The sequence below is a fragment of the Macaca nemestrina genome, chromosome 12, assembly GCF_043159975.1.
Source record: "Macaca nemestrina isolate mMacNem1 chromosome 12, mMacNem.hap1, whole genome shotgun sequence".
Classification (NCBI taxonomy): Eukaryota; Metazoa; Chordata; class Mammalia; order Primates; family Cercopithecidae; genus Macaca; species Macaca nemestrina.
Genome location: NC_092136.1, coordinates 18912318 through 19484405, shown reverse-complemented (window position 1 = coordinate 19484405; position 572088 = coordinate 18912318). Strand labels below are relative to the sequence as shown.

General features: G+C 47.8%; 10 protein-coding genes, 1 long non-coding RNA gene and 1 other non-coding gene across 77 annotated transcripts; 8 read left to right on the top strand and 4 right to left on the bottom strand.

Annotated features, from left to right (window-relative positions):
* Positions 1-23691: 23691 nt before the first annotated feature.
* On the top strand, positions 23692-23891 carry LOC112424913 (U2 spliceosomal RNA). The gene has a single exon (XR_003015879.1). It is a non-coding gene; the product is annotated as a U2 spliceosomal RNA (small nuclear RNA).
* A 65411-nt stretch (positions 23892-89302) lies between these two features.
* LOC105471659 (cAMP responsive element binding protein 3 like 1) lies at positions 89303-135126 on the top strand. 2 transcript variants are annotated; one of them, XM_011724263.2, is made up of 12 exons: positions 89303-89860; positions 112764-112992; positions 120939-121123; positions 123096-123174; positions 124104-124261; positions 125370-125519; positions 125657-125715; positions 125885-125953; positions 129656-129755; positions 130732-130858; positions 134003-134267; positions 134447-135126. In XM_011724263.2, exons 1-12 carry the CDS (start codon positions 89759-89761, stop codon positions 134481-134483), a joined length of 1560 nt encoding a protein of 519 aa, XP_011722565.2. In that variant the 5' UTR covers positions 89303-89758; the 3' UTR covers positions 134484-135126. The 2 variants fall into 2 exon arrangements, with proteins under 2 accessions (XP_011722565.2, XP_070930869.1); XM_071074768.1 differs by lacking the exons at positions 120939-121123; positions 123096-123174 and having other exon boundaries at positions 89304-89860.
* A 12536-nt stretch (positions 135127-147662) lies between these two features.
* LOC105471662 (diacylglycerol kinase zeta) lies at positions 147663-197162 on the top strand. 10 transcript variants are annotated; one of them, XM_011724278.3, is made up of 32 exons: positions 178239-178374; positions 182835-183578; positions 183880-183988; positions 184241-184336; positions 184597-184671; positions 186101-186157; positions 186560-186628; positions 187985-188056; positions 188159-188275; positions 188376-188447; positions 188748-188843; positions 189099-189181; positions 189288-189348; positions 189442-189555; positions 189632-189772; positions 190765-190843; positions 191006-191061; positions 191210-191272; positions 191366-191439; positions 191536-191647; positions 192038-192237; positions 192456-192556; positions 192671-192750; positions 192931-193000; positions 193127-193167; positions 193676-193815; positions 194810-194841; positions 195069-195112; positions 195598-195718; positions 195810-195843; positions 196076-196175; positions 196437-197162. In XM_011724278.3, exons 2-32 carry the CDS (start codon positions 182848-182850, stop codon positions 196551-196553), a joined length of 3357 nt encoding a protein of 1118 aa, XP_011722580.1. In that variant the 5' UTR covers positions 178239-178374; positions 182835-182847; the 3' UTR covers positions 196554-197162. The 10 variants fall into 10 exon arrangements, with proteins under 10 accessions (XP_011722582.1, XP_011722581.1, XP_011722583.1 ...); XM_011724274.3 differs by having other exon boundaries at positions 178240-178374; positions 179177-183578; positions 184594-184671; XM_011724276.3 differs by lacking the exon at positions 178239-178374 and adding an exon at positions 178655-179317 and having other exon boundaries at positions 184594-184671.
* A 229-nt stretch (positions 197163-197391) lies between these two features.
* Positions 197392-200411, top strand: LOC105471661 (midkine). Of its 5 annotated transcripts, none has more exons than XM_011724270.3 (5): positions 197392-197789; positions 198623-198699; positions 198860-199027; positions 199149-199310; positions 200040-200411. In XM_011724270.3, exons 2-5 carry the CDS (start codon positions 198624-198626, stop codon positions 200063-200065), a joined length of 432 nt encoding a protein of 143 aa, XP_011722572.2. In that variant the 5' UTR covers positions 197392-197789; position 198623; the 3' UTR covers positions 200066-200411. The 5 variants fall into 5 exon arrangements, with proteins under 5 accessions (XP_011722572.2, XP_011722570.2, XP_011722569.2 ...); XM_011724268.3 differs by having other exon boundaries at positions 197472-197625; XM_011724267.3 differs by having other exon boundaries at positions 197486-197694.
* On the bottom strand, positions 200376-208369 carry LOC105471660 (cholinergic receptor muscarinic 4). Of its 2 annotated transcripts, none has more exons than XM_011724265.3 (2): positions 208123-208369; positions 200376-203158 (listed from the first exon to the last, which is right to left on the bottom strand). In XM_011724265.3, exon 2 carries the CDS (start codon positions 203127-203129, stop codon positions 201690-201692), a length of 1440 nt encoding a protein of 479 aa, XP_011722567.1. In that variant the 5' UTR covers positions 203130-203158; positions 208123-208369; the 3' UTR covers positions 200376-201689. The 2 variants fall into 2 exon arrangements, with proteins under 2 accessions (XP_011722567.1, XP_011722568.1); XM_011724266.3 differs by having other exon boundaries at positions 208211-208369.
* A 4631-nt stretch (positions 208370-213000) lies between these two features.
* LOC105471664 (autophagy and beclin 1 regulator 1) lies at positions 213001-414137 on the bottom strand. 7 transcript variants are annotated; one of them, XM_011724289.2, is made up of 19 exons: positions 413851-414108; positions 370926-371180; positions 370489-370547; positions 369780-369963; positions 368259-368431; positions 366641-366707; positions 365594-365740; positions 364287-365323; positions 335955-336041; positions 331435-331614; positions 312613-312693; positions 312092-312192; positions 261274-261384; positions 252189-252377; positions 250802-250956; positions 235468-235607; positions 227229-227321; positions 225430-225623; positions 213001-214557 (listed from the first exon to the last, which is right to left on the bottom strand). In XM_011724289.2, exons 2-19 carry the CDS (start codon positions 371058-371060, stop codon positions 214064-214066), a joined length of 3627 nt encoding a protein of 1208 aa, XP_011722591.1. In that variant the 5' UTR covers positions 371061-371180; positions 413851-414108; the 3' UTR covers positions 213001-214063. The 7 variants fall into 7 exon arrangements, with proteins under 7 accessions (XP_011722591.1, XP_011722588.1, XP_011722592.1 ...); XM_011724286.2 differs by having other exon boundaries at positions 364287-365740; positions 413851-414135; XM_011724290.2 differs by lacking the exon at positions 335955-336041 and having other exon boundaries at positions 413851-414105.
* A 46-nt stretch (positions 414138-414183) lies between these two features.
* LOC139357458 (uncharacterized) lies at positions 414184-417355 on the top strand. The gene is made up of 3 exons (XR_011610604.1): positions 414184-414267; positions 416747-416966; positions 417306-417355. It is a non-coding gene; the product is annotated as an uncharacterized lncRNA (long non-coding RNA).
* A 4065-nt stretch (positions 417356-421420) lies between these two features.
* LOC105471667 (harbinger transposase derived 1) lies at positions 421421-438531 on the bottom strand. Of its 5 annotated transcripts, none has more exons than XM_011724318.3 (3): positions 438437-438531; positions 436445-437258; positions 421421-423971 (listed from the first exon to the last, which is right to left on the bottom strand). In XM_011724318.3, the coding sequence occupies exons 2-3, from the start codon at positions 437112-437114 to the stop codon at positions 423592-423594; spliced, it is 1050 nt and encodes a 349-aa protein (XP_011722620.1). In that variant the 5' UTR covers positions 437115-437258; positions 438437-438531; the 3' UTR covers positions 421421-423591. The 5 variants fall into 5 exon arrangements, with proteins under 5 accessions (XP_011722620.1, XP_011722617.1, XP_011722619.1 ...); XM_011724315.3 differs by lacking the exon at positions 438437-438531 and adding an exon at positions 437997-438132; XM_011724317.3 differs by lacking the exon at positions 438437-438531 and adding an exon at positions 438039-438131.
* Positions 438532-438625: 94 nt separating this feature from the next.
* On the top strand, positions 438626-499586 carry LOC105471665 (autophagy related 13). 41 transcript variants are annotated; one of them, XM_071074739.1, is made up of 21 exons: positions 438638-438765; positions 439137-439252; positions 453985-454040; positions 456263-456399; positions 467079-467160; positions 468131-468211; positions 468663-468782; positions 472392-472438; positions 473431-473571; positions 480776-480816; positions 481613-481709; positions 482047-482145; positions 483919-484012; positions 488482-488580; positions 489329-489439; positions 489855-489991; positions 492876-492990; positions 493587-493664; positions 493884-494000; positions 494498-494626; positions 497321-499586. In XM_071074739.1, the coding sequence occupies exons 5-21, from the start codon at positions 467092-467094 to the stop codon at positions 497396-497398; spliced, it is 1653 nt and encodes a 550-aa protein (XP_070930840.1). In that variant the 5' UTR covers positions 438638-438765; positions 439137-439252; positions 453985-454040; positions 456263-456399; positions 467079-467091; the 3' UTR covers positions 497399-499586. The 41 variants fall into 41 exon arrangements, with proteins under 41 accessions (XP_011722604.2, XP_011722595.2, XP_011722612.2 ...); XM_071074732.1 differs by lacking the exon at positions 439137-439252 and having other exon boundaries at positions 438627-438765; XM_071074733.1 differs by lacking the exons at positions 439137-439252; positions 456263-456399 and adding an exon at positions 454845-454939 and having other exon boundaries at positions 438627-438765.
* A 2869-nt stretch (positions 499587-502455) lies between these two features.
* On the bottom strand, positions 502456-529525 carry LOC105471669 (Rho GTPase activating protein 1). The gene is made up of 13 exons (XM_011724319.2): positions 529405-529525; positions 523184-523365; positions 522870-522965; positions 514463-514550; positions 507812-507943; positions 506654-506740; positions 506373-506471; positions 506005-506112; positions 505853-505929; positions 505571-505648; positions 505029-505157; positions 504745-504848; positions 502456-504605 (listed from the first exon to the last, which is right to left on the bottom strand). Exons 2-13 carry the CDS (start codon positions 523314-523316, stop codon positions 504417-504419), a joined length of 1320 nt encoding a protein of 439 aa, XP_011722621.1. The 5' UTR covers positions 523317-523365; positions 529405-529525; the 3' UTR covers positions 502456-504416.
* A 55-nt stretch (positions 529526-529580) lies between these two features.
* LOC105471670 (zinc finger protein 408) lies at positions 529581-534751 on the top strand. Its single transcript, XM_011724320.3, has 5 exons — positions 529581-529952; positions 530252-530529; positions 531570-531631; positions 531860-532119; positions 533195-534751. The coding sequence occupies exons 1-5, from the start codon at positions 529901-529903 to the stop codon at positions 534700-534702; spliced, it is 2160 nt and encodes a 719-aa protein (XP_011722622.2). The 5' UTR covers positions 529581-529900; the 3' UTR covers positions 534703-534751.
* A 14422-nt stretch (positions 534752-549173) lies between these two features.
* On the top strand, positions 549174-568139 carry LOC105471671 (coagulation factor II, thrombin). Its single transcript, XM_011724321.2, has 14 exons — positions 549174-549293; positions 549676-549860; positions 550521-550545; positions 550787-550837; positions 553229-553334; positions 553431-553567; positions 555938-556243; positions 556566-556694; positions 556778-556904; positions 558056-558223; positions 558723-558896; positions 559451-559632; positions 567684-567754; positions 567898-568139. The coding sequence occupies exons 1-14, from the start codon at positions 549215-549217 to the stop codon at positions 568039-568041; spliced, it is 1884 nt and encodes a 627-aa protein (XP_011722623.1). The 5' UTR covers positions 549174-549214; the 3' UTR covers positions 568042-568139.
* The last annotated feature ends 3949 nt before the right edge of the window (positions 568140-572088 follow it).

Genomic DNA, 572088 nt, shown 5'->3' with positions numbered 1-572088 from the left:
AATTAACCTAGACACAGACCTTTACCTGTGACAAATATTAACTCAAAACGAATTATAGACTTAAATGTAAAATGAAAAACTATAAAACTCCTAGAAGATAATGTAGGAGAAAACTTAGATGATCTTGGGTTTGGCAATGACTTTTGACACATAACACCAAAGACATGATCTATGAAAGAAATAATCAATAAGTTGAACTTTATTAAAATTAAAAACTTCTGCTACATAAAAGTCTTGTCAAGAGAATGAGAAGACAACCACAGACTGGGAGAAATTATTTGCAAAAGATAGCTGATAAAAGGGCTGCTATCTAAAATATACAAAGAATATACAAAATATACCAAAATTGCAGCACTAAGAAAACAAACAGCCCTATTAAAAATGGGCCAAAGACCTTAATAAACATCATAACAAAGAAAACATACAGCTGGAAAACCTCATATGAAAAAATACTCCCCATCATATGTCATCAGGGAAATGAAAATTAAAACAGTAAGATACCACAACTCACTTATTAGAATGGCCAAAATTCAGATCATCAACATCAAGTGCTGACAAAGGTGTGGAGCAACAGAAACTCATTCATTCCAAGTGGAAATGCAAAATGGTATGGCCACTTGGAAAGACTGGTTGGCAGTTTCTTACAAAAGTAAACACACTCTTACCATACTATATAGCAATTACACTCCTTAATATTTACCCAAAAGAGCTGAAAACTTATGTTGCACACAAAAACTTGCACAGATGTTTATAGCAGCTTTATTTATAATTGCTAAATCTTGGAAGCAACCACGATGTCCTTTGGCATATCAATGAATAAATAAATTGTGATATATCCAGGCAATGGAATGTTATTTAGTGCTAAAAAGAAATGAACTGGCAGGGCACTGTGGCTTACATCTATAATCCCAGCACTTTGTGAGGCTGAGTCAGGGGGATCTTACCCTAAAAAAGTAAAAATATTACCCCCAAGTGGTGGCGCATGTCTGTAGTTCCAGCTACTTGAGAGGCTGAGGTGGGAGGATCACTTGAGGCCAGGAGTTTGAGGATGCAGTAAGCTAGGATCATACCACTGCACTCCAGCCTAGGCAACAGAGTGAGACTATGTCAGAAAGAAGGAAGGAAGGAAGGAAGGAAGGAAGGAAGGAAGGAAGGAAGGAAGGAAGGAAGGAAGGAAGGAAGGAAGGAAAGAAGGAAGGAAGGAAGGAGAAAAGGAGGGAAGGAAGGGAGGAAGGAAGGAAGGAAGGAAGGAAGGAAGGAAGGAAGGAAGGAAGGAAGGAAGGAAGGAAGGAGAGAGAGAGAAAGAGAGAGAGAGAGAGAAACGAAGGAAGGAAGGAAAAGAAAAGAAAGAAAGAGAAAGAAAGAAAGAAAGAAAGAAAGAAAGAAAGAAAGAAAGAAAGAAAGAAAGAAAGAAAGAAAGAAGGAAGGAAGGAAGGAAGGAAGGAAGGAAGGAAGGAAGGAAGGAAGGAAGGAAGGAAGGAAGGAAGGAAGGAAGGAAAGAAAGAAAGAAAGAAAGAAAGAGAGAAAGAGAGAAAGCGAGAAAGCAAGCAATGAACTGTCAAACCGTGAAAAGACATGGAGGAACCCTAAATGCATATTACTAAGAGAATGAAGCCAACCTGAAAAGGCTACGTATTGTGTGATTCCAACTATATGACATTCTAGAAAAGGCAAAACTATAGAGACAATAAAAAGGTCAGTTATTGCCAGGAGCTGGGGGGAGGGAACGATGAATTGGCAGAAGAAGAGGATTAAACTATTTTATGAATAGTTTAATGAAATAGGTGGTGAAAATATTTTATATGATACTATAATGGTGGATTCATGTTATTACACATTTGTCACGACCCATAGAATGTACAATACCAAGAATGACCTTAGTGTAAACTACAGGCTTTGGGTGATAATGATGTGTCAATGTAGGCTCATTGATTGTGACAAATGTACCACTCTGGTGTGGGATGTTAATAATGAGAGAGGCTGTGCACGTGTTGGGGGAAGGAGTTTATGGGAAATCTCTGTACCTTTTACTCAATTTTGCTGTGAACCTAGAATTGCTTTTAAAAATAATCTGTTTTTGGCCGGGCACGGTGGCTCATGCCTGTAATCCCAGCACTTTGGGAGGCCGAGGCAGGTGGATCAACTGAGGTCAGGAGTCTGAGACCAGCCCGGCCAACATGGTGAAACCCCGTCTCTACTAAAAATATAAAAATTAACCGGGCATGGCGGCGCATGCCTGTAATCCCAGCCACTTTGGAGGCTGAGGCATGAGAATCGCTTGAACCTAAGAGGCAGAGGTTGTAGTGAGCTGAGATCGCACCACTGCACTCCACCCTGGGTGACAGAGTGAGACTCCATCTCAAAAAAAAAAAAAAAAAAATTCTGTTTATTCAAAACATCTAGGTGAGAGATGATAATGGCTTAGACAAGGGTGTGGAAGTAGGGAGAAGTGGTTGGATTCAGGATACATTTTGAAGTAAGAGCCAACAGAAATTGCCAGTGGGTTGGATATGCAGGATGAGAACAATGGAAGATTCAGCCTACAGCCTAGATCAGACAACATGTGAAAAAGACATGGGGCCAAGCACAGCATAGATACCCCAGCAAACACCAAAACTTCCTAAAATTTCAGAAGAGATGATGGTTGTTGTCAAGGTAATATGCTAATCAGATAATTCATGGGGGCTGGAGGTGAGTTGGACAGGGAGAGGATGGCCAACTCTGGTAAGTCATATTTTATGTGCCATATTTTTTTGTTGTCAGCTGCCCAGTTCCGGAAAGAGGAGAAAAATTGAAGTTATTACAGAAAAAAATAAGAATGATTCATCCCAGGAATGGTACATAATAATAAAGCAATAGGTAACACTTAGTAATTACGGTGGCAAAATTGGCTAGACATGGAATGTGGCATTTTTCAAAGTCCTTTGATAGGCCAGCCTCTTCACTGCAGTACTTTTAGCTTGAGGTAAATTAGATTTGTGTTACAGTGTGAAAAAAAAGCAAAAGGTTTAGTTTTCTAAGCATTTATTGTCAATTCCCAAAGGAAATAATTCTACTCTACTTGGGCCATTTCTATCATTTTTTGAGCCCCTGCTATGCACAAGGCACATTTTTTTTTTCTTTTCTGAGAAAGAGTCTCACTGTGTCACCCAGCCTGGAGTGCAGTGGAGCAATCTCGGCTCACAGCAACATCCACCTCTCGAGTTCACCCAGTAATTTACAAATTACAGCTAATTTCTGAATGTTTAGTAGAGACAGGGCTTCACCATATTGGCCAGGCTGGTCTCGAACTCCTGACCTTGTGATCCACCCACCTCGGCCTCCTAAAGTGCTGGGATTACAGGTGTGAGCCACCACGCCCAGCCCTATTTTCTCTAGTGCTAACCCAGCAAGTGAGAGATCATGGTGTCCATTTTACAGATGAGAAAAGTAAGGCTTATACTAAGGGATGGAGGGGCACGGTGGCTCATGCCTGTAATCCCAGCACTTTGGGAGGCTGAGGTGGGTGGATCGTTTGAGGTCAGGAGTTCAAGATCAGCCTGGACAATACGGTGAAACTCCATCTCCACTAAAAATAAAAAAATTAGCCAGGCATGGTGGTACACACCTGTAAGCTACTGGGGAGGCTGAGACACAAGAATCGCTTGAACCTGGACAGTGGAGGTTGCAGTGAGCTGAGATCGCACACTGTACCCCAACATAGGTGACAGAGTGAGACTCTGTCTCAAAAACCAAAACAAAACAAAACCAAAGTGATCACTAGCTAAGGAGTCACAAACCCGGAATGAAAACCAAACATAATGAATCTCCATAGCCCATGCATCTTCTACTAGGCCACATGACCTCACCTTATTGCTCACAATAGCCAGCCTTCACTGAGTACTTACCTCGTGTCAGGCTCTGGTATATTATAACTGTTAATACAAACTATTATTATTCCCATTTTAAAGATGGGGAAATTAAGGCCTGGAGAAGTTAAGAAACATACTATAGATTCCTTTGTTGGTAAGTTGGGACCCGTACAATGTAGTTCCAGGTTCCAGGATCCATGATCTTATGCTTTTTCAAAAAGTATTTCTTGGCCAGGTGCTGTGGCTCACACCTGTAATCCCAGCATTTTGGGAGGCCGAGGTGAGTGGATCATGAGGTCAGGAGTTCAAGACCAGCCTGGCCAACATGGCGAAACCCCATCTCTACTAAAAATACAAAAATTAGCCAGGTGTGGTGGCGTGCACCTGTAATCCCAGCTACTCAGGAGGCGGAGGCAGGAGAATCGCTTGAACCTGGGGGGCAAAAATTGCAGTGAGCCAAGATCGCGTCATTGCACTCCAGTCTGGGAGCCTGGGCAATAAAGCGATACTCCGTCTCAAAGAAAAAGAAAAAAAAAGTATTTCTTTAACATCATAGTAGTATTCGTGGTAATAATATCAGAAAATACGACAAAGAAAAAGAAAAAAATCATCTATAATCCTGTCATTCTGAGATAACCATGATATTCATTTTGGTGGGTAACCTTTTAATCTTCTTCCTACACACATACATACATGCACATTTTGTATAAAAATAAGATTGTATAATCTTTGCCTTTAACCTACCCTTCCCTCTCTCTCTCACTTAATAATATGTTGTCCACATCTTTCTGCTTTAAATATTTTCTACAGTGGTGATTTTTTACCCTCTTGGGTCAGGTACCTATTTGAGAATCTGTAAGAATCCTCTCCCCAAGAAGTGTGTACACATACACACACACACACGCAAACACACACACACAGTTCTGCATATAATTTCAGAGATTTCCTGAACCATGAACTCTAACTGAGAACCTCATTCCTGCATCATCCTTTCCAATGCCTGAATAATATTCCATCATGGACAGATGCCCTGTAAATTATTGAACCAATCTAAACCAGTAGATTTGTCAAGTCTCCTGTGGTTGTGTGTTAAGATTATTTCCAATCTTCCACTATTATAAACAATATTGCAATGACTATTCTTATGGATAAATCTTTGGGTATAGCCTATTTGTTTCCTTGGGATTCATTCCAAGAATATGAACATTCTAAAGACTTTTGATAGTATTTCCAAATTGCCCTCCAGAAAGGGTGTTTCCAATTACACTCCCTCCAGCAGCACCTAAGACCCCCTTTCTCCACTTCGTTTCTCACATTGGATCTTACACTCGAGTTTGGGCTGGGTGTGGTGGCTCACGCCTGTAATCCCAGCACTTTGGGAGGCTGAGGAGGGCAGATCACCTAAGGTCAAGAGTTTGAGACCAGCCTGGCCAACATGGTGAAACCCTGCCTCTACTAAAAATACAAAAAATTAGCCGGGTGTGGTGGCGTGCACCTGTAGTCCCAGCTACTTGGGAGGCTGAGGCAGGAGAATCACTTGAACCCAGGAAGTGGAGGTTGCAGTGAGCCGAGATTGTACCATTCATTGCACTCCAGCCTGGGCACAGAGTGAGACTCTCTCAAAAAAGGTAAATAAATAAAAGAAAAGAAAATATTCGATTTTGTACCTTCTTAATCCTGGCTCAGAACTTTTCTTTCTCTTTTTGCTGTCTTGAAGGCAGTGATTTCTGGCTCAAGGAACTAGAAACAGCAGTCTTTGGGGAAGACTCCAGATTGGGAATTGCTGTCTTTCTCTACTTCAGTGAAGCCCCGAAGACTGGTTTCCTAGACTTAGCATAAGATTTTTCTTTACAGATCTCTTTGTCCTTGTAGGAAAAGCATCACTGGGTGAGAAGAAACAAACAGGCTGATCTTTTCTTTTTAATCTTTGTTAATTTTAAAATTGATATCATGAAATGTTTGTCCCCATAAGAACCAGAAGGATTCTCTTTACTAGATCTTAAAATTCACAGATAAGTAATCCTGTAATGTGACTATTCCTTCTCTCCTACTTTAGACAGCCAAATCTGGCTCTCGATATATAAAATTTACAGGAGAAAAACTGAAGTTTGGCTTGAGAAGTCTACAAGAATGGTTAGAAGGAGAAATCTCCTGCATATAGTAGGCACTCAATAAATGCTGAATTGCACTGGAAGCCTTGGACACGCACCCTGGAGTAACAGAGGATGTCGTGTACGTGTTTAACTACTGAAGCTTTCATTAACTGTGGCAGTGTTAAATACAGTCGACACTAATGAGGGGGAGTGGTGACCTGGATACACCAAAACAGAGGGAAATCCCAGATCAACTCTATTTAGTCTTGAAATACAGTCCATGACTTTTTTTTTTTTTTTTTCTGTAACAAATGTACCTTTCCAATTCTGCTTGGCTTGGATGAATATTGCAATGAGCTTATCCTCCACGAGCCCACAGAGAAAACGCACTGCATGAGGCAGTCGACCAACCAGATTTAAAAGTCACCAAGGAAAGTTGAATTTGAACATACTGGCTGGTATTAAGAAATTATTATTAGTTGCATTAAGTGTGATGTGGATGTTATTTTCACTATGTAGGGAATATGCTCCTTTTTTCTTTTAAAGATACGTATTGGAATTAACAAATAAAAGTTACCATGGACCATCTTCAAAAGGGACACTAAAGATTTGACTATATTTTAGCATTAAGTACCATTTACTGAAATTCTTTGGTGCAAGCCAGTTTAGATACTTAATTTGAATCCTAAATAAACCTCTATGAGGCAGCTGTCATTATCCTCATTTTACAGGTGAATGAACTGAGCCTCAGAGGCAGTAGTGACTACCCAATGTTTCTGTCCCAATTCTGCTTCAGGGAACCCCTCTCCCTCCCACTGGACCCTATCATGATGAGACAGTCATGATACTGTCTCATCAACAATAGTTGAAGTACCAACAGTCAAAGTACCCTGCCGTGCTGCCCAGAATGTGGTGTGGGACCTGGGCCTCTCATGTAATCTTCAATCTACGTGACTAATATTCAGAGCAGAGATGGCAGAAACTCTGAGGACCTCATCCATCAGCCCTTTCTGAGGTCCAGAGCTTGAGCCTCCCCTGGCTCAAGGCAGCCACATTAGTTTCTATCACATGCAACTGAAGCATACTGACCAAGAGAGAAACGTTACCTGACTGCTGCCAGACAGCCCAGCTAGTAAGTGGCAGAGGGAGGATTTGAACCTAGAGCTGTCCAATGTCAAAGTCCCATGCTGCCTCTCAAGCAATATCCCTAAGGAGTCAAGTTCATGTGACTTCCAAGTCCTGACTTTCACTTTTTCATGCCTTCTGCATCTTCCTTGTAAAATTCTTACACACTTACCTCCATGTCTCTCTACGCACAGGTGTCTAATAATGCATCTCTGCACTATTGGAACTTTGGGTACCCAGCATTTAATTCAGTGATTGCTTTAATCCATATTCCCCCAGAATAACAAGCTATGGAGGATACAATTTACTGCGACTTTCACCATCTCCCTGTAAGTAGAACAACATTGACAGAGAAGCAGGAATAGGTCATCTGGTCCAACTTCCTGCCTCAAATAAATGCTGCCCTCAAATCAATATAATTCAGTCATGTGACTGGAGTCACTTTTGCTATCATCATGATTACAAGTCTACTAACTAATGTCAGCCTTACAGAGCACCATGTGCTATTCTAATATAGAATGTGCTAAGTCCCAAAATAAGACCGCAAGAGAGATCCTCAGCAGCCTTGGAGGGTAGTGGGAAGACCACAGGCTCTGTAACCAAAAAGACACATCTCATCCCAGCTGTGTGACTTTGGACAATTACCTACTTTCTCTGAGCCTCAATCTCCTCATCTGTAAAATGGGGATAATAATAGTGCCAACCTTACAGTGTTCTTGAGATGATTGTATCAGATGATAACTATCAGATGACAGTTAAACGGCTTGATACACTGTAGGAGCCAATCACGCCAGTACTTCCTTTCCTAAACAATTTAGGACAGTTGATCGCTTATGCCTATTTTTAAAGATCTCCAAGGAAGGAGAAACCATAGCATCCCTTGGTAGCTACTGCCTGTGTTTAACAACCCACTTAGATGATGTGTGAATATAGCACAGAGGCCCACATCCAAGGAGCCTGACGCAGGCTGGGAGGCATGCCAAGCAGCTTGCTGGACTGCTACCCATCCTATACCTTCCCCCGCCATTGCCTCCTAAATATATATATCAGCTTAGCCATCCTTCCCGGGCCAACCTCTTCTTGGAAACCCTCTCTGATAATCCCCTGATTTGGTATGTTTTTTATTCTCAACCGCTGTAACACCTGTTGGCTATAACACGCTTCAGGCATTTCCCAAAAACAGGCCGGTACTGGAACTATTTATTGAATGAATTCATTAATTCAATAACTATCTATTGAATGCCTTGTACACTGCCAGGCAGCGCCCTAGGTACTGGCCATACGGCAGTGAACAAAACAGACGCGATCCCGCCCTCATGAAGTTCTAGTGGGAGAGAGGAAACAGAAAATAAATATATACTAGGTCAGTTGATCAAAAGTGCGAGGGAGGAAACTGGAGCAGATTTGGAGGGTAAGGAGTGGCTGTTCTATATGGGGATGGTTTGTGTGTGCTTGGCTCCTCGGGGAAACTGTAAGCTCCCAGAGAGTAAGAGGAGGCAATGGAGAGGAGTGGTTAGTGACGAAAGCTCTGGAGTCTGGATGACCCAGTTTAAATCTCTTCCCCTCCACATCATAGCTGGGTGACAAGTTCCTAACTTCCTGAGTCTCAGTCTCTTCTGGAAAGTGGAGAAAGAACAGCATTGATCTCATGGTCACATTGTGAAGATTCAATGAAATGATGAATGCACAGTGTCCAGCACCAAAGTGGATTCACCCTGAAGCTAATGAAGCTTCAGGGACGCCCCCACTCACCCGCACACACACACTTGTGTGAGCCCCTTCCGAGACCCTTGGAGGGGCCCTAGCAATGAATTGACCTATCTTGCAAAATACGTCAACACCGATCAGTTAAGACTACTATCTCATCCTGCTTTGACTTTCCTTTGCATGCCAGATGGCATGGAGAGGACACAAGCCTTTCTTTTCAAAATGTTGTAATCTTCTTAAAGAGGTTCCTCCCAAATGGCAGAAGCCTCAGGCCTCACAAAACTCGAATCCACTCCTTCCTGGAATGGGGTGGCCACTACTGTGGACATAACTGGATGTCTTTGTCTCTCTCAAAGTCTCCAGCCGAGTGACCAGCACAGAGCAGGTGTTCGGGAATTACATGATGAATGAAGGAATGATGGAGATCTAGAGCCTCAAACAGCAAGGGGCCTTAAAATGCCAACTGCCGGCCGGGCACGGTGGCTCACGCCTATAATCCCAGCACTTTGGGAGGCCGAGGCGGGTGGATCACCTGAGGTCAGGAATTCGAAACAAACCTGGCAAACATGGTGAAACCCTGTCTCTACTAAAAATACAAAAATTATCTGGGCGTGGTGGTGGGCACCTATAATCCCAGCTACTCAGGAAGCTGAGGCAGGAGAATCACTTGAACCCGAGAGGCGGAGGTTGCAGTGAGCCAAGATCGCACCATTGCACTCCAGCCTGGGCAACAAGAGCAAAACTCTATCACAAAAAAAAAAAAAAAAAAAAAAATGCTAGCTGCCTCCCTTTCCTCCCTCTCCCACCCCCAAAATTGTTGGAGGACTATAAGGACAACTGAGAGATTTCTAGAAGGTACCTCATTAGGAGAAAAAGAAGAATGAGCAGTTGGCATCAAAGTGAATTCCCCATCCTCTTGGGGGTGCAGGGGTTGCGGGTCACCATCTGAGGATCTCCCTAGCATGCTGAGGAGTGGGAGCAGGTGCCAGGGTAGCCCACTGCTGCCCTAAGACCTGGAGGAGGGGGCTTTGTGGAGCAGGACCACATACTTCCAATGGGATTCCCACCTCCAAAGCCTCATACTCAGGCCTCAGGACACTCTGGGACTTTCCTGGTCATCATCAAGAGCCAGCCCCAGGGTCAGACCGTTCTTATAATTAAGCTGAAAAGCTCTTGAAATCTCTACCCAGCATGGGAATGAGCTGTTCTCCCCTGCAAGGGTTGAAAACAGCTCATGACCATCTTCCAAAGGAAAACCCTCCCTACTTGAAAGCAGTTATAAAATCATGCCTCAGCCTTTTGTTTCCCAGCCAAATGATGCCAATTACTAATACCAAAGGGAGAGAACGTGACTCACTGATGTTCCCAGTCCTGACGGCTGACTGCCATCAATTCCCTGGTCCCTAGAGTTCGCTCCGCTGTCTTCTTTCTGACCGTTCTCCACAGTTGTCACCATAAAGTCACCCTCTCTTCTTGCTTTTCTCCAGGAGAGTTCTAGAAGGACTTCCAAAAGCCTGTAGGTCCATTGGCAAGGTCACACCAAGTTCCTTTGTCCACATCCCGATCAGACTCAGAGGAGGACTTGATGGGAGTGTCCTCGTGTGTGTTTGTGTGTGTGCAGGCACGTTTCCTCCTATCATCCATTAAACAGAGAATCTTCATCTGCCCTTGTCTGTCCCCAGTCTCTTGCCTTCTCCAGGTTGTTTCCCGGTCATATACTCGGCGGGTTTCCCTGCTCTTTCCTCATCATTCAGAGGACACAATAGCAAGAGGCAGCCCAGCATAGGCTGTCTCACTAAGGAATATTCTACTTAGAAATAACTGGCCCTGAGCCCTTGGCTCCCAGAAGACTGAGGCCTCAGCCTTCATTCTGCCTTCCTGTCCACCCTCCAAAATGAGAACAAGGCCAGGCGCAGTGGTTCAAGCCTATAATCCCAGCACTTTGGGAGGCCAAGGCGGGTGGATCACTTGAGGTCAGGAGTTCGAGACCAGCCTGGCAAACATGGTGAAACCTCATCTCTACTAAAAATACAAAAGTCAGCCAGGTGTGGTGGTGCACACCTGTAATCCCAGCTACTTGGGAGGCTGAGGCACGAGAATTGCTTGGACCTGGGAGGTGGAGGTTGTGGTGAGCTGAGACCACCCCACTGTACTCCAGCCTCGGTGACAGAGTGAGACTCTGTTTCAAAAAAACAAAACAAAACAAAATGAGAACGAGACCTGAGACTCACAGGAGCGCTTGCTCTTTTACTGGGGGAGAAAGGGAGAGTAACTTTGAATGACTTTGTTTTATTTTATTTTTCTTTGAGACAGGGTCTTGCTTTGTCACCCAGGCTGGGGTGCAGTGGTGCTATCTCGGCTCACTGCAGCCTCAACCTCCTGGGCTCAAGCAATCCTCCCACCTCAGCCTCCCAAGTAGCTGGGACTACAGGCACACACCACTACACCTGGCTAATTTTTTTTTTTTTTTTTTTTTTTTTTGTAGAGATGGGGTTTCTCCATGTTTCCCAGGCTGGTCTCAAACTCCTGGGCTCAAGTGATCCTCCTGCCTCAGCCTCCCAAAGCACTGGGATTACAAGTATGAGTCATCCTGCCTGAAGGGATCTTTTCAAATGTAAATGTAATCACACAGAGCCTTGTGTCCAAGGCCTCCCACTGCTCTTAGGACAGAGGCAAGAGCGTTGCCTGGCCCTCCAAGCCCTGCATGGCTTGATTTCTCCCTCAACCCCAGCCACCAAGCAGCAACTCACTCTCATTCCCTCTCCCCCATGCTGGCCTTCCCTCAGCTGGTCAAATCCAAAACACTTCTTCCAGCCTCAGGACTTTGCACACTCCTTCGGTCTGGAACACTTGTCCCTCTCTGCCTCACCTGGCAGACCCCCTCTTTTTTTAGCGGGGAGAGGAAGGGAGCCAGTGTGATCACACTTCCTCAGGGAAGCTTCCTCTGTGTTTTTCTCCCTTATACATCCTCATAGAATCATGACCCGGGCCCTTAGTGTCCTCCTCACCATGCCCCAGTGTCGTAATCACTCTGTAATTGCTCCATAATACCCTACAATACCCTTGCCCTGCTGCATTCATAGAATCATGAACAGCCATCCATCTGTTCATTAATTCACACTTACTGAGCGCCTAGTATATGTTAGACAGGATTCTGGGGCCAGAGAATATGACGGTGCACAAAAGAAAGCCCTGCCCTCAGAGAACTTCCATTTGAACAGAAGAAGAGATGGTGAGCAAATAGACACATACACATATGATACGCTGTTAGGCAGTGGTAAGTGCTGTGGAGACAAATAAAGCTGAATAAGGACAAGTGTGGTAGCAGGGGGAGGGGCAGCAGAAAAGGCCATTCTGAGCAGGTGACATTTAAACCCCAGGCAAATGAGGGAGCAAATCATGCAAAGATGCTTGGAAAGACTATTTCAGACAAAAGGAACAGCAAGGGCAAAGAAATGAACTTGGTAAGTGCAAAGGCTCTGGGGCAGGAATGAGCTTGGTAAGTCCAAAGAATGAACTGATGTGGCTGGCGTAGGGGCAGCAAATTGGGAAATCACCAAATGGGGCTGGAGGACACGTAGACAACTCTTTCGATAAATTTTGCTACAATAAGGAGCACAGAGCTAGTGCAAGAGCCAGGGAGCAATGAGTTCTATGGAAGGTGTTTCTGTTTGGGTTCATGTTTTGTTTGAAGATGGGAAGTATTACAGCATACCTGTGTGCTGAAAGGTAAAGCGTCATAGAGAGGGAGACGTCAGTGATTCATGAGAGAGATCATTTCATCAAAGTCCTTGAGTAGGGGAGGGCAAATGGGATTCAGAACCCCAGGAGAGGGGTGGGCATTATTCAGGCATAGGGATGGTTTACAATTTGCAATACAAAGGAGGGCAGGGCCTGCACATAGAGCGGTTGGAAGTGGGTAAGTTTAGCAGTGGGTAACGAACATTCTGAGGGCCTCTATTTTCTCAGTGAATAGGAAGATGAGATCATCAGCTGAGAACCAGGCAAGAGAAGGGTATTAGCGTTAAAGAAAGAGAAGGTACAAAACAGCTTGAAGAGAGGCAGAGTGCCTGAGATACTGAAGTAGGATTGTTGGGCAATGCAAAAACAGCCACTTATTGGCAGACTTCAGTATAAAATGAGGCCTGTCTGGGCAGCTGTGGGTATTTTCTTCAAGCCATGTTCCAGTGCCCAGATGGAGGCACGAAAAGTTAAGTGCTCCCTTGAGTTGAAGCAGGATTGGGGTGTGGCAGATGAGTGCAGCGGGGCAAGAGTATTATAGGGGTATTACAGAGCAGTTACAGAGCGATGAGGACACTGGGGCATAATGAGGAAATGAAGGGCCCAGGTCATGGGTGGTGAAGGACATTGAAAAAGCGGTAAAGGGGGCCAGTGGACTGAAGACCCCAACGGGGATAGGAAATTGCTGACATGGGAGTTCTAAGACAACTGAGTGAGGAAGATCCGTGGCCACAGTCTAACAGGATGATTGAAATGGAAACTTCAGAGGTGCTGTGGTTATGATGAGGTCTGCGTGGGGCTCTATGGCTAAGGTGAAGTGGAGGAGGCGTCATGGCATGGAGGCTTCAAGAATGGAGGCAAGGTGACTAGGCGCAGTGGCTCACACCTGGAGTCCCAGCACTTTGGGAGGCTGAGGTGGGTGGATCATCAGGTCAGGAGTTCGAGGCCAGCCTAGCCAACATGTTGAAAACCCTGTTGTCTCTACTAAAAATACAAAATTAGCTGGGCGTGGTGGCACACACCTGTAATCCCAGCTACTTAGGAGGCTGAGGCAAGAGAATCACTTGAACCTGGGAGGCAGAGGTTGCAGTGAGCCAAGATCATGCCATTGCACTCTAGCCTGGGCAACATAGTGAGACTCTGTCCAAAAAGGAAAGAAAAAAAGAATGGAGGCAAGGTGATGCATGGCCATCTATGTGGATCTTAAAGTCACCACGGACAATGGCAGCAGGAGAGAAAGTCAGTGAGCCAGGTGGCCAAATTATCAATAACACATGAGCAGGCAGGTAAGACCACACAATAGACCATTTGGTGACAGGTGCTCTCATTTTTCATGTTTATATTATTATTTGGTTAATGTTGATTTCACCCACTACATACATCACCCACTCTACACATCAGTAAGGAAGGGACATGGCTGTTTGTGCTCACCATGTGATCCCCAGCATCTAGTTCAATGTTTAGCACATAGTGGATATTTATTTAAAACTTCTTGAACAAATGCATGAATACTCTTCTCTGGACTTGGAGAAAGAGAGAGGAGGGGAAGAAGGGATCCAATAATTGGCCCTTTTCTCTTGTCATTGAAGTCCTCAGCACAGTCTCAATTTGCAGACACTTCTGTCAATGGTCATTCAACTACCATTCTTAAAATACCTCTTAAGTGCCAGGTCCTGTACTATGCGCTTCAAAGAGAAGTAAGACTTGGTTGATCTTGGAGACCTCAGAGTGTATCTGGGCAGACTAATGAATAAATAACTTCAATACAATGTGAATAGAGCAATGATAGAGATATGAGCAAAATGCTCCCAGACAGCGGAATCTGACTGCCTGGGGGACAGAGGAAAACTGTGGAGACGGGTAATGTCGGGAGAATGAGAAGGGTCAGCTACCAAGACAGATGTCAGGCAAAAAACCAATCTCTACAAAACCATCAAGGATGGGAAAAGCTTGGCAAATTGAGAGGTCTGATGAGGCTAAAAATTAAGCCAAAAATGTCATCTGTCCTTTATATTTATGGTCAATTGGTTTGCAACAAAGATGTCTAGATAATTCAATGGAAAAATAATGGTCTTTTTTTTTTAAATGGTGCTTGGACAACTGGATATCCACATGGAAAAGAATGAAGTTGGGCCCCTACTTCAAACCACCTACAAAAATTAATTCAAAATGGATCAAAGACATAAATGTAAGAGCTAAAACTACAAAACTCTTAGAAGAAACATAAGCGTAAGTCTTCATGAGCTTGAATTAGGCAATGGTTTATGACATATGACACCAAAAGCACAAAGTAAAATGAAAAAAATAGATAAATTGAACTTCATCAAATGTAAACATTTGTGCTTCAAAGGAGACCATCAAAAAAGTGAGAAGAAAACCCACAGAATGGGAGAAAATATTTACAAATCATATACCTGATAAAGGACTAATGTCCAGAATTTATAAAGAACATTTACAACTCAACAATAAAAAGACAGATAAACTTTTTTGTTTTTTTTTTAGAGTCTCACCCTGTCGCCCAGGCTGGAGTGCAATTGTGCAGTCTTGGCTCACTGCAACCTCCGCCTCCCGGGATCAAGCAATTCTCCTGCCTCAGACTCCCAAGTAGCTGGGACTACAGTGACCGCCACTATGCCCGGCTAATTTTTTGTATTTTTAGTAGAGACAGGGTTTCACCATGTTAGCCAGGATGGTCTCGATCTCCTGACCTCGTGATCTGCCTGCCTCGGCCTCCCAAAGTGCTAGGATTACAGGCATGAGCCACTGCGCCTGCCCAGATAAACTATTTTTTAAATAGGCAAAGGATTTAAATAATTATTTCTCCAAAGAAGATATACTAATGGCCAGTAAACACATGAAAAGATGCCCAGGATCATTAGTCAGTAGGGAAATGAAAATCACAACTATAATAAGATGTCACTTCACACCCACTAGGATGGCTAGAATGAAAAAAGGTAGACATTGGCCAGGCACGGTGGCTCACGCCTGTAATCCCAGTACTTTGGGAGGCTGAGGTGGGTGGATCACGAGGTCAGGAGATTGAGACCATCCTGGCTAACACAGTGAAACTCCGTGTCTACGAAAAATACAAAAAATTAGCTGGGCGTCGTGTCATGTGCCTGTGGTCCCAGCTATTTGGGAGGCTGAGGCAGGAGAATCATTTGAACCTGGGAGGTAGAGGTTGCAGTGAGCCAAGATCTTGCCACTGAACTCCAGCCTGGGTGACAGAGTGAGACTCTGTCTCAAAAAAAAAAGAAAAAAAAAGATAGACATTAACAAGTGTTGGTGAGGATGTGGAGAAACTGGAATCCTCATGCATTGGTGGCAGGAATGCAAAATGGTTTGGCTGCTTTGGAAGAGTCTCTCAAAAAGCTAAACATAGTTACACATGACACAGCAATTCCACTCCTAAATATACAGGCAAGAGAACTGAAAACACATGTCCACACAAAAACTTACTGGCAAATGTTCATAGCAGCATGAATCATAACAGCCAGAGTGGAAACAACCCAAATGTCCATCAACTGATTAATAAATAAACAAAATGTGGTATGTTCATGCAACAGAACATTATTCTGCAATAAAAGGCATGAACACTGATATGTGCTACCACATAGGTGAACCCAGAAAACATTATGCTAAAAGAAAGAAGCCAGACACAAAAGTTCACACATAGTACAATTTGATTGTATAAAACATCCAGAAAATGGCTGAGCAAGGTGGTTGCCATCTGTAATCCCAGCACCTTGGGAAGCTGAGGTAGGAGGATTGCTTAAGCCCAGGAGTTCAAGATCACCTGGGCAACACAGCAAGCCCTCATCTCTACAAAAACTAAAGAAAAAAAAATATTGGCCAGGCATGGTGGCACACACCAGCTACAGGTAAAGTTGTTTGTATTCTATGCCAATGGATTCATCAAACCAAATACCTGGGCAGTGGCTCACGCCTATAATCCCAGCACTTTGGGAGGCCAAGGTGGGTGGATCACAAGGTCAAGAGACCGAGACCATCCTGGTCAAAATGGTGAAACCCTGTCTCTACTAAAAATACAAAAACAAAAGTTAGTCGGGCATGGTGGTGTGTGCCTGTAATCCCAACTAATCGGGACACTGAGGCAGGAGAATAGCTTGAACTCAGGGGGCAGAGGTTGCAGTGAGCCGAGATTTCGTCACTGCACTCCAGCCTGGGTGACAGAGCGAGACTCTGTCTCAAAAATAAATAAATACGGGAGGCTGAGACAGGAGAGTCATTTGAACCCAGGGGGCAGAGGTTGCAATGAGCCGAGATTGTGTCACTGCACTCCAGCCTGGGTGACAGAGCGAGACTCTGTCTCAAAAATAAATAAATATGGGAGGCTGAGGCAGGAGAGTCACTTGAACCCAGGGGGCAGAGGTTGCAGTGAGCCGAGATAGCATCACTGCACTCCAGCCCGGGCGACAGTGCAAGACTCAGTCTCAAAAATAAATAAATAAAATTTTAAAAAATAAAAATAAACTCTTATCTAATTATAATAATAATTGATGGTAGATTTTTTGGAAAATATAGAAAATTGCAAAGAAGAAAATTGAAATAATCCATAATCCTACTAGTTAAAATGTCTACTGACATTTTAGTATATTTTTTCTATGAGCAAACATCATTTTTAATGCCTTGTAAGAAGTCATCCAATATCATAAATCAAGGATCCCCAACTGGTCTGTGACCTGTTAGGAACTGGATTGCACAGCAGGAGGCAAGCAGTAGGCAGGCAAGCGAGGGAAGCTTTATCTGTATTTACAGCCACTCCCCCTAGCTCGCATCACCACCCCAACTCTGCCTCCTGTCAGATCAGTGGCAGCATTAGATTCTCACAGGACTACGAACCCTGCTGTGAATAGCGCATTCGAGGGATGTAGGTTGCACGCTCCTTGTAAGAATCTAATACCTGATGATCTGAGTTGGAGTTGAAGCAGTGATGCTAGCACTGGGAGCATCTGTAAATACAGATGAACATTAGCAGAAAGGTTTGACCACACAGAGACCACAGTCAATCAGTTGCTTACAGACTCATATCAAAACCCTATCAGTGGCCAGGCACGGTGGCTCACACATGTAATCCCAGCACTTTGGGAGGCCGAGGCGGGCAGATCATGAGGTCAGGAGATCAAGACCAGACTGGCCAGCATGGTGAAACCCCATTTCTACTAAAAATACAAAAATTAGCCAGGCATGGTGACACACGCCTGTAATCCCAGCTACTCAGGAGGCTGAGATGAGAGAATTGCTTGAACCCGGGAGATGGAGGTTGCAGTGAGCTGAGATTACGCCACTGCATTCCTGACTGGGCAACAGAGTGAGACTCTGTCTCCAAAACACAAAAACAAAAAAATCCTATCAGTGAGTGGTAAGTGACAATTAAGCTGCATCTGGTGTCAGGCTTTATAATGGCAAGTGAGTTGAAAAAGAAGTGCACAATCAATGTAAGGCACTGGAATCATCCCAAAACCAGCCCCTGCCCCCCTCACCATCCATGAGAAAGCTGTCTTCTACGAAACCAGTCCTCGGTGCCGAAAAGGCTGGGAACCACTGTCATAGATTACTTCTATTTTAATATAGTAAGTATATCCAACTTTTCCCTATATAAATAATGGCATAATAAATAAGCTTTTATGAGAGCAAGAAGCTTTTTCACAGATGGGGTTATTTCCTTTGCTTCTTTTTTTGTTGTTTTTGTTTGTTTGTTTGTTTGTTTTTGAGATAGAGTCTTCCTCTGTTGTCCAGACTGGTCTCAAACTTCTGGTCTGAGGCAATCCAACCACCTCAGCCTTCCAAAATGCTGGCATTACAGACGTGAGCCGCTGTGCCTGGTCTCCTTTGCTGCTTCTTTTTTTTTTTTTTTTTTTTTTGAGACGGAGTTTCCTTCTTGTTGCCCAGGCTGGAGCACAATGGTGCGGTCTCTGCTCACTGCAACCTCCGCCTCCCAGGTTCAAGCAACTCTCCTGCCTCAGCCTCCCAAGTAGCTGGGATTACAGGTGCCCACCACCATGCCCAGCTATTTTTTTTTTTTTTTTGTATTTTTAGTAGAGGCAGGGTTTCACCATGTTGGCCAGGCTGGTCTCGAACCCCTGACCTCAGGTAATCTGCCTGCCTTGGCCTCCCAAAATGCTGGGATTACTGGCATGAGCCACTGCTCCTGGCCTCCATTACTTCTTAGAAATGAAATCATTGCATCAAAGGCTGAATATATTTAAGTTCTTGTTATATATTTTTGAATTGTATTCTAAAAGAGTTGGACAGCTTGCATTTCTAGTAGTAATCAATCAGATTGCCTGTTTCACAGCATCTACATCAGCATCAAATATTATACTTTTTAAAATTCTCCCTGTTTTATCGTCATTCTCTTGGAGGTTTCATAAGCAGGGGAGGGGCCGATTGGGTTTGTGTTTTAGTTGATAGAAAGGCTGGGCTGCAGAGAGGTGAGAGAGTGCTGGTACGGAGACCAATTGGGAGAATGTTATACTGGCACAGGAAAGAGATGACATAGACAGGCAGTGCCAGGGAAGGTGGGTTTAAGACATTTAAGATTTAAAAGATATTTCTAAGAAAGATCTGGATGAATTTGTGACTGATTCAAAACTGCCAGGGAGGAAGTGAGGGGTGCCAAGGTTCACTCCGAAGTATCTGGCTTTGGAGGTAGATTGCGGGGTGATTGCATTCACCGAGACAGGGAAACCCGAAGGAGAACAGGTTTGGAAGGAAAATAAAGCTTCCTATTTGCAACATGTTACTGCGGGTACCTTCCAGAGTTCCAGTTGAAGACGTCAAAATATCCATTAACAACATGAATCTGAAGCTTAGCAGAGAAGATGGCACTGGGGATAAAAGTTTGGGAATGACTGGGTGCGGAGGCTCACACTTGTAATCCCAGAACTTGGGAGACCGAGGCAGCCGGATCACTTGAGGTCAGGAATTCGAGACCAGCCTGCCAACATGGTGAAACCCTGTCTCCACTAAACTATAAAAATTAGCTGGATGTGGTGGTACACCCCTGTAATCCCAGCTACTCAGGAGGCTGAGGCAGGAGAATTGCTTAAGCCCAGGAGGTGGAGGTTGCATTGAGCCGAGATTGTGCCATTGCACTCCAGCCTGAGTGACAGAGCCAGACTCCGTCACCAAAAAAAAAAGAAAAAAAAAAAAAGAAAAAAAAAGTTTGGGAATGGTCTCTGCAAAGGATGATGAATGAGAGATCGCTTGGGGATAAAGAATTAACTCAGGGGAAAGCAGCATTTGGAAGGCAGAATGAAGAATGAGTGAAGAAAGAATTGTTCAGTAAGCAGGGGGGAACCCACAGATACTGGTACCCAAATGCCAAGGAGATAAGGAGATTCAGGGAGGGAGAACAGTCAACAAGGTGAAAATATTCCACTGCCCCAGAAGTCAAAGAGGGTGAAGACCAAGAAAGATCTCACAGAGAGTCCCTGGGAGAGGAAAGCAAGGAGAGGCTAAAAAGGAGCAGAGGGAGGAAGCTAAATCCGAGGGTTTATTTTAGAGTGACCTTGCAGGCAGTTGGGGGGTGTTGGGAAGGTGCAAGAGAGGACGCTGGCCTCAGTGGTGAGTCATTCTCTTTCCGTTTTTCTCTTGCCTTTCATGGCGCCAAGAGCTAGTCAGTGGCTCTATTCCTTACCATTCACCTGACTTGCACAAGTGGTGAAACTGAAAGCTGGGGAAGAGACTGGAGGCTCAGCCTTGGCCCTAGGGCTGGAGACCTGTTTCTTAGGCATGGTTCTGCTGTAATCACAGATACCTAATGGAGGCTGAACCTCAGATCTCTGTACTTATAAGATGGAGGGGTCGGAGCGGAAAGTGTTGCCTGCAGCTAGCTGTGGTTTGGTGTTTGTCTACACCCACGGTGTCACATGGCTGCAGTAAAGTGAGAAAAATAAGGCCAAGGTAATGTGTGTATCATGAATGAAGTTAAATGTATGCAATTTAAAAGACCGTCCTTTATTCTGAGATTATGTCTTTCTTGGTTTCTCTCTCTCTCTCTCTGGCATCTGTTTTTTCTTTTTTTTTTTTCTTCCAACTTTTATTTCAGGTTCAGAGGGTACATGTGCAGGTTTGTTCCATGGGTAAACTGCATGTTGCTGGGGTTTGGTGCACAAATGATTTTGTCACCTAGGTAGTGAGCATAGTACCCAAGAGGTGGTTTTTCTATCCTCACCCACCTCTCTCCCTCCTCCCCCTAGTAGTCCCCACTGTCTATTGTCCCCCTCTTTGTGACCATGTGTTCCTCAATATTTAGCTCCCACTTGTAAGTGAGAACATGTGAAATTTGGTTTTCTGTTCCTGCATTAATTCACTTAGGATAATGGCCTCCAGCTGCATCTATGTTACTGCAAAGGACATGGCTTCATTGTTTTTATGGCTGCATAGTATTTCATGGTGCATACATTTCCTGTTTCATGGATGGGAAGTGGCCCTTTCTTTTGTGAAATGAAGGTAGATGGTAGCTGAGGATCGCTGTGTGTTTTCTCTCCACATCTTTACGTAGTGAGTAAGAAGTTGGTAACTCAGTTGGCTCCCCAGTCAGTTTGGGAGGGTTACTGATTTATTAATTGCAAAACTGTGGGAATGAATGGCCGAGATGTTTTTTTCAGGACCTTCTCCTCTAAAATCCTAAACTCCCGGACCACTGAAGATAGTTCTTGGAAGGAAAATATAGTGACACAGCTGTCAGTGTGGGGTGAGGCGGGTACTGTTGATCCACCACGCCCTGCACCCCCTCCACACACAATGCCTTTGAGTCTGGGCCTCTGCTGCAGAGTGGTGAGCTCCTGGCCTCCCCTTTGTCCCTCAGTCCTCCACGTGCTTTGCAGGTCCGGCTACCTAGAACCCAAGCTTCTGTCACTGCTGCTCCTGCCCAGAGACCAAACGCTCCTGGCTTTCTGTCCCAGCTCAATACAAGGTTCCTGCACACAGTAGGTGCTCAGTATCTACTGAATAAGTGAATCAATGAATTCCCATTTTACCTATAAGGAAACTGACTCATCCCCTCTTTAAACTCCTTGAAGATAGGGATATGTACTCCCAGGGTCGACCCTGAGTCCTGGTGAGTGCTCAGGGGATAGTTAAAATATGTTATTTTGCTGACATCACTTGGCTAATGCGTGGCAGAAATTAAATTTGAATCTAAATCCTCCCACTTCAGCCCGCCGCTGTCTCTCCCCACCGTCACCACAGAATGGTGGGACATCCGTCATCAGAAAAGGTGAGTTTTGGGAGCAGGACAACCTTTCTAGGCCCCTTTAAATCAAACTCAGCAGCACAAGCATGAGCCAGGTCTTCCCTCCAGCAGTGATTTTACTCTTGTTCACACTGGCAGATAAAGAGGGGTAAATGTGAACTGTCTACATGAGAGGCAGTTTTTACACTTCATCTTTATTTTTCTGAAAGTAATTATTGCACTGAGTTTAAGAAGTCAAGGCCAGGTGCAGTGGCTCATGCCTGTAATCCCAACACTTCGAAAGGCTGAAGCGGGAGGATGGCTTGGGGTCAGGAGTTTGAGACCAGACTGGGCAACATAGTGAGATCCCATCTCTACAAAAAATTTAAATATTAGCTGGGAGTGGTGGCATGTGCCTGTAGTCCCAGATACTCAGGAGGCTGAAGTGGGAGGATTGCTTGAGCCCGGGAGGTCGAGGCTGGAGTGACTCACGACTGCACCACTGCACTCCAGCCTGGGCTACAGAGTGAGACGATGTCTCAGAAAAAGCAAAACAAAACAAAGCAAAAAAAAAAAAAAAAAAAAAAAAAAAAAAAAAAAAAACCCAAAAAACAGAAGAAATCAAAGAGCAGGGTGCCATGGCTCATGCCTGTAAACCCAACACCTTGGAGGCTGAGACAAGAGGATTGCTTGAGGCCAAAGAGTTCAAGACCAGCTTGGGCAACATACTGAGACCCTGTCTGTAAAATTTAAAAAATTCTTGTAAATAAAACACACAAAAGTCTCATGGGAGAAGGGAAAGCATCAGGAAGAATAGCTAACAGACGCTGGGCTTAACACCTGGGTGATGGGATGATCTGTGCAGCAAACGACCACGGCACACGTTTACCTATGTATCAAACCTGCGCATCCTGCACATGGACCCCTGAACTTGAAATACAAGATGGGGAAAAGAAAAAAAAGTTCAAAGGTTACCAAAAACACCTTTAACAAAAAATAGTAATGCCTTCCTTCCCTTTACCCCAGAGGTGACCACAATCACTCTGTTGTACGTATTTTATGGTATTTATCTTCAGATGTCTAAAGAACAGGCTTAGTCACTGTCTCCATTTGTTGGTTTGACCCGTCATCTCTGGACCAGCCTGACAAATGAGCAGTTAGCTTTTTAAGGTACTTCCTGTTCCCCTCTTCTACTCAGTGTAGTACACCTCTTGCTTAAGTTAACATTCAATGTTTATCTTATTATGATTATGTGATTTTTATTCAATTGAGCCCATTGAGACCAAGATATGTTTCTCTTCTTGTACAACTTTTTGTTTTCCCTAAAGTTAGTAATTAGGTCTCTTTCTTTTTAAAAATTTGCTTACTATTCTAGATACCTAACAATAACTTTTCTTAGATCTTCTAAGAGCCTTTTAATATTTCCACACATCAAGAAATTCAGATAATCTACCCATTCCATTTTTTCTCACTGATCATCCTCCTGGAACCCTCTGTCCTTCTCCTTTTTTTATTTTTTATTTATTTTTCTTGAGACGGAGTCTTTCTCTGTTACCTAGGCTGGAGTGCAGTGGTGTGATCTCAGCTTACTGGAACCTCCACCTCCCAGATTCAAGCGATTCTCCTGCCTCAGCCTCCCAAGTAGCTGGGATTACAGGCATGCGCCACCACGACCGGCTAATTTTTATATTTTGGTAGAGACATGGTTTCACGATGTTGGCTAGGCTGGACTCGAACTCCTGATCTCAAGTGATCTGCCCGCCTTGGCCTCCCAAAGTGCTGGGATTACAGGTGTGAGCCACCATGCCAGGCCCTTCTCCTTCCATCTGGGCTGATTTGCTTCCATTTTCCATCATCCTGGAAGTTTCCTCTGCCACTCTCCTGTTTTGGGATCCCCTGGGTCCCTCGTCTCCCTCTTTCTTGTTTTTTTTCCTAGAAAGTGGGAAGCACACCTTTTGAAAAACTGCATGTCATCGCTTCTCGGCCTTTTGGCTAAGATCAAGTGGAGAAACTGCATGTCTAAAAATGTCTTTGTTTCCCTTCAATACTTAATTGATAATTGAGCAGAATATGAAATTATAGGTGGGAATCATTTCCCTCAGGATTTTGATGCCTCACTCTATTTTCTTCTAGCTTCTGATGTTTTTATTGAGCAGTCTGAGGCAATTCTGATTGCTGATCCTTTGTAAAAATCTTCTTTTTTATCTCTCGGGAAGCTTTTAGGATCTTTTCTTTATCTGTGGAGTTCTGAAATTTCACAATGCTACGTAAGCCTGAGTGGGACCTTTTTTCCTTCATTGTTCTTGGCGCTCAATGGACCCTTTCATACTGGAAATTCAGATTCTGCACTTCTGGAGAAAGTTTTCTTATTACTTATTTTAATAGTTTTCTCCCCTCCGTTTCTCTGTCCTCTCTTTCTGAAATAAGGCAGAGTAAGGGGGAAGGGAGTGAGAGGAGATACTATTTTAGACAGAGTAGCCAGAAGTCTTTCTCATGAGGTGATATCTGAGCAGAAACCCGAATGAGTATCCTCTCATCTCTGAGAAAAATTGTTAGACTTTTTCTCTCGTTCCTTGCTCTGATTCTTTTTCTTTTCCGTTTCCTTTGTCCATCTTTTGTGGTCTCCCTCCTGTCGAGAGGCTTCCCTCACGTGTCTAGTGATCCTTGGCTGAGTGTGCACATTCAGTGGGAGGCAAAACCTCACATTGTACCCCAAACATATACACAGTTATTATTTGTCTGTTTAAACATTGTTTTAACTTGAGCAACAACAAAAAAGAGAGAGAGACTGAAAGCCGATGGGAAGCTCTGAGTGGGTGCAGTTTGTCACCTGGAGATTTTTCTTTTTTTTTAGACACTGGGGTCTTGAGCTGGGAGGCAGGACTTGGCTCTGGAGGTGGGGCTCCCATACCAGATCAAATTGAGGACTAACTAAAACAGGTCCCGGGCAGAAGCAGCTTTCCATAAGACACGCCCACAAGGGGTGCTATGTCAGTTTACTGTTCCCGTGGCAACACCCAGATGTTACCACCCCTTTCCAGGGCAATAATCTTGACCCTGAAATGACCACTGTCATTCTAGAATTTCTTCATAAACCACCCCTTAATTTGTATATAATTAAAAGTGGGTATAAATATGAGTGTAGTACTGCCTCTGAGCTGCTAGTCTGTGCACACTGCTCTGCCAGCAGCGGTACCTCTGCTGCTGCTGTGCACGGCCACGTCAATAAAAGTTGCTGTCTAGGCTGGGCACGGTGGCTCATGCCTGTAATCCCAGCACTTTGGGAGACCAAGGCAGGCGGATCACCTGCGGTCAGGAGTTCAAGACCAGCCTGGCCAACATGGCAAAATCCCATCTCTACCAAAACTACAAAAATTAGCCAGGCGTGGCGGCGAGTGCCTGTAATCCCAGCTACTCGGGAGGCTGAGGCAGGAGAATCACTTAAACCTGGGAGGCAGAGGTCGCAGTGAGCCGAGATCGCACCATTGCACTCTAGCCTAAGTGACAAGAGCAAAACTCTGTCTCAAAAAAAAAAAAAAAAAAGAAAAGAAAAAGAAAAAAACAGTTGCTGTCTAACACCACTGACTTGCCCTTGAATTCTTTCCTGGGTGAAACTGAGAACCCTCCCAGGCTAAGGCCCAATTTGGGGACTTGCTTGTCCTGCATCAGTCTCACTCCCACCCAGGCAGGAGTGCAGAGGCACTAACACAGCTCACTGCAGCCTTGAACTGCTGAGCTCAAGCGATCCTCCTGCCTCAGCCTCCCCAGTAGCTGGGACCACCAGCGTGCACCACCATGCGTGTTGTCTTTTTCACTGGGGAACTCCTTCCTGTGGGATTGCTTCCTTTCCCCAGAGAGGAATCTCCCCATCTTCCACCTGGGGGTACTGAGGGGGAGTGCAACTCTGGAGAGAGTGGGAACATCATCATTCATTCATCCAGACTTCCACTTAGCTCTCCTCACTCTGCCTTCAGTGATGTCCCAAAGTTCCTGGGCCTTTCTGGGATTCCACAGGGCAAGCTTGTTGGCTTCCAGTGAGCACTTCACTCTGTAGACCCTGCAGTTTCTGTCCCTACCATTCCATCTCTGGTCCATTAATGACCCCTTGCCCATTTTCTCTGTCCTCATGATTTCAATGGGATTTAAAGACAGCACACAGGTTAAAATGTATCCAACTCGCTATGTTTAACCAGCACATGAAATACTCTAAAACAAATTCTAACAAACAGATGAGGCTAAGAAATTTTTTTTTCAAGAAAAAGAAAACCCTTGCAATCTATCCTTCCTGTCGGGAAACCCCTGTACTTGACAATCATGGAATTTTATGGGTGAAGTGAATTCAGACATCATCGATGCCCACTAGCTCATTTTATAGATAGAGAAACTGAAACCCAGACTGCAGAAGTAACTTGCCCAGTCACAGAGCCAGTGAGTGGCACACTAACGAGTCCGCAGTTCCCACTTGGAATCCTGTGCCTCTCCTCTCGGCCTTCCCACCAGAGCCCCTCCGGCAGTAGAAAGATTTTCCTCGTGATGGGGCTTTCGAAGCAAATGCTTTTTTGCCCTCTGGGCCAGTCTGACCCCGATCAGTCCTATCTGGAGAAGAAACATGACAATGAACTAGACATTGTTTCTCCGCAAGACCAGGAGTGTTCATGGCATATTAAACAGAGATTGTTTCTGAAAAGACAGAGTCAAGATAACAAATCCAACATAAAATAAACCTGCAGTCAGATTACCAATTAACACCTAAGTGTATTTAAGCAGAAATAAGTTTAATTGTCTAATTAATTTTTCACCAATTAAGTCCATTTTTACATGTTGCGTTTTACACTGCCTTGGCAATGAAAGTAATTGGATCCCTTTATAACCATTTTCCACTTCCTGGTTTGCTAAGTAGTTCAATGCTGTTGTCTATAGAAGATATAAATTGCCCCAAACTGGCCACGTTGCAACTTTATGAAGTTCATAAAATACTTCTATTTGGAGGATGGGAGATGAGGAGAAGCTGCAAAGATGAAAATGACAATTAGTGGAATGGTAGATAGAAAGGGTGCCTGTGGTAGGCAGCCTCTAAGATGGTCCCCAGTGATCCCTGTTCCCTGACATTCACACTCTGGTTAAGTTCTCTCCCCTTAAGTGGGGCCTGGACCTAATAATGACTTCCTTCTAAGGTATAAAATACAGGCTGGGGCTGGATGTGGTGGCACACACCTGTATCCAAGCACTTTGGGAGGCTGAGGCGGGAGGATTGCTTGAACCCAGGATTTCTAGACCAGCCTGGGCAACATGGCAAGACCCCATCTCTACACACACACAAAAAAAATACAGGATAGGGCACAGTGGCTCACACCTGTAATACCAGCACTTTGGGAGGCCAAGTCTGGCAGATTACTTGAGCTCATTAGGTTGAGACCAACCTGAACAACATAGGTGAACCTCCATCTCTACAAAAAATACAAAAAGTTGGCCAGGTATGGTGGTGAACACCTGTAGTTCCAGCTACTTGGGAGGCTGAGGTGGGAGGATCACCTGAGCCTGGGGAGGTTGAGGCTGCAATGAGCCGTGATCATGCCACTGCACACCAGCGGGTGACAGAGAAAGACTATTTCTCCAAAAATAATAAAATAAAATAAAATAATAAAAAATTTTTAAAAAATTTAATGAGTAAAATACAGCAAAATCGATGGGATATTACTTCCAAGATGGGTCGTAAAAAGATTTTCAGCCTAACTGCTCTTGCTCATTCTCTCATTTTCTCCCTCTCGCTCCCTCTCTCTTTCGCTCTCTTTTTCTCTCTCAGATCATTCAGTCTGGGTAAAACTGTGTTTTGAGCAGCCCTAGAGAGAAGCCCACGTGCAAAGGAACTGAAGTTTCCTGCCCAAAGACATGTGAGTGTGCCCAGAAAAGGAACCTCCCACCCTAGTCAAGCCTCCGGAGACTGCGGTCCCACCTAGGCCACCCCAAACTGTGATCTTCATCAACTCTGTGATGTAATGATAAATACTTATTGCTTTAAGCTTCTACGTTTGGGGATGATTTTGTATACAGCAATTGTAGGGAGACCTGGGTATGAGTCCTGACTTTTCCACTTCCTTGCAAAATCACTTTGTTTGAGTCCCTTAACCTCTCATTATTTATTTTTTATTTATTTATTTATTTATTTATTTATTTATTTATTTATGATAAGAGTCTCGCTCTGTTGCCCAGGCTGGAGTGCAATGGCGCAATCTCCACTCACTACAACCTCCAGCTTCCAGGTTCAAGTGATTCTCCTGCCTCAGCCTCCCAAGTAGCTGGGATTACAGGCACCCGCCATCATACCTAGCTAATTTTTGTATTTTTAGTCGAGACAGGGTTTCACCTTGTTGGTCAGGCTGGTCTCGAACTCCTGACCTCAGGTGATCCACCCGCCTCAGCCTCCCAAAGTGCTGGGATTACAGGTGTGAGCCAGCGTGCCCAGCCCCTTAACCTCTCTTAATAACTCCTGTTTCCTCATCTGTAAATGGGGATAACTAACCCCACAGGGTTCCATGGGGATCAAGAAGGAAACTAGCTTTAAATGACAGTTAGGCATTAGATAGTTTTATCTACACTATCTCATTTTTTTCATATTTCAAAGGAAAAAAGAATACATGGAAAATGTCTAGTAAATTGGAGCACCATGCTAGTATTCTTAGAGCCAATTCATTCTATGATTTATTAAAACATTGTTTAACCAAACATCAATCTTGGATCAGCTTTAAATAAACCATATGTCTTTAAGAACCGATGGGTTTTAATTAGTTTCTTAATTGGCATGTGAGAAGTTTGCAAACCTGTTGGGTTTGCTATCAAAATCGGAAGAATAACCTTTATATGATTCCGACATGAGGAGCCAGGGCCGAGGCCCACAGGACCCTCAAGTTAATATGACCCAAGCTCAGCTCTCTCTGATGAGCCCCTGATCAGGAAGGCTGAGTCTCATTAACACCACCACTCTCCTCCCACTCCACCAACCTGGGAACTTCCAAGTCATTCCCCCAGAATCCTCTCCTTCCCCTCTTTACCCCCACTCTTGTCATCAAATCCTGCAATTTTAATTCAGGGACATTTTTTCCCTGCCACCACTCTGCCACTGTTTTAGTTCAGACTAATTATCTTCGCATTTAATCATTAATCAAATATCTATTGACAGTGCGTGGTGCTTCAGAAGTTGAGCTCTGCAGGCCGAGCACGGTGGCTCATGCCTGTAATCCCAGCACTTTGGGAGGCCGCAGCGGGAGGATCACGAAGTCAGGAGATCGAGACCATCCTGGCTAACACAGTGAAACCCCGTCTCTACTAAAAATACCAAAAAATTAGCCAGGTGTGGTGGCGGGCACCTGTAGTCCTAGCTACTCAGGAGGCTGAAGTAGGAGAATGGCGTGAACCTGGGAGGCAGAGGTTGCAGTGAGCTGAGCTGCACTCCAGCCTGGGCGACAGAGCGAGACTCTGTCTCAAAAAAAAAAAAAAAAAAAAAAGAAGTTGAGCTCTGCATGGGAATACAGTAGTTAATCAGGCCCCCTGTCTTCAAGGAACTAACACATTCATTTCCTCATTCAGTTTTGCAAAATTCAGCTGAACTAGATTGATAGTTATGAATAGGCTGCCTTGGACTAAGTCTTGGCCTTTCCACTTACTGTGTGTCCTTGGACAAGTTACTTAAACTCTCTGTGCTTCAGTTTTCTCACTTGCAAAACAGGGATAATAATAGTACCTATGTCATAAGGATTAAGAGAGTTAAAATATGTTTAAATGCTTAGAATAGTGTCTGACAATCAAAAAATGTTAGCCATTGCTATTTTTGGACCATAACCTGTTTTCTCTCTGTAGGCCAAACCATCCCTTCCAGAGCTGCCTGACTCTTCTTCCTAAAGAACCATTTAGCCATGTCATTTCCCTAATAAACGTCACTAACATACATCTTAGCATGGCCCATCTGTCTCTGGCCTACCTCTCTGGCCCTCAGCCTCCATCCTAACCCCATCCTTTCCCCGACACTCCACTGAATGTGTCTCACCCTTGCCAAAACATCCACTCTGAGCCTAATCCTGTGTCTTTGTGCCAAGACAAATGAGGCATAACAAAGAGAAGACAGACTTGCTCAATGGATGACAAGACAGAGCCCAAGATGGCGGCTGGATGCTCCCCAACTCTTTCAGGCTCTGTAAGGAGTGGCTACTGCAAGAGACAAAACAGACTGGGACTTCACTACTCTACGGCAGTGGGTAGCACAGGTCTTAAAATTGTGGAAATGTTTGCTACCAGGAAATATCAGATGGGAAGAAAAGGAATTAGACCTTGTTCTTATCTTGCCTGGGAGCATAGAACTGCACCTGCTGTCATCAGGGAAAGAGAAGAAAGGAATAAAGAAAGAGATTGAGCTTCAAAGTAAGTGGGACCTGTGTCCAAATCCTGGCTCTAGCTAAACAAGCACTGTAACCTCAGTTTCTTTGACTAGAAAATGGGACTAAGAATGGTTACTTTGTGGAGCTGATGTGAGAATTGGATGAGAAAACTACGTGAAACGTACGCAGCACACCACAGGCTCCAGGTAAAATATTACCTTCCCATTTTCTCATGCCCTGTTGTCCATGCTGGTGGAGTCTCCCAGGTCACCCTACCCTGTCTTCCTGGTGAACTCTTACTTGATCTTCAAGCCCCAGTTCAATGTCACTTGCCAAAGGAGCCCTTCCTGGCTTTCTTAGGCATAGTTTGTCACTCTTGCCACTATCTCCCCCTGGACTGGGAACTCCTGCAAAGCAGGAATAACAACTGAAACAACCTTTGCATCCTCAGAGCCTAGCATCATTCAAAAATAAATATCTGGGCTGGATGCAGTGGCTCAAGCCTATAATCCCAGCACTTTGGGAGGCTGAGGCAGGAGGATCACTTGAGCCCAGGAGTTCAAGACCAGCCTGGCCAAAATGGTGAAACCCTGTCTCTAAAATAAATGGGCCGAGTATGGTGGCTCACACTCGTAATACCAGCACTTTCGGAGGCCGAGATGGATAGATCACTTGTGGTCAGGAGTTTAAGACCAGCCCGGCCAACATGGCAAAACCTTGTCTCTACTAAACAAAAATTCACTGGTTGTGGTGGTGTGTGCCTGTAATCCCAACTACTCAGGGGGCTGAGCCAGAAGAATTGCTTAAACCCAGGAGGTGGAGGTTGCAGTGAGCCAAGATCACGCCACTGCACTCCAGCCTGGGCAACAGAACGAGACTCCATTTAAAAAAATAATAGAAATAATTAAAAATAAATAATATAAAATAAATAAAAATTTTTTTAAAAAGAAAAAATAAATATCTGTTGGGTAGTGTTCTATGATTTCCATGTGAAAATAAAGGATTCTTAAGTGCTTTAAAGTATTTGTTATCACAGCATCATTTGTAAAAGAGAAACTTTGGAAACAACATAAATGTCTAATAATTAGGGGTTCAGTAAATTATGGTTTATCCTCATAAGGTAATGTATGTATGCTGCCATGAAAATCATGTTGTAGAAATGTGCTGTTGGCATTTCTCAATATACATTATGAAGGAAAGAAGCAGGTTTCAACGCACTACTATGTACAGAATTTATATTTTGTGATAAAAATATAAATGTTTATGTATGCATAAAAAGGTCTGGAAGGACCCAGTGGTTGTCTCTGGGTGGGTGGAATTTGCATGTTTCTTTTCCTTCCTTATGCTTATATGTATTTTGTGATTTTTCTATAATGAGCATAAATTACTTTTGTAGTAAGAAAAAAAAAATTTTAACTACCAAAAATTGTTTTTCTGATTGTAATGCATTTTCATTGTAGAAAATTTGAAACTATGAAAACTATAAAAAATAAAAGATAATTATGCATGTTGTTCTACCTAGAAAGCCTGTTAACATTTTAGTATAATTCTTTCTAGTCTTTTTTTAAAAATGCATGTATGAATTTTTTAAACTACTTGAGATCAAACTGATCTATAGCTTCAGATCCTGCAATTTTTTATTACATTGTGAATATTTTCCAAAGCTATTACAAATTCTAAATATTAGATGTCTCACAAAGGACTAGAAAAATCAGCTGTCCTGGGGAGAAAAAAATAGAAGAATCAAAAAGAGGGTTCATGGCCTCCCAAACACAGCACAAGGCATTTTAACGTCTTCCCTAGCCCTAGAGAGGGCTTATATTGTATAAAACACTTTAAAATATTCCATATTAGCAATTTTAATGGTAAATTTTTTGAAAGGGCTTTTTATAATTTTGCTATTGAATTTGGCTAAACATACTCATTTAATTTACAACTGGCAAACAACTCACTGAATTTACAATTGGCTATAATTTCTCAGTAATTATTGTGCCTATTTGGGAACTCAGGGAAAATTGAGAAAAATCCAACCTACAAATTGTTTTCAAATATAAAGAAACACAACATTTAACAATTAATGAAATTAACACAATGTTACATCGTATAGATTTTTAATTCAACATTTTTGATTTTTACAGTTTTCATAGTTTGGAACCAATAACTCTTTTCAGATCTGAAACGTTTTCCTTGGCCCTCGAAAAGTGCCTAGGACTTGGGCAGTGTCTCCCCTGACTCGTGGAGGGAACGTCCTGCTTTCGCTACAGGGCAGCCATGGCAGAAAACACCAGAAACTTCTAGCAGGGGTGGGAGCCACTTCAAAGGCCAGCAACAAGGAAAGCCAATTTATTCAGCAGAGTTGGTTTTTCTGTGCCAACCTCCAAATAGAAAGTGGGAAGGTTTGGACAGGGAATTCCTGCTCCAGAAAGTTTTCGCTTCTCAAGTACAGTAAGTAAAACCGGAGAGAAGGAGGAGGAGGAGAAGGAGGGAGAGGCAGAAAAGGAAAAACAGGAAGGAGAAAGGAGAGAAAAGGTGAGAGAAGGAAGGAAGGAAAGGAAGCAGGGAAGCTACCATTCATTCATTGCTTATTATGTACCAGGCACTAAGCTAAGAACTATGCATACTATATCTCTTTCAGCACTCACTACAACCCTATGAGAGGAGACTATTGTCACTCCTGTTTTACAAATAAGGCTCCAGAGGACCAGAAAGGTTAAGTCATTGGCCTAGGGTCACACAGCTTAAAAGTGACAGAGCTGGCCCAAGGCTGTCCAACCCCAGGACCGCTACATTCACCCTTATACCATATGGCCTCCCCAAACATGCTTGCCCTGTCTGTCCCGCCTCCTAGTCCCAGAATAACAGAATTTAAAGCTGGAGGAGACTTTGACATCAGCTTTCAGTCTCTACCTTAACTGTGGCAGGCTCACAGGAAGAACTTTTTCCCCTGTCTGCATCCTGCTGAACAAGCCACTTCCACCCTGTCTCACGTCCTTACATCCCCCAGGGCCACTATGCCTGGCCCAGAAAATGTGCTCAGTAGGTGTTTGCTGAATTAATGAATTAAATAAATCTCTTGTTTTGCTGAGAAGGAAGGCCAGAGAAGGAAATTTGGGGACCACACACTGGGGGTAACTTGCTTAAGGTCATCAACCAGGTAGTGATGACAGACTCAAGACTAGAATCCGAGCCAATGCTTGTCTCACCTGAATTCGCACAGGGCTTTTCACCTTACATTATCTCATTTCATCCTCATAACAACCACGTGGTTATTACCTTATGTCATCCAACCTAAGGCCATCAATGGGACATACCACCGTTTTCTTCAACAATAGGAAAGAGAAAAACACTGCCAGATATCCTTGGGAGACACCATCAATTGTTAAGAGGCATCCCTACCAAGTGGGAAAAAAAAAAATGTGTGGTGTTAGCCACATTTTGCAGATGTGGGAACAAAGGCTTGCAGAAATGAAGAGGCATGTCCCAGACATAAAGCAATTAAGAGTCAGATGTGCGTGATTCAAGCTAATTCTGGGCTCTCTCAAAAACTGTACCTTAAGGCACTGTGATCTCATGGCTTTTAGTTGTTGTTGTTTGAGACAGGATCTCACTTTGTCACCCAGGCTGGAGTGCAGTGGTGCTGTCTCGGCCCACTGCAGCCTCGACCTCCCAGGCTCAAGCGATCCTCTTACCTCAGCCTCCTGAGTAACTGTGACTACAGGGGTGTGCCACCACACCAGGCTAATTTTTGTATTTTTGGTAGAGATGGGGTCTTGCCATGTTGCCCAGGCTGATCTCAAACGCCTGAGCTCAAGCAATCTGCCCATCTCGGCCTCCCAAAGTGCTGGAATTACAGGCATAAGCCAGCATGCCTGGCTTGATGGTTTGCTTTTTAAAAACATTATTGGCCGGGCGTGGTGCAGTGAGGGAAGATTGCACCACTGCACTCCAGCCTGGGTGACAGAGTGAGACCCTGCCTCGGAAAAAAAAAAAAAAAAAAAAAGCTATTGTTCTGCTTCTTAAATGATCATCCTACAGGATGATAAACACCATGTTTAAGAGCAAGGCCCGTGGTCTCCACTTCACAGCTGTTTTCCCAGTACCTTGCACAGTGTCAGGAACAGAGCAAGCCTCAAAACAATATCTAAGAGATGTGCAAGAAAGAGTGGGGAAGTCACACTATGAGGCACCTCATAGATCCGAAAAACACGGGCCTGAGTTAGAAGTCACTGACTGTGGGCCCAGCACAGTGGCTCACGCCTGTAATCCCAGCATTCTGGGAGGCCAAGGCAGGCAGATCACCTGAGGTCAGGAGTTCAAGAACAGCCTGGCCAACATGGCAAAACCCCATCTCTACTAAAAATACGAAAAAAATTAGCTGGGCGGGGTGGCACGCGCCTGTAGTCCCAACTACTTGGGAGGCTGAGGAAGGAGAATCGCTTGAACCGGGGAGGTGGAGGTTGCAGTGAGCCAAGATCATGCCACTGCACTCCAGCCTGGGCGACAGAGCGAAACTCCATCTGAATTAAAAAAAAAAAAAAAAAAAGTCACCAACTGTGGATGTTTCCATATTGCTGACACCAGGCGAGGTAAAGGTAAGTGCAGAATGGGCCGTGTATTTAATCCCAGCCTGGCCAGCTACTAGCTATGTGACTTCAGAGGAGTATTAGAACTCTTTGGGTCTCTGTTTCCTGCCGGTAAACTGTGGATAATGCAGTACTCCCTATCTCATGGGACTGTGAGAATTAAACGAGAAAGTGAAAGCTAAGAGCTTGGCACATGGCAAACACTCGATCACAGCTAAAGCCAGGTAGAGGAGAAATGTTTGTCTTCCGTCATCGCAAATGAAACCAAACTGGCTGGACATTCGGGGATTTCGTGATCCAGAGCCCTCAGTCTCAGATTGGTCATAGAAACAGGCTGTCCTGCAGCAAAAGACTCCATTCCCACCCTGTCACTAGCAGCTTTCTAAAGATCAAATACACAAAATAAGAAATGACAGTTGGGAAATAACCATACATACCAATCTAATTAATAGAATCATAAACATTTACCTCAACCCACCTAGGCAAAAATGGTTAAAACTCTGGATAGAATAGATGATTTTCCAGGGAAGTAGAAAATATTACAACTAATTCCAGAAGAGATTTTTAAAACACACGCGCCAAAAAAGAAACCTACCAAATACTGTAGAATAAATTGAGAATATTTTCAAAGAGCGATACCCAAAAAAAGTGTCAGGTCCAGATGGTTTCATGGGTGAATTCTACCTGCTATTTAAATTGTTCCAGAGCAAAGAGAAAGCAGGAAAATTTCCAAATTCTTTTTATGAAGCCAGCACAACACTGTATGAAACCTGACAAAGAGAGTACCATAGAAAAAAAGGCTCAGCAAATCTGGAAACGCTGGAAGCATTTCCCAGAGTCAAGAGCAAAATGAGGATTTCTATTCACACCACTAACAATGTTAAACGTAACATTATTCTGGAAGTGCTGGCCTATACTATACAGTTAGACAACTGAAAGAAACAAGATACAGGAAAACAAGAAAGGAGAAAGACAAATTATCATCTTTAGATGATAAGACTGTAAACCTCTAACTCAAGGTAATTCAGGAATTCACAATAAAATAATTAGATGTCAATTATCAATAAAATAAGATGACTGTTTATATGACTGATATACAAAAGTTAGTAGCTTTCTTACATGCAATCAACCAGTTAGGAATTTTTTTTTTTTTTTTTTTTTTTTTGAGACGGAGTCTCGCTCTGTCGCCCAGGCTGGAGTGCAGTGGCCGGATCTCAGCTCACTGCAAGCTCCGCCCCCGGGTTTACGCCATTCTCCTGCCTCAGCCTCCCGAGTAGCTGGGACTACAGGTGCCTGCCACCTCGCCCCACTAGTTTTTTGTATTTTTTAGTAGAGACGGGGTTTCACCGTATTAGCTAGGATGGTCTCGATCTCCTGACCTCGTGATCCGCCCGTCTCGGCCTCCCAAAGTGCTGGGATTTCAAGCTTGAGCCACCGTGCCCAGCCAGTTAGGAAATATTTTTAAAGTTTCCATTCATATGAGTGATGACACAAAACACAACCAACACAAATGTGCTAAATATGCCAGGCACGGTGGCTCACGCTTGTAATCCCAGCACTTTGGGAGGCTGAGGCAGGTAGATCACCTGAGGTCAGGAGTTCGAGACCAACCTGACCAACATGGTGAAACCCTGTCCCTACTAAAAATACGAAAATTAGCAGGGCATGGTGGCAGGCACCTGTAATCCCAGTTACTGGGGAGGCTGAGGCAGGAGAATCAATCGCTTTAACCCAGGAGGTGGAGGTTGCAGTGAGCCAAGATCACACCACTACACTACAGCCTGGGCGACAGAGCAAGACTCCATCTCAAAAAAAAAAAATGTGCTAAATGTATGAGAGGAGTGTCTTAGCAGGAGGATCGCTTGAGCCCAGGAGTTAGAGGCTGCAGTGAGCTATGATTGCAACACTGCACTCCAGCCTGGGTGACAGAGCAAGACCCTGTCTCTAAAAAAAAAAAAAAATAGAAGAGGAAGAAGAATGCCTTTGAACACTGCTGAGGGACTTGATAGTCTGAATAAATGGAAAGACATATCCTGCTTTTGAATAGGAAGATGTACTATTGTAAAGATGTTGGTTTCACAAATCATGGTATTTACAGTGATTCCTTTTTTTTTTTTTTTTTTTTTGAGATGGAGTCTTGCTCTGTTGCCCAGGCTGGAGTGCAGTGGTATGATCTCGGCTCACTGCAGGCTCTGCCTCCCGGGTTCACGCCATTCTCCTGCCTCAGCCTCCCGAGTAGCTGGGACTACAGGCACCTGTCACCACACCCGGCTAATTTTTTTGTATTTTTAGTAGAGACGGGGTTTCACCATGTTAGCCAGGACGGTCTTGATCTCCTGACCTCGTGATCTGCCCGCCTCGGCCTCCCAGAGTGCTGGGATTACAGGCGTGAGCCATCGCGTCCAGCCTCCAATTTTTAAAACATACTAAAAGAATTGCTTTTGGAACCAGATAGGCTGATTCTAAAGTTCACATGGAAAAAGAAGCATGCAAGAATAGCCGGGAAAAAAGTATGGGGCTGGGGAGGGAAAGACAGTGAGGATAGACTCCCTACTGAACAGTGAAACATACTGTAGTTTCTTAGATATGATACCAAAACCATAAACAACAAAAGAAAAAAATAGATAAATTGAATTTCATCAAAGTTAAAAACTTTTGTGCATCCAAGGACACCATCAAGAAAGTGAAAACACATACTCATAAAATGGGAGAAATATTTGCAAGTCCTATATCTGATAAGGAACTACTATTCAGAATATAAAAAGAACTCTTATAATTTAGCCATAGAAAGACAAATAACCCACTTTTAAGATGGGCAAAGAGTTTGAATAGATTTTTGTCCAAGTAAGATATACAAATGGCCAATAAGCACATGAAAAAGATGCTCCACATCATTAGTCATTAGAAAATACCAATCAAAACTACAATGAGATACCACTTCACACCTCACACCTACAAGGATGGCTAGAATCAAAGGGGCAAACATTCCCAAGTGTTGGGAAGGATATGGAGAAACCGAAACCCTCATGCTTTGCTGTTAAGAATGTAAAACAGCCAGGGGCACGGTAGCTCACACCTGTAATCCCAGCGCTTTGGGACGCTGAAGTGGGTGGATCACCTAAGGTCAGGGGTTCAAGACCAGCCTGGGCAACATGGTGAAACCCTGACTCTACTAAAAATACAAAAATTAGCCAGGCATGGTGACGTGTGCCTGTAATCCCAGCTACTCAAGAGGCTGAGGCACGAGAATCTCTTGAACCTGGGAGGTGGAGGTTGCAGTGAGCCATGATCATGCCACTGCACCCCAGCCTGGGCAACAGAGCGAGACTCTGTCTCAAAAAAAAAAAAAAGAAAAGAAAAAAGAGAAACAGCCAGGGGCATGGTGGCTCATGCCTGTAATCCCAACACTTTGGGAGGATAAAGTAGGCAGATAGCTTGAGCCCAGAAGTTCGAGACCACCTTGGGCAAAATAACGAAAGACATCTCTACAAAAAATTTTTTTAAATTAGCCTGGCATGGTGGCAGGTGCCTATGGTTCCAGCTACCCAGGAGGCTGAGGTGGGAGTCTCAAAGCAGTGAGCTATGACCACACCACTCCAGCCTGGGCGACAGAGCAAGATCTTGTCTCGAAAACAAAAAAGAAAAAGAGAATGTAAAACAGTGCATGCACTACTTTGGAAAACAGTCTGGCAGTCATTGGTTCTTCAAAATGTTAAACATAAAGGATAGGTGTGGTGGCTCACACCTATAATCCTAGTGTTTTAGGAGGCCGAGGCAGGCGGACCACTTGAGGTCAGGAATTCGAGACCAGCCTGGTCAACATGGTGAAACCCCATCTCTATTAAAAATACAAAAATTACCTGGGTGTGGTGGCACACCTATAATCCCAGCTACTCAGCAGGCTGGGGCATGAAAATCGCCTGAACCCAGGAGGTAGAGGTTGCAGTGAACCGAGATTGCACCACTGCACTCCGGCCTGGGCAACAGAGCTAGACTTTGTCTCAAAAAAAAAAAAAAAAAAAAGTTATTATATGGGACCCAGCAATTTTATATGTATATATGTATACATATAAATATATATATGTGTGTAGATAGATATTCTCCAAGAGATTTGAAAACATATGGTCCACACAAAAAATGTACATTAATGTTCAACAGCAGCATGAGTCACAGCAGCCGAAAAGCGGAAACAACCACGATGTCCATCAGTTGATGAAAGGAGGCAAAATGTGGTATAACATGGTAGGATCTATCCAATGGAATATCATGTAGCAATAAGAAGGAATGAAGTACTGACTTATGCTACCACATGGATAAGCCCTGAAAATATTACACTAAGTGAAAGAAGCCAGTCACAAAAAGCCATGTGCAGTATGATCCTCCTTTTACCAAATGTCCAGAAAAGGCAAATCTGTAGAAACCAAAAGCAGAATCGTGGGTGCCAGGGGCTGTGGAGGGAACAGGAAGTGACTTCTAATGGGTACTGGGTTTTTATGTGGGATGATGAAAATGTTATGAAATCAGATCGCAGTAATAGTTATGCAACTTTGTGAATATACTAAAAAACACTGAATCGTATCCTTAAAGGGGTGAATTTTATAATATGTGAATTATATCTCAATAAAGCTGTTATTTTTCTTTTTTTCTTTTTCATTTTCTTCTTTTTTTTTTTTTTTTTTTTTGAGACAGAGTCTCGCTCTGTTGTGAGGCTGGAGTGCAGTGGCACGATTTCAGCTTACTGCAATCTCCAACTCCTAGGTTCAAGTGATTCTCCTGCCTCAGCTGGAATTACAGGCACATGCCACCACGTCCAGCTAAATTTTGTATTTTTAGTAGAGACGGGGTTTCACCATGTTGGCCAGGATGGTCTCAATCTGTTGACCTCGTGATCCACCCGTCTTGGTCTCTCAAAGTGCTGGGATTACAGGCGTGAGCCACTGGCCAATAAAGCTGTTATTTTTTAAGACATAATGTAAAACTTTGGTAAGCAAAACAGCACAAAAGACCAGAGTAGATGCAATTACTGACCAGAATTTTGTACATAATAAAGGTGGCATTTCAAGTAAGAGGAAAGATGGACTATTCTGAAAATTATATCGAAACATTCCTTGATAAGTTACCATGGGAGAAGGTGGCATTTGGAACCTTAACCAGCTCCTTTCAGATGAATGAAAGACGTAAATGTAAAAAGTAAAACTGTAAAAATGCTAGGATAAAACAGGTGAGTTTTACAAAATCTCAGAGTGGGAAAGACAAATACAAGGAACCTCAAAGAAAAAAATGCATAAATTTGACTTATAAATGTTTCAAATTTCTACATGGAAAAAAAAACAAAAGACAAATAGCAAACTGAAAAAAATTATAAAAATATGACTTCATTTTTACAAACTTTCAATTTCCTTATTATATAAAAATGTTGCAAGTATCCCTAAAAAAAAAACAAACCAATAGAAAAATAAATCTAAACAGACCATTTCTAGAAATAAAAATAAAAATATGAAAAGACGTCCAACTTCATTCATAATTAATGTTTATTAAAACAACAACGAGATACCATTTTTCATCTATCAGATAGCCCAAAACAAAACAAGTTTGCTAAAAAACTGCATGTTCAAAAATGTGAAAAAAAAGTCTGGGCATGGTGGCTTCCGCCTGTAATCCCAGCACTTTGGGATGCCAAGGCAGGCAGATCGCTTGAGGTCAGGAATTTGAGACCAGCCTGGCCAACATGGCGAAAACCCGTCTCTACTAAAAATACAAAAATTAGCTGAGCATGGTGGTGCACTCCTGTAATCCCAGCTACTTGGGAGGCTGAGGCACAAGAATTGCTGGAACCCAGGAGGCAGAGGTTGCAGCCAGCTGAGATTGAGCCACAGCACTCCAGCCTGGGCGACAGAGCAAGACTCCATCTCAAAAAAAAAAAAAAAAGGAAAAGAAAAGTGAAGAGAAAAAAAACTGGCCCCACAGTTGAAAATTTAGGTCCACACAAAAATCTGCATGGGGATGTTCATAGCAGCTATACTCATCATTGCTAAATCTTGGAAGCAACTAAGATTTAGCAACCTACATCAGTAGGTTACTGGATTAAAAAACTGTGGTCATCCAGACAATGGAATATTATTCAGTGCTAAAAAGAAATGAGCTAACAAGCCACAAAAAGACGGAGGAAATTTAAATGCATATTGATGAGTGAAAGAAGCCTATCTCAAGCTATATTCTGTAGAATTCCAACCATATGACATTGTGGAAAAGGCAAAAGTATGAAGAGAGTAAAAATAACTGTTATTGGCTGGGCACGGTGGCTCACACCTGTAATCCCAGCACTTTGGGAGGCCGAGGCGGGCGGATCACGAGGTCAAGAGATCGAGACCATCCTGGCCAACATCGTGAAACCCTGTCTCTACTAAAAATACAAAAATTAGTTGGGCGTGGTAGCGCATGCCTGTAGTCCCAGCTACTTGGGAGGCTGAGGCAGGAGAATCACTTGAACCCGGGAGCCGGAGGTTGCAGTGAGCCAAGATTGTGCCACTCCAGCCTGGTGACAGAGCAAGACTGTCAAAAAAAAAAAAAAAAAATCTGTTATTGTCAGGGGTTGCAGTGGGGAGAGAGGGAGGAATAAATAGTTGGAACAGGAGATTTTGAGGACAGTGAAACTGTTCTGTATGATACTATAATTGTAGAGACATGTCTTTTATACATTTGTCAAAACCCACAGAACGTACACCACTGAGAAATAGCCTTAATGTAAGCTATGAACTTCTGTTAATCACAATGTATCAGCATCAGTTCATCAATTATAGCAAATGTACCACACTAATAAAAGATACAAATAATTGAGGAAACTATAGGGGGGAGGGAGAGGTATACGGGAACTCTCTGTACTTTCTGATCAATTTTCTGTTAACATAAAACTGCTAAAAATAATAATAATAAAGGTGGGGGTGGGGGGCAAGGAGAGGAGGAGCATTAGGACAAATACCTAATGCATGTGGGGCTTAAAACCTAGATGACGGGTTAATAGGGGCAGCAAACCACCATGGCACATGTATACCTATGTAACAAACCTACACGTTCTGCACATGTACCCCAGAACTTAAAGAAAATTAAAAACAAAATACAATAAAGAAAATAAAATAAAGTTCCATTAAAGCACATTTTAAAAAGAAAAATAAAATAAAATAAAAATAAAGACTACTGATTAAAACCAAAAAAAATGGTATTATATGTTGGTGGTAGTTGTGTAAATTGCTACAATCCCATTTCATTGGAGCAAAATTTGACAATACCTACCTACCAAAAAAAAATATTTTACAGTGTCACTCTCAGGATACCAAACATTTTAATAAAACACTTTTTTTTTTTATCCAGATAAGTCCACTTCTAAGAATTTATCTTTCATGTAGACTCACAGGTAGAAACATTTATATAATGATATTCATCAGTTCTGTTGTAATAGCAAAAGATAAGAAATAATCTTGTGGTAGACACAGTAATAGCCCCCCAAAAATGTCCACATCCTAACCCCCAGAAACCATGAATACGCTATTACATGGGAAAGGGATTTAAAGTTGCGGATGGAATTATGATTGCTAAACAGATGACTTTAAAATAGGGAAATTATCCTGGGTTATCAGGGTGAGCCCAATGCAATCACAACGATTCTTTTTTTTTTTTTTTTTTTTTTTTTTTTTGAGACGGAGTCTCGCTCTGTCGCCCAAGCTGGAGTGCAGTGGCGCGATCCTGGCTCACTGAAAGCTCTGCCTCCCGGGTTCACGCCATTCTCCTGCCTCAGCCTCCCGAGTAGCTGGGACTACAGGCGCCCGCCACCGCGCCCGGCTCATTTTTTGTATTTTTAGTAGAGACGGGGTTTCACCGTGGTCTTGATCTCCTGACCTTGTGATCCGCCCGCCTCGGCCTCCCAAAGTGCTGGGATTACAGGCATGAGCCACCGCGCCCGGCCCACAACGATTCTTAAAAGTGGAAGAGGGAGAGGCTGGGTGCGGTGGCTCACGCCTATAATCCCAGCACTTTGGGAGGCCAAGATGGGCAGATCATCTGAGGTCAGGAGTTCAAGACCAGCCTGGCCAACATAGTGAAACCCCATCACTACTAAAATTACAAAAATTAGCTGGGTGTGGTGGCACACACCTGTAATCACAGCCACTCAGGAGGCTGAGGCAGAATTGCTTGAACCTGGGAGATGGAGGTGCAGTGAGTCAAGATCACACTACTGCACTCCAGTCTGGGCAAAAGAGTGAGATTCCAGCTTAAAAAAAAAAAAAAGTAGGAGAGTGAGGCAGAAAAGGAGAGTTGGAATGATGTGATTGTTGGAGGAAAAACTCAACCTACTGTTGCTGGTTTTGAAGACAGAGGAAGGGGCCACAAGCCAAGGAATGCAGGTGTCCCAGAAGCTGCAAAGCACAGTAAAACAGATTCTCCCCTAGAGTCTCCAGGAGGGAACATAGTCCTGCAGATAACTTGATTTTAGCCTAGCAAGTCTCATTTCAGACTTTTGAACTGCAGAACTGTAAGACCATAGATTTGTATTGTTTTAAGGCACTAAGTTAATGGCAATTTGTTACAGCTGACACAGAAAACTAATTGAAAACCTAAATGTCCACAGGTAGAGGACTGGTAAATAAATTCAGTGTAACACCATGCAGCCTCAAAAAGAATGAGGTAGCTCTATATAAATTTACATGGAATTAGTTCCAAGCTACATTAAGTGGGGGGAAAAATGCAAAGTATAAGAAGAGTGTACATAGCATGTTAGCTGTATAAAAAGAGGCACAGTTTAAAACCCATATAGATCCTTTATGTATATCCATAGAATATCTTCGGAAAGATTCATCAGAACCTGGTAACATTTATTGCCACCAGGGGACGGGAAATGGGTGACAAGGATTTCCCATGGGAGAGAGGTTTGTTTTTCACTGTGTCCCACTTCGTGCTGTTGTGGCTTTTGTTTCTGTTTTTGTTTTATCATGTTCAAGCATTGCTTTAAGAATAAAAAAAAGACAAAAAAATTTTAAGGGAGGGAGCTGTGCTCAGTCTTAAATGAGTTTTTAGTGTTTGAATCGGTTTAATAAGTAATGACGGAGCCCCTTCCCTGTGTGGCACACTATCACCTACCTTTTCTCATTTAATCTGCCTTAACAACCTTGATGGGTCAGTGTTCTTATGATACCCACAATTGAGGCACTAAGTCGCAGAGGGTTAGTGACCAAATTGCACAGCTAGTAAGTTTCACAGTTGGATTTCAAAGCCTGGTCTTCTAGCTCCCGGGTTGTTGCTGGTTCCCACGGCAGTAGGGGTCAGCTTAACCCTAGGACACTACGACATGGAGTTGTCAAACAGCCATCTCTACTGCTTTTCCTGGCCCTTTTGTAGGTCTCTGAGTTGAGGAGAAGGTCAGCCTCCAGAGGGGCTTTCTGGGTTCAGCCCACCTTCTCCTGTTACATCTCTCAGCAAAGCTCCTTTCGGCCCTTCTGGGGAGAGGCGGCTGCCAGCGGTCACTGCGCTAATTGTTCTCTCTGGTGGGCTCATGTTGCAACAGACCCAGTGCAGCCACCTGCTTTCCTCCCGCAGAGCTGAAACTCTAGAGATGACAGGCCTCTGCCTAGTATTACATCTTGATCAAATAAGGCTGCCCTGAGATTTATCATTCCTGCAAAAATCAGGCCGCGGGTGAAGGGGGTTTGTGCACAGAACGAGGACTTCCCTCTTGGGCTTTTCCCCTGCTTGTCAGTAACTTATAACTCTGGGCAAACAAAATCCACCTTCCTGGGCCTCCCTGTCTGGCAGGATAGAGATCATGTTCCTGTGTGGTAGGGACAGATGTTGCTGGCCCATTTACCTTGGAGGAGCTATGTTTAAATAGACTCAAACCGCCTTTCTCATTGAGGGTCTCAAAGCAGTTTCAAATGAGTCATTAGTGAATTTCAACCTCTAGAAAAAGCAAGAATTATTATCTTCATTTTATAAATAGGTCAAAAGTCACACAATCAACGACAGATGTCGGAAACAGAGGTAAGAATTCTGCTTTTGTCCTTGGCTGCAGCCACTAAATCCCACCTCTGGTATCCCTGACAGACCTCCTTTCTGCTCTCCGACTTCTGGCCAAAGACTTGGAATTGGCCTTTATGTGTTTCTACTTAAAGGTTTGAATTCTATGTATGGTTCATATGCCTTTGATATTTCTGGAATTTATAAAAGAAAAGGAGAAGAATGATATTTGATGCTTTTCAGAGATCACGTTGGGACTGAGCCTTATATTGTGGGTCAAATGCCAATAACGGGGAAAAAAATGGTCACCAGATCTTTAGAAGGTTCACTTTTATTCTCTCTCTGAAAGAACTTTGTCTGTTAAAATTAAGCAGAGTGTATCTTTAGTCACCAAAATGATTGTTGTAGGAATACTGAAAGTCACCGCTTATTGAGCATCAACTATGTGCCAAGCACTGCTCTACTTACGCATCCACTGTATCGGGTGATTCTCACCAACACCCTAGGAGGTCTTTATTATTCATTGTATAGGTAATATAACTGGGCTCAAGATAGAAAAATGGGGTGAGGAGAAAGGTGAGGGAAAGAAGAGAAAGTTCAAAGGAAATTAATTTAAAATTATTGGGTATACACAATGTGCCAGATGTGTTGTGTTATGATAGGTGTTGGAGATACAAAGATGAATAAAATATCACTCTCAAGGAGTTGATAGCCTTGTGGGACATTGAGGGTGACAGCTGAGGAAGCAAACATATAATAAAAATAATAATAATAATAATAATAATGTCAATACAATTCATTCCAGAAGTATTTATTGAGCTCCTGGTGTATGTTAGACACTGCACTAGTTGCAGGAGACAGTTCCTTTTCTCTTGGTGCTTATCATCTAATAGGAAAGTCAGACATTAATCAAATAATTATACATGCTTAAAATTGCAATTGAGCGCAATAAGAGACACCAGATGGGCCCCAGCCTGACAGAGGATTAGTACGCAGAATATATAAAGAACTCCTACTCATGGTAAGAGATAATCTGACAGAAGCACTGTCAAATAAACCAATGAGCAAGTTAAAAATGAGGAAATGGTCGACAAACAAATGAAAGTGTGCCCAGTCTCACTTGATAACAGGGAATTGCAAATTAAAACACTGAAAGGCCGTTTCACACCCATCAGCTTGGCAAAAATTTTGAAGTCTGACAATACCAAACGTTGTTGAGGATGCCAAGCATGGGTACTCTCATATATTGCTATCAGACTGTGAATGGTACAGCCACTTTGAAAAAACGTTTAGCCATGCTGAGTAAAGCTGCCAATTCCCCTGCCTTGAACCCAGCAATTCTGCACCCAAGTGGCTACTGGAAGACTTACTTTCACACACGGGGATGGCTATAAAAAATACTAATCACAATATTGTTTCTAACAGAAAAAAAATTAAAAATAAGTTGAATGTCCTTCAGAAGGACATTGGTAAATAAAGTATGGTGAACTTATATAATGGGACCCGAATAGGCAGTGAAAATTGCATAATCTAGAACTACGTGTATCCATGTGAACACACATTTCAAGATCATACTGCTGGGTGAAAAAAGCAAGTTGCACAATTATATACTTGGTATAATGCTATTTCTTCAGAGTTTAAAAACATACAAAACAATTCTGTAAAGTGCTTACAGGCACAAATACATGTAGCAAAAATACAAAAGCACGCATAGGAATGATAAAACTCCTATGATAAAACACAGAAAGTGATTACCATAGGGGAGGGACAGAAATGAATTCAGAAAACCAGATCTGTGAGGTTTTATGTCCTTTAAAAAAGATCTGAAGAAAATAGAGCAATTGTTAAGCTTTGACAAAGACGTGGCGAGGGGAGGGGAAGGCACACAGAATAGTGATTAATTATATTATTCGCTGTAGTTTTTCGGTATGCTTTAAATTTTTTTGAATTGCACTTTGACCTATTAAAGGCGAATTCCACTGAGTTGGGGGTGGGTGGGTCAGAGAAGGCTTCTCAGACGAATTGAGTCTTACTTAAGATGACAGCTGAAAATTGAGTAGAAGAGGAAGGGCGGCAAGGTGTTTCAGGCAGAGACAGCCTGCGCTAAGAGGCTGGACTGGGAAGGTGAGGTAGGGGCCAGAAACTGAGACTCCTTGTGTGGCCAGAGCAGAGGAAGAAAGGAGCTGAAGTTGAGGGGAGGGGAGGGGAGGCGAAGTGGATGTGCACAGACCGTGCAGGACCCCACGGGCCATCCTGAAGGGTCAAGCCTCTCCCCTAAATATGACAAAATCAGCAGGCAGCCCAGGGACACTTCACTGGGCCAGATAGCAGAACAGGGAGGGCGTTCTTGAAAAGGTGACTCACATCTTGAGTTCTGGAGGATGAGTAAGAGGAAGCCGGTGGGGGTGGGGAGTGAGGGGGAAGAAGGGAGGAAGGGGAAAATTCCCTGGATGGGGCCTAACCGCAGCAAAGACCTGAGGACCTTCAAGAGTGTGGCCCCAGCGGGCTCCAGCCTCCGAGACTAGCTAGGGAGGCATGGGGTAGAAAATGGCAGACGAGGGCGTCCATGAAGACGGAGCGGCCTCAAGCCGAGAGGCATGGCCAAACAGGGGTTGCAGGTGGCTGTTCTGGCAGAGCGAGGGGGATGGATTTGAAGGAGACAGGCGTGCAGGGGAGACCTTTGAGGAGAATGTGTCAACAGCCAAGGGGAGCTGGGCGCCGGGGAGGTCTGGATGAAGTGAGAATGAGGATGGAGTGCAGAGTGCCTGGAGAAGTGTTCAGGAGGGAAGGAGAGGCGTCGGGACGAGGGGCCGGGCGGTTGCGCCATCTCTGCGATGGACAATAATCGGGTCAACACGCGGCGAGTGGCTGTGCGCGCGGGGCTAACAGCGTGGAACTGTCGGGAGGGCGACGGGATGGGCGCGCCCGGGCTGCAGGCGGGGAGCCGGAGGTGGGAGGTGCCTCTTGCGAGTGGCTCACCACAGCTGACAGCTAACGAGCTGGTCCGGACGGAGGACAGAGGGGGAAGAAACGGAGGGAATCGCTGGGGGGAGGCGAGGAGTGGGATCGAGGCGGGTGGGGTGTCGAGAAGGACTGGGCGCAAAGGACCGCGCCGACGCCGCGCGGCTGCCGGGAAGTCAGCTCCCCCGGCCGGGCTGAGCTGGCCCCGGAGCGAGCGTCGGCATCTCCGGCCTCCGCGCGGGGCTGCAGGCAGGCGGCGCCCGGAGCGCACCGCGCGCGAGCAGGCGCGGAACAGCGGACCCAGGCCGGGCCTTCCCGCAGCTTTTCTGGCCGCCTCGGAGCGCAGGGGCCCCGCGCGGCCCGAGGCGCCTCCTGCGAGCGGCCCGATCCCCTGCCCTCCCGGCCCCCTCCAGGCTCCCCGCACGTGCAGGCAGCCGCTCCCCCGGCCCGCGGGCCCGGCGACGTCACTGCGGCTCTGACGCGCGCTCATGGAGGCCCGGGCGGAGGCGGCGCGGCTCGGGCTTCCTTCGGGAGGTCCCGGACCCGGCAGCCCGCTGCCGCGTCCTTGGCCCTCCTCCGGGGGAACCTCGATCTTTCCAAACTCGGGAAGGCCGGCTGTCCTTCGGCTACTGATAAGGACGCGAGCTCTTGGTAAAAGATCTGAACAATGCCCAGAAAGAAATAGCCGGACCTAAGAAAGAAACTAATAATAGCCGCCAGCTAGAGCTCCACTCGTGTGCTCAGCGCCTTTAGGAACAATAATAACGACCACCGCCATAATAGCCACCATTTATTGAGGGCTTACTCTGTGCCAGGTACTGTGTTAAGCGCTTTGCAGGCAACAACCCTCGGAGGTAAGTACCATTATTATCCCTATTTTGCAGGAAAGCGGGGTACAGAGAGGTTAAGTAACTTGCCCCAGGGCACACAGCTAGCTGATGTCAGTGCCAGAATTCCAACCCCTGCTGTCGGACCCCATGTCATCCTCACGTCAACCCACTAAGGACGGGATCCTTCTCTCCATCTTAAAGATGAGGAAACTAAGGCACATGGAAATTTAAGTATAATACCTTGCCCAAGGTCACCTAGCTGGAAAATGGACGAGACAGAAAGCGAACCCAGGGCTCCTCTCTGTGCGTAGAACCCGCGGTGTTGGCCATAGGCGATGCCACTTCCGACAGCCCAGCAGGGTCTGGCCCTGGGTCCCAGAGGCGCAGCCCCTGCGGGGTTTGGATGGGTTCCTGCGGCCTCCGATCCCCTGGTGAATTGGGTGTTTCTGAGCATCATGCCTGCTCAGCCCGCAAGCGTAGGATAGGGAGGCGTCTCTAGGAATCTAGTCCGGGACGGGGCCGCAGTCCTGAGCCGTGATAGAGCGGGGGCGGAGGCAGCCGGAGGGATCTAGAGTCCGGATTGCAGAACTGCCGGGCCGGGATCTGGGCTGGGCGCCTGCCCCACGCAGCCGGCAGAGGGCGCTGCCGCACACGCCTTGGATCTCACTGTCATCCGGACCTCGGGGCAGGCTAACGTAGGCCTGCAGACGCCTGGACTCAGAACCCCAAAGCAAGAAGCTTCCCTTCCTGGTGGCTGCCATCCCTCCGGCCCACCATTTCAGCCCTGGACCTGCTTTCCCTGACCACTTTTCTCCATCTTCTGTGCTCCTGCCATCCCACCACCGACCTTCAAGGCTTCCCCAGTCCCTGCACAGCGGGTTTTTCATCTCCTGCTGAGAGGCGCGGACACTGATTCCCATCCCATTGAAAGGCCTAGGTGTTTGCAAGTCACATTCAGCCTTGCCTCCCCTTCTCGCCCTCTGGTGATTTAAAATAGGGATAAATCATCTACTTGGAATAAATGACTAATTTTTCTCTTCTCCAAAATACGGTGGGTAGGGGGAGGGTTGGTTAAGTAGGCGCAGATAGATGAAAGGATCTATTTTCATAATAGCTACCGAGTACAGAGTGCTTCTTTTGCGCTGAGCCCTTTATGTGCTTTGACTCATTAATCCTCACTACAGCCCTAAGAAGTGTGGATGATGATTGCTGTTTGATGGATGAGGTCACAAGGCTGGTAAGTGGCAAAGCTGGGATTCTTCCTAGGAGTGTCTGACTTTAAAGCTATGTTCTCATCACCCAGAATGTACACGCTGAAACAACTGAACAGAAGAGGTAAGATGCAAATCATGAAAAACAAATCAAAATCTACGCTGAGAGTGCATAGAAATATCACATGTGCACGGGAGGCTTGACCTGCTTGAGTCCCCAATGTGGGACTCAGATGTCCAACAGAAAAACAAAACCTAAAGGTGCAAGGAGAGAATAGGAATGAGGCTTTTGGCTTTAGCTTGGAAGAGCATCCGGAGAGGCCCACTCACTTTCTATGTCTGGGCTCTGAGAAAATAAAGGTGGTTCTAGGAAAATCTGAAAAGTATGGGAGAAAGAAAAAAAAATCCCTTTTGTGGTTTTTCCTTTAACCAAGCCTCATTTTTCTATTTGTGTTTTATTTTAAAATTAATGTGGCTCTCCCCACCCTTTAAATTGGCACATAAATAGCAAAAACAGAAGGAAAGCCAGCTACAAACTTAAAATGTGGTGGGTTTCTCAGGAAGGAGGTACATGACTTGAAATGGAAATAAGGATTAAATGAGATGCCTTAAACATTTCAAAAACAGACTTTCCACAAGGAATTTAGATCATAAGCCCTAGGGCAGAAGCTTTGTCTGGGTCTGGGCTTGGTATAGTGTCTAGAATCTGTGGGTGCCCAATGAATGTGTAAAACAAATCACCCTTTTAGTACACACTTGTATCTGGGCTACCATGTTGCTTATGGTTTTACTTATTATTATTGTTATTATTATTTATTTTTTGAGATGGAGTCTCACTCTTGTAGCCCAGGCTGGAGTGTAATGGCACAATCTTAACTCACTGCAAACTCTGCCTCCTGGGTTCAAGTGATTCTCCTGCCTCAGCCTCTTGAGTAGCTGGGATTACAGGCACCTGCCACCATACCCAGCTAATTTTTGTATTTCTAGTAGAGACGGGGTTTCACCATGTTCGCCAGGCTGGTCTCGAACTCCTGACCTCAGGTGATCCGCCCGCGTCAGCCCCCCAAAGTGCTGGGATTGCAGGCATCAGCCACCACGCCTGGTCTGTTTATGGTTTTGAAGTGTGGCTTCTGGGGTGATCTTCCTGTCCTCTAGATCTCAGTCACTCCTCAGACCCCTCACTTTTCCAGAAATTTGCTCTGGAAATTCAGTCAAGGTGAGGCAATAGGTGATGATGTCGCTAGGCTTAGTTAAGTAGAATGACTGCTCAGCTCTGTAGTCAACTGGAGGTTTTTCCAAACAAGGAAAACCAAGGCAGAAAGAACCTCATGGGACTTGTCACTTACTAGTTCTGACTCTATTGCCCTATGCCTTTAAACTGGAAGAATTCCCCTCTTCACCCAATACCCTGGCCATCCCAGGTGGCCTCCTGCAAAATTATTGGACTTCTTCGCCCTTTCCTCAATCCGCTTCTTCTTCCCTTTTTCTTTCAGTACATTCACTCCACAAACATGTATTGAGAGCCCATTGTATGTAGATGCTGGGGGTACAGCAGAAAACCCAGCCTGAGCTCATGGGCTTACCTTCTCCTCTTCCCACCTCCACCTGGCTCCTTTCCTCATGGCTCCAACTTCCAGGCTTGGCTCCACCATAGTAACTGACTTGCTTCTCCATGTGGGAACGACTACTCAGACACATTTTTTTTTTTTTTTTTTGAAACAGAATTTCACTCTTGTTGCCCAGGCTGGAGTGCAATGGCACCATCTCGGCTCACCGCAACCTCCGCCTCCCGGGTTCAAGGGATTCTCCTGCCTCAGCCTCCCGAGTAGCTGGGATTACAGGCACGCACCACCAGGCCCAGCTAATTTTGTATTTTTAGTAGAGACAGGGTTTCTCCATGTTGGTCAGGCTGGTCTCGAACTCCCGACCTTAGGTGATCTGCCCGCCTTGGCCTCCCAGGTGCTGGGAGGCATGAGCCACCACACTTGACCGACACATCTGACATTCTATCAGCTCCCAGCAGCTTCCTGAGACCATACCTGCTGACTTTAGAATCCCACCTTGGGGGTACCCATTTGGCAGGTTTGGATCCTGATAGACCTTCAGGAGCAGAACTTGGGAATGTTCTAGCTCCAGGACCTGCCAATGCCTTCCCATCCTTTCCTAGTTGTCTTTCCTTCAGTTCATAAGAACACTGTTTGTGACGACTGAAATAACTCAGGTCATATTTATGAAACATCTATTACAATGAAAATCCCATAGTGACATAATACTCCACTGTTCGCAGGAAAATCCTGGCTAAAACAAACAATGGTGACTGTCTGGCAAGGGACGCACCGAATAATGCTGATGAGTCTTTTGGGTCTTTTTTTTTTTTTTTTTTTTTTTTTTGAATCTTGGGATCGAGTGATTCATAATAATGAAGGAGAAGGAAAACACTAGGCCTGTTTTAGTTCTCAAAATTATTCACAAGGAATAGACTTTCACCATCAACACCCTAAAAAAGCAGAATGCTCAAGGTAAATTGCCAGTTTTTGTCTTTCTGGAAAATCCATTAATACTGAATGATCTTGGTCTTGACCCATTTCAAAAAAAAAGAGGATTGAGCCATGGGATTCAGATTATGTCCTTGAAAATCCCTTTAAAAAGCTAGATTCCAAATCAGTGCTCTTATTCTTCTTGAATATCCCGCCCACCTGTCCCAGCTTGTCCTATCCCTTCTAGATACAGCATTATTTTCTCACTTTGAGAAAGAATGGCCCAGAGACCAGAAGAGTGAGGGAACATAAGGATGACTTTTCCACTGACCTGAGTTGCTAAGCCATTTGGACCCAGAGAACTCATTGTGTATGTGTACTGCTCAATCTATATGTGTGCATGAATTTGTGGTTGTGCATTTTCTGGCTAATATCCGAAGTCTTCATAAGAGGGGGACTGAGATATGACAAAAGGAAGGCCTATGTGTCAAGGACGTGTGTCCAGCCACCAAGAAGTTCTGGGTGCCCAAAGGGGCTCCTAGCTCAGGGTGTGCATGTCCAGCTGCTGGGGTAAAGAGATTTGGAAACCACTGAACATTTCTGCTGGGATCTTTCCAAACCCTTTTGGGAACCGGCAATAGCACTTGTCAGGGGAAATTAGTTCTGCACTTTCACAGAGTGAGAAATTCCTCAGGGGGCATTCTTGTGCTTGGGTAGAGAAATCGAAACCAGCTCATTCCTTCAGGGTCCTTGCCATTAATAAAGCAGACCAAGTCCAGTTCAGTTAGTCCCGCCTGGGTCCGGGCGTGGAGTGGGGACAGGAGCAATGGCGTTCAGGGAATTTCACCCGTGGCTATGGCCCTCCTCTGATGGGTGCAAGCCTGATATTTTAGGGGATCCTGTTACCGGCGTGTAAACACAGTGAGTGACAGCCAAAGCTCCCAGGCAACCAAAGAGGATCTCAAACCCTTCCTATCTTCCTAGAAACCCTGGCTGCCCGACCGGCTGCTTGCTGTCTGATGCAACAGTTTGCAACGCTGTTCTGGGAGTTGAGTCCTGCTGCGGGGCGCCGGGAACGGGGCCGACGCGCATGCGCGGGCTGCGGCCCCGCCCCCACAGGGCGGAGAAGGGGGGGTGCTTTTCACCAGATGTTGGGGGGCGGGGCCGGTCGGCCGGGGAGACCTCTGGCAGCTTGCGCCCGCGATCTGAGCTTAATTAAACTTCTCCCGAGGCATTGGCTGACTGATTGACCCAGTGATCCAAAAAAATCAGAGAGGCCCAAATCTCCCCAAACGCGCCGGCAGAGCGAAGTTGGGAAGTTGGCTTTCGGTTTCCAGACTTGGGCCTTTGGATTCAGCCTCCCTCCCCCGCGGCCCCCGATCCGCAGCACTGTCCAGGATGCGCAGCTCGGAAGCACAGTCAAGCCTCGCGGGCCTGGGCCCTCACACCACACACTTTCTTAAGAAGGGAAGGATAGTGGCTACCGGGCGGGAAAGAGGCAAGGTTTTGATACCGCCTTGGTCAGTATCTCCCCTGCCTCCCTCATCTGTTTTAGGTTTTATGAGCAGGAGGCGTCACCGATTATTTTCCAAAATTTTCAGCCGTTCGGGTATTGCCTTCACGGTTTGCTTCCAGATCCACATTCCACCTCTATTATACATTTTAATAAATTTTTATTTTATTAACTTTTTCTTTACCTTTAAACCATTTCCCTTTTTTAGGTAGCTTTGCCCTAAGCAATCACGTTAGTAAAGCTACAGGCTGAAAATAAATTCAAAACTATTAAAATAAAAAATTTATATATGGGCTGGTCCGAGTGTAGTGGTGTTTGCAACTAATTGATCACATCCAGTTACAGATTTCTTTCTTTTTTTTCTTTCCCTCTCCACTCACACTGCTTCACTTGACCAGCCTTAAAAAAAAAAAAAAAAAAAAAAAAAGTTAGCTACATTGTCTTGTCTACCACATTTGGTGAAAAACTCTGGTAATTGCTGGACACAATGGCTCATGTTTGTAATCCCAGCACTTTGGGAGATCAAGGCTGGAGAATCACTTGAACCCAAGAGTTTGAGACCAGCCTGGGCAACATGGTAAAACCCATCTCTACTACAATCACAAAAATTAGCTGGGCGTAGTGGCACATGCCTGTAATCCCAACTACCTGGGAGGCTGAGGTGGGAGGATTGCTTGAGCCCGGAAGGTTGAGGCTGCAGTGAGCTATGATGGTGCCACTGCACTCCAGCCTGCATGACAGTGAGACCCTGTCTCAAAAACAAAGAAAACTCTGAAGGTAATACTACCTAACATACTGAGTGATTGTCAAGGTCTCAGGCATTGTTCTAAGCACTTTACACACTCTTACTCCTTATGACGCCATAGAAGGTGGATGTTGTTTACATTTAAAGGAGAAAAATGAGGCACAGAAAGCCTAAGATCACAGAGCCAGGATGCAAACTCCACTAGCCTGTCTCCACAGCCTACATAGCTGCCCTATCCAAGAAGGACCCACAATTTCTCCAAATCTTACCCCTCTTTCAAGGCTAAGATCAAATGTCAGGGCCTGGATGAAGGCCACCTGGGAGCTGGGCACACGGCACCAGCATGGGGGCGTGAGAATCCAGTCTGCCAGGGTTCAGGTGTTGGTTTTGCCATTACTAATTTTATGATCTGAAGCTTTTAGTTTCTTCATCTGTAAAATGAGCAGAATCACAATTTATTTATTTATTTATTTATTTATTTTTATTTTATTTTATTTTTTTTTTTTTGACGGAGTCTTGCTCTGTCACCCAGGCTGGAGTACAGTGGCGTGATCTCAGCAACCTCCGCCTCCCAGGTTCAAGCAATTCTCCTGCCTCAGCCTCCCGAGCAGCTGGGATTACAGGTGCGTGCCACCACGCCCAGCTTTTTTTTTTTTTTTTTTTTTTTTTTTTGGTATTTTTAGTAGAGACAGGGTTTCACCATGTTGGCCAGGCTTGTCTCAAACCCTGACCTCAGGTAATCTGCCTGCCTTGGCCTCCCAAAGTGCTGGGATTACAGACGTGAGCCACCACGCCTGGCCCAGAATCGTAATTTCTTCACACACCCTTGATCCAACCAACTCAGAACATCTCTCCCTGTTTAGAATTCTCTTCTTCCTTCTAAGGCTCAGTTTGGGCCCCTCCCATGTGCTCTCCTGGCATTTGGTACTTACCTGGACGGTAGTACTTAATAGCACCATACTATAAGTACTTGCTTCCCTCACTAGACCGGAAGCTCTTGAGCACAGAGCCTTGCCTTGGTCACTGCTGTATCTCCAGTACCTAGCCCAGTGCCTGGCACATGGTGGCCACCCATTAAAATAGTATTGAACGAATGAGCAAAGTGGGCTCTGAGTAGAGGAGGACCTTTCCTTTCCCCTCCAGATTGATGGAGCCATCCTCATGGAAGGCTGAAGGACCCTCTAGCCTCCCAACGACTCCTCCTAAGGGCATATTCTGTAACAGTGGGCAGCACTGGCATCACTACCCAAAGAGGCCAATGGGCTGACCCTGAAAGGTCCCCACAGGGCTAGTTGAGTTAGTGACACAGAACAGGAAGAAATGCCAACAAGCGTTAAGGAACTGCGTTCAAGAATCTTTCTCAGCACTCATGAACTACTGGTTACTTAGTGCTAAGTGCAAGGGCCTACGTTTTGCAAACCTCAGTTCATTCTCACCACAGTCATAGAAGGTAGGTCAATCAGCCTTGAAATTTTTTTATTATTATTATTTTTTAAAGCACCCTTTAAAGCACCTTTTTTTTAAATTCCAAAGCACCCTTTGGAATCCAAAGGGTGGTTCCAGGCATTTCTTTCCACACTCCCTAGATCCCCCTCCTCCCCTTTACTTGGATGGGACAAAGTTTCTCATTTCCCATGTTTCATTTTCTTCTTTTCTTAGTTTTCATTATTGTTTTACTTCCGTAGGTTATTGGGGAACAGGTGGTGTTTGGTTAAATCAGTCAGTTCTTTAGTGGTGATCTATGAGATTCTGGTGCACCCATCAGCCAAGCAGTATACACTGCACTCAGTTTGTAGTCTTTTATCCCTCACCCCCTTCCCACCCTTTCCCCCTGAGTCCCCAAAGTCCATTGTGTCATTTTTATGCCTTTGCATCCTCATAGCTTAGCTCCCATTTATAAGTGAGAACATACAATGTTTGGTTTTCCATTCCTGAGTTACTTCACTTAGAATAATATCATTTTCTTCTCTAAAGTAACCCGTAAATCTCTGATGTCCGTGACAATCCCTATTTTAAACATCCTATCTACTGTCCTCAATTGACCACAGAAACACTTAGAAATTCCCCTTATCCACATTAAAACTACATTTCCCAGACTGCCATTCTCATCTGGAAAGAGAACAAAAAGCCTATGTCAGACCATGTGTCTTCTATTTTGGGGTTGGAAAATCTGGTCACTAACTTGGATAAAGATTGGTATGCCCATAGACTAATTCTTCTGGCCCCAGGCAGACATGAATTTCCCAGGCCTCAAAGATTGGGGGTGGGGATGGGTTATTACAGCAAACAAAACCTTCAATTAGAGGCAGAAATAAAGACTTGGCAGAAGACTTTTAGAAGATTGATGACCCCGGCCCATCTATTTTCTTTCTGCAACAGCCCTTACCACCACCACCTCTTCCCTCTCTCCATTTCCTTCCCTTTCCCCTTCTTCCAGATTCTTCTCTTAATTGTACCATCGTGCCACTCCCTTGTCCCCACCCCCATCCCCTTGCCCACACCCATTCTTTAACTGTTTAGTATAAAATTCAGCCCACCAGACTGAGGTTTTCTTCGACCCAAATGTTATTTTCAGAAGGAGCCATTGAGGTTGGGGAGTAATTGCAGTGTTGGACCTCTGCAAGCCAAGCTGAAAATAATCAGCGAGGCAGATGGGGCGGGAAAAGAGTGTGGTGCCCTTCCACCAAAGAGCGAGAGAAACCCAACAGAATGAGTCAGAGAGACGAGCGAGCGCCAGGCTGGGCCAGCTGGGCTTACGGCTGGGAGTTCAGTTAAGGGGAAACTGCCCAAGGTGTTGGGGCCTCTGACTGAGGCCTGATCCAAGATGGTTCCTGGCTGCACATTACAAGTCCATATTTCTTATGACAGCTGCTGAGCTTCTCTTGCTCTTACTCAACTCGGCCATAGGAGCCAGTAGGCCAAATTGGAATTCAGCCGTGCCAATTGGCTCGCCCATCTCTGCAGCGTTTCTCCACTTTGGCACTATTGACAGTCTACGCTGGATGATTCTTTGTTGTGGGGAGCTATCCTGGGTATTATAGGATGTTTATCAATATCCCTGGCCTCTACCCTCTCGATGTTAATAGTGTACACATTTACATTCACATCCAGTTGTGATAATCAGAAATGTTCCTGGGAAGGCAAAAATCAGCCCTTGTTGAAAACCACTAATCTAGAGTGATCCAGGCCCACGTGAGAGTCACACCACCTATCCCCATGGTGGCGCCATCACCTTGCGTTCTATCCAAATGGGCCTAGATCCAAATGATTGGCCAACTCCGATTTCCAATGGCCACTATTAGATGCCTCAAACTCAGCATGAGTGCCTATCATGTGCCAGACACTATACTTCATTGTTGACAATGAAGCAGTGGAAAATACAGACATGGTTCCTGCCTCACGGAAACTACAGGTGTATTGGAGAAAGACAGGCAGGCATTCAATAACCACCAGTGAGAGGTGGGGAAAGAAAAGAAATGGGATGCCATGAGACTACAGGAGACGGTTTCTGACCTTGGTGAGGGGGTCAAGAAAGGCTCTTGGAGGAAATAAGGAATTCGCCAATTGGAGATTTGGGAGTGAGGGGGTATTCTGTAGAGGAGGGACTGAGTGTTCAGATGCCTTGAGTTAAGAGGGACTGTTTTTTTTTTTTTCGGTTGTGTGTGTGTGTGTGTGTTTTTTGTTTGTTTGTTTTTTTACAGAGTTTCACTCTTGTTGCCCAGACTGAAGTGCAGTGGTGTGATCTCGGCTCACCACAACCTCTGCTCCCGGATTCAAGCAATTCTCCCGCCTCAGCCTCCCAAGTAGCTGGGATTACAGGCATGCGCCACCATGCCAGGCTAATTTTGTATTTTTAGTACAGACAGGGTTTCTCCATGTTGGTCAGGCTGGTCTCAAACTCCCGACCTCAGGTGATCCGCCCACCTCGGCCTCCAAAAGTGCTGGGATTACAGGCATGAGCCACCATGCCCAACTGAGAGACTGTTAAACATTTCAGAAACCCAAAGAAGTCTGTCTTGGACCAGGCTCAGGACAGTGGGAAAGCATTTTCTCCTCTCATCCCCAAAACTTGCATTTCCTGTACTCCTTCTCTAGGTTTGTAGTGCAGGCATGTACACTCAGGATCATATTTAACCATATTTAAACCACCACCCCCTCCATTCTCACTCAACCCCCCTTAGTCACCCAGTTACCAAGTTCTGTCATTCTTCCACCAAAATCTCTCTGCAAACTGTCTCCTTGTCTCTGTTCCCACCACTAAAGCCCTGATCTGATGCAGGCTCTTTATTACTCAGCCGAATTTGTGAAATAACTTCCTAACGAGTCATCCTCCAGTCCTTCCCTCAGAGAAAGACACAGATCTGATTATGTCTTCCCAGGCCTAAAACCCCTCCATGGCTTCCAGAGGCCTGTGGGACAGGCTGCTTCCTTCTCATGGCCTTCAGATGCCCTTCTTTACTTAATCCTAACATACCCCTAGCTCTCCACTCTCAGATCACAAGCCACACCTCATAGGCCTCCATATTTTGCCATTCTCTTTGTCTGAAATGCCCTTCCTCAACCAAAACCATTGGGAAATTCCAATACTTATTTTAAAACTCAGCCAAAATGAACTCATGATACCCTTCCACTCTTTCAAAGAAGCCTCCTCTTAATTCTTCCCTCTGTTTTCACTGGGCTTTATATGTTGTTGTGAGTTACCAGTTGTCATGTTGTCCATAGTTATCTATTTAAACCCATCTCTTCCCCCAGCATCTCAGGACCTCAAGGGCAGATAATGTAGTGGACACTGCTGGCTGGCTACCCAACATCCATTCTCCCCCTTCCAGATTCCTAAGAGAAGCCAAGGCGATTCAAGGGACAGTGCATTATTTAGAGTATGAGCTAAGCTGCTGTGACAGACCCAGAGTATAGAGACTGAAGAAGCAAGCCCATGGGGCTCCGTGGAAGCTGACCCTTCCCAACAATTGATTCAGGAACCTGGCCCTAACTAATCTGAGTGCAGCAGAGACCTTTCTGTTTCACTCATATGCACGATCCCCTTTTTAAATAACAGAACTCCTGATTTTTGGCTGAGCGGATGGCTGCCTCGTTAAAGACTACATTTCCCAACCTCCCTTGCTGCTCATTGTGGCCGGGAGTCTAAGTTCTCCCCCAATGAACAGTGAGCAGACATAATCGGACCACTTTTAAGCTGGGCCCTCAAAGGCACTGTGCATGTACTTCCCTGACCCTTCTGCCCTTCTCCCTCCCTGGGAGATGATAGAAATTTGAAGCTGTCTCTTTGGACCTAGAGAGGGAAACCACATTTGAAGGATGGCCAAGTCCTCCTATCAGTCTTCGACTGCTTTTTTTTTTTTTTTTTTTTTCCTGAACTCTTACATGAAAGAGACGTACATTCTATCTTGCTTACACTTGTATGTGGGGTCTCTGTGTTACAGCTTTTCCTATGCTGTACAAAATACACGTGCCTGGCTTTCCCAAATCTTGGGAATTGGTTCCAAAATGGGTATGTGACCTAGTTAGGGCCAATAGATGCCCGGAAGGTTTGATTTGGGTTTCTAGGAAAGAGCACGCTTGCTTTTATCAGGCAGCTTCGTGGATAGCCTTCTCTCTTTCTCTTCCCCTAGACATTGCAGAGCCTGGAACTAGGGCAGTCCTCTTGCTACCAGCCTAAGGGTGTCACCACAAACAGAGGAAGGCAGAGTCAAGAGCACTGCAGGGAAATGGAATCAGAGTTTCTGGACTCATCAACTCGGAAGCCTACAATGTTAGTCAGCTTGGGCTGCCATAACAAAATACCATAAACTGAGTGAATTCAACAATAGAAATTTATTTTCTCACAGTTCTGGAAGCTAAAAGTCCAAGATCAAGGCACCATCAAAGTTGGTTTCTGGTGAGGCCTCTCTTCCTGGCTTGCAGATGGCCACCTTCTCATTGGGACCTCACATGGCCTCTTCTCTGTGTATGCCCGGAGAAAGACAGAGCTCTCTGGTATCTCTTCCAGATAGGACTGCTATCCTTTTAAGAAGAAGAAGAGATACTAGAGAGCGCTCTGTCTTCTTATAAGAACACCAGTCCTAGTGGATTAAGACCTTACCCTTATGACTCATCTAATGTTAATGACCTCCATAAAGGGCCTATCTCCAAATGCAGTCACAGAAAGACATTTGTTGGCTTCAATATATGAGTGTGGAGGAGGCATAATTCAGTTCATAACATCACTCTACTTCTGGACCCCCAACCTCCAACTAAGTGAGCCAACAAATATCCTTCCATTGAGGGCAACTCGAGTTGGTTTCCTCACGTCTTACCTTACAATATTTCACTCTTCTTCCTATCCCTGCTGTTCCTAGACAGACCCCAATGCACAGAAAGTGTCAATCAGTATTTGTGGAATAAATGCTCATTGCTATTTTTCTTCTTGTACCTGCAACGACTACCTCACAGATAAGCTGTAAGCCTTTCTCTTTCCTCTGCCCTGCAAGAATGTATTATTGCTATTCCTTCTGCTATTCTCCTTTTTTTAGATGAGCAAATTCAGGCTTAGAGAGGTAAAATCACTTGTTCAAGGTTAGTAGGTGACAGAGCTGGCTTTGACCTCACGTCTGAGAGCACCCCCAGCCTGGGCTCTTAAGTAGAGTGCTTGGTGGGAGACTTTGGAATTTAGCAGCATTTTCTGTGGTCTTATAACTTAAGCAGGCATGGGGGAAGGGCATGGTGAGGCCCCAGCCCTGTAAGGTCAGTGCTGATGGGGAGGAGGTTAGGACAAGAGAGAAACACAGTCACTGAAGTGAAGTGTAGGGCAGTGAAGACCACCAGGCAATCCAGGTCAAGTATGTGGAGGGAGTGGCCAGCTCTGTCGCTTAGGGTCTCCTGACACTAACAAGTGGGAGTTTAGGAAAAGAGACACAGCCCAGGTGGACTCCAGGAGGGAGTGTGGTCACCAGCAGCGAGAGTCCACTGTCCCCTACTCAGCAGGATCCCTGAAGCGGTCAAGGGGTGGCCACAGGAGCAGGAGGCAGCCCTGGAGAGGTCTCTGTCCTGGTCATTTGTTTGGTTTGTTGTCACATCTGTTCTTTGCCTGTGTTCTGCTCAGTATCTTGGAGGGCAAATCACGTGCCCCAGACCCCCTTGCCAACTGGCTCCTGCTTAGTTTTACCCAATGAAAGGTTCTGGAGGAAGATGGGGGGCAGGGGAGGAAGAGAAGTCTGCGTATTCCTCCTGATCCCCAGATCTGGGTGGCAGCTCTGGCTGTGAGTTCATCTCCTTTATGGCTCCAGCTCCCTTGGGCCGTCCAGGTCCTGGGCTCCTGAACCTCCGCCCCCTCCCTTTGTTGCTCCAGCCCTGGGAGCAACCCCATTGGTAGGGGGGCAGGGGGTGACAGTTTCCTGCTGCTGCTCGTCTCTGGTTTACCTCCCCACCCCCAGGTGCCTTTTCAACATTTCCAACCATTTCCTCTGCTGAACCTGGGTCCTGGTCTCCTGTCTGGGCCCTGCCTGGTACCCCAGCTGGAAGGAGATGGTCATGGTCCTCATCTCCTACCACAGCTGTGGATCAAGGCGGTCTCACTGGGCAGAGTGGCAGGAAACGCCTAAGCTTGACAGTAGGCAGAAGCCCGGTCCTGCGGCCAGGCCACCAGGGTGCCCTTTTGGTGACCGTGAACAGAACTCAGCAGCTTCCCAGCAGAACCTCACTGGATCCCAGACCAGGAGCCCTGGCAATTGGTGCAACTGAGTCTGTAGAATGTCTTCATTCTGTCACTCATGTTCTCCCAGCCTCGAAAGATTCCTAGCTGGGCCATTCCCTACCCGTGTGACCCCAGCAAGTCACTGAACCTCACTGTACCTCAGTGTCCTTACCTGGATTACACGAAACTAAAAGTACCTCCTCTATTGCCGTGACGATGAAAGAAGAGAAAACTTGGCACAATGCCTGGCACAGAGTCAGTGGTCAATAAATGGAAGCAGTGGTCATCGTTATTGTTGACAATAGTAATAGCCTGGGCAGTCCCAGAGAACCTTTGGAGAGCAGGGGCACCCAAGAAGGGGAGGGAGGTTTTACGTCTCTCCTGCCACTTCGGAGTGAAGGCTGAATCCTGAGCCAGGGTTGGGGTAGGAGAAGTCACTGGAGCTACACAAGCACCAGGCACCGCTCCTGAGTGTTTGTTCTATGCCTGACTATGTGCAAAACGTGGAATCATGTCCTGCATACTATTGCATTTAATCCTCCTACCACTGGAAGAGGTATGTGTCTGTTATTATCAATGACGACATCCCCTTTTTTTTTTTTTTTTTTTGAAACGGAGTCTCACTCTGTCACCAGGCTGGAGTACAGTGGCACGATATCGGCTCACTGCAACCTCTGCCCCCCAGATTCAAGCAATTCTCCTGCCTCAGCCTCCCGAGTAGCTGGGATTATAGATGCCCACCACTACACCCAGGTAATTTTTGTATTTTTAGTAGAGACAGGGTTTCGCCATGTTGGCTAGGCTGGTCTCAAACTCCTGACCTCAGATGATCCACCCACCTTGGCCTCTCAAAGCACTAGGATTACAGGCATGAGCCACTGCGCCTGGCCGACATCCCCATTTTATAAACCTATTGAGCCTCAGAGAGGTTCAGGAATCTGCCTAAGGTCACGTAGTCAGAATGGAACAGAGTCAGAATTCCAGCCAACCCTATCTTATAAAAAACTCCAGCCTCCCCAGGAGGGGTTCATGGGTCTTTCTCTGCCCATGGCTCTGGCACTGGTCCTGGTGTTTGAGTCGAGAAGGTGGGGGGCCCACAGATAAATAGATCACTCTCAGAACCAGTATGTGGCCCAGTCCAGGCCTCCAGTCCTGTTCCTCCTTTGAGATGTCTGCCAGGTGTTGGAAGCGAGGGGCAGTCTTGGAAAGGGGTGGACCTACCAGGAGGTTGCCCCCTGCCAAGGGGGGCACACATGTGTGTGTGTGTATGTGTGAGTGCACACAGGCACATGTGGACCTGCCCCCCGACCTCTGCCTTGGCCTAGGAGAGAACAGCGCAGGGCTGTGCATTTGGCAGGTCAGGTCCAAAGGGATGGGTGGTGGCCACTCTCATGCCCCTCTCAGCTCCCAGGAGATGCTTGGCAATTTTCCTGGAGAGGTGGCTATGGGCCTGAGACCCTTGCTGCCCGCAAAGGCAAGAAGAGAGGACACCAGAGAACTCTTCCAAAATCAGTTCGGACTTTACCAGCCTCTCTGAGCCTCCTTGCCAGAAGGTGATTGACAGCCTTGTGACTCGCGCCCAGTGAAGATGGGCTGCCTCACAACATCTTGTCCCCAGATCCCACCACCTCCTGGAAATCAATCTCCAAATGATCCAGGCCTTGCTGTAGGCGCTGAGCAATGCAGAATGGCCCCCTCATCATAGCCCCATGGGACACAGCCTGGTGTGGTGTGAGGAGCATGAGGCATGCAGTCAGCATGGATTTCAACCTGGACCCACAGGAGCTGTGAGGCCTCAGGCAAGTGACGTCAATAGGCCTTTGAGTCTTGGTTTCCTCATCTGTGAAATGGCCATACCTTCCCATCAGTAGGTGCCTCGTAAATGTGAGCATTCCCACTTCTTCCCTTTCTTCCTTCTTTTTTCTGGATCCCCAGAACCTCCACTGACCACTTTACCACCTAGCTGCAAGGGCCTCCACTTCTCAGAATCCTCGCAGGCTGTGGCCTGGTCTCTGAGCCTTGCAGGAGACAGCAGTTTCACCGTCCTTTGCTTGTGGCCTGCTGTGGGCCAGCACCCCCCCGGAGAGCAGAGGCCGCAGAGCTGGGAGGCTCAGGTCCCACCCTCTTTGTAAACACTAGTTGGTCACCAACTGACCTCGGGAGGGAAGTGCTCCACTGAGACCCTCCCCTTCCAGCCCTGCCTGCCACTCTATGTTCCAGGGGAAGTGCCAGACAAATCTGGCATCCTTGCACCCAGGCCACCCCCATCCTGGAAATAGTCACTTAGAGCCAAACCTCTGGCTGAAGGGGAAAGGGAATTAAAAATCCCTGAGCAGGTCTCCCCTTCCCTCACAAAATATCACCCCGGGCCATCCTAGACAGTGCCAGGTCTAATTTAATTTAATTTTTAAATTATTATTTGTAGAGACACAGTCTCGCTACGTTGCCCAGGCTGGTCTCAAACTCCTGGGCTCGAGCAATCCTCCCGCTTCAGCCTCCCAAAGTGCTGGGATTACAGGAATGAGCCACTGTGCCCAGCCTAATTTAAATATTTTTAATGATCATGATGACATACATAAATGGGACTTTACTGTTACTGTTTATTTCTTTAAAATAAAGATAGGAATTAAATATAACAAAAATTAATAGTTTTAATTTTGAGCAGTGGGGATGTGTGTGTTTTTATTATTCTTTGTAACATGCTTTTCTGTATTGTTAAAATTTCTCTAAATAGAAACATTTTGAAATAAATAAGATTAGCACAGGCCTATTAGAGAAAAATTTAGAAAATACCAAAAGTATAAAGGGGAAAATAAGAATCACTAAAATCTCTCCTCTGAAACCAGACCACCAATATATCATCTTATTTCCTTCTAGTTCTTTTTCTAGCACATATTTATGTTGTTTAATTCTTTTTATCAAAAACAATGGCATCATATTGTTGAATAACCTTTTTTCCCTTTAACAATATATTTTGAACAATTTCTCACACCCTTATTTACTTTAGAACACTTCAGTCTTTTTTCCCATGGAATCATGAATAAGGTATTTGTTTTCTATTTCCTTTTTAAAATTGTTTGCTTGTTTCTTATTTCAAACCTTCATTCTGAGAATAAGGTTTTTGGGTTTTTTTGTTTTTTTGTTTTTGAGACAGTCTCGTTCTGTCGCCCAGGCTGGAGTGCAGTGGTGGATTCTTGGCTCACTGTAACCTCCACCTCCTGGTTTCAAGCGATTCTCCTGCCTCAGCCTCCCAAGTATCTGGGATCACAGGCACACACCACCACTCCTGGCTAATTTTTGTATTTTTAGTAGAAACGAGGTTTCACTATGTTGTCCAGGCTGGTCTCGAACTCCTGACACCAAATGATCCACCCACCTTGGCCTCAGCATATTTTTTATTACTGCAATAAATATGGATCTCATTAAGTCATATACTTTATACCTTTCATTATTTTTTCTTATTTAAAAAGTAATACACTTTTGTTGAAGAAAAATTAGAGGCCGGGCATGGTGGTTCACGCCTGTAATCCTAGCACTTTGGCTGAGGCAGTGGATCACTTGAGCACAGGAGTTCTAGATCAGCGTGGACAACATGATGATCCCTGTCTCTACAAGAAATACAAAAATTATCCAGGCGTGGTTGCAGGTGCCAAGTCCTAGCTACTCAGGAGGCTGAAGTGGGAGGCTCACCTGAGCCCAGGAGGTCAAGGCTGTGGTGAGCCATGATTATGCCACTGTACTCCCCAGCCTGGGTGACAGAGTGAGATCCTGTCTCAAAAAACAAAAATAAAAATAATAGAAAAATTAGCAAATACAGATAAACAAACAAAAGGTAAATAAATAAGCACATAAAATCCTTATAACCTACCATCCTGAAATAATCTCTACTAACATTTTAGCTTTTAACATTCCTTTCTTTTTTCTATGTACATATGGATGAATATAAACACACATTTTAAAATAAAATCCGGGTTAAGAGTTAAACACTTAAAGAAGATAAAATAAAATTGGAATCATACAATTCATACTCTTCAATTTGCATTTTTGTTTACTTAATATATCTCATATTGATTAGGATTATTTCAGCTACAAATGACAGAAAACCCAAAGTAACAGTAGCTGAAGCATGTTAATTTCTCTCTCTAGTAAGTGATGTCCAGCAGTAAGCAGCTCAGGCTGGTTCTGCAGCTCTGTGACCATCAGGGACTAGACTCCTTCTAACCAATGCCCTCCATCTTCCACACATGGCTTCCACCTCAGGACCCAAGATGGCTGTTCATATCCACACTCCAGAAACTGAAGAAGGAAGAAACAGACCAGCTTTTCTCTCCAAGGATACTGCTATCATCTGAACACGTTCCCCTGAAACTCATATGTTGAAACTTAATCACCAAGGCGACAGTATTAGTAGGTGGTGCTTTTAGGAGGTGATTAAGTCATGAGGGTGCAGCCTTCATGAATAAGATTAGTACCCTTATCAAAAAGGCGCAAGGGAGCTGTTTTCCCTTTCACCACATGAGGACGCAGCAAGAAGGCGCCATCTTGGAAGCAGAAAGCGGGCCCTCACCAGATACTGAATCTGCTGGTACCTTCATTTTGGACTTCCCAGTCTCCAGAACTGTGAGCAATAAACTTCCGTTGCTTGTAAATTACTCAGTCTAAGGTAATTTTGTTATAGCAGCAGGAACAGTCTAAGAGAGACACTTCTTGGAATTCACACGCATCTCTTCTGCTTATATCCTGCTAGCCAGAATGTAGTCCCATGACCACTGGGAAATAGGTTATTTATCTAAGTAGGGGTTCTGTTACTATGGCAAAAGGGGAGAAGAGATATTGGGGAGCAACTGGTATCTCTACCACATCACAAACATCTTTCCAGTGTATATAGTTTTGTATCCTGGTTTATTATTATTTTGTTGAACATTTCCCCATATCATTAAATATTCTTTGAAATTCTTTTTTTTTTTTTCTTTTGTTTCTTCCTTTTGTTTTTAATGAGACAGGGTCTCACTCTGTCACCCAGGCTGGAGTGCAGTGGCATGATCATGGCTCACTGCAGCTTTGACCTCCCAGGCCCAAGCCATTCTCCCTCCTCAGCCTCCAGGGTACTTGGGACTATAGGCATGCACCACCATGCCCCATTAATTTTTGTATTTTTTGTAGAGACAGGGTTTTGCCATGTTGCCCAGGCTGGTCTGAAACTCCTGGTCTCAAGAGATCCACCCACCTCAGCCTCCCAAAAAGCGAGGCTTACAGGCGTGAGCCACTGCACCCAGCCGAATATTTAAATTCTTAGTTTTTCTCAGTTAAGAATTATACTTATTAAGAATATATATTAATTTATATATTAATTTTTAATAACTGCTTAATCTGTTATATATACGTAGCATCACTTATGGATCTTATTACTTGATATCTGGATATTAAGAGATACTCAGACTATTATTATTATTGCTAAATAAGCCTCTTTTATGTTTAAAACTTGTCAGAGAAAGAGATGCCAAGCTTTCCTCTCCACTCTATGGGTGCCCACCTCAGATATTTTGCTGGGGAGTCAGGGTGGTGTCTGCCTGGAAAGCTGGCTGAACGGGCTGACTTTGTTCCTGGTAACAAATGCAGATTTTTAGTAACTGGTATATGCTGCTACTCCTGTCGCAGGGGAAGTCACAGGAGTGGGCAGGGCCTGGTGGGCAGTTCCACCATAGGTTGGGGAGTGGAGGGACCTCAGGGAGTAGTGGGGAGTTGGGGAGTGAGTAAGAGGAAACTACAAACTCTCAGGACCAAGGGAGGCCCTGGCCCTGGAAAGGCTCAGGGGACTCAGCGGAGTCCATTTATTCTTTATTTGGGTTCAACAAATCAACAAATGCCTGTGGCCTATGTGCCTGGCCCTGGGGAAGTCTCAGAGGAGACGTGGTCCGTGCTCTTCAGGAGGGCAGCTAACTCTAAATTCTCAAACATTAGAGTTCAACCTGGTGAGTTACCTCAAATACAGAATCCTGGGGCCCACATTCAAAAATCTGGTACAATAGGTGTTGGTGGGCCTAGACTTCAACTCTCCCCAGGTGACCCTGATGAGGGTGATCAGGGACGGACCATTCTAGGGGAGAAATATCACTCAAAGCCCTTGGAAGAAACCTCCTAAGCCAGGCAAACCTGGAGTCTCCATTTGCTCAGTAGATAGCTTGAACCTCATTTAAGCCTTAGGCTATTACAGAATAATGGAGACACCTGTCAGGCAGACCTAAACCAAAATCGCAGCTTCATCCTTTGGTAACTGAATGACCTCAGGCACATTAGTTCTCCCCTGTAAACCTCAGTCTCCTCATCTGTAAAAGAAGATAATCATAGTGTTTCACATGTGAAATTAAATGTTAAAGAGCATAGCAGAGTGTCTGGCACTCAATAAATGCCAGATAGTATTATTAAATTAATTGAAATTGATTTGTTAATTTAAATTGCCTCTAGGTGAGTAATTACAGCAGAGGACTGGAAACAAGGTATGTAACACATCTTGTACACTTCCTGACTCATGGTGGTGGGTATTTGATAAATGCTTATTATTATTATGAACACTCACATACATTTTAAATCTAGGCCTTATTATCTCTGCATCTGTATCTGACACACAATTTTATCCTCCCCATAGAAATCATGGCCGGGCACTGTGGCTCATGCCTGTAATCCCAGCACTTTCGAAGGCAGCGGCGGGCGAATCGCTTGAGGTCAGGAGTTCGAGACCAGCCTGGCCAAATGGAAAAACCTCGTCTCTATTAAAAATACAAAAATGAGTCGGGCACGGTGGCTCACACCTGTAGTTCCAGCTACTCGGGAGGCTGGGCAGGAGAATCGCTTGAATCCGGGTGGCAAAGGTTGCAGTGAGCTGTGATGGGGCCACTGCACTCCAGCCTGAGCAACAGTGCTAGACTCTGTCTCAAAAAAAAAAAAAAAAAGAAAAGAAAAAAGAAAAAGGAAAGAAATTATGGCCGGGTGCAGTGATTTACGCCTGAAATCCCACCACTTCAGGAGGCTGAAGTGGGAGGATCACTTGAGCCCAGGGGTTTTTGACCAGCCTAGGCAACATGGTGAAATCCGGTCTCTACAAAAAAATAATTTAAAAATTAGCTGAGCGTGGTTGCATGCATCCGTAGTCCCAGCTACTCAGGAGGCTGAGGTAGGAGGATGGCTTGAGCCCAGGAGGTCGAGGCTGCAGTGAGTTGTAATCGTGCCACTGCACTCCAGCCTTGGCAACAGAGCAAGACCCTGTCTCTAGATAGATAGATAGATAGATAGATAGATAGATAGATAGATAGATAGATAGATAGATAAATTGTTCCAGGCACCGTGGCTCACATGTGTGGATCCCAGCACTTTTGGAGGCCAAGGCAGGCAGATCACTTGAGGTCAGGAGTTTGAGACCAGCCTGGGCAACATGGTGAGACCCCCCTCATCTCTACTAAAAATACAAAAATTAGCCGGGTGTGGTGATGCTTGCCTGTACTCCCAGTTACTCGGGAGATTGAAGCAGGAGAATCACTTGAACCAGGAGGCAGAGGTTGCAGTGAACTGAGATCACGCCACTGCACTCCAGCCTGGGAAATAGAGTGAGATCCAGCTCAAAAAAAAATGGGGGCTCCAAAATGTCAGCTTAATGTCTATTCCTAGTGCCTGCCCCAAAATGAAAGGGATTTTCTCAGCTCCTTTCAGAAGGATGTGCAGGTGACAGGCGGGTAAGATGAGGATGAGTGGGAACCTCAGGTTTATACTTCCAATTCCCTGCTTTTGGGAGAGCCTATACCTGGGCCAAACTACAAGGGCCAGGGAGCTATGGAGGCCTGAGGCTGCTGTGAGGCAAGAGGGAGGATGCAGGGTCACTGTTGATAATGATATTTTCAAGTGCTCATAGATGGCGCGGTTGCCATGGTAATGCTGATGGCTCCAAACAAGCTGCGGCCTCTCTTGAGTTGTGAATCAGGTTCAGCTTTATTTATTAAAAAAGAAAACCAATGCCCCAACCTGTGGAGGGCAAAGAGAAGCTGCAGGTGGAGGCCATAGCATGAATCAGCAGGTGCGTCGGCAGCGAGGCACACAGCCGCTGAGCCTCCTGACGTCAGCTGGCCCAGCCCACTACAGAGCCTGGAAAAACCCACAGGGGCAGGTAGGGAGGCCAGCATCACAAACCGTGGCCCAGAAGGGAAAACACAAACAGAATCCACACTGCTGGGTGGAAACCACTTAATAGGAAGCAGGTTCCATTTTCTCAGCTTTGACTCAAAGGCCAGACTCAGAGGACTCTGCCTCTCTGACAGTCCTCAGGGCCCAAGGAAACGGGGCACCCCCAGCCCAACCTCAGCAAGTGAAGGTCAAGGCTTGGCCCTGAGATGGTCCATGCAGAGCTGACCACCCAGTAGTGTGACACAATAGGAGTGCCCTTCCCAATGTCCTGGGAGAAACCAGTCAGCCCTTTGAGAGTAAGAGGGTCCTGGAAAGACAACAGAGGCCACAAAAATGCTCTCACATGGCCTAGACTTATGGGTGGCACCCTTTTTTCCATATCTCCTGCTGGGGAGTGGGTAGAGACTTCTGATGGATCCTGGCCTGTGTCATCCCCCCATGGGGAGGCCCATAGTAACAATGACACACTGGAATCCTCTTCTGTGGCTTGCACACTGTCCCTGAATCCTAGACTTATAGGTAAAGGTAAAACCTACTGGTTTGTCTGGGTTCACTGTTGATCCCACTGACTGAGCAGAAGCCTCTGATTTCTTCCCCTCCCTCATGCCAATATCCTGGTGGACCCAATTATTAACCAGCACTGGACTCCAAGCACTTGTCTCCACCCACTGCCTTCATTATTTGGCAGAATATTATAGGGGGTAGGCCAGTGGGTGCTGAAGTCAGTGTGGATGGATTTAAGTCCTCCTTCTGCCACTTACCTGCTATGTGGCTGAGCCTCCATTCCCCTGTCTGTAATACAGGCGTGTTAATAATGACAGCACCACTCACAGGGTAGCACTGAGGATGAAATGTGATAATATCTTCATGTGCTTAGTGCAAAGCCTGGCTGGCACATAGTTGGTGCCAGGTAACTATTTACCATTGTTAACTTTAGTTCAGGCCTCATCGTATCCCGCCTGGAGAATAGCAACAGCCTCATAACTCCACAAGCTGGTCTTGCTCACCTCCAATCTGCTGTCCACACCACAGCAGAGTGGTTGATCTAAAATGCATCTGATCATGTCATTAGCCTCCTTAAAAATTGAACAGTGGGGCCAGGCACAGTGGCTCACACCTGTAATCCCAGCACTTTGGGAGGCCAAGGCAGGTGAATCACTTGAGGCCAGGAGTTCAAGACCAGCCTGGTCAACATAATGAAACCCCATCTCTACTAAAAATACAAAAATTAGCCAGGCGTGGTGGTGCGCACCTGTAAGCCCAGATACTCGGGAGGCTGAAGCAGGAAAATGGAATGAACCTGGGAGGCGGAGTTTGCAGTGAGCTGAGATCACGCCACTGTACTCCAGCCTGGGCAACAGAATGAGACTCTGTCTCAAAAAGAAAAAAAATTCAACAGTGGCTCCCATTTGCCTTCGGGATAACTCATAGAATTTCTTAAAGTGCCTAAAGGCCCTTACCATCTAGCCCTTGGCTACCCTCTCCAGCCCTGTATCTTACTACACCCTTCCATCCTTGATAAGTTTCAACCATACCCAACTGTTAGCAGCATCTCCAAGGTGCCAAGCTCTGCCATACCTCCAGAATTTTTGCCATGTTCTTCCCTTTACCCAGGATGCCCTTTCTCTTTTTGTCCAGCTAGAAAACACCTGTTCATCCTTCAAGATCACATCAAGATCCCTCTATACTGTGAAACTTTCCTGTCCTCCCCTCAAAAGCAGAGTAGATCATTTTCCCCTCTGAGCCACTTGGTACTTTCTATAAAGATATTTATGGCCGGGTGCAGTGGCTCACACCTGTAATCTCAACACTTTGGGAGACTGGAGAATTGCCTGAGGCCAGGAGTTCAAGATAAGCCTGGACTACATAGCAATACCCTGTTTCTGTTAATACAAAAAATTTTAAAAATTAGCCAGGCATGGTGGTATATGCCTGTAGTCCCAGCTGCTCAGGAGGCTGAGGTGGGAGGATCACCTGAGCCCAGGAGTTCAAGTGACCCATGATTGCACCACTGCACTCTGGCCTGGGTGACAGAACAAGACCCTGTCTCTAAAAAAAAAAATTCCTGTCCATGCCATGACCCTTTCACCTTCTTGAGGGTAGCATTGATTCAAATTTCTGTACCCCTGGAACATACCATGGTACCATCATATTCACAAGAGATGACTGTGACTCAGTGAATGAATGAATGAAAACAAAAACCCCATTTATAACCATTTATAGAAGAGAAAACTGAGGCCCAGATAGGAGCAGTGAGTTGGCCAAAATAGAGTCCAGAAGCCCTGTAACTCCAGCCACTCTGGCTGCAGGCACTATGGACCATTCATCCATCCATCAATCACTTACATCATTACTAAGCACCATTCATACACCAGACACTTTTTGTGCCCTGGGGTAGAAAGAACCAGGAGAAGCCCTGGCTTTCAGGCTCCCAGCAGCTGGGATAGAATGACAGGTATATAGACAATCCCCACACCTTTCACTATGAGGTGGAACAGAGGGGGTGATATGGAAATTTCAGGGACCTCTAATTTGGTTTGTTTCTGTTTTTTGTTGGTGTTTTTTTGTTTGTTTTGTTTGTTTTTGAGACGGAGTCTAGCTCTGTCGCCCAGGCTGGAGTGCAGTGACGTGATCTCGGCTCACTGCAACCTCCACCTCCCAGGTTTAAGCGATTCTCCTGCTTCAGCTTCCCAAGTAGCTGGGATTACAGGTGTCCGCCACCACACCTGGCTAATTTTTATTTATTTATTTATTTTTAGTAGAGATGGGGTTTCACCATGTTGGCCAGGCTGGTTTCGAACTCCTGAGCTCAAGTGATCTGCCTGCCTCAGCCTCCCAAAGTGCTAGGATTACAGGCATGAGCCACTGCGCCCAGCTGCGACCTCCAGTTTGGGTGGGGATGGGGCAAGACACTTGCTCTCATCTGAATGTTTGTCTCCCATACTCCCAAATCATATGTTGAGATTCTCACTCCCAAGGTGATAGTATTAGGAGGTGAGGCCTTTGGGAGGTGATGAGGTCATGGGGGTGGAGCCCTCACGAATGGGATTCATGCATTTATTAAAAAGGCCTGAGAGAGACCCCTTCCCCCTCCCACCATGTGAGGACACAGTGAAAAGACTGGGTCCATCTGTAAACCAGAGAGCAAACCCTTACCAGACACTAAATCTGCTGGCACTTTGACCTTGCGTTTTCAGCCTCCAGAACGATGAGAAATAAGTTTCTGTTGTTTGTCAACCACCCAGTCCATGGTAGCTTGTTCTAGCAGCCCAAAAAAAAAACAAACAAACAAACAAAAACTGTTTCTCTGTCTCCATTCCCTCTCCCCAATCCCTAGACGTCAAGTTCCCAAAGGCTACCAGGCCAACACAGCTGTGGTCTAGGTGCTACCAACACAAGTGAACAGGCATATGCACACACATACACAAGACAGGTGGCATGAGCATGTCTTGCCCCATAAGACAGAGCAGGGGGCCATAAGAACATGTCCAGGCTGGACACAGTCGCTCACGCCTGTAATCCCAACACTTTGGGAGGCCGAGGCGGGTGGATCACCTGAGGTCAGGAGTTTGAGACCAGCCTGACCAACATGGTGAAACCCTGTCTCTACTAATAATACAAAAATTAGCCAGGCATAGTGATGCATGCCTATAATCCCAGCTACTCGGGAGGCTGAGGCAGGAGAATCACTTGAACCCAGGAGGCAGAGTTTGCAGTGAGCCAAGATCGTGCCATTGCACTCCAGTCTGGGTGACAAGAGCAAAACTCCATCTGCAAAAAAATAAAAAAGAAAAGAAGGAAGGGAGGGAGGGAGGGAGGGAGGGAAGGAGGGCGGGAGGAAGGAAGAGAGAAAGAACATATCTGAGCCTCTAAGCAGCCAGGTCTGTAAGAGCCCTGCATGGGAGTAAGGACAGATGAAATCAGAGAGCAGAGCATTTTCTAACACTTCACACCACACAAGCCCTGCTACACACTAGGGCTCATCTGATCCTCACGAGGCAGGGCCCTACAAACAAGACAGGTGTTGCTTTCTCCCCCACTTTCAGATGAACAAATTGAGATTCAGAGAGATTTAAATGACTTCCCAGGACTGTAGAAGTGCCAGAACTGAACGCATCACTTCCCAAGCATTGGGCATGTAGCTTCTGCCAGGCTTGCTGCTGGGCACAGGGGATACGGAGGCAAATGGAACACAGTCCCTGCCCCTCAAGGTAGCCAACTGCATAATGGCAAAAGCACAGTTTCTCAAGTCAGACAGAACCTGTGTTTGAATCTCAACTTCCCCACTGACTAGCCTTGTGAGCCTAAACTGGTTCCTAACCTCCACATCTCACATTTTGAGTCTCAGATTCAAAACATAACCTAGATCAAACCAGCCTCGTGCTCAAACCCTCCAAAGGCATCAGCGCAGAGTAAAATCCGCATGTGACCCAGTCGCTGCTCCCGTATCCAGCTCATTTCCTATTTCTGTTCACCTCTCTTCCCACTCTCAGATGCCCTGGCTCCTCGCTACACCTAAAGCAAGACAAGCACCTCCAACCTTTGACCTTTGCCCTTCTCTTCCCTCTCCTGGATGCACTTTCTCCAGATGGACACATGGCTTACTCCCTCCTGCCACTCAGGTCTCCAGCTTCTCAGACAGGCCATCCCTGGCCAGATGCAGTGGCTCATGCCTGTAGTCCCAGCACTTTGGGAAACTGAGGCGGGAGGATGGCTTGAGCCCAGGAGTTCAAGACCAGCCTGGGCAATATGGTGAAACCCCGTCTCTACAAAAAATACAAAAATTAGCCAGGCATGGGCCAGGGATGGTGGCTCACACCTGTAATCTCAGCACTTTGGGGGGCCAAGGTGGATGGATCACTTGAGGTCAGAAGTTTGAGACTAGCCTGGCCAACATGGCAAAACCCTATCTCTACTAAAAAATACAAAAATTAGCTGGGCATGGTGGCCTGTGCCTGTAGTCCCAGCTACTCAGAAGGCTAAGGCACGAGAATCGCTTAAAGCCAGAAGGCAGAGGTTGCAGTGAGCTGAGATCACGCCACTACACTGCAGCCTAGGTGACAGAGCGAGATTCCCTCTCCAAAAAAAAACCAAACAAAAAAATTAGCCAGTTATGGTGGCACATGCCTATAGTCCCAGCTATTCAGGAGGCTGAGGTGTGAGAATTGCTTGAGCCCAGGAGGTTGAAGCTGCAGTGAGCTGTGATTGTGTCACTACACTCCAGCCTGGGCAACAGAGTGAGACCCTGTCTCAAGAAAGAAAAAAAAGCCAATCCCTGACCATGGCATCCAAAACAGTGGCCCTGTCACTATCAACTGTACTCTTCTTCAAAGCACTGTCTCTATGTTACACAACCTGATACTACCTGTATTCGACCATTTGTTAATGACCTGTCCCTCCCACTAGTACATAAGGGATACACCCATTTTGTTTACTCCTCTGTGCCTAGAACACTGTCTGGCACATAGTAGGAGCTCAACAAATTTTTGTTACACAAATAAATCAATGACCCTCACTTTCCTCCCCTTTAAAATGATACATACAGCCACATAGTTATAAGAATTAAATTATGTTGGCTGGGCACGGTGACTCACACCTGTAATCACAGCACTTTGGGAGTCTGAGGCGGGCAGATCACTTGAGGTTAGGAGTTCGAGACCAGCCTGGCCAACATGGCGAAACCCTGCTCTACTAAAAATACAAAAATTAGCCGGATGTGGTGGTGGGCACCTGTAATCCCAGCTACTTGGGAGGCTGAGGCGGGAGAATCGCTTGAACCTAGGAGGTGGAGGTTGCAATGCGTCAAGATCACTCCACTGCACTCTAGCCTGGGTGACAGAGAGAGACTCCGTCTCAAAAAAATAAATAAATAAATACACACACACACACACACACACACACACACACACAACAAAAACCTTATTTAAAAAAAAGAATTAAATGATGTCATAAGTGGAAGATGCTTTGCCTGGTGCAGGGGAGCTTAGTTGACACGCAATAATGGTCGCTGTTTTATTGTCATTGTTTGTGCTGTTGTTGTTTTGGTGCTCGCCATCTCATGGGGGAGACAGGTGTGGAAATAAGTAATTTGTGATCATAAAGCTCTTATTCCTGAGCCCTCTGCTCCACTTTGGGGTGTGGGCAGCAGCCCCTGCATCTGCCTGAACAGCAGGGCCTGAAAATTTTATCTGGACTGCCAAGGTCACGCTCTGGGTCTGGCCCTGATGGTGGGAGACCTCTCTCTGGGGCCTTCCTGGGCTGGGGGCAGTGGGCAGAGCCCAGCCCAGGCCTCAGAAACCCGTGATTTCCCCAAGAGCAGGCCCCACATCAAAGCCAATCTCGGAGGGGTGAGGCCTCAGCATAAATGGAAGATTAAAGAAGGCTCAGTTTCCACAAGGCCACAGGGAGAGGCAGCCAGCAGGCGACCACAGCGGGGAGGCCCTGACACAGCCCTGGCAGTGGCCATCTTGGGGGGCAAGAGGAGAGAAGGGGGCCCAGTCCTCGGCAAGGGGAGCCAGGAGGACACCTTAGCATAGGGGGTGCTCCTTGTGATTAAATCTGGACGCATCTCTCCATTCCATGCCAGCTTCTTAACCCTTTCCCAGCCAGGCGGCAGCAAGGAGCTCAAGATAGGAAGCCCTGTGCCTCTCTTCAAGAGACTTGGTTTGGTCATTGGGTTTGGTCATTGGGGTTTGCTCTTTCCAGCAAGGGAGCCTGTAATGAGGACCTCCTGGCCCCAGTCTTCCTCCCCAGGGAAGGTCTGTAATTAGTGCAGGAGGCGAGGCTGGGGAAGCGCAGACAATGTCATTTGAACCAGGATGAGACAGGGCTCAATTGCTAGTCTGCACTTTTTTTTTTTTTTTTCTGGTGCCATTTCATACACAAAACTCCAGCAAACGTAACCCTTTCCTGGTTGGGCCCGGATGCCAGGGTTTCAGCTTGGCACAGCATCCATTCCTGTGCCTAACGTGCGCCATTCTCACCTCCACATACATCCCAGTTCAGGTGAGCCACGGTTTCAGACTTCCTCAACACCAGCCAGTCAGTCACCCAACAAGCCTTTGACGAATGCCACCAGATGCCAAGCACCCAGGGGAGGGGACCCAAGGGAAAATCTCCCTTCCTGTCAGCAAGGAGCTGACGATCCCTCTCAGCAGCAGGGGAATGCACACTCGGAACAGGTGGCAGGCAATGGAAGGGAAAGTGGCACCTGCTGAGGACCAGTGCAGGGCAGGGAAGGAAGCTGGGTGGAGGCAGAGTCCACACGATGTGTACAGGAAGGATTGGCGTGTGGTAAGCACCCTGTAAATATGTCCAAGGGAGATATCTTCCTGGAAGCAGAGCTTTTCTGCAATCAGGGCCTAAGGGCTGAACCCACAGAGACAAGGAAGGCGGGCAAAGCCAGCCCCAGGTAGAGATGGATGTCAGAGCTATTGCGACAGGCAGAGGCTACTGCCTCCTCCCCCATGCTCCTGGAGCACCCATTCTGAATCCCTGAACTACAGTTGATCTCACGCTGTACTACAGCCTGTCTGACTACAGATCTGGCTCCTCCACTAGATTGCAAGCAGCCGGAGGGCTGTGTCTATTCACCTCTGGTCTCATGAGCCTCAGCACTGAGCCTGGCACACAAGAAGTATTCAATAAATGCTCTTTTTTTTTTAATACTTTTTATTTTTGGGTGGGAGGACGGAGTCTCACTCTGTCGCCCAAGCTGGAGTGCAGTGACGCGATCTTGGCTCACTGCAACCTCTGCCTCCCGGATTGAAGTGATTCTCCTATCTCAGCCTCCCGAGTAGCTGGGATTACAGGTGCACGCCACCACACATGGCTAATTTTTGTATTTTTAGTAGAGATGAGGTTTTACCATACTGGTCAGGCTTGTCTGGAACTCCTAACCTCAGGTGATCCACCTGCCTTGGCCTCCCAAAGTGCTGGGGATTACAGGTGTGAACCGCTGCGCCCAGCCAATAAATGCTCTTTAAATAGATGGTTGGGCTTGCATGAGATGATGAGAGAAGTAAGGAAGAATCCACCTCTACAGACTTTCCCAGGGAGGATGCAAATTCTGGCCCCACTTCCCTTGCAAATCACATCACAGGATCTCTAACATATAAAGTTTAGCTTCTAGAAATCAGTAAGACCAACCACCAATTTTTAAAGGTCGAAGAATGTGAATAGAGTCTACAGAAAAGGAAACATAAATTGTCCTAACACATCTAAAATGATGCTCAATCCTACTCAAAATAAATGCAAATTTAAAATATACTGGAGGCTATGGCTGGGCGCCGTGGCTCATGCCTGTAATCCTAGCACTTTTGGGAGGCCGAGGCAAGTGGCTCACCTGAGATTAAGAGTTCCAGACCAGCCTGACCAATATGGTAAAAACCCCATCTCTGCTAAACATGGTAAGGTATAAATGAATGTAATCCCAATGCTTTCGGAGGCTGAGGCAGGAGGATCACTTAAGGCCAGAAGTTGAGACCAGCCTGGACAACATAGTGAGACCTCATCTCTACAAATAATAATCATAAATTATCTAGGCATGGTGGTGCATGCCTGTAGTCCCAGCTACTCATATAGCTGAGGTGAGAGGATTGCTTGAGCCCAGGAAGTCGAGGCTACAGTGAGCTATGACTGTACTGCTGCACTCCATCCTGGGCGACAGAGCAAGATCTTGTCTCCAAAAAAATAAATAAATAAAATACACTGGAAACCATTTCTTATTTATCAGTTTAGAAAATTCCAGGCTGGGCACGGTGGCTCACGCCTGTAATCCCTGCACTTTGGGAGGCTGAGGCGGGTTTATCACGAGGTCAGGAGATCGAGACCATCCTGGCTAACACGGTGAAACCCCGTCTCTACTAAAACTACAGTTACTTAGCCGGGCTAATTAACTGTGGTCCCAGCTACTCCGGAGGCTGAGGCAGGAGAATGACGTGAACCTGGGGGGCAGAGCTTACAGTGAGCCAAGACCTCGCCACTGCACTCCAGCCTGGGCTACAAAGCGAGACTCCGTCTCAAGAAAAAAGAAAAGAAAAGAAAAAAGAAAATTCCAAAAGTTTGATAATATCCTCTCTTTGAGAGACTGTAGAACGACCAGCACTATTGCTGATGGGAGTGTAAATTGGTACAAGATATTTGAGAATACCTACCAGTGTTACAAATGCATGTTCTCTTTGATCCGGGAATCCTACTTCTGAGAATTTATCCTGCATGCAGTGCTTGAACAAGCCTATCTTTGCAGCACTGTTTGTTATAGTAAAAAAAACTAGAAACAATCCAATTGTCCATTAATTGGGGACAGGTAAATAAATGATGGTACATTCATACAATCATACAAAGGATGAGGAAGTTCTCTGTGTGCTAATACAGGAAGATCTTGAAAATAGATTAAGTGGGGGAAAAAGATGCAGAATAGTGTGTATAATACTTTTCGATTTAAAAAGAGAGAGAGAGAGTCCTGGTATTGTGGCGCATGCCTGATAGTCCCAGCACTTTGGGAGGCAAGACAGGATAATCAGCTGGGGCCAGGGGTTCAAGACCAGTCTGGGCAACATAGTGAGACCCTGTCTCTACAAAAAAATTTAAAAGTTATCTGGGCACACCTGTAGTGCTCAACTACTCGGGGGGCTGAGGCAGAAGGATTGATTGAGTCCCTGAGGCTGCTGTGAGCTGTGACTGCACCCTGTACTCTAGCCTGGGTGACAGAGAAAGACCTTGCCTCTATAAAAAAAAAAAAAAAAAAAAAAAAAGGCCAGGTGTGGTGGCTTATGCCTGTAATACCAGCACTTTGGGAGGCCAAGGCAGGCGGATCACAAGGTTAGGAGATCGAGACCATCCTGGCTAACATGGTGAAACCCTGTCTCTACTAAAAATACCAAAAAAATTTAGCCGGATGTGGCGGCATGCACCTGTTGTCCCAGCTGCTGGGGAGGCTGAGGCAGGAGAATGGCATGAACCCGGGAGGCAGAGCTTGCAGTGAGATGAGATTGCACCACTGCACTCCAGCCTGGGTGACAGAGCAAGACTCCATCTCAAAAAAAAAAAAAAAAAAGGAGAGAGAGAAGTATCTACACACACACACACACACACACACACACACACCCCATAGAAGAATGCCCAAGAAAGTAATAAAATTGATTATATGTTAGTTAAAGGGTGGGGACTTAGTGGTTAGGATATAGGATGCAGAGATGGGAGGATTGCTTTTTGTTGTATTCCTTTTTATTTTTTTAAACCATCTGAATGCATTATCTATTCAAGAAATTGAAAAAGACACACACACACAAACTTCTACTAGGACTGGGGATTCTTGGATTCTTCGCACGTTCCTGGGTAAATGTGCTTCTACCTCAGCCAACTGTCCCTCTGTCGTTTCCCCTCCCTCGTTCGCACCAGGTTTTCCTGAGTCCCTGGATTCCAGTAAACGGTCCTGCCATCTCAACTCGTGCCTCCAGATCATGAACTATGAAGTCAGACCAAGTAATTGTGTGACCTTGGGCAAGTTACTTTATCTCTCTGGGCCTCAATAAAACAGAGTAATCGTAGTACCTGCCTCCAAGGGTTATGGTAAGGTGTAAATGAGGAAACTCATCTTGGCACCAATAAAAATTCAAAAAAAAAAATTCATAGGATATGTTTAGCATAGATCCTGGGACTTGATCAATGCTATATTGTACAAATATATAAGATTTGCTGTTCATATTCTTTGCCAATATTTTTATTAGATTGTTGGTTTTTGTGTTATTGACTTATAGGAGCTCTATTGATTCAAAAGATTGAGATCTGCATTGCAAACTGCCAGAGCATTGAAAAGCAACAAGACCCAATAAATGGCAGTTTGTGAAAATCACTGTATATTTCTATGATTATTTCTCCTCCGAGCCATGCATGCTGGTGTTTGAAGGGGTCCCACCTTTATGACCCTGGGGCTCATCTGGACAGCCCGCAAGGAGCAAAGTCTTTTGTCACTGGCTCTGTGTCTCTCAACCAGTCTCCCCTGGGTCGTCAGAGATTGTCATCCTCTGAGGCACTTCCAGCTGCAGCCCTCAGAACAACAACCTTCCCTTCTGCTCTAGATGAGACTCATTCTCTGTGTCTTCCCTGGAGGTCCCCAGGTTTGTGGGGTACGTGTGTAATACCAGCTCCTACAAGGAAGTGCTATAATTCCAGCACTTTGGGAGGCCAAGGCAGGCAGATCACTTGAGGCCAGGAGTTCAAGACCAGCCTGGCCAACATAGTGAAACCCTGTCTCTACTAAAAACACGAAAATTAGCTGAGCACGGTGGTGCACACCTGTAATCCCAGCTACTCGGGAGGCTGAGGCAGGAGAATCACTTGAACCCAGGAGGTGGAGGTTGCAGTGAGCTGAGATCTCACTACTGCACTCCAGCATGGGCAACAGAGCGAGATTCCATCTCAGAAAAAATTCTCAAATGAGTACACGTAAAGCCTCCTCAGGAAAGCCTAAGTCTTCTTTCCAGAAGAGAGAGAATCCTGGCGGGCTGGTCTGAAGGGACACATCGAGGGATTGGGTTGCAGAATACACAGCCCTGGGGCCCCTCACCCTGATCCGTGGACACTTGGTGCTTGCTTCCCATAAAGTCAAGGAAAAAATTTAGCTCCTCTGGGCCTACATCCATTCATTTTTCTCCAGAGTTGGTCCACCCTTCAGTTCTGGAGGCTCCTGAAATGTTCCTCAGAGCACCTGGAATAGATATTTGCTTTACCAGTGACTGCCAAGGCCGAGCCTGCTGGGTTTCTGTTTGTTCTGCTCAGCCACAGAGGCTGGGGCTGGTCCCTGAGAATGGCCTACAGGGCCCCCCTCTGTGCATGACAAAGGATGGAAGCCCCCACCTGGACCTGCTCCTCAAAAAGAGGAGCCTGGGTGAGGGCCAGTGGGAGGTAAAGTCTGAGTCTGCAAAGGCCTCACCTCCTCCCAACGCTCAGGAAACCCCCGCTCCCCCCAGTTACTATGCAATTGATCCAATCCCAGAGTCTGACGCAGCAAAAGGATGAAGTCGGAGGCCAGATCAAATTTCCAATACTCCCGCTTAACGGCTGTGTAACCTTAGACAAATAACATAACCTCTCTGAGCCTCACTCGCTTCACCTATAAAGGCAAAAATACGTGTGTGTTTCTGTCTCCCTTCTAAAGGCATTTGAGAAATTCTACAGACAGTGGAATTCGATGGTTGTTAATAGAGGAAAAAGGATATGGAGGAAGGGGGAACAAACATAAGATGAAGGCAGGCTGCAGTTAGTGTGTGAAATCAACCTCCACAAGACTCTGTTGCAAGAGGTGGACCTCAGCAAATTCATCTCTGAGCTTCCTCATGGCCAAGTAAAGAAGGCAATGCAATGAACTACAAAACCTAGAGTGTCCATTAAGTTAAAGATAGGCCTGCCTCTCAGAGGCAGCCAGCTTTGATGGATCCTGAAGTAAAAGAAAAGACGCTTCCCCAGATCTTCCTAAGGGGGCGAGATGGCCGGTGGAGGTGGAGGATATGTGTGTAGTGGGCCCCTCCCCACGTGGGGATGATACTATCTCCCAGGGTCTTTGTGAGTCTGAAATAAAATGAAATGTTTGACAGTGCCACCTAGAGTGGCTGGCATACAGTAGGTGCTTAATATGTACCCATTTCCATCCTTCCTCCTACTCTGTCTGCTCCCAGGAAAGGGATATCCATTGATCTCACAGGCATGCGAGGATTCAGCTCTTCAATCATTCAGCAGACATTTATCAGACACCTGGGTTGGGCAAACGTGGGAATCGCCCTCAACCTAGCTGGTGTCTTCCCTGCTGTCCCCAGATCCTTGGCCTCAGAAGCTCTCCCCCTCCCACTGCCACCCACCCTTCTGGGTCTCAGCCTCTGCCTCCTCCCCAGCAGGGCTTTAAGCCCCAGGGAGCCCTGCTCCTGTGGCTTCTCCCTCATTCCCCGAATAGCTCCAGGCTGCTCCCTTCGACCACCACATTCATGGAGCTGGGCCACGTGCAAGAGCACAATTAATATTCCACTCAGTCTCCCCCAGCCCTGCTGCCTACTGGGAGAAGATGGAAACCAGATTTGCAGCCGCACGCGCTGGCATGGATGCACACAGAGAGGCGGCCTGCCCCTAGGTGTGAGCTGGCACAGATATATGTGCAAATGTGGAAGCCCCACACTTAGATTCACACCTCCAGACACCCTCGGGGAGGGAGGGGCTGTATGCACACCTAGCTCCCAGCCAATCGCTGCCAGGGGACACTCAGACTCCTCACACACAAAGGCCATATTTGCTTTCTGGGCAGAGGGAGACAGAATCATAGCATTTCAGAGCTGGGAGGATGGAATTTCAGAGACCAAGCTAAGACCCTCATTTTCCAGGGAAGAATCTGAGGCCCTGGCTTAACCTTGACTGTTATCAGTCCCCAGTGAACCACATGGTGACTGGATGCATTTTAGCAAAGGCTTTGATTTAAATGCCTGATGCTGCCTCCCACCTTCCGGGAGACAAGCTACTTCAGTCTCACCAGCCTTGGAGGTTGGGGAATCTGAGGCTCACGGCGGGCTGAGGGGATAAGGGCTTTGCAAGAGCAGGAGGTCATAGGCAGAGTCAGGCCTCCCAGTTTCCGTGCCCCTGCCCTTCCTGTTAGCCCCATAGTTCCAGCTCTGCCAGCCCTAGGTGGGGCAGGATTTGTAGGGGAGTGTCCCCAACAATATGAGGACTCAAGGCAGGAGGAAACAAGCGGCTCTGTTGGTTTCTCTCCCATTACTGGAGACTTTAAGAGCAAGGGAGATGGAGGGCGGTGGGATGCCAGAGTGTGTGTCTTCTGGGGAGGGAGCCAGGTGGCTGCGTTCTAGAGATGTCTAGAAGCGGAGTTGGAGCAGGTGATTCAGGCTGGAGGGGAGAAGGGTGACTTGAGAACAGGAGGAGAGCAAAGCAGGAAGCGGGTGGAGCTGTTTCCCAGATGGCAGGCAGACAGAGGGCCAAGGGGCGGGCCCGCTTCCAGTCCAAAGATGGGACGGCAGAGCAGAAATTCAGGGAAAAGAAGCAAAAATAATTACCAGGAAAAGGAGCTGGAAGGGAGGCAAGTGTTTTCTTAGTCCTTAAGGAACTTCAGTCTTCAGAGAATTTAAAGAGGAAAAAAAAATCTATCTTAAGGCCTTTCTCCAAGGCAGGGTGGTTGGTGATTCACCCGCTGCTATGGAAGGCCCTGGAGGAAGGCCCTCCCCTCAGCTCCTGCCTCTCCCCAGTGAGCAAATTCAGTTCATCTGGGGTGAGTGGAAAGGGCTCCGGGTGCGGAGCAGGGAGGCCCTGGTTTCAGTCCTATCTCTGCCTCATGAGGCTGGGTGACCTAAGGCAAGCCTCTGATGGCCCCAGGCCTTGGTTTTCCATAAAACAAAGAAGTGGCAAGTCATACAAACTCTCTGAGCCTTGGTTTTCTCATCTGCAGATTGGGGATGATAATAATAATATGCTGATTCTAAGGTGTCACCAATTACATGATACACCATTATTTTATGTACTTCAGGAAGGAAAAAAACACCATCCATTAAACTATGACATACCATCGATTGTAGGACACATTCTGACTTCAGAGATGTTAAAACAGGCGAAGAAATGTGCATCTCAGAATCAGTGAAAGACGGTACTTATCTCACAAGCTTGTTCCAAGAATTAAACAAGATAACATAAAGTATTTAGTGCCTGGCACAGAGCAAGTACTAATAAACGTCCGGTATTTTTATGGTTCAGGGTTGGGTGGAAGGGATCACAGGCCAAAGGGGTGGAAAGGAGAAACCTAAACTGAGTGAGAGTTGGGGTTCTGAAACCCACCCTGTTCCTGGCAAGGTGCCACCTCAGGCTCCATGTCCAGCTCCAGTGGGGGGTACAGGGAAAGCAGCCATGCAGCCCATTTTAGGGAGCTGCAAGAGAACAAAGGGCCCCGTCTGCACCCCGGAAGTCAGTTTAATCTCCAGGATGAATATGTTTTCATTTCTCAGAAGTTCCTGTTAGAGTGTGCCAAAGCATTTTTCCCTTTACAACCCAGGCAAACAAGACAGGTTTACTTTGGGTGACCTTATTACCACCACCCAGGGCCTGCCTACCGAGTGTAAACACCAGCTTTGCACCCTCCTGGAGGCTCTGGGCAGAAACCTGGAAAATCAAAGTGCCAGGCCTCCTGACCAGGGAGGCCCTTCACACTCCCCCCACCCCTATGCCTGCTCCCCAGGCCCTGTCCTGGAAAGGGAACATTGGAAGATCCTTGGAGAGGATGAAACCCTAGAGGGCATCAACACCTCGCCCATTTTATAGCTATGGAAACTGAGACCCAACGAAGGGCAGTGGCTCTACACACACACACACACACACACACACACATACACACACACACACCATTCTACTCACAGCTCAGCCTGGCAGGAGCCTCTCTTTCTGCCTGATCTTCAGTGTCTGGAACAGGCAAGAAGCTTATCTCTGTCCTCTTTCTCCTGTGCGTCATTGACTGCGTTGGGATGTCTTTACACATGAAGCTTTTGCTTCGCAGTTGGAACAGCTCCTGGAGAGCAGCAACCAGGTGTTCCTGAGCCCATCAGAGAAGGGGCTGCCATCAGTGCCTCTCGTGACCCGCAGTATTTGGGCCTGTGGAGGTGGTGTTTGCAGAGCCAACATTGGCCTCCATCCCCTAACTCCTTCAGATGTAGAGGAAGGGCCTGGGTAGGGGGTTGGGTTGTGGGACCAGGCCCAAGAACTGGGAGAGAGGGAGCAAACCCTCCTTGCTGGGTCAGAAGGCAGACTTAAGACCCAGGGAGACATCTCATTTTGTCTCCTGGAAAATCTTTAATAGACAAGAGAGAAGGGATGCGCAGCCGACCACACCCTACGGAAGACTTCAGGTGGGCACAGTTCTTTCCAGGCCTGGCACAGAATAGAGCCTGGGCTTCAGTGTGGCATAAGTACCGGGTTTGTGTAAGGCATTGGGTTTTCACCCTCATCATCTCACTCCTGTGCCACTGCCTGTTCTTCCCAGTCCAGTCTTCCTCCTCTTTCTCTTTTACTTGCTGTTCCCTCTGCCTAGAATGCTTTTCCCTGCATTTTGCCCTATAAATGACCCCAGTTCTTGATTCAGTTCTCAGTTCACATGTGGCCTGTTCAGAGAGGCCTTCCTTACCCACAGGGTCACATCACACTATTTTATTTTTTCATAGTCCTTACCACGCTCTAAAATCATCTTCTTAACATTCTTTTTACCCATACTTTCCTCCACCCACCCACCCACCTCTGTGCAACTACATTTACTCTGGGATCTAGGTTCTTTTTTTTTTTTTTTTTTTTTTTTTTGCGGAGTCTCGCTCTGTGGCCCAGGCTGGAGTGCAGTGGCCGGATCTCAGCTCACTGCAAGCTCCACCTCCCAGGTTCACGCCATTCTTCTCCTGCCTCAGCCTCCCGAGTAGCTGGGACTACAGGCGCCCGCTACCTCGCCCGGCTAGATTTTTGTATTTTTTAGTAGAGACGGGGTTTCACTGTGTTAGCCAGGATGGTCTTGATCTCCTGACCTCGTGATCTGCCCGTCTCGACCTCCCAAAGTGCTGGGATTACAGGCTTGAGCCACCGCGCCCGGCGGGATCTAGGTTCTTAATCAGCGTTGTATCTCTAGTGCCTGGTCTGGGAACCATTCACAGTAGGTACTCAATAATGCTTATAGAATGTGTGAATAAATCTGCAATCATCCTCATCTCTGCTGGACTTTGCCATCCTCTTCATTCTGGAAAGAAAATGATCACATTCCTCTGTGTGCCCGGCTCTGCAATGCCTGGTCTCCCTCCTCCCCCTGCCACCGGTTTCCCCAGGATTTCTCTTGGGAGATTCTGTCTCTCAGACTCCGCAGAAGCTGCCGGAACCAGAATGTCTCCCCAGGATTATTTTCAATGGTTTCCTGGGGTGTTCACCTGGGTAAGAATAAGGAAAGAGAGGACACTCTAATCCTACTTATCTAAAACTATATAATCTTCCCCAATCACTTAAATGGTACCTGTGTCTCTAATTACAGAGCAGGCTGGGAGGAACACAGGCACAATTTCCAGCCAACCTCAGGCAGGGGGCCACTTTTGCTCCTCCTGGGGGCCTGCAGGGACTCCAGCTCAGTAGCCAGGACTCCAGACACCTGCTGCTGGAGCTCACTCATGACAGCCTGGCCTGTTCACCCAGCCAGAGACCCCTCCCCTCCCCCTGAGAAGTATCAGCCACATCTCAGTGTTTGAATGGTCCCCATTTGGCCAGATATGACACATTTGGGGAAGACACCATGGTCCCAGCACCTAAATTCTACCCGCCACTGTTGTGAAAGTGAATTGATTTCTTTTTGGCCCAGCCTTACTTCTCGGAGGTGCATGGCTGGTGAACTGGTCCCCAGAACATGGGTTATAATCCTACTTCTCAAGAACAAATTCTCCAGGAGGCCTGGGAGCTAATAGTCACGTGACAGCCTGGAAGGTCAGAACTTCACTCTCCAGAACTATGTCAACTAGACCATAAGGTGGGGAAAAGCCACGTGCCTGCCCGCCTGCCAGGCAAGCAAACAACTGCTGTGTCAGCCTTGGTATGAGCCCTTCTCCCACCTGGCACTGAGAGCAATTTTGGTGACATCCATAGCTTAGGTGCAATGACATCTCTACTTCTTAAAGGCCTTTTGGTTCCTGAGCTAATTAAATGTCCCAGACAGGGAGGACACACTTAATCGTATTAATGACTTCTGGTCAGAAAACAGTGTGCCCAGCCCTCTGAGGGAGTGCCTTTCTGAACCACCTCCATTTGTTCAGGTGCTTGGTGATTGTTATCAGCCCTTTTGAGAGATTAAGTTTGTACGCAGGAGCAAGTCACTTAGGTAATGGATCCCGGGGCCCCGGGAGTGTCTGGTGACTGTGGAGTGTGCAGCCAGCAAGCACCTTGGCTCATTCAGATTCCAGAACCACTGTTTTCCAACTTCCTCCTCTTCAGAACCATTGAGGGATGGGGAGGGACTTGACTATCAAGGAGAAGAGGGGTTCTCTCCTATCTCTGGCTGTTCACCCAGCCCTTTCACACACAGGGAAGCTGGGGACAGTCCTTGCCCTGAGCAGTCTCACAGCTTAGTGGGGTCACAGACACAAACAACGTGAGCAAACAAAGACAATACCACATTAGACTGGAAACAGCAGAGGTGAGCACATGATGCCCTGTGGGTGTATACCGTTGGTAACTGCCCCAGCCTGGGGATTCAGAGAAGGCTTCCTGGAGGAAGACACATGTGAGATGAGAAATGAGAGTTACAAGCTGAAAATTGGCCAGGTGTGGTGGCTCACACCTGTGATCCCAGCACTTTGGGCGGCCAAGTTGGGCAGATCACCTGAGGTCGGGAGTTCGAGACCAGCCTGGCCAACATGGTGAAACCCTGTCCCTACTAAAAATACAAAAATTAGCTGGGTGTGGTGGGGCGTGCCTGTAATTCCAGGTACTCGGGAGACTGAGGCAGAAGAATCGCTTGAACATGGGAGGCAGAGGTTGCAGTGAGCCGAGATCACATCATTGCACTCCAGCCTGGGCAAAAAGAGCGAAACTCCATATCAAAAAATAATAATAATAAAAAAATAAATAAATTGTTTAAAAAGCAGAAAATCTCCCCCGTTGAGGGGAAATCTGTTGAGGCGACTGTGAAATGGAATTCCCTGACTGGGTTTGGTGCAGGTTTTAGCATAAGGCTGGAAGGATGGAAATAGCTCTCTCATCAACTTATGGGACAGTGGTTGGTGAAACCTTAACAAAATGCCAATGTTCCAAGAATACTGTTATCGGTTCCAGGACTATTGTTGCTTTAAGCCCCCACCTTGAGCATTCAGAGAAGACAGATGACTAAGGAAGACGAAGTTGCAGATGTCTCTTTAAAAAATGAGAGAGGATTCCTCGAGCCACGCCCTCTTCTCATTAATATTAAATTATTGTGAATATTGATGTGGGGGCGTGGCGCCTTGGCCAGCTGGGGTAGCCAGCCAGGGGTTCCCGGTTTCACAGAGAGGAAAGTGACAGAAGCGGTGCGGAGGCAGAAGCAGAGACAGCGGAGAGGCCGGCAGCCACCCAGTCTCGGGGGAGCGCTTAGCTCCCCCGCCCCGGCTCCCACCCTGTCCGGGGGGCTCCTCAAGCCCTCAGCCCCACCCCCGGGCTCCCCATGGAAGCCAGCTGTGCCCCAGGAGGAGCAGGAGGAGGTGGAGTCGGCTGAATGCCCACAGTGCGCCCGGGGCCCCTGAGCCCATCCTGCTCCTAGCCGCTGCCCTAAGGCCCCCGCGCCCCCCGCGCCCCCCACCCGGGGCCGCGCCGCCTCCGTCTGCCCCTCCCCCGGGGCTTCGCCCCGGACCTGCCCCCCGCCCGCTTGCCAGCGCTCAGGCAGGAGCTCTGGACTGGGCGCGCCGCCGCCCTGGAGTGAGGGAAGCCCAGTCGAAGGGGGTCCCGGGAGCCGGCCGCGATGGACGCCGTCTTGGAACCATTCCCGGCCGACAGGCTGTTCCCCGGATCCAGCTTCCTGGACTTGGGGGATCTGAACGAGTCGGACTTCCTCAACAATGCGGTAAGACGAAGGGTCTCCGTTCCCGTTCCACCCCTCGGCACCCTTCTTCGCGGCGCGCCTGGGCCCCTAGAAGGACCCGACTACACATCACTGGGCAGGAGCGGGGAAAGGGTTCAGCGCAGGGTCTCCCGGAGCGACATGTGTTTGGAGCTCCGAGATTTGACGAGTAGGTCCCTCGACACCTCCCTTGGACCCCCGCCTGACCTAAGCCTCGGAGCTGGTGCCAGTGCGCGCCCCTCCTGGGGGCGCAATCCTTGAACACATTGGCCTCCACCTTCTAGGGGAAGGGGTCATCGAGGTATCGGGGCCGTCCGATCCTTGGATCTGAGCTCAAGAGACGCCAATCCCGCCCTCCACCCACGTCTTCTAGCCGTCCCAACCCACCCCAGGTTCCAGGACCAGACTGGGCGCAAAGTGGCAGCGCCCTTTCCTGCGCCTCCCTTGGGGCTTCTGTGGCTCTTAGGCTGGACCTCCGCTGGGAGGCGCACCCGGGAGCGTTCTGAGGGTCTGAGACCCGACGCCCCTCGGGGATCAGAGCCAGACCCGGGTTCTCAGTCAGGCCCGGAAACTTCAGGGTGCTACCATGGCAGCCCCAGGGAATCAGGGCCAGAGACCCCCCCCCCCCCCAGGGAGGGACCTGAGGCTGGGGGCTGGGGGGAGGCAGTCAGGGCAACACAGGGTGCTGGCTCAGGAGGATGGGAGCCCTTTCTCTCCATCTGCCTCTAGATCTCTGCTCTGTCCCTCTGTTCCTGGAGTCTGGCTGACTTTCTCTCTCCCTCTCCCTATGTCTTCTTGACTAGGTCCGACTGTGAGCTTGTCTTTCTCCTCTTTCTCACTCTTCCCCTCCCTCCCTAAGGAAACGTGGCTTCTCTCTCTTCTTCCCTCCCTCCCTCTCTCAGGCTCAGCCCTAAGGCCTTGATGGGGGAGGGGCATGGGCTTAGAATGGGAGAAAATATTTAGGTTCAGAAGGGCCTGCCTAGATGAAATGTGGATTGTTGGGGAATCTAGTGGGAGCCCCCTCTTCAGTGAACCACCAGTTGCATGTGCATGCCTGTACACACCACACACACACACATACACACACCCTGTGATCAAGCACTTGAGACTCTTTACCTGCTGATCTCTACCTCCCAGGACCAAGATAAACTTGGCCAGGCAAGAGCCAAGTCCTTAGAGGACTTGAGCATCTTGGACTTCCACCTAAACTGTCCCAGGCCACTAGATTGACGGTGAGGAGCCAGGCCAAGGGACAGGAGCCAGAGTCAAGGAGGCATGGGGACTGAGGTCTCCCTGTTCTCCATTAAACAGCACATCCTGGTCACTGTGCGCTCTGAGGAAGGCCCCTTGTCCCAGGCAGAGAGAGCATAATTCATCAGACAGAACAAGGGTACAAGGGGAGAGGGCTTGCATTGACAGCAGAGAGACTTGGTTTCTAGTCCTGGCTCTGCTTCCCCTGTGAGCTTGGCCCATACCACTGGATCTCCTCCCTGGGCCTCAGTTTCTTTGTCTGTAAAATGGGGGAGATGTTGGATCAGATGGTTCTGGCACAGATCCCAGGAATAAAGCAGCAGGGATCAGGGGATCCACACCTTCTCTTGAGGTTGGTAAAAGACACTAGTCAGAGGGAAAGAGGTTTGTCAGAGCTCAGACCCTTGAAGTCAAGGGAGGCAGTAGAGCCCTGCAGTAAGCTTCCCTCGGCCCTTGGAAGCTCTGAGTTGGGCTTTCTTCTGAATGAACTCAGCCGCCCGCAGCCTCTTCCTGCTGCTCCATTCAGCCCTGCGTCCCCAGCTGCTCATCTGGGCCTTGGTCCAGCACAGGAAAGGAGGCACGACCAGACAGTGGGATCCAGCACTGGGACACTGGGGAGGAAAAGCCCTGCTGGGGAGGCTCCTGATCTTGCACCTGGGCAGGGCCAGGAGAGGCAGCGGGAGAAGATGGGGTGCCTAAAGAAAGAGAGAAAGGACTCTTGGGCTGGGAATCAAGAGATTTAATTCTGTCTGTGTTTCTGCCACCAGCCAGCGGGAGAATTCAGAAAAGTGACTTTATTTATTTATTTATTTATTTATTGAGATGGAGTCTTGCTCTGTCGCCCAGGCTGGAGTGCAGTGGCGAGATCTTGGCTCACTGCAAACTCTGCCTCCCGGGTTCACGCCATTCTCCTGCCTCAGCCTCTCAAGTAGCTGGGACTACAGGCGCCTGCCACCACGCTCGGCTAATTTTTTTTGCATTTTTATTAGAGACAGGGTTTCACCGTGTTAGCCAGGATGGTCTCGATCTCCTGACCTCATGATCCACCCACCTCGGACTCCCAAAGTGCCAGGATTACAGGCTTGAGCCACCGCGCCCGGCCAAAAGTCACTTCTTCTGGGGGTTGGTTTCCTCATCTGAAAAATGGAAATATTAGAACCATAGCATTACTGAAGGCATTTCGAGAGAAAATTAAAGTGAAGGTTAATGTAGCACAACGCCTGGCATGAAACGTTCATCGTTGGTTTGATCCATAGAGACTGGATGGGGGTGATAGTGAGAATTGCTCAGCTAGGAGTTGCTCTGTGAACACAGCAAGTCATTTTCCTTTTCTGGGGCCTCCATCTCCATATCCGAGGTCCCTTCCAGCTGAGATCCCATACCAACCCTTCCCCCAACTCCTTCATTCTGGATGAGGATAGGAAAATATTTCCAGGGTTCAGGATGGGTAGGGATGGTGTCTGTGTGCCTCTCCGCCTGGAAAATAGAGAGCAGAATATTCACTATCCTCCTTAAAAATCCAGATACAGGCCATAAATCATGCGGAAATTGTGTGTGCTCTGTTGCTCTGTGCAAAATGCAAAATGTATGCTCACCCTGAAAACAACTATGCAAGAAATACGCATGCACTTGGACAGACAGGAGAGGGAGTACACAAAGTCAAGACAAGTGTGTTTGGAGGTGGGCTGGCTGCTTTTTCTTTCTGTGAGGATACCTTCATGTTGCTGCAATTCTGTTTATGCGATTCTCAGAGATCCTCAGAAGGGGGCTGCCCTTCCTGTCCCATGTGGGGGCATCTCCTCCCTGCCTGTCCCATTCTCCCACGGTTTCTGATGTGGCCACCCTCGAGCCACTGTACTCTGTGGTCCTTCAGCCCCTTGGCCCATACGAGAGAGAGGGTCTGGGCTCCAAGAACTGGGATAAAGGACCAAAGGGAGAGCAGGTCGTTTCTCCAGATGGAAACACTAGGTCTGTGTGCTGTCCCCTCCTTCCTCTGGCTAAGAGGAAGGGATGTCTGGCTTCTCTAGAGGGAACTGGCTTGGGATCCCAGAGAAGCCCCAGCTGGGAGGGTGTGGGGAGGAGAAGGAGGAGGAAGAAGAGGTCTGTTTTCTCAGAAGGGAGCAGCAGGAAGCTGCAAGGATGTTTGCCCAGCACACCCGTTCACTCCCTGCAGCTGGAGAGGCCAGGTGTGGGAGTGACTGACGGGGACCCGGGGACCAGCCCAGCATGGAGGGAGGCGGTGGGCGCTAAGGCTGATCGCTACTCCCCAGACCCCTGGCCTGGCTTCTCCTGAGCTAACTGGGAAGCAGAGAGGCATCCTCACCCCCAGCCTTTGGGAGATTTAGGGAGATTAGAGAAGTATGTGTGTTTGGGTGTTCCTATGTCTGTGGGTGGCCCTTTAACAGTCCTTAAAAGGGGAGATGTATGTGTGTTTCCGTTTAAGTTCTCACCAACAGGAAAGAAGACAGAAGTGCTAAGGCACTCTGGTCTCAAGAGTGGAATCTGCTAGAAAAGAGCTAATGAAAAACCTACTGCAGGAGCCCAAATCTCAGGTTGCCTATTCAAAAAGGAGACCTCTGATACCTACTCCTCCATCAAAACATGAAGTTCGTCTTGAGCAGAGGTTTGCTTTGGGTTTTGCTTCCCCCAGTGTTGAGGGAACAGTTCCTTGAGTCAGGGGCTTGGTCTGTCTTGTTCACTGCTATATCCCAGTGCCTAGCAACCAACTGTTGCTGAATGAATAAATGGATGGATGGATGGATGGATGGAGAAAAAGGGGCCCAAGCCAGACCCCACATTCTTAGAGAAGAGGAAAAAGTGTCCTTAAGCCCATCTATTTGCAGCCATCTAGGTCCTTCAGAGCCCGCACTGTCTCTGGGGTCCAGGAAGGGCTCTCTATGGTTTTCAATGTATTCTCATTGCCTTGAGCCATCCCCATACTGTAGCACAGGCCTCTGAAGCCCCTAGTCTAGAATAGTCTACAATTGGCTACCCACAGGGGATTTGAACTTGTGGCTCAGGTCTCACCCTTGAGCACCGGCTCTAGTGCTTCCGTCTTCCCCAGTTTCTTCTTCAGATTGCTCTAGGACTCCTGGATCCATACTCACCCAATTTAAGAATAAGCCTTTTCCAGCCCTGCCTCAGGGCCCTTGCACATGCTGTTCCTGCCATCTGGACTGCTTTTCTCCCAGTCTCTCCATCTCAGCCTTCTGATCCCAGCTCAAATGTCACCTCCTTCAGGAAGGCTCCCTGAACACCTAAAGTGGGACCCCCCCTATTCTTTTCTGTTTTAGTCTTTTGATTTCTTCTAGCCCTTAACCCAGTTTGCAATTATTTTAATGGCTTACTGTGTATTTCCTCCATGAGGAAGTAAGTTCCATAAGAGGAGAGTCCATATCAGTTTTGTGCATTGACATAAACCTAGCACAGTCACATGGGACAAAATAGATGCTCAATATAGTAAAACTCTACAATAATGCAATAAATATGCCCAGTCAAAAATGTCCAGTTATGTTCATTTGCAGTGGCTCATGCCTGTAATCTCAATGCTTTGGGAGGCCAAGGCAGGAGGATTGCTTGAGCCCAGAAGTTCAAGACCAGTCTGGGCAACATAGGGAGACCTCATCTCTACACAAAATTTTTAAAAATTAGCCAGGCATGGTGGCATATGCCTATGGTCCCAGCTGCTCGGGAGGCTGAGGAGGGAGGATCACATGGGCTAGGGAGGTTGGGACTGCAGTGAGCCATGATGGCATCACTGCACTCCAGCCTGGGCAACAGAGCCAGACCCTGTCTCTAAAAGTAATAATAATAATACAAATTTAAAAATAAATTTTCCAATTACATAAAATGTGGAGTTATATTTTTGTAGAATTAACGAAAAACAGTATTTTTCAGATGGTCTGTACTATCACAAAAAGCAGGAAAGTAAAAATTGTGACACCTTACTGCACAAAGCGCACCAAAGAGAGAGAGTCCCACAGAAGAATGAGGCATCACTTTTTTTTTTTACCAACCCCACAAAGAATGGAGTTTTGCTCACTTTTACTTGAGAAGGGGCCTGAGCATAGAACAGAAGTCAAGTTTGGGTCACATTGTAGCGAACTTTGCTCTATTTCAAGGACTTACTATATTTGTAGAGAAAATTACTTTAGGCTGGGGCAATCCTTGTAAGGGAAGGGAAACATTGTTTTAAAAAAATCCCAGGCTGGATGTGGTGGCTCACACCTGTAATTCTAGCACTTTGGGAGGTGGAGGCAGGGGGATCACTTGAGGCCAAGAGTTTGAGACCAGCCTGGAAACACAGAAAGACTCCATCTCTACAAAAAATAAAAAATAAATAATTATCCAGGCATGGTGGCACATACCTGAAGGCCTGGCTGCTTAGGAGACTGACGTGGGAGGATCACTTGAGCCCAGGAGTTCAAGGCTGCAGTGAGCTATTATCACGCCACTGCACTCCAGCCTGGGCAACAGAGCAAGACCCCAAAAATCAGATCTAAGTGTTCAAGAGGTGTACTTACGTTTCCTGAAGGGGTCCTGGGGTTTTCAGGATCCTGGAATGGCCAGCCCTTAGGGTGGTGGGGATGCAGGGTCCCACAGAAGTGCTGTCTGCCCCCCGACAGGTTGTGAGGTCCCTCCGGCTTCCCTGGACCAGCCGGGAATTCATTTGCTCATTCATTAATACACATGTCCATTCCTTCAGCAACTGGGCACTGAAGGAACATCTATGTTGGTGCCAGGGTAACCTGGATGAAGAAAACACACTTGACCCTCCAGTCAATCACAGACGAATGAGAGAGAAAGAGAGCGAAATAGGCAGTATCAATACCATGGTGGATGCCATGATGGAGCAGAGCATGGCAGGAGGCTGAGCCAGGCTACAGGTCATGAAAGCTTTCTCAGAAGGTGATCTCTGCACATGCTGCCCCAATTTCCCTCATCCTTAGTGGCAAAGGACTTATTAGAAGGCATTTCTGGCCAGGTATGGTGGCTCACGCCTGTAATCCCAACACTTTGGGAGGTCGAGGCAGGTGGATCACCTGAGTTCAGGAGTTTGAGACCAGCCTGACTAACATCGTGAAACCCCGTCTCTACTAAAAATATTAAAAAAAAATTAGCCGGGCATGGTAGCAGGTGCCTGTAATCCCAGCTACTTGGGAGGCTGAGGCAGGAGAATAGCTTGAACCCAGGAGGCAGAGATTGCAGTGAGCCAAGATCGCACCATTGCACTCCAGCCTAGGCAACAAGGGCAAAACTTTGTCTCAGAAAAAAAAAAAAAAAAAAAAAAAAAAAGGCATTTCCACAGGGACTGGGGCCATGTTCCTTTTACCGAACACATATAGGCGTTATTATCCATTGTGCAGATAAGAAAACTAAGAGAGGGGAATATATTAACTCCACTCAAGGGCAGGAGTCCTACAGAGTCAAAGAGGGGAGCGAGAAGAAGCTACAAGCAAGTTCTCTTGTTGTTCTGGTTTGAGCTTTGCCCTCTAGAGCAAGAAAAATTCAGGATCTTTGATATCAGAGGGTCCCTGCCTTCATCCTCACCCACTCCCATCCTTAGGGCACCTTGGATGCCTAGAGCTTTATGGGCAAAGCCAGATGCCCTGGACAAGCTCCCACATCCCATTTCACACCCTATCCTCAGATTCACCCCAGGATGCTGTTCCCCAGCCCTTCTGGGGACTTGGACCTTTGCTCCCTGCAACTCCCAGGACTCCTCAGGAGACTCTGTTTCTGTCTGCCCTGGCCTGGCCTGGCCTGGCTGCTGCACCAGGAGAGGGGAGCATGAAGGACATCCCTGTTTTGTGTCTTCTCCCTATACCATGTGCTTCATGCGAGTCCTGGTACCGAGGCCCTCCTGGAGCATCTCTCTCTGGGACCTGGCTTGCCCTTGAACCTCCCTCAAGAAACCAGCTCCAGATGCTGTAGAACAGTCTGTTCCTCTGGAAGTCTCAGCACTCCTGGGGGCAGGATAGAGGAGGAAGATTTGGGTGGAGTTAAGTCAAGACCATGAGCATTGCTCTGGCTGGAACTCTGTGTAACCCTCTTGAGCAGCCCTGGGGAAGCCAGACTGAATGGCAGGACCCTGGACCAGGACTGGGGAATGTGTGGGAGTGGGATTGTCTGGTTGAGGAGAAGCTGGGAGAGGCAGGGAATGCCCCAGGACTCTGACCCTCAGAGGAAATATGTCAAAGGTATTGATTTCCTTGGAATGTCAAAGATCTTGATCCCCACCTCCTGGACACACCATATTGTCTACAAGGTCAGTTTGATAGCTGGAGCAACCATGGGCTTCCCTGCTGCCGGGTTCAGTGTGCCTCCTCCCCCAATTCCTCTGGGACAGAGCCTTCACTGCCGCTTCCTTGGCCCTTGGCTCATGGCCCGGAAGCCACTTCACCCATCAGAGAGAGGCTGACACATCTGGGCTGGGATGTGTGGTCCAACATAACAGCTGGACAGCAGCAGCCACTGGTCCCTCCTCTCCTTCCAAAAGAATAACAAAAATGAAAGTAATGATGGAGTGAGGCAGGCTCTTCAGGCCTTCATGGAGAGCCAGGAGGCAGGTTTCAGGCAGTGACTGAGGGGAGCTCACTTTGGAGGCAGACGGGTCTGAGCCTTTGCCCATGGGTTCCTTCCACCTGGAATACCCTCACCCCTCTTCACCTCATTTCCCTCACTTGCTGTGTGACCTTAGGCAAATCACTTTCCCTTTCTGGGCCTTGCCCTCCTCATTTATGAACCAAACTGAGGGTTCCCTGAGAGCAGGGTGTGTCAGTCAATTATTTTTGGCTATTCTCTAGGTACAGCTATAATGACTGAGTGCTCAGGAAATGTTTATTTATTGGATGGATGGAAGGAAGGCAGGATGGAGTAGGGTGGGGACAATAGAGGAATGAATAGGTGGGTGAATAGATAGTAAAAGAAAGGACACTTCTACATTTCCAGCTTTGAGGGTCCTCTTTTCTAAAGTAGATTCATTCATTCATTCATTCATTTGATTACTCAAATCGTGAATCTTAGCATAAATGCCATCTCTCCCTTTCACTTTATCATCATGGCCTTTTCTATTATGACATATTGTGCAATGGAAGAATATACAGAATGTATATCTATCAGTTATAAAGTATAATAAAATGAATACATGAAAACTTACCCAGCTTAAGAATCAGACTCAGGGCCAGGCATGGTGACTGATGCATGTAATCCTAGCACTTTGGGAGGCTGAGGCGGGTCAGGAATTTGAGACCAGCCTGGCCAACATGGCGAAACCCCATCTCTACTAAAAATACAAAAATTGGCCGGGTGTGGTGGCTCATGCCTGCAATCCCAGCACTTTGGGAGGCTGAGGCGGGCAGATCACCTGAGGTCGGGAGTTTGAGACTAGCCTGACCAACATGGAGAAACCCTGTCTCTACTAAGAATACAAAATTAGTTGGGCGTGGTGGCACATGCCTGTAATCCCAGCTACTAGGGAGGCTGAGGCAGGAGAATTGCTTGAACCTGGGAGGGGGAGGTTGTGGTGAGCCGAGATCGCACCATTGCACTCCAGCCTGGGCAAAAAGAGTGAAACTCAGTCTCAAAAATAAAAAATTTAAAAAAGAATAAAAATAAAATACAAAGGCTGGGCGCGGTGGCTCAAGCCTGTAATCCCAGCACTTTGGGAGGCCGAGATGGGTGGATCACGAGGTCAGGAGATCGAGACCATGCTGGCTAACATGGTGAAAGCCCGTCTCTACTAAAAAATACAAAAAATTAGCCGGGCGAGGTGGCGGGCGCCTGTGGTCCCAGCTACTCGGGAGGCTGAGGCGGGAGAATGGCATGAACCCAGGAGGCGGAGCTTGCAGTGAGCTGAGATCCGGCCACTGCACTCCAGCCTGGGCAACAGAGCGAGACTCCGTCTCAAAAAAATAAATAAATAAATAAATAAATAAATAAATAAATAAATAAATAAAATAAAAATAAAATACAAAAATAAAAATACAAAAATTAGCCAGGCGTGGTGGTGGGAGCCTATAATCCCAGCTACTCAGGAGGCTGAGGCAGGAGAACTGCTTGAACCCAGGAGGCAGAGGTTGCAGTGAGCCAAGATTGCACCACTGCACTCCAGCCTGGGCAATAGAACAAGACTCTGTCTCAAAAAAAAAAAAAAGAAGAAAAGAAAAAAGACTCAGTTCTGAATATCTTGGTCTCTCAAAGCTGCATGAGTTTGGGACAGAGGTGAGCTGTAGATTCTGAATCCACCCCACTTTGGGGAGATTTTAAACAGGAAAGTCCCAAGACCAGGTGCATACTCCCAGGCTCAACCTGTGCAGACAGCAGGTCCGCAGGTCAGACGGCAGATGATGGGGCAAGTGCTGGGGAGGTGATCCTTGCTTGAGGTGGGACATCTGCAGCGCTGCTTAGACCTGGGGGCTCCCTCTTGTCACCTGTGTGAGCTTGGGCAGGTGCTTTAACCTCTCCAGGCTTATTTCCCTCATCCAAAAGTAGGGTTCATGGTAAAACATAGGGTTCTTAAGAGAATTCCATCAGAAATTCTTGTAGAGGGGCTGGTACACCATAAACCCTCTATAAACAATAGTTGCCACTGCTGTTTTTATTCTTTTGGTTTTTAAATTTTTTTTTCTGAGACAGGGTCTCACTCTGTTGCCCAGGCTGGAGTGTAGTGGCATAAACACAGCTCACTACAGCCTCAACCTCCCAGACTCAAGTGATCCTCCCACCTCAACACCCCAAGTAGCTGGGACTACAGGCACATGCCACCATGCCTGGCTAATTTTTTGTATTTTTTGTAAAGATGGCTTTTTGCCATGTTGCCCAGGCTAGTCTCAAACTCCTGAGCTCAAGCGATCCTCCCTCCTTGGCTCCCAAAGTGCTAAGATTACAGGCATGAGTCGCCACATCTGGATAATTTTTAATTTTTGTGGGTACATAGTAGGTTAGATACTTGGGGGTACATGAGATATTTTGGTACAGGCATGTAATACACAATAATCACATCATGGGCCAGGCACGGTGGCTCATGCCTATAAAACCAGCACTTTGGGAGGCCAAGGTGGACGGATCACAAGGTCAGGAGTTCGAGAACAGCCTGACCAACGTGGTGAAATCCCGTTTCTACTAAAAATACAAAAATTAGCCGGGTGTATTGGTGCATGCCTGTAATCCCAGCTACTCAGGAGGCTGAGGCAGAAGAATTGCTTGAACCCAGGAGGCGGAGGTTGCAGTGAGCTGAGATCGCACCACTGAACTCCAGCCTGGGCAACAGAGTGAGACTCTGTCTCAAAAAAAAAAAAAAATCATGTAATGGAGAGTGGGGTATCCATCCCCTCAGGCATTTATCCTTTGTGTTACAAACAATCCAATTATACTCTTCATTTTTTTATTTTATTTATTTATTTATTTATTCATTTATTTTTGAGATGGAGTCTCACTCTGTTGCCCAGGCTGGAGTGCAGTGGCATGACCTCCACTCATGGCAGCCTCTGCCTCCCAGGTTCAAGCGATTCTCTGCCTCAGTCTCCCAAGTAGCTGGGATTACAGGCATGCGCTATGACACTCGGCTAATTTTTGTATTTTTAGCAGAGACGGGGTTTTGTTATGTTGGCCAGGCTGGTCTCAAACTTCTGGCCTCAAGTGATCCGCCCGCCTCAGCCTCCCAAAGTGCTGGGATTACAGGTGTGAGCCACTGCACCCGGCCCTCTTAGTTATTTTTAAATTTAATTATAATTGACTATGGTCCCCTTTGCTGTTTTTATTCTGATTGTTGCTGTCATTGCCTAAAAGGAAGGCCCACAGCATTTGACAGCCCTTGCAGGAATATCCCACCTTGTCCAGCCCTGCAGAGCCCTGCTCACAGGGATTTTATTTTTCTATCTGTCTCAATTCTCTGAAGATGGGAGGCTCTTTGGGTAAAGCCAAAAAGCCCCAGGACCCTTCTCAGGGCTCTTTCTGGGCAGCAGGAGAGGGATGGCCAGGAAAGGAGCAAAACCAGATCCCCAGGATGAACACAGTGTGTGGAGTGGGGGCTCATATTTTGTATCTGGCCCTGGACTAGGTGCTGCAATGGGGCAGCAGGATCATTCCTTCAGCAACCAGTGTTGTTGTGGGTGCTTTAGAACACGGGCTCTGCGATCAGAGCTTGGGTTCAAATCCCCGCTTGACCACTTGCTAACTGAATGAACTTGGGCAAGCTACTTAACTACTCTGAGCCTCAGTGTCTCATCCATAAAGTGAGGGTACTAAGAAGACCCACTTTATCCTTTGAAACTTAAATGAGCCACTACATGCAGGGAGTTAGAGCAGTGCCTGGTACATAAATATTCACTGTTGTTATATTATGATCATTACTATTAGGCAGAGTATAAATGGGGCCCTATTTGAGACTCTGCAGAGGGTTCAAGGATGAAATCTGGCCGGGCGCAGTGGCTCACGCCTGTAATCCCAGCACTTTGGGAAGCTGAGGCAGGCGGATCACTTGAGGTCAGGGGTTCGAGACCAACCTGGACAACACAGTGAAATCCCATCTCTACCAAAAAATACAAAAATTAGCCGGACATGGTGGTCCGTTCCTGTAATCCCAGCTACTTGGGAGGCTGAGGCAGGAGAATTACTTGAACCCAGGAGGCAGAGGTTGCAATGAGCCAAGATCGTACCACTGTACTCCAGCCTGGGCAACAGAGTGAGACCCCGTCTCCAAAAAACAAAAAAAAAGAAACCTTTCCTTGATCCTACCCTAAAGAAGGGTAACGTTTAGAAGGATAGCTGGATCCCATTGTGTGTAATTAGAGTTCAGGGCATGATATCAGCCAATGACGGAACAGTCTGTAAGTGCTATGGTAGAACAGAGAGGGAGATGACTCTTCGAGCTTGGTGATCAGGGAAGGCTTCTTGGAGGAAGCAGCATTTGAGTTGGCCCCTTAAAGGATAGGAAGAGTTAGAATGAGGAGATAAAGAACAAAACACTGCAGGCACCAGGAGAGGTATAAGCAAAGGTCCTACAGCCATGGGGACCACAGCAGGTTTAAGGACCTGGGAGTGGTCCGTCCAACCAGGTTGGAGAGAAGAGAAAATGAGGGGGCTCCAGCTCTAGTGGTAAGCTGGGATCAGTTTCTGACAGTCCCTGAGTATCACGCTGGGGAGCTGGGAGTTTTTCAGCAGGCAGGAGGGAGCCAATGATAGTTCTGGGTTGTACCAGGTGATGGTCACCAGCTCTTCTGAATGGTCTCAGTGCTTGGGGCCCTGCAGTCCATCAGGGGAATCTCAGCTGTCGCCCTGTCTGGGTGATCAGGGACTCTCCCCCAGGGGGAACAGAATTGTGGGCCCTCCCTGAGCCCAGGGTAGCTGAGGGCAGCAGCTGACTCCAGGTCTCTTCTCTCCTCTGACTTCTACCCTGTGCCCTGATGTGACTCTCACACTGGGCCAGGAGTACCAGTTCCCTTCTGGCTCCTTCATCCCCAGCACTGAGAGCCAGGCTGGCCTGGGGAGGCCCAAGGCAACTCCGCCCTTGCAGAGGGACAGGCTGTTCCTCTCCGGGGCTGAGAGCTCCAGCCTGAACCATGTCCTGGCTCCTGGCCCAACACCAGGACCCTAACAAGGTTCCCCCATCCCGTCCAATACTCCAGGACCCTCCACCATCAGACAAAGCACGTCCCTATGAACCCCAGGAGCCTAGAAGGGTCTGAACCCTCCTGAGCCCAGCCCAGCCTGGCACACTAGCTCCTTGACCCTCCCACCCATTGGCTGGGACAAGATGCCCAGAGCCCCACTCACCATCCTTCCAGCCCTGCCCTCTGCCGCCCCAAGGCCTTCACCCCTTTCTCTCCAGGGCTGCAAATCAGTTCCACATTTGGGATCTGGCATGCACTATCTGCTCAGAACTCTCTCCTCCCAGTTAGCTCCCATCTCCCTCCACCCCACAAGTTCAGTCCCTGGGGTCTGCGGGAGGGGAAGGGCTCCTGCCTCTGACAATCCCTTCAGAGGACTGAGAGGGAGCCTGACTGTGGCACCGTGCCAGAGGGACGGTGGACAGGAGGCCTCCCAGGGAGAGATGAAAGAGGAGGAGCCGAGGGGGTGGGCGGAGGCAAAGCTAGAGCAAGCAAGGGGACGACGGGTTGGGGGTGGGGAGGGAAGGAAGGTGGTAGTTCCCAGCTCAGCACATTCCTGAGACATCTGGACGCACTGGAAGGGCCCCAGCTGGCCTGCATGACTGTGGCTCTAGCTTCTCTACTCTGTGATGTCAGGACCCAGCACTCCCCACTCCCCTCAGAGTCCCACTGGCCTGGGGGCCATTTGGGGCTGAGTACTGGGGTCTCTTCCCCAGACCCCTGACCCTCAGTGAGCAAGAAGGAGGCCCCTGGGGCAATGGAGGAAATGCCTGCCACAGAGGTGGGCCTGGACATGGGGGTAGGAGGGAGGCACTGAAGACCCAGTGGTTTGCCCTTCCGACTGACTCAAGGAAAAGTGTGCCTTTGGGCTGGTGTCAGTCCTTCTTTCCTCCTTGGAAGGGAGATAGAGACAAATGAATGACTCTGGAAATGGCTGCTTACCTTGGGCTGTGTGACCCTGGGCAAGTGTACTCCCATCCCCAGCTCTCGGTTTTCCTCATCTGTAATAATAACAGCTACATTTAATGAGAGCCTTCCTCCTATATGTCCTGCATTATATAAAGCACTTTACAATTGTTATCTCATTTAATCCTCACAGCAACCTGGTGGGGTGGGTACGAATGTTCCCATTTTATACTCAGGACTGAGGCTTAGAGAGGTTAAGTAACTTATCCAAAGCCTGCACAGTGTGTAGGAGAACCAGGATTAGAACCAGGTCTGTCTGACTCCCTTGCTCATAACCATTGAACTGCTTTGCCTCTGCACATAAGAGCGGGTGGACTTACTGATGCCAAAATTCCTTTCTGCTCGAAAATTGTAATGATTTCTTTTGGCCATTGTGGGGCTCTTCAAGAAGGGCAAGGGCAGGCATTAGTCACCTACTGGGTGGGGGAAGGAAGGCAGAGACAGCTGGCTTTGAAGCATCGGGTGGGTCAAGAGTCTTTGGTGGTCTCCTCCCATGGAGGCCCAGAGAGCTCCAGACCCCAGGGACTGGAGTCATTAGCCTAATCCCCAGCTGAGCCCGGGGGTCCCACACCTTCCCTGAAAGAAGAGAGTAAATAAGGAGAGAGAATACCACTCCCTCCAAAAATAAAACCTGAGGACAACTCAGACAGGCCAGGACCGCTGAGGATGTCAGAGGCCGAATGCTGAGTACACTGAGGAGAGGGGAGGCCAAGGGAATTCCAGCCAGAGCGAGGCGGTAGGCTCCAGGCGAGGAGGGCCTTCCAGCTGGCCAGAGGCCGGGAGAGCAGCCCTAACAGGTTGGCCACTGTGTTCTGTTTATACCCTTAGGCCTGACTGGGTCTGGTGGGGACAGCGATTCCAGCACTGAGTGGAGTCTGTGCTTCCCAGGTACCTGGTCTGGCTAGGGCTTAAGAATAGAAAGGCTTGGGGAAGGAAGAACCACCCGGAGAATGGGTACAGCGGCCCCACTAGGGAGGAGCCGAGGGAAGGAGTCCAAACACATGGAAACTCTGCCTGGAGCAGAAGCAAGCTGGCATCAGAGCAAGATTCGGGATGGTCATTCCTGGAGGCTCTCTGCTGCAGAAAACAGGGCCTGAGTCCATAAGCTGTCTGACACACTCCTTCATTCACACACTCATCCAGTCGGTCAGTCACTCAGCAAACGCCTGAGCACCCACTGTGTGCTGGGACCAATGCTAGGCTTTGCAGATTTGGACAAGAATTGGACACAGCAAGACATAGAGGCAATACGGCTGGATCATTTGAAGCTATACCAAGGAACTTGCACTCTATCCTAAGAGTAGAAGGAAGCCATATTCATTGATGGCTCCCTACTACCCTTAGGATAGAGTACCCTTGGGATAGAGTACAAGTTCCTGATCGATGGAGCAGAGAAATGACACAGTGACTTCTAAGTTTTAGAAGATCCTTTTTTTAGAGACAGGGTCTTGCTCTGTTGCCCTGGCTGGACTGTAGCAGTGTAATCATAGCTCACTGCAGCCTCAAACTTCTGGGCTCAAGTAATCCTCCTACCTCAGCTCCCTGAGTGACTGGGATTACCCACCACACCTGGCTAATATTTTTTAATTTTTTGTGTGTGGAGATGGGATCTTGCTATATTGCCCAGGCTGGCCTCAAACTCCTGGCCTCAAGCAATCTTCCCACCTTGGCCTTCCAAAGTGGTAGGATTACAAGTGTGAGCCCCCTTGACTGGCCTAGAAGATCTCTCTTGATGTAACGTGGAGGATGCTCTGGAGAGGGATCAGAGTTCGAGGCTTGGACTTACCTTCATAGTCACACCATTGGTCAGAAAGCCTTTTAAGAGCAGGAATTCGATCTTGTTCATCTCTGTATCCACAAAGCTGGGCACCCAGTAGGTGCTGAGTAAATACTGAATGAATGCATGAATGATGAATAAATGAATATGACTAGATGCCCTTATTCTCCAGAGGCCCCTGGCACCAACCCTGGCACTCGATTTCCAGTGTCCTAAGCTGTCCTGCAGGGTTCCCCTGCCTATAGACCAGCGTCTCCAGCAGCCAGACCGTAGGCTGCTGTGCCCTCGGAGGTGCCAGACAGAGCTAATCCCAGCCCTGGGCGGCGGCACTCGCTGCCATCGCTTCCTCCTGCCCAGACAGTGCCTGGTGCCCGCCCCAGGGTTGGGCCACAGCGCATGGGCCGCCTGGTGAGAAGATGCCAGGGGCTGGCTGGGAAACTGAGGAAGCTATGGCCTGACCACAGCAAGGTTACCAGTGTCAGGAGGGGCAATGGAAGGGCCAGACTAACAGGGCTAGGGGACTGCAGAGAATACACACCCTCCCCAGGACTCTGCTCTGCCTTGAAGTAGCCTGTGGCTGGCACCTGCCTGCTAATTCCTCTTTCCTTCCTTTCTCCAGCACACACTGGCAACAGAAAGCTCAGTCCCCATGTTGACGCTTTCTTCAGTCCCAGCCCTCACTGTCCCAGCCCCATGCAAGCCTGGGACTCCCAAATCTCCCTCACTGGTGTTCACATGACTCAGTCATCTCAGGCACTGAGATGCTGGCTTGGCGACACCAACATTTAGTTCTGTGGTCATGTGAGATGGTGTGTGTGTGAGAGCGAGTATGCGTGACCATGTCTGTGTGATCCTGTGTCTGGGGTGACTTCGCATGTGCGTGAGTGTAGGGGTGTGAATCACTGTCTGATCACATCTGATGAGTGTGTCTTGTTGAGTTTGCATTCACACCTGACAGTGTCAGCCTATGTGACTCTGTGAGGGTGTCTGTATGTGTGATAGCGCCTGTACAAGGCTGCACACGGAACTGTCTGAATGTGTCGATGGGTGTACTTTTCACTATGTGGTGTCAGAGATGTGGTGTTTCCCTGTGTACTTAGGAACCCCTCAGCCCACATCTGTGTAGCATGTGCACATGCGTGCATGCACACACACACACACAGAAGTATTTCTGCTTATTTGGACTTGTGCTCTGTGGTGAACAGTTTGGTAGGGGAAAATATGAAACTTCAGCAGCCGCCTTCCTTAGGCCTGTGGGGACTGGGGGCTGAGAGTGAGGTTGGAGGTTGGAATAACGTGCTCCCTTAACCCCCATACTCTGCCAGGAAGACTCTGGGAGGGACTGGCTCCAGGAACCAGGAGAACTGTTTTCTCACCGTCCAGTCCCCAAAAGGCCAGGGCAGAGGAAAAAGGCCCACGTTCTGAAGACTAATTCACTTTTCTAGACCCCTCCCAACCGCGCTTCCATAGAGACACAGAGTGTAACAGATGAGGAAACCGAGGCCAGGAGAGGAGACACCTGCCACTGCCCAGGTCTCAGAGCAGACCTGGGTCTTGAATTAGGGCCTCCAGAGTTTCAGTTCAGTGCATTTTCTCCTTCACAGGGTGGCTTTAGCTCTGGGAGGGCAAGGCCTGGGTCTCTTAGGACCCCCACATACTGGATGGCAATGCTTAAGGACAGGGTGGGTCTGCTGACAACTGGGGACCCAAAGGGCCCACCTCCTCTCCCTGTTCTCACTGCCCCCCGGCCCCCCAGGCACAGCAGTGACTCAGACTGAAGGCCCTTCAGCTTGAAATAGGGACAACTTTCTAGTGACCACGAGGCAAGTAACCGTCCGGGAATGTATGGGTCAGTGTGTGTTGGGGTGTGTGGGGGGAGCTCTGTGGGCCCCAGCCTGCGGGGGGAAAGAAAGGGGGAAATGTGAGAGGCCTCTCCTCCCATCTCTCCCTAGCTCTCACTCTCTCGGAAGGAATGTCCGGGCTCAGGATTCCCCCCCCACCCCTTATCCCACAGCTCAGCCTGGACCCGCTCCGGTCTCCTCCCTCCTTTCCCCAAGCACAGACTGAACCAGCCTGGGCCGGGGGAGGGGCAGAAGTCAGGAATGGGGGTGCAAGCGCCAAGGAGCCAGGGGCCTGAGGGAAGGGGGCGCGCTGAGGCTGCTTCTGGTTAGGGAGACCCTTCTCCTACACCAACCCCAGCAGGCAGCTGCGCCCCTAGAGCTTTACCCTGTTTCTGCACTGACCTTAGGGAAGGAATTTAGGGAGGGGGAAAAACAAGGCTAGAGCCGGTACGATTACTGCCCCAGGAGAGTCCCCTCTGCCGCCACCAGAGACAGAGAACCACCAAAGCGCCCCACGGTAGGACAATTCGAGATGGAGCTGCAAGGGGATTTAAGGCCCGGCCCGCCCTTTGACTCGAGGAGGTCGGGGAGACCCTCGGTCTCCACTTCTCCCCGCGGGGGTGGGGGCGGGGCCATGCTACTGATGACGGGTTTAGGACACCGTGAGACGGCCAGGCCATTCTGCCTCGGCCCCAGACGCAGAAGGGGTCCCATGCAGGCCCGAGCCAGTGCACCCTGCGCTCCCACAGCCGCGGGCCATCGGCGCCGGCTAGGACCCTCCTCCGCGCGAGCCCTGCACTCCTCCGGTGCCCTCCACGCCGCCACGGGCGGCTGCTCGCAGCCTCCCGCCATTGGCCAGGAGCTCTGCGGCTCCCACCAATGAGCAGGACGGATTCCGGCGAGGGGCGGCCCCGGGTGTTCCCGGGTTAACCCTTTGTGGGCCGCTCCAGGACAGCGGCACCCGGATCCTTCTCTAAAATGTAAACGGCGGGCGGCTGAGGCCGGGCTCCAAGAGGGGGTGCAGCCGAGAGGAGGGGTACGCGGGTCTGCGAGCTGGAGAGCTCGGGAACCTCTCCTCCAAGAGAGGGAAGCCGGCGCCGGCTGCGCGTGGCAGCCGAAAAGGAGCTTATATTGGCACGACTATAGGAAAAAGTCTTTAACGAGGAGGGAAACAAATCATAATATTTCCTTCGCCGGCATCCCACCCCCGTTGCCTGGAAAGGCACCCTTATAGGACGCTCACCCCCTGCAGAACCCTGTCGCCCTCAAAGCGTTGACACATGGCTCCCCTGACGTTCGTGGACACCCGGCCACCGACCCCTTCCTCTTGCTCCCCAATTTCCATCGGACAATCTAAACCTGAACTTTTGTGTGTGAAGTGGAGGGAGGGCTGGGTGTGGTTGGGGGTAGAGGGGACTAGGGGGCGTGCTGGACCGGAGGAGGTCTGAGGTCTCCAGAATGGGCTTTCCAGGGATGGGGCCAAGTGGATGCGGTGGAAAGAGTGAGAGGACCAGAAGGTCCCGCACGCGCCAGGGCAGCCGTGGACTTCACCAGCTCACTTTGCAGCCCCGGACATCACCAGCTCACTCACTGTGCGTCCTGGGTAGCTGCGTTTCCCTCTCTGGACTGGAGTTTTCTCTGCTGAGAAATAGAAGGGATGGAGCGAGGCGGGGAGCGGGGGACGGGGACCGTGGAGGAGCTTTCTCCGGTCCCTTCTGCCTCTAACTTGATGATAGAAACCAACCCTAATTGAGCCGCCATGAGAGGCCAGGCATCAGACGGAACTAGGGCCGCAGAGCTCTCTACGGGAGTCCCTGATGGCAGTGCTCCCAGGAGGGCGAGGTGGGCCTAGGGGTGATGGGACGCGCCCACTGTCCACCCAGCACCTGAAGAAGCCCGGCGCAAAGAAGACCTGGGCGTCGGAGTGTCCTCCACCCCCACCCCGCCTGCCCCTTGGCCGCCCTCCCCTTCCACTTGGCTCCCGCTGCTCTGGAAGCTCCATCCTGCTGGGTTTTGGCTGCTGTTTCTAGCAGGTGGGGTGGGGGCTGCTCACACAATGGGGCCAGCTGAGCTCTCTAAGCAGTTTCCTGCGGGCACCCTAAAAGGGTCTCTGGGAAGAACCTGGGTCATCTGCCTGAGCCAAGGCCTTCAGGGAATCCAGCCCAGATCGGAGGAAGCATCTCTCCTCTCCCAGGCCCCAGGAAGGGGCTTGGCAAACCCTTATCGCCTGAGAAGCAGCTGCTGGAGAAATACCTTAGCGTCTGACTCACCGGCTCCCTCTGTTCACAGCCCCCTCCCGCTGGGCCCAACACCAGGCCTTTGAGAGACCCTAAGGGAGAGAACTGACGGAAGCGCCCCCAGCCGGCAGGCCCGGGCTCTGCGGGGGGTGTGGCTAGCGCAGCCCTGGCTGTGGCTGGCTGGGTGGTTGGGGGGTGGTTATACCCTGTAAATGGCCTCTGTCTGGGATCACAGTGATTCTTAGAAACTCATTCAGCTCTGACCTCCTGGTACTGCCTCACTCCAGGTGTTGATGGACAATTGACATGCTGATGGCATTGCCATCTGGGTTACAAGGCCCTGTCCCTCATGAGCCAGGTGCTGGAAGCCAGCAGGTGAACAGGGTGCAAACTCTGCCTCAGGGCAATAACCGGACCGGGGAGGGTCTGCTACAGTTGTAGAAGGGGCAGTGAGGGATGGTGGGCGCCTCCCTGCTGTATTAGCTGTATTAGCTCCCTGGGCCTCAGTTTCTCTCTCTGTCAAATGCCAATATGCATTTGTCTTGTCTCATTGGATAATTGTGAAGATTAAATGAAATGATGCATAGGAGAGCACTTTGGGTTAAAAGCACAACAGAAATGTAGGATGATGATTGATTGCTGGCAAACTGGGAAGTGGGAGAGTACCCCTGCCAATGGGGCTTCTAAGCTCATTTGGTCCTGGATTATCTCATCAGGCTTTGTTTGGAGGGGAAGGCCAAACATTCCCCCGGCAACTCCCACCATTGGTCCCAAGCTCAGCTCAGGGACAGAGTTTAGGGGCTGCAGTTTTCATGATGACAATAACTAACGATGATTGAGTACTCACTCCATAGCAGGCACTGTTCTGTGTTTTGTATGTACAGTATTTACTCATTTTACCCTCATACTCCTATGAGGTAAGTACTAATCTAACAAAATTTTAGATCCTCATGGCAACACTATGAGGTAGGAACTATTATTTTCCCCTTACGGATAAGGAAACTGAGGCACGGAGAAGTTAAGCAACTCAGCAAGTGGTGGAGTTAGGAGTCAAAAGCACGTCTGTGTGACTCCAGAGCTCGTGATCATCTCCTACTCCATGCAGACAGACTCATGTGGCCCTGAACCTTATGCTCATACAGAAGACTTCTCTGCTCATTACCTTCCAGATTGGGACAGGTTCCCAGTATTCCAGGCCAGAAAGGGCCAACAACTCCAGACCTTGAAGGAATCCCCTGGCACAAGCCTTTAACCACTGAGCAGGTGGGGCTCCAGGACCTAAGGCAGCCCCCCATCCCCCATCTCTTCTGACTCACCAGCAAATTCATTCATTCAATAAATAAGGAACAAACAATAGAAACATTTATTGGACAGGCACAGTGGCTTACGCCTGTAATCCCAGCACTTCAGAAGGCCAAGGTGGACAGATCACTTGAGGCCAGGAGTTTGAGACCAGCTTAGCCAACATGGTGAAACCCCATCTATACTGAAAATACAAAAAATTTAGCTCGGCGTGGCGTGGTGGTGCGCACCTGTAGTCGCAGCTGCTTGGGAGGCTGAGGCATGCAAATCGCTTGAACCTGGGAGATGCAGGTTGCAGTGAGCCAAAATCATGCCAGAGGAATCCAGCCTGGGTGACAGAGTGAGACCCTCGCAAGCAAGACAGAAAGAGAAAGAAACATTTGTTTACACATTTATAATTCTTTAGAGAGAGAAAAATAACTTATAAGAACCTACTATATGTCAGCCACTGGGGTGCTTTATTAACAATAAGAGGCAATGTTTACTGAGTAATTACTATGTGCCAGGGACTGTTCTAAGGGCTGTACGTGGATTAACTTGTTTAATCCTCACGACAATCTCGGCAGGTAGGAACTATTAATATTACCAGCTGTGCAGAGGATAAAATGAAACAGAGAGGTTAATTGACCTTCCCAAGATTGTGGAGACCAAAATTTTTCAGACTTTTTTGTTTCTTTTTTTCTTTTTTCTTTTTTTTTTTTTTTTTGAGGCGGAGTTTCACTCTTGCTGCCCAGGCTGGAGTGCAATGGCACAATCTCGGCTCACCGCAACCTCCGCCTCCCAGGTTCAAGCAATTCTCCTGCCTCAGCCTCCTTAGTAGCTGGGATTATACGCATGTGCCACCAGGCCCAGCTAATTTTGTATTTTTAGTAGAGATGGGGTCTCTCCATGTTGGTCAGGCTGGTCTCGAACTCCCGACCTCAGGTGATCCACCCCCACTCGGCCTCCCAAAGTGCTGGGATTACAGGCGTGAGCCACTGCGCCCGGCCTGACTTTTTTGTTTCTAAGAAATATATGTTTCATCATTACCAAGTACACACATGTGCGAGCACGCACACACACATAACTGATTTGTTTTTAAATTACCAGGTATTTAACTCCACTGTGTGCTGTGCACTCTGATATTTTCTACCCTTTTTTTTTCTGTTTTATTTTTACTTAAAATTCTGGTCGTGACCCACTAAATTGATTTCACAACCCATTAATGAGTCACCACCCACAGTTTAAACAGCACTGAGTCATAGCTGGAAGGATGGAGGCCACCATTCGAACCTAAGTAGTAGGGCTCCAGAGCCTAACCTCTCTGTATAAAGGATGGCTTGGGAAAGGACAGAGACCCTGAAGTCTTGAGGACAGATGGGGACTGTGCTGCTGAGGGGACTGGAGGCTTCAAGAATGCCACCACCCTGCATCACTCTCTTCCCACATTCCAGCAAAAGATCACACAAAATTCACTAATATTGCCTTTGGAAAAGAAACTTGTTGGCGTAGACACACGGTTATTCTCTTACTTTGTCCTCACATCAGCCTATGAAGGAAGTAAGAAGGACTGAGAAACTGACTCACGCAGTTTAAGTCATTTGACCAAGGTCACAGAGCCCAGTGTCCTGTTGCCGGGTCCTGGGACTTTTTGACCCCATCCGCAGCTCACCCTTGCAGATAACGATGGTGAGGGTGGAGCTGGTGGTAGAGAGAATGGGATGACAGTGGTAATGGTCGTGATGGAAATGATGAGAGTTGGTGTTATGATGTTGGTAGTGGGGAGGTTGGTGATGTTGCTGGTATTAATGGGAATGGGCACAGTAATGGGAGGTCGCAGTGACAACGGTGGCCGTGGTGGGTGCCGCACCACCACAGTAGCACCTGCACCCCCTCCCCAAGCAAAGCTGAATTCCCTCTTCCCCTCACCTTCTCCTTCCCTAGCACTTTCCTGAGCACCTGGACCACTTCACGGAGAACATGGAGGACTTCTCCAACGACCTGTTCAGCAGTTTCTTTGATGACCCTGTGCTGGATGAGAAGAGCCCTCTATTGGACATGGAACTGGACTCCCCTACGCCAGGCATCCAGGCGGAGCACAGCTACTCCCTGAGCGGCGACTCAGCGCCCCAGAGCCCCCTCGTGCCCATCAAGATGGAGGACACCACCCAAGGTAAGAGGTGGAAGAACCTGGAGACAGCACAGGCCCAGAAGGCCCAGGAGGGAGGAAGCTCTGGGGTGACAAGAGAGTATGCCTGCAGCCTGAGACTCCCAGAGGCTCCAAGAGGAGCCACCACAAACCCCTCAGGAGGTGCTGCTCCCTGCCTTTCTGTTCTCCCTCAATTCAAAGCCAGAGCAGCACTTCTCAAAAGGGTTATTTTTGTTGACTTAAGTTAGTGGTTCACAAAGTGTGGTTCCCAGACCAGCAGCATCACCTGGGAATCTGTTAGAAATGCAGATTCTCGGGTTCCACCAAACCTGCTGAATCACAACCCTGTGGGTAGGGTCCAGCCTTCCAGGTGATTCTGATGCACACTCAGGTTTGCAAACTGCTGACTTAGAGGAGACAGGGGTAATTCAACAATGACTATGGGGCTGGGCATGGTGGCTCACACTTGTAATCCCAGCACATTGGGAGGCCGAGGCAGGTGATCACCTGAGGTCAGGAGTTCAAGACCAGCCTGGCCAATACATGGTGAAACCCCATCTCTACTAAGAAAATACAAAAACTAGCTGGGCACGGGGGCGGGTGCCTGTAATCCCAGCTACTTGGGAGGCTAAGGCAGGAGAATTGCTTGAACCCAGGAGGCGGAGGTTGCCATGAGCCAGCCAAGATCGTGCCATTGCACTCTAGCCTGGGTGACAAGAGTGAAACCCCATCTCAAAAAAATAAATAAATAAAAGAAAAATTATCCAGGTGTGGTGGTGCGCTCCTGTAATCCCAGCTACTTAAGAGACTGAGGCATGAGAACTGCTTGAACCCGGGTGGAGGAGGTGTAGTGAGCCGAGTTCGCACTACTGCATTCCAGCCTGGGCAACAGAGTGGGACTCCTTCTCAAAACATAGTAACAATAATAATAATAACTGGCTGGGTGCAGTTGCTCATGCCTGTAATCCCAGCACTCTGGGAGGCCAAGGTGGGTGGATCACCTGAGGTGAGGAGTTCAAGACCAGCCTGGCGAACATGGTAAAACCCCGTCTCTACAAAAATACAAAATTTACCCCAGCATGATGCCCTCCATCACATGGTGACTCTATTACACACTGCCTGTAATCCCAGCTACTTGGAAGGCTGAGGCAGGAGAATCACTTGAACCCAGGAGGCGGAGATTGCAGTGAGCTGAGATTGCGCCATTGCACTCCAGCCCTGGCAACAGAGTGAGACTCCATCTCAAAAAAAAAAAAAAAAAAAAAAAAAGGCCGGGCGTGGTGGCTCATGCCTGTAATCCCAGCACTTTGGGAGGCCGAGGTGGGCGGATCACAAGGTCAGGAGATCGAGACCATGGTGAAACCCCGTCTCTACTAAAAATAGAAAAAATTAGCCGGGCGCAGGGGCGGGCGCCTGTAGTCCCAGCTACTCGGGAGGCTGAGGCAGGAGAATGGCGTGAACCCAGGAGGCGGAGCTTGCAGTGAGCCCAGATTGCGCCACTGCACTCCAGCCTGGGCGACAGAGCGAGACTCCGTCTCAAAAAAAAAAAAAAAAAAAAAAAAAAGACTGGGTGTGGTGGCTCACGCCTGTAATCCCAGCACTTTCAGAGGCTGAGGTGGGTGGATCATTTGAGGTCAGGAGTTCCAGGCCAGCCTGGTCAACATGGTGAAACCCCGTCTCTACTAAAAATACAAAAATTAGCTGGGCGTGGTGGTGGGCACCTGTAATCCCAGCTACTCCAGAGGATGAGACAGGAGAATCACTTGAACGCAGGAGGCGGAGGTTGCAGTGAGTCGAGATCAAGCCACTGTACTCCAGCCTGGGTGACAGAGCGAGACTCTTGTCTCAATAATAATAATAATACCATCCTGACTAACACAGTGAAACCCTGTCTCTACTAAAAATACAAAAAAAGAAAAAAAAAATTAACCAGGTGAGGTGGTAGGTGCCTGTAATCCCAGCTACTCAGGAGGCTGAGGCAGAAGAATGGTATGAACCCGGGAGGCGGAGCCTGCCGTGAGCTGAGATCGCACCACTGCACTCCAGCCTGGGCGACAGAGCGAGACTTTGTCTCAAAATAATAACAACAATAATAATAATAAGCTGTAGACAAGACTCTAGAACTTCACCGCCTCCTCATACTTGATGTCCTCTGAGACGTTATTTGGGAGAGATTCCTGTACCCTCTTTTATTCCTGAAGGTAGCATTCTCTAAAGCTCCCTTCTCCCCCTAACTCCATCCTTTAAGGCAAAGAGCACCCTGAGTTCTTCCACTCAGGTAATCAGCATTCAAGACCCACATTGTGCCCCACTTAGAAATGGCCCCTTTGGGCATTTCCTCAAATACCGTTGGTTTCAAATCCTGGCTCCGTCGCTTTTGGCTGGGTGATCACAGACATGCCGCTTAACCTCTGCAATCCTCAGTATCTATATCTACAAATGCAAATAACAATAAACATTTCTATAGCACTATCCAGTCTACAGATTGCCTTCATGTTAATTATCACATTTATTTCTCATGACTGACAGGTGAGGTTGTAATCACGTTCATCATAATCCCCATGTGACCGATAAGAAAACTGAGACTTAGCCAGGTGCAATGGCTTATGCCCGTAATCCCAGCACTTTGGGAGGCTGAGGCGGGTGGATCACGAGGTCAGGAGATTGAGACTATCCTGGATAACATGGTGAAACCCCATCTCTCCTAAAAATACAAAAATTCACCAGGCATGGTGGCGTGCGCCTCTAATTCCAATTATTCAGGAGGCTGAGGCAGGAGAACTGCTTGAACCCGGGAAGCAGAAGTTGCAGGGAGCTGAGATTGTGCCACTGCACTCCAGCCAGGGCGACAAAGCGAGATTCCGTCTCAAAAAAAAAGACAAAAATGAAAACTGAGACTTCACAAAAGCTCAGTTGTCTAGGTCACACCCACAGTAAAATGCAGAACAGAAACATAAAAGCACACCCTGATTCTCAACCGCAAACCCTTGCCATCACCACATTTGCCAGTCACGAAGGGCAGCCAGGGCTATTGGGTTGGGACCCAAAGGGCATTGGTGTGCATCCCTGTGTCTCCACCAGCCGCTGGGTGATCTTGGGCAAGTTACCTAATCTCTCTGGGCCTCTGTTTCCTCAATGATAAAATGAAAATAATATATACCTTGAGAGTTCTGGTCAGGCTTAAAAGAATATATATACAAAGTACCCTGCTAAGTGCCCAGCACATAATATATATACCAATAATTAGCAGCAGCCAAGTGCAGTGGCTCATGCCTGTAATCCCAGCACTTTGGGAAGCCGAGGCAGGAGGATTGCTTGAGTCCAAGAGTTCAAGACCAACCTGGCCAACAGGTGAAATCCTGTCTCTACTAAAAATACAAAAATTAGCTGGGAGCGGAGGTGTGCGCCTGTAATCCCAGTTACTCAGGAGGCTGAGGCAGGAGAATCACTGGAACGCAGGAGGCAGAGGTTGCAGTGAGCCAAAATCATGGTACTGTACTCCAGCCTGGATGACAGAGTGAGACTCGGTCTCAAAAATTAATAATAATAATTATTAGTGACTATTTTCATTGTGCACATAGAAGTCCTATGAATACTATGTGGGGGGGCCAGGCATGCTGAGTCACACCTACAATCTCAGCACTTTGGGAGGCCGAGGTGGGAGGATTGCTTGAGCTCAGGAGTTTGAGACCAACCTGGGCGACATAGCAAAACACCTTCTCTACAAAATCAAAAATTAAAAAATTAGCAAGGCATAGTGGCACATGCCTGTAGTCCCAGCTGCCTGACAGCCTGAGGCAGGAGGATATCTTAAACCCCAGAGGTCGAGGCTGCAGTGAGCTATGATGGCACCACTGCACTCCAGCCTGGGCGACAGAGCAAGACCCTGTCTCAAAAAGAAAAACAACAACAACAACAAAAAGAAAGCACTATAGGTGCTTGTAACAATGAACAGTGTTCTTATCTTATTCCTCTTTTCCCTCTAACAGACCCGGTCTTGAGTGAGTGTCTTAATTTTCTCACCTGTTAAATGGGGAGAACAATGGTACCTGCCCTCAGAGAGTTGGTAGGAGGAGTAAAGAAGCTCATGTGCCCGGGCGTGTGGTTCACGTCTGTAATCCCAGCACTTTGGGAGACCAACGAGGGCGGATCACCTGAGGTCAGGAGTTCAAGGCCAGCCTAACCAACATGGAGAAACCCTGTCTCTACTAAAAGTACAAAATCAGCCGGGAGTGGTGGCTCATGACTGTAATCCCAGCTACTCGGGAGGCTGAGGCAGTAGAATCAGTGAACCCAGGAGGCAGAGGCTGCAGTGAGCTGAGATCATACCATTGCACTCTAGCCTGGGCAACAAGAGCAAAACTCCATCTCAAAGAAAAAGAAAATAGAAGTTCATGTGTGTCAAGGGCTTAGAGCTGTGCTCAGCACAAGAAGTGTGAGCTGCGTCTGATGGCCTTTGAGATCCCCCAGGGGCAAAGACAAACGTTTGTGCCTCCCCCCAGACCCCATGAGGGCAGGGACATCTACCCCTCTTAGATCAGCCCTGCAACTCCTCAGCCACCCCAAGTCTTTTTTTTTATTATTAATTTTGGGGGGGGGCAGGGTGACAGGGTCTTATTCTGTCACTCAGGCTAGGGTACAGTGTTGCGATCTTGGCTCACCACAGTCTCAACCTCCTGGCCTGAAGTGATCCTCCCGCACCAGCCTCCCAAATTGCTGAGATTACAGGAGTGAGCCACCACACCCGGCTCCCAAGTCTATTTTTAAAGCAATTTGTCTGTGGGCCCTTTGCAGGGGGCAGCTTCCCGGAGGCCGGTGGCCTGGCCCTGTAATTTGGGAAGACTGTGGGTATTCCTGGAGCCCACGGGCAGCCTGTGGCCCAGAGCTGGGGCACTCAGGCTCCCAGCAGGGTGGGGCCTGGCCTCAAAGGTGGCCAATCAGCCACTACCCCCTCTCCCCCGCCACAGCAGGCCCCAAAGTCCAGAGTCCCCTCCAGCCCATCCTCAAATGTTGGCTCCCCTCCCCTCTCCCCTGTCTTACCCAATGCTTCAATGGCTGACAGGCAGTGGGGCCACCGTGAACAGGGCTGACTTAGGGTGGAAGAATGTGGGCATCCATCAGGAAAAGGAGTGATGCCTGCCAACCCTATTGCCCAGGTGAAACCAGGAGGCCCACTAGGTGGGCAGGAGGTGGGTTCTTCCCTCAGGAAATCTAAGCCTCACCTCCCACTCCTCCCCACCGCCGCCCCCTCCGCCCACCACATACCCCCAGTCACCAGGTCCTGTGGATGCTTCCTTCTAAATCTGTTCCCTCCTCTCCATCACAACTGTCACTGCCTTTGCTCAGGCCTCCCCTTCTCTCTCCTGGCCGATTTCAACACCTCCTGCAGTTCTCCCTGCCTCCATCTTGCCTGCAGTCAGTCCAGTCCCCACAGGAGGGCAGAGTGATTATATATATACACATATATATACACACACACACACACACACACACACACATATATATGTATACACACTTTTTTTCTTTTTTTTTTTTGAGACGGAGTCGCGCTCTGTCGCCCAGGCTGGAGTGCAGTGGCTGGATCTCAGCTCACTGTAAGCTCCGCCTTCCAGATTCACGCCATTCTCCTGCCTCAGCCTCCCGAGTAGCTGGAACCACAGGCGCCCACCACCACACCCGGCTAATTTTTTGTATTTTTAGTAGAGACAGAGTTTCACCTTGTTAGCCAGGATGGTCTCGATCTCCTGACCTCATGATCCACCCGTCTCCACCTCCCAAAGTGCTGGGAGTACAGGCCTGAGCCACCATGCCCGGCCATATTTTTTTAATTGATTTAATTTTAGAGACAGGGTCTCACTCTGTCACCCAGCTGGAGTGCAGTGGTCTGATCATAGTTCATTGCAACCTTGAACTCTTGGGCTCAAGCAATCCTCCTGCCTCAGCCTCCCAAAGCTGGGATTACAGGTGTGAGCTACCGCACCCAGCCATAATCTTTCTTAAAATTTCAAATTTGGGCCAAGTACAATGGCTCACGCCTGTAATCCCAGTACTTCAGGAGGCTGAGGCGGGTGGATCACTTGAGCTCGAGACCAGCCTGGGCAACATCAGGAGACCTCATCTCTACAAAGAAATACAAAAATTAGTTAGGCATGGTGGCATGTGCCTGTAGTCCCAGTTACTTAGGAAGCTGAGGAGGGAGAATCAATTGAGTCAGGAAAGTCAAGACTGCAGTGACTCATGATGGCACCACTGCACTCCAGCCTGGGCGAATGAGTGAGATCCTGTCTCAGTAAAAAAAAAAAACAAAAACAAAAACAAACAAACAAAAAAAACCACCTAAAATAAATTTGAGCACATGCAAAACTCTTCAGTGGCTCCCCATTTGCTTTAGGATAAAGTCACATATCTGAACTAACCCAGCCTCCAAGGCCAAGTCACCCCCAGTAGCCTCTCTGACTCCATCTTCCACTCCCCTTTGCATTCCAACTTTGCTGAACTGCTTGTGACTCTTCCTATATCCCCAGCACCTAGCACAGTTCTCAGCAAATGTTTACTAAATAACAATAGCTGTATTTTAACACTGGCTTGTGTTTATTGAACACTTATTCCTTTTTTTTCTTTTTTTTTTTTTTTTTTTTTTTTTTTTTTTTTTTGAGACGGAGTCTCGCTCTGTCGCCCAGGTTAGAGTGCAGTGGCCGGATCTCAGCTCACTGCAAGCTCCACCTCCCAGGTTTACGCCATTCTCCTGCCTCAGCCTCCTGAGTAGCTGGGACTACAGGCGCCCGCCACCTCGCCCGGCTAGTTTTTTGTATTTTTAGTAGAGACGGGGTTTCACCGTGTTAGCCAGGATGGTCTCGATCTCCTGACCTCGTGATCCGCCCGTCTCGGCCTCCCAAAGTGCTGGGATTACAGGCTTGAGCCACCGCGCCCGGCCCCTTTTTTTTCTTTTTTTTTCCGAGACAGAGTCTCACTCTGTCTAGGCTGGAGTGCAGTAGCGCAATCTTGGCTCACTGCAACCTCCGCCTCCCAAGCAATTCTCTCTCTCTTTTTTTTTTTTTTTTTTTTTTTGAGACAGAGTCTCACTCTGTGCCCAGGCTGGAGTACAGTTGCACGATCTCAGCTCACTGCAACCTCTGCCTCCCGGGTTCAAGCGATTCTCCTGCCTCAGCCTCCCCAGTAGCTGGGACTACAGGCATGTGCCGCCACAACTGGCTAATGTTTGTATTTTTAGTAGAGACGGGCTTTCACCATGTTGTCCGGGCTGGTCTCGATCTCCTGGACTCAAGCGATCCGCCTGCCTTGGCCTCTCAAAGAACTGGAGTACAGGTGTGGGCCACTGCACCTGGCCACTCAAGTGATTCTCCCACCTCAGCCTCCTGAGTAGCTGGGATTATAGGCACACACCACCACACCCAGCTAATTTTGTGTGTGTTTATTTTTGGTAGAGATGGGATTTCGCCATGGTTCCCAGGCTGGTTACGAATTCCTGGGCTCAAGCGTTCTGCCTGTCTTGACTTTCCAAAGTGCTGGGATTACAGGAGTGAGCCACGGCACCCAGCTTGAACATTTGCTTCTCACCAGTGTTAAGTATTAACACTCACAGTGTTAAGTGTCTTATGTACATTATACTACTTAAGCCTCAGAATTCTCTATTAGGTTCTTTCCCCATTTTACAGATGAAGAAGCTCAGGCTCAGAGAGGTTAAGCAACTAGCCTAAGGTCACACAGCCAATCAAGAGGAGTGTGAATCTGGTGCCCAAGCTCATTCTGTAAGCTGCTGAATGAAGAGGATGTCCTCCCCTCTTCTGGCCCAAGACAATTCCCCCTCACCTCACAACCACCCTCTTTCCCGCCTGCCCCTGGTATATCCCAACAGCTCTCTTCAGTTCAGCCTAGAGCAGCTCCCAGGGGGCAGGCAGGGGACTGAGACCTCTGCCCTGGAGTCCCCTGAGCCTTTCCCCTTCCCCTAGACGTGGAGCATGGAGCGTGGGCGCTGGGACACAAACTGTGCTCCATCATGGTGAAGCAGGAGCAGAGCCCGGAGCTGCCTGTGGACCCTCTGGCTGCCCCCTCAGCCATGGCTGCCGCGGCCGCCATGGCCACCACCCCGCTGCTGGGCCTCAGCCCCTTGTCCAGGCTGCCCATCCCCCACCAGGTGAGCCTGGGGATGGTTTGTAAGGGCTGAGGGAGGGAGGAGGGCTGGTGGGTCTGCGGGAAGAGTTGCCCAAAGCCCTGTGCCCCAGGGCTCTGTGAACAGGAAGACAGGAACCTCAGGGCTGAGGGTGGGAAGCCTCAGCCCAGCCCAGGCCTCCGCCTGCTCCACTGGCTGCCCCTTCACCATCCTGCAACGGGCACAAGCCACAGCCCCCTTGGAGTAACAAAGGCTCTCGCCTGTGCAGAAAAAGACAACTTGCAGGGCTGGCATCAGGAGCCCAGTCCAGGGTCTCAGAGGTAGAGACAGTCCAGGCAGATGACTTTTCTCAAAGCTTCAGGATTTTTAAAAAAGAAAGACCAAAATGGAAATTACAAAAAAAAAAAAAAGTGTGCTATATTCCAATTGTTTACATTTATGAGATTAATATTTTTAACCCACACTCTCAGGCTGAGCTCCCACCTCCACGAATGTGTAGATGACAGCATTCAGCTATAAACCCAAGACCCCTCTGGGAATGTGAACCCCAGACCCCTGGCTCCTAGCCAAGGCCCTGCCTGAGTCCCAACTCGGAGCCTCCTCTGTGTTCTGGGCACGTTCCGTGTCCTCCTTCTCTGTAAAATGGGCTCATGAACCCCCTAAGGTGCCTCTAGCCCTAGGATTCCACAGGATGAGCAGCATCTTAAAATCCCTAGATGGGAACGTGGCTGGCCCTGCCCCCTGCTGGCCACACGGCTCACTTGCTCAAACTGTAGGTGGCCGAAGCAAGAAAGGTCAGCCCCTGTCTGCCCCACCACAGACCCATGGGATCAAGGGTTGGTGGCAAATATGCAGGATCTTTTGAAACCGTCTCCAAGACTGGTTCTGAGACTCCTCAGGCTTTGCCAAAGGAGTGACAGCAGCAGCAGCCAGAGGCGAGGAGGCTTCAGACAGGGAAACTGAGGCTCAAGGGGTTAAGCAATTTGCCCAAAATCATGCAGTTAGAAGCAACTGACCTGCCTTCCAAATTCGGCCTGCCAGACCCTGAAGCCCACACAGGGGAGGTCATAACCCCTAGTAGAAGGCACAGGAGCTGGCATTGTCAACAGTGAGTTCTCTGCACCACAGTCCCCTCTCACTCGAGGGATCAGCTGGGATGTGGACCAAGGAGTCTCCAAGGTCCCTGCCAACTTGAACTTTCTGGGATTCTTACTCATCAGCCTACATTCTGGATTCTGCGTCCCACCCACAATATCACGATCTTCTCTCTGGGGCTGCAGCCCAGGGCCTGAAATCCAGCCCCCAACACCATGCCTTCCTCAGAGAGAGCACCACTTACATGCATGTCGGTAGTCACGTGTACAAAGCCATGCATGTTCTTGAAGTCCTTTCTGGAACCACAAGTCAGAATAGAAATAAAGAGAAATGCATGTTTGTTAAAAATGTCCATCTGATTCTATCAGGCCCTTGCTTCAAATCCATTAGGAGCTCTCATTGCCTCCAACTTCTTTGTCTGGATTCTACTTCTATTTATACCCTGGGACTCATTTCAGACTTTGACTTCTCAGGGAGCGTCCTCGGAGCCCCCAGCCAATTAATGCCTCCTTCTTCTGTACTATTGCTACCAGCCATTGAACAGCTACACTATTCCAGACATTACCTCTTGTTCTTGTCCTCATGGCAACCCACATACCAAAGCCTGTGTGGCCTTCACAGTTGGTGTGGAAGGTGGCCCCACCCTCAGAGGCTCACCTTCTCTGAGCTTAAGGTCTGAGCTACATTACTTGGCCACCAGTCCTTTCTCTTAGGTGTAACTTGGCTTTCCTAGGCTCAAGAACTTGCCTGTGTTCCCTTGCAGCTGTGCCCAGAACTCCAAGCCCAGCCACTTCCCCAACTGTGCAGGGCAGGCCACCAGACTTAAGGAGGAGGTGGGTAGATGGCATGCTGGGGACAGACCCAGGGGCAGCTAATGGAGCTGGGCTTGTCTGTTCCTCAGGCCCCAGGAGAGATGACTCAGCTGCCAGTGATCAAAGCAGAGCCTCCGGAGGTGAACCAGTTCCTCAAAGTGACACCGGGTAGGTGTCCAGGGGAAGGGCTCTTCCCCTCCAGTCGTGGGCAGATAGCATCCCTACTTTCTTGGTTCAGCCCACCCCTGTCTCTTAACAACCCCGCCTCCAGAATATCCTCTCCACCCTGCCCTACCCAATCTCCCTCCATCCATGCCCGCTCTTCGTCCAGTCCTCTTCTTTTTTTTTTTTTTTTTTTTGAGATGGAGTCTCACTCTGTCACCCAGGCTGGAGTGCAGTGGCGTGATCTCGGCTCACTGCAACCTCCCCATCCCAGGTTCAAACAATTCTCCTGTCTCAGCCTCCTGAGTACTTGAGATTACAGGTGCCCACCACCACACCTGGGTAATTTTTGTATTTTTTAGTAGAGACAGGGTTTCACCATATTGGTCAGGCTGGTCTCGAACTCCTGACCTCAGGCGATCCACCTGCCTCAGCCTCCCGGAGTGCTGGGATTACAGGTGTGAGCCACTGCACCTGGCCTTCATCCAGTCCTCTTCTTGCCCAATCTACTGCTGCCATCGCTCCTGCTTGCCCAGCCTGACCCTATGAGAGAAAGGCCCCACTCACCTTGCTGAGCTGGAGCTTAGTGACCTTCTGGAGTTGCTGAGGTTAAGACCCTGAACCCTGTGAAGTCAGAGGTCAGGGAGGACCTCCCAATAATTCAGCTCCTATGATGTCTACACCAAAGGCGAGCCGTAAAGGAGCTGGGCCTCTGTGGTGTCAGATGAAGCAGCACCCAGGAATTGGCTACCTGGATGTCAACTGTCTTTCTGACACTGCAGAGGGGCTTCTGATGTCACAGCTGAGGCCAAGGGCCTGGCAGTCCGTGTCCCACAATGTCAGGGCTGGTGCAAGCCCATGCTCAGCTGAACTCATGATGTCCAAGTGGAGCTGGTGTGCAACGTTGCTAACCCGGTTTCCCCTGCTCTTCCCAGAGGACCTGGTGCAGATGCCTCCGACGCCTCCCAGCAGCCACGGCAGTGACAGCGACGGCTCCCAGAGTCCCCGCTCTCTGCCCCCCTCCAGCCCTGTCAGGCCCATGGCACGCTCCTCCACGGCCATCTCCACCTCCCCACTCCTGACTGCCCCTCACGTAAGGAGCTGGGGATGGGCTGATCCCAGAAGTGAGGAATTGAATATATCCACTTGAGCGCACGGCCAGCAGGGAGGGTTTGGGGAGCCCTGAGACTGATCCCCACCCTCATCAGAATTCAGAGGGATGCCTGCCTGGCAGATGGGAGCTTGAATCCTTTTTTTTTTTTTTTTTTTGAGTCTTGCTCTGTCGCCCAGGCTGGAGTGCAGTGACTCAGTCTTGGCTCACTGCAACATCTGCCTCCCAGGTTCAAGCAATTCTCCTGTCTCAGCCTCCCAAGTAGCTGGTATTACAGGCACTGGCTACCGCGTCCGGCTAATTTTTTTTTTTTTTTTTTTAGATGGAGTCTCACTCTCTCAACAGGCTGGAGTGCAACCTCCACCTCCTGGGTTCAAGTGATTCTCCTGCCTCAGCCTCCTTAGTAGCTGGCACTACAGGTGCACACCACCATGCCCAGCTAATTTTTGTACTTTTAGTTTCACCACGTTGGCCAAGCTGGTCTCGATCTCTTGACCTCGTGATCTGCCCGCCTCAGCCTCCCAAAGTGCTGAGATTACAGCCATGAGCCACTGCACCCGGCCGGGAATTCAAATCCTTTCGCCCTGCCTCATGGTGAAAGGAGACTGTTGCAGAGCCAGGACTAGAACTTGACATTCCTGACCTCCAGGGGATGACCCAGGCTGCCTCCAAGGAGTGCTGTGTGAAGGGCAGTGCCCAGATGGTCCACAATCCCCAGGAAACATGGAGCTAGGCCCTGAGCCCTGGGATGGGTGTGGAGTCTCCCAAGCCAAGATTGTAGGGAGGGGTGTGATGGAGATGCTGTTTGGGGCATCCTGGACAAGTAAGCTTTGAGGGTGTGGTCTCAGGGATGGGATGCAGGAAGCCCTCCCGAACAATGCACTAAGAGCCTAACACCTGAGCTCTCAGCACCGCCTGGCAGCTGACACGTGTTACTCAATTTCACCCAGATCCACCCCCTTTTCAGATGAGGAAACTGAGGCGCAGAGCGTTGTGTGCCTTGCCCAGGTCATATAGATAGCACATGGCAGAGCTTGAATTTGAACCCAGGGCTGCCTGGCTCCTAACTACCACGTCATACTTCCTACAGAAATTACAGGGGACATCAGGGCCACTGCTCCTGACAGAGGAGGAGAAGCGGACCCTGATTGCTGAGGGCTACCCCATCCCCACAAAACTCCCCCTCACCAAAGCCGAGGAGAAAGCCTTAAAGAGAGTCCGGAGGAAAATCAAGAACAAGGTAAAGCCTGCCACCCTGGGGCTTCAGAGGGCTTCCTTGGTGGATGGGCTCCCCTGGCATACCAGCTCTGAAACTGGGGGGCCCAGGAAGTGAATATGTGGCAGTGCTAACCCTTGTTTTCGGGCCTCCCCCTCTAGATCTCGGCCCAGGAGAGCCGTCGTAAGAAGAAGGAGTATGTGGAGTGTCTAGAAAAGAAGTAAGCGGCTTGGGAGGGGTGGGGAATCCATGCGCCACTCCCTCCCCTGACCTGCCCTCCCCAGGCCCTCCCTCATGGGGCAGCAGAGGCTGGGGGCACAGGGAGTGTGATGGTGGTGGGCAGGGCCGAGGGGGCTGCCCCTAAGCCTGTGCCTGCTTGGCCCCTACAGGGTGGAAACATTTACATCTGAGAACAATGAACTGTGGAAGAAGGTAGAGACCCTGGAGAATGCCAACAGGTGGGTGGTGCCTCCTGCATCCAACCTGGCCCCCTGCCCCTCTGCAACCCGTGCCTGGCTTTGCATAGCTCTGGGAGACAGGGGAGAGGAGAGAGAACTAAGTTTAGGATAACAGGGACCCCAGAAACACACCCTGTAGCCTTGGGCCACTTACATCCTGCCGCTCCCTGCGTTCCCATTTTTCCTCACCTACTAGACACCTGGCAGGGCGGGGGAGTTGCTTAAGTGAGCAGGTGTTTTCAAACTGTGGTCCTCAGACCAACAACAACCCCTGGGAATTAGTAGATGTGCTTATTCTCTGGCCCCATGCCAGGTCTACTGAATCAGAAGCTCCGGGGGGTAGGGCCCAGCGCCCTGCGTTTTAATAAGTCCTCCAGGTAATTAGGTTGCACCCTCAAGTTTGAGAACCACTGGTGTAAATCCTTGTTACTCAAAGCCAGTTGCCCCGGACAGGCAACATCAGCATCGCCTGGGAGCTTGTTAGAAATGCAGGCTGGGCACAGTGGCTCACGCCTGTAATCCCAGCACTTTGGGAGGCCGAGACGGGCGGATCACGAGGTCAGGAGATCGAGACCATCCTGGCTAACATGGTGAAACCCGTCTCTGCTAAAAAAAATACAAAAAACTAGCCGGGCGTGGTGGCGGACGCCTGTAGTCCCAGCTACTCGGGAGGCTGAGGCAGGAGAATGGCGTAAACCTCAGGAGGCGGAGCTTGCAGTGAGCTGAGATCTGGCCACTGCACTCCAGCCTGGGCAACAGAGCGAGACTCCATCTCAAAAAAAAAAAAAAATGCAGACTATCAGAACTCTCTCCAGACTTACTAAGCTAAAAACTGCACATTCACAAGGTCTTGGGTGATTCACATGCACTATGAAGTTTGAGAAACAGGAGTGTAGAGACAGCAGCGCAGTGCCTGGCAGGTAGCAGCCACGTAAAGTCACAGCTCTGGGTTCTTATACTGCTTTGCCATTTTTGTGACTCTGGAGAAATCATTAAATATCTCTGGGCCCCTGTTTCTTCGTCTAAATGGGGATTATAGAAACATTATCTCCTAGGGTCGGGCACAGTGGCTCACGCCTGTAATCCCAGCACTTTGGGAGGCCAAGGCGGGCAGATCACTTGAGGCCAGGAGTTCAAGACCAGCCTGGCCAACATGGTGAAACCCCATCTCTACTAAAAATACAAAAATTAGCCAGGTGTGGTGGTGCATGGCTGTAATCCCAGCTACTCAGGAGGTTGAGGGAGGAGAATCGCTGGAACCCAGGAGGCAGAGGTTACAGTGAGCTGAGATGACGCCACTGCACTCCAGCCTGGGTGTCAGAGTGAGACTTCATCTCAAAAAAAAAAAAGAAAAGAAACATTATTTCATAGGATTGATGTGAGGGTATTAATGAGATCCTGCGAATAAAGGACCCAGCCTGATGCTTGGCATTTAGGAATGTGCAATTCATGTTAGCTTTTATTCTTCTTTCATTATTTTTATTTATTTATTTTCTCGAGATAGGGTATCACTCTGTTGCCCACGCTGGGGCGTAATGGGATGATCATAGCTCACTGCAGCCTCAAACTCTTGATTCTTCCCACCCCCTCAGCCTCCTAAGTAGCTAGGGCCACAGGCACACACCACCACCCCTGGCTAATTTTTTTTTTTTTTTTTTTTTGAGACGGAGTCTCGCTCTGTCGCCCAGGCTGGAGTGCAGTGGCGCGATCTCGGCTCACTGCAAGCTCCGCCTCCCGGGTTCACGCCATTCTCCTGCCTCAGCCTCCCGAGTAGCTGGGACTACAGGCGCCCACAACCGCACCCGGCTAATTTTTTGTATTTTTAGTAGAGACGGGGTTTCACCATGGTCTCGATCTCCTGACCTTGTGATCCGCCCGCCTCGGCCTCCCAAAGCGCTGGGATTACAGGCGTGAGCCACCGCGCCCGGCCTTTCCCCTGGCTAATTTTAAGTATTTTGTAGAGACGGGGTCTTGCTATGTTGCCCAGGCTGGTCTCCAGCTCCTGGGCTCAAGCATACCTCCTGCTTTGGCTCCCAAAGTGCTGGGATTATAGGCATGATCCACCACACCTGGTCTTCTTCTATTATTTTTATTTTTAAATTTTTATTTATTTCTTTTTTTTTTTTTTTTTTTTGAGACAGAGGCTTGCTCTGTTGCCCAGGTTGGAGTGCAGTGGCACAATCTCGGCTCACTGCAACCTCCACCTCTTGGGTTCAGGCAATTTTCGTGCCTCAGCCTCCCAAATAGCTGGGATTACAGACATGTACCACCACGCCCGGCTAATTTTTGTATTTTTAGTAGAGACAGGGTTTCGCTATGTTGACCAGGCTGGTCTTGAACTCTTGACCTCATGTAATCCTCCTGCCTCGGCCTCCCAAAGTGCTGAAATTACAGGCGTGAGCCACCACACCCTGCCATTATTTTCATTCCAAATTCCTGATAGTACCCAGCCATGAGCCTGTGGTAGGTCTTTAATAATTATTTGCTGGGATTAATTACAATAACCTAGACAACAGCCTTGATATGCAGCAGGTGCTCAACACAAGACTTTTTCCTTCTTTCCTTCCTTCTCCCTCAGCTTCTCCAGCGGGATCCAGCCACTCCTCTGTTCCCTGATTGGCCTGGAGAATCCCACCTGACCCCCCACCCCACCCCTCTGTCTCTGGCTGGGGTTCCTTTCTGGCCCAAAGTAGGTCCAGGCCCTTAGAGCTATTTCGCCACCTGCTGTACATTGTGGGAACTGCAACCCCTATGTGCCCGGTTGGGTGGAGAGAGAGAAAACATTTTCCCACCAAGCCTGTGCCGAACGCATTCTGTGTGCACCCAGAAGATTCCACACTGAGTGGGACCTAGTCCTCACCCTCAGGGAGGCCACAGTTAGTAAAGGAGACTGACGTGGAAATCTATAAATAAACGAAGTGCCTTGATAATAAAACAAAAACTCAGCAATAAAACAAAAATGGCTGGGCACGGTGGCCCATACCTGTAATCCCAACACTTTGGGAGGCCGAAGCGGATGGATCACTGAGGTCAGGAGTTCCAGACCAGCCTGGCGAAACCCTGTCTCTACGAAAAATACAAAAATTAGCTGGGCGTGGTGGCGCACGCCTGTAGTCCCAGCTAGTCAGAAGGCTAAGCCAGGAGAATCACTTGAACCTGGGAGGCAGAGGTTGCAGTGAGTCACAATCGCACCACTGCACTCCAGCCTGGGCGACAGAGCGAGACTCTGTCTCAAAACAAAACAAAACAAAACAAAAAACCTAACAAAAACAATAGCTACCATTTACTAGACACTCACTACATACCACGCACTGTGCCAAACAGCTCTTTCATATCAGCTCAGGATGCTGGGGGTGCCAGGGAGGGAAGGTCAATGAACCTGTGGCAGGTGTCTGTTAAGCAAAAGAAGGCTGGCCTCCGCGCAGCTGGGGGTAGACCTTCCCTCCTCCAACCCTCTTGGCCAGGAGCATCACAGGGCAGGCCTGAGCTTCCACAGGGTGACCCAGCCAGTCACCATGAGGCAGGCCCCAGGTGCCAGGCCACTCTGCAGAGGAGCCACTCAGGAGGTGACCTTTCCTATCTTGGCTGAAACGGGCACCTGGTGTGGAGGCCATGTCTGGAGCCAGCCCCCTAGGAGAGCTCCAGGAGGCAGAGATGCCTGCGGGGTCAAAGCCTGCCAGCTGACTGCTGTGCCCTCCTCAGGACCCTGCTCCAGCAGCTGCAGAAACTCCAGACTCTGGTCACCAACAAGATCTCCAGACCTTACAAGATGGCCGCCACCCAGACTGGGACCTGCCTCATGGTAGGTGTGGCTCCCTCCACCACAGGCCCACAGGAGGAGAGTTCTTTCCAAGGCTGGCATTTTCCAGGGTTGGGCAGAGCTTTGAGGATCGGTAACATCGTGGGCAGTATCACCAGGGTACACCATCCTGGCGCCTGGTGGGCCGGTTCTAGCTGACCCCAGCCTCCTTCTCCGAGCCCGTGGTGCCTTTTGCCTCACACCGGTCCCCGACTGGTTAACACAGTGTAGATGTGTAGGTGACTCCCGTGGCCCCAGCTAGGGGACAACTGGGCAGGTTCCTTGAGGAGGTGGCTTCCACAGGCTTTGTGCAGGGAAGGGCTTGGGGAGACTCAGGGAAGTACGGACATGGTTCTTTCTGGAACGGATGGCAGTGAAAAGGCTGAGGAAGCCCCTGGAAACCCGGAAGGCTCCAAGGGTGTGCTTCAGACCTCTTCCAGTCGCTCTTCCATCTTCTTCTGGAAATGGCCAGCCTCTTGCTGCCTAGCTCAACAGGCCCCGGCCCTCTAAGACCCTCGAGCTGTCAGACGGCAGAGCCAGGCTATGGGCAGGGGTAGTGTGGGCTCCCTGGCTCTCAGCACCTCCCGCTAGCCAGACTCCCCAGAAGCCGGCTGAGAACGTGACGTGCTGATGTGTCCCCCTCCCTCGTCCCGGCCCCAAGCCCCGCCTGCACCTATTCCTTCCTTTCCTGATTCCTCTACCCCATAGGGTGACTCCACATTGGCCACTTCCCTCTTACTTCTAGCACTGCCTGTGGCGACCCCCCTACAATGGGCTGGGATGGCCTGAGCGGCCCCTGCCTTCCCCAGAGAGGATGGGAGACCCCACGTGTGGGAGGAAGTGGTCAGCTGGAGGAGCTGCTTCTTTGGGAAAACGCTGAGACTTTTGTGCCTGTTGGTTTGGGAGAGGAGGAGTGGGGTGGTCAGGGCCGCAGCCCCTCCTTGCCCCAGATCTGATGCCACTGTCTCTTTGCTACCAGGTGGCAGCCTTGTGCTTTGTTCTGGTGCTGGGCTCCCTCGTGCCCTGCCTTCCCGAGTTCTCCTCCGGCTCCCAGACTGTGAAGGAAGACCCCATAGCCGCAGACAGCATCTACACGGCCAGCCAGAGTGAGTGCCCACCTGTCATGCCAGCTCCCTGGTCTGGGGCTGCCCTGCCCCAGCCCCAGTGTCCAGGCAGAAGCCAGACATAAGAGAGAAGCCAAGTGTGGGGTCGGCATTATCTCATTCTGCCTCATTTTCCAGATGGGGAAACTGAGGCCCAAAGAGAGTCTATGCTTTGCTCAGTGTTTGTGGTAGAATTGGGACTAAAATATAGAGCTCTCAATGCCCAGCCTAGCTCCCAGAGAGCTTCAGGAGTGGCTTGCAGGAGGTGGGTTTAGGGGATAACAGGAATGTTCCAGCCCTGTGCCCCATGCATTATGGTGCTAGTGCTTATGCGGCATCTGCTAGGCACCATCAGTACCTCATGATAGGGACAGCAAGTGAGTTTCAGTTCAAAGGCCATTTCCAGTAAGGTGGTGGTAGCTGCCTGAAACACTGTGTTAAGAAGGACCCTGGGCTGGGCACGATGGCTCACGCCTGTAATCCCAGCACTTTGGGAGGCCGAGGCAGGTGGATCACCTGAGGTCAGGAGTTCGAGGCCAACCTGGCCAACATGGTGAAACCCCATCTCTACTAAAAATACAAAAATTATCTGTGCATGGTGGCGTGTGCCTGTAGCCACGGCTACTTGAGAAGGGTGAGACAGGAGAATCGCTTGAACCTGGGAGGCAGAAGTTGCAGTGAACCAAGATCACGCCACTGCACTCTAGCCTGGGTGACAGAGTGAGACTCATCTCAAAAAAAAGAAGGACTCTGAGGCACCATTCAGAATTGACAGGAAGGAGTGTCATGGTCCATTAATAATGTCTACCGTGGACAGAGGAAGGGTAGTGGTGGTGTGGGTTCAGATATCTACCGTTTCCAAGGGGGATAGTAAAGTACAGTGGTTAGGAGCATGTGGATGTTAAGTCCGTCGTAACTGGCACTGCCACTTGCTGTGTAACCTGAAGCATGTGTCTTAATTCATTTCTTCATCTAGAAATGAAGAAATTGTCCTAAGCTTTCATTTCTTCATCTAGAAAATGGGAGTGGCAATTTTGCGCTTACTGAGCCATGGCTGTGAGACAGGGCATGAAACAGCAGTGTCTGTGCTTATGAAATGAGCACACTCAGTCTCTTTGAGCTCACGGAGGAGAGAATAGCTACATCACAGTAGCTGGCAAAAGGAGAACCAGGGGAGGGCCCAGCAAAGAAGAGTGTGGATTTCAGAGGGAGAGAATCCTTCAGGTGGACCCCCAGAGGAACTTCCTGGCTGTCCCTCATCACTTACCAGTCAGTCACTTACCAATTACCACGTGTCTGACAGGACAGGAGGAGGAAGAGGAAACAGATGGGAGGTCAGAGGAGGGAAGATTAAGGAGTGAGTTTCAAGAAGGAGGGATATAGCAGGGAGGATGAGCTAGACATTGAGGGCCTTGAGGGGAGGAAGCTGGTGTGGGGAGGGTTAGGGAAAGAGGAAGTAGAGACAGGGAGAGTGAAAGCTCCTCCCCGGACACGTGCAGGCTGAGGAGGAGAGAACAGGGTGGTCACTAAAGGTGGGTGGGCAGCAGCAATGCAAGGTCTGGAGAGCCATGTGTCTGCTTTTCCAAGGCCACAAAAGCCACTGGAGGGAAAGGAGTGGAAAGAGAGCTGGGGTTGATGGACAAAGCCACAGTGAGAGGAGGGAATGAATGAACCCCTTGGAGAGAAGGCAGTGTGGGTTTTAGGCCCAGGACCTGGGCTGGGTGGAGAGGAGGAGGACACATCCCAGCAGGCAGATGGCTTTGGAGCAGGCTGGTTTGCAGAGCTGGCGCATTGCACAGTTCCAGGGACTGCTATTCACACATACTATGAGGTCATGGCTGCAGAGCCGGAGGGGCGGCAGATCCCAGGGCCAGGCAGACCTGGGTTCGCATCCTCCTTTCAGGGAGGACAATTTCCCTGAGTGCCTAGAACTTCAGTTGCCTCCTCTGGAAAGTGGGGCTAAAGAAACTTCATTCCTGGCCGGGCGCGGTGGCTCATGCCTGTAATCCCAGCACTTTGGGAGGCCGAGGCGGGCGGATCACGAGGTCAGGAGATCGAGACCATCCTGGCTAACACTGTGAAACCCCATCTCTACTAAAAATACAAAAAAATTAGCCGGGCATGGTGGCGGGCGCCTGTAGTCCCAGCTACTCGGGAGGCTGAGGCAGGAGAATGGCATGAACCCAGGGGGCGGAGCTTGTAGTGAGCGGAGATCGCGCCACTGCACTCCAGCCTGGGCAACAAAGCGAGACTCTGTCTCAAAAAAAAAAAAAAAAAAAAAGAAAAGAAAAGGAAAGAAACCTCATTCCCTAGAGTTTCTCTCAGATTTTAACCACTCTACTTAGGTCTATGGGCCTTAGATAATGCCTAGCAAATGGTGGGCGTCCAACAGATGTTTGTTTTCCTTCTCTGAAGGGCAAACTAGGATCTAGAATAGGGAAGAGACTTATTCAAGGTCTCACAGAAAGTAAGTGGTGGACTGGCCAGATGCGGTAGCTCATTCCAATAATCCCATCACTTTGGGAGGCCAAGGTGGGAGGATCACTTGAGGCCAGGAGTTCAAGACCAGCCTGGCCAACATGGTGAAACCCCGTCTCTACTAAAAATACAAAAAGTAGCCAGATATGGTGGCACACACCTGTAGTCCCAGCTACTCGGGAGGCTGAGGCAGGAGAGTCGCTTGAGCTCAGGAGGCAGAGGTTGCAGGGAGTCGAGATCCTGCCACTGCACTCCAGCCTGGGCGACAGAGCAAGACTCTGTCTCAAAAAAAAAAAAAAAAGGTAGAGCAAGTAAGTGGTGGAGGTTAGAACACAGCTCCCAGATGCCCAAACTCAGTACCCTCTGCTTAGGAAGAACTGACTTTTCTGAGTATTTCCTGAACACAGTTTCAATCACTTCCCCTCTATTACCTCATTTAAACCTCTCATTTACATGAGGTTGGTCCTAGTATCCCTCTTTTACAGATGAGCACACTGAGGCTCAGAAAGGTTAAAGCAAAGCATGTGATTTACCTGAGGTCACACATCCAGAAAGTGTCAGAGCTGGGACTCAGATCCAGGGCCTGTGTCCTTAACCACTAGGCCATAAACGTGGCCAGGATGTGGAGGGAGTCTTGGGCACGCCGCTCATCCTACACTCCCTCTCCAGTGCCCTCCCGAAGCCTCCTGTTCTACGATGACGGGGCAGGCTCATGGGAAGATGGCCGCAGCGCCCTGCTGCCCATGGAGCCCCCAGATGGCTGGGAAATCAACCCCGGGGGGCCGGCAGAGCAGCGGCCCCAGGACCACCTGCAGCATGACCACCTGGACAACAGCCACGAGACCACCAAGTACCTGAGTGAGGCCTGGCCTAAAGATGGTGGAAACGGCACCAGCCCCGACTTCTCCCACTCCAAGGAGTGGTTCCATGACAGGTGGGTGGGGAGCCCCTTTCCCTCCTGAGGCAGGGTCCACCTGCCTCCTGCCCACCCTTGGCCCCCACATTGGCCACACCCTCCCAAGGCCCCATCCCTGCTGGGTCTAGATCCAGCTTGCAGAGGGTAAAAGGCTTCCTGCTGGACAGAGTCATCCCTGGTCTCTCTTCTCTCTCCAGGGATCTGGGTCCTAACACCACCATCAAACTCTCTTAGGCCATGCCAAGACCCAGGACACAGGACGCACCCCCGGCACGCAGAAGAGGAGTTCTTGCTCACTAACCATATCCGCCTCGTGCCCCTGCCTCCTGGAGCTTCCCGTTCCAGGAGAAAAGGCTCTACTTCCCAGCCTTTCCTTGCCCCTGACATCTGGACTCTTCCCTTGGGCCAACCACTCTGTTCTCATTCTCCTTCCCACCACCATCCATCCGTCCTTCTTAGACAAACCACTCACTGGGTACCCCACCTCCTCTCTCATATGCCCAACACGACCACTGCCTCCCTGTCCCCACCCCTGCACCCAAACAGACACATCAACTCATCCCACTCACTAACACCCCTCACCCCACCCCCACTGTACAGAGACCAAGAACAGAAATTGTTTGTAAATAATGAACCTTATTTTTTATTATTGCCAATCCCCTAAGATATTGTATTTTACAAATCTCCCTCTTCCCTTCATCCCTCCCTTGTTTTATATTTTATGAAGTTAGTGCGGGCTTTGCTGCTCCCTGGCCCAGGAAAGAGGGACACCCGACCCTCACCTGGCACCCCCCTGCTGCTGCCCAAGCTGCTGGGCCTTTTTAATTGCCAAACTGCTCTCTTCATCAGCTCAGCACATGCTTTAAGAAAGCAAAACTAAAAAAAAAAAAAAAAAGATGCAGCATCAACTCCTGACTTTGTGCCTTTCTTCAATGGAGGGGAGGGAAAGTAGAACCGAAGGGTAGGGGAGTAAGAAAGGTAAGTTGGGCCGGGCGCGGTGGCTCAAGCCTGTAATCCCAGCACTTTGGGAGGCTGAGACAGGTGGATCTCGAGGTCAGGAGATCGAGACCATCCTGGGTAACACAGTGAAATCCCGTCTCTACTAAAAAAATACAAAAAACTAGCCGGGCGAGGTGGCGGGCGCCTGTAGTCCCAGCTACTCGGGAGGCTGAGGCAGGAGAACGGCGTGAACCTGGGAGGCGGAGCTTGCAGTGAGCTGAGATCCGGCCACTGCACTCCAGCCTGGGCGACAGAGCCAGACTCTGTCTCAAAAAAAAAAAAAAAAAAAGGTAAGTTGATTTTATGTTCTGGCAGGGCGTGTGGGAGGAGTGTGAGAAGGTTGTTTTTTGTGTGGTTTTTTTTTGTAGCGGTATTGTCTCACTATGTTGCCCAGGCTGGTCTCAAACTCCTGGGTTCAGTCTGCCCACCATGGCCTCCCAAAGTGCTGGGATTACAGGGGTGAGCCACCATGCCCAGCCTGTTCACTTTTTATTTTCCAATATCTTGTTGACTGATTTTTTTGTGTGTGAGATGGAGTCTCGCTCTGTCGCCCAGGCTGAAGTGCTGTGGCGCTATCTTAGCTCACTGCAAGCTCCACCTCCCGGGTTCACCCCATTCTCCTGCCTCAGTCTCCTGAGTAGCTGGAGTAGCTGGGACTACAGGTGCCCGCCACCGCGCTCAGCTAAATTTTTGTATTTTTAGTAGAGACAGGGTTTCATCATGTTAGCCAGGATGGTCTTGATCTCCTGACTCGTGATTCGCCCGCCTTGGCCTCCCAAAGTACTGGGATTACAGGCATGAGCAACTGCGCCCATCCTGTTGACTGATTTGTTATTTCCTCTTCTGTCTCTGGGCTTTATTTATAGCTTTTATATGTGTACGCTTTTAATTGAGGATTAGGAAGATAGCTGAGATAAATGTTTTTTATCTGCCTATTTAAGGAGAACCCCATGTATGCATGTACGTATGTGTACATGAATGAATGACAAGGTCTCACTCTGTTGCCCAAGTTGGAGTCCAGTGGTGCAATCATAACTCACTGTGTTTTCAAAATCCTGGGCTTAAGCAATCTGTCCACCTCAGCCTCCCAGAGTGCTGGGATTACAGGCATCAGCCACTGCACCTGGCCAAGAAGGCATTTCTATTGGGCTTTCTCTTCTAGCCAGATGCAGAATTCAAACCAAACATCCAAAGAATCTGCTGCAATTCATTCACCCCAAGGCTGCTCCAAGGATCAAGACAGAGTATCGAAGCCACCATCCTGGCCTTTGGGAATGGCCACTGCAAGAATGGAGCCCCACCGTGGGCCAGGCACTGTGCTAGACACTTCACATACTATACTCAGTTTGGTCCTCCTAAGACCTGCCAGTTTCTTAGTTCGTGTAGCCTTTGCCTCAGCTGGATTGAAGCCACAGACTTCTAAGTCAGAAGAGCTGCATTTGAGTATTGGAGCTGCCACTTGCTAGCTGTGTGTGGCAGGTAGAATTCTAATATAGCCTCCAAGATTCCCATCCACTGGTGTACACGCCCTGTTGAATCCTTCCCCTAGAACATGGAGGGGACCTGTGAAGAAGAGAGGACATCACACTCATTAGATGACCTTTTATGGAAAAAGTTAAGAGATTTTGCAGATGTAATTAATTCCCAAATCAGATGATTGTGAGTTCATTAAAAAGGGAAATGAGGCCGGGCACACAGTGGTTCATGCCTGTAATCCCAGAATTTGGGGAGGCCAAGGTGGGCAGATCACTTGAGGTCAGGAGTTCCAGACCAGCCTGGCCAACATGGTGAAACCCCGTCTCTTTGTAGAAATACAAAAATTAGGCGGGCATGGTGGTACACACCTATAATCCCAGCTATTCGAGAGGCTGAGGTAGGAGACTTGCTTGAACCTGGGAGGTGGAGGTTGCAGTGAGCCGAGATCACACCACTGCACTCCAACCTGGGTGACAGAGCAAAACTCTGTCTCAAAAAATAATAATAATGAAAAGGTAGATGATCCTGGGTGGGCCTGGCTTAATCAGGTGAAAGCCACGAAGGAAAGGACTGGGCCTTCCTGAATAGAGAGAGCACCTCCTGCTGGCCATGGGGCAGAAAGCCATGCTGTGAGGGGAGGGGCGGTTTCTAGGAGCTGAGGGCCCTAGTGCCGTAGCAGCAAGGACCTAAATTCTGCCAACAACCTGAACACGCTTGGAAGATGACCCCAAGCTCCAGATGCAAACACAGCCTAGACAATATCTGGCTGCAGCGTGGTGACACCCAGAGGGAAGGACCCTGTTAAGCCATACCCACACACTGAGCCACGGACACAGAGATAGGCAATGTATGTTGTCTGAAGCTGCCAGGTGGTAGTGATTTACTATGCAACACAGGACATAAGTAAGACGCTCTGTAACTGGAATCTCTCTGAGCCCCCATTTCTCCATTTGTAAAATGAGCCTGTATTGGGGACTCAAGGAGGTAAGTCATCCACAGTGCTCAGAACAGGGCCTAGAACTAGTGAGCTCCAAGAAGCACCAGCTGTGCATTAAGAGGCAATGTCAGGGTCAGGTGCGGTGGCTCACGCCTGTAATCCCAAGCACCCTGGGAGACCGAGGTGGGTGGATCACCTGAGGTCATGAGTTCTAGCCTGGCCAACATGGCAAAACCCCGTCTCCACTGAAATACAAAAATTAGCCGGGCGTGGTGGTGGATGCCTGTAATCCCAGCTACTCCTGAGGCAGGGAAAATTGCTTGAACCCGGGAGGTGGAGGTTGCAGTGAGCCAAGATTGTGCCACTGCACTCTGGCCTGGGCGACAGAGCAAGACTCTGTCTGAAAAAAAAAAGAAGAAAAGAAAAGAGGCGTTTATTGATACCATGTGCTACAGAGGGCCACACAAGGGGGGCTAGGAAGGCACAGAGGACAGTACCTCACCCAGACCTGAGCAGCAAGGCTTTCTGGAGGAGGGGACAGGAAAGATTGTTAGACATTGGCAGGAAATGGCCAGACACACGGTGGCTCATGCCTGTAATCCCAGCGCTCTGGGAGGCCAAGGCGAGAGGACTGCTTGAGCCCAGGAGTTCAAGGCCAGCCTGGACAACATAGTGAGACCCTGGTCCCTATGCAAATTGATATTATTATTTTTTGAGATGGAGTCTTGCTCTATCGCCCAGGATGGAGTGCAGTGGCTCGATCTCGGCTCACGGCAACCTCCACCTTCCAGGTTCAAGCGATTCTCCTGCCTCAGCCTCCCGAGTAGCTGAGACTACAGGCACATGCCACCATGCCCAGCTAATTTTTGTATTTTTGGTAGAAACGGGGTTTCACCGTGTTGGCCAGAATGGTCTGGATCTCTTGACTTTGTGAACCCCCCACTTCGGCCTCCCAAAGTGCTGGGATTACAAGCGTGAACCACCACGCCCAGCCACAATTTTTTTTTAAAATCATGGTAATATGACACATGCCTGTTGTCCTAGCTACTCAGGAGGCTGGGGCAGGACGATTGCTTGAACCCAGGAGTTCAAGGCTATAGTGAGCTATGATCATGCTACTGCACTTCAGCCTGCATGACAGAGCAAGACGCCCTATTCTAAAAATACTAATAAAAGCAGAAAAGAGGAAAAGGGGCATGTCGGGAAAAAGCAGCAGGCTGGGCAAAAGACTTCGAGGTGAGAGAGAACAGGAAACATTTCGGAAAAGTCAAACAGGCCAGGTAAGGTGGCTTGCACCTGTAATCCCAGGACTTTGGGAGGACAAGGTGGGAGCATCACTTGAGCCCAGGAGTTGGAGTCCAGCCTGGGCAACATAGCAAGACCCTGTCCGTCTTGAAAGAAAAGTCAAATAATTTACAATAGCCAGAAGGTAGAGGCCAGAGACGCTAAGAATTGAGCCTGGCTGATGAGCCAGGGCCAGATCCAGAGGGGTCACGAATGCCTTGCTAAGGCATTTGGACTTTATCACGCAGGCACGGTACTTTCATACACAGAAGCAAGGGCACAGTGGTGGGATGGTGCCTACACCACTGCCAGCAACCCACCAGGAGAAAAGTGGGACGAGGCCAGGCAGAATCATGAAACTCAGAACTGGCCTCCACGCCCTTTCCCCTCGAAGCTTCAGCTTGACCACCTCCAGTGACAGTGACGGAGACCTCACTGCCTGCTGCTGGGCATCAGTTTGAACTGCTGGAAAGCGTAGGCCTTTATAGCAAGGCCATTAAAGGCTGGGCTCTGGATCCCACGCTGTTATTATTATTATTATTTTGAGACAGAGTCTCACTCTGGTGCCCAGGTTGGAGTGCAGTGGTGCAATCGTGGCTCATTGCAGCCTCCACCTCCCAGATTCAAGCAACTCTCTTGCCTCATCCTCCAGAGTAGCTGGGATGACAGGTGTGCACCACCACACCTGGCTAATGTTTGTATTTTTAGTAGAGACGGGGTTTCACCATGTTGGCCAGGCTGGTCTCAAACTCCTGGCCTCAAGTGATCCACCCGCCTCAGCCTCCCAAAGTGCTGGGATTACAGGTGTGAACTACTGCACCTGGCCTCATTGTTATTATTATTAATCATAACTTTTTTTTTTTTTGAGACAGGGTCTCACTCTGTCACCCAGGCTGGAGTGCTGTGGCACGATTACGGCTCATTCCAACCTCCACTTCCCAGTCCCAAGCCATCCTCCCACCTTAGCTTCCTGAGTAGCTGGGACTGCAGGCATGTACCATCATTACCTCAAAGGCCCCAGGCCGGTGGTGGAAGTTGGGGAGCAAACCAGCCATGGGGATATTGTGATGGAGGGGTGTACAGATATTAAGGGACACAAAGTATCATGTAATTCAGATGGGAAGGGGTGAGGGAAGGCATCCGGGAGAAGGTGACCCTTGAACCGAGGCTTCAAGGATGGGAGGAGTTGGTAACACAGAGAAGGGGTAAGAGCATTTGGAGTGGAGAGAATGGCAAATGCAAAGGCAAGGAGCCATGAAAAGCAAGACCAGGGTGATGTAAGTGGGCTTTGCTACCCACATGTGATGGCTTCTGCAGCACCAGTCATCCTGCTCAGATTGTCACAACAAACCCTTTGTTATAGCTGGAAACCAGGGAGCAGAATATAAGGAGGCACCTAGACAGACCTGAGAAAGGGCACCTCCTGGCCGAGCATAGTGGCTCACACCTGTAATCCCACCACTTTGGTAGGCCAAGGCGGGTGGATTACTTGAGGTCAGGAGTTTGAGACCAGCCTGGCCAACATGGTGAATCCCCGTGTCTACCAAAAATACAAAAAATTAGCCAGGCATGGTGGTGTGCACCTGTAATCCCAGCTATTCAGGAGGCTGAGGCAGGAGAATCACTTGAACCCAGGAGGTGGAGGTTGCAGTGAGCCGAGATCGGACCACTACACTCCAGCCTGGGTGATAGAGAGAGACTCAGTCAAGAAAGAGGAGAGAAGAGGAGAGGAGAGGAGAGGAGAGGAGAGGAGAGGAGAGGAGAGGAGAGGAGAGGAGAGGAGAGGAGAGGGAGAGAGGGAGGGAGGGAAGGAGGGAGGAAAGGAAGGAAGGAAGGAAGGAAGGAAGGAAGGAAGGAAGGAAGGAAGGAAGGAAGGAAGGAAGGAAGGAAGGGAGGAAGGAAGGAAGGAAGGAGACCTCCTTAAACGTCATACCCTATGTGCCAGCTTGTCTTACCCTCATCGTGGCCCTGAGGAAAACCATGGCCCTTCCAGAGATCTAAAGAAAGAACACCTTATCCTGAAGGGATGGGAGCCGCTGCATCCTTTCAAGCCAGAGAGTGAAAGAATCAGATGTCCCTGCCCTGAGGCTCTGCAGAATGGAGAAGATGAGATGATTCCAGACAGAATTAGGAGGAATCATCAACAAGCTCTGACATCAAATTGGCCGTGAGGTCCAGGAGCAAGGGTGGGACCTGAAATGACCCACTTGGAGGTCCCGAGTGGGTGATGAGGCTGTTCACCACGACAGGGATTCAGGAGGAAGAGCAGGTTTAGGAGAGAACGATTAGAACTCATTTTAGCACATCTGGCATTCGAGTTGCCTGTGGAACATTCACATTAACATGTAAGTATAGGGCTTGGGAGAAAAAGATCCCAGTCAGAGATGAGGAAATTGTCAGCGCCCAGGTGGCAGGTGAAAGCCTTGGGTCTGCATAAAGGGATGTGAGACAAGGGCAGGACTCCAGGGAAGACACTAACAGTGGAGGGAAGAGGAGTGAATCAGAGGGCAGAGAAGGGATGGTCAGAGAGGGAAGAAAACCAGGAGAGAGGAGTGCCCAGAAACTGATTAGGAGAGCACTTCCTGGAGGGACAGTCAGGGGTGTCCCTGCTATTGGAGTGGAGGCTGAAGAGGGAAGCTCACGTGAGCCCAGGAGGCCGAGGCTGCAGCAAGCTGTGATTGCACCACTGCACTCCAGGCTGGGCAATAGAGCAAGACCCGGTCTCTAAAAAAGAACTTTTTTAAAAATGTGGTTTGGGCCGGATGTGGTGGCTCAAGCCTGCAATCCCAGCACTTTGGGAGGCTGAGGTGGGCGGATCACGAGGTCAGGAGTTCGAGACCAACCTGACCAACATGGTGAAACCCTGTCTCTACTAAAAATACAAAAAAAAAAAAAAAAAAAAAAAAAAAAATTAGCTAGGCAGCTAGGCGTGGTGGCGCACGCCTGTAATCCCAGCTACTCAGGAAGCTGCGGTAAGAGAATCGCTTGAACCCAGGAGGCAGAGGTTGCAGTGAGCCAAGATCACGTCACTGCACTCCATCCTGGGAGACAGAGCGAGACTGTCTCAAAAAATAAAATTAAATCAAATTAAAAATGTAGTTTGGAGCAGTTTTTCAGATGGGAGATCATTGACCATGGTTATTTCTAGAACACAGGGCCAACAGAGGGAAAGCCGAGAGGGCCACAGAAAAGATGGTAGATGCGGGGTGTGGGAATGGGATCCAGGGGCAGGTGGAGAGGTCCACCTTTGGACAGACAGGACTAGCCAAAAAGGGAGAGCATTCTGTGGGTGCAGAATGTGAGACAGGAAACTGAGGGAGTACTCCAATAACTGAGGTGTGGGAGAGGGGCGGTGTGGAGGGTTGGCATGGGCATGGAAGGGGGAGAAAGGGACAGTTTGAAATAGTCACTCAGAAGAAGGAAAGACAAAGCTGACATTTAGGTGACCTCTCATCGTTCATTTATTCATTTAGCAAATATTCTCTGGATGTCCCTTATGGCATATGGCACTATGCCAAGAATGGAACTCAAACAAAACACAGCTCCTAAAAGCAAAGGGCTGGAAATCTAGGCCGGGCGCGGTGGTTCACGCCTATAATCCCAGCACTTCGGGAAGCTGAGGCAGGCAGATCACCTGAGGTCAGGAGTTCGAGGCCAGCTGGTCAACATGACGAAACCCCATCTCTACTAAAAATGCAAAAATTGACTGGGCCTGGTGGCTCACACCTGTAATCCCAGCACTTTGGGAGGCTAAGGCGGGCGGATCACGAGGTCAAGAGATTGAGACCATCCTGACCAACATGGTGAAACCCCGTTTCTACTAAAAATACAAAAATTAGCTGGATGTGGTGGTGCACGCCTGTAGTCCCAGCTACTCAGGAGGCTGAGGCAGGAGAATCGCTTGAACCCAGGAGGCAGAGGTTGCAGTGAGCCAAGATCGCACCACCGTACTCCAGCCTAGTGACAAAGCGAGACTCTGTCTCAAAAACAAAATACAAAAATTAGCCGGGAGTGGTGGCACATGCCTGTAATGCCAGCTACTTGGGAGGCTGAGGCACTAGAATCACTTGAACCCGGGAGATGGAGGTTGCAGTGAGCCAAGATCGCACCACTGCACTCCACCCTGGGAGACATAGGGAGACTTCGTCTCAAAAAAAAAAAAGAAAAAGAAAAAAAGAATTTAAAAAAAAAGGAAAATAAAAGAAAAAAAGGAAAAAAAAAAAAAGAACTGACAGACAGGTGCAGTAGCTCACGCCTGTAATCCCAGAACTTTGGGAGGCCAAGGCAGGTAGATCACCTGAGGTCAGGAGTTTGAGACCAGCCTGGCAAACATGGTGAAACCCCATCTCTACTAAAAACATAAATATTAGCTGGGCATGGTGGTGGGCGCCTGTAATCCCAGCTACTTGGGAGGCTGAGGCAGGAGAACTGCTTGAACCTGGGAGGTAGAGGTTGCAGTGAGCCAAGAACTCACCACTGCAGTTCAGCCTGGGCAACAAGAGTGAAACTCCATCTCAAAAAAGAAAAAAAAAGAGAAAGAAGAAAGAAAAAATGGAAGGAAGGAAGGAAGGAAGGAAGGAAGGAAGGAAGGAAGGAAGGAAGGAAGGAAGGAAGGAAGGAAGGAAGGAAGGGAAAATCTCCCATCTCCCTTTTTTTTTTTTTTTTTTTTGCTGGGGGGGACGGAGTCTTGCTCTGTCGCCCAGGCTGGAGTGAAGTGGCACGATCTTGGCTCGGCTAACCGCGATCTCCATCTTCCAGGTTCAAGCGATTCTCCTGCCTCGACCTCCCAAGTAGCTGGGGTTACAGGTGCCCGCCACCATACCAGATTTTTTTTTTTTTTTTATTTTTAGTAGAGACAATTTCACCATGTGCTGGGATTACAGGTGTGAGCCACTGAGCCAGGCCTGCATCTCCCATTTTTGACTAGTTACCCTGTACCAGGCATTGGACTGAGGATCTGAATATCTCAATTAGGAATTTAAGTGATCTTCAGGGGTGGGTATTTTTACAGACAAAGAAAGTGAGGTTCAGAGAGGTTACTGACTTGGCCAAGCTCATGCAGCTGGAAAATGTCAAGGCTGGCATCTGAACACAGGTTTTTTGGCTTCAGAGTTCATGCTGCCCCTCAACCCCTCTCCCCAATCCCCCTTCCCATGTCCTCTAGGCTTCCCTGCCTCTTCCAGCTTCATACTACAGCACAAGATCTAAGAACATTGGAGCTTCCTGAAGCAACTAAGCCAGACACCCCAGGGTTGGTGAGCTGGTCAAAGCGTGGTCATCTGTGGTCACTACCCTCTGCCCATTCATCCAAAGCTGTCTTCCCAGCCTGTGTTGAGAAGCGAGGCAAGGTTAGTCCTCATGCATAAGCCACCTGTTAACAGGCCACCTCCTCAGTGCCATGTCAAGGGGGCCCATCCCCAGTGTATCCCCAGCAATGAAGCTGCAGTCCCCATGCTCTATTGTCAGCCCTTGGCAGCCTGCTTTGCCACACACATATGATGACTTTTGCGGTGGCAGTCATCCTGCTCAAACTGCCACAACAAACCCTTTGTTATACCGAAACCAAAGCTCTGGGAAAAGGGAGAGTAGCTGTGGGTGATGCCTGGAGCTGGTATGGGCGGAGGCAAGGTCCCAATCTCAGGCAAAGTTCCAATCTCAGAGGGGTTGGATAACCTCAGGAGCCATTTGGCCAAACTGGGCACATATCTGATGTCAGTAACAGGTACCTCTGGGGTCTTTCCAGGGAGTGAAGGAGGCAAGCTGGAAACTCAGCTTCAAAGCATGAGATGCTTTGTGGGCTCTGATATCCGTGCTACACTAAGTGTGATCTTGGCAAATCACTTCATCTCTCAAAGCCACAGTATCCTCATTCTGTTCAATGGTGCTTACCCTCTTAAAGATGTTAGGAGGGGTAAATGAAAGCTTGTACAGAAAGCTCTTAGCACACTGGTCAGTTATGCAGTAAATTCTCAGAAGACATTAGCAATTATTTTCTGAGCACAGAGATATTGAATGGGCTGGAGACGGAGATGTTCAGAGGAGCGAGCTGCAGCTGGGAGAGGCTGCAGAAGGTGGTCGGGCTGGTTTGGGGAAGGAGTCTCATTTTCTCCTTCTTGCGAAGAGCACAGACCACAACTAAACGATAATGCAGTCAGCAGCTGTCTCTAATGGGGAGGGGAGCTGTGAGGACAGAGGAAAGAAGCCTCACTTTAAAAAGGATTGAGTGGGGAGAACGCGGCAGGAAAGAGCTCAACAAAAACCAACGTGGAAACCCAGCAGCTAGGCAGCTGGCGAGGGAATGTCAAACCCAGCAAGAACTACCATAATGCACAGTGTAGGAGGTTCCCCTGGCCCAGGCCGCTTGGAAATAGGAGCCAAGACTCCTGGAAGGGCAAACCCCAGGGCAGCTGCCCTCCTTGTAGGGGGTAGAAGACGTGCCCCACCCTACCCACTCCAGCAGCAAGACTTCTTTTTTTTTTTTTTTTTTTTTTTTTTTTTTTTTTTTTTTTTGAGACGGAGTCTCGCTCTGCCGCCCAGGCTGGAGTGCAGTGGCTGGATCTCAGCTCACTGCAAGCTCCGCCTCCCGGGTTCACGCCATTCTCCTGCCTCAGCCTCCCGAGTAGCTGGGACTACAGGCGCCCGCCACCACACCCGGCTAGTTTTTTGTATTTTTAAAGTAGAAACGGGGTTTCACGGTGTCAGCCAGGATGGTCTCGATCTCCCGACCTCGTGATCCGCCCGTCTCGGCCTCCCAAAGTGCTGGGATTACAGGGTTGAGCCACCGCGCCCGGCAAGACTTCTTTAGAACTTGGCTCTAGGGAGGAAGCTCCCTTGTGACCAAGAAGTTGAATGCAATTCCACTCATCCAACAGGGAAGTACTAGATGGAGACAGAGATGGGAGGTGGAACTGAAGCAAGCTATTCCCTGCCCTTTGGGAAGCTTCCAGATTAGAGGGAAGAGGGCAAACTGCGGGAGGCTGCTACTGTGTGGCTGGCAGCATGATGAAGTGGAAAAGCACGTGAGTTCTGGGGCCAGAAGCCCTGAATTTAAATCCTGGCCCCACCACTCACTGCCTGAGCCATCTTGAGCAAATAAATCACTTGAATGATATCTCCGTGTCCTCCTCCATAAGACGGAGGAAGTGATGATATCTGCCGCCCAGGGTTGTGGCGAGGATCAAATGAGATGTTAGTTATTGTTCAAGGGTAAAGGGGAGGCCCAGGAAATCGTTATAGGGCTGAAGGAGGGAGATGGTATCTGTACTGGAGTATTGGGGAGGGGCTCATGGGGGAGATGGCACTTGACATGGGCCTTGAAGGGCACTTAACAGGTCTTCCATAGGCAGGACAGGGAGGGGACATACTCCAGGCAATGGGGACAGTCTGAGCAAAGGGCAGGGCAGCTATGACAGCTGTCTCCCTTTGTAGCCCATTCTCTACCTCTGTGAGTCTGATCCCTCCCACCTTCCCACACTCACAGTCACAGCTTCAGTGAAAAGAAAGATACAGACTAGATTAGACATCTGATGCAGAGGGCGATGGGGTCTGGGAGGAAAGAATGTCATTCAGCTGGAGCTATCCAAGGAGACTTCCTGGAAGAGGAGGCTTTTAAGCAAAGCCTCAGAATTTGAAGTACATCAATAGGAGATTTCAGACAGAGGGGACAACCTAAATGATACTGTACAGGCCTGATGCAAATTCCCAGAATAAGGAGCATAAATGAGTGGGAGAAAACGGACAAGACTGGGCTGCAGGATGGGGGAAGATCAAGGCAGGCCTTGAGTGCCAGGCTAAAGTACAGGCATGAGGAAGCTATGAAATACCACGGGAGAAGAGTAGATGCTATGGCCAGAAAGATGAGTCTGGGGCCATGAAGAGGAGGTGTTCCATCAGAGAAGTTCACCAGGGCCTCACTGTAATCCAGATGGAGGGTTCACCTGACCAACACTGCAAGGACAAGAGGAGGTGAGGCAAGGAGGAACCATAGGATTTGGAGGGAAAGAAGACGGGGAGTCCAAGATGGACCCCAGGGAGAACTCCAGTCTTTCCTTTTGGAGTTGGCTTCTCCCCTATTTCATCAGCCTCTCCTGACCCGCAGGTTGATTAAATCAGGGAGACCCTGGCCCTGAAGCCTCAGTAATTCAGGTCCTAGCAGGCCTCCCTGCCTTGAGGAGACACCACCCCCATCTGGGGCCCTCTCCAGGCACGGTCCAGAAGAGCTCTAGGTCTGAAGGTAGTGTTACCCACCATCGGGTCCATTCCCAAATTCAAGGTATCCCTGGATATGTTCCCTCTCCTGTGCCCCTTCCCTAAACCCAGCTGGGTCTAAATTCCGGTGGCGCCGACTGGGTTAATGTTGGCTCCTGTCACCGCCTCTGCACGCCCCCGCTCCAAACCTGCCAGCTGCAGCGGCGAATGCCGAAGCCGAAAGCGAGGGACCAGGCAGCCGTGGGGGTGGAGGGGACACATCGCAGCAGCTGAGTGACAGGCAGCGGGGTGATGATTGGCAGCTGCCAAGCGGCCTGGACTGGGACCGGGACGCGGGCGTAGAGGTGGCCCCAGGAGGCCCCCATACTCAGGGTCTTGCGCCCTGAGCTAGGTTCGTGCCCGCAGTGGGCTGGGCCGGGCTCGCTCCCTCCGTGCCCTGAGCGGGCGGGCTGGGCGGGGCGGCGCCCTCCCCCCCGGACCCCAACGGCTGGCGAGTGTCTCTAAGGTGACACTCGGGTGCGCGGCAGCAGCGGCGGTTGCAGGAGATTGCTCTCCGCCCGGGCTCCGGCTCCGCTCCAGCCGTCCGGGGGACCCCGCCGTGCGCAGAGCGCAGGACCCCGACTCCAGCCGGGAACCCCCGCCCCCCGGGGGCGCAAGAAGACCCCGGCCGGCCTCTCCCAGGCGCAGCGCCCAGCATCTCGCGGCTCCTGTCGTCTAAGCGTCGGCGTCGCTAGGGACCTACGGAACCCGGCGCTCCCCTCCCTCCCCGCCTCGCGCCCCCGGCCCGAGAAGACCAGAGACTCGAACTTGAGCGGGGTGCCCCGAAAGGCCGCGGGAGCCGCAGGCGGAAGGCGGCCGCACGATGGCCGAGGGGCCGGGCGGCGGAGGGCAGCGCGGGGATTGGGCTGGCGGCGGCCGGGCAGCCGAGGAGGAGGTGGTGCGGCGGCGATGCCGGCGCGGGGAGGAGGCCCAGGTCGCGCAGCCCTGGCCCGAGGGTCCCCGGGCCACGGCCGCTGGGCCCCCGGTGGAGGAGCGGTTCCGACAGCTGCACCTACGAAAGCAGGTGTCTTACAGGTAAGGAGGACGCGGGCAGAGGGGAGCGCGGCGCTTGGGACCACCCCTCTTGCAGGCGTCATTGCACAAGCGTTTATTGTGCGCCCGCCGCCTGCCTGGCGCTGGGAGTTTAGAGATGACTGCCGAGGGATCTCTGTCTTTCGTGTACAGTGGGAAGGAGGCAGCTTCTGAGACTCCTTCTCTGCCTGAACCGTGAAAGCCCTATTCATCCACTATGCAGTGGCTGAGGGAACTGTGTACCAGGCGCTGAGGAGAGGAAATAGCCAAGACATTGTTCTTAACAAACCTCTATCTGCTGGGGAGAACCAGGAGATGCCCCCTGACCCTTCTGGGGGAAAGAGGAACCCCCTCTTCATTCAACAGGTCTACCCTGAGCTTTCCCGTGGGCTAAGTCTGTGCTAGGCACGGGCTTGTGGAAGTGACTGAGAGGCTCCCTGACACCACGGCGGAGACCCTGCTGCCCAGAGATGGGGAACAGAATTCCCTCCTGAACCCCCGTGCCCCAGCAGGCCCTGGTTGGCAACCTCTAGGGGCAGAGGGAACCTCCCCACCCCCACCCAACATCTTAATTCAGCTGTCTTCTGCCAGTGTCAGAATCTCTTGGCCTGCGCCTCTGCCCAGAGGGTCCTGGAGGAGCCAGCCGGAGGGGGCCCCAGAGGTCATTTTGATGACCTGGGGTAGGACGTTAATGAGGGAGGACTGCCCCTCAGAGCAAGGGTGGGAAAGGTACACAGAGGGTGGAGCTGGGACAGCCCAGTACACACCTTACCTTCCTCTTCCTCTCCCAAACCACAACCTCAACTTGGACTTGCTGCCCCTCTCAAGCCCTTGGCCCAGAGTGATCGCCCCTGAAGAGTCTAGCAGGGCCACTGGGGCAGATGCAGTCCTTAGAGCCTGGTTGGAGAGGACAAGCTCCCTGTCCGCTTACAACCATGGGGCGTTTGGGATATGTCTGAGGCTGCCCTGGTTCTCCCAGTGGCTTCTGGGAAGACGTTTCATTAAACTCGCCCAGCGCTGGGAGCTTGAAAGGTCCCAGTATTCCTAATGGCTCTGGGGCCATCAGGGCCCCATCACTTGGGGGAGGAAGGGACAGTAGGGGAGGGGACTTTCCAAGAAGTGAGATGCTCAGAGCAAACGGGAAGCAGGCTAGGGTCCCATGGGCCCTACCTCCACCTTTCAGGGTGTACTAGAAATCGTGGGTACATGGGGCTCCATTACCAAGTTCTTCCAGAGCTCCACGCCCAGGGAGTGCATCATCCATCCCATGCCTCTGGCTGTAGATATGAATGGCCCCCTGGGGCAGGAGGAAGTGCAGAGGGCCTCACAGGGGATGCAGCAAAGAATGAAGACTTCTGGGATAAATGTCAGCCTGGGAGTCAGAAGACCTGGTTTCTACTCTTGATTCTGCCAGAGACTTGTGTGTCCTTGAGCTGGACAATATTTCTCTCTGGGTGTCAGTTCTTTACTTTTAACATAAGGGGATGACCCCGAGGTTTGCCTTAGCTGTGGGTCAGAGACAAATCACAAATGGAGGCTAGGCGCAGTGGCTCACACCTGTAATCCCAGCACTTTGGGAGGCCGAGGCAGGAGGATCACTTGAGGTCATGAGTTCAAGACCAGCCTGGCCAACATGGTGAAACCTCTTCTCTACTAAATATATAAAAATTAACCAGGCGTGGTGGCAGGCGCCTGTAATCCCAGCTACTCAGGAGCCTAAAGAAGGAGAATCGCTTGAACCTGGGAGGCAGAGGTTGCAGCGAGCCAAGATCATGCCACTGCACTCTAGCTTGGTGACAGAGGGTGACTCCATCAAAAAAAAAAAAAAAAAAAAAAAGGTCGGGCTCAGTGGCTCACACCTGTAATCCCAGCACTTTGGGAGGCCAAGGAGGGCAGATCACCTGAGGTCAGCAGTTCAAGACCAGCCTGACCAACATGGAGAAACCCGTCTCTACTAAAAACACACAAAAAAATTAGCCAGGCGTGGTGGCGCGTGCCTGTAATTCCAGCTACTCAGGAGGCTGAGGCAGAAGAATTGCTTGAACCCAGGAGGCAGAGGTTGCAGTGAGCCAAGACTGTGCCACTGCACTCCAACCTGAGCAACAGAGCAAGACTCTGTCTCAAAAAAAAAAAAAAAAAAACACAAATGCAGGCCAGAGTGGAGTAGAGACTTAGAGGGCAGGGAGCAAAGAATAATTGAATAATTAAAGGGCTGACATAGAAAATGTTGCACACGTGCACACACACACACACACACACACAGTGGCAAGGGCTGGGATCCCCTGGGGTGGCCCCAGAATGGAGGCCCTGCCACAGCCCAAAAAACTTGGGGCCTGTAATCACCAAGGATGCCAGGTAATCCCACTGAGGTCCCCCCAACCCCTGCCTCCAGGTTACCTGTGTGAGGGCGGCAGAAAATGACACCAGGGTGGACTCCACTGTCACCCTTGGACAGATGAGAGGGATAGGGCATCTGCTCACTCCCCAGGGTTAGTCTAGGAACCCATTCTCGGTCTCAGAGCTGGACAAGGCATCGAGGCAAGGAGAGCCCCTAGGTAAAGGACAGACAGACAAGCTGGGAAAGAGCCAGCAGCTCTTCCAGGCCCAGGGGACCCCAGGGGAACAAACCGTGCTCTCCGGCTAAGCCCTCTCTTGTGGCTGCTGTCCTGGGTGGCGTGTGGCCGCCTAGTGGGGGGACTGGGGGACCGGGGGCTGGCAGGAGCTCAGGCCCATGGTGGCCCTTTTTACATCCTCCACGTGCCACAGTTCCGTGCCGCTCTGGCTGGCAGCTAACCCTCCCACCCTGCTGTGCGGAGTTGCTAAGAAAAGCACTTGAAAGCCCTTCCCAGAGCGAAAAGGCTTTTAGACAGAAATGCGGGGGCAAAAAAATCTGAAGGTGGGGAGTGGAAGCGGAAGCGGGCTGAAGGCCTGGCTGCTTCTGACGTAAGTGAGGACGGGGGCTTTGGCAGGACACTAGAAACTTCGAGGGGTGTGGGGGTTTCTCAGAAATAGGTTTCCTTCGCCTCCCAGTGCCAGCATGGGCTGGCAGCAACCCTGGCAGCTTCTTTAGATGGATGGAGAGATGGCGGGTGTGCACCAGCAGAAACTCAGACACCTGGAAAGGCAGGGGAGAAGGGCAAGAAGGCAGGAAAGTAGGCAAGAGAAGAACTTGAATGGGGTAGGCCCTTGTTTGGTTTAAATGGGTCCTGGTTTCCAATAAGTCATAAAAGGGCAGGACAGGTCCAGGCACGGTGACTCATGCCTGTAATCCCAGCACTTTCAGAGGCCAAGGCAGGAGGCTCGCTTGAGCCCAGGGATTTGGGACCAGCCTGAGTGACATAGTGAGACTCTGTCTCAAAAAAAAAAGAAAGAAAAAAAAAATTTTTTTTTTCCCTGTAGAGACAGGGTCTCACTTTGTCACCCAGGCTGGAATGCACTATCATGATCATGGCTCACTGCAGCCTTGACTCAGGTGATCCTCCCACCTCAGCCTTCTGAATAGTTGGGACTACAGGCACACACTACCATGCCTGGGATAATTTTTGGTATTTTTTATAGGGATGGGGTTTCGCCATGTTGCCAGGCTGGTCTCAAACTCCTGGGCTGAAGCAGTCGCCCACCTTGGCCTCCCAGGGTGCTGGGATCACAAGCGTGACCCACTGCTCCTGGCCTCTACAGATTTTGTTAAAATTAGCTGGGCGTGGTTGCACGAGTCTGTAGTCCTAGCTACTCAGAATGTTGAGGTGGGAGGATTGCTTAAGCACAAGAATTCGAGGCTGCAGTGAGCCACGATTGCGCCACTGCACTAGAGGCTGGGAGATAGAGTGAGATCCTGTCTTTAAAAAAAGCGGGGGGCAGGGCAGTAGCGCCTGACATCTTGCATCTCCATCTGGAGGGAAAGAAAAATAACTCTCATCCTGAATGATCAGGGTTGGGCTCAATATACCATGGGAGAGCGGGTTCCAGCTAGGTAAAGCCAGAGTGGGGCAAGGGATACAGGGCTTGGTCTAAAAGGATCAGTTCAGAGATGCAGGATTTGCAACTCCAGAGTTAAGCTCAGTGGTTTCCAAACTGGATCGCCTGGGGTCTCTTTTAAAATGGGTTCTTTTTTTTTTTTTTTTTTTTTTTTTGAGACGGAGTCTTGCTCTGTTGCCCAGGCTGAAGTGCAATGGTGTGATCTTGGCTCACTGCAACTGCCGCCTCCTGGGTTCAAACAATTCTCCTGCCTCAGCCTGCCAAGTAGCTGGGACTACAGGCTCCTGTAACCACACGGGGCTAATTTTTGTATTTTTAGTAGAGACGGGGTTTTGCCATGTTGGCCAGGCTGTTCTCAAACTCCTGACCTCAGGTGATGCATCCGCCTCAGCCTCCTAAAGTGCTGGAATTACAGGCATGAGCCACTGCGCCCAGCCTTAAAATGGATTCTTTCTTTTTTTTTTTTTTTTGAGACAGAGTCTCGCTCTGTCGCCCAGGCTGGAGCGCAATGGCCGGATCTCAGCTCACTGCAAGCTCCGCCCCCTGGGTTTATGCCATTCTCCTGCCTCAGCCTCCCGAGTAGCTGGTACTACAGGCGCCCGCCACCTCGCCTGGCTAGTTTTTTGTATTTTTTTTTTTTTTTAGTAGAGACGGGGTTTCATCGTGTTAGCCAGGATGGTCTCGATCTCTTGACCTCGTGATCCGCCCGTCTCGGCCTCCCAAAGTGCTGGGATTACAGGCTTGAGCCACCACGTCCGGCCTAAAACAGATACTTAAGCCCTCTCCCTAGAGGCCTTGCTGCAGGTGTATAGGGTTGGGCCTGGATGTCTTCACGCTAAAAACCTCTCCCAGGTAATTTTGACAGTGGAGCAGGTTTGGAAACCACTGGTTTTGCCTGTGAAGAAGCCGAAGGAAAAAGAGAAAGGGCCAGGGCAGGAAACAAACAAACAAAAAAAAAAGAAAAGAAAAGAAGGGAGGGGGTGTCCAATGTGAGATGACTCACTGGGATGTGGCTGGCGGAGGGCTTCCCTGTGCTGAGCTCTGTTTTGGCCGCAGAAGGGCCTCCAAGAAGAACCAGTGCCTGTACTTGGTGTCCTGGGTGTGGGCCAAGCTCTGCCTGAGATGGAAATATGGGAAACAGTCCCTTCCCTTAACAAAAGTATGATCCGGCCGGGCGCGGTGGCTCAAGCCTGTAATCCCAGCACTTTGGGAGGCCGAGACCGGCGGATCACGAGGTCAGGAGATCGAGACCATCCTGGCTAACCCAGTGAAACCCCGTCTCTACTAAAAAAAAAATACAAAAAACTAGCCGGGCGAGGCGGCGGGCGCCTGTAGTCCCAGCTACTCGGGAGGCTGAGGCAGGAGAATGGCGTGAACCCGGGAGGCGGAGCTTGCAGTGAGCTGAGATCCTGCCACTGCACTCCAGCCTGGGCGACAGACCGAGACTCCGTCTCAAAAAAAAAAAAAAAAAAAAAAGTATGATCCCCCATGCAGGGTGAGTATTGACACTTCAGGCTTTGCAGGGCACTTGACTCTGCCATTGTGGTGCAAAAGCAGTCATAGACGACTGTGTGAGTGAGTAAGTGGCCAGGGTTCTGCTAACACTTTATTCATAGACACTGAACTTCACATTTCATAGAATTTCAGCAACACAATACCATTCTTTTGCTTTTTCCCACTCATTTAAAAATGTAAAAAGCATTATTGCCGGGCGTGGTGGCTCCCGCCTGTAATCTCAGCACTTTGGGAGGCCGAGGCAGGTGGATCACCTAGCTCAAGAGTTCGGGACCAGCCTGGCTTAAATCCCGCTTCTACTAAAAATACAAAAATTAGCCGGGCATGATGGTGGGCGCCTGTTATCCCAGATACTTGGGAGGCTGAGGCAGGAGAATTGCTTGAACCCGGTAGGCGGAGGTGGCAGTGAGCCGAGATCACGCCACTGCACTCCAGCCTGGGCAATAGAGCGAGACTCCATCTCAAAAAAAAAAAAAGCATTCTCGGCTCCTGGGCCCTCCAAAAACAAGCAGCAGGTTGGATGTGGCCTCGATCCAGTAGATGGGACAGGACAAACTCATGGGAAACCAGAGCTGAGGCATCGGAATGAACCTGAGCATGGCAACGGGGAGGGGGGACTCCATGGCACACGCATCCCACCGAGAGAGGGCATGCAATGCCCGTGCATACAGGCTTCTGGGTCAGAGAGACCTGGGTTCGAATTCCAGCCCTGCCCTTTCCTAGTTGGGTAAGAGGCTTTCACTTCTGACCCTGTTTCCTCACACGGAAAATGGGAGCAATGATACCTTGTCAAGAATGTGGCTGGGAAGATTCAAGAAGATACCAGATGTCAAGTTCCTGACTCAGAGCACGGGTAAAACAAGTTAGAGCTTTTGTCCTGTGCAGCTGGACCTCTTCGTGGGTTCTGGAGGCCCTGTAAGGTGTGGACACGGAGCCTGGCCCCGAGCCGCAGATGGTGGTGGGACCCGGGGGTGATAAAGTTTAACAGAGACTAAAAGCAAAGGCTGAGCATGCGCACATGTCCCGGCCTATGGTCCTCCCCCTTCTCCACCCCCGCAGAGGGGCTGGGGGCAGGGACTGGGCACCAACTGGCAAAGGAGGATGCCCCCTGCTGTGGGCACGCTGCTGCGGGTCCACGACTCCTCCAGGGAGGGGCACCTGATCCAACTCTCCCTGCGGCTATTTACCAGAAGCTAAAAATAACCCAAGAGTGACAGGGAGATGGGGCCGATTTGTAATTTAAATAGCAACAGGATAAAGCAAGGAGCTGCCAGAGATCACATTCTGTCCTGAATTAACAATGCAAAACCAGGGGCAGAGAGCTGAGCCGAGCAGCGGGAAGGGACCACAGCCAGAGGAAGCCTGGGGTCCATCAATTTTCTTTCCTTTGAAAAGGGTGGGGCCCAGGCCCAGCCCGGAACTCCTTCCCTCCCCTCCAGGACCTGCAGTTCTTGCTGATCAGTGAGTCCAAGGCCAGAGAGGGCTGTGCCACGTTGTTCCAAAGGCCAACGTGCAGGGATCGGGATCCCAGGAGAGGGTCTTATCCGACCCCATTTTGGCATAAGGAGCTTGGGACGTGCCCCCAGCAGTCCATGTCCCCCAGTCCCCACACCAAGGGGCACAGCCACTTGGGCATTTTGGAGGGAACCTGGGAAGGCCAGTTTGATCAACGGCATTTGAAGAAGTTATTTGGTGGCCCGCTGAGATGGTGGCCTGTGGACCGAGCATGGGGAAGCCTAGCGTGGAGTCTCATTTTTGCTTCAGTTGGTGCCTTTCAGAGTTTTCAGAAAGGCCCCTCCAGGGGCCAGGGTGCCAGAGACAAGGGTTAGTACCAACTGGGGAAAACTTCCCTTCAGTGACATACAAAGAGGGTGGGGAAGGAACTGGGACTGGACTTTAGGCTTCTGCAGGGCTCCAGTGTGAATGACCAAGGCTCTTGGCCTACAGGTGCCTAGAAAAGAAAGCTAATCAGAGACTGCAGTACTTTGGGGGCCACTGGGCCGCAGCTTACAAATGAGGAGCTAAGGTTAGCAGAAGTTAAGCAATGTGTTAAGATCACAGAGCCAGTAACTGGTGGAGCCAGGATCCGGACTGAGATCTGTTTCTCTCCAAAGCCCTTTTTACTCTGTCAGGCTTGCAAGGGCCTAGACTTTCATCCTTAAGGATCTTGCTTGTGGCTCTGTACAAAGTGTACATATCCCTGGGTGCAGTAATAGGATAGGCAGAAAGGGGGCTGAAAGGTAGCTATGCAGTCAGGGCTTATGACCCTACAGATGGGGGTGGGAGGCTTGGAAGGCAGGAGACGCACTGACTGTGTCCTGGGGGCTTGGTATAGTCCGGGCTGGGTACAGATGGAAACTCTTTTGAGCAGATGCAGCTGACCCAGAGTAAGGGGAGAGCTGTGCAGGCTCCTCTCCCACCTCCAATCCAGGAACTTGGGAGGTGTCAAAGGACAGCTTTCAAGAGAGATGGTGGTTTGAAGGACCACCTTTGGCTGCTGGGCCGCCAGTGCTGTGTCTGTAGCTCTCTTGCCTCAGCCGGAGAGGGTCTCCAACCTCTCCTCCAGGTTTCCTCCTGCTCATGACTTTCATGAAGCTGCCCAGAAGGAACCTAATCAAATGGCCATCTGTCACTAGCCAGCAGCACCTGCAACCCGGCTCAGATATATCTGTCTCCTCTGTGGGGGCAGAGGCCCAGCACTTCGGCAGGGGCCAGTGATCAGCTGGTGATCCCAGGCTCTGGGCTGTTCCCAAGGGCTTCAGCAGGTGCCCGGATCACAGGCATAGCTGCTGGGGAGGCAGGCACTTAGACTTCAAAATCCTTGTAGGACAGGCATGGTGGCTCATGCCTGTAATCCCAGCACGTTGGAAGGCCAAGGTGGGCTGAGCACTTGAGGCCAGGAGTACGAGATCAGCCTGGGCAACATGGCGAAACCCTGTCTCTACTAAAAATACAAAAATCAGCCAGGTGTGGTGGGACATGCTTGTAATCCCAGCTACTTAGAAGGCTGAGGCAGGAGAATCGCTTGAACCTGAGAGGCGGAGGTTGCAGTGAGCTGAGATTGCACCACTGCACTCCAGCCAGGGCAACAGACCAAGGCTCTGTCTCCAAACCCTCCATGTCTCACCATGGCCACTGATGCAAACAAGAAACCAGTCTCCCTCCCTCTGCCCAGCCTCTGAACACTTATATTCAACCCATGGCAACTTCCATAGGAAGTCACTGAGCACAGACTCATGTACCCAGCACTGAGCTAGGAGCAACATAGGGTTCAAGAATCTTGTAAGGAAGCAAAACTAAGTGCACAAAAAGTCAAATGATACAGGAATATCATTAGGAACAAAAGTGTGCATCATAGGTAAGGGATCAGCGGGTGGGGTGGAATGCCTGTTCAGGAGAAGTGTTTGACACTTGGTAGATATTTATGAAATATTTGTCATACAAATGAATGAAGGAATGAATGAGCAAAAACTGTGAAATCAGGAAAGAAGATTCAAATGAAACTGTCAGATCTAGAGCAGATCTTAGAAATCATCTGGTCCAACCCAGAGAGGGTAATGACTGGCCCATAGTCACACAGCAAGGGCTGGAGTGTGAACCAATGGACTCCATGTCTGGGGCTCTTTCTACCTTCCCATTTTTGCTGCTTGGGCTGGGTCTGAAGGATGGAGAATGTGATTGGCCAAATACCCAGGGAAGATAAACTAGGAGTGCAACGTAGGCAAAGGGAATGGCAGGGGTCAGGGCCACATGTGAAGGGAATGCGAAAATGGGGAGGAGGGAAGGTTCATTTAGCATCTATTATGAGGCAGGCACCAGCATGGCATGAGCTGAGAGAAAATCTCTGCAGGGAAAGCCTGCACAAAGAGGCAGAAAACAAGAGCAGCCAGAGAGCATAAGGAGCTGCGAAGGTCAGGCCAAGGAGGCTGGCTGGGCGGGTTTTGACAGCAGAGGGTGTCCAGGTCGTGGGTTGAGTGTTCGGCGTCCTGGTACATTTCTTTTCCCCAGCTCCCACTTGCTCATCCAGGCCACAGAAAGTAGAACACCATCCTCTGGGGCCTCAACAAAGCCCAGAATAATTTTCTTACCCAGATTCTTCTTCCTGTGTGTACCTGGGTGGGTTCTGAGGGGTCCCCAGCTTCCCAGGCCTGGCACATGTTGTCCTAGGAACTGCCAAGGGCATCCTCCCTAGTCCCGTGCACCTATCCCTTCCAGCCTTGTCCTCCCCACCCAACCTGGAAAGCAGAGATGACATTGACAGCACCAAGGAGTGCTAGCTCAAGGTGGCCCTAGTCTCGCAGTCAGGACTGCCCTGCTTCTCGAAGCCTCCAGCCTGCCTGCTTCCCCTCCAGGAGCCCCATTTCCTGCTCTCTGCTTCTCCAGGGCTGCCAGACGCCTCAGATGGAAAACAAGCCCAGCCCCATTTCCTCTGTTTAACTGCTCGAGCTACTTGCAAAATGCCTGCAAGAGGAAGGCAGGGCCCTGCACAGAATAGACCTTGGCGTGGTGGACAGAGTCTCCAATGAGGCCACAGCACATAGGACCCATCTTGAGGAATTCAGAGATAATGGGTTGGAGGTGAAACTGTGGAAAAGTGGGGACTGAGCCTTGGGGGCATTACAGGGCCATATCCCCTACATTAGAGCAGCAATAGGATGTTTTATTTAAGAGCACAGATTCTGGGGCTAGATTCTCACCTCTACCACTTACCAGCTGGGTGACCTTAGACAGGTAAGCTTAGCAGCTCTGTGCCTTGATTTCACCATCTGTAAAAGGAGGAAAATAAGGCCAGGTTCGGTGGGTGACGCCTGTAATCCCAGCACTTTGGGAGGCCAAGGCGGGCAGATCACTTGAGGTCAGGAATTCAAAATCGGCCTGGTCAACATGGTGAAACCCCATCTCTACTAAAATTACAAAAATTAGCTGGGTGTGGTAGTGCACGCCTGTAATCCCAGCTACTTGGGAGGCTGAGGCACAGGAATCGCTTGAACCTGGGGGGCAGAGGATGTAGTAAGCTGAGATCACGCCACTACACTCCAGCCCGGGTGACAGAGTGAGGCTCAGTCTCAAAACAAAACAAAACAAAACAAAAGCAAAAACAGGAGGAAAATAACAAGATCTACCTCCTAGAGTCATTAAGAGGATTCAAAGAGCTACGTTACATATTCAGTAAGATTTTTGGCACAGAAATGTTCAGGAAATATTAGCCATTGTTTTATGATTACTGAGTATTAATTAGTAATTGCATAGCATGCATTTATTAAACAAATATTTATTGAAAAATATTATGTCCCTGTCATGAGGGACACAAAGGTGACTACACCACCAGATGGAGGTTTACAAGGGTCGGGATGGCATCTTGAAGGGTTCTGTAGCATAAATGTTTATTGAACTGAACTGACGCTGTTTCTGTCCTCGAGAAATTCACAGTAACAAACACATACACAACTAAAGAACTAGTTATAGAACTAGTTAAAGAACGCTTGAGGAAGGTACAGTTTCTTTCCTAGAACCAGTCCTAAGAATAAAGAGTGAATATATGCCCTACTGTGTATTTACCAAATCCTTACAATGGCCTCGAACTCCAGCACAGTTTGGCCTCTGGAGATCTTTCCAGCTCCTAATGCAGTCCCCCTGGCTCCCTGTTCGCTGGCCACACTGACCTTTTTTCGGTTCTCCAGACACAAGTACATTCCTTGTTCCGTGCCTTTGCTCTGACTCCACTTCCACCTAGAATGCTATTCTCCCAGGTAAGTCACACAGCTCACACTCCCCATTCATTCAGGTCTGCTCTCAAATATCAGCTCCCCAGAGACGCCCTCCCTGATCCCCTGATCCCCCTGCCTAAGTCACTCTCATCACTCTTCTCTGTTCCTTTTGGCTTCATTTTTCTTTATAGCACATTAGCACATCTTTCTTTTGTTGTTTTTTTTTTTTTTTTGAGACAGAGTCTCACTCTGTTGCCCAGGCTAGAGTGCAGTGGTGTGATTTCAGCTCACTGCAAACTCCGCCTCCCAAATTCAAATGATTCTCCTGTCTCAGCCTCCAGAGTAGCTGGGATTACAGGTGCCCACCACTATGCCCAGCTAATTTTTGTACTTTTTTTTTTTTTTTTTTTGAGACGGAGTCTCGCTCTGTCGCCCAGGCTGGAGTGCAGTGGCCGGATCTCAGCTCACTGCAAGCTCCGCCTCCCGGGTTTACGCCATTCTCCTGCCTCAGCCTCCCGAGTAGCTGGGACTACAGGCGCCCGCCACCTCGCCCGGCTAGTTTTTTTTGTATTTTTAGTAGAGATGGGGTTTCACCATGTTAGCCAGGATGGTCTCGATCTCCTGACCTTGTGATCCGCCCGTCTCGGCCTCCCAAAGTGCTGGGATTACAGGCTTGAGCCACCGCGCCCGGCCTTTAATTTTTGTACTTTTAATAGACAGGGGGATTCACCATGTTGGCCAGGCTAGTCTCAAACTCCTGACCTCAAGTAAAGCACCCCCCTCAGCCTCCCAATCTTTATGGCACCTCTTGTTAGCTGACATTATATCGTATGCAGATTGTTTGTTTCCTGAATGTTTTCCCCACTAGAATCTAAGCTCTGTGAGGATAGAGCCCTGCTTCCTTGTTTTTAGAGCTATGCTTTCTGATATGGTGCCTGATGCACAGAAGGCATTCAGTAAGTATTTATTGAGTGAATTAATTTGTAAACCTTCCTATCTCTTCTTTATTCCTCAGATAACACCATGAGCTCAATTATTATTACTCCTTTTTTTTTTTTTTTTTTTTTTTTCTTGAGACGGTGTCTCACTCTTTTGCCCAGGCTAGAGGGCAATGGCACGATCTCGGCTCATCACAACCTCCACCTCCTAGGTTCAAGCGATTCTCCTGCCTCAGCCTCTCAAGTAGCTGTGATTACACACGCCTGCCACCACCATGGGCTAATTTTTGTATTTTTAGTAGAGATGGGGTTTCACCATGTTGGCCAGACTGGTCTCGAACTCCTGAGCTCAGGTGATATGCCCACCTCGGCCTCCCAAAGTGTTGGGATTACAGGTGTGAGCCATCATGCCCGGCCTATTACTCCACTTTACAGATGAGAAAAACTGAGGCTCAGAAAAACTCCCTGACACATGTATTCATTAGTTTATTTGTTTATAGCCTACCTTGTCCCAAAAGCTATGTAGAGGACTCTGAGAGGTTTATGACCTGATTCAGGCCACACAGAGCTGGTAAGAGGCAGAACAGGACACATGCCTATGTCTCCAGGCTCCATCCTCATTGCTCATTTCTCTACACCACCATCCTGTATGCCCAGTCCCATGTAAGATGGTATGCTGCACACAGAAGTGCTAGGAAGAGAGCGCTCTTTGAGGGCTGGGCACACCCAGCCATTGTACCTGGTGGTTGTCATAAAGTGGGAGACCTCAGCAGGACCAAGAGTTGAAAATCAGACAGGTTAAATGGAGAAGAAAACCGGAGAGGAGCCCAGGTGCAGATTCCAGCCCAAACAAGCCCCGTGGCTGCCTCCTGGCTGCTGGGCTGGGCTTGTCCCCACCTGCCCCTTGCTTTCCTGTGCAACTCTTCGTGGCAGCTGGCCCCAGCCAGCGGAAGGCGCCTATGAGCCCTGAGCCTGTGGTCCTCAGCTTGGGCGGCCAGTGGCCTCTAGCAGGCCCCCCCCCCCGACCCCACCCCCGTCAGGAAGTGCCGAAAGAGGAAGAGAGTCGCCGGGCAGGATGAGCGCACTGGGGGCTGGCCACAGTGCCGGGGGAAGCTGCAATGAGGCCTCAGCTCTGGGCCCAGTGGAGGCGCTGGGGACGGAAGAAGGGGAGCGGTTGGGGGCACTGAGGCAGATGTGGCGCTACCGCTCCTGGGACGTGCCACAGATCCCACCAGAGGCACCCCAGACACAGTAGGTACAAGGGGTAGCCTGGGAGTGGGCATGGGACCTCTGTCCCTATATGAGCCTTTTATCTGAGATGGGGGGCAACAGAAGTAGGGTCACTCATCTGTCATCCGGCACGCTGCAGAGGCACAGAGCAGGGCAAAGGAGCTGTTGGCAGGGTGAAGGGAGCTCTGATGTTTGGACTTGGGGGGGAACTGAGCTCTAGAGAGGCCAGGACTTGAGCAAACTATCAGTGGGGGGATCTGGGAAGAGGAGCCCCCCCAGGAGTGTGGCACTGGATGCTGGAGATTTCTGACCCAGCTGCAAGGCCTTGTGGAGACTCAGTGGGGTCTTCAGTTGCCTCTGATCTCTTCTCTCAGAGCCTGGAGTAAGAGCCATTGGGAAACTTCCCCAAAGGGACCCATGCACCCCAGAGGCCAGCTGTCAGGCACACTTGGGGATTGATCTGTCCTCCTGGCCACTCTGTCACCAGTTGCTGGCTGGAAGGCTGGAGCCCCACCTCCCTGATCAGACCTTCTCCCAACTTGCAGGAAACTGGGAGAGGGTTCTGGGCCTCGGGGTGCTGGTTCTTCCTCAAAATCACAGGCTTGCCCGCAGGTCACAGCCCCAAGCATTGGCTATTTGTGGCTGACTAAGGCTGGAAAACGGGCTGCCAGAACCCAAGAGGGGAGGATGAAAGTGAAGGTGACACAGGATGTGGCTTGGCAGAGAGGCGTGCACACAGAAATAGTGGGCAGCTGGTGCGGGCAGCAGGGTGGTAGGGTTTGGGGAGGTGGAAGACCATGCTTCCCAGCTCCTGGCCTCCCTTCGTCAGCCCCCTGCGGGGGCCATCAGAAACAGCCCAGGTGTGTGTGATGGCTGTGCCCCCACAGGTGACTGCTTGGGTTCCAATTGCTGTCATTTCTGGAGGGGGACGACCTTGGCTGCATTGGGGAGTGTCTTTGTGTGTGCATGTGAGGTATATTTCTGGATGGGAGTGTGTGTGCATACACACACGCATATGTGTGAGGGATGTGGCAACCGGTAACCATTGTCCTGGGGGCATCTGTATGTAGGAGAAAGGTGTGTGTTCTGTGTGGGCCTGTGTGCTTGTGAATGGGAGTGTGGTACCTGTTGTCCTTCTGTGTATTTGTGAGTGTGTAAGGGCTGTGCAGGTGGTTCCCGTAGCATATGAGATCTATAGCAGGAAAATGCGATGTGTTTGGCATGGGTGAGAAGGTTGGAAACCATTGTGAATAGCTGTGGAAGGATGACTTTGTAGGAGAAACTTGTGAGTTCTTTGTTGGTGTGTGTGCAAGTCATTAAGTGACTGGTCACTGAATGTGAGAGGCTGGGGTGGGAAGTGTTCGTTTGAGTAATGAGTGGGCATAATTGTTTAAGGGATGTGTTTGCTCTGCGTGCATGGGGAGCCCTGTGTGACTTTTGTTTCCCTGAGTGCGATTTGGGGGAGCCAAGGGGGTATGGGTGGAGATTGTGAGTGGTTATGAGTAGGCACAGGGTGTGCGAGAGCGGAGGGGAGGTGGTGACAGCAGCCCTCGCGGGTGTACACTTGTGAGCGTGCAGTTGTTTGGTAGCGGGGAGATCGGGGGAGTAAAGACTGAGCATCTGAGTGCGCGCAACCCGAGTGTGCTAGGCCGGGAGATTCAGTCCTATCCAGGCGGGCCGGGCCGGGCTGGGGGCAGGGCTTTCTGCTGCCCCGCCCATTCGCCGCCCCGCCCCTCGGACCGCCCCAGCGAGCTGCGGCGCAGCGGGCGTCCGGCAGAGGGCGCTGCGGGCCCGGTGCCACCGCGCGGCGGAGGGGGCGTGCTCGGCGGCGGGCAGGCAGCGGCCCGGCCAGCTATGCGGGGTCCTGCGGCCGCGGCTGGCGGCACTTCCTGGAGCGGCGGCGGCAGCCGCTTCCCGGGCACCTGGGCGTGGGGCGCGGGTGCGCGCGGCGCGGGGCGGGCGGAGCGAGCGCGCGCCATGGCGGTGGCGGGCGGCGCGGAGCGGGCGTGCTGAGCCCCGGCCGCCGGCCCGGCATGGGCGTCTCCCGCGGGCCCGCCGCCGGCCGGGGCTAGGGCCGGATGGAGCCGCGGGACGGCAGCCCCGAGGCCCGGAGCAGCGACTCCGAGTCGGCTTCCGCCTCGTCCAGCGGCTCCGAGCGCGACGCCGGTCCCGAGCCGGACAAGGCGCCGCGGCGACTCAACAAGCGGCGCTTCCCGGGGCTGCGGCTCTTCGGGCACAGGTGAGCGGGGCGGCGGCGGGGCAGGCACCGAGGCACCGGCAGGTTACCGCGCCCGCACCGGGGGACATTACTCGGCCACTGGCGGTCTGGGCCACTTCGGTACTGACACCGAGTCGGGGAGACGCTGGCACCGGCGGCACGAGCCGTCTTGGCGTGGGCACCCACTGGGGGTCATCCCCCAGGGCCGGGACACGGGCGGGATCGGTCGGCTTGGCACTGCCACCGGGTGAGGGGTAATTCCCTGGCGCTGACAGTCTAGTGCGCCTCATGTGTAGTACCGTGGCAGGGTCGGCTCCCAGCCTTCCAGCAGGCAGATGCAATCACCCCAGCCTTCGCGGCACAAGGAGGTAGGGCCCCCAGGACTGGTCACCCACACCTTCTTGGCACGGATAGAACAGGGCCTCTCTGCGCCTCCTGGCACCACTGAGATGGAGATCACACCGTCCTTTGGACTTTCATGGGACCCAGTTGCCTACCACCACTGTGTGGCATCTACAGAATGTAGCCCCGTTGATACCGTCACTACACATGGCTTGTCCCCAAGCTCTGGTCACTGGTTTAATTGTTCAACATGTTAAGCCTCTCCTTGGGGTTGGGGGTGCCTGATCATCTGCCCTACCTTGCTCTTATTTAGCAGAGAGACCCCAGCCCATCCCTCTGCTAGGCAGGCAGCATGTCTCCCTCTACCTTCTTCCAGCCCATGCTAGGAAAGGGATGAGGTGGGCTGGAGTCTGGAATCTGTGCTGGCTGTTCAAGCTTCATCTTGACCCCTTCCGCAGCTCTCCAAATGTCCCCATCTTGTGCCTGTGACAGAGCTTTGACCAGGACTCTAGCTGGGAACTGGGGGGAGGGTGTGGAAAGACTGAGTGCATGGCAAGTGTACTGCTCTTGGTGGTGAGCCACCTCCTGCCCTCGCAGCGCTGGTGTAAGGTAAGGAACGTGAGGCCCCAGGAGTACCTGACCTGGCTCCCTGCGCTGCTTCCTGACCGATCCCTGCCCTTCCCTGGTGGCCAAGGAGCTTGCAGCCAGTCAGCCAAGGACCCCAGAACGACCTCAGATTGAACTCTGACCACTTGGAGTCTGCCCAAGGCCTCCCTCTCAGTTTTCTGCAGCTGCCCAGACTTGGTGGCATTCACCCCCACCCCGCCCCTAGCTTTGCCCTGCCCCTTCTCCGGGTAGACTTTACCCACCAATAACATGGGCGGTTTTCTCCTGTCGTGTGGGCTGGCATACTCGTGATGCTGACCTGTGCCCTCCACCTGCCTTACCTGGGCCAGGGCCCGCTCTTTGCACCTGCAGTCTCTCTGAGCACAGATCTGGATTCTTACACTGGCAGATGGAGCTCCGTGGGCTCCTGTGTTACCACGCAGGCTTCAATGTCATATAAAACAGGGCAGGGAGTGAAACTTCCAGTAGCTCTGTTTTGTCACCCACAGCCCTGCAAGATGGAGCAGTTTACACCCAGCTCTGCAGGATGTAGCCTCCAGTGTTCACAGGCTCTGCGGGGGGAGGGAGGGGCGCCCCCAGAGGCTTCCTGTTGCTGCCCACAGGGTATCAAGTGTTGGATTCTTATGACCTGTGGCTGTGCCCCTTCTGAAGGGCACAGGTTTGTGGGTATAGGGATGAGCACATGCGGGAGGAAGAACAAGAAACCAGAGAACCAACAGATACCTTTATGTAATTCTTTAAAATAAGCAGGGTAGGTGGTATCTTCCTTTTGTTAAAAAAAAAAACAATTTTTTGTAGAGATGAGATCTCACACAGCATTGCCCAGGCTGGTCTTGAATTCCTGGCCTCAAGCAGTCCTCCCACCTCGGACTCCCAAAGTGCTAGGATTACAGGTGTGAGCCACCGCACCTGGCTTGTTTGTCCGTTTTTATAGATGAAAGAAACACGGTCAGAGGGGATTTGCCCAGAGTCACATAGCAAGGAAGAGGTAGAGATAGGATTTGAAGTCAAGTTGGTGTGATTCCAAAATCCACATCCCTTTCTCTATACCAGGATCCCAAACGGAACATCACAGTGGCCAAGGGAGCTTTAAGAAATACAGATTCCTAGATCTTACCCTTGGCGTGTCTGACCCATCAGGTCTGGAGGTGGGGCCTGGCCATTGTTTAAAGCTTCCCAGGTGGTTCTGATGTCCCACCAAGTTTGACAAGCACCGTAGTCCGTCACCCTGGGAAGTGTAAGTGCTCCTACAGGATGCCTGATGTGAGGAAAGAAAATTCAGCAGCACCTCTGGAAGCATGTAAGGAGTGTCCCTTGTTTGGGAGCACTGTGCTGGGGATAGTAGGGCCCTCAGAAATGTACACATTCAGAGAACCCAGTAGTGTCAGGCAGACAGCAGCAAGGGAAAACGCTTTCTCCTGGCAGGCCTGGGAGCTCACTGAGGCTGGCCTCCTTCCCCTTGACTTGATGGGGCCAAGGGGTGGGGGCTGGGAGCAGACATGTGGAAGTGTGGAATAGGACACCTGCTCCGGGTTCTGCCCCCTCCAGTGCTGCTTAGCGGGTCCTGCTACCTTTGTTTGTTTGTTGCAGCCTCAGGTAAAAGTCCTCAAAGCCCCATCTGAAACCAGCCCTTCATCTTATCCCAGCTCCATGCTGGCTCTTAACCTGGCTCTTAACCTAGCTCTTGCCTCTCCCCTGACGTCCACCCTCTGCATGTCCCCCATCCCACCCCCTCCCCACCCCACCCACATACACACATCCAGCCTTGGGGCTGAGGGACCCGACGGGAAGATCAAGGGTAACAACTAGGTCGGCAGTGGCTGCTGAAGGCAGGTGGAGAATTCTGCATGCAGACCCTGGTTCACGGGGAGAGTTCCATGAACAGTTAGCAGTGTCTGCTGTGGGCTTGGCAGGGAGTCTTGATGGCACATGGGCCACATGTTTGCCATCCTGGCCCCTCTGGGTAGGACAGTCTCTGAATGGCAGCCTCTATGGGGCTGAAAGAGGCTTTTCCTTAAAGTCCATCTCTGCCCCACACAACTGGCGTCATCCTCTCAGAATCTGGGGGGCAGCTTGCCATCTCTTTTTTTTTTTTTTTTTTTTTTAGCTCAGTGAGCCATGATTCTCCCCAGCTTGTGGATTCCTCCCACCCCAACTCCATCCCACCTTACTTCTTGCCGGAACCATCAGTCTCCTCCCTGAGGAGGAGGAGGAGAGGAGGTACAGGCCCTACTCTGATCCCAGGGTATTTGCTTCTCTTCTATCCTGAGCAGAGGGCAGGCAGGACCTTTCCACTGAAGCTTCTGTTAACCCTAAGGATCGGGCAGCCAGGAGTGGGAGAGAAGTGGACTCTGTCTCCTCCTCCAGGACCCACCAGGAAGGAGGACCTGCCTATCCTCTGGCCTGGTCCCAGCAGCCTGATCCTGGCAGGTCACAGGGCTTGTGGATTAGCTGGTTTTGCACCCCAGGGGCATCAGAAATTACCTGGCACCTCACACATGTAGACATAAGGAGTCTTGGCCTCAGAGCCCTGGGAGCCTGAGCCTCTGTGCCGCCATCCCCTGCCCTTCACGGTGCTCAAAGTCACAAGCTCCCAGCGGGCAGGAGGCACACCTGCAGAACCAGTGTGAGACAATGGGTCCCATTTAGAGGCACTGCCACACGGCCCCAGCAAGCATGGCCCTGAAGTCAGGGCTGCAGAGGGTGCCCAGTGGGTGCCTGAGCAGAAGCAGCCCCTGTTTGGGTTGGTTCTGCAATGAATGGGGAGGGATGTGTTGAGGGATGCCTCTTGCACAGAGGTGAGAACCCTGTCTATGGCGCCAGAGTGTCTGGGAGCGAAAGAAAACCTCTGAGTGGTTTGTCTCCCCCCGGCTAATGCTGGGAGCAGCCCAGGTTGCTGTGGGAGGCCGGGACAACCTAGAATCCTTGGGTTCCAGCCAGTTTGGGAAAGAAAAATGGGCCTCAGTGGCCGAGCTGCGTTCATCTCACCATGTTTGCTCCCCACACAAGGTCAGGTGCCAGAGTATAGGGCTGGCCCCAGCTGGGGACCCAGGGTAGAATTCTCACAGTCTCCCTCTGTGCCAAATGCTGTCAGGGGAGGGAATGGCAATTCTTGTCATTTTGTCTCCATGCCATACTCCAGAAAGGTCAGATCCTGGGATGTGGAGCTGCCCAGGATTCTCGGTTGGCACAGGAGCGCGAGAGTTGGTGTCCCTTAAGGCAAGGACAGAGGAAGGACTAAGTGACCCCTGGTGAGAGAAAGCTGAGGCTCCAGGCAGCTGGGCTGGGGGAGAGTGAGAGAAACGGGCCTGCCCTCCTTGGCTCTCTGAAGGCCTCTCCAGAATTCGCCAGTGGCCCCCTGGGCAGAGGAGGAAGTGGGGGCATAGGTTAGCCCTGAGTCTCAGGCCATGCGGGCCCCTCGGAGAAGCAGGGATTCGGAGCCCTTCCACCCACATTAAGGCAGGAGAGAGTTGGGAGGTGTGGAAGCAGCCCCTGGAGACTGCCCTGCAGTGCCACTGGAGCGACGCAAGGGGGCGACAGCTGCCGTTGTGGGAGGCCGGTGGGCGATGAGCTTCTCCTTCCGCCAGTCCACATGCCCATGGGGACTCACAGGCACTGGCTGGTAGTTACCTGCTGCTCTAGCTGCCGGGCGGAGCCAGTCAGCACGACCCAGGGCAGGCTGGGTGGGTGCCTCCAGCCACCTGGCCCCACCCCTCCGGTTCCCTGAGGCCTAGGCACAGCCAGGTGGCCTTGACTCAGCCAAGGTCTCGCAGCCAGCCTGGGTCATCTGGGACACCCACGCTGGGCTTCCAGGGCCATGTTCATTAAGGCCTCATCACAGGACCCCGGAGCAGCCTGACCACCTCTCCTCCCTGCCCCTCTGCCTCCTCCTTGAACAGCCCTCTAGGTCAGCTGCGGGGGCAGTGTGTGCAGGAAGTGGGATCTGCCGCACCTGTGACCAGGTTCTCCCGCTCCCCAAGTTCCTGGGCCACCCCTGGGCAGTGCCAGGCACTCATTCCTTGCTCTCCTTGGCTCTGTTGCGTGTTGGGGTCAGCCCACATCCGGCCTGCAGTGTGGGTCTCAGCACAGGACTTGGCTGGCCCTTGCGTCACAGATGTGGAGGGTAGGCCAAAACAGTAACCAAATGCCCTGGAAGAGCTATCATTCTGCCATCTTTCCTCTTCACCCCTTTCCTCGCTGAAACACCAGAGACGTGGTCAGGTTGGGAGAGTAGGTTTGAGTGAGACCAAGGGCTCTGTGGCAGGGGAGGGGAGGGAGAGGCTGAAGAGACAGGAGTGGCGTTCCAGCTCCTCTGTCTTTGGTGATTAACAGCTGCCAGAAGCTTGTAAACTCATCAGTTTCATGTGATCTTCATAACATCTTTGTAGTTGGTTCGATTCCCATTTTGCAGAGAAGAAAACCAAGGCTCAGAAAGGTCAGGGGCCTAGCCAGGATCCCCCAGCTCACACTGGAGCCGAGCCCAAGGATCTTCTCATGATGCTGGGCTGCTCTGCTTAGGAGTACTCTTTTCTTCTATTATTTGCCATCCCTAAACTGGGAAGACCTAAGAAGAGGCTTGAGTGCTCCATGGGGTTTAGTGAAAGGTCTTTGCTTCCTGTGCCAGTGGTGTGAGACACATGAGATAATCTGACCTGGACCCCAAGGGAGAATGGCCACCGAGATCCCTCGAGTCAGGGGGAGCAGGCTGGACTGGGAGAGACCCTTGGTAAAGAGACTGGGGCTGTGAGCCCGTCGTCATCTGGCTTCCTGGCTGTGTCTGGAGTGGAGGACAAGTCTGATCTTTTTCCTTACTTCAAGGGCGTAGGGAGTCTAAAGCCCAATGGACATGCTCAGAGGAGCCCCCATACCACCCAGGGGTCAGTGGCTGGCCTCAGGGAGGGAGGATCGCTTCACTCGCACCCAGTGCCTCATGGTAAGAGGTCTGAGAGAGGAGAGGCAGGGCCCCAGCACCCTCCTCATCTACACTGAGACCTCCTCCCCTTGCTCCTGGCAGAGCACCAGTTCAGAGCTCCCACGTAGAGGCCTCTCCCCTGCCAGGGATGAGCCCATCTCAGCACATGCCAAAATAGCTGTCTGGGAGCCTGGGCCCGCACCGCCCACGCCCCAGCATCTCGCGGGTTAACAGCTTGCCTGTCTCTCCGCCCCCTTCCCCAGCTTGCTGACATTTTACTGAGAGAGGCGGGGGCGGTTGTGAAAGGGGGCAAGCTGGTTCTTGCTCCCCAACCCACACGGACACCCCACTGACACAGCCTGTCACCACCCACCCACCTCCGGAAGGCATCCCCTTGGGGGAGACCTTCCTTCCACCCTGAGGGCCCTGAAGGGGTGAGGGACAGGCTGCCAAAACCATCCCTGGTAGGCCCAGGGAGCTCTAGGGGGCTGGTCTCCCTCAAGGGGTCTTTTGTAGAACACAGGATCCCCCTCTGTCACCCAGGCTGGAGTGCAGTGGCACAATCATAGCTCATTGTAATTTCAAATCCCTAGGCTCAAGCAATCCTTCCACCTCAGCCTCCCGAGTAGCTAGGAACTATAGGTGGGGGCCACCATACTGGGCTCATTTTTTCTTTCTTTCTTTCTTTTGTAGAGACGAGGTCCTGCTATGTTGCCCAGGTTGGTCTTGAACTCCTGGCCTTAAGTGATCCTCCCACCTTGGCCTCCTGAGTTGCTGAGATTACAGGCCTGAGCCACTGTGCCCAGCCTCTGGAGTCTTTTTAAGAAATTATTTTGAAATTTTTCCTAACACATTAAATATCTTGCCATTATAAAAGTTTCCAGAATAAGGTGACACCTACTGCCTAGCTTGGTTGGAGCTTAGCATTAGGCCATATTTGCTTTAGACAGAGATGGAGGCCCCCATGTCGTCCTCCCTGGAGGAAACCACAATTCTGATTTTGGTGTGTGTGATGTTCTTGTGCCTGTTTTTAAAATTGTCCTACATAGGCATGCATGGCTAGCAATATACAGTGCTGTTTTGTATGATTTTACTCTGGTTTAAATGGTATACCAAGCATATTCTGCATTTAGGTTTTCCCCTCAATATTATTTGGAGATTTAACCATCTGAAACATGAGTTCTCATGGATCCATTTTAACCTCCACATCCAATTCCGTTGTGTAACAGCGGCCTATTTGCCCGGGATGGTTGACGGACACTTGGTGGTTTGCAGTTTCTCGCTGTTGCGAGCGATCCCTCTGTGTTCTCTTCGCTGGTGCCTGCTCACAGGGCACGTGTGTTTTCAGATAGACAGATGTTCCCAAGTTGTGCTCCAAAGTAGTTGTCCTAATTTTTAGGCCTCTGGGGTTATTTTCTTTCTTTAAACTTTTGGTAAACTAGGGAATTGTTTCCCAGGAACACTTTCTCCTTCAAGCCTGCAACGATCCCTTGAGAGAGATGAGGGTGGGCGTTAGCCCTATTTATCAGATCAGGACATTGAGGCTCAGGCAGGTTAAAAGGCCTAGCTTGAGGTCATGTAGCTGGTCAGAGGCAGATCCTCTGGGCCTTTGAAGCTAAACCCACTGTGAAGACCTTTGTCCCCTGTATGAGTAGTGTGGAAGCCTGGAGGAACGGGCTGGGGCCCTGGGGGCTGATGGGGAAGGGAGCAACATGGTCAGAAAGCTGGGTGGGGGGAGTGTTAATTTTTTTTTTTTCTTTTTTTGAGACAGAGTTTCGCTCTTGTTGCCCAGGCTGGAGTGCAATGGCACGATCTTGGCTCACTGCAACCTCTGCCTCCCAGGTTCAAGTGATTCTCCTGCCTCAGCCTCCCAAGTAGCTGGGATTACAGGCGTGCGCCACCATGCCCAGCTAATTTTGTACTTTTAGTAGAGATGGGGTTTCTCCATGTTAGTCAGGCTGGTCTCGAGCTCCCGACCTCAGGTGATCCACCCGCCTCAGCCTCCCAAAGTGCTGGGATTACAGGCGTGAGTCATGGCGCCCGGCCAGAGTGTTAATATTGAATGAGGGGATGAGGGGGAAATGCTTCTCCTAACAGATGGAGAATGGGAGCCCTCTGCAGACACAGGAGAAGGCAAGGACAGGGGACGGTCACCATAGAAGAGTGGGGGCCCACGAGGGGTTTGTAACAAAGGGGCCCCTTTGGGAGACTAAGGGAGACATATCAGCATTCCCATCAGGGATCGGTTTCAGTGTTGCCTCTGAGACACCAGAGCTCAGCCCAGACCAGATTTGTCCACCCAGTGCAGCAGGAAGTTCTTGGGAGCTGGCCTGCCGCTGGGGTGCTGTGCCAGCCTGAAGCCTGTGCTGTCAGCGGGATCCATGAGGCTGAGTCCAGACCATGCGCGGTTCCCTCCACTCACTCTTCAAACCACACCCGGCACTTCTACACTCTGGGGATGCCATTAGAAGCAATGTGAGGCCCTGGGGCTCACAGCCTGGCTGGGGACGCAGACTTGCACATTAGTGCTGATCACCCAGGGTCTGAGAGGAGAACCATGAGGGAGAATTCACTGAGCAGAGAGGGGAGTGGTATTCCAGGTAGGGAGACCACTGGATGCCACATGGTGCCACGTGGAAAAGGGACCTGCGGTGTTTTGTTTGCCAGAAGCATCAAGGGTGGAGCCTGAGGGGTCGAGGGTATGTGCCGTGGAAAACACTACTGAGTTCAAACCCCAGCACTGCCACGTGTTAGCTGCACAACCTCAGGCAAGTGACTTAACCACTTTGTCTCTCAGTTTCCTCATCTGTAATATGAGGATATGGTTCATGGGGATAATACCGACTAAGGAGGATTCATAGCTTACTATTTGTAAAACACTTAGTGTCTGATGGAGTGAGTTATGTAAGTGTCAAATACAGCATTAAAAATATGAAAGAGCAGAGAGGAGGCTGAGAGGCCTGTTGCCTGCCAGCCCCAGGTCTCTGCGTTTTGCTCAGCTGACGGGAGAATCAGTAAAAGGCGATTGGGTGCGTTAGGATGAATTCTGGTGGCAGCGGGGGTCTGGCTTGGAGGGAGGCTCTGAAGGAATGAGCCGGTTTGCACAAACATCTCTTTGAGGCCTAGCAGGGGCTGAGTCAGGGACTCAGGATGTGAAGGAAGAGACTGGGGGTATTTCACCAAGGAGCTCAGGCCAGCCCAGGGTCCCGGCCCAGCCCCCAAGCCTCTGAGACAGCCCCTCCTCCCCCTTCCTTGCCCACCACCCTCCCCTTGTGACTTCATGTCACCAAACCTACTATCTAGTTTTCATGAGAAAGCCATGGGGGACACAGAGCAGGTGATAGCACCCAGCCCAGAAAGCGGCCTCTAGGTGTCACTCTTGGGGTCCTCTAGAGAGGAGAGGAAGGTCGCCACCCAAACCAAGGCTGTTGCCATCCCCTTGTACCCAACAAAGAGAAGTGGCCTGAGCCAGCTGGAGCCTGTGGTCAGCCCTTGCATGTGGTTACGCAAGGTAGAAGAAGCCCTTCTGTTCCCTTAAGGTGCTGGCCCGTCCCCTGTGGAATTCCCTGCTCTTTCCTCCTGCGCTGATCAGCAATAAACGCTGGACTCACTGCCAGGCACCATGCCGGGCATGCCCAGATGTGCTAGACCTGGCCCCGGCCCCCCAAGAGCTCGCGGTCTGGTGGAAGAGCAGGCTTGTGGGCTGAAAGAAGCAGGCCTCCCAGGGCTCTAGTGGCAGGGGAGCCGAATGGGCAGTGCGGAGCTGTGAGTAGGAGGGGTATGTCATCGGCTGTGAGCAGGCAACTGCTTATCAGGTAGAGAGGGAGGCCAGAATTCGGGGCAGAAGGTGTGCCAGGTGCGGCAGCACAGCAGTAAGCCGGGCACAGCCAGATTGGGGCACAGAGAATAGGTTGGCTTGGTTAGAACCAAGGCTTTGTGTCACAGCACAGGAGGTTGTTAGTGCCACACCACAGGAGCCACGTCTGCCGGGGTGGAGGAGGCAGACTGTCTCTGATTCAGTGGTCTCAAAGTATGGTCCAGGGGGTGCCCTGACCCATTTCAGGAATTTGATAAAGTCAAAACTATTTTCAGAGCTACCCTGGTTCCTGCCTTTTCTTTGCTGTGCTGATGACACAAAAGCAGTGGTGGGTGAAAGTGCTGGCCCCTCAGCGCACATCTAGGCAGGGGCCCCAACATCAGAGTCCTTACTGCATACGTACATTTCTTTAAAAGTAGTGAAGATCATTAATGTTATAAAGTCTAGACCCTTGCTACCTATACCTTCTGATATTTTGCATGAAGGAATATGAAATATACATAAGGCACCTTTGCTGCAAACCAAACTGTGATGAGGAAAAGCTCTTACTCGGTGGAGTTGTAAACTGTACTAAGTGCTTCTTTTAAGAACACCATTTGGGCCGGGCGCGGTGGCTCACACCTGTAATCCCAGCACTTTGGGAGGCCGAGGCGGGCGGATCACAAGGTCAGGAGATCGAGACCACGGTGAAACCCCGTCTCTACTAAAAATACAAAAAATTAGCCGGGCGCGGTTGTGGGCGCCTGTAGTCCCAGCTACTCGGGAGGCTGAGGCAGGAGAATGGCGTGAACCCGGGAGGCGGAGCTTGCAGTGAGCCGAGATCGCGCCACTGCACTCCAGCCTGGGCTGGGCGACAGAGCGAGACTCCGTCTCAAAAAAAAAAAAGAACACCATTTGGGCTGGGCGCGGTGGCTGAAGGCTGTAATCCCAGCACTTTGGGAGGCCGAGATGGGCAGATCACGAGGTCAGGAGATCGAGACCATCCTGGCTAACACGGTGAAACCCCGTCTCTACTAAAAAATACAAAAAACTAGCCGGGCAAGGTGGCGGGCGGCTGTAGTCCCAGCTACTCGGGAGGCTGAGGCAGGAGAATGGCGTAAACCCGGGAGGCGGAGCTTGCAGTGAGCTGAGATCCGGCCACTGCACTCCAGCCTGGGCGACAGAGCGAGACTCCGCCAAAAAAAAAAAAAACACCATTTGTACTTGGACACCTGATAGACAAACTAGTCAGATATAGGTATTTGGCAGACATTTTCTCAAAAGTGAATGACATGAGTTTGTCACTTCTAAAACGGTATCACTATTTGTTGCCAGGCATGGGCCACCATGGCTCATATCTGTAATCCTATCACTTTGGGAGGCCGAGGCGGGAGGATCACTTGAGCCCAGGGGTTCAAGACCAGCTTGGGCAACACAGTGAGACCTCATCTCTATATTTATTTTTTAAAAATAAATAAATTAATAAAATATTTGTTGCCAATGATAGAATTTGAGCTTTTGAGCAAAAATGAGAATTTTAGAAACCTTTTTATTCACTTCCTAGAGCCTGACAGCTTCCTTGGACTTAAAATTTTTCTGATGAGATCAGTAGTAAAGTTGGTGTGATTTTTGGTATTATATAATAACATTTGGGCCAGGGGCGGAGGCTCACACCTGTAATCCCAGCACTTTGGGAGGCTGAGGCAGGCAGATCACCTGAGGTCAGGAATTTGAGAGCAGCCTGGCCAACATGGTGAAACCCCGTCTCTACTAAAAATACAAAAATTAGCTGGATGTGATGGCACACACCTGTAATCCCAGCAATTCGGGAGACTGAGGCAGGAGAATTGCTTGAACCTGGGAGGAGGTTGCAGTGAGCTGAGATCGCAACACTGCACTCCAGCCTGGGCGACAGAGCAAGACTCTGTCTCAAAAAAATAATAATAAAATAAAATAAGGCCAGGCGCGGTGGTTCACGCCTGTAATCCCAGCACTTTAGGAGGCTGAGGCAGGCAGATCACGAGGTCAGAAGTTCAAGGTCAGCCTGGACAACATGGTGAAACCCCGTTTATACTAAAAATAAAAATAAAAAAAATTAGCCGAGTGTGGTGGCCCATGCCTGTAATCCCAGCTACTCGGGAGGCTGAGACAGGAGAATCAATTGAGCCTGGGAGACTGAGGTTGCAGTGAGCTGAGATTGCGCCATTGCACTCCAGCCTGGGCAACAAGAGCCAGACTCCATCTCAAAAATTAAAAATAAAAATAAAAAATAAAATAAAATAAAATGTGTCACCATTTGGAAGATCTGCATAACTCAGTAAATCGGTAACATCAAATTTTGTAACATCAAGCACCAGTGACCAGTGCTTGATGTTACAAAACTCAAAATGCAAGGTAGTCCAGTGAAAAGTTCATTGACATGGTTTTTTATTTATTTATTTATTTATTTTGAGACAGAGTCTCACTCTGTGGCCTAGGCTGGAGTGCAATGGCGTGATCTCGGCTCACTGTAGCCACCGCCTCCCAGGTTCATACGATTCTCCTGCCTCAGCCTCCCAAGTTGCTGGGATTACAGGCACCTGCCACCATGCCCAGCTAATTTTTTTTTTTTCTTTTTTTGTATTTTTAGTAGAGACAGGGTTTCGCCATGTTGGCCAGACTGGTCTCAAACTCCTGACCTCAGTCGATCTGCCTGCCTTGGCCTCCCAAAGTGCTGGGATTACAGGCATGAACCACTGTGCCTGGCCTGATTCGGTTTTAGAGTCCACATTGCTACTAACCTTTGAGAAACTATCATTTGTCATATTTTGGTGTAGTAGCAAAGAAAATCTATAATTACCTGGAAAGGCTGTTAAAGATATTCCTTGTTTGGCCGGGCGCGGTGGCTCAAGCCTGTAATCCCAGCACTTTGGGAGGCCGAGACGGGTGGATCATGAGGTCAGGAGATCAAGACTATCCTGGCTAACACGGTGAAACCCCGTCTCTACTAAAAAATACAAAAAACTAGCCGGGCGAGGTGGCGGGCGCCTGTAGTCCCAGCTACTCGGGAGGCTGAGGCAGGAGAATGGCGTGAACCCAGGAGGCGGAGCTTGCAGTGAGCTGAGATCCGGCCACTGCACTCCAGCCTGGGCGACAGAGCGAGACTCCGTCTCAAAAAAAAAAAAAAAAAAAAAAAAGATATTCCTTCTTTTTGTAACTACATGTCTGTGTGAGGCAGAATTTTCTTCATATACTTCAACCAAAACAACATGTCACAACAGATTGAATGCAGGGATAGACACGAGAATCCAGCTGCCTTCTATTAGGCCAGACATTAAAGAGATTTGCAAAAAATGTAAAATGATGCCACTCTTTTTGCTAACTTTTTTTAAGAAAATTATTTATAAAAGTGTTGTTTATATTAACATGTAATGGGCTTATTGTTTTTAAGCTAATATCTTAAGCATTTCTCAGTTTTAATATCTGATATGATACATATTAATAGCTGTCACCCCCTAAAACAAAACTCTTTTGGGATCTTCACCAATTTTGAGAGTGTAAAGGGGTCTGGGAGCTTTCAAGTAGCTGAACACATGGAGGTTCCTGGTGGGTGGTGTGCCCAGGGAGGGTGTGGAAGCACCTTGCCCCTTCCCTCATTTAAAAAAAAAAAAAAAGGCCCAGTGCAGTGGCTCACGCCTGTAATTCCAGCACTTTGGGAGGCCAAGGCAGCAGATCACAAAGTCAGGAATTCGAGACCTGTCTGGCCAACATGGTGAAACCCCATCTCTACTTAAAATACAAAAATTAGCTGGGCATGGTGGCAGGTGCCTGTAATCCCAGCTACTCAGGAAGCTGGGGCAGGAGAATCGTCTGAACCTGGGAGGCAGAGGTTGCAGTGAGCCGAGATCACGCCATTGCACTGCAGCCTGGGTGAGAGGGCAAGACTCCATCTCAAAGGGAAAAAAAAAAAGAGTTTAAAGAGGTCTTCGGATGAGGCAGTTGGACAGCTGCCACTCCCCAGACCCTAGGGCGCCATGGCAGGACTGGGAGCTGGGAGGGTGGCATTCCGGTCAGGATACACATAACATGGACTGGTCTCTTCTGGGCATTCTTTAGCTTGGCAGAGCCAGAAGACGAGAAGCTGGAGTCCCAGCTCAACCAATTCTGAGTCGTGGGCAGTCACAGGCTTCCACAAGCCTCGAGTGCCCCATCTATTCAGTGGGACAGTAATGCCATCCGCACAGGGGAAAAACCCAGCCTCCCGTCTGTAATGCTGGTGAAAAAGTACTTTGTAAGTTGTGAAACACGCCACAGATACTTACTTTTGTGGTTGTTTTGTCTGGAGCCAGCGTGATTAGCTTCCCCAGACCTCAGAAAACCTGTCCAGTGGGCGTGAGAAGGCATTAGGTGGCTAAATAGGGGGCATTAGTGGGGGGCCCCCTCCCTAAAAGGGCCTGGCTTCCACTTCTCCCTCCCACTTCTCCCTCCTTAGACCTCGTTCCCGAGCTGGGGCGTGGGCTGGGCTGTACTGGGCACCAGGTGGAAGGCAGGCCACTGGGCTGTCACCCAGCCTGACTCTGGGGACCTTGGGAAAAGGAGCTGGGAGGCATGCTCGTGCGCAGTGTGCCCGCCCGCCCACCCACCGCCTGCTGCAGGGCCTGGAGCTGCCGCTGGGAGAGGAAGTGCGTTCGGTTACCAATCGGGTTATTTTCATAACGGCTGTCTCAGGCAGCGGGGAGGAGGGTGACAAGGGGGAGGGGGCAGAGGAGCAGCCACGGCCGCTCGCTCTCCAAACTAGGACTTGCTCAGCAGAGGCCGCCAGCCCGGAGCTGGAGCCAGAGCCCGGCATTGGGGACCCCAGCTCCCTCCTGCTTGCCCCGCTCCCGCCTGCGCCCTGCCTTCCAGATCAGGTCAAAAGGGGCCCCCAGCCCCTCCTTGCCTTCTGCTTCCTCCCTCTGTATCTGGCTGGGTGGGTGTGGGGAGGGTTGGATCCGGGTGGACCCAGGCCCCACCATCCCTAGGCCAGGGGCCTGCCCTGCCCGGTTCCTGAGCTGATGGAAAAGGGTCCCGCCAAGCTCTTGCTGAGCCAGGGCAGAGCCTGCCGAGTAAACACTCACTGGCCTGGTCGCCTTCTTACCGTCCAGCCTGGCCCACCTGCTCCCCGAGGTACATTCTGTTTGTTGTTTTTGACAGGATCCCTGTGGTGAGTCCCAGCCTGGGAAGGGAGGACCCTGCCTCCCAAGCCTCTAGGCTGACTGGGGAGAGGCCGACCTCCCTTCCCGCTTCCCCACCTCCTTCCCTCCGACCCGGGGACTGTGGGAGCAGAGCTGAGGGGGTTCTGGGGAGGCAGCTGCAGGCCCTTGCTCTGGGGCTGCTGGAGGTGGGGTCGCCATGCACCATGCCCAGCCTTCACGGAGCGGAAGGCGGACGAGGCCCTGCCCAGGGTGTGGAGTGGGCGCTCTGGGTCAGTCCCATGGGGTATCCTGTGAGAGCAACTCAGGAGGCCAGGCCTGGTACCAGGTGCGGAGAGTGCGTTCCTCACGACACGAGCAGATAGCCAGGTGGCACCTGCGGCCGGCTCTGTTCCTCACGCGGTGGGCGGCGGCCTCCCTGGGCACTCCTGCTTCCCTTTCTGGGTTCCCGGCCTCACTGTGGGCAGACAAACCCCGGAGGTAGCACAGTCACATGCTCTGGTGTCTGTGGTGGGTGTAGGCCCTGCCAGGCCCCTGCTGTCTGCCAGGTATCGCCAGGCACTGTCCCTCCGTCATCGCATCCAGACCTCCTTTATGCCAATCTTCTGAACCAGATGGTGTGAGCTCCATTTTGCAGATGAGAAAATTGAGGCTCAGAAAGGTTAGTAGATCAGCCTTAGGGTGGCAATGGCAGATTCAGGATGCCAGCGCCCTTGAAACTAGCATAAGGCGTGAGATGGCCTGGTCTCTGGAGGGTGGGTGTCCTGTCTGCTGTAGCAGTAGCCGATGAAGCTCTCCGGCCTGCCCGCCCCCATGGCAGCCACTGCAGCTCGGCTGCCCACAGCTGCAGCCACTGTCCAGCAAGGGTGCACGGCCAGACACCACTGGTCTTGCCTCCTGACTTCCTCTGTCCTTTCCCAGGCCCTGTCCTTGTCAGGCCCCAGAGCCGGAGGTTGATGGGGTCCCCTGAGTCCTTTCCCATCCTGTCCCCGTTGGTGTGACAGGCTCTCCACCCGGAGACCGAGGGACAGCCATTTTGCTGTGCTCTTGGTGTTGAAGCCCTCGGGGTGACCTTTGCACATACTATGTGGTGAGTTGGGGGTGACCAAGAGCACGAGGTGAGAAGACACTGTCACGCAGAGCTGTGCTATCGGAGAGGCTCAGTCCCAGGGCGGGTTCCAGCAAGGCCCAGGAGAAACCCCAGCCGAGATAGGAAGTGAGGAGTCAGGCTCTTACTGACCAGGGACAGAGGTTTCTATGGAGACCAGAGGAACAGGAAGCACAGGCCTGCAGGGAGGGGCATGGGAGCACGGAGGCATGGGTGCCCAGCAGGAGAGCCTGTGGCAAAATAGCTCAGCCACTCTGACAGTCTCCCCAGACAGACAGGGAAACTGAGGCCCGTGAGGGGCCAACTTGCACACAGTCACATAGCACTACCGGCCCTGCCCACCCCACTCTGCTGGGAGGGACGGCACCATCGGCCACTGAGGAGACTCCTGGACAGATGTGGACCTGGGTTGCCTGGCAGTGTGTGGAGCCGGGCACCGCAGGACCACATGCCAGCTGCCCTTGTCTCTCGAGGGGGTCCTGGTCCCTGTTGTCAGCGCAGGTCGGGGGCCGCAAGCTGGGCCCAGTCCTCACCGCCGCCCGCGGTTGCAGCGGCACCTCCCCCCACTGACTGTGGCCTTTTGTTTTCTGGGTGACACTAGCATCAGGCGGTGTGTCCGGGTGACTAATCTCCTCCAGGCTGGGCAGCTGTCACAGGGCGGCCTGACCAGGCGGGCGGGGAAAGCTGACACCCTGGGGAGGGCTGGCAGGCCAGTGCCCTGACGGCAGGGGGCAGTTGGGCCTTCAGGCTCCTCTTCCCCGACACAAAGTAGGTCCCAGGTCGGGAAGACCTGGGTTCAGGTCCTGACTCTGCCGCTGACTGGCCATGGGACCGTGGCATGTTATTGGCCCTCTTGAAGCCTCAGTTTCTCCGTGTCTAGAATGGAGCTGTGGGTCCTGCCTACCTCGCAGGGCTGTGGTGAGGATCACATGAGATGATAAAGTACTTAGCCCAGGGCCTGTCACATAGCAGGCATTCGTTATTATTCCCTACCTGGTTCCCTTTCCTACCCCATCCCAGCCTCATGTTCCAGGAGGAAGGACCCTGCAACCCACCCTATTTCTGGGGCGCAGGCTTTGCCATTAGGTAGACTTGGGCTCCAGCACTGGCTCCACACTGACTGGCCGGGGACCCTAGGCAGGCCACCTCTGCGTCAACTTCCTCATCAGGAACAGTGTGATGCAGTACCTGTTCATTGGGGTTACGGTTGGTGAAATGATCTCAGTGTTTGCCAGGGGCTTAGCACAGTGCCTGACACATAGGGGCTCAGTAAATGTCAGCCGTGACACTGGTGATTTTGGGGGAGGCCCAGCACTCTCTGCCCATGCCTGCCGTCCTGCCCCTGCAGCTCCCTCCTGCCCAGGCGGTCTGCTCTGAATGGGGCACATTTGGGGTCATAAGAGCACTGCCCTGACCTCCCTGTCATCTGAGGCAGCTGCAGACTCCAATAGGCAGAGACCAAGAGCTGAGCCGTGCAGAACTCTGCTTCCCTAGGCACCTCCACCGTGTCCGTCTCTTCCCTCAACACCCCTGCACCTGGCCTGAAGCTGCTCGAGACCTGCAGGGCAGTAGCAAATCAGAGTGCGGTGAATGGAAGGAGAAGGTGCTAGACGTGGGCCTGGGCCTGACTCCTCCAGCCCATCATCTCTGCCTTCATCCTCCCTCCTGTCCATGGTGCTTCCAGGGCATCACCCACCATGCCTAACTAATGCCAGCCTTCAGGGTACCACAGGGCTTCTGTCAGCCCCAGGCAGCACTGTCCCAGGGCTGTGACCTTGACCTCTGTGGCTGCCCGGGGCTAGGATGCATCCCCCACCAGTCTCTCCCCAGGACCAGGACAAGGACCAGGGCCCAGGAGATCGCCTGCTGTGGGGCACAGGTAGCCTCAGGTACCTGGCGGCACTGCCACCCTGATCCATGCCAGGCAGGCTGCCCTTCCCCTAATGTTAGGAGAGGTGAGGGCACAGGAGCTCGATGCTGGCTGTGAAGAAGGGTAGGCAGGGCGGAGGTGAGCTGGCAGAGGGAGCAGAGCATGAGTTCATGATGGGTCCGGGGAGACCAGGTCCAGGTGGGAGCTAGGATGATGCCCACAGCTCCTGCCTCCCTGCAGCATTTGAAATTGTGAGTATCCGAGCATCCAGCATCAGGGCCGCAGAAGAAGGTCCAGTCACAGGCTCCCTCAGCAGCAGAGTCAGAATGGTTTCCCAGCTTCACCCTGGGGTATCCATTCTTGTCCCTTCAGAAAGGTGAGACAGAGCAGGTGAGCACCAGAAAGTTCTTATCATCACTGCCTCAGACGTACAGGCACGCACACACCCAGAATCCAGAAGGCTTTGCTTTTGGCCCAAGCCTATTGTCACGGTCCCCTGGGTAAAGGAAGACTGAGCAGTCCCTCCCCGGGGTGAGCCAGACATCGACTCTGCAGTTCCCTGAGACCTAGTCTCCCCTGAGCTACACATTAGACCCTCTCCATTTCCAGGAGTCACCTTCAGCCTGACTCCAAGGCTGGGGGCCAAGAGACTCTGGGGGTCCTGTCAAGACTGAGTTCCTTTGCAGAGAGCCTCGTTTTGTTATAGCTTGGTTTGTGCCATGTCCCGGGGGAGACACCTAACCTGCTCCCCCATGTTGGTGGCAAAACAAAGACCCAGCGAGTAGGAAGCCCTGCCCTGGGCCCCACCGTCCATCCAGACAGACCGACTCCCCATTTTCTTTTTGTTTTCTTTTCCATCAGCTTCCGGTGGGGCAGGTGGAGGCCTTTAGGCCCAGGGCTCTGTGGATTCTGGTGCCTGGATGGGGGAAGAAGGGGTAGCCTGAAGCACCCACCTACCTACGACTCCAGGGCTCCCTAGGGTGCAACGGGGGAGAGCATCAGTGCCCCAACAGCTCTAAACTTGGGCTCCCCTGAGCACCCTTGGGACCCTCACATGGAGGTCAGAGGCTGCAGTGACCCCTCCCTCCCTCGGGGCTTGCTTCCCTCCTCATGGGGCAGAGGCTGTGAATGGGCTCCCAGACGCAGGACAGACCATGGCCTGGTCCAGCTCCTGATGTCTCCGGTCTCTATGCCCAACAGCCACCCGCCTGCCATGGAGACTTTCTTTAGGAGACATTTCCAGTGGAAGGTGCCAGGCCCTGGAGAGGGGCAGCGGCGGCCCAGCGGTGTGGGGCTGCCCACGGGCAAGGCCCGGCGTCGCTCCCCCGCTGGGCAGGCCTCCTCCTCACTGGCACAGCGGCGCCGCTCCAGCGCCCAGCTCCAGGGCTGCCTCCTGAGCTGCGGGGTGAGGGCCCGGGGTTCCAGCCGCCGGCGCTCCAGCACTGTGCCCCCTTCCTGCAACCCCCGCTTCATCGTGGATAAGGTGCCCACTCCACAGCCTACCACTGTGGGGGCCCAGCTTCTTGGCGCACCCCTGCTGTTGACCGGGCTTGTGGGCATGAATGAGGAGGAGAAGGGTGTCCAGGAGGATGTGGCAGCCGGGGCGTGGAGCGCCGTCCAGCCAGGCACCAAGACACCAGGGCCATCCCCACCCCAGGGCGCCAGGCCGCTGTCTTCCCTGCCCCGCTACCTGCGCCGAGCCTCCTCCCACCTGCTCCCTGCGGATGCCGTGTATGACCACGCTCTCTGGGGCCTGCACGGCTACTATCGGCGCCTCAGCCAGCGGCGGCCCTCAGGCCAGCACCCTGGCCCTGGGGGCCGAAGAGCCTCAGGCACCACCGCCAGCACCGTGCTGCCCACCCGTGTGCGCCCACTGTCCCGCAGGCGCCAGGTAGCCCTACGGCGCAAGGCGGCGGGACCCCAGGCCTGGAGTGCCCTGCTCGCGTAGGTATAGCTGTGGCCAGCAGGGCGAGTGGTGTGACTTCCTGTGGGTCTGGCCTGGGCAAGGGCCTTGAAGCTCTTCCCAAGTGTTCCCAGTTGGGAACACTCTGGGCAGTGCTCTGAAGCCAGCGTACCCCAAAAGGCCATGTCTCCTGCAGGGAGCCTCTTAGTCTCTGGGGCTGCTGGGAGGCTCCTCCGCCCTCCCTGTTGCCAAGGTCATGGAAAGGGCAGAGGCCCCAGGAGGTGGGAAGAAGTAGGGTCAGCAAGTGCTCAGCCCCCTCCTCAGCTGTCTTCTCCTCTGTAGGAAAGCCATCACCAAGTCGGGCCTCCAGCACCTGGCCCCGCCTCCGCCCACCCCTGGGGCCCCGTGCAGCGAGTCAGAGCGGCAGATCCGGAGCACAGTGGACTGGAGCGTGAGTGCCTGAACACCCCTGGGTCCCAGCCCCACTGGGCTCTTGGCCAAGGTGCAGTTGGAGGGTGGAGGCACTCCAGGCAGCTGGGAGAGCCAAGCCTGGAAGGGTTGGGACAGTGGGGCAGACGGAACAGAGCAGGGTTGATCAGGGCGCTGGAGCGGGTTTGTCTTGGGAGAGGGCGGGTGGGCAGGGGCTGATGGGAGGGAGGGCTGGGCGGCCAGCATGTGCTGAGCAAGCCCATCCCATGGCTAGGAGTCAGCGACATATGGGGAGCACATCTGGTTCGAGACCAACGTGTCTGGGGACTTCTGCTACGTTGGGGAGCAGTACTGTGTAGCCAGGATGCTGGTGAGTGCTTGCTGGGGCATGCTGCCCCCTGCTGGTGGAGCCAACAGCCGCTGCCTTTTTTCCAGGAAGGTGGGATCAAGCCCGCTCCCTAGCACCCCTGCTGTGGGTCGCCCCAGGATGGTGAGGGGTGCAGGGGCTTTGTCTGGACGCCAGGACTGGGGCTTCCCAGTGCACACAGAGGGCAGCTGTGCTGAGGCATCAGCCTCCGAGATAGACTTACCTGGTGCCTCAGGGGCCCTCTCTTTCCTGTCCTGCAGCAGAAGTCAGTGTCTCGAAGAAAGTGCGCAGCCTGCAAGATTGTGGTGCACACGCCCTGCATCGAGCAGCTGGAGAAGGTGGGTGGGTAGCTCAGCTTTGCCCACCCCTGCCCTTTGGGTGCTGAGGCCCTTTCAGCACACGCACACACCCACACATTATACAAACATGGCCTGCCAGGAGCGACCCAGCCCTCGGGGGTGAAGAGTCAAGGACCCTGGAGCCAAATAACTGCGTTCGAATCCTGGCTTCTCACTGATTAGCTGCTGTATCCCCACTGCCTGGAACAAACCTGGCACCTAGTGGGTTCGTTGAATATCACTCAATGGAATGAACTGACGAATGGTGGCCCTTGTACCATTTCCCATGTCCAAACTAGCGCTTAGAAGAGGCCATTGATTTGCTTCATTGAAGCTTCATAACTCAGCTGTGGCTGGGGGGATCCCCTACATCCCGCCTCTGTGGAGACCTTTCCCCAAGGGCCATTGTCCACTGTGCATTTGCATCTGGGGGCATGTCTGGGCACTGTGCTTCTAGAGGGAAGTGGAGGCAGTACTGGGCAGGCGGGTCAAGGCCAGGGGCAGAAGGGTTCGCGTGGAGGGGCAGGGCTCCCCAGCCTGCAGAAACCCAGGCCAGCATATGAGAGAGACTGTAAGACTAGGAATAGCTTAGGCAGGCTCACACGGGCTGCTTTCCCCAGCCCCTGAATTGTAAAGTGAGACTTCCTTATACCTCTAATAAGGCTGAAGTAGGGACAGTTATGAGAAAGGAAATAGAAATGCAGCCCCAAGCACTGTACACTGATCATCTAAGGTGGAAATCGAGCTAGGGTTCCACAGATTAGCTAAAGGTCTCCAGGGGCCAGGCAGTGCAAGTCTGCATGCGAGAACCAGGCTGGCTGCATGTGCCCAGGTCGTGAGTGCCAGAGGGCAAGGAAGAAAAGGATGCGGCCGAGCGCGGTGGCTCACGCCCGTAATGCCAGCACTTTGGGAGGCCGAGGTAGGTGGATCACCCTGAGGTCAGGAGTTCGAGACCAGCCTGGCCAACATGGTGAAACCCCATCTCTACTAAAAATTAGAAAAAGTAGCCAGGCTTGGTGGCATACACCTGTAATCCCAGCTACTCGAGAGGTGTTGGTTGCAGTGAGCCAAGATTGCACCACTGCACTCCAGCCTGGGCGACAGAGTGAGACTGTCTCAAAAAAAAAAAGAGAACTATGAGCAAACCACGGTCCCATGTTAGTTGGGGGGACAAACCCGAAGCTCCCAACCTCCCCCTCATCCTGGGTGCTGGGTGGAAGAAGGAAAGATCCCTCTGGCTAGTGAGGAGGAGGCAGAGAGGCAGGAGGGCTTCTCACAGGAGGTGTCTCATGTTTCAAGGACTCTCGGGATGATATGAGGGTATCCCCGCCTTTTGAGGATGACTCTGGGTTGTCCTGGAGGAAGTGACCATATATCTGACCCCGAAGGGAGGTTCTGACATTTTGGTGGTCACTGCTGTGTTTCACAGATAAATTTCCGCTGTAAGCCGTCCTTCCGTGAATCAGGCTCGAGGAACGTGCGCGAGGTAAGTGTCCAGGGTAGGGTGCTCAGGGACAGGGCCACCCTAAGATTCTGGCATGGGCCTCTGTGCAGTGCCTCCGGAGTGCCACCAGAGGGCTCGGCTCCCTCTAGGCTGGTGCTCTCTGAGGTCTGAGTTCTGCCATGCGGAGGCCTAACTAGCGCTGCCTACAGAGGGGGTGGGACAGCTTGTGCCTCTTGGTGCTTCCCAGCCTTCTCCGGCTCTCCTCTGACTCTGAGCCTCCCCTGGGCCATGAAGAGAGTCTTCAGCCCCTCCTCCACTCATGCGCAGGACTGCAGAGAGCTTCCTGCAGCCCCCACCTTCGATGTATTGAGCCATGTGGGCCGTCCTCAGGGCTGTGCCCCTGCCTACCCCTCACCTGGTGAAATTTCTCCACTTCTCCCCCAGCCAACCTTTGTACGGCACCACTGGGTACACAGACGACGCCAGGACGGCAAGTGTCGGCACTGTGGGAAGGTGAGAGGCCCTGCCCGAGGAAATCGCCACCTGCACCCGTGGGCCTGAGCCCAGGCTGTGTGGCCAATGTGGCCTGCCCATCACTGACCGCACCCTGGCGTGCAGAGTCCAGGGCTGACTCTCAGCCTGGCTGCAGTGCCTTCAGTCCCCAAACACCCTGGCCTGCTCTTGGTCTCTGGGCTTAGCAGGAGAGCAGGGAGGAAAGTTTTCTTCCGACGTGGCACGCCTGGCCTGCTTTGAAGCTGCAAGTGGCCCTTTGGAGAATCATATAGACTTACTCATTCGGTGACTCCGTGGATACTTGTGTGCCAGGCACCAAGCTGGGCAGTGGTTTCCCACCCTCCTGAGGACAGTGTGGCTTGAAGCCAGGCTTTCCAGGCGACCGCCTAACACAGTCCACAGTTGTTTGGTTCACTTACTTGTTTGCTTCTTGCCCGCCTCCCTCAGTAAGTGCAGGCTCTCAAAGATGGAGAGGCTCACTTCACTGATTCTCAGCGCCTGGCCCACTACAGGCCTTTCATAACAGCCTGTGGGATGAACAGGGAATGAATGTGATAGGTACTCGGAAGCAGCAGTAAATTTCTTTAAGAGCACATGGGGGCCTGGTCAGGCCTCGGGGGTAGGAAGGAGGGAAAATCTGAGTGAGGCAGGAGTTAGCCTGCAGTATGCACACGGTGCTGTGCAGGTAACTTCAGGGAGTCAGGGGGCCCTGGCTAAGCAGCCCTGCTCTTCAGGCTTATTTTATTTATATTTATATATGTGTGTGTGTGTGTGTGTGTGTGTGTGTGTGTGTGTGTGTGTGTGTGTGTATTTTTTTTATTTTATTTTAAAAAAATGTGTTCAGACTGGGCATGGTGGCTCATGCCTGTAATCCCAGCACTTTGGGAGGCTGAGGCAGGAGGATCACCTGAGGTGATGGAGATTCAAGACCAGCCTTGCCAACGTGGTGAAACCCCATCTCTACTAAAAATACAAAAAATTAGCTGGGCATAGTGGTGGGCGCCTGTAATCCCAGCCACCCAGGAGGCTGGGACAAGCGAATCGCTTGAACCGCTTGAACCTGGAAGGTGGAGGTCGCAGTGAGCTGAGATCACGCCACTGCACTCCAGCCTGGGCAACGAGCGAAACTCCATCTTAAAAACAAAAAATGCGTTCAGAGCTGGGCATGGTGGCACATGCCTGTTGTTCCCAGTTACTTGGGAGGCTGAGGCAGATTGCTTAAGCCTGGGAGTTTGAGACCAGCCCGGAAACATAGCGAGGCCCTGTCTCTGGGTGGATAGAGGTTGGCAGCAGGAGAGGGACTGGGTCTGCTGCTCCAGGCCTGCCCTGGTGCCCATCCGTCCTGTCTACCCTCAGGGATTCCAGCAGAAGTTCACCTTCCACAGCAAGGAGATTGTGGCCATCAGCTGCTCATGGTGCAAGCAGGCAGTGAGTGGTGCCCCCGCCCCCAGGGCCACGCCCTGCACTGCTGGGTTTGGGTCCCTGAGTCCGAACACGGTCCCGCTGAGCCCTACCCCTCACTCTCCTCAGTACCACAGCAAGGTCTCCTGCTTCATGCTGCAGCAGATTGAGGAGCCGTGCTCCCTGGGGGTCCACGCGGCCGTGGTCATCCCGCCCACCTGGATCCTCCGTGCACGGAGGCCCCAGGTGAGTACTTCCTGCACCCTTGATGCCCCCCACGTACTTGGGGTCTGCCAGCCACCCAAGTCTGCCCACCTTGTCACCAATGCCCCTGCTTCCCTTGCAGAATACCCTGAAAGCAAGCAAGAAGAAGAAGAGGGCATCCTTCAAGAGGAAGTCCAGCAAGAAAGGGCCTGAGGTCAGTCCCAGGCTGGACAGAGGCTGCAGGGGGGCCGGAGAGAGGGGTCTGTGGCTCAGGGTACAGACCTTCCGCCCCCGGCTAATGCTGCCAGCTGGCAGGGGTCCGTGTGGGCTCTGGGGCCTCTGAGGAAGGCAGGATTAGATGCCAGTTTCTGCTCTGTGGCCTGGTAAGATCTGGCCCAGAGGTGGTACATGAGGGTACACAAGGGGGGACAGAGTCACCCAGGGGGCCTGCTAAGGATGATGGTAGGGTGTCGTGGACAGGAAGGAGCTTACAGGCTCTCGCCTTGTCTCCCAGGAGGGCCGCTGGAGACCCTTCATCATCAGACCCACCCCTTCCCCGCTCATGAAGCCCCTGCTGGTGTTTGTGAACCCCAAGAGTGGGGGCAACCAGGTAAACGTGGCCTTGCCTCTCAGCTGAGGGCTCGGGCGGGGATTGGGGTCCAGCCTGTCTGCCAGCAGCTATTCCCAGAGCCCGTTCTGGCTTCTGCCCCAATCCCTCTTTCCCAGGGATCCTGAGAAAATCCTGTCCTTTCTCCACCCCTCACCCCTTATTGGCCCTGGTTCCCACAGTCACACCCCTCTCCCTGTGCTTCTCCCACTTCGTCCCGCCACTGCCTGCCTGTCTCTCGGCTCCCGTCCCATCCAGGGTGCGAAGATCATCCAGTCCTTCCTCTGGTATCTCAATCCCCGACAAGTCTTCGACCTGAGCCAGGGAGGGCCCAGGGAGGCGTAAGTACTTGCCAAGGTTTTGTGGGGGACGTGGGGGGAAACTTGCCTCACTCCTGGGGTACAGCACACATCCCCTGACCCCACTGCCATCTTCCCACGAGCCCAGGCTGGAGATGTACCGCAAAGTGCACAACCTGCGGATCCTGGCGTGCGGGGGCGACGGCACGGTGAGCTCCCTGCATGGGCCAGCCAAGCACCAGGGCTGGGCCTGAAGCCGGGATCCCTGTGGGCCTGACCTGCCTCTGTTCTCCCTCCCCCAGGTGGGCTGGATCCTCTCCACCCTGGACCAGCTACGCCTGAAGCCGCCGCCCCCTGTTGCCATCCTGCCCCTGGGTACTGGCAACGACTTGGCCCGAACCCTCAACTGGGGTGGGGTAAGCACCCATAGGAGGGGGGTGCAGCCGGGGCCTCTCCAGCCACAGAGGGCTCAGTCCCTGCCTCCTCCCCCAGGGCTACACAGATGAGCCTGTGTCCAAGATCCTCTCCCACGTGGAGGAGGGGAACGTGGTACAGCTGGACCGCTGGGACCTCCACGCTGAGCCCAACCCCGAGGCAGGTCCTGAGGACCGAGATGAAGGCGCCACCGACCGGGTAAGTTGGCCAGGGTGGGGCGGGGCAGGGAGGGCCACTGGGGACTGGGTCCCACTTTCCCACTTGCTGGTTCTGGGATCTTGGGCACGTCTCTTCATTTCTCCAGTTTCCACTTCTTCCTTGTACGATGGGAATAATAGTACTTGCCTCACAAAATGCTGTTGTTTTTGTTTTTGTTTTTTTGAGGCTGAGTCTTGCTCTGTCTCCCAGGCTAGAGTGCAGTGGTGCAGTCTCAGCTCACTGCAACCTCTGCCTCCCAGGTTCAAGCAATTCTCCTGTCTCAGCCTCCTGAGTAGCTGGGATTTACAGGCATGTGCCAACACACCTGGCTAATTTTTTTTTTTCTTTTTCTTTTTTTTTTTTTTTGAGACAGAGTCTCACTGTCACTCAGGCTGGAGTGCAGTGGTGCAGTCTTGGCTCACTGCAACCTCCACCTCCCAGGCTCAAGCTATTCTCCTGCGTCAGCCTCCTGAGTAGCTGGGACTACAGGCACCTGCCACCACACCTGGCTAATTTTTGTATTTTTAGTAGAGATGGGGTCTCACCATGTTGGTCAGGCTGGTTTTGAACTCCTCACCTCAGGTGATCCATCTGCCTCGGCCTCCCAAAGTGCTGGGATTACAGGCGTGAGCCACCACGCCTGGCCAGAAGATGCTGCTTTATTCCACAAACATGCACTGAGCGCGTGCTACCTGCCAGGCACTACTCTCAGCAGTGAGCAAAACCAAGCTCCACTGTCGTGTTCCACATGGCATGTCAGGAAGAAGTGTTAGGGGAGCTGACAGGGAAGAGATGCTGCCAGGCATGCAGGGAAATCCCCCAGGAGCCACCAGGCAGAGTAGGGCTGCGCCTGACGGCAGGTGAAGGCAGACACTGCTGACCAGGGAAGGCCTGTGAACAGATGGGCTGAGCTGGCTCGGCCACACAAGGCCCCTGGAGCGGGGACATCTGTAAGGCCCAGCCCTCATTTTGGTCCCTTGACCTTTTTCCAGTTGCCCCTGGATGTCTTCAACAACTACTTCAGCCTGGGCTTTGACGCCCATGTCACCCTGGAGTTCCACGAGTCTCGAGGTTGGCAGCCTCCCACTGAGGCCAGGGCAGGGTGGGCACAGGAGTGTCCCCAGGAGGGTCAGACCCTGCTCCTGCCAGTGAAGGCATCCATCCCAGCCCTCCCCCAACCCCACCTGGGCAGGCTGGGGTGACTCACTGGCCCCCCTGCTTGTCTCCACCCAGAGGCCAACCCAGAGAAATTCAACAGCCGCTTTCGGAATAAGATGTTCTACGCTGGGGTGAGTGGGTCTGCACCCCCCCCTGTGCCCACCTCTTCTACCACCCGTGCCCCTGCCCACCTGTGTCCACCAGGCCCCAGGAGCCCTGCTGGGTGCTGGTAAGGAAAGATCTCTGTCAGCAGATGGTGACGCTCTCTGTCTCCCACAGACAGCCTTCTCCGACTTCCTGATGGGCAGCTCCAAGGACCTGGCCAAGCACATCCGAGTGGTGGTGAGTGGAGCCAGGCTGCCGCGGGTAGGTGGGCCGGAAGGGAGGGAGGCCACCTGGCACATGCACCTCAACACCCTCCCCTCCCGCTTCTAGTGTGATGGAACAGACTTGACTCCTAAGATCCAGGACCTGAAACCCCAGTGTGTTGTTTTCCTGAACATCCCCAGGTGAGGAGGGGCCTCCTGGGGTGGGGGGATGGGGCCCTGCTGTCCTCTCCTGTAGAGACTGTGTTTTGAGGCCCGTGTCATCGCCCGCCCATGCAGGTACTGTGCAGGCACCATGCCCTGGGGCCACCCTGGGGAGCACCACGACTTTGAGCCCCAGCGGCATGACGACGGCTACCTCGAGGTCATTGGCTTCACCATGACGTCCTTGGTGAGTGGGCGCTGGCCCCACGGTGCCTGGGAGCACAGCCCAAAGGTGGAAGGGGTCATCCACACTCGCCTCCATGGGCCACGGCAGCCTAGTTCATCCTCACCTTCCTTCTTTGTCTCGTTCCTCTGGCTCGAGAGCGGCACCCACCCCCTTTCCTCGCTATGCCTCGGGATACCTTCACTCCCCACTCTGACTGAGGAGTCACCTTCATTGCCTCTGCCCCCTCCCCTCCCCACCCCACCTAGGGTCTCGCCCTCCCCTCTGCCCTCTGACCAGGGGTCACTCTCACCTTTGTTCTCTGGCTAGAGCTTCTGCTTCGGAAGGAGCAGAGCCTGGGGCCCGCCACCCCCAGCCCTGGTGCCATCTGACCCGAGCTTCCTGTGTCCACAGGCCGCGCTGCAGGTGGGCGGGCACGGCGAGCGGCTGACGCAGTGCCGTGAGGTGGTGCTCACCACGTCCAAGGCCATCCCGGTGCAGGTGGACGGCGAGCCCTGCAAGCTTGCAGCCTCACGCATCCGCATCGCCCTGCGCAACCAGGCCACCATGGTGCAGAAAGCCAAGCGGCGGAGCGCCGCCCCCCTGCACAGCGAGTACGTCCCACCCCGCCACGTGCCCTGGGCGCCGAGGCCAGAGCCTGCCCTCTCTGGGCCTTGGTTTCCCCATCTGTAAAAGGGGCTGACTGTCCCTCTGCCCCAGGGGTGTTGGAGTGGGGCGGGACCTTCTCTCGGCACATGGTTTGGTGCCAGGCCGAGGGTGGCACCCAGGCAGGGCCCTTGCTGAGCCCCCGCTTACCGGCCCTGCCCGACAGCCAGCAGCCGGTGCCCGAGCAGCTGCGCATCCAGGTGAGTCGCGTCAGCATGCACGACTACGAGGCCTTGCACTACGACAAGGAGCAGCTCAAGGAGGCCTGTGAGTGCCGTGGGGTGGTCTGGCAGGGTGGCCAGGAGGGGATGAGGCAGCCGGGGCCCCCTTGGGCAGGGCTGTGGGATGCAGCCAGCTGCTGACAGGTGCTCTGTCCTCCAGCCGTGCCGCTGGGCACTGTGGTGGTCCCAGGAGACAGTGACCTAGAGCTCTGCCGCGCCCACATCGAGAGACTGCAGCAGGTAAGGGGTGGGGCCTCCCCAGGTGCCCACCAAGAGGGTGGCGAGAAGTGAGGACATGCCCCTTCCTCCCGCAGCGAGCTCGCCCTGCAGAGCCTCCTCTGTGCTGGTGGCCCTACTCCAAGTTCCCTTCCCTCCCTGGCCCCCACTCTGTCCCAGCCTGGCCTTTGCTTCTCTCTACAGGAGCCCGATGGTGCTGGAGCCAAGTCCCCGACATGCCAGAAACTGTCCCCCAAGTGGTGCTTCCTGGACGGTGAGTCTACTCCCAGAGTGCCAGGCTGTTTCCTGTCCCCTCCCTAGGGGAACCCAGGTGGGGGCAGCAGAGGACCTAGGCCTGGACATGGCACTCCCTGATCCTCGGCTGCCCTCTCTCCCACAGCCACCACTGCCAGCCGCTTCTACAGGATCGACCGAGCCCAGGTGAGCGATTGCAGGCCTGCTCCAGCCACAGCTGGTTCCGGGCCCCAGGGTCGCCTCTCCTGGGGTGCCTTCCCTGTTAGCTCCCCTGATGGGCTCACCTCTGTCCTCATGCCTCTGAGGGCCTTCACACTTGTGTGTGCACAGACTGGGTTGCGGCCCTGCCCTCCACACTGGAGAGTACAGCGTGGTGCCAGCCGGAAAGGCAGCCGGATACCTAGCAAAGGCTTGCTGGGTGGGCAGGAGGGCCTGGAACCCCAGAGCCATCTAGGGAGACATAGAAGGAAAGGCACTCTGGCCAGGTGCCAGCTCATCTGGTAAAGGCTGGGCAGTCGGAGGCGGTGTCAGGAATGGGAAGGAGTGGGAGAGGGACAGGCAGGGCCCCTTGCCTGGCCACCTCCTTTCGGTGTTTGTGCTCACAGCAGAGGCTTCTCCAGGTCTGCCAGCCTTGCTGCCCCTCGGCCCCCTCCGTCAGGTGCCCTGACCTCCTGCCCTGACCTCCCCCCCACAGGAGCACCTCAACTATGTGACTGAGATCGCACAGGATGAGATTTATATCCTGGACCCTGAGCTGCTGGGGGCATCGGCGCGGCCTGACCTCCCGACCCCCACTTCCCCTCTCCCCACCTCACCCTGCTCACCCACGCCCCGGTGAGTCCTGGTGTCCTGTTCCTCCAGCCCCCGGCTTTCAGTCCCACATGTAAGCCGATGACTCCGGAATCCCTGCTTCCAGCCCCTCCACCAGTTGACTAAATGGTGTCAACCTGCACCTGGCCAAAGCCCCCCTGACACCTTCAGCCCTGCAGTTCCCTGGGGAAGCAGCCTCACATCCACCTGGGCTCGCTCCCTGACTTCTACCTCCCCTGGACCTCATCCTTCAGCCAGTCTTGGCGGCCCCTGCCCCACCACCCGAGCACTCCCCCCATCCCCACTGCCGCCAGCCTGTCTGGCACCAGGGCTGCCATGCCACACCCTGGCCCCCAGCTCTTATATCCCTGCAGCCATTCGTGCCCTCCCACCCCCGTCTCCACACCACGGCCAACTAAAAATGCAGAGCATACCAGGCCATTCCCCTACCTAGAAGCTTCTTTCTCAGCATCCCTTTGAACTCAGGTTCTCCCCAGGCCCCCGGTCATTGCACTGGGCTCCCAGCCCCCTCCCTGCGTTCACCTCCACGGTCCTGCCCCACTCTCTTCTCCTGGTTCTTTGAGGCCTCAGGCTTTTGCCACCACTGGACTTCTGTCATCACTGCCTCCAACTCTTCCCCCATCTTTCCAGAGCTCCCCCACCCCCATCCCACTCGAATCTCAGCTTGGCAGTTTCCTCCTTGGAGAGGTCACTCCTAGGACCCCTTCTGCAGGGGTGCCACACCACCTGTTCTGAATTCTTCAGAGCACCCTTGCTCTCAGAACTCCTTATTTATTTGACTTGTTTGCATCCCTGAACTAGAATGTAAGCTCCATGAGGGCAAGGGCTTCCTCTGCCTCGTTTCCCTGCTGTATCCCCAGTACCTGGAATAGTGCTTGGTGTGTAGCAGGCACTCAATAAACTGTGGAAAGGATGAAGACGCCCCCAGTTGGGGCTGGGGAGGGCGAGCAGCTGGCCTGTGCCATAGCTGGTCACAGCACATCGTGCTCTGTTGCAGGTCATTGCAAGGGGATGCCGCACCCCCTGAAGGTGAGGCCTCTTCCTCTGGGGCCCCTCCTTTCTGCCTGGTTGGGGGCAGGAGACTCAGTGGGGTGGGGATAGGGCCCAGATACAGCCTTACACAAACACAGCCTTCGAGCTTCACGCACCAACCCGGCCCTGGGCGCACATGCCCGGCAGGCACAGTCCTGTCCACTGAAACACCAACCCAAGCCCAGGTCCCCGACTGCAGAGTAACGGGCAGGTGTTCCGTGCAGGTGAAGAGCTGATTGAGGCTGCCAAGAGGAACGACTTCTGTAAGGTACTAGCTCCAGGCTCCAGTTCCTTCCCCCAGCAGCTCCCTCAGGTCCTGGGGAGCAAGGCCTCTGGGTTGAGCCAAGAGCTGACCTGCTCAGGTGCTGTCATCTGTCATCCTCTGGCCCTCTGTGGGATCTCCAGTGATCGTCCCATTCCACCTTACCCTATCTCTGTCTACGCCACAATAGATGGCTCCTAGTAGGGGCTTCCTAGCTCAGTCCACCAGTCCCTGGTGCTTAGAAAGGAGCAGGTCAGAGGAAGCACTGCTCCAGGGCCTGGTCACCAATGCTGCCAGGGAGCCCACAGGCTGTGGGGTGAGAGGCCCCTCTGGTGCTCCAGAGAGACCCACAGAGGCAACTCGGGAGTAAGATGTATGAGCGCACTCATTTCAGGCCTGTGCTGGTGTACCCGGCTGTGGGCCAGCGTGTCAGCTGGGGGAAGGAGGGGTGGCCCCAGGAGGCCCTGCCCTGCCATGCCTCCTGCCCTCAGCTCCAGGAGCTGCACCGAGCTGGGGGCGACCTCATGCACCGAGATGAGCGGAGCCGCACGCTTCTGCACCATGCAGTCAGCACTGGCAGCAAGGATGTGGTCCGCTACCTGCTGGACCATGGTGAGCCGGGTGATGGAGCCCAGGGCCTGGGGCCAAGGTGGGAGGAGGAGGGGCTGTCAGGCCTCTCTGACCACCCTCTCCCCTTCTCCAGCCCCCCCAGAGATCCTCGATGCCGTGGAGGAAAAGTGAGTATCTGGGCAGTGCAGGACCCTGGTCATCCCAGAAACCGCCCTTTTCCCCACCCCTCCCATTTTGTCAGGTCAGAGCCCGTAAACTTCCTGGCCACATCTGTCATCCCATGGGCCACCCCTGTTGCCCCAGAGCCCCGAACTTCGTGCCTTTTCTGATGGCCCTTGGGAGACAGATGGGTGGATCAGGGGCCGGGATGGGGTACACAGCCAGCCCCTGCTCCCCCAGCGGGGAGACCTGTTTGCACCAGGCAGCGGCCCTGGGCCAGCGCACCATCTGCCACTACATCGTGGAGGCCGGGGCCTCGCTCATGAAGACAGACCAGCAGGTGAGCAGACGGCGGGCAGGAAGCCCATGCAGGCACCAACCAAACCCTTCCCAAGGTCCTAGAGGAGAGCTGGGGCTGGGGGCTGTCCCTGGGAAGACGCAGTCCAGACCCTGAGAAACCTGAGCCAGCAGGGGAGGAGCTGGTGGGCAGAGAGGCCTCCCTCCCGACCAGGCCACAGGGAGGTAGAGCCCCTGCTTCTCAGCCTGCTAGGGGGTAGGCCCGCCTCTGGCCCCTGCTGATCGCAGCTCCCCCCTCCTCCAGGGAGACACTCCCCGGCAGCGGGCTGAGAAGGCTCAGGACACCGAGCTGGCCGCCTACCTGGAGAACCGGCAGCACTACCAGATGATCCAGCGGGAGGACCAGGAGACGGCTGTGTAGCGGGCTGCCCACGGGTAGCAGGAGGGACAATGCGGCCAGGGGACGAGCGCCCTCCTTGCCCACCTCACTGCCACATTCCAGTGGGACGGCCACGGGGGGACCCAGGCCCCAGGGAAAGAACCCCGTGCCGCGCCCTAAGGAGCCGCCCAAACCTAGGGCTGGATTCAGGAGCTGGGGGCCTCACCTGTCCCCCTGAGGCCCCCAACGGACCCGGAGGCTCACAGGGGAACAGGACACGGCTGGGTTGGACATGCCTTTGGCGGGGGGATTCTGGGTCAGGGCGCTCCCTGGCCGCAGCAGATGCCCTCCGAGGAGTGGAGGGGCTGGAGAAAGAGGGAGGCCTTCGGAAAGAGGCTTCCTGGGCCCCCTGGTCTTCGGCCGGGCCCCCAGCCTCCGCTCTTGCCCCACCCCACCTCCCCCGGGCTTCCTCCCGGACACCCAGCGCCTGCTGCACTTGCCCGCCCTGCCCTGCTTGGCACCCGCTCCGGCGACCCTCCCCGCTCCCCCGTCATTTCATCGCGGACTGTGCGGCCTGGGGGTGGGGGGCGGGACTCTCACGGTGACATGTTTACAGCTGGGTGTGACTCAGTAAAGTGGATTTTTTTCTTTTCTGCTTTTCTTCTTTTGCGGAGGAGGTCTAACAAAAAGCGGGGGCTGCGGGGTTGTCCTCGGGGTGGGGAACTGGATGCTGTCGACAGCACCTTCTCGGGTCCCCGGCTCCCGTTTGGGGGTGGGTCCCAGGGCCTGCCCGGTTCCTGACCTCTGCCCGACGGCCGAGCTCGTCGGGGCCAGGGGCGGGGCCGATCCCTCCGGCTTCCCGCTTCCCGCGGGGAACAACAATGAAAGTGAAAGGGGTGGGGCGGGGGCGAGCCCGGGCTCTGTGGCCCATTTGCCCTGTGGCCTTGAGCAAGCCCCTCCCCCAGGCCTCGGGGGCTCTCCCGGTTTGGGGGAACCGGGCGAGGCAATGCCGCAGGCCCGGGGTCAGAGGGGGTGGGCACTTGGAGCCGCCGCTGTGGCCAGGTCTGGAACTTCTCAGACGGCTCGTGTCAGCGCCAAGTTTCACCAAATCCAGGTCTGCGGGCTCCTCCCCCAGGACCCTCACTCGCTGTCCCTCATGCCTGTGCTCCCGGAAAGGCACTAGGTGACCGCACCCGTGACTTTCTCTGGGGGTCCGAGTCCCAGACTCCCCTCAGCACAGCAGAGCGCCTCCCTGCCCACCCGCGGAAACGGCCCCAGGTGGCGCCCCCTCCCCAGTAGCCAGCAGGGCGCCAGGGCTGAGCCGGCCGTGGAGGGGAGCGGGCCCGGCTCGTTATACAGTCGCGGGGGCTCCGCGGCAGGCAAGGGAAGCCGGGGCCTGAGGGCAGCCCGGGCCCTGGCGTACGGCAGGGGATGACCCGGGATGGGGGCAGCGGGCGGCGGCGCAGGGAGTGGGCCGGGGGCCGGTGTGCGCGGGCGGGAAGGGGCCTGGGGCCGGGAGAGGCCGCCGTCGCAGCGCGGAGGACACCGGCGGGGAGAGGCGAGGGCGCGGGGCTGGGCGCACGGACGCCGGAGTAGAAGCTCAGGGGGCGCGGGCGGGAGCGGGGGCGGGGACGCCGGGGTCGGGGGCGGTGCGGGTTTGAGGGGAGGGGGCGGGGCGGGTCCTTCCCTGGGGGGTGGGGAGAGGGGGCGGGGGCCCATGTGACCGGCTCAGACCGGTTCTGGAGACAAAAGGGGCCGCGGCAGCCGGAGCGGGACGGGCCCGGCGCGGGAGGGAGCGAAGCAGCGCGGGCAGCGAGCGAGTGAGCGCGCGGCGGCCCCCGGTCCTCCCGGCCGCGGCCGATCTGGGGGCTGGAGGCGGGGGTGGGGGTCTGAGCTGCGTCTTAGGCTCGAGGCGCCCCCCGGGGAGTCTCCTCTCGGCGGTGCGTCCGGGCTAGCGGCGAGGGGCCGCCCCAAGTCTTCCCACCGCCGCCACCCTCGCAGCCCGACTTGGGGCCTAGAAAGTGGGGCACGCGGGGGTGGGAGGGCCCTGCACGCGGCCCCCGGCGGGGAAGGGGACGGGCCAGGGACTCAGACTCGCGCTCTCCCCCCAGGATGCAGCACCGAGGCTTCCTCCTTCTCACTCTCCTCGCCCTGCTGGCGCTCACCTCCGCAGTGGCCAAAAAGAAAGGTGATGGGGGATGATCGAAGGAGGGCTGGGGACGGGCAGGCGAGGCCCCGCCACCTCTGGGCTGGGCCGCCTGGGTTCCCAGCCTGGAACCCCAGGAAGGCGGCCCCTGAGGGAGTCTCCCCGTGCCCCCGTCCTGAACTCTGTTCCCCGCGCGTTGTAGACAAGGTGAAGAAGGGCGGCCCGGGGAGCGAGTGTGCGGAGTGGGCCTGGGGGCCCTGCACCCCCAGCAGCAAGGATTGCGGCGTGGGTTTCCGCGAGGGCACCTGCGGGGCCCAGACCCAGCGCATCCGGTGCAGGGTGCCCTGCAACTGGAAGAAGGAGTTTGGAGGTGAGGCGGGGCGCAGGCGGAGGGCAGGAGATGGGGGCACAGCCTCGCCGAAGCCTGGGCAGACCCTTGGAGGGACGGCCGCGGGGGCGTGCAGCGCTGACCCGGGCCGCTCTCCCACCAGCCGACTGCAAGTACAAGTTTGAGAACTGGGGTGCGTGTGATGGGGGCACAGGCACCAAAGTCCGCCAAGGCACCCTGAAGAAGGCGCGCTACAATGCCCAGTGCCAGGAGACCATCCGCGTCACCAAGCCCTGCACCCCCAAGACCAAAGCCAAGGCCAAAGGTCAGCGAGAGGAGAAGGGGGTGGGGCTGTCCCAAGGGGTCTGCTCCCCCCGTCTCCCGCCCCCGCCGCCTGTGAGGGGACCATTCCAGGTTAAACCTTAAGTTTTGAGTCCTGGCCAATAGCTTCCTGACATCGCCTCACTTGGCTTCCCTGCCTGGAAAAGTCTAGAGATGGGCACTACAAGAGGGGCGGCAGGTGATGCTGGGGACATAAATCTTCCCTGGCCCAAATAGGGACCAACTCAAGCTACTCCATTGGAGCATCTGGCTTAGGACCCAGGGAAAGTTGTCCTGGAACGGCTTGCCTTTGTCAGCTCTCCAGCCACGGGCAGCATCTGGTCAGCTCTGCCCTTTCTAGTGTTGGGAGGAGGTCACAGCCCACCCTGGGCCTCTCAGCTCACTCCTGACTCAGCTCAGCGAGGCCAACAGGGCACGGGTGAATCTGCCCGCTTCTCAGGTGAGGAGGCTGAGGCTGTCCAGGGCTGCTGTGACCAGGACCGGAACTGGAACTTGAAGGTTTTCTGATCCCAAGTGGAAATAGGAAGCTGGGGGTGTCCGATGTCCACATCACAATGGCGGCCCCATCCCTTGCTTCCGGGTCAGCTGATTGGAAACCACTAGGGGGCAGAATCTTCTCCTCCTTCCCTGATGCCTGGGTGTTTGTGGAGCCCGCGGTCTGCAATGGGTCGGCCTGTTGATACGGTATTAATCTTTCTTTCTTGTTTTACAGCCAAGAAAGGGAAGGGAAAGGACTAGAGGCCAAGCCTGGATGCCAAGGAGCCCCTGGTGTTACATGGGGCCTGGCCCACGCCCTCCCTCTTCCAGGCCCGAGATATGACCCACCAGTGCCTTCTGTCTGCTCATTAGCTTTAATCAATCATTCCCTGCCTTGTCCCTCTCACTCCCCAGCCCCACCCCTAAGTGCCCAAAGTGGGGAGGGACAAGGGATTCTGGGAAGCTTTAGCCTCCCCCAAAGCAATGTGAGTCCCAGAGCCCGCTTTTGTTCTTCCCCACAATTCCATTACTAAGAAACACATCAAATAAACTGACTTTTTTTCCCCCCCAATAAAAGCTTTTCTTTTTTAATATATAAAAGCCCCTTCCCAAGGAGTTTGCTGTGGAAATGTGTTTGGGAGTGGGAAGGTGGGGAGAAAGACCAGGCTGTAGGGACTGGTGGGTTTCAGGGGGCTGGGGGCTTGGTGGTGGGTGCTCTCCAGAGCTCATGGAAAAAGCAGAACAATTACGAAAATTTCTTCCAGGGCCCCCGAAAGGGTGCCCGCCATCAAGTCACCTAAGCCTCTTGGTCCTCATCTCCCCCAGGGACCAGGGCTGGGGAAGGGAACCTGGCTGACTCACTGGAACCACCGCACCCATCTCGGCCTCGCCCAGTCAAAGGTCTTTTGATCCAACCCACAGCCAATCAGGAAGGTTCTACCCATTGGGGGAGAGCAGATGCGGGGGGTTGCGTGGCTACCTCACTGCCCACCTCCCCCTTCCCACTGTCACGGAAACCCGAGTGAGCCACCAGGTCGACCCCTTTCCTCTTGCCTGTGTGACCCAGGCCTCCACCCTGCAGAAGCCAGAGGGTGAGAGGTTTGAAGAGGGCGGATGGGAATACCGCCCACCACAGCCTCACCCTGACTCGATGTGCGACCTGGGACAGCCTTCTAAGGCCGGGGCCGCAGGGGGCTGTCTTCTGAATAAGCGGACCACTCTCAGCTCAGCCTGGGACCGGAGGAGGCCAGACCTCAGTTCCTGAGAGAGAACCCCTGACCTCCCAGCTGCCCCATCGTAATGTGACAAGGGCAGTGCTGCTGGGGTTGGGGGGACCTGGCCTCCACCATACCCACCCAGAACCTGGCTAAGTAGCTGCAGCCAGAGAGTTCTGCCTCTGGAGTGGGATCTGGGGAGAGGGGGCTGAGCCTACATGCAGGGTGCAGGGGGGCAGAAAGCACCGATTACAGCAGAATGGGGGACTCCAACCCTTCTACTCCCATCCCAAGCCTCCTTTTCCAAGCACTGGTCCCTCTGTTCCTCCTGAGGGGCCCTGGGCTTCGGCCCCCGTCCAGATGTCCATTCTCTCAGCACTGCTGATGGCCACAGTGGGGCAGGTGCCCACCCAGGCCAGTGCCCCACAGCTCGCGGAAGCAGGGCCACAGAGGTGGGCCAGGCAGCCCCAATTCAGACATTCCCTGGGGTGAGCCTCCTCAGCCTGAGCAGAGAGCTGGTCTCTGAATGCAGCCAGAGCCTCTTCTGAGCTTCCTCCTCAGCAAACATGAACACGGAATGGTGCCTGCAACTCTTCCCCACAGCAGGTGAGCCGTGTGGTCCCCCAGCAGACGCACGCAACACCAGCACCTCCTAGGGCACTCCTGCCTGCCTACCTGGCAGTGCCAATGTTCCGATACTGGCACAGCAGCAGGTGCCGGAAGGTCTTTTTAAAGGTGGCGTTGCACAGAGCATAGCAGGCAGGGTTGATGGTGCTGTTGACGTAGCAGAGCCAGTAGCCAATGGACCACACTGTGTCAGGAATGCAGCTCTGGCAGAAGGTGTTCACCAGGACCATGACGTTGTAGGGCGTCCAGGTGAGGATGAAGGCTAGCAGAATGGCAAAGATCGTTCGTGTCACTTTGCGCTCCCGGGCCGCCATCTGCCGCTTCTTGCGCACCTGATTGCGAGCGATGCTGGCGAACTTGCGGGCCACGTTGGCCGCAGGGCGCATGCCAGCAGGCGTGGCAGGCACAATCTCAATGGCTGTCACACACTCATTGCCTGTCTGCTTTGTCACGATCTGGATCTTGGACCATTTGGAAGCTGGGTTGAGGGCCCGCGGCTGCAGGGAAGGGGCGGGCATGGCAGGTGTGGTGGCCTCTGTGGTGGACAGCTCTGTGGCTGGGCGTTCCTTGGTGTTCTGGGTGGCACTGCCTGAGCTGGACTCATTGGAAGTGTCCTTGTCAGTCATGGGGCGTGGTGGTGGTGGCAGCGCCGGCGGGGGGGCCTCCTCCAGCTTGCCGTTGCGCAGCTCCTCCCGGGCGGCCTCCCCAGGTGGGGGCTTCTTGACGCTCTGCTTCATTAGTGGGCTCTTGAGGAAGGCCAACGTCTTGGCTTTCTTCTCCTTCGGGCCTTCGGGCCGGTGCTTGTGGACTCGGCTGCGACTGGCCAGGGAGATGTGGATGTACAGCACCGTCATGATGACCACAGGCAGGTAGAAGGCAGCGATGGCTGTGCCGAAGGTCACTGCTGGGTTGGACAGGAACTGGATGAAGCACTGGTTGTCAGGCACTGTCCTCTTGCCCACCACAAACTGCCAGAACAAAATGGCAGGCGCCCAGAGCACGAAGGACAGGACCCAGGCAGCGGCAATCATGAGGCCTGCCATCTTGGTGGTACGCCGGGCAGGGTAGGTGAGGGGCTTGGTGACGCAGAAGTAGCGGTCAAAGCTGATGATGAGAAGGTTCATGACGGAGGCATTGCTCACCACGTAGTCCAGGGCCAGCCACAGGTCGCAGACCACAGCGCCCAGGGGCCAGTAGCCCTTGATGATGTACACGGTGTAGAGGTTCATGGAGAAGGCGCCTATGATGAGATCAGCACACGCCAGGCTGAAGAGAAAGTAGTTGTTGACCGTCTGCAGCTGCCTGTTGACCTTGATGGACAGCATCACCAGGATGTTGCCCACGACAGTCACCAGGCTCAGGGAGCCTGTCACTGTGGCAATGAAGACCATTTCCACCGTCTCGTAGCGATTGTGGGTTGATGACGTGACCAGGCGCACGGACTGATTGCCCGAGCTGCCATTGACAGGTGTGAAGTTGGCCATGTTGGTCGTCAGGGGTGGGTAGGCCGTGTCTGGGGAGGAAGGGGAGAGAAAAGCATGAACTGCAGAAGGGGATGGGGGGAGCCATCTGGAGGCACACTGGCATCAAGGTGACAGAGGGACACTCCCTGGCAGAATGTCTTGAGAGAATTCTGTCCCGCCATCCCGCATTTGCCCATTCATTCAACATTAATTGAGCACCTACTACGTGCCAAGCCTTGCTCAGGGTGCTGTGGCTACAGAAGTGAATAAGACACACGTGGCTCCCTGCCTCCTAGGGGGAGACATGCAAACACGTGAGCCACAAAAGAAAAAAAGGCAGGGCGACGGGAGAGTGAGTCAGAAGGCAGGACAGCCATGACTCCTTGCTGGGTGATCAGGGAAGGCCTCACCCATCAGGTCATCTGGGTGATGGGGAGCCAGCCACAGGAGGAGCTGCGGAGAGTGGCCCTGCCAGGGGCAGTGGCCACAGCAAAGGCCCGGAAGCAGCACAAGGCCTGGACAGAGGCCAGTGTCGGGGGAGCTCAGGGAAGCAAGAGGAGGAGGAGAGTGGTCCCAGAGGCCCACCAGCATGTGGGCTCTGGAGAGAGTTGTTCTGTTCATCCCCTTACCCACTCAGTCATTTCTTAACACCTGCTCTCCAACCCCTGTAGAAGGCACTGGGACAAAAGCAATAATAGAGGTATCTATGAGCACCTAACACTGATGGTCTACTAAGTGCCAAGCACTTCTGACACTTGAAAAAAAGCGTCTATTTATTTATTTATCTATTTATTTGTAGAGACAGGGTCTTGGTATGTTGTCCAGACTGGTCTAGAATCCTTGAGCTCAAGTCATCCTCCCACCTCCTGAGTAGCTGGGACTCCAGGCGCCACCATGCCTGGTAACACTTTTTATAGTGTTAACTCATTTCATCCTCACAACAAACCTATGAGGTAGATACCATTTTTTTTCTTTACTACTTACAGTTGGGGAAACTGAGGCACAGAGCTGTTAAAAGCCTGACGAAGGTTTCACAGCTTCTTGCATTATACTGCTGGTGGGGATGTGTGCGGGGTTACATGGTGAGAGGAAGGCAGTCCCGTAACTAAGAGCTCTGGCTGAGGGAGGCCAAAGAGCTCGAGGAGCCAGAGGGCTTTGCAGGGGACCAGAGATGGCGCCTGGAGCTGGGCACCCCAGAGAGGAGGAGAGTCCCTGCAGAAGGGGCCTCAGGAGGTACCTGCCACTGTCGCATCCCCTTCAAGGAGCCCTCAGCTCCAGCCACAGGACATGCAGCTGGGAGGGAGGCAGTGCAGGGGTCACTAGGGGTTATCAGAGACCCCTGAGGCCCAACTGGGGACCCATGAGGTAAAAAGATTGTCCCAGAGGGAAGAGAAGGGCTGCCAGGGCCGCCCCTTCCCTCCGCAGTCCACTCCCCACACCGGCGGCGCCCTAGCTGGAGTCCCCACCACAGGCCCTTCCCTGAGCCTGCCCTCCCTCCCACCAGTCTCCTCTTAGCTCTCCTCCCCCTCTTCCTCTTCCCTCCATGTGAGGGAGGCCCACGCCAGCTCCGAGTGCCAGGGCAGCCGCTCAGCCCAGCCTCCTTCACACCCGCCAACACACACACCGCTCCACAGACGCACGCGGGCCCATCACAGCCACGCCAGCCCAGCAGGCATGGTCGGATACGCAGTGCTGTGCGTCTGTGTGTGAGAGGAAGAGAGGGCGCGGCAGCCGGCTGTGGAGGAAGGAGGACTAGCCTGCAGCCTGGGCTCCAGCTCTGTGGCCATAGACAAGCCACTGTGCCTTCCTGCACCTCTTTCTCATTTGCAGAATAGAGAGGATCCTGTCCTGGGAGATCCCCCCCAGCAGCTATAGGGATTAGCACCTAAACTTGATCTCTATACGGAAACACAAAAATGTACTGCAGGCTGGGGCCAAGGGTCAGGGTAACCACCCCAAGTCTGACCCCAGCCCTTCTATTCCACCATCGCAGATACAGACCCAGCCTCCTAGCCTGATAGTTCAAGTTCTCCTCTTCTAAATCCTTGGTTCGTAGGAGGAGAGGCTGAGAGCAGGTATTGTCACCCCCAAGGTCACACAATGAGTCAAGGGCAAAGACCAGATACTGCCCTCTCTCGGGGTCCCTGACAACCCCATTTGGCTCTGAGAGCCTCTGAAATAGAAACTCAGGTGTCACTCTCTGCCCTGTCCCCTCCAGCACCAGGAGGCTGCCCTCCCGCAATCACTCACGTGCAGGAGGGGACAGGGCAGGCAGGAGCAATCAGTCAGCCAGCCCCAAGGAAGCTCACTTTAGCCTCCCAGGGCAGGACACAGGCCAGCAGGATGATAACAAACGGGGCTAGAAGTGCAGAATGTGAAAACATAATAGCTCTTGTTTATTGAGTGTTAACTGTGCGTCAGGAACCCCTCTGAGCTTTTAATATAGATTATCTGGTTTAATCCTTACAACAGCCTGAAAAAGCAGGTATTATTAGTATCCTCATCTTACAGATGTAAATATCCTCTTATAGACGAGGATAATATTAATCAACTGGCCCAAAGTCACCAGGTTAGGAAGTAGGGCAGTGGGCAGGAGAAGAACCCGGAAACCTCCTTCTTAAGTCCAAGGTACTACTGCTCAGAGTTGACCTCCTGCCTCCGCTCCCCTCTACCCGAAAACCACACAACTGAGGGACTGTCCAGGTGAGGCTTGGGTAGGGTCCCCTCACATTCCTGCTGGCTTCTCGACTTAGCTTTCCCAGAAGACAAGCGATGATCTTGTCTTCTCCCAGATCCTGGTGGCCGGGCTGAGCCGGGACCACTGGATGGCCTGTGGTTAAGTCCTGCTCTTGGCCCGCGTGAGGGAGCTGCCAGGGCGAGGCTCAGCGTCTCCCCGACTCCCGACTCCGCCCCGCCCCAGCTGTCGTCTTTTTGGACACTTCGGGGTCACCCGCAGACATTCCGACAGCAGCCCTCTCTGGCGCCTTTCCCTGGAATCCAGATGCGCCTGGATCTGGGGAGCGAGCCGCCGCCGCCAGGGCTGTGCGCACCGCTAGATGGCAATGTCGGTCCCTGGTGCCCGCTCCGGACCTAGACCGTGCGGCCGCCGTTGGCCACCGCCCCCAACTCCAATACGACTGCGAACCCAGAGGAGCCCTCAAGCAGAGCCTCCCGGGGAAGGGACGTGGGTTCCCCTCGCCAGGCCCCGTGGGACGCCGCCCCAGAGCTGCCCTCGGCTCCGCGCGGGGTTCTCGGGTGGGAAAGTTGAGGGAGCCCGGATTCCACCCGGCACCCTGCGAGGAACGTGTGGGCGGGAGCGCGAGTGCGAGTTCTGTTTGTGTGTGCCTACGGGGGAGCGCGAGTAGACGCTAGTAGCTGTCTGCATGTGCGTGTGTGTGCGCACGGCCACGCCTGGATACCAGTGCGCCCGTGAGAGCGCGTGAGCATGCCGCGCCGTGTGGACACGTGCATGTGCATGCGTGTGCGTGCCTAGGGTGCTGTGGCCGGGAGGATGCACACGGTTCGGGTGCCTCTACACCTGTGGACTTGCATGCACAAGCAAATGCAGGGCAGAGAATGGGTGACCCGTTACATTCCAAACGCCCCTGCCAGGAGACTCAGCCAGACCTTAGCTGTCCGCCTGAGCGCGGAGAGGGTCGGGCCAGGAGCCCGCGTCGGTATTGCACCTGGCCTGTGGGTGAAGGGTCGTGCGGATGAGGAGGCCAGACTACTAGGGGCTGCGTGCGACGGGCCACCTAACTTTGGGACGCCGTCTTAGCCCGGTGCCCAGAGGTGTCCAAGTCCTTAAAGATGTGGCAGAGTCGCAACCTCTGACTGACATCTGTCGTAGGGCCTCTGCGAGAGTCGCCCAACCCAGCCTTGAGGGACACCAGGCAGGCTCAGCTCTGCGTGCCCATAAGACGAGTTATTGCCAAAAGCAGCCCAGTCTCGCGGCGAGAGGGCACCGGCAGTGCATCCACAAGGCGGAGGCCTGGACGGAGCTCGGGTCAGGCGAGTGCAAGACTCTTGTCTTCGCTCCTCACCCTGCACCCTACCCCAGAGGCACTTTCTAGCCCCCCTGACCAAAGTGGGCACCCAGTTTCTCACGCTAGGGTCGGGCGGGCCTGGAGGGCCGGGTTTTCCTGGGCCATCTGGAGGCTCCTCCATGTCTCCGCTGTGGTCGAAGGAGCCCTGGCTCTCGGGTGCCCCGCCCTCCCTCCAACCCCCTAGCACGCAGTTCCTGCAGCCTCTGGGCGTGGGCACTGTGCTTTTCCGAGTCCTCGACACCCCTCTTCCCCGGGTGAGACCGGAGGGGGTGCTCCGGGCGCCCGTGGGGTGGTTTGGGGTGTAGGTCTTCGGTTCTTGGGCACTCACTCCATGGCTCTGGGAAGGCTGTGGTCCCTGGATCTGTCCCTGGGGCGGGAGAGGAGACTCCAGAGTTCAAGGGAGGGAGAGGCGAAGATTTGGCACCGACATTGTGCCCAACACTTCCGTTGCGGGGCCGGAGGAGGGGGCCTGGAGCTGGAGGACCCCGGCTTGAAGGCTGGGCAGCAGCAGGGGGTAGTACTGGAGTGGGGGAGGGGTGTCGGGGAGGGCAGGGGTGTTTTCCGTCGGGGCTCAAGGTCGTAGATGGAGGACTTCAGGGGCCGGAGTGGGCTGGCAGCGCGGGGGCAAAGGGGTGGAGGGAGAGGGAGGGCGGGGAGACGGCGGGAAAAGGGCTCTTTGGGGCTCCAGCGCCTGGTGCCCTGCAGAGCCGCCAGTGGGAGGGCTGGAGTACCGGGTCCCACCCCCGACGGCTGTCCCTGGCTCCGTGGGGGCTGTGGGCGGGCAGTCCTCCGCCCCCGACATCCTGGATGCCCACCCCTTCCCACGGGCGCACCCGGGCGCACCTGGAGAAGCCTCTGAGAGCCCCCGGCCTTGCTTCTAGCTGGGTCCCCCAGCCCCGGCTCACTGCCGCTCCCGGCACCGCGCTCGCCCCGGGGGGTGTCTGGCGCCCTGTTCCAGTCAAACCCACCTCTGGGGAGCCTCAGAGCGTCCCGGGGACCTGCTTCCTGCTCTTCCCGGCGAGCCCCCCGCCCCCGCGCCGCCGCGGAGCCACTTACCCGCCGCCTCTGCCCAGCTCCCCTCACGCCAGACAGACGGCGGGACGGACGCGCGGCCCCGCGGGCCAGCGGGGCAGGCGGCCCGGCCGAGGGCCGGGGGCGGGGACGGGGTGTCGAGGGGCGGCCCCTGCTCCGCCCGCAGCTCCCGGCGCTGTGGCTCCGACTCGCGCTCACGCTCGCACTTTTCCCCGAGCCGCGTGATGTCACGAGGAAGCAGCCAATCGTGGCGGGGCCGCGCCGCCCGCCCCGGGCCGGTCACCCGGCGGCGACGCGCGGGGGTCAGCACCCGAGGCGTCGGAGACCCCGGCGGTCCGCGCCCCTCTCAGGGCCGGCCTGCAGCTCCCCGCCCGGGCACAGAGGGCGCCGCCCACGGCCAGCGGCGCAGGGGAGCAGGGGGCGCTGCCCTCCGGGGGGTGGGGGTGTCCGCGTTGTCATGGGGACGCGGCGCCCCCTCGCGGGCTGGGGAGGGAGCTGGCAGCCGGGTCCGGCCGCTCTCCCGCCTCCGCCCTGACCATACTCCCGGGACCCTGAGCTATTTTCGCGCCTCTCCGGGACCTCAGCGCCCTGCGTGGCCCCACTCGCGGTTTGGCCGCGAGGCACAGGAGTCTGACCCCAGCGGGAGGCTACGGGTGGGTGGGGCGGGCTGCGCCGCCAGGGATCCGTCGGGGCCGAGGTCCGGGAGCTCCAGCCGCGCCGCTGCGTGCCGGCCGGGCCGCCCGCGAGGAGGGGGGCCGTCGGGGCCTGGGGAAGCGCAGGAGCGGGTGGACCGGAGGGGGTCGTCCGGGGATAGAAGAGCCCACCGCGGACCACTCGCCCGCACCCGCTCGGCTCCCTGCTTGGCGTTCCGGGCCGGGAAAGGGGCGCGCCCCCGCTCTCCCAGTCCCGGGATGGGACGCGCTTCCAGTCCAGCCGCAGCCTGGACCGTGAGTTCACCGCCGCCTGTGAGGGACAGTCGGTTGCCCAAGGTCGCCGGGGCCGGAGCCCGGGACAAGACCCCGGAGAGCGGGCAGCCAATCTCAGAGGTCGCTAGGAACCGCAAGGGCGGTAGCCTCAGGACACGGGGCCTCGCCCAGGCTGGGCCGACATTGGGGCGGCTTCAGCACCTCGGAGAGCTCCCTGCGCCCCGGCCCAGCGGCCTCTGCCGCCTGATCCCGCTCCAGCGCTTCTTCCTCCGAGAGCGCCCTTCCAGGGGGCTGCCGGGGTCGGACGCTCCCCACTGCGCCCGGGACCGAGGCCTGTAACCCCAAATTCTGATCGCAAACATTTGATTAACCTTAAGACGTCTGGTTTCTTCTCTCGGGGAAACAACTCAAGACCCTCCCCCGAGGGCCGGAGGTGGTGAGGGCGATTGCTGGGGCGGCGGTGGAGCAGAGGCAGGAGCCTCTTGGCAGAGAAGGGGAGGGAACTCGAGTAGAAGCCAGCGCTGCGGGGCTTTTGGTGTGGGGTTCTCCGCGCTGAACCCGGAAGTGGAGGTCGGGTCCCCAGAGCTCGCGAGCGCGACGGCTGGAGTTGGTCGGAATTGGGAACTTCAGGGCTGGGGTTGGTTGGCTAGAGTAGGAAGCCATCTTCTGTTGTTACATGAATGATTGGGTCTCCCAAGACCTCATAACTGGGGTGAAAGAAGCACTACTGTTCTTGCCCCACTTCACAAATAAGGAAAGTTGGTTCATAAGACCCTAAGACGGCAGTCCTGCACTTGTTCCACTGCCATATCCCTCCCAGAGCCCAGAAGAGTGTGGTACACTTAGGAGGTGAGGGTTGTGGAGGAGGGAGGCAGATCCTTAAAACAGTCAGATGAGAAAACAAGCAAGGCCAAGGGCAGGAGGCTGCAGACACCAGACACACCTGACATGCCTCCAGCTACTGACCCCAGCTCTTCCAGAAGCTGGCAAAGTCACTTTAATTTCTCCACAATCCCTCTTATGAAGGGGCTTTTGACCTCCCTCAATCTCCCAACCCCAAGAACCCACGGTGGAACCCTGGAGAGCTGAATTGGGAACAAGGGGACATGGTGGTTTCTCTGCTCTGCTTTTGATGCCACTAGGTCAGCAGACAAGTAACATAATTTCTCTGAACCAATTTCCTCACCTCCAAAAGGGACTGTCCCTATCTTTGCCCTGGTGACGCCACAACCTTGTGATGTGTGAGGGGCCTGCAAAGGTTTCACCACCAAAGAGGCTCTGTTATTGGGCAAGGGCTTTCTAAGGAAAGGGGCTGGTGTGGGGACAGGGAGGTGTTGACAAGGGCCTCCAATGGGGGGCAGGGAGGTCAGGGAGGGTGACTGGCACCATCCAGAGACAGCAGAGTCAAGGCCTGGCAGGTCCACATTTGGACCCTCTTGGCCGGGTGGTGGCTCACGCCCATAATCCCAGCACTTTGGGAGGCCGAGGCAGGCAGATCACTTAGGTCAGGAGTTTGAGACTAGCCTGGCCAACATGGTGACACCCCATCTCTAGTAAAAATGCAAACAAAATTAGCTGTGTGTCGTAGCACACACCTGTAATCCCAGCTACTCAGGAGGTTGAGGCACGAGAATTGCTTGAACCTGGGAGGCGGATGTTGCAGTGAGCCGAGATTGTGCCCCTGCACTCCAGCCTGTGCGACAGAATGAGACTGTCTCAAACAAACAAACAAAAAACCCAAAAAACAAATTTGGACCACTTCATCCCTAGGGGCCTTGCCATACCCTTTTCTCCAAAGCAACATAACAAGTCAGGGTTCCACTGTTTCTCCTACACCTTGTCTTCCTTCTGTAGAAATGACAGTGGCTGAGGTGTGTGCTCTGGAATCATACACTACCTGGTTCAAACCCTCTGCCAGTTGTGTGCTCTGGGGGTAACAGCAGTAATGACCTCAGAGAGTTTTTGTGAGGATTGAAAGAACGCACATTGACTCCTGACACGTGGTTTACATTAAACAAATTAACAAGACCCATTATCAGACCAAGGAATTATTCCTCCTACAGGTGGTGGGGAGAGGATGTGGGGCAGTGGGCTTCTTTCTCCTTCCATCCTTCAATGTTTAGCTCAAATCCCACTTTTTTTTTTTTTTTTTTTTTTTTTTTTTTTTTTTAAGAGATAGGGTCGGCGGGGCACGGTGGCTCATGCCTGTAATCCCAGCACTGTGGGAGGCCAAGGTGGGCAGATCACCTGAGGTCGGGAGTTTGAGACCAGCCTGACCAACAGAGAAACCCTGTCTCTACTAAAAATACAAAATTAGACTCGTGTGGTGGCACATGCCTGTAATCCCAGCTACTACAGAGGCTGGGGCAGGAGAATCACTTGAACCCGGGAGGTGGAGGTTGCGGTGAGCCAAGATTGCGCCATTGCAGTCCAGTCTGGGTAACAAGAGCGAAACTCCATCCCCCCCCAAAAAAAATAGAGTCTCACTTTGTTGCCCAGGCTGGACTTGGACTCGTGGGCTCAAGTGGTCCTCCTGCCTCAGCCTCCAAAGTACTTAGGGACTACAGGTGTCTAAATCCCACCTCTGAAAGGAAGCCTGCCCTAACCATCTGTGTGCTCTCTGGGCTTGAATGATTCCAGAGTACAGAACTAGAAGTAACTTTGAGGTTGTGTAGTACAAGCCCTGCATCCTAACAAGGGAAAGTGAAGCCCAGAAAAGGCAAATGGCTTGCCCAAAGTCACACAGCTAAGTGATGTGTCTTTCAGTCCAGAGTCCACTGTTATACATAATTTTCTAGAAAATGAGAGTCTTCCTAAATCTTGCCATGATTTTGTATTTCTTGCTTGCCAACTTATCTTTTGGTTTTGTCTCTGTTGGAGCAGAACCTGGAATTCTGCGTGCCCCATGGCATCAGGGACAGATTTGGGTGCACAAAACAAACAAACAAACAAAAACCTCAAAAGTACGTGCTACTGGCAAAAAGCCCTGGTACTGCTTGGATTTTCCATTATAGCTCTTGAAGACTTGGGGCAAATATCCTTTTCCCTCTTGAGACGGAGTTGCGCTCTGTTGCCCAGGCTGGAGTGCAGTGGCACGATCTTGACTCACCACAACCTCTTCCTCCCAGGTTCAAGTGATTCTTGTGCCTCAGCCTCCCCAGTAGCTAGGATTACAGGCGCGAGCCACCATGCCCGGCTAATTTTTTTGTCTTTTTAGTAGAGACGGGTTTTCACCGTGTTGGCCAGGCTGGTCTCAAACTCCTGACCTCAAGTGATCCACCCGTCTTGGCCTCCCAAAGTGCTGGGATTACAGGTGTAAGCCACCACGCCTGGCCAGCTGGAAGCTTTCAAGCAGTCAAAACCCAAGAATAGAGCAGGCCTTTTGGCCACTGTAGGGAAGACACAGTTAAGGAAGACCTTAACAGCTAGCAACTGGCACTTTGCCTGCAGATAGGACCAAGCCCCACTGCCTGCCTGGCAGGCTGGACACCTGCTGTGCATGATTTCCCAGGACTGGGGGGGGATCCAGCTTTCTGGCCAGTTACATCGCTTCAGGCCTGTAGTCCTGGGTGGGAAGCTATTAGGATGAACAGCCTTCTGTCATTCCTTCCTACATAACTCACCCGGCCACTGGAAGGTGGCCCCAGTCTGTAGCAGGCCCCAGGGAAGCAGGAAGTTGTGGCGTACAGAGAAGTGGTATGAAGCAGAGGTGGCAGCCCTCACCTGACCAGTTCTGGCGAAGGGGTCAAATGGGTCCACTGCACCCCGCTAGGAGAGCACCAGAAACGGAGCCGGGGGAGCGTGGGCCTGGCCCAGTTCAATGCCCCTCACTTCCCAATCCCCACCCCTCCCCCCATCCTCCGTGGAAATAAGAGAGAGGAGCCTGGCGAGGGGCATGTCATCATTTTAATGATGTGATCTTTGGTGTTTCCCTCGTTAGCTGTAGACTATCCCCTCTCCTCCCACCACAATGTTTCTATGATGAGTTACAAACAGAAAGGAAATCACATTTTCATACTAAAAACAAAATGATCAGAGCCTTGATTTCTCCACTAGAAACTACATGTACAGTTAAGAGTCCACATGCAACACCTTAAATCACAGACTGAGACCTCACATTCTGACCTGGAGTCTCCTCCCCTTCCCCAGCCTTGGGCTAGCTTTGGCCGAGGCTCAGGTAATACTGACACCCACAGACGCTGCTCTGAGGGCCTTGGGGGGAGGAGGAGACTGGTGGACAAGCCCTGGGGGCCGGCCAGCCTACACCCCCCACTCCTGAGTGAGGACCTGCCCACTGTCCCTTGACCCCATCCTGTATCAGGCAAGCAGGCTGCCCCCTTACCCCACAGTAGTCCCCCATTAGTAAATGCTGAAGTCCCTGTCCTCAGGAATCTGGGAGCCTGGCCCGACCCCTGTTGGTTTCAGTGGGGTAAGACGATGAAGAGAGGCTGAGGCTCTGGAAGGCTCAGAGTTGGAGGTGGTTTCTGAGGGCCAGGCCATTCCTCCTGTTTCTGGGCTCCTGGTGGCTCTGCCCACCCAACAGGTGGACAGGGCAAAGCTGCCTTGAGGGCCTCTGTCCAGGATGATTGGCCCAGATCTGGAAGACTGTTCACTCTCTGGAGGCTCCCTGTCCAGGGCTGAGTCCCCTGAGCCCATGTTACTAGGAGAAAGTGGGGTGTCTGGCAGAGATACCCACTCGCTCCTCCATTCACATTAAGCCCACAGTGTGGCTCTCCTGGGCTCCATGTCCTCGAAGGTTCTAGTTCCCCGAGGCAGGCCTTGCCCATTCGACTGTCTCGTGCCCACTGACTGACCTCCTCTCCACCCCGACCCTCCTCCTCCTGTTCCCTGATGCAGCCAGCAGCTCTTCCGCATGTCCAGTTCCCAGTCAGCTGTGAGGTCCGGTTTCTGCTTGGCGGTTCGAGGGGAGGCACCAGTGCAATGTTTGTCTCTACCTGTTCCGTGGTTCTCCCCTAGGGCCAGCAGAGTGCCCCCTGCTGCTGCCACCATCCGGAAGGTGGTTGTTGTTGGTCAAGTCGCAGTGGAGGGTTGGTCCCTCAGCGCTGGGAAGGGAAACAGGAACAGGGACAGGGGAGGAGGAGGGTAAGGGCGGTGGGGTTGGCTCCTGCCCAGGGGTACCAGGCTGGTCCCAGGAAGCTGTCCGGGGGCTTAGGCCTCGCTCTGCCAGTTGCCCGGGCTCTGGGAGCAGTCCCCGAGAGGTGGAGGGCTGGGGTGAGGAGGTGCGGGCGGCACCAGGTTCAGTGCCCGTCTGAGAGCTGCGGTGAATGCGGTGGCTGACGATGATGTTGTTGCCGAAGCCGCCCATGGAGGCCATGGTGGTGCTCTGCTCCCGCTGCACCACGGCTGTCATGCCGCCCTCTGCCATCAGCCTCTGGATCCTGCTGAGTGCATCTTCTCCACTGGCACCATACTCTGATCCCTCACCTGGCAGGTACAAAGCAGAAGAGAGAGTGAATTGGCTGCTGGTCTGGGCCTCTGAGGCAGGTGGGCAGCCACTGGTAGCAGCTGGGGGATTCTTGGCTAAACGCAGGATAGAGAAAGACTCCCTCCATCACTGTGAAAACCAGTCCGAGTCTTGAAAGCTAGACAAATCCTCCAAAATGATCACAATCCATACTTCTGTTTTCCTGGTGGGGAAACTGAGGCCTAGAATGGCCAGTTAAGAGGCAGCACTGGCCTAGAAGGCAGCAGGTTGGCCTCAATGAGCTCTCTCAGTACCAGTGGCAGCTTAGCGTGCAAGGAGGCAGGTTCAGACAGCTGGCTTTGTCTGCCTGCTCCTTGCTGTAGAAACTCAGCAGACCTAGGGCTGGGCTGGGGTATGCCACCCTTTCTCTGGAAAGAGAGTAAGTACCCTATGGGTGTGGCCGAAAGGGAAACAGTCTGCTCTGCTTCATTACAACGCTGTCTTCCTTCAGCATAGTTCTGTGTTACCTCCTCAAAGCCCCTGAGAAGGCTGAGAGCTTTTATTTTTATATTGATTGATTGATTGATGGAGTCTCACTCTGTTGCCCAGGCTGGAGTGCAGTGGTACTATCTCTGCTCACTGCAAGCTCCACCTCCTGGGTGCATGCCATTCTCCTGCCTCACCTTCCTAAGTAACTACAGGTGCCCGCCACCATGCCGGGCTAATTTTTACATTTTTAGTAGAGACGGGGTTTCACCATGTTAACCAGGATGGTCTCAATCTCCTGACCTCGTGATCCTCCTGCCTCAGCCTCCCAAAGTGTTGGGATTACAGGCGTGACCCACCGCGCTTGGCCCATTTTATTTTTTTTGAGATAGAGTCTTGCTCTGTCACCCAGGCTGGAGTGCAGTGGCGTGATCTTGGCTCACTGCAACCTCTGCCTCCTGGGTTCAAGCAATTCTTCTGCCTCAGCCTCCCGAGTAGCTGGGATTACAGGCATGCACTGCCATACCTGGCTAAGTTTTGTATTTTCAGTAGATGGCATTTCGCCATGTTGGCCAGGCTGGTTTGGAACTCTTGACCTCAGGTGATCCACCTTCCTCGGCCTCCCAAAGTGCTAGGATTATAGGCGTGAGCCACTGCGCCCAGCCATATTTATTTATTTTTTTTAAATGGAGTTTTGTTCTTGTCGCCCAGGCTGGAGTGCAATGATGTGATCTCAGCTCACTGCAACCTCCACCTCCCAGGTTCAAGCCGTTCTTCTGCCTCAGCCTCCGAGTAGCTGGGATTACAGGTGCCTGCCACCACGCCCAGCTAATTTTTGTAGTTTTAGTAGCGACGGGTTTCGCCATGTTAGCCAAGCCAGTCTCAAACTCCTGACCTCAGGTAATCAGCCCGCCTCAGCCTCCCAAAGGGTTGGGATTACAGGAGTGAGCCACTGCACCCAGCCTTTATTTGTTTTTTGAGATGGAGTTTTGCTCTTGTCACTCAGGCTGGAGTGCAGTGGCACAATCTTGGCTGACTGCAACCTCTGCCTCCCAGGTTCAAGCGATTCTCCTGCTTCAGCCTCCTGAGTAGCTGGGATTACAGGCTCCCACCACATCTGGCTAATTTTTTGTATTTTTAGTAGAGACAGGGTTCCACCATGTTGGCCAGGCTGCTCTCAACTTCCTGACTTCAGGCAATCTGCCCACCTAGGCCTCCCAAAGTGTTGGGATTACAGGCATGAGCCACTGTGCCTGGTCAGAAGCTGAGAGTTTTAACTGTTCCCTGGAAGGGCTGTTTCCTTCTCTTCTTTCCCTTTACCCCCTAGTCTTCACAAGCTATTCCCCAGTTACTGTTCTCCTGGGGCTCAATGCCTGATGCCATATTTCCCTGGAGAGAGTCAACTGACCAGCACAGGCCCCAGGCTTCAAAATGCAGGTCTGGGGAGGGAAAGCAGGATCTGTCCACCACCCCTCTCCAGAAAGGCCCGAGCATTCACTTGTGTGGGAACAGAAAAGACTTTGACTCAAATCTCAGCTCTGTCACTTGCTTGCTGGGTGACCTTGAAAAAATCCCTAAAAAATCCCTACCGTCTACCTTGCACAGCGCTAGAGAGAGAAAAGGAGCTAACACACAGCCCAGGCACTTGGTCAAAGTGCCTATTGTGATTAACTTGGGGTCTGCAGCAGTGGAGCTCTGTCCCTGTGTGACCTCCCTTCCAGCCTTTTGCTCAGCTCTTGGTAGGGTGAGAACCAGGCTAAGACCATGGGCAACTATGATCAAGGCTCCCAGGCTGTAAGAGATGACTCCACTGAACTGCTGATTTGTCTCCATCAGCTACTGTTTGGGATTTTGCAGTTTTGGGGGTTTTGATGGTGAGTTTTCTTTCCTTTTGGGGTACTTGCCACCAGCTATTTTCATGAGACTTTCTTTGCTCCCCTAACCCCATCCATTCCCTTCTCTCTGCCTGCCTCATTAGAGTTGGATTTCCAGGCCAGCTGGTTTCACAGCTTGGTGGCATCTAAGGCCCAAAGAGATCGCTCACCCTTCTTATTAGTACTTGGCAGCCTCATGCTTCTGGTTCTTTCTACAGGGTTTTTTTTTTGAAACCAGGTCTCGCTATGTCACCTAAACTGGAGTGCAACGGTACAAACACCGCTCACTGCAGCTTAAGCCTATCTGGTGCAAGCGATCCACCCACCTCAGCCTCCTGAGTAGCTGGGAGTACAGGCATGCACCACCACACCTGGCTAATTTTTTGTACTTTTTATAGAGCCAGGGTTTTTCCATGTTGCCCAGGCTGCTCTTGAACTCCTGGGCTCAAGCAATCCTCCTGCCTTGGCCTCCCAAAGTACTGGGATTACATGGGTGAGTCACTGCGCCCAGCCCCAGTCTTAGACGATCTTCCTCAGCATTATGTCCTCTGTTGCTTTTCTGGAGATCCCCCGATAAAGCGCTGCCCTCCATCCCTCAAGGTGGCTGCCCTTCCCCACTTCCTCCTGGGATGCCTGGCTCTAGCTCCCAGGGCAGAAGGAGAGAAAACCTGAAGGGCTCTCAGAGTGCTGGGTCAACCCCGTCTTCAGGGTTTAAAGCCTTCTAACAGTGGGGCAGAGAGGGTAAAGAGAAAAAGGTCAACCTACGGACTTGGTGCCCACAGAGATTCTACCCTGGGAGTAAAGGGCTGCCTAGGGAGGCGGGGCCCTCCCCGTGCCCATTGTAGCCCCATTGCTTTCTAAGAACTCTGTGCACTGAAGCCCTCACAGCATGGTTTGGGGCGTGCCATGGCTGGCCTGAGGCCTGCTGGCACTGGAGTGCACTGTGCCGGGCGCTGTGCCTGGTGAACTCTCAGCTCTTTTCTTTTCTTTTTGAGACAGAGTCTCGCTCTGTCGCCCAGACTGGAATGCAGTGGCGTGATCTCAGTTCACTGCAACCTCCACTTCCCAGGTTCAAGCAATTCTCCTGCCTCCTGAGTAGCTGGGACTACAGGCATGTGCCACCATACCCGGCTAATTTTTGTATTTTTAGTAGAGACAGTGTTTCACCATGCCAGCCAGGCTAGTATCAAACTCCTGACCTTGTGATCCACCCACCTGGACCCCAAAGTGCTGGGATTACAGGCGTGAGCTACCACGCCCAGCTCAGCTCTTTTCAGGTAGATTACCAGGGGCAAAACAGGTTGCCTTGGGGCCCTATGGGTGCTGCTGCAGCCAAGCCCCCAGAGAGCCCCGGATGGGCTTTCCCAGGCTCTGGGGAGGCCCTGCTGCTGGCACTCAAGTCTGAGCCCACTGCTTGCTTGCCTGTGGCTCCAGGTCTGGCCACCCCTCTCTATGGCTGTGACTGTGTCCTAACTGGGCTTCTTGCTACCAGTCTCCTCCCTTTCCATCCAGTCTCCACACTGTTACCATGACCATCCTAATTCAGCTCTGATGAATTAAGCTCTTGTTAAGTCTGTACCCTGTTTAAAACCCAGAAGCTACAAAAGCCCTCACAGTAGTCAAAACTCCTTGGCTTGACATTTGAGGGCTCTCTGGCCAGGCCCTTATCACGCTGCAGACCTTCCTGCCCTGACCCCACATTCCTGCAGGTACCCGGCAGCCCTGCTCCCTGGCTACACAGATGGGCATATGCTGTGCACACTGTGCCATGCTCTTGTCCCGTCTCCTCTGCCACCCAGTTCTCTCTGGTCCCCCAGCTGGAAGGGGCTGCTCCTTCTCTGGGGCCTCAAAGTGCTTGACACCTCCCCATGGCTGTGGCATCTTTCTTCTGGCCTATAAGTTCCTGAAGGTCTTGGACTCAGTTGTATTCACTTTTGAGTCAAGTCTAACACGTGGGTTTACACAGGGCGTGTATTTGTCAAATACGTGTATGGATGAATAAAAGGGCTTCCAGGCTCCTCACAGGGGCTCCAGACTTAAGGATGCTTGGAAAACTGGTCTTGTAACTGCCCCATTGCAGGAGAAGCATTTATTTTATTTTGTTTTTTCGAGATGGAGCCTCGCTCTGTTGCCCAGGCTGGACTGCGGTGGCGAGATCTCGGCTCACTACAACCTCCACCTCCCAGGTTCAAGCAATTCTCCTGCCTCAGCCTCCCGAGTAGCTGGGATTACAGGCATGCACCACCACGCCTTGCTAATTTTTTTTGTATTTTTAGTAGAGATGGGGTTTCACCATGTTGGCCAGGCTGGTCTCAAACTCCTGACCTTGTGATCCGCCTGCCTCAGCCTCCCAAAGTGCTGGGATTACAGGTATAAGCCACTGGAGAAGCATTTATATGTCTAGTTCTCTCTGGACTTGCTCTCTGAGGGAAGAGACACAACGGATTCATCTCAATGTAATTCCCTCCACAGTGCCCTTGAATTCATGGTGCCTAACACAATACCAGACACAAAGTAAGTGCTCAAAAAAGAATGAATGGAAGATTTAAAAATGTACAAACAAATGGCTCCCCCAGGGCTGGATGTGGACAACTTCAGCCTACAGAACTATGAGCTGTGCTTCCCTCCTGGGAACTCTAAGCCAAGGCTAAGAGCAACTGAGGGCAGCTGGTACATTCTTCAAGAGAAAAAACACCAGGGCTAGAGGGAAATGGCAGTCACAGTCAGGGATCCAGGCACAGTGGCAGACAGGGAGTTAATTCTGCGGTCTTCTTCTCTGTAGCAAAAGCATCTGTTTTTGTCTTTGAAAATAGGAAATTGATTTAGAGTTCACATGAGGTCTCTTCCTTGGCAAGTCCTAAGGTGCACTCTAGAAGCAGAGGCCAGGGTAGAATCAACAAGTTCCCACCATGCCCTGCAACCATATTTAATTCTAGAGGTTTCATTGTCAGAAGAGAAGAGGGAACTGAGGCTCAGAGAGTCATAGGAGGAGCTGCCCTTCCTGACCTCTGGGAGTACTGGTCTTCCAGCCCCTCCCTCTTCACATTTGCTTTTTGCTGGCCCAGGGCCCAGGCTACTGCTGCTGGTCTACCTACCATCTTCACCAGACAAAACAGAGGCTCAGATGACCTTTGCTACGGGTCAGAGGCACAGCCATGGTGCTCTCCAAATAGTGGGGCACAGCCATGCTCGGAGGCAGGGCCCTGCCTCAGCTCAGCTCAACTCATTCATTCCATGCTTGCCCCGAATGCCCACTGCAAGCTAGGGAGGCACTGTATCAGTGCTGGAAGCCAATGGTGAGTCCAGGAAATGCTTCCCTCCCTTTTCGAGCTACCCTCTTGGCCAGGAGGGTAGGAAAGCTTGCTGTAGGGTCAAATTCTGGGAGAAATCAAACTCTTATTAAAGTCGAACATGCAAAAAAGCTGACGTGTGCAAATACCCCTGTGGAGCACTCCTCCTGGAAGGTCTGGAAAGAGCTGAATGGATTTCAAAGAAATTTTTGTAGAACAAGAAAATTAGAAGTAGCCTAGGAGCCCTTTGGTGCTGACAGAAAAAGGCCAAGGGGAGTGGGTAGGGGCAGGCCACAGAACAGCAATTACTACAAGCAGAGCAGGTTTCCCACATTAATAAATCTGGGTGACTGAGTGCGGCGGCACACACCTAGAATCCCAGCACTTTGGGAGGCCGAGGCGGGAGGATCGCTGGAGCCCAGGAGTTTGAGACCAGCCTGGGCAACATGGTGAAACCCTGTCTCTACAACAAACAAACAAAACAAAATTAGCCAGGTGTGGTGGCATGTGCCAGGAGGCTGAGGTGGGGAGGATCCCTTGAGCCCAGGAGGTCGAGGCTGCAGTGAGCTGTGTTTGTGTCACTGTACTCCAGCCTGGATGGAAGAGTGAGATCTTGTCTCAAAAAATAAATAAAAACAAAATAAATAAATCTTGGTGCCTGTAGTAGGTGTGAGTGCAGGTGGGATCTCCCTTCTAGCCCAGCCCAGAACAGCTGAACTCCCTGACCAGAGGGTTTCGTTATCCATGTTCTTGCAGCTCTGGTTTTGTCAATACAAAACCTGCCAGCGGCTTCTGCATGGTGAAATCTGGGCCCAAAGAGAGCCCTGATTCCTGGGCTCCCCTGAAGAGTCTGACAGCAGAATAGTGGTATGAGTGCCTCAGAGCAAGGTTCCTTGCCCTAGGAGGGACAAGGCTGGACACTGACACCCATCCATCAAGTGTTCATATCCTCTGACCCACACCTCCCCTGCCCTGACTGATTTCTGAAAGGGGTATGGTGTGTGGAACAGCTGAGGGTGCAGAGTCTAGGCAGAGCATGCAGGGACGCAGGCAGGCAGAAGCAGCCAGCTGCCCGGTCTCACTCTGCCTGCTGTTTCTGCTGACCAGAGCCTCAGCTTAGCTGGGGCCATCCTCTACCACCCACTCTACTTTACAGGAGGAGGGGATAGTGGGGCAAGGAACCAGGTCCTGCCTCCTAAAACCAGGGAAAAGAGCTCCTTCCCTCTGCGCCACCCTCTGCCCCATCCCCCAAAAAGAATGAAAGGAACTTATAATTGACTAAAAGCCAGAAATGGGCTGCATGCTAACCAGGAAAACAGCAGAGAATTCTCTGGGAGGTGAAACACCAGCAGGCATACTTCTGAAGGTGGCAGCTCCTGCTCCCAGAGCCCCAGCACGTCATCTTCAGCCCCAGTATCCTGCCCTCCCCACTCATCCAGCCTCAGTTCTCCACATGCACCAGACATGCCATGAACACAAATTAGTGGTCCTTTATGCAGTAACATGTCTTTGAACTTGGTGCCATTGCATGTGCTGAGACATGTCTCCAGGAACGTTTCCCCACCACCCTACTTCACCTGACTCCTACTCATGCTTGAAGACTAGGCTCAGGGTCACCTCCTCCAGGAGTCTCCCCTAAGCCTCATAGGCTGGGCACAGCCCCTCCTCCTCTGTGCTCCGGAGGTCCTCATCACATCAAAACAATGATCAGTTTAGGCGTCCATCTCCCTCTCTAGGCTGCGAGCTCCCCATGGAAGGACAGAGAGGCCTATTTGTCTTCACAGCCCAAGTGGCTGATACATAGTAAAAGCTCAGTGAAATCAAATCAGAAGGGGCTGCCTAGCTGGGCGCAGTGCTTCATGCCTGTAATTCCAGCACTTTGGGAGGCCAAGAAGGGAGGCTTGCTTGAAGCTAGGAGTTCAAGACCAGCCAGGGCAACACGGTGAGACCCTGTCTCTAAAAAAAAAAAAAAAAGATTAAAAAAAAAAATAGCCGGGCATGGTGGCGCACACCTGTAGTCCCAGCTAGTCAGTAGGCTGAGGCAGGAAGATCGCTTGAGCCTAGGAGTTCAGGACTGCAGTGAGCCAAGATGGTGCCACTGTACTCCAGCCTGAGCAACAGAGTGAGACTATCTTTCTTTATTTATTCATATTTGAGACAGGGTCTTGCTCTGTCTCCAGGCTGGAGTGCAGTGGCACATCACAGCTCACTGCAGTCGCCACCTTCCAGGCTCAAGCAACCTTTCTGCCTCAAGCCTCCAGAGTAGCTGGGACTACAGATGTGTGCCACCATGCTCAGCTAATGTTTCGTATATTTAGTAGAGACAGGGTTTTGCTGTGTTGCCCAGGCTGGTCTTGAACTCCAGGACTCAAGGGATCCTCCTGCCTTGGCCTCTGGGAGTAGTGCTGGGACTACAGGTGTGAGCTACCATGCCCAACTGAAGTTCTGTCTTTATTTATTTTATTTTTATTATTATTTTTGAGACAGAGTCTTGCTTTGTTGCCCAGGCTGGGTTGCAGTGGTGTGATCTTGGCTCATTGCAACCTCTGCCTCCCAGGTTCAAGTGATTCTCCTGCCTCGGCCACCTCAGTAGCTGGGATTACAGGTGTCCACCACCATGCCTGACTAATTTTTGTATTTTTAGTAGACACAGGGTTTCACCATGTTGGCCAGCTGGTCTTGAACTCCTGATCTCAAGTGATCTGCCCACCTCAGCCTCCCAAAGTGCTAGGATTACAGGCGTGAGCCACCACACCCTGCTGAGACTCTGTCTTTAAATTAAAAAAAAAAAAAAAAAAAAGGCCTGGGTGTGGTGGCTCACACCTGTAACTCCAGCACTTTGGGAGACCAAGGTGGGAGGATCTCTTGATCCCAGGAGTTCAAGGGCATGGGCAACACAGTGAGACCCCATCCCAAAAACAAAACAAAACAAACAACACTCTCTTCCATTGACTGCTATTTGTATATACATATATACATACTACAAACATACATAAGGGGCTGGCCGGGTGCAGTGGCTCACGCCTGTAAGCCCAGCACTTTGGGAGGCTGAGGTAGGCGTATCACTTGAGGTCAGGAGTTCCAGACCAGCCTGGCCAACATGGCGAAACCCCGTTTCCACTAAAAAATACAAAAATTAGTTGGGAGTGATGGCGGGCACCTGTAATCCCAGCTACTCGGGAGGCTGAGGCCGAGAGAAGCACTTGAACCTGGGGGGCAGAAGTTGCAGTAAGCTGAGATTGCACCACTGCACTCTCAAAAAATAAAAAAAGAGGCCAGGCACGGTGGCTCAGGCCTTTAATCCCAGCACTCTGGGAGGCCTAGGCGGGCAGATCACAAGGTCAGGAGTTCGAGACCAGCCCGGACAACATGGTGAAACCCTGTCTCTACTAAAAATACAGAAATTAGCCGGGCATGGTGGCACATGCCTGTAATCCCAGCTACTTGGGAGGCTGAGGCAGGAGAATTGCTTGAACTTGGGAAGCAGAGGTTGCAGTGAGCTGAGATCGCAGAGGCTGCAGTGAGCCGAGATCACGCCATTGTACTCCAGCTTAGGTGACAGAGTTCGACTCTGTCTCAAGAAAAATATAAATAAATAAAAATAAAAAGAAGGGGCTGCCTAACAGTATGGCCCCCCTCTCCAAACCCCTCCCGCTGTCAGGGTTTACTGGGAGCTCTAAGAGGTCTGCCTCCTACTGAGAGAGAGGGCTGGCCTGCTGGCTCCATTGGAGAAGACTGTGCTGGTTCCCTCTTGCCTGGCCCTCAGGCTTCCTGGAATAGGCCTAATGGACTCCGGAGCAGCTCAAAGTCCACAGAAACCTGCAAAAAGGGCCTGAAGATGGCAGAAGGAGCCTTCCACCAACTCCTCCTAGAGGCTCACAGCCAAGGTTGGCTGCTTCAGCCAGCACCACCTAAAGGTCATGGCCCCAGTGAGGGGCGTCCACCTAGCACAGATGCATGAGGAGGGCTGTGCTACAGACCAAAGAGGGACTTCACTTTGAAAATTCTCAGTTCGGCCGGGCGCGGTGGCTCAAGCCTGTAATCCCAGCACTTTGGGAGGCCGAGGCGGGCGGATCACGAGGTCAGGAGATCGAGACCATCCTGGCTAACACGGTGAAACCCCGTCTCTACTAAAAATACAAAAAACTAGCCGGGCGAGGTGGCGGGCGCCTGTAGTCCCAGCTACTCGGGAGGCTGAGGCAGGAGAATGGCGTAAACCCGGGAGGCAGAGCTTGCAGTGAGCTAAGATCCGGCCACTGCACTCCAGCCTGGGTGACAGAGCAAGACTCCGTCTCAAAAAAAAAAAAAAAAAAAAAAAAGAAAATTCTCAGTTCATGGCATCGAGAGCGACCATGCAAGACCCTGGTTCATGGCATCAAGAGTGACCATGCAAGACCCTGAGGGGCACTGCGGTGTAGAAAGCCGTTCCCTGGGGTGACAGGTATGTTTGTTATTCTTTGCCTGACATGCACCATGGCTTTTTCTCCCATGGTCTCTTCTGGGCAAATGGCTCAACACAGACTTAGAAAATGTGTCTGTTTGGAGGCTGCTTTGTTTGGAGCTACGACCAGCAAGGGGGCTGGGGGTAGGGGGTGAGGACAGCAACTGAGTGAGAACAGCCTGTTTAACACAGCTGCTGACGGACTCCTAAGTGGCTCGAGCTCTGCTGCTGGGAAGTGCTAATTGGTTTTTAAAAGTGTGAGGCTGGCACAGACAGTCAGGGCCGAGTGTGGCAGAGCCACACCTGAAATAGGTGAGAGGAAGGGGCTGATGTTATGCCAGGCTGCAGTCAAAATGGCAATGAGCCCCAGGTGTGACAGGAGTGTGAGAGGTCCTCCCATGGGGCAGTCCCAAATCTGCCATACTGGTAGGGGGACGACAAGCTAGGCTGTGGTTTGGCCCCAGAAGCTAAGGCCTGGGGTGCACTTCTCTGGAATGGCAGCTTGCAGGAACGAGTCTCCCTTTAGCCCTTTCAATCCAGGCTTTCTGTGCTCTCTCTTTGGAAAAAGAGCCTGGGTCCTCACATTTTAGAGGAGAGGGAGTCAGCATACTTGGTGGGAGCTGAGGCGAGCTGCAAGAGTGACCCAGCTCAGGGAAACCATGTCACTGTTGAGGAGGCTCTTAATGCCACCAGGTGGGCATCACCCAGACATGGGAGGGGGTATGCATCCTGAGTGGGAAGTGGCACTCACACGGTCTTAGGGTCCCTCTCCCACCCACTCCAGCACCACATGGCTCCTACCTTCACCAGGACCTGAGGCGGCTGTCCCTGGCTCCGGCACCTCCCTCTCAGTCTGTGTTTCGGCATTCTGCAGCTGAAGGGCCAGAGTCTGGGTGCCCTGAGATGTCACTGAGGTGGTAGGGTTCCGGGGCTGCAGCCCAATGGCATTCATCAGCCCCATGTCTCTGTCTGTCCTCCATGTGGCTCTGCTGGTTCTAGGGAGAGAAAGACAGACTGAAGTCAGGTGGGGCTTGGGACAGCGCCCCGCACAGCACTCTGCTGGCTCTGTGCCAATCCTCAGGGCAGTGTGGGCCAGGCCCTGCTGGCTAAGAGAAGCCCTGCTGGCTAAGAGAAGCCCTGTGCTCCTGCAACTGCCTCTTGATGGTGGTTAACTTGTCTGTGTCCATTCTCTCCCAAGGTTAGTCTATACCCTGGGACAATGAAAGGCCACAGAAACATCCAGTCTTGTGCAACCCTGGCTCAGTCATGCCCTTCAACAACAGGCCCCTGCCAGGGAGTGGGGAGGAGCTGTAGAGATGGCTGATACGAAAAGACACTAATGAAATTCAGGAGGCCAGCAGCTGAGATCATGGGATAAAGAGTGAGCACTGGAAGAAGGTCCTTTCTCTCTTTAGTTTTACCTTCCTTCCAACTGTATGTTCGTAAGATTCCACTTTGAATTCTTGAATTTCCAAGTGAACTGAGAGCTCCACTTTGGAGGGAAAGAACTGGAACTCTTTTTTTTTTTTTGGTGAGACAGTCTCAGCCTGTCACCCAGGTTGGAGTGCAGTGGCACAATCTCAGCTCACTGCAACCTCCGCCTCCCGGGTTCAGGCGACTCTCCTGCCTCAGCCTCCCGAGTAGCTGGGATTATAGGCACACAAAACCATGCTCGGCTAATTTTTTGTATTTTTAGTAGAGAGGGATTTCACCATGTTGGCCAGGATGGTCTCGATCTCCTGACCTCGTGATCTGTCCGCCTCAGCCTCCCAAAGTGCTGGGATTGATTACAGGTGTGAGCTACCGCGCCCATCCAGGACTGGAACTCCTGAACAGGCTGCTCTGGGATCCTCCTTCCAGGGCCTTCTGAAAACAGACCCTTGCAGGTAGGGAGCACAGGCTGTCCTACAAGGAAGGTTCCGGCCAATGCTAGCATCCACCTTCCTTGGGCATGTCCCAGGCACTGCCTTGGAACAGCTGGAGCTGGCAGCAGAGGCAGCCCAGGGCTTTTGAGACTATCACCAGACACTCATATTTCTAGCTGCTTCTGGGACTATTCCTCCAGCTATGCTCAGCAATTCCTAGGGGAAGTAGCAATTGCTTTGGGTTTATCAACAACCCAGCACTTTGTTCCAGTCTTCATTAGCGAATTAAGTGATGAAAGGATCAGTACCAGATTTCTAATGGGTGCCTCAAGAGGATTTGTCCCTGGGCTACAGCCCTGGGCAGCTTGGTCCCTGAGGTCCTAGTCATCTGGAAGAGCCTGGGCCATGGAGCAGACTTCATGGGGCGGCATCCTTCTTCAGGCCCTATCTTCTCTCCTCACCCCAAGTGTGCCCAGGCACCATGGCCAGGATGGGAGAGGGTGAGGGGGTGGTTCTACAGCAAGACTCTGAGAGCAGAGCTTTTGTTCTCTTTCTTAGCCATACAACACTTTTCTCAAATGAAACTGTACACAAAAGATCAAGGAGGCGCTGCTTTGGTTGAGGAGGGACCCAGAGCCCTAGAGGATGCTGAAGGCACTGCTTAAGAGCTCATCAAAAGCAGGAGGAAGGGACGGGCCTCCAGCCAGCTGCTCCCTGCCTACTTCCCAAACATACCCAGGCCGCTCGCTGCTCCTGCTGTTGGAATGGACAGTGAAGACCGTCTCGTTCAGCTGGTCCCAGTAGTACTCAACACCAGAGTTTAAGGCCCTAAAAATCGGTTGGGAAGGGTGTAGAAGAAGGTGAAAGGCATTAGAGAGGGAAGGATAAGAGCTCCTAAAACTCCTGGCTTTGTGGACTGTGGCTGCCCATCCTTTCTCTCTCCTGGGGCTGAGCTGAGACCAAGACCAGAGCTGCGGCTTCATCAGGATGCTCAGTGCTGGGGCAATTCAGACAAATCTCTAATAGCCTAAATGCCTGGAATGGTGGGTTTAGCTTCTCCTTTCCCCCTGACTAGCCTAACTGGCTCCTCCTTGGAGCTGAGAGACAGCTAAAAAATAGCAACAACAGATACAGGCAGTGGGTCCTGAGTATTCTTCAGACACAGAGAAAGGAACTAAGATGGCAAATGTGAGGCCCACTGGAGAGATATAGTGCTATGGACAGCCCTGCCCAACGGGCATGCCTAGTCTTGAAAAGCAGAGACCTTGGCTGGGCGCTGGTGGCTCACACCTATAATCCCAGCACTTTGGGAGGCCGAGGCGGGCAGATCATGAGGTCAAGAGATCAAGACCATCCTGGCCAACACTGTGAAACTCCATCTCTACTAAAAATATAAAAATTAGCTGGGCGTGGTGGCACATGCCTATAGTATCAGCTACTCAGGAGGCTGAGGCAGGAGAATCGCTTGAACCGGGAGACAGAGGTTGCAGTGAGCTGAGATTGTGCCACTGTACTCCAGCCTGGGCGACAATGTGAGACTCTGTCTCAAAAAAAAAAAAAAAAAAAAAAAAAGCAGAGGCCTCAGGAACAAAGACAGTGCAGGCTCTCGCCCCTGGGGTAGCCTGAGCTGTTTAACCTAGAGGCCTAGATCACCCTCCTTTAACAACAGAACTTACCTCCATAAAGAGCAAACATCCCCAACTGAGTGGATTATAGGATGCTGGGAGGTGCTTCCTTCCTAAACATGGGTGTTGGCTAAGACAGAGACCAGGTAGGGCCTAGATGATGAGGGACTGTATTCTAGGAGGTCCCAGGAGGCTGTACTGCCTCAGGTAAAAGGCAACAAAACCAGACACTGAGCCTCCAAATCTGCCTTTTTTTCTGAGATGGAGTCTCACTCTGATGCCCAGGCTGGAGTGCAGTGGCGTGATCTCAGCTCATTGCAACCTCTGCCTCCTGGATTCAAGCGATTCTCCTACCTCAGCCTCCCAAGCAGCTGAGATTACAGGTGTGTGCCACTACGCCCCGCTAATTTTTATATTTTTAGTAGAGATGGGGTTTCACCATGTTGGCCAGGCTGGTGTCGAACTCCTGACCTCAAGTGATCTGCCCACCTTGGCCTCCCAAAGTGCTAGGATTACAGGCATGAGCAACTATGCCCAGCCCAAATTGGTCTTTTTAAAATTTTTTCAATTTTTTTTTTTTTTTTTTGAGACGGAGTCTCGCTCTGCCGCCCAGGCTGGAGTGCAGTGGCCGGATCTCAGCTCACTGCAAGCTCCGCCTCCCGGGTTTTTACGCCATTCTCCTGCCTCAGCCTCCCCAGTAGCTGGGACTACAGGCGCCCGCCACCTCGCCCGGCTAGTTTTTTTTTTTATTTTTTAGTAGAGACGGGGTTTCACCATGTTAGCCAGGATGGTCTCGATCTCCCGACCTCGTGATCCGCCCATCTCGGCCTCCCAAAATGCTGGGATTACAGGCTTGAGCCACCGCGCCCGGCCAAAATTTTTTCAATTTTAAAAAAATTTTTTCAGATGGGGTCTCACTATGTTGCCCAGGCTTGTCTTGAACTCCTGGGCTCAAATGATCTTCCCACCTCGGCCTCCCAAAGTGCTGGGATTATAGGCGTGAGCCACCACGCCTGGCCCAAATCTGTCTTTAGTGGGTAACTATGATTAGGCTTCACCTGCGAGAATACTACTTGCTTCTTTGAAGGGAAAGAGCCACAGCCAAACAAAAGTACTCTTCTTTTCACTGCCCTGTAGTAAACCTCTCCCAAGCTCTAGGGGCCTGTCAGGCTGTGGAGTTGGTGTAATTCCAAAGGCCACCTCTTTAAAAAGCAGTACAGTTGTCTGTTGGTATCTTTGGGGAATTGGTTCCAAGACCCCCTGTGGATACCAAAATCTATGGATGCTCAAGTCCCTACTACACAACCTATCCATATCCTTTTGTACACTTAAAATCATCTCTAGATTACTTGCACTAATACAATGTAAATTATGCAGATAGTTACTATACTGTATTGTTTATTTGTATTCTTTTTGTTTTTGAGACAGGGTCTCACTTTGTTGCCCAGTCTGAAGTGCAGTGGTGTTGCACTATACTGAAGTATAGTGGCTCACTATAGCCCTAACTTCCCTGGGCTCAGGTGATTCTCCTACCTCAGCCTCCCAAGTAGCTGGTATTACAGGCGTGCCTCACCACGACTGGCTAATTTTTTATTTTATTTTTTGTTTTGTAGAGACAGGGTTTCACCATGTTGCCCAGGCTGGTCTCAAATTTCTGGGCTAAAAAATCTGCCTACCTCAGCCTCCCAAAGTACTGGGATTATAGGTGTGAGCCACCGTTCCCAGCCTAATTGTACTGTTAATTTTCACTTTTTTTTTTTTTCCAAAAATATTTTTGATTTATGGTTTGTTGAATCCATGAATGTGGAACCTGCAGTTACCAAGGGCCAACTGTTTATCCTTCCTCTTCTAAACAGCCATTTTTGTGGGGTTTGGGGATTGTCTGAGAACCAGATGGGCATTGGAGGGCAAAGGTGAGAAAAGGCTACCTTACATTACGGAAGAGGTAAATGGCCAGAAGTAACAGAAGAGGCCTCCAAAAACAAACTCATCACTGTTTTTGGTGAGCAAATCCTGTCTGTATTAGATACTATGCGAAGCTGGCTGCCAGGAAGACTGATTTGCAAACTTGTCAAGATATACTGACAGGTTGCAATACCACATGGGTCCCCACCAAATCCCTCTTCTGGAATTCTTGCTACTCAGGGCTGGTTAGTGACAACAAACTGTTCACATCAGACCTACAACAAACCACGTACTTCCTGACCCGGAACGTTCCTTCCCATCTCAGAAAAGAGGCCACAAGAAGGCCTGCTGTCTGAGCTGAGACTGTCAGCATAATGCTGGTGGCCAAAAGGTCCCCTTGAATGCTTTCCATCCAGGCAGCAGCACGGAGCATCCTCGGCTCAGGGCTGTGACCTTGGCTATTGATTAAAGAGGTCCACTGCCAACAGAACAGGGGCCATACTTCCTGTCTCAGATGTGTTGCTCTACTATGCCTCCCCATCCCAATCCTTTCTGCTCCCCACACACAGGTCTAATTCTAAGCCAGGATTTGCTTTACTTTCTGTGGTCAGAGAGCTGGACTACAATAGCTCACGGATTTGGTTTCAATTCTAGGCACTGTACCAAGGATAGAGTTGGAGACGCCCTCTCTGGCTACTGAAACTCTTAGCTTGCTTTTTTTTTTTTTTTCTAAGATGGAGTTTCACTCTTGTTGCCCAGGCTGGAGTGCAATGGTGTGATCTTGGCTCACCGCAACCTCTGCCTCCCGAGTTCGAGCGATTCTCCTGCCTCAGCCTCCGGAGTAGCTGGGATTACAGGCATCCGCCACCATGCCTGGCTAATTTTTGTATTTTTAGTAGAGATGGGGTTTCACCGTGTTGGCCAGGCTGATCTCGAACTCCTGACCTCAGGTGATCCACCCACCTCGGCCTCCCAAAACGCCAGGATTACAGGCGTGAGCCACTGTGCCCAGCCTGAAACTCTTAGCTTTCAATACCCACTGTCACTGACTGTCTGTGAGCTAAAGAATGATCCCAACATGTCCTGTTGTCTTCTTGGGTCTCAGTGAGGGTGAATGAGTCACTGTTTGCTCTGGGTTCTTCCTGGGAGCTAGACAAACACACGCAGGGAGGAGGAAGGCCGGGAAGTCCAATCAGGGCCAGCCTTTCCAGCGCGCTTCCACCTCACACCTGGCTTCCTCCACAGCATCTGAAAGCTGTGCTTCTGGGCCTGGCTCAACCACTTCCTCATGCTGAGACCTTCCAGGGCTCCCTGAATAGACCTGAGCTCTCTCAGTGGTCACGATGCTCTCTCCACAGAACTTGTGGCTCCGAACTTCCCAACTTCTAGGGACCATTCCCTTCAATAACATTCTTCTTTCATCTATCAGTGACATGGCTGCAGAGGATCAGACTAAAGATGCCTGGTGTCTCTGCAGCGCGGGAAAGAGCCACACCTGGCTCTTAGAGCCTTGCCTGAAAGATGTGGTTTCCACAGCAATTTTGGCTCCCTTTTGATTCGGAGGCATGCTTTCCCCTCCCTGGGTGATGATACTTGACTCTAATTACCATGATTACAGAAGGGACAGAGCTGGGGCCTTGTCAGGAGCCCCATAGTTGGCCAACAGGCCAGATGCCCCATAGTCTCAGCCCACCTCTCTTCCGCCCTGAGTTCCCTGCTTCTGTCCTTTAAGCTGACTCTGAGAAGCAGTGGACCTTCTGCCAGCACCTCCCCCTGCCCCATTTGTAGGGCTCGTTTATGAGGCCGGAAGTAAGCAAGCACCCCCTCATATCAACCTGGCACTTCACACCCCCCATGGTTATCAGTGGGGGTGCTGGCTGGCTGGCAGGCAGCCAGAGGCACAGCAGCAGCTTGGACAGAGTGCGGGTAGGGGAGCAGAGGAGGAGGGAGCGCCTCACTGCTAGGAAGGGCGGGGTGACTGCGTTATCAGCCCCTGGGATGGCTTTGTAGAGGGGCTGACTGGCCAGTTGTTTGTCTTCTTGCCTGTCCTAAGAATTCCTTCTTTTGGAGAGATGAGGATTTTTGAAGGCCTTAGTCTACTGCCAAGTGGGGTTTTAGTACCACCAAGAGATGCCCAAGGAACTTGTTCCTCTGTCTTTGTGCTTGGAGAGAGTGCTGAGGCAAAGACAATGGAGGAGAAATCAAGAGCAGTATTGAGAGCACAAAATGGGGTGCAGCTGCCTGTGCCTGGGACAAAGGCAGACAGCCACCTGTTTCAGAGGGAGGGCTGCAATCTTGGCCCAGCTGGCTGGCTGGATCCTGTGCCCTTGGGAATGGGTGTGCCAGGGAGCTGTATCACCCAGGGATAGGCAGCTGCCTATGAGAAACACAAGAACCCTGAGCTCCTACTTCCCTATTTGTTCTCCTCATTTGAGATGGGAGACGACTCATCGGTAGACTGCTTAAAAGACGTGAACGTGCTCACTGATCCCCTCATTCCCCTGTATCCATGCTGACCTGCTGAAATGTCTCAACACGATCTAAAGCTGCATTCTTTACCTGAGGTCTTAAAGAGTTACAAAAGTATGCGTGTGTTCTTGTGGCATATTTTTCTGTGGAAGACAGTACATTGCTTGCGTCAGAATTTTAAAGGGGTTTTTGAGTGAAAAGGGCTCTAGATAGGAAAGGGAGGAATTCTAGTTCTGTCATCAATCTGTTAGGAGGCCTCAGAGGAGTTTTAACTTCCCTAGGTGTCTATTGCTCACACACAGTCTTCCTTGCCTAAGCTTGGAAGAACTTCAGTCATGTCCATATCCAGTTTATACGGTACCCTTACATTTTGGGCCCTAAGGCTTGAGGCATTTGCCAACCTGACCCAAGAAGTCAGGACAAACAGTACCCCCAAAAAATGGGCTAGTTTTCTCTTAGTCCAACACAACTTGGTCTGTGACGGGACACTGTTCAATGTGTCCAATGCTAATGCCATGTTACTCAGGGAAGAGGCTTGAGTTCCTGGTGGGTAAGAGAGTTCCCCAGGCACCCCAAGATGGCTTAGGTCAGCTGAGACTCTGGGATGCTGGAGACAACACATGGGGAGAAAAGAGAAAACAGAAGCCAAAGTCAGCTTTGTGTTTGGCTGAGGTGACTATGACTGACACAAAGTAGGTAGGCTGGGGTTTCAGACATAAAAACCTCTGTGAGGCCACAACAAACTGGGTGTAGATTATTTTTGCAAGGGAGAGGACCAGAAATTTGGCTGGGACAAAAGTTAGTGGTGGAAGCCATAGACAAAACAACACTCCTGAGGAAAGAGGTCTCGGAGAAACAGGGAAAGACAGACTTGTAACTGAGGTGTAAGTAAGAGTAGAATCATAGTCCAGAATTCTGTGCCAGTTTTGGAAAAGATGCTTATTAGATTCCTCTTATGAACTGTTAAGAAAAGAGGTAAGACAATCAGTGTCACGTGCTTTGGGGAAAAGGAATATTTCAGGACAGATCCTGGGACTACGGACAGGCCAGAGAAAGGGCAGAAACTGAGAGACCCAAGAAGATAATGAAAATGCTCTCTGGACGCTTTGGACATGGTGAAAGATGTTCTCTGGAGCAAGTGGCTTGCAACACAAAACATTCTTGCAGCTCCAAGCGCAGCCTGACCAGGCTAGGCTTAGACAGTAGTCTGTCTTTGGGAGGGGCTCAAAAAATTCAAAATGGAATGCAAGAGCTGCCCTAAGAACCAGGTTTCCTTTCTCGTGGGCCACTGAGCTAACTCAGCCGATAAAGACCCAATCAGTAGTTCCCTACTAGGCCACAGAAGCTGACCCAAGTACATCCTTTAGGAGAAACTATCAAGGGTCCCATCAAAAGGCAACACGGACACTTCCCACTTCTGATAACCAGAGACCCTGCTGGAACTGTCACACCACACTCTGTGATCTGCAGAACACTCTGGGAAAAGACTCTGCACCAGGTAGAGGTTAACATGAGGACAGCCTGGAGGCAGAAGTGGCATTTAGTCGACTGGAACCTTGCAGCGTCCCACACAGCAATCAGCCTGATCTGCAGTGAAGCAGAGCTTCACACTCTCCACCTGGCTGGGGCTGGAAACTGATGACAGACCCGGCTGACTCCCAGGGTCTCTAGTGAATGAATGCCTGGAGAAACCCTGACCTCCATAAAGCCAGAGGAAGGGGAAGGGGTGTCATCAGGACTTCAGACACAAATCCCCTCCTACTCCCTACTTCAAGACCAGATAATAATTGCTTTGACTATAAATTGAGCTTTTCTTTTTTCTTTCTTTCTTTTTTTTTTTTTGAGACGGAATCTCACTCTGTCGCTAGGTTGGAGTGCAATGGCATGATCTCGGCTCACTGCAACCTCTGCCTCCCAGGTTCAAGCGATTCCCCTGCCTCAGCCTCCCGAGTAGCTGGGACTTACAGGCACATGCCACCACGCCCGGCTAACTTTGTATTTTAGTAGAGGCGGGGTTTTACCATGTTGACCAGATGGTCTCAATCTCCTGAGCTCGTGATGTGCCTGCCTCAGCCTATCAAAGTGCTGGGATTACAGGCGTGAGCCACCGTGCCCAGCCCCAAATTGAGCTTTTCAATCTGCTTTCACTAGTATAAGCTAGACTTCCAAGCAGAAAGGAAAACAGGCAAGACAGAATCCGGCTATTAGAGATCAGTGGCTTAACCATTTAGGGTTTCAACAATACCTATTTCCAATTCTTTTTAAGTTAGAGTCTATGGCATTTACTCAAATCCAAGACCAACTGTTGAATTTTTCTAATAGGGTTTAAAAAAGAATCTTTGATATCTATGCTTTTGACTGCAGAGAAACTTTAGTATCACTAGGAAACCAGAGAACAAGGGAAAACAAAGACAAAAAACTATTCCCTTTAGATTCAAGAAAACACGATCGGCCGGGCGCGGTGGCTCAAGCCTGTAATCCCAGCACTTTGGGAGGCCGAGACAGGCGGATCACGAGGTCAGGAGATCGAGACCATCCTGGCTAACACGGTGAAACCCCGTCTCTACTAAAAAAATACAAAAAACTAGCCGGGCGAGGTGGCGGGCGCCTGTAGTCCCAGCTACTCGGGAGGCTGAGGCAGGAGAATGGTCTAAACCCGGGAGGCGGAGCTTGCAGTGAGCTGAGATCCGGCCACTGCACCCCAGCCTGGGCGACAGAGCAAGACTCTGTCTCAAAAAAAAAAAAAAAAAAAAAGAAAACACGATCACTAAATCAGTCTCTGGATGAAATGTGAAATGGGGAGCTAATCCTACCAGCCCCTGTGGGAAGAGGGCCCTTTAAGGAGTGGCGCTGAGAATGAGGCAGGCTCTAGATGGATTGACATTTCCTATCTAAAAGACCCCAGTTGGTGAATACTGATTACCCCAGTCCTCAGGCCCAATGATCCCTCAACTCCCACACTTTAAGCCACTTACTCTGGTCGGCAGATCACCAGGTCTCCTTTGTTAGTACCATAGGCCAGGCCAAGCCCTGGCTCAGGCAGCCAACGGGCAGAGTTGATACTGACATGTCTCCGCTGGTCGGCAGGCATTGGGTAAAGGACGTTGAAAACTCTCTAGGTAGAGGAAAAGAGGGAAAAAAGAATGGCAGGAGAAACATTTTGTTACCAAGAATAACAAAATCCAGGGAGAAACAAATTACAGGGAGGAAAGGAGGTGGTGAGGCTGGGAACAGGAAGCCTCTTTTTTTTTTTTCTATATATATATTTTTTTATTATTATACTTTAAGTTCTAGGGTACATGTGCACAATGTGCAGGTTTGTTACATATGTATACATGTGCCATGTTGGTGTGCTGCACCTATTAACTCGTCATTTACATTAGGTATATCTCCTAATGCTATCGCTTCCCCATCCCCCTACCCCACGACAGGCCCCAGTGTGTGATGTTCCCCTTCCTGTGTCCAAGTGATCTCATTGTTCAATTCCCACCTATGAGTGAGAACATGCGGTGTTTGGTTTTCGAACAGGATGACTCTTAACTCATGCCTGAGAACTTGGGGCAGCAGGAGAGATGGGATTCTCTCATTTGTGGGGAGAGCTAGGTCTCTTTTAAGAAATACTAGGGGACTCTATGGCTCTAATAATGCGTTCTCCTTCGAGCCTTCTAGCTAACTTTGTTGCTTTTAAATTAACTCCCTGGAAAACCCCATAGAGCCCACCATACCAGGATGGACTGCCCATAACTTTCCTCTGACCAGGCCAACCAGTGAGCATCAGCCTTGGCTGGTAGTCCTGTTACCATGGAAATCACAGTGCTCTCACAGCAATGGGGAATTGGAGGTGATAGGGGGGCGGGAGGGAGTGATACCATCAGAGAACATTCTTAATTCATCTAATTAAAAGCAATGTTAAAACTGTTATTGTTAAGGATTCCTAAAAGGTGCATTAAGATGGAGGGAGCGCAGCAGAGGGGAATCGTGAACATTCAGGCACACAACTTGTTTCTAGCTTATATAAATCACCGTTAAATTGATTGTTTCTCTTTTTCCAAGCTAATATTTTCTGAGCGGCATATTTTCTGAGAACGTAGGGTTTGGGCTGAAGGTAAAATATGGCCTCACAGTCTCTTTGGCCACTCTCTGACATGTTTTAGAAGCAACGTAATCAGAGATAGGGGCAGGTCAGTGGAAGAATAAAAGATATGCGCTTTAGAGTTAATAAGACTTGGGTTTGAGTCCTGATGCCACTGCAAAACAAAATCTCTAGATCTCAACTTAGAACAAACACATACATTCAAATAATTTGGGAGATTAGAAGAGATGATGTATAAAATGCCTGCCATGGTGCAAGCTCCTAAATAGTAACTGCTATTATTGTAACCAGGAACCTGCATCTGAGTCTTCACAAACGGTCATCAGGGCCTATGAAAACGACAGGAAGCTGAAACTCTATAAACTGGAATTTATTTCCCTTCTTGCTTCCCCAGTTTTTAATCTATCAAATATGAACTCATTTCATCTGCCTTTACCTGCCCCTAGGGTTGACAGAAGGGGAAAAAAGAGAAAACAAATGAGCATGTGGTTTAGACAGTAATATTCATAAAATGAAATTAGAGTGGTACAATAATGATTATTTTTCTGGCTATCCTGATGAGGGATGAAGGTGGAAAGGGAGGAAGGCAGGGAGGGATGAGTCAGAACTAAGGGTCCACTCCATCTATGCAAACCAAGTGATAAGCAGCCCTGGATCTGCGAACACATGCTCACATGCCTTGGGTGCCTATCTGAAAGGCCTTGGACAGGACAGCCTCCAGAAGGGAGAAGACAGCAGCACGTGTCCTCAATTTACTGACCCACACACACATAGAATCTTGTTATTAGTAATTTTCCAGGTGTTGTGGTACTGAGAAACGTGCCCAGGTAGCTGATGGTTCTCTTCCAGAATGGCCTAGCTATGGTCCTGAGGTCAAATGGGCCTTTTACAGACATGGAATTGGTTCCAGTTTGAGGCACAGCACTGACTGCCCTGTGGCAGCTGCATTAGGAACCTCCTACACCCTTCCTGTAGGACTCAACTCCAAATGTAAGGAATTCATTAGGGCTCCTTAAATCTTTGCTCTAACTGAGGAGACTATTAAAAAAGAACCCAATGATGTTAATGAATTTCTCTGGTAGTCATCTGGAGTGTGGCTGCTTGGCCTTTGGATCATCTCCTCCTGGCTGGCAGGAGTCTCAAACAAATTCATGGCTGCTATTCTCCACTCAGCCTCACTGGTTGAATGGGCACGGAGATGGTAATACCACTCTTTCACCTTTGCCCCTAATCAATGTTTTGCCTCTAAATCAATCAATGAAGTGTGGTGCCTTTATTCTTTCTTATGGAGATCTTCACCTTCTCAGAAGATAACCAATAGTTTCTGTCCAACCTATAGACTTTGTGGTTAAATAGAACTTGCCATTTAACTTTTAACACTAAAAGGACAATGTGGATGTGATTAGACAATTGTGGCTGGGATCACTTAATCTGTTTAGTTTTCCTTCTCCAAAGGTCAGATGGTGTGAGCAGAGCACACCCAGAGTTAAGGAGGGATGAGAGTTAACTTCAATGGGTGCATGAGGGGAGCACCTTGGTTTTGAGCCTGTGGTAGCTCTACATGGGCCTCACAACCAAGTCTCCCCTAAAACTACAATAATTTATAATTGTAGGGAATGGCGAAAAAGGGCCAGAGAAAGTAGCCTTACAAGGAGGAGAATAAGAAGACTTTAGTAATCAGATGCTTAAGTTGCTGTGCTGGGTTTTTTAAATGGGGGTCTGAAACAGAAGAATAAAAGACCTCTTTCCTAGAAACGTTCCAGACCAGGAAGTAACAAACAAGCCTCTCATATGTCACAAATTTACCTTTTATCATTTACTGCTGCAGAGGGATTAACAAGCAAATATTATCTATTTGCTTCTTAGTATAGGAACTTCCTTTGGGGACAAAACCCTCACGACACCAATGTGACAGATGAACCCAGCTTAGGAGAGACAAGGTCACAGAGGGATTGGAGAGAAGTAATGAAATATTGAGACTCCCGGGTTGTTGCTAGCCACTTCCCAACTTCTGCAGCTGCAGGAATCATGGGGGCATCAATCTGTCCTCCAGTTATGGCACTCCCTCATGCTCGAGTCCTTAAACAGTGCCGAAAGGGCAGTTCTCAAGTGCACATCTCCTCCCATGTTCGGGTATTGGGCTAAATCCTGCTTTGTGGCAGGAAGCCATAAAATGCCACATAAAGATCACCAGCCTCCTGGATCCTGATAAGCACTTGCTTGCTTAGCACACTTTAGTGTGGTGTGGGAAGAAGGGAGATGAGGGCAAGACGTACAGAGGGGAGGAGGGCACAGAGGGTGCAGGATGGGACGTTAATCACTGATCCATAGGCTGAGAGATCATCTGGTCCAATCATCCTCATTTCACACATGCCCGAAACTAATGGACCCTTGAACAATGAGAATCTGGCCCATTTTGAAAAGCACCCAGAGATGTAGTGTCCACCCCTTTCCCTGGCCAAAGCTGAACAGCTCTCAGTCCACCTCGCTGAGGGGAAATATCTCTCACAATTAGCCCCATAGATGAGAGACTATCTGGACAAGTTTCTCAGTACTCACAGATGGTTACCTAGCTCTGCTAATCCCAAACTATTTATGGTTTTGGTCATCAGTCTTTCTAACCCAGAGACTGGGTGAGTTGTGAGTCCCCTTTTAGATTTCCATGGGGACTGACTCTGTAAACCCAAAGGTCATCAGTACTGACAAAGACAGTATAAGAGATGGCTCTGGTCTTCATGTACAGACACCCTAAAAACATCTCTAGTAAAGGTTTCCTTAATACTAGTCAGGTGCCCTGAAGCTCCCCATGGTATGTTCAGAACAAACCTTGGGTGGCCTGCTGAACACCCACCCTGTCCCCCACTCTTCTCTCTGACACAAGAGACATGCTGTGCAGCTACACCACCAAATTATATTACACTGGAGGGATTATCAGGAACAGGGGACCCTCTGTGGGGCTGAATACAAAACCCAGCTGCTGATTCATGATTGATGAGTCCTGGTTTCACCTGTCTCCACTACAGCTCTTCCCTGGTATATGACGAATGCTGACAGCAACCCCTCTTCCCAAGGTAGACTATTCTCATTTCTGTCTAACATCTATGAAGGGAAATAGAATCAATATGCTAGAAAGAAGAAATTTCTTAGAGTTAGTGCAGTCTCAGCATGTCAATAGGGAAAGAGTCTGGTTGCCAAGATATTTGTGGTTTTAAGGGAGTAGAAGATAATGATCGTTCCACTTCTGGTGTCCAAGACAATCTCTTGTACTGCTTGCCTCTCTACCCCTCGAACTCTAACTAATAGGAAGTGAGAGCAAAAGAAAACAGTTCAGATCAAAACTAAAAGTGTCTTGTTCCTTGTTCAAAGATAGACAGGAAAAGAATGAGAGGGAGCCAGGAGGTCAGTGGGAAACCTTCTTCTCCATCCTTTTAAAACGAAGAGGAAAAAGGTATTGCAGTCCTCAACAAGATGGTCATTTTTTTTTTCTTCCCCTACTGCATGCCAATAAAACTCAGACCAGTAGTTCAAGCAGCAAACGGCACTGTTCAGATCAGCCCAGATAAGAAGTTAAAAGAAAAACTTTGTGGTTATTTTGTTTACATTTGGGAATCTCATCATCTGTAAAGCTAAAACCTCACAGTGGTGGCCACAGGTCAAGTGCAGTTAGCAGATCTTCTTTAAGACAATGGAAGCTGGCTGGAGGAAGGGGACAATTGGAAACTGAGGCTAGAAGAGCTGTGAGAAAAGGTGCAAGGTGCAAGGTGCAAAGCAAGGGGGCTTTGAGGAAGAAAGGAACTGTGAAGAGGAAAAATGCCTTCTGGATAATGATGGGAATTAAGGAAGGCTTTAAGGTTTTAGTGAGGGTTACTAGAAGATAATCAACTGAGAAGAGGGAAAAATCAATAGAAAGCAGATGCTAAGAGACAGCTGACCTTTCCATTGGAAATGGATGGCTACACATCTCATCACAGGCTGAGAAATGCACATATCCTAGAGCGGCAGTGGGAGAGATACCTTGGCCATCTTTTTCTTCTTTTTCAGCTGTTGATCTGCTTAGATTAATGAATTATTGAGTTTCTTCACCCTTAGGAAAGTCTGATTGCTTTTTAAAAACTTTAATTTCTTGGCCGGGCACGGTGGCTCAAGCCTGTAATCCCAGCACTTTGGGAGGGCGAGACGGGCAGATCACGAGGTCAGGAGATCGAGACCATCCTGGCTAACACGGTGAAACCCCGTCTCTACTAAAAAATACAAAAAACTAGCCGGGCGAGGTGGCGGGCGCCTGTAGTCCCAGCTACTTGGGAGGCTGAGGCAGGAGAATGGCGTAAACCTGGGAGGCGGAGCTTGCAGTGAGCTGAGATTTGGCCACTGCACTCCAGCCCGGTCGACAGAGCAAGACTCCGTCTCAAAAAAAAAAAAAAAAAAAAGTAAAAATAAAAAAAATAAAAAATAGGCCGGGCGCGGTGGCTCAAGCCTGTAATCCCAGCACTTTGGGAGGCCGAGGCGGGTGGATCACGAGGTCAGGAGATCGAGACCATCCTGGCTAACACGGTGAAACCCCGTCTCTACTAAAAATACAAAAAACTAGCCGGGCGCGGTGGCGGGCGCCTGTAGTCCCAGCTACTCGGGAGGCTGAGGCAGGAGAATGGCGTAAACCCGGGAGGCGGAGCTTGCAGTGAGCTGAGATCCGGCCACTGCACTCCAGCCTGGGTGACAGAGCAAGACTCCGTCTCAAAAAAAAAAAAAAATAAAAATAAAAATAAAAATAAAAACTTTAATTTCTTTTACTCTCTCCAAACCTTTATATTCTATGTTGGAATTCAGAATTCACAGAACAGTGATGTAATTTTTATAATTTTTATTTTAATTTTTTTATTTTTTGAGATGGAGTCGCACTCTGTCGCCCAGGCTGGAGTGTAGTGGCATGATCTCGGTTCACTGCAAGCTCCGCCTCCCAGGTTCATGCCATTCTCCTGCCTCAGCCTCCTTAGTAGCTGGGACTACAGGCACCTGCCACCGTGCCTGGCTAATTTTTGTATTTTTAGTAGAGATGGGTTTCACCATCTTGGTCAGGACGGTCTCGATCTCCTGACCTTGTGATCTGCCCACCTCGGCCTCCCAAAGTGCTGGGATTACGGGCGTGAACCACCATGCCCGGCCAATTTTTATTATTTTTAAATTTTTACTGTTCTGACAGAGCAAGGCTAACTCACAGGCAGTGCACCCATTATTTTATTTTATTTTATTTTTTGAGATGGAGTTTTGCTCTTGTTGCCCAGGTTGGAGTACAGTGGCACGAAATTGGCTCACTGCAACCTCTGCCTCCTGGGTTCAAGCGATTCTCCTGCCTCAGCCTCCCGAGTAGCTGGGATTACAGGCATGCACCACCAACCCCAGTTAGTTTTGTAGTTTTGGTAGAGACGGGGTATCTCCATGTTGGTCAGGCTGGTCTTGAACTCCTGATCTCAGGTGATCCACCCGCCTCAGCCTCCCAAAGTACCGGGATTACAGGCATGAGCCACCGCGCCTGGCCAGTGCACCCAATTTTTAAAGTGATTATTAAAAAACCCAAATCATAGCTTTGTTTGGAAATTTTTTAAAAATCAAAATACCAAGTCACCTAACTCTCTCCCTTTGAAGCAGGAACAAGTCTGCCTAGATTGCACATATCCAAACGAAAGCTTTCTCCCAGCAGAAAAAAAGGGCAAACAGCAAACAGCGTTTTTTTTTTTGTTTTTTTTTTTAACTTGTTCAAATTTGTTGCCCTTTGTTACTATGTGTTACAATGTGCTGCCTTCAAGGCATTTCTAGGCAACTTCCTATGATTTGCTGAGTCCTGTAAACTTTGTCTTATTCATTTGTTCCTCAAGGAGAGGAACAAATTTATTTATTTTTCAATTGGCCCGCTGCTTTCCAAAGGCCACGCCTGGCCATTAGGATCAAAGCACAGACATTACTTCAGCTGAGGAATCTACTTCTGTGCTTAAAGAAATACTGAGGCATTCACAGCTTCCGGAATTCCCAGAAATTATACTTGCTGGGCGTGATGGCTCCTGCCTGTAGTGGCCAGCACTCTGGGCGGCCGAGATGGCAAGATCACCTGACGCCACGAGTTCGACCAACCTAGCCAACAAAGCAGGATCTGCATGTCTCCAAACAAATAGCCAGGCATGGTGGCAATACCTCTAATCCGAGCTACTTGGGAGGCTGAGGTGGGAGGATTGCTTAAGCCCAGTTATTAAAATTTACAGTGAGCTATGATCGTGCCACTGCATTCCAGCGTGGGTGAGATCCTGTCTCTTAAAAAAAATTTTAAACAAATAGGCTGGGCATGGTGGCTCATGCCTGTAATCCCAACACGTTGGGAGGCCGAGGTGGGTGAATCACAAGATCAGGTGTTCAAGACCAGCCTGACCAAGATGGTGAAACCCCATCTCTACTAAAAATACAAAAATTAGCCAGGCGCAGTAGCAGGTGCCTGTAATCCCAGCTACTCGGGAGGCTGAGGCAGGAGAATTGCTTGAACCTGGGCAGCAGAGGTTGCAGTGAGCTGCAATCACACCACTGCACTCCAGCCTGGGCAACAGAGTGAAACTCTATCTCAAAAAATAAATAAATAGAAAGAAAGCAATTACTCTGGTTTCCACATCTCTGGGCACAGAGCACAACATAAGTTCTTGAACTTCTGTGGCTTTCTACATCTCAAAGGAAATGGTCTAATGAGTTCTAGAGATTCACCTTGGATAAGAGTATGCTTCCATATATTTTGCTTGATCCATTTGTGTGTGTGTGTGTGTGTGTGTGTGTGTGTGTGTGTGTGTGTGTGTAAGTAGTAGTATTTCTCTGTTCAGGACAGGGATTATATTAAATACTTTCAGCTTTTACAAATGTATTAATTGATTTTCCTACCAATTCTTGAAAAAAAGGATGTTTTGCCTTTCACTTTTTAAACTATCTACTGGGAACCTCTCATCATGTCTCTGTGCTGAGACTAGAACCTGGAGAAATTCACTGATATTGGTTAGAATTGTGGAAACGAGGCCAGGTACGGTGACTCACGTCTATAATCCTAGCACTTTGGGAGGCCGAGGCAGGCGGATCACGAGGTCAGGAGTTCGAGACCAGCCTGACAAACATGGTGAATCCCTGTCTCTATACTAAAAATACAAAAATTAGCCAGGACGGTGGCATGCACCTGTAATCCCAGCTACTCGGGAGGCTGAGGCAGGCAAATCACTTGAACCCGGGAGGCAGAGGTTGAAATGAGCCAAGATAGTGCCATTGCACTCCAGTCTGTGCAACAAGAGCAAAACTCCGTCTCAAAAACAAAAAAGGAAAACATCGTGGAAATGAGTAAGATGCTCCTTATTTTCAGGACTATCTCATTAGTACCCTGATTCAATTAGGGCATACTGAGTAATGGGCTGTCACAGTGATAGTGATGGTGAGCAGGGTGCACATGTGAGAACATGCAGAGAAACCCAGGGCACATGAGATTTCAAAGTAACACACACTTAGGAAGCAAATGTTGCATGCCTCCCGCAGCTAAGCACAGTGAGGGCTGGGGAGATGGCAGTGAAAAGACCAGAAGAAGCCAGGCATCGCACATGGACACACTACAGAGGAAGGGACTACGTCCATTTTGTTCATAGACCAATGATAGGGGCTCAATACCTTTTTTTTGAGTGAATAGAATAAAATGCAGCATAGACTGCACTCTACTAAGAGGCCACGGAGGAAAGACACTGTCAGAGTTGGTGAATCTGTCATGGAAAAATTTCCTAAGTGAATGGCTTTGACTGCAGTTCTAGTGTTATTTTTAATTTTTTATCTTGCCCCCCCTCCCTTCTCTGACAAATCGCACCAGAGACACTTCTTACTTCTCCTATATCCCTTCCCCGCTTTCCTACAATGTTCTGAAGAAAAGAACTTTTTGAGGATAGATGCTTTGTGCCACATCTCAGAAGTCAACTTTAAGATAATTGCAGCGGAAGCAGCTTTTAATCAACTGACAGGCAGCTTTAAGAAAATTAATGAGGACAAAATCTTAGGAAGGAGTAAATCATTTTTGACAACAAAGACATCTCTCTTTTATCCCAATCTCCCCTTGAAGAAATAGTACCCTTCCAGCATACAAAAATAAAATATCATTATTTTTGGTATTTGCCACCCCCAAGTCCAGACAAGATTAAGAAAAGGCTCAGTTTCCTTAGATTTCTAGAGAATACTCCGGATTGAACTAGAATTCTAGGTCACTTTTGGAAATCAAACTTGTAGAATATAGGTAAGTACAGATGATTAGGTCTATATTATAAGTTCAATTCAAGGGCAGGGAAGGAGAGAGTCATAATAAAGTTTGTAGATTGAAGAATAAAGCTGGGACAAGTCAAAAGAGCCTATATTTGTGAAGTTATATAAATTCTGGTCAGTGCTGACAGCAGTGGGCACTCATCCTGACCCAGGATCTAAGCCACAACTATAGTTACCACTAATTGGAGAAGTCTGGATCCCAAGTTTTTTCTATGGTTCATTTTAATGAACTTATAATAATAATGATAATCATCATCAGCAGCAGCCATCATTAGTCTCTGTAAGGATGGCTACCCAATGGTATAAAAGAAAGCAAGCAACCTAATGTTTATTTTCAGAGATAGTAAGAGATAGAGCAAAAACAAAAGGGGAAAGGATCAAGATACATTGACAGGTGAGGTCTAGATGGAATCGCCCTACAGCCCATTGTTCCTTCTTAGCGCACAGTCATCCGGAAGGCTTGTTAAAACACACATGGCTGGGCCTCGCCCCCAGAGTTTCTGACTCAGCAGATCTCAAGTGGGGCTGAGAATCTGCATTTCTAATAAGTTCCCGAGATGCTGATGTGGTCCCCTGGGAGTACACACAGAACTGCGGCGCAATCAGATTTGGGTGGGCTGTAGGTCTATAAAAAATGGTAAAAGGCCAGGCACGGTGGCTCACGCCTGTAATCCCAGCACTTTGGGAGGCAGAGGGGGGCGGATCACCTGAGGTCAGGAGTTTGAGACCAGCCTGGCCAACATGGTGAAACCCTGTCTCTACAAAAAATACACAAATTAGCTGGGAGTGGTGGCAGGTACCTGTAGACCCAGCTAACTGGGAGGCTGAGGCAGGAAAATCACTTGAACCCAGGTGGCAGAGGCTGCAGTGAGCCAAGGTTGTGCCACTGCACTCCTGCCTGGGCAACAGAGGGAGACTCCATCTCAAAAAAAACCCACAAATCTGCTTTCCTTCCCTGCTGCCTGGGACCTGTTTAGGGTGAAGGGGAGGCATATTGCTAGCGCTCTAGAGGGAGAAGGGGTATAAAGGGATAGTCCACTATTGACCAGCAAAACTCTTAGGTCAAGAAAGGAAGAAAGAAGAAGGGGAATGGAGAGGGGAAGAGGAGAGGGAGAGAGATGGATACTTTCTTTTCAATGTGTCCTACGAACTATTGATTTGTCTAGGTAACACTCACTCAACCCTTGGCTATGGTTTTACCACACAGCCACAAAGAAAAAGCTTTCAATAAAATTGACCCTTAGGTATTGGAGGCTTTCCCTTAAAGACCACAATACTGTTCCATGGAGAGAGGGGAGCTAAACTGCATTCTATCCCAGAGCTTCCTCCTCAACCCAAGTCAAATGAAGGTGTCCTTAGTCATCCCTTCTGCCAATAAAACGACCCAAAAGAAAAGCAAACTACTCCTGGTGAGATTCAAGTTCCTAGTGCCTCTAGGATCTGCAGCAGTTAATTAGGCAATGAGGATCTTTTTCACTTCTTACTAAACCACTTAGGTGCCTACAATCCCCACTTATTGGGAGGTGGGGGTGGTCCGTGTTAATTCCAGTGCTGAAAGCACTAATCCTTATTCTTGCTTTCTAGCTCAAGATGACCTAGCTTTGCCCTCATGTCCCTGAACCTCCCTGCCCAGTTGCAGACTTCTGCCCCTATTCCTAAGTAACACAGCGTTTACTGAGATACAAACTAGAGGAACAATGTGGTATATGACTCTTTCCGGTTTCATTAGTAATTTTGTATTTTTGTTATTATGCTTTCACTTGGTTACAACCAAAGTTATTATACTGTGCAAGTTGCCACTATTTTAGAAAATTAATTGCAGTTCTCTGTACAATATTGTGCCTGGTTCCAATTAGAAAATGAAAGCCAAGAAGGAACACAAGCAGTTTAAGTGTTTTGAGAATTCAGCAAAACTTCAGCTCAGCAGTCTCTAAAAGCTTAACCTAAAAACAAAACAAAAATTAACAAAAAGCCCTCTCTGGCTCAAGTAGAAGGGAATCAGACAGAAAATAAGACTCTGAGTCATAGAGAGTAGCATATCCAGTCTGGAGGAATCGCAAATGGACAGTGGGAAGGGAGAGAGAAAATCTGTGCCCAGTCTTACTTTCCTGATGTACCCATCACTAAAATTGGGAGGACTAACACGGTAAAAAGAGAAGGGAAAGATCAAAAGGACCCTAGATCCTAGAAATAAGGACAAAAATTAAAATGACTCAACATAAAGAAAAGACTCCAGCACATACAGCTATTCAAGGGAGAAACCTGGAAAGCAGCAACAGCCGAGAAAAGATGGGAGGTGAGGCACACACAGCCAAAAAGCTGAGTTTGGTAGGAAATAGAAGACAAACACCACTGTGCCTGCAACATAATTAGCAAAGAATCAAAGCACCACGCACAAAACCACAATGGCAAGTAGAACTGAGACTGACTCTGCCTTGCTGAGGAGGCTGAGGGCAGACACCTAAAATGAAGGAAGGAAAGCTTGTTTTAAAAATACTAATCCTGGGTCCCTCTGCCTCCCATTCTTATTCTGAATTTAGGTCTGACACGGATCTGTATTTTAATAAGGACCCATCTAGTTCTAATGTAAGTTGTCCAAGAACCACAGTTTGGGAAGCACTGATCCAGAGGTCTGAAGAACTGCTTAGAGTAAGTGCATCAAGGCTAATAGCAATTAGCAATTCATTTTCAGAAGAGTTTTCATATGGGATTGTGTCAGAGATCATCTCTTGGGGAGAGATGTCACTTAGTGCCATCTTAAAATAAATCAATGCTCTGGAGGATGTTCTCCTGGGAATGTCTGTTGGCCCAACACATTTGCCTCTCTGAACATTACCACAGTGAATTCCAAGAGGTACCACCAAAGAGAAGGGGAATTCTGAGTAGCAAAGCTCTAGGACAGGCCCATCACCCATTAAAGCATTCTTTTATGGCCAGAGCTTGACATTAGAGATGGAGACACCACCTACACTTACCTGTGCAAAGAGGGAGATGCTGTACTGTCCCATTAAACCCTTGCTCCCTGTTCTCAGACAAAAATTCACTTCTTGCCTTAAATGGTGATACAGCACAGCTATCCAAAAAAGCTGGTGTCTTCCCTTCCACCAATCACTGAATTCAGGGACATTTGCTGAGTGATCTGGTGCCTTTGGATGTAAGGGGCAACCAAGACCTGGAAAACCAGAAATCTTTCTGTAGCATGGGGCTTTAAAGTCAGACTGGGTGGACATCAGATGGACCTAAACCTTGTTGAGATGCCTTGATCCTGTCTCTTGGGTGACAGGAACACTTCCCAAATGGGAACTTTCTAAGTACTTCAGCTCCCTTTCTTAGTGCTTGGTGGCAGATGGTACCTACTGAGAAACAAAAAAAGGCTCACTGGGCAGCCTGGCAGTAGCTCTAGTCACCAAGCATGCAGCTGCTGGCTAGCTGCCTTGAGCCCCTGGGCAGGACAGCCAGGGACTCACTGGATGACCACATCTCCTCAGCAGAGTTCTCTAGCCACATTCCCTGAACTGCCAGTCCCCTATGTGACAACGGATCCCACCACCTTGGCTTCTGCTTTGTAACTGTTTGTCTTCAGCCAGATGTTTCTGGCTACAGTGGAAAAGTGGAACTGTGCTAAGATGGAGGACTGGCAGGCTGTGTGCGGGAGTTGGGCAAGAGCCCTGGCTTATGAAACAGACTAGAGAGGTCTGTCAGAGCTACCCAGATCAGATCCTGTCTCTTAATGATTATAAACAATTATTCCACAATTAGGCCGCAAGGGTTAGAAGGGCAGCTGTTGGGACTGGGATTCCAGGTGGTGAAAAGCAGAGACCAGGTGCTTTTATCAGCCAAGTCTGTTTAAGAGAAGCAAAAGAAGAATATTTATTTATTTTTATTCATTTATTTATGTTTTTGAGATGGAGTTTCACTCTTGTTGCCCAGGCTGGAGTGCAATGGCACCATGTCGGCTCACCACAACCTCCGCCTCCTGGGCTTAAGCAATTCTCCTGCCTCAGCCTCCCGAGTAGCTGAGATTACAGGCATGCGCCACCACACCTGGCTAATTTTATATTTTTAGTAGAGACGGAGTTTCTCCATGTTGGTCAGGCTGGTCTCAAACTCCCGACCTCAGGTGATTCACCCACCTTGGCCTCCCAAAGTGCTGGGATTACAGGTGTGAGCCACTGTGCCCGGTCAGAAGAATATTTAAATGAAAACTCAACTTCCATCCTCAAACATCTAGATAAGAAAATAGGCTTGATGAATATCCCACAATGACATCTCCTATTCACCCAATGTCAAATATTTCCAGCCATATCAAATTCAAGATCAGAACTTTCTTGTCATTGTGATATCAAGAGCAGAGAATGACTTGTTTTCCTTTCAGAAGCTTGGTGGGGACATGATGTTATGTCATCCATCATTGGTTCTGCTAGTTACCACCTAGAAGTTGTAAAGAGGATACTTTTTTTTTTTTTTGAGATTCTCTTTCATTCATTCACTTTCTACTAAGTGTCAGGTTCCCCATGAAGTTCTTGGACTTCATAAAGATAAAACAGACACAGTCTCTATCCTCAAGGAGCTCACAGTCCAGGAGAAGAGAGTGACATGGAAACAAATAACTGCAGTTTGATGTGACAAGCACTGCCATAACAGTGTGTAAGGGGTACAATGATAGCACAAGGAACGAGTGATCAATTCGATTAAGAAAGATGCCACAGAAGGAGAAAAGCTTCCAGGTAGCTGGAGATAGGGGACAGGAGGGCATTCCAAGTAAAGGTACCCTGGCAAGAAGGCACTTTGCCAAATTCAAGAAGCTCGGAAAGTGGTTCAGTGTAGTTGGACAGAGGATATCTGTAGGAGACAGGAGGGAGAAGAGACTGGAGAAGAAAGGACCACACCAGGCCACCCACGTTCTATCACTTTGTATATAATGGGTGCTCTCTCTAGTTTTTTCTTTAAAACAAATGCTTCCCATTCCAGACATTCAACAACCATCTACATGCACAGCACTAAATGAAGGCCCCTGAGGGATATCCCTCTAAGGAGCTTACACTGAACCAAATTGGGTGGATTAAACATACACACTACACAGCTAAAGACAAAAAATGGACCAACAAGTACATCCAACTATACATGGTACAGACTGCACAAAGTACTGGGAAATTCACAGGTTCTTAGCTTCAGACAAAGCTTAAATACTATCTAATTAGAGAACTGTTCAAATGCTTGAATCCCCTTGACAAAACCCTGGATAAATGAGCACCTATGGGACGTGGGATGCTCACTCAGGCACATTAGTCTGGCTGAGGCCAAAAGGCCACCAACCACAGGATGCCCAGAAGGCTTTTATGGCAATATAAGAGAGACACGCCTCAGACAAGAGAGGGTCCTAGACAGGACCTTTTCTCCACTGGTGAAATGAATGGGATGATTAAGAATAAAGCAGCTGCCTAAAGTCTTCATCTGCCATCATAATTATAACTCACAGGAAAAAAAATTTCATGGCATACTATTACTTTTTACAGCTTGTTTCCACACACACACACACACACACACACACACACACACACACACACACAAAGCTTTAAAAATAAGCATTTCATTGGGTCCTTTATGCATCTCCAGATTAAAAGTTTCATGTAGAAGTAAGGAAGTATTCAGTTTATCTGAAGATACTTGCAGGCCTCTGGGGAATGCAGCACATGTTCTAGGGTGTGAGGAAGGGCCTTTGATAGTCCAGAGGTTCCACAAATGAAGCCTGCAGATCATGGATGGGCTTGACTGGAGCCCTTCCTTACGCCTTATGACTGTATGATAGCTCTGGTCCTGGCTGGGAGGTCACACCACTATCCCTCATTACCCTTCCAAGCCTAGGGGAGATGCCATACAGTGAAAGCACAAGCAATGGCACTCACCCTCATGGAGGTCTCTCCACCATGGGCCTGTTGCAGCCTGAAGACCTGGGCCACCATGTGCTCTGTGGAGGGGTGCAGCAGGATCCTTCGTGAGGCCAAGCCCACCATTACATATCTGCCCATTGGGGACAGGCTCACCGAAATGGCATTGGGACCTGAGGGCCAACAGAACAGAGAGATATTTCCTAGACTTCTGGCCACTTCAAGGAAACAACTTTCACTCTTACTCTTCTCTTTTTCTCCAATCTTCATATTCACTTGCTCATCCTGGTGTTATCTCATAGGACTGTAGTGAGGAGTATGATGAGAAGGCATATACATACTGAGTATAGTGTTTGACATATAGAAAGCATCTAATAAAGCCGGATGCGGTGGCTCACACCTGTAATCTCAGCACTCTGGGAGGCCGAGGCGGGGGGATCACCTGAGGTAGGGAGTTCAAGACCAGCCTGACCAACATGGAGAAACCCCGTCTCTACTAAAAATACAAAGTTAGTCAGGCATGGTTGCACATGCCTGTAATCCCAGCTACTTGGGAGGCTGAGGCAGGAGAATCGCCTGAACCCGGGAGGTGGAGGTTGTGGTGGGCTGAGATCGCGCCATTGCACTCCAGCCTGGGCAACAAGAGCAAAACTCTGTCTCAAAAAAAAAACCAAACAAAAAAAAGAAAGTACTTAATAAATGCTAACTATTATTATCAACATTTTTAAAAATTGTTAACATCCTGATATTACTATTTTGAAACCCACTTTTTTCATTTAATACATTATGAACACTGTTCTGTAAGAGCGTTTTAAGGGCCAGTGGAGCAATTCCATCACTGCACCATCATTTGTTTAGTCAACTCTTAAAAAAAAAAAAAAACAAAAAAAAACACTTAAATTTGACTCAAGGTGACACCAGCAAAACAAAACACCCACCACCCCTTCCCCCTGCAAAAAACAACAACAACAACAAAACAGTCTCAAGGCAACAATTTGACATTTTTCTGTATGGTAACACTGCTGTGAACACCCTTGTATGTAAATCGTTGTATAGTTTTCTGATTATTTCGTTAAAAGCTGGATTGCCAAAGAGCTGACACATTTTGAGAGGTTTTAAATACACAATGCCAAACTGTCTTGCAGTGCATTTGTGTGCCACGACCACCTCCTCCCTTATTCCTGGCCAACGTAACAGGGGCATGCGGTAGGACTCTAATCCTGAGATGTTTCTGCAATGTTACTAGCCAGCACTCCTGCAAAGCAATCTTTCTCTGGCCTGTGCCCCAATGAAGGTAGGGGCAGTATGTGACCGTTACTCCCATCCAAGCCGTGCCTCACCTAGCAATGACCATGCCAAGGCACCAGTGTCCCTCTGTCATTAGGTTGGGCTTCCTATCCCTTACCAAATCGCTTGGTGTAGAGCATTTCGCCCAGGTTATGGGGGGCCAGGGAGTATACTGCCAGGATGCCTTCATCGGGAAAGCCCCTCTGGCTGCTGGGGATGAAAGCTGCCAGGAGCTGGCCATCTGCAGAAATGTCACAGCTGGCATCATTGTAGATCTTGCAGTTCTGCACCAGCACATTCACGGAGGCTGCATCAGACAAAGAAAGAAAAGAGGATAAGAAACTTTGGAGTTGATATTGTAAAAATTCTGGGGCCAAGAAACTTTAGGGACTTCCTAAGGGCCTGCACCTTGTCTAGAAATGCTAAAGAATACCTTCTCATTCAAACTAAAATGTCAAATGAACAAAACACAGGAGGCAAGAAAAGTATGTCTCTTCTCCCACCTTAGCAGGAAACTACAGGATAGTCAACACCACCACAACCACCTGCTGAGTCTTAGTTCACATTTAGGAAATATCACTTGAGAGATTAGATAAGGAAAAAGTTATTAAAAATTATTCCTAGAGAGCCATTTAACAGCTGTTATTGTCCCAGAGATCAAAACTAAGGTAAATAAAAATGCAAACCCATTGGTTCCAAGAAAAAGGTGATACAGGTAGAGCTTTCTTGGGGCAGGAATCCTATTCAACACCTGTTACGTGACCTTGGAGAAGAAAGCCATTTCGCAAATTTGTATTTTGCTTTCTCATTTAAGAGAAAGAGAACTGGAACATCTAGAGACCAGTTTTCTGGAACAGCTCCTTGCTAATACAAATCTCTAACTCTACCAAGAGAGGAAAAACAATAATGCCCAGCTGTGGCTGGATGGCCAGGGCTCATTTCCCATTATGCTCTATGCCAATGTCCATGGCAGCCCTAGTCTGCACTTAGTAGTTCCTGAGAACAAACTGCAGGGTCAGGCAGGCAGCAGGCTCAGCCTCGTAAGGTGGCAAGATCTGAGGGTGGAGGAATGTCTGTTGGTGAGGAGCATCCACTCCACATGACAGGACCAATGAGATGTTAACTGGCACTGTGCCTATAGGCCTTGTTTCAGTTTTCATTTGAATCCCTCTCTGAGTCCCACTGTGCGATTCCCTGCCAGGAGGAAGTGGCTTACCCTTGATGTGAGCATAGAACAAGAGTGCCCACATCATGGGCCCAGGCAGAACAGCATAACACATTCAAACAGACCAAGCTCATCAGGGCTTTGTCCCATTTAGATATACCTCAAGCAAAGAAACTTTTTACTGTTTCTCTTATTTGAAGGAGATGTCCACTGTCAGAGGCATTGTTGTAATTTTTTAAAAGCCAAGCTCAGCTGCCCTCGCCAGAGTCCAGGTGATCTACTGCAGTAATCCAAAAAAAACGTCAAGGGCAAGTTTCCCTAGGAAATTACCTCAAGGAAAACAAAACAAGGAATTGCTCTTTCAGAGGCCCCCAGGCTTATGCGATCTGATACTTAGAGTGATTTGTAGAACTCTATTTGTTCTCCTTTCCCTGTGTGTTGCTAATGAGATGACAGTGTATATCGAAAAAGGCATCAGAACACATTGATTAGACTATTGTGCCAACTCGGGGGCTAACACCTACAGCACCATTACGCATAAAACCGAAGAGGGACCACAAGGATGGTTCTGTTTGCTAACTAATAAAATAATGACATCCAAATACTCACTGCTATCACCATTAGGCCTTTCTACTGCTCAACTCCCAACCCACCATCTGGTCTAGCCTGTAAGGCTAGATTTATCTAGTTAGCACTGGGACGTCTGCTACTTATTACTCAGGGTCCCAAGCCCTTTGCTAAAAAAACAAAAACAAAAAACCAAACCAAACCAAACCAAACCAAACAAACAAACAAGAAAAAACATGGCAATATCCCTCTCCTTTTCTGGCTCAACACATGAATCCAGCTGGGGTACAGAACCAAAAGAACTTAAATAGGAAAGGAGATGGGACTCTATCGGCTTTAAGACAGCTTTGAACAGTTACCATTTTATCCACATTTAATGTCTCGAAAATATCTCTTGGGTATGTTATCAAAGTAGACTTTCCTGTCTTGCTGTTACAGAGATCTAGCTCACGTGTATTAACATTCATTTTGGTCAAACATCTAGAAGGTAACCCTCAAAACTCATCACCAACACACAAAAAAGCATTTAACTGCTTACGAAGACAGGTGCAGAGGAGAGTACAAGTAAGGTTTTCCTTCTTCTGGAAAGCTTGGCTCTAAAACCCCTTAAAAACTGGGCATACGGACAAAAAGCATTTTGTCAGCCTCAAATCCAGGCCACTGTGCTTGTGTTTGTATTATATGATGATGATTCCAAATCAATAGCTATCTCCCAAATTCTGCCCTCTCCCCTGACTCCACCCAACTTCACAACTCTTCCTGGCTACTGCAATGAGCTCACAGAGATATGCAAAGGACAAACAAAAAGAGAATGCTGAAAATTTTAACAGCTTCTCTGGTAGCATATTCAGTTTCAGAAATTTTGCAGCTCATGATCCGGGGTTTCACTTCTACCGTAATGGGATGTGGTAGGCATAGAGTGATTTGGTAGCTCCATCGCACTAGGCTCTGTTTACAATTTCATTCTCACATTTGCTGCTTGTTGTCTATTAATTTCACATGTGGAAAAGGAAATGTTCAGTTACAATAAGTGTCACTGCTTCCATTCACTTGTGCAGCTTCCTCTTGTAAGGCTGAGATTTTGATGAGTTAATTCATACAGGAAGAGATTTCTTGGATCTCAATTACTTGTTTACTTAGGCCACAGAAAAGTAATGTACTAATGACAAAGGACAACTAACTCATCCTTTTTGGATTCAACAATAATATAAGGTAGAGAAAAAAGGGAGAAGTGAAATATAGCCAAAGACACCGGCAGCTTACACACCACTAGAAGTCTTTGTGGTTCTCCATACCTTGTGTGACCCCAGCGGTAGACAAACTTTAACATGTATCAAAATCACCAGGAGGGCGTATTAAAACACAGAATGCTGGGATGGGGCCTGAGAATTTGCATTTCTAACAAATTCCCAGGTGTCTCTGATGTTGCCGGACTTGGACTACACTTGAGAAATGCTGCCTCGTCAAATAATCCTTAGTCCTGGAGATGTATCTCCAACAACTGGCTTTCACTTAAAGGCAAAACACATATTGGAAAAAATGATGGGGTAGTTAGCTGGGCTGTGAAGGATGGAAATAAAGATTAGGAAAGAAAGGATTTTCAAATCAAAACTGCTCAAGAACTTCAGGGGGCAGCTCCAGAGGGAGAAAAAACAATGCAGGAGACAGCAGGAAGCCATGTTCCAGACTCTGCAATGTAATCTCCTCCCAATTAGAAATGATTTCCAAGTGAAAATGCCCTAGCAGGGAATGGGAGGGGTTAGAAATACTGATGCCTGGAGGAGCAGATGGCTCTGCCTTCCTATCAGCTCCATAAATTATAAACAAACACCTTGTACAAAGATCGATTTGTAGCCTGTTGCTGGCTGGCCAGATGAGGCCATGGGAGCGATTAGCAGTTGCAGTGCTTTTGCAAATGCATTAGATACCGATTTAGAAAACCCAAGGGGGGTTAAATCAGCAGAAAAATTTCCTCTTGGCTATCTCTGAGCCCCTCAGATTTCAGAATAAGGCCTGTACAGAGCTCCAGATGACCCATAAACACTCCCCGAAGGCACTATATCCCCTGTGGTATGGCCTGCCCCACATCATTCATCTGCCAGGTTTCTTAAGGCCTATTCTGACAGGACAGCCTAGTTACCAATTCTATTCACGCAGTAAGAGTTTACTCTTAAAAATCATAGTGAATCTAAAGCGCCACTTTTTTCAGGAAAGCAATTTCAAAATTATTTATGCATGAAGAGGCCTTATTCATAAACTTCTAAACACTAATCTCAAATCTCAAGTGAGAGAAGCAGGTGGCAAGATCTTCAGCCTAACTCCAGGAAAAGGTTAAATGCAATTCACATAAATCAACTTGGGGGTTGCTGAACTCATCAGTAAAACACAGAATCAGGCTGGGCTCACACCTGTAATCCCAGTACTACAGGAGGCCAAGGCAGGATAATCACTTGAGGTCAGGAGCTCGACCAGCCTGGGCAACACAGCAAGACCTCATCTCCATAAAAAAAAGTTAAAAAATCAGCCAGACATGGTGGCATGCGCCTGTAGGCCGAGTTACTCAGAAGGCTGAGGGAGGAGGATCGTTCGAGCTCAGGAGTTTGGGGTTACAGTGAGATATGATTGCGCCACTGTACTCCAGCCTGGGCAACAGAGCAAGACCCTCTAAAAATAAAAGTAAGTAAAATAAAAGTAAGTAAAATAAAACATAAATCCTCAAAGATTAAACTCATGTGGAACTTTCAAATGAATAATCAGACAGATCACTAGAACAGAACAGAGAGTCCAGAAATATATCTAAATACAGAAAAGAAATTAATATTATGATGAAGATAACATCCCAAATCAATAGAGACAAATGGATTATTAATTAGTTGGGACAAGTGAGTAGCCATATGGGGGGGAAATTGGATCATACTTTGAATATTTGGGACTAAATTTCCTAGTGAATCAAAGACTTAACTATTAAAAAACTAAAATATAAAAGTTCTAAATGATCTCCCTAATGATGACACAAAACCAAGGAACCATAAAAGGAAAGTTGTATAATTTTGACTCCTTAAAATAAGTTCTATGACAAAAATAACCTTCAGCAAAGTCAAAACTTGAATGATAAGTAGGAAACTCCTATTATAAGTTAATTTTCTGATTTATAAAGAACTCCTGTAAAATCGCTAAGGAAAAGACCAGTAACACAACAGAAAAATTGGTAAAGCACATGGACAAGTCAAGAGAAGGGAACACAAATGGCTGTTCATATGAAGAGGCATGCACCCTTGTTTGTAACATGAAAAATACAAATGTAAAATACCCACATACTACTTTTTTTTTTTTTTACATATCAGATTTGCAAATATCCAAAAATTTGATAGCACATTCTATCAGCAAGAGTTTATGAAATCAGGCACTCTCATGAACTCCAAGTGGAATAATAATTTGGCACGAGCTGTATAGAGTGTGGTATGGCAATAACTACCAACATTACAAATGCACACTCTTCCCCCCTGCAATTCCATTTCTAGAAATGTATCCTAGAGATATACCTGCACATGTGCAAAATGATAAACTGCAGCACAGTTCGTAGAGTAAAATATTGAAAATGACTTAAAGGTCCTTTAATAGTAGACTAGTTAGAAAATTATGGTACATTCACGCAATGGAATACTAGGCAGTCATAAAAAAGAACAAATAAGCTCTTTATATACTGACATGAAAAGAACACTAAGCTACACTGTAAAGAAAAAGTGCAGAAAGTACAGACAAGTACATACAGCATGCTACCATTTGGGTTAAATAACAGGCAGAAAAACATAAATTTGCATTTGCTTCTATATACATATAATATTTTTGAAAAGATGGCTGGGTGCAGTGGCTCACGCCTGTAATGCCAGCACTTTGGGAGGCCGAGGCGGGCAGATCACAAGGGCAGGAGATCAAGACCATCCTGGCTAACACGGTGAAACCCCGTCTCTATGAAAAATACAAAAAATTAGCCAGGCGTGGTGGTGCGCACCTGTAGTCCCAGCTACTCAGGAGGCTGAGGCAGGAGAATGGCGTGAACCCAGGAGGCAAAGGTTACAGTGAGCCAAGACAGCGCCACTGCACTCCAGCCTGGGAAAAGAGCGGGACTCCATCTCAAAAAAAAAAAAAAAAAAAAAAAAAAAAAATTTTTTTTAAAAAAAAATTTTTTTTTTTTTTTAAAAGATATACAAGGAACTGCTAACAGTGGTTACATATGAGGAGGAGTGGTAGGATTGGGAGGCTTCTTACTGTATTAATCTTTTACATTTTTAAAATTTTTGAACAGTAATATCAATTTCAGATGACAAAGTGACAAAATAACAAAACAAAATAACTTTAAGAAGCAAATTTCATTTTCAATAGGGGAAAAGGTGGATTGTGGTTGATTCCCAGCAGAGTTAAAGAATGAATTACTGGACATGTGGCCTATAAGCACTTAGAAAGGGATGATTGCTGCTGAAGTTCCACTGAGACAGGACATGGAAAAATTAAACTGATTTTCCTTGTCCAATAACGATACCAAGACTGGCATATCAGGAAATGCCACAGACAGAATATCTTAATCATTTTAAGGCAACTGGCAAAGTCTTATAATATCATACAGACAAGGCAGAAAAATGTCAGCTTTAGATATGAACAACCAAGCCCAGAGTGCTAATTCATAAACTAAAATCAACACAGAGGAAGTCCACAGTAATGTATCTGAAAGAACACAGAAAAGCATGCTTATTGAACTAGTAGACAATGGAATATTGAGAAAGAAGGATTAAAACAAAGTTCAAATAGATGATGAGAGGCAGGAAAAAGAAACTACAGTTGACAGAAAAAAATTGAATAAAAACAAATACAAATCTGTTTTGGTTATCAAAAGATAAACTGGGCCAGGCGCGGTGGCTCAAGCCTGTAACCCCAGCACTTTGGGAGGCCGAGGTGGGTGGATCACCTGAGGTCAGGAGTTCAAGACCAGCCCGGCCAACATGGCGAAACCCCGTCTCTACCAAAAATACAAAAATTAGCTGGGCGTGGTGGCGCGCGCCTGTAGTCCCAGCTACTCGGGAGCCTGAGGCAGGAGCATCGCTTGAACCTGGGGAGGGCGGGTGGAGGTTGCAGTGAGCTGAGATTGCGCCACTGCACTCCAGCCTGGTGACAGCAAGACTCTGTTTCAGAAAAAAAAAAGATCAAGCTGTAAAAGTACAGGAAGGTTGAGTCTTGGTTTATTAGCAATTATCAAGAAATTTTAAGTGACTAAAAATTCAAGAATGGCTTCTGAAAAAAGTGCTGAAGCCACAGGGTAAGCTAATAGTGTCTGAAGCACCACTGTAATACGTATTTGACAGCTTGCATCTAGAGTTTTCTATTCTTTTCTGCCCCCCTCCACTGAAAGTTAAAAGGAAAGATGAGCAGAACTGTCAAGGATTTGGAAATCAGTGAAAGGAATCTAAGGAGGTTTGACCTTTCAACAAAGATTTAATGGAAAATGGCAGCTCAGTTTAAATAGTCAGAGGACTGTCACTTGAAAGAAGCATCATGAGATTTATACTATGGAGGTTCAGAGACAGAATTAGGACCAATGGGAGAAAGTGACAAGGGAAATGGTGGCTCAGTGCAAAAAAAGAACTTTTTTTTTTTTTTGAGACAGAGTCTCACTCGGTCGCCCAGGCTGGAGTACAGTGGCGTGATCTCAGCTCACTGCAAGCTCCGCCTCCCGGGTTCACGCCATTCTCCTGCCTCAGCCTCACGAGCAGCTGGGACTACAGGCGCCCGCCACCACGCCCGGCTAGTTTTTTGTATTTTTTAGTAGCGACGGGGTTTCACCGTGTTAGCCAGGATGGTCTCGATCTCCTGACCTCGTGATCCACCCGCCTCGGCCTCCCAAAGTGCTGGGATTATAGGCTTGAGCCACCACGCCCGGCCAAAAAAAGAACTTTTTTTTTTGTTTTGGAGACAGGTCTTGCTCTGTTGCCAAGGCTGGAGTGCAGTGGTGTGATCTTGGCTCATAGCAGCCTCGACCTCCTGGGCTCAGGTGATCCTCCCACCTCAGCCTCCCAAGTAGCTGGGACTACAGGCATATGCCACCATGCCCAATTAATTGTGTTTGTGTTTTTTTGTTTTTTTTTTTTTTGGAGACAGGGTGCCACTCTGTGACCCAGACTGGAGTGCAGTGATGTGATCTTGGCTCACTGCAACCTCTGCCACGCAGGTTTGAGCAATTCTTGTGCCTCAGCCACCTGAGTAGCTGGGAAAACAGATGTGTGCCACCACACTCAGCTAATTTTTGTATTTTTAGTAGAGACGAGGTTTTATCATGTTGGCCAGGTTGGGCTTGAACTCCTGGGATCACGCGATCCTCCCAACTTGGCCTCCTAAAGTGCTGAGATTACAGGTATGAGCTGCTACACCTGGCTGAAAGAATATTTTAACACAAATGTAGCAGTGATGGTCAGGCCACCTTGTCAGTGCAGTCTATCATCAGTAGCAGTCAAGCAGAGGTTGAACCATCACTCTCAGAAATGTGCAAGAGAGAGCCCTTCACGAGGTAGTAAGTGAAATGAGAGGTTTAAAATGTTGTGATTCCAAAAGAACAACTGGGATGTGGACTGCAGACTTCATTAGAAGCAAGGAAACTGAAATAGTCATGTTTGTAAATCAGATATCAACCATACCATTGAGATGAATAAAGATACGAAGACTGGCATATCAGGAAATGCCACAGGCAGAGAATATCTTAATTATTTTAAGGCAACTGGCAAAGTCTTATAATATCTTACAGACAAGATAGAAAAATGTCGGCTTCAGATATGAACAACTAAGCCTATAATGGGATTATAGGCGCATGACAGCATGCCTAGCTAATTTTTGTATTTTTAGTAGAGACAGGGTTTTACCATGTTGGCCAGGCTGGTCTTGAACTCCTGACCTCAAGTGATCTGCCTGCCTCGGCCTCCCAAAGTGCTGGGATTACAGGCGTGAGCCACCATGCCCAGCTTGTAACTCTCAATTAAGCAATTCAGCAAACATGTCTTGCACCCACCCTCAGTAGCAAACAATGTAAGGTACTGAAGTAGACACAAAACCAAAGACTTCTCTGCTCCGAAGAGTTTGTGGACTAGTAGTTCACTGGCTAAAACCTAAAGTTTAGGTGGAAATGAAAAGAAGAGAAAGAAAAGGGAGTGTAGGATCCAAGAGCTAAACCTTGTGACCCTTTAGGAAAGACTATAGTGATGTTAATTAAACTCGATTAATCCAGATCTTAATGGACTTAAGTGTATGGTATGGTTGATGTTCGGTTAATGGACCTGAAATGAAAGTCACAGAAGAGGTGCAGAAATGGCATGTAGACAACAACTGCTCAATAGGATGACAAAAAACCCAGTGCTCCATGAATTTTTGAGTTCTGGCTCACCAGCAAATATAACCCTTCCACTGATACCCCCATTTGATATTGACTTACCATTACTGATTTCAGGGAGGTCAAACTTAGTGAAGTCCCACCACTGGAGCCGGTAGGTAGTATTGGCAATGTTACTGGCCACAGCAGACTGTCCATCACCGATCACTGCCCCTGATGAGGAAGAAGTCAAAGACAGCACATTATATTATTTATCAACGTTTCCACTGCAAAACTTAAAACAATACTGGGATTAGTAGTGGGGAGAGAAGAGGAAAAACTAGACTATGGCTGAAGAAAGCTAATGAGTCCCACCTGGCAAGTCTTTGTCTCACAGAAAAACCACGTATGTTTGTCAGGGAACAATTTAATGTGGAAATATAATCCCATCCATCAGTCCCTCCCATTGTTACTTAACATTTACTTAGTGCCAACAACGTGGCAGGTACTGTACATACATGGTCTGGTAGGCTCGACATCTAAAAAAGACAGGTGAAATTTCATAAAAATGTAGGAAAAGAAAAATAAAAATGGGAAGACACCATTAATACAGAAAAGCCAGTAGCATTTCAGTCCTTGGACATCCTGATAGTAAGCAGCACTCTTTCAGACAAAGAATCTCCTCCTTTATCACTTCTTCCTAATAGGACATCTCAAAAACAGGCTCCCCCCAGGGAAAAGGCAGCTACTGTACAGCTGACTGGATAGAAAGAGACAGTAACAAACAAATAAGGTAATATTTGTTCATCTCTTCTGGACCCCTGGCACGTAACACAATAAAAATTTATGAGCCTCGCTTTGTAGCATCAGAATATTTTTATTAAGGCCATCTTTTATTATACCTACCCCCTAAGAACCTCCTTGAATCCACATTTGCTTATAACATCTCAGGGTTTAACTTTCTCTGAGATATACTCTTCTGTATGACATTTTTTTCCTTGGTAACCAATTAAATAAAAAATGGATTTTTTTAACAGGGTGACACTTTAATTTGCAGTTGTATTTCATTTACATGAACATGTCATTTCCTCCTCCTCCTTCTGAGGTGCATTTCATACACAACCACCCTCCTTCTGATCAGACAGAGTCAAACCCTGTTGGGAGAATAGAACATTCCTGTATGCTAGATAACCTAAATGGTATTCTCAGCTGTAAATCAAAGGCTACTTTGAAAAACTGAACTTGTTAGAGTTTACCAGCCTCGGAAAAATGGACAATTTCATGCCCAGATTCTTCAGTATCACCTAGTCTTCCTCTTCTGCACATCACTGCAAAAGCATCTTGTGAACTGTAGTTCTTTTCTTTTAGAGAGTGGCATTTATCGCACTGCTACTCCTGGTGTTTCCCTTTCTTTCCCCAAATGATCAAGAGATGGTTCAAAGAGAAAACCTCCATACAAGCCAAGAAATATGAGAAAAGTACTCTCCGCACTCTTCCAGTTGCTGCTGGCCACTGTGTCAGAAGACTATTTTCTCAGCATTCATTTATTGATAGTCTTGTCTTTGTCCCATTTTCAATTTGTAAGGAAAAGTACAAATAACAGTTCATTTCCAAAATGATGATACTTCTAGATCATGCATTATCGACACGGGGAATATCACCCCAATGGGGGTAAAAATTGGTTCATGGGGGCAAAAAATAATAATAAAAAAAACCTTAGTATAATCATTTGTTCCCTTCCAAAGCATCAGAGTATATAAATAGATACACATTTATCTGTGATATTAAAATTTCATGGGAGGAGAGACAAGTAGGGAAAAAAAAAGTCTAAAAAGGTTCCTTAGGAGGACAATAATGGAATAAAGCCTAAAACAAACCGTTCTAGATAAATGAATACCCCCAAAACAAGACATCCTTTGAAATCTTGCAAATTCAAAGACATAGGCCCAGTCATGATCTCCCTGAGACCTGAGAACAACAGCATTTGGGGGTGTGCTGTCAGTGAGTCCACTGACCTCAAATCTCTATTTGAAGTCCCTGTGGTATATCATTCAGATGAGGTAAATATATACCCTTGCTTTAACCTTCACAGAAAATTCCCCTTTAATAATTATATCTGACTTTTGCTGAACCTCTGGGTCATGAGGAGGGTAAGATACCCGAAGGACTTTATTAAAAGGAACTTTCTTGATTTTTCTATGCCTCTTTGATAATGAAAATCACTTTTTTTAGTTACAAGGTCTACCACTTCCCTGGAAGGAATTACTCCATTTCATTCTGATCCAGGCTCAATTCCACTGAGCTTTCAAATTGTTTCCTGGGCTTGCTTATCAAGATGGTTGACATCCCCCTTTGACCACTAGTCTCTCTCAAATTACTTTAGTTCCTTATCATTTTCTCCAGCTTTTAACGGAAAACCATATAACCCCAAATGGTAGAAGGTAAGTTGATTTTCTCAGTATATGACGAACAAAACGCTAGTTGCTAAGAGAGGGCAGAAAATAAATTGAAAAAACAAACTTCATATTGTAAGAGCTTATTCTGGGGGAAGGGATAAGAACTACAAACAGGAAAACAGTTAAGGAATAATACCAGATGCTTTTTGAGTACTGTGAATCTGCAAACAGGAATACAAATGATTAAGATTCCCAAATCCCAGCTCCAGAGGCATCCTGTACTGTCCATGTCTCAAGAAAGGTCTTCGGGAGAACAGCTGTGCAATAAAATAAACATGTAGGGTTGCCACTATGTCGAAGAGACTGGGGAGGTGCTCTCTGTCAGTAGTGCCAGGGTGCCGAGGAGGAATGAAGTCTGGCACCAGGGAGAGTCATTTTTTTTTTGTGCCATATAAACACAGATTAGGGAGCTAAAGATGCCAGCAACAGATTAGAGTAGTGTCACCAGCTTCTTTTCTGCAAGAACTGTAGGCCAACTGAGCCTGTCTCTTGGAAACAACAGGAAGAGAAAGCCTGATTTATTAAAACAACCCCAACCATTTAGTAGGCCTCTGGCCACTAAGATGAAGGTATAGGAAATGTGCAAGAGGAGGTTAATGGACTGAGCTAGAAAGTATTTACACACGAGGCACTTAGCCTCAGAAACCAAATCCTGAGAGACTGCTGAGGGATTTCTAAGACTTCAAGGTTCTCCCATGTAGTAATGACAGAATGGAACAAGTTAGACTCAGAGTTTCTCAATCCCTGCACTACTGAAATTTTAGGACAGATAATTCTTTGTTTGAAGAGTCTTGTGCATCGCAGAACATTTAGCATCCCTGGTCTCTACCCACTAGATGCCAGTAGCACCCTGCTTCACCTAGTTGAGACAACCAAAAATGTCTCCAGACATTGCCAAATGTCCCCTGGGGATAAAAATCATTCCTAGTTGAGAAACGCTAAGCTAGATAAACATATCCTACATTTTAACTCCAGGGTAGGTGCTCTGAGCACCACTACTAGAACGTCTGCTGCTAGAATGTCTGCTGCTAACAAGTGATGCTGTTATAGTCATGGAAAGAAACTAATCCAAGGCACAGCATTACAACTTCAATTTTCCGTATCTGCCAATGGGATCTTACAGCTTGTTTTTTGTTTGTTTTTGAGAATACAGGCTTCAGAATCAATTGGACCAGATTTTGACACTTCCTGCCATTATCTACTATAGTGTGACTTTGTATAAATTAATCTCTCTGAACCTCAGTTTCTTTATCTGTAGAAAAGGGTATAATAGTACCTACAACTTACAGAATTGTTGGAAGAACTTACTGAGACAATAAATATAAAGTGGTCAGGCGTGGTGGCTCATGCCCATAATCCCAGCACTTTGTGAGGCCAAGGCGGGCAGATTGCTTGAGCCCAGGAATTTGTGACCAGCCTGGACACAGTAAGACACTATCGCAAAAAAAGGCTGGGCACAGTGGCTCACACCTGTAATCCCAGCACTTTGGGAGACCAAGACAGGCAGATCACTTGAGGTCAGGAGTTCGAGACCAGCCTGAACAACATGGTGAAACCCTACCTCTACTAAAAACACAAAAATTAGCCAGGCATAGTGGTGCGTGCCTGTAGTACCAGTTACTTGGGATGCTGATGCATGAGAATTGCTTGAACTCAGGAGGAGGAGGTTTCAATGAGCCAAGATTGCACCACCACACTACAGCCTGGGCAACAGAGCAAGATTCTGTCTCAAAAAACCCAAAACCCAAAACCCAAAAATTAGCCAGGTGTGGTGGCATGTACCTATAGTCCCAGCTACCTAGGAGACTGAGGTGGGATAGCTTGAGTCTGGAAGGTGGAGGTTGCAGTGAGCTGAGATTTTTTTTTTTTTTTTTTTTTGAGACAGAGTCTCGCTCTGTGCCCCAGGCTGGAGTGCAATGGCACAATCTCAGCTCACTGCAAGCTCCGCCTCCTGGGTTCATGCCATTCTCCTGCCTCAGCCTCCTGAGTAGCTGGGACTACAGGCGCCCGCCACCGCGCCCGGCTAATTTTTTTGTATTTTTAATAGAGACGGGGTTTCACCGTGGTCTCGATCTCCTGACCTTGTGATCCGCCCGCCTCGGCCTCCCAAAGTGCTGGGATTACAGGCGTGAGCCACCGCGCCCGGCTGCAGTGAGCTGAGATTACACCACTGCACTACAGCCTGGGTGACAGAGTCAGACCATCTTGTAGATAGATAGATCAACAGACAGATAGATATATCGATAGATAGATAATGATGGCAAATACTAAGTGCCTAATAAATGGCCTTTAAAATTATGTCTGTCATCTACTCCAAACTGTGTATTTCATCTACAGTTACAGCCTGGGTGATAGAGCCAGACCATCTCATAAATAAATATATAAATAAATAGTGATGGCAAATACTAAGTGTCTAATAAATGGCCTTTAAAGTTATGTCTGTCATCTACTCCAATCTGTGTATTTCCTCTACAGTTACACTACTACTTACATCAGCATCAACAGACAGCTTATAGAGAGATGTCCTTGTGTAAGAGACTGGCCCAAATAGTGTGCCAGGGCCAAGAGAGAGAAGTGTTTAATCTGAAGATTAAAATAAACTGTCTAGGCCCTATAATATTTGGCAACTTTCTCCTTGAAAACAGCCCAGGCCAAGACAGACCACCCTCTGGGCCACAAAACATCATGTAACAAATGCAAAAGAAAAGGAATAATACAAATTATGCTTTCAGACTACAAGAGAACTAAACTAGAAATCAGTAATAAAAAGATAACTGGAAAATCCTATAAAACTGACAGATTAAACAATACATTTCTAAACAACACATGGCTCAAAGAATATGTTGGATTAAACGAACATTTTGGATTAAATGAAAATGAAAACATGAGTTCTCAAAATACATGAAATGTAGTGAAAACAGTGCTTAGAGGGAGATTTATAGCATTGAATGCATATATAAGAAAAGATGAAATATCTAAAATCTGTAATTTAAGCACCTACCATAAGAAAGAAGAAAAAAAGCAAATTAAAGCCAAAGTAAGCAGAAGAAAGAAAAATATGAGCAGAAACCAATGAAATTGAAAACAGGAAATCATCTATAGAGAAAAATCAATAAAACCAAAAACTTTGAAAGATCAATAAACAATAAACATCTAGGTAGGCCAATTACGAAAAAAGAGAGAAGATACAAATTACTAACACCAGAAAAGAAAGGGGCGCCATCACTACTGATCCCATGGACACCAAAAGGATAAGGGAATACTATGAATAACCGTATGCCTACAAATTTGAAAACCTACATGCAATGGACTAACTCTCCTTGAAAGACACAGTATATTACAATTTGCACAAGAGACAAATAATCTAAATAGGCCTATATCCATTAAATTGAAGTAATCATTAATAATCTCCTAAAACAGAAAGAACTGGGCCCAGATGGTTTCACTAAATTCTACCAAACATTTAAGGAAGACATTGTACCAGTTCTCTAATGTCTCTTCCAGAAAATAGAAATATGAAATACCTGCAACTAACATCATATTCCATGGTAAGAAACTAGATACTTTCCCCCTAAGATCAGGAACAACGCAAGGAAGCCCCCTCTTACCAATACTTTTCAGCATCATACTGGAAGTTCTAGCTAATGCAATCAGACCCCCCCCCCCCCCCCACAAAACAAAGTAAATAAAAGGTATACAGATTGGAAGAAATCTGTTTGTTGCCAGATGACATCACTGTCTAATCCCAAAGAATCAACAAAAAAACTCTGGTAACTATTAAATAATCATAGCAAGGTTTCAAGATACAAGGTCAACTGCTTTCCTATATAATAGCAATGAACAAATGAATGACTGGAACTTGAAATTAAAAATACACTACCACTTACCTTAGCATCAAAAAAACAAAAAACTTAGGTATAAATCTAACAAAATATGTACAAGGTCTATAGGAGGAAAGCTACAAAACTGATGAAAGATGTCACAAAGGATAAAACTAAATTAGTGAGATATTCCATGTTCATGAATAGGAAGGCTCAATACTGTTACAATGTCAATTCTTCTCAGCTGGATCTACAGATTCAACAAAATCCCAATCAAAATCTTGAATTATTTTGTGAATATTAACAATTTGATTATAAAGTTTATATGAAAAGGCAAAAGATCCAGAATAGCCAACACAATATGGAAGGAAAACACAAAATTGGAGGACTGACACAACCAGACTTCAAGACTTAATATAGGCTGGGCGCGGTGGCTCACGCCTGTAATCCCAGCACTTTGGGAGGCCAAAGCAGGTGGATCACAAGGTCAGGAGTTCAAGATCAGCCTGACCAACATAGTGAAAAAGTCCGTCTCTACTAAAACTACAAAAATTAGCGGGGCGTGGTAGTGTGCACCTGTAATCCCAGCTACTCAGGAGGCTGAAGCAGGAGAATCGCTTGAACCCAGGAGGCGGAGCTTGCAGTGAGCTGAGATCACACCACTGCACTCCAGCCTGGCCAACAGAGAGAGGCTCTGTCTCAAAACAAAACAAACAAACAAAAAAACTAATGTCTACACAAACACCTACGCATGGATGTTTATAGCAGCTTTATTTATTCATAATTGTCAAAAGTTGGAAGCAACCAAGATGTCCTTCATTCAAGAGATGAATGAATAAACTGTGGCACATCCATACAATGGCATATTATTTGTGCTAAAAGAAATGAGTTATCAAGCCACAAAAAGACATGAGGAACCTTAAGTGCATGTTACTAAATGAAAGAAGTCAAAGGCTACATACTATAGGTTTCCAACTGTATGAGATTCTGGAAAAGGAAGTTATAGAGACAGAAAAAAGATGGGTGGTTGGTAGGGGTTTGCAGGGAGGGAGAGATGAACAGGTGAGCACAATATTTTTTTTCGTTTCTGTTCTTGAGAGAGGGTCTCACTCCACCACCCAGGCTGGAGTGCAGCGGTGCAATCACGGCTCAAAGAAGCCTCAATTTTCTGGGTTCAGATGATCCTCCCACCTCAGCCTCCCGAGTAGCTGGGGCTACAGGTGTGTGCCACCATCACCAGCTTATCTTTTTTGGTATTTTTTGTAGAGATGGGGTTTCACCATGTTGCCCAGGCTTGTCTCCAACTTCTGAACTCAAGAGATCCACCTGCCTTGGCCTCCCAAAGTGTTGGGATTATAGGTGTGAGCCACCATGTCCAGTCACAAGGAGATTTTTTAAGCAGTAAAGTTATTTTGTATGTTACTACAATGTTGGATACATGGCACGTACGTTTGCCAAAACCAGTGGAATTTACAACACCAAGTGTGAACCCTAATGTAAACACGTACTTTGAGTGATAATGATGTGTCTATGTTAGTTCATCAACTGCAGCAAATGTACCACACTGGTGCGGACAGTGGGGAAGCCTGCGGGTGTGAGGGGAGGGAGTATATAGGAATTGTCTGTACTCTCCACTCAACTTTTAATAAACCTAAAAAAGAGAGAGGGGCCAAGACTTTTATTCACATTCTAGGAGACAGTGGGAACAGCAGCTGTCCATGAGGACAATACTAGTCATGGTAGTTCATAGCTACCATATAACCACAGAAATTCCTTTCATGGAGGCTTAGAACAAAAGAAGAAATAAAGATTATTCTGATGACAGACAAAACAAGGAGGAAAAGAAGCTTAAATCCAGTGATCCTGAATAACTATCAGCCAACAACAATGGCAAAAACTAAGCTGCCAAGTCTCATTCCAGAGTCAGGTCTTCAACTTGTAGGCCAGAGCTCCCAGAATGTGTCTAGGGATGAAATCATAATCATCATCACAGTCACATGATAGGTGAGCTCTATCAAGCCTAATAGCCTCTGTGCATCTCTCTGCCTTTGCTTCTCTCCGAGACTCTTCTCTTCTGTTGCTTGGAAAGAATTAGAAACCTTTTTTCAAAACAGCTTCACAGCTTCTCTCTAAGATTTGTTCTAGGAGCAGGGAAATAAAAAGTATGATTCAACAGTTCAGTGAAGATACTGAACAACGGGAATCATTAGCAAATCTATCAGAAAAGCTAATTCAGAGAGGGTAAAAAAGGGCAAGTTGCAAAGAAGGAAATTATTAAATGACATTTCAGTCCTGAAAACTCTGTTTAACTTGAGACTTTGTAATTCAGAATGGCCATCTCTGACTGTGTTGCTGCTGGGAAGATGAAATAAGAATGGGGTTGGGGACGTAAACACTCATCATCCTGGAGACACAATTACTATCTTTCTGCTTGGTTGTTATATGAACCTGCCCTGGGCTTTCTAGTCTCAGCTCTCCTGACCAGTTGAGCTGGAGGAGAGCTGAGACTAGAAAGCCCAGGGTAGGTCCAACTGAACAACTTATCAGCTTTCCAAACAGATTGACAGTTGCTTCAGGCTGGAGGGATGTGAGAGAGGGAAAGGGGAAGTGACTGTTGATGTGCATGGTTTTTTTTAGGAGGTGATAAAAATGATATGAAATATATAGATAGAGGTGATGACTGCACAACTCTATATTCTAAAAGCCATTGAAATGTATACTTTAAATAGGTGGCCTGTATGGTAGGTGAATCATATCTCAATAATGCTGTTATTAAGAAAACACTATTCAATATAAATGTCTATCAATTTATGAAGTGAAAAATGGTAATCCTATTTGTTGGATCCATTTCATTTCCTTAATAATTAAGAGAATTGGTGAACATCTTTTCATTTGTTTACTAGCTCATTGTGTATCTTTTAGATGGTATACTAGTGTCTTATGTACATTTTAAAAACCTTTGGTATTTTAAGTTTTTTGTTGTTGTTGTTGTTATCTGTTTTTTAGATGGGGCCTCACTATGTTGCTCAGGCTTGCCTTGAACTCCTGGCCCTCAAGTGATCCTCCTGCCTCAGACTTCCCAGTAACTAGGACTACACGCACATGCTACCCTACCCAGCTTTGGTTACTTTAACTTTTCTCTTATGAATTATCTGAGCTCTCCGTAAATAAATACACTGGCTTCTATTTATAAAAAATAATTCTCAGAGCAAGTCTCTGTTTAAATAATTATTTAAACACAGAAAGCATCTTCCCTTTCTAAGTATATCTGAATGGCATCCTAGGAAGAACACTTAATCTTCTTTCCAGAAAGCTTCATTCAAATGCAGTCTTAAAATCTGTCCTAAGAAGGGGATATAACTAAGTACTCAGTCACACTCACTCTAATCATCATTTAATCTAATCTAAAATCACAGTCAATATATCCTATAGCCTGGTACCTGGAAAGAGTCCCTGATGACAAATAAGAAGACTTCTTCCATGGTTATAAGTGTCCCAAGTTTCTCTGAATTCCCATTTCTGATTCTGACATTGAGAAAAATGCCCAAATACACGTGTGTGTCTGTCTGTTTAAAATTATAGCTTTACTGAGATATAACTTACAATTCACCTATTTTATTTGTTTATTTGTTTTTTTTTTTTTGAGACGGAGTCTCGCTCTGTCGCCCAGGCTGGAGTGCAGTGGCTGGATCTCAGCTTACTGCAAGCTCCGCCTCCCGGGTTTACGCCATTCTCCTGCCTCAGCCTCCTGAGTAGCTTGGACTACAGGCGCCCGCCACCTCGCCCGGCTAGTTTTTTGTATTTTTTAGTGGAGATGGGGTTTCACCATATTAGCCAGGATGGTCTCGATCTCCTGACCTCGTGATCCGCCCGCCTCGGCCTCCCAAAGTGCTGGGATTACAGGCTTGAGCCACCGCGCCCGGCCCAATTCACCTATTTTAAAGTATACAATTCAAGAATTATTAGCATATCCACACAGTTGTGTAACCATCACCAAATAAATTTTACAACAACCATCACTACTGTCTAATTTCAGGCATTTTAATCTCCCCTAAATACTGTACCCATTAACAGTCACTCCCTTGTACTCTGTCCCACTCCCACCCTAGCCCCTAGGCAATCACTAATTACCTCTCCTGGACATTTCATATTATGAAATCATTTGGTTGGTGGCCTTCTGTGTCTGGCTTCTTTCACTCAGCATAACATTTTCAAGGTTTATCTATGCTTACTGCATGTTTCAGGACCTCATTTCACCTCCCCCACCCCCAAAGAGACAAGGTCTCATTCTGTCACCCAGGCTGGAATTCAGTGGTGCAATCAAAGCTCACTGCAGCCTTGAACTCCTGGGCTCAAGCAATCTTCCCACCTCAGCATCCCTAGTAGCTGGGATTATAGGCATGAGTCACCCTGCCTGGCTTCATTCCTTTTTATGACTGAATAATATTCTATCATATGTTTATAACTGAACCATAGGTTCATATGAGAATTAAATAGTAGTTTTTATTTTATAGAAAATATACTGTGTGGAAAAGCAGCAATAATAAAAAGACTTGAGACAAATAGAATTATTTCCATTGTAAAGAAAAAGTAGGGCTTCAAAGACTAATTCTGAGTGGATTATCTATAGCTGAAATAGTGTCTTCACTTTTTCCTGAGGCTAAAAGATATGAAGAGTATTAGGGAACATCATTTTCTGCAAACCACAAAAATAAAATCCCAAAAAAGCACCACGTGGCTGTCTATAATTCTGGCATAGGAAATGTTCTGAGTAAAGCATTTGGTCTATCATATTTAGGCGGTTTAATAACCACTCTACCAGTCATTTAATCTGATGCTGAGATTAATCATTAAACAAGTTTGCAATATATTTAACATGAATTAAAGGGTAAATATTTTGTAAATACAGACTTCAATGGTTACATGTCTTATTTGTAGGAATTAGGCCCCCAAATCAACATAATTTCACTGTCCAATAAACTCCTAAAGGCTCCAAAGAACAAGGATAATATTAGTCCACATGCAAATCATGAACTTTAGGGGCAGATCTGAGAAAGATACTATTGAGGCCAAAGGCACTGGATCAGGCCAATAAAGCAAATGATAGTCTAAGAATTCAACAAGGAAAATAGCAAAGGCCTGCAATACAGACAGAGTATGAGGAAAGGAAAAGAAATAGCTATGAATTTTATTTTTTATTTTTTAATTTTTAGAGATGGGCTCTTGCTGTGTTGCCCTAGCTGGTCTCAAACTCCTGGGCTCAAGTGATCCTCCTACCTTGGCCTCCCAAAGTGCTGAGACTACAGGCGTGAGCCATCATGCCTGGCAAACTGTGAAATATTCCTATGTATCACAGCTTCATGAAAAATTTTCTCGAAACAACAATTCAAACCAGGATTACATGGCCACAGCACAGTAAGGTTCATAACAGGTCAAAAAAGAAAGAGAAATTAACCTGATATTCATTAAAGACACAGCAATAGACAGACAGAGCCTTCCCATCTGGAGTAAGTAGTAAGTGAACAAGGAATCTGGCATTAGCTTTTTTTTTTTTTTTTTTGAGATGGAGATGGGTTCTTGCTGTGATGCCCAGGTTAGAGTGCAGTGGCATGCAGCTTACTGCAGCCTCAACCTTCTGGGCTCAAGTGAGTCTCCTAACTGAGCCTCCCAAGTAGCTGGGACCACAGGTGTATGCCACCCTATGCCCAGCTAATTTAAAAAAAAATTTTTTTTTTGTAGATACGGGATCTCAGTATTTACCCAGAGTGGTCTCAAACTTCTGGCCTCAAATGATTCTCCTGCCTCGGCCTCCCAAATTGTTGGGATTATGGGCATGAGCCACTGCACCCAGCCTAGTTTTTCTTTCTTTTTTTTAAATTGTGCTAAAAATAATACAACATAAAAGTTTACCATCTTTTTTTTTTTTTTTTTTTTTTTTTTTTTGAGACGGAGTCTCGCTCTGCCGCCCAGGCTGGAGTGCAGTGGCCGGATCTCAGCTCACTGCAAGCTCCGCCTCCCGGGTTCACGCCATTCTCCTGCCTCAGCCTCCCGAGTAGTTGGGACTACAGGCGCCTGCCACCGCGCCCGGCTAGTTTTTTGTATTTTTTAGTAGAGACGGGGTTTCACCGTGTTAGCCAGGATGGTCTCGATCTCCTGGCCTCGTGATCCGCCCGTCTCGGCCTCCCAAAGTGCTGGGATTACAGGCTTGAGCCACCGCGCCCGGCCTAAAAGTTTACCATCTTAACCATATTTACATGTACAGTTCAGTAGAACTGTATGTATGTAACAAATCTCAAGCTCTATACTCATTAAACAACTCCTCTTTCCCTCTCTCCCCAGTGCCTGGTCACCACCATTCCACTTTCTATGAATTTGACTACTTTAGATAACCTCATATAAGCAGAATCATATACTATTGATATCATCTTTTAACATGCTTTGAAAGAAGAGATGCATAACTAGATAGCATGCACACAAAGACATTCACAGACATGGCATAAAATCAGAATAATATTCAACTCTAGAGGAAAGTAGTTAGGTCTGATGGGAGAATATAACCTCTTGATCTGTCATGACCAGAATGAGAATGGAGATTCCCTTAAAAAGCCAGCCAAATAACTCAACAAGAGGATAGGGCTCATGCCATCAGGCCTAGTGAGCCTCAGAAAGCACACAGCTTCCATAAGAATACTTCGCTCCCTAATTCAGTAATTCCCAATGATTCAATCGCATTGCCTTGAATGCACCAGTGACATCCAGAGTTCAGCAATGAGTTACCACCCCAAAAAAAGTGAGTAAGCCACTCTTTACTAGGTCCTCATTCCTTCCTCCCATCACACTGAAACCCAGGATTAATTTTGGCTGTTTACAGGGTGGCTGGTGGCTCCTGGATCCCTGCAGTCAAGCTGAGATGCTCCTGTGTGGGTAGAGAAAGAGGGTGAGACCCGTTTTTATCACCATGCTGTAGACTTGCCCTCCCTCCTTCAATACATATGTCCTAATGAAGCAATTACCTGCACTTACACTAATGATGTAATTGGGAGAAGTAATTATGAAAGCAGAACATCCATTTTCAAAGAAATGAATATCATTACTTTTATTCCACCCACAAACATTATTTAGGACAAAAACAAATAAGCTCACAAGAACACATGCTACTGAAAGATTACTAGGAACAGTATTCCAAAAAACGTAGTGTTCAGGAAAAATGGGGAGAAAAAAACCCCTCAAATACAAACATCTAGCATTTGCTCCCACCAGGCAGGGATTTCCTCAAAGCCTCTACGTCTGACAAAAGACATGCAGGTGGATAAGAGTATTAAGAATTACTCTACCTCCACTAACACATTCCCCACAACCTGACACTGCCAATATTTAATCCCAGCAACAGAGGACACTGGCTTAGGCAGGTCCCTAGGTGAAGTCAGGAAAACTGTCAGCCTCTCATCATTATGCAATGCAGCTGCTTAAGGGGGCGCCTCAGCAGCATAAGAATGGGCAAAGAGAGGGGTGAAGGTAAGGAAAAGGACTGAGGGAGAAAAAGGTGAGAGAGAAAGATAAAGAGAGCGACTGACTCAAACACTAAATGGCTCTCACCAATCACTTGTCTTAAATTGCTGAGACTCCCGCAGCTTTTATTGTTTGGTGGAAGCACAAGCGAGTGGAATTGGACCAGAGGGTCTTGGGCTTGTCAGCAGCAGGAGGGAAACGACCTTTATTGCTGCAAAGAGGATGCAGTTTCAAAAGCCTAAAATCTGCAATGAAGGGAAATGGAAATGTGGTGAACGTGGGTTTGACTGGCAGCTTTCCTCATCTGTCGATCACAGGGTAATAAACACTGGGAGATGGCAGAAATGAAGATAAATGCTTTCAGAGGCACCAGTCCCCACCCTCCCCTCCTCTTCCGCCCCCACTCAGCACATGACAAGAGAGTTAAAGCAAGAAAATAAATCAGCTTCTTAACCAACTCTTTTGTTAAAACTTTCCTTACAGGCCACCTACACGTGAATTATTGCTCTATGAGCCTACATTCACATTAGGGGGCCCAGCTTCTACAGGGTGAAAAGCTCCTGTCAAATCAGCACCTGTACATTTCAGGGTACAGCATTACAGCTGAGTCAGTTGGGGCCAACATGCAAGAAAGAGGACAGGCCTGCTCCCAGCTAAGAAAGGTGAAGAACTCCCAAGCCTGTTGAACTCTCTAATTCAAAGCCTGGTTCACTCAGATTAAGGACAGCATGGTGTCAGTTCACTGCAATCACTGCCACATTACCATTATCTAGTGACAGAGAGGCTAAGCTCCAAGGGCTAACAAAGCCCCCAGAACTTGGTGGTCAAAGGTGAGGTTACATTGGAAAGTGGACTCCTAAATACAACACTCAGTCCAACTTCACATTCACCTTGGAAGGGGGGAAAAACTTGACAGCTGACAATCTTGAGGGTGTTCCACAACTAGGCTCAAGGAAAATGTTAGTTTTGAGATTTATGGCATCAAGATAAAGCATCTGACTGACTTGGTTACTGTAACGGAACTGAGGCTTTTTTGAGTAAGGTAAAAATATTAGTGATTCTTAATGTATTTGGTGGTGACAGTTGCTTATAAGAAGATGGGCTGGGCCAGGTGCAGTGGCTCATACCTGTAATCCCACCATTTTGGGAGGCTGAGGCAGGCAGATCACCTGAGGTCAGGAGTTCAAGACCAGCCTGGCCAACACAGTAAAACCCTATCTCTACTAAAAATACAAAAAATGAACCAGGTGTGGTGGCGCACATCTATAATCCCAGCTACTTGGGAGGCTGAGGCATGAAAATCACTTGAGCTGTGGAGGTGGAGGTTGCAGTGAGTCGAGATTGCGCCACTGCACTCCAGCCTGGGCGACAGGGCAAGACTCCGTTGCAAAAAAAAAAAGAAAAAAGACATTCTGCCCTACTGGCTCTGCCATGCTGTTTTCCTTTAGATCCTAAAGTGGAAAAAAGATTTCAGACCCTTGTTCTGAAGTGCAGGAACCCACTAATGGAAAATCAGGAGCAAAAATAAGTGGGAGAGAGCATGGTGAATGGGTCTGTCTCACAGCATAAACTACTCTGAAACTCGAGTAGTCCCCAGAACCAGGCATATGCTGTGGAATCTGAGAACAGCACTTGTCATAAAAAGATAGCTAATTTGAAATAGCTTCTAATTAAAATCCAGTGTTCAAACATTAACGCCAGGCACACAGTGGAAAAGCAATATTCGCAAGCCATATATTGAGACGCTGCTAAAAGGACGCACCTGGAACACAGCCATCCAGATGAGCCTTTTCAGTCTTGAAGCCTGTTTAAAACCCCACCTCCTCCCAGAAGCTTTTCTGAATTAGAGAGAAGTCCCTGCCTACACACTATTAGCTGTTTTTCATAACACAAAACTTTGTCATCTATTAGGTTACCTGACTACAAGTACATAAGTTTCCTCTGAGTTCAAGCGTTTTTGTCTCTGTGTACACTGAGCCATCGATTTTCCATTGGTACTGTATGATTTTTCCTTCTTCCTGAGATGGTGAACTCCTTGAGAGAAGGGATCAACTTTTCCTTCATATATATTTTTTAAGTTTTTCACTTTTTAAGCGACAAGATCTTGCTCTGTCGCCCAGGCTGGAGTGCTGTGGCATGGTAACAGCTCACTACAGCCTTGAATTCATGGCCTCAAGTGATCCTGCCACCTCAGCCTCCTGAGTAGCTGGGACTAAAAGCTTGAGCCACCAAGCCCAGCCCCTCACATTTTAGATACTGTGCAGCCATGGGACTTAGAATATTGCCATCCATAAACATGAAATACACAAGGAATGTTACCATTGGCCTTATAAACTGCTCCTTCTGCAAGTTCGATAACAGGTCCTAGATGGCTTTTACTACCTACGCGTATTAGAGGGACTGGCTGAATTATACAGAACCAAATCATAATTTAAAGGAGTTTTTAGTATGGTATACCCATCCAGGAACAGGACGAAGCAACTATATTTTGCAAAAAGAGTTTGTGTTTCATTATAAATAAATTTAAATATCCATCGGGAAGAAAACAGGTGATCAAATTATGTTCAACTACACTATGGAACACCAAGCAGCCACTACTAAGAATAAAGCAGATCTAGATACACGAACAGACAGAAATCCTGGATATTGTTCTGTATGATCCCATCCCCACTACAAAACAAAATGATGAAAACTATACAGATGTATAAATATACATATGTTTTTGATTACACATAGAAAAAAAACTTGGAAAGACATGCTACAAACCAAACTTTGGGGAATGGGATTGCAAGAGTGGGAAGACAAATTTGAACATTTTACTGTATATATTTTGGTATTACTTGAATTATTTACAGTGAAACTATATTACTTTATAAATTTTAAAAGGGGGTCAGAGACACTGACACTTATAACAATTAAAAATTTATATCCTAGATTGGGAGACTGAGGCAGGTGGACCACCTGAGGTCAGGAGTTCGGGATCAGCCTGGCCAACATGGTGAAACCCCATATCTACTAAAAATACAAAAAGTAGCAGGGTATGGTGGCGTGCGCCTGTAATCCCAGCTACTTGGGAGGCTGAGGCAAGAGAATTGCTGAGACCCAGGAGGTGGACGTTGCAATTAGCTGAGATATGCCACTGCACTCCAGCCTGGGCGATACAGCCAGACTCCATCCACCTCCCCCTTGCCCCTCCACCCCCCAAAATATATATATACACACACACACACACACACACACACATATCCTAGAATACCACAGAGGAGTAAAACAAAATTATACATTTTACTATTTAATCTCCAATGTATTCGACATATACATTTACTTATTCCATGAAGCTAAAGAGTTGAAGGACTTCAGAAAAATTCCTTGGTCCTGGGTTTACCAGTGAAGTTCAGGAGCCTCAGCTTCCCTCTTTTCACTGAGTGCCAGTCAGAATAACACCCTGAGATGCCTTTCATATATTTAAGAAGTAAGAGTGTTATGGCTGGCTGGGCGCAGTGGCTCACGCCTGTAATCCCAGCACTTTGGGAGGCCGAGACGGGCGGATCACGAGGTCAGGAGATCGAGACCATCCTGGCTAACACGGTGAAACCCCGTCTCTACTAAAAAATACAAAAAACTAGCCGGGTGAGGTGGCGGGCGCCTATAGTCCCAGCTACTCGGGAGGCTGAGGCAGGAGAATGGCGTGAACCTGGGAGGCGGAGCTTGCAGTGAGCCGAGATCCAGCCACTGCACTCCAGCCTGGGTGACAGAGCGAGACTCCGTCTCAAAAAAAAAAAAAAAAAAAAAAAAAAAGAGTGTTATGGCTTTAGTAGCCAAAAAACTCTGTGCTATATAACTGAAGATGAGCCAGAACAATTCCATCTCTGTGTAAACATCTTAGAGAAAACACCACATGTGTACAGAATTTCAGGGCACATTATAAGAGTGAAAAATCTAGAAAGTTAAATGTTCATCAATAGGGAACAGACAACAAGACATATGAATGACTATTAGAATACTATGTAACAACAGAAATAAATCAAATCAATCAAACTATAAAAACATGGACTTGGCCGGGCGCGGTGGCTCACGCCTGTAATCCCAGCACTTTGGGAGGCCGAGGCGGGCGGATCACAAGGTCAGGAGATCGAGACCACAGTGAAACCCCGTCTCTACTAAAAATACAAAAAATTAGCCGGGCGAGGTGGCGGGCGCCTGTAGTCCCAGCTACTCGGGAGGCTGAGGCAGGAGAATGGCGTGGACCCGGGAGGCGGAGCTTGCAGTGAGCCGAGATCGCACCACTGCACTCCAGCCTGGGCGACAGAGCGAGACTCCGTCTCAAAAAAAAAAACAAAACAAAACAAAAAAAAAAACATGGACTTATAATACCGAATTTTGAAAGTTATATGATGATCCATATGCATATGACCCCATTTATATAAACACGCTTTTTTTTTTTTTTTTTTTTTTGAGACAGTGTCTCGCTCTGTCGCCCAGGCTGGAGTATAGTGGCGCGATCTCGGCTCACTGCAACCTCCACCTCCCGGGTTCCCACCATTCTCCTGGCTCAGCCTCCCAAGCAGCTGGGACTACAGGCACGCATCACCACGCCCAGCTAATTTTATGTTTAGTAGAGATGGGGTTTCACCATGTTAGCCAGGATGGTCTCGATCTCCTGACGTCGTGATCCACCTGCCTCGGCTTCCCAAAGTGCTGGGATTACAGGCGTGAGCCACCGCACCCGGCATAAACACAACTCTTAAAATACAAAACTCTATTTTACTAATATATTAAGCTATAAAAGATAAAGTACAACCATATAAACCAAAGTCATAAGAGCGGCTGCCTCTCTGTGAAGTGGGAAAGATAATCAAAGGGGTCAAAGGAACTTCAACTTTATTTGAAATGTTTCATTTTCAAAAATCTGTTGGGAGGCCAGGCATGGTGACTCACACCTGTAATCCCAACATTTTGAGAGGCCAGGGTGGGAAGATCGCGGGAGGCCAGGAGTGCAAGGCCCAGCTGGGCAACATAGTGAGACCTCATCTCAAAAATAAATAAATTAATTAATTAAATAAGAAACAATTAGGTCCAGGAGTGGTGGTGCACACCTATAATCCCAGCACTTTGGGAGGCTGAGCTGCGAATATCCCTTGAGCTCAGGAGCTCGAGACCAGCCTCAGCAACCTATGAGACCTTATTGCTACAAAAAATAAAAAAATTAGCCAAGCATGATGGTACATGCCTATAGTCCCAGCTATTTAGGAGGCTGAGGTGGGAGGATCTCTTGAGCCTGAAAGGTCAAGGCTGCAGTGAGCTGTGATCCTGCTACTGCACTCCAGCCTGGGTGACAGAGGAAGACCCTGACTTGAAAAATGAAACACAATAAATTTGTTGAGACAAATAGGGCAAAACAACTCAATTTGTTGAGGCAAATAGGGCAAAATGTCAATACTGTTAAATTTTGGTTGTGGAAGCACAAATGCATGTCATATATATGCCTGCATAGATACTACTTTAAAATTTCTGGGCATATGTTTGCAAGTATTTTAAAATTTCTCACAATAGGAAAGAAGGAAGCAAACGAAAGCAAACAACTGGGAATACAAAGGAAAGAAGAACATTTACGTGCTTTCCCACAATCTTAAACCTTGACCAAGGGGGAGGTCATAATCAGCTAAAGTTAAATACTTGGGGATGTGGAGTCCCACTAAATTCCAGAGGCAGGCAGAAAGTCTACATTCTGTTTATTTGGAATTCCTGACATAAAAGATTATGCCCACAGAAACATGTCCTGAGTCTTCATGAATCAAGTTCATACCACGTAAAGCCTGAGCTACTGCACTGGTGAAACCATTCTGCAGGCAGCTACTGAGTGACATATGGTCACATAAACTTTGTACCCCACAAAGGCAGAGACTCTAAAGCCACAGGATTCCTGAGTTCAAACTAGGAACAGTCGGTCTGCACAGATGAAACATGCAAACGCATGCCCAGGCCCAAGCTTTTCTCTTCAATGTCATCTTGACGCCATATAACATCTTACCCTGAAAACAAGAAAGACTTAATTTTAAGTCTCATACTGCCCCCACTATCTAGACTCCTTCCTTCCTGCCCTAGTCAATGTTTACTAAAATCTCCTTCATCCCTCATAATTTTAACATCAGGTTAGATAAATGTCTGAAAGGCCTGTGGCAAATTTCTAGCTTTTACAAGAGATATCTGACAAAGGAGATTAAAACGTATTTGGTGTTTTCCTTTCTGTCAGAGCTGCATGCACCTCCCAGAAAACCCTGGACCTGCTATCACAAGTTAGGGGTGCACGTAAACAAGTGAGCACGGTGGCATAAGTGCACACCTTTTTAAGACCAACTGTGTTGCTGGTCATCATAAAGAATACACAAAAACATGCAAGCTCCTCTATATATTCCTTGGGGTATGGGAAACCAGGAAATAATTTTGCAGTCAACACTAAGCGCCGGGCCCTTGTCTCATACAAAACCATCTATCTTCCTTTTTACTCCCCTCCCATCTTCAATGCCAGATTGTTTTTAAAAGCAGATTTTTGATTGTCACTCAAGTGCTCTAAAGCTTCAGTGGCTCCTCGCTGACTACACTGAGGTAGACTCCTTGGTCTTCAAGGCCCTCCTCGATCTGGACCTGTCTGTCATCTACCCCTCTGTGCTTGTCTCCCACTGCTCTCCATTCCCATCACTTTGTACATCCCTACATTTAAACCTTCTGCTCATACTGCCCCCACTATCTAGACTCCTTCCTGCCTGCCCTAGTCAAGGTTTACTAAAATCCCCTTCATCCCTCATCTCCCCATTCAAGGACTTTCTCAAATAATCCACTCCCCTCTGCTTTGTTTTGAGACAGGGTATCACTCTGTCGCCCAGGCTGGAGTACAGTGGTGCGATCCCAGCTCACTACAACCTCTGTCTCCCGGGTTCAAGTGATTCTCCTGCCTCAGAACTCCCAAGTAGCTGGGATTACAGGCGTGCACCACCATGCCCGGCTAATTTTTGTATTTTTAGTAGAGACGGGGTTTCACTATATTGGCCAGGCAGGTTTCAAACTCCTGGCCTCAAGTGATCTACCTACCTTGGCCTCCCAAAATTCTGGGATTACAGGCGTGAGACACCACGTCCAGCCAATAATCCCCTTTTCTAAGAAGTCTTTTCTGATCTCACTAACCTGATATCATCTCCTCTTCAGAAGCCCCGTGGCACTTTGTTTCTCTCTTATTCTGTTACAGTTCTTCTGCTCAATCCCCTGCCCTCCACAGGATGCTCTACCATTATCCATTTCGCTTGAGGATGGGTTTAAAATTCAGCCCACCAGGGGCCAACTCAAAATCTACAAGCCAAGTATACCTGTTCCATTCCCACTCAACACTTTCCCTGAATCGGAATCCCCATAGTACATTATTAGTAAGTGCCTCTGGCAGCAAGAACACACACAGTTTTTTCATCTTTACAGGAAATATTGTGACGCTCTGCTGTAGAAGGTATGCGGTAATTCCATATTAAATAAAGAAACAAAGGGCTACTTGAATATATCTGACTCGGGCTATTCGACTGTCAGCTCCTTAAGAGTAGGGACTCCTTAAATCCCTCTGAGTACCGCTGAATCCTTGCACTTAACTAAAGAGTACCTTGCACAAAGCACAGAGTTACAACACAATTTGTTAACTAGGACTCAAAGTACCTTTGACTTTGAGAAAATACCCACTCAATCATCAGAATGGCACTTCCAAAATTCCTAAAAACCTTGTTGTCTGATTTCTGCAACTCCAGGAAAGCACCCAACTTCTGGAAGTCTATCTAGCACAGGACTCAGGGCACTAAGAAATTGATGGTTTCGTGCCGGGGAAATATAACTGCAGCCAAAACAAAGCCAGGGTGGGCAGGCTTCCCTCTGCAGCTTGGGAAAATGTAAAAAAAAAAAAAAAAGAAAGAAAAAGAAAAAGAAAAAAAAGCCTGCTCTGGCCTGTGGAAGATCCAAGTGGGTGCAGGCCTTCTCCTTTGTTAGCCTCTGCAAGGCTCTTGCCTTGGGGCCAACAGGATTAGCACAGCCATTTCATGCTCTGAAAAGTCATAAAAGGAGAGATAGGGAGCTTTTCACTCTAGGAAATGCCTAGTAGTCAGAGATGGTTTTGTTTCTGTTCAAAAGATAAGTGGGGATGCTGAGGTTAAAAAGCAAAAATTCCAACAATGGTTAATGAAAGGTTTGGAAACAATGTACAGAATTAGGCAATGGGATAAACTCCAAGAAAAGAAGAGCAGGTGCCAGAGAATCAGCACTAGATGTTTTCATGCATTCAAAAATTTCCATGTATTTAAAATGTCATCAGGACGCCCTGTGAGCAGACTTGATGCAGCAATTAGAGAATGCAGGCTTATCCCTCTTGGCACAAAATACCCACAAATAAGCTCCTAGTATAAGTCAAAACAAAGTGGAAAGAAAAGCTTTACCAAAAGAGTTGAGCAGTTGCTGCATTTCCCTGGATTTAATAATTAACTATGCACCTTCCTGAGATGGTCTAAACTAAACTCAAATACTGTATTCAAAGGCAGAGAGCTCCCAGGACCCAATTTAGGTTTTGTACCTTGGGTTTACAGATAGGCTTCAGGTGGTTCAAGAAACCCCTGAAATAGCAAATAAAATTGTGCATGTGTGCATGAGTCTGTTATTATATTAATGTTTTTCATTTTCTATATTTTATGATGCTTTGACATCTTGGGGCTTTGCCGATAAGCAACTGTACCTCCCAGGGTTAGTTAATTCCTGGAGATGGCTGCAAACCAACCAATCCAGAGTCCATACCTTAACTACCTCCTTTATTAAACGCCAAGACAAGGCCGGGCGAAGTGGCTCACGCCTGCAATCCCAGCACTTTGGGAGGCTGAGGCGGGCGGATCATCCTGGCCAACAGGATGAAATCCCATCTCTACTAAAAACACAAAAATCGGCTGGGCATGGCGGCAGGTGCCTGTAATCCCAGCTACGCAGGAGGCTGAGGCAGGAGAATCACTTGAACCCGGGAGGCGGAGGTTGCAGTGAGCTAAGATAGTGCCACTGCACTCCAGCCTGGCTAGAGTGAGATTCCCTCTCAAAAAATAAAAATAAAAAATAAAATCAACACCAAGACAATATTCCCCAGCCCTAAATCACCTCAGGGCCAAGTATGGACAACTAGTGCCCATACCTACAGCCCAGAGCCTGCCAAAATTATTCAAACTGATCCAATCCTAAACTTTCTTAGCCTCACCCACCCCTTCCCCTAGAAACCCCAATAAAGGCTCATGTTCCTCCCATGCCCTCCTTCTGCCTCCTGACTCCCTGGTACTTCCCCATGTGGCCTTGTGTTGTGTGGCATGGCACATGCCCATCTCTTAGGAACTGTAAGGAACAAACTATCCTTTCAACGGCAATCATCTCTTCATCTTTTGTCCTTACCATACTGGAATAAAAACAAAATCCTGGGCACACGTTACTATAGTTATGTGTACATATTTTCTTCTGAGTATAGGGTCTAAGTTTTTACCACACTTTCTCAGAGAGTTCACTGTTCTCTAAAGATTAAAAACTAGTAACATAAACGTTTCAGGTAACTTTGGGGCTCAGCAGGCTAAGATATATCACAGAGGATGCCTCTCTAAGGAGCATGCAAAGCCAGGTGGTTATTCTTAGAGAGTGCAAAGAGAAAAAGTGGAGATTGCATAGGGCTTCATTTACTTTTGGTTTTTCCTGGCTCTTTGCAGTGTAAGGGATCATCAGGCAAGGAGGTAGAAAGGAAAAAGGCTCATCCATCCCCAAAACAGTGATACCAATGATGAATTAGCATTTCTCATAGATAACACAGAACTTCTGAAATGTATACATACAATCTTGCTTAAACATTCACAGAAATTGTGCAACTGTCCATGCTATGTTCTATAAAAAACAACTAGCATGCTGTGCCAACCAGCGACAGTATCAGCAGCAAAGAGATAAAGCCTTGGCCTTCAACCTCACTAAGGCTGACAAAGATACACAAATTTGGGATCTAGACTAAAGTAGAGTCTTGAGACATGCCTAGAATAAAGAATAGTGATCTCAAAACAGAAAGCTTTTTGATGGCTGAGTGAGAACTGAATATTAAACAGATATTTATCAAACAGCACTGTGGAGGATGTATACAAAATGGTAATAAGATGTACTTCTTGCTTGGTTGGAGCCTACAATCCAGATGGGGAGATAAGACTTCCATCAAAAGCATTATAAATGAGGCCAGGCGTGGTGGCACACGCCTGTAGTCCCAGCTACTCGGGAGGCAGAGGCAGACGAATCACTTGAAGCCAAGAGGCAGAGGTTGCAGTAAGCCGAGATCGCACCACTGCACTCCAGCCTGGGCAACCGAGCAAGACTCTGTCTCAAAAAAAAAAAAGCATAACAAATGAGAAAAGGCAATGTGAGTATCTAATGAGGGGACCAACCACAGCCACAGCCATTTAGGAAGGGGCCACTGGGCACCAATGGCCACCTGAGAAGGAGCAGGAAACTTACAGAGTACAGAGGAGCTAGGGCTTGAAGCATGTGGAAAGGAGAACAGTTCAGGATAGAAAGAGGTTACTGCTCAAAGTGGATTCAGGGGTCAAGGGCTAATACCAGTTCAGTGGGAAGCAAAGGCTTATATAAAGAATAATAGAGATCAGGTTGAAAAAAAATAAGGAACTTGTCATTTGTGTGGCAGGAAAGAGAAATCTTTTGACGTTTTTGAGTAAGGAAATTACACAGTGGATAGCTTTCAAATTTTTTTAATCAAAGTACTACCTACCCATAATTTTTAAAGTTAAAAAGTATTCAAGACTAATAAAGTTAGATTGCAGCCTCCAGCCCCATGACCCACCCTCCTTGATTTCTGTTCTCCAGAGGCAATCACTTTTCAAACCTTTTTTATCTTCTGATAATTAACCATCATATTTCTAAAATTACTTTTTTTTTTTTTTTTTAAGATGGAGTCTCGCTCTGTCGCCAGGCTGGAGTGCAGTGGCGCAATCTTGGCTCACTGCAACCTCTGCCTCCCTGCAACATCTGCCTCCCGGGTTCATGAGATTCTCCTGCCTCAGCCTCCTAAATAGCTGGGACTAAAGGCACGCGCCACCACACCAGGCTAATTTTTGTATTTTTAGTAGAGTAGGGGTTTCACCATGTTGGCAAGGCTGGTCTCAAACTCCTGACCTCAAGTGATCTGCCCACCTTAGCCTCCCAAAGTATTGGGATTACAAGTGTGAGCCACTGCACTAGGCCTATTACTGATTTTTTCAATTTCCGCTGTTATCTACTGATTTCCTATGATGGGAGATGATTTATTCCTAGCCTCTTTTCTCTCCCATCCTTCCAAAATAATTACATCCCATGTTTGGGTTAATGTAAATTATTTACAGTATTATGACTATATGAATATTCACAAACACAGGTATAGTATAATAAATTCATATTTCCTTTCATATGCAATTTTGTTTCTTCTAGAAGAGAAATGTTCTTGTCATCACTTACTAGTCATCACTTGCTTTTGCCCATTCTCTTTTTACAATGAATATATACTTTTGTCTAAATCCTTTACTGTTACTGTTACTCTTTTTTTTTTTTGGCAGGGGAACAGAGTCTCACTCTGTTGCCCAGGCTAGAGTGCACTGGCATGATCTCAGCTCATTGCAACGTCTGCCTCCTGGGTTCAAGCGATTCTCCTGCCTCAGCCTCCCAAGTAGCACACCACCATACCCGGCTAATTTTTGTAGTTTTAGTAGAGATGGGATTTCACCATGTCGGCTAGGCTGGTCTCAAACTCCTGACCTCAAGTGATCCGCCTGCCTTGGCCTCCCAAAGTGGTAGGACTACAGGCATGAGCCACTGTGCCTGGCCCCTTTACTGTTAATTTAGAAGACATTTGGGAGAGAATGGAGATAAACACACATGCATTCTTTCATGTTTACCAGAAGTCTAGGGCCACATACTGCCAAGTATTTCTCGTGTGGGAAGATTATAAGCAGGGAACAACCAGTCAGGAAACTGCTATGAAAGCATAATGGCCTTAATCAGGGTTAGAATAGTGAGAAGAGATCCTGAAATCTTCAGTTTACTTAGGAAAACACGGTTGCTATTCTTCCAGGGCATAGGATGGTGACAGGTATAGTGGAAACCCTCATACATTTGTTGAATGAAGGAATGGCCAAACAACAGCTGCCTTCTCTGAGTGGTTCTGTGAATTATAATAGCAATGAATGATAAAGAATATGCAGCAAGCAGTGCGTGGTGGGACCAATCACTAATACAAAAAAAAGTGGGATGGGGTGGCGGGCATGGTGGCTCACACTGGTAGTCCCAAGCACCTTAGGAGGTGCCAAGGCAGGAGGATGGCTTGAGCCCAGGAGTTTGATAACAGCCTGGGCAATATAGTGAGACCTCGTCTCTTAAAAAAAACAAAAAAGAAGATGAGGAAGGAGGCCCAAGCATTACTCTTGGCTCAATGTAACTCTGAACTCCTGAGCTTATGGAATCCTCCCACCTCAGCCTCCTAGTAGCCCAAGTATCACTCTTAAAGAAAAGAAAGGTCAGGCACAGTGGCTTAAGCCTGTAATCCCAGCACTTTGGGCGGCCGAAGTGGGTGGATCACCTGAGGTCAGGAGTTCGAGACCAGCCTGGCCAACATGGCAAAACCCCGTTTCAACTAAAAACACAAAATTAGCTGAGTGTGGTGGTCTATGCCTGTAATCCCAGCTACTCGGGAGGCTGAGGCAGGAGATTCACTTGAACCTGGGAGGCGGAGGTTGCAGTGAGCCGAGATCGCGCCACTGAACTCCAGCCTGGGTGACAAGAGGGAAACTCCACCTCAAAAAAAGAAAAGGAAGATGTAATAAAATATTAGATTTAGTTAGTTTAGGCTTTACAGTTATATCTATATCTAACGTATTTTCACTGAATATGCTCCAGGTAAAATGTGTTTTATGCTGAACTCTCTAGCTCCTAATCTTCCCTTCCTCCAAAATGAAAACATTGTTTTAATAACAGAATTTTTTATTGCTCTGAATGTTTTAGAGATAGAGTACCTTGGGAATGATAGTAAGGAGTTAAAAAAAAAAAAAAAAAAAAGAAATAGAATCCTTAGACTACAATGTAACAGACTGTAACAGAAACATTGGGGACGGCAACTATGAAAAAAAGGTATGGTTCCTAACTTGAGAGAACTGATAATCTTGAAAGAGAGAGAAAATATGTACACCTATTATATGTGTAATATGTATGAAAACTATATGAAAATACGTACAATGAAACATTATAAACTAGGCACAATTTAAATATGTTATCTGCAGAGTAAAATGAATCTAAGAATAAGACATAGCAACATGTATTTCTTTCTTTTTCTCTTTTTTTAGAGATAGGGTCTCACTCTGTTGCCCTAGGGTGGAGTGTAGTGGTGCGATCATTGCTCACTGCAGCCTTGAACTCCTGGGCTCAAGCAATCCTCCTGCCTCAGCCTTCTGAGTAGCTAGGATTACAGGCCCACACCACCATGCCCAGCTAACTTAAACTTTTTTTTTTTTTTTTGGTAGAGATATGGTCTCACTATGTTGCCCAGACTGGTCTCGAACTCCTGGCCTCAGGCAATCCTCCTAATTTGGCCTCCCCAAGTGCTGGCATTACAGGAATGAGTCACTGTGCCCAGCCTATTTCATTTTAAAACTTTATAAGCATCTAATATCCATACTTCCATTCTGATATAACTGAGCAATGTGTAGCAAGACACTTTACACATTAATCAGTTATATAAATAAGACTTGTATTATCTTCCTTAGAGCCAAAGAAAACATGCCAAGTGCCAAAATAAGTGCTCTAAAAGCTTTCATTCAAGACTGGGCACCATGGCTTATGCCTATAACCCTAGCACTTTGGAGGCCAAGGTGGGAGGATTGCTTAAGCCAGGAGTTCAAGACCAGCCTGAGCAACATAGGGAGACCCCATCTCTACAATACAATTTTTTAAAAATTAGCCAGGTGTGGCACCATGGGCCTGTGGTCCTAGCTACTCAGAAGGCTAAAGTGGGAGGATTGCTTGAGCCCAGGAGTTGGGTGCTTGCAGTGAGCCATGTCTGCACCACCACACTCCAGCCTGGGTGACAAGGTACGACTGTCTCAAACAAATAAAATAAAAAGCTCCCATTCTATCTTCACAACCACCCTACAGGAAGTTTGTTTACTCATCGGACAAATATTTATTGAGTACCTACTACATGCCAGACAATGAACAAAATAGACAAAAATTCCCATCTTCGTGGAAATCACATTCTAGAGGGAGGAGGAGAAAGAACTAGTAAGTTCACCATATAGTATGTTAAATTATGGTAAGATCCATGGAGAAATATAAAACAGGGAAGAGGAATGGAAAATGTTGCGTGGAAGACTGGTGATTTCTGATAGGGTAGTTGCTGAAAGAATTTACTGAATCCCTATGTAATAGATGAGGAGGAAATGGAGGCTCAGATCAAGTTAAACCATTTGCCCATGGTCTCCAGGTTAGTAAGAGTTTAGATGAAATTTGAATTCCGGCCAGATGTAGTGGCTCATGCCTGTAATCTCAGCACTTTGGGAGGCTGAGGCGGGCGGATCACTTGAAGTCAGGAGTTCAAGATCAGCCTGGCCAACATGGCAAAACTGCATCTCTACTAAAAAATATAAAAATTCGGCCAGGTGTGGTGGCTCATGCCTGTAATCCCAGCACTTTGGGAGACCATGACAGGAGGATCACGAGGTCAGGAGATCGAGACCATCCTGGCTAACACAGTGAAACCCCATCTCTACTAAAAATACAAAAAATTAGCTGGATGTGGTGGCAGGTGCCTGTAGTCCCAGCTACTCAGGAGGCTAAGGCAGGAGAACGGCGTGAACCCGGAGGTGGAGCTTGCAGTGAGCTGAGATCACGCCACTGCACTCCAGCCTGGGTGACAGAGCGAGACTCTGTCTCCAAAAAAAACCCCAAAAAACAGAAACACTATACACACACACACACATGCACACACATACACACACACACGAAATACAAACCCTGTCTCTATTAAAAATACAAAAAATTAGCTGAGCATGATGACGAGTGCCTATACTCCCAGCTACTCAGGAGGCTGAGGTGGGAGGATCACTTGAATCCAGGAGGCGGAGGTTGCAGTGAGCCAAGATCGCTCCATTGCACTCCATGGGCAATAGAGTAATATTCCTTTAAGAGTATTTTGGCATTTCCCCCAAAGGGTTAAGAAATAACTTTCTTCTTTTTTTTTTTTTTTGAGATGGAGTCTTGCTCTGTTGCCAGGCTGAAGTGCAGTGGCCCGATCTCGTCTCACTTCAATCTCCGCCTCCCAGGTTCAAGGAATTCCCCTGCCTCAGCCTCCTGAGTAGCTGGGACTACAGGCACGCGTCACCACACCCAGCTAATTTTTTTGTATTTTAGTAGAGATGTGGTTTCATCATGTTAGCCAGGATGGTCTCGATCTCCTGTCCTCATGATCCACCCACCTTGGCCTCCCAAAGTGCCAGGATTACAGGCGTGAGCCACCGCGCCCGGCCAGGAATAACTTTCTACTTCAGGATTTGATGCCTCATTTTCACATCCACATTAATTTTTACAAAAGAGTTGTGAATGGCCTAAGATCTTTGGTTGACATTATATTTGTGGAAAAGCTGAGAAGAGATTAAAATAATAATTAGCCAGAGATAGTCAAAGGACACATTGTGAGCAACATTCAGCCTGTGAAAAGATTCTGTACAAATCCTGGACAAGTCTTACCGCCTCCTTACTGCTGCTGTGACCACTTCTATTTAGTTCAACAAGAAGTATTTATCTTATGTCCCAAGGGTGCCTAGCACAACTCAGATGTTCTTCAGCAATTCCTTTTATTAAACTGAGATGGATCGTTTTCAGCCACCTGAGCCTGTCTCTCAGCACTGAGGTGTTCTTGTCATTGGAACACCTAACGTTGGCAGTCCCAGCTTGTCTCAAGTAGTTCAGGTACTGCCAAAAACCTGGGTGCTAGGACATATCTTTAATTTTATTCCTTTGAACTACAGATAATACCTTTTTCAGATGAAGTTAGAGCACTTTACCAATTTTTCCTACTTAAATTCTGGAAGGAACATAGTGGTAAGCACCACACCCTTGCCTGTCAAGTGGACAGAGGTTAAATGACTCACTCAAATTGTATAGAGAATTACTGAAAGGAGTCAGAAGAACAACCTGTCAACTTCTAGTTTATTTTCTAAAACACAAAATCAGTAGTTCTCAATCTTTTTGTGTTCACAACATACATTTGAATGCTAGACTTCTTAGCAGTTTATTTGAAGGAATCAAAAGACTCCCAGAACAGTAAAGTCAGCAATAATAAAAACACAGCCACTTACAGTAAGACGATGTCTCCTAGTCCTTATCTGGTGGCCTTTGGAACTATGTCACTGACTCACTGAGCAGAGCTGTTCTCCCTGTCCTGTCACCTGCTCACCAGGCAAACTTCACACATGCTCCAGGCTCCTGCTCTTTGGTACCAGCCTCTTACCTCTTGCTCATATCAACTTGTATCCCACTCTAGAACACAGTGTGACTTCCTCAACCTCAAATCAACCTATTACAGTAACAGTTTTAGTAAAGGTACATTTTACACACTGATCAAAACTTGTTGGCATACAAGAGTGCTAGATCATGTTATGAAAGTCAGTCTGCCTGCCTTCAGGAAAGCAAAGCCTCCTCAATTAAGAGGTCAACTTGAATTTAGTGGTTAATTAATACTTTAATGCAACATCACTGGAAAATAAGCAATTGACAAGTAGTGCCAAAGGCACTCATTAAAGACTACATCCTCCTGTATCATGTCAGCATGACAGCCTCTGTGATAGCCAGGAAGAGACAACTGACCTCATCAAAGGAAGCTAAAGATTGAAAGACACTGCAATTCCCCCAAAAAGCTTGCTGAGGAAAAGAAGGCTGTGTACATCTGGTTTGAGTGGCAGGAACTTTAGGTGTGTTTAAGTGACACAGAGAAAAGTAGAGAGGTGATAACTTGCATTTTTGTAACACATTTCTCTGATAGGATGAGTATTGTATTGACATCTTTGGATAAAGCCCTAACATAAAACAAAGTTAATTCTTCCTGTTACTTGTGGGGGAAACTGTCACAGAGTGATATAATGATCAGTGATAAAGAATCAGAAAAAATCCAGGATTTCTGGAGGTAGAATAGCAATAGTAAGTATTGAAAAGGCAAAAAAAAAAAAAAAAAAAAAAATCATGGATCCTTTAAGGATTTTTTTTTTTTTTGAGACAGAGTCTCGCACTGTCGCCCAGGCTAGAGTGCAGTGGCGAGATCTCGGCTCACTGCAAGCTCCGCCTCCCGGGTTCACGCCATTCTCCTGCCTCAGCCTCCCAAGTAGCTGGGACTACACCGGCCACCATGCCCAGCTAACTTTTTATATTTTTAGTGGAGATGGGGTTTCACTGTGTTAGCCAGAATGGTCTTGATCTCCTGACCTCGTGATCCGCCCGCCTCAGGCTCCCAAAGTGTTGGGATTACAGGCGAGAGCCACCGCGCTGGACCAGATCCTTTAAGGATTCTTAAATAAGGTAACTTAATTTTTCCTGTTAAAAATTCCCAACACTTAGTATAGGACCTAGCACATTGTAGCACTCAAGAAGTATATTCCAATGATAACACACAAACTTGAAAACAGGATTATACTACTCCTTAGAATAGCAATGAGGAGATCCCTGAACTTTTACTGGTTCAGGGTGCTGCCCTGATCTAGGAAGAAAAAAAAAAAAAAAAAAAAGAATAGCAATAAATGTGGTGGTAACATCAGTCAGTTTGATATTTTTCCTGGTTGATTAATTTCATTATTAAGTTAGTAAATATTAGAACAACCGGAGGAAAATACTTTCAAATGAATAAGGGAATAAATAAATAATTATCAGGTAGATGATCAATATGAACAGGTTTATTCATATACTTCTCAACATAAACAGAGGCCCAATTTCTACCCTTTTTTTTTTTTTGAGACAGAGTCTTGCTCTGTCGCCCAGGCTAGAGTGCAGTGGTGTGATCTCGGCTCACTGCAACCTCCAATTCCCGGGTTCAAGCAATTCTCCTGCCTCAGCCTCCCAAATAGCTGGGATTACAGGCATGTGCCACCATGCCTGGCTGACTTTTTTGTATTTTTAGTAGAGACGGGGTTTCACAATGTTGGCCTGGCTGGTCTCAAACTCCAGACCTCAGGTGATCCGCCCGCCTCGGCCTCCCAGAGAGCTGGAATTACAAGTGTGAGCCACAGCGCCTGGCCTCTACCCTTGTTCTTAAGCATCTATACTATACTGTCTGTTGGACAGAGGGATAAATCCACAAAGGATTAGTACTCATTCTGGATTTTCCCTATGGCTAGCAGGTAAGGTTAAGTTGAAGAAAAGAAATACAGTACTGGTTCACTGAGGGAGCTAACCCATATGAGAGCCAGAAGAGTGGAAAAAAACACAAAAGTCAAGATAGTCAAAAGAGAAAGAGCACAGTGTGCAGTTGAGAAATGGACATTTTAAGGCTCAGCTTGAGAAAGTCCACATATATCTATAGCATGAGGAGGATGACATTATGTTCCCATAGGATCAACCTGAGTACTTGGAGAGGAGATGAGAGGAGAAAATGAGTGAGGTGAATTGAATATGTCTTAAATGGAAAAAGTCTTATCAATAGAAAAAAAAATTAAAGTATTTTAGGTTCTTCTGCAAAGTAGAATAGCAACCCAACTAACTTCAAACGCTAGTCAACCTATCTGGCAGGCAGCCTCCAGGGCTCAGTACTACCTATAACTTGGAATGCAAAGTATTAATTATGAATAAGAGAGGAATTCAAGTCCTTGATTTCCTTACAAGAAAGTAGTTATGGGTGTGTCTCCATGACATTTGCTAATGTTCAATGTTTAAGAACATCAAAGCCAAAAGGGAAGATAGACAAAATATTCAACAGTTTAATGTCCAGGCTCTAGGTTGGAAAAGGAAAAGACAAGCATGTATTTCTTTGAGGGGGTAGACTGGACCTTAATTCCACATGTATTCGTTTGCTGTATTCTTTGATTGAGTCTATTTCTCTGTATGCAAAAATCCCCTCCCATCACAGACTATCCAATGAAAAATGAAAATGAGAGACAGAGGAATCCTAGGATAATTCAATTTGTCATATTCAGAAGGCCCAAGGACTCAAAATTCCAACCCTTTCCTTCAGAGACAGTGCCCCTGAGGCCATTCCCAGTTTGATAATTTGTTTCAGTTATGCTCCCCACACAAAAGTTATGAGTCATATAAAACTGTAAAATGTCAAATAGTCAACTTGCAATCATCATCACTTTGCTCTGGATACAAGAATCCCATAATTTCTTGTAGCATACTTCTTTTTTACTGTAAGATCTCAGATTCGGAGAAAGGTGGAACAGGGAACTGCGGCATTCACAAGAAAGAAGGTGAAGAAAGCAGGCAGCTTCAAATAAAGGATATTCTAAAATAACAAGACTAAAATGAATTTTTTTCAGGAATTCTAAACTCTAACAGCTATTCTCCAGGTATTAGAAAAGAACACTGTTCTCCTCCATAGCTGCATTAGCCTTTCAGAAAATGGTCACTCTTCCGTGTAGGGGAGACACTAATATCACAAAGGAAAAGGTGGAGAGCTGCACTCGGTGCCTGAAAACAATGACTGATGAGTCCACACAAACCAAACCTCCAACACACACTACCCAGAAATAATAACAGAGTAGGGGAAAAGGTATCCATGAAGTTGAGAGGGGAAATCAGCCAGTCAGTGTTTCCTTCAGCGATATTATCTCCAAATCCCATGGCCAATTTATTTGTTAGTTCCACCCAGTGGAAGCTCAAGAAATTCTATAAATGAGTCTCAGGGTTGGCAGGTGAATGAGTAGGGTGTGCACAGGTTAGGTGACTTGTCTTGAAGCTGCCAGCAGAGCAAGCACACTGTTTTTCACTTAGAGGGTATATTTTAGGGGTGGTTAGATATGCAAAGAGTCCCAAGTCAACCCGTGGTGCTGGTGCTGCGTCTATCCCATAGGACCTTCACATTCTTCCCAGGTAAGACATAGAATAGCCAGAAACTTATTCACAGCATATGCTCCTAACCTGTCCCTGTGGCCTCTCCACCTAGAACATGGGAGTGAAGAAACTGGGCATTTTAAACAATTTACTTCAGCTTTGCATTGATATTTTCAGTTTTAATTAGTTTGCAAAATAAGCTGTACAACATTTTACGACTTTTCCCCAGTTGCTTCACATCAGCAGAATCCAGAAAAATATTTAGACCAAGAAACACTTTGTGGCTTTTATAAGCTCTCAATTAGTTCCCGTGTTAGCTCTATTAAGTTCTGCCTTAAAGAAAATCAGGTTCAAATTCAGCTTAAGGCTGGGTGTGGTGCCTCACGCCTGTAATTCCAGCACTTTGGGAGTCCAAGGCAGATGGATCAGCCAGGGTTTCGAAACCAGCCTGGTCAACATGGTAAAACCTCGTCTCTACTAAAAATACAAAAAAATTAGCTGGGCATGGTGGCGCATGCCTATAATCCCAACTACGAGGTAGGCTGAGGCAGGAGAATCACTTGAACCCAGAAGACAGAGGTTGCAGTGAGCCGAGATTGCGCCACCACACTCCAGCCTGGGCCAGACTGTCTCAAGAAAAAAAAAAAAATTCTGCTTAAATACTGAGACCCACAACAGACAAAGGGAGAAAGGTGGGAGGGGAAAGGGACCCAGAAGTAAAAGTAAAGGCAGACTAGAAGGACACTAGCTCAGTCTCATCACCACAACCTCTGACTTTTATCAGACAAAAAAGGATAAGGCCTAGTTTTCATTAGGGAGAATCTTTGTCTCTTTAAAGATACTTTTTTTTTTTTTTTGAGACAGGATCTTGCTCTGTCACCTGGACTGGAGTGCAGTGATGTGATCTCTGCTCAATGGGGACCTCTGCCTCCCAGGCTCTAGTGATCCTCCCACCTCAGCCCCCTGAGTAGCTGGGACTATGGAACTACATACACATGCTACCACACTAGGCTAATTTCTGGGGGGGGGGGGACCTTTTTGTAGAGATAAGCTCTCGCTATGTTGCCCAGGCTGGCCTTTCCTAGGCGCAAGCAATCCTCCCATCTTGGCCTACTGTGCTGGGATTACAGGCTTGAGCCACTGTGCCCAGCCTCTTTGAGGACACATCTTTACTGCACATAGGCTATACCATTTTGAATGCACATGCCTAGGGCAATATCCAGGGTTTACCAACAGCAGAGCCCCCAACCCACTAGCCACTGAGGTGGCTCTAAAAGTACACCAAGGAAGTCCTAAAAGATTGATTGGTGAGGCTGCGCGTAGTGGCTCACACCTGTAATCCCAGCACTTTGGGAGGCCAAGACGGGCAGATCGCTTGAGGTCAGGAGTTCGAGACCAGCCTGATCAACATGGAGAAACCCCATCTCTACTATTAGCTGGAGCTAATTTTTGTATTTCAAAAGAACCCTCTACTTTGAAAAGAACCCTGAGACACTATGTGAAGAAGCACAGGTTAGTTTACTGATGAATTAAAAAAAAAAAAAAGAATGGTGAATACACTGAATTTGTCTCTATGTGACCTGAGGCCCAATCTATGCAATTCACATTTGGTGCCCATAAAATAATTTTTAACCAATCTCAACAACGCCAAGTAAAAGCTAAGTCCTATGCTTGAGAAGAACTTAATTCTTGCTTCTCCCAACCATTGCTATAAGAAAGCATAACATGCCACAGTAATTGGGCACACAAAAATGCCTTGCCTTAGTTGTTAGGAACTTTTCTTCTGAGTTGCTTCTGTTCAAGGAGCTCTGGATTATAAATGATGCCATGGGTACAGGTTCACTTACCGCCAATTAGTAAGTGCTTGCACAGTTAATTCTGTCAGTCTTACTCCTACACAGAAATACATTTGGCCCCAAGGGGCCCAACCACCCACAAAGCTCTTTTGCACATCTTTTTACCCTCCAGCACAGAAATAGAGGGCTATATCCTAGAAAATACCCAGAGAAAGAGAAAAGGTAGTTTCCCTGATATCCTATGTCTAGGAAACTAGGGTCTAGCTTTTTATTTGAATGTTGTTTCTAAATTCATTTCTCTGAATAACCCAAATAATTACCTAAGACATTTCTTCTTTTTTCTTTCTTTTTCTTTCTTTTTTTTTTTTGAGATCGAGTTCCGCTCTTGCTGCCCAGGCTGGAGTGCAATGGTGCCATCTTGGCTCACCGCAACCTCCACCTCCGAGATTCCAGCGATTCTCCTGCCTCAGCTTCCCAAGTAGCTGAGATTACAGGCATGCGCCACCACATCCAAAGATATTTCTTGAAAGTTCTAAATCTGTACCTCTATATGCTTTGGTATGCTGAAGCTTTCCTCAGTATATATAAGGACACTTTAAAAAAAAGCAGTTTGTGCTGGGCGCAGTGGCCCATGCCTATAATCCTAACACTTTAGGAGGCCAAGGTGGTAGGATCACTTGAGCCCAAGAGTTTAAGACCAGTCTGGGCAACACAGTGAAACCCTGTCTCTACAAAAAATACCAAAATTAGCCAGGCGTGGTGGCATGTGCAGTAGTCTCAGCTACCTGGGAGGCTGAGGTGGGGCAATCACTTGAGCCCAGGAGGCAGAGGTTGCAGTGAACTGTAATCACACCACTGCATTCCAGCCTGGGCAACAGAGTGAGACCCTGTCTCAAAAGAAAGAAAAGAAAAAAAAGCAATGTGTTCAGAGTGTGCTAGCAGGCTACCTCAGATTCCAAAGCCTACTTAGTTGTGGCAGCATGTTACAGTAATGGCCCCAAATGATTTAAGCCCTCCTGTATCCATGGCCTTAGAGAGTTGCCTTCCCAGTTTGGGGCTTACCCAAACAGCTTGCTTTAGCTGATGGGATGGACAAAAGCAAACATGACATAAGGAGAGACTCAAAAATTGCCTCTGCAGTAGGGCTTGACCTCTCCTGCTTCTTTTTAGAACCCTGAGGTCAGGAGTTCGAGACCAGCCTGGCCAACACGGTGAAACCCTGTCTCTACTAAAAATACAAAAATTAGCCAGGCGTAGTGGCAGGCGCCTGTAATCCCAGCTACTAGGGAGGCTGAGGCAGGAGAATCACTTGAACCCAGGAGGCGGAGGTTGCAGTGAGCTGAGACTATATAACGGCACTCCAGCCTGGGTGACAGAGTGAGATTCCGTCACACACACACACACACACACACACACACACACACACACACAGAGAAAGAGAGAGAGAGAGAGAGAGAACCCTGACACACTATGTGAAGCAGCACAGGTTAGTTTACTGGTGAACAGAAAGGAGACAAGTCATCCCAGCTGAAGCCAAACAGCCTGCCAAATGCCAGATACATGTGTGAAGCTATCTGTTATTAGTTTTCTATGACTGCCATAACGATAACCAGAAACTTAGTGGCTTAAGCAAGACAAATTCATTATCTCTCAGTTCTATAGGCCTGAAGTCAAACAAAGGACTCACTGGACTAGAACCAAGGTGTTGGCTGGCCTGTGTTCAGGTCTGTCTCCTTGTCCATTTCGGTTGTTGGCAGAATTCAGCTACTTGCAGATGCAGAAGTGAGGTTCCCACTCACTTGCTGGCTGTTAGCAGAGGCCATTCCCATCTTCAATCATTGCAGCACCTTGATTGACCCTTCTGCCTTCCTCTTCCACTTTTAATAGCTCATGTAATCAGATGAGGCCCACCCAGATAAATCAGGATAATCTTCCCACCTCAAGATCCATAATCCTAATCACAACTGCAAAGTCCCTTCTGCCATGTAAAGTATATATTCACAGGTTCTGGAGATTAAGATGTGGACCTCTTAGGCAGATCATTATTCTACCTACTAAACCATCTAAGATCATCCACATCCAGCCAAGCTACTAATTGACCACAGAGAAGAGCCAATGGTGCGAACCAGGTGAACTGCAATTGGACTCACAGATTTGTGAGAAACAAGAAATGTCTTATGCCACTAAATTTGGGGGTGGTTTATCCAGCAGCAAAAGCTAAATGACATAATAGCCAAAGCTCTACCACTTTCCAGGGTTGTGCAACCCTCATCCCGATACATGCACCTTTTCCTTTTTTGCTCTAGATCAACAAGCAAGCCTTCAAAGTAACTGGCCGTTTTTTGTTCTCTGAGTCATAAAAAAAAAAAAAAATCATTTTATTTTTTCTTCTAGTCCAGATCTAGAGATTATTGCTGAAATTTAACCAAAGTCAGCCTTATTATCTCAACACAACCAGAGAGAAGCTTTTTGTTCTACAACTTTGGAAGCTACATACATGAAAAATATATATACATGCTGCAAGTCCCAGGGAATGATTTCAAGGAAGGACTATGTTTTGATACAGCTAAAGCTGCTGACAGAAGAGGAAAATTTCTCCGCCATCCAACTATCTCTCCTTTACATATAGAGACCAATGAGGGGTTTGGGGCACAGCCTCTTAAAGAGGAATCTCTAACCCTTCACTAGCCAAATAAATTTTCTGAACTAGGCTCCCCCTCAAATTTGCTGATACTTAAAGGTCTGGAAAACTTCAGTAGAAGGTAAATGCCAATAGCAAGTTAATGTCCTCTTGGCTCTTTTGGCTGACTTCCCTGTGCCTGGGTCTTGACTATTAATTGAATGCTATTCAGATTCCATCTCAAAAACAAATGAGGATGGAGACCAGAGGCCTGCTTTCCCCAGACTGATAAGAGCAGCACAGTGCAATTATACCCAAACAGCTTTGTTTTGGAATGTAATCACCGCCCCAGCCTTCTTCCCAATGGGATGGCAACAGTGTAATTACCTCTTCACGATTCATTGTTTGGGAATATAATTCTTCTATGGGGCCCTCTTTCTAGGGGAAAGGATCTGCAACAAGGATATAAGAGCATATGTAGCCCCCTCCCCAGTAGCAGTCTTCTGAGCTGAACATACTATTTTTGTTCTTTTTTTTTGAGACGGAGTTTTGCTCTTGTTGATCTTGGCACACCGCAAACTCTGCCTCCTGGGTTCAAGTGATTCTCCTGCCTCAGCCTCCTGAGTAGCTGGGATTACAGGCATGCATCACTATGCCTGGCTAATTTTGTATTTTCAGTAGAGATAGGGTTTCTCCATGTTGTTCAGGCTGGTCTCAGACTCCCGTCTTCAGGTGATCTGCCTGCCTCGGCCTCCCAAAGTGCTGGGATTACAGGCATGAGCTACTGCGCCCGGCCTATTTTTGTTCTCTGAAGGTAAAGACTGAGATTAGATTTTAACCTGTTTTTCTACCAACAAAGAATCAGATTACACCCCATAGTGGTTCTGCTGGAAAAGAGCAGGACTGCCTGAGGTCCAACTCCACTCTGTCAAGTACTAGCTGTGGTTTTGGGCAAACTACTTCATCTCTTTTAGCCTCAGTTTCCTCATCTGTAAAAATGATGGAGTATCATAGCAATGCTGCTGCTGATTAATATGTGAGAAGTTCTTGGAACAGTACTTGGTATAGAACAAATGTTCTTAGGGGTTTTGTTTTGCTTACCAAATTTGAAATACCATATTCCAAAGTCCCCACGTTTTGCAAGTTTTGGTAACTACATCCTTATAGTATAATTTGAAGTCAGGTAATGTGATGTGATGTTTCCAGCTTTGTGTTTGGTTCAGTTGTTGTTGTTGTTGTTTTTGCTTAGGATTGCTTTGGCTATTCAGGCTCTTTTCTGGTTCCTATGAATTTTAGGATTGTTTTTCTCTATAATACTACTTCATGGCCAAATCTAAGCTTGAGTTACTAAATTCTGTCTTTTCACTACCCCTCTGCCAGTTCAGCATGATGGGCAATGTTGGATAATTGTAAATGCTGTTATAGAACTGTCACAATCTCAGAGCTATTTGTTTGGGTAAAACTTCACTCTTATGAGCAGGAGTGACTGTGGATATTTCCATGTCATTCCTTTCATTTACGTTACCAGTCCAAGGGAAACCATAAAAGACTGCTGTGAACTCTTGCTGTTGGGAGTCAGCAAATATTACAAAAAGCAGCTACCAGCACTATATCAATATGGTAGATTCTGGAGACAATTCACCTTTCCAGCCACCTTCATTTGTGAAAATAAATGTCCCTCACATGTTTACTGTGCACCCCACTTCACAGGAACAAGGAGAAACCCTTGTTCCCAACGGGGACTTCTATCCTTTACCTCCTGTCTAGCTTTCCCTCTGTTCCTTTGTACCCTGGACCAGTTAACTTCCCTGAATTAGGAAGAAGATTTTTGGCTTCTGCTTTACCAGTTATGAGCCACAAGAGTAAAAACCAGCCAGGCGTGGTGGCTCATGCATGTAATCTCAGCACTTTGGGGGGCTGAGGCAGGCAGATCATGAGGTCAGGAGTTCAAAACCAGCCTGGCCAACACAATGAAACCCCATCTCTACTAAAAATACAAAAATTAGCCAGGCGTGGTGGCATGCGCCTGTAGCCCCAGCTACTCGGGATGCTGAGGCAGGAGAATCGCTTAAACCCAGGAGGCAGAGGTTGCAGTGAGCTGAGACCATGCCATTGTACTCCAGCCTAGGTGACAGAGTGAGACTCTGTCTCCAAAAAAAAAAAAAAAAAGAAGAAGAAGAAGAGTTAAAAACCATGAATCTGTTTACCAGGCATCCATAAAGAATGTAGCTCCACCGCTCAAGACAGTAGAAGTGATGCTGGGCCCCTTGTGCATGGCACAAAGCTGCAGTGAGCTGAGCCTATGATAAATCCAGGGACTCCCCTCAATAGCCCTATAACATGAGAGACTATCTTCAGAGGGTGAGGATGTGGTTACAAGACGACTCTCTGGCTCTGGGGTGACACTCAACAGCTGCCCAAAAGAAATACCCAAGGGAGCCTTAACACTCCCAAAGGGCCCCCAGTCACCTATTTGCAGGAATTTCTTTCCCCATCATGGCTTATACAAAGATATCCATGCTTGCTCTTCAAGATGAGTGGCATGAGGACCCAGGGGAAGAGCTGGCCTTTGTTGATCAGCAAGTTTTAAAGAAAGGAAATTAACACCCACAGGTTGGCTCTACTTTGGTAGAAAAGGTGAGAGGTGATGTCTGCTAGCTCCCATGGCATTTCCAGCCAGGCTGGAATAAACAAGGCTGCTTGGAGATAGGAAAAGGGAACGAGAAAGAAAAGCTAATGTCAGCCCTAGGGTTTTAAAAAGAAGGAGGTTGGCAGGCACAGTGGCTCATGCCTGTAATCGCAGCACTTTGGGAGGCCAAGGCGGGTGGATCACCTGAAGTCAGGAGTTGAAGATCAGCCTGACCAATACGGTGAAACTCCATCTCTACTAAAAACACAAAAATTAGCTGGGTGTGGTATGTACACCTGTAGTCCCAGCTATTCGGGAGGCTGAGACAGGAGAATTGCTTGAACCTGGGAGGTGGAGGTTACAGTGAGTGTGCCACTGCACTCCAGCCTGGGCAACAAAGCGAGACTCCATCTCAAAAAAAAAAAAAAAAAAGGTAAAAAGAAGGAGATGGGGGTTAGTTAGCAAGGGTTATTAGCTTCCAGTATTCATACTGCTCACTTTGGTAAAAACTAATTGAGTAGATGGGACAGTAAAAAGGATTGTTCCAAGTCTCTTTACTCACCCTGTAAAGATAACTCTCTTGTATTATAGGGCTATTGAGGTGAGTCCTGGGTTTATCATAGGCCCAGCTCACTGTAGCTTTGTGCCATGCACAAGGAGCCCAAGTTAGGGGATATCTAATCCTAAAGAAAGTTTGAAATGTAAAGAAAGATAACAAAGAAAGCTGCTGCTTCCACTGGAAAATATGGGCTTTGACCTCACATTTGGCCTTCTCTTTCCTCACATGTCCTCTGCAGATTTCTAGATCATTGAATTTGTTCTGAGGGGTTGCAAAACATGTCAAAGCACATACTAATCATAACCTAAGAAGAGAGAAGTAAAAGAATTCTGGTATTATACTGAGTCATTATAGATTATAGGGAATCTTCAGCTGGCACCTTCAAAATGAGCAGTAATTCCAAGGAGCACACAACCATGGGACTTAATAAGCTTTGAGATCATTTTAGGTCTAGGGAAGCCCGAGAGAACAGAGAACTTAAAGTACAAATAGTGGTGCCTCAATCCAGACATACAGACATTAAGATTTCTACTTTGTACTAATTTACATTCCCACTGACAGTGTATACGCATTCCCTTTCCACTGCATCCCTGCCACCATCTATTCTTCTTTGGCTTTTTTTTTTTTTTTTTGAGACGGAGTTTCGCTCTGATGCCCAAGCTGGAGTGCAGTGGTGCAATCTCCCGCTCACTGCAAGCTCTGCCTCCTGGATTCATGCAATTCTGCCTCAGCCTCCTGAGTGGAGCTGGGACTACAGGTGCCTGCCACGCCACCATGCCCAGCTAATTTTTTGTATTTTTAGTAGAGATGGGATTTCACCATGTTAGCCAGGATGATCTCAATCTCCACACCTTGTGATCTGCCTGCCTCAGCCTCCCAAAGTGCTGGGATTACAGGCATGAGCCACCGTGCCCGGCCTTTTTTTTTTTTTTTTTTTTTTTTTTTTTGAGACCGAGTCTCGCTCTGTCGCCCAGGCTGGAGTGCAGTGGCGCGATCTCGGCTCACTGCAAGCTCCGCCTCCCGGGTTCACGCCATTCTCCTGCCTCAGCCTCCCGAGTAGCGCCCACAACCGCGCCCAGCTAATTTTTTGTATTTTTAGTAGAGACGGGGTTTCACCGTGGTCTCGATCTCCTGACCTTGTGATCCGCCCGCCTCGGCCTCCCAAAGTGCTGGGATTACAGGTGTGAGCCACCGCGCCCGGCCTTTTTTTTTTTTTTTTAAACGAAGTCTCACTCTTATCCCCCTGGCTGAAGTGCAATGGCGCGATCTCAGCTCACTGCAACCTCTGCCTCCCGGGTTCAAGCGATTCTCCTGCCTCAGCCTCCTAAGTAGCTGGCATTACAGGTGCCTGTCATCACACCCAGCTAATTTTTGTGTTTTTTAGTAGAAATGGGGTTTTACCATGTTGGCCAGGCTGGTCTCGAAGTCCTGACCTCAGGTGATCTGCCCGCCTCAGCCTCCCAATGTGCTGGGATTATAGGTGTGAGCCACTGCACCCAGCCTCAAGAAGCCCAAACTCTTAAACATTTCACTATACTGTCTCTCAGACAGAGTATACCACATAAATGACAGCTGTCCTACCAGTGCCCCACTTACTCATGCTTACAGCCCACTCAAAAGATGAATGGGGGACACATTTGGAGAGCTTCTTCAAACTGTACTGAAACACCTAAGTCCTTGATCTAAGCCCAGGCTTATCTTCCACCTCCCTTAGCTAATCTATCAGGATTGGCAGTTAAAGTCCCAGGGGAATTAGTTAATTTTTAGTGGCAGGGCCAAAACAAAACACAGAAATCGGGCCACTCCCTGGCTAGACAGTAAACTCCCTGAGGGCAGAATCATTTAATTATTTTGTAATACCCAAAGTGTTCTGGAAAATACTAAGCATTTAGAAAGTGCTGTGTACATTTTAAGGTGACAATACAGAAAGGGTACATGGGTAAAGCATAAGTGGGGAAAGATCAAGAGGACATTTCCTGGGGGAAAGAGAGACAATAGCACAGAAAAACTTACACATATAAAAGAACAGAAAAGTTCATTGACAAGGCCCAGTATTTTTCCCTAGAAAAGCCTGAAGAAGCACAGGCAATTCAGCTTAGAAACTGGTCCCCATGTCCCCAGTAAGCACACTTCTCACTAGTGGTATAAGAAGATAAGATAAAGGGCTGGGGTAAAAAGGACCCAAATGCTCCAGTGACTGGTGGACACCAAATAGGTAAAAGGCTCCGGGTGCTATAAGGCAACTGGGAAGGCTGAGTTCTCTGGGAGGAGTACTGCATTTACTTCTCTGTTTCCCAGGCAACAAAGCCAGCCTCTTATTCCCTTCACTTTCATCACCGGAGCAGAATGAAATGCAATTGGGTTAATTATTAAAGCAGCACTAGCCACTACCACCACCACTAATTGCCCATTTATCTGGGGTTTATAAACAGCCATCTTAATTGATGTTGAGTTGGAATGTGCCACTCATGTTATCTGCCTGGCTACTGGGTACCAGATGGGTACAAGGCAGAAAGAAAAAGGGAGATCAAAGAGATAAAGGACCCAACACCAGAAATAGTATTCATTTCTGTTCACTTTCATCTAAGTAGTATCATGAAGGCCCTTAACTGCATTCTCTATTATTAACCAGATTTGCCAGTTCAAGTGAAGATCTGCTATATAGTGATGAAGCAATTTGTTGTATTAGACAGCTATGACATCAGATGGTGAAATAAGGTTAATTCCTAAAAGTTGGCAAGCCTGAGGCTCTAGATGCCCACCCCAGTTGACAACTGAGCCTAAAAAATCCTCCTGAAAGCAATTCCCTAAGGTACCAGGGAAGTGGAGAACATCTAAGATAGAGTACTGGTGTTTTTAAAAGAGATGAGAGGGGGCTGAGTACAGTGGCTCAAGCCTGTAATCCTGGCACTTTGGAAGGGCCAAGTTGGTTAGGTCACCTGAGGTCAAGAGTTCGAGATCAGCCTGGCCAACATAGTGAAACACTGTCTCTACTAAAAATATAAAAATTAGCTGGGCATGGTGGTGGGTGCCTATAATCCCAGCTACTTGGGAGGCTGAGGCAGGAGAATGGCTTGAACCCAGGAGATGGAGGTTGCAGTGGGCCAAGATCACACCACTGCACCCTAGCCTGGGTGATAGAGCGAGACTCTGTCTCAAATAAATAAATAAATAAATAAATAAATAAAAATAAATGAGCAAACAAAACGATGAGAGGGGCCAGGCACCATGGCTCACACCTGCAATCCCAGCACTTTGTGGGGCTGAAATGGGCAGATCACTTGAGCTTAGGAGTTAGAGACGAGCCTGGGCAACATGGCAAAACCCCATCTCTACAAAAAGTACAAAAATTAGATGGACAAGGCTAGGCGCGGTGGCTCACGCCTGTAATCCCAGCACTTTGGGAGGCCGAGGCAGGCAGATCACAAGGTCAGGAGACAGAGACCATCCTGGCTAGTGCAGTAAAACCCTGTCTCTACTAAAAATACAAAAAATTAGCTGGGCGTGGTAGTGGGCGCCTGCAGTACCAGCTGCTCGGGAGGCTGAGGCAGGAGAATGGTGTGAACCTGGGAGGTGGAGCTTGCAGTGAGCCGAGATCGTGCCACTGCACTCCAGCTTGAGCGAGACTGTCTCAAAAAAAAAAAAAAAACCTAGATGGACATGGTGTTGTGTGCCTATAGTTCCAGCTACTCAGGAGGCTAAGGTAGGAGAATAGCTTGAGACCAGCAGGTTGAGGGTGCAGCGAGTCGTGACTGGGTCACTGCACACTCTAAAAATAAAATAAAAATAAAAGAGATGAGAGGGGCAGAGGACAACCAAAAATAAAGTTAATAAGGAAAAGTAAATTTTATAAAAAGTATAGCTCTGTCTTTCCCACACCAGGCAACAAACAGAAGGATGCCTGAGAAAAGATTGTATCAATCAATAAGTTAACACCACATTGTTGGGTTTGTAATATATATAGGTGTAATATTAATATATACATAACAGCACAAATAAGGTAGAAGGGAATGGAGCCACAGGGGAACAATATATAGTGAAAAATGTTTCTGTATCTTACCAGAATTAACTCTGAATAAATTGGAAATTGATCCTGATAAAAAATACACTCAAAAATCAAAAAAGGAATTTAAAAGACACATTAGATGATATCCATTTAATACAAATGTAAAGAAGGAATAGAGGAAGAAAAACATTAGAAATTCAGAAAACAAACAGTAAAATGGCAGACAAAAACCCAGCTATATCAATAATATTAAATGTGAATGGACTAAACAATCGAAAAGCAGAGATTGTCAGACTAAATAAAAAACAAGCTCCACTCATGTTTTCTACCAGATACACACTTCAGATTCGAAGAGCTAAACAGGTTGAAAGTAAAAGGATAGAAAATGATATGTCATGTAATCAACAACCATAGAAGAGCTGGAGTAGCTATATTAATATAAGAAAAAATTGACTTTAAGACAAAAAATATTACTAGAGAGAGAGGGACAATGGTAAAATAGTTAATTCATCAGGAACACATATCAATCATAGACATATGTGCACCTAATGACAAAGTCACAAAATATATTAATCAAAAACTGACAAAATTGGGCTGGGCGCAGTGGCTCACACCTGTAATTCCAGCACTTTGGGAGGCTGAGACAGGTAGATCCCTTGAGATTAGGAGCTTAAGACCAACCTGGCCAATATGGTAAAACCCCATCTCTACTAAAAATACAAAAATTAGCCAGGCCTGATGGCATGCACCTGTAATCCCAGTTACTCGGGAGGCTGAGGCAGGAGAATCGCTTGAACCCAGGAGGCAGAGGGTGCAGTGAGCTGACACTACATCAGTGCACTCCAGCCTGGGCAACAGAGCGAGACTCTGTCTCAAAAAAAAAAAAAAAAAAAAAAAAAAACACCTGACAAAATTGAACGGAAGAATACACAATTCAATAATAATAAATTTCAATACCCACTCTCAATAATAGATAGAACTAGATAGAAAATCAGCAAGGATATACAAAGCTGGAATAATGCTATCAACCAAGTAGATTTAACTGGCATCTACAGGACACTCAAGTAACAGCAGAATACACATTCTTCCCAAGCACATGGGTAACACTCTCTAGAACAGCCTATATACTAAGCCATAAAACAAGTTCTAATACAATTAAAATGAATAAAATCACACAAAGTATGTTCTTAGACCACAATCAAATTAAATAAGAAATCAACAACAGAAGGAAATTTGGGAAATCCAAAATATGGGAAAATTCAACATACTCCCCAAAACTTAATAGGTCAAAGAAGTCATACTGAGAAGTGACACTGTTCAGTAAAAAGTTTTTCTTTTTTTTATATTTAAAGAGAAGGAGGAGAAGTCATAAGAAAAATTAGGATAACTGGGCACAAAGCCATCTCTTGCTCAAGACACTGGACCAGGCCCTAATGACCTGTGGCTAGGAGCAAGAAAACCCTGACACTTCCCATTGATTTCAATCAAAATAGTAAATTAAGTAAATTAAGTATATCAGGTCCACATCTGCTGGGAGCAGATGCTCATTAGGATGAAAGTCAAAAAGATTATGCAGGACAGACAACTAATACCCTACATTACCCAGGCCCCTATTCCTCAGAAGTTTTTTGTTCTTCCAGTAATTACCAGGAAGCTGTCAAATGCCAAGCTTCTTATTTCACTTTTATGAGGCCTCAAACATGCAGAAAAATATTATAAGCTTAAGAACCTTTTGGCAGATACTCCCTACTTGAACTCAAACAAAACAGCACAGACGACAGAAGAGAACTCTTTCTAAGAGTCAGGAAGACCCGGTTTAAAGTTCCAGGTCAGCCTCTCACAGTGTGATATTGGGCAAGTGACATAACTTTCTAAGTCTCAGTTTTCTTCCCTACAGAATGGAAATGCTACCACCTACCTCACAGGGTTGTTGCAAAGATGAAAAGAGATAATGTGGGAAGACAGTACCTGGTCCACAGTAGGCACTCATTAGCTTCATTTCCATCATTTCAGTTGCTGTGACTACACAGTTAGTGGTCTGCTACAATGTCAGCAGGGGGAGCTCCTCAGACTTTTGCATGTTCTCCCAAAATTTTACCTGGTAGAACTGCAATAGCTTTACATGTATTTACAGCTCTTTAAGTATGGCTCTAGAATTTGTGTTGCTGAAGATAGGGAAAGGCCTGGGTTGATGACCAATTGGAGGCTACCAGGAACCTACAGAATTGCAGGTAAAGGCACCAAGATAAGGGAGAAGAGATGAAATTAATAGACTATCAAAACACTTTTTTTATTTTTTAATATTTTTAAAATTCTTTTTGCAATAACTTACTCGTCACTTTATAACACTTTTCTACAGAAGCTTCTATTTTCTATTATTGCTTTTAGTCTCTTGTGGGAGGAAATAGAACAGATCTTGATTTTCCACAAACCCATTTTTGTTGATGATTCTGAATGGCTTTGCTTAGGGTCTACTAAAGACTCTTTTGGCACTATAGTACTAGTCACACCCTCTAAAACTGCAGGTGTGTGTCTGCTTTGTCCCTCCAAGCTTCATCCCTGCAAAAAGCCATTCACCATGCAAAAGTTCCACTTATGTTTGGAGTAAGACTGAGTCATGGCTAACCACCTAGACTTGGAGCTACAGGAAGGCAGGGATCATAGTCTGTCTTATTCACTGTAGTAGCCTAGAACAGTGCCTGGCATATGACAGCTGTAGAACAAATGTCTGCTAAATGTAATTGTTCTCGGACCATTACAATCTCATTCCAATCATACAAGACAAAGTGCTTTTCCAGGAAAACTGGGAGTGCTTACTGCTAAAAGGCCAATTGCTCTTTCACTCTGAAAGCTATTATTATAGCAGCTCAATTACATGATCACAAGTTTAATAAAAAGCAAAACATCTGTATCCAGGAGGGCAAGAGAGCTCAGGAAAAGATAGTTACATAATAAGATTTTCCTCAGCAAGCACCACTGGATCATAAAAACCTATGTCTAAGAACCATTTAAAAAGAAGAATTAAACAAGAAAAACACTGAGTTCCCTGGGAGCGCTCTCCCTCTTATAAAGTCCTAGGAAAAAGAAGGACATTTTAATGCTTTGTCCTTTAAAATAACTCTGAGGAGGCAGATCAGGAAGGTGGTTTAGAGTCCACTGGTTCTATTCTTCTACTTCTTAGCTGCATCACTCTGGGCATATTAGCCCTTGGGATTCAGTTTCCTCCACTGTTAATTAAGTAATCGCACCTATCTCATATGATTACTGCAAGACAGAAATGAAATATGTGTAAAGCACTTAAAACACTCCCTAGTATATAGCAAATGCTCAATAAATGTTAGGCTTTTGTTGCTGTATTATTATTACTGGAATTTTCTCAAGACAAGAAAAATGATACAACTGCCAATAGAATCTGGAGGGACATCAAAATATCAACGAATGATAAATAAACATTCTGTAATATGTATTTTGAAAAACTGATAGAAACTAGTTTAATGGTGAATGGAAACCATCTGCTAATCTAACTCAAGAGTGAGGTTCTAGGGAGTCTGGGGTTCCTTCTCCTAATGGCATTCTGCATCCTTTCATAGATTTTCTCAGCAGATTTCACATCTGTAAACAGCTGCCCACTGGAACACAGCCCCTATATTCAAAGGTATCCATAAGTGTAATTAGGCCATTTGGGGTCAGACCACTAGGCATAAAGTAGGAAACAGGAAACTGAGATAATGAGGTCTTGGAGGCAAGGCAGAAAAAAAAACAACATACAGCTGTTCCCCCAAAGCTAAATGCCAAGGAAACAGAGATCTGCCGACAGCAGAGAAGCAGGAGGTGTATGGGGCGGTGGAGGCAGATGTCTGGAACAAAGAAGGGTGGAGAAGAGCTCTGGAGTATTGTCTGGCAGCAAGTGATTATCTGCCAGTGAAAAGCTTTCACGTGCCTTCAGTTAAGTCACACAGAAGTGCCAGGCAAGGAGAAGCACGGGCCACAGCATCTGTTTTACAACTAGGGCCAGAGCCTCCTCATATGAGGCTGTCAGGAGACTGTGGTGTAGTCTGCTCTCCTGCCAGGCCAGAGCCTATGAAGTCCTGGTGTCTGACAGAGAAACCACTGAGGTTTCTGGAATTTCTGAGCATTGATGTTGGATCAAACACACTATTTAGGAAAGGCCAGATCCCATGGCCCTGATGCTGTCACAGCAGCTTGGTTAGAAATCATAAGATAAAACTTGTAACATTATCGCAGTACAGTGACACTGCCTCAGTAGATCCCTCCCCAGCTTTAACTATCACATGGCCCAGATTCTCCAAAACAGAATGCCATTTAAAAACTTTTAATAAAGATGCTTATTAAAGATATCTCTAAATGTGGCTTTTTATACCTTTTATGCATTTGCATTCATAAATTTATAAGTCAGCAGTGGAGGTGGGAGGGAGGGGGGAAAAGACTGTGACAGGGAAACAACCTTTGCCACATATAAAAATGGAATTCTGCTTTACTTCCTTCTCTAGAGACTGACCAGAAGCAACAGCACACACCACGTCTCAGAACACAGTCACGTCATGCCTCACAGCCCAAAAACATCTGTCACTAAACTATTCAACCATCATAAAACTGCTGGCCAGCCACAGTGGCTCATGCCTGTAATCTCAGCACTTTCGGAGGCCGAGGCGGGCAGATCACGAAGTCAGGTGATTGAGATCATCCTGGCTAACAGGTTGAAACCCCGTCTCTGCTAAAAATACAAAAAATTAGCCGGGCATGGTGGCACGCCCCTGTAGTCCCAGCTACTCGGGAGGCTGAGGCAGGAGAACTGCTTGAACCCGCGAGGCGGAGGTTGCAGTGAGCCAAGATCGCGCCACTGCACTCCAGTCTGGGCGATAGGGTGAGACGCTGTCTCAAAAATAAATAAGTAAATAAATAATAAAACTGCTTCAGTGGGGCTTGCCTAGCCCATTTTCTATTCTGTGGCGATTTCTGAGCCAGCTCCAAGGGTGTCTCCCTGTTCTCCTTCCTCAGAAGATTCACCAGTGCCTGGAAATTCCACATGCTGGCAGTACCAAAGGAGTGGAGAGGTATGCACTAAGCTCCTAATTAAATCACAGGATCTGGCTCATGAGTATCTCACCAACCGAAACATAAACACGGCACCTTTATCTTTCAATTAAAAGCATAGCCAGAATTTAATTGCTGGATTAAGAAACAAATGGTTTAAACAAATAATTTAAAAGAAAAAAAAAGGTCTGGGGAAAGTGAAAGAGGGTAAGAGAAACATTTTTCTTCAACCCTGCCATTTCCTGCCTTGAAGTAAGGAACAGAATATCAAACCAGGACCCCAAAATAGAATTTTCAGACAGATGCCAAGACACCATCACATCAACATAGGTAAAGGAGGGAGAAGCTTTATCTGGCTCCTTGCCCCTTCACATTTTCAAAAGCCAAATATTTCCTTACCTGCCAGGACCCTGTTAACAGAAGAGTGAGTAGCCAAGCCAGGCTGTCCACGTTCATGAAAAATCCCAGCATAAGGCAAGTACTCAGGCAGCAAGAAACGCCTACAAGAAGGAATCACATGTGAAAAGCTGACTAAAGACTACCACGAAACAAAGGAGATACTACCTACCTACACTGAAAAATCTAGGCGAAGGGACCCACTGAATCCACAGATGCCCAGAAAGGAACAGAATCTTCCAAGATTGGTCCTTCCACAGATTTGTATCTATCCTTTTCTGCCCTTCCTTCTAAAGTTCCCCCAACACTTCTGTTCTTAAACAGGATTCTCCCAGCACCACTTTTTCATCTCTTTCGAATGTGGCTAACCATCATCCGTCAAGAGTTTAGACAGCAGGGCTGGACTGTAGGCCCACTAGGAAACAATGCCAGATATGGACAATCCAAAGACCAGAAAGTAAATTTAAAACTAAATCCTAGGCTCTAACGAAGGCTCCCTCTGTTGCCAGCAACTCGGTTCTTACCTTGGGACAAAGCGTCCAAGCGAAGGTGCGGACATCCGGGCATTGCGTGGAGCTCGGTGCCTGGATCTGTCACCATTGTCCCTGAAGAAAACAAAAAGACTACACATAAGAGAGTCACTAAGAAAGAAGTACCCACCAGCCCAAAAAGGAAACATCCCCAAAATGACATTCTTACACTTAGAAGAGGACCCCACAGAAATTTGTCATCTGGCTGCTCACTAATTAGGTGGCATATTAATAAAACATATTTCTGGAGAACCTCAACTAAGAGATTTATGAGCATTTACCAACAGCTCAGGAATGAGGAGGATTTTTCTTGAGTTAATGTGGTCCCTTAGCATCTCAAACTGAAGCCACATTTAGATGTTAGGATTTGGAATGGATATATATAAACTTTTTCTACACTGAAAGGTGCAAGAAAAATGTGTCTTGGGGGTTGTCTTACATTATTTATTATTATTTTACTTGTTATCCAGACACCTGCTGTGGGAGGAGGTCTTAAAGGAAGAAAAATTCTCCCACCAATTTCATTTGGCAAATGGTTATCTTCAAATGAAATGTTTAGGTCTTCCATGTGGAAAAATCAGTGATAGGTAAAAGAAAAAAAAAAAAAGGCCGGGCGCGGTGGCTCAAGCCTGTAATCCCAGCACTTTGGGAGGCCGAGACGGGCGGATCACGAGGTCAGGAGATCGAGACCATCCTGGCGAACACGGTGAAACCCCGTCTCTACTAAAAAATACAAAAAACTAGCCGGGCGAGGTGGCGGGCGCCTGTAGTCCCAGCTACTCGGGAGGCTGAGGCAGGAGAATGGCATAAACCCAGGAGGCAGAGCTTGCAGTGAGCCGAGATCCGGCCACTACACTCCAGCCTGAGCGACAGAGCAAGACTTCGTCTCAAAAAAAAAAAAAAAAAAAAAAAACGCACAAGTAAAAGACAGTACCTTCTTTTACAGACTGTCAATGGTGAAGAATATTAGAAAATGCAATCCTATGTTAGGTCATTTGAATACAAAGTCTGGGTGTTTTCTTTACAGATTGTTAACAGTTCATGCAATAGTAATAACTGCCATTTATTAAGTATCTGCTAGGTTCCAATACAAAGGTTATTGATATGTTATCCCATTTAATTCTTCTAGCTAGGCCACGAAGTATTACTACTATTTTACAGAGAAGTGGACGAAAGACCAGAGAGGTAAATACCAAGGTCACATAACTAGTAAGTGGTTAAGGCAGGATTCAAGGAAGATTGGACTTTGAAGCCCTAGATCTTCCCACTACACTTCACTGCTTCCTGCAAGAAAAGAGGAAAGGAGCTTCACATGTTTTAGTTTCCAGTACATCAAAGGAACAATAAGCCAAAGGGCACTCGCTGGACAGAGCAGTTAATTAGCTGCTTAACCAACTCCACAAAATAAATGAACCTTTGAGAGCTTGATTTGGGATACTTTCTGAATTCTCCCTTTGGATTATCTTCAAATCAATGAGATAATCTTCAAACTGGCCCTGAAACCAAAGCTAAGGCAACACTTGGCTTTTAAGTGGACCACTGGGAACTTCACAAGCCAGAAACAAAAGCCTATGATGGTTTTTTATATCTTGGTAGAATTGGCTGCCGAGCATTAAGAGACAAATCAATACCAGGGATATTGGAAGCTGATCCATTGAAAGTATTTGATTTTTATTTTCCCAAAAGAGAAAGCGCACACTGTGTTCCTTAACATATCTTACTCCTTTGACCTGAAACTCTGCAGATGAAAGGAGGGGCAAGGAGAAAGAGTTAAGACTATATGGAATGTAAAAGCGGGGTTAAAAAGAATAATGGAATCAGGAGTTCCTGACCAGCAGACTGCAGTTACTGGGGAGCCCACAAATTATACATGTACACAGAGGAGTAGCTGAATACCAAACAAATAAGATAGTTTCCAAATTAAGCATACTATTATTTTTCAAATATACTACTGTTGTGATAAATTATGAATTCATTTAAAAGTACAACTGAATCATGATAGCTTTTCATTATTGTATATTTCACTTATCAATTAGTACTAAAAGTACAACTAATTATCATAAGAGGAGTTAGAAAATATTTTGAAGTTAAAAAGGATCCTGGCCGGGCGCGGTGGCTCAAGCCTGTAATCCCAGCACTTTGGGAGGCCGAGACGGGCGGATCACGAGGTCAGGAGATCGAGACCATCCTGGCTAATACGGTGAAACCCCGTCTCTACTAAAAATACAAAAAACTAGCCGGGCGAGGTGGCGGGCGCCTGTGGTCCCAGCTACTCGGGAGGCTGAGACAGGAGAATGGCGGGAACCCGGGAGGCGGAGCTTGCAGTGAGCTGAGGTCCGGCCACTGCACTCCAGCCCGGGCGACAGAGCGAGACTCCGTCTTAAAAAAAAAAAAAAAAAAAAAAAGATCCTAACGGGGGAAAGGGTGGAGGCCTCTAAGCCTCAAAAATATAAAAAAACTAGCTGGGCAGAGTGGTGTGCTCCTCTAGTCTCAGTTACCTGGGAGGCTGAGGTGGGAGGATTGCTTGAGTCCAGGAGTTCAAGGTCAGCCTGGGCAAAAAGAGACTCTCATCTCTTTAAAAAAAAAGAAAGAAAGAAAGAAAGAAAACAGACCAGGCACAGTGGCTCATGCCTGTAATCCCAACACCCTGGGAGGCCCACCTAGGGTCAGGAGTTCGAGACCAGCCTGGCCAACATGGTGAAACACTGTCTATACTTAAAAAAAAAAAAAAAAAAAAAAAAATTAGCCAGGCACAATGTTGCATGCATGTAATCTCAGCTACTTCGGAGGCCGAGGCAGGAGAATCGCTTGAACCCAGGAGGTGGAGGTTGCAGTGAGTTGAGATTGCACCTTTGCACTCCAGCCTGGGCGACAAGATTAAAACTCTGTCTCAAATAAAATAAAATAAAACAAAAAATAGAAAACGAAGCTAGAAAAGAAGCATCATGGGGCAAATCCAATTATTCCACACCCATGAGAGAGAGCTGGCCTTCCCAGAATCACATTACAGAGCTGACAATTTGCTCCTGCAAGGTTCAAAGATTCACCTCCTTCTGGACAACAAACACGAATCTATCTCTCGTTAGAAGGGCTGAAGAGCAGGGAAGGGGAAGCCAGTGCACTGGATAGTACTGAGCCGCTGCCAGTGCCCAAAGGTAACACAGAGCTTGGTGAAAGAACACAACAAGACAACAGAGAAAAAGGGGCAAACTCCAAGGCTGAGTAAAATATGGGCCCGTACAACGTAGGTCACAAGCATCTTTTTGTTGCTATTAAAACCTAAAAATAATTTCTTTCTGATTTAGCTTATCCCTTCATTTAAAAAAAAAGGAAGGGGGCTGAGTGCGGTGCCTCACGCCTATAATCCCAGCACTTTGGGAGGCTGAGGTGGGCAGATCACTTGAAGTCAGAAGTTTGAGACCAGTCTGGTCAACATGGTGAAATCCCATCTCTACTAAAAATACAAAAATTATCCAGACGTAGTGGCGAGCACCTGTAATCTCAGCTACTCGGGAGGTTAAGACACAAGAATCGCTTGAACTGGGAGGTGGAGATTGCAGTGAGCCAAGAGTGCGTCACTGCATTCCAGCCTGGGCGACAGAGTGAGACTCTGTCTCAAAAACAAATAAAATAAAATAAAAAAATAAAGTGAAGGGGTTAAGATGATAATTTTTATGTTATGTGTATTTTACCAACATTTTTAAAAACTGATGGAAAAGAGAGGGTGCAAAATACAGTCAGAGATAATGGCTTTATAGTGTTTAGAGATTACTGGAGGATATATAGAGGAAAACAAGAATGAGATCAGCTGACTCAAATACACACAGTCTCAGACTGAAGGTTACATGAGGCACCATAAAAGAGGCAACATGTTAAGGGGAGGTGCTCATGCTGGTCCTCAGCTTATTTAACATCTTGGCTAAGAATGGAGAAATAAGAGCTAAATGTCATCTCAATACAAGGTAGAGAAGATTTCAAATTCCAAGTGTTGAGAACTCTGAAGGAGAAATGACAGGAGAGGACCCAGCATGACCAGGAAAATGTGAAACATACTAAACACTGTATGAGATGCTGCCTATGGGAGAAAAGAATCCACAGACCTCTAGGATAAAATAGCCTATAACCAAACCAGCTCAAACATTTACTGAGCAGGTTAAACCTTGAATACCAGAATGGGTAAGGTGGTAAAGGTCAGAATATACTACAAAAGGATAAGTTTGACAAGAAGAGGGGAAAAGGCCTTCAGTTTTAGTATTGGTACACAGAAATCCCGGACCAAAGGCACAGCTCCAAATAACTAAAGGCAGAAACAGTAACTGATGACTCTCTAGATTCTATAGTCCAGAAAGAGGGGAAGATTCAGAGATAATGGGTTGAGGTGGGAAAAGAAATTTCAATGCATGGGATATTTAGGGGAAAAACTGAAGGGAGAGGAATAAGTTCCAAACAAAAGAGCAAAGGAATTAAAAGTACTTAAAATAACGATATATTTAGAAAACTACACGGAAATCTGCCACTCATTTCAGTGCTGACACAAGGTCGACATCAAGCCAAAGCTCTATGAGATAGAAGGAGACAAATTTGGTCAGGCAAGCAGAGACTGAATATGAGTGAATTAGAAGATATTTGCCAGATGAAAAGTGAGAGAAAGGCAGACCCAGAGAGACAGTTTAGGAACAATGAAGGGTGTTAAATACCGGGGTCTGACGACATAGCCAACACCCTTTCCAAGGGTAGTGACTTAAAAGTGTGAAGAACAGAGTACACAAATATGTTGGTATTGCTCCTCCAACACAGGAGGAATACTTTTCAGGGAAACACCAGAGAAACCCTCATCAATTCCAACAGCCAGAAGCTGACTTTGAGCCAGCAGGATAGAAGCTGGCTGGGTTATTAATGGCTTTCCCAGTTGTTGAACTCTGTGCATCTCTGATTAACTCTCAGAGGGGTATTTCGGAAGGAGTAGGGGGAAAAATACTTTCTTATCAAAGATTTTACCAGAAAAAAAACACCCTTCAAACAATCAAGTATCCAAAACAAGTGCTGAATACAAGAAGATGTATTTCCAGAACAAGGGAGAAACACAGCAGCAGCTCTTTTGCTAAACGTCTAGGATTAATTGCCTCGGAGACAGGCTGTAATTTGAAGGAATGAAAAATGCACCTACAGACTGCTGTCTGAATCCTGACCAGACAGTCAGGTTGTCATTGCTCCTCAGTGACAAATAGCTCTGACTTGGGCCTTTATAAATGAAGCTCTTGCAGCAAAAAGCTCAAAAGGCCACTGTCCTCTTGACAGTATACAGTAGACTTTGCTGACAATTAGACTATTAAAAAACTTTTTGTTTCCCTATGCTGCTCTGTTTCTACTCAATCTCCAGACAACAGAAGACCTAGTTGGTATTCCTATCCCTGGAGAGCACAGTGATCTTGGTCAACTCCTTTCCTTACTGGAGTGCTGTTGGTTAGAAACTGAGGCCCCAGTCTCTACTTTCAATGACTGTGCACATACGCAAGGGCTTTAATTTCTGGAAGAAAGGCACAGCCCCAGCTCATATCATTCATAGGGAATATAGCTAATAGCATAGGTCTCCTGGAACTACAGAGCCTTCATTTTTCTCCAAGGAATGGTAATATAAGAGATAATTACCATTTACAAATTCCTCTCCTCCCTTATGTTACCTTTTAATTTCATCTGCCTACATTATGCAAATCCACATTCCTATTGTGCATTTTATGTTAAAAAATAAGCATATAAATCTAAGGGTTATGTCTTCCTCCCCCAAACCCCCACTGCTTAATTCTTTCCTGCTGTATTTTCCCATTCTAAGCCCAGGCACAATCCAGACATGTTCCATTTTCTTTCTCTTCTTCTTCACTCCTCTTAAGAAATATTCATATGTATTTTACTTGCCCAGTAATTCTAATTCTAGAATTATAAAGTATTAATTCTAAAGTTGCTAAGCAATATTACACATTTTTAAGCAATAAATCAAAGTCCTCAGTAAGAGCTAGAATTCAGGTTAAGTATGTATTTTACAAATACACTGAGGTTCGACAGGTACCATATAGCCTATTCTTAATCCTCAGGAAGGTCCCTTACTTTTCTGAGACTTTTCATTATTGCACTTCTGCGTACTACACGGGAAATTTTTCTTTTTCTTTTTTTTTTTTTTTGAGATGGAGTCTTACACTCTGTCACCCAGGCTGGAGTGCAGTGGTACAATCTCAGTTCACTGCAACCTCCGCCTCCTGGGTTCAAGCAATTCTCTGCCTCAGCCTCCTGAGTAGCTGGATTTACAGGTGCCTGCCACCACGCCCAGCTAATTTTTATATTTTTAGACAGACGGGGTTTCACCATCTTGGCCAGGCTGGTCTTGAACTCCTGACGTGATCCACCTGCTTCGGCCTCCAAAGAACTGGGATTACAGGCATAAGCCACCGCCCCCGGCAGACAGGGGAAATTTTTCTAAGATAGTTAACTCCAACAAAGATCCAAGAAGCTTAAAGCTACAAGAATCAGAGATTAATCTCATTTTACACATCAGACACTGGGGCCTAGGATGGAAAAGGGGCCTGCTCAAGATCAGATAATAAATCACAGCCTCAGCCAAGACTAGAACCCAGGACTATTCCCTAGACAATAGCTGTCAGGCTGTGGGGCCAGCAGGCATTGACAAGTGATCTCAATGCCAATCACTGCTGTTCTAAGAAGCAGTGATTGCGAACTTATAAATTTAGTTCAAAATTGGATCCACTAAGAGTAAAAAAGGATTTAGATAGCAATTGTTTTTTTGTTTTTTTGTGTTTTTTTTGACAAGAAAAGATGGCTGTGCTTTCAGGAAGCTCATTCCCCCAAAACATTCACAAACAGGCTCCACACTTAGAAAACATCGAGCCCTCAGAAATCAATACTTACAATGCAACCCTCAGATATCCTCACCTGTACTATGCCCACTGCTTTTTAACTGGTTCTTCGGCATCAGTACACTTGTCACTTTAGGTCACCTTAACCAATGCTATCAGAGTTAGCTGCCTAAAATACATATTGGATGATGGCTGGCCCGAGACAAAGTCCAAACTTCTCAGCCAGGCATTCCAGGCCATCCAGAGTTCAGGGCTTTCTGATGTCTCTCTCATATCACAAACACTCCATAGCTCTAGCCACAGATCTATTCAGGGTCCCTGAATAAGCCCTGTAAATCTCCTGTCTCTAGGCTTTTGCTTAAGCTACTCCCTTTATCTAGAATCTCCTTGCCTATACCCATCATCCGTATCAATTCCTCTCTCACAGTTTTATGCAGTCTTCAACACCCAGCTCAAATCCATGAAGCTCTCTCACATCTCCCCAAATACTCTCTCCCTTTATACAATGCTCTCCTAGTATTTTAGTGGTAACGTATTACAGTCTATCTTTTAAGATACTTATGTAAAACTTGACGCTATTCTATAACTTAAACGCTTCAATGACTTCCTCTTGCCTATGGGATAAAGTCCACCTCCTCTGCAAGGCATGCAAGACAAAGATCTAGCTCCACTCTAGGGGCTCATCTGCTATACATCTTGAACTTTACAGTCCAGCCACACCTATCAACAAAGCAATTCCCCAAATATTCCATGCTGTTTAATGTTTCTATGACCATGCATTTACAGTTGATACTCAAATAATGTTGTTTCATTAAATGTTGTTTTGTATGCTGACGAGGGAAAAAAATCAATTCCTGGCCATGGCCACTGTCTGTGTTGAGTTTGCACACTTCCCCATGTCTGTATGGGTTTTCTCCAGGCATTCCGGTTTCCTCTCCCATCCCAAAGATGTGCACATTAGATGAATTGGTGTATCTAGACTGCCTCAGTCTGACTGGGCGTGGGTGTGTGCGTGAGTGCACCCTGTGATAGAATGGCATCCTGTCCTGTGCACCCTGAGCTGCCAGGATAGGCTCCAGCCACCTGTGAGCCAGAATGGGAATAAGCACGTTGGAAAATAAATAAATGAATATAAAATAATGTAAAAATATGTAAAGCATACAATAATCATACAGATGCACAACAATAATGATGCAGTACTAAGTCTCAGGGCGCTCACCATATTTGTTCCTGTTTATGTTTTAACTACATGGTGGCAGGACGTGTTCCTCACAATTTTCACTTTGCAAACATCTATTCCTTGATTTACCTCACCCCACATTGACCGCTGTCACTCACTGATTCACCAAAAATCAAATAATTATATTTTTATTAATCTTTCTTAGATGTACATACAGCTCACATTTATTTCAATGTTTAATATAAGAAGTCTTTTGGGTCTTTATTTAGATGCTTGGTGACGTTTGTGTAGCCAGAAATATGTCACAGGAACTTAACTCTTGTTCATATCAATTAGCCTAGGGTAAAATTGGTTTCATTATAGTAGTTTCGCTTACTTTACAGTTTCCAAAGAGAAATTACTGTACTTGCCTTTCTCCTAAGTATACCTAAAGAATGACCCTATTTTAAGACTTACACCTCTTTTCTAAGCCACTTAATAAAAACATTCAACCACTACAAAAATTATCTGGAAAATAAGAAGAGAGGTTTTTATCTCTCCCCAGGTCATTTTCTTTCTTTTTTAAAAAATTTTTTTATGAAACTAAAAATTTTCACTGCACTCCCAGGCTGGAGTGCAGTGGCGTAATCTCGGCTCACTGCAATCTCTGCCTCTCAGGTTCAAGCAATTCTCCTGCCTCAGCCTCTTGAGTAGCTGGGACTACAGGTGGAGAAGTTTTTGTCTCGTTCCACATTAAGAACTAATTTTGTATAATACCACCACTCAATAAATGTAGATGGCTGGCTGATTCCCAACTGCTTTAAGCAGGTTCCAGTCTACAAAGAGAATAACTTTACAGTGTGTTTCCTCAGCGTTCCTCTTGCACTGCTAATATTAAAGAGTCTGTGGCTCGTAAGTCAAAGGAAAAGACAAAGGGAACTCCATTTCAAAATGAAGTAGACAATATCCCATCCCTCTCTGACGATTTCAGTTGCCAAAAGTTACCCTCCCTTCCTTGGGTACAAGTTATATATTTGTTATTAGAGAGTAGTCACTGATTCCTACAGAAGTCTTAGAAATTCCCAGCTCAGGAGAGAGAGCAGAATTCTAGTCAGAACTTGAAATACATGAATCATCAGGACTATCACCTGATAAGAATGGTATTATCTAGGTTCTAACATATCTTCTTTGCCATGACTCAACTAGATTTTTCAGTTATATCAAAGGGGCAGATGAAGAATATTAAATTGTGGGCCAGATGTGGCGGCTCATGCCTGTAATCCCAGCACTTTGGGAAGCAAAGGCAGGAGGATTGCTTGAGCTCAGGAGCTCGAGATCAGCCTATGCAACATAGTAAGACCCTGTCTCCACCCCCTCCCAAAAAAAAAAAAAATTAGATGGGTGTGGTGGTCCATGCCTATAGTCTCAGCTACTCAGGAGGCTGAGGCAGGAGGATCCCTTGAGCCCAAAAGTTCAAGGCTGCTTGAACTGCACACCACTGCTCTCCAGCCTGGGCAACAGAGCGAAACCGAGTCTCAAAAAAAAAAAAAAAATTGTTGTGAACTAAAGGCAAGCAACTTCCCCTAAGCCACATCCAATCAGATGGCAGAGCTGAGTAACAGCCTTCAGAACTTTCCTCAGCCACATCATACACCAAGAAGACCTTTCTTTTTTTTTTTTTTTTGAGACGGAGTCTCGCTCTGTCTCCCAGGCTGGAGTGCAGTGGCCGGATCTCAGCTCACTGCAAGCTCCGCCTCCCGGGTTTACGCCATTCTCCTGCCTCAGCCTCCCCAGTAGCTGGGACTACAGGCGCCCGCCACCTCGCCCGGCTAGTTTTTTGTATTTTTTAGTAGAGACGGGGTTTCACCGGGTTAGCCAGGATGGTCTCGATCTCCTGACCTTGTGATCCGCCCGTCTCGGCCTCCCAAAGTGCTGGGATTACAGGCTTGAGCCACCGCGCCCGGCCAAGAAGACCTTTCAATGACTTGTTTGCCAGAAGATTATTTAGCAAGGGGAACATAAAAGGAGAATCTCTTGTTGCATGAAACTCGTGTACATATGCATGTGGTATTTCCAGAATATATCATGCCAAACTAAGGAACCAGCACCCATCTCTCGCTCCCGGAAATAATTGTCATACAAGTAGACATTTTTGCACACAGGCATACCTTGAAGATATTGCAGGTGTGGTTCCAGACCACCACAATTTAAAGCAAATACTGCAATAAAGCAAGCCACGTGAATTTTTGGTTTCCTAGTACATATAAAAGCTACGTTTATACTATAGACTACTGAGTATGTAACAGCATTATGTCTTAAAAAACAATGCACATACCTTAATTAAAAATACTTTATTGCGCCAGGTGCAATGGCTCACGCCTGTAATCCCAGCACTTTGGGAGGCTGAGAAGGGCGGATCACGAGGTCAGGAGATCGAGACCATCCTGACTAACACGGTGAAGCCCTGTCTCTACTAAAATACAAAAAATTACCTAGGCGGGGTTGTGGGTGCCTGTAGTCCCAGCTACTCAGGAGGCTGAGGCAGGAGAATGATGTGAACCTGGGAGGCGGAGGTTGCAGTGAGTGGAGATCACGCCACTGCACTTCAGCCTGGGCAACAGAGCAAGACTCCGTCTCAAAAAAAAAAAAAATACTTTATTGCTTTAAAAAACGCTAACGATCATCTGAGCCTTCAGTGAGTTGTAATATTTTTGATGGTGGAGGGTTCTGCCTCAATGTTGATGACTGCTGACTGATCAGAGTGATGGTTGCTGAAGGCTGGAGTGGCTGTGGCAATTTCTGAAAATAAGGCAACAATGAAGTTTTGCTGCATCGATTGACTCTTCCTTTCATAAAAGATTTCTTTGCAGCATGTGATAGCGTTTTAACCACAGCACAACTGCTTTCAAAATTGGAGTTAATTTTCTCAAGCCCTTTATCAACTAAGTTTATGGAATATTCTAAATCCTTTGTTGACATTTTAACAATGTTTATAGCATCTTCACCACAAATAGATTCCATCCTTAAAAAACTACTTCCTCAAGGTGTCTATGCTGAGAATAAAAATTTTTAAATAATTTTAAAAAGAAACCACTTTCTCTGCTCATCTACAGGAAATAACTCCTCATCCATTCAAGATTTTGTCTTTTGGTGGTTTTTTTTTTTTTTTTTTTTGAGACGGAGTTTTGCTCGTTGCCCACGCTGGAGTGCAATGGTGCGATCTCAGCTCACTGCAACATCTGCCTCCCGAGTTCAAGTAATTCTCCTGCCTCAGCCTCCCAAGTAGCTGGGATTACAGGCATGTACCACCACTCCTGGCTAATTTTGTATTTTTAGTAGAGACAGGGTTTCCCTATGTTGGTTAGGCTAGTCTTGAACTCCAGACCTCAGGTGATCCCCCCCCCCACCCCCGCCTCAGCCTCCCAAAGCACTGTGATTACAGGCGTGAGCCACCACGCCCAGCCTTTGTTCTTTTTTTCTTTCTTTTTTTTTTAAGACAAGGTCTTGCTCTGTCACCCAGGCAGTGGCGCGATCTCAGCTCACTGTAGCCTCAACCACTCAGGCTCAAGTGTTTCTCCTACCTCAGCCTCAGTAGCTGGCAATATAGGCACGCACCGCCACGCCCAGCTAATTTTTTTTTTTTGGTAGAGACAGGAGGTTTCACCATGTTGCCCAGGCTGGTCTTGAACTCTTGGACTCAAGCAATCCTCTCACCTCAGTCTCCTAAAGCTCTGGGATTACAGGTGTGAGCCACCATACCTGGCCCCATTCAAGTTTTTTGTTTTTTTTTTTTTTTTTTTTTGAGACAGAGTCTCACTTAATCACCCAGGCTGGTGTGCAGTGGCGTGATTTGGCTCACTGTAACCTCCGCCTCCCAGGTTCAAGCGATTCTCCTGCCTCAGCCTCCCGAGTAGCTGGGATTACAGGTGCCTGCACCACGCCCAACTAGTTTCTGTATTTTTAGTAGAAACAAGGTTTCACCATGTTGGCCAGGCTGGTCTCAAACTCCTGACCTCAGATGATCCGCCTGCCCCGGACTCCCAAAGTGCTGGGATTATAGGCATGAGCCACCACACCAAGTTTTATCATGGGATTGCAATAATTCAGTCACATCTCCAGGCTCCACTTCTAATTCTCATTATCTTGCTATTTCTACCACATCTGCAGTTACTTCCTTCACTACAGTCTTGAATCTGTGAAAGTCATTCATGAAGGCTGGAATCAACTTTTTCCATACGCTATATCATGTTGATATTTCTGCCTCCTCCCATGAATTGCCAAAACTCTTAATGGCAACTAGAATTGCAAATCCTTTCCAGGTTGTTTCAATTTACTTTGCCCAGATTCATAAGTGGAATCACTATCAATAGCACTATGGCCTTCTTTCTTTTTTTTTTGAGACAGAATCTCACTCTGTCACACAGGCTGGAGTGCAGTGGCACCACCCTGGCTCACTGCAATCTCCACTTCCCAGGTTCAAGCAATTCTCCCACCTCAGCCTCCTGAGTAGCTGGGACTACAGGTGTGTGCCACCACGCCTGGCTAATTTTTGTATTTTTAGTAGAGACAGGGTTTTGCCATGTTGACTAGGCTGATCTCGAACTCCTGACCTCAGGTGATCTACCCACCTTGGCCTCCCAAAGTGATGGGATTACAGGTGTGAGCCACCACACCTGGCCAGCCTTATTTCTTAAAGAATAAGACTTGAAAATCAAAATTACTTCTGGAGCCATGGGCTGCAGAATGGATGTTGTGTTACTAGGCATGAGAATAACATTAATCTCCTTATACATCTCCATCAGAGGTCCTGGTGACCAGGTGCATTGTAAGTGACCAGTTACATTATATTTGTTTATTTTTATTTATTTTGAGAAAGGGTCTTGCTGTGTTGCCCAGGCTGGAGTGCAGAGGCATGACTGCAGCTCACTGCATGCTTGACCTCCAAGGTTTGAGCAATCTTCCCACCTTAGCCTCCTGAGTAGCTGGGACCAGAGGTTTGCATCAACACAGTAGTTATATTTTTAAAAGAATCTTTATTTCTGAGCAGTAGGTCTCAACCATGGGCTTAAAATATTCAGTAAACCATGCTATTAAACAGATGTGCTGTCATCTAGGCTTTGTTCCATTTACAGAGCACAACCAGAGTAGACTTAGCATCATTCTTCAGGGCCTTAGGATTTTCAAACTGGTAAATGACTACTGGCTTCAACTTAAAGTCACCAGCAGCATTAGACCCTAACAAGAGCATCAGCCTGTCCTTTGAAGCTTTGAAGTCAAGCATTGACTTCTCTCTAGCTATGAAAATCCTAGATAACATATTCTCCCAATAGAAGACTGTTTCATCTGTGTTGAAAATCTGTTGTTTAATGTAGACACCTTCATCAATGATCTCAGCTAGATCTTCTGGATAACTTGCTGCAGCTTCTCCATCAGCACTTGCTGTTTCTCCTTGTGCTTTTATGTTAATAGAAACAGCTTCTTCCCTTAAACTTCACGAACCAACCTCCACTAGATTCCAGCTTTTCTTCTGCAGCTTCTTACCTCTCTCAGTTGTCAGAAAAGTGAAAAGAGTTAGGGACTTGCTCTCGATTAGGGTTCAGCTAAGGGAATGTTGTGGCTAGTTTGATTTTCTATCCAGACCACTAAAACTTTCTCCATATCAGCAATAAGATTGTTTTGCTGGAGTAGACCTTTTAATTTCCTTAAGAATTTCTGCTTTGTGTTCATACCTTGGCCGTTTATAGCACAAGAGGACTAGCTTTTGGCCTATCTCAACTTTCAACATGTCTTGCTCGCTAATCATTTGTAGCTTTTGACATAAAGTGAGAGATGTGCGACTCTTCCTTTTTCTTGAACATACAGAGGTCACTGTAGGGATATTAAATGGCCTAATTTCAATATTGCTGTGTATCAGGGAATAGGAAGGCCCAAGGAGAGGAAGAGAGATGGGGGAATCGCCAGTCAGTGGAGCAGTCAAAATATATACAACATTTACAATTAAGCTTGTTGTCTTATATGAGTGTGGTTCATAGTGCCCCAAAACAATTACAATAGATCACTGACCGCAGGTCACCATAACAGATACAGTAATAATGAAAACATCTGAAATACTGCAAGAATTACCAGTGTGACAGAGACACAAAATGAGCACATGCTGTTGGAAAAATGGTGCCAACTGCTCAATGCCGGGTTGCCACAAACCTTCAATTTGTCAAAAACACAATACCTGCAAAGTGCAAAAAAAGCCAAGCACAATAAAACAAAGTGTGCCTATATTTGGTCACAATGTGGACTTCTGGTCAGGCGCTGTGGCTCACGCCTGTAATCCCAATACTTTGGCGGGCAGATCACGAAGTCAGGAGATTGAGACCATCCTGGCTAACATGGTGAAACCCTGTCTCTACTAAAAATACAAAAAATTAGCTGGACGGGGTTGCAGGCGCCTGTAGTCCAGCTACTCGGGAGGCTGAGGCAGGAGAATGGCGTGAACCCAGGGAGGTGGAGCTTGCAGTGAGCCAAGATCACGCCACTGTACTCCAGCCTGGGCGACAGAGCGAGACTCTGTCTCAGAAACAAACAAACAAAAAACAAAAAAACAATGTGGACTTCTGGGAAAAAAGGACCCAAATATAAGCAAATTAATTAGAAGAGTTAAGAAAATAAATTAATAGACCTAAAGAGAATTCATCTTAAGGCTAAAAGACCAGAATTCTCATTGAGATGTTTTTTCCAGGCAGAAATCCAAAGTATAGCCCATGTGTCAAAATTGTGAATGAGAGACTTCTGTGCCAGCAACAGTCTTTTGTTTGTTTAATACAAATGGGGATCTCACTACGTTGCCCAGGCTGGTCTTAAAGTCCTGGGCTCAAGTAATCCTCCTGCTTCAGCCTCCCAAAGTGCTGGGATTACAGGTGTGAGCCGCCACACCCGGCTCTAGCAACAGTTTTCAAGAAGCTGAATGTAATGATCCAGTGGCTGGTATATACGATGGAGATATTTGTGACTGATCTAATCTGCAGCTTCTCTAGTCTGACCGTCATTAGCAAAGTCTTTGCTACAGTATCCCTGTGTCTCAGAAAGCAAAGCAGCTACAAAAAGAGGCAGGAAGGGCAGGAATATGGGCTAGGGAGGGTTCTGGAATTATAATTACATTTAGATTAACAAATAAAATGAGTAAGGGGACAAGAATACCTGGAATAATAGTCATAAAGCACACACACCACCTCTTCTGTAGGACTTACAACTACGGGCCACAGCACTTAACCTGGGCTTTATAAAAGCCCCCTCTCTCTTTCCAAAGGGATGGAAAACATGAAAATGGAAGTCTGCTTTATGCTTATTTGCCATATCCATTCTAGTAGGTGGTCTGGGCTTGAAAGCAGACAGACAGCAATGTCATGGGCAGCCACACCTTCACCCTCCTTATGAACATCTTTATGCAAAGACAGCTGCTGAGGGCTTCAGGAGAGACCTGCTGACAGCAGGTTTCTGGATGTCCTGTTTGTGCAGCCTGATAAACACAGGGACCCTGCAGTCTCAATCCTTGCTGTAGACAGAGATGAATGGCAGGAGAGGAAGCCTGCCTGGGAAGATGGTCATTCATCCAGATCACAAAAGAACAGAAAATTTAACCTGATGCTGACCAGCCTCCAAAGCCACCCTCCCAAGAGATAAATCTCAATGGTCTTGCTCCATAGCAAGCTCTTGGAAAGGCTCAAAAATGGTTGTACATAATTTTCAAAGGTTTTTAAATCAGCAGACAATGAAACTCAAGACACTAAATATGCTTGCTCCTGTCCTCTAACCTTAGACATATCCGATTTGGTCAAATGGAAGAGAACCACAAAAGATGGACTGAGTAATGGCTCCCTTGGTTTTCTGAGAATACTATACACCTGGATGTGACGAGCCCAAAAATGACAAAATGATCTATGACTTAGCAAACAGACAGAGAGGTCATCAAAGTGAGGCAGCAAAGGCAAGAGCATGAAGTGCTGAGAAGGTGAGGATATCAAACTGAGGAACAATCTGCCTTAATGGTAACCTAATTGTTAGGAGGATTTCCCGCCATATCTACCTTACGTGTCTCTCTGTACCTGAAAAAGTATAAATTGTGACTGCACGTGCCTCTAACTTTCCTTCTAGTTACCAAAGCCAAGGTAAAAGATTGGGGCAGAAAAATTAAAATGTGCTGGTACCTTCCTTCTTTGTTATTCTCCTTCCTCATAGAGCACATAGATACTCAGAGAAGAGGAGCAACCACAAGCAGCATTCAGTTTACAGTAGAGGGAGGTGGGCAGGGAAGGAGACAGAGGAAAAAATAAACAGTTTCAACCAGCCAGCAACATCCTTTACTAGAAGACCTGGACTACTAATGTTGAGGTGACTCATCCACAGCTGCTATTAAAAACAAGATTCTGGTCTACATCAGCCCAAAAAGAAAGGCAAACACCCCAGGAGGGACATTCCAAGGAGTATTAGAGAACTTCGTCCATTGTTACTAACCAGGGAGCAATATAAGACCCCCCTAAGAAAAAAACAGTAAGTCAGTGCACGAAAGGTGAAGAAGGAAATGTAAATTCAGGTCATGCTAAAGCCAGGGGAGGGGTGGGGGAAAGTGCACAGGTGGGCTGGGGGGAGCATAAGGAGGAGGCAGTCTGACACAGGAAAATCGAGGGGGAAGGAAGGGGAGAGAGAGAGGAGGTGGTAGCAGAAGAAAGGGAAGGTAAGACAAGAACAGAACATTTTAAACTAATCCAGAACTCCCTTGTGAAGGACAAGTCACGAGGCAAGATACAGCTTGAAGGCATGAGCCCCACATTTCACCACTGCAAAGAGATAACACAGCCTCCCAGGCGTGCATAGAGAGGGCTAGGCAATCCACAACACCAACTCCCAGGGCTCCACAGCATTACTGAGAGAAAGACACCCAGGCTTTTCAGCAGCCCTAAGTGCCAGCAGCCTTGGCATGTATGTTTCAACTGCTTCCCTGAATAGACCCTGGTGCTGGAAAAACCATAATATCTACAGGAGAACATATTTCACTACAAGTGTCTGCCTGGCTAAGGGAACAGACACTCCATTTCCTTCACTGCTGATATATACATCCACCTCACCCTAGAGTGGACAGAAGGGAGAAGGAGCAAGCTGACAGAAAGTAGCTCTGCTCTTCTCCTGCAGTTGACAAGAGAGAACCATGACCTCTGCTCCATTTGCCACACCACTGCTGCTTCAGGCCATCCCTGCATTTCTTTCACATTTACATCTTTCTCAGACAAATAAACCTCCCACTTAGTTTTCCTTTTGCTTCTAAGAGTACAAATGCTAGTGTGTTTAATGACAGCATCGAGAAGGCAAATTGGTACCAAGGTTGTTCCCACTTTCCTAGTGCTTTCTGGCAAAGAGGTTTCTTAAACACATTAAAAAGCTTTGTTGAAAGATGACTTGTGCGGAACTAGCCATTCAGTTAAGGAAGAAGGCTGAGGGGGAGATGAGAACTCTTAAGGCCCCAAACCTGACCCCGCTACGTCAAGATGGAAGGCAGGGAAGAAATGACTGACAGGCTGTCCTCTTTTACAAATGCCAGCGAAAAAGGAGGAAGAAACAATGCCGCCCTTCCTTCTCTCTTGCTTTTATGTTTGACAACACCAAAATATAAGGAATCAAAACGAGCCAAATGTCCAATTTGATACAGGCCATAAAAGCTCAGTTTCAGGATGGAAAGAAACACAATGAATGGCTAGAAAGGTCAGAAGCAGCAGGTGAGAGAATGCAAAACCCAGCAAATAAATAAGATTGGCTAGCTTAGGCTGGGCACGGTTGCTCACGCCTATAATCCCAGCACTTTGGGAGGCTGAGGCGGGCAGATCACGAGGTCAGGAGATCAAGACCATCCTGGCTAACACGGTGAAACCCCATCTCTACTAAAAATACAAAAAAAAAAAAATTAGCCAGGAGTGGTGGCAGGCGCCTGTAGTCCCAGCTACTCGGGAGGCTGAGGCAGAAGAATGGTGTGAACCCAGGAGGTGCAGCTTGCAGTGAGCCGAGATTGTGCCACTGCACTCCAGTCTGGGCAACAGAGTGAGACTCCATCTCAAAAAAAAAAAAAAAAAAAAAGATTGGCTACCTTAAATTCTAGGGCTGACCCTGCTCCTTTAGTGCATCCTCCCACGGTTCTCCCTGCTGACCACTCAAAAAAGTCCAAAGAAGCCAAGAAATCACTTCTCAACCCACCACATTAATTTGACAGACAACTTTTTAAGGTTCCTGAATCGGGGGTAGGAGTAGGGAGACCGAAAAAGTTTAGGCAATGGAGTAAGATCTTAAAGGAGTCAGTCTGATTAGGGCACTAAGACAGAAAATCCACCTCTTAGGGAAATCCAAGTATTTCAGAATGAAGACATCTCCACAGCTACTCTGCTTAGGAGAAAAAGCAGCAACCCTCCAGCCTCCCTGATGTGGTAAAGACAGTCCATGAGAAGCTTTCCATGGTCACTGTACATGCAAAAGGGAAATAAAAATGTTGCCTGAGGAGCAGCATCCTCTCACAATCTGGCCTGGGGCCCAGTGGGCGGTCTCCTCGCGCGCCAGTGAATCAGCAAAGCAACTGCCAGAGGTGGGAGTGCTCTGGGCATCTTAACCCTCTGTCCCTCGCCCCATCCTGTTACTCATAAATAAATACTGAGGAGTTGGGAGCAAGAACATCCACCATTGCAGCTCCAACAGTGGGCAACTTGGAAGCACTCCAAGCTTGAGAGGAGAGGGAAGAAAGCAAGCTGAGTATGTACTTACTCAAAGTCCTCAAATTCCAAGTCGGTTCCCTCTACTGATGGACCCTGGTTGTCTGAGGAAGAAGAGGAGGTGGAAGAACGGAGACGGTTCTGTTGGTAGCGCATGGAGCGCTGGCGAATACTGTCTCTCCGTGAGAGATACTGGATCATCCTCTGGGCGTAGTATGCAGCAGGAGATAATCTGAGAGAGACAGAGATGGACAAACACAAACTAGCACTAATGTGGGGAATACTGTGAAAGGCAGTCAATCCAGCTCTCCCATGGCGTCTCCCTGTTGAGGTGAACTCTGGAGACATGAAAATTAAAGGGCATTTAACTCATCAGGAGGTTTGCACTGCAGAATATGCCTATCAGATTATCACCAGTGTTTCTATTCTGAGATAAGGCAAACAGGCGGCTTAACCAGACATCTTCTGAGGAAGAGCTGCCCCTCCCCAAGAGAATAACACTGGACCTTTCCTTCTAGCTTCTTAAGGTACACTTTCAGCTCCTCAGGGTGCTCTTTACACAGAGCTGTGCTCATTCGTAGCTTTTCCTTGATCACCATCCATACGCAAAATGGAAGACATGAAAGGGAACTGAGCAATCATCTACCGTCTTGTTTTATAGATGAGAAAAGAGGCTAGGAAATGGTAAGCCTCTGATGATTAAAGAAGGTATCCACAGGTATCTTCACCAGGACTCCTTTCTTCTCTAACAAGTACACATAGCTCCAGATTTGTCCTACCTCCTTAGAATGATCTCTCGCAACATTTTTTCTCTCCCTTAAGAATTAATCATAGATATTTGTAACATGGGGAAAAAATTCAGAACTGAGACTGAGAGTAAAATATACTTGAGAGAACAGAAAATCTAACAGAAAAAAATTAAAAGAGATTCCTTTTTCTATTTCTTACAATCAGAGCATCAGAGGTTGCGTGGGCACTGGGCAATATGGAAGGTGATAGTTGTTCATCTTTCTTTTCCCTTATGATGACTATTTCTGTAAATAATTAGTCCAGATCTACATTCTTCAAACTATGGCTTTAATATCTTGCTACTCCATGAAAACTTCTAGTGTCACATATAATTCTCCACATTGTCTTCTCAAGTTTTCCGCCATCTCTCACAACACTGTTATATAATTTGATGCTATGGACTGAAGATGTAAGAGGGACAATAACAGAAAAACGTTTTCTATGATAATATTAAATGGATTACTAAAAAATTTCAAGACTAAAAACTTGCCTCAGGCACACTTTGACTCAATAATTCCACTAGAAACTTTATCCTACAGAAATACACAAGGTTACAAAGATATATATAAGAAAGTTCATTTGCAACATTGTCAGCATTAGTGAAAAACTGGGAAGCAACCCAAATGCCCAGCAACAAATTAAATAAATTACTAATATATCCATACAAAGAAACACCATGCAGCAATTCAAGAGAATAAACTACTCCTATACACTTACAAGGAAAGTCCTCTAAAATAAAATCTGAAGTGGGAGAAAAATTGAAGAATGGTCTGTATACACTAATACATATACAAAAATGTGTTGCTGTTACTAGAGGAAAAAACTGTAAGGGGACACAGCAATCCTAATGAGGATTCCTGGGACTTTTGTATTTTATATACTTCCATAATGTTTGAATATAAAAGGAAAAAAGCATAGATCTTCGGTTTTTTTAATGGAAATCAGAAAAAACCGATTAAGAATGGAAATAGGAATAGTTATATCCAAATGGTACAAAAAGTATTGGCAACTGTCTTGCAAAGAGGTCCTCAGTAAGTCTACCAACCCAGGTCACAGTCAACTGCTAGAGGAACATAGGCTGCCTCTGAAATGCCTGTCATCAAAGGTGGTATCCTTCTGGCCAACCAGCAAATGGAATTCCCAAGCAGATCAGCTAACAATTTTTTTAAACTCAAAAGTCTGTTTTACAGAATAATATGCTGCAGTGAATACCAGTGAGTCAATATTATAATATCTTTGTATAGCAAGTAGGCATGGGAGGCACAGATGCCTTGGCCAAGAGAATCAGAGTACAAGAGCTAGTTCCTAAAAGCTTCAACTAGAGGAACTTTCGTTATCTGTTTGAGCCCCTGTTCCCATGCATTTTGCAAGGATGAACCACAGAATCCTAAATTTTCAACCAACAGAAGTCAATGTTTGTGCACTGTTCTTACATCTGCCCAACATACAGAACTCTTCTAGCAGAAATCAAGCATCATTGGTTAAATTCTCAAGTCAATCAGACTAGAAAAGAATATAAAAGGAGAAAAATTTCAAGAGGAGAAAGAAGACCCTTTTATTTGGAGCCGATTCTGCAAAGTGGTAAGTACACTTACTTTATAGCCTACCCTAAGTAATGGAAAAAACATAGTATTATTGGTGATAGAGGTAGACATAATGTTGATGCTGATTATAATAAAAAGACTGCCTTTTAATGTAGGGACATAGGAATTTCCAAGCTATGAAACTATAGATTAATGGTTTAAAACGCATTCCTGCCACAATTATTAAATACAAGTATATCCTAGCCTTGTCCTTTTAGATATGCAGAGGGAAGCTAAGGATCTGAATGCTGAGGAGGTGTCTCACTAAGGCTCTGACCTATATATAGTGTATACGGTGAAGCCTAAGAGGAAAAAGAAACTAAACAACCAGTAATGAGGTAGTAACAATCATCCTCCTAACAAAGAGCTGGAAAATCATCAAACAACCCTAGTCTTCCAAGTGAACATTTTAAATGTTTAAATAAATCTTTAAGTTTTCTTCAAGGAAAAATACTTCCCTTTCCAAAAAAAAACCTATTTTGTATTCAAAGGAAAAATGTAAAAATACCAACACCACAAAGTATGACACTTTCTGTGATAAAGATCACAGTAGGATAAATAACAGATTTATTATATAAAAGGAGGATAAATCATGGTCTTTAAGTATCCTTGTAGAACACTGCCAGGTTAAAAGTTCTGGGGATGAGATGCCTATTGCTGTCTTTATTGCAAGAACTTCTCTATCTCAGTGCTTCAAAGTAATTGATTCATATGAAAAATTCCTTTCCCTTATATTTAGGGTGTATAACCCTCAAACATCATTAAAGACTCACATAAACTTCCTTGCTTCACTCATCATCTAAGGTGCCTGCCTGTTTTAAAGTCATCAATCCTTATGTTCCCTGATTCTTAGGTTTGTCATTTCTAGGGTGTGGAAAAGGAATAAAAGGATAATGAAGAATCTTTGCACCAGTATCTCAGAAAGAATGCTCAGTGTCATGACATAACTGTGGCAACAATAAAGACTTAATATTCCTGGAATCAACTTGGTCTGAAGGTTTTTCCAGGCAGACCTAAAAGTCTTAATCTAGAGCAAAGCTCATTTTGCTTTACCTAACCTACACTGCTAACCTGTCAACCCCACAACTATAAATTACCCTTTTCTTTTGGCAAAGCCTCATAATGTGCTCTAGTATTGCTTAAATAATGTGCCTTTTTAGATCACGAACAGAACCCATAAATCTGGCTGTGACAACCTCAAGGGGCTGCACTCTGCAGATGAATGTTATCCATCAATATCTCACCCTTGGTCCTCAGTTATCACCATCAGTGAAGGGCAGGCCTTGAACTCACTGAAATAACTTTTGTTTTTTCTCTCTTCAGAACTTTTCAAATATCTTTTTTTTTGAAACAGAGTCTCACTCTGCGCCCAGGCTGGAGTGCAGTGGTGCGATCTTGGCTCACTGCGACCTCCGCCTCCTTAGTTCAAGTGATTCTCCTGCCTCAGCCTCCCAAGTAGCTGGGATTACAGGCATCTGCCAACACGCCCAGGTAATTTTTTATATTTTTAGTAGAGACGGGTTTCGCCATGTTGGCCAAGCTGGTCTCGAACTCCTGACCTCAAGTGATCTGCCCGCCTCGGTCTCCCAAAGTGATGGGATTACAGGTGTGAGCCACCATGCCCAGCCTCAAATGTCTTCTAATAAGTGTAAGCCAAGCACTTTAATAAAATGCCAACTTGTTTTATCCATTCACTCCTTCTTCAGTCATCTCTTCCTTTGGGCAGTCTCTAAAAATGTCAATACCTGAAGGAGCTTGACTTCTGCCTTTTGATATGCTAAATTCCCTCTCAAATGACAGCAAATTGAGTTTTTTGCTTAATCTATACATAACTTCCCTATAAATTAAAAAAATGTTGTTCCCCTGTTGGCCGTCCATCTGAATGACACCAGCCTCTCTGGCCAACAGAAAAAGAATATCCTACAACTACCTGTGGCCTCTCCAGGTTTCTCCTCTAGTACCACACTTGCAGAAATGAGTACCAAAGGACAAGAGCTTGGTCATAACCCTCTTTCACCAGAGGTACCGTTCACTTACCTGCAATACTTCCCCATCACCTGAACCACCTGTCTCAAAAGTATGACTGAAGAATAAAAGAGCACCAGGACCAGAGAGGCACAGAATGGAGCTTCCAACAGCATGGCAACCCCAAGGGCCGCCCCTCCCCCCCACCTAGTGCCATTTCTCACTTTGGCCTTACCTCGCTGGGTCTGGGTAAATTGGGTGCTCTCTGGATCCTGCTCCATCATAACGGGATAATGAAATGAGGGAAGATTCCAGCAGCCTCCTAGCAGAGATTAAAAAAATGGCAATAATCCCTGTCAATTACCAACTCAGAGGTCATTCATAAGGAAAAATGGGGGAGAGATACACAACTTCCCCCTTTTGCAGCCAGCTAATGCCTGTTATCTGAGATCACACCCTTCTACAAGCTAAGTAGGTAGAGACATAAATAAATGAAGAGCTGCAGAGCTCCCACACTGGACATGACCACTGCATTCTGCTGAATACTGCTCTTCAATGAGAAATGAACAAGTGCTTCAGAGACATGATCTTCTTTCTATTTGCAGTATTTCCAGTAGACAAATAGAAGGTTCGGATCAACACAGGAGGGAAAAATTAGGCACACACAGAAATTATCACATAGTGCTAACATTTATCTTGGTGTTCGGTTCCTCCATGCCATCATCATCCACATCCACTTACTGTCTATCCATTCTGCTCTGCCCACGCTCTTTTGTGAGAATGAGTACTCCTCAGATATATAACTGTAATATATCTATTAAAAATATAAATATATATGAGTACCTCACAGGCTCTCAACTGACAACTTTTACTTATATAATCTAGCCCAATCACAAATTCAACTGATCATATGTGATACATACATTTTATTGAACACTTTTTTTGATGCCAGGTAATAGGTAATATACTGAGCACTTCATATGTATTTCTTTGTTTAAACCTCACCACAACCTAGAAAGATAGGTATGACTACATACATGAGAACACTGGGCCCAGAAGTTAAAGTATTTCACTCTGTGGCACGTAACTATTAAGAGATAGTGACAGGACTCCAGGGAAGGCCTGTCTTAACTCCAAAATGCCTCAAACCTCTATTTTGTACTGCAGGACCTTCCAGGGTCCAGGCAGGAAGCAAGTGCATATGTATTCACTATGATCAATGGAGACTGACAAATAGGAAGGTCTATGGCCCATCGTTCACCTCCAGCCAATTGTTACCAAGCTAGAATATAGGCTCAGTATTGCTGGCTTTTCCTATATTTTAAGGAAAGCCAGAAATGTGGACTTTTGCGTAAAATCTCCTGATTGTTAAATTTTAGCTACAACTTTTTAAAAATTTTTTAATTTTTTTTTACAAGGGCCAGTTAGAACACAAATGATAAACATGGCCCAGGGGCTCCCTGGTTTGCCATGTCTGACATGGTGCTTCCCAACTCATATGTGCCTTGGCAGCCAATCAAGCTCCTGCCCCAGAACATGTTTCAAAGGAAATGGTCTCAGAGAGAACGCATATTCTTCCTCTCCAGCAGCATCTTGCCTGCCATTCCTAGGAACAGGTCCCCGGCTCCCTGCCAGACTCTTCTTTAAAGCAGATCTGCAGGATAAGGACAGCAGCTACCAATCTTTTCCAATGGATTTAATTCAATTCACTGTTATTAAAACCAGCTGGCTTTAGGTATAGTCATGTGCAGTCACTTTATTCCAGCAACTGGCCCACTGCAGTATTTCCCTAACTGCCTGGGTAAGAGACATAGCAAAGGCCCTAACAACCTGGCTTGCAACCTTTCCTGTCCAGGACAACCAACGGTCAAGTAATGTTTTCTCTCTAGACAAGGCCTATATCCCCACACTTAAGACACTTGTAACAATCCTGCCACTGAACAGAGAGAACACAATGTAACCAATGAGGAAGAGAGGAAAGCAATAAAATACATCTCTCTGGTTGAAAGACTGAATCTACAGTAACATCACATGGTTCCAGTGGCAGAAATGCTGTTTCATCAATTCCAAGACACACTTTTCACCTTTTAATGTGTCTGAGGTTGGGATGTTTTTTACAATTGTGTGACACAGTTTAATTGGCAGGAAATTTTTTTTTTTTTTTTTTAAGAGACAGAGTCTGGCTATGTTGCCCAGGCTGGTCTCAAACTCCTAGCCTCAAGTGAATCTTCCTGCCTCAGCCTCCCAGAGTCCTGAGATTACAGCCATAAGTAACTGTGCCTGTCCACTGGCAGGATTTTTTTTTTCATGATTTCATAGGAACACAAAATAATGGCATGTTTTAAGTCTTTGAAATACAGAATGTGTGGGATAGGTAGGGGTAGTGAGAGATACATAGTCTGGAGAAAAATGAAAAGCAAAATTTTGAGAAGAGTATTCAGGTCATGTATGCCATCTTATATAGTACTTATTTATCATTAACAAACCAGTTCTTCAGGAACCGGGTGTGAGTTGAAGAATGGAAGCAAAGTCTGGGAGCAGCTGACTATCATAGAATACCTAAGAAGCTTGTTCCACCCTTAAAGTGCTCTGGAGTTAGTCCTGAATGTCACCGAGTCCTTTCGTGTTATCCTCCAAGTGGTCGTACAGTAAGCTGAGGCCCTTTGGCAACCAGCATCTTCCATAGTGATGAAAATACACTCTTCTTGGCTAGGCGCGGTGGCTCATGCCTGTAATCCTAGCACTTTGGGAGGCCAGATGGGTGAACTGCCTGAGCTCAAGAGTTCAAGACCAGCCTGGGCAACATGATGAGACTCCATCTCTACTAAAATACAAAAAATTAGCCAGGCGTGGTCGTGCGTGCCTGTAATCCCAGCTACTTGGGAGGCTGAGGCACGAGAATCGCATGAACCTGGGAGGCAGAGGTTGCAGTGAGCTGAGATTGCACCACTGCACTCCAGCCTGGGCAATAGAGTGAGACTCCATCTCAAAACAAACAAACAAACAAACAAAAATATATCCTTCTTAAGTACTTCTGCCTGGAAACTGATTACGGTAACAAAGGCAAATATTACCCCCACTCTGCTAAAGCAATGACAGTACTGAGTGAGATGAGATTATTTATTAGGAATGCTGTAAAGGAGATTCCTGATCTGAAGGGTTTGCATTAGATAACTTCAGTTTTAGTGACTGCATTTTTATTTTTTATTTTTTGAGACGGGGTCTCACTCTGTCACCCAGGTTGGAGTGCAGTGGTGCAATCTTGGCTCACTGCAATCTCAGCCTCCCAGGTTCAAGTGATTATCCTGCCTCAGTTTCTTGAGTAGCTGGGATTACAACAGGCATGTGCCACCACACCCAGCTAATTTTTGTATTTTTAGTAGAGATGGGGTTTCACCATGTTGGTCAGGCTGCTCTCGAACTCCTGACTTTGTGATCCGCCTGTCTTGGCCTCCCAAAATGCTGGGATTACAGGTGTGAGCTAGCGTGCCGGCCTCAATGACTCCATTTTACAATCCCAAAAGTCTATTACCCACCTTAATTTCCTACCTTAATTAGGAAGACTTCTTTAAGTTGGAATAGAACCAAAATGCGAAGCTTTGTCTCTGGAGAGTCTCTGATGAGGTTCTTTTGGAACATGCATCCCCTGTGCCTACTTACTACAGAATGTGTTGGCAACATTTGCTGCCCAGACAATACAGTGGAACTGGCAAGCCACATATATATGTCACTTTACTGCTAATACACAAAAGCAGGAAAGCCAATCACCATGAATACACACATACATTGATGAAACATAAGTTCTTCATAGTTACCATACAAGTACTATCTGGAGTAAAAACAGGCTTCTCCAATTGGTGTGGAATAAAGAACTAGAGTTACTAGATGAGTAAACATCCTAGGAATGTTTACCACCATTCCTAGGAACCTCAAAGAAAGATCTTTCTTTCCAGTGTTAGCCTGTTATCGAGAGCCGTCAACAGTAAATGGTAGGAGAAAACTGAGTGCGATGGTAGTTCTGCACATTCTGCTGTGACCACCACAAATTTGACTTGACTTAGTCTATCACAAGAAATCAGGGAGGGCCTAGGAAGGGCTCAGCCAAGCTTGTTCAGGATTGAAGTTGCTATCACTGAAGCTGAAGAACAAAAAAATACAAAACCGCCCCCCACCTCCAAACGAATACTTCCTTGTTTTCTCTACTTGCCTGGTTCATTTTGTACATCACTGATGTCCAAGTGAGGTATACCAGGGGTTGTGCTATTTGATCCATTGGACAACAAGGGGGAAATACTACAACTTCTGCTATATAATATATAATTGTAACACACATGGATTACTCAAAAGCTTTTTTTTTTTTTTTTTTGGACAGAGTTTCCCTCTTTTACCCAGGCTGGAGTGCAATGGCGCGATTTCGGTTCACTGCAAACTCTGCCTCCTGGGTTGAAGCGATCCTCTTGCCTCAGCCTCCCGAGTAGCTAGGATTACAGGGGTCCACCACCACGCCCAGCTGATTTTTGTACTTTTAGTAAAGACAGGGTTTCACCATGTTGGCCAGGGCTGGTCTCAATCTCCTGACCTCAGGTGATCCGCCTGCCTCAGCCTCCCTAAGTGCTAGGATTACAGGCATGAGCCACCATGCCCAGCCAGAAAGCATTTTATTAATAAGGTGTTTTTTTTTTTTTTTTTTAAATCTGAAGGCCACTGCTCTATCAAACTATACATGACTTTAACAATACTAAATACTTAAAGAATAGGATAAGCTTAAATATAAAAAAAAAACTATAAGCATAGAAAAGTATACTCATTTATATGTGTGTATATATACGTACATACACATACAGAGAGAACAAAAGAGGATAATAAAGCAAATGTGGCAAAATGTTAACATTTAGGGAATGTGGGTGAAGGGTATATGGGAATCCTCTGTACTATTTTTGCAACTTTTCTGCAAGTTTGGAATTATTTCAAAATGAGAAAACAAAAACATACAACATACAAAAATGTTAAAAGTAAAATACTGGAAAGAAAGAGATAGCCATTTGTTTTCAAAAGAATTACGGCCGGGCGCAAGTAATGGATGGAAAAAGCCATCAAAAATGCATATTAAGCCCTGCTAAAATCATAACAGGCACATAATTCAAGCTGTGAAATCCCTCACATTTTAAAAAGAATGCAACTATTTTTTCTTTCCCTAATTAATATTCTGAATTATTTGCAAAGAGGTTCCCTGTATCAGCTGTATTCTTGATCACTAGGAATACAATTTTTAAAATAGTCAAAGAAAGCTCTGGAAAAGAAAAAAAGTGGTCGGAGCAGATCAACTGAAAGAAAAGAACCTTCACTTCATTATTTTATTTTATTTCAGTTTTTGAGACAGAGTCTCTGTCACCCAGGCTGGAGTGCGGTGGCGCGATCTTGGCTAACTGCAACTTCTGCTTCCCATGCTTAAGCAATTCTCTTGCCTCAGCCGCCCAAGTAGCTGGGACTACAGGTGTGAGCCACCACGCCTGGCTAATTTTTGTATTTTTAGTAGAGACAGGATTTTACTATGTTGGCCAGGCTGGTCTTGAACTCCTGGCCTCAAGTGATCCACCCATGTCGGCCTCCCAATGTGCTGGGATTACAGGCATGCGCCACTGAGCCTGGCCCCTTCACTTCAAATTCAATGGATATCAGGGTTGAGGTGCAGAAAGTCTGGGTACTAGTCCATATGGAATAAACAGGCTGTGGACAACTCCTCCTTACTAAAAAATTATACCCTGAAGATACTCTTTTAACTGGTTGTCAGATCACAGAGAAAAATCAATCTCCTAAAGCAAACAAACATGTCCGGACTTTCTCCAACCACTGGAAACAATCAATTGCTAGAACTCTCTGGCCTCTACTGTTAGGGAATGCTGGCTCCCAGAAGGTAAGATGCCACTGGTGCCCCATGCCTAATGAGTAACTTTACAGCCTGGCTTTAATGTCTGGATGGCAACTGTTATTTCCATCTAGGAGAGCCAAATCCAAATTAACAGCTTCCTTCTGCCTAGGAAATAAAATCCAGATTCCTCAGCAGGGCATTCGGTATTCCAGCTTTGCAGCCAAATGTCTCATTCCTTTTGGATATACTATATGCTCTAGTCCAGTGGTTTACAAACTTTTTGGTCCCAGGACTCCTTTAACACTCTTAAAAATTATGAGGATCCCGGTGGCTCACGCCTGTAATCCCAGCACTTCGGGAGGCCAAGATGGGCGGATCACCTGAGGTTGGGAGTTCGAGACCAGCCTGACCAACATGGAGAAACCTCGTCTCCACTAAAAAATACAAAATTAGCCAGGCATGGTGGCACATGCCTGTAATCCCAGCTACTCAGGTGGCTGAGGCAGGAGAATCGCTTGAACCCAGTAAGCAGAGGTTGCAGTGACCCAAGATGGCGCCATTGCACTCCAGCCTGGGCAACAAGAGCGAAACTCTGTCTCAAAAAAAAATTATGAGGCTCCTAAAGAGATTTCATTTGTATGGGTTTCCACTATCAATATTTAATTTCAATTTTGAAATTAAAACTGAAAAAATTTTAATACACAAGCACACATTCAATTAGCCATCAGGATGATAGCCTCATTACATGTCACGGAGCCTCTAGAAAACACTATACTTGTGAAAGAATGAGAGTGAAAAACACAAAGAATGTCTCAGCATTATTATAAAAATAGTTTTGACTTTGGGGATCCATTGTTCTAGCTAAACTAAACACACCCTCACTATCCCACCTACGTTATTTATCTTGGCAATTTCTTCTTTCTGGAAAGTTCCTCTTCCTTATTACTGTCTGTAAAAAGCCTTCAAAGCTCAAATACTTGACTCCTCCAGCCAGAAGTTCACCCTCTCTTCCCCAGTGCCTCATAGCATTTTGTACCTCTCTTAAGAGGCCTTCTCAAGTCACCCAGTAACTTATGTCTTGTCTTAGCTTCTGGACTAGAAGCTACATGAAAACAGGTACTGGATCCAAGTCATCCCCATCAAAACTCACATCCTAATTAACACGTAATAGGAAACCAACAAATATCTAAGTGATGAATCAGCAGGCCTGACCAGACTTGGAAGAACAAGCAAGAAGACATATCTGATTGCCCCTCACTGGCCACAAGACTCTCAGACAAGGTTGCTAGATGCCCAAAAACTCACACTAAAACTCCTGAAGGAACAAGGTTTTCAGAAACTGCTTACATCACCTTCATCCCCTCTGGTCACTTATGCTGCTCAGGTTAAAGTGCTGACATAGTTGTCCTGATAAATGCAGTGCAGTCTGGTCCCTGGGAGGCTTATTAAATCAAAAAGCCAGAGGCTGGATACTTGCCTGGGAAACTACCACTGATGTTCCTGGACTGTAAATTGCCAAAAGAGACCCCCACAAGGGAAAGAGGGCAATGTTTGCCAGGGGATGAAGGGGCAGGAGGCCAAATAAACTTGAATGCACTGTGGCTTTCTTCATTTCGGAATCTTGCTCTGCAACTCCCCGATCTCTGCCTTGGCGCATGCCTGGGTTGGGAGATGACAAGCCCTTATTCTTTGTAAAAAATAATTGTGTGTTCTGAAACGACACCTCTATTATGATTTCCAAATTGACATCTCTGCTCTAATGCAGAGGCATCCAAGCCTCCCCATTTCACACACTAGTAATTATCGTTTAAGTTATCCAACGATAGGCATTCATCTGATCGCTGCAGGGCCCCCTAGTTTGAGGGGTGCACTTAAAGCATGTGATACAGTTGCCAGCAGAGACTGGCAGGCAATTCCTGCCCCTAATGTGGGGTGGGTCAAGGCAAGGTGGCACTGCTAAAATGCTAGTAACCTCAGGAAAAAAATAGACATACTACAGAAACACACCACAGTGCCTATAGTGTAGATCAGTCTTATTGTAGTATTATCAAATATAAACAATTCACAGAGTGCAAAACAATGCTTTTCACCAGAAATGCTTAAAAACATCTTTATAAAACATTAATGTACTCCCCAGTGCCTCTGGGCAGTGAGCAATAGATGGCAAAACATGAGAGCACAACATAGTCACAGATAGCAAAAGGGAAGAGGCTGGAAACGGAATGTATACATAATGTGCAATCATGTATCTAGCATTACAAAAGTCTTGTCTAAAAAGTCAGCCAGTTCCCCCTGGGAACATATGACCTCTGCTAACTGTCTGGTGGGTAGTTATTTTTAATACATTTGTAAGATGACTGGTTGGCACTATGCTTAGCTCGTATATACCCTCAACACATTACACTATAGTTATAAGACTTGAATGTATAATAAAAACTCACTTTTGTTAGCGAGTAAACTCAAAGGCTCAAGTCAATCTACATGGACATCTTTACTTAGTATCCAAATCCATTTCTCTGGGAGATTTGGGAGGTCTGCTCACAGACCACAGACTTTTTTTTTTTAACCCGGAATTTAGCATCAGAGGCTTTTCACCAGAGGATGAGTAAGACCAAATCTGTTAAAAAAAAAAAAAAGGTCCACAGCTAGTTTTGATGCCACATGCACACATGCCCCCCACATGCAACAGGTGGGATATATAGGTTTAGACTTTAAGAGGCAGTGCATCCTAATTCACTGATTTCCCCCTGGAATTTATAGAATTCCATAATGTTGAATTCTTAGCTAATTTTATTCAGAAGCACAGACAAATCCTTAAACACCAACCTCCAGGCCAACTAAGTCTACAAAGAATATACTGGTAGAATCATTTATTGCTGTGATACTAGCAAGCCTGTGAAGGTCTTAAAAAACATTTTTTCACATCCACATTTCTGATCTGAAACTTTAAAAACCCTTGACCAAGGCCATTCATTAAGAAGTGACAGGCCCTTGACCCTGGTATACTGCAAACACTATATAATAGGAAGTAAAATCTTAGGACCAATATCAGAAAGGCAAAGCGAGTTAGTACGTGAAGCCTCAAGAGAACGAGGGAAAAGCAAAGCACAGTGTGCTGGGCTATTTATTAACCAGAGGCAAAGAGGCCAATTTCCCAGCTCATATCTATCCATGGAATGAGGTTTCTAAAATTTGCAGAAATATGAGGGCAGAGACTACAACTGGGACCCCAAACAATCCACTGTTAGCCCTTGAGCTAACATGAAGCTCAGAGTACAATCACTTTTCTTATATCCAAGGTTCATTCTGAACTGCTTCTCTTAGTGACATCTGATTTCACTGATTTGTCTGTGGGGATGTACTACTTGCCCTTCCACCCTGATCTTGATTTCAGCAACCACCCTGATTCCTTTTGGACTCAGCATTTGACTCTACTGAAATAATTTCTCCACCATTTCCTCTGTCTAGACAACATGAAATTGTCATAAATGACACCTAAAGTACAATTAGTAGAGAAACTGCAATTTCCACTCTCCTCCCCCGTTCCCAAAAAGATTGGCACATTAACGTCCTCCAGCATGTCAATCAATACTACCCTGAGGAGGATTAACTCTGTACAGTCTGGAAGCCATTCAATTCCCAGCTTGCTAAAAATTATGCATTCCCCCCGCCCCGTACTATAATTAGAACATGTAAATTGCCTTCTTTTTACTAGCACTAATGGCTATAATCTCAGAGTTCTGAATGCCTGCTAAATCGATACCTGTGTAAAAAGTCCTTACAAACACCACTTTAACCAGCTGCGCTTTATTTAGAAAAATCAGAGACAAAAGACAAAAGGTAAGGCAGAAGAGGAGAGAAGCAATGAGAGAAAGGAATGACGCAAGACCACCAGAACCAGGCAGTACTATTAACTATCGTAAGAAGATGGTTTGAACCCACTGACAACTCCTTATGAGATGTCATATTTTTATTTATATATTTATGTTTGAGACAGAGTTTCGCTCTTGTTGCCCAGGCTGGAGTGCAATGGCACGATCTAGGCTCACTGCAACCTACGCCTCCTGATTTCAAGCAATTATCCTGCCTCAGCCTCCCAAGTAGCTGGGATTACAGAGATGTGCCATCATGCCCTGCTAATTTTGTATTTTTAGTAGAGGCAGGGTTTCACCATGCTGGCCAGGCTGGTCTCAAACTCCTGACCTCGGGTGATCCGCCCATCTTGGCCTCCCAAAGTGCTGGGATCACAGGCGTGAGCCAACGCACCCGGCCTAATGTCATATTTTTAAAACCCAGCAAGATCAAAGGACAACAAATCATGAAATAATTTACCAGTGCTTTTCAAGGGGAGTGGGATGCCCCCCGGAAATGTGGCAATATCTGCTGACATTTTTGGTTGTTGCTTCTGGGTGCTAGAGCACGACTGGCATGTGATAGGTGAAGACCAGGAATGGTGCTAAACATTCTGCCATGCACAGGACAGCCTCCCATGGTGAGGAATTATCCAGCCCCAAATGTCAATAGTGCTGCTGTTATAAAACCTTCTGATATATCTTAGTGGTCTGAGACTAACCAAGAAAACTCTGAGTAACTAAAATATGAGGCAATTTAGTGTTTGAGCCTTAGAATCAGACAGATTGCAGTTTAAATTCCATCTTGTGTCACCTACTAGCTGTGAGACCGTGGGCAAGTTCATTATCCTCTGCTTCCACATTTGAGGGGAAATCCCTTTTAAGAACCTGTGTCAAGTACAGTAGCCAGTACACAGTCTAATAAACAGCCATTATTTTTTTCTTCCTTAGATTACAGCTCCCAAAATATCTGTAGGGAGTATGATGCCCTCTGTCCACTCAAGTCACTATGCCTAAAAAGGTACTTTGTCAGAAAGAAAGACATGTTGAAGAAGGGTGAATACTATAAAGGTATAAACAGGGGCACCTGAGCCCTGAGAATCACATGCACCCCATCCACATAAACCAACAAGAACAGTCAGGTATCCATCTACCAACCTATGTGTTGGTCCATCCAATCAGTGATTCAAACAGAAATACTGAATGCCTTCTGTTGCTTATATATATTAGTACTATGTAAAATATAGATGTGGGCTGGGCATGATGTCTCACGCTTGTAACCCAGCACTTTGGGAGGCTGAGGGAATAGGATACCTTGAGCCCAGGAGTTCGAGACCAGCTCGGTCAACATAGGGAGACCTCATCTCTACAAGAAATTTAAAAATTGGCTGGGCATGATGGCACATGCCTACAGTCTCAGCTACTTGGGAGGCTGAGGCAGGAGGATTGCTTGGGCCATGGAGGTTGAGGCTGCAGTCAGCTGAGATCATATCACTGCATTCCAGCCTGGGTGACCAACTGAAACCCTGTTTCAAAAATAAAAAAAAAAAATAGGCCAGGCACAGTGGCTCACACCACACTTTGGGAGGTCAAGGTTGGTAGATCACCTGAGGTCAGGAGTTCAAGACCAGCTGAGCCACGTTCCAAAGGGCGAAACCTTGTCTCTACTAAAAATACAAAAACTTAGCTGGGTCAAGGCTGGGCACAGTGGCTCATGCCTGTAATCCCAGCACTTTGGAAGGCCAAAGTGGGTGGATCACTTGAGGTCAGGAGTTCAAGACCAGCTGAGCCACGGTCCAAAGGGCAAAACCTTGTCTCTACTAAAAATACAAAAACTTAGCTGGGTCAAGGCTGGGCACAGTGGCTCATGCCTGTAATCCCAGCACTTTGGAAGGCCGAAGTGGGTGGATCACTTGAGGTCAGGAGTTTGAGACCAGCCTGACCAACACAGTGAAACCCTGTCTCTATTAAAAATACAAAAATTAGCCGGGAGTGGTGGCACATGCCTGTAGTCCCAGCTACTCTGGTGGCTGAGGCAGAAGAATCATTTGAATCCGGGAGGCGGAGGTTGCAGTGACCTGAGATGGTGCCATTGCACTCCAACCTGGGCAACAGAGCAAGACTCCGTCTCAAAAAAAAAAAAAAACAAAAAAAATTAGCCGGCATGGTGGCAGGTGCCTATAATTCCAGCTACTTGTGAGGCTGAGGCAGGAGAACTGCTTGAAACCAGGGGGCAGAGGTTGCAGTAAGCAGAAATCATTCCATTGCACTCCAGCCTGGGTGACAGCGCAAGACTCTGTCTCAAAAAATAAATAAATAGGCCAGGTGCGGTAGCTCACACCTGCAATCTCAGCACTTTGGGAGGTCGAGGCGGGCAGATCACCTGAGGTCGGGAGTTCAAGACCAGCCTGACCAACATGGAGAAACCCCATCTCTACTAAAAATACAAAATTAACTGGGCATGGTGGAATATGCCTGTAATCCCAGCTACTCCAGAAGCTGAGGCAGGAGAATCGCTTGAACCTGGGAGGCAGAGGTTGCGGTGACCTGAGATCGTGCTGTTTGCACTCCAGTCTGGGCAACAAGAGTGAAACACCGGCTCAAAAATAACTAAACTAAACTAAAATATGGCCCATCCAAAGATGGCTCCAAAGAAATATCCTCTTGGTATTCTCACCCTTGTGTGGTCCCCTCCCACACTGAATCTAGACTGCTCTATCAGTAGCTTTAATCAAGAGAATGCATCAAGCTGTGCCAATTCTGGGCCTACCGTTTTAAGAGAACTGGCAGCTTCCGTTTCCTTCCTTTTAGAACTGTCACTTTTGGAAACCTTAAGCTGCTATGTAAGAAGTCTGTCCCTGTCATCTATATAGCAAGAAATATAAAAAACAATTAAAATTTAAAAAAAAAAAAAAAAGAGAGAGAAGCCTGACTACTCTCAAGAGGCCACGTGGAGAGAAGAGCCCCTGAGTCTACATGGCAAGGAAGAGAGACCCAGTTTATTCTAACTGGGCCTCGAGATGACTCTAGTGAAAACCCAAGGAAGACCAGCAGAAGAACTTTCCAACTGAGCCCAGTCTACCCCTTCCCCCAATAAAAAAAAAAATCATGAAAGCTAACTGAATCGGTTTTAAGTCACTAAGTTTTGGAGTGTGGTTTGTTATACACCAATATGTGAACAAAGTAATTCCTTATCTTTGTAAAACTTTCAAGCTAGGCACAACAGCAACATTAGAACTAACTCCATGAGGTTAGTTTACAGCCAAAATCACATCTCTCCTCGAAGGAACCTTGGCTACCAAGGCATTTGAAAACAGATCATAATAAAGCAAGTGTAAACTTGATCACTGTTTCTAAAGCATAAGGCCCCTGTATTAGTCAGAAGAGTCAATGTTCATTTAGAAAGACTTGCGCTCATTCCTATCTCAAGGCTCTCCATCTTTCTGAAACACACTTCTCCCCTGGGTGGCTCCCTTTCAAGGTAGAAAATGGTCCTAGAATTTGAGAAATTAAGGCTATTTGTGCTCCCTTCCTTATCAAAGAAGCAGGAGGCCAGGAGCAGTTGCTCACTCCTGTAATCCCCGCACTTTGGGAAGTCAAGGCGGGAGGATCACTGGAAGCCAGGAGTTCGAGACCAGCCTAGGTAACACAGCAAGACCCCATTTCTACTACAAATACAAAAATTAGCCAGGCATGGTGGCATGCACCTGTAATCCCAACTACTTGGGAAGCTGAAGCAGGAAAACTGCTTGAACCCAGGAGGTGGAGGTTACAGTGAGCCGAGATCACGCCACTGTACTCCAGCCTAGGTGACAGAGTGAGACTCTGTCTCCGGGAAAAAAAAAAAAAAAAAAAAAGGTAAACTATGGAATAGGAGAAAATATTTGCTAACCATATATCAGATAAATGTTTAATGTCCATGACATATGGGGAACTCCTACAACTCAATAACCAAAAAACCCCACAAATAACCATACTAAACAATGGACCAAAGACTTGCATGCACATTTCTCTAATAATGATATACAAATGGTCAACAAGCATATGAGAAGATGCTCAATATGACTAACCATTACGGAAATGCAAATCAAAACCACAATTATTTATCGCCTCACACCTGTTAGGATGACCACTATAAAAAGAAAAAGAAAAAACAGGAAATAACAAGTGCTGACAAGGATATGAAGAAGTTGGAACCCTCATGCACTGTTGGTAGGATTGTAAAATGGTTCAGCTGCTATGGAAAACAGTATGGAGGTTCCTCAAATAATTAAAAATAGAACTACCATATGTCCAGCAATTCCACTTCTGGTTATATATCTAAAAGAACTGAAAACAGGATCTTGAAGAGATATTTGCACACCCATGTTCACTGCAGCATTTTTCAAAATAGCCAAAATGTGGAAGCAGCCTAAATGTCCATCAGTAGATGAATGGATAAAGAAAATGTGGTATATACATAGAATGGAATATTATTCAGCCTTTGAAAAGAAGGAAATTATGATTATATACATACAACTTTTTCTTTTCTTTTCTTTTCTTTTTTTTTGAGATGGAGTCTCACTTTGTCGGCTAGGTTGGAGTGCAGTGGTGCGGTCTCGGCTCGCTGCCACCTCCACCTCCAGGTTCAAGCGATTCTCCTGCCTCAGCCTCCTAAGTAGCTGGGATTGCAGGTGCCCACCACCGCACTCGGCTAAGTTTTGTATTTTTAGTACAGATGGAGTTTCACCATGTTGGCCAGCGTGGTCTCGAACCCCTGACCTCAAGTGATCCGCCTGCCTTGGGACTCCCAAAGTGCTGGGATTACAGGTGTGAGCCACTGCACCCAGCCACTATGACATATTAATAGATGATCCTTAAGGACATTATGCTAAGTGAAATAACCCAACCATAAAAAGACAAATACTGCAAGATTCCATTAATAAGAGGTATCTAAAGTGATCAAATTCACAGAAACAGAAAGTAGAGTGGTGGCTGCCAGGGGGTTGTGGGAGGGGGAAAAGGAGTCATTCAAAGGATACAGTTTCAGTCACACAAGACGAAGAGGTTCTAGAGATCTATTGAACAATAATATGTACTGTACACTTTTAAAATTGTTAAGAGGGTAAATCTATGTTGTTTTCTACCACAGACACACTTACACGAAGATAAAAAGGGTTACATTAGCCAACAGAACAAAGAAAGGATAAATGCCACCTGGATGAGGTGAAATGACCCAAGGGGACAACAAGGAGACAGAGGCAGTAGAAGCTGGGTTACCTTTGTGTAGGGGAGGAAAAAAGCAGAAGAGGCAAAAAGATTCACACGTACCCTCTGATGCAGCAAAGGAAAAGGGCACAATGTTAACAAGCTGCAATTCTCTTTCTATGGCAAGGTCATACTTTCAGCCTCTGATTTCTTTATTATTACAATTTTCTACTCCTGCTCTAACTTGATTTTAATTTCCTGGCAAGTGACACCCAAGTCATGCAGCCTTTTCACTGGAACCCACCACTCTGTCCAAGGTACTCTGCAAAAGGTGCAGGCATTCTTCTCCAAGATTTTACATAGTCCATTTACATAATCCAAAAGAAGGTTGCTCTCATACTGCATAATCTAGCATAACGGAGATCTGCTCACTAAAGTGAGCCTCATCCAGCAAATAAGCTTGGAACCTCCATTTTCCCCCTTTGGAAACAGAGGAGGAGTTTGTTAATTGTTGCTATTTAAAAATCAGGCAGCTTCTCAGGTGAGGGGGCTGTCAGCATGTCAGCCTACAGCAAGCAGGGGGAGCCCCTGTGGGTGAATTAGGATGGGTGGGGTGGTGGAGCGGGTACTGCAATGACCAGTGACTCCCCCTGGTGGAGCCAAGTGGTAGGGCACTTAGGAAATATTTACCGACACCTAACCATCAACACTTTTTGCTTGAGCTAATGCAAATGGCCAAGTACACAAAATTGGATTTAAGTAGGAAACATGACATCAGCCTAGCATAGACTAAGGCATCAAGAAAGTCCATGCCTTGATGAAAGGGGCTGCTGTCCTACTCAATTCCTGCTGAGTGTTATGTGGGAACGTGAGCCAGTTTTTTCAACAGAATCCAGATATCTGAATTGATGTGGAAAAGAAAAATCCAAATTTTTAGAAATACTGTGAGGCAAACAAACATACTTGAGGACTATTTTGCAATCTCTGGGTTAATGTAACAACAGGCCCACCCATGAAAGCAAAATTTGCTCACACAAACATGCTGTCGGGAATGCTTCCAAGAAAGAGCAGAAATAAGATGTACTGAATCCTGCTCCCACCCCCCAACCACTCAATAAATGTGTAAGAAATCCAGAAGGAGGAGAGGATGCTACCTGCACAGTTCTAATAGGCTGGGACCAATTACAATAAGCAAAATATGTTATGCAAACAGAACCCCATACACCTGGTGTCATTGTCTTGGAAAAACCTCCAATGCACCCTTTAGAGCACTACTCTGAATAGATACAGTAGAGAAGGAGATCTGAAGGGGGAAGAATGAGTACACGGGAAATTGCTCCCAGCGTATTTTCAGCACACATACAGACTTCACTGTAGTCCGCAAGTGCTCCAACACCCTGAGCTGACAGAAGCGATTACATCTTTTCATGTTTCAGGGTGTATACAAAGCACACAGCAGGCACTACACCATTCAGCCCCAGAGAGAGGAATGATGAGGGGTAATTTAGATCAGCCTAGCAGGTGCTAGCATGACCTGCACTGGGGGAAGGGCTGCCTGCCAAGCATACTGCCTGGAGGATCTGGAGGCTCATGCCCTCCCAACCAGGGCAAGCCTCCTCATTTGCACACGATTCCCAAGAAAGAGAGAAAGTGAGGCTGGAGAACCTTGCCTCAGGCCAGATAGCACAAGAAACAAATTCTTTATGCATTTATGCCTGCTCTTAACCATCAAAGAATCCCACAAGAGCCAATACTTGCAGTATCTAGTCCAAAGTAGAGAGAGAGAGCAAGTGCAGGAGTCCCCTAACAACCTCTTTGGGGCCCTCATTGTCATAACGCCTTCTATTACTCTAGCACCTGACTCTTCCAAATCACATTCCTAAAAAGCAGGAGTTGGCAAACTATAACCTGCAGGCCAAAACCAGCTATGAATGGTTTTCATATTTTTAAATGATTGAAAAACATCAAAATAATTTTTATGACTCGTGAAAATTATATGAAAATCAAATTTGTCTCCATAAATAAAGTTTTATTGGAACACACCCACACTCTCATTCATTGATTCATTCATTTATTTGAGACAGATTCTTGTTCTGTAGCCCAGGCTGGAGTGCAGTGCCATGATTTCGGCTCACTGCAACCTCTACCTCCCAGATTCAAGGAACTCTCCTGTCTCAGCCTCCCAAGTAGTTAGAAAAACAGGCACCTGCCACCATGACGGTTAATTTTTGTATTTTTAGTAGAGGTGGGGTTTTGCCATGTTGGCCAGGCTGGTCTCGAACTCCTGACCTCAAGTGATCCGCCTGCCTCAGCCTCCCAAAGTGCTAGGATTACAGGCGTGAGCCACCACACCAGGCCCACACTTACTCATTTAGATATTGTCTGTGATTGCTTTCATACTACAACAGCAAAGTTGAGTAGTTCCAACAGAGACTGTATGGCCTCCAAATCCTAATATATTTACTATCTTGACCTTTACAAAAAGCCTGCCAATGCCTGACATAGAGGGTAGGGCAGAGAACACACACAGAATTCAGAGGCTCAAACAGAGTAACCTACTCAGGCAGGTGAGCAGCAAAGGTAAGAAAGATTAACAGAATGAGGCTGGGCACAGTGGCCAGGTCATCTGAGGTCAGGAGTTCAAGACCAGCCCAGCCAATATGGCAAAACCCTGTCTCTACTAAAAATACAAAAATTAGCTGGGCGTGGTGGTGGGCACCTGTAATCCCAGCTACTCGGGAGGCTGAGGCAGAAGAATCACTTGAATTCGCGAGTTGGAGGTTAGAGTGAGCAGAGATCTGCCACTGCACTCCAGCCTGGGTGACAGAACGAAACTCCGTCTCAAAAAAAAAAAAAAAAAAGAAAGAAAGATTAACAGAATGATACCCCTCCTTCACTCTGTCCTCATTCCCATATTGCCAAAGAGAAAATGGGTTGCCTAACCACTCCCAATGACAAATACATTCGATATCTAAATGTTACTGCCAGCTGGGAGAGGTGGCTCACACCTGTAATCCCAATACTTTGCGAGGCCAAGGGGAGCGGATCACTTGAGGTCAGGAGGTCGAGACCAGCCTGGCCAACATGGTGAAACCTATCTCTACTAAAAATATGAAAAATTAGCCGGGAGTGGTGGTGGGCACCTGTAATCCCAGCTACTCAGGAGGCTGAGGCAGGAGAATCACTTGAACCAAGGAGGCGGAGGTTGCAGTGAGCTGAGATCATGCCACTGTACTCTAGCCTGGGTGACAGAGCAAGACTATGCCTCAAAAATAAATAAATTAATTAATAAATATAAAATTACTGTCTTATAAAGAGGCAAGAGATGCCTGGATTTTTCCAGTCACTTAATAAGACACAGAAGACTAAGTGGACGAAGGCCAGTATGTATGTGATTGTCAGAGAGAGAACAGGGCTATGTTTTTCTCATACAAGGGTGTCAGAGAACAAATGTACACTAACAACTTAAGGTGGCAATTATTAGAATAAAACAAAAGTTTTTCTCAAAAACTTTAGGAGGAAGCTCCTGAAAACCCATGGTAGGAGAATTTACTACTGATAAGTTTAAGAGCTTATGGCGGGAGGAAAGGTTTAAGAGTTCTTTTGAGACGTTGTTTCCCTCTTTTGCCCAGGCTGGAGTGCAGTGGTGCGATCTCGGCTCACTGCAACCTCTGCCTTCCGACTTCATGCGATTCTCTTGCCTCAGCCTCCCGAGTAGCTGGGATTACAGGCACCCACCACCATGTCCAGTTAATTTTTGTATTTTTAGTAGAGACGGGGTTTCACCGTGTTGGCCAGGCTGGTCTCAAACTCCTGACCTCGTGATTCGCCCGCCTCAGCCTTCCAAACTGCTGGGATTACAGGCGTGAGCCACAGTGCCCGGCCTTAAGAGTTCTAATCTATGAAATCTATGAAATAATGTTCAGTTAAATAAAACAGGAAATAGGAAATACTTTATACATCTTACATTAGTAATAATGAGTACTATACAATTAATTTTCATTTACCACTAACAACGCTGATACTCGGGCACTAGCAATTCCACTTCTAGAACTTCATCTTCTAAAAACACTTAAGTACACAAAAATCCTGCAACACTGAAAAAGAAAACAAGACATGGCCAACATGATGAAACCCCATCTCTACTAAAAATACAAAAATTAGCCAGGCGTGGTGGCGCACACTTGTAATTCCAGCTACTCAGTAGGCTGAGGCACGAGAATCGCTTGAGTCCAAGAGGTAGAGGATGCAGTGAGCCAAGATCACACCACTGCACTCCAGCCTGGGCTACAAAGCGAGACTCTGTCTCAAAAGAAAAAAAAAAAAAAAAAAAAGGAAAAGAATTAAAATAAATAAATGGAAAAATGTGTTTTCATTAGCACAGAAAAAATTCTGGAGTTAACACATGCACAAATTGTTAATAGCAGATCTCTGAGCAGTGGCTTTGAGAGGATATTCACTTCCTACAATCATACATTTCTGTAATGTTTACTTTTTTACAAATGAATTGGCAATAGTTTTGTAAGCAGCAAAAAAACAGGCATTTCATTTCCATGTACGATCTCTTGTTTACGATAAATTTTTCAAGCTCTCCCTCACAGTTTCAATAACACACCTTCTTATTTGGAGTTTGGGGAAGAGTGGAGGGGCTTTCTTGCAGGTAATATGCCAGCTGAGAGGACTGATTCATTCATTTGTTCACCCATTCATCAGCTCTTCACCCAAACATTTAAGGCCTCTTTTACTCTGACAGAATCAGTCACTCCTCCTTCTCAGTTTTCAACACAGTCTCAAGACACAAATCAATCTAAAACTGCGCGGAGTTGGACTGGCTTTAATTTACGCTACTTAACTCCTAGGTCTATTCTCAACCAGCAGCCACAGTTATCTTTCTAAAATATAAGATCATGCTACTCCACTTCTGATGGCTTCCCAAGTCACTCAAAGGAAGAGGAAAAAAAAATCTCTTAAATGGCTTAGAAGACCCTGCATAATCTCATCCTTGTCACCTCTCCAACTTCATCTTCTATCACTCCATCCCTTGCTGTGCTCCAGCTGCACTTGCTGACGGTGCCAAGCATCTCAGGGATTTTGCATTTGCCCTTTCCTCTGTATAAAATGTCCTTCCCCTAGTTTCGACGGGGTTTGCTTTCGCATTTCTTTAAGGTCTCCTCTGCTCCAGTGTAACCTTATCAACCCTTTTTTGATGATCCTATTTCAAATTGCAGCATCCCCTACATTTTCTATACATTTCTCTTTTTTGTCATAGAATTTGTCACTGTCTGGCATACCAGGTATCTTATTTTTTTATAAGAGAGAATTATTGCCGGCATTTAAATAGCATCTGGTGCCAGCCAGGCGCAGTAGCTCATGCTTGTAATCCCAGCACTTTGGGAGGCCGAGGCGGGCAGAGCACCAGAGGTCAGGAGTTCAAGACCAGCCTGGCCAACATGGCGAAAACCCGTCTTTACTAAAAATACAAAAAAAATTAGCCAGGAGTGGTGGCAGGAGCCTGTAATCCCAGCTACTTGAGAGGCAGAGGCAAAAGAATCACTTGAACCCGGGAGGCGGAGGTTGCAGTGAGCCCAAGATCGCACCATTGCACTCCAGTCTGGGCAACAAGAGTGAAACTCCAGGCCGGGCGCGGTGGCTCAAGCCTGTAATCCCAGCACTTTGGGAGGCTGAGACGGGCGGATCACGAGGTCAGGAGATCGAGACCATCCTGGCTGACACGGCGAAACCCTGTCTCTACTAAAAAATACAAAAAACTAGCCGGGCGAGGTGGCGGGCGCCTGTAGTCCCAGCTACTCGGGAGGCTGAGGCAGGAGAATGGCGTGAACCCGGGAGGCGGAGCTTGCAGTGAGCTGAGATCCGGCCACTGCACTCCAGCCTGGGTGGCAGAGCGAGACTCCGTCTCAAAAAAAAAAAAAAAAAAGAGTGAAACTCCATCTCAAAATAAAATAAAATAAATAGCACCTGGAATGCAGCAGGTGCTTAGTAAATATCTGTTAATGGAATGCGTGAATGGATGCATGCATGGATCAATCACAGTTTACAAGTCCAACTCTCAGGGTTACTAGGAAGAACCAAACTCATCTATGGAGCAGCCCTTGTGCATACTCCTCAGTTCTCTCTTCTTTTTTCTTACAGACAAGGTCTCCACTCTGTTGCCCAGGCTGTAGTACAGAGACACAATCATGGCTCACTGCAGCCTCAACCTCTGAGCTCAAGCGATCCTCCCACCTCAGTCCCCTGAGTAGCTGGGACTACAGGCACATGCCATGACACCCAGCTAAATTTTGAGCTTTTTGTAGAGATGGGGTTTCACCATGTTGCCCAGGCTGGTCTCGAACTCCTGAGCTCAAACCATCTGCCCACCTTGGCTTCTCAAAGTGCTGGGATTACAGGCATGAGCCACCATGCCCAGCCCTCAGTACTTCTAAAGCCTGAGTTTACCTTCCCCAGCTTCCCTTCCCTTACCTCTCTTAAACTAAGTTTGTTAATTCCATCACAGGCTTTGTCTCCTTTTTATTTCCCAATACTTGCTCCTCTTTCTTCCCAGAAAGAACATGTCATAATTTGCCTGTATCACAAATGAAGATCTCCCGGTTGAGAATTCTTCCCTATTTGTCCTTAAATGCTGAACTTCTAACTAAGAAGAACTCAGAAGTTAGGAAGGGTTTATTGTATTGTATCTTGAATACCACAGACAACAATTCCACCAGTTTTTTCAGGGGGAACTATTCACACCCTGTATAATTAGAGGTAAAGCAAAACTTTCTGCTAACATAAGGATTCTGACCTCCACAAGAAAAAAAGGACCTACAAGTATCCCAAAACTTAAAAAGGTTCATTCTAATGATGCTCAGACTCCAAAACAAAAGATGAGAGCACACATTTTCTCAAACCCTAAAAATCCTACTTCTAAGCAAATTTAATGAAAGCCTTCCACAGAAACTTAAAGAAAAATAAAGCATCAGTGGGAAAGAACCTTCGCATTTAAATTGGATTACCCACATGTAATTTTTGAACTAAATCAAGACCAAGTATACCTTCATAAAGATTGCAGAAGAATCTTTAAGGACAAAAAAAATACCAACAGCACTGACTGGCAGAGATATTATTGAGATGCCAAACCAAAGACCAACAAAATGGTCTCAAGAGCAAGCTGTATTCAATATGAATGGGGTACCAAAAAGATAAACAAAATGGAAGGCTGCATATGATGCCAGTGCTCTCAAGGAAGGTGCAGGCCCTGAGTCATCAGTGTAAAGCCAATATAAAGGACACATGTTGGCCAGGTGCAACAGACTTATTACAGGCTTCAGGACAGCCCATTCACAAGTTAGGAACATAGCGCACAGTGAAACATCAGAGGTTACCAGAGCTCAAGTTATGGAAGGTGTGACTTTCTTGTACAACTCTAGGTAATACCACTTCATTTATTTAACAAGTAATTATTGAGCCAACAACTCTGTAAGACCAAATGATGTGATATAGTAACAGGCTTTTTATCTTTTTTACTTAAAAGGCCAAACAGAACTTATATTGCATACAAAATCATAAGGAATATAACTTCAATTCTACTTATTCAATTCACTAACATTTACTGAGCATCTACCGTGTGGCCAGGTAGTATTCTAGGTAGAGAAGGGATATATACAGACATGATCACTGCCTTCAGGGAGCTCACTGACAGGTAAACAATTTTCTGTCATGGCTGCAATATCACAAAGAAGTATCTACTACATATGCAACAAAGAAAAGGAAGTGATTACTTGGGGCGATCAGGGAAGGTTTCCCAAAGGACACGGTGACAGCTGTGCTGGGTTTTGAATAATAAATTGTGTATATTCCCCATCCAAAGAAACTGGTAGAGATTAGATATCAAAACTCTTTAGACTCAGCTAGATCAACTGCATGGAAAACTACTAAATTTGGACCCCTTTCTATACCAGTCAGGCTAAGAAGACTGCTACTTTCCTCATTTTTAGGTTGCCAGTCCCCTTTTGTGGACCTACAATCAGCCCTGCAGACACACCCATTTATCTTCCTCCATCAGTGATGGTTGGGCTGAGGCCTCCCTGGAGAATTCCCAGGTGATGGGAGCTGAGGGATCAAATAAGTATGGTGGTCCATGAAGCCTCAAAGGGCTTCAGACTGTTCTAAGCTCCAAAGTAATTCCCCCAGAGAAGTCTAAGAAACTTAGCAACCCAGTGAGGGCTTCTAACTCTAACCTTTGATGTTCTGGCCACATTTCACACTAAGGCCATCAATGTGCTTCCTCAGTCTTCATCTATCATGAGAGAAAAAGACCTAAATTCTCAGAACACAGTCTTACAAAATACTCCAGACCCAAGCCTTTCTTAACTACCTGGAGACAGAGTACAGAAACAATTAGTGCTTCTAGGAGGAGATTGAGACCAATTTTCATCTCTCTCAGTTGCTGGAATTTTAATAATGAACACCCCTAACAGGAATCACTTTATTAGAACTAATCAATGTAGTTCTATGGGCAAATAACTAAAACAGCATTTCTCCTAGAAGCATTGCGTTAGTTACCATTCTGCTCAACAATAATAATTACAAATTATCTAACAGACCTCCAATTTCTTACAATAAGAGCTGAATGAAGAACCCCCTCAGGCAATGACCTACTGAGCAACAGAGGTTTTGACAAAGAAAACTGCTGTTTGAAGGCACTAATTTCAAATGAAATGGAGGAAAGGGTGCCCTCTTCAGGGCCCAGGAGTTCGAATCCCACTTTTGCTTATAAACACTTCTTTAAGAAATAATTTACTCTCTCTGTTTTCTCATCAGAGAGGGAGATTGGACTACAGAAGTTCTAGGTTCCCTCCAGTTTTAACTTGCCATTGAAGCCATTTTCTTTTTCCTAATACCAGCCTTTAAAGGCCAAGGGCACCCTACTGCAAGGAGCCACAATACCCTGATCTTCTGCTGGATTCTGCACTCCCACAGAGAAATCGTTTCTTTGTAGTGAAGCAAGGGCCTGCCACTCAAGTTGCAATGTAGCATCAGACTATTATAAAAAGACAGCTCGTCTTCCACTGTCCACAGGCAAAAGGAGACAAACTGTGTACTGGTTATTACCACTTGGCAGCACACAGCTACACTGAAATACACACCGTATGCTTATTAATACCGTCACTATTTGCAAACACTATTAAATATTCCAGCAGCATCAAGGATCCAAACATCTCACCTTAGCCTATCTCCTACTACAAGGCCAATGAACAAAACTTTCTCCTTTCAAGTACAGTCGCCTTTTGTGAACTCCACTCACTCAAGAACAACTGTCATCTACAAAAACAGGCTTTGTTAAAAGATCCAACCTCGTGCACCAACAGTAGGGACACCTTTTCTTCCCAGCCATCCTAACCTAGCAGCAGCAGCCCAACAGTGACACCTGCTGGAGAACTAGAAGCAAGGGTTGGCTCATCACCTAGAGACTTTCAGTCCCTTTAGAAGGCAGAAGAGGCAGACTAGCACCTGTTTGTCTTAGTGATTTACACCAGAATGCAGCCATTCAAATGGTAGTCCTTCTTTAATGTGTACGTACTTAGAATATTTTACAACATATCTCATTTTTGAGACAGCTGTCAGCCTTCATGGTATACAACATCCTAGCTCATTTAAAAGTGATTCCATATAAATAATGTAACTACCGAGTTAATATACTATTTTAAAATGAGAATCCTGAGTTATTTGTATATTTTAAAAGAAAATGAGCATAAATATAAAATTGTTTACAGCGAGATGGTTGAACTTTAAACCACAATGCATACATTTTTTGGCACCAGAAAAGAAAAAAATATTTAAACAAAAAATTATGGTACATCCTCAATAGTTTCTGGGCTTTTTTTTTTTTTTTTTCAAACAGAGTCTCGCTCTGTCGCCCATGCTGGAGTGCAGTGGTGCGATCTCGGCTCTCTGCAACCTCTGCCTCCCCGGGTCCAAGTGATTCTCCTGCCTCAGCCTCCCAAGTAGCTAGGACTACAGGCATGCGCCACCATGCCTGGCTAATTTTTTTTTGTATTTTTAATAGAGATGGGGTTTTACCACATTAGCCAGGCTGGTCTCAAACTCCTGACCTCAGGCAATCTGCCTGCCTTGGTGTCTCAAAGTGTGGGATTACAGGCGTGAGCCACTGCACCTGCCCAGTAGTTTCTGGGTTTTAAATAACCTACTTTATTAAGTGATTAATAATATTTTAGATGTACAATATCATAGCCGTGAGTCACATGTGATTATTCACATTAATTAAAAATTTAAAGATTACATTTATTTTCTCAGATAACAGTAGCAGCATTTCAAATGCTCAATAGCCACATGTGGCTAGTGGCTACCATCTTACATAGCACAGATACAGAACATTTCCATCAGTGTAAGAAGTTTTATTGGACAGCACTGCTCTAGAAAATCTAGTGTTTACAGACAAAATTATCTGATATCTAGGTGGGGGGAGCAGATGGAATATAGATTAAAGAAAGCTAGCCAAGCATTGATAACCTTTGAAGTCAGATTATAGGTGTATGGAAACTCAGTTATACTTTTTGTTTTTATATATGTTTGAAGATTTCCATAATAAAATGTTAAAAGAAAAAAAGTGGTTCACTTAAAAATGAAGTTACGGCCAGGCGCGGTGGCTCACACCTGTAATCCCAGCACTTTGGGAGGCTGAGACGGGCAGATCACCTGAGGTCGGGAGTTCAAGACCAGCCTGATCAACATGGAGAAAACCTGTCTCTACTGAAAATACAAAATTAGCCAGGCATGGTGGCGCATGCCTGTAATACCAGCTACTCGGGAAGCTGAAATAGGAGAATTGCTTGAACCCAGGAGACGGAGGTTGTGGTGAGCTGAGATCACACCATTGCACTCTAGCCTGGGCAACAAGAGTGAAACTCCATCTCAAAAAATTTTTTAAAAAGTTATCATATTAAGGAAAATGCCATGAAGGGCAGCTTGCACAAATCTTTAGTCATGAAGACCAGAGTTCATATTCTCACTCAGAGACCTATTATATGATCTTTAACAAGAAACTGACTTCCCTGAGCCTCACTTTCCTCAACTATAAAATGGAAAATTGAATACCTGACTTGCATAGAATTGTTGTTGAAAGCAGAAGGAATTATTTCAAAGCAAGAACATAATACCTAACACATAGTAGGCCCTCAGTAACTGGTATCTCTCTTTTTTTTTCTTGAGATGGAGTCTTGCTCCATCACCCAGGCTGGAGTACAGAGGCGCAATCTTGGCTCACTACAACGTCCGTCTCCTGGGTTCAAGTGATTCTCCTGCCTCAGCCTCCCAAGTAGCTGGGACTACTGGCCCGCGCCACCAAGCCCTACTAATTTTTGTATTTTTAGTAGAGACAGGGTTTTACCATGTTGGCCAGGTTGGTCTCGAACTCCTGACCTCAAGTGGTCCACCCGACTCAGCCTCCCAAAGTTCTGGGATTACGGTCATGAGCCACCGCACTGGGCAGTAACTGGTATCACTAATTATGATCAAACAATAAAGTTTATTTTAAACCACTCAGGTATTTCTCAGAATAGTACATGAAGAGGTACTACTAAAGCAGAATGGACAAAAGCTAACCAGAGTCCACTGGTATTACAGAAACAGCAACTGCTTGGTTTCTTAGAGCAGTAACTGAAGACAGTCCTTTTACAGCGATCTTTAATAAACTTTTTTTTTTCTTTTTTTTTTTTTTTTTGAGACGGAGTCTCGCTCTGTCGCCCAGGCTGGAGTGCAGTGGCCGGATCTCAGCTCACTGCAAGCTCCGCCTCCCGGGTTTAGCCATTCTCCTGCCTCAGCCTCCCGAGTAGCTGGGACTACAGGCGCCCGCCACCTCGCCTGGCTAGTTTTTTGTATTTTTTTAGTAGAGACGGGGTTTCACCGTGTTAGCCAAGATGGTCTCGATCTCCTGACCTCGTGATCCGCCCGTCTCGGCCTCCCAAAGTGCTGGGATTACAGGCTTGAGCCACCGCGCCCGGCCTTTAATAAACTTTTTAAGTGCCTACTACATGTCATGCACTGTGTTGACTGCCTTCTCACGTCTCTTGGCAAAGAGGAAGAAGAAAGGCTCGGGCCCCTGATGAAGACCAGTATGCAAGGCACAATATTCCAAAACCAGGAATTGAGGAGCCGTTAATCCAGAACTGGTTTCAAGTATATGAGCAGAGTTAGCAAACCTCTCTGTTTTGTTTATCTTTCACATCCAGTCAAGTCTCCCTCTGTTTCCCACCCCAAGCCCTTAGTAAATGCCTAAGAACCTACATGCACTATACCCTTTCCTCCCTGGCATGTGCTAGTTCCCTAAAATAAAAAGGTCTTTCCCTCTCCAAATCCTACCCATCTTTCAAGACTTGATTTTGCAAAGCCTTCTTGGATGATACTTCCCTTTCTCTGAGACTACATCCAATCTCAGTACCACACAATGAAGCATTTGCTCATCTACACTTTTGAAAAATTTTGTTGTCTTGCCTCCACAATAACACTGTAGACTCAGGTTGGTAAAGACCATGTATTATACTTCTTTTGTATTTCCCACAGTGCCTAGCACAGTACTAGAAAATTTGTAACCATTCAACTAATACTTATTGACTGAGTGACTGTCTAAAGCATCCTCCCAAAATAACAAGTACATTATGTGCATAATTCATATTCCCACCCTTGTTAGAAGCTTATGTCAGAGAAATTTCAGTTGCTTCGACAGAGGATGTAATGCAGCGCAATATGCTGTTTGGATCCAACAGGCATATTCTGGGAGTTGGTGATTATGCTAGCTTTGACCTTTACAAAATTACAGAAAGAAGTCCCTAATAAATCAAGATAGATGCGCACATAGCCATTCATGGAACATGTGGTGGGCAATCAACTACACCCACTCTGTTTCTGCCATGAAAGAGTTGGCTAGGATGACAATCCGAGTATGGAGAGTCCTTCCTTCCATGAATTCTTCTTCTTCTCCACCCCAAGGTGAATGTCCATCTGGAAGGTCCATTCAGAGAATCTCAACTGAGCAACTAATAGGCTGTCCAAAAACAAGTATCTCTGAAAAAATTGGAACTTTCCTTGACATACATATATATATAGATATACATATTTTTTTCTTTTCCTTTTGTCAAACTGCAGTGTTCCAAAAGATAAGGATTAGGAAGTGAACTCGCTTGTCCAAAGCAACACAATCAGCAAAGAATCAATAGACTAATCTGTACCATGCAGGGTTCTCTTTTACTTATTCCTAGGCACGATGGGACATTGTTTTGTCTCACAATAAGTAGTCCTGCACATACAACATCTCAAGAAGGTCAAAAAGCAGGGCAGAGAAAGTCAATGATTCCATCTCCTCATGCCTCTCTAACCTAATCTACACTCTCCTTTCAAGGCTAAAGCCAGAACCTTGAGCTTAGCCAGAAATAGAGCTAGCACAGCCAACTGACTCATACTGCTAGGCCCTATCCTATCTCTGCCACCAGAGCAAGATTTTCCAAGAAAATGCAATGGGGAGATCAGAAGCAGATGCGTGGGTCCCAGACACTCCAAATACAGCCACAACATCTATAGGACTGAAGGAAATGATACAAGGAGAAAAGCAAGGGATGCAGGAGAAGACAGGAAAGCAACTGCTTACCTCCTGAGTGAATCCTCCTCAGAGCTTTCCTCAGGCATATCCTGATGTAAGGCCTCCTGTGACACAGTTCCAGATCTGCTGGACTGGGTGTAAATTCTTTCCCAGTGGCCTGTCTCCTGGTTAAAGGCCACCCCCACAGTCCTCTCCTCCTGCGGACTAGCAGAGCTGCTCAACTCCAGCCTGCTGGAGCTGGGCGTTTGGCCCTCAGTCCGCTCAAGAGGTGGTAACTGGCTGCCACTCGATGGCACACCCTCAAAGGAGCTGGGGACCTGCCAGGAGGAGCTAGCCTCGCCAGAGGAGTAGTTAGGTGTGGTTCTTTCCCAGCGCAGGGTATCGTTGTTGAAGGTCAGGAGATTGTGGCAAGCACGACAGCGATTCAGGTGGCCACGGGACAGGTTGGAGTTGTTCTCACTGCTGTGTGGGGTGGGCTGGTGGGAAGGGCCTGGCCTTTCAGATTCAAGGTTATTGTTGAGCATTTCCTGGGCCTGCTGGGTCTGGGGAGCTTCCCCACTCAGGCTCTGATCCAGCTCCTGAAGCCGGTCATACTCCAAAAAGAAGCGTCTCAGGTCACACTGAAGCTCATGGCGAATGCTGCCCGAGTTATTTTGGCTGGAGCCATTCCCTCCATCTGACTCAGTTGCCAACCCTGATGCTGGAAAACCCCTCCCTTCTGTGGCTGAAGTGTACACAGATGCCTGAGAGCCACCTTCCTGCTGTCTCAGCACAGACAGCAAACTCACTGAAGAGGCACTGGTCCTGGGCGGGGGCATGGATTCCGCCTCAGAGCGGGAGTTCAGACTGAGTACTGTCCGGGTCCACTCAGATCCTGTCAACCCGGGAGCTATTTCTCGGTGATACCTAGAAGGGTGGCTAGACAGAGGCCCTCCCAAAGAGCGGCGGGTAGGACCCAGACTGAGGTTGCGGAGCGTGTTGCCGGCAGTGCTGCTCTGGACTGTACTGAAGGCAGACGGCCGGTTCAGGAGGCCCTGGTCCTGCTGCGTTGACGAGGCCTGCTCCGGGGGATGGAAGGGCTCGGTCTGTACAAAAGAAAAGGAAGGGGTAGTAGCTCTGGCAGAAGCAGGGGGGACACTGTCCTGGTGTGGCAAGAGGGAAGGAACTCGAGTGCCAGAGCAGCGGCTGCAAAGGCACAGGATCCCAAGGTGCTGGCAGCACTCAGCTGTGGGGTAACTGACCCGCTGTCGGAGCCTGATGTAAGCGGAAGTCCTGGGGCGCTCCGTGGAGGGCTGAGGGGGAGGCGGTGGGGGTGAGGGGGTAGCAGAATCTTGCACTGTGCTTTGCTCTCCCACCTGGATGCCAGAAGAGCGGGAGGACAGCATGTGCAGGAAATTGTGGAGGAGAGGTGTCCGGCGAACTGGCTGTGATTGCAGGAGGGCACGCTGACGGTAGTGGGATAATTCTGTTCCATCTATGGGGATCTCTGGTTCGTCATCACCCTGCAACGTGGACCAGCATGGGGCAGGGGGTAGAGCAAGGCAGTTAGGTAGTACCTCCAAGTAAATCAAGAAAAACTAACCACTGACAATCATCCAAGGAAAACAATGTTCACAGGTAGGAAACAACTCTCTACCCCTGAAGCACTGACAACTGGCCTCAGATTCAGAATAATCCCATGGTATTAAAATTTCCACTCCCAATCAGCAGCATATCTGAATGAGTGCAGCTGACAAACCAATTGTCTTACAAAAGACATCTCTCCATGACATGGAAGCAGTGAGGGGAAGCGAATTGTCAACCAGCCAGAGGCACATGAGTGACAAGCTATCCAACATTGTCTAGTGATGATAAGGGTTACTTCTTTTTTTTTTTTTTTTTTTTTTTTTTTTTTTTGAGACAGAGTGTCGCTCTGTCGCTCAGGCTGGAGTGCAGTGGCCAGATCTCAGCTCAATGCAAGCTCCGCCTCCCGGGTTTAGCCATTCTCCTGCCTCAGCCTCCCGAGTAGCTGGGACTACAGGCGCCTGCCACCTCGCCGGGCTAGTTTTTTGTATTTTTTAGTAGAGACGGGGTTTCACCGTGTTAGCCAGGATGGTCTCGATCTCCTGACCTCGTGATCCGCCCGTCTCGGCCTCCCAAAGTGCTGGGATTACAGGCTTGAGCCACCGCGCCCGGCCAAGGGTTACTTCTAATGAGGCGATCACTGGAGAGTTTTAGAATCGACTCTCCTGTCAAGATTATGACTATAAGCCTGAATATACAATCTGAAGCTAGCTTTAAATTTTGACTGGAAAGAAAGACTTGGGTATTGAGAATTTAAATCCAATATAATCAGAATTGGAATACTAGTTAGGAAAAGAACTCACAGTTTAGCTGGAATTGGAACTGCTGGACTAACTTACCTGTTGATTAGAGGGGTTAACAATTGCTGTGAGTAAGTAGTGTCCAAGTGGATCAAATCTCACCAGACTGAAATCACAGAAGAGACAAAGACACGCATAGAGAGATTATGTTAACTGAGAAGAGAAAACTTGTGTTCAAATTTATAGCAATCATTACTGATAACTGGTATCACTCAGGTATCCACTTCATTCAAGACTTTCAAAACTTTCAAAGAGATTAAAATAACAACACTCAATACTTCTTGCCAGAGTAAAGGAATATGTATCACAAAAATAACGATTTCACATGAAAAACACCTAGGGTTTCCATCCCCGGAAACAGCTACATTAAGCACATCTTTGCTCAAATACAAGAGCTCATCCTAACCATAAAGCATAAAATGCTCTCATACTCTGCCACAGAATCAGTTCTTCCCTCATATGGCAGCTACACCAGCAAGAAGCATGAATCTTGGTGGCAACGAACAGACCCAGCATTAAATGACATAGCTGAAACCAGAAAATTGGCCTGTATTTGACTGCAAATCCAAGAGGACCAAAGAAACACAATGCATCATCTTTAATAGCGGCAATATGTTTTGATCTTGAGTACTAAATAAATGTCAATTACATGCTTACATCTCCATCTTCCAGTTTGATATACAAAGACAACCCAACGAGGTATCTAAAATACCACCCAAACTTGTTTCAGGTTTTCCCAAAGAAGGACTATCCAAAACACAGTTAACTTTGAAACTAAAAGAGAGTCTAATGATCTTGGTCTCCAAAGTTCAGAAGAGGAGGCCAATAAGGGAAAGCTGAAATGAACAAAATGAGTGTCTCCCAGCTGATTAGTCAGCTGTTTAGAAAGTAGGAGGCAGCCAGGTGCAATGGCTCACACCTATAATCCCAACACTCTGGGAGGCCAAAGCAGGAGGATCACTGAAGGCCAGGAGTTCAAGACTAGCCTGAGCAACACAGTGAGACCCCCCTGTCTCTACAAAAAAATTTAAAAATTAGCTGAGAGTGGTTGCACACACCTGTAGTCCCAGACACTCACAAGACTGAAGTGGGAGGATTGCTTGGGCCCATGAGGTCAAGGCTGCAGTAACTTGGGCCCATGAGGTCATGGCTACACAACTGTACTCCAGCCTGGGTAACAGAGCAAGACCCTGTCTCTTTAATAATAAAATAAAAAAGGGCAGGGGTGGGCACGGTGGCTCACGCCTATAATCACAGCACTTTGGGAGGCTGAGGTGGGCAGATCACTTGAGGCCAGGAGTTCAAGACCATCCTGGACAACATGGTGAAACCCTGTGTCTACTAAAAATACAAAATAATGAGCCGGGTGTGGTGGTGGGCGCCTGCAATCCCAGCTACTTAGCAGGCTGAGGCACGAGAATAGCTTGAATCCAGGAGGTAGAGGTCACAGTGAGACGAGATTGCACCACTGTACTCCACCCTGGGTGACAGAGTGAGACCCGGCCTCAAAAAAAAAAAAAAAACATAGGAGGAGCTGTGAGGATGACAACTTCCCCTGAGCAGGGATAACAACCTGTCTTCCAAAGTGACAGCCGGCAGAATGTTCTCTATCATGTCAGTCCTGTGCCAGACAATGCTGATGGGGCAGCGCACTCACCGGACCCGTTCCATCTCACTAGCTGTCTTCACCACAGCAAAGGGTTCCCGTCGACTCCAGTCCCAGAAGTGGATCTCATTGGCAGTGGCAATCAGCAGGAGCTGAGCCGTAGGGTGGAAAGCCAGGGAGGCAATGGCATTGTTGCTATCTGTGAACCAGCTTTCACTGCCACCCTGTGAACAAACCAATTCCAGATATTCTCAGGTTACAAGCCACCAGCACACTGGGAAGTCAATTTCAAGAAAGGTCCATTTAAGGTAAAATGACTACATCTAGTGACTACTTTAAATACATCTTTGTAAAAAGATGTAGAAGATCAGTGATCTGGCAGTGCCACTAATTTATCAGACAAATACTATACAATCAGCTCAGTTCTTCAAATTATTCACAATCTACAAGCAATAAGCATATATACACAGTTCCTACTTCTTTTTTTCTTTTTTTTTTTTTTTTTGACAGGGGGTTTCATTCTGTTACCCAGACTGGAGTGCAGTGGCACAATCTCAGCGTACTGCAACCTCTGCCTCCTAGGTTCAAGCATTCCTCGCACCTCAGCCTCCCAAGTAGCTGGGACCACAGGCACATGGCACCATGCTCGGCTAATTTTGTATAATTTTGTGTATAATATTTTTGGTATAATATCCTGCCCAGGCTGGTCTCGAACTCCTGAACTCAAGCAATCCTCCTGCCTTGGTCTCCCAAAGTGCTAGAATTACAGGCGTGAGTCACCGCGCCCAGCCCACAGTTCCTATATCTAAAGCCTGAGAAAAACTCAAGCTTGGTGCACAACATGGTGCAAGACAACCTGCTAGCCAGTTACTAGGACAAAGAGGATCTTGCTTTGATGATCATGATCGGAGTACAGGACAATCTTTGCCCTTACACAATAGAAATCCATCCTGAACATATCTTAGATTCTCCTGTACTATGTCACAATGGGCCAAAGGAAGCAAAAGCAGATGTTCATCTTAGAATGGAAGACAATCTCAGGGCATGCTTAAGCTATTGCAAAAAAAAACAAAAAGGAATGGAAGACAGGGAATTAGACTTCCTGTTAATTAAGTGGGCAATGTCTACCACAATATATTCAGATGTAGTCCTAAGAACCCAGTTAGGCTCTTCCAGAATTAAAAACTCAATGGTAAACAAGTCTCTGTATTTAGAATACCAAAAGAGGCTGGGCATGGTGGCTCACGCCTATAATCCCAGTACTTTTAGGAGGCTGAGGCAGGCGGACCACTTGAGGTCAGGAGTTTGAGACCAGCCTGGCCAACATAGTGAAACCCCGTCTCTACCAAAAACATAAAAATTAGCCAGGCATGATGGCGCATGCCTGTAATCCCAGCTACTTGGGAAGCTGAGGCAGAAGTTATCACTTGAACCTGGGAGGCGGAGGTTGTAGTGAGCTGAGATCGTGCCACTGTACTCCAGCCTGGGCGACAGAGTGAGACTCCGTCTCAAAAAAAAAAAAAAAAAAAAACAGAATACCAAAAGAAAAGGGTATCTTAAGGAAATACTCACGTGTAAATCCCAAATCCTAACTTCCCCATCTAGGCAGCCGGAAGCAATAAGGCCTGAGATGGTGGGATGAAAAGTGACACACCACGGAGTACGGCGGTGTCCAATCAAGGAATGAACACACTTGCCAGTCTTCACCTCCGTAATATAGATATTATGATTCACATGGGTGGAGGCTAAGAGAGTCCTAGGAAATCAAAGAGTAGAACTAATTCAGAAGCATGTGGAAGGGTAACCAACCTTATCAACTTTGGACAACACAGAATAGTGATGCTACCTGCCGATCCCAACACGAAAGAACCTAAGCTTTGTACGTTAGGCAGTATATCTACAAACAGAAATACTCTGATCTTTAAAGGCTTTTGGTTTGTCCACGCTGTCCCCAAATGACACATGCCACATTCAGAAAATATTTTTTTCCACTGGAATAACCATCATGCCACTGGTGAGCTGTATCACACAGGCAAATGATTGTTATTGAGAAACTTTCCAAGTTTTGATCCTCTCAGTTTCCTTTGCTTGTTCTCATGATTTTTCAGGTTAGCACTGCTCATCTACTTTCTTTCCCTTTCTGACATGTGGCCAAAGCACTGTTCATAAAGTACTTCAGAGAGCCTTTAGGGACTGACTTGGAAGATCAAGCCAGGCCAAATATACAGAAAGCACTGTTATCACAAATCTTAAGGTTAAGTTACAGATAATTACTAAGTACCTGTCTGGGCTGAAGGCCAATAAGAAGGTAGAGCGTGGACTATCCGGCAGTTCTACTCTCTGGGAGACAAAAAAAAAAAAAAAAGTTAAAATACATAGACTATGTATTTTATAGACTATGGTTCACCCTATCTCAAAAGCACATTAACCATTCTAGATTAGTATTCACAGTGTAGGCTTAAAAACTGGAGACAATGATCAAGCTACAAATTGAGAGAGATAAACCTAAATTACCTTCAGGAAAACTGTCTAGCTCTAAAGGAAAAAGATATTTCTAGCACATTAATTCTTTCAAATTTACAAACAACTCCCTAAGTCAGATATGTCAACTCTCCCACACAAGATAAATATATCCCAACTCTGCTGTTAACCCATTCTAAGAGCTCATTCTACCATCACCAGCACAAATCCTATGTGAAATATAGCCATTTTCCTTACCTTGCCCTCCCATTTCATCCACCGGGTTTTATCTTCCACCAGCTCCTGCAGAAGCCGCTGAGCTCCCATGGCCCGAGCACCCCGTTCTCGCCCCCAGAGTATCCGGACAGCATTCTTTTCTGGGACAACCTTCATGGCGCTCAGTAGCCACTGTTACACCAGGCCCAGGAAATGAAGGAGCAAGTAACAGCTCCAACACACTGAAGCAGCTAAAATGAGGCCATACAGGTCCTTGTAAGTTGTCTTCATGGAAATCTAAGGAATAAAGAATAATGTCAAAGAACGACTATTCTGCAACGAGAAGCTTTCCATTGCAAATACAATTCTAGCTCAAAAGGCAAATTATTCTTTTCCTATTTAATGACACTTTCTCAGAAAAGACCCTTCTCCCAGAATTTTTCTTCCAAAAATATTTCATACTCTCATATTCTCCATAGCTCAACCTTATATCTAAAGAAAGGATCAGGCCAGGCACAGTGGCTCATGCCTGTAATCCCTGAACTTTGGGAGGCCAAGGAGGGTAGATTGCTTGAGGTCAGGAGTTTGAGACAGCCTGGCCAACATGGTGAAACCCCATCTCTACTAAAATACAAAAATTAGCCGTGTGTGGTGGCAAGCACCTGTAATCCCAGCTACTCATCAGACTGAGGCAGGAGAATTGCTTGAACCCAGGAGGCAGAGGTTGTAGAGAGCTGAAATAGTGCCATTGCACTCCAGTGCTTGGGTGACAGAGCGAGACTCCGTCTCAAAAAAAAAAAAAGATTATTTGAGAGTACCTTTCTCACTCATTTTCTCCTCTCCACTAAAGATTCAGGGTAGAGGACAGAGAAGGAAAAGGAAGGAAAAAAAAAAATCAGGTTCTTTTTCTCATCTACCACAAGACTTACAAAGAAAAAACTTCATCACAAATTAAAATTCTACCAAAATGGCAACTAGCAGAACAGTACACACAAGTACAATGATTAAAGAACAAATTGTGGTCTATACACTGGACTATGTAGCCTGATAAAATTCAAAAGAATATCCACATATGTACAATGTTATCCATTGTGGCACTGTTTCTTCCAACTCCACTATGAATGTTTTCAAAAAATAGGAAAGTTGAAAAAATAGTACAATAAACATACACTATTCTCCACCTAGACTCAAGATTGTTAATATTTTGCCAAATATGCCTCATCTAGCTCCATGGATAGAGATATGGCTACATCAAAGTTGTTTTTTTGTTTTGTTTTGTTGTATAATTTTGGAATTATTTCAGTAGGTATCAAGACACTTTAACCCCGCATATTTACTTCACTATGCACCTCCTAGGAAGAAGGACGTCCTGCCTCATAACCACAATAACATTACTATACCAATTATCATCGAATACTTCAGTTCTCGTTCGAAATCTTCCCAATTGCCAAAAAAAATTTCATTTATAGTTGACTTTAAAAAAATCCAGAATCTAATCAAAACTCAAGCAATGACTTTGGACATTTATGTCTCTTTAGTCTCCTTTATCCTAGAATGGCCTCCACGTTTTGTTTTGTTTTCATTTGTGACACTAGCTTTTTTTTGGGGGGGGGGCAGGGGACACAGTCTCACTCTGTGGCCCAAGTTGGAGTGCAACAGTGCAATCTCAGCTCACTGCAACCTCTGCCTCCTGGGATGAAGCAATTCTCCTGCCTCAGCCTCCCAAGTAGCTGAGATTACAGGCACCTGCCACCATACCCAGCTAATTTTTGTATTTTTAGTAGAGACCAGGTTTTGCCATGTTGGCCAGGCTGGTCTCGAACTCCTGACCTCAGGTGATCCACCCGCCTCAGCCTCACAAAGTGCTGGGATTACAGGCCTGAGCTACTGTACCCAGCTGACACTAGCTTTTCTAAAAGATTAGGACAGTTGACTTGTTAGAATGCCTTACATCCTAGACTCAACTGATTGCTTCCTTATAGTAGCATTTAGCTTGCCTCTCTATACCTTTATTTCCTGTAAACAATAGGTTAGGTCTAAAATCTTCATTAGTTTACATGTTTTTGGTGACAGTGCATCACAGTTGATGTGCCTATATACCTCAAGGTGGAGTACATCAGGTGGCACATATTTTCAGACTGTACAATCATTAGTGATCATTTGTTGAAATACGATTACTTGGTTGAGGTTGTTAACAGCCAGACCTCTTTGTAAAGGAATATCTCCCCCTTTACAGTTAGTAATCTGTGGCTATTATTTGGCATCATGTAAATATACTATTCCTTCTCAACTTTTTACTTAATGGTTTAACATTCATTAATGATTCCCTCTTGTACTTTTTTAAAGGGGGGAGATGCTGAAAATATCGATTTTCTAATTCTATCATTATTTCTAGATGTATTAGCTGGCTTTCCTGTACAAATAATAAATTTCCCTTAAAAATTGGTGCAGAGGAGTTACTAATTCTGTCTTATTGCTTACAATAGCAAAAACTGAGGACAACCCAACTGTCCATCTAAAGGGTACTGGATGACTAATCTATGACAAGGAAGATTCTCTGGCTACTGATAAGAATAGATGTACAAAATATATTGTCGAGAGAGGAAAAAAAGCAAAGTACAAAACAATATATTGAGTAAAGCTACTTTTGAATAAGAAGAAAAACTAATGGTAATGCACTGGGGACCGGAGGGACTAGATAAATGGAAACAAAAATGGATGCAATACCTGTCAGTGTTTTTGAAATGGAATGTTAATTTGTGGTATGTTGTTTTTTTGTTTTTTGTTTTTTTTAAGAAACAGGGTATCACTCTAACACCCAGACTGGAGTGCGATGGTGCAATCATGGCTCACTGTAGCCTCAAAGTGCTGGGCTCAAGCAATCCTCCTGCCTCAGCCTCCAGAGTAGCTAACTTTTAAAATTATTTTAAAGATGGGGTCTCGCTATGTTCCCCAGGCTGGTGCAAACCACTGCACTAGGTGCTGAAATTTTAGTTTTTGAAAAAGGTATATCTGTTACCTTTATGAAAAATTTTGTTTAAAATATTAAACAACGCCAGGCGCAATGGCTCACGCCTATAATCCCAGCATTTTGGAAGGCCGAGGTGGATGGATCACCTGAGGTCAGGAGTTCAAGACCAGCCTGGCCAACATGGCAAAACCTACTCTACTAAAAATATAAAATTTACTCTACTAAAAAGACAAAAATTAGGCCGGGTGCAGTGGCTCACGCCTGTAATCTCAGCACTTTGGGAGACCGAGGTGGGCAGATCACCTGAGGTAAGGAGTTCGAGGCCAGGCTGGCCAAAATGGTGAAACCCCATCCCTACTAAAAATACAAAAATTAGCCCAGCATGGTGGCAGGCACCTGTAATCCCAGCTACTCAGGAGGCTGAGGCTGGAGAATTGCTTGAACCCGGGAGGTGGAGGTTGTAGTGAGCCAAGATCACATCACTGCACTCTAGCCTGGGTGACAGAGTGAAACTCCATCTCCAAAAAAAAAAAAAAATTAACAAATTAATTAATCAAAAATAAAATATTACATGAGGCCAGGCATGGTGGCTCACGCCTATAATCCCAGCACTTTGGGAGATCAAGGCAGGCAGATCACTTGAGGTCAGGAGCTCGATATCAGCCTGGCCAACATGGAGAAACCCCATCTCTACTGAAAATACAAAAATTAGTCGGGCATGGTGGTGCACACCTGTAATCCCAGCTACTCGGGAGGCTGAGGCACGAGAAATGCTTGAACCCAGGAGGCTAAGGTTGTAGTGAGTCGAGACGGCGCCACTGCACTCCAGCGTGAGTGACAGAGTGAAACTCCATCTCAAAAAACAAACAAAAAAAATGGTCGGGTGCAGTGGCTCAAGCCTGTAATCCCAGCACTTTGGGAGGCTGAGGTGGGTGGATCACAAGGTCAAGAGATCGAGACCATCCTGGCCAACATGGTGAAACCCCGTCTCTACTAAAAATACAAAAATTAGCCAGGCGTGATGGTACACGCCTGTAATCCCAGTCACTCAGGGGGCTGAGGAAGGAGAATCACTTGAACCACGGAGGCAGAGGTTGCAGTGGGCTGAAATCATGACATTGCACTCTAGCCTGGGCAACAGAGCCAGACTCTGTCTCCAAAAAAAAAAAAATATATTAAATTATGCAGTAAGTACATGTTAAGTGAAAAAAGAACACAAAATTTTATATGCAGTATAATCCCAACTTTGTTTAAAAAATATTTGGAGAGACGGGCACAGTGGCTCACGCCTGTAATCCCAGCACTTTAGGAGGCTGAGGTGGGTGGATCACAAGGTAAGGAGATCAAGACCATACTAGCTAACATGGTGAAACCCTGTCTCTACTAAAAATACAAAAAATTAGACGGGCGTGGTGGTGGGATCGCATCACTGCACTCCAGCCTGGGCGACAGAGTGATTCTCCATCTCAAAAAAAAAAAAAAGTTTGGAGAAAAAGGACACAAAAGAAATATAATAAATACTAACCATGGTTGTCTTTGAGTGGTGGCATTATTGGTGATTTAATAATTTTAATAGGCAAGTTTCCATTTTTTTTCACTTTTTAATTTTAAGAATTATTACCAGAAGCCCAAACCTCACCTTTCACTTTTTTTTTTTTTTTTTTTTTTTGAGACAGAGTCTCACTCCGTCACCCAGGCTGGAATGTAGCGGCACGATCTTGGCTCACTGCGACCTCTGCCTCCTGGGTTCAGGCAATTCTCCTGTCTCAGCCTCCCGAGTAGCTGGGACTACAGGCGCCTGCCACCATATCCAGCTAATTTTTGTATTTTTAGTAGAGACAGGGTTTCACCATGTTGGTCACGCTGGTCTCGAACTCCTGACCTAAGGTGATCCACCCGCCTCAGCCTCCCAAAGTGCTGGGATTACAGGCATGAGCCACCATGCCTGGCCATCATTCTTTTTTTTTTTAAAGTAGTAACTACTTATTGTAAAAAGCCAAACAATAATTGGCTCTTTACATTTCACAAAAGGCTGCAATCTAAAGAGTATACAACCAGATGTATCCAAATACAGAAAGAAAAATAAACATTAAGAGCCTGTGTTGAAGTTCTCTCACTGGAGTACTAAGATGTAAAAGTAAGAAAACACCAAGTTTGGCCAGGTGCGGTGGCTCACACCTGTAATCCCAGCACTATGGGAGGCCAAAGCAGGCAGATCACAAGGTCAGGAGTTTGAGACCAGCCTGGCCAACATAGTGAAACCCCATCTCTACTAAAAATATAAAAATTAGCCAGGTGTGATGGCTCATGCCTGTAGTCCCAGCTACTTTGGAGGCCAAGGTGGGAGAATCGCTTGGACCTGGAAGGCGGAGGTTGCAGTGAGCCAAGACCGCGCCATTGAACTCCAGCCTGGGTGACAGAGACTCCATCTCAAAAACAAAAACAAAAACAAAAACACCCACCAAGTTCCTAGTCCTACACAGCACACAGTTACCTAAGGAGTGACAAAGAAACAAATTCTAGCCTGTATCCTCATGATACAGCTCTCATCACTTATTAGTGCAAAAATATGTACTGAAAATATCAACATTTTCAGGCCAACCTCCTGAATAAGCTAAGGATGAACTAACTGGAAGGAAATCATCTCCTTAGTAACCCTGACAACTCATAGATTAGGATCAGAAGTCTAGACCTGAACCCAGGGTTGCCCTTTGGTCAAACTGCCATATAAGTGATTAATTACTAACTAGGAAGGTGCCAAAACTACAGTTCCTACTAGTTTACCTTAACCCTCTACTGCAATTATTTTACCCAACATAAAAAAATTCAGAAGAAACATTTTGAGGGTCCTTTGTCTTAACAGTGAAATATAAAAGCACTTTCAAAGAAATACATTTAAACCAGCACTTTGTAATATTTAAATCTTACAGATCACAAGGTCAGGAGTTTGAGACCAGCCTGGCCAATGATTTACACCTTGTGTAAGATCCAGAACCTACAAAGAACTCAAACAAATTTACAAGAAAAAAACAAACAACCCCATCAAAAAGTGGGCCAAGGATATGAACAGACATTTCTCAAAAGAGGACATTCATACAGCCAAGAGACACATGAAAAAATGCTCATCATCACTGGCCATCAGAGAAATGCAAATCAAAACCACAATGAGATACCATCTCACACCAGTTAGAATGGCGATCATTAAAAAGTCAGGAAACAACAGGTGCTGGAGAGGATGTGGAGAAATAGGAACACTTTTACACTGTTGGTGGGATTGTAAACTAGTTCAACCATTATGGAAAACAGTATGGCGATTCCTCAAGGATCTAGAACTAGAAGTACCATATGACCCAGCCATCCCATTACTGGGTATATACCCAAAGGATTATAAATCATGCTGCTATAAAGACACATGCACACGTATGTTTATTGCGGCACTATTCACAATAGCAAAGACTTGGAATCAACCCAAATGTCCATCAGTGACAGACTGGATTAAGAAAATGTGGCACATATATACCATGGAATACTATGCAGCCATAAAAAAGGATGAGTTTGTGTCCTTTGTAGGGACATGGATGCAGCTGGAAACCATCATTCTCAGCAAACTATCGCAAGAACAGAAAACCAAACACCGCATGTTCTCACTCACAGGTGGGAACTGAACAATGAGATCACTTGGACTCGGGAAGGGGAACATCACACACTGGGGCCTATCACGGGGAGCGGGGAGCGGGGAGGGATTGCATTGGGAGTTATACCTGATGTAAATGACGAGTTGATGGGTGCTGACGAGTTGATGGGTGCAGCACACCAACATGGCACAAGTATACATATGTAACAAACCTGCACGTTATGCACATGTACCCTAGAACTTAAAGTATAATTTAAAAAAAAAAAAGCAAACAAACCAACCCTAAAAAAAAAAAAAAAAAAGGCCGGGCACGGTGGCTCAAGCCTGTAATCCCAGCACTTTGGGAGGCCGAGACGGGTGGATCACGAGGTCAGGAGATCGAGACCATCCTGCCTAACCCGGTGAAACCCCGTCTCTACTAAAAAAATACAAAAAACTAGCCGGGCGATGTGGCGGACGCCTGTAGTCCCAGCTACTCAGGAGGCTGAGGCAGGAGAATGGCGTGAACCCGGGAGGCGGAGCTTGCAGTGAGCTGAGATCCGGCCACTGCACTCCAGCCTGGGCGACAGAGCGAGACTCCGTCTCAAAAAAAAAAAAAAAAAAAAAAAAAAAAGATTTAAATCTTACACAAGGTGTGGTAGAAACAGCAGTAGTCCAATTCCTAAAAATAAAAATAAAAAAAACTGACCTTCTGACCTCCTGTTACTCAAGAGGAACAATAAAATACAGGTCACAAGTACTGTATGACTAGGAAGTACTGTATGACTAAGAAAACTGTGCTGCAACCTCAGATTCCTACAGGATTCAGAAAGGGGAAAGAGTAGCTACAAATATCAATATCAAGACAAAAATCTAAAGATCAGGATTACCAAAGAACATGTCTATCAATTTCCAGGGACCTAAACACACTAAAAGCTGAAACAAGAGAAAGCTTTACTGATGGGAAGAAGTCAGAGGGAGTAAAACAATTACACAATCTCTCTTTCGTCTGAAGAAAAATATTTGCTGTTGCTTTAAAAGGATAAGGGACTTCTCTCCTGATATGCTCTTACCAGCCACCTGAGAAGAGATTTTACCGTGTTCCCTGTAAAGAACAAAGGGAGCTAAGTCAAACTGAAGTCAGACAGGGCTGCTGATGAGGAGGAAGTGCCAGTCAATTGTGTTTTTCATTCCTCTTTTAAAAAGGAAGAAGAAACAAGTTTCCCAAAATGTCCCTTAAAGTAAAGCAGACTGAGACAAAGGTTACCAAGAATAGTCTTTGTGATACCGTCACACAGTCCCCAAAATCAATTCTCAATCATCAAAAGCTTATCCAAGTAGAAGCAAAAGACATGGCTAGGATATGTACGTAAGACAAATGCCAGTCAGGCATAGTGGGAGGCCAAGATGGGAAGGTTCCTTGAATCCAGGAGGTCAAGACTGCAGTGAGTCATGATTGTACCTCTGCACTCTTCAGCCCAGATAATAGAATGAGACCCTGTCTAAAAAAAAAAAAAAAAAGACAAATACCAAGATTCCATCCCATTTCCACACACACATACTCCCACTCCCAATAACATGACTGATTACTCTCCAAAGGTGAGAAGGCAACCACCTTTCCAGATTTTCTCTATTTAATTCTAAGAGATAATTATATTTACTGACTACTCATAAAAACCATTTAAAGAGTATGCCACAACCCAGTGGGAATTAAAAGTTAGATTTAGAGGTTCCTTGTGCAATCTGATTATCTTATGTCAGCAATTTTACTCTACCTTGTAGCTATACGACTTTGGGAATACTTAACCTCTTTGAGGCTTAGTTTCCTCCTTTGTAAAACAGGATCACAATGTCTGCTTCATAGGGTTGTTATGAGGCTCCAAATAAGAAAAGAACTGTGGAAATATGAATCTTGTTGCTGTTGTTTTTATTACTATTGAATCCTCTCTAAGGTTCACTATGGTTTCCCTCACCAAACAATAGGGCCAACTGAAACCCCAGAGACACCACAATTCCCAAGAGTAGCAGATTTCTAAGAATTATGCCAAAGGCTGTTAACCAGAAAACAAAGTAAAAAGTGCTCAGGGAGACAATAAAGTATGTTTACGTGGCAAAAATAATTCATTGTCATGTGGGCTCCCTCTACATAGGTGAAGTGAATTAAAAACCAGAACCAACAATTTAGAGTTGTATCTAAAACCTGACTAATAGTTCATACCCCAAATCTTCCCCTTCCTACTGCATTTAGAAGTGTGATTCAGAAAACTATAGGCCTGTAAGAAGCTGTTAAAATGGAGTCCAATTTCCTCATTTATGTGAGTAACTACATCTCTCTTCCACTTCGCTATGCCCATGTGGGCAAAGTCTAAGAGTCAAACCAACCATGTAATACTGACATATATTCTATAACTTGATTTAACCCAAGGATATAATTATTTTTTTTAAAATCCTTTAAATATTTATTCTAAGACCACTTGCATAAGTAAAGTTTACCCAAATGGAAAATTAACTACAAAATTTCAGGTTTTTAATTAGAAGCCTAAAACTGCCCCAGTACTCGTTGGAAACTCCATATGGATGGAAATACACAGGCTTTTCTATGACTGGCAGCTTTGTTTTTATTAATAGGACTTTCCTATGGGCATTTCAGGATACTTCAAGTGACCTCATGTAGGACCAAAGTTCAAATTGTAAGCACCACGAGCCAGCACCCACACCTGACTCCATACAGCTCTTGTGTGACTCTTAGACTAGACTGAATTTACAGGGGTACAGAGAATGTGGGGAAAAGCATCATAAATTTAGAACAGAGAACAACACATTCCAAAGGCAAACACACCTAGAAGCAGAAAAACTCCAACTATTCCCTGAATTGTGTATCTATTGTGTGCAAAGGATATCCAAAGATATGGCAAAATGCTAACTGGTTAACTCTAGATGGAGAAGTCATGAGTGATGTTTATTTTATTGTTATTATCCATAACACCCAAATTAGAGACAGTATAGTATAGTCATATATATGGGCCCTGCAGTCAGAATGGTTGATTGACTTCCAGCTCCATCCTTTTCTTGGTATATGATAGTATCTTGATTTCTAGGAACAGTTACTTAACCTGACTGTACTTCAGTTTCCTCATCCATAAAATGTGACTATTGATAGTATGTATATCACAGGGCTACCACAAGGATCAAAATATTTACCATGTGAAAAATGCTTATAGTAGAATAATAGCTTCATTCTGTGATGAAGAATTAGTATGAAAATGGTAATAAGGTCTGGGTGCGGTGGCTCACGCCTGTAATCCCAGCAATTTGGGAGGTTGAAGCAGGTGGATAACCTGAGGTCAGGAGTTTCAGACCAGCCTGACCAACTTGGAGAAACCCCGTCTCTACTAAAAATACAAAATTAGCCGGGTGTGGTGGCATATGCCTGTAATCCCAGCTACTTGGGAGGCTGAAGCAGGAAAATTGCTTGAACCCAGGAGGAGGAAGTTGTGGTGAGCAGAGATCACGTCATTGTACTCCAGCCTGGGCAACAAGAGCGAAACTCCATCTCAAAAAAAAAAAAAAAAAAAATTAGCCAGGCATGGTGACATGTGCCTGTAGTCCCAGCTACTCAGGAGGCTGAGGCAGGAGAATCACTTGAACCCGGGACACAGAGGTTGCAGTAAGCCGAGATCGCACCACTGTACTCCAGCCTGGGGGACAGAGTAAGACGCCATCTCAAGAAAGAAAAAAAGAAAAGAAGAGAAAAGAAAAAGACAAGAAAAGACAAGACAGAAAATGGTAATAAGAACACACAACATTTAATTTCTAAAAATAAAAAGTTTAGGCCACAAAGCCCTGTAAACAGTCAGACAAATTAAATTTAAAACAAATTCTGCTAGGCAAAATGAGACTGTCCACTGTAGAGGTCTCCAAACCATTTCATATAAAAGATCTTACCACTGTAACCTTTTTAAAAACAAAAAATAAAACCAGCCAGGCACAGTGGCTCACACCTGTAATCCCTGCCCTGGCAGGTTGAGGTGGGAGGATTGTTTGAGTCCAGGAATTCAAGATCAGCTTGGTCAACACAGTGAGACCCCCCATCTCTACAAAAAATTGTTTAAAATTAGCTGGGCATGGTGGCATGTGCCTGTGGTTCCAGCTACTCGGAAGGCTGAGGTGGGAGGATATCCTGAGTCCGGGAGGTTGAGGCTGCAGTGAGCCATGATCATGCCACCACACTCCAGCCTGGGTGACAGAGCAAGGCCCTGACGCAAAAAACAAACAAAAATAGGCCGGCATGGTGATGCGTGCCTGTACTCCCAGTTACTGGAGAGGCTGAGGCAAGAGAATCACTTGAACCCAGGAGGTGGAGGTTGCAGTGAGCCCAGCTTGTGCCACTGCACTCCAGCCTGGGCAACTGAGCAAGACTCAGAGAGGACCTGAATGATACGATACCATGTGGAGAGAGGGAAGCCATGTGGAAGACTCTCAAGATACCAAGCAAATGAGTGAAACCTTCTTAGACCTTCTAACCCAGCCCAACCACCAGCTGAAAGCAGACGAATGAAGCACAACTGATGCTACACAGGGGAGAAGGACCATCCAGACAAGTCCTGCCCAAATTCCTAACCCAAGTAATTATGAGACAAAATAAATTTTTATGATTTTAAGCCACTAATTTTATGGTGGTTTTTTTGAACATTAATAGATAACTAAAACACTACCCAACCTAATATCGCTGGGCAGTCACTCATGCCTGTAATCCCAGCACTTAGAGAGGCGGAGGCGGGCAGATCACGAGGTCAGGAGTGCGAGACCAGTCTGACCAAAATGGTGAAACCCCATCTCCACTAAAAATACAAAAATCAGCTGGGCATGGTGGCGCATGCCTGCAATCCCAGCTACTCAGGAGGCTGAGGTAGGAGAATCACTTGAACCCGGGAAGCAGAGGTTGCAATGAGCCGAGATCCTGCCACTGCACTCCAGCCTGGGTGACACAGCCAGACTCCCTCTCAAAAAACAAAACGAAACAAAACACTACCTAATATCTACTAATATCTAGCTGACAAGTATCAAGAATTTTCTAGAGAAAACCCACTATCTGCTCAATACTCTAACAAGAAGTTTTTCAGAAAATACGGAAATTAAATTAATAAATTTAGGTAACCAAAGATATCTCAAATTTATTTTATCACACTGGTAATCCTTTCTTAGGACTCGAATTTCTTCTTCACTAGATTATAAACTCTGTGAGGGCAAAAAACATATCTGTCATAGTCCCAGTACCTAGCACAATGTCTAGCATAAAAGAGCATGAATATATATATTTACTTATATTCAGAGTTGTGAAAAGATCCCAAATGAACCCAAAACTATCATAAACAGCAACATCTGGAGTTTTAGAAAGTGTGGTGGTTATGAGTTCAAGGTCATAAATTCAATTTCTACAAGTCAAATACCTTAAAAAGAAAAACCTAAGCCAGGCACAGTGGCTCACGCCTGTAATCCAGCACTTTGGGAGGCCAAGGCAGGTGGATCACTTGAGGTCAGGAGTTAGAGACCAGCCTGGCTGAGATGGTGAAACCCCATCTCTACTAAAAATGCACAAATTAGCTGGGCGTGGTGGCATGCCCCTGCAATCCCAGCTACTCGGGAGACTGAGGTGGGAGAATTGCTTGAACTCGGGAGGCAGAGGTTGCAGTGAGCCGAGATCACGCCACTGCACTCCAGCCTGGATGACAGAGTGAGACCCTGTCTCAAAAAAAAAAAAAAAAGTAAATAAAAGGCTTTGCACCATTACCAACCTAATTTCAGCCAGTAATTTCATTATGCAAATGTCATTGATCACAAGAGGGCCAGGCAACAGAGTAAGTAAAGGACTAATCCATCACTACTTCAACTATACATAGGAAAGAAAAAAAAAAAAAACCCTCAAAAATAGCAGTAAAATTTTTTATCCTCCTATTTGAAACACAGAATATTAAGAACACAGTACAGAGGCAGTGGATATTCTGATAGCAGAGATAAAAATATGGGATATCACACCTTTCAAGTTTGAGAATACTAAACACAAAACCTTCATCCTAATTTACTCCCTAAGAAAGCTGATCCTGCAGTCTGGGGATATAGGGGTATCAATCAAGTCCATAACAAGAATCAGTGATTTAATAAATAAAGATGGCCGGGCGCGGTGGCTCAAGCCTGTAATCCCAGCACTTTGGGAGGCCGAGACGGGCGGATCACGATGTCAGCAGATCAAGACCATCCTGGCTAACACGGTGAAACCCTGTCTCTACTAAAAACACAAAAAATTAGCCGGGTGTGGTGGCGGACACCTGTAGTCCCAGCTACTCAGGAGGCTGAGGCAGGAGAATGGCGTAAACCTGGGAGGCAGAGCTTGCAGTGGGCTGGGATCTGGCCACTGCACTCCAGACTGGGCGACAGAGCGAGACTCCGTCTCAAAGAAATAAATAAATAAATAAAGATAAGACTAAGAGGTAAGAAGCTTCAATAACTGATTTTTATCGCTGGCTTGTTATATAATCTTGGACAAATCATATCCTCGCTGAATTTCAAGTTTTCCTACAATATGTAAACTGAAAGTAATAACACCTTCCTTCTATCTTAAAGGAATAAAATCCTTGAAGAATCCTAGGAGAAATGGGTTATAAAATTCCAAGATAAGATTACTACTTTTCAAAGTAAAACTCAAGATAGAACAATAACCAGAGTATATGATAAAAAGAAGTTCACACAAAGAAGTCTGGCACCTACAGTTCTAAGAGAAAGATTGCAAAGGAAACTACAGTGATTATAAAGAAGAATCACAGAGTATATTATCTCTAATTAACCACTGGACAAATTGAAAACAAATAATTCAACAGAACTAAGATTAATACAATTAAAATTACACAGTCCCTTTCTTTATAAGAAGCCAAAATCCCAGAAATAAACTGCCAACAGACAGAACCTGCACCTCTACTGCACACACGCAGCAGCATTAGTTTTTTTTATATGTAAACTCAAAATAAAACCAACTTACCATTTTACAAAATGTTTTGAAGATACAAAACCGAGTAAATTCTAATTACTATAATTAAAATAAGGGGGGAGATGTGAAGCACCAGCTTTCCTGCTACAGGTTTTGCTCACTAGAGCTTAAGTAACTCACAATGATGCTGCCTAATGTCTGAAACATGGGAAAGCGTGTGCTTAAAACAAAGTGTGATCAAAACCGGAAATAGAAAGCCATAAGACCCAAATTTGAGACTGACAATTTTCCTTACTCCCACTTACCTCAGAAGGATGAAGAAAAAAGAAACGAAGTTTTATCTGCAAATTATTCTGGAGAAAACAGTGCACTGAGAACACAAGAACTCCTTAAAAGTGAAGGAAGAACAAGGAGGAAAGCACTAAACCAAGAAGAAACTGAAGCTCACTTTTTTGGTTTCAAGTTATCAAAAGAATCAAGAAGACCAAGAAGGCTACTCTTAAATGTACAGAAATGGCAAAAGATTTCCTATTAGCAAGCAACAAAAAAAGAGTAGCTTCTGATGGAAGAAATTTCACAGAGGCAAAACAGCTTAACCCCAGAAACGGGAACTGAAACCAGCTGCCTCAAATAGACCTAATGACTTTGGCAACAACATACCTTTCATCCACCAACAATATCAGGAGGTTGGAGTAGGGCCAGTTTCAAATCATAAAGGATCACGTCTTTCTATTCTCTGCACAGTCTTTGAGAAAGAGTCCAACTCCTTCCTGGGAGCACCACATTGCCCCCAATTCCTCCTGGAAACCCCTGGAGCTACAGCAAGAATATTGTAAAGGGCCGGGCGCTGTGGCTCATGCCTGTAATCTCACCACTTTGGGAGGCCAAGGCGGATGGATCACCTGAGGTCAGGGGTTCGAGACTAGCCTGGCCAACATGGTGAAAGCCCATCTGTGCTAAAAATACAAAAATTAGCTGGGCGTGGTGGCATGCGCCTGTAATCCCAGCTACTCGGGAGGCTGAGGCAGGAGAATTGCTTGAACCTGGGAGGTGGAGGTTGCAGTGAACCGAGATCATGCCATTGCACTCCATCTTAGGTGACAGAGTGAGACTGTCTCAAAAAAAAAAAAAAAAAAAAAAAAAAAAAAAAAAGCTTTGAGAACATTAACCCAGAAATCTTCACAAGTCCTAGGACAGACATGATTACTCATCAGACAAATAAGAAAAATAAAACCTGGAAGAGGTTAAGAAATTCATCTAGATTCACAGATGAGTCAGGAGCCAAAGCAGGATTTGAATTCAGGCTTTTCCTTCAGATAGTATTAGAGCTACACTCCCAGTCCTTGCTTGGCTCAGTAGATACTGTGTTCAGTGTTTTCCAGTCTTAGAGTCAGCCCAGGTCAGGTTCTTGGCTGACTAAAATAGGGAAAGAAAAAATTTCCCTCGAGGCTTCAAGAAAAGAAGTCAAATTATTAAATGCAGAGTTCTTATGCTAAAAGGCCGAGATGCCACCCTACCATGCCAATCATATTTCTTAGCCAATCAAAAAAAGGCATTAGATTTAAGAACCTAGTTATTTAAATCTGAGTAGAAGCTGGATTCCATTTCCCCAACTTTCCAAATAAAGAACACTTAAGGATGGGGAAGGATGTAAAAGCACTGATAAATAACCAAACAAGCATTGATTAAGCAGATATTATGTACTTGGCATTGTTCTAGGCATGGAGGATACTCTAGTAAAGAAGAACATTCTTGCCCCTCAAAAGCTTATGTGATTTTTATAAAATTACATATTAACAATACTTTCAAGTACTGAAAAGGGCTAAAAGGAAAATATGGCAGGTGAAAGAAAACAACACACACAACCTTTTACCTGGGGTGGCCAGAGAAAGCCTCTCTGAGATGACATTTCAGTTAAGACCGGCATCTTGAAATAGAAACCTTGAGAAAAGAGGCAGGTGAAAAAAATATTTCAAGGAGAATGAAGAGTACCAAGTACTAAGGTCCCTAACAGGTAAGCTTAGTGCATGTGAAAGCCAGAAATAAGGCCAACATGGCTGGAGCACCACTAACAAGGGAGAGAATAAAGACAGGTTGGTACCAGCAGACCATGATAAAATTTGGATTTTATTAAGTGTAATGGGTTACTATTAAAGGATTTTAGCTAAGGAAATGACAAAATGATGGGAATTTGGGCCAGGGTTATAGCAATGTAAGAGATGAATAGTTATACTCAGAATATATTTTGGAGAAACAGCTAAGGGAATTACAGATGCACTGTATGTGAGGGGTGAGAGAGAAATTAAGAGTGATTCCTAAGTTTTCAGCCTAAGTCCCAAGTGGATAGTGGAGACACTTATTGAGAAGGGTTCTACTGTATGTGTATATTTGTGGGTGGGGGAGCAGATTAAAGGGAGAAATCAATAGTTTAGGATCACTTTCTATTTTTCTATGAATATGAGCCTGAGAAAATATGAATTAATTCAGGAGAAACTTAAATTTTTCCTATAAATTAATAGTATAATAAATATAAAGCAGCATTGGTGGTTTTTCTTTTTTTTTTTTTTTTTGAGCAGAGTTTCGCTCTTGTTGCCCAACCTGGAGTGCAATGGCATGATCTCGGCTCACTGCAACCTCCACCTCCCAGGTTCAAGCGATTCTTCCACCTCAGCCTTCTGAGTAGCTGGGATTACAGGCATGTGACACCCCACCTGACTAATTTTTTGTATTTTTAGTAGAAACAGGGTTTTACCATGTTGGCCTGGCTGGTCTCAAACTCCTGACCTCAGATGATCTGCCCACCTCTCCTTCCCAAAGTGCTGAAATCACGGTGCCTGGTCTGCTTCCTATTCTTAAATAATTATATATAACATTGAAAGTCAAGCAAGGTAGATCACCCCTGTAATCCAGCTAACTCAGGAGGCTAATGGAGGAAAACTGCTTGAGGCCAGGAGTTCAAGACCAGCCCACAACATAGAGACCACAGAGAGACATCATCTCTTTTTTTGTTTTTTGAGACAGGATCTCACTGTGTCACCCAGGCTGAAGTGCAGTGGCAGGATCTCAACTGAACTGCGGACTTGACTTCCCAGGAGTAAGTGATCTTCCCATCTCAGCCTCCCCAGTAGCTGGGACTACAGGTGCATACAACTACACCCCAGTAATTATCTTTATTTTTTGTAAAGACAAGGTTTCACTATGTGCCCAGGCTGGTCTCAAACTCCTGGGCTCAAGGAATCCTCCCACCTCAGCCTCCCAAAGTGCTGGGATTACAGGCATGAGCCACATGGCACCCTGATGAGAAACCTCATCTCTTTAAAAGAAACCATCAGTCGGGTGCAGTGGCTCATGCCTGTAATTCCAGAACTTTAGGAAGCAGATGCAGCCAGATCACTTGAAGTCAGGAGTTCGAGACCAGCCTAGTCAATGTAGTGAAACCCTGTCTCTACTAAAAATATGAAAATTAGCTGGGCATAGTGGTGTGCACCTGTGATCCCAGCAACTCAGGAGGCTGAGGCAGGAGAATTCACTTGAACCTAGGAGATGGTGGTTGCAGTGAGCCAAGATCACACCACTGCACTCCAAGCTAGGCTGGCAACAAAGCGAGACTGTCTTAAAAAAAAAAAAAAAAAAAAAAAAAGCCAGGCGTGGTGGCTCACATCTATAATCCCAGGACTTTGGGAGGCTGGGGCGGGTGGATCACCTAAAGTCGGGAGTTCAAGACCAGCCTGACCAACATGGAGAAACCCTGTCTCTACCAAAAATACAAAATTAGACAGGCATGGTGGTGCATGCCTGTAATCCCAGCTATACTTAGAAGGCTGAGGCAGGAGAATTGCTTCAACCTGGGAAGTGGAGGTTGCAGTGAGCCGAGATTGCACCAATGCACTCCAGTCTGGGCAACAAGAGCAAAACTCCATCTCAAAAAAAAAAAAAAAAAAAAAAAAGTAAGAGCAATCTTACAGCCTTCTTAAGTACATGGCAGAAAAATCCCAGTATTAAAAAAAAAAAAAGAAGAATCCCAGTATGTATCCAATTACATATGAACTGATAAAGACAAGTGATAGAATGTAACACATACATATACTTAAAGCAACATATTATCTAATATTCATTGAACATTTGCTACACACTTGGTAGTGCTAAACACTTTATCTCACTTTTTCCTCACAATGATACTATGAAGATCTGTTATTCCCGTTTCACAGATCAGAAAATCCAGCTTAAAGAGGCTAAATGATTTACCTAAGTGAAGGAGAGATTCAAAATCAAATCTGTTGTCAAATGAGCAGAATTGTATAGTGCTCTAACCATTATACAATACTGCTTCTATAAAATACAGAAAAAGGGCTGGGCACGGTGACTCACACCTGTAATCCCAGCACTTTGGGACGCCGAGGCAGGCGGATCACAAGGTCAGGAGATCGAGATCATCCTGGCTAACATGGTGAAACCCCGTCTCTACTAAAAATACAAAAAAAAAAAAAAAATTAGCCGGGCGTAGTGGCGGGCGCCTGCAGTCCCAGCTACTCAGAAGGCTGAGGCAGGAGAATGGCGTGAACCCGGGAGGCGGAGTTTGCAGTGAGCAGAGATTGCACCACTGCACTTCAGCCTGGGCGACAGAGTAAGACTCCATCTCACTAAAATAAAATAGAATAGAATAGAATAAAATAAAATAAAATACAGAAAAAGAAAAAAAAGCTCTTTTCATGTCCCCACACCTAGAAAGTCATAATTAAAAAGATCTGATTCAAGAGATGAGGAGAGGGAGAAAGAATTAATAAATCTGAATGAATCTGAGTCAGAACACAGTGACTCATGCTATATAACCTTGGACAAATTCTATAATACCCATGCCTCAACCTATCTATCTGAAGAAGAAGCTAACCTCACTGGAGGTAACCATTATTTGCCTCCTAGTGGGCTATGAATATTAATTAGTATTTGCAATATATACACAGATCAGATGAGACAAGGAAAACTATACCATCTCAAAAACTTCTATTATTGCTTCAATATCTACAGCAAGGCACCAGAAATCACGGTAAATAAGTTACGCGCACCAAGAATGTGGAGTGTAAGTACTCTACAAATAAATCATGGCCAGGTACAGAGGCTCATGCCTGTAATCCCAGCACTCTGGGAGGCCAAGGCTGGAAGATCACTTGAGTCCAGGGTTCGAGACCAGCCTGGGCATCATGTTAAAACCTCATCTCTACAAAAAAAAATATAAAAATTAGCTGGGCATTCGCCTGTAGTTCCAGCTACTCAGGAGGCTGAGGTGGGAGAATCACTTGAGCCCAGGAGGCAAAGGTTGCAATAAGCTGAGATTATGCCATTGCACTCCAGCCTGGGAGAGAGGAAAATTTCCTCTAAAAAAAAAAAAAGATAAAGAAAAGGAACCACATAATTTGTTATTTTACTTCTGCTTTCCTTTTTCTTTTTAATTAAAAAAATCAATACACACCATATGAATCAGCAACTGCATTCTTGGGCATTTATCCAGAAAAATAACTTATGTTCACACAAAAACTTGTATATCAGCTGGGTGCAGTGGCTCACACCTGTAATCCCAGCACTTTGGGAAGCTGAGGTGGGCAGATCGCTTGAGCCCAAGAGTTCGAGACCAGCCTGGGCAACATGGCAAAACCCTGTCTCTACATAAACAAAAAAAATTAGCTGGGTATGGTGGCATGCACCTGTGCTCACAGTTACTCAGGAGGCAGAGGTGGCAGGATCACTTCAGCCTGAAAGGCAGAGGTTGCAATGAGCTGAGATCATGCCACCATACTCCAACCTGGGCTCAGAGCCAGATCATGTCTCAAAAAAAAAAAAAAAAAAAGTGTATACAAATGTTAACAGCAGTTTTATTCATAATAGCCAAAAAATTTAGAAAAATTCAGATTTTTTTTTTTTCTTCAGAAGGGGTCTCCCTCTGTTGCCCAGGCGGGAGTGGGTGGCATGACCAATCTTTGCTCACTGCAACCTCCAACTCCCAGGGTCAAGTGATCCTCCCACCTCAGCCACCCAAGTAGCTGTGCCCACAGATGTGTGCCATCACACTGGCTAATGTTTTTTGTACTTTTAGTAGAGACAGATTGCCCAGGCTGGTCTCATATCCCAGGCTGGTCTCAAAGTTGTCTGCCAGCCTCAGCCTCCCAAAGTGCTGGGAACACAGGTGTGAGCCACTGTGCCCAGCCAGATGTCTTTCAATGGGTAAAAGATTAAGCAAACTACAGTACATCCAAATCATGAATTACTATGTAGCAGTTAAGACGAGTGGAACTGGCCAGGGGCACTGGCTCAGACCTTTAATCCCAGCACTTCGGGAGGCCGAGGAGGGTGGATCACCTAAGGTCAGGAGGTCAAGACCAGTCTGCCCAACATGGTGAAACCGTCTCTACAGGTGGGCACCTGTAGTCCCAGCTACCACGGTGGCTGAAGCAGGAGAATCGCTTGAATCGGGGAGGCAGAGGCTGCAGTGAGCCAAGACTGAGCCACGGCACTCCAGCCTGGGTGACAGACGGAGACTCCACCTCAAGAAAAAAAAAAAAAGAGTGGAGCTATTGGTACTATAACTTGGATAAATCTCAAGAGAATTATGCTGAGTGAAAAAAGGCCAATCCAAACGGTTATATTCTATATAATTCCATTTATACAACATTTTTAAAATGACAAAGAGAGACATTAATGGTTGAAAGAGATTACAGAAGGGAATCAGTGGGGTGAGGATTGAGCTACCTACCCCTCGAAGGCATGCTCCCTGGATTTTCTGGGCAAAGCTTCATTGCAACTTTATCCACTGTGAAACTGCCTTTGCAAAAATGGTAACAGTAAGAAAATTGTGACAGTGAAACAGTCTGACCTAACCAACTCCATCTTGCCTTTAACTGTCCTTGGTCATTCCTGTGTGTAGGACAAGCTAACTATGGGAGAAATTTAGTTTATAGTTTAAATGATAATAGCCCTTCTCAAAACTAAACTGCCATTGTAAAACTAATAAAAGGCCCCAAGTTTAGGATTATGAGAGGGGCCTGAACTCTGCTAAAATGTAAGCATATGAACTCAGGAGGTGGAGGGTGCAGTGATCAGAGATTGCACGACTGCATTCTGGCATGGGCAACAGAGTGAGCCCTGTCTCAAGAAAATAAAACAACATAAAATAAAATAGAGGCCGGGTGCGGTGGCTCATGCCTGAAATCCCAGAACTTTGGGAGGCCGAGACGGGCAGATCACGAGGTCAGGAGATCGAGACCATCCTGGCTAACACGGTGAAACCCTGTCTCCACTAAAAATACAAAAAATTAGCCGGGCGGGGTGGCAGGTGCCTGTAGTCCCAGCTGCTCGGGAGGCTGAGGCAGGAGAATGGTGTGAACCCGGGAGGCGGAGCTTGCAGTGAGCCGAGATCCGGCCACTGCACTCCAGCCTGGGCAACAAAGCGAGACTCCATTTCAAAAAATAAAAATAAAAATAAAAATAAAATAATAAAATAAAATAAAATAAATAAAAATGTAAGCACATTAAATAGTGTTTTTTTGTTTGTTTGTCTGTTTGAGACAGTCTTGCTCTGTCTCCCAGACTGGAGTGCAGTGGTCCCATCTTGGCTTACTGTAGCCTCCACTTTCCAGATTCAAGCTACTCTCATGCCTCAGCCTCCCGAGCAGCTGGAATTACAGGTGCACACCACAACACCCAGTTAATTTTTGTATTTTTAGTAGAAACATGGTTTCACCATTTTGGCCAGACTGGTCTCGAACTCCTGGCCTCAAGTGATCCACCCGCCTCAGCCTCCCAAAGTGCTGGGATTACAGGCTTGAGCCACCGTGCCCGGCCAACACTGGGTTTTTTTCCTTTATCAGGTTTTTCTATATTATCACATGCCAACAGAAAAAATGCAATACATTTAACAAGTATGTAGGCACAAGTCATTTTCTAAATACATCTGCTGATCTTGGTTCAACTATTTTTGTCCATTTAGCATATTTTTGGAGGACTACACGATGCAGCAAGCCCTACTGCAGGTGACAGGGATAGAGAACTGGAAAAAACAAATGAACAAAAAAGGACTCCAACCTCTGAGAGCTTGTGGGGAGACTACAACCGCAATATACTGTAACTATAACCACTGTGCTGAAATGTGGCAAATGCTACCCTCAAGGAAGTACAAAGTGGCATGGTTTGAAAACTCCAGCTATCTTCCCAAAAGCAACAGATAATCTCTCACATTTGCTTCCTTACAATGGTTCTGGCTTCAATTCTGCTGATATTCTATAAACCACAAATACTAATTCTTATGCCTGGGCAAGAGGTCCCCAGTGTTCTTCTATACAAATCACTCCATTGGACACACTCAGTAAGTATGACAGAAGTTTGCCAGCTCAAGTCAGCACAAAGCTCCTTCTCTAAAAATAACCCTGTAATTTTTGGAAATTCTAGCAATGAAATTAAAGTATCTTTAACTTTTTTGTCAAATCATGGATATACAGAGTTAAAAGTGACTTAGGGATCATTTTGAACATAAAATCTTGAAAAGTGGCCATATTACAGTGGCTCACTCCTGTAATCCCAGTGGTTTCGGAGGCAAAGCAAGAGGACTGTTTGAGCCCTGGAGTCCAAGACCAGCCTGGGCAATATGCCAAAATCCTGTCTCTACAAAAAATACAAAAATTAGCCAGCCATGGTGGCACACACCTGTAGTCCCAGCTACTCAGGAGGCTGAGGCAGGAAGATCACTTAAGCCTGGGAGGTCAAGGCTACAGTAAGCCATGGTCTGCGCCATTGCACTCTAGCCTGGGTGACAGAATGAGACCCTGTTTCAATCTATTTATTTATTTATTTATTTATTTATTTTTTTTTTTTATTTTTGAGACAGACTGTCCCCCTGTCGCCCGGGCTGGAGTGCAGTGACGTGATCTTGGCTCAGTGCAACCTCCACCTCCCAGATTCAAGTGATTCTCCTGCCTCAGCCTCCCGAGTAGCTGAGACTGTAAGAGCGTGCCACCACGCCGGGCTAATTTTTGTGTTTTTAGTAGAGACAGGGTTTCACCATGTTGGTCAGGCTGGTCATGAACTCCTGACCTCATGATCTGTCCATCTCAGCCTCCCAAAGTGCTGGGATTATAGGCGTGAGCCACCACCGTGCCCTGCCCAATCAATCAATATCTTAAAAAGTTAGATTCACAGCTGGGCGCGGTGGCTCATGTCTATAATCCCAGGACTTTGGGAGGCTGAGGCAGGCGGATCACAAGGGCAAGAGATCGAGACCATCCTGGACAACATGATGGAATGCTGTCTCTACTGAAAATATAAAAATTTGCTGGGTGTGGTGGTGCCAGCCTGTAATCCCAGCTACTCGGGAGGCTGAGGCAGGAAAATCGCTTAAACCTGGGAGGCAGAGGTTGCAGTGAGCCGAGATTGCACTCCAGCCTGGTGACAGAGCAAAACTCCATCTCAAAAAAAAAAAAAAAAGTTAGATTCACTTGTCCATTGTTATAAGACTCACTAAGGGCATCTCTGAGACATAAACCCAGGGCTCTTAACTCACTGTATAGGGTTCCTTTGCACTGCTGCTGCTTTAAATCCAGTAACAATGAATTTAATGAAGTCCAAGTTTTCTCAATCAATCATAGATACATCCATGAGTAAATAATCATACCAGTTTAAAGACTAACTTCATCAAAAACAAGCACACTAACCACCCACCATGAGGTGCATATAGTAGGCAAAGAACTGCCTATCTTTGATATGGCAGACGCTCTTAGGCATTGGAGGGAAATGTCAATACACACTGAAAAACTGTCAGCATTATTATCATCATCTTGACAATTAGCTAGTATTTTGGGGTGTTTACTCTGAACCAGGCACTTCGCATGTTATTTCTGATACTTACAACAACTCTTGAAAGATAGGTATTATCGTCCCCACACTGTACATTTGTGGCCGCCAGATTTAAAAAGAAGTATTCTGAGCCGGGCGTAGTGGCTCATGCCTGTAATCCCAGCACTTTGGGAGGCTGAGGCGGATCACCTGAAGTCAGGAGTTCAAGACTAGCCTGGCGAACATGGTGAAACTCCATCTCTACTAAAAATTTAAAAAATTAGCCAGGTGTGGTGGTGAGCTCTGTAATCCCAGCTACTTGGGAGGCTGAGGCAGAAGAATCACTTGAACCCGGGAGGTGGAGGTTGCAATGAGCTGAGATCACGCCACTGCACTCCAGCCTGGGCAACAAGAGCAAAACTCCATCAAAAAAAAAAAGAAGAAGAAGTAGTAGTATTCTGGCCAGGCGCGGTGTGGCCCATGCCTGTAATTTGAGCACTTTGGGAGGCCAAGGCAGGCAGATCACTTGCAGTCAGGAGTTCAAGACAGCCTGGCCAACATGGTGAAACTCAGTCTCTACTTAAAATACAAAAATTAGCCGGGTGTGGTGGCACGTGCCTGGTAATCCCAGCTACTCAGGAGGTTGAGGCAGAGAATCGCTGGAACCCGGGAGGCAGAGGTTGCAGTGAGCTGAGATTGAGCCACTGCACTCCAGCCTGGGTGACAGAGTGAGACTCTGTCTCAAAAGAAAAAAAAAAAAATCTCAGAGTCCATGCACTTTTCCTGCTGTACCATGCTCCCTCAGGGCAGAATAACTACACTGCACATGTGCCTGTAATATGAAGTCACTTCAAACTTTGACATAATTTCCTGACTGGAAGTTATGTAATTTAGCCATCTTTTCAATCTTTAGATTGGTTTAGCTAATTTTCTTTTATGATTCCTCAAATGAGTGGTCTTCCAGGGTTTCTCTTTTTAAGGAAGCAGAATCCTTTTTCCAAATGAAATCTTATGTGAAAACACTAAAATGTAAAGCAGGTCAAAGTTGAGCTGCTTTGGCTTAAGCAAGGTGGGAGAACTAAAGCTCTTCCTTACTCTCATGGCCAACTCTTGGGCACTTCCAAGGAATACTTTGAAAAATACTGGTTTAAAACTGAAGACACTGCTTTCTTCATCTCAGCTCTAACATTTGGCAGCTGTATAACCTTTGACAAAAAACAATGTTTCACTTTCTCTCATCCTTTATAGGTTTGTTACAAATATTACATGTTAGAATAAATGTAAAACTCTCTATACATGGTTCACATCCAAAAGTTAGTTTCCTTCTTCTTTATCTACAGTGTTAATAGTTGTTGCCAATTCAAGAAAGCTCAATAAATATATTTGAAGATATTCTTGGCAGCAGAGAAGTGAACAAGTAAATGCTCCCGTAATTCAACTAAAATAAACGAACCTAATAAATCCTTCATTAAAAGTACCAGTGGTATTAGTAACTCCCTCTTAGTCCTTTTGGGCTGCTTTAACAAAATACCAAAAACCACCCAGGCACGGTGGCTCACACCTGTAATCCCAGCACTCTGGGAGGCTGAGGCGGGTGGATCACCTGAGGTCAGGAGTTCAAGACCAGCCTGACCAACATGGTGAAATCCCATCTCTACTAAAAATACAAAATTATCCCAGCGTGGTGGCGCGTGCCTGTAATCCCAGCTACTCAGGGGTCTGAGGCAGGAGAATAGCTTGAACCCGGGAGGTGGAGGTTGCAGCGAGCTGAGAGAGTACCATCACATTCTAGCCGGGGCAACAAGAACAAAACTCCGTCTTAAAACAAACAAACAAACAAACAAAACTGGGTAGCATTATAAACAACAGAAATTTGTTTTTTTGTTTTGATTTGTTTTGTTTTTTTGAGACAGAGTCTTGCTCCGTCACCCAGGCTGGAGTACAGTGGTATGATCTCGGCTCACTGCAACCTCCGCCTCTGCCTCCCGGGTTCAAGCAATTCCTCTGCCTCAGCCTCGCAAGTAGCTGGGACTACAAGTGTGTGACACCGCGCCCAGCTAATTTTTTGTATTTTTAGTAGAAATGGGGTTTCCCCATATTGGCCAGGCTGGTCTCAAACTCCAGACCTCGCGATCTGCCTGCCACGGCGTCCCAAGGTGCTGGGATTACAGGAATGAGCCACCGTGCCCAGCCAGAAATTTTTTTTCAAAGTTCTGGAACTGGAAAGTCCATTGCTGTCTGGTAAGGGCCCAGGGCCCAGTTCACAGACAGCGCCTTATTGCTGTGTTCTCACATGCTAGAAGAGGCAAGGGGGTTTCTCACGTCTCTTTTATAAGGGCTCTGTCCTCATGACCCAATCATCTCCCAAAAGCCCCCCCCTTCTAATACCATCACTCTGTAGGTGAGGATTTCAATATATAAATTCCAAGTAGACATAAACATTTAGACCATAGCACCCTCCCAGCTTAGCCTCCCAGTCAGCCACTGACTCATGGACCCAAAACCACAATTTTGATAATAGAGAAAAAAGAGATCCCTTATGACACCCCTTAACATAGACATGATGTTTGAGATGGGTAAGTTACTGTGGTACTGAGTATCTTAACTTTGGCATTTCCTGAGCTGAGCATTTCAACTGGCAACTTAATTCTAAGATTTAATGAGTGTTTTAATGTTCATATTCTACAACAAAATCTAATGTTCATTTGCCCATCTTCCAGGCTTCTATTTTTTCAGGCACCGCAAGCCAAAAAATACATCTATGTCATGTGCATCCTCACCTAAGAAATTTTAAGCTGGCTCTTGCCTAAACCAGTCATTAAGAATCCATTGCCATGATCTATTATTAATAACATGTTCCCATTTCTTCATGTATAACCAGAGACCAAAGCTATTTTTATAGGAAAGAGATTGTCGGTCCCAATCTAAGCCCAGCCAACTCTCAAATCACACACTCTATGGAAGCTGCAGATGTTGGCTTTGATCACTATGATTCAGGAAGAATCATAACAGTAGATCACATAGCTAAGAAAAGAGTCATTTAAGATAAGGAAGACATCCCTGAGTATTCAATATGGATGTGGAATCCAAAAAGATTTAGAATACTAATCTAGTATTTTACCAGGAACCTTGAGCAATTCACCTGCTTTCCCTTATTGCTTCGTGAAAAAAGTGAAAATATAGTCATGAAAATGCCAGAGACGTTGGTGTTTGCTGTTGTTTTGTACACAGAGATCTCCATGTGTTGCTGAGGCAGGTCTCGAACTCCTGGGCTCAAGAGATCCTCACGCCTCAGACTCCCAAAGTCCTGGGATTACAGGCATGACTCATTGTGCCCAGCCAGACATATTGCTTTGATTAACCATCAATTATGTCCCAGGGTTACCAGGGACCTCAGCAAGTCATCTCTGTCATCTCCCTCATTTCTAAACAAGCTCACACCTAAATGATCCCAGAAAGATAGTCTTTGGAGAAGATACTTCACAATATCCCTTGGTAACAACATTTCAGTATCTTGTAGTCAGGAAGTTCTTTCTAATGTGTAATCTACATCCTTTATGTTGCAATTAAAACACATTCCCTCTTGTCCTGTCCTCTATGGAAAGAGAACATCTGCTTAACACCACCTGAACAATATCCCTCCAAGAGATTATAAAATATAGGAAGCCCGTTTCAAATAGCTTCATGTAAATGCAACATGGCTTTATATGGGTCACCTTAGACAAAGAACATGATTAAGAGTCTTAAATTCCTAATTCCATCACTGACTTGCTCTGAAGATGATAGGAAGTTAAAACCATGCAGATGCTGTGCTTCAATTACCCCATCAGTAAAATGCAAATAATAAAACCAGAATGTTAGAACTCAGTTCTTCATACAGGAAAGAGATTCTGAGTCCCAATCTAAGCCCAGCCAAACTCAGAAATCACATACTCTGGAGAAGCTGCAGATGTTGGCTTTGATCTCTAACATGTCAGAAGATCATTAACAGTAATATATCAATAATATATTACCATAGGACCTGCAATTCCATTCCTAGGTATATTCCTGAACTAACTGAAAATAAGCCCACACACGTGCATGTTCAAAGCAACACTATTCACAATAGCAGAAGGCAGAAACAGCCCAAATGTTCTTCAACGGATGAATGGATAAACAAATGTGATATATACACACAATGGAATATTATTCAGTCGTGAAAAGGTATGAAGTACTGACAAATACTCCAATGGAGATAAATAAACCTCCAAACACTACGCTAAGTCAAAGAAGTCAGACACAAAAGATCACATATTGTAGTATGACATTTATATGAAATATCCAGAATAGATCAATCCACAGAGACAGAATGCAGATTGGTGGTTATCGCGCTGGAGGAAGGGCAGAATGAGGATAAACTGCTTAACTGGTAAGGGGTTTTACTTTGGAGAGATGGTAATGTTTGAAACTAAACAGGTTGCAGAACATTGTGAATGTACTTAAATGCCACTGAATTGTTCATTTTAAGATGGCTAATTTTATGTGAAGTCAATTTCAGCTCAGTAAGTCCTTATTCTAAAAAAAAAAAAAAAAAAAAATGCAGCCAGGCAGGGTGGCTCATGCCTATAATCCCAGCACTTTGGGAGGCCGAGGCGGGCAGATCACCTGAGGTTGGGAGTTCGAGACCAGCCTGACCAATATGGAGAAACCCTGTCCTACCAAAAGTACAAAATTAGCCGAGCATCGTGGTGCATGCCTATAATCCCAGGTACTCAGGAGGCGGAGGCAGGAGAATCACTTCAACCCGGGAGAAGGAGGTTGCGGTGAGCCGAGATCGTGCCATTGCACTCCAGCCTGGGCAACAAGAGTGAAACTCTGGCTCAAAAACAAAACAAAACAAAAAATGCCAGAAGCTGAGTGTGGTGGTCTGTACCTGTAATCCAACTACTTGGGAGGTTGAAGGAGGAGGAAAGCTTGAGTTCAAGGTTACAGTGAACTATGATCACCACTGCCATCTAGCCTGGAAGAAAGAGTGTCTCAAATAAATAAATAAAAGAATGCTAGAAGAATTAATAAGGACAATGTCCATATAAGCATTTCCCAGGAAAGTTACCATATAAAATTCCAGGTAGGGACGGACGTGGCGGCTCATGTCTGTAATCCTAGAACCTTAGGAAGCCAAGGTGGGTGGATCACCTGAGCTCAGGAATTCGAGACCAGCCGGGCCAACATGACGAAACCCTGTCTCTACTAAAAATACAAAAATTAGCCAGGTGTGGTGGTATGTGCCTGTAATCCCAGATAGTTGGGAGGCTGAGGCAAGAGAGTTGCTTGAACCCAGGAGGCAGAGGTTGCAGTAGGCCAAGATCGCACCACTGCACTCCGGCCTGGGCAACAGAGCAAGACTCTGTTTTACAAAAAAAAAAAAAGAAATATATATATATACACACACACATATATATGTAGGACTGTAGCCAAAATGTTTATTATTATCATATCAATATGGCTAATTAGACTCTGTGCAAAGTATATAAATCACAAACTATTAATAGAAAACAAAAGTATAGAACTTTGTCACAATTATACAATCACTATATGGAAATAAGAGCCAATAAACAAGTAAATGAATAAAGAGATTAACCAAGCACCTCAGCTAATTAGCTACAGCAACAATGACCACAGGAAAGCAATTCAAAAAAATAAGTAAATAAAGGAATGAACTTTAAAAGCCAATAATACCAAAATACTAAGACCCATTCAGTAGGGAAGTGAAAAAAGAAAGGCTAAACATAGCAAAGTTTAAAAGTACATAAAAAGGGCCAGGCATGGTGGCTCACGCCTGCAATCCCAGCACTTTGCGAGGCTGAGGCAGGAGGATCACTTGAGGTCAGGAGTTCGAGACCAGCCTGACCAACATGGAGAAACCCTGTCTCTAATAAAAATAAAAAATAAGCGGCGAGTGGGGGTGCATGCCTATAATCCCAGCTACTCAGGAGGCTGAGGCAGGAGAATCGCTTGAACCCGGGAGGCAGAGGTTGCAGTGAGCTGAGATCACGCCACACTGCACTCCAGCCTGGGCAACAAGAGCAAAACTCCATCTCAATAAATAAATAAATAAAGTAAGTAACATAAAAAATGGATAAACCCTTAAGGCCAACATAAAAAGGCCATGAGAATCATTACTCTCACCATTTTGCAAATATCTTCATGCCCTCACTCTTTTCTCTCTTAATATAACCTTCTGGGGCAAGATACCAAGCTAAGCAGCCAAGAATACAAAAAATGGAAAGGTACAGCTCCTATCTTCATGGATCTTACTGTCTTAGAGTATACTTCTTATGAGGAAACAGACATGTTTTGTTTCGAGGTGGAGTCTTGTTCTGGGATCGCCCAGGCCAGTGCAGTGAGGGGATCTCAGCTCACCGCAACCTCCACCTCCTCAGTTCAAGTGATTATACTGCCTCAGCCTCCTGAGGAGCTGGGATTACAGGTGTGTACCTCCACGCCTGGCTAACTTTTGTATTTTTAGTAGAGACATGGTTTCACCATGTTGGCCAGGCTGGTCTTGAACTTCTGACCCCAGGTGATCCGCCTGCCTCGACCTCCCGAATTGCTGGGATTACAGGCATCAATCACCACACCCAGCCTACACATGTTAATAATCAAAATACACAGACCATCTCCACTTCGTCCCTTCCCACGCCTTAAACCCAATTCAATTGAGCTTCTGGCCCTGCTTTCCTCCAATATTGTTCTTGCTATAATCATCAATGATCTCTGTGTTGCTAAATCCAACAATGTACAGTGATTACTCCCTTCCTGAAATATGCTCTTATGTTGGTTTCTCTAATAACAAGCTCTTAGATTTTCTCTTGAATTCCTTGGAGCGTGGTCTTCTCCTCCTACTCTATACTTGTTCTCTAGGAGATCTCATCCACTTCCCTTTGTTGTAAATATCATCTATATACTAATACCATCCAGATTTCTCTCCAGCGCCACTTTTGTGAATCAGCCTAGAGACTACGTACTTGATATCTACGCTTGTATGTTTTCACAGGCATCTAACACTTAGCATGACTAAAACTGAGATCTTCATTCCACTCCCCAACTCTAATCCAAATCTACTCCTCCTCCAATGTTTCCATCTCAGAAACACCACCTTCATCTACCCAGATGCTCAGGCCAAAAATCTGGAATTATACTTGACACCTTCCTCTTCCCACACATCCAATCCATTAAGTCTTGCCTGTCCTAATTCTAAAATATCTACTGAATCTTTCTACTTCTATCTCCACTGCCTACAGTCTAATCCAAACCATCATTGCCTTTTGCCTGGACCTCTGTAATACTTCCTAACCACACTTCCCCCATTTCTTCTCTTTCCAAATCACTCCCCACAATGTACCCACAGTAATGGGGTACTGCTGTTGTTATTGTTGTTTTGGAGACAGAGCCTTGCTCTGTCACCCAGCCTGGAGTGCAGTAGCATGGTTTTAAGCTCACTGCAGCCTCAACCTCCCCAGACCAGGTGATCCTCCCACCTTAGCCTCCCAAGTAGCTGGAAGCACAGGTGTGAGCCACCACACCCAGTTAATTTTTTTGAACTTTTTGTAGAGATGGGATCTCACCACGTCATCCATGCTGGCCTCAAACTCCTGAGCTCAAGCAATCCCCCCGCCTCAGCTTCCCAAAGTGCTGGGATTACAGGCATAAACCACCGTGCCCAGCCCCAGAGTAACGTTTTAAAATAATATATAAGGTCATGACACTCATGCTTAAAACCTTCAAAATCTTCTAATTATACTCAGGATAAAAATCCAAAAGCCGGCCAGGTATGGTAGCTCATGCCTGTAATCCCAGGACTTTGGGAGGCCAAAGCGGGTATATCACCTGAGGTCAGAAGTTCAAGACCAGCCAGGACAACATGGTGAAACCCTGTCTCTACTAAAAATGAAAAAATTTGACCAGGCGCGGTGGCTCTCCTGATCAAGAAGTCAGGAGATCGAGACCATCCTGGCCAACATGTGAAACCCCGTCACTACTAAAAATACAAAAAATTAGCTGGGTGTAGTGGCAGACGCCTATAGTCCCAGCTGCTTGGGAGGCTGAGGCAGGAGAATGGCGTGAGCCCAGGAGGCGGAGCTTGCAGTAAGCCAAGATCGCGCCACTGCACTCCTGCCTGGGCGACAGTGAGAGATTCTGTCTCAAAAAATAAATAAATAAATAAACAAATAATTTTAAAAATTACCCATGTGTGGTGGCACGTGACTGTAGTGCCAGCTACTCGAGAGGCTGACGCAGGAGAACCACTTGAACCCAGGAGGCGCAAACTGCACTGAGCCGAGACCACATTACCGCACTCCAGCATGGGCGACAGGGCAAGACTCCACCTCAAAAAAAAAAAATTCCAAAAGCCTTGCTGCCTGTAATTTCACCACTATGGGAGGCCAAGATGGGAAAGGATCTCTTCAGTCCAGGAGTTTAAGATCAGCCTAGGCAACATAGTGAGGCTTTGTCTGTACAAATAATCAAAAATTACCTAGGCATGGTAGTGGGTGCCTCTAGTCCAAGCTACTTGGGAAGCTGAGGTGGGAGGATCCTTGAGCCTAGAAGGTCAAGACTACAGTAAGCTGTGATCACACCACTGCATGCTAGCCTGGGAAACAGAGACGCTGTCTCAAAAAAAAAAAAAAAAAAAAAAAAATCCGAAAGCCTTGACATAGTTGTGCCTAAGTCTCTATCCTCATTCTATGCCTCTTTCCTCCATCCCCTACTGTTCACTGTATTCCAACCATATCAATCTTCTTCCAGTTTCTCAAATGTGTCAAGTTCCTTCCTATCTTGGGAATTTCATACATGTTAGTCCCTTCCCTTTCTATCCTTCTAGTCTCTGCTTAAATATCACTTCTTCAGAAAAATACTTCTCAAACCTCCAGTTTAATTCAGGTTCCCCTACTATAATCTCTTTTTATTTTTCTGGCATAGGTTTGCCACACATTGCAATTATATGTTTATTGGTGTAATTATTTGTTTACTGTCTCTCTTTCCTCTGGACTATAATCTCCATAAAGGCATGGACATCTATTTTTCCACTCTACTCTTAGTATATTGACCTAGTGTTTAGCTTAAAGTGTTTAGTAGTTGAGAATCAGTATAACTTAGAGGTTAAGGGCAGGGGAATGTGGAGCCAGGTTGTTTGGACTCGAATCCTGGTTCTGCCATTTGCTAGCTATATATCTTGGGCAAATTGCTTAACTTCTCTGTGCCACAACTGCTACATCAATAAAATGAGAAGAATAAAAGTACTTATGTCATAAGGTTGTTAGTGAGAATGAAAAGAATCAACGCAAAGTGCTTACTACAGTACCTGGCACAAAGCATTCATAAGGACTGGTTCTGATCAGAACCAATATTTGATAGACAAACAAAAGTCTGAAAAAGTAAGAATTGAGACACAGAATCACAACCAAGAAATAGTTCTAAAAGGCTTCACAGGGATATGTCATAACTTTAAAAAAAAAAAATCCATAGTACATAATACACAGCATTATGGTATCCTCACCGCCTACTGAAGGAGTACACATGCAACAAACATTTATCAAATGAATGACTGAAAAATACACACTCTGCTATAATCACTAGATAGAATTTTTAAAAAAATTTTTTGAGACAGGGTCTTGCCATGATGATGCCCAGGATGGAGTATAGTGGTGTGATCTTGGTTCACTGCAGGCTTGATCTAACAGGCTCAGGCAATCCTCCTGCCTCAGCCTCCCAAGTAGCTGGGACTACAGGCATGCACCACCATTTACAGCTAATTTTAAAAAATTGTTGCCAGGCGCAATGGCTCACATCTGTAATCCCACCACTTTAGGAGGCCAAGGTGAGTGCATAACCTGAGGTCAGGAGTTCAAGACCAGGATGGCCAACATGGTGAAACCCCATCTCTACTAAAAATACAAAATTATCTGGACATGGGCCCAGGCACAGTGGCTCACGCCTGTAATCCCAGCACTATGAGAGGCCGAGGTGAGTGGATCATCTGAGGTCGGGAGTTCAAGACCAGCCTGACCAACGTGGAGAAACCCTGTCTCTACTAAAAATACAAAATTAGCTGGACGTGGTGGTGCATGCCTCTAATCCCAGCTACTGGGGAGGCTGAGGCAGGAGAATCACTTGAACCTGGGAGGTGGAGGTTGCAGTGAGCTGAGATTGCACCATTGCACTCCAGCCTGGGCAACAAGAGCGAAACTCCGTCTCAAAAAAAAAAAAAAAGGTTATCTGGATGAGGTGATGGGCGCTTGTAAACCCAGCTACTCAGGAGGCTGAGGCAGGAGAATCACTTGAACATAGGAGGTAGAGGTTGCAGTGAACTGAGATCACACCACTCACTGCACTCCAGCCTGGGTGACAGAGCGAGACTCTTTCAAAAAAAAAAAAAAAAAAAAAAAAAGGCCGGGCGCGGTGGCTCATGCCTGTAATCTCAGCACTTTGAGAGGCCAAGGCGGGCGGATCACGAGGTCAGGAGATCGAGACCATCCTGGCCAACATTTTTAGTAGAAACCCCATCTCTACTAAAAATACAAAAAATTAGCCGGGCTTGGTGGCGGACGCCTGTAGTCCCAGCTGCTCAGGAGGCTGAGGCAGGAGAATGGCGTGAATCCGGGAGGTGGAGCTTGCAATGAGCCGAGATCGAGCCACTGCACTCCAGCCTGGGTGACAGAGCGAGACTCCGTCTCAAAAAAAAAAAAAAAAAAGGCCGGGCGCAATGGCTTGCACCTGTAATCCCAGCACTTAGCACTTTGGGAGGCTGAGGCGGGCGGATCACAAGGTCAGCAGATCGACACCATCCTGGCTAACACGGTGAAAGCCTGTCTCTACTAAAAATACAAAAATTAGCCAGGTGTGATGGCATGCACCAGTTGTCCCAGCTACTCGGGAGGCTGAGGCAGGAGAATCGCTTGAACCCAGGAGGTGGAGGTTGCAATGAGCTAAGATCGCACCACTGCACTCTAGCCTGGGCGACAGATCAAGACTTCATCTCAAAAAAAAAAAAAAACATATATACACACACACACACACACACACACACACACACACACACACACATATAAAATCCCAGCCTCCCAAACTGCTGGGATTACAGGTATAGTCCACCATACCAGGCATAAAGACCTTTATAATTAGAAAATAACAATAATTTTTTTTTTTTTTTGAGATGGAGTTTCACTCTTGTTGCCCAGGCTGGAGTGTGATGGCACGATCTCGGCTCACTGCAACCTCTACCTCCCTGGTTCAAGCGATTCTCATGCCTCAGCCTCCCAAGTAGCTGGGATTACAGATATGCACCACCACACCCAGCTAATTTGTATTTTTAGTAGAGACGGGGTTTCTCCACGTTGGTCAGGCTGGTCTTGAACTCCCAACCTCAGATGATCCACTCACCTCGGCCTCCCAAAGTGCTGGGATTACAGGCATGAGCCACCGTGCATGAGCCACCGTGCCCAGCCGAAAATAATAATGATTTTTAAAGCTGGACGCAGTGGCTCACACCTGTAATTCCAGTACTTATGGAAGTTGAGGTGGGCAGATCACTTGAGGCCAGAGTTCAAGACAAGCCTGGCCAACATGGCAAAACCCTGTCCCCATTAAAAGAAATACAAAAATTAGTCAGCTGTGGTGGCACACACCTGTAATCCCAGTTACTCGGGAGGCTGAGGCACAAGGATCACTGGAACCCAGGAAGCAGAGTTTGCAGTGAGCCAAGATTGTGCCACTGCACCAGAGCAAGATTGTCTCAAAAAAATAATAAAATAATTTTTGAATTAAAAATAAAGATTCAACTTTTTACTTTGTTTTCCTAGCTAGGATTTGAACCTATATCCTTTTACTTTAATTTGAAGGGTACTGAGGGGAAAGAGGGACAAATATGCTGTTTTAACTTCCTCTTCCCTATTAAAGTTTTACCAAAGCATCTAAACTTCAATCTAAGAATCACTATCATGTGTTCTTTTGGAAAACTTTATTTTGTTATAATAATAACATTGTTACTAACAACTGGCATATACAGCACCTAGCACTGTTCTAAATGCTTTATACATATTAACTAATTTAGTTCTTACAACAACTGTAACAACATTTTACAGTTGAGGAGAGACACACAGAGACTAAGTAACTTCCCCAAGTTGTACAGCTAGTAAGTAGGGGTGCTGAAATTTGAACCAGGCTGCTTGACTCCAGGAGTCAGTGCAACTATGCTGCTATTCAAAAGTCTGGGGAGAGAAATTTTTCTGTCCTGTTTTCAGTGGTCACCTAGAATAAAATATTCCAATTTTCTCTGCAAGTCAAATGTGCTTATTAATCCTCTCCAACTCAGCAAAATTTCAGATGCTTCATTACACTATAGGTATATATGCCTATGATCTATTCTGGAGAGCAGAAATAAGTGATGAAATCATGAAGTGTGAAATTTGTTTCAGCTCATTTTACAGAAACACAACTTCAGGCCAGGCACAGTGGCTCACGCCTGTAATCCCAACATGTTGGGAGGCTGAGGCGGGCAGATCACCTGAAGACATGAGTTCGAGACCAGCCTGGCTAACATGGTGAAACCCCATCTCGACTCAAAATACAAAAATTAGCCGGACACCGTGGAACACACCTGTAGTCCCAGTTACTCGGGAGGCTGAGGCACGAGAATCACTTGAACCCGGGAGGTGGAGGCTGCAGTGAACCAAGATTACACCACTGCACTCCAGCCTGGGCCACAGAGTGAGACCCTGCCACAAAAAAAAAAGTAAAAAATTAAACTCATTAGTCAAGCATGCTAGATATTTAAGTCATAGTTATCCTTGACTATGTAAAACCCAATGTTATCATACATTAAATACCAGACAAATATTACATGTAGCAATCTTAAGTGACGGCTTAAATGGCAGCAGGGAAACTTAAATTTACACAATCATGATTTACGATTCCAACTTTTCAAGGGGATTAAGGATGCTATGACTGAAGGCTCCAATCCCTGTAAATACCCAGGGCCCACCTCACTTCTTCTTCCCCCGTCAGCCCTTGTTTATTTCCTTCAGAATACTTGTTTCAGTCTAAATTTCAACATTTACCAAATACCTATGTTTTCCACTGGAATAAACTCCATAAGGATAAGAACACCTATGTCCACCATTGTATCCCAACATCTAATGAGTCTTCAATAAATATTTGCTAGATGAACAAATGTCTGCAAAAGTAAGGGTTGATACACACAGTCACAATCAAGAAATAGCTCCACAAGGTCTGATGGGAATATTTCTGACCTCAGAAATAAACAGTACCCAGCCTGGATGACACACCGAGACTCCGTCTCAAAAAAAAAAATAAATAAAATAAAATTAAAAAAAGAAATAAACACAGTACCAAAACAACACACAATGAAGAAAGAAAAAAAATTTGGGTAGAGAAGTGAAGATTATTAACCCTAAGAACAGAGGAAGAGACAGAAAATAAGTTAGAAAAGAAAAGGAAGGAGGCCGGGTGCTGTGGCTCATGCATGTAATCATAGCACATTGAGAGGCCAAGTTGGGTGGATCACTTGAGGTCAGGGGTTCAAGACCAGCCTGGCCAACATGGTGAAACCAGGTCTCTACTAAAAATGCAAAATTAGCTGGGCGTGGTGGCACGTGTCTGCAATCCCAGCTACTCGGGAAGCTGAGGAGGGAGAATCACTTGAACCTGGGAGGCTGAGGTTGCAACGAGCCAAGATAGCGCTGCTGCACTCCAGGAGGCTGGGTGACAGAGCGAGACTCCATCTCAAAAAAAAAAAAAAAAAAAGTAGCAAGTTGCCCAAGAACTTAAATAACATCTGTTCATTGTTGTTGTAAAACAGCATAGAAGTTAACACTTGAAGAGTACTTTATCCTTTTAAAGCATTTTCACATACTTTTCCTCAATGTAATCAACGTAAGTATCATGATGGGCCGGCACGGTGGCTCACACCTGTATTCCCAGCACTTAGGGAGGCCAAGGCAGGTGGATCACCTGAGGTCAGGAGTTTGAAACCAGCCTGATTAACGTGGTGAAAACCCATCTCTACTAAAAAAAAACAAATACAAAAATTAGCCGGGCACATGCCTGTAGTCCGAGCTACTAGGGAGGCTGAGGCAGGAGAATCGCTTGAACCCAGGAGACAGAGGATGCAGTGAGCCGAGATTGCACCATTGCACACCAGACTGGGCAACAAGAGTGAAACTCCATCTCAAAAAAAAAAAAAAAAGGATTATGATGGATGTTTTACTTTTCCATTCTTTAAATACAGACTCAGAAAAGCATTCAAAGCCTTTGATTTGAATCTCAGCTCTACTATACCTACTGTGTGATCTTGGTTAAATTATTTATTGTCACTGAGCTTCAGCAAAAAAAAATGGAAAAAACAGTATCTCTATAAGGAAATTAACATCTACTATAAAGGACTCTTACAAGTATTAAATGAAATAACACATGTAAAGAACATGACACAGTAAATGCTCAATAAAGGACACTAACCTTCCCTACAGCCTCCTTAAATAATTTATACAAGACTTCTCGGCCGGGCGCGGTGGCTCAAGCCTGTAATCCCAGCACTTTGGGAGGCCGAGACGGGCGGATCACGAGGTCAGGAGATCGAGACCATCCTGGCTAACACGGTGAAACCCCGTCTCTACTAAAATATACAAAAAACTAGCCGGGCGAGTTGGCGGGCGCCTGTAGTCCCAGCTACTCGGGAGGCTGAGGCAGGAGAATGGCGTGAACCCGGGAGGCGGAGCTTGCAGTGAGCTGAGATCCGGCCACTGCACTCCAGCCTGGGCAGCAGAGCAAGACTCCGTCTCAAAAAAAAAAAAAAAAAAAAAAAGACTTCTCAGTAGTAAACCTAGGGCTTAAACCCAGATCTCCTAATTACTTAATCTATTTTCTCCTTACATTACATTGGCAGGCTGCCACATAGTACTGGACACATAAATACATTCCGACAATAAATAATCACAAAATTTTTATCCATCAGTAACTAATTTTAGCTGTGCAAAAACAAAAAAAAAATTGATCATATTAACCTGGGGGAGCTAGAAAAGATAAAATATAAATGACCCCAAACCACAGGACAGGCTGTACCAGAACACTTCTGTACAAACAGAAATTAAGACACTGAAAGCTCTCTCTGAGTTTATGAGGAACAATTGGAGAATGAAACAAGAATGACTGTGATTAAAGGAACTTAAGTTTTTTGGAGATAAACCAAACCACTGGGCAAAAAAATGTGGATTCCACTCCAAAATAACTCTATCAAGGCTGAGGCATACCTTGGAAAAAGACACCTTACTGTGCTAACGAAACATTTTCTCTTATTCCTTTAAGAGTGAGATAAATTGGAAGAGTGAGAGAAACTGTCAACTTAAACAGACAACATTCACCAATATGCTTGAGGACCATAATGTTTGGATTCGATATTAACAAGCACCCTAAAGTTACATGATCAAAACAAAAGTTTTATAAGTATCCTAACACATATTGAAAATATTGTGAAAATTATACAGTATAAAAATATATGGCCAGGCACGGTGGCTCATGCCTCTAATCTGAGCAGTTTCGGAGGCCAAGATGGGCGGAACACAAGGTCAGGAGATCGAGACCATCCTGGCCAACATGGTGAAACCCCATTTCTACTAAAATACAAAAAATTAGCTGGGCATGGTGGTGCACACCTGTAGTCCCAGCTACTCGGGAGGCTGAGGCACAGGAATCTCTTGAACCCAGGAGGCAGAGGTTGCAGTGAGCCGAGATTGCGCCACTGCCTCCAGCCTGGTGACAGAGCAAGACTCCGTCTCAAAAAAATAAATTTAAAAAAATGTAAGCCAAGTGCATGCACCTGTAGTTCCAGCTATTGGGGAGGGCTACTTGAGCCCAGGAGTTTGAGGCCAGCCTGAGCAACATAGGGAGACCTCATCTCTCAAAAAAAAAAAAAAAAAAAAAAAGGCCGGGCGCGGTGGCTCAAGCCTGTAATCCCAGCACTTTGGGAGGCCGAGACGGGCGGATCACGAGGTCAGGAGATCGAGACCATCCTGGCTAACCCGGTGAAACCCCGTCTCTACTAAAAAATACAAAACACTAGCCGGGCGAGGTGGCGGGCGCCTGTAGTCCCAGTTACTTGGGAGGCTGAGGCAGGAGAATGGCGTAAACCCGGGAGGCGGAGCTTGCAGTGAGCTGAGATCCGGCCACTGCACTCCAGCCCGGGCGACAGAGTGACACTCCGTCTCAAAAAAAAAAAAAAAAAGTAAATTACTACTTTATTAATAAAAATAATTGTTTTTTAACGACATACATAACTAATATTTTTCAAGCAATGTACATAACTCTGTTCCAGGTCAAGTTCTAGAAGTTCAAATCTTCAATCATCTCCAAGAACTTTCTTACTAAAAGACAGAATTCATTTACATTCTGAACCTGTTCAGTTTTTAAAGGAAATGTCAAAAGAGAACCCAATCTAACATTGACAGAACAATGCAAGATTTAACCAAGTAAGTTAAAAGCTGAGTGAAAACACAAAAAATTAGCCGGGCATCGTGGCCTGCGCCTGTAATCCCAGCTACACGGGAGGCTGAGGCAGGAGAATTGCTTGAATCCGGGAAGTGGAGGTTGCAGTGAGTTCCACTGCACTCCAACCTGGGCGACAGAGCAAGACTCCATCTCAAAAAAAAAAAGAAAAGAAAAAAGAAAAAAGAAAAAGAAAAAAAGCTGAGTGAACTTCTATCACAAAGCATGGGATAAGTTGATTAAGTTGATAAGCTCTATCCCTGTAACCTCCCATCAACACCACCAAATTTCTTGGCCTCAATTCACCTTAAGCCTCTGCCAATTATTTCCTGCAGAAACATAATAAAATATTCCTAAGATTGCTTCAAGACACTCACAGCAATTTCCATTTGTTATTTAGCATTCATTAGGAGTCAATGAGATATTCTTTATAACTCTAAATTCTACACAGAACTTATCAATTCCCAGTGGACAATGTTGCTTTCTTCTCTACATTCTTTTATCTGATATACATTCTCTTCTACCATAAAAACTTTTTCAAAAATGCACATTCTTAGCTTATCCCCAATCTAGATTCTCCATAAAGATAGTCTGGTGGCTCTTCATTAATCCCTTTCTGGGAGCACTGAGGTCGTGTAACTAGGAAATTGCTCATGATTAAGGGCCATTCATTTAAATCTTGCTGACCTCACACAAAAAATTAAAGGAACAGTAATCTTTCCAAAACTTATATAAGAATACTAAAATAGTGGGAGAATGTAGCCTTGTACAGTCTCCACTCAAGGACTAGGAAATGAATCTCTATACCCTTAAAACCACTCTCTTGGCTGGGCGCGGTGGCTCATGCCTGTAATCCCAGCACTTTGGGAGGCCAAAGCAGGTGGATCACGAGGTCAGGGGTTCAAGACCAGCCTGGCCAAGATGGTGAAACCCCATCTCTACTAAAAATACAAAAAATTAGCCAGGTGTGGTGGTGGTGCCTGTAATCCTAGCTACTCGGGATGCTGAGGCAGAGAACTGCTTGAACCTGGGAGGCGGAGGAGGTCGTAGTGAGCTGAGATAGCGCCACTGCACTCCAGCCCGGGGGGCAAAGCAAGACTCTGTCTCAAAACAAACAAACAAACAAACAAACAAAAAACACCCTCCTACTGATTCTACATACTTTGGAAACTTATCCAACCCAGAATGACCTCAAGACTGATTTTTTTTTTTTTTTTTTTTTTTTTTTTTTTTGATACAGAGTTTGGCTCTTGTTGCCCAGGCTGGAGTGCAATGATGTGATCTCGCTCATGGCAACTTCTGCCTCCTGGATTCAAGTGATTCTCCTGCCTTACCCTCCCGAGTAGCTGGGATTACAGGCATGCACCACCACGCCCGGCTAATTTTGTATTTTTAGGTTTCTCCACATTGGTCAGGCTGGTCTCGAACTCCCAACCTCAGGTGATCCACCCGCCTTGCCCTCCCAAAATGCTGGGATTACAGGTGTGAGCCACTGCACCCGGCAGGCTGATATTTTTTTTTCCCCAACAAAGAAGTGACACAAATTAGGATCATGACACTGAATCCGATGAAAATGAGAGACTTAGTCCCCAACCTTTCCAAGTTGGGAAGGAAAAGAGAACCACAAAGGAGTTTCATTTAAATATCTCAATATTTGAATGATTTCTACATACAGCCTTTTTTAGCTTTTGTATGTGCAGTGACCAAACTAGTAATCAAATATAACAAAACTGGGCGGGCGCGGTGGCTCATGCCTGTAATTCCAGCACTTTGAGAGGCCAAGGTGAGCGAATCACTTGAGCCCAGGAGTTCAAGACCAGCCTGGCCAACGTGATGAAACCCCACTTTACTACAAATACAAAAATTAGCCGAGTGTGGTGGCGCGCGCCTGTAGTTCCAGCTAGTCAGGAGACAGAGGCAGGGGAATCGCTTGAACCCGGGAGGCAGAGGTTGCAGTAAGCCAAGATTGCGCCACTGCACTCCAGTTTGGGCGACAGAGCGAGACTGTCTTAAAAAAAAAAAAGAGAGAGAGAGAGAGACTCCTTGGGTTTCCTTTGGATACTCCCCAGAAAGCAGACCCTCATACAGGACAAGCGTTTGCCTTCAAAGTCTTGACCATCCTCTACTAGACTAACCACAAACACCATAGTTGTTCAGATTTCCAAAGAGGCTGGGGAGGAGGAGGATAAACCAACCAGGAAACAATGTAGACAACAAGGTTATCAGGAAACAAAGTAGGCAACAAGGTTATCAAGAAACAAAAAGAAACTGTCATTGCTACACTAGCTAAAATGATACAGACTTTGAAAAGCTAAACAGCCAAGAAACCACATGGTTCCTTTACTTCTGAAGCCTCTAGTGACAGGATTTGTATTCCTAACAGTCTATATTCCTAGGAAAAGAGGGATCACAGGCGATCAAACAACAACTCACTGTTTTCATAACTTGACTGGTAACTGGGGGAAAGGGAACTGGTAAATGACAAAAAGTGACTTACAGTGCATTTAATGATCTGTTGGGGATATGGGGGGAAGTCACGTCCCAGACATCAGCCTCAGTTTCCCCACCCAAAAAAGGCGAGAACATGACACTTCGCTCCGAGGAGCCAGAGGACCTTGTTCCATACGCCTCCACCTACTCAAAGGTCCCTTCAAACGCTGGACTCAGTAGGGGTCCCCAGTTCAACTGAGGCATGACACCCGGAGACTTCGGGGTGGGGGGAAAGGATAAAGGAAGGAAGGTCAAAGTGCGCAAAGCTCTGTCGGTTCCTGGAAAGCCATTTTCCCCACACACTGGGGGTGCCCTAGACCCAACATCTCCTCCCAAAAGAACCACACCGGGAAGCCCCAGCATCTCTCCCTCCTTCCGGCTTCTCCCTCGGTTCCGGGCTGCCCCTCCGGCCGCGCCCCTCAACGCAGTCCGGTAGCCCCTCCTCTGGCAGTGTCACGGCGGCCGGCCCGCCTGCCCACCCGCCGGCGCCAAGGTCTTCTCAACCCCGCGGCGGAAGGATGCCGGGCTGGGCCTCCCAGGCTCCTCCTGGGCCTACCTGCAAGACAGACGGGAGCTCGGTTTGCAGTCCAGCGGACAAGCTGAGCCACAGGGAAAAAGAAGGAGGAGGCACGAATAAAGCAAAGGGTCCGTTCTACCGACCGGCAGGAGAAGGCGGCTTGAGCGCGGGGCCTCGCGGATAACTCAGTCCTCAACCCGGCGCCGCCGCCGCTCAGGAGACATCAAGCAAGAAGACGGCGCAAAAGATCACCGAATACAAGAACGCCCCAGACATCAAAGGAGGAACGCCCAAGCAATCGTTCAAGGAACCGCAGCCGAGCGCCGAAAAGCAGCTCAACTCCTACTCAAGGTCCGGCTCCTGTCCGAGGCATAAATAAACAAACCCAGATCATAAGCCACAGGGTAAAAAAGAGCCTGCGCTTCTGCCATTTTCTGTGGGTCGCCGGCAGTTAAGGTTGTTTAGAGAACTGTAGTTTCTCGTGAATGTGTTGAAGATCAAATCATAGCGCAATAACACTTGTTGTCTATAGCCCCGCGACTGTTTTATGGACTCCCAACACTCTTTATCCCAATTGAGCAAATTACTTAACCTCATTTGACCTTTGGTTTCCTAACAGAACAGTGAGGGGAATTAAAAATCGTAGAGAAAGAAAACGAGAGAGAATTCAGGCTGAGGAACAAAATGAACAGTCTACGTAAAAGCTCCAGTGTAGCCCCCACAAAGCATGACCAAAAGAAGCTGGGAAAACCCAGAATTTTGTAGCCTGACCATAAGGCGGGGGTGGGGGGGAAAAGTACACGGATTGCTTTTCTCTTTTATTTTCTTCCAAAGGCCTAGAGCCACAGGTGTGCTTCTTACATAATAAGCAAAAGTCTCTTTGGGTTCAGAACCTGATAAAGTGTTGACATTTTCATCATTACAACAATGGCTTTTTCCTGTAGTCTCTTAGTTGATAAATGAATATGCTCAGCACAAATATAAATTAATATGTACATCCTAGGTATGATTCAATAAATCACAAAGATCACTGCAAGTATGGTTACCAAGTGTGAGCAATCATAGTCTACCTTACATCCTCCTAGGGAGGTTTACACCCTTCCCCACTACTTAGGAAGGGTGTAAAAAGGAAACAAGATAGTCCCAGTTTGGTCGGACGCAGCGGCTCTCGTCCATAATTCGAGCACTTTAGGAGACCAGGCTGGTGGATTGCTTTGAGCCCAGGAGTTCAAGACCAGCCTGGGCAACATGGTGAGACTCCAGCCTCTACGAAAAAAAAAAAAATACAAAAAGTTAGCCGGGCCTGGTGGCTCCTGCCTGTAGGCCCAGCTGCTCAGGAAGCTAAGATGAAAGGATATCCTGAGCCCGGGAGGTGGAGGCTGCAATGAACCATGATCATACCATTGCCTGATCTATGGAACAAGACCCTGCCTAAAAAAAATTTTTAAAGGCCGGACACAGTGACTCACGCCTGTAATCCCAGCACTTTGGGAGGCCGAGGCAGGTTGATCACGAGGTCAGGAGTTTGAGACCAGCCTGGTCAAGATGCTGAAACCCCGTGTCTACTAAAAATACAAAAATTAGCCGGGCGTGGTGGTGGGCGCCTGTAATCCCAGCTATTCGGGAGGCTGGGGCAGCAGAATCGCTTGAACCCGGGAGGTGGATGTTGCAGTCAGCAGAGATCGTGCCACTGCACTCCAGCCTGGGTGACAGAGCAAGACTCCGTCTAAAAAAAAAAAAAAAGTTCCAGCCTTTAAAGACTTTAAAATCAAAGAGCACATCCTTACAGTATGAGCCTTTTTAAAATAATGTGTTGCCACTTTACAAAAATCTCCTCTAAGTCTTTGAAAATACTGGCCAGGCCGGGCGCAGTGGCTCATGCCTTTAATCCCAGCACTTTGGGAGGCCGAGGTGGGCAGATCATTAGGTCAGGAGATTGAGACCATCCTGGCTAACACAGTGAAACCCCGTCTCTACTAAAAATACAAAAAATTAGCCGGGCGTGGTGGTGGGCGCACGTCGTCCCAGCTACTTGGGAGGCTGAGGCGGCAGAACTGCCCGAATCCGGCAGGCGGAGGCTGCAGTGAGCCAAGATCGCGCCACTGAACTCCAGTCTGGCGACAGAGCGAGACTCCGTCTCAAATAAAATTTTTTTTTTAAAAAAAAGGAAGCTTCCTTCTTGGAGAGGCTTGTGGGGCATAGCTATAGCCCTCATTCAAATTTGACTCAGATAACTAAATTTCTGTTTGTTTTTTGTTTTTGTTTTTGTTTTTGTTTTTTTTGAGACAGAGTCTCGCTCTGTCGCCCAGGCTGGAGTGCAGTGGCCGGATCTCAGCTCACTGCAAGCTCCGCCTCCCGGGTTCACGCCGTTCTCCTGCCTCAGCCTCCCGAGTAGCTGGGACTACAGGCAACCGCCACCACGCCCGGCTAATTTTTTTGCATTTTTAATAGAGACTAGTTTCACCGTGTTAGCCAGGATGGTTTAGATCTCCTGACCTCGTTATCCGCCCGCCTCGATCTCCCAAAGTGCTGGGATTACAGGCTTGAGCCATCCTGCCCAGCCAACTACATTGTTTCGAAACCTTGATTGCAGTGAAAAAACCTAAAGAAACTAATTTCACTGCTCTAAGACATTTTCCGTTTTTCAAAAGCTGGAGACTTTTGAGTAAAACACCTGAAAGTTCAGCAAAGATTTATCTAAAATCATCTGAAAATGGCGATATTTGCAAAGCTGAGTCTAGACTGCTTTGTGAGACCATGGAAAGCGTGGCTTATTCTATGGGCAGAGTTGCACCTCTACAGATAAATTTCCTTCAGAGAACTGTTCTTTTTAAATATGTGTGTGTGTGTGTGTATATATATATATATGGATTTAAGCTTCAGTTTGACAGCAAACTACTGCATGTTCCTATGGAAATATTTATTTGGATTGAAGATGGATCACAAGGGATCAGGAGTTGAAACCATCAACCTTGTGGGAATCTCCTCACACTAGAGGAAAAACTAAAAATGAAACAAGGCCAGCAGAAGTGAAGATCATCCTGGGCTGTACCCCTGATGTTCCTCGTATTGGTGTTAAGACTCAAGAACTTATGGTGTTGACTGTTGATCACTGAATTCTGGCAGGACTCTCCTCATGGATCCACTCCCCGGAGGTAGGACGGTGCTTCCCTGAAGTAGGATAACCAGTCTTAGCTTTGCCCAGGACTGAGGGGTTTCCCAGAACTTGGGACTTTGAGTGTTAAAACTGTGACAGCCATGGGCAATCTGGGACAGTTCACTTTTAAGCATGGACCTTGCCCCTGTCAATCACATGGAAAAAACTTTGGAAAGACTAAACCAACAAGAGGCCAGGTGTGGCAGCTCACATCTGTACTCTCAGCACTTTGGAAGTCCAAGGTGGGAGGATAGGTTAAGTCTAGGAGTTTGAGATCAGCCTGGGCAACATAGTGAGACTGTGTCTCTAAAAAACAATTTTTTTTTTTTTAAATTAGCAGGGAGTGGTGGCATACACTGGCAGTCCCAGATGCTCAGGAGGCTGGGGCAGGAGGATCACTTGAGCCCAGGAGGTCGAGTCTGCAGTGTGTCATGATCACACCACTGTACTCCAGTCTGGGCAACACAGACAGTGAAACCCTGCCTCAAAAAAAAATAAAAAATAAAAAATAAAATAAAAAAAAGGATGAGGATGGGGCACATTTGCCTAGGAGACTTGCCTGGAATGAAGGGTGAAGGAGGGAGGGGAGAAAAGAAGGAATTGGAGACTGTTCCTTATCTTGGCTCTGGGTTCTGAGAAACATGCCTCTACCACACACTTGGTGGTAGATATCAGGCTTGAACCTAGTGTGAGATAGTTCTGTAATAGTACTTTGAGTCATCTTATTAGGAAGTGCAGGAAGACCAGTCAGGCCTTGAACAGCCGAAATGCTAAGTCAGTTGTCAATTCTGCCATTGCAATTCTGTTCTGTTCTTTTCTAGCCTGTTCTTTTTGTGCTGTGGGGTAATGTATACCTTTGATGATGGAATGGTAAAGATAGAAGTAGTATAGTTATGTAGGAGCAGCGTAGGGAAGGAGAGAGACCCCAGAACAGCAGGGAACTGCTAGCTGTAGAATGATAGAAGGCTCTCCCTTCTTTGGAATTATTTCTATAAGATAAATCTCCAGTGATGAAATTTATCAATAGATCAAAATGTATGAATATTTTAAGGCTCTAGAATGACAAATAAGTCAGCCCATCTATAAAAGACAGCATAAAGATTAGAGAAAGTTAACACGTCAACAGAATAACAGATCCTTAACATTTTGCCGGGCAAACAGGGAGGCCCCTTTTTGAAATTTGCTAATTTATGATTTCAAAGTCTAATCTCCTTTCTCCTGTTCAGTATCCAGAGATCTTATTTCTTCTACTTTACAATCACAAGAGGCCTTCAGTTGTAGTCATTTTTTTTTTTTTTTTGGAGTTTTGCTCTTGTTGCTGGAGTTGCAATGGCACGATCTCAGCTCACTGCAATCTCTTCCTACCAGGTTTAAGCGATTCTCCTGCCTCAGCCTCCCTAGTACTGGGATGACAGGTGCCCGCCACCACGCCCAGCTAATTTTTGTATTTTTAGTAGAGACAGGTTTCACCATATTGGCCAGGACGGTCTTGATCTCCTGACCTTGTGATCCGCCCGCCTCGGCCTCCCAAAGTGCTGGGATTACAGGCGTGAGTCACCGTGCCCAGTCTGTAGTCATGTTTACAAAAAAAAGTTTAGGCTGGGCACTATACTTTATGCCTATGATCCCTATAATCTCAGAGCATTTCAAGAGGCCAAGGCAGGAGGATTGCTTGAGGCCAGGAATTTAAGAGCAGCCTGAGCAACATAGTCAGACCCTGTCTGTACCCCAAAAAAAAAAATTAGCCAGGCATGGTAGTGCACACTTCTAGTCCTAGCTACTTGGAAGGCTGAGGTGGGAGGATCACTTGAGACCAAGAGTTCAAGGCTCCAATAAGCTACAATCACACCACTGCACTCCAGCCTGGGTGACAGACTGAGATCCTGTCTCTACAAAAGTTAATTAAAAAAAAATTCAGGGCCGGGCGCGGTGGCTCAAGCCTGTAATCCCAGCACTTTGGGAGGCCAAGACGGGCGGATCACGAGGTCAGGAGATCGAGACCATCCTGGCTAACACGGTGAAACCCCATTTCTACTAAAAAAATACAAAAAACTAGCCGGGCGAGGTGGCGGGTGCCTGTAGTCCCAGCTACTCGGGAGGCTGAGGCAGGAGAATGGTGTGAACCCGGGTGGCGGAGCTTGCAGTGAGCTGAGATCCGGCCACTGCACTCCAGCCTGGGCGACAGAGCGAGACTCCGTCTCAAAAAAACAAAAAAAAATTCAAGGCCAGGCGTGGTGGCTCACACCTGTAATCCCAGCACTTTGAGAGGCTGGGGTGGGCAGATTACAAGGTTAGGAGATCAAGACCATCCTGGCCAACATGGTGAAACTCTGTCTCTACTAAAAATACAAAAATTAGCTGGACATGGTGGCACATGCCTGTAATCCCAGCTACCCAGGACGCTGAGGCAGGAGAATGGCTTGAACCAGGGAGGTGGAGGTTGCACTGAGCCGAGATCGTGCCACTGCACTCCAGCCTGGGCGACAGAGTGAGACTCCGTCTCAAAGAAAAAGAAAAAGAAAAAAAAATTCAGGGCCAGGCACAGGGGCTCACGCATACAATCCCAGCACTTTTCGGAGGCCAAGGCAGGCAGATCAGTTGAATCCAGGAGTTTGAGACCAATGTAACAAAACCCTATTGCTACACAAAAAATACAAGAATTAGCTGGGTATGGTGGTGTGTGCCTGTAGTCCCAGCTACTCAGAAGACTGACATGGGAGGATCACTTGAGCCTGGAAGGTGGAGGTTGCAGTGAGCAGAGATTACTCCACTGTACTGCTCTAGCCTTGGCGACAGAGCAAGACCCTGTCTCAAAAAAAAAAAAAAAAAAAAAAATTTTTTTTAGAACAAGGATTTCTGTGTGATAAAAAAAAGTCTATGAATTTTATGTGTTAGGAAACTAGCATGTCCCCAGCCTTCAGCTAGTATTTTTCCTTCCTTTCTACATAATCAACAAAGTCTTCATCCTGAATCTGTGATTTCTCATACCCACAACAATTTTGGAAAATCTTGGCAGGATCTAGAGAGCAAAATGGGCCCTGAGGACATGTGTATGCACAAAAACCCTTTCATTTCTTATTTTCTTGTCCTTCTAACTTCCCCTCCACTGCCAGGGAAAGTAACTACGAAGCTCAGTTTGGCGGCTATTTTCAGTTTGTTTCAGATAGAGATAAAATCTTATTATATCTATGATCTGTCTAGCCTCTTTCACCGTTACCCACCTCTTCTATGTCGTCACTATATGACTCCATTACAATTGTGTCTTGTTTTTTATCCCTAAGTTAGATTCACTTGGCCTAGATCCTTTACAGTCCTAGGATCAGGAAAACACCTTCATCCCTATTCAGTTAACTTAAACCAAGAATATGTTTATGGTCCCTCTTTTGTATAATTTGGAATTGGTAAATTGGTGGTCACCCAATATTGTTTTCCCTTGATATATCCTGAGACCTTACTGCCTTGAAACATCTAAGGGTAAATCTGGAAAACTACTATGCTGGCCAGATGGAGTTATCTATGGGAAAATAAGGCTTACATAAGACGGAGAAAATCCTTGATTCTTTCCCAAAACCATGCCAGAAAAAAGCTATAAATCCACACTAAGGACCACAAAGGCAGAAGCTTTCTCAGACACTTATAAAAAGCCCCTGTGAAGATACCCTTGGCAATCTGGAAGTACAGACCATGATCCTTCCCCTACATCATTTTGGGGAAATAACTAACTAATGACCAAAAAAAAAAAAAAGAAATCCTGACCTGCAAAACTACAGGTTGAAAGGAGGTTAAACGTGTAGATCTGAAGAGTTTCCCTGTGGGATTATTAGAAAATAAAATGCTCCCAGGAAAAAACACTGTCAGCCAATGTTCAGTCAGCTCAGCACTTAGATTATCTTTGGTGTGCAAGTAAACAGATTTGAAATTGCTTTTGAAATCTCTCCAAGACTGTCCATCCCACTCAGTCTTTTATGTCACCATCTAGTGAGTTGTGAAAAACTCCAATTTTCCTTAAATGTAGTTATGTAAGGCTAAAATGCAAGGCATTTTCCATGATCACACTTCACCTTGCCACTTATGATACATGTTTGGCAGTAACCCTTTCCTGATGGGATATACCAAACACAACCAAAACTTTATGGGGAAAATACCCATCTTAGAAGACTTAAAAAGGAAAGACCTTGAGAATTAAAACATTGCCTTATGAGGGAAACAAAGCAAGCTTGTGTCACAAGTTGAACTTTACAAAGAAAAAAAAAATGTAACCAGGCACCTCTGTTGCACAATGAATAGAGTTAATGTTTCTAGCCAACTCTTCATTGTCCATTCCCACCTCAATGACATCCCTGTACATTTTAAGCACAACCTACTGCCAAATGGACCCTCTCTTTATAGAGCAGGATAATGATGGTGAATAGCATTTGGAGTAGAAATAAAACAGCAGATAATAATCCATAATTGTTTTTAATCTTGAGGATGAGTCACCCTCAATTTATTTCCAAATTTCTTCTGTCATCAGCTGTTCATTTCTTTACTTTGAAAATCACCAGATTAACACTGCCAAAGGCAGGAGGTAGGAAATGATCCAAGAGGACAAGTCAGAGGTATCACATGGTGAGTGGCTGAGAAACTGGAAACAAGACAACCCTCAGGAAAGTCTCTTTTTTGTCCCAGCAGAGGCACCAATGTGTGAACCTAATTCACACTTTCATTATTCTAATCAGGTTATTTTTATATCAGTGTAATTTTAGAACAAGACTTGCTAGGGGATTATTTATTTCTTGGGAAATTCTGTCCATCACTCCGCATATCCAAGGTCTAGCGCCAGAATTCATTTCAAGCCAACAAATTATATTCCTATTACCTCTCCTTTTTAATACTTTCACACGCCTTCTTTATTCCCTGAATCTTCCTTTTGTACAAGGAATTTCAAAACAGAATGACCAAACAGACTTTCTAACATCACAGTTGTAAGAAATGTGATCTAGTTGAATGTGAGGTGTCTGAACCTGGGTGAATCCGCATTGCTCATCAATCTCTCTCAGTCCTTAGATGGCCTGTAAAGCATAAGCTTGCTATTTTATCTATATTCAAATTGCCTTTTTAAAGCTGATTGGGTTCTTAAACCCATTTAGCCTCTAACTCCGACTCAGGATTGGAAATAGGAAACTGGAGTCCAGATGTTCTCCCTAGGATTTAGGTCCAAGTCACAGTCCAATTATTGCAGACAGGCTAAAGATGGAGGTTTCTGACTGTCTTTAAAATATCCTCTTAAAAGCACAAAGCTGGAGACTGGGATTAGTAGCCATTTACTGTCAGAAGACCATTCCCCAACTGAAATTCTCTCTTCACATTTGCCTCAGATTATGCCTATATAGGCAACAAAGTAGAAAAACTAAAATGCCACCCAGATAATCCAGAACAAGGAAATATTTTCTTTTTTTTTTTTTTTCTGAGATGGAGTCTTGCACAGGCTGGAGTGCAATGGCATGATCTTGGCTCACGGCAACCTCCACCTTCCAGGTTCAAGCGATTCTCCCGCCTCAGCCTCCTGAGTAGCTGGGATTACAGGCACATGCCACCATGCCCAGCTAATTTTTGTATTTTTTAGTAGAGATGGGGTTTCACCGTATTGGTCAGGCTGGTGTCAAACTCCTGACCTCACCTGATCTGCCCGCCTTGGCCTCCCAAAGTGCTGGGATTGTGGGATTACAGGCGTGAGCCACCGCACCCGGCCTATGTAAATATTGTTTTCATCTGAAATCTGCAGATAATTGAAACCAAAAAAGTGTTTTGACTATATGCTGCTTTCCCCTTTACTATGACTTTTTTTTTTTCCGAGAAAGAGTCTTGCTCTGCCACTCAGGCTGGAGTGCAGTGGCACGATCTCAGCTCACTGCCACCTCCGACTCCTGGATTCTCTTGCCTCAGCATCCCAAGTAGCTGGGATTTCAGGTGTGTACCACCACGCCCGGCTGATTTTTTTTTTCCGGAGACGGAGTTTCACACTTGTTGCCCAGGCTGAGTGCAATGGCACGATCTTGGCTCACCGCAACCTCCGCCTCCCAGGTTCAAGCGATTATCCTGCCTCAGCCTCCCAAGCAGCTGGGATTACAGGCACCTGCCACTTTTTAGTAGAGACAGGGTCTCGCCATGTTGGCCAGGCTAGTCTTGAATTCCTGACCTCGGGTGATCCACCCGCCTCGGCCTCCCAAAGTGCTGGGATTACAGGCATGAGCCACCGTGCCCGGCCGCTAATTTTTGTATTTTTAGTAGAGACGGGGTTTCACCATGTTGGCCAGGCTGGTCTTGAACTCCTGACCTTTACTATGACTTCGTAGGCACAATCATAAATGTTTGCAACCACTGAGCTTTCAAATTAGTGGTACTCAACCTGGAGTTCACTGCACAGTAGGTAACCGCTGTCTTGGTTTCGGTTTAATGCATTTGCAAATGAATCAAGATATTCCGGCATAGCCCCAACCTTACCAAAACACACAGATTAAATGTCAGTTTATGACAAGTATCTGAATACTCAGTCATGCTAGATGATGGAACTGTGTAGAAGGTGATGAGGAAGAAAGTCTGTCACAACTCCTGGGAAGTCTCCCTCCTCTCCACCTTCTACATTAGCTAAAATGAGTGAGAATTAACTCCTGACGAATACGGTCAGCCTCTAAGTCCAGGGACTCCATGTGCTCATACTCTTCTTCAGGGGGCTGTTCCATGGGTCCTGTCATTGGAGAGGACCAAACATCCATCCCATGCTCCAGGGAGATGTTGTGGAGAACACAACAGGCCAAGATGATGTGGCTGGATTTCTCTGGTGAGTACTGCAGTGCCCCCTTGGATCCATCCAGGCAGCGGAATCGGGAGCAGAGGGTTCGGAAAGTCTTCTCAATCACACTGTGAGTTGCAGAATGGGCCATATTATAGCGATATTCTGCTGGAGTTTCAGGAATGTGAAGTGGGGTCATGAGCCAGGTTCGAAGAAAGAAGGAACTGTCACCTGTGGGGAAGGCCCAAAGAAATCATAAGTGACTATAAGTGGAATACAAACAGGAAGCGAAATTCAGAAAACATACACTGACAATGGACAAGAAAATACAACAGCCTCTGGTGCTAAAGCACACTAGAAAAACCAGGCAGAAAAAAGAAATCATGCCAATGCCAGGAGCAGAAAGACACGAGTTCTGGCTGAGAATATTGTTGGTAAAAATCGACGGAGAAAAATGCTGGCACCTAAAGGAAGCCAAATATGAAAGAATGTAGAAAGGAGGTGAAGGCACTGGAGGAAATAAAATTCCTGCATTTGGCCGGGCACGGTGACTCACGCCTGTAATCCCAGCACTTTGGGAGGCCGAGGCGGGTAGATCACCACCTGAGGTCAGGAGTTCAAGACCAGCCTGACCAACATGGGAGGCAGAGGTTGCAGTGAGCCAAAATCACGCCACTGTACTCCAACCCGGGCAACAAGCGCGAAACTCCATCTCAAATAAAATAAAATTCCTGCATTTTCCTAATATTGTTATTTAATAAAAGGCTTAATAAAACCAAATAAAATCAAATAGCATGCCAATCTTTAAAATCTCTAAAGAGCAAGAATGAAATTCGGCCGAGAGATCCCAAAACACTTGTGAGGGAAAGTCTTAACTTTACCCTCAAAATTTCAAGTCTAAAAGCACTACCAAGGGATTTCAGGTGATTTCATGGACTATAGTAATTTATTGTCCCAGTGCTGAGAAGAATAAGATAAAAGTCCGAGCACTTATGGCAGAGATCAGAACTCAGGTGTTCTGCCTTCCTATATATCACAATTACTAGAACCATGCCTTTGTAAGAGGAAGAATTTCACATGAACAAAGAGAGCATACATATAGTCATGCAAATAGTAATAGTGATAAGGAAATGAATTCAGAAGTCAATTAAAAAAATACACACAAGGCATTCTCCTTAAGTGACTTCTTTATCAAATGATCCCAGGAAGTGCTAACAAAACAACAACAAAAAACTGGGGTGCAATGTCCTGATACAACAACACAATGTTAGTATAATGTTTTCTTGTCCTGACTCACTGTCACTACATCTGGCAGATGAGATGTCCCACATAGAGGCAAAACCTCTTAGAAATTTGAGAGACAAATAGCCCCTGGAGTACCAGTTTGCATACCACTGTGTTCCGGCCCCACCATCAATTTCAGTAAATCGTTCTGGACTGTTCAGACAGTGGTAGGCACTGTTCCCAACATACAGGGCTCATTTCTTTTAGGCGCTTACATTTATTTTTTTGGAGACAGAGTTTTGCTCTGTCACCCAGGCAGGAATGCAGTGGAGTGATAACAGTTCACTGCAGCCTCAACCTTCCAGCCTCCTACCTCAGTCTTCCGAATATCTGGGACCACGGGCATGTGCCACCACGCTTGGCAAATTTTTTTAATGTTTTCTAAAGAGGAGGTCTCACAACGTTACCCAGGCTGGTCTTTAAGTCCTGTGCCCAAGCAATCCACCCACCTTGACCTCGCAAAGCCCTGGGATTACAGCGCCTAGCAGGAGCTTACATTTCTAAGAAATGGATTAACTGTAAATATCTAAGAAGTCTCACAGAATTTTCAAATTTACTGTTTAGCTGACTTTTCCCCTCCCAGGTATAACTTTTTATTTTTATTTTTTTTTAGACCGAGTCTGCTCTGTTGCCCAGGCTGGAGTACAGTGGTGCAATCTCAGCTCACTACCACCTCTGCCTCCCAGGTTTAAGCGATTCTCCTGCCTCAGCCTCCTGAGTAGCTGGGACTACAGGCACGTGCCACCACGTCCGGCTAATTTTTTGTGTTTTTAGTAGAGACAGGGTTTCACCATTTTGGCCAGGCTGGTCTCAATCTCCTGACCTCGTGATCTGCCCGCCTCGGCCTCCCAAAGTGCTAGGATTCCAGGTGTGAGCCACCGCGCCTAGCCTTTTTTTTTTTTTTTTTTGAGACAGAGTCTCACTCTGTTGCCCAGGCTGGAGTGCAGTGGCATGATCTCAGCTCACTGCAACCTCCACCTCCCAGGTTCAAACAATTCTCCTGCCTCAGCTTCCCGAGTAGCTGGGATTACAGGCACCTGCACCACGCCCGGCTAATTTTTGTATTTTTAGTAGAGACAGGGTTTCACTATGCTGGCCAGGCTGGTCTCAAACTCCTGACCTCAGGCTTCCCAAAGTGCTGGGATTACAGGCGTGAGACACTACACCCGGCCATAACCTTTTTTTTCATTGAACATAACCCTACTAAATAATGAATTTAAGAAACTGATGCGCCGGGCGCGGTGGCTCACGCCTGTAATCCCAGCACTTTGGGAGGCCAAGGCGGGCGGATCACAAGGTCAGGAGATCGAGACCACGGTGAAACCCTGTCTCTACTAAAAATACAAAAAATTAGCCGGGCGTGGTTGTGGGCGCCTGTAGTCCCAGCTACTCGGGAGGCTGAGGCAGGAGAATGGCGTGAACCCGGGAGGCGGAGCTTGCAGTGAGCCGAGATCGTGCCACTGCACTCCAGCCTGGGTGACAGAGCGAGACTCCGTCTCAAAAAAAAAAAAAAAAAAAAAAAGAAACTGATGCTATAAATAATGAAAAATAATATCCACGACTCATTGAACGCCTACTGTGTAGCATGTACTGTGCTGGTACTTTTTTTTTTTCTTTTTTACTTTCTTGTCTTTTTCTTTTCTTTTTTTTGAGACGGAGTCTCACTCTGTCGCCCAGGCTGCAGTGCAGTGGCACAATCTCGGCTCACTGCAACCTCTGCCTCCTGGGTTCAAGCAATTCTCCTGCCTCAGCCTCCCGAGTAGCTGGGACTACAGGCACATGCCACGGTGACTGGCTAATTTTAGTATTTTTAGTAGAGATGGGGGTTTCACCATGTTGGCCAGGCCGGTCTCAAACTCCCAACCTCACATGATCCGCTCCCTTCGGCCTCCCAAAGTGCTGGGATTACAATCGTGAGCCACCACACCCTGGCCTAACTTTCAATATTTATTTAGTTTAGTTTAGTTTAATGTTTTTGAGACAGAGTCTCACTCTGTCACCTACGCTGAAGTGCAGTGGTATGATCACAGCTCACTGCAACCTCAAACTCCTAAGCTCAAGCAATCTTCCCAACACAGCCTCCTGAGTAGCTGGGATTACAGGCGCATGCCACAACACCCAGCTAATTTTTAAACTTTTTGTAGAGACAGGGTCTTTTTTTTTTTTTTTTTTTTTTTTTTTTTGAGACGGAGTCTCGCTCTGTCACCCAGGCTGGAGTGCAGTGGCCGGATCTCAGCTCACTGCAAGCTCCACTTCCCGGGTTTGGGCCATTCTCCTGTCTCAGCCTCCTGAGTAGCTGGGACTACAGGCGCCCGCCACCTCGCCCGGCTAGTTTTTTGTATTTTTTAGTAGAGACGGGGTTTCACCGTGTTAGCCAGGATGGTCTCGATCTCCTGACCTAGTGATCCGCCCGTCTCGGCCTCCCAAAGTGCTGGGATTACAGGCTTGAGCCGCCGCGCCCGGCCGAGACAGGGTCTTGTTATGTTGCTAGGCTGATCCTGAACTCCTGGCCTCAAGCATTCCTCCCGCTTCACCTCCCAAGGTGCTGAGATTACAGGCATGACCACCACACCCAGCTGGTACTTTTTAAAGATTATCAGCCTGGGCACGGTGGCTCATGCCTGTAATCCCAGCACTTTGGGAGGCTAAGGCAGGCGGATAACCTGAGGTCAGGAGTTTGAGACCAGTCTGGTCAACACAGCAAAACCCCATCTCTAGTAAAAATACAAAAATCAGCCATGCGTGCCTGTAGTCCCAGCTACTTGGGAGGCTGAGGCAGAACTGCTTGAACCTGGGAGGTGGAGGTTGCAGTGAGCCGAGATCACGCCACTGCACTCCAGCCTAGGCGACAGGGTGAGACTGTCTCCAAAAAAAAAAAAAAGATTATCTCTTATTATGCAATCCCAACTCTGCTAGGTTAGATATTGAACTCATTTTTCAAATGAGAAGATCAAAGTATATGTCTGTCATCCTTTGATATGTCAGGCAAAGGAAAGACCTAGTCACCAAATGCTAATTTCAGACTCAAAATACTAAAACAAGAGCATAATAAAAGAAGAGTATAATGCTGTAAAAGAGAATAAAGTAAGTATATAAGATAAATACTGAAACCTGGAGATGCTAAATGATACTTGTTAAAGTTTCTCTAAGAAATGGTATGAGTCTTAAATGGAGGAGATATACAGGAAAAGCTAAAGGAGACCTTTTGTAAAATTGCTCTACCCTCACTAAATGGTTATAAACCAAGCACCACTGGAAAACAGACACTCAAGAGGGGATTAGGATCAGAATTGCTAAACAGATTACAATTGCTTATATGATCAGTCATCCACAAGACATTCTGGCAGATCTTACCCAAAGCTGCTTTAATAGGACTAGGCCAAGAGCTAAAGAAATAAGAACTGAGGCTGAATTGTTTGCAGGAATAGGTATATTTAGAAGGGAATTTAGATAATGCATTCTGAAGGGACAGATGAGAATGAGGACAGGAATGGATAATATTGTAGGAAAAATAATGCTAAAAAAAAAAAAAGGCTGGAGGATCACAGCTAGTTCTAGGTTTGAGAAATCTAGAACTGTTCCTCAAACCTGAGGGTTGTTTCTTAAAATACAATTAGGTGGCTGGGTGCAGGGCTTCACACCTGTAATCCCAGCACTTTGGGAAGCCATGGTGGGTGGATCACCTGAGGTCAGGAGTTTGAGACCAGCCTGACCAACATGGTGAAGCCCCGTCTCTATTAAAACACAAAAATTAGCCGGGCATGGTGGCGGGCGCCTGTAATCTCAGCTACTCAGGAGGCTGAGGCAGGAGAATTGCTTGAATCCAGGAGGCATAGGTTGCAGTGAGCCAAGATCGCTCCGTTGCACCTCAGCCTGGGCAACAAGAGCGAAACTCCGTCTCAAAAAAAACAACAAAAATACAATTAGCCATCTATTCTCTCTTTCGTTAGCATTTTGTCATTCCTTATAATCCTGCCAATCTTCCCATAATTACTCCCATTGTCCACACAACCTCTAGAGACCAGCGTTTTCCAAATCTGTCTATTCATATGAATTATTCAGGGTCTCTCTCTGTTGCCCAGACTGGAGTGCAATGGCACGATCATATCTCACTGCAGCTTTGAAATTCTGGGCTCAAGTGATCCTTCCAAGTCAGCCTCCTAAGTAAGCTGGGACTACAGGCACACGCCACCATGCCTGGCAATTTAAAAAAAAATTTTTTTTTTGAGCCCAGGCTGGAGTACAGTCGTAGAATCTCCGTGCAACCTCCGCCTCCTGGGTTCAAGCAATTCTCCTGCCTCAGCTGCCCGAGTAGCTGGGATTACAGGCGTGCACCACCATGCCCGGTTAATTGTGTATTTTTAGTAGAGACATGGTGAAACCATGTTGGCCAAGATGGTCTTGAACTCCCGACCTCAGGTGATCTGCTTGCCTTGGCCTCCCAAAGTGCTAGGATTACAGGCTTGAGCCATCCCACCTGATAATTTTTTTTTTTTTCCGAGACAAAGTTTCACTGTTGTCCCCCAGGCTGGAGTGCAATGGCGTGATCTCAGCTCACTGCAACCTCCGCCTCCCAGGTTCAAGCGATTCTCCTGCCTCAGCCTCCCGAGTAGCTGGGATTATAGGTGCCTGCCACCAAACCTGGCTAATTTTTGTATTTTTAGTAGAGATGGGATTTCACCATCTTGGCCAGGCTGGTCTCAAACTTCTGACCTCAGGTGATCTGACCGCCTCAGCCTCCGAAATTGCTGGGATTTAGCACCTGGCTAAAATTAGCACAAGGCTAATTTTCCTATTTTTAGTAGAGATGGGGTTTCACCATCTTGGCCAGGCTTATCTTGAACTCCTGACCTCATTATCCACCTGCCTCGGCCTCCTAAAGTGCTGGGATCACAGGTGTGAGCCACTTTTTTTTTTTTTTTTTTTAAAAGATGGAGTCTCACTCGGTCATCCAGACTGGAATGCAGAGGCACAATTTCCGCTCACTGCAACCTCCATCTACCAGGATCAAGTAATTCTCCTGCATCAGCCTCCTGAGTAGCTGGAATCACAGGCTCATGCCACCATGCCCGGCTAATTTTTGTATATTTTTTTGTATATTTAGTAGAGACGGGTTTTCACCATGTTGACCAGCTGGTCAAGGAGTCCTGACCTCAAGTGATCCACCCACCTTGGCCTCCCAAAATGCTGGGATTACAGGCATGAGCCACCACGCCCAGACTAAGGAAATCAGTTTCTACATCTTCAACTTCCACAGGTATATTCGAAGCTTTCTTAGTGCCTCACACCAAAACTAGCTTTAATAAACACTTGCTGACCAGACACAGTGGCTCATACCTGTAATCCCAGCACTTTGGGAGGCTGAGGTGGACCAGCTGAGCTTAGGAGTTTGAGACCTGCCTGGTCAACACAGTGAGACCCGGACTCCTACTTTTTTTTTTTTTTTTGAGATGGAGTCTCGCTCTGTCGCCCGGGCTGGAGTGCAGTGGCCGGATCTCAGCTCACTACAAGCTCTGCCTCCCGGGTTTACGCCATTCTCCTGCCTCAGCCTCCCAAGTAGCTGGGACTATAGGCGCCCGCCACCATGCCCGGCTAGTTTTTTGTATTTTTTTAGTAGAGACTAGTTTCACTGTGTTAGCCAGGATAGTCTCAATCTCCTGACCTCGTGATCTGCCCGTCTCAGCCTCCCAAAGTGCTGGGATTACAGGCTTGAGCCACCACGCCCGGCTAGACTCTTACTTTTTTGAGAGTAAGTCTCACTCATTGCCCAGGCTACAGTGCAATGGTGCAATCTCGGCTCACTGCAACCTCCACCTCCCGGGTTCAAGCGATTCTCCTGCCTCAGCCTCCTGAGTAGCTAGGATTACAGGTGCCCACCACTATGCCTGGGTAATTTTTGTATTTTTGGTAGAGACAGGGTTTCACCATATTGGCCAGGCTGGTATCAAACTCCTGACCTCAGGTGATCTGCCTGCTTTGGCCTCCCAAAGTGCTGGGATTACAGGCATGACCCACAGCACCCAGCCAAAAAATTTAAAAAAAAATTAGCTAGGCATGATGGCAAGCACCTATGCTCCCAACTACTTGGTAGACTGATGTGGGAGGATCAACTGAGCCCAGGTTAAGGCTTCAGTGAGCTGTGATGATACCAGTGCACTCCAGCATGGGTGACAAAGTGAGACCCTGTCTCAAAAATGTATGTGTATATATAAAATATAATAAACAGGCCGGGCATGGTGGCTCACACCTGTAATCCCAGCACTTTGGGAGGCCGAGGCACGTGGATCACGAGGTCAGGAGATCCAGACCATCCTGGCTAACATGGTGAAACCCATTTCTACTAAAAATACAAAAAATTAGCTGGGCGTGGTGGCGTGCACCTGTAGTCCCAGTTACTCGGGAGGCTGAGGCAGGAGAATGGTGTCAACCCGGAGGCGGAGCTTGTAGTGAGCCAACCTCACGCCACTGCACTCCAGCCTCAGTGACAGAGCAAGACTCCATCTCAAAAAAATATAAAAAATAAACATTTGTTAAATGTTGCTACAATATCCATTTTTCCCACTCCTACTCTTTCTGTAGAGAGGGGAATCAGCAAAGTTATTTATCAGAATTTTTACTAATTTTCAATTATGTACTATAAACAATGTAAAAAACTACTTTAAAGCCATAATTCCAAATGAATCTTGGATCCCAAGGTGGGAAGAAAAAGAAAATCACTACCTCCTACATGATCTTGAAGTCTTTACAAGGAATATTTGCCAAATAGAGTAATTCGTACTATGATCTCATTTAAACACTGAAACACAAGGGATTTAAATGTTACGTCCCTCAGTCTCTTTTGTAAAAATGTTAATATTATTATTTAACTCTTAAAGAGTTTTTATAAGCATTAAGTGATATAATTGATGCAAAATGCTTACAATATTGCCTGTCAAATTCTAAGGGCTAAGTTTTAGCTAGCTTAATAGTGGGTTTTAGCTAGCTTAATAACTGGGCAGGGTGCCGTAGCTCATGCCTGTAACTCCAGCAATTTGGGAGTACAAGGTGGGCTAACTGCTTGAGCCTAGGGGTCGAGACCAGCCTGGGCAGCATGACAAAACACTAACTTTACCAAAAATACAAAAATTAGCCCAGCATGGTGGTGTGCATCTGCATCTGTAGTCCCAGCTACTCAGTAGGCTGAGGTAGGATAAATTGAGCCCAGGAGGTCAAGGCTGCACTGAGTCATAATCACACCACTGCACTCCAGCCTGGGTGACAGAGTGAGACCCTGTCACCAAAAAAAAAAAAAAAAAAAAAAAATGGGGGGGGAACCAAAGTGAAGAGATTCGTAAGAAATCAGCTTGGAAACCAAGTAGTCCCACAGCTATAGAAGAAACGGCCAGATGAGACAATTGCAAAATAGACTTTCCCACACTTCTTGATGTGAGTTGTATGAAAATAAAATTTGAAAGCTCAAAATAGGCAAAAGGTGTGTTTAAGATAAAGGTCCAGTAGCGTAGCAAGAAGGTGGCGCACTAAAAATGGTATGGACAAGCAACAATCAAGAAATTCACTAAGCTCCAAGATATTACACGTGGTACCCTGGCAGCTCTACACCCATCAGTGTCGTCTTCGCCCACTCGGAACATGGGAGGTTTCTCTATAAAGTGCTAGTAAATATGTTAAAGAGAAATATTTCCTAAGCATCAACTCATAGTAAGCACTGTGCTATGAGCCTGTGCAGTGTAGATATGATTAGAGGTTATGATTAGTTGGGTGTGGTGGTGTATGTCTGTGATACCAGCTACTGGTATTACGAGCCTGGGCTGAGGCCAGAGGATTGCTTGAGGCCAGGAGTTCGAGACTAGCCTGGGAAACATAACAAGACCCAATCTCAAAAAAACAAAAGTTAGAGAAGTCTTCCAATCCTTCACATAGCTTTCATCTCTCATATATTGTATACAAGATAATCCTTGTCCTGATGCTCATATAAAAGTAGCACATTAAAAAAAACCCCAAAAAACAAAAAACTAAGCTGCTGGGTTCAGGGGTTTTATCACTGCTAACTAACTTCACTCCTCAAAGCTGTACGGTCACCTTGGTTCACACTGCTTACTGTTGAATAGATTCTTGTCCTACTCATAACAGTAAGCCAGTCTTTCCAATGGAACTTGGGCAGGTCTGTGAAGTAAGTTGCTACCATAAGAATTGTGTACATGCATTGTCTACTATCATTTTTATGCAGATATCACAGTGACAATCAATAACGCAAAAATAATTTACTTTTTTTTTTTTTTTAGATGGAGTTTCATTCTTGTTGCCCAGGTTGGAGTGCAATGGTATGATCTCAACTCACTGTAACCTCTGCCTCCTGGGTTCCAGCAATTCGCCTGCCTCAGCCTCCCAAGTAGCTGAGCTTATAGACGCCCACCACCACGCCCAGATAATTTTTTGTATTTTTAGTAGAGAAGGGGTTTCACACCATTTTGGCCAGGCTGGTCTTGAACTCCTGACATCAGGTGATCCACCTGCCTTGGCCTCCGAAAGTGCTGGGATTACAGACATGAGCCACTGCACCTGGCCTTTTTTTTTTTTTTTTTTGAGATGGAGTCTTGCTCCACCGCCCAGGCTGGAGTGCAGTGGCATGATCTCAGCTCACTGCAACCTCCGCCTCCTGGGCCCAAGCAATTCTGCCTCAGCCTCCCAAGTAGCTGGGACTACAAGCATGCGCCACCATGCCCAGCTAAATTTTGTGTTTTTAGTAGAGAAGGGGTTTGAACACGTTGGCCAGGCTGGTTTTGAACTCCAACTCTTGACCTCAGGTGATCCACCGCCGTGGTCTCCCAAAGTGCTGGGATTACAGGCATGAGCCACCATGCCCGGCCACATTTGTATATCTGTACAATACTTTATAGGGAACTTTCATATATATTACCTAATCCTCACAATAGATATTACTGTGGTTGGTATCAGATTAATCATTTTACAGACAATTAACAGAGCCAAATAAGGCTCAATTGTATGGATGTACAATACTTAAACAATTCTGGACAATCCTGATAAGTATGTTGGCTTTTTTTTTTTTTGAGACGGAGTCTCGCTCTGTTGCCTAGGCTGGCGTGCAGTGGCATGATCTCGGCTCACTGCAACCTCCACCTCCCAGGTTCAAGCGATTCTCCTACCTCAGCCTCCTGAGCAGCTAGGATTACAGATGCGCGCCACCATGCCCTGGTAATTTTTGTATTTTTAGTAGAGGAGGGGTTTCACTATGTTGGCCAAGCTGGTCTTGAACGCCCGACCTCAGGTGATACGCCCTCCATGGCCTCCCACAGTGCGGGGATTATAGGCGTGAGCCACCGTGTCCAGCAGTATTTTGGCTTTATTTCAGGGGATTGTTTTATTTATTTGTTTACTTGTTTATATTATTATTACTTTTCTGAAAGACACTGTCTCACTTTGTTGCCCAGGCTGATCTTGACCTCCTGGATTCAAGTGACCCTCTCACCTTGACTTCCCAAAGTGCTGAGATTATGGGCAGGAGCCACCGCACCCAGACAGGATTGTTTTTATAAGGTTGTTTTTGTTGCTGCAGCTATTGTTTGCAATAAAAATTCTTGTATGCAATTTTGTTTTGCACATGTATAAATCTATACCTGTAAGATAAATTCTTAGGAGTAGAAAAGCTGGGTGAAATAACATAAAATACATTTGTTTATATATATATATTTTTGGCTGGGCACAGTGGCTTACGCCTGTAATCCCACCACTTTGGGAGGCTGAGATGGGCAGATTACCTGAGGTTGGGAGTTAGAGACCAGCTTGACCAACATGGTGAAACCCCATCTCTACTAAAAATACAAAATTAGCTGGGTATGGTGGTGCATGCCTGTAATCCCAGCCACTCAGGAGGCTAAGGCAGGAGAATTGCTTGAACCTAGGAGGCGGAGATTGCGGTGAGCCGAGATCGCGTCATTGCACTCCAGCCTGGGCAACAAGAGCAAAACTCTGTCTCAAAAAAATAATAATAATAATAATATTTTTTACATTGGGTGTGGTGGCTCACAGTCACATTCCCAGAGCTTTGAGAGGCCAAAATGGGAGGATAGCTTGAGGCCAGGAGCTCAAGACTAGTCTGGTCAACATAGTGAGACTCTGCCTCTACACAAAATAAAATAAGAAAAAAATGTTTGTTTTGGAGACAGCATCTTGCTATCTTGCTCAGGCTGGTCTCAAGGTCCAGGCTCAAGTGATCCTCTTGCCTTAGCCTCCCCGGTAGGTGGAATTACAATTACCAGTTGTACTAGTACGTGCCACTGTACTGGCTCTAATAGTATGCTTTAAAGTTTTAATAATGTCTATTAAATGTTGATTTTTAAAAAATTAAGGCTAAGAAAATTCTCATCTGAGGTCTCATAAAAAAATGACAGGACTGAGATTCACCTCTACAGACTCCCATATCTCATTCTACTCCACTGCATAATTTTTCTTTTTCTTTTTTTTTTTGAGACAGGGTTTCGCTCTTGTTGCCCAAGCTGGAGTGCACTGGCGCGATCTCGGCTCACTGCAACCTCTGCCTCCTGGGTTCAAGCGATTCTCCTGCCTCAGCCTCCAGAGTAGCTGGGATTGCAGGCATGCGCCACCACGCCCAGCTAATTTTATATTTTTAGTATAGACGGGGTTTCTCCATGTTGGTCAGGCTGGTCTTGAACTCCCAAACTCAGGTGATCTGCCTACCTCAGCCTCCCAAAGTGCTGGGATTACAGGCATGAGCTACCTGCATAGCCACTTTTCTTTTCTTTTTTTTTTTTTTTTTTTTTGAGACGGAGTCTCGCTCTGTCACCCAGGCTGGAGTGCAGTGGCCGGATCTCAGCTCACTGCAATCTCTGCCTCCCGGGTTCACGTCATTCTCCTGCCTCAGCCTCCAGAGTAGCTGGGACTACAGGCGCCCGCCACCTCGCCCGGCTAGTTTTTTGTATTTTTTTAGTAGAGACGGGGTTTCACCGTGTTAGCCAGGATGGTCTCGATCTCCTGACCTCGTGATCCGCCCGTCTTGGCCTCCCAAAGTGCTGGGATTACAGGCTTGAGCCACCACGCCCGGCTCTTTTCTTTTTTTGAGATGCAGTTTTTGCTCTGTTGCCCAGGCGGGGGTGCAATGGCGCTATCTCGGCTCACTGCAACCTCTGCATCCTGGGTTCAGGCGATTGTCCCGCCTCAGCCTTCCAAGTAGCTAAGACTAAAGGCGCCTGCCACCATGCTCAGACAATTTTTGTATTTTTAGTAGAGACGAAGTTTCATCATGTTGGCCAGGCTGCTTTCCAACTCTTGACCTCAGGTGATCCACCACCTCGGCCTCCCAAAGTGCTGGGGCTGTGTGCCCCCGGCCTACATAACTTTTCTATGCCTCCAAACAAAATGAAAATTCACACTTGCAAACTTACCCAGAAGCCAGCTATCTTTGTGCATACCGGCTTCAAACTGACTACCGAGGGAAGACTGCTGCAGCACGGCACAGTCCTGTAGGCTGCCTGGCCAGTTTGTCTCCACGGTCATTAGTGCCCCTCTAATGTCACACACCATCAGGCAGTTTAAAGAATGCAGGCCTTTTCCGTTCACATAGGAGAGGTCTTCAGCATTTGGTGCCTTGATGGCCACATGGATACAGTCAACTACCCCCATCACCCCTGGCATCCCTGCCAACCCATAGAATTCATCCTTCAGAGCCTGTATGGAGGCTTCATCAGCTGGAAAGCGAATGAACTGTGAGGCCCTTTCCACAAGTGCTTCGGTGACATTGGCAACACAACGACTCATAGACGCCTGACTGATTCCAATGGCATCTCCCATCCGAGTCTGGAAGGAACCTGAGGTATAAAAACCCAATGCTGCAAGGATCTGTGTCTCTGGGCTAATAGCCCTGGATCGCTGAGTAGGCCTGGAAAGATTCGCCCCCAAGAGCTCCACCAAGTAATAAATGAACTGTCGCGGAAACCCATACATGGACATCAAGTATTCATCAGACACATCATCCAGCTTAAAACGGTCCAATGTCCGGTGACCACGGCCATACAGCAAGAGGTCACAGTCAAGCACTGTTATTGGTATAGCCATGGTAAATGTGAAAGTTGTCTCTCTCCTCTGCTTTTTCTGAACTGTTTCCAATGAAGATGTTGGTGCAGGAAGGTATTTTTAAGAAAGTATCAGAATCCAACAGCTAACCACAGTTAAATGGCTCTGCCATTTATAATCTTCTCTCTGTAAATGTTAAAAGAAAAAACATTAGAAACCTACCAAAGACTTTAAAGTGACTCAAAGGCTGGAGCAGCTCCTTTTCTGCAAATTTCCATTTTGTTGAGGCAAAACGTACTGTACTTACAACTCTGGATTTTTCTCCACTAACTCATGGCTGCACGACAGGCTTGCTCTGATTGAAGGATAATGGGAATTTAACCTTTGTGGCTCATTTAATGCCTGGCATTTCAATTGAGAACACCAAAAGAATAATGGAGGTGATGACATAATTATTCACAAGGTAAAAGAGGTCAGCTCCTAACTATATAGGCCAAGAAGCAGCTGACGTATGTCATAACCACCTTGGGTAAGAATTGGTCACGGGTTTCATTATCCAAAAACTTCTGGTTCTACCTGATAAGTACAGGACAGATGCTGGGGTGCTCAAACCAGTCTAACAAGAAAAGAAGGGGCAAAAAAACAAAAAACAAAAAACCAACAACAACAAAGTCCACAACCCAGCCTTATGGACGTACACTGTGTGCTGTAACAAAAGGCTTTTCCCTCACTCCAAGAACTCCAAATCGCGAAGCTGAGGGCCAGGAAGTAGGGAACACCAGACACATTGGAAGTCGGGAGCGAAAAAGAGGCTGGCCGAACCAGGTTTGGGAGACGACTCCGCCACTTTTAAAGGGCACCCCAAAAACGGATGTCAAAGTCTGATTGCGCTGGACACTCAGTTAGCCCAGGCCCGTCACCCACCTCTCGGCGGCTGCCAGGTTAACAGCCACACTCCCCACCCACCTAGCCGGGTTGGACCCTCCTCCGGAAGCGGCTACTGCACACAGGCCGCCACGGCGCGCAACAGCGGCACCGCCCCTTCCGCGTCAGGGCCCGCCCCACGCCGCGTCCTCACTGCCGCTGCCACCGCGACCTGCGGTTCGTCCCCGCATATTCCACACATCACCCAAACGGTCTCTCTCTCTCTCTCTCTCAAACACCTCCTTTCCGTCTTTATTTTACCTTGAGTCGCTTAGAAAGATTAGAGAACAAAGCTTACGTGGAAAGAAAATCAGCTTTCATGGAGATTTTGAGGACTAAAAGAATAAATAGGGCATCATTACTGTAGCGAAAGTGCGACTAAGGTTAGGCATCTGGCTTTCCCCCATAGCCCTCTTCCACCCCCCGCCCCCGGCCATTACCGAAGCGGATGAAAACAAACACTAACGATGGCGGCGCCGGAGAGCGACCGGCTGCTGGGCTTAAGGCAGGAGTGACCGCTTAACCAGTGAGGGAAGCACTGAAGAGCGCCAGTCGACGTGGGTGCGACAACTCGCGGAGTCCTAAGAGCAAAACGTCTGGGGCCTGCGAGCCAGGACCCTTCCGAAGCCTTAGGTGTCTATCGGCGACGTGTACGGTCACTGCAGCTCCGGAGCGCGGAACCCTCAGCCAGGAGACGCGGCTGGCCGGTCCCAGGTCCCGGCCTCCGTAATGAGAGCCCGGAGCCACACTTTGTGCCGCAGCTTCGCAGGTACTAACTTCTGGGGGGGATACCCCGAGATCTCTCAGCGCCCCCGAGTGGGAGGCTGTGGATCTGCGTCCCCTTGGCTGCTGCTTCGTGGAAGTCGAAGGAGATTAGCCACGGTTCAATCCCCTGGGCCCTTGAGTGTTCTATGGGAAGTTGGGTTGGTCTAGGCCCCGTTGGCCCCTGCTTGTTTGACAGAGAATCCCCTCCACCCCTAGAGGTTTCCTCTCTACTTTTTCTCCTCTTTAGGTTAGGTCGTCAGGCGTTTTGGAGGTAATTTGGGGGGCCATAACTCCGGGGTTGGGTGCCAGTATGAGTGAGGTAGGGTTTCATTCAGTCAAGATTTGTTGAGTGCCAAATATGTACTCCGGGTGTAGGTGAGGGTGACTGTTGACTAGTGAAAAAAGGGACCCAAGGTTCACGACTGTCTTCTTACTGTCAGTGGAACGACCTGTGGAAACCTGCGATCCATTCTCATTAAATAAATCTCTGGGTAAGTGGCTAAGCACCTTCTTGAGCTCATCACTAATTCATTTTCGTTTTCACTTTTCCAGTGAGTTCCCAGTTAGCCTGATCAATTCAGCGTAGCATTTCACTTTTAGTATTTCTTTGTTCTCTCGCCACCCCGCAGCCCAAAAGAAAAAAGAGATTTAAAAAAATTACTTATTTTCTCATTACACACGTAGTTTAAAACTCATCTCCTAAGGTGATAGAATTTATTGGACACCTTTAGTGGGAAATGTATTATAATAAGAAACAACAGACTCTTCCTTTACACTAAATTAGCTTCCAGATTTTGTATGTTATTTTATGACTGTTATTCCTTTTCATGTGTGCATGTAGTGGCTCCAGCTCAGTTATAAGGTTTGTTGTTGTTTTCAACTCTGCATTTATCAGCTCAGGTGAAGTCTTAATTTTTCAGATTTTAAAATTTTTATTATTAGAGATAAAGTATTGCTCTGTCACCCAAGCTGGAGTACAGTAGCGTCTTCATAGCTAACTTTAACCTCAAACTCCTAGGCTCAGGGAATCATCCCACCTCAGCCTTCCAAAGTGTCGGGATTACATGCATAAACCACAGAGTCCGGCCCAGGAGCTTAATCTCAAAGGAAGTTTACCTGAACTTTAGGTGTGGAATATCCGAAAGTAACTTCCAGCATGGGATGTGGAGCTAAGTAAGATGAATTTACATAAACCATCATTTTTCCTGCATGTGTTTAGCAGACGAGAGTGCATAGAGTTGCTGGTCATTGCTTCCTATCAAATTGTGGAAACCAATAAAAACTGAAAGTGTTCTATGAGAGAATAGAGGTACTGTAGCTAAGAAGAATGCAAAGGAGGCTGCTCAGAGGGAATCAAACCTTTGTAAAGTTTAGGTTTTAAATCTTTAAAAGGATTTTAAGTCTCTAAAAGGATTTAAAGGTTATTTTAAATAATTAGCTGCTTTTTTTTTAATGTCCTTGGAAGGTAGATTTCTTGCTTTTTTTTTTTTGAGGTGGAGTTTCACTCTTGTTGCCCAGGCTAGAGTGCAATGCGCGATCTTGGCTCACTGCAACCTCTGCCTCCCATGTTCAAGCGATTCTCCTGCCTCAGCCTCCCGAGTAGCTGGGATTACAAGCATTTGCCAGCACACCCAGATAATTTTGTATTTTTAGTAGAGATGGGGTTTTTCCATGTTAGTCAGGCTGTTACTGAACTCCCGACCTCAGGTTATCCGCCCTCCTTGGCCTCCTGAAGTGCTGAGATGACAGACATGAGCCACGACGCCCAGCCAATTTCTTGCTTTTAACTAAAGAGTAAGTGTGGGCCAGTTTATTAAAAATCCTCTGAAGGGGCCAGGCAGGGTGGCTCAAGCCTGTAATCCCAGCACTTTGGGAGGCTGAGGCAGGCGAATCACGAGGTCAGAAGTTCAAGACCATCCTGGCCAACATGGTGAAACCCCGTCTCTACTAAAAATACAAAAAATTAGCTGGACGTGGTGTTGGGCGCCTGTAATCCCAGCTGCTCGGGTGATTGAGGCAGGAGAATCGCTTGAACCCAGGAGGCGGAGGTTGCGGTGAGCCCTAGGTCACGCCACTGCACTCCAACCCGGGAGACAATGCCCCTCTGTCTCAAAAAAAAAAAAAAAATCCTCTGAGGACCAGTATAGGTTACATAGGCAATTTGTCTGTTTTGTTTTTTTGTTTTGTTTTGTTTGCAATGGAGTTTCACTCTTGTTGCCAATGCTGGAGGACAGTGGCATGATCTCGGCACACTGCAACAACCTCCGCCTCCCAAGTTCAAGCAATTCTCCTGCCTCAGCCCGAGTAACTGCGATTACAGGCACCCACCACCACGACTGGCTAATTTTTTGTATTTTTAGTAGAGATGGGGTTTCGCCATGTTGGCCAGGCTGGTCTCCAACTCCTGACCTCAGGTGATCCACCCACCTCGGCCTCCCAAAGTGCTGGGATTACAGGTGTGAGCGACCGCACCAGGCCTGGCAATCTGTCTTATCCTGGTATTTTTTTGTATGCGCTTGGTCATAACAGAAGGGATGAGAATGTGAATTACCACTGCTCAGAAAAACAACTCAATTGGGCTGGGCACGGTTGTTCACACCTGAAATCCTAGCACTTTGGCAGGCTGAGGCCGGCAGATCACCTGAGGTCGGGAGTTTGAGACCAGCCTGGCTAACATGGAGAAACCCTGTTTCTACTAAAAATACAAAAATACCCAGGCGTGGTGGCACGTGCCTGTAATCCTAGCTATTCAGGAGGTTGAGACAGGAGGATTGCTTGAACTGGGGAGGCAGAGGTTTCTGTGAGCCGAGATCACGCCATTGCATTCCAACCTGGGCAACAAGAGCGAAAACTCCGTCTCAAAAGAAAAACAAATCAATTAACATGCATGGTTGACTTAACAGGGTCTCCTCAGTAAAAGTAAAGGTAAATCAAGAATTCATAGAAGTCATAACTTACAGAAACCTCCTATGGAGCAGAAAAATAAAATGAAAAAAGTAATAACTTAGTATTGCTGTTTTGGAAAATGCTGCTTTCACTTTTGATTCATACACGTGAAAGAAATAGTAAAGAAGTAATTAAGAATCATTTTACATTTTTTTCCTTCTTTCCTTCCTTCCTTCTCTCTTCTCTTCTCTTTTCTTTTCTTTTCTTTTCTTTCTTTTCTTTCTTGAGTCTTGCTCTGTTGCCCAGGCTGGAGTGTAGTGGCGCGATCTCAGCTCCATGCAACCTCTGCCTCCCTGGTTTAAGCGATTCTTCTGCCTCAGCCTCCTGAGTAACTGGGGTTACAGGTGCGCACCATTACACCCGGCTAATTTTTGTATTTTTAGTAGAGACGGGGTTTCTCTATGTTGGTCAGGCTGGTCTCCAACTCCTGACCTAGTGATCCACCCACCTCGGCCTCCCAAAGTGCTGAAATTACAGACATGAGCCACCGCGCCCAGCCATATTTGCTTATTATTTTGAGTTGTTGATACTTTCTTTTTACATGAAGTCTGTAGTTTATAAAATGATGAATTTGTCTACTTAAGAGTTGGGGGGAAGAGTTACGGGTGTGTACTGGCAGTAGGCTGTGGATTTGGAGCTGTGAAAGCTTCTCCCAAGGCTATTCAGTCTTGTTTCTATTTGTTTCTTGGGGTTTCAGTGTTTCTAAACTAAGTTTTAGGTTAATATCTTGAGTTTTCATTTCCTTTTGCATGTAGGTAGTTTGATTATGGATCTTACATTTATGTGCTCTTCTGACTTGTGCTTTTAATGTTTTGAGAGCAATTTGCCCACCTCTCAACGTTGCCATGATAGATGGCAAACCTCTTTGTGGCTTCTCCAGGATTTTTTGAGCATCTGTGATCAAGGAAAGGAGCACCTGGCTCTGGGGCTTGATGCAGGGTACAGGGCTTTTACCTGCCTATAAGGTTAAGGTCATTTCTTCCAACCCTATTCTTACTCTCATGTGTTTGTCAAAAGGACCTAACCCTTGTCCCTTGTAGGCCTCGGTTCCCTGGCATCAGATTTCTCTTACATCTATAGCTTTGATTGTACTCTGTATGGAATCTGGGATATCTCCCGTTTTTCTAGTTTAGCTGTGTGTCAGAACATTTTTATTGTCATTTTATCTACATCTTTATGTGTTTGTAGTGAGAGGGGGAACTGACAGCATCAGTTCAGTCCACCCTGTTGATGAAAGGCTACTTAAGAGATTTTTTTTTTGGAGATGGAGTTTTGCTCTGTTGCCCAGGCTGGAGTGCAGTGAAGCAATCTCAGCTTACTGCAACCTCTGCCTCCCAGGTTCAAGCGATTCTCCTGCCTCAGCCTCCCGTGGAGCTGGGATTACAGGTGCCCGCCTCCACACCGGGCTAATTTTTTGTATTTTTAGTAGAGACAGGGTTTTACCATGGTGGTCAGGCTGGTCTTGAACTTCTGTCCTCAGGTAATCCACCTGCTTCAGCCTCCCAAAGTGCTGTGATTACAGACATGAGCCACACTGTACATGGCCCGCTTCAGAGTTTTTTTTTTTTTTTTTTTTTTTTTCCGAAGTCTTGCTCTGTTGCTCAGGCTGGAGTGCGATGATGTGATCTTGGCTCACTGCAACCTCTGCCTCCTGGGTTCAGGAGATTCTCCTGCCTCAGCCTGCTGAGTAGCTGGGACTACAGGCACATTCCACCACACTCAGCTACTTTTTGTATTTTTGGTAGAGATGGGGTTTCGCCATGTTGCCCAGGGTGGTCTTGAACTCCTGGACTAAAGCAATCCACCTGTCGTAGCCTCCCAAAGTGCTAGGATTACAGGCATGAGCCTCCGCGCCTGGTCTCACTCATGTTTATCATGGCTTAATGCATTAAAGTCTTTGCCACCTTCATTCTTTTTTTTAATCCAGAAACATTTTAATCTGTTAAAAAGCAAAGGCCGGGCGCGGTGGCTCACGCCTGTAATCCCAGCACTTTGGGAGGCTGAGGCAGGTGGATCACAAGGTCAGGAGATCGAGACCATCCTGGCTAACACGGTGGAACCCCCGTCTCTACTAAAAATACAAAAAAAAAAAAATTAGCCAGGCATGGTAGCGGGTGCCTGTAGTCCCAGCTACTCAGGAGGCTGAGTCAGGAGAATGGCGTGAACCCAGGAGGCGGAGCTTGCAGGGAGCCAAGAACGCGCCACTGCACTCTAGCCTGGGTGACAGAGCGAGGCTCCATCTCAAAAAACAAACAAAAAAAAAGCAAAACAAACAAACAACAAAAACCCAAAACTACTTTGCTCCTTTTCACAATAGTGCGCATTTATACCATAATTTAGTTATGGCTACAAAACATCAGAAGATTTCTTTTTTAATGTATCTTCTCTATGGAATTAAAAAAAATTTTTGTGTGTACCCTTCTAGTCTTTAATTGGTAAAATATGTCCCAAAAAAGAAACTATTGCATTTAAGCCACATCACCAAAAAACAAAACGCAAAACCAAAAAAAAAAAACAAACAACCGAGCATAATAACGCTTTTACTGATGTGTCTTACAGATTGACATGACCAAAGCCATATGTTTTCATTTAATTTCCATTTCCCCCTCCCACAACATGCACCAATTGAATATATGCTCTGGGAGCCATAAAATTACCAAACATCTACCTCTTCAAAAGAATGCATTAAAAAATATATATATGTATTTTTTTTTTCTTGAGATGGAGTCTCGCTTTGTCGCCCAGGCTGGAGTGCAGTGGCGCAGTCTCGGCTCACTGCAAGCTCCGCCTCCCAGTTTCACGCCATTCTCCTGCCTCAGCCTCCCTAGTAGCTGGGACTACAGGTGCCCGCCAGCACACCCAGCTAATTTTGTATTTTTAGTAGAGACGGGGTTTCACCGTGTTAGGCAGGGTGGTCTCCATCTCCCGACCTCGTGATCCACCCGCTTCGGCCTCCCAAAGTGCTGGGATTACAGGCGTGAGCCACCGCGCCCGGCCAAGAATGCATTAAAATATTTTAAAGAATTTTTTTGTTGGGCCGGGCGCGGTGGCTCAAGCCTGTAATCCCAGCACTTTGGGAGGCCGAGACGGGCGGATCACGAGGTCAGGAGATTGAGAATATCCTGGGTAACACAGTGAAACCCCGTCTCTACTAAAAATCCAAAAACTTAGCCGGGCGAGGTGGCAGGCGCCTGTAGTCCCAGCTACTCGGGAGGCTGAGGCAGGAGAATGGCGTGAACCCGGGAGGCGGAGCTTGCAGTGAGCTGAGATCCGGCCACTGCACTCCAGCCTGGGGGACAGAGCGAGACTCCGTCTCAAAAAAAAAAAAAAAAAAAAAAAAGAATTTTTTTGTTGTTTAAAAGGCGAAAAAAATGTAAACAAGAAACTGATTCACTCCCTTACTTCATGCATTCACAATCTAAACCAAAAACGAATTTTTTTTTTCTTTTTTTGAGACGGAGTCTCGCTCTGTCGCCCAGGCTGGAGTGCAGTGGCGTGATCTCGGCTCACTGCAAGCTCCGCCTCCCGGGTTGACGCCATTCTCCTGCCTCAGCCTCCCGAGTAGCTGGGACTACAGGCGCCCACCATGACGCCCGGCTGATTTTTTGTATTTTTAGGGGAGACAGGGTTTCACCGTGTTAGCCAGGATATTCTCAATCTCCTGACCTCGTGATCCGCCCGCCTCGGCCTCCCAAAGTGCTGGAACTACAGGCGTGAGCCACCGCGCCCGGCAAAAACGAAATTTTAAAGCAAGAACAAACTACTGCTGCAAGTTTTTGTAAGTCCATTTTCTCTGTACACGCAAACTGCTCACTACTGAAGGGAAAAAATATATAATCCATGGTGTCTGCTGATTCAAAAGGGAGAAACAGGTTGTCATTTAGTATCCAAAAACTGATACATGTATGTTCTGCTTTTATAGTGTATGTTTTTCTCTTTTCTGTTTTTCATATCCAAAACTTGTAAATGCTGTTTTAGGGGTACAGCAGATTAGATTCCAACACTTGGTGAACAGAATTCACAAGCTGTGACAAAACTGACAAAACTCTGTCATCTTTGGGGTGCAATTTTGTTTATATACACTGTATGTGTATATTTATTTTAGATTTGGCTGTAGTGGACTGGCCGTGGTTCAAGTGCCACTTTCTTTTTTTTTTTTTTTTTGAGACGGAGTCTCGCTCTGTCACCCAGGCTGGGGTGCAGTGGCCGGATCTCGGCTCACTGCAAGCTCCGCCTCCCGGGTTCACGCCATTCTCCTGCCTCAGCCTCCCGAGTAGCTGGGACTACAGGCGCCCGCCGCCTCGCCCGGCTAGTTTTTTGTATTTTTTAGTAGAGACGGGGTTTCACCGTGTTAGCCAGGATGGTCTCGATCTCCTGACCTCGTGATCCGCCCGTCTCGGCCTCCCAAAGTGCTGGGATTACAGGCGTGAGCCACCGCGCCCGGCGCCAAGTGCCACTTTCATTCTAAGGCAAGGATATGCTATGATGAAATCTTGGAAGTACAGCTAGAGTCATCATTCTATCTGTTTGAAAAAGTGTATTTGGGCCAGGTGCAGTGGCTCACACCTGTAATCCCAGCACTTTGGGAGGCCAAGGCGGACGGGTCACGAGGTCAGGAGACCATCTGGGCTAATACCGTGAAACCCCATCTCTACTAAAAATACAAAAAAAAAAAAAAAAAAAAAAATTAGCCAGGCATGGTGGTGGGCACCTGTGGTCCCAGCTACTCGGGAGGCTGAGGCAGGAGAATGGTGTGAACCTGGGAGGCAGAGCTTGCAGTGAGCCGAGATTGCGCCACTGCACTCCAGTCTAGGTGACAGAGCGAGACTCCGTCTCAAAAAAAAGAAAAAAAGAAAAAATGTATTTGAAGTACGTCCATAAAGAAAGAGACCTAATTTTAGAAGACCTTTATGCTGGGTGAAAGTGTTTCTCCACTGTATTATGGACCATATGATGGCAACTAGTTTTGTTTTTTGTTTTGTTTTGTTTTGAGACGGAGTCTGTCTCTGTCACCTAGGCTGGAGTGCAGTGGCGTGATCTTGGCTCAGTGCAACCTCCACCTCCTAGGTTCAAGCAGTTCTCCTGCCTCAGCCTCCCAAGTAGCTGGGATTACAGGTGTGCACCACCACACCCAGCTAATTTTTGTATTTTTGGTAGAAGTGGGGTTTCACTGTGTTGGCCAGGCTGGTCTCGAATTCCTGACCTCAGATGATCTGCCTGCCTTGGCATTCCAAAGTGCTGGGATTACAGGCCTGAGCCACCACGCCCGGCTGACAACTAGTTTTTTTGTTAATTTGATTTTTTTAAATTCAAGTCTACAGAAAAGTTGGAAGAATATTACAGTGAATTTTTATGTACTCTTCTCTTAGATTTGCACATTGTTCGCTCTTCACCACGTTACTTCATTTCTTTGTCCTATATATTGTGTAACTATTATTTTTGCATTGTGTTTACACATTCTTATTCTTTTTTTTTCTTGAACCCTTGAGAGATGTTACTTTTATCTCTTATTAATAAGAGTGTGGACTAAAATGTAATTTTATCAAATTCAAAAAAATTTTTTTTTTTTTTGAGATGTAGTCTCGCTCTGTCGCCCAGGCTGGAGTAGAGTGGCGCAGTCTCGGCTCCCTGCAACCTCCACCTCCTGGGTTCAAACAGTTCTCCTGCCTCAGCCTCCTGAGTAGCTGGGACTACAGGCATGCGTCACCACACCCGGCTCATTTTTGTATTTTTAGTAGAGAAAGTGTTTCACCATGGTGGCCAGGCTGGTCTGGAACTCTTGATCTCAAGTGTTCACACGCCTCAGCCTGCCAAAGTGCTGGGATTATAGGCGTGAGCCACTGCAAGCAGCCAAATTCAGGAAATTTAATATTGATGCAATACTGTTACTTAGTATACAGTTGGGTTCAAATGTTTCCAGTTGTTTCAATACTGTCATTAACAGAAACTTTTTAGAAAATCCAGGAACCAGTCCAGAATCAAGCTTTAGCTTTGCATTTAGTTGTCATACTTTATTCTCCTTTAATCTAAAATGGTTCTTCAGATTTTTCTTTTTTTGGTCTTTTATAACAGTGACGTTTTTGAAGAGTGATGAGCCGATTATATTATTAAATGTCCTGTCTTTCAATTTGAGCTTGTCCAGTCACTTCCTCATGGTTAGTTTCAGGTTATACAGTTTTAGCAAGAAAGCTATGTAAGTAATACATCACATCAGAAGGGATGGGACATCAGTTTCTTCAGTTGTTGTCCAGGCCAAGGTGAAAGTTCCCCTTCACCCTTGAAAAAATCAGCTCGTTAGCTCATTGACTGGGTATGATTGCTCGTGCTGTAATCCTAGCACTTTGGGAGGCTGAGGTGAGAGGATTGCCTGAGTGCAAGAGTTTGAGACCAGCGTGAGCAACATAGTGAGTTGCTATCTGTATAAAAAAATAAAAAATTACCTGGGTGTGGTGGTGTGTACCTGTAGTCCCAGCTGAGGTGGGAGGATTGCTTGAGCCTGGGAGGTCGAGATTACAGTGAGCCATGATCGTGTTACCGCATTGCAGCCTGAGCAACAGAGCAAGACCTTGTCTCTAAAAGATAATCAACTCATGCACAAGGCCAGGTTCCTAATCCCAACACTTTAGGAGGCCAAGATGGGAGGATCACTTGAAGCCAAGGGTTCCAGACCAGCCTGGACAACATACAAGATCGTGTTGCTACCAAAAAAAATAAAAATAAAAACCAACTCACAAAAGGCATGTGAATTGGAAAAAAAGACATACAGATTTTTTTTTCCCTAAGGTACTTTTGCTATAGCTTCCTCTTTCTTTCTTTCTTGCTTTCTTCCTTTCTTTCCTTTCTTTCTTTTTGATACAGGGTTTTGCTTTGTCACCCAGGCTAGAGTGCAGTGACATGATCACAGCTCACTGCAGCCATAACCTCCTGGGTTCAAGTGATCCTCCCACATCAGCCTCCTGAGTAGCTGGGACTATAGGCGAGCATCACACCCAGCCAATTTTTTGTATTTTTGTAGATAAATGTTACCCAGCCTGTTCTTGAATTCCTAAGCTCAAGCTATCCTCCTGCCTCGGGGTCCTAAAGTATTGAGATTATAGGCGTGAGTCACTGAGCTGTCCAAAGCATACAAATTTATCACAGAGTGATTGCTTATCCCCCCAGGTGGTTCAGAAGGTTACATACCATTCTGGCAAAACAAGTTATGGAAACCTGGAGAAGAGGAATTCTGCTGAGGGGATTACTAGGGAGAATGAATGGATCAGGGAACAGAGATTAACTTGTACATTATCTTGTAAAAGAGTCCATTTAGGTGTGGTTACATTCTTGGTGTTACAGCGTACAGAAGAAAAACAGTTGTTCCTTTGGGTGGGTCTGTATTTTAGGCGCATAAAGGAATTTAAGCTACTGTATGCTTTGGAAGAGAAGGTGTGTGGATGGAGTGAGGTATCAAGAGATACCTTGAGGTTTCTTTGGTTGAGCATAGCCATATTTGGGGGTATTGATTTCTTTTGTTTTTTGAGACAAGAGTTTTGCTCTTGTTGCCCAGGCTGGAGTGCAGTGGTGCAACCTCAGCTCACTGCAACCTCCACCTCCTGGATTCAAGTGATTCTCTTGCCTCAGCCTCCATGTACCACCATGCCTGGCTTATTTTTTAAGTAGAGACCGGGTTTCACCATGTTGGCCAGGCTGATGTCAAACTTCTGACTTCAGGTGATCCACCCGCCTCGGCCTCCCAAAGTGCTGGTATTACAGGCATGAACTACACGCCCTGCCTGGGTATTGATTTCTGAGCCCCAGTATCAGTATATTATCTTTGACGACTTTGTTAAGATTGTATCCACCAGGTTTCTCTTTGTAATTGATAAGTAGTGACCTGTGTTCCCATAGATTGTGTAAATATCTCATTTATAAATAAAGTTTCACCCAGAAATTTCAGCGTTCCTTGGTGACTTGCTTAACCCAGTTATTCCTATAATGGTTACAAAATTGTCATTTTCTAAGTCTACTATTCTTCTTACATTTATTTATTGCATTATACTATAAAGAAGTGTTTTCCCATCTTCATTTATTGCACAGTTACCTTTGAAGCCAAAGTGTTAGGAGGAAGATGTGAACGTTTGCTATAGAAAAAAAGGACTGTGCTGGCCGGGCGCGGTGGCTCAAGCCTGTAATCCCAGCACTTTGGGAGGCCGAGACGGGCGGATCACGAGGTCAGGAGATCGAGACCATCCTGGCTGACACGGTGAAACTCCGTCTCTACTAAAAAATACAAAAAAACTAGCCGGGCGAGGTGGCGGGCGCCTGTAGTCCCAGCTACTCGGGAGGCTGAGGCAGGAGAATGGCGTGAACCCGGGAGGCGGAGATTGCAGTGAGCCAAGATTATGCCACTGCACTCTAGCCTGGGCGGCAGAGCGAGACTCTGTCTCAAAAAAAAAAAAAAAAAGAAAAAAAAAGAAAAAAAGGACTGTGTCAGGAAAGGATTGTATCTGCTCTTCCACTGTTAGCTTAAGAAATAAGACTGGGTGCGGTAATCCTGTAATCCCAGCACTGTCGGAATCCGAGGCGGATGGATCACTTGAGGCCAGGAGTTCGAGACCAGCCTAGCCAACATGGCAAAACCTCATCTCTACTAAAAATAAGAAAATTAACCCGGGCCAGGCGTGATGGCTCACGCCTGTAATCACAGCACTGTGGGAGGCCGCAGTGGGAAGATCACCTGAGATGAATTTTTTTTTTTTTTTTTTTTGAGACGGAGTCTGGCTCTGTCACCCAGGCTAGAGTGCAGTGGCACGATCTCGGCTCACATGATGAAATTCCGTCTCTACAAAAATTAGCCAGGCATGATGGCGGGTGCCCATAATCCCAGCTACTTGGGAGGCTGAGGCCAGAGAATCACGAACTTGGCAGGCAGAGGTTGCAGTGAGCTGAGATCGCACCGCTGCACTCCATCCAGGGTGACAGAGCAAGACTCTGTCTCAAAAAATAAATAAATAGAAATGTAAAATTATAAACTTAATTTTCATGCTTTCAAAACCTACATGTTCTGGCATGATAAACATGAGTTTAGAAGCTTTTTTTTTTTTTTGAGAAGGAGTTTTGCTCTTGTTGCCCAGGCTGGAGTGCAATGGCGCGATCTCGGCTCATCATGACCTCTGCCTCCTGACTTCAATCAATTCTCCTGCCTCAGCCTCCCAAGTAGCTGAGATTACAGGCATGTGCCACCATGCACGGCTAATTTTTTTTTTTTTTTTTTTTTTTGATTTTTAGTAGAGATGGGTTTTCTCCATGTTCATCAGGCCAGTCTCGAACTCCTGACCTCAGGTGATCTGCCTGCCTCAGTCTCCCAAAGCACTGGCATTGCAGGTGTGAGCCACCATTTCCAGCCTGAATTTAAAAGCATTTTTTTTTTTTTTTTGAGACGGAGTCTGGCTCTGTCGCCCAGGCTGGAGTGCAGTGGCGCAATCTCGGCTCACTGCAAGCTCTGCCTCTCAGGTTCACGCCATTCTCCTGCCTCAGCCTCCTGAGTAGCTGGGACTACAGGCGCCCACCACTACGTCCGGCTAATTTTTTGTATTTTTAGTAGAGTCGGGGTTTCACCATGTTAGCCAGGATGGTCTCGATCTTCAGACCTCGTGATCCGCCCGCCTCAGCCTCCCAAAGTGCTGGGATTACAGGCGTGAGCCACCACGCCAGCCTTTAAAAACATTTTTAAGGCCAAGTGCAGTGGCTCATGCCTGCAATCCCCAGCAGTTTGGGAGACTGAGATGGGAGGATTGCTTGAGCCCAGGAGTTCACAACCAGCCTGGGCAACAAAGCAAAGCCCCATGTCTACAAAAAAATACAAAAAATTAGCTGGGTGTGGTGGCATGCTAGTCGTCCCAGCTACTCCAGAGGCTGAAGTGGGAGAATCACCTGAGTCCGGCAGGTTGAGGCTGCAGTGAGTAGTGATCGAGCCACTGCACTCCAGCCTGAACAAAGGATTGAGACCTTATCTCAAAAACAAAAACAAAAGCAAAAAAAGGCAGGAAAAAGAAAGCATTTTGGCCAGGCCTAGTAGCTCATGCCTGTAATCCCAGCATTTGGGAGACCAAGGTGGGCAGATCACCTGAGGTCAGGAGTTCTAGATCAGCTTGGCCAACATGGTGAAACCCCATCTCCATTAAAAATACAAAAATAAGCTGGCATGGTGGCGTGTGCCTCTGGTCTCAGCTACTCAGGAGGCTGAGGCAGGAGAATCACCTGAACCTGGCAGGTGGAGATTGCAGTGAGATCGCGCCACTCCATACCAGCCTTGGCGACAGAGTGAGACTCTGTCTCAAAAAAAAACCCAAAAACAAAACCCTGCATTTTAAATTCCCAAAGTGTTAAGTATTTGTCAGGAAGTTGTTTGTTTGTTTGTTTGTTTGTTTTTTGAGACAGAGTCTGGCTCTGTTGCCCATGCTGGAGTGCAGTGCCACGATCTCGGCTCACTGCAAGCTCTGCCTCCCGGGTTCACGCCATTCTCCTGCCTCAGCCTCCCGAGTAGCTGGGACTACAGGCGCCCACCACCATGCCCGGCTAATTTTTTTTTTTTTTTTTTTTTTGTAGTTTTAGTAGAGACAGGGTTTCACCATGTTCGCCAGGATGGTCTCGATCTCCTGACCTCGTGATCCGCCCGCCTCGGCCTCCCAAAGTGCTGGGATTACAGGCGTGAGCCACTGCGCCCGGCCTTGTTTTTTTTTTTTAATTGCAGGCAAAACATTCTATTATTTCTGTAATAGTTTTGAGGTTACTGCTTATAGACTTCGTGTAAGTAGAAGGAGGCATTATACAAATGTGAAAGCAATGTTGTTAATTTGCCAGGAACTGTTACTCAGAAAAACTGAATTTAGGATTCATTTTTAGAATCAAGGAAATATTAATTGGTTAACTGTTCATTGTTAATATTAGATTAGTTCCATATACATCTAACAGTCTGTTCTCTACACAGCAACCTGAGCAGTCCTTTTTAAAAATCTACTTGATTGAGGTGTAACTGACATACAATAAATTATATCCATTATAAATTTACAGTTTGACAAGTTTTGGCAAATGTGGAAGTCTTATAATCACCACCACAATCAAAACATGGAAATTCCTATCAGTAGAACTTTTCTCCCTACCATTTCTGCCTCCACTCCCAGCCCCAAGTAATACTGATGTTTTCTTTTCTTTTTTTTTTTTGGAGGCGGAGTCTCGCTTTGTTACCCAGGCTATAGTGTCTGTGCAGTGACGTGATCTTGGCTCACTACAACCTCCTCCTCCTGGGCTCAAGAGAGCCTCCCACCTCAGCCTTCCAAGCAGCTGGGACTACAGATGTGTGCCACCATGCCTGGCTAAGTTTTGTAGTTTTAGTAGAGAGGGGGTTTCACCATGTGGGCTAGGCTGGTCTCGAATTCCTGACTTCAGGTGCCCCACCCACCTCAGCCTTCCAGAGTGCTGGGATTACAGGTGTGAACCACTGCACCTGTCTGATACTGATCTGTTTTCTATCACAAGAGACTACATTTACCTTTTCTAGAGCATGGTATAGATGCAGTCACACTCATAGTGTGTATCTTTGTGTCTGCTTTCACTTTGTATTATGTGAGATTCATCTATTTGTGTTCATAAAGAGGTTTTTTGTTTTCTTTTTTTTCGAGATAGAGTCTCGGTCTTGTTGCCAGGCTGGAGTACAGTGGCACAATCTCTGCTCACTGCAACCTCTGCTTCCCGGGTTGAAGCCATTCTCCTGCCTCAGCTTCCCAGGTAGCTGGGATTCCAGGAGCCCGCCATCACACCCGGCTAATTTTTGTATTTTTAGTAGAAACAGAGTTTCTCCATGTTGGTCACGCTGGTCTCGAACTCCTGACCTCAGGTGATCCACCCGCCTTGGCCTCCCAAAGTGCTGGGAATACAGACATGAACCACTGCGCCTGGCCAACCTTGCTTAATCTTAATAAGCACTTACTACTTTCAAACATATTTTAATTATTTTTATTGTCAGTTTCCCCCTTGTTAGAATACAAGCTCCATAATATCAGGAACTTTCGACTGATTACAAATTTCTGGTTAAACATGACAGGGTGACTACATATATCTGTTCTGTTTTGTTTATTTATTTTATTTTTGGTCTCCTAAGGCTCTGTCATCCCAAAGATACTAAGTAACAGGCAGAATTGGATATGGCACAAATTTCTGTTTAAAGAGATGTGGTCTTGCTCTGTTGCCCAGGCTGTTGTGCAGTGATATTCACAGGCATGATCATATTTCTCTACAGCATCTTGGACTCAAGTGATTCTCCTGCCTCAACCTCCTGAGTAGCTGGGACTACAGGTATGTGCCACCAGGCCCCACTTCTTTTTAAACCATATAAAATTATAGTAAAGGAATAAAATGGATATAAACATGCAAGAATAGAACGGGAAAAGTAGAGAAGGAGAGTTTCTCTCTGTTTTTGGGAGAAGGAAACCTAGAGGAGGAATTTTAACTGTTTTAACAATGCAGAAGCAGCAGCAGCCTAAGAGTGAAATGAAGTTGGAACAGGAAGTGAACTGATATGAACCAAGAACCCTGTAATGGTTCCAGACTGGAGGTTCTCGGTAGCTGAGGTTCAGGGAAGGCTCCAGATTCAGAATAACAAACACCGCTTGTGTGTTTCGTGGTGAGTGAGTGGACCAGTTACAAAGGCCAAATGGAGACAAATATGGTAAAATCAATTTACCTGATTTCTCATTCTGCTTGCTGCACCCAGAAAGCTGATAGGTAGACTTATGCTTGGCCCTGGCAAGAAATTAGAGGCCTTTTTTTTTTTTTTTTTTTTGAGACAGGGTCTCACTCTGTCACCCAGACTAGAGTGCAGTGGAGTGGTGCAATCACAGCTCACTGCAGCCCTTGACCTTCCAGCTTAAGCAGTCTGCCTACCTCAGCCTCCCCAGTAGCTGGCACTACAGGTGCACGCCACCATGCCCGGCTACTTACTTTTTTTGCAGAAACAAGGTGTCACTATGTTCCCTGGCTGGTCTTGAACTCCTGGGCTCAAGTGATTCTCCTGCCTTGGCCTCCCAAGTAGCTGGGACCACAGGTGCATGCCACCACACTTGGCTAATTTTTTTTTTTTTTTTTTTTTTTTTTTTGTAGAGACAGAGTCTCTCCGTGTTGTCCAGGCTGATCTCAAACTCCTAGGCTCAAGAGGTCATCCCACCTTGGCCTTCCAAATTGTTGGGATTACGTGTGTAAGCCACCATGCCCAGCCTGTTCACTTTTTATTTTCCAATAGTTCGTTGACATCTTTGAATTGTTATTTCTTCTACTGTCTTTGGGCTTTATAGCTTTTTTATGTCTGTGCTTTTAATTGAGGATTAGGAAGATAGTTTAAATATGTCTTTTTTATCTGCCTGTTTAAGTAGAACCCTGTACGTATGTATGTAAGTATAAATTAATGAATGACAGGGTCTCACTCTGTTACCTAATTTGGAGTGCAGTGGTGCAATCATAGCTCACTGTAGTTTCAAACTCCTGGCTCAAGCAATCTGTCCACCTCGGGCTTCCAAAGTGCTGGGATTTTAGGCTTGAACCACCAGGCTGGCCTATTTCTTTATTCAAAATTAGAATTTCAGTACAAAAGTAAGTAAAAGATGTAGAGAACCTGTTTATCCAGTTAAATGTTTTCCATTCGTTTATTATTACCTTTTGCACTTAAGTAGTGTGATAGAATCTTCTGTCCAGCATTTGGAAGTCAGTGATTATCTATAGGCATTATCTAACAATGGGATAATTTGTTTTTTTGGTAATTGTTCAAAAACATTTAGTCTGGTCTGGGTGCCATGGCTCACAACTCTAATCCCAGCACTTTGGGAGGCTGAGGTGAGAGGATCATTTGAGACCAGGAGTTCGAGACCAGCATGGGGAACAAACGGAGACACCCGACCCACCCCCCAGGTTTCTGCAAAAAATTAAAAAATTAGCTGGGTGTAGTGACACATACCTGTGGTCTCAGCTACTCGAGAGGCTGAGATGGGAGGATCACTTGGGCCCAGGAGGTCCAGGCTTGCAGTGAGTTTTGATGGCACCACTGCACTCCAGCCTGGATGACAGAACAAGACCTTGTCTCAAAACAAAAACAAAAAAGCATTTAATCTGATACAAGTCTATACATGTTCTCTTACACTTTGGGAACCTCAAAGTGTTATTTGTTAGCAATTTCCATTTGCAAAAGTGATGTGCAGAGATGTTGCAAAATTGAAATTGCTATTTAAAGTCCAATAAATAGTTTTTGTTATTACTCAACTGTCTTGTCATGAAGAAAGGTCTTAATTAAATGAGATTACTTCTAAGACAAGAAAACCTGTATCAAGTCATGGGACAATAAGTGTAGATGAAGTTTAAAGGGATAGCAATATTTGTGGGAACATTATAGAGTATAATTTTTTTTTAACTGATGAAGGCATTTTAGAAACAGTGACATGATACATTTAATCAATTATTCATGAATGGGAACTACATAAATTTTTTGTGAAAACCTGAAATTATACATAGTAATTGGGTTATATCCCTAGGACAGAAAATTTTAATAACAAGATAGTATGCAGCTCACGGGAACTTACATATTCAGCATATTAGCAGGAAAGAGGCAAGAAATTTGAAGAACTTGCAGAAAAGTTGCACAGTAAATGAGAGACTAGAATGCTCAAAGGTAAAGTGGCCTTGATTTGAAGTAAGTGGTAACCTAAAAGCTCTTTTTCTTTGGCTTAGTCTCCTAGCAGCTGATGTGTGGCCTTAAAACCTATACTATCAAGGAGTCTCCGCCCTTAATGTAGACAGTCATTTTGGCCATAACAAGAATTGTGGCAGTAAGTAGTCTGCAAAGTCTGAAGAGAAGAAAGTCAAATACATACGTTGTCAGGTGCCTCTATAGACTTTTGGCAGTAGAACCACCAAACCATTTGCCCCTTTGGTAGAGAATGATATGTGAAGTTTATAGTGTGGGGTGATACCAGGTAACCATCTGGTACTATTTTACTTCCCAAAACAGTATGTTTTTAGGAAAGATAACATCCTTATACTTGACACATCTCTTTCTCTCTATTTTCTCAAAAATTGGAATCATGGGCCTAGCACAGTGGCTCACAACTGTAATCCCAGTGCTTTGGGAGGTGGGGGTGAGAGGATCACTTGAGGCGAGCAGTTTGAGACCAGCCTGGGCGACAGAGCAAGACCCTGTCACCAAAAAAAAAAAAAAAATTTTTTTTTTTTTTTGGTGACAGGGTCTTGCTCTGTCGCCCAGGCTGGAGTGCAAGGGTGGGATCTTGGCTCGCTGCAACCTCCACCTCTTGGGTTCAAGCTATTCTGCCTCAGCTTCCCGAGTAGCTGGGATTAAAGGCGCCTGCCACCATGCCTGGCTAATTTTTGTATTTTTTAGTGGAGATGAGGCTTCACCATGTTGGTCAGGCTGGTCTAGAACTCCTGACCTCATGATCCACCAACCTCAGCCTCCCAAAGTGCTGGGATTACAGGCCTGAGCCACTGCACCCAGCCCCCCAAAATTTTATTTTATTTATTTTTTTAGAGACGGAGTTTTGCTCTTGTTGCCTAGGCTGGAGTGCAGTGGTGCAATCTTGGCTCACTGCAACCTCCACCTCCTGTATTCAAGTGATTCTCGTGCCTCAGCCTCCTGAGTAGCTGGGATTACAGTCACCTGCCACTGTGCCCACACCCGGCTAATTTTGTATTTTTAGTAGAGACGGGGTTTCGTCATGTTGGTCAGGCTGGTCTTGAATTACTGACCTTAGGTGATCCGCCCACCTCTGTCTCCCAAAGTGTTGTGATTACAGGTGTGAGCCACCATGCCCGGCCAAAAATTTTTTTTAATTAGCTGCGCGTGGTGGTGGGAGTTTATAGTCCCAGCTACTTGAGAGGCTTAGATAGGAGGATTGCTTGAGACCAGGAGTTCCAGGTTACAGTGAGCTATGATTGTGCCACTATGCTCTAGCCCCGGCAACAGTGTGAGACCCTGTTTCAAAAAAATATATATATGTGCTATATAAACAGTCTCTTGTAATTTGTGTTGTCCCCAAAACCTTGATTGAATTAATAAAATTAGTTTCTTTTACTTCATTAAGACCACAAATAAATGAAAGAAATTTTTTAGTTTCCTAAGCCTGAATATTGGAATCCTGGACTTTGGTACAGGATCACCATTTGCCACTTTCAGTGACTAGACTCTTTGCTGAAAGTGTCAGCAGACCTCTGATCACCTTTTTGAAATCACTTAACCTATTTTCTCAGCTGACTTTGCCTGGAATTTATTTATTTTTTAATTTAATTTAATTTAATTTTATTTTATTTTATTTTGAGACAGAGTCTCGCTCTATCGCTAGGCTGGAGTGCGGTGGCGCAATCTCGGCTCACTGCAGTCTCCACCCCCCAGGTTCAAGAGATTCTTCTGCCTCAGCCTCCTGAGTAGCTGGGATTACAGGCATGTGCCACCACACCCAGCTAATTTTTTTTTTTATTTTTAGTGGAGACGGGGTTTCACCATGTTGGCCAGTATGGTCTCGATCTGATCTTGTGATCCACCCGCCTCGGCCTCCCAAAGTGCTGGGATTGGATTCTTTTTTTCTTTTAATTTAGTTTAGTTTTCTTTTTTTTTTTTTTTTTCTTTTTTTTTTTGAGATGGAGTCTGTCGCCCAGGCTGGAGTACAGTGGCATGATCTCAGCTCATTGCAACCTCCGCCTCCCAGGTTCAGGCAATCCTCCTGACTCAGCCTCCTGAGTAGCTGGGACAATAAGCATGCACCAACACACCCAGCTAATTTTTGTATTTTTAGTAGAGACAGCGTTTCACCGTGTTGGCTAGCCTGGTCTTGATCTCTTGACCTTGTGATCAGCCTGCCTCAGCCTCCCAAAGTTCTGGGATTACAGGCGTGAGCCACCGCGTCCAGCCATTGATAAAGAATTCTACCAACTGCAGATTAAGGATCAGTGGTTGAATAAGGATAAGGAGTATTAAAGAGTGGCTAAAAGGAGGCATGAGGAAACTTTTGGGAACTATTGGGGTTCACTATTTTGTTTTTGGTGATGGTTTTACCGTACATAAGTATGTTAAATCGTATTAAATTGTATACTTTCAACATATTGTTTGTTGAGAGCTACAACTCAGCTATTTTTATTTATCTATTTTGAGATGGAGTCTCACTCTGCTGCCCAGGATGGGATGCAGTGGTGCAATAAAACAAAACGTTTCTATGAGAAAATATAGGAGAATATCTTCATGATTTGCAGATCAGCAAAAATTTATTTTCTTTTAATTTTAATGATTAATCTTTCGTTTGATGGTTAGCACTTTTTTATGTTCAAAAAAATAATGTTTTTCCCAGGTTCAAGTGATTCTCTTGCCTAAGCCTCCCAAGCAGCTGGGATTAGAGGCATGCACGACCACGCCTGGCTAATTTTTGTATTTTTTGGTAGAGACAGGGTTTCGCCATGTTGGCCAGGATGGTCTCAAATTCCTGATCTCAAGTGATCTGCCTGCCTCAGCTTCCCAAAGTGCATCAAAGCTATTTTTAATATGGAAATAAAGAGCACCCAGATGAGAACAAGCAAAGGCTGTTCAGAGCAAAAGAGTCAGCTGTTACCATTTGCATTTGGCAGAGACTCAGAAGCGGACAGAGGAATGGGAAAGCTTTATAGTTGGAGGGGAAAGGAGAAGGTTTCAGGTTTGCCCTAATTGGAGGCTCCTGGCATAGGGCAGCCGGAGGTAGCCTGACTAGAAGCAGAGCATCCTGTGTGATTGGTTAGGAGGTGCGTATTTGGCTTTCTTCAGTTGGTCCTAAGTTGGAGGCCATGGGGACCAAAATGGTAGGGTATTATTAAGTCCTAGCTCTTTTGGGCTAGTGGTTTTTTGTTTTCATTTTTAATTTATGATTGATACATAATAATTATACATATTTATGGGGTTCATGTTTTGATGCATGTCTAAATTGTATCGTGACCTATTCAGGATAATTAGCATATTCATCACCTTAAACATTTATTGTTTCTTTGTGATGAGAACATTTAAAAACCTCTCTTTTTGGATGGGCGAGGTGGCTCATGTCTGTAATCCCAGCACTTTGGGAGGCTGAGGCAGGTGAATTGCTTGAGTCCAGGAGTTCAAAATCAGCCTGGCCAATGTGGCATAACCCTGTCTCTACTAAAAATACAAAAATCAACTGGGCAAGATGGCGCAAGCCTGTAATCCCAGCTACTCAGGGAGGCTGAGGCACCAGAATCGCTTGAACCCAGGAGTCGGAGGTTGCAGTAAGCCAATATCGCACCATTGCACTCCAGCCTGGGTGACAGAGCGAGACTCTGTCTCAAAAAACAAAACAAAACAAAAAAACCTCTCTTTTGGTATTTTGAAATATACATTATTGTTAACTCTAGTCATTCAGCTATGATATAGAACATCGGAACTTAATCTTCCTCTCTAACTGTGGCCTTGTACCTGTTGACAAATTTCTCGCCGTCATTCTACGCCCTACTTCCCTATCCTCTGGTAACTCCTATTCTACTCTCTACTACTTTAGTAACAACATCTTAGATTCCACATGAGTGAGATCATGCAGCATTTGTCTTTCCATGCTTAGCTTATTTCACGTTATTAACATAATGCTCTCCAGGTTCATTCATGTTGCTGCAAATGACAGGATTTTACTCTTTTTCTGTTGGTAATTTCCATGATATATATATTCCACTTTTTTTTTTTTTTTTTTTTTTGAGACAGAGTCTCACTCTGTCACCCAGGCTAGAGTGCAGTGTTGTGGTATTGGCTCACTGCAACCTCCGCTTCCCGAGTTCAAGCCATTCTCCTGCCTCAGCCTTCCAAGTAGCCTTGTCTACAGGTGTGTGCCACCACAGTCGGCTAATTTTTTTTTTTTTTTTTTGAGGAGTCGTCTCACTCTCTTGCTCTGGCTGGAGTGCAGTGGTGCGATCTCGGCTCACTGTAACCGCTGCCTCCTGGGTTCAAGTGATTCTCCTGCCTCAGCCTCCCGAGTAGCTGGGACTACAGGCGCCCGCCACCATGTCTGGCTAATTTTTTGTAATTTTAGTAGAGAAGGGATTTTACTATGTTGGCCAGGCTGATCTCTAACTCCTGACCTCATGATCCGCCTGCCTTGGCCTCCCAAAGTGCTGGGATTATAGGCGTGAGCCACCACGCCCAGCTTCCACATTGTCCTTATCTTCGTTGTTAGACATTTAGGGTGATTCCATATCTTGGCTGTTGTGAATTAAGCCTATTGTTATAGTGGTTATTGTTGGCTTCCTGGACTCGTTGCTAGAGATAGTCTGACTTCATTGACTCAGTGTAGATAGTAGGTTGGCTTCTTGTGCTGGTTGCTTCAGGTTGTGGGTCAGAATTCTGTCTTTATATATATATTGTCCAGCTGTAACTGTTATAGGTCCATTGTTCATTTTGTGCAGTGAGTATGCCGAGACACTGGATTGCAACAGAGAAAGAGGTTTAATTGTAGGGCTGCCCAAAGAGGAAACGGGGAACCCTCAAATCTGCCTCCCCGGGGAGTTTGGGGGTAGAGTTTGAATTTAAGAGTTTGGGAGTGGGCTGAAGTGTGGAGATCATTGATTGGTCAGAGTATGCAGGGTAAAGTCATGGCATAGAGAGATGAAGAAGCTATATTCTTACGCTGGTTTGGTTTCTCTGTGGGGGTCTTTTTTTTTGAGATGGAGTCTCGCTCTGTCGCCCAGGCTGGAGTGCAGTGGCCGGATCTCAGCTCACTGCAAGCTCCACCTCCCGGGTTTACGCCATCCTCCTGCCTCAGCCTCCTGAGTAGCTGGGACTACAGACACCCGCCACCTCGCCCGGCTCATTTTTTGTATTTTTTAGTAGAGATGGGGTTTCACCGTGTTAGCCAGGATGGTCTCGATCTCCTGACCTCGTGATCCACCCGTCTCGGCCTCCCAAAGTGCTGGGATTACAGGCTTGAGCCACAGCGCCCGGCCTCTGTGGGGGTCTTTAAACTGTTTGGTGTCAGCTATTCAGGATCTGCTTAGGCAATTTTTTTTTTTTTTTTTTTTAACAGGGTCTTGCTCTGTCGACCAGGTTGGAGTGTAGTAGCACAATCTCGGCTCACTGCAATCTCTGCCTCCCAGGGTCAAGCGATCCTCCTATCTCAGCCTCCTGAGTAACTGGGACTACCATGCCCTGCTAATTTTTATATATATATTTTTTCTAGAGATGGTGATTCACCATGTTGCTCAGGCTGGTCTCGAACTCGTGGACTAAAGTGATTCTCCCACCTTGGCCCCCCAAAGTACTGGGATTACAGGCATAAGCCACTGTGCCTGTGTACTTAAGCAATTCTTAAACAAAAGTCTTATGATTCTAACATCAGGGAGCCTAGCTATAGAATAGTAGGGATGTGGCCGGGCGCGGTGGCTCAAGCCTGTAATCCCAGCACTTTGGGAGGCCGAGACGGGCGGATCACGAGGTCAGGAGATCGAGACCATCCTGGTTAACACGGTGAAACCCCGTCTCTACTAAAAAAAAAATACAAAAAACTAGCCGGCCAAGGTGGCGGACGCCTGTAGTCCCAGCTACTCGGGAGGCGGAGGCAGGAGAATGGCGTGAACCCGGGAGGCGGAGCTTGCAGTGAGCTGAGATCCGGCCACTGCACTCCAGCCTGGGTGACAGGGCGAGACTCCGTCTCAAAAAAAAAAAAAAAAAAAAAAAGAATAGTAGGGATGCAAATGGTTACAAGGAAGTAGGTCAAAGTGCAGCCTGATTAATGGTTAATTATATTTCTGTCCAGAATTCTTGTTAATCTTCTAAGAATGGCTTCATAGTCGTTGTCTGTTAGTATATTCAGTCTCTTTTTAAAAAATGAAAAATAGGTCAGGCGCAGTGACTCACGCCTGTAATCCCAGATGGTCAGGAGATCGAGACCATCCTGGCAAACACGGTGAAACCCCATCTCTACTAAAAATACAAAAAAAAATAGCCGGGCATGGTGGCGGGCGCCTGAGGCTGAGGCCGGAGAATGGTGTGAACCCAGTGGGGCGGAGCTTGCAGCGAGCGGGGATCGCGCCACTGCACTCCAGCCTGGGCGACAGAGCAAGACTCCGTCTCAAAAATAAATAAATAAATAAAAATAAATTAAAAATAGGTTCCATCAGAATGGCAAGCCACCTCTGGGAGAAGATATTTGCAGTATGTGTATCCAACGAAGTACTTGTATCCAGAATATATGTTTAAAACTCCAGTAAGAAAAAGAAAACCCAATGGTAAAAATGGGCAAAAGGCTTAAACTAGCACTTCACAAAAGAGGGTGTCTTAGCTGTAGCCTGTGGTTGCAGCTACTTGGAGGCCGAGGCAGGAGGATCGCCTGAGCCTGGATGCGTGAAGCTGCAGTGAGCTATGATCATGCCACTGCACTCCAGCCTAGGCAACAGAGCAATATTTTGTCTCACAAAATTAAAAAATACAATAATAAAATAGGATATCCAAATTGCTAATAAGCATATGTAAAGGTGCTAATAGGGGAAATTTCAGTTATCAGGGAAATGCAGATTAGATGAGATACTACCAGATACTACTATCTTTACCAGAATGGCTGAAATTAAAGAATAAGTATTACCAAGTGGTATATAGATTTATAGCAGCTGGAGCACTCAAACACTGCTGCTGGGACTGTGAACTGGTACAGATACTTTAAACCTTTCTGGCAGTGTCTATTTAAACTAAACATATGTACCGTATACTCAGTGACCCACCATTAACATTCCTGGCTTTGCCTCTGATAGCAGTGAATGTTTACATCCACCAAAAGACGTATACAAGAATATGATAGCTAAAAACAGGAAACAACCCAAATGTTTATGATCAGTAGAATTTTATTTATTTGTTTATTTATTTAAGACGGAGTCTTGCTCCATTGCCCAGGCTGGAGTACAGTGGTGCGATCTTGGCTCACTGCAACTTCTGTCTCCTGGGTTCAAGCAGTTCTCTGCCTCAGCCTCCTGAGTAGCTGGGATTACAGGTGCCCACCACCACACCCAGCCAATTTTTGTGTTTTTAGTAGAGAAGGGGTTTCACTGTCTTGGCCAGGCTGGTCTTGAACTCCTGACCGCGTGATCCACCCGCCTCAGCCTCCAAAAGTGCTGGGATTACAGGCGTGAGCCACTGTGCCCGGCCTAGAATTTATTTTTAATATTATGTTATATTCATGAGATAGGGTACTATGAAGCAATAAAAAAGAATAAGCTGCTGCTATATCCAACAGTGTAGATGAATTGTATTACAGACATAATGTTGAATAAAAGCCACACACAAGAGAGTTAATATTATTGATTGTATTTGTAAGAAATTCAAAACAGCCCAAACTAATCTGTGGTGACAGTTATCAGTAATTATTTCCTTTTGGTGGATTTATAGACTGAGAGGGGTGTAATGGAGCCTTCTAGAATATTCGGTATGTTCTATAACTGTATCTGGATTGTGGTTATATGGGTGTATACATATAAAAATATTTATTGACCTGTACACCCAAGATTTGTGCATTTCAGTGCATCTAAGTTATACCTGAATTTTTTTTCTTTTTTTTTTTTTTGAGACAGAGTTTTACTCCTGTTGCCCAGGCTGGAGTGCAGTGGAGCAGCCATGGCTCACTGCAGCCTTGACCTCCAGGGCTCAGGCCTTTCTCCCACATCACCCTCCTGAGTAGATGGGACTACAGGCATGCGCCACTATGCCTGGCTAAATTTTTTTGTATTTTAAGTAGAGACAGGTTGTGCCATGTTGTCCAGGCTGGTCTCCAACTCCTGGTCTAAAGTGATCCACCTGCCTCAACCTCCCAAACTGTTGGGATTACAGGTGTACGCCACCGTCCCCAGCCAAAAAAAAATTTAACGTGTACCCATTATTTCCTCTTTCAGTTCTCCTTTTGTTTATTCTTTTCCTTAAAATCTTTTCCCAATCTGGCTTCCCTGTTTTTGTTAAATGAAACTCTAGCCTCTCAGTTATCCACGTTTAAAACTGCCACTCCTTTATCCTGTTTCTTAAGTTGGTCATTAAATCTTATCAACTCTTCCTTGGTTTTTTATTTTTTGGGGTTTTTTTTTTTTTTTTTTTTTTTTTTGAGATGAAGTGTCACTCTGCCACCCAGGCTGGAATGCAGTGGCGCAGTCTGGGCCCACTGCAACCTCTGCCTCCTGGATCCAAGCAATTCTCTTGCCTTAGCCTCCCGAGTAGCTGGTATTACAGGCGTGTGCCACCACGCCCAGCTAATTTTTGCCAGGCTGATCTCAAACTCCCAACCTCAAGTGATCCACCCACCTTGGCCTCCCAAAGTGCTGGGATTACAGGCGTGAGCCACCACGCCTGGCCTTCAGCTTCTCCAAAATATCGCCCAATCATGCCTGTGCTAGAGTTTTGGCCTTGATCACAATCCTTAATTAAAATTGCCAAGGACTTAACTGATTTCCCCGCTTTTCATACTCAAAAGTGTTCTGCATTATGCCCGTAAAGCTGTCTTTCTAATTTTTTTTTTTTTTTTTTTTTTTTTTGAGACAGAGTCTGGCTCTGTTGCCCAGGCTGGAGTGCAGTGGCGCGATCTTGGCTCACTGCAAGTTCCGCCTCCCGGGTTCACGCCATTCTCCTGCCTCAGCCTCCTGAGTAGCTGGGACTACAGGTGCCCGCCACCACGCCCTGTTAATTTTTTGTATTTTTAGTAGAGTCGGGGTTTCACCGTGTTAGTCAGGATGGTCTCGATCTCCTGACCTCGTGATCCACCCGCCTCGGCCTCCCAAAGTGCTGGGATTACAGGCGTGAGCCACCGCGCCCGGCCAAAGCTGTCTTTCTAAAGCAACATTCAGGATGTTGTTACCACTCTGATTGTGTCACTTCCTCTTGTCAAAAGCCTTGGGTGAGCTCCCCTGTCTCCTACACTAGGTGCAGATCTGGCTTCTAGATGCTGATTATATTCAAGATGCTCATGGTCTGGCCCCAACACTGTATTACTTCCTGTGAACAAAAGTTCTCTGCAAAGGAATTTGGGGGAAAGAGACTTTATCCCAGTGAACAGTTTGCAGACTGGCAGAACAAAGGGAGGGTGCAGGTTTTATAGTGCCTAGGTTCAGAGTCAGGTCCGTTTATGCAAAGGAAGGATTGAAACTTGCTTAGTTCTGGTTGGTCAGCATAGCCGAGTTCTGATTGGTTGATACAGCTGAGCCCTGAGCCAGAAAGGGTTAGTTTCCAAGCCCAAAACCAGAAGTCTCTCAGACATTTGTTTCAAACGGCTGATTGAGGGAGTTCAGGGGTTGGAGGTTGGGGTTTCTTGCCCAATTTAGCTTGGGATCAACAGCTCCAACACGTTCGGCTTGATTGTAAAAAGGGAGGTCCTGTACTACTTTTATACATGTTTTTGAGAACAAAGCGTACATAACTACTTGGTCCGCCAGCTGTGGCCGTCTTGTTCTGTTTTAAACATGGCACCCCTCAGCTGCGGGAATCCATTTTATCTGCTGGCCCAGGACGTCCATTAACATTTTCCATCTATACTCAATCCTTTGGAAAACTGGAATACTTATTATTTCTAAACCTAATTTGCTCTCTGTTGTTTATGCCTCTTTGTTCATGCTTGTCTCTCTCTAAATGCATCCTTTCTATCAAATCATCTCAAATCATTTCAACCTGGGAGGGCTTTTTGTTTTGTTTAAATATGAGATGGGGTCTCACCATGTTGGTCTTGCCCAAGCTGGTCCAAATTCCATGGCTCAAGCAGTTCTCCTGCCTTGGCCTCCCAATGTGTTGGGATTACAGGCATGACCCATAGCGGCCAGCCAGGGAGGGCATTTATGGTGTGTTTCATGAAATCCATGAATTCCCATGAAATTATATGCAAACATTCCTGTATGTATATATTTTTCTGGAGAAAGAGCTTTTGTCAATAGATTCTCAAAAGCCCATAACTCCCCAAAGTTAAATTGATTTAGTGGCCTTTGAAGGAAGATAAATTAACTCATGTGTGTTCAGCAAAGTTTATGTCTCATTAAAATGTAGTCCTAAATCTGCTGGATGATGAAATAATTTTGAATGGATAATTATATTTAAAGCTCAAAGTTTCAGAATCAGGTAAAATGTTCTCATTCATTTTTTAGGTTCCTAGATGTAACTCTTTGTGAAATCTATTTTCCTCAAGAGATAGTATCTTAGTGTTTTTCACATTGGTATCTTTAGTTAAAGGAAATTTTTTTTCCTCCCACTCCCACATGATTATTCCTAGGCTAGTAGACAATACCATCTCTGTATGCTTTGATGTATCAATGCCTTTTTAAAGATATTAGTCATGTTTTTTTCACTTTTTTTTTTTTTTTTAGATTCCTATAGGCAATGGAAACTGATCTCAATTCCCAGGACAGAAAGGATCTGGACAAGTTTATTAAATTTTTTGCCCTCAAGGTAATATGTCCATTCTCATGAGCCCAGAAGTGTTAGAAATAACTTCCGTGCTTCTGCCTTTTGCGAACAACTCTCTTTGGAAAGTAGCATAACAGCTTGCAGCTTGCCCATTTTAAGGGATACTTCTGTCTGTTGTCAACCAAACTGTGAGGTATGGGGGCGGTATTGGGGGTGTAGCTAAAATGTAGCTTCCAATTTTCTACAGCTACTTGTTCAAAAAAAAATTTTTTTTTTTTTGTAAGACTGCAGAAATGTCAAATTGTTATGCCAGGTTATTGGCACAGTATGTTCCCTTTGGGTGGGAACAAAGACCGTCAGCTGGAATGGGCAGCATTTCGGACATCTTTCCTTACGTTCCAACTAATCCTGAAATGTTCAAATTTTATATATTCTTCCCTTCCTGGTAAATGGGGAATTAAAATTGAATTTTGAATCCCATATTTTCCTAAATCTTAAAATCATTTCCACCTATGTCACTCCTCTCAACCATTGCCATGCTAGAACAATCCATGTAGTTGATTTTAGTTGTGAAATTATGTGGAAGACTTTTGCCATATGGGCCAAATGGTATGAATAATTGTGGAATTTTTGTTTTAAATCTACCATGGGGTTGTAAGTTTGTGGCAGTGAATATTTAAAACCACAGTTGGACTCGTTTCTTTATGAACATCAAACCACTATGCTCAGCTTTCCTTCTGCCGTATGAGAATATTACAGTTTCCAAGCCTCAACCTGTAATTCCTTTCATTGGTTGACACTATACCTTCAGAAATGTTTATAAAGTTGTTTTTTGTATGTAATGTTTTTTCTATCTGTTCTCAAAAATTAAAACTATACTGTTTCCCAAAGTATACTTATGGTTAATTGGCATCGTTTAAACCCTGTATTGGGAGGATTTTAACCCTGATCAGGAGCCAGATTAGTTTGTTAAGACTTTTCATCATTTTGGGATTTCTTTTTTTTTTTCCAGACTGTCCAAGTGATTGTCCAGGCTCGTCTTGGTGAAAAGATTTGCACTCGTTCATCATCATCTCCAACGGGTTCAGATTGGGTAAAATTCTGTTATTTACTAAGATATACTGTAGTGTTTGTCACAAGGAATGAATGTAAAGTTCTCAAGTGCAATAATTAATAACATTTATATTATTATAAATAACATTAAAATATCTAATTATATTTAATCCATTTACTTGAAAAGGATATTCTTATTGTATGTTAATCCTGAATTTATTTGGTTCTTAACTTTCTGCTATGATAGATGAAAAGCTTAGTCCTTGGAAGACAAAAATTATATCTTGGCCAATTTTTGTAATGATAATTACCTTTTTCAACTTGAGATTTGTGGCTTTGATGCAGTATTATCCCTTATGGGGAAGGGAGAAGTGAATGAATTGTCTTCCTTAATCAGCCACAGCAATACTTGCATTACCCAACATATACTAATTTCTGTTTTCATAATGTTCCTGTGAGTGTTTCATGCAAGAGTCCCTTTTGTTTTCCAGTTCAACTTAGCAATCAAAGACATCCCAGAGGTTACACATGAAGCAAAGAAGGCACTGGCAGGGCAGCTGCCTGCGGTCGGGAGGTCTATGTGTGTGGAGATTTCACTTAAGACTTCTGAGGTAAGGCTATGGCCAGGTTGGTGTCTTCATTTAGAACTCAAGGCTCCTCCTCTGAGTCGAATTCATTTCTCAGTCTTATTCCTGCCCTTTCCTCTCTGATGTGCTTATCATTCTCTGAGGGGGTCATGGGTTTTTTTTGTTTGTTTGCTTGATTGTTTGTTTTTGAGACTGAGTCTCGGTCTATTGCCCGGGCTGGAGTGCAGTGGAGCGATCTCGGCTCACTGCATCCTCTGCCTCCCAGGTTCAAGTGATTCTCCTGCCTCAGCCTCCTGAGTAGCTGGGATGACAGGTACACGCCACCATGCCTGGCTAATTTTTGTATTTTTAGTAGAGACGAGGTTTCACCGTGTTGGTCAGGCTGGTCTTGAATTCCTGACCTTGTGATTCGCCTGCCTTGGCCTCCCAAAGTGCTGGGATTACAAGAGTGAGCCACCGCGCCCGCCCTGTTTTTTGTTTTTATTTTATTTTTTGAGACAGAGTTTCACTCTTGTTGCCCAGGCTGGAGTGCAGTGGCACAATCTTGACTCACTGCAGCCTTCACTTCCTGGATTCAAGTGATTCTCCTGCTTCAGCCTCCCAAGTGACTTGGATTACAGGCGCCTGCCACCATACCTGGCTAATTTTTGTACTTTTACTAGAGACAGGGTTTCGCTGTTTTGACCAGACTGGTCTTGAGCTCCTGATCTCAGGTGACCCGCCCACTTTCTGCCTCCTAAAGTGCTGGGATTACAGGTGTGAACCACTGCGCCTGGCCTGTTTTGTTTTTTGAGACAGGGTCTTGCTCAGTTACCCAGGCTGGAGTAAGTGACACAATCATGGCTCATTGCAGCCTCGACCTCCTAGGCTCAAACAATCCTCCCACCTCAGCCTCCTGAGTAGCTGAGACTATAGGCATGCACCACCATGCCCAGCTAGTTTCTGTATTTTTTGTGGAGATGGGGGTTCACCATGTTGCCCAGGCTGGTCTCAAACTCCTGAGCTCAAGCGATCTGCCTGCCTCAGTCTCTCAGAGTGCTGGGATTACAGGGGTCATGGTTTTTGAACTTATTATTCCAACCACTTGATGTAGGCTCTTTACCCTCTTGTTCGCATGACATAATTCTGCTCATCCTTCAAGACTCACGTGCTCTAGAAACTTTCCCCCTTTTAGTGGGAGATATAACTGCAGTCTTTACTTAGAATTCCTATGGTGCTTTGTTTATATTTGTTTCTACAGTGTGACTTGCTGGGTGGTGGTGGTAGTAGTTGCTTTTGGGGTTTTTTTTTTTTTTTTTTTTTTTTTTTTGAGACAGAGTCTTGCTCTGTTTCCCAGCTTGGAGTGCAGTGGCATGATCTCAGCTCACTGCAACCTCCACCTCCCGTGTTCAAGCAATTCTCGTGCCTCAGCTTCCCGAGTAGCTGGGGTTAACAGGTGTGTGCCACCATGCCCGGCTATTTTTTGTATTTTTTGTAGAGACGGGGTTTTACTGTGTTGGCCAGGCTGGTCTCGAACTCCTGACTTCAGATGATCCACCTTCCTGGGCCTCCCAAAGTGCTAAGATTACAGGCCTGAGCCACCATGCCCAGCCTGCTGTTGTTTTGAGACTGGGTCTCACTCTATCTCCCAGGCTGGAGTTCAGTGGTGCAGTCATGGCTCACTGCAGCCTCAAATTCCTAGGTTCAAGGGATCCTCCCACCTCAGCCTTTCCGAGTAGCTGGGAGTACAGGCATGCACCACCACACACCGCTAATGTTTAAAAAAAAAAAAAAAATTTTGTAGAGACAGGGTCTCCCTGTACTGCCCAGGCTGGAGTGCAGTTCTGCTTATAGCTCACTGCAGCTTCAAACTCCTGGCCTCAGCTGATCCCCCTGCCTCACACTCCCAAAGTGCCGGGATTATAGGAGTGAGCCACTTTGCCCAGCCAGTATTATGAGTTTTAAAAATGTGTTTGCTTGCCTTATTTCACATTAGGATTGATGGAGATACTGTTTCAATGTATTTTCACTAATAGATTGTAAGGCTGTATGGTATAATTAAAGGTAAATAGAATTTGGAGCTACACAGAGCCAAGTTCAATCCCAGCCAAGTGACTTTAGCTAAATTACTTAACCCCACCCCCATAGCACTTTTTTTTTTTTTTTTTTTTTTTCCTGCTCTGTTGCCCAGGCTGGAGTGTAGTGGTGCGATCTTGGCTCACTACAACCTTCCCCTCCCTGGGATTACAGGCACGTGCCACCACGCCTGGCTAATTTTTTGTATTTTAGTAGAGATGGGGTTTCACCGTGTTGGCCAGGATGGCCTTGATCTCCTGACCTCATGGTCTGCCAGCCTCGGCCTCCCAAAGTGCTGGGATTATGAGCGTGAACCACCATGCCCGGCTCAGCAGTTGTAATTCTGAAAATTTTCCCAAAGAAATTAATTGAGTTTGTTGGAAAAGTTTTAGTCTCAATGTTGTTTATCACTAATGTTTGCAGTAATGAAAATTAGAAACAACCTTTATGTTTAAACTCAGATGAAGATACAAAAACCAAGACTAAAGAAACAACCTTGGCCGGGTGCTATGGCTCATGCCTGTCATCCCAGCACTTTGGGAGTTCGAGGCAGGTGCATCATGAGGTCAGGAGATCGAGACCATCCTGGCTAACACGTGAAACCCCGTCTCTACTAAAAATACAAAAAATTGGCCGGGCGCGGTGGCTCAAGCCTGTAATCCCAGCACTTTGGGAGGCCGAGACGGGCGGATCACGAGGTCAGGAGATCGAGACGATCCTGGCTAACACGGTGAAACCCCGTCTCTATTAAGAAATACAAAAAACTAGCCGGGCGAGGTGGCGGGCGCCTGTAGTCCCAGCTACTCGGGAGGCTGAGGCCGGAGAATGGCGTAAACCCAGGAGGTGGAGCTTGCAGTGAGCTGAGATCCGGCCACTGCACTCCAGCCTGGGTGACAGAGCGAGACTCCGTCTCAAAAAAAAAAAAAATACAAAAAATTAGCCAGCTGTGGTGGCAGGTGCCTGTAGTCCCAGCTACTTGGGAGGCTGAGGCGGGAGAATGGCATGAACCTGGGAGACGGAGCTTGCAGTGAGCCCAGATTATGCCACTGTACTCCAGCCTGGACGACAGAGTGAGACTCTGTCTTAAAAAAAAGAAACAGGCCGGGCGCGGTGGCTCAAGCCTGTAATCCCAGCACTTTGGGAGGCCGAGGCGGGCGGATCACAAGGTCAGGAGATCGAGACCACAGTGAAACCCCGTCTCTACTAAAAATACAAAAAATTAGCCGGGCACGGTGGCGGGCGCCTGTAGTCCCAGCTACTCAGGAGGCTGAGGCAGGAGAATGGCGGGACCCCGGGAGGCGGAGCTTGCAGTGAGCCGAGATCGCACCACTGCACTCCAGCCTGGGCAACAGCGTGAGACTCCGTCTCAAAAAAAAAAAAAAAAGAAAAAGCAAGTCCTCAAAGTAGTATATAGACTGTGATTGCCCTTTTATTTAGAGAAGAGGCTGGTTCGATTATAAGTTGATATCCCTTTTTTTCTTTTTGCTTATCTATACCTTTTAATATTTTTATAGTGACTGTAATGCTTTGAAATTAAAAATTTTTAAAACAAATATTTTAAATTTGTCCTTTCTACAGGGAGATTCCATGGAGCTGGAAATATGGTGTCTTGAAATGAACGAAAAGTAAGTGCTGCATCTTAGGGTCCTTGGTTGTGGTTGCTGAGGATAAATTAGATGACATCATGTGAAAAGCAGGGCTTTGTTTTCAGAGTCAGGGAGGGCATTCTGACCACTTAACAAAGCCAATAGGTCTGTGCTACAATTTGCTTCATGCTTGGCTTGCAGCCTAGACACAGAGATGACCTTCAGAGGGAACATCATTCCAGAGAGACTCAGATACTACAGGGAAAGGAGCAGCAGAGAAAGCTGAAAAGGCTTTGTTGTTTTCCCAGAGTACAGCTAGTTCTCTGATTAAATCCCTTGCGAGCTCTTGTAATATGACTACTCTGTTTTGTCTGTCTTCTGTGTGGCAGCCATCCAATAAGATTTCCCCTCCCTGCTCCTTTTTACAGACTGTTTGGGTCATGGATTGGAAATGCATGTTATTTCTTTCCCCCGTTTTCTTCTTTCAAGGCAGATTAGCTTACCTCCTGTCTGAAGCTTCAGTTTTCAACAAGAGTATATAGGAAAATTGAGGAAATATCAACACATCAAAAGAAAAATCTTAGTGATAAGTATATGTGGGGACATTAATTTTCTTTATTGAATAAATGCAATTGCCAGGTTATGGCCCAAAATTTTAGAGCCAAGCTGACTTTTCCCAGACTTCTGTTAGATTATCAAGATAGACAGCTCATAGGATAGTACGTGTTTGCACCTTCAGTGTATATAATTGCAGTATTTATTTATTTATATGTTTTCAGATGTGCTGCTTTATTTCTAAAAAAATTAAGTTCTTTGAAGCTAGAAAAAAATATATTGGGTGCCTTTTGGTGCTCATTTCTCTGTGTCTAGTACGTGAGAAAGTAAAACATTGACTTAACCTCAATCATCTGTTGATAAAGGTGTAATTAGAGTTCTCTGGTTAGTTCAGAGCATGTCTTAATAATAAATTTGGTCTTGTGTAGTTCCAGCGCTTAATAGGAGAATGCTGACCGTGTCTTTGTGCCTGGCAGGTGTGATAAAGAAATCAAAGTTTCCTACACGGTGTACAACAGACTGTCATTGCTGCTGAAGTCTCTTCTTGCTATAACTAGGGTGACACCAGCCTATAGGCTCTCCAGAAAACAAGGGCATGAATATGTCATATTATACAGGTAAACAGCATAGATGGTCATCTTGATTCACTCATCAGTCTCCTCACTTTGCACATTGTCTAGCATTTAGATATTCTGTGATGATGTTTTGGACAGTTGGTTGGTTTGTTGGATTATTGATGCTGTCGCTTTCATGTGATCGGTATCCAGCCTTCCTTATGAACCTTACTTTTCCAAAACCACCAGGTTTATCATCCTTTTCTATATGCACAATCATGATTCCTGTGGAATGGATGTTGAGGTCCTAGTGATAAACATCTTAGAGCTAGAGAAGGAAGTCAATACTTTAATTAATTAATTTATTTATTTTTGAGACGGAGTCTCGCTCCATCGCCCAGGCTAGAGTGCAATGGCACAATCTTGGCTCGCTGCAGCCTCTGCCTCCCAGATTCAAGCGATTCTCCTGCCTCAGCCTCCTGAGTAGCTGGGACTACAGGCACCCGCCACCATGCCCAGCTAATTTTGGTATTTTTAGTAGAGACGGGGGTTTCACCATATTGGCCAGGCTGGTCTCGAACTCCTTACTTTGTGATCCGCCTTCCTCAGCCTCCCAAAGTGCTGGGATTACAGGCGTGAGCCACAGCGCCCAGCCTGGAAGTCAAGACTTTAAAAAAACAGTCTATACTGGGAAGATGCCACAGTTTTCTGTATTCCAGGGTTAAATTAAAACTTTGTCTAACAAACTGCTAACTCAGTTTAAGTTGTTAATTAGTTGTCTGTGGATTTAAAGAACTGGTCAACAGAGTATTTTCTTTGGAGCATTTCACTTCAGCATATTTATTGAGTGCCTTTTTAGTGCAAGCATTGTGCTAGGAGCACTGAAGAACTGTACAGAGGCCCAGCACTAGAGGTGGTTCTAATGTAGTGAGGGAAACAGTTTGATACATGTATAATTATTTTTAAAAAGCAGGATTTGAAAACTCCAAACCAGAATCAGGAAAAAAGGGTACTGAGAGAATATAGAAAGATAAAGTTTGTTCTGGTTGGTAAACAGTGCAGGTCTTATGGAGGAAGTGGCATTCAAGCTGGCCCATTAGGGAAAGAGAATTTGAGCTGGTAGAAGTAAGGGAGAATAATTATTCCAGATGGAGAGTTCAGCAGCTAGCAAGGCACAGAAGTGGAGGGTAGGGTAAGAGCTCTGCTCAGATTATCAGATGAAGCAGAGTGGTGGAGTAGAGGGTATGTAGCAAAGTGTGAGAGAAGAGCTTGGAATGCTGGGGTCCCAAATCTACCAAAGATGCCTTTCTTTTGTACTTAGTGATGAGCCGTTGGTTTTAGCCTTTGCCTTACATGTGTAGTGCTGATTTTTAGACAAATAGTATAGCAAGACAGAGGGACCGGCCGGGCGCGGTGGCTCACGCCTGTAATCACAGCACTTTGGGAGGCCGAGATGGGTGGATCACGAGGTCAGGAGATCGAGACCATCCTGACTAACATGGTGAAACCCCATCTCTACTAAAAATACAAAAATTAGCAGGGCGTGGTGGTGGGCGCCTGTAGTCCCAGCTACTCGGGAGGCTGAGGCAGGAGAATGGCGTGAACCCAGGAGGCGGAGCTTGCAGTGAGTGGAGATCGCTCCACTGCACTCCAGCCTGGGCGACAGATCGAGACTCTGTCTCAAAAAAAAAAAAAAAAAAAGACAGAGGGACCAAAGGAGGAGAGACTTAACTAGTTCTGTTGAAACAATTCAGTACCAGAGAATACTTGCCATTTCCTTTAACTTTCTTAGCAATATCCTAGCAAGCCTAACCATGTCTACTTTTCTAGGCCTTTAATAAATTTTTGTTGTCTTCTCTCTAGTCTTCTTCTGGTTTCAAGTTGTTATATTTGAAAATTGCTAGACTTTTATTCAGATTTACTAGAAAGATACCCTACTAAAATCATCGGCTTAGTTACCTAGGACTGCTAGTCCTTTTCTTACCAGTGTTTAAAGTGTTCCTTTATCATGTATCTCTGGAGTAATCGTTATTGCTCACAGGGACTGGGCGCACGCCTGTAATCCCAGCACTTTGAGAGGCTGAGGTGGGTGGTCACTTGAGGATAAGAGTTCGAGACAAGCCTGGCCAACATAGTGAAACACTGTCTCTACCAAAAATACAAAAAATTAGCTGGGCAGGGTGGCACGCTCCTGTAATCCCAGTTACTTGGGGGGCTGAGGCACAAGAATCGCTTGAACCCAGGAGGCAGAGGTTGCAGGGAACCAAGATCACACCACTGCACTCCAGCCTGGGTGACAGAGTAATACTGTATCTCAAAAAAACCCAAACTAGTACTTCTCACAAGATGTTGATCATTTAGGAGTGCTTTTGGATATAAATAAGTGTAGCTTAGATCTAGAGAGGTGGGTGATCTCAGAGGAGGTAGACTTGGCGTTTCCCCTTGCTTTTTATACTGTTGTTAGAAGGTTAACAGCCTGATACCATTAAAGAATAGTCTTGACCAGATGTAGTGGCTCACGCCTGTATTCCCAGTACTTTGGAAGGCCAAGGCAGGAGGATCACCTGAGGTCAGGAGTTAGAGACCAGTCTGGGCAACATAGTGATTCCTTGTCTCTACTAAAAATTTAAAAAATTAGCCAGGTGTGGTGGTTCGCACCTGTAGTCCCAGCTACTCAGGAGGCTGAGGGAGGATTGCTTGGGTCCAGAAGGTCAAGGCTTCAGTGAGCCATGATCATACCACTGCACTCCAGTCTGGGTGACAGAGCAAGACCCTGTCTCAAAAAAATACACATAACCAAGAAAAGGTTTAGCAAATTTTAAGCACTGTATCAGCATTTACATGAATAGTGAATGCCTAAGTCTCAACTTTTCGTAAAAGGGTATTTATGTAGCAAGATCTCTTTTACCAACACTTTATTAACATTGTTCCTATATTACTTTATGGCAGGAGTCACTAAACTATGGTTAGCCGACCATCTGCTTGTTTTTATAGTTTTTTTAAGACACACCATCCCCTTTGTTTACATATTGTCTATGGCTACTTTTTGCAATACAACAGAAAGCTGAGTAGTTGTTATAGCCTATACGGCCCACAGTCTTAAAATATTTACTATTTGGTCCTTTACAGAAAGGTTTGCTGATCCCTGCTTTTTAGTATCTTTTGTCTGTCTTACTTTTGTGCTTTGTATTTCAGATATTTATATACATTTCATTTCTTTTCTTTTTCTTTTTCTTTTTTTTTTTAAGGTGGAGTCTTGCTCTGTCACCTAGGCTGGAGTGCAGTGGCACGATCTTGGCTCACTGCAACTTCCACCTCCTGGGTTCAAGTGATTCTCGTGCCTCAGCCTTCCAAGTAGCTGGGATTGTAGGCATGTAGCACCACGCGTGGCTAATTTTTGTATTTTCAGTAGAGATGGAGTTTCACCATGCTGGCCAGGCTGGTCTTGAACTCCTGACCTCAAGTGATCTGCTCACCTCAGCCTCCCAGAGTGCTGGGATTACAGGCGTGAGCCACCACGTCCGGCTACATTTCTTTTCTTTCATACAAGACTCTAGTCTGTAAGACCTAGGATTCAGATTTATCCTTATTTCATTCCTAACTTCTAACCATGAAGCTTCTTCATACGTTGTTGGAGCTTAGTATTTATTGAGTAAACCCGTGTATATATTTTAATTTTTTTTTTTTTTTTTTTTTTTTTTTTTTTTTTTTTTTTTTGAGACGGAGTCTCGCTCTGTCGCCCGGGCTGGAGTGCAGTGGCCGCATCTCAGCTCACTGCAAGCTCCGCCTCCCGGGTTCACGCCATTCTCCTGCCTCAGCCTCCCAAGTAGCTGGGACCACAGGCGCCCGCCACCTCGCCCGGCTAGTTTTTTGTATTTTTTAGTAGAGACGGGGTTTCACCGTGTTAGCCAGGATGGTCTCGATCTCCTGACCTCGTGATCCGCCCGTCTCGGCCTCCCAAAGTGCTGGGATTACAGGCTTGAGCCACCGCGCCCGGCCATATTTTAATTTTTAACAGTATTACTTGAAAAATATAAAATAGATTTTAAGTATTTAGAATTCAAACTTTTTGCCAATATAGACTGGCCTGTCCAGGGAGAATCATAGGAAGATTCCACTATGTTTATGGGTTTTGTTTGTTTGTTTGTCTGTTTGTTTTGAGACGGAGTCTCGCTCTGTTGCCCAGGCTGGAGTGCAGTGGCCGGATCTCAGCTCACTGCAAGCTCCGCCTCCCGGGTTTATGCCATTCTCCTGCCTCAGCCTCCCGAGTAGCTGGGACTACAGGCGCCTGCCACCTCGCCCGGCTAGGTTTTTTTTTTGTATTTTTTAGTAGAGACGGGGTTTCACCGTGTTCGCCAGGATGGTCTCGATCTCCTGACCTCGTGATCCGCCCGTCTCGGCCTCCCAAAGTGCTGGGATTACAGGCTTGAGCCACCTTGCCTGGCCTGTTTTTTTTGTTGTTGTTGTTGTTTTTTTCAGAATAGTCTTATCTAGTTAATTATTCCATGGTGGAAAACATTTTCTGCTTTGTTAAGCCATCTACTTAGAGATTTCTTCATGGCCAGGCACAGTGGGCTCACATCTGTAATCCCAGCACTTTGGGGAGGCTGAGGTGGGAGGATTGCTTGAGCCCAGGAGTTTTTTTTTTTTTTTTTTTTGAGACGGAGTCTCGCTCTGTCACCCAGGCTGGAGTGCAGTGGCCGGATCTCAGCTCACTGCAAGCTCCGCCTCCCGGGTTTACGCCATTCTCCTGCCTCAGCCTCCCGAGTAGCTGGGACTACAGGCGCCCGCCACCTCACCCAGCTATTTTTTTGTATTTTTTAGTAGAGACGGGGTTTCACCGTGTTAGCCGGGATCGTCTCTCGATCTCCTGACCTCGTGATCCGCCCATCTCGGCCTCCCAAAGTGCTGGGATTACAGGCTTGAGCCACCGCGCCCGGCCGAGCCCAGGAGTTTAAGACCAGCCTGGGCCACATAGTAAGACCTCATCACTACTATTTTAAAAATGATATATATATATGTAAAAGAGAGCATCCCACAACTAAAGACCACTTACCAAACTCTGGTACATTCTGGTCAAGTATGGTGGCTCATGCCTGTGATACCAGCACTTTGGGAGACTGAAGTGGGAGAATAATTTGAGGCCAGGACCAGGGGCAGTGGCTCACGCCTGTAATCCCAGCACTTTGGGAGGCTGAGGTGGGAGGATCGCTTGAGCTCAGGGGTTCGATACCAGCCTGGGCAACACACCGAGACCCTGTCTATACTAGAAATTAAAAAAAATAGCTGGGGCCGGGCGCGGTGGCTCAAGCCTGTAATCCCAGCACTTTGGGAGGCCGAGGCGGGCGGATCACAAGGTCAGGAGATCGAGACCACAGTGAAACCCCGTCTCTACTAAAAATACAAAAAAAAATTAGCCGGGCGCGGTGGCGGGTGCCTGTAGTCCTAGCTACCCAGGAGGCTGAGGCAGGAGAATGGCGTGAACCCAGGAGGCGGAGCTTGCAGTGAGCCGAGATCGCGCCACTGCACTCCAGCCTGGGCAACAGCGTGAGACTCCGTCTCAAAAAAAAAAAAAAAATAGCTGGGTGAGGTGGCACGTGCCTGTAGTCTCAGCTGCTTAGGAGGCTGAGGCGAGAGGACCTCTTGAGCCCAGGAGGTCAAGGCTGCAGTGAGCAGTGATCATACCACTGTACTCCAGCATGGGCAACAGGCTGAGACCCTGTCTCAAAAAAATAATAGTTGAGGCCAGGAGTTTGCGACCAGCCTGGGCAACATAGTTAGACCCTGTCTCTACCAAAAAATTATTTTAAAAAAACAAAAAACAGGCCAGGTGTGGTGGCTCGCACCTGTAATCCCAGCACTTTGGGAGGCTAAGGCGGGTGTATCATTGAGCTCAGGAGTTAAGACCAGCCTGGGCAACATGGCGAAACTCTGTCTCTACCAAAAATACAAAAATTAGCCGGGCATGGTAGTGTACACCTATAGTTGCTACTTGCTATACTATGGAGGCTGAGGCACAAGAATCGCTTGAACCCGGGAGGTGGAGGTTGCAGTGAGCCAAGATGGTGCCATTGCACTCCAGCCTGGGAGACAGAGCGAGACACTGTCTCAAAAAAAAAAAAAAAAAAAAAACAGGGCCAGGCGTGGTGGCTCACACCTGTAATCCCAGCATTTTGGGAGGCCAAGAAGGGCAGATCACGAGGTCAGGAGATCGAGACCATCGTGGCTAACACTGTAAAACCCCGTCTCTACTTAAAATACAAAAAATTAGCCAGGCGTGGCAACAGGTGCCTGTAGTCCCAGCTACTCGGGAGACTGAGGCAGAAGAATGGCATGAACCTGGGAGGCGGAGCTTGCAGTGAGCTGAGATCGCGCCACTGCATTCCAGCCTGGATGACGGAGCAAGTCTCCGTCTCATAAACAAAACAAAACAAAACAAAAAAAACAAAGAACAGTAGCCGGGCGTGGTGGCATACGTCTGTAATCCCAGCTACTTGGGAGGCTGAGGCAGGAGAATCGCTTGAACCCAGGAGGCTGGAGGTTGCAGTGAGCTGAGATCATGCCACTGCACTCCAGCCTAGGTGACAGAGCAAGACTCCGTCTCAAAAAAAAAGCCTTCTAGTAGCAATCCTTGACCTGTTGGCCACTTTTTTTTATATATTCTTTATTTCTCAGTAGCTGTAATTTTAAAGTATGTTTTAGTAGCAGAGAGAAGAAACTTAAATAGCAATTTCCACTTAATTATTATTTTCCTCATTTCTTTTTTTGAGACAAGGTCTCACTCCTTTTGCCCAGGCTGGAATGCAGTGGTGCAATCTTGGCTCACTGCAGTGTCGACTTCCTGGGCTGAAGTGATCCTCCCACCTCAGCCTCCCGGGTATCTGGGACTACAGGCATGCACCACCACACCCAGCAAAATCATTTTTTGTAGATGCAGGGTCTTGCTATGTTGCCCAGACTGGTCTTGAACTCCTGGCCTCAAGTGATCCTCCCAAAGTGCTGGGATCACAAGCATGAGCCACTGTGCCTGACCTTATTTTCCTTATTTTTTAACCAACCCACTCTGTATGCATCTCCATACCTGTAGTTTAATTGAAGTAATAGGAATTATTCATCAGGAGAGGTATTTGAGCAGATGAGTAAGGAAGGCTTTGTTTTGTTTATTTTGTTTCTAGGTGTTTTGTTATTTTGTTTCTAGGTGTTTTGGCTATAGGGGCCCCTAGGAGTAAAGAATCACGTAACATTTCTTATTTTTTCTTGCATACAGGATATATTTTGGGGAAGTTCAGTTGAATGGCTTAGGAGAAGGTATGTATCAAGGTTGAAAAACATTCTTAGTGTTCAGAGCTCGCCTAACTTCAGAGATGAGCTTTGTTTCTGCTTGTTATAATATGTAGATTGTCATCTTAATATGCATAATACAAGTAAAGAAAAGTTGAGGATGCAGGTAGGTGGTCCAGGTTACCCCGATCTGCCAGGGGTAACCAAATAATTTTTCCCAAGGTTCCAGGAACTCAGTTTTCTTTCTTACTCTTTATAAAACTGTATATTTTCCTAATTTTTTACAATGAGGATGTTAAATGTTTCTGGTGAACACCAAGAATTTTGAAAAATTGGAAATGAAACCAAGAAAATCAGGAAAGCTTTGTCGAAAGTGTCACTTGCAGAGGCCTGGCTCTTGACTTAGCTGTGGAGTGGCAGCTTGGGTGGAAGGCATTGCTTCTTAAATTGAGGTGTTTGTGTGACATTCTAGTGCTCCTTCACTGTCTTTTTTAGCATGTGATGTATCCTTTGCAGGGCTGGTTAGTAGAACTTTCTCAGGCCTTAAGACTAACAGTTATTTTATCTCTTTGAAGGTAGCTTTATCTATAAATAGAGTGCTATTTCCCCTGCCAATATTGGCTCGATATAGAATACATTGAGAGGGAAGGAACCTATATATATACACACACACACACATCGCGAAATTAAGGCTGCTACACTTAACGTGCTAAGTGGATAATGCCAGAGATTACACAGTAGGCCAAATAATTCAGGGAAAAACGTCTAGGGGCAGTGTCAGTATTCTCTGCAAAAAATGCTAATAATGTATCTTTTCTCCTAGGCTTCCAGACAGTTCGTGTTGGGACAGTGGGCACCCCTGTGGGCACCATCACTCTTTCTTGTGCTTACAGAATTAACTTGGCATTCATGTCTACCAGGTGAGGAAGAGCCCTGGAATCCAAAAGAACTCTTCCAAAGATAGTTTTTTTTCCTCCTAAACTTTAAGACTAAACCTACAATGCAGCTTTGCTGAAAGCAGTGCCTTCAGAAGAATAAAATCAAGAAAGAGAGAGCACAGTTGCCAGATTGGAGAATTTGAGTGTCCCAGAGCCAGTTTGTCCAGAACGTAGGATTGGTGGTTTATATTTAGGGATTGTGATAGTTAAAGCTGTGGTAGTGCCTGCCAACAGATACAAGGTGAGGGGCCCTCTGAGGACTTTGTGGGGGCTGGAGAAGCATTCTAACAAATACTGGAATCTGCTTATTGTATTACAGGCAATTTGAGAGGACCCCACCTATCATGGGGATTATTATTGATCACTTTGTGGACCGTCCCTATCCCAGCTCCTCTCCCATGCACCCCTGCAATTACAGGTGAGGAATGTGAAAAGGTGCTCTCCCAAACTGCAGCTGGGCAGAAGCATCCATCCTGCACAGGTGCATAGAACACCTTTCTCAGCACTCACTCTCCAATGGGCAGGGGAGCACTGATGGAGACCCCACATGGAGAGAAATCAAATGGGCTAGTTTCCCTTCTTTCTGCTCCCTCTTAGGTACACCAAGACTTAGTGTATACAGACTGTCTCAGAAAATTCTTGGGATATTTTGGATCTTGATGTTAGTGATAAGACTTTTCTTGGTGAAACCCCATCTCTACTAAAAATACAAAAATTAGCTGGGCATGCCAGCGTGTGCCTATAATCCCAGCTACTCAGGAGGCTGAGGCAGGAGAATTGCTTGAACCTGGGGGGCAGAGGTTGCAGTGAGCCGAGATTGTGCCACTGTACTCCAGTGTGGGCTACAGAGTAAGACTCCCATCTCAAAAAAAAAGACTTTTCTCAGTTACAAGTTACTTGGAGCCTTAGAAGAGTGGCAATGATTTCTGGAATATCCTTGGCGGATTAATTGGTTTTCAGGTTACCATCTGGCACATTAGTTTTATATCAGAATAAAATGCCTCCAGGTCTAGAACTCAGAAAACAGGGGTTAGAATAGATGTATATCAGGAAGGATAGTACCTTTATGTGATAGACTTGTGAAATTGAATAAGTTTGTCTTTAGGGTTTAGATACTTGTTTCATGTAGTCTCTACTACTGATAATTCTTTGAAAACCCAGATGTGAGCTCCACTACTGGTCTGGCTTAAGAAAATGCTCTCTCAGACCAGGCATGGTGTCTAACGCCTACAGTCCCGGCACTTTGGGAAACTGAGATGTGTGGATTGCTCAAGCCCAGGAATTCGAGATCAGCCTGGGCAACGTGGCGAAACACCGTCTCTACCAATTTTTATTGTTACTGTTTTGTTTTTGAGATGAATTTTGACTCTTGTTGCCCAGGCTAGAGTGCCGTGGTGTGATCTTGGCTCACTGCAACCTTTGCCTCCCGGGTTCAAATGTTTCTCCTGCCTCAGCCTCCCGAGTAGCTGGGATTACAGGCGTGCGCCACCACACCTGGCTAATTTTTGCATTTTTAGTAGAGATGGGGTTTCTCCATGTTGGTCAGGCTCGTCTCACGCTCCCGACCTCAGATGATCCGCCTGCCTCGGCCTCCCAAAGTGCTCACTCACAGGTGTGAGTGAGTCTACCAATTTAAAAAAAAAAAAAAAAGAAAATGCTCTCTCAAATAATAGGTCAGGTAAGATGTTTGCGTTTAAAACACAAAACAGGCTGCACGCAGTGGCTCACACCTATAATCCTAGCACTTCGGGAAGCTGAGGCAGGAGGATTGCTTGAGCTTAGGAGTTCTAGACCAGCCTGGGCAACAGAGGGAGACCCCTGTCTCTACAAAAAATTAAGTTAGCTGAGCGTGGTGGTAGTTCCTGTAGTACCAGCTACTCGGGAGGCTGAAGCAGGAGGATTGCTTGAGCCTGGGAAGGCTGCAGTGAGCCACGCCACAGCACTCTAGCCTGGGTGACAGAGTAAGACCTTGTCTCAAAAATGAAAAACAAGAACAAAACATTGTCAAACCTCTGAATGCCACTCTCTGGAATGTTTGAAATTATCGAGGACTCCACACGCCTTTCTTGCCAGTACGAACTGTGTGAAATAGTTCTTAGCACAGGTCCCATCCCTATCTAATCAGCTTTTGTAGCCTTTCTGAAAGACTGCCACCACCATAAAATTCATTATTTCTTTCTTTCCACTTTAGAACTGCTGGTGAGGACACTGGAGTAATATACCCATCTGTGGAAGACTCTCAAGAAGTGTGTACCACCTCTTTTTCCACCTCCCCACCATCCCAGGTAGGGGGAAGCAGGTTCTGGGTGATGGTTGTTATTTGGTGTGTATATGGGCTTTATGAAATGGTGTCCAAATTTAGCTACAATCCCTTTTGGTAGTGGTGGTGATTGTTTCCAGGGGATTACTTTGAGGGATAAGGGAGAGCCGCCTTGTCCAGAAGATAGTATTTCTAGTCTGTAATTATTCATAATCTTCGGGATTACATTTAGCCCTTACCTTCCTGATGACATCTTAAAATTCCCTAGAACATCAGTCACAGAATTCCAAATGCATTCTGACACCAGAGATTTTCTCTGACTTACACTTGTTGACTTCATAGCTACTTCTCTATCGAGTGGTAAATTTCATTTCTAATAATGGAAGAGGCCCCAAAGAGCCAAAAATTATTTAGCATAAAATGCCAGGGAGAAACCAGTAATACAGCTTTTCTTTATAGGTGATACAGATTTCTGCTTGTGTGTATTCTCTATCCAGACATTTTAACCATTAACTTTTCCACTTCAATCAGTCTTCAGTGGCAAACCCAGTTTCATAAAACAGGCTCCAGGCCAGGTACGGTAGCTCACGCCTGTAATCCCAGCACTTTGGGAGGCTGAGGTGGGTGGATCTCGAAGTCAGGAGTTCGAGATCAGCCTGAGTAACATGATGAAACCCCCGTCTCTGCTAACAATACAAAAATTAGCCAGGCGTGGTGACGTGTGCCTGTAATCTCAGCTACTCAGGAGGCTGAGGCAGGAGAATCGCTTGACCCAGGGAGGCGGAGGTTGCAGTAAGCCAAGATCATGCTACTGCACTCCAGCCTGGGCGACAGAGTGAGACTGTCTCAAAAAAAAAAAAAAAAAAAAAAAAACCCCACAGGCTCCAAACACTGTTGTCAGCTTCCCCAGAGAAAGCACCCCTGTGGTCTTGTATAATGTGTGTAGTGCCAAGGCAGCTTTGGCTAAACAGTGATTTTTGCAGCTGGCTGAATTGCAGGGGCACATTTCTTGCCTTCTACCACAAGTCACACATCCCCAGCTTCCTTGCCTCCAGATTCCTCTTCTGCCTGCATTGTCTTAATTGTTGCTCTCCTCTTTCACTTTCATATTAGGTGGTTTCTTCTAGACCTACCGCAGTTCTACTTGCCTTTAAATCAGCCCAGATTCTCCCATTTCAACTTTTTATTTGGGGGACCAGACAAATTCATTAGCTGTCCATGTGTTTTTATTTACTGTTGTTGGTTTTTTGGTTTTTTTTTTTTTCAATTTTTCTTTTTCCCTTTTTTTTTTTTTTTTTTTGAAACAGGGTCTCACTCTGTTACTTAGGCTGGAATGCAGTGATGCAGTCATGGGTCACTGCACCCTAGACCTCCCAGGGTCAGGTGATCCTCCCACCTAAACCTCCAGAATATCTGGGACTGTAGGCATATGCCACCATGCCCAGCTAATTTTTTGAATTTTTTGTAGAGATGGGGTTTTGCCATGTTGCCCAGGCTGGTCTTGAACTTCTGGACTCAAGTGATCTGTCTGCCTTGGCCTCCCAAAGTGTTGGGATTATAGGCTTGAGCCACCACACCCAGCCCTTCTGCGTTTTTTTTTTTTTTTTTTTTTTTTTGAGACAGGGTCTGGCTCTGTCGCCAAGGCTAGAGTGCAGTGGTGCAATCTTGGTTCACTGCAGCCTCCGCCTCCCAGGCTCAAACCATCCTCCCACCTCAGTCTCCCAAGTACTGTCTTTGTAATTCCAAAAATTAAAAAATTTTTTCCATCCTTGGTTGTTGGAGGAAATATTGGATCAAAGCCATAGTTCTGCTGGGCACAGTGGCTCACACCTGTAATCCCAGCACTTTGGGAGGCCAAGGCAGGCAAATCACAAGGTCAGGAGTTCAAGACCAGCCTGGCCAACATGGTGAAACCCCTGTCTTTATTAAAAATACAAAAAATTAGCTGGGCGTAGCGGTGGGTGTCTGTAATCCCAGCTACTTGGAAGGCTGAGGCGGGATAATTGCTTGAACCCGGGAGGCAGAGATTGCAGTGAGCCAAGATTTCTCCACTGCACTCCAGCCCGGGCAACAGAAAAAAAAAAAAAAAAGTCATAGTTCTGCAGGGCTCAGTGGCTCATGCCTGTAGTCCCAGCACTTTGGGAGGCCAAGGAGGGAGGATCACCTGAGCCCGAGGGTTCAAGACCAGCCTGGGCAACATGGTGAAACCTTGTCTCTACCAAAAATACAAAAATTAGTGGGTGTGATGGTACAAACCTGTAGTGTACCTACTTGGAAGGCTGATCTGGGAGGATTGCCTGAGCCTAGGAGGTTGAAACTGTAGTGAGCTGAGATCGTACCACTGCACTCCAGCCTGGGTGACAGAGTGAGATCCTGTCTCAAAAAAAATAATAAACTCAATTGTAATCTGTTTCAAAAGCAAGAGTTAATGTCTGTTATTGATGTTGTAAAATCCATAGATCACTATTGTTTCTATTGTCCTAGTTTGTTTAGGGTGAAAAAGATTCTTGTTCTAAAGTTGCCAAAACAGTTTAGTTTGGGGGTTTGAGAATTGTCATTCCCCTGCTCTCATGAACATGTGTAGGCATGAATGTCAGCATTGATCTGGTCAGGGGAGCTTCTTGTATGCTTACTGACACGGAGTAGCATTGACAAAAAAAGCAGACAAAGACCTACTTTCTTTCTAGTGCACATTAATGGAAGCAGGGTTTTTTTGTTACTGTTTTTAGGTAATTAAGTTGTAGATATGTTGAATATTTTTCTTTTTTTTTTATAAGCTCATCCCAAGCTGTTCTAAAAGATACGTTAAATTTAAATTTCAGTAAGCAGTTCTGTTTTACAAGTAATAGATTCATAAATAATAAAGTTGTAACTTGTGAGATATGAAGGATGGTGAGACTGGGCCTTAACCAAATCAGTTTGTCTGTTTCCCTGATACAATGGAAAGTTGAACCTAAAAGTAAAGGGAAGTTTAGTAGTTTCTGCACCTGATGTTTGCATCAAAGTTTGTATGCCTATGTGACTAGAGACTATCTTTTTTATGGTAACTCTTATTGTGTCTTATTGCAGTATAAAACTAGATCACGCCAAATTCTTATCAACAGTCTGCACTCCATAAGTGAGCCCTGTCGTTACTCCCTGGGGACCTCTGATCAAGGCTGGTACAATTTGGTACAAAAATACTCAATTTTGAACCTAATTTCTCTCAGCGGTAGAGAGACAATCATTTGCTGTCATTTCTCCTCATTCTTGTTAATATTGAAGTAGTATTTTTCTTAGTGACTTGCATAATTACTTAATTCAGCAGTTTCTGTTGGAGCTTTTGCTGGAGTCCAGTAAATATATGTTGTTGGTTTTGCCAACAGTATAAGGATCATTGTGCCATTTGGGCACAGAGTTGAGTCTAGAAGTGAACCTACTATGTGGCCTAAGGTCCTGCCTCCAGTTGTAAGCATTAATTAGCTAATTGGTCAGGTTTATAAATGGAACAACAGGCCGGGTGCGGTGGCTCACGCCTGTAATCCCAGCACTTTTGGGAGGCTGAGGTGGGCGGATCATGAGGTCAGGAGATCGAGACCACCCTGGCTAACATGGTGAAACTCCATCTCTACTAAAAATACCAAAAAAATTAGCCGGGCATGGTGGCAGGCACCTGTAGTCCCAGCTACTCGGGAGGCTGAGGCAGGAGAATGGCGTGAACCCAGGAGGCGGAGCTTGCAATGAGCCAAGATCACGCCACTGCACTCCAGCCTGGGCGACAGAGTGAGACTCTGTCTCCAAAAAAAAAGGAACAGCAAAACCCAAAATAATCACCATGACCATAATCATTATGCCCCTAAGTAGCTTTGAAATCATGAGAGTTTTCAACATGCCCCAGCTTTTTACTTCATCAGGTTCACCTACGCCACCAGGGACTGTAAGAACTGCATACACACACCCCTGCACACCCACTTGCCTTCCCTGGAATGACGTAGGAAAGCGTGCATCTGAGCTTCTTAAAGTTCCAGCCAACAAATGTCAGCTATTTGAAACTGTCCTGCAGTTTCTGGGTTTCCTGAAAAAAGCTTTCAGTTGAACATTACAAGCCCCGCATCCTTATTCATCTTCAGGACACCTTGCATCTGCAGTCAGGCCCTTCTTTTGGAAGCTGCTATCTGACTTCCTCTGTTTTTTGAGTAGAGACAGACCAATAGTTGACTCAAGTTTCTCTGTTTTGCCAAGTTGTAGCCAGCTCACCTCAGCTTTGTTTTCTAGCTGCTCATCAGGGAGACAGGCATACATGGAATGCCCTGAAATAAACATCACTGTAGGGACCTTCCAAGTTGTCCCTTTGGAAAGACAGCCCCACGCCCTCACCCTGCTTCACTCCTGACTCCAGTGTCGATTCCAGCCTCTCTTACTACTGCCCCTTCCAGAGTTTCTTCACTTCTTTCTCAAGTTCCTTTTCTTTTCTTTTCTTTTGTTTCTCCTGTCTCTGTGTGTGTCTGTGCACAGTGTGTGTTTACTGTCACAAAGGCACATTTTCAGACCCCTACTCCTGTGGTGACGGACACCCTGAGGGTCCCCATGGCAGGACTGGCCTTTTCCCATCAAGTGAGTCCATAATGGGAAGAAGGGGATATAATCAGATGGCATACTTTTATTTTAAAATTGTAAATAAATTACAGGGTGTAGTTACTTAAATGTCCCGAGTGTTCTTTGGGATTATTTTGAGGCTTGGTAATAGATTTTAATAGGACACAGCCACGGCCCAGCAGCCCAAAATAGGGAATTTTTTCATCTGCCCCTCCTCCTACCATTAATGTGAAAAATACATGGAGTTATTTATATCAGATTTTTAAATAAACAACTCAACAACTGGTATTCTGTCTTTTTTCAATATAAATAGCAACATTCCCATACCCAGGGGTGATGGAGGGTGTGATTAGAGAAGATGACTTTCTGTTTCAAAGGGGCCTCAGGACAAAGGAGAGAATAAAATGACTTTGGAGAACCTGATTTCGGCTGCCAGTTCTGCCCAGGCTTGTGCTCTACACATCTGCTGGGCTTAGCACTGAAACAGTTAGCTCAGCCCCTGGGAAAACGGGGAGAAAGGAACTTATTTGAGGCCTTTGGGAGGCTCCACAGCTTGGAATCCCAGTCCCAGTACAAACAAGTCTGTGTTTTCTCCTCTGATAATGGCCTGGTGTGTCCCTAACCCTATCACGTCAGGACCCTGCACTGTGGGCATGTGGGCGGGAGCCGTTCCTCATCTCTCTGCTGAGCCCTCTTGTTTGTCACGCTCTGGGATTGCCTATTTTTTCCTTGTCTTTCCTCTTTTCTTTGTTTTTCTCTTGCTTAGCTCTCAAGCTCTCTCCTTTCCTATCAGCCTGCTGCCCTGGGCGTTGGATCAGCTGACCTGGCTTATCCAGTAGTGTTTGCTGCTGGCTTAAATGCTACACACCCTCACCAGGTATCTTTAAAGATGGGGAGGATCATGGGTTTCCAATGCTGCCTCCCCTGCCCGGAGGCAGTTGAGGACTCTGTCTAGGAAGAGGGATATGTTCTAAGTGCTATATTCTGAAGCAAAGCTCTTTTGTAACTTCAGAGACCTAAAGTGACTCTCTGAGAGGAAGGTGCCTGTTAGAGTTCAGAAAGGAAAGGCTTTTCCAGGATTTTTCCCCCTTTCCTTTTTCATCTGTAGTCATTACCGTGCATTTCTTCCATTAACTGAGTTTCAGAGAGGATAAAGATCCAGGGATTACTGCCCACTTGGTGGCAGCGTTGGTGATGGAAAAGTCAAAAGCAGATACTATCATGCTAGAATGTGAGGTTGCCCTCCTGCCTGGCATGCCATGATTCACTGTCTCTTTCCATTTTCCCCAAAGCTGATGGTTCCTGGGAAGGAAGGTGGGGTACCCCTTGCTTCCAACCAGCCTGTCCATGGTGCCCAGGCTGACCAGGAGAGACTGGCAACCTGCACCCCTTCTGACGGAACCCACTGTGCTGCCACACCCTCCAGTAGGTGAGTTCACATTTTGGCTCTGCCTCTGGTAAGGCTGGCCAGGGGCCTGGGCTCCCTGACACATGTGCTTATTTAGTATCAGTAGAAAGTAACTTTCAGCACTAGCTGGGGCGTGGCATTTGAGCCCAAAGCATGGGCTCCTGGCTAGGAGTGGTGGCTCGTACCTATAATCCCAGCACTTTGGGGGAGGCTGAGGTGGGAGGACTGCTTGAGGCCAGGATTTTGAGATTAACCTCGCCAGTATAGGGAGACTCTGTCTCTCAACAAAATTTATTTTTCCTTTTTTTTGTTGTTGTTTTGAGACAGAGTCTCACTCGGTTGCCTAGGCTGAAGTGCAGTGGCACAATCATGGCTCAGTGCACCCTCCACCTCCTGGGGTCAAGCGATTTTCCTGCCTCAGCCTCCTGAGTAGTTGGGATTATGGATGTGTGCCACCACACTTTGCTAATTTTTGTATTTTTAGTAGAGATGGGGTCTCGTCGTGTTACCTAGGCTGGTCTCGAACTCCTGGCTTCCAGTGATCCTCCCGCCTTGACTTCCCAAAGTGCGTGGATTACAGGCGTGAGCCACCACGCCCAGCCTCAAAAATATATTTTTTAAAAAGAAAGAAAAACAAAGTGTGGACTCCTTGAAGTTCCCTGATAAGAATCTGATACATCTGCTGGGATGTCAGGAAGCTGGCCTGGAACTTCAGTACTAATAGGAAACAGCAGGAGCTCAGTTCTTGTCACCTTTATCTAGTAAAGGGGTTGTCAGATGTTTTTCTCTTACCCCAAGATTTATATCCTTGGAGTCAGTCCTTAGTATTCCCCAAGGACCAGAACAGGTTGTTGACCATAGCCCTGAAGTCTGGGCCACAGTATGTCTGTGCTATAGTTGGGATTGATCTCGTTTTTCTGCTGCGTTAGAGCCTCGTGGAGAGCCTTTGGAACAACTATTTTCCTCATGTGAAAAAATGTAAAGCTTTGTGTTTTCTGATTACCGAAGTGATACATTCTATAGAACTCAAATCCTGAAGACATTAGATAGGAAGCGAACGTTCTTACGTTTCCACCCTGCAGAAGTTACCACTGTTGCCTGCTTTTTTTTTTTTTTTTTTTTTTTTTTTGAGATGGAGTCTCGCTCTGTCGCCCAGGCTGGAGTGCAGTGACCGGATCTCAGCTCACTGCAAGCTCCGCCTCCCGGGTTTACGCCATTCTCCTGCCTCAGCCTCCTGAGTAGCTGGGACTACAGGCGCCCGCCACCTCACATGGCCAGTTTTTTGTATTTTTTTTTTTAGTAGACACGGGGTTTCACCGTGTTAGCCAGGATGGTCTCGATCTCCTGACCTCGTGATCCGCCCGTCTCGGCCTCCCAAAGCGCTGGGATTACAGGCTTGAGCCACTGCGTCCGGGCTGCCTGCTTTTTTTAAAGACAGGAAACCTTCAGAATGGTTAAGTGATTGGCCTGAGCTCACTTAACTCACAGGGCAGGAGGCAAGCAGATTCTCTGACTCCAGAGCCCCACCCCTTCTTTCCATGATGCTTTCACTCTCCCTGGGGAGCCATGGGCTGTTTTGACCTGCCCTACCCTCCCTTGATTTTGAAGTCCCCAGAGATAATGAGATTACTTTGCCTCCTCACATTCTAAATGAACTTTTTCATGATAGAAATTCCTGATTTTTTTTTTTTTTTTTATTCCCACGGTAAAGTGGGAAGGAAGTCCTTTAGGAAGTTTTTTTGTGTGTGTGCTATGCATCAGGAAAAATAATTTGTGTCATTCCTGTCTTCTCAAACTTCCATCCTCTCCCTTTTCTCCCTCTGTTAGATGATTAAAGGCATTTTACACTCTAGTTTTCTGAGCCTTGACTCTTGGGACATGTCCAGGAGTAAAGACAGAGGCCCCTGTTGTGTGAGAATTCTTTTTTTTTTTTTTTTTTTTTTTTTTTTTTTTTTTTTTGAGACGGAGTCTCGCTCTGTCACCCAGGCTGGAGTGCGGTGGCCGGATCTCAGCTCACTGCAAGCTCCGCCTCCCGGGTTCACGCCATTCTCCTGCCTCAGCCTCCTGAGTAGCTGGGACTACAGGCGCCCGCCACCTCGCCCGGCTAGTTTTTTGTATTTTTTAGTAGAGACGGGGTTTCACCGTGTTAGCCAGGATGGTCTCGATCTCCTGACCTCGTGATCCGCCCGTCTCGGCCTCCCAAAGTGCTGGGATTACAGGCGTGAGCCACCGCGCCCGGCCGTGTGAGAATTCTTAAATGGAGGTCATAAGAGCTCAAAATTTGCACAGTACAGGTCCTCCCTGTTGGCTGGAGCCCAGGGGCCACTTGACTACACAATCCTCTGCCCACCTTGAACCCCTGTTTTTGGCCAGAGGACTTTTCCTAACCCTTGCTGCTTGCTGGTTTGGCAGCCTCAGCCATGGGCCCCCACTGCTGCTGCTTAGGCCCCCCTGTGCAGGACTCAGCTTCAGTCTGAAGGGCTGGGGAAGGAGGGAGTGGGAGCAGCCAAAGTAAATGTGTCATTCAAAGACCTTTAGTTGAGGGAGGGATGACTGGGGGCGAGGAGAGGGGAAGAAACATGGCAGGGAGCCCAGAGAACCTTAGCCCAGGCAATTTGTCAAGGGCGAAGAGAGCTCTGGCAGGCTAAGGAATCAAGTTTGGAACTAAAGAAGAAGAAAAGCTAGAACTTTTAGTAGTTCCAGGAAGTGCAGCCCTCTGCAATCAACTCAAAAGGCAGGGCAATAGTGGCATCAGCCAGACCACGTAATGCCATTTCCCCTTGATGGGCCAGTGGGGGCCAACTCCTGCCCTAGGCCACAGCCCCATCAGATGGTGGATTTATAGAGAACTAAGTTGTCCTGCTGTGGTTTGAGAATGAGTACTAACTTAACCTTTCTTCTCCAGTGAGGATACTGAAACTGTATCAAACAGCAGCGAGGGACGGGCCTCCCCCCATGATGTCTTGGAGACCATCTTTGTCCGAAAAGTGGGGGCTTTTGTCAACAAACCCATTAATCAGGTGATTTTCCTGCCACTGCCACCTGTGAGAATGTCTGAGTTCTTAGAGTAAGGCCCCACAGGCAGTTTTCTTAACCTGAAATATTAATATCTCAAAAGTGCATGTGTGTGTAAATTTTTCTGTGAAGAGGATTAATAAATAACCTGTGCTACCCCTCCAGAATAAGTTAAGAACTATTGTTCTGTGACCTTTTAAAGTCCGCCTACAAGAAAGGGAGACTAGACCTAGATACCATTTAGTACAAAAACACAACACTGCGTCATTGCCTCGGCCTTATTTGAATTCAACTGGGAGGCTCCTCCTCAGCGGGGCCAGTGAAGCACATTGTTACTGCATGACTATGGGGCAGGCTTGCAACACTGAATTCCCAGGGTCCTCAGGACCCCAACCCTTGTTTATGCTGTGGGTGTATGTGATGGGGGACAAGGAGGTGAGGGAGCTTGGGGAGCCTCTAACAAGGCAGGAGCCTGAGGGGGGCAACATGGTCAGCATAGGTGGGCGAACTTGCTGGACCTCTGGGCTTCTGGCAGCCTGGAAGGAAGCATGAACACTGCAGGAGGGGCAGGCATGAATGCTTTTCTCCTGTGTCTCTTCAGGTGACCCTGACGAGTTTGGATATACCCTTTGCCATGTTTGCTCCCAAGAATTTGGAGCTGGAGGATACCGATCCGATGGTGAGCCCACCATTGACTACGAGTTCCCGGTAGATGGTGCGGTAGTCATTGTTACTCCTGGGCCAGAGTCACACTAATCCCCCACAGACTGTAAACCATGGCCCCTTGGCTTATGGATTTGTAGCCAGCATTAAGTTCTTCCCAGAATTTTCAGATTGTTTACAGTAACTTGAATCTGGGTCACAGCATCAGCCCTAACCCTGCCTTGCTATGAAACAGGTGAATCCTCCAGATTCCCCACAGACTGAATCTCCTCTCCAGGGCAGCCTGCACTCAGATGGCTCCAGCGGGGGCAGCAGTGGCAATACCCATGATGACTTTGTTATGATAGACTTTGTAAGTCGCCATCACCTTCCTTGACCTTTGCTGTCCCGGGGAACTAGACCTAGAAGCACCTAGTGGACTTGATCCAGATTTCCTTCATAGGGATCAGATGTGCTGGTATAGACAGAAGGGATGGACCGGTGGAGCCCGGTCTGGGGAGATATTTTGGAGGCCAATAAACAACAAGGCATTTTGTGTCATGCCTTTGGTTAAAATTCATAATCAAATTCAACTGTAAATGGAGATTTTCCACTGATATCCACTTAGGTCCTATTCGTGCCTAGGCAAGGAGTTTGAAGAAAGGGGACATAAACTTAACTAGTGAAGAGGAATATTATTACCAGCATTAGAAGTAAACAGTCTGGAAGAGAAAAGTGTAAAGATTTCGCTCCCTAAGATAAGCCCAGAAGAACCTTTTCTTTGATAATTTCTAGAAGGAAAGACTTGTTCATAGCTTATCTCCTCTGTGGTTCAAGGCAAGCTAAACTGAGTGTGTCTTGTTTTTGAAGAAACCAGCTTTTTCTAAAGATGACATTCTTCCGATGGACCTGGGGACCTTCTATCGGGAGTTTCAGAACCCCCCTCAGCTGAGCAGTCTCTCCATAGATATTGGAGCACAGTCCATGGCTGAAGACTTGGTATGGAAAAGCCTTCCTCTACCACAGTGCATCTTTATTTGATGGTCATTCCTTTGCCACAGGCCTAGAAGGCCTACCACCTTCTGTTCCCTGTAGTAGAAAAGAGACAGACCATTATCTTTTGATCACACTTGAGATTTGCATTGTGCCCAGCAGTCTTTATCTGGAATTTGCTTGAGCTTGGTTCCTCCTTTCTCTGCACATTCTCAGCGTTACTTACATGCTCCTGTTGTTCTGTGCCTGACGTCTTCTCCTTGCAGATGCTACTAGGCCAAGTTGCTCTGACAGCCCTTGCATTAGCTATTTAGCTTTCCAGGGAGATGCCAGTGGTACTGGGCAGAGGAGATCGTGAGGTCCTGAGTGTCTGTTTTTGCCCTTTCCTCAGAGAGCTCACTTCATCATCTAGCAGTTCTCACACTTGGCCAGATGTCCTGATACTGACCATAATGACCCCATCTCTGCTTAGGGCATTTCCTCTTCCTGCCTCTGAGGGGCAGAAGAGTGCCCTGCACAAGCCACAAACTTTGGGTGCCCCATGCCAGGAGATAGCCCTCTTTGAGGTGGAATGAACACCTCCTAAATAGATACTAAGATCCTATGGTAGCTGCCCTGGATTTGCTTTAAGGAGAAAAGCATGCCCAGTAATAACAATACAGTAATAGCCAGGCGCGGTGGCTGACGCCTGTAATCCCAGCGCTTTGGGAAGCCAAGGCAGGCAGATCACAAGGTCAGGAGTTTGAGACCAGCCTGGTCAACATGATGAAACCCTGTCTCTACTAACAATACAAAAATTAGCCAGGCATGGTGGCGGGCACCTGTAATCCCAGCCACTCAGGAGGTAGAGGCAGGAGAATCGCTTGAACTCAGGAGGTGGGGGTTGCAGTGAGCCAAGATTGTACCACTGCACTCCAACCCAGGTGACAGAGTGAGACTCCATCTCAGAAAAAAATGAATAAATACAGTAATAATTATTATTACCAAGGCTTTTGGGGCCAGGCACAGTGGCTCATGCCTGTAATCTCAGCACTTTGGGAGGCTGAAGCAACTGAGGCCTTCACTTGAACTCAGGAGTTTAAGACCAGTCTGAGCAACATGGTGAAACCCTGTCTCTGCAAAAGGTACAAAAAATCAGCTGGGCATGGTGGCACGCATCTGTAGTCCCAGCTGCCCGGGAGGTGGAGGCAGGAGGATTGCTTGAGCTGGGGAGGTCAATGATGAAGTGAGCCATGTTTGTGCCACTGCCTCTAGCCTGGGTGACAGAGTGAGACTCTGTCTGAAAAAAATAAAAATAAAAATCAAGGCTTTTTGAGTGCCAGGCATTTTTCTTAGTGTTTTACATGAATCTTCAACAGTCGTAAGAGGTAAATTTTCTCATCCCAGTTTACAGATGAGAAAACCAACAACGATTAGCTTGCTCATGGTCACACAGACCCAGGCAAAACAAAGCTTTGTTTGATCTTAGAGGATCTGGCTCCTCAATTTAGCCTTTTAATCACCGAACTCCCCCCTATAATGACGTGCACTTGGAAGAAAGTGTGGCTCCAGTTCTCTCAACTGATGCCACAGCCATAGCCAGTTCTGAGGCCTCCCTCTCCTTTCAGGAAGCTGCACCCAAACCACCCTCAGCTCTTGGTGTGTTCAGGCCACATTATAAGCTCCGAGGCAAGAGACTCTCCAGACTGCCTTGTGGTCATGTTTAAACCCCTAGTGTCAGGAAATTGTGATGGTGAAACTGCAGATGTAGCTTCTGTTCATTTAGTCATTAGTAGACACACATTTTTATTAATAGTTGATACTTTAGGACAGTTAAACTTTTCACAGTTCTGTTTTCCTCTGCTGCTCTCTTTACCATTCTCTCTCAACCTCCTCTAACTCACCCCTTCCTCAGCTGGTGTAAAGACAACAGATTCTGGCCAGGTGCAATGACTCATGCCTGTAATCCCAGCACTTTGGGAGGCCGAGGCAGGTGGATCACAACATCAGTTCAAGACCCGCCTGGCCAACATGGTGAAACCCCGTCTCTCCTAAAAATACAAAAAATAAGCTGGGCGTGGTGGCGGGCGCCTGTAATCCCAGCTACTCGGGAGACTGAGGCAGAGAACTGCTTGAACTCAGGAGGCAGAGGTTGCAGTGAGCTGAGATGGCACCACTGCACTCCAGCCTGGGTGACAGAGCAAGACTCTGTCTCAAAAAAAAAAAAATACAGATTCCTAGGCCTTACCACAGACCTGCTGCTGTGTCAGAATCTCGGGAGTATAGCGGGGCCACCTGGTTCATGTTCCCCAGGGGGTCCTGATGCCCAGCAAAGGGTGTGAAGAAATCTTTTGTAAACTGTTTAATTTGTAGAGCTGTACACTTCGTGTTTTATTCTAGTGTCAGTCAGATCTGTGCCAGGGATATTTCATGTTTAATTTCTGGATCATCTCACTCTTGTGGTCCTTTTCTCCTTCATTAAGTGTGTGACCCACTTGGACTCCCAAGGCCATTCCATTAACCCTCCAGCCCCTGCAAAGCCCTGATGCATATACCCTTCCCCACCCTGTGCCTACGCAGCTGCCCTGCGTTCTCCCACCTGCTCGGCCCAGCTAGGGCTGAACTTTGTCTTGCTTGCTTCCTCCCCTTTTGGGGACTGGGCTAGCTGCCTCTTCAAGGCCCTGCCTGAGTAAATGGCTCTTCCTTCTCTTTCCGGTACAGGACTCATTACCAGAGAAGCTGGCTGTGCATGAGAAGAATGTCCGCGAGTTTGATGCCTTTGTGGAAACCCTGCAGTAAAAGTATCCTCAAGTCCCAGCAGCACCCCCTTTTTGTGGCCCCAGAGGACAGGCAGCCTCCCATGCCTCAGCTGCTCCCACCCCTCATCCTGCTCTGAGCCAGGTGGAAGGGAGGCTGGCTTCTCTCATGGGGACCCAGAAGTCCCTACTCTTGGACCTCCTGGAGACTCCGTGGTGGCAGTCAAGCCCAGTGCCCAGTTGGAGAAGACTCACATGCTAGCCTTGGAGATGGGAAGACCCTTCCTACGAAAAAGCCCTCAGCAGGGCCATCTGTGTGCCCCGCCCATCACCAACTGCTTCCCAAGGATGTCATCCTGTTCCTCCTGCTGCCAGCCTCCTGCCTGGGCCTGCCTTGCAGCTGGCCCCTTCCCTGCCTGCTGTTACCATCCACTATTTGACATTCCAGCTGGTGGCCAAGAGATTGGTGTGGAGGCAGAGAGAGGAAGGAGACAGTGCCAGGAGGAAGAAGGAAGGAGTCCGTTGGCTCTCTTCATTGTCCTCTACTTCCTTCTGTCTTCTTCCCCTCTTCCTCCCTCTCTTGCCCCAATGCCTGTACTTCTGGCAGTATGACAGGGCTGCTTGCCCAGGATGAGAACTCCAAAACCAGCCACTCCCACCCCTGAAGGTTGGGAGGGTCTGAGCAGCCCTGGTGGCTGCCCGTGCTCAGGTCCTCAGCTCCATGGGAGATAAAAATGGAACCCTGAATCTCTAGGATTTTGTCACTTGGAGTCACAGCAAAGTTCTTTTCCTCTTTTTCCCCCGTTGCTGCTCCTTGGTTATAGAACACGGTAAATATTTATTACTTTCAGAGAAACCAGATATTTTATAGAGAACAGATGTTTGAGGTGAGTTGTTTTTCATTGGAGAAGGTGGAGGGCTCTTCCTGGGACGGAGACCTCCTCTTCTGGAGGTTCCTGAGAATCCGGGCTGCTGCTGCGAGGATCTTCCTTCCCACCATACAGACGGCGAGATCCAAGAGGGCTGGCCAGGGGCAAAGTCACCTCCCAGCGTGGCTGCACTGGAACTGACTACAGGCTTTACCTTGGACAGCTGCGTATTCCTGGTGAGAGCCTTACATCTCCCACAGCTTCTGCAGAGTGACTGACTCCATTCTGGCAGCCCAGGAAGTCCTGGGTGCTAAATGTGATGGCCACATGTAGTGGTTAGGGGATGTTGTGTGTGTTCCCCCGACTGCTGGAGTACTTGTTCCTGGTCCCTGGGGCTGTCCTGTGGAGCTTTTCCTTCTCCTGCTTGGGCCTAGCTACACCTCCCTCTAACCCAGGGTCTGTACACTGCCCTGGGATTTACCAGCTGGATTGGCTCCTGGTTGAGAAACCAAAGCTGGGCGTATGATTGACTTAACCCTTCAGGTATTGTTACTTGAATAAGTCCAGTGTCTAGCCTCACCCACCTACCATCTGTCCTTTCCCAGCCTCGCTGGTAGTCCTGGCCAAGGAGATACAGGCTTACTCCATTTCTCTTGACCCACCTGGGGCACTCACTGGCAGCAGCTGTGCTTCAGTGGACCAGGTGGCTCTCAACTGCTTGTTAGTAAACTGCATGTGACACTGTTCTCACCTACAAGGCTGACCTTTGAGGACTGGAGCAGGCTCTGGAGGGGACCCGAGCTCTGCATGCTGCTGCCGCCACAGAGAACTGTTCTCAGTAGCAGCAGCAGCCAACTGGCCCTCCTATCTTTGGCTCAGAGCACACGCGTGGCTTGCTGAACCCAGGCCCAGGTGTATCGCCAAGGCCCCAGCTTTGAGAAGGGGGAAGGCCCCTGGTAAGTTATTAATGCCCCCACATTTCAGCCACTGCTCTCTTTCCAAGGCCTTGCATGGAAAGGCCTACTAGCCATTGTCCCAGGCAGCAATCTTTGGCCTCTGCAGGTGGCAGCAGCCTTTCACCAATGCTCCATCTGTGAAGAGTCTCAGCCATAACTTTGGGCTGAGCCTGGGAGAAGTAAAGCAACTGTTAAGGCCGGCCCTTGCCCCTCAGCCCTACCATAAAAGGAATAAGCCCTAGACTGACTCCTGCAGCACCCCCGGGAAAGGCTGGGACCAGCTGTCTGTCTCCAGGTAGCAGAGTCCCTCCTCCTCCAACCTTTCCAACCTACTTTGTTTGGAAATACTGAGCTACACTTCAAAATGTATTCAAGAGATTTCCAATAAATTTTTTTCTGTACTTTACAGCCTCCTGTCCTGCAGGTTGTCTGAAGACCTCGTAACCCCTTCCTCCCCACCCCTGCCCCAGTGCAGGTCTGGGAAAGGGGAGAGTGGTGCATTGGAAAGTGCAGAAAGACCTCAGTGTCTGGGCAAGCCCATTTTGAGTCGGGTGTGGCCACTTAGCGGCTGTACACCCTGGGGTTTCCCGGGTCAGGAAACTTCTTAGAATTTCTCTTTCCCTGGTCCCCTGTCAGGGGCTTGTATTTGAATATTCAGTTAGAGAATGCATTTAAAATACACCCATAGTAAAATCTCCATAAAATGTAGGCCACTGTCATCAGCTCTTTATTGCTCTTACGTAACAGAACTCACCCTGGAGAGAAAAACAACAGTGGGAGGCAGGGAGTGCAGGGCTCCTCAGGCCATCCGGGGGATTTGTGGCTGAGCTAGCAGAAGAGAAGTAGCAGGAATTTAAAGGTCCATGCAAGTGTGTTAGCTGCCTTGATCTGACTGGCAGTCCCTGAGGAGCCAGGAAGAGTAGAAGAGCCCCCCCGGGGGGATGTGTCCTGTCTGGCTCCTGGGGGTGGGGCTGCAGGCCTCTCAACCCGGCCAGGGCCAGCCCCGCCTCCTAATTCTCCTAGTTTGTGCCCATAGTTGGGGGAGGGAGCTGATTAGTGGAGCCAAGGTCCCAGAGGTAGAGATGGTTCTAGAGGCAAAAGAGAACTGACGAGAACTGACAAGAACTGGACAGCTGCTGTCTGGGTTGCTGTCCCACCCGCCTTCAGGCTGAGGCCGGGCCCAGGATTAAAAAGGGCTGGTTAAGCTGGGCGCGGTGGCTCAAGCCTGTAATCCCAGCACTTTGGGAGACCGAGACGGGTGGATCACGAGGTCAGGAGATCGAGACCATCCTGGTGAACACGGTGAAACCCCGTCTCTACTAAAAATGCAAAAAAACTAGCCGGGCGAGGTGGCGGGCGCCTATAGTCCCAGCTACTCGGGAGGCTGAGGCAGGAGAATGGCGTAAACCCGGGAGGCGGAGCTTGCAGTAAGCTGAGATCCGGCCACTGCAGCCCAACCTGGGCGACAGAGCGAGACTCCGTCTCAAAAAAAAAGAAAGGGGGGGTGCTGGTTAGAAAAGTCCAAATCCAGCCTATTCCTGGAGCCGGGAACTCCTGATTATTAGTAAACCAGGTGACACTGACCATGTGGCCAACCAGGACAGTTGCCCAATACCTGAGTCAGAAGTGATGAAGTCTGTTCCTGGTGTTTGCCCTTCAACCAGGAATCTCCAATAACAAAGTTCTCAGTTGCCCCATGCCCAGCAATGGTGTCCTACCTCTTTAAAGCATCTCCCTACACTCCAACCCCGGCGGCCAGCGTTGCTAAGGCCTTGGTAAATGGGCATTTGAGTCACTCAGCAGAGGCCCTGCCAGGAGCCCAACCCAAGTAAACAGTTCCCGGCTCCTGTTTCCCTGGGTCACTGCCTCTCTGTTGCAGTCACCCAGCTCTAGCTGAGCAGATCCAGAGAGAGAGGAGGCCCCCAGTGCCTGGAGGAAGGCCAGCATTGTGGAATGGGACTTGCTTCCTGGGGCTCAGGCCCAATGTTTGTAACCACAGCCTGATGTTGCAGCTCTGGCGCTGCTCCCCCAGCCCAGACAAGCAAGGAGGAGAAAAACCAGGCCCAGCTGGGGCTGCTGTAGCCTCCTGATTGCCATTAGCAAGCAAGCAGCAGACACACCTGGAACCTGACCACTGTGGGAGGTGAAATTCCGGCCTACTCTCCCACCAACAAACTTCTCAAAAAAAAAAAAAAAAAGGCAGTAAATAACCATCTTAACCTTTAAAGCAAAGCAAAACCTGCTGAAGAGGATAGGAGAACTGGATCTGTCACAGCCTCTGTGTGGGCATGGCAGGGGAAACGGCCTGGCCTCAGGCCGAGGGGTGGGCAGGAAGGGAGGGCTCGGGCTGAGGGACCCTCTCCCAGCTGCTGCATGAGGCTGGGGGCTATCACACCATTCACCCATGACCACTGCACACTCGCGGTGTTAGATGCTGTCTACATTTTTTTTTTTTTTTTTTTTTTTTTAGGTAGGGTTTCGTTCTGTCACCCAGGCTGGAGTGCAGTGGTGCAATCATGGCTCACTGCAGCCTTGACCTCCAGGGCTCAAGCAATCCTCCCACTTCAGCCGCCTCAGTAGCTGGAACCACAGGCATGTGCCAGCACGCTTGGCTAATATATATATATGTATTTTTTTGGTAGAAACAGGATCTTACTATGTGAGATCTGTGTCCAGGCTAGTCTCTAATTCCTGGGCTCAAGCAATCCTCCTGTCTTTGCCTCCCAAAGTGGTGGATTTACAGGTGTGAGCCATGTGCCTGGGGTGTCTGCATTATTTCTAAACCTCAAAGGAACCGTCCTCTGATGAAGCAGCAGCCACAGGGGTGGTGAGCCAGTCATGACTTAGCAGTGAGAGCTGGCACGTGAGGGAATGAGGACTTAAACTCTTGTGTGACTCCAGATCCCACACCATTGTCCACCACCGTCCCCACCACTTTTCTTCCCCCTGCTTGCCTTAGATTAAGCTCCCTTCAAACTTCTGGTACATTCCAGTTGGGAAAAGAAGAGAGGCCCTGGTCATAGGATGCAGCACATGGTGGCCCACTGGAATGCTGGGGGTACAAACAACAGGAAGGTGGCCGTGGACTCCTCCATGCCTAGAAGCTGGTCAGGAAGCTGCCCTCATCACCACTCGAGTGCACAAGATGAGGAAGCGGCAGACGGACTGGGGAGGGGACTTCCTGAAGCCCCATCTGTTCCTTTTTCTCCACCGCACCACACTTCCCATCCAGTTCCCAACCTCCACGCCCCACTCATTTCCCCGACATCCAGATGGGCCGTTTTGCATCTCCATTTTTATTGAAATACAAAAAGTGCAAATGGTGAAATACATGATTGGTGCCAAGGAAGTCATTAAGTGTGAATGTGAACACTGGATTCACAGTACAAGCGCCCCTTCCCTGGGGTACAGACCAGTGGGGGCATGAGAAAGACCAAATAGATCCGAAAGGCTCCCCAGTGAATGGGGCTGTGAGTGACACTTGATACACAAAGGAGGGCGGAGAGCAGAGCAGCCCTGGATGAGGCTAGAGACCAAGGGACTGATGGAGAACCAGCAAAAGCCCAGGCCCCAGGGGGCTGAATGCACTGCCGATGGTCTTGGGAGAGCCCAGCGAAGTTACACCCAGGCCCAGCCTGGTTTGTGGATGGGGCTGGGCTGGTCAGTGAGGATTCCCACAGTATGGGCTCTGGAATTGTCCTGCCTGGCCAAGATCGTGGGGGCAGGGTCACTGCAGGTACTTCCCTGTACTCCTCAAGGACAAGACTGCGGGAACAGGAGTCCCCAGGAAGGAGTGTAATTCTTTGAGACAGTGGGAGTGAGAGATCAGCCATCATTGGGGTCGAGGTTCTTTGAAAGACAACAGGGCTGGCCAGGTACGGTGGCTCACACCTGTAATCCCAGCACTTTGGGAGGCTGAAGTGGGTGGATCACGAGGTCAGGAGATCGAGACCATCCTGGACAACATGGTCAAACCCTGTCTCTACTAAAAATACAAAAATTAGCCAGGCATGGTGGCGTGCACCTGTAATCCCAGCTATTCAGGAGGCTGAGGCAGGAGAATCGCTTGAACCGGGAAAGCAGAGGTGTGCCAAGATTGCGCCACTGCACTCCAGCCTGGCAACAGAGTGAGACTCCATCTCAGAAAAAAAAAGTGGGGGGCCCTAGAGCCCATTAATCTCCTGGGGAAATTGCTAGAACCCACCTATCTGGGCTGATCTATCAGCACAATCTCTGCCCCTCCTATGGGCACTCACAGCCTCTACCCCAGCCCCTTTAAGAGTCCCCCAGCTGGAGGAAGGAGCCACAGAGATCCTAAGGCACTGAGTCACCTCTGGCCGGGGCAGGGGCCAGTGTGACTCCACAACAGACAGGTCCACAAGAACCTGAAGGCTGATGATCTGCCCGTGTGGGAAAGGAGGCCAGGAGGGGAGAGGCTGACCCGGCCAGTCACTGATCCCACCGCACACTGTAGCTCTCAGGGGCGGGAAGGTGGAGAGGGAGGTTTCAAGTGGATGCTGGGACTCTGAGCACTGTCATCCAAGCTACCAGTTCCAGCAGAACCAAGGGGTTAGGACACCCCAGGGGCAATATCACTTGGGAAAGGCTGACCCAGGATGTGTGGAAGAGAAGGAGGCAGAAAGCAGACACAGGCTCCAGCCCTGTCACTCCTCAGCAGGGGAAATACCCCAGACTGAGCTGCTGGGGGCAGTATAGGAGCAAGGGTGCCTGCACTCAGGCCTTCATGCAGTGGGACTTCTGCAAAGCAGGGCAGCCTACCAGACAGGGAGGCACCTCAGCTTGGGGCGGTGTCCACACCAAGGAGCTCAGCTGCTCATTCCCAGCAATCCAGAGGGGAGGAGCGGCCCCTGCTACCAGCCCAGCCGGCAGTGATTTGATTCATCCACAGTTGCCAGGGAAACAGAGGCAGAAAAAGCAGGAAAAGGGTTACTGGGGCTCAGTCCTTCTCCAGTTAGAAGAGCCAAGCCCAGCTCTGGAGAGCCCAGCAAAAGCCAGGTGTCCAGAGAGGCAGTGAGAAGTGTAAGGCGAAGAAAAACGTCTTCTGGTAACAGCGAGGCCGCCAGGGCCGTGAGGCGGGCTGGACAGAGGTGGGGGAGGGCATGCCTGATGGGCGGCTCCAGCATCTCTCTCCAGGGGGCTTCATGGCCCCTGATGCCAGGGGGAAGAGTCCAAACCTGGGCTACCAGAAAAGGGTCTGGTGGGGCAGGGGCCAGGTTCAGAGCCCCCTGGGGTCCGGGCTGGGGAACAGCTCCCCTTGGTGATCCAGAAGGAACTTGGTGAAGGTGTTGATGGGATTAATGGCCTTGAGGGTAATGGCTGCATCCTTGGCCCACAGCAGGTTAGGGCCGAAGACAACAGCCAGGTTAGTGTTGGTCATTTTGTTCTGGTCACTGTGTGCAGAAACCTGTGGAGGGAATCAGGGACTGCAGCAGAAAGCCACAGATGCTGCCTCCCACTCCCAGCAACCACAACCAGGGCGCAGAGGAGGCGGCAGCTCCTCCTTCCCCCTCCCTTCACCCCAGAGGCCAAGTCCAAGGTCTCACCTGCACCAGGAAAGCAGTCAGGAAACGAAGCACCTGGTAGTTCTCCTCGGGCAGCGTCTGGAGGACCTGCAGCGTCTCTGCCACCCTCTGGCTCTCATCAATGTCTATGAGGAAAGGGGGCCCAGCTTACAGGGGCCCTGGGCTGGGCTGGTTCAGGACGCTCTGACGCAGGCTAGAGGGGAGACCCCCCAGCAGTCTTCCCTGGGAGGCACCTAGGCCCGAAAGGCTGCAGCGCACCTGCCCTAAGTCCAGCCCCAGGCCCAGCAGAAGAGAGGGGGACTCACTGAGGAAGCCCACCACATGGGGGTAGAGGTCAAAGGTGAGCAGGGGCTCAGGAAGCTCCCGGAGGAAGGTCTTGAGGATGACTGCTGGCAGGTGCAGCTCATTGTACTGGTCGAAGTCCACAGGCAGCCCTGGGGTGGGGGCAGCGTGAGAGAAGCTCGGCGCAGCCTGAAGGGCAGCACCCATCTGCAGACAATGCGGGCCGCACTGCCTGACTGCCCTTGGACCCTGCACAAGCCCCTCTGACACCTGCCTCCCTCTTCCTCTGTGACCAGAGAATGCAGGTTCCAGCCATCTGGGGCGAGTGGGGCCTGGCCCACCCCACCGTTATTCCTCACCTCTGAATGTGCCTATATCCAGGACCCGGGAGCCCAACCGATAAGGCAGCAGGCCTGGCAGAAGGGGGACTTACGTGACACCAAGTGCCACGGAAACCTCCAGCAGGAAGAGCCTCTGAGACCCTCATTTACAGGGCAGCAGAGGGCAGAGAAGCCCCTACCAGTCACACACACACATGGCCCTGCCACAGCCCAGGGCCGCTCACCCATGTTGTACTTCTGCTGCACTTCCCGGACCACTTGGGTGTTGGCCGACCTCCGGAAGATGCCCTCGGTGGTGAGAGCTGGGAAATATTAGGGCCTGGTGAGCCTCCAAGCGCTGGGCACCGGCTGGATTCCCTGCCCCTTCTCTGTCTTGGGGTTCTAGGCAGGGCTGGGTGGGGGTGTTGAGGCTTGCAGGACCTCCCTCTGCCCTGCCCAGCAGCTGCCCCAGCTTCCTGAGGGGAGCCGGGAGACCCGGCTAGTGAGGAGGCAGGCCCGGCACTCACCGTGGGCCTGTAAGTAGGCAACAGTCTCCCTGAGCACAATGGGAATGGGCTCCTGCTCTGGATTCTTCTCCTGGAGGCTGCGGGAACAAGGCTGGTGAGCCGGGCCTGCAGCCCCTCCCGGCCGCCACGGCCTAGCCACCTTTCATACTCACTGCTGCAGCGAGACTCCAAACTGCTGGTTGGGCAGGGGGGGCCGGGGGGGCATGGGCTTGGGGGCTGTCGCGGGGCTCTTCTGTGTGGATTTGAGGAAGTCATCATATCTGCAGGAGTAGAGGGAGGTGGGTCAGGCCCTGCCTGGCTCTGGAGTCGCTCTGCCAGTTCAATCAAGCATTGACCACGCGGGGTCAGGAGGATCGTCTCATGCGATCTCCATTAACAACTCCACTTTCCACAGCAGCAAAGACCTGGGAGAGGTCGGGACACGGGCTTGCTCTGCCTAAGCCCCATGCGGTCTCTGAATCAGGACACGCGTCCTCGCGACCCTGGCTTCACGAGCGCCCGGCCGCCGCACCCGCCTCACTTGAGCACTTGGCGAGGGATCCCCAGTTGCTCCAGCTTCACGTGCTCGCTCAGCTCACTCAGGTAATTCACGTAGAAGATCTTCTGCCCGAACTTGAAGCTGTTGGTGGAGGAAAGGGCCTGGGTTGTGGGGACCCCTTCCGGTGGCCTCTACTGTCCCCTCAACACCGACCCAGTTCAGACCGAAGCCCAGCCGCCCCTGGTGGTCCCCAGGCTGCCCAGCCTCCTGGCTTCAGAGTTCCAGGCAAGCCAGGACCACCGGCCCTGCCCATGGCCACTCACCTGATGAGGGGCTTGAAGAGGATGAGCAGAGTTTTGATGAACATGGTCGGATGCACAATGTACAAGGCCTTGATGTTCTTCTTATACCTGCAGAGGCAGAAGGGACAACTCAGGAGCAGGCGTGGTAGGACAGGCACCATGCTAGGGTCCTGGTGCATACTTTTTTTTTTTTTTTTTTTTTGAGACAGAGTTTCCTTCACCCAGGCTGGAGTGTGATCTCAGCTCACTGCAGCCTCCACCTCCCGGATTCAAGCTATTCTCCTGCCTCAGCCTCCTGAGTAGCTAGGATTACAGGCATCCACCACTACACCTAGCTAATTTTTGTATTCAGTAGAGACGAGGTTTCACCATGTTGGCCAGGCTGGTCTTGAACTCCTGACCTCAAGTGATCCGTCCGCCTCGGCCTCCCAAAGTGCTGGGATTACAGGTGTGAGCCACCGCGCCCAGCCTCAGTGCATACGTTCTGATTTGAACACACATGGCCAGCATGCGAGGTAAGGGTCTCATTTTACAGAAGAGTCCCCCTCTCTTCTGCTGGGCCTGGGGCTGGACTTAGGGCAGGTGCGCTGCAGCCTTTCGGGCCTAGGTGCCTCCCAGGGAAGACTGCTGGGGGGTCTCCCCTCTAGCCTGCGTCAGAGCGTCCTGAACCAGCCCAGCCCAGGGCCCCTGTAAGCTGGGCCCCCTTTCCTCATAGACATTGATGAGAGCCAGAGGGTGGCAGAGACGCTGCAGGTCCTCCAGACGCTGCCCGAGGAGAACTACCAGGTGCTTCGTTTCCTGACTGCTTTCCTGGTGCAGGTGAGACCTTGGACTTGGCCTCTGGGGTGAAGGGAGGGGGAAGGAGGAGCTGCCGCCTCCTCTGCGCCCTGGTTGTGGTTGCTGGGAGTGGGAGGCAGCATCTCCCACTGTCCCATTTTACAGATTAGAAAACAGGAGGCTCAGAGAGGTTAAGTAAAACAAGAGGTCAGAGTGCGAATAAGCTGAGAAACGGCTTTAAGCCCAGGGTGATCTGACTGCAGATTCTTTTCGGTGACGTAGATGGCAGCCCCCGCCGCCCCCTGCCTTGGAATAAGCTCATGCCCAAGTGGAGGGCAGCCCGGAAGCTGGCAGAGCCGCTGCCTCTGGATCTGCCTGTGCAGGCCCCATGCCCCAACCCACTTGCGGTCAAACTCCCGGTAGGCGTCACGGAGCCAGCTGAGGGAGGGCTTGTTGTCACTGGTCAGGCCGTGGTGCAGATACAGCAGCGTGTAGTCGCTCTCCACATACTGGTCCAGGGTGTGCTTCAGGTACCTTCCAGGGAAAAGCCCTGCTCAGGCCTGCCCTGTGCATAGGGGCGGCCCCGTGAAGACAGAAAGCAGCCCCAGGGGTCTCCCGCCATGTCACAGCCCCTTCCCCACGGCCCGCCCCTAGCACAGTCTGTTCTGGCTCATAATCAGTCACCAGGTTCCCGTGGAGGAGACCCAGGGTAGTGGCTGGGGGGAGGAATGACAATAATAACAGCTCTCGGGCCGGGCGCTGTGGCTCATGCCTGTAATCCCAACACTTTGGGAGGCCGAGGCGGGTGCGTCACCTGAGGTCAGGAGTTCCAGACAAGCCTGGCCAACATGGTGAAACCCCATCTCTACTAAAAATGCAAAAATTAGCAGAGCATGGTGGTGCATGTCTGTAATCCCAACTACTCAGGAGGCTGAGGCAGGAGAATCGCTTGAACCCAGGAGGCGGAGGTTTCAGTGAGCAGAGATTGTGGCACTGCACTCCAGCCTGGGCAACAAGAGTGAAACTCCGTCTCAATAATAGTAATAATAATAACAGTTCTCACTCTTGAGCAGGAACTAGATGTCAGGAGACCAGGACCCTAACCCAGGCACTCCTAGGCCTGCAGTGAAAATGGGAATGACGTTTCCCCTGAATCAGGATTTCCCTGAATCAATAATGATGACAGTCACCATTTCTCAATATTAAGCTTTTAGTGTCTGCCAAGCACTTCGCATACATTATCTCATACCTTGCTTATAACTGAGGCTGATGTAATCCCCATCCTACAAATGGAGGCAATGACCAGAGAGGTCAAGTGCTGATCCAAGGTCACACAGCCTGTGGTAGATCCTGGAAGTGAAGTGTCTAACACCAAAGCCTGCTTTTTTTTTTTTTTTTTTTTTTTTTTTTTTACAAGGTCTTACTGTCATCCAGGCTGGGGCACAGTGGCATGATCACAGCTCACTGCAGCCTTGACCTCCCAGGCTTAAGCTTTCCTCCTGCCTCAGCCTCCTGAGTAGCAGGAACCACAGGTGTGAGCCACCATCCCCGGCTCATTTTTTCAGTTTTTATTTTGTAGAGACAGGTCTCACTATGTTGCCCAGGCTGGTCTTGAGTTCCTGGCCTCAAGTAATCCTCCTGCCTCAGCCTCCCAAAGTGCTGGGGGATTATAGGCATGAGTCACTGCACCCAGTTGAAAGCCTGCATTCTTGACCACGGGACAGCTTTGCCTTTTACACACAAACTCCAGCGCCGGTGGTAAAACACTGTGCCCATGAGAGGGGATGGGGTGACCAGAGAGTCACCTGCTCCAGTCACTGGGCCTTTAGTGGACCAAAGAGCCCCAACTCCTCTGGTTCCCTATTATGCTCATAACATGCTATCTACGAGCTCAGCACAAACATATACGCACCTGGTGTTGAGCACACTGAGAGGTATGGATGGAATGAACAAGAACTGGGGAAAGGGAGGGGGGTGCATGTAAAGCCCTCTTCCTTTTTTTTTTTTTTTGAGATGGAGTTTCACTCTTGTTGCCCAGGCTGGAGTGCAGTGGCGCAATCTCAGCTCACCGAAACCTCCGCCTCCCGGGTACAAGCGATTCTCCTGCCTGAGCCTCCCAAGTAGCTGGGATTATAGGCATGCGCCACCACACCCAGCTAATTTTGTATTTTCAGTAGAGATGGGGTTTCTCCATGTTGGTCAGGCTGGTCTAGAACTCCCGACTTCAGGTGATCCGCCCGCCTTGGCCTCCCAAAGTGGTGGGATTACAGGCGTGAGCCACTGTGCCTGGCCATAAAGCCCTCTTTCTAGTTGGCCAAACAGCTCCTAGGCTCCCAAAGGGACACTACTCCAGGCTGGGAGGCTAGGCAGACAGAATGCTAAGGACTTCCAAGGGGAGGCAGGGAAGGAGAGAAGCCTGGTGAAGTGGCCAGAGCTTGACCTAACCCAGAGAGAGTATGCTCAAAACTGGCCCATGGGTGCCAGGCTGTGCTAACACAGGCAGGCGTGGGGTGGCTGATGCTGGGATCCCCAGTACGTGGTCATTTACCGCTTCTCCACACTGAGCACTGCAGTTTACAAAGAGCTGTAGCATAAAGAGATTGCATTTTGCAACTACAAAAATAGTAAAGATTGTAGTGAAAACAGATACTCTCATCCACTGACGGAGGTTATGGCCTTTTATAGGGAAATAAAGTGATGTTTATCAGAAGCTATAAAATGCTCATACTCTCTGACCCTGTAAAAATATGTCTGGGAGTTTGTCCTAAGGAAAGAATCCGAGATGAACAGAAACATTTTTGTAGAAGGCTGTTCTTCATGGCCCATTTTACGATGGGGGAAAAAAAATCTAGTGTCAAGCTAACTGCAACAGCAGGGAATTGGTTAAATCAACCACGTGACAACCATACATAGAACAGCTCGGGCCGGGCGCGGTGGCTCAAGCCTGTAATCCCAGCACTTTGGGAGGCCAAGACGGGCGGATCACAAGGTCAGGAGATCAAGACCATCCTGGCTAACACGGTGAAACCCTGTCTCTACTAAAAAAAAAAAAAAAATACAAAAAACTAGCCGGGCGAGGTGGCGGGCGCCTGTAGTCCCAGCTACTCGGGAGGCTGAGGCAGGAGAATGGCGGGAACCCGGGAGGCGGAGCTTGCAGTGAGCTGAGATCCGGCCACAGCACTCCAGCCTGGGTGACAGAGCAAGACTCCGTCTCAAAAAAAAAAAAAAAAAAAAAAAAAAAAAAAAAAAAAAAAAAAGAACAGCTCACAGGACATTTCTGCAGACAGAATGAATCTGTGAAGTCAGATGTCAGAACAGTGGTTATACCCTTTGTAGGGTGTGAGTGACACAGATGTGTTCCAGTTTTGAAAATTCACACAGTACACTTATAATGTATTCACTTTTCTGCCGGCATATTAGATGTCAATAAAAGGTTTTTTAGAAGATATCTTTGAAGAATGTTTAATGCTCAGAAAAAAAGTGTTATGTAAGATACAAAACCAGGCTGGGTGTGGTGCCTCACACCTGTAATCCTAGCAATTTGGGAGGCAGAGATGGGCAGATCACCGGAGGTGGGGAGTTCAAGACCAGCCTGGCCAACATGATGAAACCCTCTCTCTACTGAAAATACAAAAATTAGCTGAGTGTGGTGGTACACGCCTGTAATCCCAGCTACTCGGGAGGCTGAGGCAGGGGAATCGCTTGAACTCAGGAGGTGGAGGTTGCAGTGAGCCAATACCATGCCACTGCACTCCAGCCTGGGTGACAGAGCAAGGCTCGGTCTCAAAAAAAATAAAAATAAAAAAGATACCAAACTGACTATACAGTTCCATATACATTATTAAAAAAATAGGAAATTACTACACAAAAATATTAACAGTAACTTTCTCTCTAGATGGTGAGTGTGTGGGAGACCTTTTATTTTTCACAGTTATCTATATATTTTTTCTTTATGGCTATATAAATTTTTCTAAACTCTCTAAATTATAATGCTTTAAAAATGTACACAATGGATTTCATGTATATTCTTTTGTTTGTTTGTTTGTTTTGAGATGGAGTTTTACTCTTGTTGCCCAGGCTGAAGTGCAATGGCATGATCTTGGCTCACTGCAACCTCCGCCTCCCGGGTTCAGGTGATTCTCCTGCCTCAGCCTCCTAAGCAGCTGGGATTACAGGTGCCTGCCACCACACCCGGCTAATTTTGTATTTTTAGTAGAGACAGGGTTTCTCCATGTTGGTCAGGCTGGTCTTGAACTCCTGACCTCGTGATCCACCTGCTTTCGCCTCCCAAAGTGCTGGGATTACAGGCGTGAGCCACCATGCCCAGTCATGTGTTCTTACCTAATGCCCACAACAACCCTGGGAGGTGGGCACAAGTCTTTTTTTGTTTGTTTGTTTGTTTGTTTTGAGACGGAGTCTCGCTCTGTCGTCCAGGCTGGAGTGCAGTGGCCGGATCTCAGCTCACTGCAAGCTCCGCCTCCCGGGTTTACTCCATTCTCCTGCCTCAGCCTCCCGAGTAGCTGGGACTACAGCGCCGCCACCTCGCCCGGCTAGTTTTTTGTATTTTTTGGTAGAGACGGGGTTTCACCGTGTTAGCCAGGATGGTCTCGATCTCCTGACCTCGTGATCCGCCTGTCTCGGCCTCCCAAAGTGCTGGGATTACAGGCTTGAGCCACCGCACCCGGCCTGTTTGTTTGTTTTTTTGAGACAAAGTCTCGCTCTGTCGCCCAAGCTGGAGTGCAGTGGCGGGATCTCAGCTGACTGCAACCTCCACCTCCCGGGTTCAAGCGATCCTTTTGCCTCAGCCTCCTGAGTAGCTGGGATTACAGGCGCACGCCACCATGCCCAGCTAATTTTTATGTTTTTAGTAGAGATGAGGTTTCACCATGTTGGCCAGGATGGTCTCAATCTCCTGACCTCATAATCCACCTGTCTCGGCCTCCCAAAGTGCTGGGATTACAGGCATGAGCCACCATGCCCGGCCTCTTTTTTTTTGAGACAGAGTCTCACTCTGTCACCCAGGCTGCAGTGAAATGGCACGATCTGGGCTCACCGCAACCTCCGCCTCCCGGGGTCAAGCAGTTCTCCTGCCTCAGCCTCTTGAGTAGCTGGGATTACCCTGAGTAGCCGGGATTACAGGCCTGCACCATCATGCCTGGCTAATTTTTGTATCTTTAGTAGAGACAGGGTTTCACCATGTTAGCCAGGTTGGTCTCGATCTCCTGACCTCATGATCCTCCCGCCTCAGCCTCCCAAAGTGCCTGGACTATAGGCATGAGCCACCACGCCTGGCCACAAGTCTCATTTTTACAGGGCTTGGAAAAGACCTGCCCCAAGGCACGCAGCTAGTAGGAGGTGCAGAGCTGAAGTTGAATGTGTCTTCTGAATTTGATTCCAAGCTTCAGGCACTTTTTTTTTGAGATGGAGTCTCCCTCTGTCACCCAGGCTGGAGTGCAGTGGCACGATCTCCGCCTCCCGGGTTCACACCATTCTGCCTCAGCCTCCCGAGTAGCTGGGACTTCAGGCACCCACCACCACGCCCAGCTGTATTTTTAGTAGAGACAGGGTTTCACCGTGTTAGCCAGGTTGGTCTCGATCTCCTGACCTCATGATCCGCCTGCCTCGGCCTCCCAAAGTGCTGGGATTACAGGCATGAGCCACCATGACTGGCTGCTTCAGGCACTTTCTATTTCAACCTCCAGGATCCGGGTGGACAGCTGGGAAGAGCCACGTCTGAGATAATCTGACTGAAAACGGGACAAAGTGCTCCACGATGGAAGCACCCTGCTGCCCTCAGCAGGGACTGTGACCAGGACAGAAGTGATGGAGGACAAGCAGCAGCTGATGTCGAGGACTTCCTGAAGCCAAGGACGCCCCGGGGTGGGCGTGGCCTCCCCAGCAAGCTGTCTCCTGAAAACCAGGTGCTTTCTACCCCCACCCACGGACTTCCTCCCACTTCACTTATTATCTGGGCAGAAGGCTGTCACCTGGTACATCAGACACAGAAAGAACTACAGAAAAGGCCATGTGCCTCCTCTGCCAGCCCCAGGCCAAGCTCTTGCCCATTCTGGCTGGGCCACGCGGCGGGCTTGGACAAGGCTCTGCCTGCCTTGTGAGGAGCAGCGGGAAGAGCATTCAGAAGACTAGAGAGAGAGAATTCCTAGATGGCACTGGAAGACCCAGCTTGTGGCCCTGGCTTGCCAGGACTGGCTGAGACTCCCAATTCAGGCCCTTCCCCTTCTCCCGCTGCCCCCTGGGTCTGTCCCTCAGCTCACACTTCCTCCTGCTCGCACGCAATCATCCAGGATCTCAAAGAGCGGCTTGGGACAGTGCCAGAATTTTACATTTCAGAGTGCTTCAATCTGGTCAGGAAAGGAGTGCATCTTTCTAAAATTTACCAATAGAAAACAGAAAGCAGGGCAAGATGGTCTCACTCTACTACACACCCCGAGGACAACAGCAGGAGGTAAGTTTGCTCGCTTGTGAGCCCAGAGCTGGCTCAACCATAAACGGGTCTTTCAAGCCTCGGCATTCAACCAGTCTTCAGCCCTGAGTCAGGACGTGTCTGGACCGGCCAGAGTTATTACGTATGTTTGGCTCGCAGAACCCACATTGGTACAGAAACCACTGACACTAAAGGCACAAAATAAGACAACACTAATGATTCTTATAAATGATAAACAACTGCATCCATCTCAGAAACACCACAGGATTATAATAGTCAATCCTCACATCTGGACAAAAGTCCTTCCTTTTCATATGCTGTTTCTCCTGTAAGGAAAGAGGCTTGTATTATTATCCCTTTTGAAAGGTGAGGAAAGCAAGGCTTAAAGATGCTTCCCAAGATCACCCAGCTTCAATAACTAGAAACTAGGTCTGACTCCTCGTCCAGTGCTCTCCCCTAAATATTAACCAGCTCCTTCATGAGAAGAGGGGAGGCATTAAGGCAGGTGGTCTAGCACCCACAGGCAGGGAGGGAAAGTAAAGAACGTGGCATTAGGCTACACTGGGGATCTGGGCAAAGCCCCAACGCACTTCCCAGCAGGTACTCACCCCAGGAGCTTGCTGTGGTCCAGCTGGTGGCTGGGGGGCATTCGACAGGCACTAAACACAATGATCTTCCGCCCATACTTGTCATCTCCTAGGTATGGAGAAAGACGGAGCGCAGTGGGTTGAAGGGGAACCAAAAGAAGTGGGGTGAGGAACTTAAAGGGGCCAGGCGTGCTGAGCTGAGCCAGTTACCACAGGGGCCAGAGCGCCCACGCACACAGACCTCTGGGCAGCCTCCTGCACTCAAGGGTGTGCCATTGAAGACACAGACAGCTTGCTTTCAGGGTTACTGAGCTGGGGTATTTAAAAAAAAAAAAAAAGTGATTTTTTTTTTTTGTGATGGGGTCTTGTTCTTTCACCCAGTCTGGAATGTAGTGGCGCAATCACGGCTCGCTGTAGTCTCAATCTCCTGGGCTCCAGAGAGCCTCCTACTTCAGCCTCCCAAGCAGCCAGGACTATAGGTGAGCACCACCATACCTGGTGAAATTTTAAAATTTTTTTGTAGAGACAGATCTCACTATCTTGCCCAGGCTGGGTCTTGAGCTCCTGGCCTCCTCCTACCTCAGCCTCCCAAAGTGCTCGGCTTACAGACGTGAGCCACCGCACCCAGCCAACATCACTTTTTAAAAAGTCATGCCGGCCAGGGGCAGTGGTTCACGCCTGCAATCCCAGTACTTTGGGAGGCCAAACCAGGGGGATCACCTGAGGTCAGGAATTACGAGACCAGCCCGGCCAACATGGTGAAACCGCATCTCTACTAAAAATACAAAAATTAGCTGGGTGTGGTGGTGCACGCCTGTAGTCCCAGCTCCTCGGGAGGCTGAGGCAGGAAAATTGCTTGAACCTGGGAGGCAGAGGTTGCAGTGAGCTGAGCTGGCGCCACTGTACTCCAGCCTGGGTGACAGAGCAAGAGTGTCTCAAAAAAAAAAAAAAAAGTCATGCCTGGTGCAGACAACCCAAATATCCCTCAGCGGATAAACAATGTAGTTAATCCATGCAATGGCATACTGTTTGGCCATAAAAAGGAATGAAGTACTGATACATGCTACCATGTGAATGAACCTCCAAAACACTATGCCAAGTGAAAGCTGGTCACAAAAGGCCACCAACTCTATGATTCCAGTTACATGAGGCATCTAGATAGGTACGTGCATAGAGACAGGAAGCAAAGTATTGGTTTCCAGGTGCTGGGAGGAGGGGGAATGAGGACAGGTCGCTTGGTGGGTACAGCGTGGTATGAGTACGGGTGGTGAAAATGTTTTGGGATTAGATGGAGGTGATAACTGTATGACATTATGCACTAAGTATTATACCACTGAAATGTACACTGCAAACTGATGAATTTTGTTATGTGACTCTTATCTCAATTTTTTTTTTTTTTTTTTTTTTTTTTAGATGGAGTCTCGCTATGTCACCCAGGCTGGAATGCAGTGGCACAGTCTCGGCTCACTGCAACCTCCGCCTCCCAGGTTCAAGCGATTCTCCTGACTCAGCTTCCTGAGTAGCTGGGATTACAGGCGCCTGCCACCGTGCCTGGCTAATATTTGTATTTTTAGTAGAGACGGAGTGTCACCATGTTGGCCAAGCTGGTCTCAAACTCCTGACCTCGTGATCCACCCGCCTCGGCCTCCCAAAGCGATGGGATTACAGGCATGAGCCACCGTGTCCAGCTCTTACCTCAATTTTTAAAAAATGCTCACTAACGCATTCATGATCTTGCCAAATAGTCATAAGTCTACACTTTTCCATAAGCACCCCCATGAGCAGTGTGTATTTGGAAAGCCTCTTGAAGTTACCTTCTCAGCATGTTTGAGGCCACTGAGGAAATCAGTCTGATTACTTAACAGTCATGTCTCATTTCTGACCACTGACAATCGCTTTCTGATTTTATTACTATAATTTTTTTTAAGAGATGATGGTCTTGGCCAGGGGTGGTGGCTCACGCCTGTAATCCCAGCACTTTGGGAGGCCAAGGTGGGCGGATCACAAGGTCAGGAGATTGAGACCATCCTGGCTAACACGGTGAAACCCTGTCTCTAATAAAAACACAAAAAATTAGCCGGGCGTGGTGGTGGGCGCCTGTAATCCCAGCTACTAGGGAGGCTGAGGCAGGAAAATGGCGTGAACCTGGGAGGCGGAGCTTGCAGTGAGCCAAGATTGCACCGCTGCACTCCAGCCTGGGCGACAGAGCAAGACTCCATCTCAAAATAAATAAATAAATAAATAAATGAAAGAGATGGGGGTTTCATTGTGTTGCCCAGGCTGTTCTTGAACTCCTGGCTTTAGGTGATCCTCTCACCTTCCCAAGTAGCTGAGACTACAGGTGTGCACCACTGCACCCAGCTTATTACTAGAATTACGGACGACACTGGCTGATTGACTTCTGTAGATTTCTAAGCATTCTATCCTTTCTCATTAAGATATTCTAGGGCCCCCACCAACCCTTAAGACTCAATGCAGGCATAATCGCCTCCTGGAAACCTGTGTCCATGCCCTCTTTCCCCAGACAGGGTAGCTGCCCCTTTTCATGGTTCCCAGCATAAACCATCCCCCATCACTGTCTTGACCCTTCGCTCTCCTGTAGAATTGTTTATGTACCTGTCTCCCTGACAGGCTTGTGAGCAGCTCAAAGACAGAGGCTGTGTCTCATTGTCTTTGTTCTTTTTCTTTTTTTACTCCTGGCAAGCTGTGATTTTTTTTTTTTTTTTTAAGAGACAGGGTCTCGCTCTGTCGCCCAGGCTGGAGTGCAGTGGCACAATCGTAGCTCACTACAGCCTTGAACTCCTGGGCTCAAACAATCCTCCTGCTTTAGCCTCCCACATCCTGAATAGCCAGGACTACAGGCACATGCCATCCCACCTGCTTAATTAAAAACAATTTTTTTTGAAACAGGATCTTTCTATGTTGCCCAGGCTAGTCTTGAACTCCGCCCTCAGCTTTCCAGTAGCTGGGATTACAGCTGCATACCACGGCACCTGCAGTCTCCAGTACTGTTCCAGGATCCGGCACGTGGCAGGTATTCAATACGTTTTGGTAGCCTGCACAAAATCACAGGTCACCATTAAACTATGGGATGCCTGGTTCTAGTTTTATTTCTGTGTTTTTCTTTTTCTTTCTTTTTTTTTTTTTTTTTGAGATGGGGTCTCTATCATCCAGGCTGGAGTGTCGTGGAGTGATCTGTGCTCACTGCAACCACCACCTCCTGAGTTCAAGAGATTCTCCTGCCTCAGCCTTCCAAGTAGCAGGGACTACAGGTGGATGCCAGCACACCTGGCTAATTTTTTTTTTTTTGAGATGGAGTTTCGCTCTTGTTACCCAGGCTAGAGTGCAATGGCGTGATCTCGGCTCACTACAACCTCCGCCTCCTGGGTTCAAGTGATTATCCTGCCTCAGCCTCCTGAGTAGCTGAGCTGACAGGCATGCCCCACCACGCCGGCTAATTTTTGTATTTTTAGTAGAGATGGGGTTTCACCATGTTGGTCAGGCTGGTCTCGAACTCCCGACCTCAGGTGATCCGCCCGCCTCAGCCTTCCAAAGTGCTGGGATTACAGGCATAAGCCACCACGCCCAGCCTTAATTTTTGTATTTTTAGTAGAGACAGGGTTTCATCATGTTAGCCAGGCTGATGTCCAACTCCTGACCTCAGATGATCCGCACACCTCAGCCTCCCAAAGTACTGGGATTATAGGCATGAGTCACAGCACCTGGCCTCTATGTTTGTTCTTGATTATGCTTTGGTTATGGGTCAGACTGCTTCAAACAGTGAGTTTCCCAAAGCTCAGGACAGAACATCTCCAGATTTGCAAGCAGAGAATCCTCTACTAGCCTGTCTGCAGAGGAGGTGCAGCTCCATCCTGGAAGGTCTGTTTTAAAGGACCAGGTGGCACCTGCTCTCTTTCATACCCCAGCCTAGATCCTGAGGGGCTGAGATCCCGGAGGCCAGCTGGGGGTGGCTCTGGGGCTATGTACCTACTCTGATTCACTTCCCACTGGCTCTGACAGTGGAAGGAAAAGCAGACTGGCAGGGGCCAGGGCCAAAGGATTAGACCGGCAAGCCCAGCCTCACTACAGTCTGCAGCTTCAGAAACCCCTGAGATGCCTACCACCAGCCTGGGGAGAGGGGCCTCATCTGCCTACCTCTTTCTAAGCAGAGAAAATGCCCAGGATATGGGGGAAATGCTCCAGGACCATGAGGGATACCAAAAGAATCTTTCCTTCCAGCCCGTGAGTCCCCATTTCTCACACCTGCACCGGCAGCAAGGGAGGCCTCACTGGCTGGCAGATTTGAGGATTCAGCCAGGGCAGAAAGTCTGTGAGTCCCCTGGCTCTAAAATTTAAGAGGTAGCAACTGGTTAGGGAAGCTGTTGTGGGGAGGGCTGGAGGCCCGTGGTGCCTCCTCTCCGCTGGCCACAGCACTCTGTAAGTGGGAAGCTGTGGGTTCTCAACCAGGGCTCCACCAATGCACTCAGCAGACACAGCACCTCTATGATGTTATATGACAAATATTACAAGCATGTGTATTTTTTTTTTTTTGTGAGACAGTCTCGCTCTGTCACCCAGGCTGAAGTGAAGTGGCATGATCTCAGCTCACTGCAACCTCTACCTCCTCGGTTCAAGCGATTCTCCTGCCTCAGCCTCCTGAGTAGCTGAGATTACAGGCATGCGCCACCACACCCAACTAATGTATTTTTAGTAGAGACAGGGTTTCTCCGTATTCATCAGGCTGGTCTCGAACTCCTGACCTCGTGATCCGCCAGCCTTGGCCTCCCAAAGTGCTGGGATTACAGGTGTGAGCCACCATACCCGGCCACACTTCTTTTTTTCAGTCAAAGAGATCCCCCCCATCCTGGGGATACGTTTCATAGTTGCAAAGTGGACTGTGAGCAGTTTTAAGAACCACTTCACTAGACTGTAATTTTTTTTTTTTTTTTTTTTTTTTTGAGCCAGGATCTTGCTCTATCACCCAGGCTGGAGTGCAGTGGTGCAATCATAGCTGGCTGCAGCCTCCAACTCCTGGGCTGAAAGGGTCCTCCCACCTCAGCCTCCCAAGTAGCTGGGACTACAGGCACAGGCTACCACACCTGGCTAATTTTTTATTATTTTTGTAGAGATAGGGTTTCACTATGTTGCCCAGGCTGGCCTTAAACTCCTGGCCTCAAGCAATCCTCTCACCTCGCCTTCCAGATTACTGAGCCACCACGCTCAGCTGGCTGTTAGCTTCTTGAAGGAGGGGAGGTGTGTTTTTCCTTACTCAATCCCTAATGCAGACTACAAGTCTCCTTTCAGGGTTCTTTTTTTTGTCGCCCAGGCTGGAATACAGTGGCGTAATCTTGCTCACTGCAAACTCCACCTCTACCTTCAAGTGATTCTCCTGCCTCAGCCTCCTGAGTAGGTGGGTTTACAGGCACCCACCACCATGCCAGCTAGTTTTATTTTTTGTGTTTTTAGTAGAAGACGGGATTTCACCATGTTGGCCTGGCTGGTCTCCAAGTCCTGGCCTCAAGTGATCCACCCACCTCGGCCTCCCAAAGTGTTGTTTCAGGGTTCCGTGAATGCACACTGAATGAAGCCAGGATGAAGATGTGGACAAAAAGGGGGTCGGTCAGATGGTGAGACTCCCAGATAGTCGAGGAATGAGGGGATGGGCAACACTAGGTCTAGCTCCTGCCCTCCGGCTTCCTGGAGTGGGTCCCAATGCCCAAGTCCTTGGGTAGCTTAGTATTTGCCAGCAGGCAGGGCAGCTGCTGCTACAAGGAGCACATGGAAAGAAGTTCAAAACTCCCCGTCCTAATCTCAGATCAGAGCCAACTTCTGCCCAGGAGCTTTTTACTATTTTTTTGAGACGGAGTCTTGCTCTGTCGCCCAGGCTGGAGTGCAGTGGTGCGATCTTGGCTCACTGCACCCTCCGCCTCCCAGCTTCAAGTGAGTCTCCTACCTCAGCCTCCCAAGTAGCTGGGATTACAGGCGCCCACCACCACACCCAGCTAATTTTTTTTTTCTTTTTTTTTTTTTTTTGTATTTTTAGTAGAGACGGGGTTTCACTATGTTGGCCAGGCTGGTCTCGAACACCTGACCTCGTGATCCACCCGCCTTGGCTTCCCAAAGTGCTGGGACTACAGGCTTGAGCAAAGGCCCGGCCCTGCCCAGGAGCTTTAAAGACAAAGGAGCTGACAGCTCTAGTGTCTCCAGGGCACTGGGGAGAAGACTCAATGAGGGAGGGGCAGCATTTGTGCAAAGCACCAGGGAGAGACAAGCCGCCTGAGAAGGAGGCCTCTGCGTTCCCCAGATACCAATCAGGAACTCTCCCAGGGTGGCCCTGGAGTTAATCAGCAACAGGTCTCCCCAGGCATTCTGGGCCCCCTCAAACCAGCCCCACCCACAACCAGACCAGCAGGCCTGGAACCTGGGAGGTAGGGCTGGGCTAACGGAGCCAGTCACATGCTACAGCCAGCTCACACATTTGTTAAGCTGTTCAATTGTCAGGAATTTTGCAAGCCAGTTGACGTCACATTGGTAGCTAGAGATCTGCGAGGCAGAAGCTGCAAACGCTACAAATCATGGCCTTTTTTCCCCTCTCCAGAGAGCCATTTACCAGCACACCACTGGAAAGAACCCACTGGGACTGAGTCAAATCTGACCCTGGGGCATGACAACCATTCCCAGCAGGGAGATCAGGGGCTGCAGGGGAGCTGAGGCTACAACCCACCCTCCCTTCCTACAAGGGCTTCTCCCGGACATCTCCACGGTCTCATCAAATGAGTGCCTGGTGATGCCAATCCAGCCTCCTCTCAGCAATCAGGGAGGCACATCCATGGGGACACCATCACCCAGAAGGTCCCTGAGCCACCACTCAGAGGCCATTGCCCAAGACCAGACCCTCCTTTCCCTTTGGGGTCTGGGGTGTCCCCACCCAGCCTACCCCACCCCCATCCTATCTCCTGTAAATCTTCTGCTATTTCCGACTCCCAGGCAGCACCAGCTCCCAGCTCCCCAGGGCAGGGCTGCAATTAAGCTAGCCCCATCTGGCCTCCACCGACAGCCCTTCCTGATCCACAACCCCAGAGGTCGCAGCCCAGAGAGGCCAAGCACAGACAGCCAGGACGGACACCTACCTGGCTGGGCCCCCTCAGGCTCATCGCAGTCTGGGGAAATAGAAACGAATTGCAGCTCTGTGCGGGGGATGTGGGGAAGGAGGTGTCACCCATGGAGGCGGGGAGAGGCAGGTTCCCCCAGCTCTGCCTTGACCACACAGGCCAGGATGATGTCAGGACAGAAACTCCTTCACATCAGGTACCCCCCAGATTCCAGTCAAGTTCAGAACCCTCAGGGTGACTCTCCTGTGCCCAATTCAGGACCAGACCGGGGAAAAAACCCTCAGCCTGCCTTCTGCAGGGGGCGAGTGAGGCCAGAGCCAAGGCCCTCAACCCAGACCAGGGCAGGCACCAGGAATACAAACGCCATGGAAACACCTTTGACCTTCGGGGCAATCCTCTCAACTGCCCCTTCCCTCTCCAAGCCCAGCACCCCCATGGCCGGACAGGTTTCTTCCAGGGCCACTGTCCGCCAGGTTCTCCTTGCCCACGCCAATGCCTCAGAGCAGGGCCATGCCGCCCCCTGCTTATGAATGCCTGGCCTCACCAGCGAGGACGGACAAATGTCAGGGAAAAGACAAAGGATCCTAGATTCCAGCTGCTCCTTCTAAAGTGGGGCCCTAAGGGCAGCAACCACCTCATCAGCCTGACTCCCCTGCTCCTGGTTTCTTCTGGGTCCCCCCTTATGAACAGGAGGGAGGGAGCTCCCTGAGACAGAGACCTAAGCAGGGCTCCACACCCATTCTCAGCAGGGCAGCACATCTGCCAGGAACCTGACTCTCCAGGGAGAATGTGGCCTCCCCACTTCTGGAAAGAGGCTCTGCCCATTCCAGACTTCCCAGGAAGGACTGGCACTCTCCATCCTCCCCAGTAACTGATGGGATGGAAAAGCCAACATTAGGGTGGAGGGGTAGGAGGGGAATAGAATGAGGGGAAGGGAAGGCCACTTATTCAAGGCCAACTATGTTCTGGCTCCAGGCTAGGCCCTGACATGCATTCATTATTGTAACCCACAAGGAAGAAATGAGAGTTCAGACAGCAGAGCTGGAGATCAAACCCAGGGCTTTCTGACTTCAAAGCCACTAGGCCACATGGCTCCCCACATGCCCCCTGCAAGTGGAGACAACGGGGCCATAGGTCAGGAGGTGGCTGCAGGTGAGCACATTAAATGGCAATGAGGAGTCTGCGCTTTTAAAGAACGATGCATGTCCAGGGCCAGGGCTCAGACTGCAGGGAGGCTCGTCCCCTGTGGTGGGAGGGGCTGACTTCCTGAGGCCAGGACCTCTGAGGGTTAGGAAAACAGTGCTGGGTGCGCTCACCTGCCACCTCCACGATCTGGTGCCGGGCGATGTCATAGTACGGGTCATCCCACTTCAGGTGTGTGACAGGTTCCGGGGAGCTGCTTTTGGAGTCATCTGAGGAACACAGCAGGGTCAGGGGACAAGCCAGGGGGCTGGCACCATGCTCTGCCCCAGAGGCATGCTGTTTGGCCCTTCCCCCAGTAAGGCCTGTGCTCCCAGCCCAAACCTGGGACTGGTCTGCGCCCTCCTGCCCTCCTGGCGTCTCCCTTCAGCAGTAGTGGTACATCCCCCTCTAAAGCGCCTGTAGCTGCCTGAGATCAGATACAGCCCACCTGACTTGGGGAAGTCAGGCATTTCATCCGAGGGCCAGTTCTTCTCATCGATGGAGGCCAGCTTCAGCTGGTTCAGAGCCTCGCTGGTGTCATCCAAGGTCAGATCATCCTGCAGCTCTGACAGCGGATCCATGGCCAAGCCTGTCCCCGACAGTCTTGCCCTGCAGAACCTTAAGAGAAACCTGGGAGAGAGGAGGACAGGTGGCAGGTCAGTGACCTGCTATTTTCACCTTCTGCGACCTCCACCACATGCCCTCCTGCCCCCACCCTTCCCTCTCCCAGGCTCCCTGTCCCTATTCCTCAACACTCCTCATCCCCGCCAAGAGCTCCATGTAGCTCTGGGTTCTCCTGGCTCTGTGGCTCATGCATGTTGCCAGAAAAGGCAGCTGGGGCAGAGGATGGCACAGCTCGGCGCCTCCCTCCAGGTCCTGCAGCTGGGGAAGGAAGAGCTGTGCCAGGTCCTGTGCTGCCTGCCACCCAGCTGGCTCGGTGATGCAGTCCCAGCTGCAGAGGGCAGAGGTCCATGCCTCTCTCCTCAGAAGACCTGGACACAGAAGCCTCCCAGGCTCCAGCAGTTACAGGGGTAGAAATGTTGTAAGAATCTAAGGAACATACTGGGCACCGTGGCTCACGCCTGTAATCCCAGCACTTTAGGAGGCTAAGGCAGGAGGATCACCTGAGGTCAGGAGATCGAGACCATCCTGGCTAACATGGTGAAACCCCATCTCTACTAAAAATACAAAAAAATAGCCGGGCGTGGTGGCAGGCGCCTGCAGTCCCAGCTACTCGGGAGGCTGAGGCAGGAGAATCACTTGAACCCAGGAGGCAGAGGTTGCAGTGAGCTAAGATTGTGTCAAATGCACTCCAGCCTGGGCAACAAGAGTGAAACTCCATCTCAAAAAAAAAAAAAAAAAAAAAAAGAGGAAGAAAAAGAAAAAAGAAGGCCGGGCGCGGTGGCCCAAGCCTGTAATCCCAGCACTTTGGGAGGCCGAGACGGGCGGATCACGAGGTCAGGAGATCGAGACCATCCTGGCTAACACGGTGAAACCCCGTCTCTACTAAAAATACAAAAAAAAAAAAATTAGCTGGGCGAGGTGGCGGGCGCCTGTAGTCCCAACTACTCGGGAGGCTGAGGCAGGAGAATGGCGTGAACCCGGGAGGCGGAGCTTGCAGTGAGCTGAGATCCGGCCATTGCACTCCAGCCTGGGCGGCAGAGCGAGACTCCGTCTCAAAAAAAAAAAAAAAAACAACTAAGGAACATAGGGTGTCTAAACCCATCCCACACCTGAAAAAGGTCACCTATGGTCCTGGCCACTCCATCCCTCATTCCTGGCCCAGAGGGGAGGAGGGAGCCAAAGACTACAGGGTCCCAGAAAAAAAAGGCTATGACTGGCCGGGCACGGTGGCTCACGCCTGTAATCCCAGCACTTTGGGAGATCGAGGCGGGAGGATCAAGACTACCTGAGGTAGTCTTGCCTGAGGTCAGGAGTTCAAGACTAGCCTGGCCAGCATGGTGAAACCCCGTCTCTACTAAAAATACAAAAACTAGCCGAGCATGGTGGCAGGCACCTGTAATCCCAACTACTCAGGAAGTCGAGGCAGGAGAATCACTTGAACCCGGGAGGCAGAGGTTGCAGTGACCAGAGATCGCACCATTGCACTCCAGCCTGGGCGACACAGCAAGACTCCATCTCAAAAAAAAAAAAAAAAAAGCGGGGGGGCTATGGCTGCGGGGCACAGCTGGGTTTGTTCCAGGACAGGAACTAGCAGCAGGGGATGTGGAAGTGCCTGCCAGTCATCGCAAACAGTCTGCAGGCTCCTAGGGGCGTCCAAGCCCACTCTTACTCTGCGGGGTGCTCCTGACACCAGTTTCAAGGTGGAAAAGTCGACTGCCCTAATGATTGGAGGGCACAGATGGGAAAGGGGGATGCTCGCGGTGTCCGGAGTGCTGAGATGAGGAGGTGACCAGCAGCTGAACAGCAGCTCCAGCAGGCACGGGGCAGAGCCGACCACCAAGCTGGGTTTCTCCAGGTCTGGAATCTGGCCAGAAGGCTGCAGCCGCATGCAGCCTGGGGGTAGGCACCTCTGCCCTCAGCCCTAATGGGAAGCAACTCCCTCTCCTGCCACAAGCTCTCCACATGAGGGAGGGGAGTTTTCAGTTCAATCTATTCAGTCTGACCCCAAGGAAGAGGCTGTTCCATGTCCAGCTGCATTCCTGGAGCCCCAAAACTGACATATATGGTCAGAGAATCAGCAGGGCAGATAAGCAGAACAGACAAGCCCTGGGAGTGGGCAGGAAGAAGAGGGGGAGAGCTGCCATCCCAGAGCCACAGACTCTGGGCTCTGAGGCCACTTGACAACCTCCCGCACACATCACATCACAGCCAAGGGCCCTGGATGGTGAGCCCTCTCCCTGTGCCTGGCAACAGCCACCCTATCACCAGGGCAACCAAACTGATGGAGTAGTAACGCTGTTTCAAGCTCCCAAGCCAAACCCAACCAGCCAAAACGGCCCCAAAAAACCCTCTTCTTCCTCTCCCTCTCCCTGTCCCCTGCCCTCATCCACTACCCCTGGTTACCACCAAAATATAATCCCTTCCCAAGACACAGAGGATGATCCCTCACAGTCAGGAATGCCTTTCTCTGAGTGACACCAAAGCCCAGCTCCCTCACTCCCCTTCAGCCTTCAACACTTCAACCCTTCAATATCTACATGCTCTTCCTGCCGTCCAACCAGGAGGCTGTGGGAGCTGCTCCCCATAGTGACCTCCAGCTGGGTAATAAAGACAGAATCCAGCTCAAAGCAACCCCCTCCAGGCCAGAGCCTTCTCTCCACCCTTTCTATTCAACCTGTCACTGGCCAGGGACCAGGGGCTCCTTCAGTCCCACCTACAGCTATCCTCCAGACGTCTTTCTGCACACAGTAGGTGCTGACGCCGTGAAATGATGAGGTAGTATGGAGAGCTGGATTATCATCCTGCCTAAGCCAGTGAGCTGCGAAGATGCTGAGCAAGTCCTTTTCCTACTTGGGCCTAAATTTCCTCCTCTGCAGAGGCAATGGCACCTCCCAAAAATATAATTCTCCAGTGTTCAGAAATACTTTGTGCTGCAGTGAACAACAGGATTAGAAGGAGCAGCCGGGGCCAGGCACAGTGGCTCACGCCTGTAATCTTAGCACTTTGGGAGCCCAAGGTGGGTGGATCACCTGAGGTCAGGAGTTCGAGACCAGCCTTGCCAACATAGTGAAACCCCATCTCTACTAAAAATGCAAAAAAAAAAAAAAAAAAAAAAAAAAAATTAGCGGGGCATGGTGGTGGGTGCCTGTAATCCCAGCTACTCAGGAGGCTGAGGCAGGAGAATCACTTGAACCTGGGGGGCGGAGGTTGCAGTGAGCTGAGATCGTGCTACTTCATTTCAGTCTGGGTGAAAGAGCGAAACTCCGTCTAAAAAACAAAAAGGAGCAGCTGGGAGCTGGGGTAGGTGTGAGGGAGGGAGGGCACCAGCTAAAAGGGAGCTGAACTTGAACTTCACCCCTTTTCCAATGACTGCTCTTCTATACTGTCAGTTCTTCCAGACGTGACCTCCCTCAACCCCCCCACATAACCTCCTTTCCCAGCATAACTAAGCCCAGGAGTTCCCATCTCCCAGTCAGACTGGCCCCTCCCACCACCCCCAACCCACAGCTGTTACCTTCTCTGAGCCCGGAAGTTAAACTCCCATTCAGTGGGAGGGTGAGGAAGCTAGGACAGGGAAATTCTAACATCAAGTAGTAGAAACGAAGTATCCTGCCTGTTTAAGACACCAGCCACCCACAAGCCTGCTCTACTCTGCAAAATACACCCAACTCTGAGATTAATTTTTCCATTCTCAGCAGGTAAACCTTTACAAAAACTTAAGGATCACCTTAGGCAATCAATTTTGGGAAGCTGTAGACTTTTCCGAAATTGGTAACATTTGTGAACTTTTTCCCTAAGAAAAGTTAGTAGATGTATGCAATTTTAAGAGGTTCATACACGTTCTGAGAATCACTGTTTAAGAACTTCTGGCCTATTCAGAATAACACCTGACGTATAGTAGACGCTATCATTTGTTGAATGACTGAACCAATTAATTCATCTCCTAAGTAAAGAAGGGAACCCATACTTGTTGAGGGCCTATATAGGACCATGAACTGGGGACATAAACTCAGCTTCACAATAGCACTGATGAGGCATGTTCTACTAAGCCCATTTTACAGTGAGGAAAGAGAGGACCAGCCGGGCGTGGTGGTTCACGGCTGTAATCCCAGCACTTTGAGGTGGATCACGAGGTCAGGAGTTCAAGATTAGCCTGGCCAACATGGTGAAACCCCTTCTCTACAAAAATACAAAAAGTAGCTGGGCATGGTGGCATGTGCCTGTAATCTCAGTTACTCAGAAGGCTGAGGCAGGAGAATTGCTTGAACCAGGACCCGGGAGACGGAGGTTGCAGTGAGCCGATACCGCGCCACAGCACTCCATCCTGGGCTACAGGGCAAGACTCCGTGTCAAAAAAAAAAAAAGAGAAAGTAAGGACCAGAAAAAAATAAGCCAGTTGCTGAGGGTCATACTACGAGCAGAGGCAGGACTTTAATCCATGTCTGTCTGTAGCGGTCTCTTGGTGAGGGTCATCACCTCAACAGTTATCTAAGTGGCTGTCATTCATGCAATTCTCAAGGTTCAGAGAGGTGCCACAAAAGAGCAAACTAAAGCCTCTCCCCTAATATTCTCTTTTACACAGAACATAGATAGCAACTTGAAACCATATTCTCGCAGGGCACAGTGGCTCACACCTGTAATCTCAGCACTTTGGGAGGCCGAGGCGGGCGGATCCTGAGGTCAGGATTTGGAGACCAGCCTGGCCAAGATGGTGAAACCCCATCTCTACTAAAAATACAAAAATCAGCCGGGCATGGTGGCGTGCGCCTGTAGTCCCAGCTACTTGGGAGGCTAAGGCAGAAAAATCGCTTGAACCTGGAAGGTGGAGGTTGCAGTTAGCCGAGATCACGCCACTGCACTCCAGCCTGGGCGACAGAGTGAGACTCCGTCTAAAAAAAAAAAGAAATAATATTTTCAATGTTGGGGTCGGCCTCCCAGTTGCAAATCCCACCACAATACAGCAGCAATTATAACTCTCAACTACAATTACGTTTGCATAGAGCTTCACGGTTTACAAAGCCCAGGTTACGTATTGCAGTTATCCCATTTCACAAATTAAGAAGTTGAACTGGCCGGGCGCGGTGGCTCAAGCCTGTAATCCCAGCACTTTGGGAGGCCGAGACGGGCGGATCACGAGTTCAGGAGATCGAGACCATCCTGGCTAACACGGTGAAACCCCGTCTCTACTAAAATACAAAAAAAATTAGCCGGGCGAGGTGGCGGGCGCCTGTACTCCCAGCTACTGGGGAGGCTGAGGCAGGAGAATGGCGTGAACCCGGGAGGCGGGGCTTGCAGTGAGCTGAGATCCGGCCATTGCACTCCAGCCTGGGCAACAGAGCTAGACTCCGTCTCAAAAAAAAAAAAAAAAAAAAAAGTTGAACTGAGGCCGGGCGCAGTGGCTCACGCCTATAATCCCAGCACTTTGGGAGGCCGAGGCGGGAGGATCACGAGGTCAGGAGTTCAAGACCAGCCTGGCCAACATGGTGAAACCCCGTCTCTACTAAAAATACAAAAAGTAGCCGGGCGTGATGGCGGACGCCTGTAATCCCAGCTACTCAGGAGACTGAGGCAGGAGAATCGCTTGAATCAGGGAGGCGGAGGTTGCAGGGAGCGGAGACTCCAGCCTGGGCAAGAAGAGTGAAACTCCGTCTTAAAAAAATAAATAAGTTGAACTGAAAGCGTGGCCTAATAAGTGGTAAGGAGGAACATTTCCCCCAAATTTCTTGTTATTAGTGCTTTGCCTGATCAGATATGGGAGATTTCCCCCTCCCGCCAGCTTGCTGGATGACAGCGATCCGGCCTGGACTCTGCCCTGGGGAAGACAGGAAGAAGGCAGTGAAAATGGTTAAGTCCTCTTATTCCAGGCGCCAAAATGGGGCAGAAACCCTGCAGGAAGTCCAGGCCTCTGAGTCCAATTCCACCCCCGTTCCCCTCCTCGGATCTGCTCGGGTCCTCCCCATCCGGACCCCATCCCTTCGGACTACCTGGCCAGCTCCTTTCCTTTCCCCATCCCCACCCGGGGAGACCCCGCGCCCAGCAGCTCACCGCGCTCGGGCACTGCTCCCTCTGCCACGCCTGTCAAAGCTCGGCAAACATCCGGCTCCGAGGTGGAACGGGAACCGCCCCCTCCCGCTCGCCTCTATCCCCAACCACTTCCGCCACACCTCCAACCCACTTCCGGCCCCAAACATGGCCTTTCTAGAAGCCCCGCCCACTTCCTGCGCTCGCCGCCTAAGTGCCTGCCCGGGGAGGTAACAGCATAACTCTCCGACTCGTCACTCCCAAAAAGAGGTGGCTGGAACAACAGTTCCGCTTTCCCAGCTACTCGAATGCCTGGTGCACCTCCGGAATCCTAGGTTCTCATTGATCTCGGACAGAGTTCTGCCTCCCCAGTACTCCCAAACTCCCAGTCTTGTGCACCAATGAGGTCCAACTCTGAGGCTTCTTTCCTGAGAAAAATATTTGAAAGTCCGTTACTGTTTCCTGGAGGAGCTGAGAAGAGGACGCTCACTTCCGGCGTAGGGAGGCTTTCTGACCCGGAATGGAGGAGGCGGAGGAGCCGCTCTTGGAGGGGAAGAACGCGCTGCAACTGGGTAAGCGATCTGCGATGTCCGCGACCCTCAACCTTGGCCCAGATGGATCTGACGCTCTTTGGTCAGCTTTCTGCTCAGTCTCCTCTCCTCCCGATCCCAGGATCCTCCAGTGTCCTCAGAGTCGCTGGGGGCTTCTGAAGAACCCTTGAGCCTCCTCAAACCTTTCAGGGCCCCCCTTAGAGCCCTCACCTGTTCCTCGGGCTCCGCAGGCCCAGCTGGACCTGCGGTTTCCTCCCACACCTCTCCCCACCTCACACCTTCTTGGGCGGCTCCCTCACCGTCTTCTCTTCTCCCTGCAGCCCCCGAGCCGCGCCTGGGCCTGGACTTAGGATGGAACCCCTCTGGAGAAGGCTGTACGCAGGGCCTCAAAGACGTCCCACCCGGGCCGACCCGAGCCATCCTCGCTTTAAAGAGCCTCCCCCGGGGCTTGGCTCTTGGCCCCTCACTCGCCAAGGAACAGCGCTTGGGGGTCTGGTGTGTCGGGGAGCCCCTACAGCCCGGCCTGCTGTGGGGGCCGCTGGAAGAGGAGTCTGTCTCCAAGGAGAAGGGCGAGGGAGTAAAGCCACGGCAGGAGGAGGTATTGAAGGATAGAGCGGCTTCTCTCCGCCCTTGAAAATGTAGGGGAGGTTTGGACATTTCTAGACAGCTTTTCAATTTGAAGAAAGAGAGTATTTCAAGAGGTAGGAGGTGGTCTTATCCCTTCTCTTCAGGACTGCCTCCTCCTCTTAGCAGCAGTAGTTAAAGAATGGAGGTTCGAAAAGTTGTTTAAATTGGAATCTTATAGTGTCAGCAGTGAGGAAGGTCAAGAATTAAGGTTTTTGGAATTAAGAAAGCATGGGATCAAATTCCAGCCTTGTCACCTAGTTGGTTAAATTACGTGCCGCATTTAATTCATCTATGAAGCAAAGCAATAGCGCTCTTGGGATTATATGGAGGCGCTGATGAAATAGTGAAGATAAAAGGTTTTACTGCACGATAAGTACCATTTTATTTTGTTTATTTTATTTTTCTTTTTTCTAAGATAGTCTTGCTTTGTCACCCAGGCTGGAGTGCAGTGGCACGATCTCACCTTACTGCAACCTCCACCTCCCAGTTCAAGTGATTCTTATGCCGCAGCCTCCTGACTAGCTGGGATTACAGGTGTGCACCACCACACCCAGCTAATTTTTGTATTTTTAGTAGAGACAGGGTTTCACCATGTTGGTCATTCTGGTCTCAAACTCCTGGCCTCAAGTAATCTGCCTGCCTGGGCCTCCCGAAGTGCTGAGATTACAGGTGTGAGCCACCGCGTCTGGCCCAATAAATACCATTTTAAAAAGCTGGTGTTCCTTATTACTTTTTATGCTTAGTACTCACTGGAAGACAGTAATGTGTTCAATTTAGTAATTCTCCATACTCTTGGGAGGGAAGTGAGGAGACAGACTTTTTGGTCCTTACTGAATGAAGAATCAGACAGCACTCTCTTGTTAGAGGAGAACCAGAGGCTTGTAACCTTCCAGGAGTTTCATCTTAAATTTGTCCCAGGAAAGTTTCATCTAGTTGGTTTTTTTTTTTTTTTTTTTTCCTACCCGACCCCCTCGAACACATTTGAGAAGGACTTTTGTTGGTTTATTTCAGAACCTGTCATTAGGTCCATGGGGAGACATGTGTGCCTGTGAACAGAGTTCTGGCTGGACTGGGTAAGTCAGAGGAGAGTGTGTCATGAATATTCGTTCCTTTGAGGCTTTCTGTTGTGGCTTGGGATGTAACCGGACACTGACTGCCATTCCCTATTCAGTGCTCTTTTGCAGTGAATGTTCCAAAGGCGTGGCGTCCTTTAGGACCCAGACTGCCGGGGGACTGGGGCTTTCAGGGAAGACCACTTGAATAGTGAGCATCTCAGAGCTGGCTGTTACTTTGCATTGCAGCTTGGTGCAGCGGGGCAGACTGGAGAGTGAGGGAAATGTGGCCCCAGTGCGGATCAGCGAGAGGCTCCATCTGCAAGTGTACCAGCTGGTGCTGCCAGGCTTTGAACTGCTGCTGTGGCCCTGGCCTTCCTCTGAGGGCCCGAGTCTCACCCATCCCAGGCTGGACAAAGAGGCAGCTGTAGAAGTGGTGACAGAAGTGGGGTCTGCTGTTCAGCAGGAAGTGGCCTCCCACGGGGAGGATGCAGCAGAACCTTGCACAGGTATGTGTCAAATAAATGCTGGTTCCCCAGCAATTTCCCCACCAAAACAACCTGTTGATAAGACAAAGCAGAGTTTATGGCTCATTGCGGTAAGGAAGGACACTATAGAGTCTTAGTAGCTTTTCAAAATCTGTTTGAAGGTGGATGTTTCAACATGGGATAGGAGGGTGGGGCTTGATTACTATTGGGTAAGAATTGTGACTGAGTAGCTTAGGGTTGGTAGATACAGCAAGGTTAGAATTTTCAGGCAAGAGACAGTCTCGGACTATAAATTGTCATTCAGTGCTTTCTGTTGAAGAGCAACAGGTCTGTTCTTTGGAATGACAATATAGATATTTGCAACTTTTACCTTCTTAAGAGCTTCCTGGAATAGTAAGGAAGAGAGTAAGCTTTGTATGTACAGGGTTTCCAGCCTCCTATGTTTCTTCTCTCTGGTGTGGGGGTTCTTTTATGTTACAGATGAGCTAAGGTGGGAAGGGGTTTTTTTGTGTGTGTGTTTTTTTTTTTAGATGGAGTCTCACTCTGTCACCCAGGCTGGAGTGCAATGGCGTGGTCTCAGCTCGCTGCAACCTCCACCTCCCGGGTTTAAGCAATTCTCCTGCCTCAGCCTCAGCTCATTTTTTTTTTGTATTTGTAGTAGAGATGGGGTTTCACCATGTTGGCCAGGCTGGTCTCGAACTCATGGCCTCAAGTGGTCTGCCTGTCTCGGCCTCCCAAAGTGCTAGGATTACAGGTGTGAGCCACCATGCCTGGCTGGAAGGGGGTCTTGAATCACATTCTAAATATGTGTCTCCAGGGGGCGAACAAGGGGATCCTTCATCTGGGATGGCCTTATTCTAGCGATTATCCAGATAGCCGGGACCCCATGGCTCTCAGGAGTGCATCTCCAAAAGGCGCCTAAGGCTGGAGAGGAAGATGTATGGAGTGTGGACCCCATGCTCCAGGGAAGAGATTGGCATCATTGCTCCCTCTAAAGCTTAGGGACTGGGTGGGAGAAACATCTGTTCCTGTAATTCCCTGGTAACACCACCGGGATTGAAGCTCCTTAACCCCAGCACCCCATCCTTGCCTTCAGATCCTGGTTCCCACTCACCCCCTGGCATCCAAGCAGAGAGTATGGTGAGCCCTGGACTTAAGTTCCCAACCCAGGACCAACTTTCCAAGGATAGCCAGCCACTTGGCCCATTGCTTCAGGATGGCAACGTGGATGAGGAATACTCGCCCCAGGCACAGATGCCACCTGAACTTCAGAGCAACTCGGCTACCCAGCAGGACCCAGATGGCAGTGGAGCCAGTTTCTCATCTGCCAGGGGCACCCAGCTGCGTGGCTACCTGGTCAAGAAGTTACACAGCCCCAATGATCAGTGCCCACCCAGAGCAAAGGCCCCAGAGCCTGGAGCCCAGCAGCCTGGCTTCCCTACTCTCTCACGGAGCCCTCCTGGCCCAGCAGGAAGCTCCCCAAAGCAGGGGCGACGGTACCGGTGTGGAGAGTGTGGCAAGGCATTCCTGCAGCTGTGCCACCTAAAGAAGCACGCATTCGTGCACACAGGCCACAAGCCCTTTCTTTGCACTGAGTGTGGCAAGAGCTATAGCTCAGAGGAGAGCTTCAAAGCCCATGTGCTGGGCCACCGTGGGGTGCGGCCCTTCCCCTGCCCGCAATGCGACAAGGCCTATGGCACCCAGCGAGACCTTAAAGAGCACCAGGTGGTACATTCAGGTGCCCGGCCCTTTGCTTGTGACCAGTGTGGCAAGGCCTTTGCCCGCCGGCCCTCCCTGCGGCTGCATCGCAAGACCCACCAGGTGCCAACCGCCCCTGCCCCTTGCCCATGCCCTGTGTGTGGGCGACCCCTGGCCAACCAGGGCTCCCTGCGGAACCATATGAGGCTCCACACAGGAGAAAAGCCCTTCCTGTGCCCGCACTGTGGCCGGGCGTTCCGTCAGCGGGGCAACCTGCGTGGGCATTTGCGGCTCCACACCGGAGAGCGTCCTTATCGCTGCCCGCACTGTGCCGATGCCTTCCCCCAGCTGCCTGAACTGCGGCGCCATCTCATCTCCCACACCGGGGAGGCCCACTTGTGCCCCGTGTGTGGCAAGGCCCTCCGAGACCCACACACGCTCCGAGCTCACGAGCGCCTGCACTCTGGAGAGAGGCCCTTTCCCTGTCCCCAGTGTGGCCGTGCTTACACGCTGGCCACCAAGCTGCGGCGCCACCTCAAATCTCACTTGGAGGACAAGCCCTACCGCTGCCCCACCTGTGGCATGGGCTATACCCTCCCGCAGAGCCTCAGGCGGCACCAGCTCAGTCACCGGCCCGAGGCGCCCTGCAGCCTACCCTCTGTGCCTTCTGCTGCTTCTGAGCCCACCATGGTGCTCCTGCAGGCTGAGCCACAGCTGCTGGACACACACAGAGAGGAGGAAGTCTCCCCTGCCAGGGATGTTGTTGAGGTCACCATTTCAGAGAGCCAGGAGAAGTGCTTCATGGTGCCAGAGGAGCCGGGTGCCGCCCCCAGCCTGGTGCTAATCCATAAGGACGTGGGCCTTGGCGCCTGGGCAGAGGTGGTGGAGGTGGAGATGGGCACCTGACAGCTTTACCTTTTCCTGACACGGTTCCATAAAGACCTGTGCTTTCTCACTGCTGCGTGTCTGCATCTTCTTTCTTGGGGTTGCCTAGTAGGGATTAGAGTCTACTGTGAGAGATCAAGGACTTCCCTTCCCGCTTAAGAACCACCAAATCGAGTTCTAAGCCTGCTAGGTCAGACCTCTTCTGAAGCAGAGGTCTTTGTGTTGACATCCGGTAGAGCTTGTTCCGCCTCCTTCCCTAGGAGCGCCACAGGGTGCTTATTGATTAAGCACTGCTGCAGGCACCCAGTGAGGCAGTGGTCGTTGGCAGCGCTACTGCTGCCTGGGTGCTTAGCGCTGGGATGGTCACACCCATGGAGCTCCTTGAGGGACAGGCACTTCAATTTGGAAGCAAATTGAATGGCTGTTAAGACTGAACACCTTAGGAGGTGACTAGAGCCAGATCCGTGCCCCTGTGTGTGCCTGCCTGCTCTAAAGGCAGCCCTGTTCAGGGAAGGACGTGTGTTTTGCATTGACTGTGACCTGCACTGTGCTAGGCACTGGGGCACAGCTATAGACATGACAGGCAGTACCTTTTACTGATCACCCATGCTGGGGGCAGGGAGGCAGAAATCACTGGATGAAAGTTTAAAGGGGCATAGCTGGGTAATGTGAACTTGTTTAATGGGGCAATTTAATGTGGTCTAGGGTGCCAGGGAAGATGTCCCCAAGAAGAAGAATGTTCAGCCCTTACTGTGGGCTAGTGCTTTATATAATCCTCATAACAACCCTGTGAGGTAGGAGTAGTGGTTTTTTTCCTACAGATCAGGAAACTGAAGAACAAAGAGCTCTAAGTATCCCGCCCAAGATCACGGTGCTACAAGTGTGTTCAGATCCCAGCCCACAAAACCTCGCGCTGGCGTCAGGCTCTTCACTGCTGCACTCTCCTGCCCCGTGTTTCAGCTGTGGCTCGATGGATGCGGAGGTGGGAGGGGAGGTGGTGAGAGACTGGTAGGTCTGAACTACTGGGACCAACATGGCTGGGCGGGGAAAGACAGGGAGAGGGAGGAGGGCCAGATCACATAGGATCATGGCTCAGGAGTTTGGACTTTATTTTCAGGACATTGAGGAGTACTTTGAAGGGTTTTGAACGGGAATAACAGGATCAAAATTGTGTTTGAAAAGACAACTAGGAAATGGATTGGAAAGCAAAATGAAGTTGTGGCAAAGTCAATTAGGAGTCTGCAGGGTGCCTGGGAAAGGGGTGGTAGCTATGGAAACACAGAGAAATGGAATCATCCACCCAGCATATATTTACTGAGTGCTTCCTGAATGCTAGTTGTTAGGGATGTAGCAGTGACTGTTTCTGTGTTCACATTAGCTCACCTTCTAGCATGGAAAATGACAAATGCATGTCAGATGGCAGTAAAAGTGTTAAGCGTATTAAAAGTAATGCAGGGTGGCCGGGCACCGTGGCTCATGTCTGTAATCCCAGCACTCTGGGAGGCCAAGGTGGGAGGATCACTTGAGCCCAGGAGTTCAAGACCAGCCTGGGCAACATAGCCAGGAGTGGTGACACGCCCTTGTGGTCCCAGGTACTCAGGAAGCTCATGGTGGAGGATTGCCTGAGCCCAGGAGGTCGAGGCTGCAGTGAGCTGTGATCAAGCCACTGCACTGGAGCCGGGGTGACAAAGAATGGGAGTGGGATTTACAGAAGGTGGTCATCAAAGGCCTCTAAGAGCAAGGCTTAAGCAGAGGCCTGAATAATGGAGAGGAGGATGTCGGGGAGGAGCTGGATTCTGAGCAGGGCACAGTGAGGACAAGCCCAGTGTAGACAGCAGGAACTGGGAGACCAAGACAAGAGTGTGGAAGGAAATGAGGTCAGAGAGGCGCCGCAGAGGCTGGGTTAGGGCTGTTGGTGGGTGGCTATGTGCTCCAGGAGGCACAAGCGACCCAATTCAAAGACAGTGGAAAAGAGGGAGGTCTGACTCAAGATTTGTTTTTTTAATTTTGTTTTGAGATGGAGTTTTCCTTTGTCTCCTAGGCTAGAGTGAAGTGGTGTGGTCTCGGCTCACTGCAACCTCAGTCCCCCAGGTTCAAGCAATTCTCCTACTTCAGCTTCCTTAGTAGCTGGGATTATAGGTGCCTGTCATCATGCCCAGCTAATTTTTGTATTTTTAGTTGAGACGGGGTTTCGCCATGCTGGCCAGGCTAGTCTCGAACTCCTGACTTCAGGTGATCCACCCTCCTTGGCCTCCCACAGTGCTAGGATTACAGGCATGAGCCACAGCGCCCAGCCTCAACATTTCTAAAGTAAGTAGGTAAAGGTGGGACCCGGGACAATTATGATTTGGGTTTATGAGTTCTGAGTTTGAACTCATCCCAAAGGAGGTCAGCAAAGGGGTTCTTGGGATGTAAATGAAACCTCACATGCAGCAGCCCTCAGAGAGAATGGATGATAAATATTTCTGTCAGACCTTTAAAGGTGTCAGACTTGGCTGGGCATGGTGGCTCACACCTGTGATTCCAGCACTTTGGGAGGCCAAGGCAGCAGGATTGCTTGAGCTCAGGAGTTGGAGACCAGCCTGGGCAACATAGCGAAACCCTGGCTCTATTAAAGATAGAAAAATTAGCTGGGTGTGTTGGTACGTGCCTGTGATCCCAGCTACTCGGGAGGCTGAGGCATGAGAATCACTTGAATCCAGGAGGTGGAGGCTGTAGTGAGCCAAGATCACACCATTGCCCTCCAGCCTGGGCAACAGAGTGAGACTCTTTCTCAAAAAAAAAAAAAAAAAAAGACTGGGCACGGTGGCTCATGCCTGTAATCCCAGCACTTTGGGAGGCTGAGGCAGGCGGATCATGAGGTCAGGAGATCGAGACTATCCTGGCTAACACGGTGAAACCCCGTCTCTACTAAAAATACAAAAAATTAGCCGGGTGTGGTGGTGGGCACCTGTAGTCCCAGCTACTGGGGAGGCTGAGGCAGGAGAATGGCGTGAACCTGGGAGGCAGAGCTTGCAGTGAGCCGAGATCGCGCCACTGCACTACAGCCTGGGCAACAGAGCAAGACTCCGTCTCAAAAATAAATAAATAGGCCGGGTGCGGTGGCTCAAGCCTGTAATCTCAGCACTTTGGGAGGCCGAGATGGGCGGATCACGAGGTCAGGAGATCGAGACCATCCTGGCTAACACGGTGAAACCCCGTCTCTACTAAGAAATACAAAAAACTAGCCGGGCGAGGTGGCGGGCGCCTGTAGTCCCAGCTACTCGGGAGGCTGAGGCCGGAGAATGGCATGAACCCGGGAGGCAGAGCTTGCAGTGAGCTGAGATCCGGCCACTGCACTCCAGCCTGGGCTACAGAGCGAGACGCCGTCTCAAAAAAATAAATAAATAAAAATAAATAAATAAATAAATAAATAAATAAAAATAAAAAAGACTGGGTGCAGTGGCTCATGCCTGTAATCCCAGCACTGCACAGCCTCAGTGACAGAGCGAGAAAAAAAAAAAAAATTCCATCTTAAAGGTGTCAGACTCAGACTCTCAGTTAATCTTTTGTAGATCTGGACAAGGGAGGGCTCAGAGAAAGCCTGGCTGCATCCATGCAATGTTTTTTTGTTTGTTTGTTTGTTTGTTTGTTTTTTGAGATGGAGTCTCTCTTTGTCGCCCAGGCTGGAGTGCAGTACCACAGTCTCAGCTTACGGAAAGCTCTGCCTCCTGGGTTCATGCCATTCTCCTGCCTCAGCCTCCCGAGCAGCTGGGACTACAGGCGCCCACCACCATGCCCGGCTAATTTTTTGCATTTTTAGTAGAGACAGGGTGTCACCATATTGGCCAGGATGTTCTTCAACTCCTGATCTCAAGTGACCTGCCTGCCTCAGCCTCCCAAAGTGCTGGGATTACCATGCCCAGCTCCCTTCAGTTTTCTCTGCAGATGCCAATCTCCCCCACACAAGACAGTTTTTCAGCTATTCTTGTATTTCCAGCCGTCCTGAATAGCCATCTTGAAATATATCAAAGAAGTATATTTTGGGGTGAAATATTTTGGTTTCCTTCAATACAGAGAGCAGGGAGGAAGACCAAGGCCAGGGTGGGCTAGCGCTTCAGGTTCAGTGACAGGAGATAGGCCTATCAGGGGACACTAAAAATCACCCAGTGAAAGAGAAAAACCTACAAAGTGCTTGCCATTGAAGCTGATGGAAAGTTTCAACAAAGGGGATGTGGTCAGCAATGTTCACTGCTATTGGGAGAGTTGAAGTTTATGGAAGTCCTGGCAAGCTGAGGGAGAGCCGGGGGAAGCCAGATGGGATTGCCTTGAGGAGGGGCGGGAGGCAAGAGAGATGGAAAAAATAGACTTGCTTGTTTTATGCCTCTACTGTCCTGCAAAATAGGAATTGTGGTCCCTGTCTTAAAGATAAAGAAACTAAGGCAGAGGGACACGGTAGCTCACGCTTGTAATCCCAGCACTTTGGGAGGCTGAGGCAGGCGGATCACCTGAGGTCGGGAGTTCGAGAGCAGCCTGACCAACATAGAGAAACCCCGTCTCTACTAAAACTACAAAATTAGCCAGGTGTGGCGGCGCACACCTGAAATCCCAGCTACTTGGGAGACTGAGGTAGGAGAATTGCTTGAACCTGGGAGGTGGAGGTTGCGGCGAGGCAAGATCGTGCCACTGTACTCCAGCCTGCACAAAAAGAGCGAAATTCCGTCTCAAAAAAAAAAAAGAAAAGAAAAAGAAAAGAAACTAAGGCTCGGAGAGGACGCCAAGATCACACCATCAGTGAAGCAAAGCCAGGATTTTTTTTTTTTTTTTTTTTTTTGAGACAGAATCTCACTCTGTCGCCCAGCCTGAACTGCAGTGGTGCGATGTCTGCTAACTCTACCTTCTCCTCCCAGGTTCAAGCGATTCTCCTGCCTCAGCCTCCCGAGTAGCTGGGATTACAGGTGTGTGCCAACATGCCCAGCTATTTTTTGTAGTTTTAGTAGAGATGGAGTTTTGCCATGTTGGCCAGCCTGGTCTAAAATCCCTGACCTCAAGTGATCCACCTGCCTCGGCCCCCCAAAGTGCTGGGATTACAGGTGTGAGCCACCACGCCTGGCCAAAAGCCAGGATTCTAATGCAGGTGGTTTTCTGGCTTTGTGGCACTTGGCCACGATGTCACCAGCAGCCCCATGCTTCCTGGTTTGCCACTGACATTAACCCAGTTGCCTGCCCAATCTGAATAACTTCTTGGCAAAGCATAAGCCTAAAATTGTCCAAGGGGCGGGAGGACAGCAGGAAATCGTGGTGATCTGTGAAGAGAAAGGCCACACTGTCCAAAGCCTGAGAAACAGCTGCTAAGATTAGTTCTGAGTCAGCCTACCCTGTGACTTGGAGCCTGCTCTACTTCTTTTCCAGCTCCTGACTCAGGCAGGCCCACTTCAACTCAGGGGACCGCTCAGCAGTGTCTACCTAGTGTTTTAGGCATCCTGGGGACACGCTCCTTGCTTGAAATTGAACTGTGCAGGAAGTGGGGATGCTTTGTACTGTCGGGGAGGCCTGTCAACACCCCACAGCACCCCCAGGCCAACAGCTGAGATGCCCACACTCCCTTTCCACATCCCCCACACAGATGGAGAATTTTTCCTCCATTAAAGCCATCCCTGGTACACGGTATATGGAGCAGGGTCAGAATAAAGCCAGCGGATTGGAAGGCAGGTGATTCGGGAGTCTCTGCTCTGGCAACACACATGGCTCAAGTGAGAATGGGCATTACCTAGCATCTCCCAAGCTCCTCATGTTAAGTTACCCATGAGAAAACAGAGGCCGCGACACAAGTCACCTGCCAGGGTCAGAAGACCAGTCAGTAGCAGAACCAGGACAGAATTCCGGCCTTTTGACTCCTAATTTAGTGCTCTTCCAGCTCAAATAAAAGGCAGACCATTCTTGGAAAGACTAATCACTGGAATATTTTTTTTCACTGAGAAAATATTTTCAGGAGTTCAAGGCTACAGTGAGCTATGATTATACAACTGCGTTCTAGCCTGGGCAACACAACAAGACTCTTTCTCTCTCTCTCTCTCTCTGTCTGTCTCTCTCTCTGTCTGTCTGTCTCTCTCTCTGTCTGTCTGTCTCTCTCTGTCTGTCTGTCTCTCTCTGTCTGTCTGTCTCTCTCTCTTTCTCTCTCTCTCTATATATATATTTCCCTCTGATTTCAATATACTTTTCATTTTATTTATTTTTTGAGATGGATTTTTTTTTTTTTTGAGATGGAGTCTTGCTGTATCGCCCAGGCTAGAGTGCAGTGGCACTGTCTCAGCTCACTGCAACCTCTGCCTCCTGGGTTCAAGCAATTCTCCTGCCTCAACCTCCTGAGTAGCTGAGATAACAGGTACCTGCCATGATGCCCAGCTAGTTTTTGTATTTTTAGTAGAGACAAGGTTTTAACCATGTTACCAGGCTGGTCTCGAACTCCTGACCTCAGGTGATCCACCCGCATTGGCCTCCCAAAGTGCTGGGATTACAGGCGTGAGCTACCACACCCAAACTGTTTTAGGGGTTTCACTATGTTGGCCAGGCTGGTTTTGAACTTCTGTCCTCAAGTGATCCACCTGCCTCAGCCTCCCAAAGTGTTAGGATTACAGGCGTGAGCCACTGTGCCTGGCCTATTTATTTATTACTATTATTTTTGAGACGCCTCACTCTGTTACCCAGGATGGAGTGCAGTGGCGTGATCTTGTCTTACTGCAACCTCTGCCACCCGGGTTCAAGGGATTCTCGTGCCTCAGCCTCCCACGTAGCTGTGACTACAGGCATGCACCATCATGCCTGGCTAATTTTTTATATTTTAGTGGAGACAGGGTTTCACCATGTTGCCCAGGATGGTCTCGAACTCCTGAGCTCAGGTGCTCTGCCCGCCTTGCCCTCCCAAAGTGCTAGGATAACAGACGTGAGCCACTGGGCCTGACCACGTATAATTTTTATTAATTATAATGTTGAAAGTCCCTTTATTCCACACCTCTCCTCTCCTTCACTCCTGATAGGTCATTTTAAATGATTTGATGTGTATACTGAATTTGGATGCTTCTCCTTGCTATAGGGCAAAGACACTAATAAGATGTTGCTGGAGCCTTTCCACAGGTGCAAGTCAATCCATGCAGTGTCTTTTTTTTTTTTTTTTTTTTTTTTTTTGAGACGGAGTCTCGCTCTGTTGCCCAGGCTGGAGTGCAGTGGCCGGATCTCAGCTCACTGCAAGCTCCGCCTCCCGGGTTTATGCCATTCTCCTGCCTCAGCCTCCCGAGTAGCTGAGACTACAGGGTCCCGCCACCTCGCCTGGCTAGTTTTTTTGTATTTTTTAGTAGAGACGGGGTTTCACTGGGTTAGCCAGGATGGTCTCGATCTCCTGACCTCGTGATCCGCCCGTCTCGGCCTCCCAAAGTGCTGGGATTACAGGCTTGAGCCACCGCACCCGGCCCATGCAGTGTCTTTAGCTGCTGAACCCAAAATCAGAAAGTGAGGGCCATTGAGGCTCTTCTGTCCTGATTTGCAACTTTAGTAGTGCAAGAAAGAAATCTTAGAATAAAATGTGGATACTGTTTGGCCGGGCGCAGTGACTCACATCTGTAATCCCAGCACTTTGGGAGGCTGAGGCAGGTGGATCACGAGGTCAGGAGATCGAGACCATCCTGGCTAACACGGTGAAACCCCATCTCTACTAAAAATACAAAAAATTGGCCAGGTGCGGTGGCGAGCACCTGTAGTCCCAGCTACTCGGGAGGCTGAGGCAGGAGAATGGCGTGAACCCGGGAGAGGTGGAGCTTGCAGTGAGCCAAGATCCCGCCACTGCACTCCAGCCTGGGCGACAGAGCCAAACTCTGTCTCAAAAAAAAAAAAAAAAGTGGGTACTGTTCAGAGACCTTTGGAGATTGCAAGGCATCACAGATCATAAAGAGCTCCATCTCTAGATGTGTTCAGGAGTGGGTTGGGGCTCTGACCTTGACTAGCTGCATCAACTTGGACAAGTCACTTCACTTCCCTGTGCCTCAGTTTCCTCATCCATAAAATGGGGATAAGTATAGTACCTACCTCATAAGTCCTGCCTACCTGGCACATGGTGAGCAATTACTAAATTGTAGGCCTAGTCCCTGTAATCCCAGCACTTTTGGAGAACAAGGTAGGGGAATCACTAGAAGCCAGGAGTTCCAGACCAGCCTGGCCAACATAGTGAGACTGTGTTTCTATAAAAAAAAAAAAAAAAAAAAAAAAAAAAAAAAATTAGCCAGGCATGGTGGTGCATGCCTGTAGTCCCGGCTACTAGGGAGTCTGAGTCAGGAGGATTGCTTGAGCCCAGGAGTTCAAGGTTGTAGTAAGCTATGATTGCATCACTGCTCTGCAGCCTGGCAACAGAGCATGACCCTGTCTCTAAAAATATAAAATTAGGCCAGGCGCAGTGGCTCATGCCTGTAATTCTAACACTTTGGGAGGCCAAGGCAGGTGGATCACTTTGAGCTCAGCAGTTTGAGACCAGCCCGGGCAATAAGGCGAAACCCTGTCTCTACTAAAATTACAATTAGCCAGGAGAGGTGGTGCATGCTTGTAATCCCAGTTACTGGGGAAGCTGAGGCAGGAGAATTGCTTGAACCCAGGAGGCGGAGGTTGCAGTGAGCCAAGATCATGCCATTGCTGTGGGAGACAGAGTGAGACTCCATCTCAATCAATAAATAAACAAATTTTATAAACAGGCTTGGCATGGTGGCATGTGCCTGTAGTCCCGCTACTCAGGAGGCTGAGGTGGGAGGATTACTTGAGCCAGGAGTTCAAGGCTGCAGTGAGCTATGATCACACCACTGCACTCTAGCCTGCTGTATGTACTCCAGCCTGGGCAACAGAGTGACACCCTATCTCAAAGTAAAGTAAAATAAAAATTAAAAAACAAATTACTAAATTTTACTTAACAGTATTGTCATCAGTCCTCCTAAAGCAAAATTAAGGGACTTAACATGTGTCCTTAGGTATAGTTGTTGGGCCAGGCCAGCCTCACCCACATAGTGGTTCTGCACTGTAGGTGCGGGTTCTCTGGGTCACTTTATGGCCCAGGGAGGCTGTTCTCTACCAGAATGTCAGGGCACAAGGGTTATGAGAGGCGAAAGTGTTGGTCTGAAGTGGGAGTCTGGGTTTCCATCCTAGCTCTACCACCAATTCTGTATGACCATCCAGAATGGTCTCTATGTGGTCAATTCTCCATGACCACATAGAGACGTGGGGCAGTTGGATGAAATCAATGGTTCCCAATCTTGGCTCTGTCATGGAACCGTTTGCTAACTTCTTTTTTTCTCTTATGGATCCCATATTTTAAAAGATTTTTACTAAATAGAAATTGACTTATACTTTTTTTTTTTTTTTTTTTTTTTTTTTTTTTGCAATAGAGTCTCCTTTTGTCCTCCAAGCTGGAGTGCGGTGGCACGATTTCAGCTCACTGCAGCCTCCACCTCCCGGGTTCAAGTGATTCTTCTGCCTCAGCCTCCTGAGTAGCTGGGATTATAGGTGCCCACCAGGCCCGGCTAATTTTTTTGTATTTTTAGTAGAGACAGAATTTCACCATGTTGGCCAGGCTGATTTCAAACTCCTGACCTCAAGCGTTCTGCTCACCTCGGCCTCTCAAAGTGCTGGGATTACAGGCGTGAGTCACTGTGCTCGGCCGACTTACTCACATTTTCTAGTCAAAATAGAAAACTACTTAAGTCACTATCTACAGAAGGGCAAAAAAAAAAAAAAAAAAAAAAGAAATAAGAAATAAAAAATTGAAAACTGCTGATCAGATTCAGAAAAACATAAGATTATTAACTACCTAAAGAGAAAAAATTTCAGCCGAAAGGGAAAAAAAATTCATTTTTGTCTTAATAAGGCAAAATCACAATTTTTGAGGTTTTAACAAAATATTTGCAGAAAGACAAGGCCACCCTGTAGAACGTGCACACAACCCTAGGCTTGGAAATGGCTGGATTTAATAATATCTGGTCCTTCTCCATTCTGGCTAACACAGTGAAACCCCGTCTCTACTAAAAATACAAAAAAATTAGCTGGGCGTGGCGGCGAGCGCCTGTAGACCCAGCTACTTAGAAGGCTGAGGCAGGAGAATGGCATGAACCCAGGAGGCGGAGCTTCCAGTGAGCCGAGATCACGCCACTGCATTCCAGCCTGGGCGACAGAGAGAAACTCCGTCTCTAAATAATACTAATAATAAATAAATAATATCTGGTCTTTCTTTGAGCCCTGAAAGTCTCTAACACTATGTCCTGGAACATAATTTTACTGTTTTCAGTGGTTATAGAGATTTGCTTTACAACTTAGCATTGGTCTTTACCCATGATTTTGTCTGATGCCAACTTGTTGGGCAGGAATGCATCCCCCGCCCCCTGCTTTGTTATGGCCTTGCTCCTAGAGGGAAAGAACCTCTGCTTTAAGGCCGGGTGTGGTGGCTCATGCCTGTAATCCCAGCACTTTGAGGGGCCAAGGCGGGCAGATCACCTGAAGTCAAGAGTTTGAGACCAGCCTGGCCAGCATGGTAAAACGCTGTCTCTACTAAAATTACAAAAATTAGCTGGGTTTGGTGGCGCACACCTGTAATCCCAGCTATTTGGGTGGCTGAAACAGGAGAACTGCTTGAACCCGGGAGGCGGAGATATATATATATATATACACACACACATATATATATATATATCTGCTTTAAGTGTGCAGGCACGTGTTTGTGCTGAAAGGCAGGAATGCCGAACTCGGCTGCATGGTACCAACTAGGACCTGCAGAGTTCCAAGGAGAATGAACAGTTGGTTCCTGAAGGCTGGGGGCTCGTATCAGACCCTGAAGATTAAGCATGTGCTGAGTCCATTGTGGTCCTGCACCCATGGTGGTACACTAAACACCTAACCTATATTTAAGTGTTTTTGTTTGTCAAAAAAATGTCTTTTTTTTTTTTTGGAGTCAGAGTCTTGCTCTGTCACCCAGGCTGGAGTGCAGTGGCATTATCTCAGCTCACTGCAGCCTCCGCCTCCTGGGTTCAAGCAATTCTCCTGTCTCAGCCTCCCAAATTGCTGAGATTATAGGCACACACCACCATGCCCAGCTAATTTTTGTATTTTTAGTAGAGACGAGGTGTCTCCATGTTGGCCAGGTCGGTCTTGAACTCTTGTCCTCAAGTGATCCACCTGCCTTGGCCTCCCGAAGTGGTGGGATTACAGGCATGAGCCACCGCGCCCGGCCTGCCTTGTCCCTTCTTAAAATGTTGTCCATTTGTAAGCTGCTCATTTCTTTGGGACATTGTCTCCATAAACTTTTCATAAAGCATCAGTGATTTCACCATTCTTCCACCCAAGCTTCACCATAAATTTGTTGTTTGTTCTTGCTTCAATTTTAGCAGAATTCCTTTAGCTCTGATAAGGGCTTGCTTCAAACTGATGTCTTATCCTTCTTAGTGCCTCAAACTACATCCTGTTCACTCATGTTATAGCAAGTTATTATGAGTTTATTTTGGTGCACAAAAATTTTTTTAAATCTATGCATGGTTTTTCATAATACGTATTTTCCATGAACTTGTTGAAGACCCCTTGTAGATGTCTATTCTTTAAACCACCCAGTTTACTGTAATTTTTTTTTTTTTTTTTTTTTTTTTTTTTGAGATGAAGTCTTGCTCTTTCACCTAGGCTGGAGTGCATTGGCACACTCTTGGCTCACTGCAACCTCTGCCTCCCTGGTTCAAGCAATTGTTTTGTCCCAGTCTCCCGAGTAGCTGGGATTACAGGCTCGTGCCACCACGCCTAGCTAATTTATGTGTTTTTAGTAGAGACAGGTTTTCACCATGTTGGCTAGGCTGGTCCCGAACTCCTGACCTTGTGATCGGCCCGCCTTGGCCTCCCAAAGTATTGGGAGTAGAGACATGAGCCACTGCACCCGGCCTACAGTAATTTTATAGCAGCCCGGACTAAGATAGCCATTTCTGGGTATAAGAATGTCATGCTCAGCAGGCCTGCAACTGTGAGTAAAAGTCTGCAAAGAGGAGGGGCAGTGGCTCATGCTTGTAATCCCAGCACTTTGGGAGGCCGAGGCAGGTGGATTACCTGAGGTCAGCAGTTCGAGACCAGCCTGACCAACATGGTGGAACCCCATCTCTACTAAAAATACAAAATTAGCTGGGCGTGGGTGGTACATGCTTATAATCCCAGCTACTTGGGAGGCTAAGGCAGGAGAATCGCTTGTACTCAGGAGGCAGAGATTGCAGTGAGCCGAGATCGTGCCACTGCACTCCTTTCTGGGTGACAGAGACTCCATCTCAAAAAAAAAACCCAAAAAACAAAACAAAACAAAAAAACCAACAGGTAGGTCGCAGTGGCTCATGCCTGTAATCCCAGCACTTTGGGAGGCTGAAGTGGGCAGATCACCTGAGGTTAGGAGTTCAAGACCAGCCTGGGCAACGTGGTGAAACTCTGTCTCTACAAAACTACAAAAATTAGCCGGGCATGATGGCGGGTGCCTGTAGTCCCAGCTATTCGGGGGGCTGAGGCAGGAGAATCGCTTGAACCCAGGAGGTGGAGGTTGCAGTGAGCTGAGATCTCGCTATTGCACTCCAGCCTGGGCGGCAGAGCGAGACTCCGTCTCTAAAAAAACAAAACGAAACAACAACAACAAAAACTCAAAATATATATTTGTATTTAATTTAATTTTATTTATTCTATTTTGTTTTATTTTAATTTATTTTTTTAGAAACAGGGTCTCATTGAGGCCAGGCATGGTGGCTCATGCCTGTAATCCCAGCACTTTGGGAGGCCAAGGTGTAGGTGGGCAGATCACCTGAGGTCGGGAGTTTGAGACCATCCTGATCAACGTGGTGAAACCCCATCTCTACTAAAAATACAAAAATTAGCCAGGTGTGGTGGCACATGCCTGTAATCCCAGCTACTTGGGAGGCTGAGGTAGGAGAATCACTTGAACAAGGGAGATGGAAGTTGCAGTGAGCCAAGATTGTTCCACTGCACTCCAGCCTGGGTGACAGAGCCAGACTCCATCTCAAAAAAAAAAAAAAAAAAGAAAGTAAAAGAAACAGGGTCTTACTCTGTTACCCAGGCTAGAGTGCAGTGGTACAATCATAGCTCATTGCAGCCTGGAACTCCTGGGCTCAAGTGATCCTCCTGCCTCAGCCTCCCAGTAGCTTAGACTTCAGGCATGCACCACCATTCCCAGCTAATTTTTAATTTTTTTTTGGTAGAGATAAGGGTCTTGCTTTGTTGCCCAGGCTGGTCTCAAACTCCTGGCCACAGCGATCCTGCCTTGTTGGCCTCCCAAAGTGCTGGGATTACAGGTGTGAGCCGCTGTGCCTGGCCTAAAAATATATATATGAAAATATATAAGAAATGGGCCTCTCAGGAATTAAGGTGTTTGTGGGAGTCTTGGTCCCCAGTTTTTCTGCCAAAACTCCCTGTTCCCACACATGACCTGGTCTAGACCCCAAACAGCTGGGCCCAAAGGACAGTTGAGGCGAGGCGAGAACTTGTGCCTCCCCATGTTCCTGCTCTTTGTCCCTCTGCCCTACTTAGACCCAGGACTAATATTTGCTTTGGGTATCACAAACAGGAAATGGGGGAGGGACAGGAGTAGGGCTGGGTGGAAGGCAGGGGAGGGACAGGAATAGGGCTGGGTGGAAGGCAGGGTAGGACCAGAAGCCTCGCTAGGCCTGGCCTGGGGCAGGCAGCCAGGGAGAAGGAGGGCCATGCAGTGGAGACCCAGGGATTTGGAGTAGCCCCTATTCCAGGACAGGTGCAGGTCCTGGGAGATGACAGAAGATAGACCAAAGGCCCAAGAGCCCCTGGACCTGACTCCTCCTCCCAGGCAGCTGCCACACACAAACACACCTCCAGGCACCCCAGACAGGAAGGAGGAGAAATGGGCCCCTCCTCCAGTGGCTGAGAGGCTTGGGCAAATGTTGGCTGTTCCTATCCCTGGTGCATCCCAAGGCGAGGGGCAACTTCCATCAGGCCACACCTTTTATCTTTGTCTCTATTTTTGATATCTGTGTATTGTGATTACACAAACCCCCACATTGGCCTATATGCGCAGATCTGATTATTAAGAACTTACGATATTCCATGGGCTTTCCATTCCTAATCTCCTTTAGTCCTCGCAACAAAGTATTATTCCCATTGTACAGATGAGGAAACTGTTGCACACAGAGATGAAAGGCAACCACCACTGTATGTTAGGATTGGAAGGAGCTCCAGGAAAGTCTCGTAGCCCCACGGGCCAGAATGGGCTAAGTCTCAGAGAGGGAGGGTGGGAGATGGGGGTGACAGTGACCTTTTTTTGTGACTCCTCCTAGACCATCCATCCCTGGTCCCAGGAGGACCTGTCCTCCCAGATGGCGGGGGTGGACAGGAGGACTATCTACCCACCCGTCCCCATGGCCCTGACCCTCTGACCTCACCCTCTCCGCTGATTTCTTCATGTTAGTTCAACATTAACCCAGAGGGGTCAGGACAGACAATTCCTCAGTGACCCAGGAGCTGACACACTATGGCGCACGTCCGAGGCCTGCAGCTGCCTGGCTGCCTGGCCCTGGCTGCCCTGTGTAGCCTTGTGCACAGCCAGCATGGTAAGGGGGTGCTTGCAGGCTGGAACAGGCTGGAGGATTGGGGTGTGGGCCCATGGACCGGGGTCTCCTGGCTGGACAGAGCACACAGAGCTGGCCCCTAGGTAGGTCTCAGCCCCAGGCGGCCAGCTTGGGGAAGAAGTCAGGAGCTCAGGACTGGAAAGAGAAGGGCTGCTTCTCTCTTCCAATATGGGGAGCAGGCTGGGGGCAAGGGGCAGTGTAGGAGGGGCACAGGGGGCCATATTTAGCAGCCTTCCAGGCACTTCCGCCAGCCCAGACAGCCCCTCTCAGAAGCCAGCAGGGGAAGGCGGGCTTGCTTCCTGCCCCCGCAATGGCCAAGACCACCTGCTCCTGAGGCCGCTGTCCCATGACCCCCCCACTGCAGTGTTCCTGGCTCCTCAGCAAGTGTTCCTGGCTCCTCAGCAAGCGCTGTCGCTGCTCCAGCGGGTCCGGCGAGCCAGCAGCGGCTTCCTGGAGGAGGTGTTCAAGGGCAACCTGGAGCGAGAGTGCGTGGAGGAGACGTGCAGCTACGAGGAGGCCTTCGAGGCTCTGGAGTCCTCCACGGCCACGGTGAGCCTGGGCTGCTCGGACGGCACCAGGGCCTCAGAGCGGGCCCAACTCTAGACACTTCCACAGAGAAGCAAGAGAGGAACGCCACAGCCCCTTCGCCGCTCACAGCCTCATTTCAACTCTGAACCCCTCCTCACTAGAGGAGTGGCCTCAGCCTTTCCTGGGGGTCCCTGTGCCTGGACTCTGTCAAGGTTCCGGGGTCCTGTGTGGCTCCATGACGTGGGGAGGCCTCCACAGCCTTCAGACATCCGCCTGCCCTGGGGCTTTGTGTCCACATGGTCTCCTTAGCAGCAGCCTCCTGCACCACCCTTGAGGGGTGGGACTCTGGGGGAGGCCACCACAAGCCCCGGACTCAAGACTCAGTGTTCCTGGAGCTCTGTGTCACCTTCCCTGTCTGTAGGGCTCTGCCAGGGTCCCACGGCCCCCTCTCCTCCCATCTCCCCCAGTCTTGTTCAGTCTCGGTGTGTGTGTTGGAGAAACTCCCCTATCCTCAAATATTCTTCTCCTTTTGGAAACAAAAGTAGGAAACTCTGCCACAAACCTCCCCAGAGCCTGCCCCCTGCATGACCAGGGTAAAGGAAAGTGTGAGGAGGAGACATAACGTTTACTAAACACAAAACAGGAGCTGCTGTAGCCTCACTCCCAGCCCTTGTTTTTCAGGATGCTTTCTGGGCCAAGTACACAGGTGAGCACCGGGAAGGATTTGCCCCAGGAAGGGAGGCCTGGGGACCCCAGTGAGAGAATTCTACCTGGAGAATTCTGCTGCACCCAGCCGTCCACCTGTCCACCCCTTCCCCACTCCTTCCTCCGTCCCTCCCATCTGTCCATCCATCTCTCTGTTTCTCACCAACATCCCATCCACCCTTGACTCCAGCCCATCCTGGCCGTATCCCAATCCCAAGGGTAAACACCTGGGTCTTTTCCAGCTTGTGAGACGGCGAGGACGTCTCGAGATACGCTTGCTGCATGTCTGGAAGGTGAGCAAGTGACACGGGGTTGGGGGTCAGGACATGGAGGGGAGCCCGAGAGAAGAGCTCAGGGGTGGGTTTGGAGTGTGGCCAGTGGAGGCCGAGGCGGTCCCCAGTGTCCGACGTTGCTCCCATTCCTGGGGTCAAGATATGTCTTTGTGCCTGGCTGTGTGTCTGGCATGCAGTCAGATGATTCAAGTTGGAGGAACGAATGAATGAATGAATGGATTATTTTTTATTTATTTATTTTTTTTGAGACAGAGTCTCACTCTGTCGCCCAGGCTGGAGTGCAGTGGCACGATCTCAGCTCACTGCAGACTCCACCTTCCAGGTTCAAGCAATTCTCTGCCTCAGCCTCCCAAGTAGCTAGAAATACAGGTGCCCGTCACCACGCCCGGCTAATTTTTGTATTTTTAGTAGAGACCGGGTTTCACCATGTTAGCCAGGCTGGTCTTGAACTCCTGACCTCGTGATCCACCTGCCTTGGCCTTCCAAAGTGCTGGGAGTGTAGACGTGAGCCACTGCGCCTAGCCATGAATTCATGTTTAAGGCTTCATTCTCCTTTGCCTGACCCGAGTCTCTGCCCCGACCTAGTCAGAGCTCTGATGACGTCACATTCCCCTTCTAGCTTTAGGTGTCATTGCACCAAACAGGAACCCAAACCCCCGGCTGCTCTGACACCAAGGACTTCCCTAAGTGTGCCAAGGTGTTTCTAGCACCTGGCCTTGCATATGTTGTCGATTTCCTCTGGAGCAACCATCACCACCTACTGAATACTTCCCTATCCTTCAAGGACTGCTTCAAATGTTGCCACTTTTGCTGAGACTTCAGGGAGCACCCTACCTCCTGCACTGCGTTCTGAAGGCACCTTTAGCATGACAAAAGGCTCCGTGACTTGGAACTCTTTGTTTATTTGTTTGTAAGAGACAGGGGCTCCCACTTTTGCCCACGCTGGTCTTGAACTCCTGGGCTCAGGCAATTCTCCCATCTCAACCTCCCAAAGTAGTAGGATTACAAGTGTGAGCCACCGCGCCTGGCTGCCGTACTTTCTTTCTTTTCTTTTTTTTTTTTTTTTTTTTTTGAGATGGAGTCTTGCTCTGTCGCCCAGGCTGGAGTGCAACAGTGCAATCTCAGCTCGCTGCCACCTCCGCCTAGCGAATTCAAGCAATTCTCCTGCCTCCGCCTCCTGGGTAGCTGGGATTACAGGCACACACCACCATGTCCAGCTAATTTTTTGTATTTTTTAGTAGAGATGGGTTTTCACCATGTTGGTCAGGCTGGTCAGAAACTCCTGACCTCAGGTGATCTACCAGCCTCGGCCTCCCAGAGTGCTGGGATTATAGGCGTGAGCCACCACGCCCGGCCTCATTTGTTAAATTACATACTCAACAGATACTTTACAAAGTTCCTGCTATGTGCCCCGCACTATATCAGGTGCTGGGGATTTTAAGAGAATCAAATACAGTCTCTGCCTTCAAGGAATTCACAATCTCAAAAGAGAACAAAAATATAAAATATTAAAGTGATTGCAGCCGGGTGGGCTCAAGCCTGTATTCCTAGCACTTTGAGAGGCTGAGGTGGGCGGATCACTTGAGGCCAGGGGTTTGAGACCATCCTAGCCAACATGGTGAAACCCGCCGCCTCTATTAAAAATACAAAAATTAGCTGGGACGTGTTGGCACGTGCCTTTAATCATAGCTACTAGGGAGGCTGAGGGGGGAGAATTGCTTGAATCTGGGAGGTAGAGGTTGTAGTGAGCTGAGATCGTGCTACTGCACTCCAGCCTGGGTAACAGAGCAGGACCCCATCTCAAAATAAATAAATAAAAACAAAAAATAAATAAATAAAGTGATTGCAAGAAAAGTTCCGTTCAAGGCACCAAGAGAACACAGGAAAATGAGTGTCTGGTTTGCCAGAAGAGAGATGACTTCCCAGGAGAGGCAGAGTTCTGCCTGGCCTGGTGGGATGCATGGATGAACAAGCGGGCATTCCAGGCAGAAGAAACAGCCCGTGGAAAGACCCAGAGGCACGAGGAGCCAAGCTAGCAGGGACAGGTAGACCAGGGCCAGATGAAAAGGCCTTGGTCACTTTTTCATCCTGCTGGCCAAGAGAAGCCACTGAATGGAAGCTCCATGAGGGCAGGGCTGTGACTGTCCTATTGGTTGATGTGTGCTGAGCATCCGACAGTGCCTGTCACATGGTGGGCACTCAGCAAATATTTGGCGGCCACTGTTGAGTGAATGGGAGAACTGCTGGATGCAGAGGAGGAGGGGCTGGGTGAATGCAGGTTAAGGATTGTGGACCTGCATGAGCTTGGAGGTGGGGGATAGACAGAACTTTGCTGGGAGAGAGGAAATAAGTCCCCAGGCTCCAAGGCTGACTGGGGTGGGGTCTCCGCAGGTAACTGTGCTGAGGATCTGGGTACGAACTACCGAGGGCATGTGAACATCACCCGGTCAGGCATTGAGTGCCAGCTATGGAGGAGTCGCTACCCACATAAGCCTGAGTGAGTGAGGGGCTGGCCTTTCCACCAGGGGCTGAGAACAGGGAGCAAGGATATCTCGTGCGCAACAGCCACCTGTTGGGCAATTTCCTGTTCCAGAATCAACTCCACCACCCATCCCGGGGCTGACCTGCAGGAGAATTTCTGCCGCAACCCTGACAGCAGCACCACAGGACCCTGGTGCTACACTACAGACCCCACCGTGAGGAGGGAGGAATGCAGCATCCCTGTCTGTGGTGAGCTGGGGGCAGGGCGTGGCCCATGGTCAAGGCCCGGGGGCTTCATGGGGCCTGGCAGCCTGGGATGGGAACCAAGAATGCTGGCGGGTGCAGTGGCTCATGCCTGTAATCCCGGCACTTTGGGAGCCTGAAGCAAGTGGATCACCTGAGATTAGGGGTTTGAGATCAGCCTGGCCAACATGGCAAAACCCCATCTCTACTAAAAATACAAAAATTAGCCAGGCATGGTGGCGGGTGCCTGTAATCCCAGCTACTCAGGAGGCTGAGGCAGCAGAATCGCTTGAACCCGGGAGGCAGAGGTAGTGAGCTGAGATTGTGCCATTGCACTTCAGCCTTGGTGACAAGAGCAAAACTCTGTTTCAAAAAAAGAAAAAAAAAAGAAAAAAAAAAAGATGCTGGCCACCTTCAGAGCTGCCATCAGTCATTCAGATCATATCTGTGCCTGTTGCTCAGTGAAGTCAGGGAATCGGGATCTGAGTGGGGGGATCTGCCAGCCTCCTCCTCCTGCTTCCCACTCTTGACTTCCTTATGGTCCAGGCTGTGGCTCATTCCAAACATGCCTCCTTTCTGATCAAGGCACTCCTTCCTCCGGGAAGCCCTCCCTAGCCATTTCTGTCCACACGCCCTGTTCTGAGTATCACAGAGCAAGCCTTGTGCAGTTTGGCCCTGCAGGATTCTGTCATCATTATTTTCCCTGGTGTGTTAAGTAGCTATAGCTACCCTTCCCCAAGGCAGACCACAATAAGCATTTCTTTTTCCCGTGAGGGTTGGCGGGCATGGCGCTGCTGATCTCAGCTGCACTCGCTGATGATGTCTTGTAGGGTCAACTGACAGAGGCTGGCCCTGGCTGGATGGCTCTGATTCAAATAATGGGTCCAGCTGAGCCTGGTTCCTCGTTGAGTGTTGGGCCTAGATCTGCTCCACGTGCGATCATGCTGGGGCTGAGGCTGAAAGACAGCAGTACCTGGGAAAACTCTTCTTATGCTGATGACAGACACAGAAAACAATGAACAGAAAAGCATCTTCTGTCCTGAAGGCCTAGGCTCAGAACAGGCACAGTCAGCCCTGCCCACGTTCCATTGGCCAGAGCAAGTATATGTTCAAGGCTAGGGTCAAGAAGTGAACTACACGTCAGCCTGTAAAATCACAGAGCAAAGGATGTGGATGCAGCCAGGGGTAAAGAATTTGTGCCGGTTACCAGTCCCACAAACATGGGTTGGTATTCTTTGTTCTCTAGGCATCCCTGTCGGGTCCATTGCTCGTTCCTGGGGATGGTCTTTTTTTTTCTTTCTGAGACAGAGTCTCACTCCCTCGCCCAGGCTGCTGGAGTGCAGTGGCGTGATCTCAGTTCACTGCAACCTCCACCTCCCAGGTTCAAGCAATTCTCCTGCCTCAGCCTCCTGAGTAGCTAGGATTACAGGTGTGCGCCACCACGCCCGGCTAATTTTTTTGTATGTAGTAGAGATGGGGTTTCACCATGTTGGCCAGGCTGATCTCAAACTTCTGACCTCGTGATCCTCGCACTTCGGCCTCCCAACGTGCCGGGATTACAGGGGTGAGCCACTGTGCCCAGCCTTTTTTTTTTTTTTTTTTTTTTTTTGAGACGGAGTCTCACTCTGTTACCTAGGCTGGAGTACAGTGGCACAATCTTGGCTCACTGCCTCCACCTCCTGGGTTCAGGCGATTCTCCTGCCTCAGCCTCCCATATAGCTGGGACTGCAGGCATATGCCACCACACCTGGTTAATTTTTGTATTTTTAGTAGAGACGGGTTTCTCCACATTGGCCAGGCTGATCTCAAACTCCTGATCTCAGGTGATCTGCCCTGCTCAGCCTCCCAAAATTCTGGGATTACAGGTGTAAGCCACTGCGGCTGGCCCCTGGGATTGGTCTTGTAGCAAGTTTATCCTAACAAAAACAGCTACCATTTACCTCCCAGCCCCCATACACGTGCGCACACATTGATGATAAATAAGTTGCAGGCTTGCAGAAACTGACCTATCCAGGTGAACAGCTTAGTGATCCCAGCAAGCTTCCTGCTGTGCCGCCATAAAAACAGACTCCTCCAGCAGCCCCAGGCAGCAACTACCAGTTGATTACAGATAGCCCAGCAGGTCAAACCCTGTTATTATCTCTGGTTTATTGTGTGCCAGACACTTACGCTGTATATTTTATTTAATCCTCTCAACAAGCCTGCAAGAGTGGCATTAGTAACCCCTTTAAAGGCAGACAGACAGAAGCCCAGAGAGGTTAAGTAACCTGAGGTCACACAGGCAAAAAGCAGCAAGACTGGGGTTCACATCCCTGTCTGTTCCGGTCCATGTGTGGTCTCACTCACTCTGCTGCCTCCTTACCCCTCACCCACCAGGCCAGGATCAAGTCACTGTAGCGATGACTCCACGCTCCAGTGTGAATCTGTCACTTCCATCGGAAGAGTGTGTCCCTGATCGGGGGCGGCAGTACCAGGGGCACCTGGCAGTGACCACACATGGGCTCCCCTGCCTAGCCTGGGCCAGCGCGCAGGCCAAGGCCCTGAGCAAGCACCAGGACTTCGACTCGGCCGTGCAGCTGGTGGAGAACTTCTGCCGCAACCCAGACGGGGATGAGGAGGGCGTGTGGTGCTATGTGGCCGGGAAGCCTGGTGACTTTGAGTACTGCGACCTCAACTATTGTGGTGAGCTGCCTGGGTAGGGGCCTGAGATGCAGGGACGAATCCTGGTGGGAATAACAACAGTTGCTTCTGCTTACCGAACACTTACCGCGTTGAGTGTGCTCATAACAGCCTTACAGTAACCAGGTAGGGGTAAGGTCCTGCGCCCATTTCATAGATAAGTACATTGAGGCCCCAGGAGGTTATTGCCTAGTAGCCCAACTGTGCATGCACTCTTAACCTCTGCACCAAACGGCCTCCAAGGCCCACAGGGGAATTGGGGGGATCTAGGGGATGCGTGAGGAATGACCCGGCCGAGTCCCAGCCGGTGCCCGGGTCCCAACAGAGGAGGCCGTGGATGAGGAGACAGGAGATGGGCTGGGTGAGGACCCAGACAGGGCCATCGAAGGGCGTACCGCCACCAGTGAGTACCAGACTTTCTTCGATCCGAGGACCTTCGGCTTGGGAGAAGCAGGTGAGGTAGTGGGAATCTGAGGGACGCGGGGCTGTGGGGCTGGTGGCCAGCACTTGCCCCTCACCGCTTGGCTTGCTCTGCAGACTGTGGGCTGCGACCTCTGTTTGAGAAGAAGTCGCTGGAGGACAAAACTGAAGGAGAACTCCTGGAATCCTACATCGACGGGCGCATTGTGGAGGGCTGGGATGCAGAGATCGGCATGTCACCTTGGTGTGTCCTGGAGCCCTGTGCTACCATTCACTCCTGGGGGCAGGTGTGCTGCTGGCCCCCCACCCTCCGGCCCTGCCCACAGGCCCGGGCTTTATAGATGACAACAGCTGAGCATCCAGGATCCCACCGACCCTGCACAGCAGCCACATGAGATGGGTTATTTCCTTCCTTTTTTTTTTTTTTTTTTTTTTTTTTTTTTTTTAAGGTGGAGTCTTGCTCTGTCACCTAGGCTGGAGTGCAGTGCCACAATCTCGGCTCACTGCAACTTCTGCCTTCCAGGTTCAAATGATTCTCTTGCCTCAGCCTCCTGAGTAGCTGAATTTACAGACATGCGCCACCACACCCAGCTAATTTTTGTTATTTTAAGTAGAAACAGGGTTTCACCATGTTGGCCAGGCTGGTCTTGAACTCCTGACCTCAAGTGATCCACCTGCCTCAGCCTCCCAAAGTGTTGGGATTACAGGCGTGAGCCACCGCACCCGGCCCATGGGTGCTTTACTTCTAAGCAGATGGTAAAGCTGAGGCTCACAGAGCTGGTGGCTCACCTCCGCACACTGCTAATGGGTTTGAATCCAGTTCTTCTGATTCCAGAGCTGGGCTACGCTGTGTGAACTCTGGACTGGAAGGACCTAGTAAGGGAGTACAAAAAGCAGGAGGCAGGTCAGGTGCAGTGGCTCACCCCTGTAATCCCAGCACTTTGGGAGGCCAAGAAGGGAAGATCACTTGAGGTCAGGAGTTCAAAGCCAGTCTGGGCAAAATGGTAAAACCCCGTCTCTACTAAAAATGCAAAAATTAGCCAGGTATAGCAGCATATCCCTGTAGTCCCAGCTACTAAGGAGGCTGAGGCGGGAGGATTGCTTGAGCCCAGGAGGTTGAGGCTTCAGTAAGCTGTGACTGTACCATTGCACTCCAGCCTGGGTGACAAGAGTGAAACCCTGTCTCAAAAAAAAAAAAAAAAAAAGTGTGAGGCAACCCCTCAGCATCACATGGAGGCTCCAGGCCCCAAGGGCAGCCAGCCCAAGCTTGGATCTGAGCCCCGGAGGCAGCTCTGCCCCGCTGGGTTCTTAGACCTGGGACTTGTTACTTCTAGGGCTGGTGTACAGGCAGCCCCCTCACCCTCAGCTCCTAATGCTTCCTGCTCCCCCTCCTAGGCAGGTGATGCTTTTCCGGAAGAGTCCCCAGGAGCTGCTGTGTGGGGCCAGCCTCATCAGTGACCGCTGGGTCCTCACCGCCGCCCACTGTCTCCTGTACCCGCCCTGGGACAAGAACTTCACTGAGAATGACCTTCTGGTGCGCATTGGCAAGCACTCCCGCACCAGGTACAGAACTGGTGGCCTGTGGGTGTCTGGCAGGGGTCTGAGTCCTCCAGAGCGACCATGACGGGCCCTGGTGGCTCCGGGACAATGGGATGTTCTGTATACCCCCAGAATATGACATCCCGGCAGTCTCTGCTGGAAAGTCCATTTGGTCATGTCCTGACTGAGGCTTGGAGCTAGGGGGGGGAAACCTGTCTGTCTCCTGGGCCCTCCAACACCAGGATATGGCCCATGTGGGAGTCTCCGAAAAGAGAGTCTGTCTGGACCAGGGTGTGCAGCCTGTGCCCTTGTCCCTGTCCTCCTGACTGTCTGACTCCAAAGCCCTGCACGGCTTTAGGCCCAGGAAGAAATGGCCAGGGGGCTGCCACGGCAGGAGCCAGCCCTATCCCCTCCCTGGTGGCCTGCAGGACACCCTGTCTCCCAGACCCCAAGGGCAGGCAGTTTCCTGCCCCTTGCTGGGTGAACCTGCAGCTTCTCCATTTCTCTCTTGGGGTCTCTGCAGGTATGAGCGAAACATTGAAAAGATATCCATGCTGGAAAAGATCTACATCCACCCCAGGTACAACTGGCGGGAGAACCTGGACCGGGACATTGCCCTGATGAAGCTGAAGAAGCCCATTACCTTCAGCGACTACATCCACCCGGTGTGCCTGCCCGACAGGGAGACGGCAGCCAGGTGGGCAACCAGACGCTTATCAGCTGAGGGGCAGAAGCCGAGTTCTGGGCCTGGCTCTGATACCAGGCAGCCTTGCAGAGCCCCTTTCCCTTTTCCAGGCCTCAGTTTCTTGGAGTGAACCCAAAAGTTCTTTTCAGCACTGGTGTTTTATTTTTTATTTATGTTAAATAAACATAATAAATAATTTATTGACGGAGTTCTACTCTTGTCTCCCAGGCTGGAGTGTAGTCGTGCGATCTGGGCTCACTGCAACCCCTCCTCCCAGGTTCAAGCGACTCTCCTGCCTCAGCCTCCTGAGTAGCTGGGATTACAGGCTAATTTTTGTATTTTTAGTAGAGACTGGTGGGTTTCACCGTGTCAGCCAGGCTGGTCTCAAACCCCTGACCTCAAGTGATCCGCCCGCCTCAGCCTCCCAAAGTGCTGAGACGAGAGGTGTGAGCCTCGGTGCCCGGCCAGCACGGACGTTTTAGATTCTGGTCTCTAAGAAATGGCGTTGGGGCCAGGCGGCTCCTGCGAGGGTTGGCTCTCACCAGGCCCTTCTTCCTTCCCCAAAGCTTGTTCCAGGCTGGATACAAGGGGCGGGTGACAGGCTGGGGCAACCTGAAGGAGACGTGGACGACCAACGTTGGTAAGGTGCAGCCCAGCGTCCTACAGGTGGTGAACCTGCCCATCGTGGAGCGGTCGGTCTGCAAGGACTCTACTCGGATCCGCATCACTGACAACATGTTCTGTGCTGGCAAGTCTGGGGCGGGCTGAGGAAACAGTGGGGCCCGGGTTGGGAGGACTGAGTTGTGCCTGGGTTCAAGGCATGTGACTTTGGGCAAGTTGCCTAACCTCTTGGTGGCTCAGTTTCTTCCTCTGTAAAATGGAGGTAAAAGTCTATCCCATAAGGTTATGGGAGGGTTAAATGAAGTAGCATATATTAATATATTTGGCATAGTATCAGTCACCAGTGAAGTGTTCAATATATGTGAGCTCAGATAGCAGCAAGAGGCTGCGGGTGGGGAAACGCCATTCATTCAACTACTCAGCAGATATTTATTGAGCACCTATTACCTTCCAGGCAGTGTTCTAGAGTATACAGCAGGGACCCAGACCGACAATGTCTGTGCCCTCAGAGGGCTTCCTTCCTAGGAGGAGGGCACGTCCGTAAACAGATCTAAAACAGCAATCCCTGACCAGTGCTGTGAAGAAAAATGAAGCACAGGGAGAGAGAAGGGCTGATGAGGTGGGCTTCTAAATAGGGTGGCCAGACGAGGCGGGCAGATCACTTGAGGTCAGGAGTTCGAAACCAGCCTGGCCAACATGGTGAAACCCCATCTCTACTAAAAATACAAAAATTTGCCAGGCATGGTGATGCACGCCTGTAATCCCAGCTACTCAGGAGGCTGAGGCAGGAGAATTGCTTGAGCCCGGGAGGCGGAGGTTGCAGTGAGCTGAATTCGGGCAGTGAGCTGCACTCCAGCCTGGGCAACAGAGTGAGACTCCATCGATCGATCAATCAATCAATCAGGTGGTCAGAGAAGGTTGGAGAAGGCCTCCCTGAGAAGGTGATGTCTGGGCAGGGACTGGAAGAGGGGAAGGAAGGAGTGAGCAGGCATGTCTAGGAGAGGAGCACCGCAGGCTGGGGGCGTGGCAGGCACAAAGGCCCTGAGGTGTGAGCACACTTGTCTTGTCTGGGGAGCAGTAGGGAGGCCTGGGGTGCTGACGAGGGGCAGCAGCGAGTGAGGGAGAGAAGGGCCAGGCAGAGGAGAGCCACTTCCTTTAGGGCCTGGAAGGACTTTATTGAGTGAGATGGGAAGTTATCGAGGGGCTTGAGGCAGGTTAAGAAATGATCTGACTGACTTGAAAAGTAAAAAATAAAAATTTAGTGTAATTTCAGACTCACAGAAAAGTTGCAAAAATAATACAAAGATTTCCCGTATACTGTCATCCAGATTGTCCTCCATTCTGTGGATGTGTGGGAGTTTATATATATATATAAGTTTATATATATATATATATGCACATATATATATGTGCATAGTTTGAGAGCAAATCGTGAATATGGTTTCTTTTCACCCATAAATACTTAAGTATTTCCCAAAAAAAAAAAAACCCAACCCAAGGATGTTCTCTTATATAACCACAGTACAAATATTAAAACCCAGAAATTTTTTTTTGACACAGCCTTGCTGTCACCCAGGCTTAAGTGCAGTGGCACAATCTCGGCTCACTGCAACCTCTTCCTCCCAGATTCAAGCGATTCTCCCACCTCGGCCTCCCGAATAGCTGGAATCACAGGCATGTACCACCATGCCTAGCTAATTTTTGTATTTGTAGTAGAGACAGGGTTTCACCATGTTGGCCAGGCTGGTCTCGAACTCCTGACCTCAGGTGATCCGCCCACCTCAGCCTCCCAAGGTTCTGGGATTACGGGCATGAGCCGCTGTGCCAGGCCATACTTTGTTACTACTGTTATTTCTTTTGATGCTCAGATGATCCCAAGTTTGGCCAGTGGGAGTCCCTTCAAGCTGGCTTCTATGACTTGGGGAGATGTTCTGTCATTCTTTGAGTACTTTCTTACTTTCTGGCATAGCAAGATGTTTCAGGTTAATCCTACTTTCCTGACTGTAGTGTTGGAAGCAGCCATTTCTCCAGGGAACCCTTCTAGTGGAGACTGGAATTTAGAACTGAGATCTGGGTGCTGGCGTGTGCACATTGCTAGTGGGATGTCATTACTTCTAGGCTCTCTTAGTGGACACGACCAGAAAAAAATTATACGATGCATATACCAGTATCTCTATCATCTATATAAAAAACCGTGAGTTCCTACTGAAACCTCCAATTCCATTCTAACACCACAGGATTAATTTTAGCTTTTCCTTTTCCATATTTGTAACTCTCTCTGTTGACAGTAAGAAACCTGACCCCCATTATCTGTAATGCACTTGCCTATTTGAGCAATACTAGATTACAGTTTCAAAATCCTCCATCCATAACACTATTAAAACCAATCCTATGGCTGGACTCGGCCCACTGTAACCTCTGCCTCCTGAACTCAAGCCAACTTCCCACTTTAGCCTCCTGAGTAGCTGGGGCTATAGGCACACACCACCATGCCCAGCTAATTTTTGTATTTTTTGTAGAGACTGGGTCTTACTGTGTTGCCCAGACTGGTCTTGAACTCTGAGCTCAAGTGATCCACCCAACTCGGCCTCCCAAAGTGCTGGGATTACAGATGTGAGCTACCATGCCTGGCCTCTCCTAGGAAATTTTTAGAATTAGTGTTGTTAAGTCAAAAGGCAAACATGTATGTCATTTTTTAGAGATTTTAAAATTTCTTTCCATAAGGGTTGTACCAGTTTGCATTTCCATCACAGTGTATGAGAATGCCTGTTTCCCTACAACCTTGCCAAAAGAATGTCACAGTTTTAAATTTTTACCAATCTGAGAGGTGAGAAATAGTACATCAAAATTGTTTTAATGGACAGCTTTCAAATTGAAAATGAGGTTGAACATCTTTTCGTATGATTAAGGAACTTTTTTTTTTTTTTTTTTTTGAGATGCCCTCTGTCACCTAGGCTGGAGTACAGTGGCACAATTTTGGCTCACTGCAAGCTTCACCTCCTGGGTTCAAGTGATTCTCCTGCCTCAGCCTCCCAAGCAGCTGGGACTATAGGCACAAGTCACTATGCCGAGATAATTTTTGTATTTTTAGTAGAGACAGGTTTTCACCATTTTGGCCAGGCTCATCTCAAACTCCTTACCTCGTGATCCTCCCGCCTCGGCCTCCCAAAGTGCTGGGATTACAGGCATGAGCCACCACGCCTGGCCTAAGGACTATTTTTATATAATTATTTTTTTGAGACAGAGTCTCGCTTTGTCACCTAGGCTGGAATGCAATGGTGCAATCTTGGCTCACTGCAGCCTCCACTTCCCTGGTTCAAGTGATTCTCCTGCCTCAGCCTCCTGAGTAGCTGGGACCACAGGTGCGTGCCTGGCTAGCATTTGTATTATATAATTTTTTTGTGAATTGTCTCTTCATGTCCCTTTTTGGTCCCTTTCTTATCAATTTTTGTGAGTTCTTCACATCTATACTAGGCCTTTATTTGTGATATATATTGCAAATGTTTTCTCCTAGTTTGTCAGTTTGTTTTTGTTTTTGTTTTTGTTTTTGAGACAGAGTCTCGCTCTGTTGCCCAGGTTGGAGTGCAGTGGCCGGATCTCAGCTCACTGCAAGCTCCACCTCCCGGGTTCACGCCATTCTCCTGCCTCAGCCTCCCGAGTAGCTGGGACTACAGGCACCTGCCGCCACGCCTGTCTAGTTTTTTGTATTTTTTTAGTAGAGACGGGGTTTCACCGTGTTAGCCAGGATGGTCTCGATCTCCTGACCTCATGATCCGCCCGTCTTGGCCTCCCAAAGTGCTGGGATTACAGGCTTAAGCCACTGTGCCCGGCTGTTTGTCAGTTTTTTTAACCTCATGTATAATTTTTTTGGCCATGCAGTTTAAAAAATTACTAGATAGTCAAATTTATCATTTATTTTATTAAATCTGGATTTTGAATCAGAGTTAGATAAACTTTTCCTGGCCAGGTGTGGTGGCTTACACTTGTAATCCCAGCACTCTGGGAGGCAGAGGCGGGGGATCACCTGAGGTCAGGAGTTCAAGACCATCCTGGCCGACATGGTGAAACCCCTGTCTCCACTAAAATACAAAAAATTAGCCGGGTGTGGTGGTACACGCCTGTAGTCCCAGCTACTCAGGAGGCTGAGGCAGGGGAATCGCTTGAACTCAGGAGGCAGAGGTTGCAGTGAGCCGAGATGGCGCCACTGCACTCCAGCCTGGCAACAGAGTGAGACTCCATCTCAAAAAAAAAAAAGGAAAAAGAAAATATTTTTTAAATTAGCTGGGCATGGTGGCATGTGCCTTGTAGTCTCAGCTACTTGAGAGGCTGAGTTAGGAGGATCGCTTGAGGCTAGGAGTTCAATACTGCAGTGAGATGACTGCTCCATTGCACTCCAGCCTGGGCAACAGAGTGAGACCCTGTTTCTATTAAAAAAAAAAAAAAAAAAAAAAAAAATCAGCCAGGTGCGGTGGCTCACACCTGCAATCCTAGCACTTTGGGAGGCCGAGGCGGGCAGACCACCTGAAGTCAGGAGTTCAAGACCAGCCTGCCCAACATGGAAAAACCCCGTCTCTGCTAAAAATACAAAATTAGTCAGACGTGCAAGCGCATGCCTATAATCCCAAATACTCGGGAGGCTGAGGCAGGAGAATCGCTTGAACCCGGGAGGCGGAGGTTGCAGTGAGCTGAGATCCCGCCATTGCACTCCAGCCTGGGCAACAAAAGCAAAAACTCCGTCTGGCTGGGCGCGGTGGTTCACACCTGTAATCCCAGCACTTTGGGAGGCCAAGGTGGGCGGATCACAAGGTCAGGAGTTTGAGACAATCCTGGCCGACATGGTGAAACCCTGTCTCTACTAAAATACAAAAAATTAGCCAGGCATGGTGGCGGGCGCCTGTAGTCTCAGCTACTTGGGAGGCTGAGGCAGGGGAATCACTTGAACCTGGGAAGTGGAGATTGCAGTGAGCCGAGATGGCACCACTGCACTCCAGCCTGGTGACAGAGCGAGACTCCATCTCAAAAAAAAAAAAAAAAAGTCTATGAACTAGTGATTTGAGATTTCACCTTTATCACATTCTAGATTGTATTTTATTTTCATTTATTTATTTGAAATAGGGACAAGTCTCCCTATGCTGCCCAGGCTGATCTCGAACTCCTGGCTGGGCTTGAGCAGTTCTCCCACCTTGGCCTCCCAAACTGCTGGGATTACAGACATGAGCCATCATACCTGACCTAGGTTTTAGTTTTTAGTTTTATTTTTTCCTGCACCCAGCTAATTTTATTTGATTTGTAGAGACAGGGTCTTGCTATGTTACCCAGGCTGGTCTCGAACTCCTGGGCTCAAGTGATCTTCCTGCCTTGGCCTCCCAAAGTGCTGGGATTACCAGCATGAGCCACGGTGCCCAGCCCCACATTCTAGATTTCTATGGATAGAGTATGCTTAGGGATGAATATGTTTCTGGATGTTTGACTTGGCTCTCCTGGTCTGTTGTCTGTCTGTGCACAGCATCACATTGTTTTAATGATAGAGGCTTTAGCATACATAGCTGGGAAGGCTAATGTTCTTTTTTAGTTTTTCTTTCCAGTGTTTTCCTAGCAATTCTTGCATGTTTGTTTTTCCATATGAACATTAGTATCAATATGTCTAGGTCTATAAAAAAGCTTGGTGGTATTTTTATTGGGATTATGATACTTTAATAAATTAACTGGGAGAATGGACATATTTTTTTATATTGAGTCATTTTATCCAAGGATAAGAAATGTCTTCATATTTGTTCAAGTCTATTATTGTATCTTTCTTGACTGCTGCAATGTATTCTCTTATAATTTTTTCCCTTGGTATCTTATTTTATGTATTTGTAATATCTTATTTTTCTTGAGTAAATTAGCTAATGGCTTGCCGATTTTCTCAAAACAAATACCTAGGGATTTGATTTATGAAATTATTAGGCCTATTATTTTTCTTTTTTTTTGTTTTGAGACATAGTCTCACTCTGTTACCCAGGCTGGAGTGCAGTGGTGCGATCTCAGCTCACTGCAACCTCCACCTCCTGGGTTCAAGTGATTCTCCTGCCTCAGCCTCCCAAGTAGCTGGGATTACAGGTGCATGCCACCATGCCTGGCTAATTTTTTTATATTTTTAGTAGAGACGGGGTTTCACCATGTTAGCCAGGCTGGTCTTGAACTCCTGACCTCGTGATCTGCCTGCCTCAGCTTCCCAAAGTGCTGGGATTGCAGGAGTGAGCCACTGTACCTGGCCTTTTTTTTTTTTTTTTTTTTTTTTTTGAGACAGAGTCTTGCTCTATTACCCAGGCTGGAGTGCAGTGGCGCAATCTTGGCTCACTGCAAGCTCTCCTGCCTCAGCCTTCCGAGTAGCTGGGACTACAAGTACACACTGCCACGCCTGGCTAATTTTTTTTTAGTAGAGACAGGGTTTCACTGTGTTCGCCAGGATGGTCTCATCTCCTGACCTTGTGATCCTCCCACTTCAGCCTCCCAAAGTGCTGGGATTACAGGTGTGAGCTACCACACCTGGCCAGGCCTATTATTTTTCTATTGAGGTTCATTAATTTCTGCTTTTATCTCTTAAAAAGTTTTCTTATGTTTCTGTCTGGTTTACTTTGCTGTTCTCTTGCTAGCTTTTTTTTTTTTTTTTTTTTTTTTTTTGAGACGGAGTCTCGCTCTGTCACCCAGGCTGGAGTGCAGTGGCCGGATCTCTGCTCACTGCAAGCTCCGCCTACCGGGTTTACGCCATTCTCCTGCCTCAGCCTCCCGAGTAGCTGGGACTACAGGCGCTCGCCACCTCGCCCGGCTAGTTTTTTTGTACTTTTTTTAGTAGAGACGGGTTTTTACCGTGTTAGCCAGGATGGTCTCGATCGATCTCCTGACCTCGTGATCCGCCCGTCTCGGCCTCCCAAAGTGCTGGGATTACAGGCTTGAGCCACCGCGCCCGGCCGCTTTTTTTTTTTTTTTTTTTTTTTTCCAGATAGGGTCTTGTTCTATTGCCCAGGCTGGAGTACAGTGGCACAGTCATAGCTCATTGCAGCCTCGAACTCCTGGGCTCAAGCAATTCTCTTCTTGCTTCAGCCTCCCACGTATAGCTAGGACCATAGGTACATGCCACCATGTCCAGCTAATTATTTTATTTTATTTTTCAAGATGGAGTCTTGTTCTGTCACTCAGGCTGTACTGCAGTGGTGCAATCTCGGTTCACTGCAACCTCCACCTCCATCTCCCGGGTTCAAGCAATTCTCCTACCTCAGTCTCCCGAGTAGCTGGGATTACAGGTGCACACCACTATGCCTGGCTAATTTTTGTATTTTTAGTAGAGGCAGGGTTTCACCATGTTGGCCAGGCTGGTATCAAACTCCTGACCTCATGATCTGCCTGCCTTGGCCTCCCAAAGTGCTGAGATTATAGGTATGAGCCACAGCGCCTGGTGAAGGTGTGGTTTTTCTGTGTAGGTTTTATTGTTGTTAGTGTTGTTCTATATTGTTTGTAGAGGTTACTTGGGGAGATTTGGGTAAAGGCAACTACCATTATTATCCTCATCAGACTTGTAGGTCTAACTTTTTAATTTTTTAATTTTTTAATTTTTCTTGGTCTTTCATTATTAATTTTTTTGAGACAGGGTCTCACTCTGTCGCCCAGGCTGGAGTGTAGTGACATGATTACGGCTCACTGCAGCCTTAACCTCCCAGGCGCAAGGGATCCTCCTCTCTCAACCTCCCAAGTAGCTGGGACTACAAGCATGTGCCACCATACCCAGCTAATTTTTTGTAGAGACAGGGTTTTGCCATATTGCCCAGGTTGGTCTTGAACTCCTGAGCTCAAGTGATCTACCCAGCTTGGGCATGAGCCACCTACCCTGGCCTGGTCCAACTTTTTAAAAGCTTTATTCTGCCTCTTGGGTGGAGAATACATTGTAAGTGGGCAAAGAATGAAGGAAACTAGTGGTTCAGGAGCTGGAGCTAGAAATGGTAAGAAGGGGTTGGACTTGGGATCTATGTTGAAGGTAGAGCCGACAAGATTTGCTAGGACTGGATGTATAGGGCGAGGAAGTAAGGAGAGCAAGAATGATTGGAGGGGTAAGTGGACTATCACCAGCTGTGTCTCATGAAGGGGTGTGGCTGGGCTACGAGCTATGCTCCTGAGCACGGACGGCTGTTTTCTCTCAAGGTTACAAGCCTGGTGAAGGGAAACGAGGGGATGCCTGTGAAGGCGACAGCGGGGGACCCTTTGTCATGAAGGTAAGCTTCTCTAAAGCCCAGGGCCTGGTGAACTCATCTGGGGATGGGGAGAAACTCTTGTATCTAGAAACAGTTGCCTGGCAGGGGAATGCTGATGTGGCCTTGAACCTGACTCTATTGGAAACCTCATCTTTCTTCTTCAGAACCCCTTAAACAAACGCTGGTATCAAATGGGCATCGTCTCATGGGGTGAAGGCTGTGACCGGGATGGGAAATATGGCTTCTACACACACGTGTTCCGCCTGAAGAAGTGGATACAGAAGGTCATTGATCAGTTTGGAGATTAGGGGGCCACTCATATTCTGGGCTCCTGGAACCAATCCAGTGAAATAATTATTTTGCTGTTTCTAAAACTATGGTTCCCAATAAAAGTGACTCTCAACGAGCTTCAGTGCTCCCAGTGCTATTCATGGGCAGCTCTCTGGGCTCAGGAAGAGCCAGTGATACTGCTGGATAAAGAAGACTTGAGAATCCACCACCTGGTGCACACCGGTAGTCCCAGCACTCGGGAGGCTGAAGTGGGAGGACTGCTTGAGCCCAGCACTCCAGCCTGGGTGACAGAGTGAGATCCTGTTCCAAAAGAATCCACCATCTTCAGAGCAGGGCCAGGTGAGAGGAAAGATGGCAGGTTGAATTTATAGGCATTTAAGATATTCCACCCTCTGGGCTTTAATGGATTATCTCATTTAATCCTCATAAGAGGTAGGTGAGTAAACTGAGATTTGGAGAGGTACCTTGTCTAAAGTCACATGGCTAAGAAAGGTCAAAGTAGGACTTCAAATATAGAAAATATTGAATGAGGCCGGTGCTTTTTTAGTTAACTCCCTACATCTTCCCTCATATCATTTAAAATGATGTCAGATCAGGTACGGCATGGTAGCTCACACCTGTAATCTCAGCAATTTAGGAGACTAAAGTTGAGGCTAGGAATGTGAGATCAGTCTGGGCAATGTGGTGAGACCCCAAAAAATAAAATTAGCTGGGCGTGGTGGCATGTGCCTGTAGTCAAGGTTACTTGGGAGGATCACTTGAGTCCGGGAGGTTGAGGCTGCAGTGAGCCATGATCATATCACTGCACTTGCACTGTAGCCTGGGTGACAGTGAAACTCTGTTTATAAAACTCAGGGCTGGGTGCGGTAGCTCATGCTGGTACTTTGGGAGGCCGAGGTGGACGGATCACGAGGTCAGGAGATCGTAGACCATCCTGGCTAACACGGTGAAACCCTGTCTCTACTAAAAACACAAAAAATTAGCCGGGTGTGGTGGCGGATGCCTGTAGTCCCAGCTACTCGGGAGGCTGAGGCAGGAGAATGGCATGAACCTGGGAGGTGGAGCTTGCAGTGAGACAAGATTGCACCATTGCACTCCAGCCTGGGCGACATGAGCGAGACTCTTATCTCAAAAAGAAAAAAAAAAAAATCAGATCTGGCTGGATATGGCTCACACCTGTAATCCCAGCACTTTGGGAGGCTGAGGCTGATGCAGACAGATCACGAAGTCAAGAGATAGAGACCATCTTGGCCAACATGGTGAAACCACAGCTCTACTAAAAATAAAAAAATTAGCTGGGTGTGGTGGCCCATGCCTGTGGTCCCAGCTAATCAGGAGACTGAGGCAGGAGAATCACCTGAACCCGGGAGGCGGAGGTTGCAGTGAGCCAAAATCATGCTGCTGCACTCCAGCCTGGCGACAGAGTGAGACTCCATCTCAAAAAAAAAAAAAATAAATAAATAAGAAAAATCAGATCTATGCTGGGTGAGAGCAAAACTCCATTTCAAAAAAACAACAACAACAAGAAAACTTTGACAGAGGAGCATAGTCCCCACCATCAGACGGCCTGGGCTCATATTCTGGTTCCAACATTAAGAGAGAAAAATCATGGTCAAGTCACGTGACCTCCCTGGGCCTCAGTTTCTTCATGCAGTCATCCTGTGGTATCCATGGGGGATAGACTCCAGAGCCCACCATGCATCCCAAAATCTATAGATGCTCAAATCTCGTATATAAAATGGCAGAGTTTATATACAATCTATGCACATCCTGTCATATACTTCATTTTTAAAATTTATTTTTATCTTTTTGAGTTGGAATTTCGCTCTTGTTGCCCAGGCTGTAGTGCAATGGCGCAGTCTCAGCTCACTGCAATCTCTGCCTCTTGGGTTCAAGTGATTCTCCTGCCTCAGCCTCCCGAGTAGCTGGGATTACAGGCGCCCGCCACCACGCCAGGCTAATTTTTGTATTTTTAGTAGAGACAGGGTTTCACCATGTTGGTCAGGCTGGTCTCAAACTCCTGACCTCAGGTTATCCACCCGTCTGGGCCTCCCAAAGTGCTGGCATTACAGGCGTGAGCCACCCTGCCCAGCCTTCCCATATACTTCAAATCATCTCTAGATGACTTATACCCAATAGAACATAAATGCTATGTAAATAGTTGTTATACTGTATTATTTTAAAATTTGTATTATTTTTAATTGTATTATTATTTCTTTCCCCACAAATATTTTCAATCTGCAGTCGGCTGAATCTGCAGATGTAAAACCCACAGATCTGGAGGGCCACCTGTATATTAAAAGGTATATATAATGACATTACTTGCCTCATACGGTTATGAGGATTAAATGAAAGAACTTACATGGTGTCCTTAGCACAATGCCTAGTGCCTAGTAAGCTCTCTGTGAGTTACCACTACTCGTATTCTCACTATTGCCTGGGAACTAGACCGGGCATTGGGCCTAGCTGTTGAAAGTTCCTCTGCTGCTTACCTCCTCCCTCTCTTGGGCCCTGGAAATAGCCCATCAGTGGGGTTAGTTGCTTTCTGGAATGTTTCCTCACCCAGCAGTTCCCAGCTGGAGCAATTTATTTTTCCAAGAAATGAGACCTCAAATTTAAGTTATGAGTCATAGGCTGGGCGTGGTGGCTCACGCCTATAATCGCACCACTTTGGGGGGCTGAGGCTGGTGGATCATCTGAGATCAGGAGTTGGAGACCAGCCTGGCCAACATGGTGAAACCCTGTCTCTACTAAAAACACAGAAACTAGCCAGGCGTGGTGGTGGGCACCTGTAATCGCAGCTTCCCAGCTTCTTGAGAGGCTGAGGCAGGAGAATTGGTTGAACTCAGGAGGTGGAGGTTGTAGTGAGGAGAGAGGCACGCCACTGCATGCCATCCAGCCTGAGCGACACAGCAAGAATCCCTCTCAAAAAAAAAAAAAAAAAAATCATAGAACTTCAAAGATACCCTTTCAGAGCACGTTCTTCACGGTTACTGTGGGCAGAGGTCACAAGTGTGGGATGGAGCATGGCTCCGTCTTGACAAGTCTCATGCATGAGTTCAGGGAAAGAATGAAGATCAATGTCTGCCTTAGGCACAGGATAGTGGCGTGGAGCAGGAAAATCCTGTGGCTACAGTACCTGGCCTAGGATCTTCTAATGTGGTTTTCAGGGGAAGGGACCTGAGATAGGGATCTTTAGCACCCTCCCCTTAACGTTTTCTTTTCTCCTCATTTTTCAACACATCAGAAAACAAGTAGGACAGAGTTCCTTGGCCTCATTCTTTGGTTCTGGTTGACCGAAAGGTAGTGAGCTTGCAGGATGTGGCAGCCCAGGGCATCATCTCGATCAAGGGGGAAGGGATTCAGAATTGCCTGTAACATGCAGGACCTGCTTTTTAAACAAGAACACACATTCTTGTAAGTCTATTTTCTTCCAACATAGCAGTCAGTGTTGTAAGCTCTAGGTACTTGGGTTTTTCAAGTCAGCTGTGCTAATTCCAGATCGGAGTACAGCCACTCCTTTTTTTCCCCCCTCCTCTGAGACAGGGTCTCGCTCTGTTGCCCAGGCTGGAGTGCAGTGGAGTGATCATGGCTCACTGCAGCCTTGACCTCCTGGGCTCAGATGATCCTCCCACCTCAGCCTCCCAAGTAGCTGGGACTACAGGCTTGAGCCACTATACTCAGCTAATTTTTGTGTTTTTTTTTTTTTTTTTTTTTTTTTGAGACAGAGTCTTGCTCTGTCGCCCAGGCTGGGGTGCAGTGGCCGGATCTCAGCTCACTGCAAGCTCCGCCTCCCGGGTTTAGACCATTCTCCTGCCTCAGCCTCCCGAGTAGCTGGGACTACAGGCGCCCGCCACCTCGCCCGGCTAGTTTTTTGTATTTTTTAGTAGAGACGGGGTTTCACCGTGTTAGCCAGGATGGTCTCGATCTCCTGACCTCGTGATCTGCCCGTCTCGGCCTCCCAAAGTGCTGGGATTACAGGCTTGAGCCACCGCGCCGGGCCAATTTTTGTGTTTTTTTTGGTAGAGCCGTGTTGCCCATGCTGGTCTTGAACTCCTCGGCTC

Bases quoted from the DNA above. Each gene is read 5' to 3' on its own strand.
- LOC105471659 (XM_011724263.2), top strand. From the start codon at position 89,759: ATGGACGCCGTCTTGGAACCATTCCCGGCCGACAGGCTGTTCCCCGGA. The intron at 124,262-125,369 runs GTAAGGAGCTGG...TACTTCCTACAG, and splicing joins CACTCCTGACTGCCCCTCAC to AAATTACAGGGGACATCAGG. The intron at 125,954-129,655 runs GTGGGTGGTGCC...TGCCCTCCTCAG, and splicing joins ACCCTGGAGAATGCCAACAG to GACCCTGCTCCAGCAGCTGC.
- LOC105471662 (XM_011724274.3), top strand. From the start codon at position 182,689: ATGGAGGTCAGAGGCTGCAGTGACCCCTCCCTCCCTCGGGGCTTGCTT. The intron at 189,773-190,764 runs GTAAGTTGGCCA...ACCTTTTTCCAG, and splicing joins ATGAAGGCGCCACCGACCGG to TTGCCCCTGGATGTCTTCAA. The intron at 193,816-194,809 runs GTGAGTCCTGGT...GCTCTGTTGCAG, and splicing joins CCCTGCTCACCCACGCCCCG to GTCATTGCAAGGGGATGCCG.
- LOC105471661 (XM_011724270.3), top strand. From the start codon at position 198,624: ATGCAGCACCGAGGCTTCCTCCTTCTCACTCTCCTCGCCCTGCTGGCG. The intron at 198,700-198,859 runs GTGATGGGGGAT...CGCGCGTTGTAG, and splicing joins CGCAGTGGCCAAAAAGAAAG to ACAAGGTGAAGAAGGGCGGC. The intron at 199,028-199,148 runs GTGAGGCGGGGC...CTCTCCCACCAG, and splicing joins CTGGAAGAAGGAGTTTGGAG to CCGACTGCAAGTACAAGTTT.
- LOC105471660 (XM_011724265.3), bottom strand. From the start codon at position 203,129: ATGGCCAACTTCACACCTGTCAATGGCAGCTCGGGCAATCAGTCCGTG.
- LOC105471664 (XM_011724286.2), bottom strand. From the start codon at position 371,060: ATGAAGGTTGTCCCAGAAAAGAATGCTGTCCGGATACTCTGGGGGCGA. The intron at 331,615-335,954 runs GTAAGGCCAAAG...TGTCTCTCTCAG, and splicing joins ATTTACCCAGACCCAGCGAG to ATTATCTCCTGCTGCATACT. The intron at 312,694-331,434 runs GTAAGTACATAC...TGTTTTCTTCAG, and splicing joins TTGGAATTTGAGGACTTTGA to GGACAATGGTGACAGATCCA.
- LOC105471667 (XM_011724318.3), bottom strand. From the start codon at position 437,114: ATGGCTATACCAATAACAGTGCTTGACTGTGACCTCTTGCTGTATGGC. The intron at 423,972-436,444 runs GTAAGTTTGCAA...CCTTCCCCACAG, and splicing joins CAAAGATAGCTGGCTTCTGG to GTGACAGTTCCTTCTTTCTT.
- LOC105471665 (XM_011724293.3), top strand. From the start codon at position 467,092: ATGGAAACTGATCTCAATTCCCAGGACAGAAAGGATCTGGACAAGTTT. The intron at 472,439-473,430 runs GTAAGTGCTGCA...TGTGCCTGGCAG, and splicing joins TGTCTTGAAATGAACGAAAA to GTGTGATAAAGAAATCAAAG. The intron at 488,581-489,328 runs GTGAGTCCATAA...TCTCTTGCTTAG, and splicing joins GACTGGCCTTTTCCCATCAA to CTCTCAAGCTCTCTCCTTTC.
- LOC105471669 (XM_011724319.2), bottom strand. From the start codon at position 523,316: ATGGATCCGCTGTCAGAGCTGCAGGATGATCTGACCTTGGATGACACC. The intron at 505,158-505,570 runs GTGAGCGGCCCT...CCCCCACCCCAG, and splicing joins GCAGCAGAAGTACAACATGG to GGCTGCCTGTGGACTTCGAC. The intron at 504,606-504,744 runs GTGAGACCTTGG...TTCCCTCCACAG, and splicing joins TGACTGCTTTCCTGGTGCAG to GTTTCTGCACACAGTGACCA.
- LOC105471670 (XM_011724320.3), top strand. From the start codon at position 529,901: ATGGAGGAGGCGGAGGAGCCGCTCTTGGAGGGGAAGAACGCGCTGCAA. The intron at 531,632-531,859 runs GTAAGTCAGAGG...TTTGCATTGCAG, and splicing joins CAGAGTTCTGGCTGGACTGG to CTTGGTGCAGCGGGGCAGAC. The intron at 532,120-533,194 runs GTATGTGTCAAA...CCTTGCCTTCAG, and splicing joins TGCAGCAGAACCTTGCACAG to ATCCTGGTTCCCACTCACCC.
- LOC105471671 (XM_011724321.2), top strand. From the start codon at position 549,215: ATGGCGCACGTCCGAGGCCTGCAGCTGCCTGGCTGCCTGGCCCTGGCT. The intron at 549,861-550,520 runs GTGAGCCTGGGC...CTTGTTTTTCAG, and splicing joins TGGAGTCCTCCACGGCCACG to GATGCTTTCTGGGCCAAGTA. The intron at 558,897-559,450 runs GTGGGCAACCAG...CCTTCCCCAAAG, and splicing joins GACAGGGAGACGGCAGCCAG to CTTGTTCCAGGCTGGATACA.